This window comes from Stegostoma tigrinum, chromosome 3 (genome assembly GCF_030684315.1).
Source record: "Stegostoma tigrinum isolate sSteTig4 chromosome 3, sSteTig4.hap1, whole genome shotgun sequence".
Lineage (NCBI taxonomy): Eukaryota > Metazoa > Chordata > Chondrichthyes > Orectolobiformes > Stegostomatidae > Stegostoma > Stegostoma tigrinum.
Genome location: NC_081356.1, coordinates 115,007,884 through 115,584,599, shown reverse-complemented (window position 1 = coordinate 115,584,599; position 576,716 = coordinate 115,007,884). Strand labels below are relative to the sequence as shown.

The 576,716-nt window shown below is 43.0% G+C and overlaps 5 protein-coding genes across 14 annotated transcripts; 3 read left to right on the top strand and 2 right to left on the bottom strand.

Moving 5' to 3' along the window:
• Positions 1-16,180: 16,180 nt before the first annotated feature.
• dctd (dCMP deaminase) lies at positions 16,181-83,959 on the bottom strand. 2 transcript variants are annotated; one of them, XM_048527655.2, is made up of 6 exons: positions 83,641-83,958; positions 71,082-71,190; positions 58,431-58,566; positions 41,815-41,931; positions 25,905-26,001; positions 16,181-20,387 (listed from the first exon to the last, which is right to left on the bottom strand). In XM_048527655.2, exons 1-6 carry the CDS (start codon positions 83,724-83,726, stop codon positions 20,318-20,320), a joined length of 615 nt encoding a protein of 204 aa, XP_048383612.1. In that variant the 5' UTR covers positions 83,727-83,958; the 3' UTR covers positions 16,181-20,317. The 2 variants fall into 2 exon arrangements, with proteins under 2 accessions (XP_048383612.1, XP_059500840.1); XM_059644857.1 differs by lacking the exons at positions 16,181-20,387; positions 25,905-26,001 and adding an exon at positions 32,765-32,939 and having other exon boundaries at positions 83,641-83,959.
• Positions 83,960-163,850: 79,891 nt separating this feature from the next.
• LOC125450854 (protein WWC2-like) lies at positions 163,851-413,565 on the top strand. Of its 3 annotated transcripts, none has more exons than XM_059644855.1 (23): positions 163,851-164,232; positions 273,196-273,305; positions 309,558-309,761; positions 321,730-321,806; positions 323,243-323,322; positions 328,488-328,617; positions 330,307-330,453; positions 337,284-337,357; positions 340,787-341,029; positions 342,598-342,687; positions 347,186-347,868; positions 368,980-369,103; positions 370,833-370,913; positions 372,562-372,648; positions 378,591-378,783; positions 382,544-382,708; positions 386,872-386,975; positions 388,344-388,521; positions 389,650-389,814; positions 392,028-392,120; positions 394,422-394,661; positions 406,150-406,277; positions 407,897-413,565. In XM_059644855.1, the coding sequence occupies exons 1-23, from the start codon at positions 164,105-164,107 to the stop codon at positions 407,961-407,963; spliced, it is 3,591 nt and encodes a 1,196-aa protein (XP_059500838.1). In that variant the 5' UTR covers positions 163,851-164,104; the 3' UTR covers positions 407,964-413,565. The 3 variants fall into 3 exon arrangements, with proteins under 3 accessions (XP_059500838.1, XP_059500837.1, XP_059500839.1); XM_059644854.1 differs by having other exon boundaries at positions 386,869-386,975; XM_059644856.1 differs by lacking the exon at positions 309,558-309,761 and having other exon boundaries at positions 386,869-386,975.
• Positions 413,566-427,243: 13,678 nt separating this feature from the next.
• On the top strand, positions 427,244-445,754 carry cdkn2aip (CDKN2A interacting protein). Of its 3 annotated transcripts, none has more exons than XM_059644852.1 (3): positions 427,244-427,544; positions 434,304-434,443; positions 437,275-445,754. In XM_059644852.1, exons 1-3 carry the CDS (start codon positions 427,291-427,293, stop codon positions 438,228-438,230), a joined length of 1,350 nt encoding a protein of 449 aa, XP_059500835.1. In that variant the 5' UTR covers positions 427,244-427,290; the 3' UTR covers positions 438,231-445,754. The 3 variants fall into 3 exon arrangements, with proteins under 3 accessions (XP_059500835.1, XP_059500834.1, XP_059500836.1); XM_059644851.1 differs by having other exon boundaries at positions 437,272-445,754; XM_059644853.1 differs by lacking the exon at positions 427,244-427,544 and adding an exon at positions 431,193-434,153 and having other exon boundaries at positions 437,272-445,754.
• Positions 445,755-453,191: 7,437 nt separating this feature from the next.
• Positions 453,192-458,256, top strand: ing2 (inhibitor of growth family, member 2). The gene is made up of 2 exons (XM_048527650.2): positions 453,192-453,903; positions 455,733-458,256. Exons 1-2 carry the CDS (start codon positions 453,768-453,770, stop codon positions 456,395-456,397), a joined length of 801 nt encoding a protein of 266 aa, XP_048383607.1. The 5' UTR covers positions 453,192-453,767; the 3' UTR covers positions 456,398-458,256.
• Positions 456,422-576,364, bottom strand: LOC125451016 (NACHT domain- and WD repeat-containing protein 1-like). 5 transcript variants are annotated; one of them, XM_048527646.2, is made up of 32 exons: positions 575,727-576,364; positions 575,467-575,611; positions 573,118-573,210; positions 565,201-565,317; positions 565,041-565,118; positions 563,370-563,480; positions 560,034-560,628; positions 558,742-558,941; positions 556,564-556,979; positions 549,369-549,523; positions 547,099-547,307; positions 539,850-539,989; positions 535,786-535,893; positions 532,951-533,109; positions 532,202-532,313; positions 524,994-525,197; positions 518,463-519,358; positions 512,631-512,770; positions 506,151-506,279; positions 503,478-503,809; positions 500,867-501,000; positions 494,196-494,324; positions 492,327-492,574; positions 487,103-487,271; positions 482,549-482,750; positions 478,558-478,688; positions 471,973-472,142; positions 470,247-470,401; positions 467,721-467,927; positions 465,940-466,034; positions 460,080-460,204; positions 456,422-459,209 (listed from the first exon to the last, which is right to left on the bottom strand). In XM_048527646.2, exons 2-32 carry the CDS (start codon positions 575,515-575,517, stop codon positions 458,947-458,949), a joined length of 6,273 nt encoding a protein of 2,090 aa, XP_048383603.1. In that variant the 5' UTR covers positions 575,518-575,611; positions 575,727-576,364; the 3' UTR covers positions 456,422-458,946. The 5 variants fall into 5 exon arrangements, with proteins under 5 accessions (XP_048383603.1, XP_048383602.1, XP_048383604.1 ...); XM_048527645.2 differs by lacking the exon at positions 532,202-532,313 and adding an exon at positions 527,602-527,725; XM_048527647.2 differs by lacking the exons at positions 487,103-487,271; positions 492,327-492,574; positions 532,202-532,313 and adding an exon at positions 527,602-527,725.
• Between the last annotated feature and the right edge of the window lie 352 nt (positions 576,365-576,716).

Below are 576,716 nucleotides of genomic sequence, written 5' to 3'. Positions count from 1 at the left end.
TACAGAAAAGTTGATGATGTTAACAGAAAAAGCCAAGTTTTTCTATTCACACTGAAGGAAGACAGCTTACTAATGCAGAAATAAAATACTGTATATGAGATACACATAAAATAAACATGTCTGAGAAACTATCCAAAATTATAATCATAAAATGTTCAAACTTTCATTAAGTAGTTTCTGACATTGCTTGAAGGCCTCAAGCTTCTGTGAGGCCTAAAATGCTCCTCCCATATAAATATAGTATATTATCTATCAGTGCTTCTCCGATGGTATCTCAGACTTGTACATTTATGCCACAAATTGCAACAGATTCTCTGTAAACTCTTGTTATGCCCTTAGTGTTTCAGTGTGTTCTTGCACTCAAATTGTGTTCATTCAATGTTGACATATGAATATTTTTAAAAACTGTCAGGAGAAGAGTACATTAAATCTAGCTATAGCCAGTGCAGATGCCTCAAGGATTATGATTTACAACATTTCCAACCATTACAAGCCATGTAGACAGCTGGGAGGGGTAAAGTAAGAAAGTAAATGGCATTTGAAAATCTAGAAAAGTCCTTTCAAAGCTGCACCTGGAGATCAGACTGATTGAGATTTAATTATTTAGTCATCCATCTTCCAGTTGTATGTTGTAATCCCCACCTCAGCCTTGTAAACTGATTCAGTTCTTACGAAAAATGAATCCACACTGACCTTGTGAGTTGACAGTTTTCTGGACCGGTCACTTATCCCCTGGAAAAGAAATTTTTAACCTGGAAAGTGCTGGAGAAACTCAGCAGGTCTGGCAACATCTGTGGAGAGAGAACTGACTTAACATTCTGAGTCTAGCATGACTTCTCTTGAATGGCGTTATAGGACTTGAAATGTTAACTCTGTATCTCTCACTGTACAGATGCTGCCAGGACTGCTGAGATTTCTTTGGCATTTTATATTTCAGATTTCCAGCATCCGCAGTCTTTTGCTTTTCTAATTTAATCCAAATCTGGTCTTGGTTCTCACTATCCTATCAAATTGTAATAGTCTGTGTATTTAGAAGCAGTCTAGCACCTAGACAGGCAGACTCTTGCTGGGAATGCTTGGTGTCACAGTTCACCCCACATTCGAACTGCAGCACTCACTCGTAATTGTCCCATCATCAAGACTACTTATTCCAAACTTAATAACATCACCAGACTTCAGCTCTGTCTCAGCTCTTCTGGTGTTGAAAGCTTAAATAATGCTTTTGTTACTCTTTACTCAATATTACAACTACATTTCTAGTTGCTCTCCGATATTCTATCTGCCATCAAATTGGAATAATAAACAAACTCTGCTGTCAGTGTCCTACTTTCAAGTCCTATTCTTTCATTAGCCCTGCACTCACTAACCTAAACTGGGCTGCTAAGCCACATTCTGATTTTAAAATTCTCATCCTTATTTTCAGATCCCTTTGTGGACTCAGGCGTCCCTACAGTCAAAACCATTTGAGCTATCTGTGCTCCTTAATTCTGGTTTCTTTGAGTATCCCTCATGTCAATTGTTCAGCCATTGGCGGCCATCCTTTCAGTTGTCCCACATTCTGGAATTCTTCCCCATGCAACAGGCGTCACAGTGGCACAGTGGTTAGCACTGCTGTCTCATAGCACCAGGGACCTGGGTTCGATTCCAGCCTTGGGTGACTGTCTGTGTGGAGTTTGCACATTCTCCCTGTGTCTGCGTGTGTTTCCTTGGGATGCTCTGGTTTCATCCCACAGTCCAAAAATGTACAGGCTAAGTGGATTGGCCATGAAAAAAATTGCCCATAATCTTCGGGGAGGTGTAGATTTGATGGGTTATGGGGGATAGGTCTGGGTGGGGTGATCTGAGGCTCAGTGCGGACTTGTTGGGCCGAAGGGCCTGTTACCACACTGCAGGGATTCTAATTCAACCTTCTAAAACTCTCAATCTTACTTTGCTCCTTAAACCCTCCCTCTCTGACCAATCACTTGGTCAACTACTCAAAAGTCCCCCTATATGGTTTGGGATTGTACTTTATTTTAGTGTTCATGTGAAGCTTCATGGAATGCTCCAGTATGTTAAGACAATAAAATAAAAAGTGCTTCTTTCCCATTGCTACATCTGTAAACAATGTTCCTTTATCAAGGTTACCCATGCACTGTCTATGCATTTATCCTTTCCTACATTGCTCCTATGTGGAAATCAAAACTCATTGCCCTATATTCTACATCTTAACTTACTTTGTTCACCAACACTGTAGACTTCTTCACAACTCACTTACCTGTATCGTTCCTACTTCTTCAAATCTTCAGGCTCTCTGAAGTTCAAGCTTAGTTAATCACAGCTTCTTGATCTGAATTCTGCAGTTATTATGAATTCGAACTTACGACTTTGGGTTTCTGCAATGCCTTCCCATGCAGTGCCCAATTATCTTTCATTTATTGATTGATGTGTTTATCCCTTTCCTACTTCACCAGACAACTTACGGTTGTTTACCTCCTTTATCTATCACTCTCCCTTTAATTTGATGTAGCAGTGCTGTCTCAGCAATTGTTCAGTTAAGGTATTCAGCCACACAGCACTCTGCTGGCTTTTTCAATCTCCTGAAAGATCATCCCTTATTCCATCCAGTGGGTCAGATAGCAGCTCGATAAAATACTATCCAAACTCAATTGTCTTTTGAAGAGCATTCAGCTTTCCAGTTAGTGGTGCTAGTATCATTACAACTAAGATCAGCAAATAATGACAAAAATTACTTTGAATTTTTTTGCATAATTGGAAGTCCTTACAAATGAATGCAAAACAGTAATCCTGCTTCTCATATTAACAACTCTTGTAGCCTCACAAGGTTCTACATCACTGTAAGTAATTAAGTGTGTTTATTAACAAATGAATTTGCTTCAGTTACAAACGCAGAGTGAAGCAGTCTGCCAGTTTGGTACCCATTATCTCAACTGCATGTCGCACATCTTTAGTAAAAGCTCTCACAGCGTGGAGGATAAACTAACAATGGGAAGATTTATCTACACAGAGAAGATAAACACGGTGTAAAATTTCACCAACTGTGTGTTCTTAACTGATTGTAAACAAACTCCAGACAAGCCATTTTACAACTTTTCTTTACAAAAGCAGCCAACCTGGCTTTTTCCTTTTGTTACCAGTTTTTTGCATATTTTAAAATAACTTAGTTCTGTCCATATAATTCATGGGGTTTATTTCCGTTTAATCATTGGGTGGCAATTCTGATCATTCATCACCCTCCACATGAAAAAGTTACCCCTCAGGTCCTTTTTCAATCTTTCCCCTCTCACCTTAAACCTATGCCCTCTAGTTTGGGGCTCCCTCACCCTGGGAAGAAGACCTTGGCTATTCACCCTATCCACACCCCTCATAATTTTATAAACATGTATAAGGTCACCTCTCAGCCCTCGACACTCCAGGAAAACAAGCCCCGGCCTATTCGGCCTCTCTCTATAACTTACTGCCTCCAATCCTGGCAACATCCTTGTAAACGTTTTCTGTACCCTCTCAAATTTAACACCATCTTTCCTATAGAAGGACAACCAGAATTGTATGCAGTATTCTAAAAATGGCCTCACCAATGTCCCGTGCAATCGCAAAATGACATCCCAATTCCTATAGTTAATGCTCTTACCAGCAAATGGAAGTGTGCCAAACATCTCCTTCTCCAATCTATCTATCTGCAACTCCACCCCTCAGTCGCTTTGCTCGGTAACACTGCCCAGGGCCTATCATTAACTGTAGAAGTCCTGCGCTGGTTTGCTTTACCAAAATGCAATACCTCACATTTATCTTATGTCATTTATCATGTAAATTAAACTCCTTCTGCCACTCCTCGGGCCTCCTGATCAAACTCTGTTTCAGAAAGTCTAGCTGCGTTCATGCACATCACTTGACTGACTCTTTTACTTGACTCTGAATGCTAAGAGTATCACCTGATATAGTCTTTACTGCTCGTCTGTAATTCTGACATAGGAATTCTTTTCCTATAAAAGCCTCCAAATCCCCCACCCCAAGCTCTTCGTCCACCCCTTGCTACCCCTCCACCACCCCATATACAATACCCCAAAACTCCCATTTCCTTCAATTTTAATAAGACTCCTTAATGCTGCATTTGATTAAACATAATTTGCAATCCAAAGGGCAGCCACTCTGAGTACAGTATAGTGCTGCAGGATACAACGGAGCCCTCCTCATTGACCTTTGTCACTACGACGACAATGCGCTGGTCACTCCTACCAATACTGTCATGAACAGATGCATCTGTTACATTCAGATTAGCAAAGATAGGATTGTGTAAGTTTTTCCTTATTGCTTGTTGTCTCACTGCCTGCTGCACGGTGGGTCTGGCAACTGTTACTTAGCTGCACTTTTAGACGGTCATTGAAGAATCCCAAGCACACCAACATTCAGAGCTCTTTCTACTGTCAGTGCTTCCTCTGAATGGTGCTCAACATGGACAAGCACTGATTTATCAGCTAGGGAAGAGCAGTAGGTGGGCTGCTGATTCATCTTGTTCTGGACAACATATCTGTAAATGTCTGTTCAAGTAACTTCCAAACAAATCTAAATCTGGCACAGGTGATTCTGATTTATTCCTAAATATTTGATCCAATGGCATTAAATTGTAGGTGCAAGCACTACTTTTTCCCTTGTGAAAAGTCAATTTGTCACACAGGCCGTGGCATTTTTCCAGTTACCCCATCTGTACATCAAAGACACTGCACAGCAATTGTGACAAATGTTTCTCTGGCTTTGTGTTTGTAAGCTCCCTGTTCGTGATCAGTACACGAGAATTTTTTTTTGCTTTTTCACTTCCCCATTGATGTGTGCATCTAATCTGTCTGATCTACATAGTGGGCCTACTGGCTACGCATCTGTTCCTATGATAATCCTGTATATGTGTCTCGTCAATCTATTTCATTAAGATTTGAAGGAGAATAATTGAGGAGCTTGAGTCTCCTTTGTGGTTGAAGAGTGCAAACTGTCTATTTCAGACATCCAATATCCTGACAGTCAAGATTTTAGATCATCTATATTTCAGGAGCGCTACATTTAAATCCAAATCAATCCAATAGACCATTCATACAGGAACAATAAGGTTAAGTGGCTTTGGAAGCAGTGGCAATGGATAGGAAACAGATGTAATCCTGATCTAGAACAGTGGGGATGTGAAATTTGGAGAAGCTTTCTTGAGACAGACCAGTAGGAAGATGATGAAATAAATCAGTTGGAACACAGTGAGATCATAGGAATTTTTTCAAGATTCTTTGCCATTCTTGGCTGGCGTGAGGAAAGGAGAACTAGGCATTTTCCACAATCTTGCCCAATCTGAGATGCCAGATTTTACACACAGGTAGAAATTTAAAAATGAACATGCTAAGCCTTAATGAAGCAAGGCTAAGAAAGCCAGCCCCTGATAAAATGGTAAAGATTTCATCAGCCTAATGATAAATTAAGGGACAAGGTGGATACTACTTGGGGTGCAGTAAAAAAACTATCTTGCTGACAAATAATAAATAGAGTTTAGTGTTCACTCCACTTCAGGATTAACTAAATTGATGAGTATAGTGTAATTTAATATATTCACTTTACTGATGAAAGGTCGTTACCTTGGAATACTAATTCTGTTTCTGTCTCCACAGATGACTGTGAATCTGCTGTCTGTTTTCCAGCATTTTCTGTCTCTCTATGAGACGTCCAGCATCTGGCAAGTTTCCCTTTTGCTCTTACAGATAATTTTACGTGTGCAACTTAAACACAGGAACCACCTCGAGAAGGCAATTTGACAGATTAGAACCATAGAATAGTTACAGTACAGAAGGCTTCCATTCGATCCACTATGTAGGGGCTGGCTGCCCTGCACAAACAATTCACTGAATGTCAATCCTTTGCTTTTTCCTTCATCCTCTGTCATCTTATTCCCTAAATTCCTTTTAAAAGCCTCAATTAAATCTTCTATTGCAGTCTCAGGCAGCACCTTCCAGATCCTAGATAACAAGTTGTAGAGCTGGGTGAACACAGCAGGCCAAGCAGCATCGGAGGAGCAGAAAAGCTGACGCTTTGGGCCTAGACCCTTCATCAGAAATGGGGGATGGGGAGAGGGTTCTGAAATAAATAGGGAGAGAGGGAGAGGCGGACCGAAGATGGATAGAGGAGAAGATAGATGAGTGTAGGTGGGGAGGTGGGGAGGAGATAGGTCTGTCCGGGGAGGACGGACCGGTCAAGGGGACAGGATCAGCCCTGTCCGTTCTCCCCGGACTGACCTATCCCTCCCTACCTCCCCACGTAAACTCACCTCTACTGGCTCCATCCCCGCCTCCTTGACTTGTCTGTCTCCTCTCCACCTATCTTCTCCTCTATCCATCTTCCATCCGCCTCCCCCTCTGTCCCTATTTATTTCAGAACCCTCTCTCCATCCCCCATTTCTGATGAAGGGTCTAGGCCCAAAAGGTCAGCTTTCCTGCTCCTCTGATGCTACTTGGCCTGCTGTGTTCATCCAGCTCTACACTTTGTTATCTTGGATACTCCAGAATCTGCAATTCCTATTATCTCTGATATACCTTCTAGATCCTAACCACTCGATGCATAAATATAGCTTTCCTCAATAGCTTTCCTCACTAATTGACATTCTCTGGTTCCTGATTTATCTACGTGACAGTTATACTAGAATTCCACCAAAGCCAAGATACAAAATTATCATCTGAAGTTTGTTCCTACATTTTCTTTTTAATCTTGTTCATGTCATGGAGCATTTATGGCATAGAAAGAGACTATTCAGCCCATCAAGCTCATTTCCTTTCAGTGCCCATCAGTTTCTATTTGAAATAACTGATGATCTCTAAATCTAAATCCACAACTTCCAGAGTCCACAAATAGTGTTGCAGTTGCTCTCTGTGAATAAGCAATTAATTCTACAAGGTGCAAGAAATGTCACACAGAGGAAACTGCAACTTAAAACACAGTGAAATAACTCCACGGAGGCTGGTAGCCTGTTACCAAATCCTCCCTTATTTACACCTGAACAGTCCCTTCACTATAGTACTGCCTCATAGAGAGTCAGCTAGCAGGGTGTCAGTATCTCTGACACTTACCCTTTTTCTATGACAGCCACGACTTGTTGATTGGATCAAATTAATGTACCCAATCAGGGAACCCATGTTATGTAAGGCCCACTTGGCTAACCTCATTTCAATCATTATATCCCTCCCCCCGAGTCCAAGGACATACGCTGGTCCTTTGTCTTGGAGAGCCTCCTGGGATGTTTTAGCACCAGATCAGGCTCCAAAGTTTGACATGGACAGGATGTACATGGACACGGGAGTTTGCCTCTTGCCCCAGAAGTGCCTCAGTAGAATTTCATTTTCTTCTTCTGGCAGCAGAGGCATCAATGCAGGTACTTCCTTCGTGTCTATCTCTGATTCTGAGTACTCGACAACGCTTGACAGGGTGGATGAATCCATGGGTACCAGCAGCACTTCCGCATCTTCTGAGGGGCAAGGCATGTTTTACTCTGCACCATTTGTCAATTTGTGGCTCTCATATGGTCCCATATGGTCTCATATGCTCGTTCAGGACTGTCGCTCTTCCCTAAACTTTATACATCACTGGTTCTGACCTCGTGGTGACCATGTTTCCTGCCCACATGGGACCACTTCTGTGACTTTTACACCAAACTTCGTTCCCTGCATTGAACTCTCACTTAGCAGATTCTTGGGTCTGGTATTGGCATCCCTGATGCCATTTCACCCAACACCATCCTCTCCTAAACCCCCTCACCCTCCAAGTTCCAGGAAGATCAGACTTAACCTGGTACAGAGTCTTTTACCGATTTAATAACGCTGCCAGCGCTGTCCCAGTGATTGCATGTAGAGTGGTCCAATAATCAAACATAAACCGTGACAGTTTAGTATCTAGTGAGGTTGTAGGCTGTTTCTTCAAACCACCATTCAAAATTTGGGCCACTTTTTCTGCCAACCCATTGGGTGATGGGTGATAAGAAGTTGTCCTTATATTTCAAATCCCATTCAATTGAAGAAATAGCCAAATTTCCTGCTGGTAAATGATGGCATGTTATTTGTGACCAACACTTCTGTGTTTTGCCAAAGATGTTCACAGTTCTTCTATTGTTGTCCCTGTGTTTGAGAAATGGACCCTATGCACATCCAACCAGTTTGAGTGGAGGTCTACAATGACAAAGCACATTGAACCCATGAAAGGACCTGCACGATCGACACATGACTGAGTCCACAGTTTACTCAGCATTCCCATGGATGTATGGAGTGCTGCTGGCAGTAATTTTTGTCCCTGTTGGCACTCTAGGCACTGCCCCACAAACGTAGCTACGTCTGCGTCCAAGCCTGCCCACCAGATAGAACCTCTTGTGAACATCTTCATTTTGGAAGCTCCTGGATGACCCTGGTGTGGTTCGGCTAGTATTTGACAGCGACCTTTGCTCGAGGCAATCACTTTTGGTCCCCATAACAAAATGGAATCATCTACTGTGATCTGGTCTCTCTGAGTCCAAAAACATTTCAATTCCAGTTGTGACGGCCCTCTGTTTTCCTCCATCACTACCAGTTCTTTCTGTTTGGAAAAGTCCAGTTCTTGCTGCATTCAAAGTCTTACATTGGTAGCTATGACTTGGGAGCATGTCCAAAAATTCAATATCATTACAGAAGCCAACAGTGGGGTACACCGGTCATATACCTACTAATGGGAGATGGCCCAATGTATCCGCATTCAATACTCAGCCTCTCGGACAGTGTCCTAACTCATAATCTAAGAACTTAGTATTAGAGCCAACCACTGAATGCAGAAAAAAGCTATACGTGTTACTGCAATGTCCTCATTGGGCAGAGCAAGTAGGGGCATGTGGTCTGTGATTATCACAGATTTCCATCCATAAAGGTATTGATGGAACTTCCTGACTCCAAACATGATCACCAATCCTTCTTTTTCTATCGGTGCATATTTACACTCTTCATAAGCCAAAATCCTGGGTGCATAAGCCATTGGTGATTCACTGGACCACCTATGAGCTAATACCACTCCAATACCGTTCGGGGAGGCATCGTGGATCAATAGCGGATCTATCTTGGCATCATAGTGTGTCAACACCTGAAAGGATGACGGCTGTTTCTTTACTTCACTGAAAGCTAGGGCTTGTCTATGAGACCTTTTCCAAGACTGACCCTTTTTTAGGAGTTGATGCAAAGTGCCAGGACGGATTGATTGATTGATTGATTTTATTGTCACCAGTACCAAAATACAGTGAAAAACTTTGTTTACAAACTGTACAGGCAGATCACAGCAAGCAAAAGGTGTGCACATCAAAAAGACTTAGAGGCAAATAGGTTACCTTGTTGGTTATATTATTTGAGGCTACAATCCATTCACCAGTCTGATAACAGCCAGAAAGCAGCAGTTCATGAATCTACTTGTGTATCTGTTCAAGGTACAGTATCTTCTGCCTGATGGAAGAGGTTGTGGGAGGTGTGGTGGGTCTTTGATGATGTTGGCCATCTTTCCATGGCAGCAAGCCGTGTAAATGGAGTCCATGGATGGAAGGTTGGCTTCCATGATGGTCTGGGCTGTGCACACCACCTTCTGTAGTTTCTTACTGTCCTGGACTGAGTAGTTGCTGTACCAGGCCGTCACGCACCTGGACAATATGCTTTCAATGGTGCATCTGTAGAGTCAGTGAGGGCCCTTATGGATACGCCAACTTTCCTGAGCTGCCTGAGGAAGAAGAGGTGTTGTTGTGCCTCTGGACTGTCGCATTTACGTGGGACATCCTGGACAGATCGACATTTGTGGTCACTCTGAGAAACTTGAAGCTCTTCACCCTCTCAACCTTAGTTCCATTGCTGTAGATGGGGCCGTATTCTCCTCCTTTCTTTCTGAAGTCAGGTCACATACGAATTTTTCATAAGAATTTATCAGCCCAATAAATGACCTAAGCTGCTGGACAGAAGTGGGAGCTGGGACACCTTTGATTGCCCTCACTGTATCTTCTGACAGGATTAACCTGGTCTTGTTAACTTTATAACCCAAGTAGATCATTTGGAGCTCAGAACACCTGCCTTGGAAAAATGTCATAAGACTATATCCAAGTTCTCCAAGTATTCCTTATTAGCTTTGCCTGTCATCAGGAAGCCATCAAGGCAAATGGTGGCCTGAGGTAGACCTTGCAAAATGTTCTTTATCATCTGCTGAAAAATTGAAAAGGCTGAAAATGCCCCAAAAGACAATCTTGTGCATTGGTCCAAGCCCTTGTGATTATTCATTTTGGCACACCTTTAGGAAACCTTGTCTAAAAGCAACTGTAAGTAAGCATGGCTCACAGCCAGCTTTGTCAAGGACAGAAGGAATCATCAGAGCAGTCTAGTTTGCTTTATGGGCAGCACCATTTGTACCGATTTTGAAGCCTAACGGGTTGGTTTGCCTTTGTAGGGATTCAAAACGAATGATAAACTGCATTTTGGAGCTGGATAAATGCCAATCCCTTGGAAAGAAGATTTATTTGCAAAACTGGTGGGGTGGTTGGGGGGTGTCTTTCCAGCCTTCTGATTTCTGCCTCTATTTTTGCCTGTAAAGCGAATGACACTGGGTGGGTATCGCAGAAGAATGGAACTGCTTCCTGGTCAACATGCAAGATGGTCTTGGCTGCTTTAGTTGGCTTAGACTTCCAGGAAGACTCTGAGGGTAGTTCATTAGGACTTCACTCTGGCAACCATTTTCTAATTGAAAAAAGTTGAGCCAATCTACGTGAATCTCTTACAACCAATTTCATCCCATTAGATTTGGGCCCAAACCTTTTACTACAATCACTGGTAACTGAATCTGTTGCTTATCGTAAAAGACTGGAACCAGTACCCTTAATCTGGGGTAAATATTCCCCAGCAGAGATTCACACCCTCGCTAAGGTCTTGTGCAAAGTTAAGGGTGAATTTTATTAGAAACTGGTTCAGCGATCTCTGATACAGCTGCGTCAGTTTCAATCTCAATTTGAAATCGATGATCATTCAACGAGATGTTTATCTTGATTGGTTCTGATTTGATGTTACCAAGCAATTTAATCATTCCAAAGCAGCTGTAGGTGGGCTTTCCAGAGTATGTACTCTTCTAGATATCAGCCTGTGAGTTATCCTACTCTACTTAGTTCAAGTAGGAGTATTTTACTGTCTTGTGTCTGCATATAGGCAACAATTACAATGGCTTGCCAGCCAGATTTCTGAAGAAATTTTCACCATTTGGCTGAGGCTTGGCTTTATTTTCAGTTTTGCTTTGGGCTGACCCAGAGTTCCTCTGATCAGATATATCCTGAGTGAGGTGATGCAACTGCATTCACTCAAGTATGTATTCCCCAAGATCAGTCAGCCTGACAAAGATATTCACTTCTATTGGAGTACTGTGCAATTCATTTGCTGCATTTGCCACATTCTCCAATGATAAAGCCAGTTGTAGTGCCTGTTTGAAGTCTAGCTGGGCTTCAGCCAGCAGATGTTTTTGCATAGTTACATCATTAATCCCCCACACCAGGTGGTCTCCAAGCATCTCATTAAGGGTTAAACCAAATTCAGTCATCTTGACGTAGTCAAAAACCCCGATTATGGATTCCCCTGGTTCTTGAATTGCCAAGTAAAAGCGATAGCATCTCTGACTTAGAGGAGGCTTTGGGTTCATAATATTCCTTAACTATGTCAGTCAAGCCTTGAAAGGTTTTAGTATCTGGTGCCTCTATTTAGTAGAAAGTTAGGCTCCTAATGACAGGAAGAAAACCTGCAGGTCTACAAGGTGTCAGGACATTACCCATTGTTTTTATCTGTCCCAATGTCATTTGTCTAGAAAAAAGTAATGCATTCTTTCCACATCCTGGGCCCCATAAGTCAAGCTTTCGAGATAAAAGGCATCATGTAAGAAATGCTTACTTCAACTTTAATACAACTAGTACAAGAGAGCTTTTTCAGGAGCATGCTTTACTCTTGTCACCACTGAAATATCTCTGCAGGGGCTGATACCCTGTCACCAAATCACCCTTTATCAACACATGAACGGTCCTGGAATATATCAAGATCAGTACCAGAGTGTCGGTACCTCTGACAACTCACCCTTTTTAATGTGTCAGCCAAGGCTCCCTGATTTGGACCAGAAGGGCCTAAATCAGGGAACTACGAGGTCTGGCTGGCTGGCCTCCCTCACTACAAACACTACACATAGCTTCTACTAAATAAATGTATATGTGATCAGGATTGGTGGGGAAGTCTCCTGGATTGAGAAATAAGAATTGGATGCAACCTATTTACTGCATTTCACACACAGGACATTTAACGTTCAATGCCCATAGGCAGGGCACACAATGAGGGGGCTAGATATCAATCGTAATGTCATTGCATTGTGTGTGAAATTGTTGCATTCAAGATGGCAACCACTAAAGCTGACATTCATTGTTGGCAATGGATATAAATAGTGCACTCCATTATGAACTGAAAAGATGTTAGCATTGCTACAGCTAGAGAATTTTATTGCCCCATATGTATCTGTCACAATTTGAAGTGTTTTCTTTTGCAGCATATTTGTTCATAAGTAGGAAATAACAGATGTGTTGTCGGAGACAATTATGTCATTCTTTCTGCCGGGTAGCTTGCTGCTGACGGACCAGAATATCAGGCATGCGAATTATCTGACAACAGAGGCTAATGGAGAATAAGAGGGCACAACGTTATTTATACTTCTTTTTAGCACGGAATGGGATGATGTTCATGGAATTGTGCCAAGTGGGAAATTGAAAACATTAGACGGAAATACGAAGACTGCTCACAAAGGACATGAAGCATCTCAGTTCTCCGCTCTGGTAATAATCAGGATATTTATTATCACCTTTCATAGCTCCTTCTGAACTTGTGGCTTACTCCAATAACAGCCATTTGTCATACTTGAGCCTATGTGTTCTGCCATGCTGGCAGTGCTGTGTGCTTTGTGTATGTTTGGCCTATTCTATTATGCAGCGTTAAGAAACACAGCATCCTGCTGTCTCTGTAACTCTAGATAAACAGGATGATGTGATACGATAGTTTATGTGAAGCAATATTGCGCAGAAGGATATCTCACCTTCATATTCTCCAACCTGTCACAACCTCCGGTATTGTTACAACTGTTCCATGCAGTGAGATGAACTATCACTGATATACTCCAAAGACAGTCTTATAGAGAAGAGCTTCTTCAACAGCAAGAACCAATTTGTACACATTTTTCTTCACTCATTCTGCAAGAGCTTACTTTATATTTGAATGACTCCAAATAACCATTGGGTCAAAGTTCAAATCAAAACGATTATTGCAAAACTCTTCAAACGGGCTACTGGAATTGAAGTTGTTCAATTTTAGACATAAGCATTTAGTGAATTTATTTAAAATTCCAAATAAAAAACAAAAGGATTTCAGGTGCTGTAAATCAGAAACAAAAACTGAAATTGCTGTAGCACTCAGCAGGTCTGGCAGCATCTGTGAATAGAAATCAGAGTTAATGTTTTGGGTCTGAATTCTCGGGGAGGGCCACGAGACCCAAAAAAACTCTGATTTCACACCACAGATACTGCCAGACGTGCTGAGCTTTTCCAGCAATTTGTTTTTGTAATACAAGATACCTCTGTTCATTTAATACATGTAAAATAACTGTTGAATAATTGCCAAAAGTTTCCTATCTGAATCTGCAATTTTTTTTATTCACTCATGGGACTTGGATGTCACTGGCTGGACCAGTATTTATTGTCTATTTCTAGTTGCCCCTGAGAAGATATGGTGATGTGCTGTCTTCTTGAACACATGCAGCCCATGTCTTGCAGGTTGATCTTCAAGGATGTTAGGGAGAGCATTCCAGCATTTGGACTCAGGGACAGTGATATATTTCCAAGTCAGGATTGTAAGTGACTATGAGAGCAATTTGCAGAGAGACGTGTTCCCAACTACTGGTCCTTCAACATGGGACTGAATGTGTTGCAGCCACATTTTCCTCCTTACTGCACAACTGAAGTTTTGTCAAAGACAATAAGTAATCCAGGTCACTCTCCTTTGAGCAAATTTCAGGTTCCACCTGATGTTCAGGTCCTCACTTGTTATGTCCCATTTCCTGTTGCTGTCCCTGTCAAACCCATCAACTTTCACGTTTCCCATGTTGCCCACTAAACCTTTTGTATTTATACACTGATTCAGATGACTTTTAAATGTTGTAAACATACCTACCTCCACAACTTCCTCTGACAGCTCATTCCATACATGCACCATCTTCTGTCACCCTCTTCGGTCCCTTTTAAATCTTTCCCCTCTCACCTTTTCCCACCCCAGGGAAAAGGCCTTGTCCATACACCCTATCCGTGCCCCTCATGATTAAGGATTGTTCCCCACTAACAGTCAGATACAGCTATTTGACTGAAACACATGCAGTGTGAGTTGCACATAAGCTGCTGGCATATACTGTGGGTAATGACATCACTGTAGCAGAGGGCCACACATCAACATGTTTACCAATGACTGTTCAGTCCCAGTTGTGTCAAGCTACAGCCTATCCACATTTTTAAAAAAGTAAGTCAGAAATGCTGTGAGCATATAAACACGTGAGTGATGCTAAGAAAGCAAGCTAACAGCCAGAAGCTGCAGAAAGATTTAGACAGTTTAGGTGAGTGGTCCAGGAAATGGCTGAAGAAATTCAATGTGAGTAAATGTGAGGTTTTGCACTTTGAAAAAAAGAATACAGGCATGGACTATTTTCTAAATGGTGACAAAATTCGCAAAGCAGAAATACAAAGGGATCTGGGAGTGTTGATCCAGGATTCTCTAAAGGTTAACTTGGAGGTAGAGTCTGTAATTAAGAAAGTGAATGTAATGTTGTCGTTTATCTCAAAAGGGTTGGAATATAAAAGCAGCGATGTGCTTCTGAGGCTTTATAAAGCTCTAGTTAGGCCCCATTTAGATTACTGTGTCCAATTTTGGGCCCTGATATGGCAGGTTTATTGAAAGGCAAGGTGTATTCCAAAGTGCTATACTTTAGTCCAAGATCAGTATGATGGGGTGAGGATGGTGTTTTTACAATGGTGACCTATGTGGGCTGTACATGGACAGTTGTCGACTCTGGAACATGCACTGAGATACTAGTGAATGAACCTTAAGGTGGCAACACTGACAACTTAGACTATGTATGTTCCAGACAACCACAATAACTTCTAGTGCATCTAGGGTTTTGCTACAGAATTACAAACTGCATACAAATGAAACGAGATGACTCATGCCAAAGTGCAAAATTAGACTTGTTTCCTCCCTTCATGTTGAGAACCAGACTTTTTATTCTTAGAGTATTTTCTCACATCACTCAAACTGCAAAAATTCCACCCAATAAAACTATTACCAAGGTCATTACTCTTACCATCTTTTGCCACTCCTCTGCAAATCTCTTAAAGATGATAGCACCACATTTTTCCAATTCTGATACTGACCTTGATTGAAATCAATGGAAATATAAATGGAGTCAAATATAAATAAGGCTGCAGTTTCTTTTTCTCACATTATTGCATTCAAATTTACCACAAGCTTGAAGAGGAAAAGATATTTAATACTGCCTCAGCAGTGGGATATGTAATCACAATCTAACTTTGTTCCCCCTATGAACATGTATTTGATTGTTGAATCAGAGGACAGCACCATCTGGAAAAGCAAATAATGTCAGATGATTTTAGGCAGGGTAACAGAGCCAGCTTTCTCACGTGTGTAAACAGATTCAATCCGACCAGGGTGACTAGGACCAAAGGTATGCCATCTACTCTCTATCGATTTTCACAGAAACAACTTCCCACTCACAACTACTGGTATTGAAGCTCACAAAAGGTGCTCAGTGCTTCTGCCACAAACATCACAGGAGACAGATATTATTTCCCTCTAGGTTCTGGACAGATGCTTCAGCTTCTGCCTTTTTACCAAGATATTCTTCCATTAATAGGATATTCAGTTGCTGTCTCTGTGGATTAGGCTATTGCTAACGTTTGTTCTTTTTCAATACTTATGACTGCCTAGACAGCAAAATATGAATTAGGGGAAGAGCAGACAAGTAGAAATAATATTTATTTCATAAAACATGGAACAAGAGATATTAAATATTCCAAATTTTGCAAAATATTTCATAATATCCCAGATTTAGTGATTCATTTTCCTTTATTCAGAATTGCTTTTTAGGAATTAAAGTCATTAAAATTATTTCATTATTGCTGTAACACAAAAAGCAAAACAATCCAACAGTCATACTTATAAACAGTATTCTAATGGAATAATAGTTTTTACACAAAAACATTTCCACCAAGAGATATAACTTCCATAATTAAACCCAAGGACACATTCAAGGGTGAGTTTCTAGAACTAACTCGCAGAAAGAAATACATGGGAAAGCTAGGACTTCTGTTTGCAAAGTGATTTTTCAAACTCAAAAATTCTTCATCATTGCAATTGATTTTCAAATATAACCATGTCCTAACAATGGTACATGCACTAATTTTTGTAGAGGCAGGTCCATTGTATTGACATAGATGACCCAGATTGTGTGTTTCTGGTGTATAACTTCAGCAAACATTTGGCCACTTCAGCTAATGTTTCAAGGCCAGGTTCCATGGTTCTCATGACATAGCTCCTATGGAAGTGAAACACATTGACTTTGTGGTCAAACTTCAATGGGCTCAAGGCCCAGTCCAGGGATGCAACACAAAATTTAGATTACCACTGAGGAAGAGCTGCATTATCAGCGAGACAGTCTTTTAGATGAGATATCAAACAGATTTGGCCAAATGAAAGCAAAGTACTATAGATACTGGAAATCTGAAATAAAAACAGATAAGTGGAGAAACTTAGATTTGACGGAATCGGTGGAGATAAATTAACATTTCTACTAGAACTAGGGGGCATAGCCTCAAATTTGGGGGGAGCAGATTTAGCCGAGTTGAAGAGGAACTTCTTCACTCAAAGGATTGTGAACCTGTGGAATTCCCTGCCCATGGAAGTAGTTGAGACTATCTCACAAAATTTTTATGGCAAAGTTAGATAAGATTTTTGAACAGTAAAGGAATTAAGGGTTACGGTGAGAAGGCAGGTAAGTGAATCTGAATTCACAAAAAGATCAACCATGATCTATTGAACAGCAGAGCAGACCTGACAGGCCAGATGACCAACTCCTGTTCCTATTTCTTATGTGCTTATATAGTTCGATGACTCCTCAGTCTTAGTTTTAGATCTTAATCTCTCCTTTGCTACCATTAGCACTGCTTTTAAATCTCCTCCCCTTCTACCAACAGTGTAAAAAAACTATCACTTATCAGCCCCTGTCAGTCCTGAACAAGAGTCCTACTGGACTTGAAACATTAGCTCTCTCCCTCTCCACAGATGATGCTAGACTGGTTGAGTTTCACCAGTACTTACTTTATTTCAAAAAAAACTAATCATTCCACTGTGATTTCAGAGAGTTTGCCGTGTGCAGATCAGATGTTGTATTTCTTGCTTTACAATAGTGTCTGCCTCAAAAAAAGTGTGTGTAAATCACTTTGGGACTTGATAAGAGGTATAATATAAATGCAAATCTTTATTTACACTTTGAGAAAAGATCTGTTGCCTACACTAACATGCTACCCAATCTGGATCAGAAATCTGACATAACTAATACTCTCTAGTGGAATCTAGTGAAGGCTTCACATTAAGTACCATTTATCAATGTTTGCAAGAACCTTTGATTACAGAATGCCCATAAGATATTGCCAATGCTTCAAAAGCTTCCATATACCACAAAAAGATAAATGTCAGTCTCAGAGGAAAATAGTAAGTGAAGAAATACTGACAAGTTGTATTCAGACTAATTACTACTTGAATAAAGGGCTTCACTGAGCATTTGAGAATCGTACTGTAATTGTTAGAATTCTGAAGGAAGTACATTTAAACGTAAAATGAAACACTGAAAAGCAAATGCACTTTGATTGCCAGAGCCCGATCCTAACTCTGTTTTATCTCTGCCACCAAAAAAGTTACACATTAATAAGCTGACATTGGTCCAAAAGAAATGCACTTGAGACCAAGAATCAAAAATGAATCGAAAGCTGTTTTGCAATCCACAGATTAGATGGAATATGAAAGCTGTTATCAACAGTTCATATGCCAATTGCCGTGCATAATGAAAGCCCCCCCGTAGGCCACAAGGCAATCTGAGTAGATTAAACAAAATATGCAAGAGCTTCCATTTCAATGTAGCGAGTGCAGCCGAAAACAAAAAGAAAGATGATTATCCAGTGTTGTTAACAGATTGCTGAAGTTGCAAAGATTTGGCCCTGGTCGCACATCACTCAGATTATAATGAAACGGTAAACAAATGCTAAAAGTGAAACATGTTTATTTCCCCTGAGAGCTCATTTCCTTCTTCAGGATCTTAATGGCTTGGCTCGATGGTGAAGATAAAATCATTATCATGTCATTTAGCCTTTCCATGGGTGTCAGGTTATGACGTCTATCTGGATTGATGCATGCTATTTAAATGTATTAACTTTCTTTATTAAGCTTTAAGAGGATTTTTTTAAAAACATTATCGGAAATAGAATTATTTGGAATTGATCCCTTTCCAATAAGTGCTCATTTTGTATTTGGAATATACACAAGTCCTCTAAAGTAGGTCACAGCTGCACTAGTGAACAACTGGAATCCTTAAACATGACCTTAACTGTTGATGCTCTTCCAATCATCAGGTTAGGAGCCTTTCAGAGCAGCAAACTGACAACTGCAAATGTAAAGATTAGCATTTCATTTGTTTTGTACTGGACAGGAGGCACTCACTGAGGTACATTATGTACAAACCAGTGCTCACCCCCTTTTATCTTGAATTGAATACAAGGTGGGCTGTGGCTCACTTATTCTGTTCTCACAGTGAGTGTATCAGTGAAAGTCCACATTTTAGATATGGGGAAAGGATTCTGAATTTTCCATTTCTTAAACCGCACAGATAATTTTGATTTGTGTTTCAAACAACAAAGCTTAGATTTCCAAACCAAAAATACACACTTAAGAATAAAACACATATTAAACTGGACACAGCTTAAAAAGACAATCTGCAGAACATATCTGAAGTACAAAAGGCTGCAAGCGACCATTTAAAAATAACGGGCTGTCGACCGTAGCCAGAGGAGAAATATTTTCTCACCTCAAAAGGTGGTGAAAAAGATGGATGCTTAATAAGCAAGGCCGGGGGTGTGGTGAAAAATTACTGGGGTAGGCAGGACTGTGGTATTGAAATTACAACTGGATCGGTGACAATATTATTGAATGACAGAGCAGGCTCCAGGGTCCAAATTGCTCACCCCTGCTCATAAGTCATATGTTCCTAAGTGACAGTGATTAATGAATGAACTGCTTAGTTATTGCCAACTTTTCTGCCCAATGGGCACAGAATCACTGCAAGCCCACACTAATTGAAAGAGGTTCATAACTTTGTGCATAGGCATTATCAGACCTAGACAGAGAAAATGAAGAAACAGACAAGTAACGTACAGAAGATACTGCAATTAGATTTAGAATGACACTGGGACTTTAAGTGTTAAATGATGACAGCAGATTGGATAAGGTGGACTGGTATTCCTTTCGGTATCAAAGGTTGAGGAGAGTATACAATCTTGACCCTTAATATGTTTAAAGGACATGACAGACAGCAGGACATAACACCAGGTCTTTCATTGATGACAGAACCTAAGGCATGGGGATGTAACCTTAAAATTACAGCCAGTTCATGCTATGCTAACCACAGCATGGTCAGATCAGAAAGGAATTCAGCTCTCGAACCAGTCAACTGTTTATGGAGAGCACAAAAATAAAACGTTGTGAGCCTATGTTCAGAAGGCCAGGTAAATCTGTTAGTCCAAAACAGAACTCTGAGGAGCGCCACGGCAGTGTCCCACATCCTGCACCTCCACAAGTAGTAAGACTGTTAGTGGTTAATGACTTAAGTTCGTTGCCATAGCAGGCAGCGGCTTCTTACCAAAGACTTAATTTTGTATACATAGAGTATAAAACAAATGCACATATACGGCAAGCTGAAGCAGCTGTCAATTCTAACAGCAAAGAAATCTGGCACAGCACTTAAAAAATATTAATTAGTTCACTTCCACTATTTAGAAAACAGGTTGTAAACTATTTGTAGGATATTTGTTTGAATGGTAAGTACAAAGAAAAGTCCTGGATAGTATGGAAGTAGAAAACGAGATTTTCCATGATGCAGCTTCAGGCCAATGTTGTTGAGGCATTTGGACAGATTTCTAAACAACTTCCACTTTGTTTATTGATTCAAAATCAATAGTAATTGTTTTGTTCTTTGGAATAAATTTGCTACAAAACAAAAGAAAGACATCTATTAGTCCACACATTGGTAAAACACACAGGCACAAGTGTTAAATACTATTCATTCACATGATCTACCCGAAGGCTGATCCTTGGCTCATTGTCTGCCAATGCTTCAGCCAAGGCCCATTATTTTCTGATGAAAGCTCATTGACTTGAAACACTGGCCCGCAGCTCGGAAAGTGATGGGGCATTTGGCTGCTGGTTGGTTTCTTTCTCCACAGATGCTGCAAGACCTGCTTAGTATTGCCAGCATCTTCTGTATATATAGTCAACACTCACATAAAAACATGAAAAATTAAGAATTCCACTCTTTCTTCCCGTTCGTTAACCGGCCTAACTCAAAGCAGCCAATCAATCTAAACTGGTGCTTCACTTGTGAAAAAGATTTGCTACAGTCTAAGGGGAGCTAATTTGTACCAGATCAGAAAAAAAACAACTTTTAATTGCCTTTGTGGAGTCTGTTATTTACATCATGGGACTAATTCCAGGGGGAGAAGCAATACAATGTGGACTGTCACCAGTTTATGAAGTTTGCAGCAATATTACATTTGGATTCCACACAATTCAAACATTTGTCAAAAGCTTGATGAGAATTTAGAATCTGCAGATACAATATAAAGACCTCATGGGGCAGTAGGACTTATAAAAAAGCGTCTTTTCAAACCTTTACACGCAGGTGAGTAACTCAGCCCCTGGCTAGAATGAAGTGTCAGCCCTGATAAAAAAAATTGGCCACAACAGTCTGTGAGCTGGCTGCATGGTAAATGGACTATCAGACCTTTGTTCACTGTATCTGTTGACTTGGACAATTCACATTCTTTATTCTAACGTGGAATGTGGGTGTGTTCAATTCTCACTTGAAGTCTGATATAGATGCCTCAACCAAACAAAAAACACATTGTGAAATTATTTTTAAAGTCTCCAGGGAACAGGGCAAGACAAGCTCTTTATGAAAGAAAGTTAAAATTTAGCCAAGCTCTTTCCTGTCTGAAAGATAAAGCGAACTGCATCCTCACAAACTGCAATTAAGATCCATGTTCGGTTGTTGTCCCGTCATTCCTGTCAATGAGCAGGGTTTAAGGAAAGGAATGTTTGCCAATTGAAGTGCAGACAGATTATTTTGCAGCTCAGATAACAGCCCTCAAAATTTACAACATGAACAAGAAAGAACAGTCCGATGTCTGGCCACTCGACTTCCACTTCTGTGCTCTCCCTCCTGATACTCAGAAAGAAGTCATGGGTAAAAAAAGAATGAAATGCCCATTTCAGCTTTCTGTTTAATCTGACTAATGGACTCGTATGGTACGGGGGGTAGAGGCAGGAGGCAGGAAGATTGCGTGAGGAAGTGCCTCTTGGACTAAACACAGGATTCTTCTAAATTAAGAGTTCTGCGTTACCATCTAATGAATATATCACCAATGGATAGATTGTTTCTCTCGAGACCAAATTACATGTTAAACATAAACCCTTGTCAGGAATGTGCAGTGTCAAGGAATTACATATTTCCACCATTAGTGATAGCTATCTAAAGCAGCACATTCCTCACATGATTTACAAACCCAGAATTCCCATTCATTTGGAATGAGACTTGATCATTGTGAATTGCCTAGTTTGAGGCACTTCAAACGTGAAACAATAGATCCACCTTATTACGTTGCAAACTCTTAGAACATAGAACATTACAGCACAGTACAGGCCCTTCGGCCCTCAATGTTGTGGCGACCTGTCATACCGATCTCAAGCCCATCTAACCTACACTATTCCATGTACGTCCATATGCTTGTCCAATGACGACTTAAATGTACCTAAAGTTGGCGAATCTACTACCGTTGCAGGCAAAGCGTTCCATTCCCTTACCACTCTGAGTAAAGAAGCTACCTCTGACATCTGTCCTATATCTTTCACCTCTCAATTTAAAGCTATGCCCCCTCGTGATCGCCGTCACCATCCTAGGAAAAAGGCTCTCCCTATCCACCCTATCTAACCCTCTGATTATTTTATATGTCTCAATTAAGTCACCTCTCAACCTTCTTCTCTCTAATGAAAACAGCCTCAAGTCCCTCAGCCTTTCCTCGTAAGACCTTCCCTCCATACCAGGCAACATCCTAGTAAATCTCCTCTGCACCCTTTCCAAAGCTTCCACATCCTTCTTATAATGCGGTGACCAGAACTGTACACAATACTCCAAGTGCGGCCACACGAGAGTTTTGTACAGCTTCACCGTAACCTCTTGGTTACGGAACTCGATCCCTCTATTCATAAAAGTTAAAACACTGTATGCCTTAACAGCCCTGTCAACCTGGGTGGCAACTTTCAAGGATCTGTGTACATGGACACCGAGATCTCTCTGCTCATCTACACTACTAAGAATCTTACCATTAGCCCAGTACTTTGCCTTCCGGTTACTCCTACCAAAGTGCATCACCTCACACTTGTCTGCATTAAACTCCATTTGCCACCTCTCAGCCCAGCTCTGCAGCTTATCTATGTCTCTCTGCAACCTACAGCATCCTTTGTCACTATCCACAACTCCACTGACCTTAGTGTCGTCTGCAAATTTACTAACCCATCCTTCTACGCCCTCATCCAGGTCATTTATAAAAATGACAAACAGCAGCGGACCCAACACCGACCCTTGCCGTACACCACTAGTCACTGGTCTCCAGGATGAACATTTCCCATCAATTACCACCCTCTGTCTTCCTTCAGCAAGCCAATTTCTGATCCAAACTGCTATATCTCCCACAATTCCATTCCTCCGCATTTTGTACAATAGCCTATTGTGGGGAACCTTATCGAACGCCTTGCTGAAATCCATATACACCACATCAACCGGTTTACTCTCATCTACCTGTTTGGTCACCTTCTCAAAGAACTCAATAAGGTTTGTGAGGCACGACCTTCCCTTCACAAAACCATGCTGACTATCCCTAATCAAATTATTCTTTTCTAGATGATTATAAATCCTATCCCTTATAACCTTTTCCAACACTTTACCAACAACTGAGGTAAGACTCACTGGTCTATAATTACCAGGGTTGTCTCTACTCCCGTTCTTGAACAGGGGAACCACATTTGCTTTCGTCCAGTCGCCTGGCACTATTCCTGTAGACAATGACGAGTTAAGGATCAATGCCAAAGGCTCGGCAATCTCCTCCCTGGCTTCCCAGAGAATCTGAGGATAAATCCCATCCGGCCCAGAGGACTTATCTATCTTCACCCTCTGAAGGATTTCTAATACCTCTTCCTTGTGAACCTCAATCCCACCTAGTCTAGTAGCCTGTATCTCAGTATTCTCCTCGACAACATTGTCATTTTATTGAGCGAATACTGTTGAAAAATATTCATTTAGCGCTTCCCCTATCTCATCTGACTCCACACACAACTTACCACTACTATCCTTGATTGGGCCTAATCTTACTTTCGTCTTTCTTTTATTCCTTAAATACCTATAGAAAGCCTTAGGGTTTACCCTGATCCTATCCGCCAACAACTTCTCATGTCTCCTCCTGGCTCTTCTGAGCTCTCTCTTTAGGTCTTTCCGGGCTACCTCGTAGCCCTCAAGTGCCCTAACTGAGCCTTGTTGAGTTTTCCAATTAGCAAGCTCACGATATTCCTGATGCTGAAAGCAGTGCATATGGTTTAAAGGAAATTATAGGTGAAGATACAATGACATTGTTTTTGTTTGAAATTACAGCCCAGAAATAAAAAGCAATCATCAATAACAAATTCGGGAGAAAATTCTTTACCCAGAAAGTGGTTAGAATATGGAAATTTCCACGACTAGAAATTGGTGAGAAGAATAGCAGAGATGTATTTCAGGAGAAACTGGCTATGTACAAAGATATAAAAGGGAAAGAAGGATATGTTGCTTGAGCTGGATCAGTAGGGGTGGAAAAAGGTTCATGTGGAGCTTGAACAGTGGATAGGACCTTGAGCAAAACTGTTTCTTTCTGTGGTGTAAGTAGTATGTAGCATAACAGATAGTTAGCTCAGTTGGCTCAATGGCTGGTTTGTGATGTGGAGTGAAGCCAAGAGCATGGGGTCAATTCCTGCGCTGAGGTTATCATGAGGGTGTGCTGACCCTGAGCCCTTTCTCAAATAGTATATTTTTTAAAAATCATTGCCTTTACCTTCAGTTGGCTGTCTCCAATGCCCTCTGGTTCTTAGAGACTATAGTGACTTTATCTTTACCTAGTATACCCAGATGCGTTCTAGCCAGAAGTGCAAATAGAAAACACAAATACAGATTCAAAGTAGGCACCACAAATGTTTAGTTCAAACCGAATAGGGATGCCAAAAGGAAAATCGTGTAGAGAGAAGAATAAAAGGAAAGCAACATCAATACTAGGATGAGAAACCTGTTTGCAGTTCCAAGGCAAAGGAAAAGCAGCAAAAATACAATATCATACTTGAACCGATGCAGCAAGAGAGATTTATGGAGAATGCATTTAGAGTAAATTAAATCCAGTTCATGTAGGATAGTTTTACTACATGTCAAAGAAGGGGACAACAGAGATCAGAGGGATCTTGTCACAAACAGTCCCCATTAACAACTATTCACCCTCCCAGCCTGATTGTTAGCAACTCCTTTGTCTGCTCAACTGTCTTTCTCTCTTTGGGCTCTGTCCTATCATCTACTCCCTACCCCACCCACCTCCCTCTTTTCCCGGCCGCCATCAGTTCTGAGGAAGAGTCACCGGGCCCAAAGTGTTAACTCTGTTTTCTCTTCCACAGATGCTGCCAGGCCTGCTGAGCTTTTCCAGCAACTTTGTTTTTGTGTCAGAGATCAGAGGGATCTTTTCACAAATGGGCCAAAGACAGAAAGTTTAAAGCCTCCTTCAGTGGGCGCTGAAGCCTGCGCCTTCCTCATTGGGAGCTGTGATCTATGTGGGCATTCCTCACTACTCACGTCATTGCAAGTATATAGGAAAAAAAACAGAAGCTGCAGAAAGCTCCACGAAGAATTAATTTACAGCATCTCAAGCATTTGGAAATTGTAGGTCAGTGACATAAACTTAGGAGGCTAATAGGAACCAGGTCGAAGAGATCATCTGATAAATCCTCACAGACATTTCAAAAGGACATGACTGTTTAGCCTAGACTGCAGTGCCTCAAGCCAGTTAGTGAATTCACTGATTTATCTTGTGGTCTCAGAGGGTCTGGCATCATGGGGAGTTGGCGACTGGGGAGGGCGCTGGGGAATGTATAACAATAAGGACACTGAACAGTAGCTGAACCAGGTGATCAGCCTTACACATTGAGAGTCAGCGTTCATGAAGTATACATCACATCATCAAAATCACTAACCACAACCCATTCTCTGTTTTTGTGACTGTATTAAACCTGCCAAATGACTTAATTTGAGAAAAGGCTCTATATTACATTAGCACAGTGAAGCATTATTCCTGCAGACTGTTTCCCTTTGACTTAGTTCTAAAAGCACCTGGAGGATTTAGATTACAATATGGCACACTATGCAAATTTAACTCCTCTACATACCTGCATTCCACACCAGCCATCTCCAACATTAGCTTAGAGGCCTTCATTTCTGGCATGTCACGGTACTTATCTGACATGTAAGTAACTTTCTTTATGCCTACAGACAAAAGAGAAAGCAAAAACACATTCAAACGAGCAGAAGCCTGAACTAAGGCAGAGAAGATTAGGGAATGTTTAGCCGAGATGTTCAATATAACGAGGGGCTTTATTGAAACTGTTTCCACTGACAGGAGGGATAATAATTGGAGGTGGATGGATAAACGTATTATAATTTGCAAAAGAAATGAGGAAGAAAGTTAAGAATTTATTTCACAATTGCAACTTATGATGTGAAATGGTGACAGAGGCATAGTCAGTATAAGTTTCAAAAGGGAATTGGACAGCTATTTTAAGTGAAAAATACTGCAGGGATATGGGGAAAGAACATTGGAACAGGACTAACTGGATACTTCTATTAAACAGCCAGCACAGACAGCATGCATTAATCCATCTCCCTTTCTGCATGTATGATGCTGTAAACTACTGGGTTAAATGTTCCAAAACATACTGCGTGCTTTTTTGTATAAAATATGTCTGAACAATGACAACATACTTGCTACAATGAAACCAAAAAATGCTGGAGATCACAGCAGGTTAGGCAGCATCCTTGGAAAGAGAGACAGCAAGCTAATGTTGAGTCTCGGTGACTTTTCATCTTGGTGCTTGCTCTCTCATTCTTTCCACGAATGCTGCCTGACCTGCTGCGATTTTCAGAATTTTTTCTTTTCAGTACAGATTCCAGCATAGGCAGTAATTTGCTCCACACGTCACAATATCTGGTCTGAATATCTCAGTGATCTTAAGCTGTTTAAAAATTCATCAGGACCCACAGTACCAATCATGGAGTAGCCCAGGAAAAACAGGGATGGCAATGCCATTTCAGGAAGTGACGTTTGTTTTAACAGAGTTGGCCAAGTAAACACTGCACCACATTCACAGCCTACTGTAATGAATTAAATAGATAATAAAACTGCTAGAAATACTCAGTCAGCATTTGGAAGAGAAAAATGGGTTAACATTTAAGCAGAATGCTTTGATCAGCTGAACATTTCAGATACTCAGCGTTCAGTTTCTTCCATTTAGAGGAAACACTGTACACTCAGATTTGTACTGGTTTACGGCATTCACAGCTCCCTTTAAATCATGCATCATCAAGTCAGAATTGTGTCCCTTTCAAGTCAATGCTTTAGTTCTCTATTTACAACTTATTCAGTTTTTTTTAAATAAAAAGAAGCTTAAAATTGCTATGATAGAAATCAGATGACCTTAGTTACCAAAGCAACAGAAAGACTTGAAATTATTGTAGCTCTTTGCACTGAATGGACAATTAATTGTTAACAATTAATTGACATGTGCGTTGACTTCTACACTGAGGGCAAATGTTGCCTTATCCAGCAAGGAAGTAGTTAATCTGTTCTCCTATCTCAAATAATCTTCAGGCCTACAGCCTTCAGAGGTCTTCATGTGCTAAGGAATTAACATCTTGTGGATGCCCAAATTTTACTCCTCTGCTAATGCCAAACACGCTTTTAGGTGCTTAGGCTAAAGTTTTGAAAATGCCTCCCTAAACACCTCTTGTACTCTCTTCTCCTTTAAGACGTTCCCTAAAACCTAACTCCTGTACCGACATGCCCTAATATCTCCTTGTGTGGTTCAATGTCACATTCAGTTTGACAATGATCCTGTGACATTTTACTGTCTTAAAAGGTACCAAATAAATGCAATTTGTTGTTGTAGCTATCAGCAAGACACTCCCCGGACTCTGAAGATTGACGGTGGGTTGGTAGCATCCATGTAAGATCGCACAAACTGGAAGGCAGGTCTTCAGTTCAACCGCAAGTACAAGCTTTTTGATATAAAAAAATCTGCCCTTCAGTTCTGCACTGAAATGCCAGTGTGGAATCTGTGCTGCTATATTTGAATATGAATATGAATTTGAATATCCTTTATTGTCACTTGTACTCTAGTACAGGAGGACATAGATCGAAGAATCCCTACAGTGTGGAAACAGGCCATTCGGCCCAAGATATCCACGCCGACACTCAGAGCATCCCACTCAGACCTATCCCCCGCTATGACCCACCTAATCTACACATTTCTGAACACTACAGGCAATTTAGCATGGCCAATCCACCTAAACTGCACATCCTTGGACTGTGGGAAGAAACCAGAGCACCCAGAGGAAACCCACACAGACACTGGGAGAACGGGCAAACTCCACACAGTCACCTAAAGGTGGAACTGAACCCTGTGAGGGTCTGTGAGGCAGCAGTGCTAACCATTGAGCCACCGTGTCGTCCCAAAGTACAGTGAAGTTTTTACAATGGTAGCCCTTTAAAAGTGCCATCTTAGGTACAAATGCCTTGGTATAAATCCTACAAAGTAAAAGTTATTCTACAAAAGAGAATTAAAAGGAAAGTAGTAGCATTACTTAGTATCTAAGAATAAGGTAGAAATGATGTAGTTATAACATTGTGCAAAGGGTTTACAGTTCAGTAAAGAATTTCAAACAGCAGCAGTTCAGCATGTGGTGCCAGACTCAAGTCCTCCAACTGTCCCACATCACTCCAGCCTCCAGTCCACTCCCCACTGGCACCCAGCAACAACAAAGTAAGTCGCACTGTGCTGGGATTCGCTTCACCTCATGCCACTCTGGGTTTGGATTCCCCTACTGCTATCGGCCCGCCTGTTGCTCTGGCACTCGGCCTGGCCCACGTTCACTCTGCTGTTGTCGTTCCGGGATTGGGTCCATGACCCAGTCCGATTTGTTGCTGCTGCTGCTGCTGCTGCTGTGGGACGTGGCCTGTATGCTCAGCTCCTGCCCGGTTTCTGGTCATGATTCAATTCCCTTTTGGGGGCGGAGGTTGGTGAAGACAGAAATACTGCAAGGCAGTCAAAGAGGAGAATAAAAAGTAAAGGAAAAGAAACTGGCGAGCAGAGGAGATCCGATTGGAGCAGCTTACCCTGCAACCATCTTGGGTCAGTCATCTGAACTGAAAAAAACAGAATGCGCTCCTTACTTAACCAAGCTAATTTAATAGCGCACATTTTAAAATCGAACGGCAGCTCAGTTCCCTCAGAAGTAATGGCTGAAACAGCAGAACAGACCTGGTCTAGACATTATTACATGATGTTTTCAACAGATGACATCTCACTTGCTTATTCAAGTGCAATATTAATACACATCCTTGGGCTTAAAAAGGCTACAAAGAAAAGGTTTAAAGGGAAGTACTGTCATCTGTAGCCAATGATTCCAATTTGACAATGGGAGATTGCGAGATCAGCATCTGATCAGAAGCTACGTAAAGCAGCACATCAGAGCCACTTAATCAAGAAGCTCCAAAAGATGTGCAATATCTATGAGTAAATAACATTTGTCTAGTTTTAGGGGAGGGTGGGGTGAGGAGGATACTCAGGATAATCTGATAAATAAATTTTAATCAGTTAGATTGCAATACATGTTGCTGAGCATAATCTCTCACACCCAGTCCCCAGGCCCCCCACCACTTCCTCCAAACCCAGAGCGACAGTCACAGTTTCAATTTGAAATTATTAGAGGATCAAAGTGCTAGCAGCTTCTAAAAAGTTGATTTGTCAATACTGCCCAAAGCTCGTCACTCACTTGAACAGCAGTGTTAATGATTTATGAGGTCCATAAGACAAGCAAAATAACTCCTTTAAATCATCCAGCACCATCTCAGCGATAAATCTATTCACGTTAACTTTTTGATGTGGGCTGCAAAGTAAAAATTGTTTTTTGACAGATGGCGTAAACCAGCTGCTTTCAGTTTCACAGAGGGCAGTGATTTTTTTTTAATTCATTCATGGGATGTGCATGGTGCTGGCTGGGCCAGCATTTCTTGCCCATCCCTAGTGGTCCTTGAGAAGGCGATGATGAGCTGCCTACTTGAACTGCTGCAGTCCACCTGCTGTAGGTTAGCCCACAATGCCCTTAGGGAGGGAATTCCAGGATTCTGACCAAGCAGTGAAGAAATGACAATGCATTTCCAAGTCAGGATGGTGAACGGCTTGGAGGGAAGTTTGCAGGTGGTGGCGCACCCATGTTATCTGCTGCCCTTGTATGCTTCCTCTACGAGAAAAGCATTCTTTTTTCAGATTAGTTTAGATTCCCTCGAGTATGGAAACAGGCCCTTTGGCCCAAAAAGTCCACACCGCCCCTTGATGCATCCCACCAAGACCCATCCCCCTATAAACCACACCCCGGAACACTACGGGCAATTTAGCATGGCCGATCCACCTAGCCTGCACAGCTTTGGACTGTGGGAGGAAACCGGAGCACTCGAAGAAAACCCACGCAGACATGGGGAGAATGTGCAAACTCCACACAGACAGTCGCCCGAGGCTGGAATTGAACCCGGGTCCCTGGAGCTGTGAGGCTGCAGTGCTAACCAGTGAGGCACCGTGCCGCCCAATAGAAGATTTATTTAATTAATTACCAGTAAAGAAAGCTCAGGCTTCAAATCACAATTTCCACAGTATGCAAATAACTACTGTACAAAAGAAGAATTTGCTCATTTTGTGTTGAAAGCCATTACTCTGGTCATTGTTTTACATGTAAAGAATGAACAAGAAGAGCTCCCACATTTGTACTGTGTTTTCCACACACTGAATGAAGATTTAAATTTTCTGAGGAAGGGTCCAGACCCAAAATGTCAGCTTTCCTGCTCCTCTGATGCTGCTGGGCCTGCTGTGTTCATCTAGCTCTACACCTTGTTATCTCAAACTCCAGCATCGGCAGTTCCTCCTATCTCTAAATGTCTTATCTGGAATGCAGCCTTCAACATAAAGAGTAAAAGTACAATTCTGCAGACTGATGAGCTGCTTGCAAACCTCCTGCTTCATTGCAAGACTATACTGTGACTTTAAGAGGTGCATTTGGTCCTGGTGTTTTTTTTGTGAAGGAAGGTACAGACAGAGGTACAGAGCAGTGTGCTTCAAAGCCCATAAAGAAAATCGACTGTGAAGCCTTGGGTTTTTTCTTTCGTGGAAAAAAACATTAAAGCAACTTGAAGGGGTGGAGTCAAGTTCCTCAGGAACAGTTGCTGCTGGGATCTTGAAGTAGAACGTGAAAGCTCTTATTCCTCTCTCTGTTCCAGCTAAAAGCTGGGGTTCTCCTCCTGCTGCTGGATTTGCATCTGAGACAAATCTATTTTACTGAAACGCAAGGTCGAGGCTATCTTCTTCATATGTTTTCAGGGAGTTGGTCCGTTCCATAAGAAGTGTCTGTTGAAACGTTACATCAAATAGGCAAGTTGCATTGAACTGAAGACTCAAACCAGCTCCACTTGCAATAGATGAAATCAGGCAAAGACAAATGCTTCACACTAAAAGGAACAGTCAGTGACTTCTGCAATGTATGCACTGATTTAGGATTTATCCAAAGTTCTCCAGATTCCAAAATTTTGCAGCAGAATGGAAGTCAGCAAATGTAGCTCCCCTATTCAACTGAGATTGCAAGTAAACAGAACTACACACCTATGAGCCTGACATCAGTCATTAGAAAATTGCTGGAATGATTAAGGAAGTATTAACACTGATTTTAAAAAGAAGTGTCCATTAAAATCGACCTAATTTGTAGAAGGGAAACGGTTTGACAAATTTATTAGTTTTTTTTGAGAATATAACCAGAGAGGTGATTATGTCATGATATTATCATTAGATTATTAATCTAGAGATCCCAGGCAATATTGTTGGACCTGGATACGAATTCTGCCTCAGCAGATTGTTTTTTTTAAACCAGCTTAGAGGAGAGTAATTTATTTAAATTTGCTGATGATTCAAAACTAGGTGCGAATGTCAGTTGTGAGGAGCACAGAAAAATGATGCAAAGAGATATAAACATATTGGTGAGAAGACAAGGTAGGAGATGGAACAACATGGGAAAATTTGAGGTTTTTGCTTTGGTAGTATGATTGAACTGGTAAACCAAAACACCTTGTTTGCCTGTTGTGCAAATATATGTGGATGGCAAGCCCAACGGTCAAAAAAAAATTAGGGAGTGTCCTGTTGAGCACCACAAAGGAATGGATTTCCCTATTTTTATGCTCTGTTATTTTGAGTGTTTCATGTTACATGGTCCATCATGGCTCACAGCAACTTTGCTCACACTATCTTATGCTGCTCACTTTATTCATTATGCAACAATGCAGTAGTAGAGGTGAACTTCCACCTGCTGCCAGGCCCTTCTGGCTTACAAGCCACTAGTGCCATATTGAAAGCCCAGGTGTACAGCATTTTGGACGCTGCAAGCCAGGAACTCATCTCACACACTGTTCTCCCAGGAAACCAATATACCTCAAAAAGAGAAACCCTCCAGGTCGTGACCTGGTGGACAGGATTGTTAAGACAGCAAAGCACAGAGGCGGCTAGGGTACTAAACACAGCTAGCCTGAGCACAGACAGCAGCCCGAGAGCTGTGCTGTCTCCAGGGTCAGACAGGAATGCACAGCAGGACAGGAGAAAGGTCAATGGTCTTTTGCACAGCATACAGAGGACAACCAACTTCACTACCGCATGTAAAATCTCCACTCAATAGCTCTCAACCACCTCAGCCACCACAAAAAAAACAACCACTCTTCCTGCCCTCTGGTCAAAAAGCACTGCAATCCGAGAGGATGGCAGGCTCAAAGAACTAAGTGAGCAAGCACTCAGAAATGAAACTAAAAGCTAGAACATGCATCCCATATAGGTGCATGAGGTGGCAGCATCCTTGTGCATACTGACCTGGCAGGAGCGTGAAAGTCATCTCTGAGCTCCCGGACTGAAGTTCTGAAGTGGATTCCCAGTTGTCCAAAATCAGCCACGATCATTTACAGATGCCATCTCAGGAGACAAAGGATGGGGGAGGATTTTGTCCATGGAATACTCATGGAACATGCCAGCAAAGGGACATTTAAATAGAGGCCCAAAGAAGCGAGCAATGAGCTGCATCCACCAGGTAATTGTTCTTTGTGTCAGGAATTGTCAGAACCTCACCTTTTTGGGACAGGGAGGGAGAATTGTTAGCAACATAAAAATGAGGTAGGATTTTTTCTTAATTTGTTCATGGGACATGGCCAACAAGCTCCCCCCCACCTCCCAATGCTGTCTGGCTTGCTGTGTTCCTCCTGCCTCTTGTTTGTTTACCACATATCCCTGTCCCTTAGTGCTCAGAAGACAGGTAAAAGTCAACCAAATTGATGCAGGACTGGGGTCACATGCAGGCCAGACCAGGGAAAGAAGCTAGATTTCCGTCCCTGAAGAACATCAGTGAACCAGATGAGTTTTTAATGACAATGATTACATGGTCACTGTTAGTTACATAGTTAAAAAGCCGGTCTATGTCCACTTGTTTGAGGCTCCCCACTAATGGAAACATATCATCGACATCTCCCACGCAATGTACCCCCCATCACAATCTTGTGTGCTTCAACAAGACTACCCCTCATTCTTCTAAAGTCTAATGAATAAAGAAAGGCCTAACCTGTTTATGGTTGTTCTTGATAGATTAACCTTTCCCTCCCAGGAATCAGACTTTTGAATCTCTTGTGAACATTCTATTTAAGGTGCAGCTTCACCAATGCCCTGAACACGAGTTCCTTGTTTTTAAAACTCTTTGCCTGGTGTGACATAACAGCTCCATACTGAAAGAAAGATATACTTCTTTTGGAGACATTATGGCAATGGTTCACTTGATGACTGCCTGGGATGAATGGGCTGTCCTTTGTTAAAAAGAATAAAATTGATTGTAAGAAATTATCAAATCAGAAGGAGCAGGCCATTCGGCCAATAATGTCAACTTCCCTGTTCAATAAGATCATGCTTATTGAATTGTTGCCTCAACTCCACTTTCCTGTCTTTCTGCTATAACTCTCAATTCCCTTGTTGATCAACGATCAGTTCAATGCAGCCTTGAATATTTTCAATGATCCAGTCTCCACCGCTTTCTTTGCGACAATACTTCAAAGGTTAATGACCAGAGACTATGTTCGTCTTCACCCCTCTGTCTTAAATGGGAGAATCATTATTGTGAAGTACTCTTTAGTTCTAGATTCCCACACTTAGAAAACACAAACCCAGTATATCATCAGGCCCCCACAGAATCTCATGTTTCAGGCAGATGACCTCATATTCTTTATACTAACTAAACTGGGCCTATATTCTGAGGTTCAAGAGAGTGAGCAGTAATCTCATTGGAAGAGAAGATTCAGAAGGGGCCCTCTTCAGAGGTTGTTACTGTGGATAGGGAGTTCAGAACATGGGCATGGGCCTCCAGATAAAGTGCTGATCATTTAGAACTGAAGGAGGAGAAATTGCTTTCCACGAAGGGTTGATTGATTGCTTGATTTACTGTCATGTGTACCAAAGTACAGGGAAAAACTTTGTTTAGGAGCAGTACAAGCAGATCATAGTAAGCAAGAATGTACAGATCAAAAAGACTTAGTTTACACTGCACATGGCGTGCACTAGGTGAGAACAACGTTAGCAAGGTCAGCAGTATTTGAGACCGTAAAGTCCATTCACCAGTCTAATAACGGCTGGGAAGAAGCTGTTCTTGAACCTGCTCGTCAGTGTGTTCAGGCTTCTGTATCTTTTGCGTGATGGGAGAGATGGTAGGTCATTCAGGTGTGATGGGTGTTTAATGGCTTTGGTTGCCTTTCTGCTGCAGCGAGGCACGTAAATGGAGTCCACAAAAGGAAGGTTGGCTTCCGTGATGGTCTGGGCTGTGCAAACAACCTTCTGTAGTTTCTTATGGTCCTGGCGGGAGCAGTTGCCACACCAGGCCGTTACGCACCAAGACAGTATGCTTTCAATTCTTTAGAAATTGGTGAGGGCCCTTATGGACATGCCAAATTTCCTGTGCTATCTACAGATGAATAGTCCACTGCTATTTACAGTGCAGGCTTGTGCGCAAGTGATAATGTTCTGAGCAAGATTTCCCCTTTTTGTGTCACATCCTGGTAGTCAAGGGAGAAGAGAAAATGTTATGGGTTTTTTGATCTTTGCAGTAGGGGATTGTAATACTTTGATACAAGATACTAGATGGAACAAAACATGAATCCAGAAAACTATGTCAAATTAAATCACGACAACAAGGCATTGAGGCACAGTTGCAACAGAGATGAGGAATCGCATAGTGTGGTGAAGTTCTTTACCTCAGAGGGCTGTAAAGGTTGGGATGTTAAGTATATTCAAGGCTGAGATGGACAGATTTTTTTTAATCAATAAGGGAACTCATGGTTATGGGGATAAGGCAGGAAAGTGAAGCTGAGAATTATCATTGAAAGGCAAAGCAGACCTGACGACTGAATGACCTTATTCTGCTCCTAGCTCTCAGTTTTATGGCAGAAAAACGTAGAAGAATTGTATTTGTTGCCTTCCAAGAAGGACCAGGAGACCAATCAAGAGTTGTATCGAAGAGCTGTACATTATATAGGCAGCAAGATTAGAGTAAGCTGTTTCCCGCCCAGAATGGCTAATGTTACATCATGTACTCAGACTTTTAAAGTGACAGTCCACCATAGGACACAAATACACATTAATGCTTTGCTATAGGATACTAAGTGGAATAAAACCAGTTAATCCAGAGTACAACGTCAAATTGAATTGTAACTGCAAGACTTGAAGGCACGGTTACTGAATAATGAGAACCATAAGACAGGAGCAGAAATTTGGCCATTTGGCCCATTGAGTCTGCTCCACCATTCAATCATCCTAAGTTTTTCAACCCCATTCTCCCGCTTCCTCCCTGGAGCCTTCAATCCCTTGACAATCAAGAATCTGTCTGTCTCTGTCTTACGTAAACTCCATGAACTGGTCTCCATAACCTTCCGTGGCAGTGAATTCCACAGATTCAACACTCTCTGGCTGAAGATGTTTCCCCTTATCCCTGTTATAAAGGGTCTTCCCTTTACTGTAAGGCTGTGCCCTTGGGTCCTAGTCTCTCCTGCCAATGAAAACATCTTCCCAATGTCCACTTTACCCAGGTTTTTAGGACTGATATTGGAAGACATTCCTTCACCTCAGGTACTCCTTTGGCTGCTGCAGTTACATAGACTTGTGGAGTCTACAACATGGTAATAGACCATTCACTCAGCAGGTCTATGCTACTGTTTATGAAGCAGAAATGGAAACTTCTTCCATTCATGTTTATCCAGCCCACTCAGCCCATCCTTCTATTCCTTCAACCCTCATAGTTAACTAGATTCTGCTTGAATACATCTGTGCTGTTTCACTCAACTAGACGTTAACATGTCCTGCATACTTAGTACTTCAGATAAAGACATTTCAATTGAATTCTTCTTTGAGGACTGCCTTACATTTACAGGCTCTATTTTTGGACTTCACACAGATGGTAATATTTTCTCTGTCTCCACCCTAACCAAACTTTTTCATAAACTTAAAAGACCTAAATCAGGTTGGTCCATTTTCAATTCAAGTGAAGAGTTCCAGACCATTCTGCTTTTTCGAAAAAGTAATTTCTCTCCATGCTTGTGAATTTGTTTTGTACATTATTCAATCTCTATACTGTACCGGTTTCATAATACACACCAGCCCTATATAAAGTGCAGTGAACAGTTACAAATACAGGTTCTGTCTCAAGTTTAATCAGACCATATCAGAAGATAGTCACGATGATGACAAAACGTTTGATCAAAATTAGAGTTTAAGAAGGGTGTTAAAGGAAAGCAGAGAGATTGTGAAAGAAATTATTAGGATTATTCTACAGCACAACATCGTGGGCCGAAGGACCTGTACTGTGCTGTACTTTTCTATGTTCTATGAAATTTAGAGTTTAGGGCCTCAGCAGCTGAAAGTTTTAGTGGAGACATTGAAATCAGGAAAGCTTAAGAGGCATGAGTTAGGGAAGCATAAGTATCTTAGTTGCAAGTTGGGACATAAGCAGCAGAATTTTGAAATAACCTCATTCATGTAAAGCAGAACTTGGGAGGCCACCCTTGAGTAGTTTCAAATAGTTATGTCCAACTTACAGATTAATATGATTTAAAATGTATTAGTATTCACTTGCATAAATAATCAGATACATATTTAATCCAGATGGGGTTTTCTTTAATGCTAATTTCTCCCATTTAGATAAAATAAACTACTTAGTTTGTTTTACACTTCATTCTTAAGATAAATGATAAGTTAAAGATTTAGCTGTCACTATAATAATTTCTCAATAGACAGTCTGTGTGCTGCGATAACCTCTGACAACTTGATTGTTTGTTAGCTGGACAGAAGTTGTTATACTTTGAATACTGGGCTTTTTTGGTACCGCCTTGTTGGTGCAAGTTTCTAATTTGCTAGTTGCAAAAGTTGATTAATCAGCTGGGAATGTGACTGCATCATTGTTACTACACCCAAGTGTCAGTCAAACTCAGAGGGGTGTTCCTTTTCTTTGTTCAAGCTGGTTAAGTTTCAACTGGGAAACAAACAAATGGTTATAACAGGCATGGCCTGTTCTATGTTTTGTAATCAAACTACTTATTGATGTTATTACATACCTTTAGGGCAGGTGGGACTTGAACCTGGGTTTCCTGGTTCAGAGGCAGAGACACTACAATTGTACCAGAAAAGTCCTATGCTCTGTTATAAGCTATTGGCAACTTTGCTGCTCACTAAGGCTGCTTTCAAGCTGAGCAGCTTCTTTATTCAATACCTCATATTCTTTTGGGTTGAGTTCTGTAATGCAATTTTTCTCTGCACGCTTTTTTTTCAAAAAAGGAACAGAGGATGGAAAACTGTCTTTGGGCAGTGAAAGGTCACAAGTGAGCCATCGGATATGATTGCAACTACATTGCTGACAGATGGAAGATAGAGTGGGAATCAATAAATAACACAGGAGTGGAGATGCTTGTTGTGACCCTACGCATTCAGCAGAGTGTGAAGTGAGCAGCATTTTCACTGCTCTGCCGCTGTGCCTGTGATCAGCACAGCCTCTCTTGAGGAGAGACGCCAAGAACAGTACTGCACATTATCTGTGTAAGGCATAACTATTTGTCAGCTAAATATTTTCTTTCTAGCAGAACAGTTATAGGATCAAAAATAAATTATTACTTTTTGTTTGAAAAAACATGGCCCTTCTTAACTGGATCTTTCATGTACAACATTGTATTGCCACAAACAGGATGCCTTATATACATCAGATAAGGAGGATTCTGGTTAGTACACATTCTATCACCTTCTTGTTCTGTTCCTTTCCCTGAAGCTATAGTTCAATGTTGATTGCGAGCAGAAAACCAACTGCCTGTCAAATATGTCCAATACTTACAATGATTAGAGCAACATGACTAGACACTTCCCATTATTAACTATGTGGCCTCCTGAGAGAGGGTTTAATTTAAAACGTGTACCAATAATAGTGAGTAGAAAACTACGGTGGTCCCTCAAATCCACAGCTGACACAGCTGGGTGCCACTCCTTTGGGGAACCTGGATGACTGACCACATGGATAGATAGCCATCTGTGTTATCTCTGGCTCATTTGCAGCACTCTCACCTCTGATTAGATGGTTGTTGGGTCAAGTCCCACTCCAGAACACTTGAGCCTAAATCTAAGCTGATACTTCACGATACTAAAGGAGTAATGCTGGACTGTGACAGGGCTGTCTTTCAGATGAAATGTAAAATCTATCAACACTCTCAGGTGCATGCAAAGAATCCATCTCATTATTTTGAAGAAGTGCAAAGATGTTATCCCAGATGTTCTGATCAGTACCACTTAAACAACATCACAAAAGAAGATTACTGAATATTACCACATGCTGTTTGTGGGAACTTGCTGTTGCATTTCCTGCAATAGAACAATGACTACACTTCACTTCAAAAGTACATTCATTGGCTGTAATGGGTCATGGTGATCCAGATGTTGTAATAAGGGCTGTATAAATGTGAGCATTTGTTTCTCCTTTAATAACGTCACCTCAAGCACTTTCCAGCAAATGATGGTTACTCAGGGTTGGGAACCATGGCTGCTTCCCACCCAACACATTCTCCTCACCTTGCTCAGGGGCACTGGGCTATTTAAAGTCCCCTTGTAATTGACCTAGCTGACTTCAGTTAACATAACACTCTTTACGGGTTGAACCTGGAACCTTTCTGTTACGAAGCTCAGACTGTTAAATGTACTGTGGAATGAAACTGTCAGAGAAGCTTGTCTCAGCTGCACACTTTTGAATTCATTCCTAAGCCCTAGAGTCGTTACCCTAGAGCACAAAGTCTAGGACAATACTTCAGTGCAACACTGAAGTGGCAGAGGTGTTTTTTTTCAATGAACTGAGGCATGCCCTGTTCTGATCATATTCGCTTTAGTTTCACTTCACCTGCCTCTCCCCATATCTCTTATTTTTCAGGGGAGGTGATGACTAATTGAATTGTCACTGGAGTGTTAATCCAGAGATCCAGATAACAATTTGGGGACCCAGTTCAATTCCCGCCATGGCAGATGGTGGAATTTGAATTCAATAAATAGCTGGAATTAATCATCTAATGATGACCGTGAATCCATAGTCGATTGTCGTAAAAACCCATCTGGTTCACTAATTTCCTTTTGGGAAGGAAATACCATCCTTACCTGGCCTGCCCATACATATGTCTCCAGACCCATGGCAATGTGGTTAACATTTAACTGCCCTCAGTTTAGGAATGGGCAATAAATGCTGCCTCGCCAGCAATGCCCACATCCCGTGAATGAATAAAACAAATCTCCCTGAGAAACCCAGAATTCAGCTATTTCAGCCAAAAATCAATTCATCAATGAACTATCTACAATCATTCAGAATTTTGACTTTAGAAAGAAAGAAGAACATGCCCCCATCTATACCAAGGAATTTGTGGTGAGAGGGTGGAGACTGTCAAGCTTCTTGGCGTGACGATATCTGATGACCTGTCCTGGACTTCCCACAGAGATGTGACGGTCATGAAGGCACAACAATGCCCCTTCTTCCTCAGACAGCACAGAAAATTTGGCATGTCCATAAGGGCCCTCACCAATTTCTTAAGAAGTGAAAGCATACTGCCTTGGTGCAACCTTTGCCCTATCTTCACATGTACACTATCAGACAGATTAACTGTGTAGTTCACTAAGAAAGAGAACACTGATCAATGGTCTCCTAATTCAGGGGCAGATGCCAATTAAAGTATCTCAGTCACAAATCCTGCTGAGATCAACTAATTCAGACATTAGGTGACAGGGATTCAATGTCATTCCTTGTTTTATGGTTCATCTATTTAGTAACTTAATCAGGTGAGTCATCGCAAGAGCCTGCAACATTTAAGCAAAGATATTATCCATTCAATTTTATGGAAGCCTGCTTGTTCGATGTAAATTGCTCTGACACTTGGGCAAAGAGCTGAACAATGAGAATGTGGTAGTAGATTAATAGCCTCAAATCATTAGCTCGGCAAATCCTTATCCAACATCAACTCGTGACTGTCTGTAAATGTCAAGAATTCTTCAACCTTTAACACCATTACAGGGGAAGGCGTTTCTCAATAAATTAGCTTCTGAACTGCAGCACAAAATCAGATTTACTGGTGCTGCAGTCTCCCAATGGATAGGCATGTTTGAAGAAAGCAGGGGATGGCGTCAAGAGTGCATTATTTAACCTTTGAATCTGCCTCCTCAATGGGAAAGTAGGAGGCCAGAATTTACCATTGTATTCCTTTGGTGAAATCCGAGTTAGGTCAGACACACTGGTTGCATTTAAATCAGTGGGCAAACTGCACCTCCTGGCAAAATACCAGGCCATTTCAAACCAGGGAGGCTGCTACATTGATTCCAGAACTACAAACATCTCAAATGATCTCAGCTAGGCTGACACAAAGTTCAACACAATGAACCATAACACCCTTGAACAAGGGAAGATTAAAAGAAATGAGGTAACCCAGAACTCCTGCTCCCCTCCACCTGGTGACCACATGCTGCAAAGTGCGAAAAATGAGCTGTTTCACTGTTTGCAGTTTAATAGCCTGTGGTAATCACTAGCTAATGCTCATGTATTAAGAATGGCCACTTTGTCAGTTTTGATCCCCTAAAAATATACTTTTTTAGATATATCTAAAAGTACGTTCCAATAATTGGGAATTGGACAGAAGGAAGGTCTAGGCCAGCACCAATCAGCACTTTCAGGAATAGCATGATGACAATGAGTGGGATAATGGTGAGTGACCACAACCTGCCTGCCTCACCTGGCTTTATCAACATCCTTGATGTAGCAATCCAGAACCGAAGCCAATGTTCTGGGGACATGGATCTGAACCACACCATGAAAGGAAGAGAGACTCGAATTCAACTGACAAAAGGAAATTCAGAAATGAGAGCTGGCCTAACAATGACCATGTAACCAGTGACAAAAGAAATGCTTCATTAATTGTGGGGAAGGAAATCTGGTCCAGCCTGCATGTGGCTGCCTCTGGGCATTTAGGGATGGGCAAAAACATGCCAGCCTAACTAGAAGTACCCACATCCCATGAAAGAACAATAAAAAAAGAAACTGGTTATGTGCTAATGGAATCTAGTTCCACCTAATTTCTCCACTAAATCTTATGAACGCAAGTTCAAGATCTTTAAAATGCAAGAACCGGACATTAATTATGCATACAGCTTTAGTCCTTTCTGGCAGGCCATGCTTTAGAAAGTCACTGATTAAATTAAAACCATGTTACGAATCGCATATGCAGCAATTAGTCACTGGGAACCTGACATTGCTCAGCAACAGTAAGGGATAATTTTTATGCTACTGATTGTATGATTAATTTGGACCAAAGAGTGCCAGTTAAATAAAAAACTTAACCTGTAATGAGATATTGAACTACATGCTGGTACACAAATGCAGCAAATTGGAAGTGGAGCAATTGCAAATCCTTACCTGACTGGATGATGAGTTTAGCACATTCATTACAGGGGAACAAGGCCACATACATCGTACATCCCTTAACGTCAGCAGAGTTCTTGTTCAGAATCGCATTTAATTCTGCATGACAAACTAGAGAGAATAAAAAAAGTCATGAGAGAATTAAAAATAAGATGCATAAGCAAAGCAGCCAGTACGTCAATTAATCCTCATCTGGTCTTGTGCTTCCATACCTCCTCTGAAGAGGAGGGATTTCTGTCAGTGTCAGGATTATATAACCAGTTCCTTATAGAGATCAAGGGGCTCAAAGGACCCTTTAAACTGCAAGAAAAAGGCAACTTAAAGCAAAAACAAAATTTCCATTTTCTGTTCTGCTTTTTGGCAAGCAAAATATTTGTTCCGTCATTTACACTTGGAAGCAATTCTGATGCAGACACCACAAGATTATCTGAAAATATTAAGATTATTGATTTTAAGATTAATATGTTAATGCTTTAACATCTCATCCACATCTTAAACAGACTTTCAGCAGGCTATTAAAAGGTAACAAACTGTGGAGCTGGATGAACACAGCAGGCCAAGCAGCGTCTTAGGAACACTATTATTCCTTCTTTATGGAGTTCAAACCATATTACTCCATAGAAAACTAACAATAAACATCTCCAGCATAAGCAATTGGAGACCATGAGTTCTTTTCCTCTGGTCTCTAGAAGTTAGCCTTAGATATTGCAAGATGTGGGCAGATGAGCAAAGTCTAAAAGTGCCATCACCATTGCATACGATACGAGGTGGCAGACAAGAGCAGATCAGGTCAAGCACCCTCTCGTCTGCAGATGGTCAGTCCTCAGGAGGAGGCTGCCACAGTTTACACAAAGAATCCTGATCTACTGCAGTGCGTAGTACTAAGCAATGTATTCATGCTCTGGTTCACTCTTTGACTGAAAAGCCCCCCATGCACACCTGGTGCACTGCCTCAAGGCAGCAGTGGAGCGAGTGTCAGCCTCGGAAGCAAGGCTTGAACCCACAACTCAAAGGCGAAAGTGCAAACCACTTAAATCAGAGCTGGCTGGGAAAAAAGGAACATTCACTCACTCACTTTTATCAATCAGCTCAAAGCACCATCTACTTCCTACAACTGACATTGAATGTTCAGTCATGTGGTTGGGGTGTCTAAAACCACAGGACAATGTTTCAGAATACAGGGTAAAGGCATCCAGGACTGAGGTAAGGACAGATTTCTTCACTCAAAAGGGTAATGAATCTGTGGAATTCTCTATCCCAGGAGGTTGCGGAAGTTCATTGATCATGTTCAAAACAGAGACTGCTAAGATTTCCAAATACTACTGACATCAAAACATACAGGGAGATTGTAGGAAAGTGGCATGGAGGTAGCTGACCAGCCATGAGTTATAATGGAGAAGCAGACTCAAGCGTCTGAGTGACCTACTAAATTAGCATTGCCATCTGGAAATCCATTTCAGCCTCCTTCAGAGGACCCAGCATCACAAATGCCAATCTTCAGTCAATTTGATTCATTCTACTATATCAAGGAACTGCTGACTGCACTGGATATTGAACATGATGGGCCCTGACAACATTCTGACAATAGTACTGAAGACTTATGCTCCAGAACACTCAGTCCTGACATCACTACAGCCCTTGACCTCAAGGCTACATTTGACCAAGTGTGGCACCACAGAGAACCAGAAAAACTGGAGTCAACAGAAATTGGGAAAAACTCTTTGCTGGTTAGAATCATACTTAACATAAAGTTTGTTGCTGGAGATCATCATCTGAGGTCCCAGATATCATGGCAAGAGTTCTTCAGTGTAGTGTGCAAAGACCAACCATCTTCAACTGCTTCAAAGACCTCCCTACCATCGTAGCGTCAGAAGTAGAGATGTTTACTGATGATTGCACAATGTTTGACACCAAATATGATTTCTCATATACTGAAGCAGTCTGTTTCCATATGTAGCAAGACTCAGACCACAGACTGGCTTGGGCTGAACACTGGCAAGCAATATTCACTCCACGCAAGTGACCATTTCCAACAAGATGTTACCACTGGCATTACCATTACTTAAATTTCCCCCACCACTAACATTCTGGGGGGCTAACATTCAACTATAACTGAAATGGACAAATCACATAAACACTCTGGCTACGAAACAAGTCAAAGGCTAGGAATTCTACAATTAATGAATGACCAACTGACTCTCAAAGCCTGACCAGCATTTAGAAGACACAAGTCAGGAGTGGGATAGAATATGTCCCCTTCTTCCCCAGATGACTGCAGCTCCAACAACACATGAAGCTTGACGTATTCGGGGCATAGCAGCCAACTTGATGGCACTATAGCCACAAATGTTCACTCCCTCAGTCACAGGCACTTAAGAGTAGCGGTGCTTACCATCTACAAAATACACTCCAGAAATTCACCAAGGGTCTTTGAATAGTACCTTCCAAACCCAAAATCACTATCATCTAGAATGAGGGCATCTGATACTTGGGAACACTACCATCTCCAGGCTCCCCTCCAAGACATTCATCACCCTGACCTGGAAATAAATCACCATTCCTGCAGTGTCACTGGGCCAAAATTCTGGAACTCCCTCCCTAACAACATTGCAAGTCTATCTACATCAAACAGACTGCAGCAGTTCAAGAAGGTGACACACCATCATCCTCGCCAAAGCAATTGGGAATGGGCAATAAATGCTGGTCCAGCTAGCACCCGCACACACAGCCCCCCACACACACTGAATAACTTGAAAAAGATATTTTGTTTTTGACGTGTTATCTGTTACACGCAATGTTTCATCTTTGTTTCCCATCTTCTCAAACATTTACCCAGCAACACTCACCCTGCAGGGGATGTTTGAGTGGCAGCTGCGATAGATTCAGGAAGTCGATGTCAGCGGTTGAATGCTACAACCACCTAAACCTCCTGAAGACTGTGGCTGTAAAGAAGGCCACAAAAGAAATATACACACCCACCTCAGAATAAGAGAAACATCAACTCTTTTGGTAAAAGCAACTACTAATGACATTTTAAGGCAGCCTAGATAAAGTAGATATCATTTTTCAATGTCTTGCAACATTTATACCAAGCCATTAACATTAATGCAGCTTTATCTCTTCACGGGGAGAAAATCCCAAGAGGATTCCAGCAGCGATGGTAGTTCCATCTATCTATGCAGCTTTATTCCACCAGAGATTCTAAAAGATCTGCGTGAGGCTGCACGGACTGCCAGTTTGAAAATAATCAAGAACACAATATGCACCAGGCAAACAGCTGGAAGAGGCAGGGGGAAATTAAAAACATGGAAAAACTGCAGTTAAAGACATTTTATTCCAGTGAAGTGCTAAGTGAGGTTGTGAAATTAAGAGCACTTTTGGACAGTTTCCAATTGCTTTTTCTGCAAATTTCTTGTTTAAAATGCAACTGGGGAGAAGGAAGTACCTTACCTGGCATTTCATGTCAGTAACCAGGGTTTCCCCATTTCTAAAGTTGCTGGCATGGAAACCTCGAGACAATGTTACAATTACTAAGTAAGGTATTACAAGCTTCCACACTGCAACTGGTTTAGATATTTTACCGCCTTATTAATAAAGCGACAATGAAAAATGAAGTCACTTCTTTTTAAATTCATTTGTAGATTAGATTTACAATACAAAATGTAACAACCACGAGGTACGTCTGTGGACTGCAGTGATTGGTGAATTGTGAATTTGTGTTGCCCCCTTGTAGTTTTTTGAATGCTCTCATTTAAAAACAGCCAGCAACAAAACACTATTCTTCAACAAATTAAAAGCTTACTGTGTTGCACATCTGCTGTGATAAGTTATGGAAAAGTGATGAAAGGTTATTAGCTAAGAATATAGATACAAAGATTAGAATTAGATACAAATAAAAGATACTTATAAAGGTGAAAGAAAGATTAGTCTATCATCGTGGCACAGTTGCCTTGCTTGAAGATTTCTTATTCTAAGGTGAATGGGTAGAAAACTTAATCAGATTTCAGCAGCTGCTAAGGCCTCTGTAATCGAGCACTGGGAGGTTGTTTGTACAGGGAGACTTCGCAGAAGGTTTCTTATCTTTCTCCAGTTCTTTATCGTTATTCAGGTAATCTACAAGTACAACAGTCAACTTCTGAAGGCTTCTCTGCTCTTAGGCTGAGCAGCATCTTTCCGGGGGTCTCTCTCTCAATCTTAAAAAAAACCAACTGTTTCCGTTTTCTCCCCATATACTTTGATTCCTTTGACCCCCAGGATGCTGCAAATCAGAAACAAAAACAAAATGCTGGAAAAGCTGAGCATGTCTGGCAACATCTGTGGAGAGAATTCAGAGTTCTGAGGAAGGGTCACCCAACCTAAAAAGGTTAGCTATGATTTCATCATTGTGGCACTGCAGGAGGCCCATGATGGACATGTCATCGAAAGAATGGGAGGGGGAGTGGAAATGGTTTGCGACTGGGAGGTGCAGTTGTTTATTGCGAACCGAGAGGAGGTGTTCTGCAAAGCGGTCCCCAAGCCTCCGCTTGGTTTCCCCAATGTAGAGGGAGCCACACCGGGTACAACGGATACAGTATACCACATTGGCAGGTGTGCAGGTGAACCTCTGCTTAATATGGAAAGTCCCCAGCTCAGAGTCTCCCTCTCCCAGACCTGCAAAGGACCTCTGCTGTTTTTTATCCTCCGCAGGATCCACAGACTGAGCACCCAGTTCTACTCTGCTTTACTGGACACCAAAAATCGTAAGTACAACAAACTCACTGGCCCCTGCCACCCACAAGAGGATTACTGCACCTCCCAAATCCCGAGCCTGTCCCTGCCCCTCCCCCACCATGCACCCGCCGCCACTGACCACGAGGATACGGCTGGAGACCCCACCGAAGACGTCACATCCGCCTCCGCCGGCCACACCACTTCCGGGACTGCTGCTGCAGTCACCGCCTCCACTTCCAGTTAAAACACCTCACTGCAGCTGCTGCCGCCCACCCCGCTCCTCTAACTGGCGACAGAACCCCGCCCACGGCCAACGGAACCCCGCCCACGGCCGACGCCCTCATCGCTCCGCCCACAACCTCCACAGCCAGCAACCCCAGAGAAGAGAGCCACACTGAAGCCTGCCGCATCTTGACCATCCCCCCAGACCTCCCACTGACTGAGGACGAACGGTCAGTCCTTAGTAAGGGGCTCACCTTTGTCCCCCTACAACCACACATCAACGAATACCAGTCATGGTTGGACACAGAACAGTTTTTCTGCCACCTTTGCCTCCATGCCTACTTCTTCAACCGGGAACCTAACCCTCCCTCCACTGACCCCTTCTCCCACTTCCAACACAAGTCCTCCTCCTGGACACTACCCCCAGGCCTCCTACCTTCCCTTGACCTCTTCATCTCAAACTGCCGTCGAGGCATTAACCGCCTCAACCTCTCCACCCCTCTCACCCACTCCAACCTCTCCCCCACAGAACGGGCAGCCCTCCACTCCAACCCCAACCTGACCATCAAACCCGCAGACAAGGGTGGTGCAGTGGTAGTATGGCGCACTGACTTCTACATCGCTGAGGCCAAACGCCAACTCTCCGACACCACCTCCTACCGCCCCCTCAATCATGACCCCACACCCGAGCACCAAACCATCATCTCCAACACCATTCATGACCTCATCACCTCAGGGGACCTCCCACCCACAGCCTCCAACCTCATTGTTCCCCAACCCCGCATGGCCCGTTTCTATCTCCTTCCCAAAATCCACAAATCTGCCTGCCCTGGTCGACCCATTGTCTCAGCCTGTTCCTGCCCCATCGAACTCATCTCCACCTATCTGGACTCCATTTTCTCCCCTTTGGTCCAGGAACTCCCCACCTACATCCGTGACATCACCCACGCCCTCCACCTCCTCCAAGACTTCAAATTCCCTGGCCCCCAACACCTCATTTTCACCATGGACGTCCAGTCCCTATACACCTGTATTCCTCATGCAGATGGCCTCAAGGCCCTCCACTTCTTCTTGTTCCGCAGGCCCGACCAGTCCGCCTCCAACGACACCCTCATCCGCCCTCACACTCAACAACTTCTCTTTCGATTCCTCCCACTTCTTACAGACAAAGGGGGTGGCCATGGGCACCCGCATGGGCCCCAGCTATGCCTGCCTCTTTGTAGGTTACGTGGAACAGTCCCTCTTCCGCACCTACACAGGCCCCAAACACCACCTCTTCCTCAGTTACATTGATGACTGTATTGGCGCCGCATCTTGCTCCCCAGAGGAGCTCGAACAGTTCATCCACTTCACCAACACCTTCCACCCCAACGTTCAGTTCACCTGGGCCATCTCCAGCACATCCCTCACCTTCCTGGACCTCTCAGTCTCCATCTCAGGCAACCAGCTTGTAACTGATGTCCATTTCAAGCCCACCGACTCCCACAGCTACCTAGAATACACCTCCTCCCACCCACCCTCCTGCAAAAATTCCATCCCCTATTCCCAATTCCTCCGCCCCCACAATGAGGCATTCCACTCCCGCACATTCCAGATGTCCAAGTTCTTCAAGGACCACAAGTTGCCCCCCACGGTGGTCGAGAACGCCCTTGACGGCGTCTCCCGCATTTCCCGCAACACATCCCTCACACCCCGTCCCCGCCACAACCGCCCCAAGAGGATCCCCTTCATTCTCACACCACCCCACCAACCTCCGGATACAACGCATCATCCTCCGACACTTCGACCATCTACAATCCGACCCCACCACCCAAGATATTTTTCCATCCCCACCCTTGTCTGCTTTCCAGAGACACCACTCTCTCCGTGACTCCATTGTTCGCTCCACACTGCCCTCCAACCCCACCACACCCGGCACCTTCCCCTGCAACCGCAGGAAATGCTACACTTGCCCCCACACCTCCTCCCTCACACCTATCCCAGGCCCCAAGATGACTTTCCATATTAAGCAGAGGATCACCTGCACATCTGCCAATGTGGTATACTGCATCCACTGTACCCGGTGCGGCTTCCTCTACATTGGGGAAACCAAGCGGAGGCTTGGGGACCGCTTTGCAGAACACCTCCGCTCCGTTCGCAATAAACAACTGCACCTCCCAGTCGCAAACCATTTCCACTCCCCCTCCCATTCTCTAGATGACATGTCCATCATGGGCCTCCTGCACTGCCACAATGATGCCACCCGAAGGTTGCAGGAACAGCAACTCACATTCCGCTTGAGAACCCTGCAGCCCAATGGTATCAATGTGGACTTCACCAGCTTCAAAATCTCCCCTTCCCCCACCGCATCCCAAAACCAGTCCAGTTCGTCCCCTCCCCCCACTGCATCCCAAAACCAGTTCAGCCTGTCTCTGCCTTCCTAACTTGTTCTTCCTCTCGCCCATCCCTTCCTCCCACCCCATGCCGCACCTCCATCTCCTACCTACTAACCTCATCCCACCTCCTTGACCTGCCCGTCTTCCCTGGACTGACCCAACCCCTCCCTACCTCCCCACCTATACTCTCCTCTCCACCTATCTTCTTTTCTCTCCATCTTCGGTCCGCCTCCCCCTCTCTCCCTATTTATTCAAGAACCCTCACCCCATCCCCCTCTCTGATGAAGGGTCTAGGCCCGAAACGTCAGCTTTTGTGCTCCTGAGATGCTGCTGGGCCTGCTGTGTTCATCCAGCCTCACATTTTATTATCTGGAGATCAGTTATCTCAGCTCCAAGATATCACTACAGGATTTCCTCAGCATAAGTGTCATAAGCCCAACAATCTTCAGCTCCTTTATCAATGACCATATCTCCATTACTAGGTTAAAAGTGGGGATGTTTACTAATGATTCACGACTCCTCAGATACTGTGACAGTCCGTATGCACGTGTGCAAGGCTGGGACAACATTCGAGCCTGGACAGACAAGAAGTGACAACGTATGCTACACAGCTTCAGCCAATGCATCTCCAAGGCAAATATCTAAAATCAACCCTCCTTAACAATCAAAGATATAACATTCATGTCTCCCCAAAATCTGCCCACCAAGAAACTTCACATCATTCAGGAGGAAGCAACTTGCTTGGTCAGCACCCAATCTATCATCTGAACATACAAATATAGCAAAAAGGAGCAAGAGTAGGCTGTTCAACCCCTTCCAGCTTGTTATGCAATTCAATATGATCATGGGCAATTATCCAATTCAATACCTGCTTCCGCTTTCTCCCCATATACTTTGATTCCTTTGACCCCAGGAACTACACCTAACTACTTCTAACAAACATTCAATGTTTTGGCCTCAGCCACTTTGTGCAGCAGAGAACTACACAGGCTCAGCACTCTCTGGGTAAAGAAATTTCTCCCCATCTCAATCCTAAATGGCCAATCCCATATCCTTCGACTGCAATTGCTGGTTCGGCACTCTCCAGGCATCAGGACCAGCCTTCTACGTTTACCCTGAGTTGTCTTGTTAGAATTTTAAGTTTCTACATGATGTCCTCCGCGTTCTTCTAAACGCCAGTGAATACAATCTTCATCATCCGGTGTATGTCAGGTTCACTACTGCAGAAACCTATCTGGGAATCCTTCTTTCTTCCACTCCTTAAATAGCCAGAACATCTTTCCTCAGATAAGGAGATCAAAACTGCCCACAGTAGTCCAGGTGTGTTCTTACCAACGCCTTGTACAGTTGCAGCAAGATATCCCTGCTCTACTCAAAGCCTCTCACTTTGAATGCCAACATGTCATTTGCCTTCTTCAACACCTGCTGCACCTGCAGGCTTATTATCAGTGACTGGTGTACAAGGACACCCATGTCTTGTCACACGTGCTACCCTTCCCAACCTATCGCCATTTAGATAATAGGTTGCCTTCCCGTCTCCCTCCGTCGCAATGCACATCATCTACAAGATGCACCACAGCAATGCAAGGGTCCTTCTACAGCTTCTTTCAAACTCTCAAATACAACCACCTACAAAGGACAACAGCAGCAAATGCACAGGACATTACCAATTTCTCAATGGCACTTAGGGATGGGCAACAAATGCCAGCCAAATGCAGCTATGCTCTCATATCAAAGCATGGCAAAAAAAGTCTCATAATGCATTCAGTTAATTAGTTTTCACTCTTAACCTCAAAATTTTAAATTGTTTGAAATATAACGTGATAACTGCAGCAAGAGTATCAAAGTAGATGTAGACAATTCTCTTTAGCTGATGAGATTTAAAGATTAAGAAAGCTGAGGAACAGTGGAGAAGGTGACAGAGTGGATTAGTGTCAGTAATTTAAAGAGTACCTTTAATAAAATAAAGTATCCTGGAGACGCTTCCTAAAAAGCACAATTTGATGTTGAGCAATGTAAGGGGACATTAGGGTAGATGGGCAAGAGCTTGATCAAAGAAGCAGGTTTAAAGAAGCACAAAAACTAGACGCACAGGAAATTTCAGGATTTAGGGTCTATACGCCTAAAAGTCTGACTGCCAATGGTGAAGGGATTAAAATTAAATCAGAAACAGAAATAGAAAAAAGGGGAAGAAAAAGACTTTAAAGGAACACAAAAGCAATCAAAAATATTAATTTGTAAATTTAAGCAAGTTGAGAAATTTACTGTCACCAGGAATGTGTCTTTACAGTTCTAATTGTTTTCTTTCTGGGCTTGAGAAGTACACTGGTATTGTGAACATGAATTTTGTCTTTAAAAAAGGTGCATGCACTACAAATTAGCAGCCTTTAATTGGCAACTCATGCACAAATACAGCAAATCCTGAAGCCAACTGTTGTTGGAGGGAGGGGGTGGTGTTTGTTTGGCCACATTAAAGGAGGTGCTCTTATTTAAACTCATTACTTATTTGCGAGCAAATTCTAGCCTATTTGTGATTATTTCGACCCAATGTGTTGAGGGGAGTTTGTTCAATGCCAATAATTTTGCTTATTAAATAATAAATAAACAAACTGATCATCCTTAGAGTTTTGGTTGCAAAGCTCTTGAAATGCTGAATTCTAAGTATTGTGTCTTGTTTTGGGCGGGGGGGGGGGGGGTGGAAATCAACCACACTTCAGTTACCTGCAACCCACATTAACTTCATCTGGGTGTTTTCCTGAGAAAAATGGCTATAATGCACAGTACTTTGCAACCAACAATAAAATGCCATCCAATGAGCCACATCTGGAGAAACACCCTGCACCTGCTCCAAGCACCGACCTGAATTCCATCCTAACACACAGCAGGCTGTGGGCAGTTAAGAAGACAATTCTCCACAAATTCTGATGCAACAGTGGCCTCTACTGGTGATCAGAATTAGGCAAGTGAGCAGAATAAATGGCAAAAGAAAGCAAAATCTATGAAACAAGTGAAGGTGCCAGGTGGTAAGCACAGCAACGTTTAATATCCTTGCAGAAGCAGAAACATCACTAGTGCGTTTCACTGAGGCAGCAATACCAAACAACCTCCAAGAACACGCCAGACCTTCCTCCACCACTCCTGTAGCTCCATGTCAAGATTTGACAAATGTCACTCTACCTCTCCCACTGTAGTGAAAAGTGTTTATGTCTGTGTATGTCAGAGTGTGGGGAAGCTGTCAGACACAGGGCACAACCCTTACTCAGCTCAACAGGAGTCAGGGCTGCCTCAGAACCAGGGATCCCAAAATTCCTACTCACTAAGCCACTGTTGGAAGCCATGGCTTAAGGGAAAACAGGTTAGACACTGGGCCTTCCCCTCTGGGATACAGTTTTAAACCTAGCTTAGAAATATGAGAACACAGTTATCCTTGCTGGTAGTCTGCGAATACCACCTGTGACAGAAATTCAGCAGTCTCAAATCAAACCATCCTCAATTTGGCACCAATAATTATTCATGAAGGATCAGCGAAAAAGATGACTGATAGGGAAAATAGACAAGTGCAGCATTCTTCAAAAGTCAGGGTTGAGGCCTATTCTGACAATAAAGATAACAATTACTTTTAGTTTTGACCAAACGGCTATTGCACGTTCAAGTCTTCAAAGAATTCAGATGAAGTACAACAAAAATATCAGCACTCGATATAAAACAAGCATTTACGTGGCCTGATCTAATGAGTTCTGTTTGTATTAGATTGCACCAAAGTAAATTTTAAAAAATCAATTATCATGCCAATAAGAAAACATTCAAGCTGAAGGGAAAGCTAAATTAACAGTCACATGATGTTTATGTCAGATATTCATTTTGCATCAAGTTCCAGGGTGTTCCCATCATATTGTTCAGTAACTCAAATAACTTTTTTTTGGAAGAGTCTTTGCAGAGAAGGAGTAAATAACTTAGCCCTTTGAATTTCCTTAACTCTAAATCTTATTGGCTCTCATTTCCCTTATATCACTTTAAAACAACTGAATTCCTGCCCTGTGAAGTGGTTATGTTATTTGACTAGCAACCAAAAATAGAGAATTAAAATCTCAAGGCACATTATCCTATTGAATAGGATGAAACGTAAAAGACTAACATAAATGCACCCCCAAGCTGGGGTGCACCTGTTCTTTCCAAGTATAGACATAGGCACAATCGAAAAGTCTCTCCTGTACCGAATGATTCAATACCTTCTCCAAATCTGGCCGTGCCATTTCATAGAAATATTTTTAAAGTATGGTAGGCTCATTCAGAAGGTCAGGAGGAATGGGATACAGGGGAACTTAGCTGTCTGGATACAGAATTGGCTGGCCAACAGAAGACAGTGAGTGGTAGTAGAAGGAAAATATTCTGCCTGGACGTCAGTGGTGAGTGGTGTTCCACAGGGCTCTGTCCTTAGGCCTCTACTGTTTGTAATTTTTATTAATGACTTGGATGAGGGGATTGAAGGATGGGTCGGCAAGTTTGCAGACGACACAAAGGTTGGAGGTGTCGTTGACAGTATGGAGGGCTGTTGTAGGCTGCAGCGGGTCATTGACAGGATGCAGAGGTGGGCTGAGAGGTGGCAGATGGAGTTCAACCTGGATAAATGCGAGGTGATGCATTTTGGAAGGTCGAATTTGAAAGCTGAGTACAGGATTAAGGATAGGATTCTTGGCAGTATGGAGGAACAGAGGGATCTTGGTGTGCAGATACATAGATCCCTTAAAATGGCCACCCAAGTGGACAGGGTTGTTAAGAAAGCATATGGTGTTTTGGCTTTCATTAACAGGGGGATTGAGTTTAAGAGTCGTGAGATCTTGTTGCAGCTCTATAAAACTTTGGTTAGACCGCACTTGGAATACTGCGTCCAGTTCTGGTCGCCCTATTATAGGAAAGATGTGGATGCTTTGGAGAGGGTTCAGAGGAGGTTTACCAGGATGCTGCCTGGACTGGAGGGCTTATCTTATGAAGAGAGGTTGACTGAGCTCGGACTTTTTTCATTGGAGAAAAGGAGGAGGAGTGGGGACCTAATTGAGGTATACAAGTTAATGAGAGGCATAGATAGAGTTGATAGCCAGAGACTATTTCCCAGGGCAGAAAAGGCTAACACGAGGGGTCATAGTTTTAAGCTGGTTGGAGGAAAGTATAGAGGGGATGTCAGAGGCGGGTTCTTGACACAGAGTTGTGAGAACATGGAATGCATTGCCAGCAGCAGTTGTGGAAGCCAGGTCACTGGGGACATTTAAGAGTCTGCTGGACATGCATATGGTCACAGAAATTTGAGGGTGTATACATGAGGATCAATGGTCGGCACAACATCGTGGGCTGAAGGACCAGTTCTGTGCTGTACTGTTCTACGTTCTAATTCCCAGGATGTGGGTATCACTGGTTATGCCAGTGTTTATTACTGATCCATATTGCCCTTGAGGTGGTGGTGGTGAGCCGCTAGGGGTTGTTCATGTCTCTGGTCTGAAGAAGTTTTACTTTCATTTTGTTTTTGGTTATTTGAAGACATTTAATCCCACGTTTTTAGTCTAGTCATTTACTTGCAGGTTATAGTCAAGTATACATTTTGCTTTCCACAGTCAATTCCAGATTTTCTCTTTATCAAAATCCCTTTTTACATGGAAGTGTTGGACTTCTGAGACCCTGACAGATTTCAGACTATTGCTAACAGCTTTCCGCTGTCAAGGCCCAAAAGCCTAGAATCTCTCCTGTAAACCCCTCCAGCTATTCACTCTCTCTTCTGCTTTAGCATATTAACACAGAGCTCTTTGATCATCGGTCCTAACACTTCCTTCATTGCCTCAATGCTAGTTTTTCATCTGATCATTCTCCTGTAGAAGTTGCAACATCATATACACAAAAAAATCATATATACACATATACTCACATGGAATTCTTAAATGTGAACACTCAAAGACAAAATACACATAAAACGCTCCTAATATTTAGATATAAAAATATTCTTGAAGGCACACGTCCATAGCTATTTAGATTGGAAGGCCTCAAGATTTTCTACTGCTGACCACAATCAAGGCAACTGTAGAGCGCATGCATGCAAAGTAGAGCTAAGAACAATGACAAATTCAGACAAAATACTTATTTTGGTATGGTCTTAACAGTTACATTTGAGGCTACTCCAACATCGTGAAGATACCAGGAAACAGCATCACAATAGAAAGGGCATGATACCTTAGCTTTGCAAAAAAAAATACGAATCAGTGAACAAAAAGACAAAACCAACCAAGGGAGCAGGGTTTAATAGACAGTAAGACATCCATTCCAGGAGACAGATGGCACGCAAATATAGACAATAACTTGTAATAATATAGTGTGCTTACTACTTTAAAAAGTTTGGAGATGCTTCATAGGAAGGTGAACAACTAAAATTTGACTTCAAGCCACACAAAAAGGCATTTGATCAAATGACTAAAAGCTTTGACTAAAAGCAAGTTTTAAGAACAGCCCTGAAGGAGCAAAGTGTGAAAAGGTTTAAAAAGGAGGGAATTCCAGAGTTTAGAATTACAACAAGCAGCTCCTCTTAATACTCTATTACATTCTAAAAATTACATTTTCTTGAGAGAGAAGCCTATCACTTGGGATAATATCACAATTCAAATCCAAAAATAATACTCCAAGCTTTTTCTTTGAAAGCACACAGTCATTTTCCAAGACATGCACATGCTATTACATCAGGAAGGTAGCCTACATACTATTTAATTCTGTAAGGCACCATGTCATATATTAAGCTTCAATTATTCTGGTTATTGGCATGATATCTATAAAATGCCAAATTTGGGGATCTCCTATGTTAGCCATGGCTTTACACTAAACTTACCTTTGAGACAGGTTTATACTGGGCCAATGGGGTCCAAGGAGGCAACAGGACCATAACCACATTTAAAATCTTAATGGCTTGCTCCACTCAAACTAAAATGTGCTTCTGAGTTGTAAATTCAGAATTGGTGTGTGCAATCAGACTGCGCTTACAAAATTCAAGATATGTACTGTTAGGTGTGATTCCAGACTATGCTATTAGCTACACAGAATTAGTAGAAAATAATCAGTTGAGTTCATGACATGGCTTATTTACACTTGCGAGAACAGAGTTCATATGCTGGGTCCCATTTTCTGCAAAATGAATATGTTCGGGCCTTTTAAAATAAAACACCAAATCATAGAGAAACCTATAATAACCTAATGCTGTCACTAAGGCAATGCCTTGGGCTCGAGTCAACTTTCCAACAAATTAGGACCCTTTTCTTCTACAGAATTAATTGTTGTGATGATTTGATATGTGGCAAAATGATGCTTGATAAGTAAAAGACAAAAAATTTCTGCAATATACCTTGCCTTTCAGCAACACTCAAGTTTTGTACAACCAAGGAACTGTTTATATACAGCACTCTTATACTTACCTCGTTCATCCTTGAACCCCATACAAAGGGCTAGATTTTTGCCAAACTGGGAAGATCTCATGGAGCTTTCATAATCGAAGCTGGGACCCAGATACAACATCAGGGGCAAGGCATGATTCACACATATAGGAACCCAAATTCAGCAGGGCCATCTGAAGTCAGTGCTAAGTTCAAACAGACCCCAAAGACTGTCAAAGAGAGTTTCAAAAACTGTCTGCTTTGACCAACAGCCCTTCTGTTGTAGATTAGGGGGGGAAAAAAACTGTTTTTTTGTTAACATTTGTCCAAGGACTATAATTACTTGCATGAATGTTCAACATAGCTTCAAAAGCTATAATAAGAGTTCTTTGCGTTCACAGGATGATTTGAAGTTCAGAGACTATTGTAGGTTTCAGTATTTTTGTTATGAAATCTGAATTTGAAGTTTGCTTTTGTAACAGATTTAGGAGGTGATTTAGATCAGGTGAATTAAATGGTGATTTAAATGCTTCGAACAGACTTCATAAAGTAAGTTTCTTTATTCATTATCAAGTGCTAGAAAGTTGTGTACAGTACTCAACAGGAAGGCAAGAAGCTAGAATTTGTTTGTAAAATGGTAGGGAGAAAAACATGGGTCGACAAGTAGCTAAAGCCATACAGACAGTTCTGAAATTGAAATGTATCAATTTGGAAACCCTAGGCTTGTTTTGATGTTTGGGCAACTAGCTGGAATCTGCCAATTAATTTAAACCAAGCACTTAGCAATTGAAAACCAACTGAATTTAAATCTGATGATTTTGACAACCTTGGACCCGAGCTATTGTAAGTAAGTTGCTCTGTCATCTGAGGTATATTGGGACAGGGTTTTTGAAAATCAGTGCAAGAGCAAACTGCCATCTGAGAAACAAATGGATGGCTCTCACACAAATCTCTAAGCTGTAAGGAAGTGCCATCTATCCATAGAAGGTACCACAGCACTTCTAGCTACGAGGTCTCACAGAGAAAACATCCGTGATAGCAGAATCAGCAAAAGAAAGGCATTTATGACTGGAGAGACGGGGAGAAGGCAGAGCATTCCAGAAGACACATTCTATGTGGACTTTGAGAGACTAAATTTTATTTTTTTTTTCTTATTACTGGAGTTATACAGTTGAATTTGTGTTTATTAGAATAGCATACCAGAAGAATTTTGTTCAATTAGGGAATAGTTAGGAGTCGGGGGGAATTGTTTGGTTTGTTAGTAGTTCTTTAATTTGTTTACTCTCAGAATTAAATAAATAAATTGTTACTTGTTAGTTATAAAGCAAATATCAAGGATTGTCTTTCAGTTAACCTCACCTCCTACATACCACACGCACGTATGAATACTTACTCCACTGAGTGCCAAAACCCAAACTCTGAAGCATGTTGAAATGAGAAAACAGACCAATAAGTACCATGAAGGGACATAGGGGATGAGCAGAGGCATTGAATTGGTTTAGAAAGTAGCAAAATTAGTAAGAGTTGGAAGTTAGGGCTCAAGAACCTAACAGTTTCTGAAACAACGAGGACAATATCCCAGCAAACAGAGGTGGACCTTCCAAACAGCTGGCCTCAGCATTTCTTAACCGCACTCCTATAAGCAGAAACTGCACTTAACGGGACACTTTTTACCAAGGCAGATCTGCAAAATCAAGACATTTCTACCTACTGGAACACTAGAAATCTGGCCCCAGATGCTTTCTGGGCCATTCTGACAACAGACCTTTGCTTACCATCTAACTATCCTGCAATCTTTTGTCAACCCCAATTCTTTCCTCTTTCCTCAACCCTCATCAGTATTTGGATTATTATGTGGCACATTACTATGTATAATTGGCTGCACAATTTTAACAATTCTTACCATACATATATTTTGTATCCAATTTATTTGGGCCAGTTCTTGCCCATGGTAAAATATCATCGCTGCAACCATTTGGCATTCCATTGTATCCAATACCGACTATCTTGTTTTCAGGGTTCACGATGCAAGCACCAACCTGCATTTAAATCAAATATTGATCATCATCACTCACAGTAGAACAGCATTTGTGGATTTAATGTGATATACATTTCATGTGCACTACAGCTTTGCCAGTGGTTTAATAAACCAGTCTGTTCACACATTTATAATGCTGTATTATGAACAGTATTTATTAGCATTCAGTAAAACAATCTTCTCTTTCCCTGGCAATAACATACTTAAATAAACATGAACGATGAAACTGGCCTCAGTAAAAGTAATCATGAAACTGATGAACCCAGCTTGATCATTTGCGTACCCACGGGAAAGATATCTGCTATCCTGATCATGCCTGGCCTACACGTCACCCCAGAACAATGTGACTAACTCTTATTTGAATTGTGAAATTGCCCAAGCTACTCAGTTCAAGGGCAGTTAGGGATGGCGAGAAATAACAGCAATATGCACATTCCATGAGGGAACAAATTTTTAAAAATATATAAATCATTTACTCATAAAATAGTTCTACCTATTTCAGAGTCCTGTTAGGGAGACAACTGCACAATTTTGACCCAGCACTGAGGAATATAGCTCAAAGTCAGGACAGTATGTGACTTGGAGGGAAGCTTCCTGACAGCGATGTTCCAATGTATCTGCTCCCAGTATCCTGCAAGATGGTAGGCATCGTAGGCTTTGAAGGTGCTGTCTGGGGTGTTCTTGCAGTGCATCGTGTAGATGGTTACACACTGTTGAGATGTGCATCGGTCATACAGTCATTAAGTACGGAAGCAGACCCTTCGGTTCAACTCGTCCGCCTGGACCAGACCTCCTAATCTGACCTAGCCCGGGTTAACAGTCATACAGCATTGAAACAGACTCTTTGGTCCAACCAGTACATACCAGACGTAAACCCAAACTAAACTAGTCCCACCTGCTTGCTTTTGGCTCATATCCCTCCAAACCATTACCATTCACGCGCTTATCCAAATGTCTTTTAAACACTAAAGCGTTTTGCCTACATCCCTCCAAGCCCTTCCTACTTATACACCTATCCAGATGCCTTTTAAATGTACTTGTACCAGCCTCTGCCACTTCCTCTGGCAGTTTGTTGCAAACACACAATACCTTCTACATGAAAAAGTTACCCCTCAGGTCCTTTTTAATTTTCTCCCTCTCAACTTAAACCTATGCCCTCTAGTTTTGGAGTCCTCCACCACAGGAAAAACACCTTGGCTATTCACACCCATGCCACTTATGGTTTTATAAACCTCTATAAAGGTTACTTCCTCAGCCTCCAAAGTACCAGGGAAAAACAGCCCCAGCCCATTCAGCCTCTCCCTATAACATAAACCCTTCAGTCCCAGATATGTTCTCGTAAATCTTTTCTGCACCCTCTCAAGTTTGGCATCTTTCCAGCAGAAGGGCAACCAGAATTGTATGCAGTATTCTAAAAGTGGCCTCACCAATGTCCTGTACAGCCTCAACATGACATCTGAACTTCAAGGCTCAGTGCTCTGACCAATGAGGGGAAGCCCGCCAAATGCCTTCTTCCTCACTCTGTCTACCTGTGTCTCCACTTTCAAAGAACTGTGCACCCACATCCCTAGATCATTGTGTTCACACAACACTCCACCAGGGCCCTAGCATTAAGTGTATAAGCCCTGGCCTGGTGTGCCTCACCAAAACCCAACACCACATTTACCTGAATTAAACACCATCTGTCATTCCTTGGCCCATCTGATCAAGGTCTCATTGCACTCTGCGATAATCTTCTTGATAATCATATTTACATAAATGACTAAGAGGTGGACCCAGCGCTGATCCTTGTGACACATCACTGGTCACATGCCTCCAGTCTGAAAAGCAAACCTCCATGACCACCTTCTGACTACTACTTTCAAGCCAATTTTGTATCCAATTTGCTAGATCCCCCTAGGCTCCATGTGATCTAACGTAACTACCCAGTCTACCATGCAGAACCTTGTCAAATGCTTGGCCAAGGTCCACAGAGACGTCCACCATTCCGCCTTCATCAATTTCTTTGACACCTCTTCAAAAACCTCAAAGTTAGTGGGACACGATTTCTCACACACAAAGCCAAGTTGACTATCCCTAATCAGTCCGTACCCTTCCGAAACATCCATCTGGTCCAGGTTATTTATCCACCTTCGGACCTTTCAGTTTCCCTGCATCTTCACCTTCGTGATGGCCACTTCACTCGTCTCTGTCCCCCAGCTCTCAAAGTTCAGGTAAGTTGATGGTGCCTTCTATTGTGAAAACTGATGCAAAGTATCTATTCAGGACATTCACTATTTCTTTCTTCCACAGCAATACCGTTCCAGGTTTTGGAGTAGATCTGTAGCTCGAGTTGTGGGTGCTCAGGTTGGTTGGCTCGCCGAGCTGGTTTGTTGTTTTGCAGGCGTTTCATTACTATGCTTGGGAACATCCTCAGTGCAGCCTCCAACTACTGCTAGGCATCACAGTGGCACACAAGTCCATGTCAACCCGATGACAAGTGCTCACCCAAACTAAAGACCCACTCTCTGCCAAGGACAGGACCCATGTCTTCTATAAAATCCCCTGCAGAGACTGTGAGAAACACTACATCGGACAAACAGGAAGGAAACTAACAACAAAAGTACATGAACACTAACTGGCTACAAAAAGACATGACCAATACTCACTCATCTCAATTCACATGGTCATGGAGAACCACAACTTCAACTGGGACAACACCAAGATCCTGGGACAGGCTAGGCAGAGACAAGCACAAGAATTCCTGGAAGCACGGCACTCCATGAAGCATGCTAATAATAAACACATTGAACTTGACCCCATATCCATTCTACTACGAAGGAAACCCGGAAGTGAGGTAACCCATCTCAACGGACCCCAGAGTTTAAAAACCAGGCAGGAAAATATACCGACACTTCATCGGACGCTGCACTGACGATGTACAAAGCATGGTAACGAAATGTCTGCAAAACATCCCTCTCCAGCTTCAGTGTCCAGCAGTGCAACGTTCACTCCTACCTTTCTCATCTTTATTTTATCCAAAAACCTCTTGTAATCCTCTTTTATATCACTAAATAGCTTGTTCTCATTTTATGGCTTTTTTTTTAAAAAAAACTTATCCTCTGCTGGTTTTTAAAGGCTTCCCAATCCTCTGGTTTCCCATTAATCTTTACCAAATTGTAAGCCTTCTCTTTTCTTTTATGTTGTCCCTGACTCCTCATCAGCCATGGTTGCCTCGTATGCCTTGGTATGTTTCTTCTTCCTTGGGATGAATTTCTGCTGTGCCTCCCAAATTACCCTCAGTAACTCCTGCCATTGTTGCTCCACCATCTTCCTGCTAGGGTTCCCTTTCAATCCCCTCTGGGCCAGCTCCTCCCTCTTATCTCTGCAGTTACCATTACATCTGATTCCAGCTTCTCCTTTTCAAACTGCAGGATGAATTCTGTCACTCTGCATTCTCATTATTCCTGCACTGTGGCACATGGAGTTTAACCCTGAAAAGTGTGAGGTGATTCATTTTTGAAGGACAAACCTGAAAGCAGAATACAGGGTTAATGGAAAGATTCTCGGCAGTGTGGAAGAGCACAGGGATCTTGGGGTTCGTGTCCACAGTTCCCTGACAGCTGCCACTCAGGTGGACAGAGTTGTTAAGGTGGCGTATGGTGTATTAGTTTTCATTAATAGAGGGATTGAGTTCAACAGCCATGAAGTTACGGTCCAGCTACACAAAAGCCTGGTTCGACCACATCTGGAGTATTGCGTCCAGTTCTAGTCACCTCATTACAGGAAAGATGGGTGAGCATTGGAAAAAGTACAGACGAGGTTTACCAGAATGTTGCCTGGAATGGAGGGAAGATCTTACGAGGAAAGGTTGAGAAAGCTAGGGCTTTTCTCTTTAGAATGATCAAGGATGAGAGGTGACTTGATATGAAGTATGATATGAGGATTAGGGTAAAAGTTTGGGACAACATCGTGGGCCGTAGGGCCTGTACTTAGCTGTACTGTTCTATGTCCTTTCTATGTAAGCTCCCTAATCAAGTCTGCCTCATCACACATCACCAAAACCACAAGTTGCTCCAAAAATCCATCTCACAGACATTCGACCAACTCCTTTTCTTAAGATCCGCTACAGACCAGTCCAGCTACATGATTATTGTAACAGTGCCTTTCTTACAACCTTTTCTACTCCTGATTTATTTTTTTCCCCCCACACCTTGACAGTTGCTAGGAGGCCTAGTCACAAATCCCATCAGGGTATTTTTTTCCTTTCTGGTTCCTCAACTCTACTCTCTCAAATTCTATGCCTTCTGACTCTATATGACTTCTTGCTATCAATTTTAATATAATTTAGTTTAATCACTTTTCATTTCATTTCTTCCTAACAAAGCAACTCTGTTCCCTCTAGCCATTTGCCTGCCCTTACAATAGGACGTGTATCCTTGGATATTTAGTTCCCAGCCCTAATCCCCTTGCAGCCATGTCTCTGTGATACCCACAACTTTGTATCTGCAAACCTCAATCTGCAGTACAACCTTGTTTTGTATATTGCATGCCTTTAAATACAGCACCCTCAGTCCTGTGTTGATGCCTCCTTCTCATTTGTGTACTCTTATCTGCTGTGTCTGAAGTTAGATTCCTTATCCTTTCCATACTCTGTCCTATTATTTGTTCTGGAAACTTTAATAACCTCTGTCTGAACCATCCTCACTCTAACTTTTTCCACAATTTTCCACATAACTGAACCCAACCCCCTACTCACTATTTAGTATAAAGCCCAATCCATAGCTCTAGCTATGCGACTTGAGAGAACTCTGGTTCCAGCATATTTCAGGTGAAGCCCATCTCATCTGATGCCAACGTCCCATGAATTCAAACCCATTTCTCCCACGCCAATCTTTCAGCCACATATTTACTTCTTTAATTGTGATAACTCTGCCTAGGTTATAATCCAGAAATTAATATACCTTTGTGGTTCTGCTTTTAAATTACACTCTACCCGCTAATATTCCCTCAGCAGAGCCTCCTTTTTCTTCTTTCTACCTATATCAATGGTACCTGAACATGAACTATGACAATTGATTGTTTCCCCTCCCACTCCAAGTTCCGCTGCAGCCCTGATGAGATATCCTGAACTTGGGCGCTGGGTAGGCAAAACAACTTTGGGGACCTTTAATGTTGGCTACAGAGAACAGTATCTGTTCCCCGGACAACACTATCCTGATTTCAACTGTTTTCTTTCTGGCCCCACTCTCATCCACACAGAGAACAAGAATCTCAAAACTTAGACAAGCTCAAGGGCCAAGGCTCTTTCAGCACCACCCCTTGGATTCCTCTACCTGCCTCGCTCTTAGTCACAGCCTCCTGTTGATGACCTCTGACCAAATTTGAGGTGTTTAACCTAAGGAGTGTGATGGCTTCCTCAAATACAGCAACCACATAACTCTTCAATTCCTGATGTGTTGCAATGTTTGAAGCTCAGACTCCAGTTCAAACTCTGATCCAGGGATCCTTAAGCAATCAAAACTGCAGACGTAGTCATGATGAACTACAATAGAGTCCCCTCCAGCTACCACATCATGCAGGTACAATGCATTGCCTAGTTCAGCCTCTCTATTTGCTTAGTTCTTAATTTAATTTTTAAAGATTTTATATAGGCTTTTAGCTTGTAGCCTGTAAATAATTCCCTTATTTACCTTCAATCTGAAAGTAATCTCATAGATAGTCAAAATAGTAGCTATCAATGAACTTATCTAAGATGTCCCTCTTTTGTGCTGGGCCCAAATTTATCCTGTAAAACAAAAACAAAACCTTACAAACAATAAGCCAAGGCAAGGTAACAAAAAGCACGTCTTCTGTTCCGCACCAAATTCCCATACTACCTCCAAATTCCTCCAACTATACACTCACTCTGTCTGTGGTGCACTCCCGATGTGATCTCTCCTTCCTAACCATGCAAAGCTTACTCCACACAAAACACACTCAACTCTGTTTAAAAGCTGCTATTAAAACACTTTTCTTTTTAAACTGGATGGTACAGTTATTCCAGAGCCCCTGAATAAGATAGAATAGTAATTAATGGATGACCCAATTAGAATAAAAGATAATGACAGGAAAATTCCATGACATTGGATGGGATTAACTCATTTTAGTTTAATCAAATGGAATATCAACTGAAAGTGTAAACGAAACAAACCACTGACAGCTTTCACTTGGAGATGCGTGTTTGCCCATGCCTGTGAATTTTTGATCTTTCAAAGATCACCTGGAAGTCAAGAATTCATGGACTCATCTTTGGATAACATTGCAACACGAAGATGTTACTGTTACACCTGAAGTAACTTGAGGCAACGCTTGTGAAAATGATCTGAAGAACAGACTCAGATATGTGTGCCTACTAGACAAAATGGTTATTGTTACCTGAAGGACAGGAAAACATATTTTAAATGATAAAGTACTGACACATAATCCAGTGAAACTGACCTATAAATAAATCACTGTAGTAGTACTGGTGAGACGAGATAAAAATGATATTAAAACCAATTTTGGGTTGGGACAATTGAAAGCTAAACAGGGAAATAAAATATCTACAAGGTGGGCACACAGATGAACAAAAAGTTAGAGAATCTTTAAAGTCCACACATAACATTGCTGTAACTGTTTGCACTGTGAGCAGCTAATAATGTGTTTTGGACAGAACTTCAGTCAAACCCCCTTGTTGTGAATGTTGGTTTTATGTTCAGTAGATTTTCAAAGCTTAAATGTCAACAGTTTGAATATCATGTTATCTATAATGTAGAATCAAGAAATTAAATAACTGAATTTGTACTTTAGGGAAAACTAGGGTAATAGACCAAGGCCCTAAACTGAAGGCCCATTGATACTGACAGTCTGACTTAATACCTTTTAAACTCCAAGCTGGATACCTGCCAGTACTAGTGGGGGATGCAAGGTTATTTTGTCCTGGATACCGTCGAGCTTGGTTCATCTATCATCCCAGTGAAAACAGATTATTCTGCTCTGGATTTATAAATGGTTGTGCTTTAAGGTGTTAGGAGGCGAGTTACTTCCCAGCCTCCGGTCTGTTCTCGTGGCCACATTATTTAGATGGTTAGTCCAATTCTGTTCCTGGTCAATGATAGCCCTCAACAAGTTGATACTGGAAGATTCAGCAAGGCAATGCCATTATCAAGGGACAATGTTTAGATTCTCAGATTTGAAGATATTTACTGACTTGCATTTGCGTGACACAATGTTACTTGCCATTTATCAGCACAGACCTGAATATTGCCCACGTCTTGTTACATTTGAACATGCAATGCTTCAGTATCTAAGGAGCTGCAAATTGTGCTAAGCATTATGCAATCAGTGAACAGCTCTATTTCTGACCTTATAACGGAAGGACAAATATTGATGAAGCAGGGAAAGGTGGTAGAGCCTACATGGAGGAACTACCTTGCCAAACTCCTACATTGATATCTTGGAGATGAAATGACTGACTTCTACCTCTGGAGAGCTGGAGCAGATTTTTTGAACCGAATAAACTCCTTATGCTCAGTAAAACTCAAATGATTCGCTGTACCACAATACTGTTGATGCCATTTTCAGTCAAATGTACCTTTGTTGTCAAGGACAAACAGTTCTGGAGTTCAGCACATTCGTCCATGTTTGAAAAATGCTATACTGAAGGGAGGAGCTGGCTGGCACTTGGCAGAATCCAAAATGAGCTTTTTAGTGAGGAAGTTATTGCTGAGTCACAGCTGCTTGATTACATTGTTGATTATTTGGCCAACAGAAGTGGAAAATAAAGTGTAGCTGGTATACAAAAACACCCAGCTGTCACCGCACCTCCCCCTTTCCAATCTATCACCATTCAGATAATAATCTACTGCCTGTTTTTGCTGAAGTGGATGACCTCTCATTTATCCAGACTATACTTCATCTGCTTTGCATTTGCCTACTCACTCAATTTGTCTGAATCACACTAAAACATCTCTTCATCTTCCTCACAGTTCATCCTCTCACTCAGACTTGTGCCAACTGCAAACTTGGAGAAATGACAGTTAGTGCACTCATCCAAATCATTAATCTATTTGTAGATAGCTGGTTTCTAAGCACGGATCCCACAAAAAAATAACATTTATTCCTACTCTTTGTTTCCCTCCTGCCAACCAGATCTCTCTCCAAGTCAGGACATTAGTTCCAAATCTCATGTATTTTAATTTTACACGTTAATCTCTTAGACAGGACCAAATCAAAAGCCTTCTGAAAGTCCAAGAAAACTACAACCATTGGCTCCCCTTATCAACATAACTTTAATTTATTGAAATTTTTCAAGAATGAGTCAGGCATGATTTCCCATTAAGCAGGATTTCTCTTTCGTAAATACATTCCGATGCTACCCATTTCTGCACTGGGACTTTTCCTGTACTTTTAATGGTCAAAATGGAGGAACCCACTCCCGCAAATAAAATACAGCTTCCAGACTCTTGAGCAAAGTGGATGATTCGCACCAGAACATTCTTCCCTAGGTAAGGAAATGGTGATTCCCATTATTTTCACAACTTCTCTAGATGGACCTTACTAATTGTGGTTTTAGAACAGAGAACATCAGCACAGCACAGGCCCTTCAGTCCACGAATGTTGTGTTGAACTATTATTCTACTAAGATCAAAACTACTCTACATACCCTACATTTTAATGTCATCCATGTGTCCATCCAAGACTCACTTAAATGTCCCTAATGTATCTGACTCCACTACCATCAGTGGCAGCGCATGCCATGTACCCACCACACTCTGTGTAAAGAACCCACCTCTGACATCTCCCTTACACCTTCCTCCAATCAGCTTAAAATTATGGTCCCTTGTAATCATCATTTCCACCCTGGGTAAAAGTCTCTGGCTGTCCATTCTATCTATGCCTCTCATCATCTTGTACATCTCTATCAAGTCACCTCTCATCCTTCTTGGCTCTGATGAGAACAGCCCTCATTCCCTCAACCTTTCCTCATAAGACATGCCCTCAGTCCAGGCAGCATCCTGGTAAATCTCCTCTGCACCCTCTCTAAAGCTTCCACATCCTTCCTACAATGAGGAGATGGGAACTGAACACAATATTCCAAGTGTGGTCTAACCAGGGTTTTATTAAGCTGCAGCACAACCACATGGCTCTTTAACTCAATTCCCCTGCCAATGAAAGCCAACATACCATACGCCTCTTAAAAACCCTATCAACTTGAGAGACAACTTTGAGGGATCTATGGACATGGGCCCCAAGATCCCACTGTTCCTCCACACTACCAAGAATCCTGCCATTAACCCGGTATTCTGCATTCAAATTTGACCTTCCAAAATGAATCACTTCACACTTGTCCAGGTTGAATTCCATCTGCCACTTCTGAATGAGCCTACTATGGCGAACCTTATCAAATGCCTTGCTAAAATCCATATACACTACATCCACTGCCCTACCTTCAATGTGTTTTGTCACATCCTCAAAGAATTCAATTAGGCTTATGAGGCATGGCCTGCTCCTCACAAAGCCATGCTGGCTATTTCTAATCAAACTGTGCTTTTCCAAATCATAAACACTATCTCTCAGAATCCTCCCCAATAATTTGCCCATCATTGCCCATTACTGGTCTGTAATTACCAGGACTATCCCTATTCCCTTTCTTGAACAAAGGAATAACATTTTCTACCCTCCAATCTGGCACTACTCAAGTGGTCAGTGAGGATGGAAAGATCATCGCCAAAGGCGCAGCAATCTCTTCCCTTGCTTCACGTAGTAACATTGGGTATATCCCATCTGGCCCAGGGGACTTATCTATCCTCATGTTTCTCAAAATTTCTAGCACATCCCACTTCCAAACATCAACCTATTTGAGTATATCAGCCTGTTTCATACTGTCCTCACAACTACAACGTTGCTCTCACTAGTGAATACCAAAGTGAAGTATTCATTAAGGACCTCCCCTACCTCCTCCGGCTCCATACACAAATTTCCTCCACTATCTTTGATCAGCCCTAACCTCACTCTGGCCATTCTCTTGTTCCTCACAAGTATAGAATGCCTTGGGGTTTTCCTTAATCCTACCCACAAAGGCTTTTTCATGCCCCCTTCAAGCTCTCCTAAGTCTATTCTTCAGTTCTTTCCTGGCTACCTTGTAACCCTCCAGAGCTCTGTCCGATCTTTGCTTCCTCAACATGAAGTAAGCTTGCTCTTCCTCTTGACTAGATGTTCCACATGTCTCGTCATCCAAGGTTCCTTTACCTTACCATCCTTTTCTTGTCTCATTGGGATAAACCTATCCAGCACTCATAGTAAGTGCTCCCTAAACAACCTCCACATTTCTGTTGTGCATTTCCCTGAGAACATCTGTTCCCCATTTATGGTCTGCAGTTCCTGCCCAATAGCATTGTAACTCCCCCTACCCTAATTAAACACTTTCCCATACAGTCTATTCATATCCCTCTCCATGGTTGTAGTGATCACAACTCCCTGACCTTTACTCTCACCGAAATGCTCACCGAGAGATCTGACACTTGGCCTCGTTTTAAATAATGATTCCCGATTCCCTAACAGCCAAACCAAAATGATTCCCAACCACTTGCAGCTTTAAATACTGGTTCCTGTTCTCTTAATGCCTGTACTGAATGAATCCCCCTCTTCATAGCTCGACAGAGGAAACCCAATCCTTAAACAGTGGTGAATAGTGCTCCAACTTCATAGTATTCCTAGCTCAGACTCGCTGCTGTGTGTCTCTTAACAAGGGAAAACATAGCTGTTTATGTAAAATAGGAAGGCTGTAAATAAAAGTGGAAATCAAAAACAAGTCTTAGAATCAACTAGGGTCAAGATAGAGAGTACTGTGGAATTAAAAGTGCTTGGAATGCTCACAGCATTCAGAAGATAGATCATTGATACAAAGGCAGAAAATCTAGAGAAATTCAGCAGATCTAACAGCGCCTGTGCAGAGAAAGCAGAATTAACATTTTGAGTCCAGTGACCTTTCTTCAGATCTTAAAATAGATGGTGGTCGTTGGAGGAACAGGATATAATTTATTTGCCATTGAGAAGAGATGGCTATACAGCACCAATATTGGGAACTGAATATTAAAAGAACATTCAACATTTGGGTAAGACAAGAGAAAATAAATGACCTGGGAAGTGTTGATAACAAAGGATCCAGATTACAAGAATAGGACACAGAATCTGTTTGGAGGGGCAGCAAATATTGGTAGGAGCGGTTTGTAAGCCATCAAACAGTCATGGTAATGGAGGGCTTATAAGCCACTGAGAATGCTGTAAGCATGGGTGATTTTAATGCATATATTACGGGGCAAATGAACTGAACACCAATATTACACAGGAAGAATTCCTGAAATGTGTTCAAGATAATTTCTCAAACAAATTGTTCATCATTCAACTAATATAATCAACCTAGATCTTATATTATGCACTGATAATGGACTAATTAATAAGCCTGTTGCAAAAGAACTTCGAAGGAGCTGAAAAGGTATGGGTAATGTTATTAGATAACAAGGTGTAGAGCTGGATGAACACTGCAGGCCAAGCAGCATCACAGCAGCAGGAAGGCTGACATTTCAGGCCTAGACCCCTTCTTCAGAAAATTTTCTGAAGAAGGATCTAACCCTGAAACGTCAGCGTTCCTGCTCCTCCGATACTGCTTGGCCTGCTGTATTCATCCAGCTCTACACCTTGTTATCTCAGATCCTCCAGCATCTGCAGTTCGTACTATCTCTGGGTAATGTTGTTATTGTCCTACTGGTCCCTAGGAGTGCTCTCTTATTGGACAGAGACGACTGTTAGTATCTTAACTGGAGGGTCACCACATCTCGGACAAGGGCAGAAGTTGAGGAGAGTCCTTTATGGTGACCTCAACCAGTGCTGAAATCAAACCCATTTGTTGACATCATTCTGCTTCACAAACATTCTGCTTCCAATCAACAGAGCTAGCCAGTCCCCTAAGGTATGTAGAATTTTCCATTTGTACATAATCTAAAATCTATAATCCAAAATGGCACCCTTAAGGACCTCAACTGAGGCAATGTACCATATGGCTAAGCATTACCTTCTCTCTTCAAACACACCTTAAAACCCCATCGCTCTGACAAAACATTAAGGCAGGTAACCAAATATGGCCTCATGCAGTCTGGAGTCAAACATTTCTTTATAAACAAAAGTATCAGGGCAAAACCCAAAACATAACAGGAATGCAAAGAGATAAACATTGAGTACATCAACACATTATTTACACAAGAAAGTCCAGAGGAGCACGGACCATAACAGCAGTGATAAACCAGAGATCTGGGGGTGATGGTGGTGAGAACAAGAAGGGAGCAGACAGAGCTGAGAGGGAAAATGTCTAGGCAACTGACTTCATGAGGAAACAAATAGTCATTGCTCAGAATTTGCCCAAAGACAATGAGATGAGCAAACAACGGAATTCCATTTTGTGTGCAAGTTGAGCACATGTTTTGCGAGCAGTGGTTCCTTACACTCATTGACTTTTACCTGCGAATTTGGGTCCTTGCTCCTCTGCGCTGACAGAAAAGCAACTGCCATAAAATACTCTGACCACTCAAGATAGTCTTCTCGTTTTCTGCATGGTATTGCATCACCCCTGTAATAAAATTAAACAGAATCTCATCATACAGGCTCTGTCTGCACCATGCCTCTCATTTCATTTTACATTAGTCATCACAACAATCAATGTAACAAAGAGGCATAAACCACAGGGAGCGTCAAGCAGAATTCCTTCTACACAGGTGAGAAGAGGCATGTAATTGTAAAACAGCCTGTAAAGTTCAGCAGACCATTTAAAAGTTGTGAAAATACAACTGTTCAGTTACCGGATTCACAGATAAAACACAAGAAAATATAACAAATGCTTGAAACTCATAGCATAGCAGCAGAGACAAAAATAATCCATAATCTAGAAACACAGGTACAGTCTGTACGCTTCAGCAGATGTTGAGGTTTTACTCAATTACACAGATGACTTGATTCATGAGTTCAGCTGCAAATACAAAACACAATAAGCAGATTGATATAAAGATCAATGAATCTTCAAGAGTTTAAGAAATTTGCACTTTATAGAAAAGGCAAGGAAGGAATAGGAAAGAAAAACCACACTGGATCATGCTGTGGTAGCAAATACCACAGTCCTCAAATCCAGAAAATACGCTGGAACAGAAGCTTGTAATGACTCTTAGTTTCTGCAAAACCAATTTTAAATGGAATCAGAAACAAAACTAAAACAAAACTTGGCTTTTCAGCATTTGGGAAATAAAGACCTGGTTTAGATTGCAGATTTTGTGCTGAAGAGCTTTAATCAGTACTTGACGATAGAAGCTTCCGAGTTAATTTATTCATTAAACTACCTTCTTCATTCATTAGTTGATTCACCTCCTGAACAGTCTAGACGAAACTAGTCTTAAACTTATTTATATAATTTCATCCTGTTCAGGGTCAACAATAACTTTTAGTCAAACTATCCTATTTTGGTTGAATTTTAAAGGAGATTTTTCCCTTTTGTTCCACATAGGAAGTTCTTAATTTCTTGCACGGATAATACGTAGACAGGAATGCCGTGGGGTGGGATTTCCTCTGATACAAGGACACGGCAACAGCAAGTATGGTACACAAGCAGAAATAGTAGAGTTGAGGTTGTTTTTCTCCTCCACAGACTCAATCAGCCAAGTAGTCTCCTTGTTCCCTAATGACGCAAGATCTTTTTGTGGGCATCTATCAATCGCTGCCTTGTAACCAGCTGGGTTGCTTGGTATACAGCCCTGTAACTGCACCTGAAAGTTTCATGCATTTACAGCAGCTCAAGGAAAAGCAACAATAAATTTTTTTCTGAAGAAGGGTCCCGACCCAAAACGTCAAACTTTCCTGCTCCACTGACGCTGCTTGGCCTGCTGTGTTTATCCAGCTTCACACCATGCTATCTCAGATTCTCCAGCATTGGCAGTTCCTACTATCTCTGTAACAATGAATTAGTATAGCTTCTGTTACAAAGTAAAATTATACAAAAGCACTTCACAGGAGACCTATAAGGAACAATGACATCCAGCCACATGAAGACACATTAGGTCAGAATGTTTGGAGGGATATGGGCCAGGAATGGGTAGGTGGGACTAGTTTAGTTTGGAATTACATTCAGCATGGACCGGTTGGACCGAAGCGTCTGTTTTCATGCGGATGGATCTATGACTTGATGATCAAAAGCTTGGAAAAAGAGGTAGGTTTTAAGACAGAAAGCGAGGAACAGACATAAAAAGGTATATAGCAGGAATCCAGAGAGTTGGAGCTACCAATGGTGAAACAATTAAAATCAGGATACTCTAACTGTAACTCCTGGAGCAATGTAAATATCTCACAGCATTGCAGAGCTGGAGGAGATTTCAGAAATAAGGACAGGAGAGGCCACAGAGGGATTTGGAACCAAGACTGAGAATCCAAAGATCAAGACAATCCAACACAAGGAGCCAATATAAGTCAGCGGGCAGAGGGCTAGCTGTGGGTTCGGACACAGGCAGTAATATTTTGGATGACCTCAAGATAATTGGATGGCCTCAAGTTAAGATCGGATAGAATATTGGAGACCAGACTAAAATACACCAGAACAGTAGAATCTAGAGATAACAAAGGGTAAGGGATCCAGTAGATGAGCTGAAGCAGTGGCAAAGGCAGAGGATATTTTGATGGTGGAAATAAGTGATCTAAGTGACAAATGTAAGATTAAAGCCTAAATTTTAGGGGAAGCAGTTAACAGTGTTTTTTTTTCCTGGTATGCTATTGCAATCTTTTGAATTTATTAGTGAGACCTCAACAGTATTTTTGGCCTCTATGGCATCACTATGGGCCAAATTCAAAACTGAAAACCTTCTGCAAATTCATGATTTTCAACATACTCTACCTAACATGCATGCAGGTGGTCTGAACCCTTCAATTGCACACTTCTGAAAAAGCATCTGAGACTGCCATTTCTCTGGCTTGGAGGTAGTTCGCTGTACATTGAAGAATCACTGGTTTGGGTTTTGTGCGCGTGCATAGTTGATGTGGTGTTATCCTTCAATACAAGGCTGGGTAAATTGTTGAGGCCAGATATAATATCTATTCAAATTTCACAATCTTTAGTGAGTGGAATCTACAGACATTTGAAATTGAAAAAAAGAAAATACAGTCTGTAGTGTCACTTAAAGGATAAAAGCAGATATTTAGGGTTGAGTGCACTGACTGTTAGACCATCAGGTGTAGTTAAAAAAAAGTTAGATTTTTTTTTGCAATTTCAGCAGATTCAATTGTCCAGACAATTGTCTTTCAAAAAGGACCAAAACCACGTTATCTCAACAGCAGATGGGTTGGCAGCTTTAAGAGGTAATGGAAGGTCTTTGGGTCGGGGTAAGTTATAGTCACAGCTCGGCAGCTCAAAGGGAAGTGGCAGGAACAACACAAACCACTTAGGCTGATGTTCAATCAAAAACTCAACATCACATCAAATCTATAAGCACCACCTTTGGACACTTAAGAATGACAGTCTTTGGGCAGTCTTTGATGGCTGTGACATCCACACTGAAACCAAGAACTCTGTGTATAAGGCAGTCATCCTGTGACTCTTCTATTTGGCTCTGAAACTTGAAATATGTAGAGATACCGCCTTGAGAAGTACCAATTTTTTTCATTCTCCACATGAATTGGGAGGACAGACATACTAACATCAGTGTGCTTGAAGCAACCAACAGCACCAACACAAGCCATAATTACCCAAAACCAATGTCTAGCAATGTAAACTTCACAACTTGAATAACTTCATGGGTTGAAAGAATCAGCTTTCTGGAATAAATTGTTGCTCAAGACAAAAGGGACAAAGTCAAGTTTTTACGCAGAGACTGAAAACAATGAGCATGTCTTGGACAGATTACACAACAAAACTGCTATGACACCTCCATGATAGACTGAATGCATTATTGCCACAAAAGAGAAGGATTACCCTGCAGAAGAACTTAAGTGCTTAACTGCAGGAAAAGCTGCAGTTTAAATAGACAGCAAACCACAAAAGGAACAGAGGAGCTATTTCTGATTAGAAGACAAGATACACACTTCTCCAAAAGTGCAATCAATCAAAGTTGGGGATGAAAGAATTTATTGAATCACATAAATTTGTAAGAGAGAAAACTGTATAAGAATCCAACACCAGAACAAAGAAAAACACTTGAAAAGGTTCGAACTGTTGACACTTCCAAAGGCAAACACTGTTGGTGAAATCCTGGCTAGATTCCATCATTAATCAGATCATAGCCAACTTGGGTTGTGGGGCTTAACTTGCTTACTTGAGAGGTCTTACTTTGGTTACTACAAACAATGAAGTTCTAATCACTGTTTCAGTATTTGATTGTCTGAGAGGTTTTTTAAAGTCGCCAAATTAAAGATAATTTATGGCGATTTACAGTCAGCAACTGATATCCCTGGTTGGGCTTTGATTGGAACAAATCTAAAATTCACTTAAGTTGAACCTACCAGCCTATATTCTCAGACATCCTGCCCAAGCCTGAATCAAACGGGAAGCTGCCCCATGTGATGGCCAGGAATTCAAGTGGGTGGATGAGGATTGAGGCAACAAATTTTCAGAATTAAATCAGAACATTAACTTTTTGTATTATTGCATTTGGCACTGGAACTTTGTCTGCCATGATTTCAAAACAACCAACCTGATTGGGAGAGCTAGGTTAAGGAAAATTTGAATAAGAAATTGCTGAAGTAGACAGAGTGGTGAGAAGATTGTGATGTTACAAGCCTCACTGATGGATCATTTGTTAGAGTCCATTAGGAAGTTTGTGGACAAGTGTGCCCCCAAAGAGTATGGTCTGATGGAAATCTGGTGTCTTTTTGCAGAAACTTGGTACTTGAAGTACATGCTAAAGGCCAAAAATGCTGAGATAATTGAGTTGAAGTTAGAAAATAGAGCTAAAACAGAAACTAGATGCCCAAGAGATAATCGGAACTGCATCCAGCTCTACACCTTGTTACCTCTTGATGCCCTAGAAACTGTCAGTCAGGGAATGGTTGATTTCCAGTCAAAAAACACAGTTAGACAGCAAGATTAAATCCTTAGACATTGCGAAGAGAAGACAGTTTATCTCTCAAATGATCAAAATCAATTTGAGACAGTGAGCAGAAACGCCAGAAAGGCACGGAGGCAGTTTCAGGAGCCAGATATTAAGGAACTGGAGTGGGAATGTAAAGATCTCCAGACATCATTCAAAGTGCTGCATCAAACACAGCTTGAGCAACAAGTGAAGAATGCTGATCATTCCAAATGCCAACAAGAGATTGAGGCCTTGAAGACACAGTTTTTGTGCTAGAGATGGTTTCTTTGTGCTTTGGGACCCAGACAGAGATGAGGGAACAAAAGGAGTGATCCTGACTGGGGACTGGTTGAGGATGAAACTCCATGTTATTCAGTTCAGGGCAGGGAACAGAATTACGATCCCTACCCCGGCACCCTTCTGCCATAGGCAGATAAAGGTTCCCTGTATCCTTCTACACTTTGCTCTTATACCAGACTAATTAAGATAAAAATATAATGAAAATCCCACAACATAAATGAGAAAGCAAGCAACTGATGAATAATTGGGCCTTAAACCAGGTGTTTGGAAAAGTGAGACAACAAATGCCAGAATCTGAAGCTAGGTTAGCTAAACATGAGGGTAAACCCTGGAGTCAGCCATTAGAAGGGTTAAGGCCTAATTCCTGGAGTGTCAAAAGGTGCGATGTGCTGTTCTGATACATCTTAATCTGGGGACTGGAACAGGAATTTAGCAAAAGCTGGACCCCAAACCCAACTGATACCCATATCCCTGTGATGAACCCTAGAGATGACGTGGAGGTGTTGGTGTTGGACTGGTGTGGACACAGTCAGAAGGCGCACAACACCAGGTTATTAACCAACAGTTTATTTGAAATCTCAAGCTTTCGGAGCGCTGCTCTTTCCTCAGGTGCATGGACTTATAAATTAATTGGACTATAATCCGAAGCATGTGCGAGGTAACAGAGTGTGAAGCAAAAGGAATAAAATTAAGTTTGAACTGCGGTCCTTTGTCTGTCTGATAAAGTAAGAGTAAGTCTTATCTGGCCTTATCTGTAAACGTTTTTGGAGTAATAAATTAATCTAATTGCATCTGCCAGCATATGGCTCATATCCCTCCAAACAATCTTCTCCTGCCTCACCTTAAATCTATGCCCTCTAGTTTTGGGCTCCCCTACCATGCCCATTATGGTTTTATAAACCTGTGTGAAGTCACCCCCTCCGCCTCCAATGCTCCAGGGTGAAAAAGGTCTCAATATATTTGGCCTCTCCCTGTAGCTCAAACTCTCCAATACCAGTAACATCCCGAAATCTTTTCTGAACCATTGCAACATTGAACCCTTTCAACTTCAACACGTGCTTTAGGAAATATGGTAATGTGAGTGTTGCATTTCTTGAGGGAAGCCTTCAGGGAGTCTTTGAAATGTTTCCTTTGTCCTCTTGTTCAAGTGCCTTCCTTGAGATGCGTGAAGCAGCAGATTTGCTTTGGTATTTGGAACTCCAGCATCCTAAGTGTGTGGCAGGCCCAGTGGAGTTTGTTGTGGATAAATCACTACAAGTTACCATTAATATGGCTACTTCTCATTAAGGTCTGTTAGACTATCTTGTCTCGAAAGCTAGGTCATTAACTGGAGAAATTCCAGCACTATAAATGCATGTAGTATCTTTTATCAAACTTCTGCACTTCCTGTTTTTCCCCTTGATTGTATAACCCTCTTAATGAAACACCTCTGACCAATTCCTTATAAATGCTACAGGAAGGTTTTGGACACCATGATGGTAATCGAATACCTGAGAGATTCAGATAAAACACACTAATTCATGATGGACAATTTCATACAACACATTATCCCTAGTTCACATAATATCCTTCTTGTGTCCTCTTTTACTTACAGGACACTGTTTTCAGTCATTCTCAATGTAATTGTAAGTGCGGTCTGCAGTTCTATACAAATCACCACAAGTGACATTGACTTCATGTTACATGTAAAATTAATGCTTTAAGTCATGAGCAGAGATGTCGCCCAACGCTGTCAGTCTGCATGTCAATGTTTAGTTACGTGCACACACGATGTTTAATTCCACTGGGCACTGGATCCTAATTGCTGACTCCATGCTTCATGTGCAAAAGCCAAGCCAGCAATGCATTACCAATAATCGGCCTCATGGTTTATTTAAAGCTCAAGAACAAAAAGATCAAGGTAGCTTCTGCTCTTATTTACAGTTTCAGTTTACACAGATCTTTAATCTGAATTTTATTCCTTCAAAATTTGTACTCATCAGGATTGTTGCCTGTGAAATGTCCTTTTCACACAGAGGGTACAGAATGAGTTGCCGGAGGTGGTGACGGAAACTGGTACAACTACAACATTTACAAGGCATTTGAATGGGAATGGTTTGGAGGGATATGAGCCAAATGCTGGCAGATGTAACTAGATTAATTTAGGATAACTGGTCAGCATGGTCAAGTTGGACTGAAAGGTCTGTTTCTGTGCTGTGCAACTCTAACATTTCAGACCCTCATTCAGAAGAAACCAAGGGGGAATCTCCTGTACAAAGGAACACAATGCTTTAAGAACAATCAGTAACAAGGGGAAGTATAGAAAAGGAACCGGGGAAAGCAATGCCAATAAGCTCAAGTTGAAGGGACACTTCCAACTCCCGGAAACACCAGTCAAGTGTGGGGCCAGAGATATGGCTCTAAGATTGGAATCATCAGCCATGCAAGGACCCACATGACCTACGTATACAGAATTTCCTAAGTGGACAATCACAGTCATTAGTGAGAGATTACCACTGAAGAAGAGGCATTTGTTTATTCTTTGAACAGATCATGAGATTTAAATTTTTTGTTAAACTTTTATGAATGAGATTTTCTCAGTGAGAAGTGTGCTTGAGTGACATTGATATTACTTAGTTAAAAGTTCTGCTTACTTTCACTTCCACTTCAAAGACATGGATACGGAGTCCTACTCAGTGGGAACTGGGGAAATAATTATGGATGCTAACTCCTGCCAGTGTTTGGGACAATGAGGTAAAATGAAATGGCATGCGTTCATTGAAAATATGCAAGAGTTTGGAAGAGGCATATATGATTGTGGACAGACACAGGGAATGAGGGAGCACTGGGGTATGGCGAGGCAAGAAAGTGGCATGAGGGATGAGGGTTAAAGAACATCATGCCAGGACATCATGCCATTTGACAGAATTCAGTTGAAATCCCAGAGAACAAAGGCTGGCCTTCTAACCAGCCTCCTTTGGCATGTGTACGAAATGAGGTGGTGCAGTAAATAGCAAGGAAGTAAACCTTAGACTAGAGAATGATATTGACAGGCCGAACAATGGCAAATGCAACTTAATGCTGAAAAGCGAGAGGTGATGCATTTTGGGAGGGCTAACAAGGCAAGGAAATACAGTATAAATGGTAGGACCCTTGGATATAAAGAGGATTACAAAAGGTAGATATGGTGGGATAATATAGGATACTTGCCTTCATTAGCAAAGGTACTGACTGAGTAGAGCAGCAGTGAGGTTATGATAGAGCTGTTGAAGATTTTAGTTAGGCCACAGCTGGAGTGCTGTGTGCAAGTCTGGACAGCAAACTATAGGAAGGATGTGACTGCAATGGAGAGGGCACAGGAGAGAGTCACCAGGATGATAAATAAAAACCAAAAGAACTATGAATGCTGTAAATCAGGAACAAAAACAGGAATTGCTAGAAAAGTTCAGCAGTCTGGCAGCATCTGTTTGAGTTACCGGACCCAAAATGTTAACTCTGATAAGCATCTGTGAAGAAAAATATCACAGTTAACGTTTGGGTCCGGTGACCCTTCCTCAGAACTCAATTGTGCTGAGGAAGGGTCGCTGGTCCTGAAACGTTAACTCTGAATTTTTCTGTTCCTCTCCAGGTGCTGGCACACTGCTGAGCTTTTCCAGCAACTTCTATTTTTGTTCACCAGGATGTTACCTGGACTGGAACATTTCAGCTACAAAGTAAGACTAGGTAAACTGGGGTTACTTGACTTCGACCAGGGAATACTAAGGAAGGGGGCACTTGATCGAAGTGTACAAAATTGAGAGAGGCACAGGCAAGATAGATAGGAGGAAACATTTCCCTTTAGTAACTACTGCAAACATCATGGGCCTCGTTCAATGCTGTGAGCTGTACATGTACACAGTACACAGGAGGATGAGCATAGGGAGGACATGGACAAGACCTCACTGTCACAGGAGCATGCTGGGAGACAGCAAGCTGGGTTGAAGTGTGTCTATTTTAACGCCAGGAGTATTCGGAATAAGGTAGGCGAGCTTGCAGCTTGGATAGGTACCTGGGGCTTTGATGTTGTGGCCATTTCGGAGACTTGGATAGAGCAGGTTCCAGGGTTTAGATCTTTCATTAAGGTCAGGGAAGGTGGTAAAACAGGGGGAAGGTGTGGCTTTGTTAGTCAAGGACAGTATAACGGTGGCTGAAAGAACTTTTGATGAGGACTCGTCTACTGAGGTGGTATGGGCTGAGGTTGCTGAGGAAGGTTTATCGACTGAGTCAGTATGGATGGATGTGAGGAACAGCAAGGAAGCAGTCGCCTCATTGGGGGTTTTCTACAGACCCCCAAATAGCAGTAGGGAGTTCGAATAACTCATAGGCCGGCAGATTGTTGAAAAGTGCAAACGTAGCAGGGTTGTTGTTATGGGTGACTTCAACTTTCCCAATATTGATTGGAACATCCTTACTGCAGATGGTTTGGATGGAGCCGTTTTTGTCAGGTGTGTTCAGGAGGGTTTCCTTACTCAGTATGTGGACAGGCCAACGAGGGGGGAGGCCATTTTGGGTTTGGTGCTCGGCAATGCGCCAGGACAGGTGTCAGATCTCGTGGTGGGAGAACACTTTGGCAACAGTGACCACAACAGCCTCACATTGACCATAGCCATGGAAAGGGAAAGGAGCAGTTACCAGGTAAGATATTTAACTGGGGTAAAGGAAACTATGACACTATCAGACAGGAGTTGGGAAGTACAGATTGGGAGCAAGTGTTCCACAGAAAGGGCACAACAGACATGTGGAGACTGTTTAAGGAGCAGTTGTTGCGAGTGATGCATAAATTTGTTCCTCTGAGACAGGTAAGAAGGGGTAAGATTAAGGAGCCTTGGATGACGGGAACAGAGGTGCTTCTCGTCAAAAAGAAAAAGGCAGCGTATGTAAGGTGGAGGAACAAGGGTCTAGCACAGCTTTAGAGGATTACAGGCTTGCCCGGAAGGAGTTCAAAAGTGGACTGAGGAGAGCCAGGAGCGGGCACGAAAAAGGCTTGGCAGGAAGGATTAGGGAGAACCCGAAGGCATTTTACTCATACGTGAGGAATAACAGAATGACCAGTGAGAAGGTAGTGCCGATCAGGGATAGTGTAGGGAACTTGTGCGTGGAGTCTGAGCAGATAGGGGAAGCCCTAAATGAGTTTTTTGCTTCGGTTTGCACTCAGGAAAGGGACCTCGTTGTGAATGAGAACTTTGAGGAGCAGGAAAACAGGCTTGAACAGATCAAGATTGAGGAAGTTGATGTGCTGGAAATTTTGGCAAACATTAAGATTGATAAGTCCCCATGGCCAGACCAGATTTATCCTAGGTTGCTCCAGGAAGCGAGAAAGGAGGTCGCTAAGGTACTGGCGAAAATCTTTGCTTCCTTACTCTCCACGGGAGTCGTACAAGAAGACTGGAGGGAGGCAAATGTTGTTCCTCGGCAGGCTCATTCATAAAGTCAGGAGGTATGGGATACAGGGTGATTTGGCTGTCTGGATTCAGAATTGTTTGGCTGACAGGAGGCAGAGAGTGGTTGTAGATGGTAAGTAATCTGCCTGGAGGTCAGTGCTGAGTAGTGTCCTGCAGGGCTCTGTTCTTGTGCCTCTGCTCTTTGTACTTTTTATAAATGACTTGGATGAGGAGGTTGAGGGGTGGGTTAGTATGTTTGCTAATGACATCAAGGTTGGAGGTGCTGTTGATAGTATCGAGGGCTATTGCAGGCTTCAGCGAGACATTAACACAATGCAGAGCTGGGCTGAGAAATGGCAGATGGAGTTCAACCTGGATAAACGCGAAGTGATGCATTTTGGAACGTTGAACTTAAATGCTGAATATAGGATTAAAGGCAGGATTCTCGGCAGTGTGGAGGAACAGCAGGATATTGGTGTTCAAGTGCATAGCTCCCTCAAAGTTGCCACGCAAGTGGATAAGGTTGTTAAGAAAGCATATGGTGTTTTGGCTTTCATTAACAGGGGGATCGAGTTTAAGAGCTGCGAGGTTATGCTGCAGCTCTACAAAACCCTGGTGAGACCACACTTGGAATATTGTGTCCAGTTCTAGAACATAGAACAGTACAGCACAGAACAGGCCCTTCAGCCCACGATGTTGATCCTCATGTATGCACCCTCAAATTTCTGTGACCATATGCATGTCCAGCAGTCTCTTAAATGTCCCCAATGACCTGGCTTCCACAACTGCTGCTGGCAATGCATTCCATGCTCTCACAACTCTCTGGTCACCCTATTATAGGAAAGATGTGGAGGCTTTGGAGAGGATGCGAAGGAGGTTTACCAGGATGCTGCCTGGGCTGTTCTATGTCTGACTGCAAACACCACTAAAATAAGAAGCATTAGATTTTTAATGTAATTTTTCAAAGGCAACCATACAGAAAATTCTATCTCAAGTAAATCACCATCCAAAATGGAAGGGGGGGTGGAGGCATACTGTTGCTATGCTACTCTACAGCTTGGGATGGTTTTATACTAATCGAGTACCTCAGGGTCAGGGTAAGGGTCAAGTATCTCTGCATGAGTCACAGGAGCTTGTGACCAAGTGAAATGGACGAGATAACAAGGTGCAGAGCTGGATGAACACAGCAGGCCAACCAGCGTCCAAGGAGCAAAAAAGCTGACGTTACGGACCTAAAGTGAAGGAGGGTCGAGGCCCGAAAGTCAGCTTTCCTGCTCGTCTGATGCTGCTTGGCCTGCTGTGTGCGTCCAGCTCCACACCTTGTTAATTTCCACTCCCCCTCCCATTCTTTAGATGACATGTCCATCATGGGCCTCCTGCAGTGCCACAATGATGCCACCCGAAGGTTGCAGGAACAGCAACTCATATTCCGCCTGGGAACGCTGCAGCCTAATGGCATCAATGTGGACTTCACCAGCTTCAAAATCTCCCCTTCCCCCACCGCATCCCTAAACCAGCCCAGTTCATCCCCTCCCCCCACTGCACCACACAACCAGCCCAGCTCTTCCCCTCTACCCACTGCATCCCAAAACCAGTCCAACCTGTCTCTGCCCTCCCTATCTCCCTACCTATACTCTACTCTCCACCTATCTTCTTTTCTCTCCATCTTCGGTCCGCCTCCCCCTCTCTCCCTATTTATTTCAGAACCCTCACCCCATCCCCCTCTCTGATGAAGGGTCTAGGCCCGAAACGTCAGCTTTTGTGCTCCTGAGATGCTGCTTGGCCTGCTGTGTTCATCCAGCCTCACATTTTATTATCCACACCTTGTTATCTTAGATTCTCCAGCATCTGCAGTTCCTACTATCTCCGAAATGGACGAGGTTTGTTTGAGAAAGCAGCAAACCACGTGAGGAGGCTTTACCGGGAGCTTAAAGAAACAAAACAAAGTCTTGGGAAGGAGAACTGAAACCTCCGAACCCCACCACCTGCCTGACCCCTCAGCATCTGCAGATCACACAGAGAGCTGATCAACCACCTCAGCACCCATCAAACTCGCAGCAGGAACAGATCCTCCAGCATCTAGGACCCACCTAAGGTGGCGAACTGTAGTTTTCATTTCTTCCCAAGTGCGAACACGTAGATTAATACTTACACCTGAAGTTATGGTAAAGGCCATTTCAAGAATCAACTAATTCAGCTCCTTGCAGATATATCCCCTGACGTCTACTGCAGTGGCTGGAATTGCCAGCGACTTGATATATTAATAAAAAATAGTTTTACCTGCCACGCGTGCGCAGGCCGCAGACTTTCTGCATCTGGGCCCCATTGGACGCTACCTCCTCTGCGGCCTCAGAGCCGAGCATCATGAATGATTCTCTGTCCCTCTCACACTTTACACAGATCTCAACGGGAATATATTTTCCGTTTCACGCTGAGAATAGACTAGGCCTTCTCCAGGATGTTTGTTTTTATTTCCCTTAACTCCGTCCCCACACACACATTTAGGTGAGTTAATTAAAACTAACTACAACAACACACGCAGATGCTTTTGTGACAGTGACATCACTCCAGCGCCGCGCACGCGTATCAAAGAGAGCGCGCGCTTCCAGTACAGGCGCGGTTGGGAGAGACCGGTAAGGTCTGCAGTGGGGGATGGGGTTAAACTCACGGCAGACACATATTTTAACGCACCACACATCACGCCCAGGCTGGTGCCAGGAGGCGCAGGTTTTTTTGGCGCGCAATTTTCATCAGCCGTCCCTTCACTTCCAGGGGCGGGGCCCGGCACACACATGGGCGTGGCTCGAGGAGACACAGGGGCACGGCCAAAGCCCCACGCGGGAGCGCACGGGCCGAGGACGCTCAGGGGGCGGGGCCCGGAATTCTAATGGGCGTGGCCAGAGGTCCACGCCGGAGAGGAGAGCTCGGGACTCTAAGGGCGCGGCCAGGACCGCCAAAGGGGCGTGGCCAAAGGACACGGAGGCTGGACCGATGCTGGAGAATTTGAGATAACAAGGTGTGGAGCTGGATGAACACAGCAGGCCAAGCAGCATCTTAGGAGCACAAAAGCTGACGGTTCGAGCCTAGACCCTTCATCAGAAAGGGGAGGGGCAGGTGGATTGAAGATGGACAAGAGGAGATGATAGGTGGAAAGGGGACAGACAAGTCAAGGAGGCGAGGATGGAGCCAGTAGCGTGTAGGTCGGGAGGGGACAGGTCAAGGGGGCGGGATGAGGTCAGGAGCTAGGAAATGGAGGTGTGGCTTGAGGTGGGAGCAGGGGATAAGTGAGAGGAAGAAAAAGGTTAGGATTATTTTCATTAGAAAGACGGAGATTGAAGGGGGACCTGATTGAGGTCTGCAGAATCACGAGGGGTCTAGACAGGGTGGATAGCAAGAAGCTTTTTCCCCAGAGTGGAGGACTCAGTTACTAGGGGTGATGAGTTCAAAGTGAGAGGAGGAAAGTTTATGGGAGATATGCGTGGAAAGTTCTGTACGCAGAGGGTGGTGGGTGCCTGGAAAGCTTTGCCAACAGAGGTGGTAGACACAGACACGTTAGCGTCTTTTAAGATATATCTGGACAGGTACATCGTTGGGTGGGGAGCAAATGGACACAGACCCTTAGAAAATAGATGACAGGTTAGACAGAGGATCTCGATCGGCACAGGCTTGGAGGGCCGAAGGGCCTGTTCCTGTGCTATAAATTTCTTTGTTCTTTGTAAACAAGTTAGGGAGGCGGGGACGAGCTAGGCAGGTTTTGGGATGCGGTAGAGGGGAGGGGAGATTTTGAAGCTTGTGAAATCCACATTGATACCATTGGGCTGCAGGGTTCCCAAGTGGAATGAGTTACTGTTCCTGCAGCCTTCAGGTGGCATTGTTGTGGCACTGCAGGAGGCCCAGGATGGACATGTCGTCTGAGGAATGGGAGGGGTGTTGAAATGGTTCACGCCTGAGAGGCGCAGTTATTTGTTGTGAACTGAGTGTAGGTGTTCTGCAAAGTGGTCCCCAAGCCTCCGCTTGGTTTCCCCAATGTAGAGGAGGCCACAATGGGTACAGCGGACGCAGTATATCACATTGGCAGATGTGCGGGTGAACATCTGCTTGATGTGGAAAGCCTTCTTGGGGCCTGGGATGGGGGTGAGGGAGGAGGTGTGGGGGCAGGTGTAGCACTTCCTGCGGTTGCAGGGAAAAGTGCCAGGTGTGGTGGGGCTGCAGGGGAGTGTGGAGTGGACAAGGGAGTTCTCCCCACCCACCCCCATCCGCATCCCAAAACCAGCCCAGCTCATCCCTGCCTCCCTAACCTGTTTTACCTCTCACCTACCCCCTCCTCCCACCTCAAGCCATACCCTCACTTCCTTGCTACTAACCTCATCCCGCCCCCTTAACCTGTCCGTCCTCCCTGGACTGACCTATCTCCTCCCTACCTCCCCACCTACACTTGCCTTTACTGGCTCCATCCCCGTCTGTCTCCTCTCCACCTATGCTCTCCTCTGTCCATCTTTGATCTGCCTCCCCCTCTCCCTATTTATTTCAGTACCCTCTTCCCCTCCTCCATTTCTAATGAAGGGTCCAGGCCTGAAAGGTCAGCGTTCCTGCTCCTAAGATGCTGCTTGGCCTGCTGTGTTCATCCAGCTCCACACCTTGTTATGGCAGGACAATAGACTTTGGTCGCTTGCCCTGCCCTTTCACCTTAGTCAGGTGTAATGGGGGGAAGAAGCAGAGTGCAGCAAATGGTTTTGAAGCCAAGGTCTTCATTTGGTATGTAACAACCTATTTCATTGAACTACCATGATGAGCCATTTCTCTCCATGTTTTCCCGTTCCACATTTGGTTTGATTTATTATTTGATTTTAGGTATTGTACACTGAAGTACAATGTAGAGTATTGTTTTGCATGCCAACCATAGAGCCATAGAATTGTACAGCAGGGAAACAGACCCTTCAGTCCAGCTCATCTGTGACAACCAGACTTCCTAGATAAATCTCATCTGATTTGCCAGCATTTGGCCCATATCCCTCCAAATCCTTCCTATTCGTATACCCAGCCAGATGCCTATTAAATGTTGTAATTGTACCAACCTCCACCATTTCCTCTGGTAGCTCATTCTATACACACACCACCCTCTGCATGAAAGAGTTGCCCCTTTGGCCCCTTTTAAATCATTCCCCTGTCACCTTAAACCAATGCCCTCTAGTTTTTGACTCCGCTACCCCAGGAAAAATACCTTGTCTATTTGCCCTATCAATGCCCCACATAATTTTATAAACCTCTATAAGGTACCCCTCAGCCTCCAATGCTCCAGGCAAAATAGCCCATCAATTCAGCCTCTCCCTATAGCTTAAACCTTCCATCTCTGGCAACATCCTTGTAAATCATTTCTGAACCTTTTCAAGTTTCAGGGTGACCAGTATTGCATGGAGTATTCCAAACCAATGTCCTGTACAGCCACAGCGTGACCTCCCAACTCCTATACTCAGTGCACTGTCTGATAGAGTCAAGCAAACCAAATGCCGCCTTCACTATGTTATCTGTGTTTGTCTCCACTTTCAAAGTAACTTGCACTCCAAGGTCTCTTTGTTCAGTAACACTCCCCAGGACCTTACCATTAAGTCTATAAGTCCTGCCCCGATTTGCCTTTCCAAAGTGCAGCACCTCATTTATTTAACTTAAATTCTATTTACGACTCTTCTGTCCATTGGCCCATCTGATCAAGATCACGTTGTATTCTGAGGTAACCTTCTTCTCTGCCAACTACACCTCCAATTTTGTGTCATCTGCAAACTTACTAACCATATGTCTTCTGTTCATATCAGACCTTACATGAGTACACCTGCCTAATAGAACAGAATGCAGAATATCGTGTTACAGCTACAGTGGAGGTGCAGCGAAAGATCAACTCTAATATATGAGGTCTCTTCATAAGTCTGATAACAGCCGGGAAGAAGCTGCGCTTGAATTTGTTGGTACATGTTATCAAATTCTTGTATCTTCTGCCTGATGGAAGACGGTGGAATAGAGTTTCACTGTGATGGCAGGGATCTTTGATTATGTTGGCTGCTTCCCTGAGGCAACGGGAAATGTATACAGAGTCAATGAAAGGAAAGCTGGTTTTCGTGATAGACTGGGCTGCATTCACAACTCTCTAATTTCTTGCAGTTTTAGACACAGCAGTTGCCATACCAAGCTGTGATGCATCTAGATAGGATGTTTTCTGCAGTGCATCTATAGAAACCAGTAATTTTTTTAGTGGACATGGCAAATTTCCTGTGCCTACTGAGGAAGTGGAGGCGTCACTGTGCTTTCTTGACCATAGCATTGACATGGATGGACCGGGATAGATTGCTGGTGATAAGAATTTCTAGGAACTTGAAGATCTTAACCACCTGCATATCAGCGCCAATGATACAGACAGGAGCATGTCCACCACTCGACTTCCTGACAGCAATGATCAGTTCCTTCATTTTGCTGACATTGCGGAAGAGCTGGTTTTCTGTACACCATGCTGCTAAGCTGTCTTTCTCTTTCCTGTACTCTGTCTCGTTGCAGTTTGAGATCCAACCAAATACTATGGTGTGATTTTCAAATTTGTAAATGATGTTAGAGTTGAATTTGGCCACACAGTTGAGTGTATAAGGAATATGATAAGGAGCTGAGTGTGCAGACTTGCAGGGCACTGGTGTTGAGGATTATTATGGAGGATGTGTTGCCAGTCAAGAATCCAGGTGGAGAGGGGAAGCAGAATCCTAGGTCTTGGGGTTTTGATGGAATTATGGTGTTCGAAGTGGAGCTGAAGTCCATTAATAAGGATTTGACACATGTGCCCTTGTAATACAGATGCTCCAGGGTTGAGTGTAGAGTCAGGGAATTGGACCTGCCAGTGGCCTTACTGTGACGCTTTGCAAACTGTAGCTTTTCTTTTCCTGTGTCTCCTTTTAAATAAGATTCCTCCTTCTCAATTTTCCTAGTAAAGTTTCACACTTCTCTGCATTAAATTTTATTGACACTTCTCTGCATTAAATTTTATTGATCTTGTGCAAATCCATTTTATCAGTGCATGTGGTGAAACAGCTCATTTAGGGCATTTCTTCCATAATTCTATATACTCCAAATAACAGAAAACTGCCTAATTTGTTGGTATCTGTTATGAAAATCATGGCCGCAGCTAACTCTAAGGATAAGGCCAATGTAAGCATGGAATTGTAAACAAGTTTCCCTCTAAATCACATACCATCCCAAGATGGCATATATTACCATCATCTCTGTGGTGCAAAGACAACAATCTCTCCCTGCATGTCAGCAAATCAAAGGAGCTGGTCATTGATATCAGGAAGCAGAGTGGTTGACTTACCGCTGCCTGTATCAGTGGTATTGAGGTGGAGATGGTCGAGAGCTTCAAGTTCCTAGGAGTAAATATCACCAAATATCTATTCTGGTCCATCCGTAGCGACACTACAGTCAAGAAAACACACCAAGGCCTCTACCTCCTCAGAAAACTGAGGAAATTCAGCATGTCAGCAATAACTCTTACCAGTTTCTATAGATGCATGATACAAAACATCCTAAGAGAACCCTGCAGCCATATGGTATCAATGTGGACTTCACCAGTTTCAAAATCTCCCCCTCCCCCACTGCATCCCTAAACCAGCCCAGTTCATCCCCTCCCCCCACTGCACCACACAACCAGCCCAGCTCTTCCCCCCCACCCACTGCATCCCAAAACCAGTCCAACCTGTCTCTGCCTCCCTAACCGGTTCTTCCTCTCACCCATCCCTTCCTCCCACCCCAAGCCGCACCCCCAGCTACCTACTAACCTCATCCCACCTCCTTGACCTGTCCGTCTTCCCTGGACTGACCTATCCCCTCCCTACCTCCCCACCCACACCTTCTCCACCTATCTTCTTTACTCTCCATCTTCGGTCCGCCTCCCCCTCTCTCCCTATTTATTCCAGTTCCCTCCCCCCATCCCCCTCTCTGATGAAGGGTCTAGGCCCGAAACGTCAGCTTTTGTGCTCCTGAGATGCTGCTTGGCCTGCTGTGTTCATCCAGCCTCACATTTTATTATCTTGGAATCTCCAGCATCTGCAGTTCCCATTATCTCTGATCCTAAGAGATTTACCAGGATGTTGCGTGGAATGGAGGGCTTGACTTATAAGGAGAGGCTGGATAGGCTGGGACTTTTTTCACTGGCACCTAGGATGTAGAGGGGTGACTTCATCGAGGATTATAAAATCACGAGGAGTACAGATAAGGTGAATGGCAAGGCCCTTTTCCCTAGGTGGGACATTTCAAGATTAGGGGGCATATTTTTAAGATGAGGGGAGAAAGATTTAGGAAAGACATTAGAGGCATTTTTTTTACGCAGACAGTGGCTCATGTATGGAATGAACTTCCAGAGGAAGTGGCAGATGGTGGTACAGTTACAATGTTTAAATGAGTTAGACAGGTAGACATATGTTGTACATAAATAAGAAATGTTTGGAACAATAAATGCCAAGCGCAGGCAGGTGGGACTAGTTTAGTTTGAGATTACATTCAGCATAGACTGGTTCAACCATAGCATCTGTCTCCATGGTATGGCTCTATCCAAATGCATCACAGCTTGATATGGCAACTGCTCTGCCCAACACCGCAAGAAATTACAGAGAGTGGCGAACACATCCCAGCCCATCACGAAAACCAACCTTCTATCCATTGATAATGGGAACTGCAGATGCTGGAGAATTCCAAGATAATAAAATGTGAGGCTGGATGAACACAGCAGGCCAAGCAGCATCTCAGGAGCACAAAAGCTGACGTTTCGGGCCTAGACCCTTCATCAGAGAGGGGGATGGGGAGAGGGAACTGGAATAAATAGGGAGAGAGGGGGAGGCGGACCGAAGATGGAGAGTAAAAAAAAAGGTGGAGACAGTATAGGTGGGGAGGGAGGGAGGGGATAGGTCAGTCCAAGGAAGACGGACAGGTCAAGGAGGTGGGATGAGGTTAGTAGGTAGATGGGGGTGCAGCTTGGGGTGGGAGGAAGGGATGGGTGAGAGGAAGAACCGATTAGGGAGGCAGAGACAGGTTGGACTGGTCTCGACGGCAGTTGGAGATGAAGAGGTCGAGGGAGGGTAGGAGGCCTGGGGGTGGTCTCTCCGTGACTCCCTTGTTCGCTCCACACTGCCCTCCAACCCCACCACACCTGGCAACTTCCCCTGCAACCGCAGGAAATGCTACACTTGCCCCCACACCTCCTCCCTCACCCCTATCCCAGGCCCCAAGATGACATTCCACATTAAGCAGAGGTTCACCTGCACATCTGCCAATGTGGTATACTGCATCCACTGTACCCGGTGTGGCTTCCTCTACATTGGGGAAACCAAGCGGAGGCTTGGAGACCACTTTGCAGAACACCTCCGCTCAGTTCGCAACAAACAACTGCACCTCCCAGTCGCAAACCATTTCCACTCCCCCTCCCATTCTCTAGATGACATGTCCATCATGGGCCTCCTGCACTGCCACAATGATGCCACCCGAAGGTTGCAGGAACAGCAACTCATATTCCGCCTGGGAACCCTGCAGCCTAATGGTATCAATGTGGACTTCACCAGTTTCAAAATCTCCCCTTCCCCTACTGCATCCCTAAACCAGCCCAGTTCGTCCCCTCCCCCCACTGCACCATACAACCAGCCCAGCTCTTCCCCCCCCATCCACTGCATCCCAAAACCAGTCCAACCTGTCTCTGCCTCCCTAACCGGTTCTTCCTCTCACCCATCCCTTCCTCCCACCCCAAGCCGCACCCCCATCTACCTACTAACCTCATCCCACCTCCTTGACCTGTCCGTCTTCCCTGGACTGACCTATCCCCTCCCTACCTCCCCACCTATACTCTCTCCACCTATCTTCTTTACTTTCCATCTTCGGTCCGCCTCCCCCTCTCTCCCTATTTATTCCAGTTCCCTCTCCCCATCCCCCTCTCTGATGAAGGGTCTAGGCCCGAAACGTCAGCTTTTGTGCTCCTGAGATGCTGCTTGGCCTGCTGTGTTCATCCAGCCTCACATTTTATCTTACACTAAAGTCTGCATTCAGTTCTATTACCCTGATGTAATGTCTAATTTGTCTCGTTAGCATGCAAAAAAATTTTTTCATTTTCTTGCTGGCAATAATAAATCAAATCAAATCAAATCCCTTTAACTCCACTGGATCAAGATCCAAGAATTCCCCGCCTAACACTCTGGGAGCACCTCACCCACACAGACTGCAGCAGTTGCAGAAATTTTCCCACCAGCATGAACTACTTCAGGGCAATTAAGAGCATAAAATAAAATTCAACCTTGGCAGGGGCATGAACATCCCTAGAATTAAGTTAAAACTGCACAGACCAACAAATCAATGCAATAAGAACTTGGTATTTTGAGATATTATGATATAATCTGATTATATGGGAGTTCTTCCATTTCCTATGTGTCATTCATGTAATAATGAAGACATTTTTAAGAGGAGTGAACCCCTTTCATTTGAAGATCAAATTTCTGAATTAACTAGTCTGTTCCTGAGCAAAAATTCAAATGATCTGATTGTAAAAATTGAATGATAGAAACCAAAGACAGGAATTTCTTACTGACTCACATGATCAGATGTTAAAATTTACCCCTGTCAGACTCCTACAAGCCACTGGGTGGTGCCCTATCATTTGTTTGAATTTGGCTCAAAATGATTTACATTTGGGGCTGAATCTTGTCATATTTTGGCTGAATGTTAGTTTTGTCAGGTGACACAGAGGATTTCTCTCTGTGAGGCCCAGTGAGATTTCTCACTATTTTGTCCCAAACCTGCCTCCTCAGCTACACACTTCGCTCCTACGGTGATGGTCTCAATCAAAGCTCGCCCAATCCTATCACTCACTCTACCCGAAAGTACTCACCACTGCTGGGATATCCCGGAATAGAGCGTCAGCCCTCGTGCCAGTGCCACATTTGCAAACGCTGCGCATCTAGACAGGCTGTATCAGTCTGGAACCACGCTGTACAGCGACTAACCTTTGTCCTAGACATGGCAGAGTAGGTGAAAATGGTACATTGTGTTTTGGACAGGGGCCTGGAGGTCTTGCTGGATGGGGTGTGTGGAGGAGGACCATCTGCATCCCTCAGGATCACCCAGGTCGGTGTGGTTTTTTTCTTCTTCTTTATTCATTTATGGGACGAGGGGGTCACTGGCAGGCAGCATTTATTGCCAATCCCTAAGAGTCAACCTCATTGCTGTGGGTCTTGAGTTCCTTGTAGTCCAGACCAGGTGGAGATGGCAGTTTGCTCCACTAAAGAACATTAGCGAACCAGATGGGTTTTTCCCGACCATCAACAGTGGATTCAGGTCATCATTAGATTCTTAATTCCAGATATGTTACTGAATTCAAATTCCACCATCTGCCGTGGTAGGATTCAAACCCGGGTCCCCAGAATGTTGTCTGGGTCTCTGGGTTAACAGTCCAACGATAATACCACTAGGCCACCACCACCTCGCAAACAGCCAACAGATGTTTCAAACATCTAATAGAATGCCCAGCAGTGAAGGAAGAAGTTAATGATCTTTTCCACTTCACCAGACCAACAGCCTCTTCTACCCCACTGACACATTCCCTGCAACTGCACACATTCCCACCAAAGCTCATATTCTACCACTCCCACTCTTGCCTGCAACATCTTCCCTCACTTGGTGTTACTCACTCTGACCGCATCAACCGTGCTGGCACTCTGTGCCACCTGCTCACTCACTCACTTACTCACTCACTGGAGACAGCTCACCTGTTTCGCCCACCAGCTTTAACCACTGTGCCAGACGCTTTCGTCACACTCAATCCCTCACTTTGCCTCATTCTGGGTGGAAACACCCCACAAGACAGTAGATCAGTCAAGATGGTGAGTGGTGGGCTGCTCAATATTCTGCTCCCCAGAGGAGGATCCTGACCCTCACCACCCGAATGGCTGACTGAACTAGTATTAGATGCTGCCTTTGACTTGGCTTTACAAGACAGTGTTGGGGTTTGAAGTGCTGTGTACAATTCTGGTCACCCTGCTTTAGGAAGGATGCTATTAAATTGGAAAAGGTGCAAAACAGATTTACAAGAGTATTACCAAGAATGGAAGGTTAGAGTTATAGGGAGATGCTAAATAGGCTGGGGCAATCCTTGGAGCATTGGAAGCTGAGGGGTGACCTTATAGAGGTTTATAAAATCATGAGGAGCATGGATAGGGTGAACAACCATAGTTTTTTTCCGAGAATGGGGGAGTCCAAAACTAGAGGGCACAAGTTTAAGGGGAAAGATTTAAAAGGGAACTGAGAGGCAATGTTTTCACACAGAGAGTGGTGTATGTGCAGAATGAGCTGCCAGAGGAAGTGGCGGAGGTGGGTACAATTTAACATTTAAAAAACATTTTGGTAGGTACATGAAAGGTTTAGAAGGACATGGGCCAAACACAGGCAAATGGGTCTAGTTTAGTTTAGGAACCTGGTTGGCATAGATGAGTTGGGCCAAAGGGTCAGTTTCCATGCTGTATGACTCTCTGACTCTATTGTCTGAAACTTCCTGACTAACTGAAGGCTGTAACTCACTCAGATATTAAGAACTGCCAATGGTGTAGTCAGAGATAACAGTGTGAGCTGGAGGAGCACAGCAGGCCAGGCAGCATCAGAGGAGCAGGAAAGCTGACGTTTCAGGTTCGGGCCCTTCTTTAGAAAAAAGGGTCTGAACCCTTCTGAAGAAAGATCCTGACCGGAAACATCAACTTTCCTGCTGTTCTGATGCTGACTGACTGAAGGCTGTCTCCCTTGATGTGACTGAAGACTGCTGAAAACATGGTGGATGTAACATAAGCCTGGTAGCTGATTGGACAAAGCACATAAAAGGCAAGGCAGGACAGGGATGATGAGACCATGCAGATAGTCTCAAAGCGAGCGAGAGTGAGAAAAGCAACTGAACAGCCCCGCAATGCAGCCCGTCCTGTGGGTTGAATCCTCGTTCCTGCACACACAATGTCATCGCAGTGGCATTGCATTTCTGGTTACTAGTATCCCCCAAAGTGCATCATTGAATTGCCAAAGCACCCTGCAAATGGATCAGTGATATGACGTTAGGGTTCTGAGAGGCTGGCAGGTTTCAAATGCCAGCATCCGCGGATTGGGGAGCCCATGTGGCAGGTGCTCTGGAGCGTGCCCTGAAATGCTGCCAGGTATCCAAGATGACAACCCAGAAGAACAAGCGGCAAAGTGGATTTTTGGTGTCTGTTTTCCTCACAGTTGGTGGTTGAATAGGAAGTTGTGTATTCATAAAATGAGATGAGGTGTTAATGATGCTCTTATCAAGCAAAAGCACCATGAGTAGGTACCCAAAACATAGTCAGTAAAGTTACTTATTCCTGACGTCAATATGGACCTCACTGGAATTCTCATGTGATTCTACCACCTTACTCACTGTAGCACATATCATTCAGACCCACTGGCTTGTGTTTTTTTTGTTGAAGGATTTATTTTGCCCTCAGCACAAAAACAAACTCTACAAGCTAGTGAATCTTTGGTGTATGTTTTGATGGGGCAAGAGAGATTTGTTCACAGGCCTGAAATTTTAAGCGTGCAACGTCAATGCAAAGCCAAAAAAATGTCTGCCTCAAACTATTTCAATTCACTTAATGATGAGATTATTGATGCACTCTGCAAAGTCAAACTTTCTTTTAAGTTTATGAAAGTTAGTGGCAATTTTGCTAATGAGTCAGCAACAAATCAACTATTCTTTACCATTCCCCAACCATCCCCTTCCCCAACTGCATCCCTAAACCAGCCCAGTTTGTCTCCTCCCCCCACTGCACCACACAACCAGCCCAGCTCTTCCCCTCTACCCACTGCATCCCAAAACCAGTCCAACCTGTCTCTGCCTCCCTAATCGGTTCTTCCTCTCACCCATCCCCTCCTCCCATCTCAAACCGCACCTCCATTTCCTACCTACTAACCTCATCCCACCTCCTTGACCTGTCCGTCTTCCCTGGACTGACCTATCCCCTCCCTACCTCCCCACCTATACTCTCTCCACCTATCTTCTTTACTCTCCATCTTCGGTCCGCCTCCCCCTCTCTCCCTATTTATTCCAGTTCCCTCTCCCCATCCCCCTCTCTGATGAACGGTCTAGGCCCGAAACGTCAGCTTTTGTGCTCCTGAGATGCTGCTTGACCTGCTGTGTTCATCCAGCCTCACATTTTATTATCTTGGAATTCTCCAGCATCTGCAGTTCCCATTATCTCTGATATTCTTTACCATTTCCCTGGTTTAAGTGAAATTTCCCAGAATATGACATTTGATGTGTTCACGTTTAACAAACTGACCCACTCACCAAATGATATCTCAACAATCACCCTCTCATCTTCGCAAAGTCATTGCTTGCCAGAGACACTTCCTGTTTCAAACCATCTTCCTTCAATTCATAACTTTTTGATCTGACCATCTCCTACAAATTTACAAAACCACTAGATACTTCTGATTTCCTCACTCCCTGTTCAATCTATTCTCCCCTGTCTCTCTATTCTCCCACTAGATTATTCCTCTCCTCTCAATTAATGCTCGTGCAATTGAAAGTTGCCACCCAGGTTGACAGGGCTGTTAAGAAGGCATACAGTGTTTTAGCTTTTATTAATAGATGGATCGAGTTCCGGAACCAAGAGGTTATGGTACAAAACTCTGGTGCAGCCGCACTTGGAGTGTTGTGTACAGTTCTGGTCACCGCATTATAAGAAGGATGTGGAAGCTTTGGAAAGGGTGCAGAGGAGATTTACTAGGATGTTGCCTGGTATGGAGGGAAGGTCTTACGAGGAAAGGCTGGGGGACTTGAGGCTGTTTTCATTAGAGAGAAGAAGGTTGAGCGGTGACTTAATTGAAACATATAAAATAATCAGAGGGTTAGGTAGGGTGGATAGGGAGAGCCTTTTTCCTAGGACGGTGACGGCGAGCACGAGGGGGCATAGCTTTAAATTGAGGGGTGAAAGATATAGGACAGATGTCAGAGGTAGTTTCTTTACTCAGAGAGGAGTAAGGGAATGGAATGCTTTGCCTGCAACGGTAGTAGATTCGTAAACTTTAGGTACATTTAAGTTGTCATTGGATAAGCATATGGGCGTACATGGAATAGTGTAGGTTAGATGGGCTTGAGATCGGTATGACAGGTCGGCACAACATCGAGGCCTGTACTGCCTGTACGCCTGTACTGTGCTGTAATGTTCTATGTTCTATGAATGTATGCTGTCTCCTTTCAGCTCCCACAAACAGCCTTCACTCCAGTTTCCTCCTCCCTTGGCCCCCATCATGTTACCAGTTGTCACTTCTTCTTCCTGTAAAACATTAACTTTTCCCCTTAAGACTCAGTACCACATGGGCCAGAGAATTTAATTTCAGAGATAAGATGAGACTGTCTGCTGTTGACAGCAATGCAACATTTAAGCGATCATGACAGCAAGGTGCCTTAGTGAAATGTAATTCAATGAGAATCAGTCATACCAAGCACAAAGGAAGATGAACCAAAAATAGAGATTGCAGGAAAAGCTCAGCGGGTCTGGCAGCATCTGTGAAGAGAAATCACAGTTAATGTTTTGGGTCTAGTGACCCTTCCCCAGAACTGATGGTAGCTCAGAAAATGTCGGTTTATATGCGGAAGATAGCATGAGGGGAGGGGACTGAGGATAAATGAGAGGTGTGGAGAGAGCCCAAATGGAGAGAAGAACAATTGGACGGACAAAGGAGTATATAACAATCTTACAGGGAGGGTGAATAGCCATTAATGGAGACTGTTTGTGGCCACCAATTGGCCATCTGTAATTGCAGATTATGTGATAAAGGAAGATGGTTATGGCTGGTAAACATCAATTAACTCAGTTTCAGAGCACTGCTACAGGAACTTGTGTTTAAAACTATTTGTGACTCCTTTGGTACCAAAGCATTTTCTGGGCCTGCATGCAGCAAGACCTGGATAACATCCTGGCTTGGGCTGATAAGTGGTCCAGGGAGCAAGTGCCTAGTGATATTATCACTGCACAATTAATCCAGAGACCCAGGTTTGAATCCCATCAGGGCAGATGATGGAATTTGAGATCGATAACAAAAGTCTGTAATGATTCTAAAGATGGCCACGAATCCATTGTCAATTGCCAAAAGAAAAACATTTTGTTTACTAATGTCCTTTTGGGAAGGAAAATGTCTGGCCTACGTATGAGTCCAGACCCACAGCAATGTGGTTAGCTCTTAACTGCCCTCTGTGGAATTAGGGATGGGTGATGAATGCTGGCCTGGCCAATGATGCCCTCATCGGTGTTTTTTTTATTAAAAAGCAACAACTGCACCCTACAGGAAATGACCATATCCAACAAGACAGAAACTAATTATCTCTCCTAAACATTTTTAAGGGACATTACCAGCGCTGAACTCCACATCATCAATATACTGGGTGTTACCATTGACCAGAAACTATAACTTTTATGGCCAGGACAGCAAGTCTGAGATAGAATTCTGCAGTGAGTAGTTCATCTCCAAATCCTCAAAGTCTGTCACTATCTACAACGCACGAGTCAAGGGTGTGATGGAATATTCTTGTCAGTTTCAACAATACTCAAGAAACTCAATAAAGGTCACCACCCTAAACATTTCCACTCTCCAGTATTGGCACACAGTGAGTACGCATAGTAGGCAAGATTTGCTGCAGCAACTCACCAATTTGTCAGCACCACCTCAGAGCAAGAGCAATGAATGCTTGAAAACATCACTAACTCCTGGTTTCTCATCTGGTTGCTCACCATCCTGATTCACAACAATACTGCTGCTCTTTCAGTGGGTTTAAAATCCGCAACATTCTTCCCAACCTCTGAAGAGTGCATCCGTATCACACAGATTGCCTTAATTCAAGCAGGCAGCTCAATGTCACCTTTCCATATACAAGGATGGGTTTGCCAGACATATGGCAAGAACAAATAAAGAAAGCAGTCTTCAGTTCCAGTTACAATTATGAAATATTGATGTCATCAATGACCACGTGCAGTAAAACTGGGCAACATCCAGGCTTTGATATATATGCGACAAGTAGCATTTTTGACAGATAAGTATGATACTATTACCAGCTGCAACAAGAAATCCTTCAGCCATGTCCTCTTGGTGATCCAGTACATAACGTTTGTTGATACCACCACTAACAACATTTTAAGCATTAATATAGAAGAGAACCAGGACGAAACAAATATGTACCAAAGATTCTAGAGCAGATCAGTAGCTAGGAATTCTGTTATAAGCGACTCTGTTCTTGATTTCCCAAAGCCTTTCCAAGACACAAGGCGGGTGTGCGATGGAATACTCCTTACTTTCCTGGATCAGTTTAGCTACCTTAACAGTCAGGAAGCTTGATGCCATCCAGATCAAGATCCCACTTGATTGGCACCCGGTCCACCACTTTAAACATTCACTATCCCCATAACAAGTACATTGTGGCTGCCATGTATACCATCAACTAGATACATGCAGAAACTTACCAAGGTTTTCCCTACGGCTCCTCTCAAATTAATGACCTCTTCCACCTAGAAGGGAAAAAGCAATAAGCATTTACAAACTGACAACTCCCAAGATGCCCACTCAGTTGCAACAAATCTTACTTAAAACTGTATCCTCACTCCTTCATCATGGCTATGTCAATATCAAGGATGACCTTACCTAACAGTATAGCGAGTGTCCAAGATAATAAAATGTGAAGCTGGATGAACACAGCAGGCCCAGCAGCGTCTCAGGAGCACAAAAGCTGACGTTTCGGGCCTAGACCCTTCATCAGAGAGGGGGATGGGGTGAGGGTTCTGGAATAAATAGGGAGAGAGGGGGAGGCGGACCGAAGATGGAGAGAAAAGAAGATAGGTGGAGAGGAGAGTATAGGTGGGGAGGTAGAGAGGGGTTGGGTCAATCCAGGGAAGACGGACAGGTCAAGGAGGTGGGATGAGGTTAGTAGGTAGGAGATGGTGGTGCGGCTTGGGGTGGGAGGAAGGGATGGGTGAGAGGAAGAACAGGTTAGGGAGGCAGAGACAGGCTGGACTGGTTTTGGGATGCAGTGGGTGGAGGGGAAGAGCTGGGCTGGTTGTGTGGTGCAGTGGGGGGAGGGGACAAACTGGGCTGGTTTTGGGATTCGGTGGGGGAAGGAGAGATTTTGAAGCTGGTGAAGTCCACATTGATACCATTAGGCTGCAGGGTTCCCAGGCGGAATATGAGTTGCCGTTCCTGCAACCTTCGGGTGGCATCATTGTGGCACTGCAGGAGGCCCATGATGGACATGTCATCTAAAGAATGGGAGGGGGAGTGGAAATGGTTCGCGACTGGGAGGTGCAGTTGTTTGTTGCGAACCGAGCGGAGGTGTTCTGCAAAGCGGTCCCCAAACCACACCGGATACAATGGATACAGTATACCACATTGGCAGATGTGCAAGTGAACCTCTGCTTAATATGGAAAGTCAGCTTGGGGCCTGGGATAGAGGTGAGGGAGGAGGTGTGGGGGCAAGTGTAGCATTTCCTGCCGTTTCCCCTAGAACATAGAAAAGTACAGCACAGTACAGGCCCTTCGGCCCACAATGTTGTGCCGTGGAATAATCCTAATCCAAAAATAAAATAACCTAACCTACATTCCCCTCAATTCACTGCTGTCCATGTGCATGTCCAGCAGTCGCTTAAATGTCACTAATGACTCCTCTTCCATGACTACCACTGGCAAACTATTCCATGCACTCACAACTCTCTGGGTGAAGAATCTCCCTCTGATGTCCCTTCTACATCTTCCTCCGAACACCTTAAAACTATGACCCCTCGTGGCAGTCAATCCTGCCCTGGGGAAAAGTGTCTGGCTATTGACTCTATCCATGCCTCTCATTACCTTATACACCTCGATCAGGTCATCTCTCTTCCTCCTTCGTTCCAGAGAGAAAAGTCCGACCTCAGTCAACCTCTCCTTGTAAGACAAGCCCTCCAGTCCAGGCAGCATCCTGGTAAACCTCCTTTGCATCCTCTCCAAAGCCTCCACATCTTTCCTATAATAGGGCAACCGGAACTGGACACAATATTCCAAGTGTGGTCTCACCAGGGTTTTGTAGAGCTGCAGCATAACCTCGCGGCTCTTAAACTTGATCCCCCTGTTAATGAAAGCCAAAACACCATATGCTTTCTTAACAACCTTATCCACTTGCGTGGCACTTGAATACCAAGATCCTGCTGTTCCTCCACACTACCGAGAATCCTGCCTTTAATCCTATATTCAGCATTTAAGTTCGACCTTCCAAAATGCATCACTTCACATTTATCCAGGTTGAACTCCATCTGCGATTTCTCAGCCCTGCTCTGCATTGTGTCAATGTCTCGCTGAAGCCTGCGATAGCCCTCGATACTATCAACAGCACCTCCAACATTTGTGTCATCAGCAAACATACTAAACCCCCCCAACCTCCTCATCCAAGTCATTTATAACAAGTACAAAGAGCAGAGGCCCAAGAACAGAGCCCTGCGGGACACCATTCAGCACTGACCTCCAGGCAGAATATTTACCATCTACAACCACTCTCTGCCTCCTGTCAGCCAACCAATGCTGAATCCAGACAGCCAAATCACCCTGTATCCCGTACCTCCTGACTTTATGAATGAGCCTGCCGGGGGGAACCTTATCAAATGCCTTGCTGAAGTAAGGACAAACAGGTAACAGGGGAGACAATAGTACCCCTTCACGATCAGCAAAGCCATTTATGTATGGAATCGCAGGAGATGGGGGAGACACTAAATAAGAATTTTGCACCGGTATTTATTGTGGAGAAAGGTATGAACACTAGAGTAATTTGGGAAATAAATAGTGACAACTTGGAAACCTCCTATTAAAGACGAGTAGGTTCTAGATTCTTAAAACACATAATGGTGGATAAATCCCCAGGTCCTGATTAGGTGTACCCTAAAAGTCTGTGGGAAGAGAGGGAAGAGATTGCTGGGTCCATTGCTGAGATGTTTGTTCTATTGATAGCTGAAGGTGAGGTGCTGGAAGACTTGCTAACATGCTTGGCTAATTATTTGTGAAAGGTGGTAAGGAAAAGCCAGGGAACTATAGACTAGTGAGCTTGATTTCGATGGTGGGCAACTTGTTGGAGGGAATCCTGAGTGGCAAGATTTACATGTATTTGTAAGGGCAAGGATTGATTAGGGATAGTTAACACAGCTTTGTGTGTGATCTCAGCAACTTGATTGAGTTTTTTGAAGAAGTAATGTAGAGGATCGATAAAGGCAGAGCAGTGGACATCACCTATATGGATTTCAGAAAGGCAGTTGACACGATTCTGCTTGGTAGACTGGTTAGCACATTGGAATACAGGGAGAACTGGTCATTTGGATACAGAACTGACTCAAAGGTAGGCAAGACAGAGGGTCATGGAGAGTTGGTTTTCATACTGAAGGTGTGCCACAAGGATCAGTGCTGTGTCCACTTTTTGTCATTGATATAAATGATTTGGATGTGAAAACAGGAAGTACGGTGAGTAAGTTTGCAGATAACACCAAAACTGAAGGTGTTGTGGTCAGCGAAGAAAGTTACCCCAGAATACAACGGGATCTTGATCAGATAGTCCAAAGGGCAGAGGAGTGGCAGATGGAGTTTAAGTTAGATAAATCTGAGGTGCTGCATTTGGGAAAGGCAAATCAGGGCAGGACTTATACACTTCATGGTAAGGTCTTGAGGAGTGTTGTTGAACAAAGAACCTTGGAGTCATGTTCATAGTTCCTTTGAAAGTGGAGTCAAACATAGATAAGATAGTTAAGAAGGCATTTGATATACTTGACTTTATTGGACAGTGCATTGAGTATAGGAAGTGGGAAGTCATGTTGAGGCTGTACAGGACATTGGTTAGGCCATTTTTGGAATACTGCATTCAGTTTTGATCTCCCTGCTAGAGGAAGGATATTGTGAAACTTGAAAGGGTTCAGAAAAGATTTTTAAGCTCGTTGACTGAGTTGGAGGGTTTGAGCCGATGGGAGAGGCTGAATAGGTTGGGGCTATTTTCCCTAGAGCATCAGGGGCTGAGGGATGACGTTATAGAAGTTTTTAAAACCATGAATTGCATAGATAGGGTGAATATCCGAGGTCTTTTCCCCAAGATAGTGGAGTCCAAAATTGGAGGGCATAAGTTTAAGGTGAGAGGGGAAAGATTTAAAAGGGCCCTAAGGAGCAACCTTTTCATGCAGAAGGTGGTCGTTTATGGAATAAGCTGCCAGAGGAAGTGGTGGAGGCTGGTACAATTGTAACATTTAAAAAGCATCTGGATGGTTACATGAAAAGTAAGGATATAGAGGGATATGGGCCAAATGCTAGCAAATGGGATTAGATTAATTTAGGATGTCTGGTCGGCATGGATGAGTTGGACCAAGGGGTCTGTTTCCATGCTGTACACCTCCATGATTTTATGACTCTAAAAGCAAAAAAATATACTTTATTCATAGAAGTCTTTATGTCTGAACAGTTACGCAAGCTGTTCTGTGCAGTCTTTGCACCTGAAGAATAAACAAATGTTGGAATTTGACTTTCCCTACGGTTGCAAATAACCCAAGGTATTTCTTACTTATACAAGATTATGCTTACATAGATTTGAGGCACTGAAAGGGGCTGATAACTGAATGGACACCCATTATGCTTTGGCAGAAAAACCATAAATGCTGGTCTTTCCACAGTGCGCCTTGGTGGTAGCTGCCCCAAGCTTTAGTGTTTCCCTCAGAATATAGTCCTGGACCTTGGAATGTGCCAGTCTGCAAGACTCGGTTGAGGTCAATTCCTTGCGTTGGAAGATCAACAAATTTCGGGCAGGCCAAAGAGTCGCTTTGACCAAGTTGATGGTGTTCCAGATACGGTTGATGTTTGTCTTGGTGCCCATCCCTGGGAACAGACCATATAGCAGAGAGCCCTCATGGAGTTGCTCGTGATGAACCTTGATAAAAATCACTGCATCTCCCTCCACATCATTTAATGAGTTACTAAGTACTTTAGAATATCCTGAATGCAAGTCCTTCTTCTAGCATATATCCTTCAGTCTATTACTGTTTGTGTGATTGCTGTGTTTGACTAAAAATAATGAAGTGTTTCATTGCTGTGAAGTGCTTTTGCACTTCCTGAGGATGTTAATGATAAAAAGAGATTTTCTTTGCTCTGATTGGTGCACATCTTACAGCCTTTGGGGCACAGTCTGTCCATGCCCCAATCCACACCCACCAGGTTGCTTGTTTACCGTGCTCAAAAGTGCGCTGTCCCACACCTAAGCAGTTGCACTATGCCTTACATCGAAAACCAAGAATGCAGGGACAAGAAAAAACATTCATTCCGTTCTGTTCATTCTTCCTATTCGCTTCATTCATCTCTGTTCTACTCATTCTTCTGTTGGCCTTTATAATGACATGCCTAAACTGTGAATTCAATTTTAAAAAAAGGTTCTACCCCAGTTTCACTCCCTTACAGTTCAGGTGGAATCAAAAATGAATCCAAGCCTGCTTCCGAACAAGTCTTCATTCACAACACTAGAGGGCAGTCTCAAATTATCTGTCTGAACGATTCTGAACTAGATCCTCCTTTCCTGGGCAGACATTTAATTTCCATCACCTTTAAATATTTTAAATAAATAAAGACAGAAAGTGCTAGAGACTCTCAGCAGGCCTGGCAGCATTCCTGGTGAGAAATGAAAGGTAACATTTTGTGACCAATATAATCTTTCTTCAGAAATGAAACACTTTGTACATTCTGATCAAAAAGGAAATAAAAATAATATGTGAATATCACTGACAAATTCAGATTATTGCCTTTTTTAAATAAATTTGGGCCATTGGGTACAAAAATCCATGAATAGAAGCAGAATATTATGGATGCTGGAGATCTGAAATCAAAACGGAAAGTGCTAGAGAAGCTTAGCAGGCCTGTCAGTAAATGTGGAGAGAGAAACAGAGCTGATGTTTCAAGTCCCATGACTATTTTTCAGAACTGAAGAGTCATATCGAGGTATATAACTGTTGTTGGGGAATAAAATACCCAATTTCCTTTCATCGCTAACTCATTGAGCCAAAATGTAATTCAAGTCACACTGTCAACTAGTTGTCGTTGATACAAGGTGAAGCATAAAGTGCCAAGTTTAGAAGATTATTTGAAAAAAAAAGCATCCAACAAATTCTAGGGTGCTGGTGTTCCCACTCACTTAAAATAAATGTGCATTTTGTGGAAGTTTTTCATCACTTGAGTACATTGTTCCACATAGAACAGTGCAGCACAGGAACTGGCCCTTCAGTCCACAACATTGTGCCAAACATGACATTGAATTAAACTAACTGCCCTTAGATCATATCCCTCCATTGCTTGCATACTCATGTATTTATCTAAAAGTCCCTTAAACGTCCCTGTAATATCTGCCACCACCAGTATCCCTGGCAGCGTGCTTCTGACTCCTACCACTTTCTGTTTAAAAAACTTGCCCCTTGTATTTCCTTTTCAACTTTTTCCCGCTCAGCTTAAATACATGCCCTAGTATTAGACATTTCAACTCTGGCAAAAAGATTCTGACTGTCAACCTTATCTATGCATCTCACAATCTTATAGACTTCTAAGTAATCTCCCTTCAGCCTCTGCCACTTCAAGGAAAACAATCCTAGTTTTTCTCGCCTCTCCTTATAGCTCAACCCTCTATAATCCAGGCAGCAACCACTTCTCCACCCATTCCTTCCTATAATGCCATGACCAAAACAAGAGACATTGTTACAAAAATGCCAGCAGGAATTCATGGATCTGATTGCAAAAACTCAAACTAAAGTACAGTACAAGGTATTTTTGGGAAACCTTGTTCAATGTTGTAAGGAGTCACACAAATGTTAAAAATAATAGCTCAACTATAGTGAAAACACGGTGATGGGGCAAGAACAACTGGGAAGAAATTTTGGGCCTGGTGTTAAGGATTGGGAGTCATACAGGGACCATGTTCCCAAAAGTCGAGAACATCAAAGATTTGACCTTGCCATGAGAAGTACTTATGTAGAATTAATAGGTTTATGTTTGATGCCAGCAAAGAGCCAGGCAAGCTCCCCAGACATCCTTGTCTGTTTTAGTCTCAGTGGGGCAGGGGCAGTCCCAGGGAGAGTGAAGACACAGTCTGAGCCCAGAATTGGTTCAGCACCTGGGTGTTGAAGGAGGTTGGGTCCAGGGCATGGGTAGGGAGAGTTGGGGTCCAATGGCAGTGGAAGAGGGGAGCGGGTCTGCAGCTGAGGAGGAGAGATTGGTCCACAGTAGTGGAAAGAAGGTGATCAAGTCCAGACATGCAGAAGGGAGGTCAGGTCTAACTGCAGGCGATAGATTGTTTGGGTCCAGTGTTGGAATTACGATGTATCAGGTCCAACATGAGCGATGAGAGGGGAGGGTATCAGGTCTGGAGGACAATAGTTTGGGGTCTATGAGGTAAAAGTGGGGTCAGTTTAATATTCACTCAGAAGTTAGATTCTGTGTTTTAGACTAACTTTTCCCAAGTAACTATTTGTTTAATTTCATATGAACCCTCTGAATTTTCCAATTTAAATGGAGATTTTAAAAGACTCCAGGGTTAGAGAAATTGAATAGCAGGATCTTCTATTTAAAGTTACAGTGTCATACAACATGGAAACAGACCTTTTGGTCCAAGTCATCCATGCTGACCAGCTATCCTAATTGGAGCTAGTCCTATTTGCTGGGATTTTGCCCCAGTCCTTCAAAACTTTTCCTATTTATGTGCCTGTACATAATTGTACCTGTCTTCACCACTTCCTCTGGCAGCTCATTCCATATGCCACCATCTTCTGGGTGTTAAAGTTGCCCCTCAGGTCCCTTTCAAATCCTTCCCCTTTCACCTTAAACCTATGGCCTCTAGTTCTGGACTTCCCTACCCTGGGGAAAAGACCTTGGATTTTCACCCCATCTATGTCCATCATGTCTCAGAATATCCTTGTAAATCTTTATTGCACCTTTTCCAGTTTAATGATGTCCTTCCTATAGCAGGGTGACCAGAATTGTATGAAATACTCCAAATGTGGCCTTCCCAATGTTTTGTGCAGCTGCAACATAATGCCCCAACTCCTGTGCTCAATGCTCTGACCAATAAAGAAGAGTGCCAAACACCTTCTTCACCACCTGTCCACCTGTGACATCACTTTCAAGGAACCATGTCCCCTGGGTTTTTCTGTTTGACAACACTCCCCAGGCCCCTACCATTAACTGTGTGAGTCCTGCCCTTATTTACCTTACCAAAAGCATCACCTTGCATTTATCTGAATCTATTTCCGTCTGCCATTCCTTGACCCACTTCCCAGTTGATCAAGATCCCGTTGTACTCTTAGGAAACCCTCTTCACTGTCCATTATACCACAAATTTAGTGTCTAATTGTGTGAAGGGCTTTGTGATGGTGTCAAGGGCAGGGATAGTGTACAAACCAGGCAAGTGTACTGAGTTAGTGAATAGCTATAATCTTACTGAATGACATAGTGGGCTCAAGGGTCAGTATGACTTATTGCCTCATGACTTCAGTAGAGAAAACATTAATCCAGGTTTGGTCCTGAGTCATAAGAGTCATACAGCACAGAAACAGACCCTTCTGTCCAACCAGTCCATGCCGAATATAATCTCAAACCAAACTAGTCCAACCCGCCAGCTCCAGGCCCCTATTCCTCCAAACCTTTCTTATTCATGTACTTATCCAAACGTCTTTTAAATGTTGCAATTGTACCCACATCCAGCACTTCCTCAGGAAGTTCATTCCACACAGGAACCACCCTCTGTGTAAAAAAAAGCCCCTGAAGTCTTTTTAAAATTTTTCTCCTCCCATCTTAAAAAATGTGCTACTTAGTCTTAAAATCTCCCATCCTAGGGAAAAGGCAACTACCACTAACTCTATCTATAGCCCTCGTTATTTAAACTTTTATAAGGTCAGCTCTCAACCTCCTATGCTCCAGTGAAAAAAATTCCAGCCCATTCCCACCTTTCATCAGAACTCAAACCTTCCATACCAGGCAACATCTTTGGTAAATCTCTTCTGAACCCTCTCCAACTTAATATCCTTCCTATAACTGGGATTATGCACCTTTTAATTTAATGACATCAGGCAATGGAGCAGTATTAGACCTGGAAGGAGTTAGATCTTATACCAAATCAGTCGCAATACTTATAATTCTAGTGTAACTTGTTGCTGGTCGCTTTCATACAATTAGCCATAACTTCTTAAATGTACGAACCTCTTCTTGTTAGGCTACCAGGTGGCTTTCCTCTCTCACACTAGAGCAAATAGGCCTTGTAGATCCCTACCAGGGGAGTGGATGGTGGTAGCCTGGATCTTACACCAAAAGGAGCTGTGGTAGGGATTCATCCTGCAACGTGATGCCCACAGTGAGTATTGCTTCATCTCACAATTAGGCAGGAAGCAACAGAGGTCTGAAGAATCTTCAGCCAGAGATTTAAGAAGGCTTCTCATGTGACGATCAGCAGCTGGAAAGAGCTAAACCTGCAAGAACCCTGAAAATAAGAACCAAGAGAGCTTGAGGAAGTGGACAGCCTTGTGGTATTATCACTGGACTATTAATCCAGAGACATGGGGGCCAGGGTTCAAATCCTGCAGTGGTAGACAGTGGGATTTGAACTCAATCCAAAAAATATCTGAAATTAAGTATATAATGATGACCGTAAATCACCTGGTTTGCTAATGTCCTTTTGGGAAGAAAACTGCCATCCTGACCTGGTCTTACTTTACCTTAGAAGTACTTCCCTGGTAGTCTAGTGGTTAGGATTCGGTGCTCTCACTGCCATGGCCTGGGTTTGATTCCTGGTGAGGAAATGCATGTTCTTAGGGCAGCACAGTAGCTCAGTGGTTAGCACTGCTGTCTCACAGTGCTAGGAACCTGGGTTTGATTTCACCCTCGGGGAGTGACTGTGTAGATTTCCTCCTACAGTCCAAAAGATGTGTAGGCTAAGTGGATTGGTCATGCTAAATGGCTCCTAGTATATAGGGATGTACAGATTAGATGGGTTATAGGGGGATGTGTCTGGGTGGGTTGCCCTGAGGGTCAGTGTGGACTTGTTGGGCCAAATGGACTGTTTCCACACTGTAGGGATTCTATGATTCCACTCTACTTTCAACAATGTAGTTGACTCTTAAATGCCATCTGGGTAATTAGGTATGGGCAATAAATGCTGGTCTTACCAGGCACACCCTCATCCCATGAATGAACAATAAAAAAAAATGAGTAATCTACTGTTAGTCTCAAAAAAGCATTTCAGACAGGGTAGGGGACACACAGCAATGATTGTGACCTAGGAATACAATAAAGCTGGAACACTTGACAGTATTTACTTTATAAATACTATAATTTAAATTATGGTTTAAGATTGCATCATGTGTAATGCAGGAATACAGAAGTCTTTGTAGGAGCAGTCCCAAGTCAAGACACAATTGGAGAACTAGCTGATGTTACAGCCCCCTGAGTACAGTTGAAATCCCTGGTAGGTAAGGGAAAAACTAGGTGGATTGGCCATGTTAAATTGCCTGTAGTGTTCAGGGGTGTGTGGGTTATAGGGGGATGGGTCTGGGTGGGTTGCTCCAAAGGGCGGTGTGGACTTGTTGGGCCGAAGGGCCTGTTCCCACATTGTAGGGAATCGAATCTAATCTAATCAAAATTTTAAAGACTGAGAAGGCTCAAACTAAGTGAAGTACTTACTGTTCTGATGGAGTTTCACCATCATAGTGATCAGGCATGCATAAGGCATGGCTGCAGTAAGAAAAGTCAAGAGTTATCGAACCAATTTACAATGAGGTTGCAGATTTGGTGACATTGCAAAGATAGAACTAAAATGATAAAGGGACAATTTAAAAACCTAAGTCAGTGTAACAGAAGAACAAAGTTACGAGACTACTGAGCCTATAGAAAAAGCAGGTGGTCCATGATGTAAAGCTTCAATAAAGACAGGGAAAGTTTAATAAATCAGAGATAGTGGGACCATTACAGGGGGAAAAAGACCTAATACAGTTTTACGAATACAGATGGTATTAGTAATACCATCCTGGGAAATCTATTTAATTATCGGAATTCATCTTGCAGAGCTATGAAGAGTGGGAATAATTTGGAACAGGTATTAAGAGAAAGACTTAGCTGTTAAGGAAACAGGAATCATTCTTTAAAATCACAAATAATGGGATCCATCTAGAAAAGTTGCGAAAATGGTCAGAATCACCACTTCCTTTCCTGTGGGAAGATGTTCTGGTGAGAATCATGAATTCTACTCACAAAGGGATGAAATCTGCATTTTGCTTGCAGGAGTGGGTTCCTCCTTTTTGACCATTAAAAGTGCAGGAAAATTCCCAGTGCAGAAATGGGCAGAGTCTGAATGGATTTATGAAAGTGACATCTGTTTGATGGGAAATCATGCCTGACAAATCTACTGGAATTTTGAGGATGAAAGAAGAATTGATAAGTGGAGCCAGTGCTTGTAATTTTCTTTGACTTTCAGAATGCTTTTGATATGGTTCCATGTAAGAGATTAGCATGTAAGATTAAATACATGAGAATGGGGATAGTGTACTGACATGCCCATAGGAAACAAAGACTAGGAATAAACAGATCATTTTCCAAGTGGCAGGCAATGACTAGTGTGTGCTGCAAGGACCCCCACTATCCACAATATATATAAATAATTTAAATGCGGGAGCTAAATGTTTTATTTTCAAGTTTGCAGATGATAAAGACTGGGTGGGAGGGTAAACTGTGAGGAGGATGCAGAGATGCTTCAGCGTGATTTGCACCAGTTGTGTGAATGGGCAGATGCGGAGACAATGAAATGTAACATGGATAATTATGAGGTTAACCACTTTAGTATAAAAACAGGCAGGCAGATTATTATCTGGATGGTGATAGGTTGGAAAGGGGGACGTGCAATGAGAGCTGGGTGTCCTCGTATGTCAATTTCTGAAAGTAAACATGCAGGAGCAGGAGCTGATGAAGAAGATAAATAGTAGATAATAAAATGTGAAGCTGGATGAACACAGCAGGCCAAGCATCTGCAGTTCCCATTATCACAGAGCCAGAACATGCTTCTTCTGATTAGGAGGTGCGGTCCTCCCAAGATTTTAGACAAAAGTAACAAGATGCCCCTGCTCCTGTGCTCAAATCCTCTCACTATGAAAGCCAACTTACTATTTATGTTGTGATAATGGGGACTGCAGATGCTGGAGAATCCAAGATAATAAAATGTGAGGCTGGATGAACACAGCAGGCCCAGCAGCATCTCAGGAGCACAAAAGCTGACGTTTCGGGCCTAGACCCTTCATCAGAGAGGGGGATGGGGTGAGGGAACTGGAATAAATAGGGAGAGAGGGGGAGGCGGACCGAAGATGGAGAGAAAAGAAGATAGGTGGAGAGGAGAGTATAGGTGGGGAGGTAGGGAGGGGATAGGTCAGTCCAGGGAAGACAGACGGGTCAAGGAGGTGGGATGAGGTTAGTAGGTAGGAGATGGAAGTGCGGCTTGGGGTGGGAGGAAGGGATGGGTGAGAAGAAGAACAGGTTAGGGAGGCAGAGACAGGTTGGACTGGTTTTGGGATGCAGTGGGTGGAGGGGAAGAGCTGGGCTGGTTGTGTGGTGCAGTCTAGGCCCGAAACGTCAGCTTTTGTGCTCCTGAGATGCTGCTTGGCCTGTTGTGTTCGTCCAGCTTCATACTTTATGTTCTGGCTCTGGAGGGAACACAACAAAGGTTTATCAGGTTGATTCCTGGGATGGCAGCAGTGATGAATGAAGAGAGGCCGGACTGATTGGGACTCTAATCCCTTGAGTTTAGAAGACTGAAGCAGGGGGGCTCTCATGGAAACCTATCAACCTCTAACAGGTCTAGACAGGATAAACACAGGAAGAATGTTCCTGATGACAGGGAAGTCCAGAGCCACAGTGTACGGGGTAGGCCATTTAGGACTAAGGATGACGAGAAATATCTTCACCCAGTGAGTAGTGAGCCTGTGGAATTTTCTGCCACAGAACGTGATCATGATCAAATCATTGAAAATTTTCAAGGAAGAGTTAGATATTATTCTCAGGACTAAAGAGGTAAAAGGGTTTGTGGAGAAAGTGGGAATTGAGTCCTGAGTCAGATGATCATATTGAAGGATGAACAGGCTTGAATGGCCTACTCTTGCTCCTGTGGTCTATATTTCTGAGAAAGGGTCACTGGACCTGAAATCTTAACTCTGATTCTTTTCACAGATGTGAACTTTTCCAGCAATGTCTAATTTTGTGTCTCTATCTCTGTTTAGAGAAAAGCAGCATTAAAAGATTTGCAAAATTAAAAGCCTTTAAAGCAGTGAAAATAAATCGCCACATGTAGAAGACAGGGCAGTAGAAATAATATTGCCAGGAAGATTTAATTTGGGTAATTAAATGCAGGAGAGACTTTGACATCTCAGATTAAACAAATCTTAAGATATAGGTTTGCTTCCAAGTTAGATAGTAGATCAGAAATGAAATTTGTATTCAACTTGGTGTACAAGTATAGCTGAGGAGAGTATGCTTGCCAAAGTATAAAAGAGGCAACAGATATTTCTGAACAAGTTCTGAAGGCTTTTGACAACTACTTTAAGCTTAGGGCAAATAAAATTCTTCAAAGAATAAGGCTCTTGAGCCTGAATACTTGTCCTTACTTCAATGTTTTCCAAATGACAGGAGTTAAACTAGTTAAAGTTAACAAGCAGGTATTCAAAGAACTGGACTCCCCGGTCATCAGGAACATTCTTCCTGTGTTTATCATGTCTAGACAGCAAGGCAAAGAAATTTTGATTAATGGACAACAAAGTGCAAGATTTTCTTGAGCTTCCTACACTCATGACAAATGCAAATAGAAGAGAGATTTTATTGAGATTAGCTGTACTGGCATAGAGAATTGTTTGGTACTGTTAACAGGATGGAAACCTGCAACTATAAAGAAATGTTGCCCATCCTATCAACACTGAACATAGTTCAAACTGAAGGAATCAGCAAAGGTTGTGAAAAATGCTAATAATAACAACTAATAAGCAATAAACCTCACTTGAACTCATTGGCAAACCTTCAACTTGAGTAATGCAGACTTCAACACAAGTGGCAAACAAATCATGAAAATAAGTTTAAGCATAATGTCAGATGCTGAAAATAAACATGTTCAAGCAAAATATTTATTTTGTCAGGAAAGAAAGAAGCCCTAGCCCCAAAGGCTACTCCATAATTAGAGAGACACAGAGAATTGGTGGTCACTATGGCTTAGATAAGATGAGAGGCTGAGCAGAAGGGGTTGTCATGGTGACCTCAGCAGTATGGGAATTGATCTTGTCCAACTGGTGTCACTCTGTACCTCCAACCAGCCATCCAGCCATCCAGCCATCCAGCCACCTGCACTAACTGGCTCCATGCTGCTCCCTGTGCCTCTCCAGATTCAACAGTACCAGTGATAATGATGATTCCGAAGTAATTATCCATCAATGTGACTGAAGAAGTGAACATTCAAAAAGGGTGTGAGGAATAAGTCCATCTGCCTGTCCTCACTCGTGGAAAAATTACTATATCAGTACAAACAAATAGGATTAGTTATCACTTAGAAAGACATGGATTAATCAGGGACGGTCAGCATGGCTTTATTGAGGGAACTAACTGATGCAAATTTTTTAGAAGAAGGAACAAGACTGGTTGATGAGGGTAGTGTAGTTGATACTGTCCATGTAAATTTAAGTAAGCAATTGACAAGGTCCCACATGTCAGACTGATCAGACAAATTCAAGTCTGTGGGATACAGTGAAATGTGAGTTGAGTCAAACTTGACTCACTGACAGGAAACAAAGGGTGATCATAAATGGATGTTTTTGTGAATGGAAAGCAGTCTCCAGTGGTGTTCCATAAGGCTTAGTGTTATGTTCCTTGCTGTTTGTACTTTACGCCAATGATTTAGATTTAAATGTGGGATGCATCATTGGGAAGTTTACAGCTGGTATAACAATTGATTGAATTGAAGAATTGTTGAAGAAGATGGCTGTTGACTGCAGAAGGGAGGGTGCAATGGCCTACTGGTGTTATTGCTAGATTGTTAATCCAGAGACCCACATAGTGTCCTGGGGTCCCAGGTTCAAATCCTGCCACAGCAGATGGTGGAATTTGAATTCAATGAAATTCTGGAATTAGCTGCCTAATGATGACCACAAATCCATTAGCAATGTTTGGGGAAAAACCCATCTGGCTCACTAGAATCCTTCGGGAAAGGAAATTTACCAGTGCCACCTAGCTGGGCCCGCATGTGACTCCATACCCATAGAAGTGTGATTGAGTCATAACTGCCCTCTGGGCAATAAATGCTGGCTAGCCAGCAATGCCCTTATCCCCTGAATGATAACAATGATTTGTTTCAAAGGGTGGCAAATGGAAAATGGAATTCAATCCAGAAAATTGTGTGATTATGTGATTCAGCATGGCTGACAAAGAAAAAAATACACAACAGAAAGGGAGAGATATAGAAAAGTAAGAGTTCTGGAGGTGTATTTCCAGTCCCTGAAGGTGGTCAGATGAGTAGAAATGGAAATAAAGAGGGCAGAATGGATTTCTTCTCTTCAATGGCTGAGGTATTGAACACAAAAGCATAGTAGTTCTAGAACTGTATAAAACACTGCTTAAAATTGAAATTTTGTGCACCGTTTTGATAACAACATTGCAGGAAAATCATAACTGCTCTTGCATGTGTTGAGAGGAGACTTTCAAGAATCTTGCTGAGGCTTGAAAACTGTAGCTATGAAGAAAAATTGGCTGGGCTAGGGCTGTTTTCCTGAGAATAGAGAAAGCTGAGGGTGTGATTTATTTTAAGGTGTACGAAATAATGGGCACAGAAAATCAACTTCCCTTAGCGGAAAGGTCAATTACGAGGATCATAGATTAAGATGACTGGTAGAGTAAAGGGGACATGAGGAAAAAACTTTTTCACTCAGAGGGTGATGAGTATGTGGAATTCATTGTCCATAATCATTGATGAGGCACAAATCCTTAACTCATTTAAAAGGATTGTAGCTCTATAATGGAAGTGCTGTAACCTGCAAAGCTATTGCAGCAGAGATAGTAAGAACTGCTGATGCTGGAATCAGAGATAACATAGTGTGGAGATGGGGGAGTACAGCAGGCCAGGCAGCATCAGCATCTTTTTGAAGAAGGATCCCAACCTGAGACGTCAACTTGCCTGCTCTTCAGATGCTGCCTGGCCTGCTGTGCTCCTCCAGCTCCACACTGCGTTTTCTCTTAAGCTATTGAAGTAAATGCTCAAAAGTGATTTAGAATGAGCAGCTCAGTTATCCAGCTATGAGGTGCAGGTATGATGTGTTCAATGACCTTTTTCTGTGCCTTTTTTTTGTCCTTTTTATGGCTCTATGTTAGTTTCTCCAGTGCTGTAATCACTGAAGGTGACGGAAAGCTAGTGAACAAGTTGAAAAAAAGTTTCAACATACTTCGAGCCAGATTTACTGAAAGATCGAGAATTTAAGTTCTGCTCACACAATTGGAGATGTGGTGCATACACACCATGAAATCCACCACTGAAATGGGACAACAAATGTCCACAGATTCCAGGAAGACATTTAAAAACAATACAACCTCCAGCTGTGGAAAGTAAAAGCTCAGAGCATAAAGGTGGCATAACAGAATGGAAAGTAGACTGGCTAGCGGACATGAATCAGAGAGTAGATATAAATGCATATTTTCCAGGTTGGCAAGATATAAGAAGTGTTGTGTCACAGAAATAGTTTCTGGGGCCTCAACTGTTTGCAATTTATATAAATGGCTTAGATAAAGGGATGGAAGATATGGTTACTGATGACACTAAGGAAGGTAAGTTGAGAGGAGAAAATAAACAGACTACGGAAAATATATATAGGGCTAGGGATGTGGCAAAGGTAGGATAATGTTGAAAGTTGAAATTGTCCTTTTGGGTTGGAAGAATAAAGAAGAAGCATGTTAATTAAGTGATGAGCAATTGCAGAGTTCTGAGATGCAGTAGACCTAGATGTCCTCATGAATAAATCACAAAACAATAGTACGCAGGTAAATCAAATAAGTAGGAAAGCTGGTAGAAAACTATAATTTATTGCAAGGGAAATTGAATACAAATGTTAGAGGCTATGTTTCTGTTATGCATGGTATTGGTGAGGCCACATTGGAGTACAGTGCACAGAACTGGCTGTGCATATTTAAGAAAAGCTGTAAAAGTGTTCAGTCAGGTCAGGGAAGGTTTTTAAGACTAATGCCCATAATGAGAGTGTTGTCCTATGAGGAAAGGTTGGACAGGCTAGGCTTATATTTGCTGGGATTTAAAATATTAAGAGTTGACTTGATTGGAACACGTAATATCCTGAGGGGGCTTGACAAGGTATATATGGAGCAGAGTTCTTTTTTATGACAGAATCTAGAACTAGGGGTGGGGGGTCATTGTTTAAAAATCAGGGTCACCCATTCAAGACAGCAGATAGGCAAAAACCTTCCTCTCAGGAGGTCACGAATTTTAGGAACTCTTCCTGAAAAGGAGATGGAAGCAGAGCCTTTGAATATTTTTAAGACAGAGGTGGATAGCTTCCTATTAAGCAAGACATTGAAAGGCTACCGGAGCTAAGCGGGAATGTGAATCTGACATTACAATAAGATCTGCCATGACCTTGTTACATGGTGGAGCAGACATGACGGACTGAATGGACTATTCTTACTTCTAGAATCATAGAATCTCTACAGTGTGGAAGCAGGCCATTCAGCTCATCAACCTTCCAAACGGCCTCCCATCCAGACCCACCCCATCCCTGTGACCCTGCATTTCATATCACTAATCCACCTAGCCTGCACATTCCTGGAGACTGTGGGCAATTTAGCATGCCTAATCCACCATCTTTGGACTGCAGCAGGAACCTGAAGCATCTGAAGGTCCCCCACACAGACACAGGGAGAGCGTACAAACTCCAAACAGTTGCCCGAGGCTGGAATCAAACCCAGGTCCCTGGCACTGTGAGGCAGCAGTGTTAACCATGGAGCCACCATGCTGCCCAATCAGTTTGTGTGCGATTACTTTCCTACAGATTTTACCAACATATACTGTCTTGTTATTTTTAGCTCCAACATTGCTCTGGTCCTTCATCAAATATGTGAAAGTTAATCATGACTATTATCAGCTATTTTAGCATGTGGTATGCCACAACTAAATCTGACCCTGTGCTGGTTACACAAGAGTCACTGGTCATCAGCTTTCCCTCTTCAGGCTTAAGGCTCTGAAACCAATTTTAAACCCTCAATTTCTACGCTTATTTATTTCCGCCAAGGATCTGGAATCAATCCTGGTACTTTTCACATCAGAAAGGTATATTGCATAGAAGTACAAGACCTTGAGGAATTATTTTACAGAAGGCATTGAAATTCTGAAAGATCTTAACAGGACAGATGATCAGAGATTGCATCTCCCCCTCTCTTCCCCCCCGCCCGCCAACCCCGGTCCCAGTCTGGGGAATCTAGCACATGAGGTGCTGAGTTAAGATAAGAAATGATCATTTGGGACTGTGCTGTGCAATTTTCTCAGCTATGAATCTTTGGAATTCTGTCCCTGAGTGGGTTGTGGAAGCTCTGTCATTCAATATTTTTAAGGCTGGGAAAGACAGGAGATGTGGGAAATGAGTGGAAATGTGCAGTTGGAGCTGAAGGTCAGCCATGAGTTAAATGAATACTTGTATTAATAATTTAAATGTGTGGTTTCTCTGGGTCACATGGTCTATTTCTGCTTCGACCTCTTGTGTTCCTGAGAGGAGCAGGGAGTTCTCCCTGATGGCCTGGCTGCTACTTAGTCCCTCAATCAACACCATTAAAAACAGATGATCTGGTTGGATGGAAAATGGGATAAATGTTATCAGATCTTTGACCGGCATGGACATGATGAGCTGTATGGCCTCCTTTTCAGCTGTAATCATCTAAGAGTCAATTATACAAATGTTTGTGGGATCACATTCATGTTTGTGGGAATTTATTGCATGGGCATTGGTTTCCTAAAATACGACAGTGACAACAATGCTTCAAGAGTGCTCCATTGACTGTAAAGGGTTTCAGTAGGTCATGATATCTTGAAAGGAGCGAATTAAATGCAAATTCTTTCTTTTGTATCATGACAGGAGATGTTGCATATTTACCCACAGGGCCGTCACCTAATTTTGTAAAGCTAAATTCAGCTTACAGTTACATGTATTGTGATTTGTTTGGCAAGGAAAATGATTTAGCGAAAACTGTGCAAGGCATACTGCCAGGAACACTTGGCCAGTATTGAATGCAATGTGTTTTTTATAACAGCAAAGAATTGTAGGTGTGAACGTTTTTTCATAGGATCAGATAGCAGCAAGTGATCTTTTGCTGTAACTATATCTGTGCAAGAAATTCATCTAGTGTCTTTATTCCACTGTGGACAATAATTTCAAAGACACGACTGGGAGTGATTTAAATTCCTGACATTCTTCCCTCAAACCATGTAAATTCTTGCACACTTTTGCTTCCATGTCCAGCCGCTAACAATGAGAAGCTGAGCCCTGCACCCATCTGAATGATAAGGGAAGATCTGGACACTTTAGCAGCCTTTTATCATTCACCTGTCAAGATCTGATTTCTTAACAATCCTTTAAACCAGTGGCCTCTAGATCAGCAGTCTAAATGACCCAGCTTATCTGTCCCATGAGCAAACACTGGAATTCTTTATTATTTACTGAGCATCCTGTCTGCCACATGCATCATAAATGATGGTGCAGCATAATAGGGGGATAACTGCAGCAAACCACCGATGAAAAGGTCTTTGGGTTACAGGACAGGACGGCTTAGACATAAATGACATTCCTGTGTCAATGATGGACCATTTATTGAGGACCTTCAACTTGGTGAAGAATGATCTTTGGTATTTCAAAAAGTTGTAGGGGTGGCACAGTGGTGTAGTGGTTAGCACTGCTGCCTCACAGCCCCAGGGACCCAAGTTCAATTCTGGCCTTGGGCGACTGCCTGTGTGGAGTTTGCACATTCTCCCTGTGTCTGCGTGGGTTTCTTCCGGGTGCTCCAGTTTCCTCCCACAGTCCAAAGATGTGCAGGTTATGTAGATTGGCCATGCTAAATTGCCTGTAGTGTTCAGGATGTGTAGCTTATGTGGGTTATAGGGAAATGAGTCTGGGTGGGATGTACTGAGGTTCAGTGTGGACTTGTTGGGCTGAAGGGCCTGTTTCCACACTGCAGGGATTCTAATTCATCCACTATGTACAGATTGGCACATTCCAAGATCAGAACCCTTTGCTGTGAAGTTTGGGTCTAAAGGCCCTCCTGCCATAGTAATCATAGGGACTATTTCTTTAACAGGAAATGAATATTGTAAATATAATCTGTAACTGCACTTCCGAGTACCACACATTGTATGGAGAGAAACTGATTTGTTTTGCTCTATACATAAAGCTATATGTGAACTGTTATAAATGTGCTTTTAAAACTCCTATGAAAAATGTACAGTTTTGGATTTTTACTGACTGATTGATTCCCCCAGATGACCTTCACCCTTTATTTTGTCAGCCCAACTGCTATTCTTTGTCTCTGGGCTCAACCTCCACCTATCATTAAGTCCTCTGCCCTCTCCCCGCCCCATTTTCAGCATATATACCTGTCTTGGATCACAAAGTGCATCAAAGCGGTGCTTCAGATTTGTTTAAATGTGGCTAAGAGAAGACTCGACAACAGAAATTTACTTAAATATGAACATTTATTGAGTAAATAAAAAGAATGAAAAAGAAAGGGTAAAAAAAGTCTGACATCCTTCTGCCGGCCAGGGACTCCCTCGATCGACAGCTGGTCTGAAGGCTTAGGTTCGCGCCTGGGGCCGTTCACAATCCCAGTCCGAAGTGATGTCCAATGACTCAGAATGAAACTCTCTCTCTTATACAGTGTAACAAACAGCATGTACAGAAAAAAAAACAGTTGATGGTGCTGTCTTCAGCACGTACGGGAATATGAGTCGCCCATCACAGGACTTATTCAAGGTCATGCAGCTGTCAAATATCATCAATAATTCTAACTCATCCTGTACAATACTGACCCTTACCTAGCTACAATCAGTTCTGAAGGCAAGTCGCTGGATCGGAAACATTAACTCTGCTTTCTCTCCACAGACGCTGCCAGACCTGCTGAGTTTTTTCCAGCAATTTCTATTTTTGTTTATCATTTCTGATGCATTTGGCAACATACAACAGTAGTCCATACCGCTCAGTGGTATCATAGGGTCACCAGCCTGGACAATGAACATTATCTCAGTGATGGATGCTCTAAGAAATATTGACCTAGATTTACAGCTAGCAGGCGGTGGATCAGAAAGTCACAGAGAGTCCAAAAGTTGGGAATCATCCCTAAGCTGTGTCACCAAAGGCTGAAGGATATGATAATCCATACTAAGTGAACAAAAATGGTTATGATGTGATTGATTCCATGGCGGGGAAGGCAATGGATCATTTGAAAGGAGATGATCACAATCCTTCCAGCCTCAGCTGGAGGTGCGTCTATTTGTGGCTAATTTGCTTTCAGTACTCAATTTTTGTTTATGATCACTAGCCACTGCACTCACCATCCCAGTGATCAGCTTGCTTGAAGCCACAAACCTTACTGCCTCCCTCCATTGTTGGGGCTGGGTAGAGAGTGCATGACTGTCCATCTGTCGTGTGAAATGAAAAGGCTCCCATTCCTGGCACTGACATCCCTAATGTGTGTGGGAATAATTTTGGCAATAATTCTAAAACAACTTGTAGTGTAGATTTCAAGGTAAGTAAAGTTAACTTGCTGTTTTAACTGGATTTTGTTGGAAACCAAGAGGTAGACATTTGAATGGCAAGTTCATGTATGAATGTTGAATGCATTCCTACTACATTCCAGTGTGGCCATTTTTAAATAGGTGGTAACTCATTTACCGGCTATCTGTTGTCCCGTACACCTTAATCATTGATACTTCCCAAGGTACAACATATAAGTTCTAGCAGGGGATCAAAAGAACGCCGACTGAATTTCAAGGCCATGATGTTTGAACAGTGCACTTCCGCAGTGACCCTACATGATTTCACTTTGCATATTTAACACAATGGTTTGACATTATGCATTCTACAATAGTATATACAACACTTCGACATTGTGCATTCTGCAACAGTAGATATAATTGCTTGACATTGCGCATTCTGCAACATATATACAATAGTTAGATATTACATACTGTGCAAAACTACATATAATGGTTCGGCAGTGTGCCACTGATAATACTACGTACCAGTACTTATATAATCCTACTTCTGGGGCATACATGTCAGAATCTTACATTCACAACCACACAAATTTATTGTGTTTTCTGGCCCTTTCTGCCAACCAAGTGATATCTCAGATACAATGTCATTTATATAAATTACAATGCAATTAGAATTATGCAATGCTGAGACTCAGAGGGTGAGTTACTATGGAGGCTCACTCAATCATTTGTTAAATAGAGCACGACAAATCTATGGGAAATGCCACTTATAAATTTTACTCCATGTTTCCAAAATGTTTCCATGGAAGAAGCCCAGCACAAATTTTCTCCTTCTTGAATTTAGTCAGTGTGTAGCTGACTAGGAAGATTTAGCTTTCTAATGGCAGCTGGCACAGTAACAAGATTCACAAGATTTAGCCTCAGCACCGTTGCATTACACAGCAAGAGTGGAGTCAAGGGTTGAACTCCTAACGATTAGGTAGCTGTGTGATGCACAGGTTCAAGTTCAGTTATACAACTGCTGCAAATTGACTAGCTGCCACACTCACTCTCAAGATTCTAGATTGCAAAGGATAGAAAGAGTAACTTGCAGCCTGCTGGCTTGCATGTCTACAAGCCTGTCTTTCAGTAGAAAATGGGCAGGGAGAATAGTTAGCTGAAAAAGAGAGAAGAAATTACTTTTCCTATGATTTGAGGAAATTAAAAAAACTTAACTTGAGCATCATCTACAATTGGCTGGCAGCTGTTTTTGGGGCTTCCGTCACTGTGGACCTCAATCACCGTGAATCCTGATAGCGCTTACTTAAGTGACCGAAGAGCACCTGAATCCGTAAGTTCTTACCCACCTATTGAGTATGTGAGAACCAAGATCTAAAACCTGAGACTAAGGTCAAGATTCATCAGAGAGACAGTGATCTCCATACTCTTACATGCTTCAAAGATTTGGAAAACCTAAGGCAGGCATCTCAAAGCACTAGAGAAATGGCACAAGTGGTGCCTTTGCAAGATCCTTCAAGCACAATGGAAAGAAATCCTCTATTAACTGACCTACTAGCTCTATTAACTGACATTAGTTTTCTTTTATTCTGTCATGGCATGTAAATATTGCTATCAAGGCCAGTATTTGTTACCCATCCCTAACTGCCCATGAAGTAAATTACTTGCTCAGGCATTAGAGACGCCAATTAAGAATTGACCACATTAATGTAGATCTGGAGTCACCTGTAGTTCAGAATAGTAAAAGATGGCAAATTTCCTTTTCTGAATCTTATGCGCCACCAACCAATTTGCCAACAAATAAGAACATAAACACAAGAACATAAGAACTAGGAGCAGGAGTAGGCTGTCTGGCCCTTCGAGCCTGCTCCGCCATTCAATAAGATCATGGCTGATCTTTTTGTGGGCTCAGATCCACTTATCCACGCTCTCACCGTATCCCTTAATTCCTTTATTGTTCAAAAAATATCTACCTTAGCTTTAAAAACGTTTACTGAAGTAGCATCAATTACTTCACTGGGCAAGGAATTCCATAGATTAACAACCCTCTGGGTGAAGAAGTTCCTTCTCAATTCAGTCCTAAATCTGGTCCCTCTAATCTAGAGGCTATGCCCTCTCTTCCTAGCTTCACCTGCCAGTGGGAACATCCTCTCTACTTCTACCTTATCTATTCCCTTCATAATTTTATATGTTTCTATAAGATCCCCCCTCAATCTTCTGAATACCAATGAATATAATCCCAATCTACTCAGTCTGTCCTCATAAGCCAACCCCTCAACTCTGGAATCAACCAAGTGAACCTCCTCTGCACTGTCTCCAGTGCCAGTATACCCTTTCTCAAGTAAGGGTGCCAAAAGTGCACACAGTACTCCAGGTGTGGCCTCACCAACACCTTGTACAGTTGCAACATGACCTCTCTGCTTTTAAACTTAATCCATTTAGCAATGAAGGACAAAATTCCATTTGCCTTCCTAATTACTTATTGTACCTGCAGACCGACCTTCTGTGATCCCTGCACAAGGATACCCAGGTCCCTCTGCATAACAGCATGCTGAAACATTTTACCATTCAAATAATAATCCCTTTTACTATTAGTCCTACCAAAATGTATGACTTCACATTTATTTACATTGTATTCCATCTGCCAGACCTTTGCCCACTCACTCAATGTATCCATGTTCCTCTGCAAAGATTCACAGTCCTCTGCACACTTTGCTCTGCCACTCATCTTAGTGTCATCTGCAAACTTTAACATCCTACGCGTGGTCCCCAACTCCAAATCATCTATATAAATTGTAAATAATTGTGGTCCCAACACCAATCCCTGAGGCACAACACTAGTCACTGATTGCCAGCCAGAATAGCACTCATTTATCCCCATTCTTTGCTTCCTGTTAGTCAACCCAACATCTATCCATGCTAATACTTTACCCCTAATGCCATGCATCCCACTCCTGGCCCCACCATGATAAAACCTGAAAGAACTGCGCATGCTGTAAATCAGAAACAAAAACAGAAACTGCTGGAAAAGCTCATCAGGCCTGGCAGTATCTGCAGAGAGAAATCAGAGTTAACTTTTTGGATCGAGTGACCCTTCCTTAGAACCGATAAAAACAAACCTTACCTTTTATCGCATCATTGCATTTTTATGTTTACATGCATTTTAGTATTTTAACTATTAATGGAGACATCTAAACACATTAAAAATTACAATGGTTTTGCTGGGAATATTTTATGTTGCTTTATCGTAAAAGTGAGATAATGATTTAATCTTTAGCATGAACCCCCCGGTTGCCTTTCATTGGCAAGCATGTCAATTCCCCAGGTCCCAAACTTTGTGAGGTGATGCACTTTGGTAGGAGTAACCGGAAGGCAAAGTACAGGGCTAATGGTAAGATTCTTAGTTGTGTAGATGAGCAGAGAGATCTCGGTGTCCATGTACACAGATCCTTGAAAGTTGCCACCCAGGTTGACAGGGCTGTTAAGGCGGCATACAGTGTTTTAGCTTTTATTAATAGAGGGATCGAGTTCCAGAACCAAGAGGTTATGGTGAAGCTGTACAAAACTCTGGTGCGACCGCACTTGGAGTATTGTGTACAGTTCTGGTCACCTCATTATAAAAAGGATGTGGAAGCTTTGGAAAGGGTGCAGAGGAGATTTACTAGGATGTTGCCTGGTATGGAGGGAAGGTCTTATGAGGAAAGGCTGAGGGACTTGAGGCTGTTTTCATTAGAGAGAAGAAGGTTGAGAGGTGACTTAATTGAAACATATAAAATAATCAGAGGGTTAGATAGGGTGGATAGGGCGAGCCTTTTTCCTAGGATGGGGCATAGCTTTAAATTGAGGGGTGAAAGATATAGGACAGATGTCAGAGGTGGTTTCTTTACTCAGAGAGTAGTAATGGAATGGAACGCTTTGCCTGCAACGGTAGTAGATTCGCCAACTTTAGGTACATTTAAGTTGTCATTGGATAAGCATATGGACGTACATAGAATAGTGTAGGTTAGATGGGCTTGAGATCGGTATGACAGGTCGGCACAACATCGAGGGCCGAAGGGCCTGTACTGTGCTGTAATGTTCTCTGTTCTATGTTCTTTGGGTCCCACCGTCTGAGAAACAGTTCCCTAATCAGCAGATGGAGTTTTATAACAAATTATGACAGTTGTCATGGTCCCTGTTACTGAGACTAACTTTCAAGTCCAGATTTAACAATTGAATTTAAATTCCACTAGGTGCCTTGGTGTGATGTGAAATGATATTCCACAGAGCATTAACTGAGCCTCTGCATTGTTCTCCCAGTGACATTAACACAACGCAACCATCTGCAAAGAAAGTGCTCATTCAAAACCCACTCCAGTCATATACGTAACACCAGACTTTCCGAAGCACTTACTCCACCTGGAGCTTAATATTGGTCAGAGAATCCTGCGGGGACAGCAGAAATACTTTAAGGATGTCCTTAAAACATCCGTGAAGAGGTCCATCATACTCACCAATGCAATGGAGACCATTGGTCTGTAATCAACGAAATAGGGTAACATTCACTCAAAAAGACAGTGACACATTGAAAGATTTTGTCAGGAGTACGCAGAATGAAACTGAGGCATCAGAAGGACTGACCAAACAATTCACTGACCCATTCCTTCAAAGGTCACCTGCTCCACAAGTGGCAAAGTCTGCAGATTTTGCATGGGATTTATCAGCAAATCATCTGCAATCCTGAGGGATTGATTGAGAAGAAGATGGGGTACCCAGCATGACCAGTGGATGGGAACTCCATCATCCCCAAAAAATTGACTCCAGTTATGTGTTCAAACCATTCCAAATGGTTTGAAACAAGTTTGCCCATACCTTCCAATTGCTGCCAAGAAGCAGGTAATGTGAACAAAGCTAACATGATCAAATGACCGCAAGCTTAATTATGGATCAATTCACCTTTATAGTTGAAAATTAAAAACTGTTTCATTTAACTGATGAAAGTTGCAATGCTGAGAAAGGATGTAGTTCAACCCTGTGGGCATAAACTAACTGCAGAAGAAATTGATGCTGCACTTGAAAAAGTAAAGTGTTTTCTGAGACCACATAGAAAACCAAACCTAAAATAACAGGACAAATTTGATTTAGAAATATCCAGAGTTTAGATGGAAGTTGTGTTTTTGCTGATTAACCAACAAAACGGGTGCCAGCTGTTTATAAGAATGCAGGCAGGTCCTTTGATCTCCTGATAGAGCAGGTCACTTCGTCCTTGCTGCTAATCTAATTATACTGGTTCAAAGCAACAATAAAAATGCAAGGCCACTATTCTTCAAACTTTTTTTATGCAGGATGCATCTCGGCATCTTTGAACTTGATTGCTTACCCCTTTATTTACAAGTAAGATAACAACCTCAGAAGCTGAAAAATACAGCAAGTTAAGTCCAACTGCAGCAACAACCTGCATTTATCTAGCACCTTTAACATTGCAAACTACCCCAAAGTGCTTTGTAGGGCTGTCAGCAGACACACTTTGGAAGGATATATTAGGGCAATCAACAAAACACTTGGTAGGTGGTTTAAGGAGAGTTTTCCAGAAAGAATGAGAGAAGTAAAAAGGCACAGAAGTTAAGGAAGGGAATTTCTCAAGCCTTTCACTTTTGAACAATATAGTGTGATTTTACTTAATCAACAACAGATTGGAATAAGTTTGGTAAGAGCAGTGAAGACTTTTAAAATGCACCTGAGGCTTTTTCTTAGATCAGGAAAAGTTCTAGAACTAGTCAGATTTACAGATGATATAGAACATAGACCATAGAACACTACAGCGCAGTACAGGCCCTTCGGCCCTCGATGTTGCGCCGACCTGTGAAACCCAACTGAAGCCCATCTAACCTACACTATTCCATTGTCATCCATATGTTTATCCAATGACCATTTAAATGCCCTTAACGTTGGCGAGTCTACTACTGTTGCAGACAGGGGATTCCACGCCCTTACTACTCTCTGAGTAAAGAACCTATCTCTGACATCTGTCAGAGGGTGGCACGGTGGCTCAGTGGTTAGCACTGTAGCCTCACAGCGCCAGGGACCCGGGTTCGATTCCAGCCTCAGGTAACTGTCTTTGCAGAGTTTGCACATTCTCCCTGTGTCTGCGTGGGTTTCCTCCGGGTGCTCCAGTTTCCTCCCACAGTCCAAAGATGTGCAGGCTAGGTGGATTGGCCATGTTAAATTGTCCATAGTGTTCAGGGGTGTGTGAATTATGGGGGATGGGTCTGGGTGGTGATGCTCCAAGGTGCAGTATGGACTTGTAGGGCCGAAGGGCCTGTTTCCACACTGTAGGGAATCTAATCTAAGCATATCTATCACTCCTCCATTTAAAGCTATGTCCCCTTGTGCTAGCCATCTCCATCCAAGGAAAAAGGCTCTCACTGTCCACCCTATCTGATCATCTTGTATATCTCTATTAAGTCAACTCTTAACCTTCGCTCTAACGAAAACCTCAAGTCCCTCAGCCATTGAAACAGAATAACTATTTCAGAGCAAGAGAACTATTGTGAAAGAATAACTGCAATAAATTTTGATTGTAAAGATATGAAGAAGGCCTAGAAATTGATAGGACTGCATTCACTGCACATATACCAAGACTTCAATTACTGCAGACGTCTGCTCCAATGTAACCACTTTTACATTTTGATCCCAGGTGCCCAAGCCATTGTGGCACACATCAAATATTTGCTGACCCAGAATTCTGCCAGCTTATGAGGGCTTTGTGGAGTTGTCTCAGTGTCGGCTGAGACATGGAAATCCAGGACTGAAGAGTGAGCTGGAAGAAGGCAAACTTCAAGAAGATAAGAAAAGTTAATAAATAAAGGAAGGCATTGATATCGCGCATAACACAAGTACTGGAGGCCTCTGGAAGCTGGATTCCTGAGGCACCCGCACCTTGCACCCCAGCTATATATTTGACGTGGGGGACTTGTCCACTACCCTGGCACTTTGATGCTTGTGAGCAGTGTTATTTATTTTGAGGCCAGACAACCGTCCCTTTCTCAGGAAGAAAACTCACTTTCAAAACCTGCCAATAGGTTGGATGATGACAGCTCTATATGGCAACATGTGCCCTCCAGGGATGGTGACCATGACTGGGACCACAGGCAGTGCCATCAAACCAAGGAGCCCATGTTATCCGGGGATTGTGTGTTTTGTGTGTGCCTGTGTGTGCCTGTGTGTGTGTGTGTGTGTGTGTGTGTGTGTGTTTGTGTGTGTGTGTGTGTGAGACAGAGAGCACATGTGTGTGTCTGTGTGCATGTCTCTGTCTATGTGTGCGTCTGTGAGTGTATCTGTGTACATCTGTCTTCTGTTTGTCTGTGTGCATGTCTGAGTGTGTGTGCATGTGTTTCTGTCTTCTGCTTGTCTGTGTGCATGTCTGTGTGTGTGTGTGTGTGTGTGTGTGTGTGTGTCTCTGTGTGTCTGTGTTTGTGTGTCTGTGTGCATGCATGTCTGTCTGTCTGTGTGTGTCTCTGTATGTGTCTGTGTGCATGGATGCATGTCTGTGTGTGCGTCTGTGTGTGTGTGTGTGTGTGTGTGTGTGTGTGTGTACGCTTAAGGGAAAGGATGGCCTTGAATGAGCAAGGTAGGAGGAGGGTCAATCTAAAATGGGCCTAGGGGTTTGTAAATCAGGATCGTCCCCAAACTTTCAATTAAAGCAAAATACTGTGAATGCTGGAAACCTGAAACAAATGCAAAGCATGCTGGCGAAACTCAGCAGGTCGAGCAGCATCTGTGGAGAGAGAGAGGGATTCAGAGACAGAGACAGAGAGAGAAACAGTGTTAACATTTTGCGTCAGGCATGATTCCATTCTGGAGAAGACTAATATTCAATTTGAAGTGTTAACTCTGGTTCTGTCTCCCCAGATGCTGAAGGGTTGGGTGGCCAGTGGGCCTGGAGCAAAGATGGCTTCTGGTTGGAAACCAGTGGAGCATGGTCAGGCCATTTGGATGCCTTTATAGAAACACAGTAATGTCCACCTTTTCAGCCTGATTTGTTATTTTCCTAACTTATACTATGTATATCTGCAATGTAGTGTAACGTTTTTTTCTTTATTTTCTCTCATTGTTCGTACCTAAGATTTGTATCTAACATGGCACTGAGTGTTGTTGCCATTGCACACTTTTCACTGTATTTCTGTTCTTTTGTAATCTGACTACAGGTGACAATAATCCCAATTCTAAAATTCTAATTCTTATTCCAATCTGCTGGATTTCTCCAGCAACCTCTGGGTCTGTTTCCCAAAATCTTTTCTGACACTAGCCCAGGCTACACAGCATGTGACAGACTCCCCACTCCATGGAAAACACATTTCTGAAGAAGGGTCTAGGCCTGAAACGTCAGCCTTCCTGCTCCTCTGATGCTGCTTAGCCTGCTGTGTTCATTCAGCTCCACACCTTGCTATCTCATTAATTGGCTGCTTATGGGCCTTAATAGGCTTGAGGGCAAAGATGTTACCTGCTATTGTAGCCAACCCATCTGTAAAATTTTAGCAGACGGCCTTTGGGGTGGCTGTCTGCTGAATTTTACATTCCCCAGCCTCCTCCACCATCATACTCACACACATCAGCCTCAGACAGAAGTTGTGAGGATTACTGTTCACATGAGAAATATACACCAACACAAACTGTTTCTATGTTATCATTTCAGTGTCATTTCGTGATAAGTGGGGACTACATAATAAAGTAATCAGGTCATAGCTGATTGTTTGCCTGAAATGCTGAATAGGCCGAAATGTAGGCAGAGAGCAGCAAAAGGAGCAGATGGCAAGTACACATAGCTTGCACTCCTCTTATTAAAGTATTAAAAAAAATAAACAATGTTTTTCCAGTCTCATGCTCAATCAGTGCCAGAAACAAACTATTATTCATCCTTCCTATGAGAGGGCCACTGTCAAGAAGTCCCTTGCAACACTTTAGAATTTGCTTTCTTAAATGGAATTTTAACAAAAGAATCCCTACCTGTTTTGCATTTTTATTTTGCTTTTCCCTATTGCATTAGTTGCTGGTGTTTTTTTAATCAGGACCCTATCTACTTTGGGTGAGTGTTTTTCAGTGTTGCCACAGACCTTTTGCTGATGATTCCACAATAGTTTCTGGCTCTGGAAAAGAAAGAGAAGAATGTAATATGGAGTGTTGGTCATGTCATATCTGCCTTTTTCCAGATCCCCATGCGTATGCCTGAAAAGTTCACTGATGTTCATATATGAATGCAGTGTTCCCATTCGGAAGACTACAATTCACAAGGGAACCTCTGACATAGTTGTGCACTGTCTTGGAAGCAGTATGACAGAACAGTTTCAAGAGAAGCATGGCACAGCAGTCAATATGATGAATGCTTTAAACACTGAAGTCCTAGGCTCATTCCAAGTAACTGCAAAGAATATTTATGAATACTGCAAGCAGCATTGGACCAATGCTTCAAGAAGCTAATAGATGTCTTGTTTGACAGGACAATTTCCTTCAATAACTCCCCCACAGGAATCAACAGCAATGCAGTAAAGCTTTGTATTTTTAGCTTGGGAAGATTATTGAAAACACTGACTATTCTGATCACATGTAGTCGTATTCCTTCTTGATCCTGCTTCGAAGTCAAAAAGACTTCAGCTGGCCTATGAAAGTGGGATTTTACATAAGTGAATGCGTGCAATCACCCTGCCTTCACTTTTCCAAATGACTGCACAACTGATTAATCAAGGAAAGTTATTATTTTTTACTCACCCTTTGACAAACTGCTGGGTCAAACCATCCACCATTTCCTTCTCTTCTATTCATTTATTCACCTGTTGTTCAAAGAATCTCTTCAGCAAGCTTCTTCTGTCCTGCTTTTTATCTCTTTTCCACTTCTGATTAGGTTCACTTCTGCTTGGACTCTATAGCCTTCTGCATGCCCTTCATTGCTTGGCTGGTGGTGAACAGTACAAATTATTTCTTAGACTTAGAATCCTTCCAGTGTGGTTCTTGGGATTTAAATCCGCTTCATTGTTGTATTGCAATTCTGTTATTTGCTGTGATAATTCTCCACTTCTCTGGAACATTGGAACAATTTCCACGAGTGCTTTTGTTAATTGAAGGAATGTGGGCATTGCTAAGGCCAGCATTTATTTTCCATCCTTAGATGTCCTTCAGAAGTTAATGTGAACCATCACCTTGAAAGATTGCAGTCCTTGGTTAGGTACACCCACACAGCTAATAGGAAGCAAACTCCTGGAGCTTGGCTCAATGTCAGTGAATGGATACCTACATAGCTAAGTCAGGTGGTTTCCGGAAGGGGCTCGTATAATTCTGGAAGTTTCTTTTCTTTCCTCTTGATTCAGAGGGGTGGATCCAATTTACAAAGATTCAGATGATCTTTGGTGGCCATCTTTTCCAGATTTTATTTCCATCCAATTTTAAAATATAAAACTAGAATAAAAGTCAGAACAGGACATGCCAATGTTGGACATGCATCCTACACCTTTGTTGATGTAGACTTAACAGACTAAGACAGTCTGTACTCATTTTCGAACTCAGTGTTATATGACCTGCTGACCAAGATTGACAGCAGTACAAATGGATGATACTGAGATTACACCAAACACAATATCAGTTTCATCCTGTGTGAGTCCTTGGACAGGGAGAACGCAAATGTGTGTGTTAGCAATGTGGTTGATGATCCTGGTTTGCAAGACTTATGACTGTCATACTTTGTTTTAAATGCTCCTGTAAAGGACCTTAGGATGTATAACTATGTTATAAGTATATGGTGTTGCTGTTGGTGGTAGTAATTGCATAGTGGAAGCTAAGTGTATCTGGGGGTCTGGATCTGGGTGGGATGCTCTTCAGAGAGGACTTGATGGGCCAAATGACCTCTCTTCCACACAGTAGGGATTCTATGATTCTACATAAATGAGAAACAAAAACAGAGAATGCTGGAGAAACTCAGTAGGTCTGATAGCATCTGCCAAGGGAGAAACAAAGTTAATGTTTGAAGTCCAGTGACCCTATGTCAGAACTGAAGGTAGTTTTTGTGCTGATAACAGGGGTGAGGTGAGGGAATTGAATATACAGAAACAGTGTTGAGAGAGAGGAAAAGAAGAGGCAGATAAGGCTGATGATTAGCTAAGAGGGAGATAAATGCTTAGTGGAGTGCAAATGAGCAGTGTGAATTGTTGAGAATGTATTGGCTGTGCTGGGAGCAACCGATACAAACCAGTATTTGGGGTGTGGGGTTGGGGAGTGAACATGAAGAAGCATGTTTATATTGCAAAATTGTTAACCTCAATATTGAGTCCTGAAGGCTGTAAGGTGCCGAAATGGAAGATGAAGTGTTGTTCTTCCAGTTTGTATATGAGTTTTGCTGGAGCACTGCAGCAGGCCTGAGGAAGAAATGTTGTCATGGCAACATGGTGGTCTGTTAAAGTGACAGACAGCCGGAAGCCCAGGGTCGATTTTACAGACAGAACGTAGCTAATCCACAAAGCATTCACCCAGTCTGCATTTTGTCTCTCCAGTGTGGAGGGGACCATATTGTGGACAGCGAATACAGGTGACTAGATCAAGCGAAGTACAGGTAAAGCACTGATTGGCCTGGAATTGTGCCTGGGACCTTGGATAATGAGGAAGGAGGAGGGCAGGTGTTACACCTTCTGCAATTACAGGGGAAGGTGCCATGAGGCTGTGGCAAACTAATGGCATTGGGGGAGGAGTGGAGCAGGGTCTCCCAGAGGAAATGGTCCATGCAGAATGCTGACCAGCGAGGGGAGGGGAATGTGTGTCTGATGGTGGCATCCTGCTAGAAGTGGTGGAAATGGACACTTGTGAGTCTCTGATGCAGAGGTTACTGGGGTGGAAGGCAAAGACCAGGGGAACACCATTGTTGCTGTGGGATGGCAGGGAAGATCTGAGGGACGAATTGCAGGAAATAGTTTGGATGCAGCTAAGGGCCCTGTCATCCATGGGGGCAGAAAATCTTTGGTTGAGGAAAATGGTTGAGACATCTCTGAAGCCCCCTTGGAAGGTGGTACTATCAAGCCATATGCCGTGGAGACAGGAAAACTGGGAGAATGGAATAGAGTCTTTGCCGGAAGCAGGGTGTGAGGATGTATGGTCCTGGTAACTGTGGGTGTCAATGAGTTTGTAGTGTATATTAGTGGCCAGGCTATCCTCAGAAATGGAAACAGAGATGTTGAGGCAGGGAAAGCAGGAGTCAAAAACGGACCAGGTGAAGGTGAGAGCAGGATGAAAATTTAAAGCAAAATTAATATATTTTTTCCAATTCCAGATGAGAGAGTGAAGCATCACTGATGGTATAATTGATGTGCTGGAGAAAGAGTTGTAGGGAGGTACCTGACAGAATTGGAACACGGAATGTTCCACGGATCCCAAAAAAGAGACAGGAATAGCTGGGGCCCATGTGGGTACCCATGCCCACCCCTTTGATCTGAAGAAGGTGGGAAGAGTTAAAGGAGAAGTTATTCAGAGTGAAGACAATCTCCACAAACTGGAGGAAGGCAGTGGTGAACAGGGGTGGTTTAGGTTGTCTTTTCAGGAAGACATGGAGAGCTCTGAGACCATCCTGATGGGAGAAGGATTGCACATCCTTGGTGCTCACAAACTGGAATGTTTGAAACCAATGCAAAGAGTCAGAAGAATCATGGCTGTAAGTGGGAAGGGACTGGAGAAGGGGAGAAAAAAATTGAGTCAAAGTGGGGGAGAAATAAGTTCTATGGAGCAGGGACAAGCTGAAATAATGGGCCTGTCTTGGGCAGTGGATTTTGGGAAGCAGGTAAAAGCAGACTGTGCGAGGTTGGGGGACTATAAGGTGGAAAGCTGTCAGGGTCAGATCCTCAAATAAAATGAGGTTAATTATCATCTTGGAAAGAATATTTTGACGTTCGATGATGAGCTTTCTGACTAGGTGATTGCTTACTTAAGTAATATGCATGTTGCCTTTGTGATGCTCCATCAAGATGAAGATAGTTCTCACTGTTTGACTTTTGAGAGTATCCAATGCATTGATCTTAGTTCTTCCCCAGCCTAGAGATTGCTGCAATGATTTATATTTGTACTTATATTGAGCTTCCCAAACTCATAGTGCGTATTGAGCTTCAAACAGTTTTGCCACTAGAATGGATTTTAAGAATTGAATCACTCATTTCTAGTTTGTATTAATTCCTGCAACATTTTAGTGTTGACTGTATGATCATTTCAACAAGCTGCATAAGTTTGCACAACATGCAATCTAAAATTTGTGCAGCTTTAATACCAAAACTTTGAAATCAGTAACAACCTACCGTATCAATTTGAAACCCAGATCATTTACACCTGAAATATTTACCAATCAATGGACCATTTTTACTGGGTAAAAAGATACTTTATCTGTTCTAAGTCTGTTCTTCCTTATGTTCCAATCCTGCTATCTTATCCATAAACTGCAAGGGGGCACTGTTCTATTAGTTGAAAGGTAAAAAGAATGTAGACTGTATATTGATTTGATAACTTTTCCTGCCAGACTCTGACTCTGTGGTTAGTTGTGAAATTCTTTTTCTCTGAATTCCCCAACGCTGTGTCAAAGGCAAAGTATTATCAAAGGACAATTAAACTTTCAGTACAGATCCAGGAATCTGAATTAGTCCACACATACAGTGGGTTCTAGAAAATATAATGCTGTCTTGTTGCCACAAAAATCTTGCCAAACCATTCTGTGCTGAGTTATCCCAGTGTGGTTTAATATAACATTGTGGAAGGATCTTTTGTTTGCCGACTTTTGGCTTCAACATGAAGATGCTGGGAGCTGCAATAACATCGGAAAATGTTGAAATGTGGCAAAGAGACCATAAAGTAAGTGGTTTGAGTGTACTGGAATTATTTATTGAATTGAAAATTCTGTGATATAACAGCAGGCCAGAAACTCCAAGGTTTGACCTGTGGTCAATGCTAATTTTGTTTACCTCAACTGAGGTATGCCTAATTAGCTTTGGCACCATTTTTGTTCAAGGTTTGTGGATATCCATAGGAGCATAAGACATGGGAACAGGAGTAGGCCTTTCAGCCTCTCAAGCTGACTTCACCACTCAATATTCCTCATATCCACATTCCTATGTTTTGCCTTAACCCATGATTCCCTTCCTGATCAAGAACCTATATATCTCAGCCTTAAATACAACAACCTGCTCTACAGCTCTCTGCGAAATGGAGTTCCAAACACCAACAACCTTCTGAGAAAGGAAATTCCTCTTCATCTCAGTGTTAAAGTTGCCTTCTCTTTAGATGAAGAATGGCCTCTTCAGTAACTTATCCAAGACTTGTATTTGCCTCTCAAGTTGTATGGCACAATCTACTGCAGAGTAGGAGAGCACAAGCAAAAACAGAAGGCAATAAGAAATTTGAAGATGCTTTATTGAATTTCATTTGGTTGGAAATATAGTTGCTATACCTTCATACCTACAAGACAATTTAAAGCAGACTTGCAAAGGACTGTAATGTCACAAAGCCATTTGAGACTCAAAAATATGTCATGGATCAACCTCTCAACATATTTCCCTTTCAATGCAGTTTTCAAAAGAGAAAATGCTGGGCCACCAAGGGTTTATCATATTTCAGTACTGAGCAGATATGATCAATTTTCCTCTCTTCAATACCACTTTCGACCTCTGTGTCCTACATTTGCAATCAACCTGTTACATTGACATCAAGCTAACTTACAAAGTTGCTACAATTAAGAAATGTCACTTCATGTTAGAATTGCACGCCTGGCCCATGTTAGCCGTACCCTAGCGTGATTCCTCAGTGATCTTCAAATTGTAGGATGTGGAAAAAGAGATTTGAATGCTTTGTTTTAAGTGCTGACTTACTGAAAACAGTGAGTTACAGCTTTTTTAACTTGCAAGCATAATTTTCAGTGCACACTTCAATTCTCAGATGCATGAAATAAGTAGAGTTCTCTGGAAATCATTACAATTCCATTAAAACAAAACTAGATTGGTGATTTTTCCTTTGTCAGTTGGCAGTCTAACACGCATGGAAGCTCTTCATCATGTTCAAGAATTGTCAGAAAAAAAGCCATTAGAGTTTGTCCTCATTTTTTTTTACCCTCCTTTACATAGGGCCACATCATCCTTGCCTGGGCTTAGGATTTTTGATGCCATACCTGTCTGCAGTTTAAACAATGAAAGCTGTTTTGTATCACTGGCAAATATCCTATTACCAGCCCATCCCAGGCTGTTAGAGAATTTGCTTGCAGGGTTACCCGAAGAAGAATGCAGAGAATGTCAATCTATGTAACCAGTCAACAGCTTCAGATCCCATCAATGAAGCCAACTGCAACAATCATTAAGATGCTCAGGGGTACTGCAGATTCCAATACCAGGTCACCAAGTTCGGCACAGAATATCAGAGATAGCAAGAACTGCAGATGCCGGAGTCAGAGTCAACACAGTGTGGGGCTGGGGCAACACAGCAGGTCAAGCAACATCAGAGGAACAGAAGAGCTGATGTTTTGGGTCGGGACTCTTCCTCAGTGTCCTGATGACGGGCATAAACTAACTTATGATAACATTGTGCTGACCTGATTTCTGAGCTCTGTAATACCCTTCCCTCTATATTCAGTCCAAATATGCTACCTTCTGAATTGTGAACAGAGCTAAACCTTATTCTTGCCTCAGTTTTTAAAGCAACAATTTTTTGCAACATTTACAAAATACTTTGTTTCCAGACAGCTGCCTAATTAGAGAACAGCAATACTTTTCCTGGAAAATCTTTCTTATTAACAGGCATTCACAGCTGCAGTCTGGTTATAATTGGCACCCTTCATTAATTGCAAGGTTAGCACAGATCAGAACAACAAACCAAGCATCTTCTAATCACATCACACAAAATCACAAAAGTCAAATTAGCTCATGAATTAAGTAGAAAATGAAAGCAAAATAAACTCATAGACACCTGCTGATTCTTTAGATACACCTTAAATTACCTTGTCTGCAGAGTAAAGTTTACGACCAAAATTGTGCCCATTATTCCCAATTGCAAGATTTTGGAGTCCCTTTCCTTGAAAATGCCAAGACTGCAATAATAACTGATGGAACAGACTCTGCAAAAACAGGGAATTATGTGTGGACTAAATCCTTTGAGACCGGAGTGCACAAACATCATGAACTTGTCTTTTATTTGCATATCTGATATGAAAAGCCTGGAGCCAGAATGCAGAATGGGAAAAGAATTAATAAAAAGAAGTACTAGCCATAGTAGGAAAGCTAAATGAAAACTTGGTTGAAATGTTCAGCTTGGAGCAATTATTGAAGGTAGACAGCATTAGAGGCATGGAGTAGATTAGGAAGAGAGTTCCGAAGAGGCAGCATTAGACTTTGGGTGAAGAGGGAGGAAATGTTAAATCGATGGGTTTGGAGAACTAGAGGAAGCAGAAGGAGAAAACAGCCTGCAGGGAGGTACAGAAATTGATGGATCAATATAGCGGGGATGGGTATCATGGATGTGAAAAACTTGAAAAGATCATGTCCAAAGGGAAAGAAATGACGCTGCCAGTGAATCCAAAGTAGAATAAATGGGAAATTGGTAGGTGGTAGAATAAATCAGGGATGGGGCAGGAAAAGAGAGGAAGGTAGTTACAAAATTAGTTGCTTGAATGATGTTAACCATAGACTTAAAGGAATGTTTGTGTTATTTAATTAGAAATTGATTGGTAGGTTGCAGAAATCAGAAACTAAATAGAACACAATAGTCCTTATTGTGGTCAATAGTAAGTGCTGTCTCTGTAGACAGCAACTAGCTAAGATGAATAGTAGAGATACAGGAGTGGATACATATTCTGAAGCTTTCTTTAAGTATCTGTGCAGATGAATGTTCCCTTAGCTGATTACATACTGTTTGGGCAAGAAGTAAGCTGAAAGTTTGTTGTGAAACCACACAAGACCCCTATTGTTCATCCTTATATTACTAGTTCTCAAGGAAACTCTGTAATCTTCACTAAGACAACATTGACTTTCAACCTGAAAATGTTCAAGATTATTGGCTTGTGATTGTTCATGTTTATAACTGTCATGTCACTGTGCATACTTTAATATCATTCTCTGTTTTTGTGATGAATTATGAGCATGTGAGTTCATTCATCTTGAATTATCAGTGAATGTATCTGTTAGAATATCCAGTTGTGCACTAAATAATTTTTGGTTTTTGCCCACCATCTCCCTACACAGAAACAAGGAATACTGTGGTATGATGGACATGTTTATGTTAGAGCTTGGGATCAAGCCCAACTTTCCTTGAATTTGTGTCATAACATGTCTAAACAGGTTGATTAAAATGTGTTTTTTCACTCTACCTAGATCCCCATCTGGTTATTAATTGTTCTTGGTATGAAGGACACGGAGCAGGTTATTACAGCCATTTCATTTCACTTCCTACAAGAGCAGAGAAAGGCAGTCTTTCATTTACTTTACACTTACCTTCTCTACCCCTAAGCAAGTTATATTGAAGTAGAAGTCAGATATCTCAAGAGAGAGAGAGAGTGAAGACGCATTGGACATCAAAAGTACAATCTTTCAGTCTGAGGAATTGCAGGCCAAGAAGTGGGAGGGGGCTTAATTAGACAGGGTGGTGATATATAAGAACTCTCTCAACTTTCCACCTCCATCAGAATTAAGTTCTTAGCAAGAAGTTTCAAATTCCATCGTCCTATCCCACTGCCTACTGAGGACCTGAAGTTGTCAAATAAAGACCACTTAAGGACTTTATCCTGCCTGGGCTATAACTATTTCAGCTCCAGGCGAGACTAAAAGAAGTAGTCACACCCAACAAGTGACTAGTACAGGCAGGCTGTCATTTAAAGTGATGGTGGTTCTTGGTATAGCATTAATATATCCAGGACCAAGGGACTGAACACAGGCAGGGAGGTGGCCAAAAGAATTAAAGGAAATAAACAGAGTTGAGGAAAAACTGGAGAGGAGGGGAACAAAAAAACTAGATTCTACCTGCCTGAATTTCCCTCTTGATTACAAATTCAAAAAGTAGAACATCATAGATTTATATGGTATCTTTCATGACTCAGGGCAACCCATTACAGCCAATGAGGTAGTTCTGAAGTGTGGTCATAAGTCGTGATGTGGGAAACGCTATGAACATTAAAACAGCAATGAGATAACATTTGGATAACCTGATTAGAGGAAAATAATGGTCAGGACAGTAAGGAGAATGCCCTTGTTCTTCTTCACTTTTTTTGAAATATTTGTTCATTCATGGGATGTCAGCATTTTTGGCTAGAGCAGCATTTATTGCCCATTCCTAATTGCCCATGAGAGGCAATGGGATGAGCCACCCTCTGAAGTTGCAGTCCTGCAGTCTAGCTACTCTCATAGTATTTTCAGAGAAGGCATTCTAGACTTCTGTCCCAGTGATAGTTAAGGAACGACCATATATTTCCAAGTCAGGATGGGGTGTGCGTCAACGGGGAACTTACAGGTAGTGGTGTTCCCAAGCACCTGCTGCAATTGTCCTCTTGGGTGATTGATATCAAAGTGCTGTTGAAAGAGGCTTGAAAGTTTATGAAGAAGAATTATATTGGACTCAAAACATTAATTCTGTTTATCTCTTCACAAATACAAGGGAGATGATGGCCTAGTGGTATTCTCGCTCGACTGTTAATGCAGAGACCCAGTTAATGTGCTGGCACCTGGGTTTGAATTTAATAAATGTCTGGAATTAAGAATCTAATGATGACCGTGAACACATTGTCAATTGCTGGCAAAACCCATCTTGTTTCACTAATGTCCTTTAGGGAGGGAAACTGCCATTCTTACCTGGTCTGGCTGACATGTGACTCCAGACCCACAGCAATGTGGTTGACTCTCAGCTGCCTCTGGACAATTAGAGATGGGCAATAAATGCTGCCTAGCCAATAATGCCCTCATCTCATTAATGAATAAAGAAAGAAAAAGTACAGTTTAATAGGTGCTATTGAAAGAGGCTTGAAAGTTTGTGAAGAAGAATTATATTGGACTGAAAACATTAATTATGTTTATCTCTTCACAAATACAGCTAGGTTTCTCTGACTCTTTTAGTTTCTATTTCAAATCTCCAGCTTCCTCAATCTTTTGCTTTTTCTTGACAATTTGGGCTGCATGCACCTTGTATTTGGAACACACTGCTGCCACATGTATCCATGGTCAAATGAGTGGGATGCCAAAGAATAATTTATGCCTCCCTGAGACTGACTTATTTAAAAGATGGCCCTTCCCTGAGTGCAGTGCTTTCTCAATGTCATAACCTATACTTTGTAACCAATTTTCTGAAATACGACATGAATCAATTACATTTTAGACAAGAAGTGTAAGTGCTGTCACGGAATCCCTACAGTGCAGAAAGAGACCATTCAGCCCATCTAGTCTATGCCAACCTTCCAAACAGCACCGAACTCCCTCCCTGTTTCACCATGGCTAATCCACCTTTGCCTGGGTTTTACAGGGCAGATTTTCCATGGCCAATCCACCTAATTCACACATCTTTGGACTGTGGGAGGAAAAACCCACACAGATATAGGGAGAACAAACAAACTCCTCACAGACAGTTGACCAAGACTGGAACTAAACCCAGGTACCTAGCACTGTAAAGCATCAGAACTATCCACTGTGCCATCCAAGTGTAGATAAAAACCACTAGAATTCACACTCTTCATTGCTTAGTCAGTGGATTACAAGTGTAGAATTTTCAGCTTCATTGCCCGTGGCACAGAGTGAATGTCAGCTAGGTTAGCCCCAACAGCCCATGATTTGCCCTGACATTAACCCTGTCTCTTAGAGTTTGGCAGACCTGGTGTGCACTCACATCATTTCATGTTTCCTTTGAAGGTTAAATCATTGCACCCAAATTCCATAAAACTTTATTTTTTTTTACAAACAACAACATAATGTCACCTAACCTGCTGACATTTCCTGCCATAGCTTGTTCTTTGCTGGCATCTCCTTTGGCTCAGTGGCCATTGGCAACTTAAAGATAATTCAGTACTAATTAAAATCAAGCCCCTGGACAGGCAAGGAATGATCCAGTTAGGGAGCCAACCTTATTACAGGTCAGCACACATCAAAGGTAGTGTAAGGACAACCTATCTGAACCCCTACTGCTTCCAATCTATTTTAAATGATCTATCAGGAGGGAACTGATGAAAAACACTTGGCCTGACTCAATTTAAATTCCAGGGCAACTGTGTCCACAACACTAAAGTTTCCTATAAATTGGTACTAACCACATTATTCTGAATTTGTGAAACAGTCACAGGAATTGGCAGCCATCAAGGGTGTGGAGATATTTACAAGATCAGGTTTCAGAGAAGAAATTCTCATCTTTAAGCACACTTGTCCTACATTTCAAACAGGGAGATTCACACATTGTAACCACACAGATGCTCTGCATAAATACTGCAGAGGTTTGGTGTTCAAATCAAGAGACCAAATCAGTGTATGGGTAAATTTTTACGTCCTGTAGTCAATTGGGACAGTCTTCACCATAAATCATGAACAAGCACATTTGCTTTATCTCATCCTAAGGAATTCAGAATATGATCACAATTTGATTTGAAAGTTTATGTACAGATTAAGAGAGCCATTAATATGAGTTACTGAAAAGGTCACTCTGGAGCAGCACAGGATAATACTGTGAGGTTAGGGAACAGAAATGGAATAAGTAGCATCTTTGTTGTTGATGCTAAGAATGAATGCTGTCCGAATTGGTATGTTAAAGTTATCTAGTTTGCCCCATATAGCAAGGAATATATGGATTACAGGGAAATCATCACATAGAATACTAAAGTATAAACTGCTAGAAAATTACTCCAGGTCTGGAATTGCAAATGCAGGAGAAAAAGTGAATGTTTCAGATATAACCCAACATTTATTTTAGTTTCAGACTTCCAGGACATGCAAAAAAAAAGAAAGAACTGACGATTCTGCAAATCAGGAACAAAAACAGAAGTTGCTGGAATACTTCAGCAGATCTGGAAGCATCTGTGAAGCGAAATCAGAATTAATGTTTCAGGCCCCTGGAGAAGGGTCACTGGACCCAAAATTTTCACTCCATTTTTGCTTCATGGATGCTGCCAAACCTATTGAGCTTTTCCAGCAATTTTTGTTTTTGTTCCAGTCCCTGCAATCATTTTTGATGTTTGTTTTCTCATTACTTACAATTTGGTATCTCTCTAACATGTTGTGATATTATCTGGGTGAATTTAGTTGTCCATGATAATTTTTCTTTTATTTATTCATGCGATGTGAATGTCATTGGCGAGTCCAGCGTTTATTGCCCGTCCATAATCACTCTTGAGAAGGCTGTGGTGAATGCTTTCTTAAATCACTTCAATCTGCATAATAACAAATACATCCACAATGCTGTTAGAGAGAGAGAGAGAGAGAGAGGGAGAGACGCTTCCAGGTTTTCATTTATCCAGGAATATGAAGAAATCAGCACATTCAGGCATACAAAAATGTCCAGCAGGAACAGAACAGTTGCTCCATCTGGCCCATCCCATGCATGTGTGATGTTTTATGTATTATATCAAGAGCCTCTTTAATCTCCAGTTCTCATATACTCTCCTGAGCCAAAAATAATTAGATCAAAACTCCAAAGTCAGTTAAAAGAAAGAAATCTGGAAATCTTTTAGCAATCCCGAAGCAACTGAGGTTAATTGAGGATGATATCAAATGTTTTTTATTTTTCCAATCAACCTTTTCAAAGATGTTATTACACATCTCTGGCATTGGTAAGACTTGAATTCAGGTCTCCTGGCTCAGAGGTAGGGACACCACCACAAGAACCCGATGGTATTGTTTAAAACCTGCCACTTGCCTGATGCATTCTCCAATTCATGACTGAACTGGTCCAGTACTTATTCTTGAAGAGACAGTGTGAATAAGCACCCTGTGCACAATCTGTTCCTAGGTCTAATGTTCTCTTGGTAAAGAACTATCTAAGATCAAATCGATTTCTTTCCATGCATTAATAACACACTTGAGCCCTGATTCTTCCCAACTTCTCAAATTGAAATCATTTATCAGCATGCTCACAACCTAGTCCTATTGACATGTTGTGCCTCAATAACATCACCCAAATCTCAGTATGCCATCCAGTAGAAGTTACATCCCCACCACCTGACAAGTAGCCTGTTAGCGCGTCTGCATGCAACAACACATCAGTACGATGGTACGGAGAGCCTTTGTCTCCATTGAGACACTGACACGCTAACAGGCAAGGCAGGGCAAAGATGCTATGGGCATGAAGGCACGTGCTACGTTAGTCAGCATTAAGGAAGCAGATGAGAAGCCCTAAAATGGAGCCTCATCCAATCCAGGAGCTGGGTGTCTGCCCCAGTGTGCAGTAGCTGTTGCTAGTACATCCTGCAATGCAAGCCTGTACCGGTAAGCAAGCCACAAATAGATTAAGAGTTGCAAGGATGGTCATGATGGGCTGACAAATATCAAATGCCAATTTGCATGGACAAAGGTGGCATGTGGCTGGTGTCCATAGATTGTGCCCTGAGCTGCTGTTTGGTGCTGAGAAACATGGGGCCTGTTTGCAGCCAATGGAGAGCTGAAGTCACCAGGTACCTGCTTTGGCGTCCATGTTGAGAATTCTTGATGTTTAGCTTGTTTGGTGCATTTGGTAAGATAAGAAACTGAATATAACTGACATTATTTATGATATTAATAAGGAATCTGGCAAGTTATAATCCCCCGCCCAGAATTGACAACTCACTGCTGTCTGGCAAGAAACTTGGCTTACTGCCCAGCAGATGCTTGAAAGATGCAACACGTTGCCCCGAGATTGGTTTTGCTAACTTCTCATCAGCTTTGTTAGAAATTGCATCGATAAAAATGGGGAGACAATGGCCTAGTGGTAGTCTTGATGGATTGTTAATCTGGATAATATCCTGGGGGCCTGGGTTCAAAGCCCGTCACAGCTGATGGTAGAATTTGAATTCAGTAGAATACCTGGAGTTAAGAATCTAATGATGACCAGGAATCCATTGTTGATTGTCAGGAAAAACCCACCTGGATCACTAATGTCCTTTAGGGAAGGAAACTGCCATCCTTACCTGATCTGGACTACATGTGACTCCAGGCCCATGGCAATGTGGTTGACTCTGAATTGCCCTCTGGGTAATTAGGGATGAACAATAAATACTGCCTAGCCAGCGACATCCTTATCCTGTCAATGAGTAAAGAAATAAAAGCTCTCATGGCTTAAATCCCTACATACCTCTTTTGTCTGGATGTGAACTGAGTTGAATTCAAAGGATTATTCATGTTGTTTGGCAGGAATAGTAAACCAAATGGTTAATTCTAGTTTTATCTCTTTCATAAAGATGTAACTTCTGGTTGTTGATATCAGCCCAGTTGTTCAAAAACTATGACCTCTCCTGAGGTGAGCAATTCCCATTTATCACACCAACACCAATAATTGTCCAGATAGTTTAGTCTTGTGAAAAGAATTGAAGGGTGTTCTTAAATGCATAAATGCAATCCAGAAACACTTAAAAGCCAACAGAATAACAACACAGCAAACTGCATGATACTATTGTCATGATTGTTATCAAGCACCAAGAGGTCAGGGCTAAACTAATTCTTTGATCCTCGTATCATGTCTTAGACACTGATCTCCAAGCTGTGCTTCCAAAATCTACTTTGTGAATAAACAATCTGGTCAGGTACAACATTAGCATCATGGTTTGTGTCATCTGTAATTGAAATGCTCTTTGCATCTATTCAAGTTTTAGTTATTACTTTAAGTATCTTAGCTTCTGTCTAAGAGTGTCAATTCTCAGACAAGTGGGTAAAGAGTTAACCTTCACCTGGTCTTTGCTTAATACACCACAAAGATTAAGCAAACTGACAATACCACAGATCCCTGCATTAAATCTCCCTGATTTTTCCCTCCAGTACTGTTCCTTTCTACACCTTTGGTGTTCCTGGTGACTTGACTGAAACATTTCTGACATTTAATAAAAACTAAAACAACTGCGGATGCTGTAAATCAGAAACAAAAACAAAGTTGCCGGAAAAGCTCAGCCGGCCTGGTAGCATCGGTGAAGGAGAAAACAGAGGTAATGTTTTGGGTCTGGTGACCCTTCCTCAGAACTCTGTTTTCTCCTTCACAGATGCTGCCAGACCTGCTGAGTTTTGCCAACAACTTTGATTTTGTTTCTGATATTTGTCACTTTACAATGCAATCCCTCAGTGGACATTCCTGCTCCGTAATTAATATTATAGGGATTTATAAACTCATGAGGGGCATGGACAGGGTAAACATGCAAGTTCTTTTCTGGCTGTTAGCTTGCTTTCTTAGCATTACTCACCTTGTGCTTATATGCTCACAGCATTTCTGACATTTTTCTTAATGTAGACAGGCTGGCAGCTTGTCACAACCGGGACTGAACAGTCATTGGTAAATATGTTGATGTGTGGCCCTGTGCTACATTGATGTCATTACCCACAGTATATGCCAGCAGTTTATGTGCAAATCACACTGCATGTGTTTCAGTCAAATTGCTGTATCTGACTGTTAGTGGGGAACAATCCTTAATCATGAGGGGCACGGATAGGGTGTATGGACAAGGCCTTTTCCCTGGGGTGGGGAAGCCAAAAACTAGAGATCATAGGTTTAAAATAAGAGGGAAAAATTTAGAAGGAACTTAAGGGGCAACTGTTGAACGCAGAGGGTGGTGCGTGTATGGAATGAGCTGCTAGAGGAAGTGGTGGAGGCTGGTACATTAACAACATTTAGAGGGCATCTGGATGAGTATATTAGTAGGAAAGATTTAGAGGGATATGGACCAAAAGCTGGTAAATGGGACTAGATTAATTTACGATATCTGGTCAGCATGGACGAGTTAGACTAAAGGGCCTGTTTCCATGCTCTACATAACTATGTCTCTAGAATAGTGACTGGTGAAGATGAAGTAAAGAATCTTCAAGTATTTTAGTCAATTAAATAAGTGGGCAAATGCATGACAGATGCAGTTAAAGGAAAATACGTTTGAACTACAGAGTCATTGAGACATACAGCATGGAAACAAAACCTTCGGTCCAACCAGTCCATGGCAAACATAATCCAAAACTAAACTAGTCCCACCTGCCAGCTCCTGGCCTACCTCCCTTCAAACATATCCTGTTCATACATCCAGCTAAATGTCTTTTAAATGGTGTAATTGTACCCAAATTCACCACTTTATCAGGGAGTTCATTCCAAATGCGAACCACCCTTTGCAGAAAAAATTTGTTTCTTACATCTTTTTTAAACCTCTCACCTTAAAAATGTGCCCCGTAATCTTGAAATTCCCCATCTTACAGAAAAGACAAGTACCATCAAATCTATCTATACCTTTCATTATTTTATAAACTTCCATCAGGTCACCTCTCAGCCTCCTACACTCCAGTGAAAAAAGTGCCAACCCATCCAGCTTTTCTTTATAACTGAGACCTTCTATAGAACATAGAACATAGAAAAGTACAGCACAGTACCGGCCCTTCAGCCCACGATGTTGTGCCGTGGAATATTCCTAATCCAAAAATAAAATAACCTAACCTACATTCCCCTCAATTCACTGCTGTTCGTGTGAATATTTAGCAGTCGCTTAAATGTCACTAATGACTCCGCTTCCACGACTACCACTGGCAAACTATTCCATGCGCTCACAACTCTCTGGGTGAAGAACCTCCCTCTGACGTCTCCTCTATACCTTCCTCCTAACACCTTAAAACTATGACCCCTGGTGGCAGTCAATCCTGCCCTAGGGAAAAGCCTCTGGCTATCGACTCTATCCATGCCTCTCATTACCTTGTACACCTCGATCAGGTCACCTCTCCTCCTTCTTCTCTCCAGAGAGAAAAGACCGACCTCAGTCAACCTCTCCTCGTAAGACAAGCCAGCCAGTCCAGACAGCATCCTGGTAAACCTCCTTTGCACCCTCTCCAAAGCCTCCACATCTTTCCTATAATAGGGCGACCTGAACTGGACACAATATTCCATGTGTGGTCTCACCAGGGTTTTGTAGAGCTGCAGCATAGCCTCGCGGCTCTTAAACTCGATCCCCCTGTTAATGAAAGCCAAAACACCATATGCTTTCTTAACAACCTTATCCACCTGGGTGGCAACTTTGAGGGAGCTATGCACTTGAACACCAAGATCCCGCTGTTCCTCCACACTGCCGAGAATCCTGCCTTTAATCCTATATTCAGCATTTAAATTCGACCTTCCAAAATGCATCACTTCGCATTTATCCAGGTTGAGCTCCATCTGCCATTTCTCAGCCCAGCTCTGCATACTGTCAATGTCTCGCTGAAGCCTGCAATAGCCCTCGATATTATCAACGGCACCTCCAACCTTTGTGTCATCAGCAAACATACTAACCCACCCCTCAACCTCCTCATCCAAGTCATTTATAACAAGTACAAAGAGCAGAGGCCCAAGAACAGAGTCCTGCGGGACACCACTCAGCACTGACCTCCAGGCAGAATACGTACCATCTACAACCACTCTCTGCCTCCTGTCAGCCAGCCAATTCTGAATCCAGACAGCCAAATCACACTGTATCCTATACCTCCTGACTTTATGAATGAGCCTGATGTGGGGAACCTTACCAAATGCCTTGCTGAAGTCCATGTACACCACACCCACTGCTCGACTCTTGTCAACCTGTCTCGTGACTTCCTCAAAGAACTCAATAAGATTTGTAAGGCATGACCTGCCCCTCACAAAGCCATGCTGACTCCCTTTAATCATGCTATGCTTTTCCAAATAGTCATAAATCCTATCCCTCAGAATTCTTTCCAAAATCTTGCTGACCACCGACGTAAGACTGACTGGTCTGTAATTTCCAGGGATTTCCCTATTCCCTTTCTTGAAAAGAGGAACAACATTTGCCTCCCTCCAATCTTCCGGTATGACTCCCGTGGAGAGTGAGGAAGCAAAGATCTTCACCAACGGCTTAGCAACCTCCTTTCTCGCTCACACACACACACAAACACACACACACACACACACACACACACACACACACACACATACAAACACACACACACACACACACACACACACACAGTCTCTCTCTCTCTCTCTATCCGTCTCACACACACACACACACACACACACACACACTCTCTATCCGTCAAACACACACACACACACTCCCATACCCGGCAACATCCTGGTAAATCTCTTCTGAACTCTCTCCAGCTTGATAATATCTTTCCTATAACTGGGTGACCAGAACTGGACATTGTATTCCAGACGAGGCCGCACCAATGTCCTGTACAATCTCAACATAATATCACAGCCCCGAGAGTCAAAGGACTGAGCAAGGAAGGTAAGGATGTCAAATGCATTTTTAACCATCCTGTCTATATGGGACATAAACTGTAAAGAATTATGTACCTGCACCCATAGGTCCCTCTGTTCTATAACATTATCCAAGGCCCTATCATTAATTGTATAAGCCCTACCCTTGTTTGTTGTTCCAAAATACAATACCTGGCAATTATCCAGATTGAACTCCATCTCCATTTTTCATCCCATTGACCCATTTGATCAAGATCCCTTTGTAATCTCAGAAAACTTTCCTCACTGTCTACTATGCCACCAATTTTGGTGTTATCTGCAAACTTACTAACCTTGCCTCCTATATTCTCATCCAAATCATTTATATAAATGACAAGCAAGAAAGGACCTAGAACTGATCCAAGTAGAACACAACTGGTCACAGGCATCCAGTCTGAAAGGCAACTCTCCACCATAACTCTCTGTCCCTTGTCACTAAGCCAATTATGTATCCAATTGGCAAGCTCACTCTGAATTTCATGTGACTTAACTTTAGAAATTAGTCCACCATACAGGAGCTTGTCAAAGGCTTTACTAAAATCTAAATAAACAATGTCTACTGCTCTGCCATCATCAACCTTTCTTGGTAACTTCCTCAAAAAAGTAAATCAAGTTTGTGTGACACCATTTTGCTTTGACAAAGCCATGCTGCCTCTCTATATGTCCATAAATCCTATCTTTTATAATCATCTCCAATAATTTACCCACAATCTAAGTCAGACTCACAGGTCTATAGTTCTGAGTTTCTCCTTATCACCTTTCTTAGCAAAGGTACAACATTAGCCACCCTCCAGTTATCAGGCACATCACCCATAGTTATAGATAATGCAAATATTTCTGCAAGGCGTCTCGTACTTTCCTCCCTTACTTCCTACAACATTCCAGGATACATTTGATCAGGTCCTGGAGATTTATCCACCTTTATATTCTCTAAGACCACCCAAATTTACTCTTCTCTAATGTGAACTGTCTTTAAAACATCAAAGTTTATTTTTCTGCATTCTCTAGACTCCATTTCTTTCTCCACAGTAAAAAGTGATGTGAAATATTCATCCAGTATTCCTCCCGTCTCCTGGAGTTCAACACAAAGGCAACCTGCTTGGTTGTTAAGCAGCCCAACCCTTTCTCTAGTTCTGATGAAGGGTCTAGGCCCGAAACGTCAGCTTTTGTGCTCCTGAGATGCTGCTTGGCCTGCTGTGTTCATCCAGCCTCACATTTTATTACCTCTCTCTAGTTACCCTATTTCTCTTCATGTCTTTGTGGAATTTCTTTGGATTACCCTTAAACTTATCTGCTGTGCTGTTTTCCTGATTTCTCTCTTAAGAATGCCCCTACACACTCTATATTAATCAAAAGATTCAATTGAACCAAGTTGTCTACATCTAAAAAAATTCTCCTTTATTCTTGACTAGATCCTCAATATCTTTATTCATCCACTGTTCCTTAATCTTACCAGGCTTACCCTTCACTCTAACAGGAACAAAATGCCTCTGAGCTCCTGTCATCACACTCTTGAACAACTCCCACTTGTCAGACCCCTTTTATCTGCAAACAGTCTATTCCAACTTTTGATTGGAAAAACTGAAAGGCAGAGTGTAATTTAAATGGTGATACATGGCGAAATATTGGTTGGCAAAGGGTTTTGGTTGTCATTGCACTCTGGTCACTGAAAGCAAACATGCAGGTACAGCCAGCAGTTGGTAAGGCAGATGGTGAGTTAGCCTTCACTGCATGAAAGTTTGAGTACAGGAGCAAGGATGACTTACTGGAGCAGTACATGGCATTTGTGGGACCATATCTGGAGCACTGTGTACAATTTTGGTCTCCTTACCTAAGAGGGATTGGTTCACCCAAATTTCTGTTTTATAAGGAGGGGTTATCATGATCACCTACTGGAAGAATTGTGTTACAATGCAACATGAAAAGTTTGGTTGTGCAATGTATCAGTGAATAATAACAAAAACCTCTAGCCTCTGTATGGAGGCATAACAATGAAGGCATAACATGAAGCTTCGCTGTGATGGACCTAGCCATCAGTGTCCGTATCCCAGTAAACACGAGAAAAGACACACCCTCACACCAACGTTATAATCTAGTCTATTTATCTATCTTGTAGTAAGGGCATTACTATGGAGGCAAGGGTCAAATGGGGGGACCTCAGCAGAGAGGGCTCTGGCTGGTTCTTCATCCAGGCAGGTGGGGAGAGTCACTGTACCTGCCTGGCATGCTAGGTCTCAAGCCCCCTCAGGAGTCACCTTCAGACACTTAAACTGGCCTCCACTGCTAATAGGAACCTGGAGGTTAACAGGGAAAATTCAGATAGACTTCGGCGCTTTGCTTTTAGTAATTCTTAATTAACAATGTTACCTAGCCATTGAATGCAAGGAGGTAGCACTGTCAGACCACCACCAGTACCCACCATGCTATTTCCCCCAAAAAAAATCTCTGTAAAAACAGCCTGGAGGCCAGGAGGCAGCTTAGGGATTGGGGCTACTTTGAGTTCCTGTTTGCTTGTGTTCCCAGCCTCAGCAGAGCACCATGTTCTGAGTGGTTGATTCGAGTTGATGGACAGGCAATGGTTGGAGAGAGGTTTCTTCTCCACAGGCAGTGGGAGAGTATTGGAAGAATGAATTTCCGGATGAGGGTGACTATACATTTCAGTCAATCAACCAATTACAGAACAATGTTGCCAGATGACTTTTTAAACTGAATTGGGTAACCACAAACTGACAACAAGTAAAATGTAATTGTTTCTGATATGTGGTTGTTGCAGCATTAAAATATTGTGGCTACTCAGTGAAGTCTGTTAAAAAAGGAATGAAAATTTAATTAAATCTCTTCAATGGTGTCTTTTTCTTCCACTGCCACAGCATTTATGATAAATAAAAACAAGTAGATATGCTCGTTTTAAGAATGCCATCTCCTCCATTACTGAAAAGTGAGTAATCACATAGCAAATAAAACGATCAGATAAAATCACATTTCTCATAATAACCTCCAACTAAATTAATAGCCAGAAATTAGATCTTTGATCGGTAATTATTATACAAGCAGTTAAATGAAGCAGAAAGTTGCATTCAATCAAAAAATGCAAAAGAAAAAGTGACCTGTTAAGGGAGAGGTTAAAATGACAGTGGAAGAGTTTAAAGAGCACTCAAAAAACCCTCTGTGTTTGGGATGCGGACCAGTTTGATTCCTTCAAGACTGAAATAAAACAGAGGAAAAGAATGAAGAGCACATAATACAATCTTTATAAAAAAGAACCTGTGAAGTGTTTTCTGAATGGTCTATTGCTTAAGAAACTATTCAGTGTGGTCTCAGCGATGAAGATCAGACGGCTCTCTTTTCAGTCTGGCCTAGGCCAAGAACTGGTCTCAGTTTAGGTGTCAGTGAGATGCTAGAATTGGCTTTAGAGCCCCATGCTCTGGCTGGGAAATGTAACAATTAACAATGTGGTTTCAGTTCTTGGTTCAACATTCCATCAACTGTGATGGAAACTACATGCTCACGTATCAGAAAAGAATGGCATAAGAAGCAACGATGATGCCCTCCACAGTCAAATAGCTTACTAGAAGTCACAGTTTGGGTTCCAGTGGGAAGAAAGAATATTGTGGCACTGGAGAACAGCTGACACCCAGGGGACTGTATCCACCATGAATCAAAAGAGGTGTCAGATCAATGGGTTAGATCTTCCAATTTTGGTCTGAACTGACTGTAATCTTTAATCTGTGATTTCTGGCTATTGGGATGGCATGGTGGATTGGTGATTAGCCTCAGAGCACCACAGACTCGGGTTTGATTCCAGCCTTGGGTGACTATCTGTGTGGAGCTTGCACATTCTCCCCGTGTCTGCATGAGTTTTCTCCAGGTGCTCCAGAGTCCTCCCAAAAGTTGTGCTGGTTGCGGGGACTGGCCATGCTAAATTACCTGTAGTGTTTTATGGATGTGTAGGCTAGGTGGATTAGCCATGGGAAATGCAGGGTTATGGGGATAAGGTGGACGCCTGAGTCTTCGGAGGAGCAGTGCAGACTTGATGAGACGAATGGCCTCTTCCTGCACTGTAGGGATTCTATGGTCCTGTGATCTGACTGACGGCAATCCTACTGAAGAATGGCCACTCACTTCTCAGTGATTTTTACAGCCAAGCATTCAATCTGGACTGCCCTGAAGGCTTCCATTGTGGGAAATTGGCTAGGATTCCATTTGGCTCAGAATCAGCTTTAGACATTAAGACATGTCTTCTGTTATCGACAATAGCTGCCGCATTCCAGTAAGCAAAATGTTTAAAGGCTCAAAAAAACACATTTTTATTTGCTCATTAGGTCGGCATTCATTGCCCATCCATCATTGCCAAGGGGGCAATTCTGAGTCATTGCAGGTCGGAGGTCACATTAGGCCAGAAGCTTCTCTCTCTGAAGTGCATGCGTAGACCAGTTGGGTCTTTCACCCCAGCCATAGCTTCATGGTCATCAGTAGACCCTTAATTCTAGATGTTTTATTGAATTCAAATTCCACCATATGCCACAGCAGGATTTGATCCCAGGTCTCCAAAATGTTACATGGCACTCTGGATTAATAGACTAGCAACAACTCCACTAAGCCATCAGCTCCCCTTTGACAGCTACTAATAGAAGGTATGTGTGAAGAATGACTATTGTTGTACTGGGAAAGTGGACGAGGGAGTAGGATGGCACATGAATTTGTGAGGTGGGTAAGGGGACAGGATGGAAGATAAGTTAGTTTTAGAGGTTAGACTAGGAGGTGAATGAAAGGTAAGTTCACAGGTGGGCAGAGGAAGGGCACTAGATGGATGAAAGAGGCAGATGGGTGAGGGTGTAGAATTGGAGGTTTCTGAGTGGATAAAGTGGCAGGTGACAGGGCAGGGTGGCAGGTGAATGTGTGAGAGGGTAGGGTGATGGGTCAGAGTGAGGGGGGAGGGGGCAGTGTCCTGGACATGGTTTGAAAGACCTGTGAGAAATGATAACTGGGTGTCTGTACGGGTAAGCGTTATTCAATTTTCTGGATGGAGAAGAGGCTGAGGTTCAGTTTGTCTGATTTGGGGCTTTGCGGTGAATTGGGAAGTGTCAGTTTTATGGTTAACTAGGAATTGGAGCAGGCCATAGTTCCTCTAGCTTTCTCTGACTAACTATAAAGTTGTATGAGTCTCTTACTCTGACTTACAGAGTTGGGGACACTTTCAGAGGATCAGGGGATGATCTTACCATATTGCACACCAAGATATCAATCTAATTGTTTGATTGTCTAACAGCGGGCTTGGTCACAGACAGTCACCAATTTGGGCTGGTCATGGTCATTGGCTATGTCCATCTATAGTTCATGGAATGGGCAACCATCTATCCTGTAGTGGAATCACAAGGGAATTGTGTATTGTCCATCAGGGAGCTGCAAAGCCACCAGTCAGGGACTGGTCATTTGTGTCTAGTGGCTATTCGTTAAAGTTGGTCAGAGGTCGTAGACCTTGTTAACCAACCATGACTGCCCTGGAAAAGGTGGTAATAAGCTGTCTTCTTGAGCTTCTACAGTCCATGAGGTGTAGGATGACAACGCAGCAGCACTCAAAGAATTCAAAACCTAAAATGAAGCAAAAGCTATGTTTCACCCCTCCTTAACTCATAATACATAAATCAAATTTAAGGTAGTTATAGTGATAATGGGAACTGCAGATGCTGGAGAATCCAAGATAACAAAGTGCGGAGCTGGATGAACACAGCAGGCCAAGCAGCATCTCAGGAGCACAAAAGCTGACGTTTCGGGCCTAGACCCTCTCTGATGAAGGGTCTAAGCCCGAAACGTCAGCTTTTGTGCTCCTGAGGTGCTGCTTGGCCTGCTGTGTTCATCCAGCTCCACACTTTGTTGTTATGGTAGTTATACATGGTTTTATCCATTTTAGATCCCAAGTTTCCAAATTTTAATAAATATATCATGAACATTCATCACACATTGCTGGAGATGGGTTATTGCTTGGCACGTGTGTGGTGAATGTTATTTGCCAGTTACCAATTCAAGTCTGAATATTGTCCAGGTCTTGTTGCTTTGGACATGGACTGCTTCAGTACCAGGGGTATTGAAAATTGTAATCATCAACTGACATCTGCTATTATGACAGAGGGAAACGCATTGATGAAGCAGCTGAAAATGACTGGAATGAAGACACTATCCTGAGGAATTAATGAAACATATCCTGTGGCTGAGATGACTGACTTTCAAGAACCCTAACCATCTTGCTTTGAGCGAGTTATGACGTCAAACAGAGGGGCGCTTCCTGCAGATTCCCACTCACTCCAGACTTGCTCCTTGACATTAGACTTTGTCAAATGCTGCTTTTGACATCAAGAGCAATCACTGTCAATTTCCCTGTTCTGCTCAGGTCTTTAGTCCACGTTTGACCAAAGGCTGCAATGAGGTCAAGAATGTGCAATTATCAATGGACACTCCCACAACAGACCCAATGAAGTAGCGAAGCTCATTGATGAAGTATCGGAATAATTATCAGTCATGAGGCCTCAGTGGCCAGAATTCCTGCAACAATATTCTGCAGCTGAAATAAATGGCTTCCAACAATTTTCCTTTCTGCTTAATTTAGCTCCATGGAGAATTGCCACAAATTTTTCTCCGTATCCCAGGTCCTCCACTTGATCAAAAGCTGCCTTCAAGAGGTGTCATACTTATCTTGTTTCTTAAATGGGGAGGTGCTGGTGTTGTGGTATTGTCACTAGCCTGGTAATTCAGTAGCCCAGTCTAATACCCTGAAGACATAAATTCAAATCCCACAATAGTAAATGGCAAAGTTTGATTGGCCAGAAGTCTGGAGTTAAGAACTTAGCAAATGGTGATCATAAAAAAAATCCATGTGGCTCACTAATGTCATTCGGGGAAGGAAATATGTTTTCCTTACTTGGCTCCATGTGATTCCAAACCCACAATGATGTGATTAACTCTTCACTGCCCTCTTGATGACATTAGCAATCCAGTAGGGATTAGCAATAAATGCTAGCCAATGCAGATGGCAGACTGTGATGCCCATATCCAATGGGTGAAAAAAAAATACACCTATTGTTTACATTTGGGCCAAGACTGTAATGTGGTCTGGGGGTGAGTTGCACTGCTGGAATCTAACCTGAACATTAGTGAGTATGTTGTTACTGACTAAGTGCTGCTGAACTGTTCCAACATTTTACTGATGATTGGGAGTAGAAAATGTTCAGGCCAGTCTTGTAGCTCTATGGCAACAGCTTCGCTAAGGGTATAGCTAGTTTTGAAGATCATGTCTTCACTACTACAGACAAGATATTGTCAGGACTCAATGCATCTGCTATAATCCAGTGCCTTCTGTCATTTCTTTATGTCCCTAAAGGTGAATTGAATTGCCTGAGGACTGGTGTCGATGGTGGTGGAGACTTCAGGAAGCAGCCCAGATGAATTATCCACTTGGCACTTCTGGCTGAAACTAGTTGCAAATGCCTTGGCTTTGTGTTTTGGATACAACATACGGCTATTGCCTCCCCTTTCAATTAAGATAGATATAGGTCAGTTTTCCCATCACCACATTCCGAGAATACAGACCTCTTTTGGCGAAAATGCTACCATAACACATCAATCTTCCACCTGATTGCTGTGAATCTCCACCAATCACTGGAAATAACCCCAATCCACCCCACCCAATCACCATCAATCCCCCAGCTCTGATGGAACTGCTCCAGCCACTCTATCACTATCAATACCCACCTGCCCCGGGAAGCTGGCGTTGTTCCTTTGGGGTAAGGAAGATAAACAGGAGATTTGATAGAGGTTTCCAACATCATGTGAGACCTGGTAGATAGAGAGATGCGGCTCCTATTGGTGCAATGGCTGAGAACCAGAAGATACGAATCTAACATGATTGGCAAAAGAAGCAACAGTGATAGTAGGAGAGTGATAATGGGAACTGCAGATGCTGGAGAATACAAGATAACAAAGTGTGGAGCTGGATGAACACAGCAGGCCCAGCAGCATCTCAGGAGCACAAAAGCTGATGTTTCGGGCCTAGACCCTTCATCAGAGAGGAGAGACATGTTAGGAGAGACTTCTTTACTCAGCACGTAACTGGGATCTGAAAAGCCCTATCTGAACATATGACGGAAATAGATAAAGCAAGGCTTTCAAAGAGAATTAGATAATTGTATGAAACAAATATTTGTCGGGTTATGTGGAAAATGCAACGCATTGGGACTAGAGGGTTTATTCTTCTGAGGAACCAGAATGGACCTAACAGTCTGCCCTGTAAAACTCTTTCAGTGCTGTAATTGTTCTATAAATCCATTCCACTCTTCTCTGTTCATTTGAAGATTAACGTCATTATAATCACATTGTTTCTCGTATATCTCCCTGATCTCTGTATTTATACATGTCATCCACCACATCACAGATGTTGAAATCAACAATTTGTCATGCATTCTTTACTGGGGTTGAGTTACCACTTAGATGTAATTAGGAAATCACATCCACAACATGTTTGAAACTGTGTTGGTTAAGTTTGGCTTCAAGTCTCCACAAAATGCCTATCCAATATTTCCTCATAGTTGAAATTTTAAAACGCTTTCTAAATGAATTATCTTCATTGTGGTTGATCACATGGTCTGCTATGTGTCAGTAGGGATGTTTTGACATCTCCCAGGTTAGGTAAATCGCACCCCTAAAAGGATTCTGGCAATCTCCTGACAGTCTTCAAATGTAACTGAGCTCCAAGTAGAATAGTTGGTTTGGGAAAATGATGCCAGGCATATGAATGGCATGCCCTGCCAGTTGAAACTGGTTTTGAATGATTAACACCTTGACGCTAAGCATGTTATCTTGGAAGAGAGCACTGCTGTTGAACTGCCCTACTTGTTACTGGATTTCTAAGATTTTGAGAAGGCACCGCTGATATGTCCCCATTGGTTTGAAGTTTCTGTTGTAGATTTTCCCAAGTCAGTGAAGAACATTAGAGCATGGAAATGACTGCTGTGCAAATAATGACCTTCGTCTTGGGTTTGAGATCCTAGTTTTTAGTTAGCAGAAAGTTCAGAGGCAGCAAATACTGCAGATGCTGGAGTCAGAGACAACACAGTGTGAAGCTAGAAGAACACAGCAGGTCAGGCAGTATCAGAGGAGCAGGAAAGTTAACATTTTGGGTCGGGATACTTCTTCATCACTTAGCTGGTACATTGGAGAGGTAATGCTGAAATTCATCATCTATGTCTGACTTCATCAAGTGGAGGTTTCCAAGAGGTGTTAAATGGTCCACATTTTTTGACAATCTTGCCATTGATCTTAATTGATATGGGGAGTTGAGATGTGGAAGTTGGTTGGTCCTGAATTTTCCAAATGTTTAATGGAAGGCACAAATTCTTACACATCATAGTTTCCCAGATGGGAGTGATCTGCATTCTGGAACTGTCAGTGACTTAAGATGGAGTTAATTTGGGTTTTTGACTGAAAATGACATTGGCTGAACAGTTTTCCTCTTCTTCTATAAACTATTTTTCTATGTGGAGAAAATTTGCTGGCAGTGAACTGGATAGGGCTTGATTTGGGCTAACTGAAGCTTGAATCAAGGAGAAGTAAGGAAAGCATGAATGTATCAGAGATAATAGGAATGCAGATGCTGGAGAATCCGAGATAACAAAGTGTGGAGCTGGATGAACACAGCAGGCCAAGCAGCATCTTAAGATCACAAAAGCTGGTGTTTCGGGCCTTGCCCCTTCATCAGAAAAGGTGGATGGGGAGAGGGACAGAGGGGGAGGAAAATCAAACGTGGACAGGGGAGAAGATAGTTAGAGAGGAGACAGGCAAGTTAAAGGGGTGGAAATGGAGCCTGTCGAGATGAGTGTAGGTGGGGAGGTAGGGAGGGGATAGGTCAGTCTGGGGAGGACGGACCGGTCAAGGGGGCAGGATGAGGTTAGTAGGTAGGAAATGGAGGTGTGGCTTGAGGTGGGAGGAGGGGATAGGTGAGAGGAAGAACAGGTTAGGGGGGCAGGGACGAGCTGGGCTGGTTTTGGGATGCAGTGGGGGGAGGGGAGACTTTGAAGCTTGTGAAATCCACATTAATACCATTGGGCTGCAGGGTTACCAAGCGGAATATGAGATGCTGTTCCTGCAACCTGCAGGTGGCATCGCCGTGGTTCTGCAGGAGGCCCAGGATGGATATGTCATCTAAAGAATGCGAGGGGGAGTTTATTGCGAACCAAGCGTAGGTGTTCTGCAAAGCAGTCCCCAAGCCTCCGCTTGGTTTCCCCAATGTAGAGGAAGCCACAACGGGTACAGCGGATGCAGTATGCCACATTGGCAGATGTGCAGGTGAACTCTACATTGGGGAAACCAAGCGGAGGCTTGGGGACCGCTTTGCAGAACAGCTCCGCTCGGTTCGCAATGAACAACTGCACCTCCCAGTCGCAAACCATTTCCACTCCCCCTCCCCTTCTTTAGATGACATGTCCATCATGGGCCTCCTGCAGTGCCACAATGATGCCACCCAAAGGTTCCAGGAACAGCAACTCATATTCCGCTTGGGAACCCTGCAGCCCAATGGTATCAATGTGGACTTCACCAGCTTCAAAATCTCCCCTTCCTGCACCGCATCCCAAAACCAGCCCAGCAATTCCCCTCCACCCACTGCATCCCAAAACCAGTCCAACCTGTCTCTGCCTCCCTAACCTGTTCTTCCTCTCACCCATCCCTTCCTCCCACCCCAAACCGCACCTCCATCTCCTACCTACTAACCTCATCACACCTCCTTGACCTGTCCGTCTTCCCTGGACTGACCTATCCCCTCCCTACCTCCCCACCTATACTCTCCTCTCCACCTATCTTCTTTTCTCTCCATCTTTGGTCCGCCTCTCCCTCTCTCCCTATTTATTCCAGTTCCCTCTCCCCATCCCCCTCTCTGATGAAGGGTCTAGGCCCGAAACATCAGCTTTTGTGCTCCTGAGATGCTGCTGGGCCTGCTGTGTTCATCCAGCCTGACATTTTATTATCATCGATTTCTAGGTGGTGGCCTGAGATGGAGACAGAGAGGTCCAGGAAGGGAAAGGATGTTTTGGAGATGGTCCAGGTGAACTTGAGGTTGGGATGGAAGGTGTTGGTGAAGTGGATGAACTGTTTGAGCTCCTCTTGGGAGCATGAGGCAGCACCGATACAGTCATCAATGTAACGGAGGACGAGGTGGGGTTTAGGGCCAGTGTAGGTGCGAAAAAGGGACTGTTCCACGTAACATACAAAGAGACAGGTATAGCTTGGGCCCATGCGGGAAGTGTAGGAAGTGGGAGGAATCAAAAGAGAAGTTGTTGAGGGTAAGGACGAGTTCGGCTAGGTGGATGATGGTGTCGGTGGAGGGGGACTGGTCAGGACTGCAGGATACGAAGAAGCAGAGGGCCTTTTGGCCATCTGCATGGGAAATGCAGGTGTGTAGGGAGTGGATGTCCATGGTGAAAATGAGGTGTTGAGGACCAGGGAATTGGAAGTTCTGGAGGAGGTGGAAGTCGTGGGTGGTGTCACAGACGTAGGTTGGAGTACCTGGACCACGGGGGAGAAAATGGAGTCCAGATAGGTGGAGATGAGTTCGGTGGGGCAGGAACAGGCTGAGACAATGGGTCGACCAGGGCAGGCAGGTCTGTGGATTTTGGGAAGGAGATAGAAACGGGCCATGCGGCGTTGGAGAACAATGAGGTTGGAAGCTGTGGGCGGGAGGTCACCTGAGGTGATGAGGTTGTGGATGGTTTGGGAGATGATGGTTAGGCGCTCGGGTATGGGGTCATGATCCAGGGGTGGTAGGAGGAGCTATCGGAGAGTTGGCGTCTGGCCTCAGCGATGTAAAGGTCAGTGCGCCATACTACAGCTGCGCCTCCCTTGTCTGCGGGTTTGATGGTGAGGTTGGGATTGGAGCGGAGGGCTGCACGTTCTGCAGGGAAGAGGTTGGAGTGGGTGAGAGGGGTGGAGACGTTCAGGCGGTTGATGTCTCGATGGCAGTTGGAGATGAAGAGGTTGAGGGAGGGTAGGAGGCCTGGGGGTGGTGTCCCGAGACATCAACTGCCTCAACCTCTCCACCCCTTGATGTCTCGGGACAGGAAGTGCTACACTTGCCCCCACACCTCCTCCCTCACCCACATCCCAGGCCCCAAGATGACTTTCCACATTAAGCAGATGTTCACCTGCACATCTGCCAATGTGATATACTGCATCCACTGTACCCGGTGTGGCCACCTCTACATCGGGGAAACCAAGCAGAGGCTTGGGGACCGCTTTGCAGAACACCTCCACTCAGTTCGCAATAAACAACTGCACCTCCCAGTCGCGAACCATTTCAACTCCCCCTCCCATTCTTTTGATGACATGTCCATCCTGGGCCTCCTGCAGTGCCACAATGATGCCATCCGAAGGTTGCAGGAATAGCAACTCATATTCCGCTTGGGAACCCTGCAGCCCAATGGTATCAATGTGGATTTCATAAGCTTCAAAATTTCCCCTCCCCACAATGCATCCCAAGACCAGCCCAGCTCGTCCCCGCCTCCCTAACTTGTTCTTCCTCTCTCCTATCCCCTCCTCCTATCTCAAGTCACACCTCCATTTCCTCCCTACTAACCTCATCCCACCCCCTTGGCCAGTCTGTCCTCCTCAGACTGACCTATCCCCTCCCTACCTCCCCACCTACACCCACCTCTACTGGCTCCATCCCCGCCCCTTTAACTTGTCTGTGTTCTCTCTACCTATCTTCTCCTCTATTCACCTTCGATCCGCCTCCCCCTCTCTCCCTATTTATTTCAGAACCCTTTCCCGATCCCCCTTTTCTGATGAAGGGGCGAGACCCGAAACATCAGCTTCTGTGCTCCTAAGATATTGCTTAGCCTGCTGTGTTCATCCAGCTCCACAGTTTGTTATCAAAGCATTAATGTAGATAGTTTTGACCAGAAACGCATAAGACATCAGAACAGAAGTAGGCCATTCAGCCCATCCAATCTGCGCTGCAACTCAACATGTTCATGGTCTGATAAATCTCCTCTATTCTCCTGTCTTTTTCCCATAACCGTTGATTCTCTTACTGATTAAAAATACACTGAATGAACCAGCCTCACTAGCCTTTTGTGATAAATAAATCTACAGATTCCCCACTTTCTGAGGGAAGAAATTCTTCCTCATCTCTACCTTAAATATGTGAACCCTTATTCTGAGATTACGCCCTATAGTGGAAGACTCTCCCACAAGTGGAAACACCTTTCTGCGATAGAGATAATGGGAACTGCAGATGCTGGAGGATCCAAGATAATAAAATGTGAGGCTGGATGAACACAGCAGGCCAAGCAGCATCTCAGGAGCACAAAAGCTGTGCTTCTGAGATGCTGCTTGGCCTGCTGTGTTCATCCAGCCTCACATTTTACAACCTTTCTGCATCTTCTCTGTCAAGTCCTATAAAAATATTGTATGTTTCAATAAGCTCACCTCCCATTCTTTTATATTCCAACAAGTCCAGGCCCAATCTACACAACCTCTCATCATAAGACAGTCCCTCCTTGCATTCGAGATAATGGGAACTGCAGATGCTGGAGAATTCCAAGATAATAAAATGTGAGGCTGGATGAACACAGCAGGCCAAGCAGCATCTCAGGAGCACAAAAGCTGACGTTTCGGGCCTAGACCCTTCATCAGAGAGGGGGATGGGGAGAGGAGGTGGAATAAATAGGGAGAGAGGGGGAGGCGGACCGAAGATGGAGACTAAAGAAGATAGGTGGAGAGAGTATAGGTGGGGAGGTAAGGAGGGGATAGGTCAGTCCAGGGAAGACGGACAGGTCAAGGAGGTGGGATGAGGTTAGTAGGTAGCTGGGGGTGCGGCTTGGGGTGGGAGGAAGGGATGGGTGAGAGGAAGAACCGGTTAGGGAGGCAGAGACAGGTTGGACTGGTTTTGGGATGCAGTGGGTGGGGGGGAAGAGTTGGGCTGGTTGTGTGGTGCAGTGGGGGGAGGGGACGAACTAGGCTGGTTTAGGGATGCAGTAGGGGAAGGGGAGATTTTGAAACTGGTGAAGTCCACATTGATACCATATGGCTGCAGGGTTCCCAGGCGGAATATGAGTTGCTGTTCCTGCAACCTTCGGGTGGCATCATTGTGGCAGTGCAGGAGGCCCATGATGGACATGTCATCTAGAGAATGGGAGGGGGAGTGGAAATGGTTTGCGACTGGGAGGTGCAGTTGTTTGTTGCGAACTGAGCGGAGGTGTTCTGCAAAGCGGTCCCCAAGCCTCCGCTTGGTTTCCCCAATGTAGAGGAGGCCGCACCGGGTACAGTGGATGCAGTCTACCACATTGGCAGATGTGCAGGTGAACCTCTGCTTAATGTGGAATGTCATCTTGGGGCCTGTGATAGGGGTGAGGGAGGAGGTGTGGGGACAAGTGTAGCATTTCCTGCGGTTGCAGGGGAAGGTGCCGGGTGTGGTGGGGTTGGAGGGCAGTGTGGAGCGAACAAGGGAGTCACGGAGAGAGTGGTCTCTCTGGAAAGCAGACAGGGGAGGAGATGGAAAAATATCTTGGGTGGTGGGGTCGGATTGTAAATGGCGGAAGTGTCGGAGGATGATGCGTTGTATCCGGAGGTTGGTAGGGTGGTGTGTGAGAACGAGGGGGATCCTCTTTGGGCGGTTGTGGCGGCGGCGGGGTGTGAGGGATGTGTTGCGGGAAATACGGGAGACGCGGTCAAGGGCATTCTCGATCACTGTGGGGGGAAAGTTGCGGTCCTTAAAGAACTTGGACATCTGGGATGTGTGGGAGTGGAATGTCTTATCGTGGGAGCAGATGTGGCGGAGGCGGAGGAATTGGGAATAGGGCATGGAATTTTTGCAGGAGGGTGGGTGGGAGGAGGTGTATTCTAGGTAGCTGTGGGAGTCGGTGGGCTTGAAATGGACATCAGTTACAAGCTGGTTGCCTGAGATGGAGACTGAGAGGTCCAGGAAGGTGAGGGATGTGCTGGAGATGGCCCAGGTGAACTGAAGGTTAGGGTGGAAGGTGTTGGTGAAGTGGATGAACTGTTCGAGCTCCTCTGGGGAGCAAGATGTGGCGCCGATACAGTCATCAATGTACCGGAGGAAGAGGTGGGGTTTGGGGCCTGTGTAGGTGCGGAAGAGGGACTGTTCCACGTAACCTACAAAGAGGCAGGCATAGCTGGGGCCCATGCGGGTGCCCATGGCCACCCCCTTAGTCTGTAGGAAGTGGGAGGAGTCAAAAGAGAAGTTGTTGAGTGTGAGGACGAGTTCAGCTAGGTGGATGAGAGTGTCGGTGGAGGGGAACTGGTCGGGCCTGCGGGACGGGAAGCAGCGGAGGGCCTTGAGGCCCTCCTTGCATTCGCCTAGTGAACCTTTGTTGAACTGCTTCCAATGCCTGAGAGAAGGGGCCTAAAATTGTTCACAGTACTTCAACTGTGGTCGAACTTCTGTAGTTTTGGCAAGACCTCCCTTTTGTTTATTCTCCATCCCCTTTGAGGTAAAGGCATGTGACTTCCCTACTGCGTGCTGAACATTGATGTTAACATTTTGGGATTCATGGACCAAATCCATCCATTCTGTCGCTTTCCACATTCTTGCTGGTTCACCCAATGTATAATATTACCTCAGCATTTGGGCCGATTCAGCCAATTCCAGCAGAATCGGAGTAATACAACCAGCAGCAAGTAAGCAGAACTCCAACTGTTTATTTTATGTTCTTACAGATGCTGCTATTGACTCACCTTGACTATAAATGTGAATTTTAACAATATTGCTAACTCCTCCTTTCCCGGTCTCTCTTATGGTCCTGTAACCTTCTGACATATTGACAAAATACCCAGGTCAGATAAGTCTGGAGTAGTTGGCCTCGGACCCTGGCCTCTAGTTGTGTTTCTGAACTCACGCTGCTTCATGCTGGATGCTTTAAAGGGAGGGGGAAATACATTAGTAATGGCTATACATATCGGCAAAGCGGTTCAGTTTTAGGATTGCCTCAGACCAGTGGTTGGAGGTGGAGGGGGGATGGTGGAATACAAAGGTGCATTCCCTCCCTTCAGCTTCATTTACAGAACTCAAGCAAAAACAAAAGAGAAATAAAATAGTTCTCTCGCAGGCACAGATTTAGGAAAAAAAAACAGGCAAGGGCTGAACATAATCAAATGGGCTGGCACATCTGAAATGTGTCTTGTCGGAGGAAGTTGTATTTGGCGGCTGTGCGCCGGCAGTATTAATATTTGATAAGATCTTGAGGGGAGGAATTTGTATGCAAATGAAATAGACGCTAATCCAAGCGACAGCCGAAGCTGTTTTCTGTCTCTCTCTCTCTCTCTCTCGTGGGTGTGTGTTGGGGGGGGATTCCTGGATGGAGTTAAGATGGAGGACCAGATCGTTATAAGGATGTAAATGATCGCAGAGAGGCTTCTTTTTTCTGGGGGGGGCATATTAAAGAAAACATTCCCGCAGCCCCCCACCTCCCTCCCTTCCTTCCTTCCTCCTGCCCGGACTTATGGAGGGTGTTACAACACTACAACATGCATAGGAAAGGCAATGGAGAGCTCCCTTTGCCGGATGGTTGGGAAGAAGCGAGAGATTACGACGGTAAAGTCTTCTACATTGACCACAACACCAAGCAGACCAGCTGGATCGATCCCCGCGACAGGTAGGAGGACAGTTTGCAACACGGGAGGAGAAGGGAACGGGTTCCAGCGCTTGCTAACAGCAGCGAGGCATTTGGCTGTGAGTCCGGACCAGAGCAGCCTGCTCCGGACAACGGGAGCTTGTCTTATACACCCTTCTCATCCCCCCAATAGTTTACCCGACTCCCTGAGTGCTCCCACCAACTTTAATACACCGGGGAGCACACGCGAAATACCAGAATGTTTAAACTCCTGCAGTGCAGATTTCACTGGAATGCTTTGGAATTTTTTTTTTGTTTTGGAGTGGGAGGAGATTTCCTCGTTCAAATCAATTTATTATATCTATTCCCTTCCTCCCCAATATTGCTGTATGTACACCCCCCCTCCCCATCCCGGTGCAGTGTTTGTCCAGGTATCCTGTTGAGGTGGATCGCCGCTTTCTGTGCAGCGATGTGAAGGGGAAGTTTGCAGCAATCTTTCACAACTTTTTTTTCCCTTGGTTGGAGATAAAGATTCCAAAGGGATTTGAAAGTGCCGGCAGTGCGAGGATGTTGTGATGAAGGGTTTTTGTTGTTGTCGTGGTTGTTGGGACATGGCCGAGGAGGAGCTGGGTCTGGTAGTTCACAGGTCACCCAGATCCCAGGGAAAACCGAACAATTCGCTGATGAGGGACAGGGCGATGTCTGGGGAAAGGACATTTGTAAATACGTTAGCAGTTGGATAGCCCCCATTGATAACGGATCCCAACCTCCTTTCCTCCTACTTTTGTGCTGGCTGGGAGCTTTCTCTCCGTTTTCACTGGGTTCTGGAACCTTTGGGCCCCATTCCCCTCTCCCCATTCATTCTTCTTCTGTCCAACGACTCCCTCCCCTCCTACTCCATTTCCTTCACTTTCTTCCTCGCTCATCCCTCAGAACCCTGCCCTCAGCCTCCTTTCTCTCCAATTTCCTCACCAACCTGCCTCCTTTTCCTCTCTCCCCACTCCATTTTGCAGCCTCCAGCAATCTTTCCCTTCCTCCCTCACATCCCCATTACCACCTGCCCCCCCACCCACCTCACCCCCACCTTCATCTCCCTGTCTCTACTCTCCTTCCTTGCTCCATATACTCTGCCTCACGTCTCATACCATCCCTCTGGTCCTGCATTGCTCCCCTCCCTCCTCCCTCCTCTCTTCCTCCACCTCTTCTCCCTCATTCTTTTCCATCTCTGTCTTACTACCCTTCCACTTTATTCCCCTGACTTTCCACTTTACCCCTCCTTCTCCTGTCACTCCTCGGCCCCTTAACAATCTCTCCCTCTTCCTAACCCTTTGCCTCTCTTCTATCCCACTATGTCTCCTCTTTCCTGCCACCTCCAGACCTCTTAACCCCTCCTCACCATCCTTCTCAGTCATCAACCCTCCTCCCCCTCTCCATCCTCAATCCCCACACTCTTCTCTGCCCCCTCTCCGTCCACCCCCACAAACTCCTTTTTCCATCCCCCCAACCCTTCTTCCCGCCTCCTGTCCATCCTTCCCCACAATGGGACCAAGTTACTTTCCTGGCCTCTGGGCCCTGCCATCATGCACTGCTGGACTGAATACGGGTAGGAAGTCAGAGCTGCTGGGCGGTGGGGGAGTAAAACAGTCAAGGAAGACGTTTTCAGAGATAATGGGAACTGCAGATGCTGGAGAATCCAAGATAACAAAGTGTGAAACTGGATGAACACAGCAGGCCAAGCAGCATCTCAGGAACACAAAAGCTGACGTATCGGGCCTAGACCCTTCAGTGCTCCTGAGATGCTGCTTGGCCTGCTGTGTTCATCCAGTTTCACACTTTGTTATCAAGGAAGATGTTGTGGCGGAATGGGACAGAGTTGATGGGAGATAGTAAGAACTGCCGAAGCTGGAGTCAGAGTCAACACAGTGTGGAGCTGGAGGAACACAGCAGGTCAGGTAGCATCAGAGGAGCAGGAAAGTTGACATTTCGGGCCTGCTGGAACACAAGCTGAAAGTGAGAGGCTAATATTGCTGAGCTGCCAGACCTGCTTTCCCTGAGTGTGAGGGTATGGTATTCCTAGCATTAAGAAAGTTTCATTTACAGAACCAAAACTTTGATGCAAATGGAGATGAGCATATCTGATAAATAATTGGTTTGAAATTTTAATTCCCTGCAGTTTGAGTTGAATGAAATGGATCACTCGTCACTTTGTTTGCAGATTTCTATCTCGGATTGATAGTTGGTTGTTACTGTGATGATGTGAGTTCCTTTTTATTTACATGTATGAATACTTGGGCCTCGCGAAGTGCTGCTGGTTTCATGCAAATTGTTGCTTTTGAGACTTTCATTAGAATGTTGCAATTGGCATTCTCTGAACAGTCAGTTTACAAGGTCAGTTGTGGCACAGTGATATGTCCCTACACTGAGCTGGAGCCCTGGCTTTAAGACCCACTGGTTCAAGAGGTGTTTAATAACATTGCTGAACAGGTTGATTAGAAAACAGAGACAATAAGGTGTCGAGCTGGATAAACGCAGCGGGCCAAGCAGCATCAGAGGAGCAGGAAAGCTGACGTTTTGGGTCTGGACCCTTTCTGACAAAGGATCTGCTGTGTCCATCCAGCTCTATACCTTGTTCTCTCAGATTCTCAAGCATCGGCAGTTCCTACTAGCTCTTGATTAGAAAACAGTTGTTTTTAAATGGCCCTGTGGATAGGCAGCCACTTCTGGCTCCCACCCTGGACTCCCAGAGTGCCACTTTGCACTTTGAAACTTTCAAAGGCTGTTCATTGCTCTTGGAAAATACAACACTTCCAGGTGTCCCCACTGTCGTCAAAGCTCGGTGCAAGCACAGCAGTGTGGTATTTCAAAGTTTGTGGGTAGTGGAGTTGAGATTTCCAGTTGTTTTGTTATTGCTGAACGTGAATGCTCCATTTCGTGGTTGGAGAGGGAAAGTCAATGGGACCAGTTGTTTGCTTCTGCATAAGAAAGTTTTCGAGTCTGTGCCCCACTTCCAGAGACTTGAGCACAACATTGACAGTGGTGTCACACAGTTGGAGCTACCACCCTTGGCATAGGTCATCCATAGCACGGTTTTGCAGAGTAGGGAGCATTGTCTTGATGTCTAAGTCAACACTGCCAAAGTCGCTAAACAGGCTTAAGTGGCTTAGCATGGTAAATGATGAGACAATGTTTCCCCTCATTGGAGAGTCTAGGACCAGAGGGAATTGTCTCAGAATAAATATGTGCCAATTTAAGACTGAGATGCAGAGGAATTTCATCTCCCAGAGGATTATGAGTCTTTGGAACTTCTTGCCACAGTGAGCTCTGGGGGCAAAGTCATTGTGTATATGTGTGGCTGAGGTAGATAGATTCTTGATCAGCAGGGTTACGGGGAAAAGGTAGGACAGTGGATATGAGGAATGTCAGATCAGCTGTGATCTTATTGAAAGATGAAGCAGATTTGATGGGCCAAATGGCCTACTCCTGTTCCTGTTTCTTATGGTCTTAAGGTTGTTATTGCATTGGTGTGAGGTCTTGCTATGCCCACGTTGGCCACCATTTTTCCTGCATTGCAACAGTGCAACATTGTAGCACTTCAAGTATACTTTGGTGATTGTGAATGATTTCGGAACATCTTGAAACTGTGATATATACTGTGTAATTGGAAGAAACACAAAAAATGCTGGTGAAACTCATCAGGTATGGCAGCCTGACAAAAGTACTATTGCACTCAAAATGTTAACTCTGTTTCTGTCTCCTCAGATGCTGCCAGACCAGCTGAGTTTCTCCAGTACTTTGTCTTTTTAGTTCAGATCTCCAGTATCTGCAGTGTTTTATTTTCATTTAAATTTACAAATGGAAATTTTTCTTTGGGTTTCAGTCTGATGTGTTCTGAAGCTAGATTTCTCTGGCATATAGACTTGTTGCTCCTTGGTCACCAAGTTGTAAATTCAGAATTTCTGAAGGTTTTTGAGCCAATTGTACTCTACGTGGTTGGCCATTTCTGTGTCTAGTTTACTCCCTTTTTGCAAAGGTCATCTGACAAATTGATCTATTGAGTTCTCATTGCTTAACTTTGAGATAGATGCTGCTTACTGGGATTCACTTTGTTCATGAAGATCGTTTTCAATCTGAATTGTGCTTTTGTGCTGATGGGTCAGTGAGTAAATGTGATATAAATTGTGGAGCTGAGCCATATAGTGCCAGAGTGAGGCATCTATTTTCAGTGCTTGGGGAAGGTGAAACTCAACCTTTAAAAGGCAGCAGAAAAATCCCAAAAACTGTTACAAATTGTGCTGATAATTGTTGGATTATAAACTGCATTTTATGCCATCTTTGTTGTTGTGTGGACTCCAGGGATCAGTTTTTGTGAGCCACTTCCAGCAATTGCATGGCCAAATCCAGTACACATTGTCGAGAGTTCTGTTGAGATGAACACTGCTGTTCGACAATCATCGGGAGACATTGAAGCAGGAAAAAGCAATTCAGTTGGAGTGTCCTTTGGCTTTCCCATTTCACAGAGAGTGGCTGGAATCTGGTATTCTTAGCCCAGTGACAACAGCAACAACAACTGTATTTAAATGGTGTTTTAGCACAGCAAAAAATCCTGAGGATGTTCACAACTTGATGCTAAGTATCAGAAGGAGATATTAGGACAGGTCGAAGTGGCCACTTTTACTGAGTATTTTAAAGGAAAGAAGAGAGGGAGGAAGGTTTAAGGAGAGCTGTCAGCAGTTCACCATGTAGACAACTGAAGGCACAGGCACCGATGCTGGAGCAGTAGAAGCCAGAGACATGCAAGATGTCAAAATTGGATGATCTCTGAGGGTATTGGTGCCAGAACCGATGACAAAAATAGCAAGAAGTAAGGCCTAGAACAAGGATGAGAAGTTTAACACTGAAGTGTTGCTAGACCAAAAGTGCAGGAACACAGAGGATGGTGGGTGATTGGGGCCTAGTGTGAGCTAGGATGAGCTCAAGTTTAATGGAGAATGCAAAATGGAGAGCTAGCCATGACAACACTGGAATAAAGGTAATAATAATAGTAATCCTGTGGTAATAAAGGCAAAGAAGAGGATTCAGCAGTAAATAAACTGAACAAAATACTTCGATAAGCAACAGCGTGTGGAGTGTCAGTGGAAGTATGTCTTACAGTTCATGGAAAATGAATTGAAGCTATTGTCAACCGGATCAGAAAGGTGCAGTCAGAGGGTACTTTTTAAAAAAGTGTTTTTCATGTGGGTTGTGGGATTCTTACAAAGCTGTTAATACATATTAGAGTAGCAGGTAAAATACAGAAGCATTGCACCTGTTATCCATTGTCAATGAAAGAAAGTCGGGCTTTAGGTAGCAGGATTACACAACTGTAATCACACTGAAGTAGATGGATTTAGCACCGTACCAGTGGTGGTGCTCTGATGCATATTTATTTTAATGGCATTGTATTTATTATTTTGTAAGATGGTAGTGAAAAGAACCCATGGAGATGAGAAAATGTCTTGCAGCCAGTTGTTATGATTTGGAATGCTCTGCCTGAAAGCATGCTAGAAGCAAATTCACTTGTAACTTTCAAAAGAGGATTGAATACATGTGAAAAGAAAAATGTCAGGGCTATGGGAGGCAGAGGAACTGGGTTATATTAGCTGTTTCTAAGAACCAGTATAGGTATAATGGGGTGGATGGCCTCCTTTATGTGGATCAAAGGAAGATTTAGTGATGTAGCACCTCTCATAATCCACAGGGACTCCGAAAGCTCCTCACAGTCAGCGAAATACTCTTTAAAATGGAGTTGCTGTGGTAGGAAACAAACTGATCAATTTATTTACAGCAAGGTGCTATGAACAGCAATGTGATCATGGCCAGATCATTTTTTTGTGTGTAAAGTTGATTGAAGTCTAAATATTGGACATTGGCAATAATACCTCCACTGTTAATCGAGATGTTCTGATACAGTGCATTTTATGTAAGCCAAGGTGACACACAAACTATCTTATGTGAGAGATGGCACTCGCTCAATATTTCACTGGAATAATACCTAGACATTTTGTGATCATGTCCTGGAGTGAGACTTGAACCTATAACCTTTGAGAATTCAAAGAAGGTACCAAAGATAGCCACAGCCTCATTATTTTGTTAAGGAATATCAAAAATGTCCTGAGCACAAAAGTCTGCAGAATTATTTGTGTCTTAATTCAGCAGTCACACTGATGCAGTCATGCCTGTTAAATCAATAAGTTGATTGGTGTATGCACTAATTTATGTACAGAGAAGATGACTAAGTAAACCAAATTCTGATTTTAATACATAGACTTGCATGACCTTTTGCTACTATTATAGTCTGTTATTAAACCTTTGTTTATTTTGTGAAAACTAATCGGACTGACAATTGTTTGTTCATTTAAAAACAAACAATGCAATAGACCTCTACTTCATTTCAGTTTTACTTGAAACTAAAAGTGTAAACAATATACTTTTACTCTTCTGTGTTTAGACTCTACTTTCATTTAATCTTATTATTTATTATTTGGTTCCAGGTTATCATTGTGTGACTTATATAGTTTTTAAAGCAGTTAAAGGAAAACCATGTTGTTCCCCATCATCTTCAGTTCAAGTGCAATCCCAATGTTGGATGGCTATTGCTAGGAAACTGGAATGAAGCTTGCAATGTAAACAGGCTTGTTTTGCGACTGGCAGCAGTTGAGTGACACACCTCCGTGTTCCAATGGTTCCAAATACTTGGAGCTGTGTGAATGAGATTGCATCCCGTCACTGATTTTCTCATTCAGTATTTCTTTTGGTCACCATGGCAGTGCTAATGGGTAATAGAAGCATGTTGAGACTGTTTTTTTCATTGTGACTTTTTCTGTGTGGATTTGCACATGGCTTTATATTAAATATGGGATTTCAAGTCAGGGGTGCTCAAATGGAGACTGTAGATTTCAGCGTGCTGCTGTCCCCTGTTCAAGTTGCCGAATGGCCAGGCTTGAGAAAAATCTTGATGTTTTAAGGAGATTAGACTGCAATTTTTGGGACCAGTTTGGATCTCTGATACCTTCAGTAAACAAGAAGGCAACAGTGTTTATTTCTGGTTGATGTCGATGGTGGGGGAGTAAAGCCTTTTTAAAACAAAACATCCTCAAGACTACATGTAAATAGCAAAACCAAGCTTAGTTAATTTTTAAATTGATGGTTATTCAGTTTCAATTCTGAGAGACTGAAACATTAGATTTGCCACAGATAAAGATTTGATGCTATCATCCTAATTAGGTTAGTGTCAATAGCAAAGGCTTGATCATACATTCAAATTCAAGAAATCATGAATTTGAGAGCATTGTGCATATAATTGAGACTGGATGCTAAGATCTTTTCCTTATATTCTGGTACAGCACTGATGCTATTGTTTATGTTGCCATGGGGTGGCTCATTGGGAGAATGGTATTTAAGCAAGATATTTCAACTCACTAATGTTACTTCTCCCATTCTAGCTTGTGTTTTACCATCCCTGTTGCAGATCCAATGGGGGCACAGTAGGGATGAAACTCTGTTCGAAAACTCTCGAGTGTTATACGAAGTTGGAGGTGCAGAGCTGAAACTTGTATTGGAGAAAGTAGTGAGAGCTCTATCAATTTTCTGTCAATTGCAAAGTGCACTGGTGAATCTTGAGGCTGAACCAAGAAACAAATTCCGATCTATCATTCAGCTCTGAAAGATTTGTGAGATTTGGGCCACGACAATTCAAATGAAAGTTTTAGGAGCCTAATTACGGATTGAGTCGTTTGCAAGTTGGACTTTGTTTATAAAGACGATGGTCATGCTTTTGGCTGAGCTCGCACGCTTATTCCATAATGAATACTGTGTTGTGTATGAAAGTTGTTCCTTTTAAAGCTTTATTCAGTCTGAAGGCATTCCTAATTGAGAAAAAATTCTGCACTCTCTTGTTCCTAAGCAGCTGTTTACCTCTAAGCCTTTTAATTGAGTCTCCCGATTACTTAAACAACAGAATTACTTCAGATAATTAAGCGAGTTGTTTGCATTTCTGATGCAGTACCAGGCAGATAAGTCTTGAGACTAGTTCATAGGCAGGTTTGCTTAAAGGGACATTGCATTACACATTGTATTGAAATTGCAGTGTAGAGTTAAACAAAATCCACGTGTGTTCCTTTTTGAAAGAGAAAATATGTGTGTCTTCGAGGGCAGTGGACAAATAATGGATATCAAGCAGGAAGGTGAAAGGGCAAAAGATTGTTTGCAGGGGCAAAAGATTGTTTGCAGGGGCAAAAACAAAGACATAAGGAAGATTCTGAGATAATGGGAACTGCAGATGCTGGAGATTCCAAGATAATAAAATGTGAGGCTGGATGAACACAGCAGGCCAAGCAGCATCTCAGGAGCACAAAAGCTGACGTTTCGGGCCTAGACCCTTCATCAGAGAGGAAGATTCTGAAGCAAGATTTGAATGGCAGGACGGAGGCTCCAAGGCTAAGAAGAGGAGAACAGTTGGAGAGCGCAGTGCCATATTGACCAAAGCAGCAGTCTACAATACTGCAGAAAATGAGGGAGCCACGTGACCGAAGCAGAGGCTTTCTGAAAGAATTTGGTGAACTGAAGTTGTAAAGGCATCTAAAGCTTGTTTTGTGCGCATTAGCGGTTAATTTACCAGGATACGCCAGGTGATCATGAGAAGGTTGAAAGTGAAGCAGACACTAACAAAGGTAGGGGAGGTGGGCTACAGTGATTTTTTTATTTGTGAGTTGCAGTTCATGCAGCCTGGCAATGAAAGTGTATGAGAAATCAATTTTCAGTGTAGTAAATGCGTGAATTAGGGAATCTCCAACATCATCTGAGAGTGAAGGGCAAGAGGATGTTTCAGAGGCAAATGAGTGTGGTTCCAGGGATACATTGATTGGGGAAGTAATTGGACATAGAATTGAGCAGTACCCCAAATATCCTCAGTCTTTAGCTTTACATGGTCTTGGAGGCATTTTATGAGACAAAGGAGGCTATGTCTGTGCCAAAATGTAATCAGATAAACTTCATTATCATCTAGGTTTTAATTGCATGCAAGAAGTTGGTGACAGTAACAGTAGCCTTTGAAACAATCGAAGAGGTTGCCTGGGGAGTTGAATTTATTTGATGCATTCTTGGGATATGGACGTTGCTGGCAAGGCAAGCATTTATTGCTCATCCTAAGTTGCCCTTGAGAAGATTGTAGTGAGCTGCCTCTTGAACTGCTGCAGTCCATGTGCTTTAGGTAGACCCACAATGCTCTTTGGGAGAGAATTCCAAGAATTTGACCCAATGTCAGTGAAGGAATGGCGATATATTTCCAAATCAGGATATTGAGTTTGGAGGGGAGCTTGTGCATGCTGGTGTTCCCATGTATTTGCTGCACTTGTTCTGCTAGAAGGAAGTGGTCATGTGAATAGAATATAATAACCTTTATTGCCGGGTGTACTCAAGTACAGGAGTGCAGTTAAAAGTTTTACAATGTCATCTCTTATGGCACCGTCTCAGGTACAATACCTATGTACAGCTCTTAGATACAAAAAGAGGAATAAGAAAAGAACGTAGTTGCATTACTTTACTTCATTGAATAATTTAGAAATAAGACATAAATAAACAAATTACAAACATTACATTGTAGTAGGTCAGAGCTGGGGTTTTCACACACGGTCTGACTGCTTGTGCCAGACCCCAGTCCCGCAGCCATCCTGACTCTGCTCCAAGCCTCCAGTCCACTCTGCCCCGGCTGTCAGCTACTCCAAGGTAAGCTTTCTCAGGCCTCTGCTCTGGGACTACTTCCCCTTGCCATCCTCCGCTCCAGGGCTGTTTCCCTGCTCCAGGACTACTTCCCCTCATTGGTCTCCACTCCAGGGCTGCTTCCCTGCTCCAGGTCTACTTCCCTTCGCTGACGTCTGCTCTGGGACTGCTTCCTTGCGCTGCCCCCCCACTCCTGGCCTGCTTTTCTGCACCATCCTCTGCTCCCAGACTGCTTTCCCAGACTGGCGTCATCTCTGGGGCTATTTCACCATGTTGGCCTCCACTCCAGGACCGCTTCCCCACACCAGCCTCTGCTCTGGGACTCCATTCCCCGATCCAGGACTGCTTCCCCATACTGGCCTCTGCTGCAGAATTTGCTTCCAGGTATCGCTAGCTCCTCCCTTCCACTCCAGGCAAGTCCAAGTCATTCGTTGTTTCAAAAAAAGAAGCAAAAAAGGAGGGAATAAAAAAGAGAAATAAAAGAAAAATAAGGGGTAGAGCAGAGGAGCTCCAGCTGGAGCATCTTATTGTCCCGCCATTGAGCTCGGAAGGTGCTGTCTATGGACGTTTGGTGAGCTTTTGCAGTGCGTGATGTAGATTGTATACACTGCTGCTACTCTGTGTTGCTGGTAGGGGGAACAAATATGGTGCTAATCAAGCTTTGTCTTGCATTGTGTTCAGCTTCTTGAGTGTTGTTGGAGTTGCACTGATCCAGGCAATTGGGGAGTATTCCATCAGTGATAATGGGAACTGCAGATGCTGGAGAATCCAAGATAACAAAGTGTGGAGCTGGAATGACACGGCAGGCCAAGCAGCATCTCAGGAGCACAAAAGCTGCTGTTTCGGGCCTAGACCCTGATGAAGGGTATAGGCCTGAAACGTCAGCTTTTGTGCTCCTGAGATGCTGCTTGGCCTGTTGTGTTCATCCAGCTCCACTTTGTTATCTTGGAGAGCATTCCATCTCATTTCTGACTTTGCAGTGTCGATGCTGGACAGGCTGTAGCGAGTCATAAGTGAATTAACTGCTGCAGAATTCCTTGCTTCTAGTCTGCTGTTGTAGCCACTGTTTTTATATCACCAGTATATTTCATTGTACCGTAAGCTCCCCTTTGTCTAGCATACGTAGAGAATAGCGTTGCCAGTCACTCAAATCAGCTGGTTTCATGAGAAATCTGAGTGAACGTATACACATCAGAACTTGACATGCCAAGTTCAAATGGACATATCTGAAGAAACTTTACAAAAATGGTAACATTTTGTTGAAATTTTTGCTGTTGCACGTGAATTCTGAATCAGTACTAGATATTGGGGAGTTTCCTGTACTTTAATTAAATTCAAATTATTTGTACACATGTAAATTGAACTTATGTTTCCAGATTATGTAAAGTACCGAGTTCTATTATAATTGTACTAATAAGAGCTTTGGTCTCTTATTTACGAAGAGGTATAATTGTATTGGAGGAGTGGTTAGCACAGCTGCCTCACAGCACGAGGGACCTGGGTTTGATTCCGTCTCAGACGACTGTCTGTGTGGAGTTTGCACATTCTCCCCCTCCTGTCTGTGAGAATTTCCTGTGAGTGCTTAGGCTTCCTCATACAGTCCAAAGATGTGCAGGTTAGGTGGATTAGCTATGTTTAAAAAATGCCCTATAGTGTCCAGGTTGGTGTATGCTAGGTGGGTTAGCCATTGTTAATGTGAAGTTGTGAGGTTCTGAGTAGGATGCTGTCTGGAGCATCAGTGCAGGCTTGATGAGTCAAATGCCCTCTCTCCGCACTGAGTTTCACAAAAGTATCACAGGGTTAAAGTTTTTATTTTATGACAAAAGATTGAGTACTATGAACTTTAGAACAATGAGTGGGAATCTTAGTGAAGCATAGGGTCCTGAATGGGTGAGACAGGGTAGATGCTGAAAGAGGTTTTGTCTTCATGGAGGAATCTCGAGCTTGAGGTGGAGTGGAGGGGCTGAGCAGGTAACACACTTCCAGAATTTCAGGTGGTGGCGAAGAGAAATTTTCTCCCTCCAAGGGTCATGAACCTTTGGAATTATTTATGACAGGGAGCTGAAGAGGCTGAGACATGGAATATATTCCCAGTTAAGAGAGAATGTTCCTGTACCATAAGATGTCATGGGGACCGGGTAGAAATATAGAGTTGAGGTTGTGAGCAGATCACCCATGATTTTATGACACAAGCAGACAGATTAGGAGCAGGAATAAGTTGCTTAGCTCCTGGAACCTACTCTACCATTCAATAACATTATGGCTGAACTGATTAGTCCACAGTCCCTCCTGTCATTGAAAACCGTTCAACTCCTTGCTTGAACAAACATACGAGTCGTTAAACAGCAAGGCAGGCTTGAGAGGATGTGTGACTTCCTCCAGCTGTTATTTCTTTTGTTCTCATCATCTAGAGGTAGATTGCAGATCATGAAAGTGAAGAGAAAGAGAATGGCCATGATGAAACATGGCTGAAGACACTGGATACTTCAATGACTTTGGGCCCTCACAACATTTTTGCGATAATGCTGAAGAACCCCCCAGAAGAGCTACAGCCACCTCCAAGGCACACACAGTCTTGGCTTGGAACCAAATAGCCATCCCTTCACAGTAATTGGGTCAAAATCCTGGAAGGCTCCTTGGTAACAAGTTGTTAACAATACTGAACTTCCAGAGGAAGTGGTGGATAAGGCTACAGTTACAATGTTTAAAAGACTTGTAGATAAGTTCATGACTAAGAAATGTTTGGAGGGATATAGGCCAAGCACAGGCAGGTGGGACTAGTTTAGTTTGGGATTATGGTCAGCATGGACTGGTTGGACTGAAGTGTCTATTTCCATGCTGAATGATTTTCTGACTCTCTGACTCTGTGGAGGTTTTCCCAACCTCAAGGACTGCAGCAGCTCAACAAGGCAGCTCACTGCCATCTTCACGAGGGCAATCAGGGATGTGAATGCTGCCCTAATCAGAAATGGAATTTGATGTACTCAAAAAAGAAGATTATGAAGGCAAAGCATAGGAGAGGTGGTGGTGCAGAGGTATCCTTGCTAAACTATAGATCCAGGTGATGTTCTGGGTACCTGGGTTCAAATCCCACCATGGTCAGTGGTGAAATTTGAATTCATTGAAAATCTGATCATGAACCCCATTGTCAATTTTAGGGCGACACATTGGCCGAGTGGTTAGCACTGCCACCTCACTGCATCAAGGATCTGGGTTTGATTCCAACCTTGCGTGACTGTCTGTGTGGAGTTCGCACATTCTCCCTAAGCCTGTGTGGGAATTCTGCACTGTAGGAATTCTGTGACTGCAAACATGGGGGAGAAGTTACTGGAAGCGATATAGTGCCTGGTGAGGTACATAGCATTGAAACTAACAGAAGGCAGTGCAACTGGAGGTGGACTGTATAGAGAAGGTGCTGGAGGAGAATGGCGTGGTTGACAATGTTGAAGGTGGTGGCAAGGTCAAGGAAGATGAGAAGGAGGCCAACGCTGCCATCAAAAACTCAGCATGAATTCACCATGGTAACAAACACAGCATGAACATGCAACAATCAGAAACACAGCATGAATGTTTGTGGAGCTGCAATGCCATTTTCTCTTAACCCTTTCCCTCCTAGGGAATTTTCAGCTAAGGATCAGCTTGATTGGTACTCTTACTCCTGAGTCACACGTTTGTTCATTCGAAGCCTCACAAGAAAACTCTTGGTTCATATGGTAAATCATTGCATTATCAAAAATGCAGGTTATTGGTTGAATTCTCAATATTCCAATCAAGCAAGTTTTCCTGGATAATATTTGTCCCTTAATTGTCTCTGCCAAAAACAAATTGGCTCATAATGAATTAATTGTCTGATTGTGGGACCTAGTCATGTGCAAATTCGCTGCTATGATACCTATTTATCAACAGTGGTTACTGAACAAAAGGAATCGATTTAACTGTGCAGTGCTTTAGAATATCAAGCAACAGTGATAAGCAACTATATACACAAATGCTCAATTTCCAATACGGTTTATTTTTTGATGACTGTAACTGCTAAGAATTCCTCTAGACGATAATTCCACCAAAATCCAAAGCATGTTCTTTTTGAATGTTTTTATAGTTTCTACAAGTATCAATTACTGCAGTGGAAATCTTTATGAGCAAATATACACTATTACAACACATAGCTCCCAGAGGGCTTTGGTGGTGCAGTGGTTGGGTTCTTGCCCCATTGCCATGGAGGGGGCATTACACCATGTCTGAACAGTTTGATTAAAAAATGATTTTTCTTTGCATAGGTACCTGAGTGCATTACTTCCAGATATGTTCCAAAGAGAAACCAAATATAATGCAACTCCGTCTCATTGGTAGAAATGAAAATATCTCAATGAAAACAAAAAGCAATGCAGTAGTTAGGAACTGCTTATTACAGGGAATCAAATGATGACCAATATCATTTCACAAAGTGATTAATCTGCTGCTCATAGCCAGCACCCTCCATACCAGGCAACATCCTGGTGAACCTCCTCTGCAGTCTCTCCAAAGCATCAACATCCTTTTGGTAATGTGGTGACCAGAACTGTACACAGTACTCCAAATGTGGCCGAACCAAAGTCCTATACAACTGTAACATGACCTGCAGCAGGTACACAAAGCAGCAGATTAATCTAAGAAATAGGTAATTGCTGTGATGAAAGGACGCAGTCTGGAAGGGTTGGATCAAATAGGCAACAAGCCTGTTGCCTTCTTTGAAATCGGCGCTCAGATGACATGAGATTTTGATAAGGTACATAAGGAAATGTTAATTATTGTTTGGTAGTACAGAATTTAAGTAAAACTAATGAAAGACACATTCTGTCAAACCTTTTGCACTCACCAAGACAACTCAAGAATTTCAGTTCAAGAGGAAGAACAGCATTTATTCTTCATGAGAGGAAAGTGCTGATTGGTTAAAACATTGAGGCACTGCCATGAGAATGCACCCATTAATGCTGATTGACAGTTAAATGCCAGGCTTTGTTTAAATTTTAAACCAGGAAGGTTGACATTGATTGGTCGGATCATTTCCATGAGCACTGAATCATTAAATGGCTATCACCTGTTTAGTTGAGTTGAAACTTAGTTGGACACTCGATGTACAGTGTTTCATTCACAAAGAAGGATTCCTTCATATTTGCGAAGACCATACAGCACAGTAATTTCAACAATCTGTGCAGCATCCATGTACTTGAAATTGCTGGCCTATTCACCACTATACTTCTGGAGGAAGCTGTAGACATCTGTTTTGCAGCTCATGGCGATCTAGACCTGGCACCCTTATGTAAATCAGTTTTCATTGAATGTATGAACTTAGCAACTCATGCAGTTGAGTTCAGTTTCAAAGATGCCCTGTATGCCTAAAAAGATGTTTCCGTTGATTTCCCACTCAGTCCAGCTCTTGCAAATATCTTTGTTGAATTCCACAAGAAATGTGCCTTCAATTGATTGACAGCTAACCTCCTACCCATTGAATTCCTTTTTATGTAGATGTCAGGTTTTCCATGTTTGAATACACAATTGAATGTAGGAATCTCTTTACATGTCTCAGCTGGCTCTGTCCTGCACTCAAATTCACCTTTGGGTTGGGATCTTGCCTCGGTTTCCAGGTCCAAACATCATCTGGAGGTTCTTTATTACTGTCTGCCACAAGCCTACCTTCACTGCTTTGTGTACTGGTTGGGATTGCTAAAGTTCCATGTGTTATAAGATGGGCTTTATTCAGAGCCATGTAACTTGGGTCTGAGCCATTTGTTCCCCTGCTGCAGACTTGCTGCTGAAACAGTTTACAAAAAAGCCTCTATGCAGTAGCGACATAAGGTCTATTCATCACTCACAGCATGCTGCCATCAAGCCAAAAGGATGATCTGCCCAAGTAAGCAATGTGGTATATGAATGTCATTGCCGGTGTGATTCCAGGTATGGGCGCCATACAAAGTCAATGCCAAAGACGGATGGATCAGATCAAACAGTATGTCCCTTCAACCGTTTGCAAAAAGCAAGGTACTGACTATACCCAACCAGCCCACACATGCAAGGGATGTGATTGTGCTATTGGACAACATTTGCTTAATAATTCTGAATGTGAGAGGAATTACAGTGATAACCGTTGGGCTCACAGTATAGCCTGCTTGCTGAATAGGAAGCTACTCATATCAGTACTTAGGGTTATCTTTTTTGTAGGCAGAAAGAACAAGTTTCCTCGTGTGTGCATGTCTCAGCTCAATAAAATAGGCTGCAACCATTCATTAATTTATTTCGCAGAACAAAGCCCTGACCAAACAGAGATATCTGGACTGGTGTAAAATTTAAACAAAGACTGTTTAGCAGACTATACAGTAAATGGAAAAGTCCTAGGGAAAATTGATGAACAGAGAGATCTGGGTGTTCACGTCCATTGTTCCCTGAAGGTGACAACGCAGGTCAAGAGAGTGGTCAAGAAGGCATATGGCATGTTTTCTTTCATTGGACGGGGTGTTGAGTACAAGAGTTGGCAGGTCATGTTACAGTTGTATAGGACTTTGGTTCGGCCACATTTGGAGTACTGTGTACAGTTCTGGTCGCCACAATACCAAAAGGATGTGGATGCTTTGGAGAGGCTGCAGAGGAGGTTCACCAGGATATTGACTGGTATGGAGGGTGCTAGCTATGAAGAGAGGTTGAGTAGATTAGGATTATTTTCATTAGAAAGATGGAGATTGAGGGGGGACCTCATTGAGTTCTACAAAATCATGAGGGGTATAGACAGGGTGGATAGCAAGAAGCTTTTTCCCAGAATGGGGGACTCGATTACTAGGGGTCATGAGTTCAAAGTGGGAGGAGGTAAGTTTAAGGGAGATATGCGTGGAAAGTTCTTTACACAGAGGGTGGTGGGTGCCTGGAACGCGTTGCCAGCGGAAATGGTAGACGCAGACACGTTAGCATCTTTTATGATGTATTTGGACAGGTACATGGATGGGCAGGGAGCAAATGGACACAGACCGTTGGAAAATAGATGACAGGTTAGACAGAGGATCTCGATCGGTGCAGGCTCGGAGGGCCGAAGGGCCTGTTCCTGTGCTGTAATTTTCTTTGTTCTTTTTCTTTGTTCTTTGTTTACTGTCAATCAGTACTAATGGATGCATTTTCATATTAATGCCACTATCAATTAGAGTCCACACACCAATCAATCAATGTTGTCGACTTGTGCAACATAAATGTTGATTTTCCCCTGGAATTGCTGTTCCTGAGAATTGTTTTGGTGAGTGTGAGATGAAAACCTTTGGCACAACGTGTCTTTTTCAGTAATGTTCAAGGCACATCATTTCTCTTTTTGGATGAGACAGTAACTCAAGAGTATACATTTGATTTCATGAAAAAAAATGACAGGTCTTTTTTGTTCAGTGATCTGTTAAAATATGAAATCCCCTACCAAAGGGATGAAGCTAAGGTCCAATTCTGGAACCTTAGCTTTGGCCAACTTGACCACAATGATGCCCTCCAGTGCTGTAAAGCTGTTGGTACCATACTCATACAGCAACATGATTTGATCTGGAAATTGCATAGAGTGAGTTGCGATTAAGTTTGACTGAGTCCTAACTTGTCGAATGTCTGTTCTCAAAGGAATGGGGAGTTATCATGGCCTCCATTCCCATTCACTCAGCCACCACTATACCAGCAAGCTCAATGGATGTAGGAAGTGCAAGATTTCAAAAAAGAAGCTGTATAAATATTTGAAAAATACTATTTTAAAGGGTATGTGTATTAGACAGGAGACTAGAACTAAAATCAATCTTCAGACTCAGCACAGAAACAACAGGCACTGGCTTCATTGGCAAAGCTATTGTCGTGTGCTGTTCTTGTTGGATTTTGTGTGGTTTCTTAGAGTGTTTGCACATGTGTCTGCACGTGTGTGTGTGTGTGTGTGGGGGGGGCTGCTTGTCGTACAATTAGCCTGTGCCTGATCTGGGTAACTGGCTGTAGTCTGATTGTAATAAATGCATATTGGCTTGTTTGTGCTTTCATTAATGAAGTGAAGCCCTTGTTAAACATTATGAGTGGCTGACTTCATTACCTCTTTTCAGACTCACTGCAGAATGTTGCAAGACAAACATTAGGTAAGTATTTGAAGGCACCTTGGCGAATCCATAGTTTTATGTTCTTCAAAGATTGCTAAGCAGCTGCGTAAAATCTGTTGACAAGAGAAACACTAATGTAAAGATTGGACAATGTGATTTGGGCAAGGCATCTGGGGCTCGTACCAGGTTATAGCGAGCTTTGTGATCAGTTGCTTAGCTGTTATGCCTATAAAAATGCTATGTGCATCCACATTTCTGCTAAAACAACTTCAGCCCTTTCAAAGAAAGGCTTGCTGGTCATTTACTTGATCTGTAGGGATCTGTGGACTTCAGAGTCATTTGGTTGTAGTTACAAAAGTGATATGATAACAGGGTCAGTGGGTACAGTATATATTCTGTTTGCTGGTTTTTATTACAGTGCACTTCCAGTTATCTGGCACAGTAATATAGCTCAATTTCATCCTTGTGATTCATGATTTGCAGTTTCTGGAAACAGTAACTTTCTGTAGTGCCTTGGCTGTATTGGAACATAAGTCATGGGAGTCATAGTTTTTAGAGCTCTTTTTTGAATCATAATGCTCAGTAAAAGAGCCAGTGCATAATATGGGCCAAACAACCTCTTTCTTCACTGCAACAACTCTGTGGTGACCCTGGTCATGCTAAGGACTGTAGTTCTGCTTGAAATCTGTAAGACGTAATGAAGAAACAAAAGTATTCAATTGCTTTGTGATCTTGGTAGCAACTATAATACTCCAGATGTGCTGTCCTGTATCACTGAGAGCTGGAAGTACCTGAGTCCTTGGAAGAACTCTCGACCTTCCCTGGACAGGATGTGTCGTTTTAGTTTCTTATTCACAGAAAGTGTATTTAAGAGAGTGCAGAACCAAGTGTAAACATGACACAAGTGAAAAGAGTCATACAGTTTAGAAACAAACTCTACATTTGAAGGTCATTGACCTTCAATAAAGGGCATTGTATAATGGTGGTGATGGGCACTTGCTTCCTGGCTGGAGATCTGGTGAGGACTATCCATCCCCTCTTAATGGGAAGGCTTGCCATATTACGTGCTACTTCACAGGACAGTACCTTTCCTGGGATCAAAAGCTAAGGGTCTTCTGTTCCTGGAAGCTGTGTTAGCTGATCAGAAATTGGCAGCACCTAATTGAACAGAATGCTATTGGACAGGCAGTGGCTACTGCTGGTAAAACCTCTGCCTAAGGTTTAAGGTCTCTGGTTCCCAGGACATGAAATGATGGAAATGGGTTGCAGATGAGGCCTAGGGGAAGGGGGCAGCTTTCCCGAGCTAACATGTAGCTACATCAAATTCGAAATCTGAATTACATCAATATATGTAAATTGTATGCCTGCCATCACACAAAATACACTTGCTTTCTCTTAAATACACATTTTCCTAATAACTCATCCTAATTGACATGGAATGCTGATTAAGCGTTATTGATCAGCCCTTTCCTAATCTCTAGGCCAATGAAAGTTAAACAGCACCAGCTAGTCAATAAGAAATCATTAAAACCCAAACAATTGAGCTGGCTTTGTAACAACAACAAACCATTTCTGTAGGGCCTTGGCATGCTAGAAACAGAGTTTGCTTCCATTGGAAGGAGAGCTTAACGCTCAGTTTAAAGGGCTGAATATTTAGTTGTGGAGAGATTTCTGCATATAGAGGGTTGCTAATTCTTCCGAGTTCCGTACTGAGAGAGTTGTGGATGGTCCAATTGTGCATACCTTTGATGCTGAGATAGATAGAGTTTTGACCTCCCAAGGAATCATGGGAAATAGAATGTCGGTGCGAACTGGGGGTGAAGATCCATTCAGCCATGATTTTATCGAACGGTGGAGCAGCTCAATTGGCTGTAACCTCCTTTTTTCCCTGTGTCTACCTCATGCAGTCTTGGGTTTACACAATTCTAAGCACAGTTGTGTTACTCAAGTGTGCATGCAAGTATTCAAGTAAGAATTTGTGCTTTACTAAAGAGATAATTTTTTTAAAATTAGCATTCCTATTTACATGTTTCATTTTGGCACTATTTTGAAGAAGCATATCCTAGGAGGCTAGTGTTTCTTCTTCAGACAACAAAACAAAAACACAATATCTGTCCATTGTTATTTATGGAGCTTTCTGTGGGCAAATTGACTAGCTAGTTGCCTACACTACAACTTTACTTCAAAAGTGACTTAATTGGCTGTAAAGTGCTTTGGGATTTTCAGCAGCTGTTAAACTCTTGTCTCGTAAATGGCAGGGATGCTAGCAGCAGTTCCTATTATCTCCTCCTACTACCCATTTACACTTAAAAGTAGCATGGTGGCTAGAATAAAATCAAAAAGAAAATATAGGCCCTAGTGGTCTCCAGAATCAGTCCAGACTCAATTTTCAAGTAGACCTGAAAATGGATGACCAGTGTACCAACCTGAAATAAACAGGAGTCTTCAAATCTTGGCTCTATTCTATCAACTCAGCAGGATGAAGTGAACCTTTAAAGGGGTTGCTGGAGAACACTTCATGTACCGGACCACTACACTATGGCACTGATTTCTGTGGGACCAGCTTCGTGAAATCGTCTGTTCCTGATCAAGTGCTGGTAGCTGACTGATCCCTATCAAGTGAGGCTCCTCAATAAATGAAAATTCGTCCCAGCATCAGCAATGGTCATGCAGTGATTTAGGCTGAAAAGACAGGTCTACGCAGCAGTTGTAGGAACACATCTAATAACATTATTTTCAAACACATGCAACACTTTAGTTCCTTACATTGGGCAGCCTCTATATTTCAATTAGCAGTCAATGACAGATGCTAACTCTGTAACTGTGACCTGGTCTAAAGACTTGCATTTCCCGTTACAGTAAGTTAACTACCATTCTGAACGTGTGTTACTTAATGCCTGCCAATTGAATGTCCAGCCAGTGTTGTTTCATTTAATCATTGATATTTTTGGAGGCTAAACACATTATTACTGCCACTTCTGTTCAGATTTCTGGTTTCATCTTTCCCATCGTGGCAGGTGATTATCAGTTTGTCTGAAGTACCCACATCTGATCATTAATGTTTCTTGCAATGTACATGCATGTTAACTTCTACGCAGTGAAGATTTATATCCTGTGACAATGTTCTGTCAGCCTGTCCTGTTTAAATGACTGCACATAACTTTATGAACAAACAAATCAACTCGATACACATACAAATAAATTCTGTGAGTCAGTCTTGATTCTTTTTCATATTGTGACACATGCGGTACATACTGGATACGTTCCACAGTAAAGGGACTGTTCCGGGTAAACCAGGATTTTAACAAGTAGGAAGATCTTCAGTAAAAAAAGAATACCTTGTGTACTGTGGCTTTGCAAGGAAGTAGTTCGTAACAGTAAATAGAAACTCATTAAATTTTAAATCACCAACTATTGTGTCACCATTCTGTGTGTGTCTCACTCTGTCCTTCATGCTCCCCCCAGAAAAAACACCCTCACCATCCCAAATAACACACTTTGAAGTAAGTTCTGTCTCTGGCTTTACCTTATTACCAGTAACAATTTTTAACCCAGGTCTCCCTTTGATCCAAAGGACTTCATTATTAAAACTGCACTGGATCTTCATAATAAAATTTATCAGTAAAAAGAATGATCAGGTCTGGCAACCAGCACATATTATCAGCCCTGGCATCTGCTCTGAAAAACACAACTTCACCCTTTGAATGGAGAGCAATAAAATGCCTATACAGTACCATCTTTTTAAAGGAAAATTGTAGTTGAAATCACAGTCTGCACGCTCGAATCCTGTAACTAGCACACACGTCAATTACAGATATGATCATTAAGATAAGTAGCATAACAACCTATAAATGATATTTTGTGGACGTTTCGGTTTCAGCAATAAAGAGATGAGAAGTGGACTGTTGGCCTGTTCATGTCTCAAGCAAGCTTTCCTTCACTTGTGAATGTACTGGACAGGGTTTGAGATGGCTTGTAGATGTAGGAACAGTATTGATATTAGGCAGACAGACACCTAGCCAACTATAATCATTGAAGGTAAATATAGATTTTCATAACAAAGGGGGAAAAGCAAGGGGAGGAATTATTTTTGTTCGAACCATCACAGCTTTTGAAGCCACAAAATGATGGCATATCCAGCAATTTCTTTGACTTTGTTTAATTTTTGTTTAACACCAAAATGGAGGGTACTCTGTTCACTGGAGTTTAGAAGAATGAAAAGTGATGTCAGTGAAGCATATTGTTAAGAGGCTTGACAGAGTAAATGCTGAGAAGATAATTCCCATAATGAAAGAGCCTAGGATCAGAGGGCATAGTCTCAAAATAAAGAGGTGCCAATTTAAGATTGAGAGGAGGAGGAATTTCTTCCCTCAGAGGATTGTGAGTCTTTGGAGCTCCTTGCTGCAGAGAGCTGTGGGGGCAGAGTCCTTGTATATATTGAAAGCTGAGACATAAATAGATTCTTGATCAACAGGAGAATCAAAGGTTGTGGGGAAAATGCAGAAAAGTGGACGTGAGGAATGTTGAATCAACCATGACTCTATTGAAGGGAGGAGCAGGCTTGAGGGGCTGAATGGCCTACTCCTGTTCCTATTTCTTAAAGTTTTGGATGCACTCAGATAGAGGGCCTTTGTCCTTCTGTAGCTTCTTTGCTGTCATTAGTTAAGAGGAGATGTTATGGAGTGACTGAAGGTCAGATGATGCAAGGTTTATCCTTAGACAGGCCTTTAGGTTTCCAAACCCAGTCAACCAGAGAAACTGGCCACTGACTGGGAAAGTAAATCTCTGCGCGTGTACTTTACCTTCTGCTCTTTGTAACATCGCTATTTTAGATTGATCCCTGTAGCTGGTGTCGCTGGAAAGGACTGGTGGAGAGGGTGAGCCAACTTGAGGACCTTCATGAGGGTGATAACAATTCATTCTTGCTGCTAAAATTATTTTATTAAATGAGATGACGGATATTGAATTCATATGCCCATATTTGGGTGGCAAATTGAATATTAGTGTTGGAGATGCCTCGTCTAAAGTAATTTCCATCATTAACATTCAAATGATCCTAAGATTGATATGAATCTAAATGGCAGCAGGCAGATGTTTTACTCCAGTATTCCTCTCCTGGAAACTGCATCACAGAGCAAAATTGAGACCATTTCTCCAAATCCACCAAATTTTCTTCATCGAATTCCCTTTTTCCAGAGCTCTGCTTCCTCAGCCTAGCCACCAAGAACTTGCTTGCTCATCACTTTGCCCTTGCTGTTCCACATTGGCCTCACGCCACATTGAAGTTAAAAAATTTTTAAAATTCATTCACAGAATTGGTGTATCACTGACTAAGCCTGCATTAATTCCCAGAGGACAGTTTGAAATTAACCAGATTGTTGTGGCTCTGGAGTCACCTCTAAGTCAGACCACGTAAGGATGGGTGGTGGCCTTCCCTCATAGACATCAGTAAAACAGATGGGTTTTTACGACAGTCACCAGTTGTTGCATGGTTTGTCATTTGGTTTTTTTTTAATGTAATTTCAGTTGTTTTGGTTTTTACCTTTACTGAACTCAAATTTCATCTTCTACCATGGAGGGAGTCATTTACTCAAAACCATGTTGATTTTCAAAGCACACGGTCTTTTAGATTCCTCTGAAAAACCTTGCAATTTTTCCTACATTAGTGATTGGAACGAGATCAGCCAGTGGATCTCATCAAGTAAGAATTCCCTGATTGAGGCTGTTAACCCGGTCCAATCAGGGAGCCCAGGCTGATAGGTTTAAATAGGAGTGTCACGGGCTCTATTCACTGGAGGAGCTGGCTCTCAGCTAGCTGGGTCAATGTCATATACTATGCACATGTAAATCAAGGGTGACTTGGTGACAGGATATCAGCCTTCGTGGAGTTACTTCACCACTTTAAAGGCATGCTGCAATTCAAAATCATAGAGAAGTATTTTCTGAAGCTTTAAGAAACGGCAGACAGTAAAGGGCAAAATGAGTGAAGTGACGAAAGGCATTATTGTGGATATTGTAACTCAAATCAATAATTTCATTAGATCATGTTTCTGGAATGATGCATTAAACATTTTAGAGGCACCATATTGATGTTTGTATGGATTTGTTGTGCTCATTGTACTCCTTGAGAAATGTTTCCCCAGGGTGAAGTTGTTTGCTCTTTATAAACAAAAGCATTTCATTTCCTAATTTTTCCCGCTTAAGAACTTGTGTTTGTAAATATGAGATGCTAATTGCTGAATATACTATCACTAGTTTTGCAGATGACACAAAAATAGACAGGAAGGCAAGTGATACAAAGAATCTGGAGAGGAATATAGACGGGTTATGTACCTGTTCACAAACTAGGCAGAAGGAATATAATGAGGAGAAATGTGAGGACATGTACTTTCTCGGGACGAACAGAGGAGCTGAATGTTATTTAAATGGAGAAAAATTGTGGAAAGCTACAGGACAGAGACATTGGGTTTCTTGTCCATGAATCATAGAAAGCTAGCATCCAAATTCAGTGGGTAATAAGGAAGACAAATGGAATTTCCGCCTTTAGCTCAAAGGGAATGGAGTATAAAATTAGGGTAGTTTTGCTAAAACGACAGAAGATACTATGTAAAACCTAGAATACTGTGCAAAATTTTGGCACTCATACCAAAACAAATCTAAAATACTGAGGCATTGGAGGCAGCCCAGAGAAAGTTCTCTATGTTGATTTGTCAAGAATGATTTTTTTATGAGGTGAGATTGAGTAGATTAGACGTGTACTCATTGGAATTTAGAAGAATGAGAGGTGACCTTGTCGAAATGTGCCATATTCTTACTGGATTTGTCAGGGTAGACTCTCCCAGAGTCTGGGATTGGAGGGCATAATCTCAGAGAAAACAGTTTTCCATTTAAAACAGACAGAATCTCTTCTCTTCAGCTGAGAATCCGTGGAATTTTTTATTGCAGAGGTCTATTGAGGCTGGATCCTAAGTATATTTAAGCCTGCGATAGATTATTGATCAGTAAGGGAATCAAGGGCTAGGGGAGAAGGGCAGTAAAGTGGAGTTAAGGCTAATAGAATCAGCCATGATCTCAATGAATGGCAGAATAGATTCACTGGGCTGAATGGCCTGCTTTTGCTCCTGTGGCTTATTATCTTATGGGTAGGCTGTGCTTTCACATTTTACAGGTGGTATCAGCAGTTAATAGTTTTGAGATTTGTTTTATTAGAATCAATTTTTGTAATAAAAGACCACTTTTGGATCTTATCACTGGTTCATTGCCCTTTTAAAAAGAAATCACTTGTATTTAAACTATGTCTGTTTTCATTACCTCAGAATGTTCCTAATCACTTACAGCCAATTACATATTGTTTTTTTAAAGTGTAGTGATTGTTGTAGTAAACAAAGACACCAATTTGGACGCAGCATGGTTCCACAAACAGCAGTCACGTAAGAGTTGATAATCTGTTGTTTTTAACGGTGTTGATTCAGCAATGACCAGGACATTGCCCCTGCCATTGCAGGGCTCTCTGAGTGCTGCAGTGAAGTGTCAGGCTGGATCATAAGCTCAAATCTCTGGAGCACAGTTTGAAGCTATAGCCTCCGCCTTAGAGCTGCCATTGATACCACTGAGCCGCAGATCTCCAGTAGTTTGAGTAAGGGGAAGGGAGTTGAATATTAACCTTGTACTGCCTTGCCATGATGCTGGGTTACTGACCTAATGCCCAGAGTGTTGAGATTACAGCCCAGTTTATTTCTCTATCACATGGTTAGTCTTTTATCATCCTGCTCTTGGTTGGGATGTCTGAACCCTCACTGCTGATTCTTGTCTGGTGTAACTGTATGATTTTAAGTCGAGGGATTGTCCCTGGCTACAGTAACAAATGGTAGTCAGGTTTTGTTGTATTTGGCTAAATAAGCATCTAGTCTCGACTCTTTTGTAGACCCCTGGGGTTCAAGGGATGACTTATTTCCTCTCTCTTTCAGCGGATGAAGAGGTGGCTGATAAACTCTGTACCTGGTTTGCAAATTTGCCACGTGCAGAGTAGGTGGTGCTTGTAAGGGCAGGTAGGGGTCTTGTTGTGCACGCTCTCTGATGCCTTGACTTTGCCTCCCCATGTTCTTGATGAGGTCTGTCAATGGGTTGAATACTAAATAAAAACCCGAAAGAACTGCAGATTCTGTAAATCAGGAACAAAAGCAGAAGTTGCTGGAAAAGCTCAGCAGGTCTGGCAGCATCTGTGAAGAAAAACCAAAGTTAACGTTTCGGGTCCGGTGACCCTTCTTCAGAACTTCGGGTCACCGGACCCAAAACATTAATTCTGATATTTTTCTTCACTGATGCCGGCAGACCTGCTGAGCTTTTCTGGCAACTTCTGTTTTTGTTCTCAATTCGTTGAGTGCCTTCCTGTATAAGCCTTCTCCATTTCAGCGTGTGGTTGTCATGGTCACAATTCCAGAGACTTGCTTGTTAATTCCAGATTGATCATTTGAATTTAAATTGCATCAGTTTTCTCAGTTTCTAGAGTGATATTTGAATCCAGGGCATTAGCAAGGACTTCTGTATTACTGGTCTGAAGATATTGTCACTATTCCATCATTATCTCCCATTCCCCATTCTGTGGAAGGCCAGTTGTAAGCCCCTACTAGCATCACGACTGGGATAATTTGACGCACACCAGTTACTGTACTTTGGATTTTCCGGATTTGTGTGTCTCAGCAATTCACTGCTGTGACCATCAAAGTAATGCAAAGCGTTTGAAGTTGTTTCCTTCCGTTTGTGTCATTTCTCAATGGGAAGGCTCACCACCAACATTTTCTCAGAATATCCACTAATTTCCCTAAATTACAATGACTTTGAAAAGTAATTCATGTTTGCTGAGCGCTTTTGGGATATCCTGATACCGTGACTGTCATTTGTTTAAATGTGGAACGGCCAGCAGATTAATAAAAACACTTTAGCTAGTGCGTGTCAGTAAATTGGCCACAGAGGGTAAAGTCATGGGAAACCTGTTTGTAGCATCTCTGTGACTGAGGGGACTGTCTAGCTTTTGCTTCTTCTGCTTTCTCAATTAATGAGAAAACCCTTTCTAATGTGCGTGTTATTCTCCATCAGAATCTGCGAATATTAAAGAAAGACTTGCACATTTTATAGTGCAGTTCATGTCTCAGGGGACCTCAAGTGCTTTTCAAACACTGAAGTCAGCTGTTGTAAGTTGGGAAAGACTGTATTGATCTTCGAATTGATTTTGTATCTGGACAGCGTTCTTCTGGATAAGATGCTGAACCAGATGCCTGCAGTTCTCTCCGGTAGATTTAAAAGCTCTAACGACAATTCTATGAAGAAGACTTGATGAAGTTGGGCGGTGGGGCTGGGGGCTGCAGTGGGAGATAAATTACTCCCTGGGTTTCCTTTCTCAATGCAGATCTCTCAACCAAAATCACAAAAGCAGATTATCTCGTAGTTATCATGTTTCTGTTTTCAGCAGTTTGCTGTGTCCAAATTGGCACCATGTTTCCTGCATTCTGAGGGTGACTACTCTTTCGGAAGTATTTCATTCATTTATAAGTGATCTGAAATCCCCTGACATTTTAAAACGTGCAAAGTAAATGCACATTGTTATTTCTTTTCTCAAGTCTTTGTTACACTGTAATACATAACTCATAAGGAAATGTTCAAGAATTCCACCAAATCTCCACTTTTTTTCTCACCTGGATCATCACAACAGAAGTATTTCAGCAAATTCTAAAATTTAACGAGGCTCAAGATGTAGCTTATAGATCATATACATGGTAAGAAAATGCTGAAAGTGCAATGCTACTGTTTGGAGATTCTATTAATCGTGTGTGAAATGTGACCCAGACCAATGATTTGAAACCTTGGTTTCTTTCTGGAAGTTTAGGCGTACACTGTTTTTATCATCTGCCCACCCACAAACCCCTGGTGAGATATAATCCTGAACGACCAATGATTTTTCTGCAGCCCTTTCTAACCCTCTGACTGCCAGGCACCTGTTAATGCAAGTCACTTGTTTTGTGTCAGTTTGATTTTGGAAAGTGCACAGCAAAGGGACTGCCTTTACACTCCACAGGCAGCCATGAATGCAGAACTCTTGTCCCCCCACTCCAGTCCAAGCCCTATTTCTCTTCAGTTCACATTTAGACATTTTAGGGAGAAACATCACTTTATTTTCATAGCCCTTCTCAAAAATGATATTCACACATGATCATTTTGCTGTTCTGTTGAAAAGAAACGAAAGAGGAATGTAGCATGCTTTAGGCTGTGGTAGATTAATGTCTTTACATGTTCAATATTAAGTTGAAACTTTGAAATGTCTATTTTTGTGAGATTTATTATAACTGTATGTCAAAGTGACCTCCCCATCTGCATTGAAGAGGCACAGCATGGAAATAAGGCCATACTTGCCAGTTGGCCAAGCCCCAAATTGTTTATCCTGAGTCCCAGTTCCATTTTGTGGTGTCTTTGAGTTTCTGCCAAGGTGGTAAAGTGTTTGGGAGTGGGGGCAGTTTAAGCTTAAAGGAGTAGGTGCAGTCAAGTGAGTGTGAGGACAGATTGCATTTTGCACTTCATATAACTTCTGTTTTATCTAAGTCAGTTCAGGGTTCAGAATGATGTGGGAGCAGAAATGACCTTGCAACTCATTTGTGAAGAAATGTATCGGTGCACGTTTTGTGTTTATGCAACATTTTATTTCCTCTACGCTGTGAAGGAAAAGCATATAACTGGAGTCAAGGAGCCAAGTGCCTTCCTCCTGGGCTGTTATAACTCTATAAATGATTGGGAAGATTGTTCCTCTTTTTGCTATTTGTTTGACGGTGGTAACCTGTCAGAAATGAGAGGAGTGATTTGAAAACAAATGCATGAAAATATCAGCATTTTATTGTTCTACAGCTAAATCTTAAGAGTCTGCTGTTTCCTCCATCTTAACCTGTATCAAGACTTTGTGCACATCGTAAACGTGGGTGAGGCATTGTCATTTTCTACCTTTTGCGATAAAATCCCCATGTATGATAGCGGCGAACCAGGAAATTAGAGACCAGTGAGTCTTACAGCAGTAGCAGTGAAACTGTTAGGGAAGCTCTGAAGGAGAGCATCCATCTCCATTTGGTGAGGCAAGATTTGATCAGGAATAGTCGGTATGGCTTTGTGCATGGGAAGACCACCTAATAAATTTGTTTGAGTTTTTTGAGGAGGTGATCGGTTATGTATGCACATGAGGTGATTCCATTTGATGTGCTTTATGTGGATTTTGGCAATTCCTTTGACAAGGTCCCATGTGGGACACTGAGAAAGAAGGCAAAAGCATGTGGGATGCATGGTAACTCGACAAGAAAGATCCAAAATGAGCTTAGTGTTGGGGGGCAGAGGGTGGTCATAGCAGACTGTTTGTGTGATTGGAGGCTGGTGCCTAGTGGCATTCCACAGGAGTCAATGCTATTGTTTGTGAGATATACAGCACAGATGAGAATGCGTGGGGGATGATAAGTAAGTTCGCAGATGACACAAAATGATTGGGTGGTAATAGTGGGGAAGAAGATCTTAGATTAAAGGGAGATGTAGACAGATTGATCGGATGAGCAGATCAGTGACAAATGAAACTTAAATCTGAAAAGTGTGAAATGATGCACTTTGGAAGAAGTAACAAGATGAGGAAGCACTCAATGAATTGCAGGATACTAGGAAACTCAGAGGAACAGAGGGATCTTGGGTGCTTGTCCTGAATGCGGCAGGACAAGTTAATAGGGCAGTTAAGGAGGCATATGGACACCTGCCTTTAACAGTTGTGGCATAAATTATAAGAGGAGGAAGGTTTTGTTGCAGCTGTACAAAACTTTGGCTAGGCCACAGCTGGAGTACTGTGAGCAGTTCTACTCTACAAGAAGGATGTGATTGCACTGGAGGGGTGCCGAGGAGATTCATCTGGATGTAGCCTGGGACTGAGCATTTCAGCTCTGAAGAGAGCTTGGATAAGCTTGGGTTGTTTTATTTCGAGCAGAGAAGGCTGAGGGGGACCTGACTGAGATGTATAAGATTGAGGGGCATGGACGTGGTGGAGCAGGAGCAACTGTTCTTATAAGTTGAAGGGTCAGTAACGAGGGGGCATACCTTTAAGGTGAAAGATAGTAGATTCAGATGGGATTTAAATAAAATCACTTTCACCCAGAAGGTGGTGGGAATCTGGAATGCACTGCCTGAGAGTGTCATAGAGATGAGAACGCTCATAACCTTTAAAAAGTATTTGGATGAGCACTTGAATTGTATTAACATTCAGGGCTTTGGTCCAAATGCAGGAAAGTGAGATGAGTGTAGGCGGGTCATCACAGACTCGATGAGCGAAGGGCCTCTTTTGCACTGTATTACTCTATGGCCTGAGCGCATGTCATTATCTCCTCTTGTCTGCTACCTTTTTGAGCAACATTAATTCTGGGCCATTACTTTATTCGTTTGGAAACCATGAAATATGTGACCCCAAATGGAATGGAAGGTGTTACATGGCCAGCGGACAGTGAAGTATTTAAACTGAACATCGTCACTGATGTACTATGTGCAGAACATTACTGATCAGAGTTGGTTAATGTGACTTGAATAGTGCATTGATGTTCTGGGATTTGCATAATTACTTTTTGTGAGTTGAAGAAAAATCATAAGTGAACTTCATCTTCTGAATGTTTTGTTTTTGTCTCGCCACCGAAACTGCCCAGTGTCCTGAGGGTTTTAAAAGAGCAAATTTGCCAAAGGTCAGCAGAGGGAAGTACCCTGATGGATTAAATGCCTTTCTTTTGACTCCTTGTTCCTCTCCATTCCCCTGGTTAGTGTGGCTTATGCTCCGACATACATTTTCCCAGATCTTGACTTTGTCTGATGGCTAAGTGAGTTTGTATTGTATATTGTCTGAATATTATTTTCATTATTATCCATTTTACAAGTCATGTAGAGGCAAGATTTACCCACTGTCTGGACTGACTGCTTTCCCAATGCTTGTATTTTTGTTTTGATTTTAGCCCATTGGAACAACCAAATCAACACTAGAACAAGCTTCTTGGAATAAGTTTTCAGGGAGCAATCTAATTGCAGCGAAGCTGTATCTTTTGTACTTGCTGGAGGTCATTCCATTCCAGTTGATAGTGCAGACTGCAGTTCATCCATCCATTCATATATCAGACTTTGGGCCAGCTCACCATTCCCAGCCCCTAAATAAAAGGGCTCGTGATGAATTTCTCTGGAGTGCTGCCAATCATTGAATGGTTTTTTTGTGTTTCCCAATATTTGAAATCTGTTATTGTAGTTTCAGCAATGGAACAAGTGATCAAAATTGTCTCATGTTTCTACCCCATTTAAAGCAGTAGGAGGAATTAGAATCTCTTTGAACCTAATTGTTTGTTTCATTATAATGAAAACATGCAGTCCTCTGCATTATCGCTCGTAGCAGCAAAAACCAATACTTGATCAGCAATTATAACTTGCATTTATGTAGTTACGCCTCATTTGAGTAGCATGTGGGAAGTCAGGCCCTGTTTTTCCCAGATTGTCGCAAGTACGGAAGTGTTTATGAAAGTAGTTGAAATTCCCCAGTTTACCTGTCTTTTAGATGCAACTTGGAATGGGTTTCTGTACTGAGTAAGAAAAAAATTACTATTTATTACAAATAAATATGTATAAACTGTCAACATGTAACTCTACCAGATAAAATTTTAACCCCCTTATACACTCCCCACCACTGACATCGACAGATACAAAAAAAATGGCTGCCATGCATAGAGAAAAAGACTAGGAAGGCAGTTCAATGGCCCCTGTCCACAGGGTTCACTGAGGTGAATCGTTTGGCTTGCGGTTCCTCAATCTTCCTTCTCCAGGTGTTTCTACTTACTTGCGGGAGGCACAGAACAACTGGTTCACAACTTATAAAGTCTGTGACTTATTGATTGAAAGCCACAGCTTATAGCAACTGATGAGAGGAAGAGCACTGGCTTTCTTCATGCTTGAGTTCTTTGTAGAGCAAAGGGCAGCTTCTTCCTTTTTAGAGGTTTGATGGCTTCTGATCAGAAGCTCCTACCCGGAAGAAAGGTAGTTTGACCATTGGGAAATCAATCAGATAGTTGTTGGCCTTGCTATAGACACTGGTCGCCCTTCCCAGACCAATTAGATACTTGTTGATAGCCGAATCTCCCTTCATACACCGCTTGGCCCTGCTGCTTGAAAAAATGGCTGTGTAAACAGCATTTCCAAAGAGTGTCACATAGCTCCAATTAAAAGGCATCACAATCGTTTCCACAGTCTTTGGTTTCGAAAACACTCCTTTTCCCAATTCAGTCCACAGTTAAAAATACAGAAAAATTTTCAAAAGAATGGATTTTACTATGATAGTCATTTAATGTGGCAGTTCATTCATGCTTTGCAAATGTAACAAAGTTTGATACCAATCGTCACAAAAGAAATATTAGGACAGGTGACTAAAAGCTTGACCAAAAGATATGTTTTAAGGATCATTCTAAAGGGAGCAGTCAGACTTTGAGAAGTTAAAAGGCCTTGCCCACATGAATGCTTGCTAAATAAACTGACTGCCAGATTCATCACTAATCTCCTACATGTCAACTCTGCCATTTGTCAACTTCCAAAACAGCTCTCTTAAAAATTAAAAACCGAAAGAACTGTGGATGCTGTAAATCGAACAAAAACAAAGTTGCTTGAAAAGCTCAGCAGGTGTAGCAGCATCGGTGAAGGAGAAAACAGAGTTAACGTTTCGGGCCCGGTGACTCTTCCTCAGACCCTTCTTCTTAAAAATTATGCTTGTTTGTTGCTGAATCGGGTATTTTCATGCCATAGGTCAGGCCTGTATATTCACCCAGGCCCTGATATGAATTTTGTGCTAGCACATTTACCATCATCTAGAGCAGAAGTTGATGCGACCATCAGCTAAATACATAGTAGTGCTTTTAAATGGATGCCACAAGCAAAGAGACTCAAATTTTACTTGGAGTTAACCCCTCCATTTCAGTAACCAATTAAACAGCTTCTGGTATTCCAGTGCTTTTGGAAATGGTTTTAGTATTGGCTGTCTCAAGGAATCAGATGTTCTAGAAATTTTTGATCTGTTGGAATGCTCCTGGAATTAGGAACAGCCTGAATCCAAAACTACTGGCCAGAAACTTTTCTCCAGCCTTTATCTGTAGCATTTAATTGGAGAGATGTAAAATGCAAGCTGATGCCTTGCTATCACTCAGTTTATGCTCCCAAACCACATCAGAGACTCTATTCTCTGTTAGCTTTCCTTGCAGGTGCTCTGTTAAACATAATGACATATCTGTGACTCTTGCGTGAGAACAAAATCCAAATTAATAATCTCTTTATGAAATCAGCAGTGCTCTGCTGTGACACTTGTCCCCAACTAGTCTGTCAGAATTGGTGAATGTTAAATGCAACGCTACCCTGCACTGCATGTGACCATGGCAATTTCCATGTTAGCACAGTTAAAAAATCAAGCTCAGATGCCAATAGGCTTTCAATTTTGGAATGATTAACCCTAAGTTCACTCATTTACCTGGCACTGCAGTTGGCAACCAGGATTTATCTTTGTTGTCATCTTATACAGGTGAATAAAATGCAAGAGATAGTAGGAACTGCAGATGCTTGAGAGTCTGAGATAACAAGGTGTAGAGCTGGATGAACATATCAGGCCAAACTGATGCTGCTTGGCCTCCTGTGTTCATCCAGCTCTACACCTTGTTATCTTAATGAAATGCAAGCCTTTTCGTGGCAACTGCGAAAATTGGGAAGAGGCATGGTGAACATTGAAAGAGAGAGATATTTGGTGCCAGGGAGGAGGAGATCACTACATTGGAGATTACAGCTGCCCAGGAGCTGGTGATACCGCCTTGAAACGGACATGACGCTCCTTGTGAATGTAAAGGACATCTTTGTGGATCCCTGCACCAAATTAGTGAGCTGAAATCAAAGCAGGCTGTTTGTAGGATAGTTCAGCAGGCAACATTTGAACACTCAAAACAGGAGCAAAAGTAGACCGTGCAGCCCCATTCTCCTTGTTCCTTCTTTCAATAAAATCATGGCTGATCCATGAGTGTTTTGAATTCCACATTCCCATCTTCCTCCAATAAGTGTAGATTCCTCTACCTCGTAAGAATCTATCCATCTCTGTCTTAAAAGTATTCAATGACCCTCACTCTGCTGAGACAGAGAATTCCAAAGTTGCACAACCTTTTGAGAGACAAAAAATATTCGCATCTCTGTCCTTAAAGACTGACACATTATTTTAAAACTATGCCCCTCGCTCTGGAGCCAGCCATAAGAGACAATGTTCCTTCCGTGTGCAGTTTGTCAAATCCATTTGGGATCTGTACACTTCAATCATGTTATCCCTCACTTGTCTAAACTCCGAGGAGAACAAGACCAGCCTCTCTAACCTATTCTCATAAACAACTTACTGATTCCAGGCATCAGCCAAGTAAAGTTCCCCTGGATCATTTCCAGTTCAGAAACTGCTTTGTAGTCCCGTCCCACGCGAAGCTGCAGCTGTTGGGAGCTGGAGAGAATTGCTGGAATCCCAGGATGCACACCCTTGTAGAATTGCCCCAGTGAGGATGAGGTAGATGTCACTGGAAGAGTGGGGTTGGTGGGCAGGGGAGGTGTTGGAGACAAGGACAGGAGATTGGCCTTCAGATATCCCCTGCTTCCCCAGTCCATGTCTCCATTTGCTGCCAAATCGAGGCATAAGGGGCCCCACCTCAATTCAGCAGGCAGGCCACCCTTCGCTGTCAGGGGAACAGCATCACTTCCTTTTGGGAATCGGGCCAGAGGCAAGTTAACATTGTTTAGTTTTCAAGGGCCTTAATGGATAGAGAATCGGGAAGGTCTCCTTTGACCATCTTGCCCAGATCTTGATTACTGAGTTGTCAGGTATCTCCCCAGGCCCAATGTCTCCATTATTTATCCTTCCTTCTGCCTGCCTTGACATACCTAGGGAGGAGAAAATTCATCCGTGACATGTTTGAAGGCAGTAGAGAGAAAGTAAGCAATTTGACTTCTGTTTGCTGCAGAAGTCTGGAGTAACTCTCAAAATAAATTCCACCATCTGACACTCAAGGATTGTGAGGTTGTGTTGCAACTTGCCCTTTGCATCTACAAACCGAGTGGACTGTTTCGCTTCCTAAAACAGCCCTGTTCCCAATAATCGATAATTGTGAAAATGAAACAAAAGGATGTGGCAGCACTGCACCACCATGCAGCTTTGGAACTGGGTACACTCTACCGTCCTGACTGGTGAGCTGCTGCCATCTGAAACCCAAAGCCGATTCGGAGTTTGGGTTCAGGCTGGCATGGTTTCAGCAAGGGGAGCCACCCATCCATCAATTTCACATGGGCTTTCAGACACAGCTCATATTTCTCTACATAGGTACATGGGAATTAAAATCACGAATGGTAGCACATAAATGAGAGTTGAGTTTATTCATGGTGATGTGGTGTGAGCATTTGAACATTCACAGCAGTTGTTTGAGAACAAGAAAGAAAATTCTGCCAACAAAATGAGGGAGAAGGGAAAAGAAAAATTAACTTGCATGCAAAAGGGGCATGAAATAGAATGGGGGAATTATGATGCCAGGCACTGATCCACGGCAGGTTGAGGTAAGAGCCAAATTCAGCTTCAGTAAGATCACCTCTCCCTCTTCTAAACCCCACCTGTTCATCCTTTCTTCAGAAGGTAAGGAGACCAATGTCCAATGGCGTACCTTAGAGACCAGTGTCAGGTCCTTTACTGTTTGTGACATGCATCAGCAATGGGAATATGAGGGCAATGCTCTGTAGATTTGCAGATCACACAAAGATTGGCCAGACAGTTAATGGTGAGTGAGAAAGTCTTACGTTTCAGGAAGCTGTAGACAGGTTGACCAGATGGGCAGGTCAGTTGCAGGTGCAATTGAACTTTGAAAAGTATGAGGTGACGCACTTTGAAAGAAATAGCAAGATAAGAGCAAGCTCAGTGAATGACAGTATGCAGGGAAGCTTAGACAAACAGAGGATCTCGGAGTGCATGTCCGCACAAATCCGAAGGTAGCAGGAAAGGTTAAAAGGGTGACTAATAATGTAATGTAAAGCAGGAGGTCCTACTGGAGCTGTACAGAATTTTGGTTAGGCCACAGCTGGAATACTGTGTGCAGTTCTGATCGCCTCATTACAGGACGGATGTGATTGCATGAGAGGAGGTGATGAGGAGATTCATCAGGATGTTGTCTGGGATAAAGCATTTTAGTTATGTAAGGAGGCTGGATAAGCTTGGGTTGTTTTCTTTGGAACGGTAAAGGCTGAAGGAGTCCTGGATTGAGGTATCGAAAATTATGAGGAGCGCAGACAGTTTGGATAGGGAGGAGCTGTTCCCTGTAACTGGAGGGTCAGTAATGAGGAGGCATAATTTTAAGGTGAAAGATGGGAGGTTTCGAGGACAGTCGGGGAAAATCATTTTCACCCAGATGGTGGTAGGAATCTGGAATGCACTGCCTGGGCGGGTAGCAGAGGCCAGAATCACAATTACATTAAAAGTACTTGGATAAGCACTTGAAAGCTGTAGACTAAGTGCTAGAAAGTGGAATGAGTGTATTTGGATCAGTGCAGACTCAACGGATCAAAGATTCCTTCATCCCAGGAATAGCTAGGGAACATTCTCTGCACTTCTTCTCAAACCATGTGTAAGTGTGTCTGTTTGTGTGCGTTTATGTGTTTGAGTATGTGTGTGTGTTTGTGTGTGCATGTAAGTGTGTGCGTGCATGTGTGTGTGTTATGCGTGTGTGTGTGTGTGTGTGTGTGTGTGTGTGTGTGCGTGCACGTGTGTGTGTTATGCGTGTGTGTCTGCCTGTCAGTTTGGGACTGTGTTGATGTGTGTATGGGCCTGTGTGTTTTTGAGGGTGAGGTAGGATCCTGCTTAGCTTTGGTGTTTAACACACTCCTGGTGCAATTTGTATGATGAAGAACTGTAATGTAGAACTTTTAGCTTTTTTCTTTATTTCTCTATTTTTGTACCTAATCAATTTTAATACCTAAGATTTGTAACTGGATACTTTGTGTATCTAAGATGGCATCGTGTGTGGTGAAATTATACACTTCTTACTGCACCCTTATATTTTTGTACTTGATAATAAAATCTAATTCTCATTCTGATTTGGGAATAACAGATTTTGTCACTTAATTTTGGACTTCTCCACCAAGTTTAGATCATAAACTTGGACAGTCGCAAATTTGTTCACCATTACAATACTGATTTGCGCCATATAGATGAAATATTAAAAGGGGAAGGATGAATACACAAGCAGAAATATAATCTCCTTGACATTGCACATGCCAAGAACCATTCCCCTCATCCACTTACGTGCTCCCCACATCCTTCAATACGATACGTCAGATAAAATCTCACAAGTTTAGTAAAATTAGTTTCTTACTTTTCTCATCACCTGCTGCCTAGTGCAAAAATATTTTTTACAAAGGAACAAATGGATCTCTGTTCAACTGCTGTTTTCTTTCACCTTCAGTGAATGTTCTAAACATTGGCAGAAGCATTTTGGAAAGGTGCTGTTTATTTTGAAACAAAAAGGCATTTCATTTTATTGACTGACAAACAACATATTGAGAGAAAAGAAAGATTGTTATTTTGTTTTCTGGACGGAGCCTGACTGACCAAAGTAACCATAATAACTAATTATAATGTTAATCATATTGTACAACTGTCAGGGTTGAGAGGGCCTTTTACGTTTATAGATTGCATTCTCTGAATTCCAAACTAATGAGAGGACACAGCCCTTAGATTTGGCTCAACAGTATTTTGGCACGTAGCCATGCTCAGTTCACCATCTCAGCAGACTGTGCTTGTGGTTAACTATTACTGTGGTCTATCTTGTCAGTGCCTTCATGCTTATCCATCTGTTCAGGTCCATGTGACCTCCGATGTTGCAAACATTTTAGACCTCTGTGAATGTAACAGATTCAGGATTGCAGGGCTTGTTCAATCAGCCAGAGAACCACATCGCGGAACATAAAATGCAAAACACCCATCAGACCAGTCAATCACGATGTCTTCCATTATTTTCCAAGTTACAGAACCAGTAACAGCATATTGGTATTATTGCATACAAGAATGCATTTATGCAGTCCACTTACCGGTTGCTAGCTTCACTTTTTTCTTTGCTTGGTAGTAAAGAACTTGAGTATCGCTACAAAAGGAAACATGTTGTTGAAGCCTTTTGATATCAGACAGCTGCAAGAATGCCAAATTTCAAAGAAGTAGCTACTTACATTGCATGTGAAAAGGCTGCTGCAAGTGGACTGTGACCAAGGCATTGCCATGAAAAAATGTTTCGTTGAACTGTTACCCCTGTCTTTTGCTTAATTCAAAAGAAAGGTACAATGTCTGGACATATTCCTTTCTTCTGCTGAATACAGGTCCCAGTGTGTGAATATATGTATCTTCTTGCAAGTTTAAGTGGGTCACACTGTGAGACTAACAAACAATCTTAAATCACCTGCACATCTGTCACTGTGATATACTGTATCCGCTGTTCCCGTTGTGGCCTCCTCTATATCGAGGAAACCAAACGGAGGCTTGGGGACCGCTTTGCGGAACACCTACGCTCTATTCACAACAAACAACTGCACCTTCCAGTCCTGAACCATTTCAATTGCTCCCCCCCTACTCCTCGGACGACATGTCCATCCTGGGCCTCCTGCAGTGCCACGATGACGCCATCTGAAAGGTGCAGGAACAGCATCTCATAGTTCGCTTGGGAACTCTGCAGCCCAAGGGTATCAATGTGGACTTCACAAGCATCAAAATCTCCCCTCCCCTGACCACATGCCAAAACTAGCCGAGCTAGTCCCCGCCTCCCTAACCATTCCTCCTGCCTCAAGCCCCACCCCCATCCCCTACACATTAACCTCATCCCGCCACCCCCCCGACCTGTTCATCCTCCCTGGACTGATCTATCCCCCCTAACTCCCCACCTACATTCACCTTCACTGGCTCAAACCCACCTCTTTGACCTGTCTGTCTCCTCTCAGCCTATCTCCTCCTCTATTCATCTTCTATCCGCCTCCCCCGTCTCCCTGTTTATTTCAGAATCCCCTTCCCGTCCCCCATTTCTGAAGACGGGTCCCAACCCGAAACATCAACTTTCATGCTCCTCTGACACTACTTGGCCTGCTGTGTTCATCCAGCTTCACACTGTGTTATAACAATCTTAAATCGGTTGTTGCTGTAATTCAGAGTACACTGGAGATTGTTCTGCAAGTACTGTTCAGTCACAGAATCACATTATACAATACATTAGATGTGATTGTTGATCAATTCCAAATGTGCCAAGAATGACATGAATAAACAATGAAAGATTATCAGTTGGGCTAACTGTGTGGTTTACTCATGCTTGTTGGCAACTACATATGTTCACTTTCAGGGAGCTGACCACTGACTGTCAGGGTAGAGCCTTTTATAAATTAAACCGAAGAGTTGAGCGGGACTATCATCCCCTGTTGCATTCTCCATTAATATACCATAGCCAATTGCAGTCAACTTTCTAGTCAGTCAGCACCCACTTCTCATGCGGTATAAATCGTTGCTGCTTTTGAAATTTGGCTTTTGTGCTGATGACTGCGAGGTGATAACTCCTGACAACGCTTCTCATTTATCAGTAATGTGCAAATTCATTTGAAGTTAATTCTGTTATTTAAAAGCAGCGTAAACGATGGCATAGTTACGGAAATATATCTTCCCAATGACTAGATTATTTGAATTACATACATAAAAGTGACTTCACATTAACAGAAGTGGGCAGTTTAATGCTGTTTTCCATTAATGCGCCCTCAGTTATTTAGCTAACCTGTGCACTTTCTCTCACATTTGTAACAGATGTGAAAGATATTCCGTAAGACATTTTACTTCCCCCAATCATTGATATGTCTCATGGATGGGGATATTTACTGTGATGTAATACTATAATATAATTTTCTGGATTGCAACTTGATAAAGCTCTTGCACATATTGTAATTTGATGTGGCATTAACATTTCAGTTTGGACCGTATAGACCCATAGGTCACTCCATAAACCTTTTTAAGTATTGTACAAATAGAGCTTTGGTAAGTAGGAAGCCATTTTTGAAATATTCTTCCCGTATTCCTGTATCGCACAAAGGAACAAACAAAATACACTCCAGCATCTTGACCACATCATCAGGATCTGGATCAGGATATTAAGATGAGCTGTAGAACACAATGTCTCTGAAATTTGCATGTGATCCAAACTAAAGGTAAAGTGTAACAAAAGGAGCAGCCAGCATGTTTACTAAAATGCTGGCAGCGTTGTTTGCAAATAAAGCAACCAGCTTTATTCCTCAGAGCAGTGAGTGTTATTCATCATTAAGCTGTTCTGTTAAGACCTCGGTGTTTTATGAACATAACAAGTGATGTGATAGCAGAGCTGATTATGTCCACAGTCTTGAGTGAAGGCAGACTGGATTTACTGGTACTGCTGCATATCATGAGCAAACTGGGACACAGTAACAATTAGCGTATGTCAGGAATTTACTTAGAGAGGGTCAGGTTTGAAAATGGTGGAGTTTGACTCAGCGAACTGAAGTTTTGTTATACTTAACAATCATATATTGATATAATTTATTAAAAAAATTCCATCTTGTCCCTGAAAACAGCTGTCTTCCAATTCAGGTCCTTGGAGCATCCCTGATTTTAATTGCTCCATTGTCAGCACCTATGTTTTTTAGCTGACTAGGCCCTTAGAATTTCCCAGCTTCTCTTTGTGGCTTTAACTCTGTTCTTAATATCTATCAATGTTTTAGTTGCTTGCCCTAATATTTGATGCAACCAATTCAATACAGAGTAGTAAAGCAGATTTTTGGCATTGGTGGAATTCAGAATCCTGTGTAATTTGCTGTTTGGTGGGGACTGGTTTTAATCTCCCTCGTGGCTATAAATCTAATTGTACACTGAGCGTGAAGTCAGGAGGCGTTTATGAGTGAGTGCCAATGTTATTTGGCAATGAACAAGTCTGAGGATCTTTTGTGTTCTGAAATTGTGCATGAGAGAAAATCAGGATTTACCCAAATTCGCAGGGTTCCCACTCCCAGCACAATTTTACTCATGTGAATACACTGAGCCTTCATAGATTTTTGTACCACTTTTGCCTTTCAGTGCTTTAAATGAGGCAGTGCCTCACACATAAACTGAGTGAATGAGAATTGGGAGGTTCAAACATGAAAATCGTCACAGTGGTTTCCATCAAAAGCCATTAAAACGCACTTTCCAATATAAATCAGTAGAGAGCAACTTGGCTGATTTCTTCCCTCCTCAACCTGGACAACTGCAGTCAAATATGTGTTGCATTGGTAGAAATGGCCAAATTTAGTATAGAGCTGAAGCTGTCGTTTCCTCTGGAGGTTAGGTGAATTGGCTGTGCTAATTGGCCCGTAGTGTCCAGGGGTGGGCATGCTAGTTGGATTCGCAGTGGGAAATGCAGGATTAAAGGGGTAGTGTGGGGGAGTGAGTCAGTGTGGACTCAATAGGCGGAATGGCCTTTTTCCGCACTGTAGGAATTAATTGATTCTTTTGTGATTCGAGTCAAGAGGACAGGACTCATCACCTTGGAGAAACAGGCCTCTCATGTTTCAAGCTCCAAGTAATGATCATCGCTTTGGCTCACCATTCAAATAAAGATGGCAGATGGGCTTTCTAAGCTTGAAGGGAAGAACGGGTTGCAATGGATGTGTGTGAGAGAGGGAGGTGCCTTAAAATTGAGGTGCCCTCACTCTAGTTTTTTGAGACTCATATTCAAAAGTCCCTGGACCCAGGCAGGCAAGCAGGGAGGGAGGGCCTCTTATCCTAGCTTTGGCTCCCTGGACTGAAGGCAGGAGGCCATGTGGTATGTCACCAAGTGGTCCCTGCCCTCCTGTGATCCCAGTCCCAGTGAGAGCTAAAAGCCAAGCTGCTTGGCTTGAATATTCCTAATCGGTTGTGGTCAGTGCCATGATGGGCATGGGAAGATGGGGAAAATGGGCAGGAGTTCAGATTGTGTTTGGCATCATGATAATATGACTTTAAGGATGTGATTTTGACGGTGGTTATTAAATTTAACATCTCTCTTAAATCGATGACTCAGAACTTTCTAACTCAATAATTACTTTGACAACATGCCCTGTGCTGGTGCCATTGAAAACAGAAAATGCCTAAAGTAAAACTATTGGAATTTAAATGCCACCTCCTGTTTCCTCCCACAGTCCAAAGATGTGCAGGGTTAGGTGGATTAGCCATGGGAAATGCGAAGTTACAGGGATGGGGTGGGAATGGGTCTAGGTGGATTGCTGTTTGGAGGGTCAGCACAGGCTTGATGGGCCAAATGGCCTTTATATGTGCCGTAGGGATTCTGTGATTCTCAGCACTTCACATACTTCAGTAGCACATTGAAGACAATGGCAATGTGAAGGCATAGAATGGCATTATGTTGTCAATTATTTATTCAAAGATATCAGGTGAGTTACCTGATCTCACTTGGCATGACGGAGAGGTCGATTCTCTTAGCCTCAGTATCAGAAGGCCAAGGAAAAGGAAACCTGAGCAAGATTCACACAACAGTACATCTACTGTGTGTGTGTGTGTGTGTGTGTGTGCGCGCGCGCATGTGTGCACGCGCATGTATGTGTGTGTGTGTGTGTGTGCGCGCATGCGTGTGTATATGTGTGTTTGTGTGTGTGTGTGCTCATCAGGTTGGAACTGTGCCGATGTGTATATAGGCCTGCATTTTTGTGGGTGAGGTAGGATTCTCCTTAGCTGTAATGCTATCGTGGTTGAATAATCTGCAAACACTCACTCTGGAGACTCATTGATGAAGAATGAACATTAACCTGCAGGGCTAAAGCCCAACATGAGGCAGTCAAGGAAGGATTGAAGAGTCAGCACTACCCTAGGCCATTTATGCCACAACTATTCATATTTGCAACATCCTGCAATTCTGAAGTTCCTTAGACAATTTTTAGAGCAGTGTAACATGGTTTTGTTCATTTATGCAGTGAACAGTTGTTTTATTTTGACACTGGTATATTGGCAAGCCTGTTTGGTTCGTATATTTGATGTCAACATTCTAATAGCTAGAATATAAGTTGTACTTACAAGTTTCATGTTGTATTAGAGATATGTCTGATATGTCTGTGTCTCTTAGGTGGTGGTAACACAGTGATAACATCACTGGATTAGTAATCTGAAGGCCCAAATTAATGCCTAGGGAACAATGGTTTGAATTCCACCATTGTACCGTTAGATCTGGAACTGAAAGCTGCTCATCATAGCTAGCCATGGAGCTGTCATTGATTATCAAGAAGACCAATTTAGCAATGTCCTCTAAGGGAAAAAAACATCTGCCATCCTTACCTGGCCTGACCTGCATGTGACAGCAGGATGTTTGACTCTGAAGTGGCTTTGCAAGCCACTTTGAGGTTAATTAGAGATGGGACAACAAATGGCAGTGATGCCTGCATCCCACCAAAAAATTGTGACCATCAGTCCTCTCTGGTTATGCAGCCATAAAATACAATGGGGAATTGTGCGGCGCTGAAAGAATATCGTACCCGATCTTCTGGTTTGTTTGCCACCTGGGCCGTGACTGATCTGGTATAAGGTCAACTATTTAGCCTTCATTTAAAATCTGTAAACAGACAATAACGGTGATGGCTGGATCTGATTTATGTCAGCCGACATGGTGCCTGGCCATTTCTATCTCCATGCAAATACAGGAAAGATTTTTCCCTGACACAGTGATGGATATATACCTTCCAGAACCATCTGTTGATTTAAAGCAGCTTGTTAGAAACCATGTTAAACAGCAGATCTGGACGTTGCAAAAGCCCATTAATCAGTTGCTCGTGGTGAGAGATAAGACCTGGGAGTTACCTAGTTGCTCACAAGGCCCAAGGCCCCAATTCCTCCTTTTGAAGTACTTTTCGTGTGGTGTGTAGGACCGGGCTGATATTAGTATCTGATATCTACCTCCAGCTCATGGTACCCAGTGTCACTTTCAAACTTTCTCCTCATCTAATTACTTTGTCAGAATCTTGGCAGCATGGAACAACAGATGAAACTCTGTCGATTCTAAAAGTCCATCTGCTCCTCATGTAAACAAATAGTGTGTGTGGGAGCTTCATAATTTAAAATGGCAGCAGCCCCATATATAAAAAAAATTAGCATTCCTTTTCATTTGTTAGCTTTTGCTGTGATACAGTTGGGAGAGCTGACGGACTCGTGATATCGTTGCTAGACAAACTATTCGGAGAATCAAATTACAATCTGGGGACATGGATTTGATCCCACCATGCAGAGAGTGGAATTTGAATTCAATGAAAATCTAGAATTCGAACTCTTATGATGACCACGACCACCCACCTGCAAGTTCCTCTCGAAGCTACTCATTACCCTGATTTGGAAATGTATCACCATTCTTTGAGTATCATGGGTCAAATTCCTGGAATTCCCTCCCTCATCGTATTGTGGATCTTCCTATAGCACATAGACTACAGCCGTTCAAGAGGGCAGATCATCACCACTTTCTCAAGGGCAGCTAGGGATAGGCAATAAATATTGACCAAGCCTATCTCGTGAGTGAATGAAAAATCTCCATGGCCAATTGTTTTTATAACACATTGGTTTTGCTGATGCCTTCCAGAGAAGGAAACTGTCATCTTTACCTGGTCAGGCCTACATTTCATGCTAGTTCAACAGCAATGCAGTTAACTCTTAGCTGCTCTCTGAAATAGCCTAGTTAGCCAATTGGTTGTAACAATCATTGAAAAGTCTCAAAAAAGGAATGAAACTGAATGGACCACCTTGTATTGAGTGAGGCACAGGAATTGACAATGCAAACACAGACCATGTTCCCATCTCTAACCCCAAGTAAGGTCCATTTTAATAGCGTCACTACTGACTAAGCTGGTCCGGTCATCAAGGATATAACTGCTAAACTGGGTCTGTGGCAGATGGTGAGGGAACCAGCAGGAGGAAAGTATATACTTGACTTTCTCCTCACCAGTCTTTCTGCTGTAAATCCATTTTTCCAAGTAAGAGTGATCAGCACACAGTCCTTGCAGAGAGACAGTCACATCTTGACATTGAGCATACCGTTATATTGTGGTGTGTGGTTCTATCACCATGCTAAATGGGACAGACCTTGAACAGATCTAGCAACTCAAGACTGAGCATCCATGAGGCAGTGTGGACCATGAGTAGTAGTAGAATGGTACTCTTAACACAATCTGCAACCTCAAGGCCTGGCATATCCCCAACTCTGCTGTTATCAGTATACCAGGAGATCAATGAAGAGAGCAATAGGGCACGCCTGGGGGAACATGGGCCTTCCTAAAACTAAGGTGTCAGCCTGGTGAAACTGGGAGATAGAAGAGACCTGAGCAATGCAGAGAGCACTTTCCCTCCTGCAGCACTGCCAGTGCCCCATGAATACTGAGGGAAAAGAGCTGCCCTGTGCTGTCTGCAAGAATCCCAGCTTGCCAGCAGGGAGCCCAATTGTGAATCTGCCAGGAAGACCAACCACTATAGAGGTGGCTCCTTGGAGAGGTTGAGAATGCCTGCTCACAGAAGTCAGCCACTTACAAACAGAGGGGCTGAAAACATGGTTGCTATACTTCTGAACACATTGGATTGCTTTGGTCCAGCATGGTTGGCCTAAACCTCACTCTGAACTTTTGGAGATGATTAGTGACAGGAAAGCCTTCACAGCTGCCACTGCTATTATCACCTTTTACTACTGACCAGTTGCCACCATGATGTGCTTCCTGGATAAAGCACCAGTGCCAGTTTGAAACGCTCTAACTGCTCCCTCTATATTAGCCTTTGTAATATATACCACAAAGACTGCTTAATTGTTGATGTCTTGAAGTTAGTAAATAGACTAACTATTTATAGTGACTATATTCGATTGTGGGTTCGAACCACTTCCTTAAGAGAGAACAACAGAACATCCTAGACTGATAAGAGGAAATACCCTTCCCTTCGAACAATCAAAAAGATATTATCTGATTTCAAGGGGCTATTTTGAAACAAAGGCACTATTTCCAGCTCTCAGAGATGTTGACCCACAGCACAGGTTGTGGAATCAATGTAAACACCACACATTATTTGGAAAAATCCTTGAAAATCTACCAGAGACGCAGCATGTTTTCTTTGTTCAAAAGATTGGTGAGGAACTATTTGTACAGAAATTCGCCAAAGCCATCAGAGCCTTAAACTCAGAGATAGTAGGAACTGCAGATGCTGGAGAATCTGAGATAACAAGTTGTAGAGCTGGATGACCACAGCACCAAAGAAGGGTCTAGGCCCGAAACGTCAGCTTTCCTGCTCCTCTGCTGCTTGGCCTGCTGTGTTCATCCAGTTCTACACCTTGTTACCTCAGAACCTTCAACTCAACCAGTTTATGGACTAGACTCAGAAACTAGCTGAGCAACATCCTTAGACTGTTCCAGTTAAAATCTCACCTGAGACACAAGTTCCTAGCTACTCAACTACAACAACGCACAGCCTGAGAGCCCTTTGCCTTACAAGAACCTCATACTTCAACCTTAAAGCATGAATTCCACTCAAGATCGCACATATGTGCCACATTGCAGACCAGAAATCACAGAGACCGAGTTAACTATGATTGGTAAAAATGCACTATTGTTACTTTTACCTAATTTTTGTCTGTATTGGTACAAATGTGTAAATGAAACATTGCAGTAATTTGGGTAATTGTGTGAGAATAAATTACTTCTTTATTGCAGAAATAGTGTTTTTCCTGAAACATTAACCAGGGATGCACTCTCAAAGAGTAAGAAAAGACACACCTGTTTCCGTACAAAAGGTTTTGACCGTGGGCTGTAGCAGACCATGTAATTTCTCCTTATGACAGAATAAAAATTTTAAGCCGTTGTAGCACAATTAACCCAACAAATACCTAACTAGGAATTTATAAAGCAATTCACTGGGTTTTCTTTTGAGGGATTTCAAAAACATTCCAAACCCTAAAATGCGAAATTGTCATTTCTTGCTTGTGGGAAAGCTGAAAAAAAATTTCACAGTACCAAAAAAAAACCCCTAAAAACTTTTTAAAAATATATATATTTTGTGCTCTGGTACCAAATGGCAGTTTGTCATGTTTAAATTTCGAGTATAACAGCTGTTATTGATCTCCCAAAATTGTGTGCCTTTTGACAGCTGTAACAGGGAAAATGAAAAGATTTAATGAACCCTGCCAATGTATTCACAAGTCCAATACCTTTCTTTGGGTCGGTGGGGGTGGGCGGTTTGTGGGGTGCGGTGGTGTCGGTGGGTTAGGAAGGGAAATTCAATTTCCTGCAGCCTTAGGTCATGGCGAAAGAAAACCTTTGCTTCCTCAATTTGAAAAAAAAATACAATTTTATTCACGCAGAGGAAAAGTAGAGATTTTCATCACTGCTGTTCTCCCAGTTCCTGTTTTGCAACTATGCCAAACACTGTGCATCCATTCATCTGCAGTGCTGAAATGTTCCTCGTAACCACGTGAGGACTATACCTTGTTGGGTCTACTGCATTATAGTAAATATTTTGTTCTCAGCTAGTATTTGCCCTGTTTATATTCAACTTTCCTATCTGTTAAAAATAATTGGAGGAAGCTTATTTTTTTCCTCAAACGGGAGATGGTTCTTGATAATAGCAGAGTTGCAAGGCACATTGATTCCTTTTTAGGCTAAGTAAACACTTAGTGCTGGCTGCTGGAAGTAATTTAAGGAAGTTCCTGCCCGGTTTTGTCAAATTCTAGTCAGCCCAGTTCTGAAAACTGTTTGCAAAGGACCGAAACCCCAGTGGTAAGATAATTCCTTTCATTGCATGACTCACATTCTTTCCATTTAATTACTGCAACTGGATCTCAGCTGTTTTGTATGCCTCTGGTTAGACTGCTGCGTGCTTCCTGAGTTGCTATGTCATCTACGTGACTTGAGGATTTTGAGTAAATGAAAATGGACCTTCACAGTTTCTGTGCTTATGCAACTTTTAGAACCAGCTTTGACTCCATGAGTCGTTAAGAGTGCCCACATGATACTGAGTGAATATCCCCTGGTGTGGCTCGCTGCCATAAAACTTAGAACATAGAACAGTACAGCGCAGTACAGGCCTACGTGTGCCGAACTTTTACCCTAACCACAAGGTCTACCTAACCTCCAACTCTAACTTATGCTATCATCCATATGCCTATCTAATAGCCGTTTAAATTCTCCTAATGAGGCCGAATCCGCTACCCTCTCCAGCAACGCATTCCACCCCGACCACTCTCTGAGTAAAGATCCTACCCCGATGTCTCCCCTATATCTACCTCCATTCACTTTAAAACTATGCCCCCTCATAATAGCTACCTCCACCCTAGGAAGAAAGTCTCTGGCTGTCCACTCTATCTATACCTCTGATCATTTTGTACACCTCCATCAAGTCACCTCTCATCCTTCATCGTCCTAAAGAGAAAAGCCCTACCTCTCTCAACCTTTCCTTGTAAGACCTTCCCTCCATTCCAGGCAACATCCTGGGAAATTTCCTCTGTACTTTTTCCAATGCTTCCACATCTTTCCTGTAGTGAGGTGACCAGAACCGGACACAATACTCCAGATGTGGCCGAACCAGGCTTTTGTATAGCTGGAGCATAACTTCATGCTCTTGAACTCAATCCCTCCATTAATGAAAGCTAACGCACCATACACCTTCTTAACAACTCTATCCACCTGGGTGGCAGCTCGAATATTTTACGTCCACTACCACCCTTTGTCTTCTAAGGGTCGGCCAATCCTGAATCCAATCTGCTACATTTCCCCCTATCCCATGCCTCCTTATCTTCTGCATGAGCCTACCATGGGGAACTTTATCAAACATCTTACTTAAATCCATGTATACCACATCCACTGCTGTAACTTCATCCACGTGTTTGGTCACCTCTTTAAAGAATTCAGTAAGGTTTGTGAGGCATCTACCCCTCACAAATGCATGCTATCACGAATCAAAATGTGCCTTTCCAAGTGATCTTAAATCCTATCTCTCAGAGCCCTTTCCAATAATTTGCCCACCACTGACATAAGACTAACTGGCCTGTAATTTCTGGGATTGTCCCTCTTTCCTTTTTTGAACAAGGGAATGACGTTTTCCTCTCTCCAATCTTCTGTCACTATACCTGTGGACAATGAGGACATAAAGATCATTGCCAAAGGCCCTGCGACCTCTTCTATCACTTCCCATAGAATCCTTGAATAAATTCCATCAGGCCCAGGGGACTTATATATCTTCAAGTTCCTCAAAATTCCTAGTACATCTTCATTCCTAACATCAACCTCCTTTAGCCTACCTGTCTGTTTCATACTGTCCTCCTTGACATCTAGGGCTGTCTCAGTTGTGAATACCGAAGAAAAGTATTCATTAAGGACCTCCCCTATCTCTTTAGGCTCCATGCACAAATTCCCTTTACATTCCTTGATCATCTCTGCCCTTTCTCTGCTCAATCTCTTATTTCTCACGTACGAGTAAAAAGCCTTGGGGTTTTCCTTGATCCTATCTGCCAAGGTTTTCTCATGCCTCCTCTTAGCTCTCCTTAGCCCTTTGTTCAGCTCCTTCTTGGATAACTTGTATCCCTCTAGCGCCTTTTCTGTTTCTTGTTTCCTAAACCTTATATAAACATCCTTCGTCCTCTTAGCCAGTTGTTCCACCTCTTTCCAAAACTCCGTCACTCGACCGAATCTTCCCTGCCAATTAGGGACAAACATATTGAGCACACGCAGTATGCGTTCCTTAAACAATTTCCACATTTCAATAGTGCTGTTCCCTGACAGCATCCGTTCCCATTTTATGTTACCCAGTTCTTGCCTAACAGATTTATAATTACTCTTCCCCCATTTATAAACTTTACCCTGCTGTATGTACCTATCCTTTTCCATGACTATTGTAAAAGTAATAGAGTTATGATCACTACTGCCAAAATGCTCTCCTGTCAACAGGTCCAACACTTAGCCCAGTTCATTGTCAAGTACCAAATCCAAAGTGGCCTCTCCTCGTGTTGGTCTATCTACATACTGTGTCATGAATCCTTCCTGAACACACTGGGCAAAATCTGCTCCACCTAAACTGTTACAACTAAAAAGTTTCCATTCAATATTTGGAAAGTTGAAGTCACCTATGACTACAATCCTGTGACATCTGCACCTTTCCAGTATCTGCTTCCCAATCTGCTCCTCTACTTCTCTGCAACTATTACGGGGTCTGTGAAAAACCCCCAGCAAAGTGACTGCTCCTTTCTTGTTCCTGATCTCAACCCAAACTGACTCTGTAGATGTATCATTCTTGAACTGCCTTTCAGTAGCTGCTATACTCACCCTGACTAGCAATGCCACTCCCCCACCTCTTTTTCCACCCTCCCTATTTCTTTTAACGTATCTAAATCCTGGAACTTCCAACAACCATTCCTGTCCCTGAGTTACTCAAGTTTCTGTAATAGCCACAACATCATAGTTCCAAGTACCGACCCATGCTCTTAAGTTCATCCACCTTATTTCTGATACTTCGAGCATTGAAGTATACACACCTCAAATCATCTCCATATCCACAATTATGCTCCATCGACCACATTTCTTTATTAGCAACCTCACTCCCTGTTGTGCCTGTTGGAAGGCTGAATACCTCATCCTCTGAATTACAAATCCAGTTCCCCACCTCCTTGCCAATGTAGTTTAAACCATCCCATATAGCTCGAGCAAACCTCCCTCCCAGGATATTTGTGCCCTTCTGGCTCAGGCGCAACCTGTCCTGTGTCATGTTTTATAATGCTGTTGTGAGCACCATAGGACATTCTGTCACATTCAAGGTGCTGTATAAATGTAAATTGCCTTGGAGTTTACAGAGCAGCGCTGAGACAGTGTGAAAGTTGGATTCACTAGATTTTGTTTAGGGAGAAGCCGAACTGACATCTGACCATTCCAATCAGCTTCACACAATTATGCATCTATAGGTGTTATTAATGTGCAAATTTAATGAGTGCATTGATGGCATTAAGCTTGCAAGTAATAGGTAACATGCTTTCATAATTGGAGGAGTATCTTACCTCACCGGCCTTAGCTATTCTGAGGCGGTAACATCCAAAATGAATGATGGAAGACACACTGAGGTTATATTGCCCGGCTCTGGAAAAGCCTTCACTTGAGTCCAACCTGAAAGAATAAGTGTTTTCAGCCACCTTCAAGTTGCCCTCCAAACCACTCACTATCCTGACTTGAAAATATATCTCTTTTCCTTCACTGTTGTTGGGTAAGAGTCGTGGAATTCCCTCCATAATGGCATTGTGGGTCAACCCACAGCAGGTGGACTGCAGTGGTTCAAGAAGGCAGCTCGCCACCACCTTCTCAAGGGCAATTAGGGACGGGCAAGAAATGCTGACCAGCCAGCGAGGCCCACATCCCACAAAATGAATAGGGAAGAGAAAGAATTTGGCTGAAAAAGAAGAAAGTGAACTTTTTTTAATGGACAGCTTAGGAAGGGAGTGTCATGTTGTAATAAGTGATGTGTCTTGTTCATATTGTGCCCTTACTGTTTCCAAACCACATCAAATACTTTGACTCAATACAGCAAGCAAAGTTGGCAAGTGATACTAAATTTGAAAGACTATTAATCCTTATAAAGTAGGCAATGATCCTAGTAAAGGCTAAAATGCTATATAAATGCAAGGGTTTTCTTTATATGTCTCATCTAGCTGCGGAGACCACATACACTGCAGTTAAGATTTGAATGAGACATTCCTATTTGGAGGAGTTCGAATGTGCATTTCATAGCTGTTGCCATAACTACAGACTGGGTAGCAGGGCGATTGGAACTGTTTCTCTGGGACCAGTTTGAATCCAGCCTGAATTCCTTGTTAAACTTTATATAGTTGCAAGGGCCCTAAAGTAAACACAAAACAAAACAAATCAAATTTGGTCATGTATTGGTATAAATCATCGCTGAACTCTGAGTGTGTTCCTGAAGTCAAAACAGGCCAGAGCATTGCAACCTGTAAAGAGGGCAGAACAATGAGATCTCTTCTACAATTTAGTAATCACAGCTCAGTTCCTCTTGCCATGGGCAGCTGATGCAGCGAACTGCAGGGCAGAGTTCACATTTCCTCAAAGTAAGGTTTCTGTTCAGCACTGCTGATTTTCAGGTGATTTGTTATGAATGACCAAACTGAGTGCCCCAAGTTCGGTGTTATGTACCTGAAGTAAATTCTTGGATCCAAATCTGGATCAAATTAGTCTCCACAGTGGAATTGAAGTCTCATAAGTTTTACCGTTTCGTGTCTGCTGCACATACCTCAGCTGGAAGAGGAATGGGGAAGCCAAAGCTGGCTGTAGAATTGTTAACCAAGAGCGGTGTGGGATAAGTCATCCTTTTGTTCGTGGTAAGTGAAGCATGCCAGATAATGTATGTTTATGAACAATGGGTTAGACAATGGCTGTAATGCTTGGCTCGCAGTGCAGTCTGCAATCATTCACTGCCTGTGATCACATATGAGGAATTATCATTATAGTGAGGTACTCAAGAACCTGTAGAATGGCACTATCTCTATGACTAAGAAAAAAACAAACAAACTTTGGCAAACTGTGAAAGAAGCACACCTTAGTCTGATAGTTTCTGCTTTTGAAATCTCAAACTCACAGCTTGTAGCTGACAATAATAATGACAATTGTAGATCAGTCTATTGCATGTCTGAGAAAAAATAAAAACACAAGCTCAGAGAGAGCTGAGGAATTGGCTGATATGGATTCAGGGGTAATGAAGGGAACATGTGCTCTCAGTGGTGTGAACTTTCAGATGAGACATAGATCTAAACCTTATCTGCCTTTTGACCCGCATGTAAAATGACTGCTTAGGGAGGAACAGAGGACTTTTTCCTGATGTCGTGACAAATATTTATCCCTTAGCCAATGTAACTCAAGTGGATTACTTCACTGACATTTGTGGAATCTTGCTGCCAATTACCCACATTGTTTCGAGTTCAGGTATTTATGAGGTGGTTATGTTTTCAATTGTCTATCTTAACTAAAGGTAAAATAGAATAGTGGAGACAACCATGTGACCTCCTAACCATGTGTCTTGATTATCATAGGGTGGGGCTCAGGTCATGTCATATTGAAACTCGATTTGCGGCTTTCACACCTAGACACTGTGACGACATTGTGATTGACACTGTAATTTATGTGTATATTGTTCTACTTAGGTTTTAGTTTTTGACATATGAGTGTTAGTTACTTACGTGATGAGTTTTACAAAAAGTGATGTGGTCACTTAGCCACTCCGGTATATTCACCCAAACTAGCCTGTGAAAGAATGCAGGGTACCATGATATTTTAAGGGAGGATTGTTGATACTGGGCTGAATATACAAACTGGAGAGCCGTTGGCATGTTTTTGCTGTTGGCATGTTTTTCATTCAAAATATTCAAAGATTAATTTTGTTTAGAAAAATACAGTGATAGGAGATTTTTGAGCAGCTTTGGAGAAGGGCTGACTGTGGTCAGGAGCACGGACAGCTCCTTTCCTAGAAAGGAGTATAGAAGAATTCAGGTAACAGGTTACATTAGTAGAAAGCTACTTTGTGCAATCTGGAGACCAAGAGTGTTGCATTGGAAAACAGCAAACTATTAAAAACTGAGAAAGGCTAAGCTTTCAGTTTTGTGAGTATTCACAAAAGAAGACTTTGCAGGTCACAAGAAAGAACTGGGAAGGATCAGCTGAGTCGAACTTAAAGATTTGAGATTGAGGGGTACATTTGCTGGAAGTGACACTATAACATAATGATGTTAGGGAATAGATGAGACATTGTTTTACTGTGCATTTTGAGATTGTTCAAACTGTGTCCTCTATTTGTATACATTTGATTTGTTTTATTTTATATTGTGTAATGAACTGTTGTTAAGCAATGCCTAAGAAGACAAAAAAACTGCAGATGCTGGAATCCACGGTAGACAAACAGGAGTCTGGAAGAACGCAGCGAGTCAGGCAGCAGCTAGAGAAAAGGAGCAGTCAACATTTCGGAGCAGTCCTGAAATAGGGTAATACATGAAACGTTGACTGCTCCTTTCCCCAGATGCTGCTTGGCTCACTGTGTTCTTCCAGCCTCCTGTTGTCTACCTACAAGCAATATCTATAGCCTTGGTTCCTTATATTTTATTAGATAAACATGTTAAAATAAAAAGAAACAATCCAGGTTTCATTCTGGGACCTGATTTATCCAGTAGTACTACTGGCTGGAATCATGACAACATAAAGAATGGGACAGCTGATCTTGCTGAGTGAAGAGTTACTGACTCAGAAATCTGAGAGAGGGAGAGAGCTGCAGAGACATCAAGACAGACCAGGGAATGAGGGCTGGTGTAGACAGTAGGAGAAAACTATTATTCTCAGTTAGCTACCAGGCAGAATGCAGATGTTTTTAAAATTCACTCGTAGAATGTGGGAGTTACTGATTAGGCCAGCGTCCATTACACAACCCTGCGTGCTGTTGACATGGTGCTGTTGAGCTGCCTTCTTGAACTGCTGCAGTCCCTTTAGTGTAAGCATACCCACAATGCTGTTAGGAGGGGTGTTTCAGGATCTTGACTCAGTGACAATGAAAGGACAATGATATATCTGCAAGTTAGGATGGTAAGTGACTTGGAGGGGAACCTGAAGGTGGTGGCGTTGCTATGTACCTACTGCCATTGTCCTGCTAGATAGTAATGATTGTGCATTTGGAAGGTGCTGTCTGGGGAGTACTGGTGAATCTTTTGTAGCTGGTACACACTGCTGAGCGTCAGTGTTGGAGCGAGTGAACATTTGTGTAGGTAGTGCCAATCAAGCAGGTTGCTTTATCCTGAACAGAGTGAAGCCTTTTGATTGTTCTTGGAGTTGCACCTGTTGAGGCAAAGGGGGAATATTTCATCACACTCCCAACTTGTGCCTTGTAGATGATGGACAGGCTTTGGGTAGTCAGGAGCTGAGTTACTTGCTGCAAGATTCCTAGTCTCTGGCCTGCTCTTATAGCAGCAGTACGTATATGGCTTGTCCAGTTGCGTATCTGGTCAAAGGCTATGGTCTAGACATTGGTAATGGCAGGTTCAGTGATAATGTACCATTGAATGTCAAGGGCTGACAGTTAGCTTCTCTCTTGTTGGATTTGACCATTGCCTGTGACTTGTGTGGCAAGGATTCTATTAGCTATTTCGCAGCCCAAACCTGGATATTGTCCAGGCCATGTTACATTTGACCATGGACTGAATCAGTATCTGGGGAGTCACGAATGATTCTGAACATTGCGCAATCTGCAAATATTCCCACTTCTTTATGTCAGGTATGACTCCAGTCAAGGTGGGAGTCCATTCTCTGGTCGAACAGATGGGACCTGTGGAGATGGACGTACACTGGAATATTTGTGCTGGTGGAGTAGTGAGCAGGAGTTGCTGGAGTGGGTCTTGTTGCAGGAAGTCATTTTAAGGATTTGTAGAACACTGAGGAAAACAACTTTCAGTGGACATGGTTAAAGGGGAAACAGTGTTTCACAAACCTGATTAAGATTTTTGAAGATGTCGCTAGCAGGTTAGCAAACAGAAAATGGAAAAAAGAACAAATGTGTCATTCACCAGTTGTTAGGCTGTGATCAGTGATGTGTCACAGGGACCATTGAGGGAAGGGGGTGGGGGGTACTTCAGCTGTTCAGTTTGTTATGCTAATTTGGATGTAACATTACCACATTTTCAGATGATGTAAAAGGAGGAGGAGAGGGGACCTAATTGAGGTATACAAGATAATGAGAGGCATACATAGAGTTGATAGCCAGAGACTATTTCCCAGCGCAGAAAAGGCTAACACGAGGGGTCATAGTTTTCAGCTGGTTGGAGGAAAGTATAGAGGGGATGTCAGAGGCGGGTTCTTTACACAGAGAGTTGTGAGAGCATGGAATGCGTTGCCAGCAGCAGTTGTGGAAGCAAGGTCATTGGGGACATTTAAGAGACTGCTGGACATGCATATGGTCACAGAAATTTGAGGGTGCATACATGAGGATCAATGGTCGGCACAACATCTTGGGCTGAAGGGCCTGTTCTGTGCTGTACTGTTCTATGTTCTATGTGTGAATGTGGGCTATGGGGAGAATACAAAGAGACAGCAAGGAAATTTAGGCTGTGAGTGGGCAAGAATATGACAGATGGAATATGCTGTAGGTAGGTTAATTATATAGGGGCAAGGAAAACACAGAGTATTGGTTAAATGAGATTAACTGATGAGATGAGAGATTGAAAAGAGTTAATGTCCAAAGCAAGTTTGGTGTCCTTGTTCATAAGTCACTGAAACCTAATGCTCAATTGTAGCAAGCGCTTGAGAAGGCAATGGTCTATTAACCTTTATTGCAAGAGAATTTGAGTACAGAAGTAAAGATGTCTTGCCTCTAATGTATAGAACACTCATGATGCCATGGATAACACAGTGCGGAGCTGGAGAAACACAGCAGGCCAGGCAGCATTAGAGAAGTAGGAAAGTTAACGTTTTGGGTCAGGACCCTTCTTCAGAAATGGGGCCGGTCACTTGTGAGAACTTGTCAAGTTCTGGGAATAGATGAGACATTCCTGCAGTACATTGAGTGCAGTGATGGTTCACCAGACTGATTCCTGGGCCAGTGGAACTAGCCCATGAGGAGAAGTTGAGGAGACGGGGCCTGCATTCTCTGGGGCTTGAGGCAGTTACTGGGAATTCAAATATTTTATTGATGAGTTATCAAGTTCTACAGGGATCATAACATCACAGCAAAGACTACACGCCCAAAACACTGAATTGACAATGAAATGGTTTGTGATATTTTGACGTTACAAGAAACAGGTTACAGACCCAAGTCTTTCTTTCGTTGAAAGATAAGTGATCAGGTTGAGGTAGGAAATAATAATAGTTTTGAAATCGCAGGAGATTGTGTTTGGTGTAAGAACTATGAAACACCTAAATTAACTTCCTCTGTACTTGTAGGAACGTGGGAATAGAAATAGGCCATTCAGCACATTGAGTGTTCATTATCATTCAATAGGATCGTGACTGGTCCAACACTTCAATGTCTTTTACTCACCCCATCCCCCAACCCAAAGTGCCATTGGTAATCCAAATATTTACAACCTTCTACGTAAAAAGATCTGTCTTCATCTCAGACCTAAGTAGCATCCCTCATTTTCAAAAAAATTTTACTCCCAATTTTAGACACCCCAACCAGGGGAAACACCTCAACTGCATCTACCCTGTCTGTCACCTTAAGACTTTGGTAAATTTCAATGAGATCACTTCTCATTCTTTGAAACTCTGGAGAATACAGGCCCAGTTTGCCCAATCTCTCTTTACAGGACAGCCCCACCATTCCAGGAAGAAATCTGGTGAACTATTGTTGCATTTCATCTGTGGGAATTGCATCTTCCTTGATACAAGGAGACCAAAACTGCACAGAGTTCTCCAGGTGTGGTCTAACTAAGCTCCTACATAATTGAAGCAAGTCTTCCATACTCCTGTATTCAAATCCTCTTATAATAAAGGTTAACATTTTTTTAGAGATAACACAGTGTGGAGCTGGAGGAGCACAGCAGACCAAGCAGCAGCAGCAGAGCAGGAAAGTTGACCTTTCAGGTTGGGATGCTTTTTCAGAACATTTTTTTAGACTTCCTACTGATTTGCTGAACCTCGATGTTAGCTTTTTGGTGACTTATCCATGAGGACACTGAGATCCTTTTGCACATCAACTCTTCGCAAAAACTTACCATTTAAGAAATACTCAGCACATTATTTTAATGGATGCAAATTGGCCAATTCAAAGTAAGCTCTGTTAAAACAGTGGAGTCAAGAGTTTGATACAGGTGTGCTGAGTAGTCCACTGCAGAATCTCACATGACCGGAGTACATTCTGGGAATATATGAATGGAGGTGAGCCCACTTCTTCCATGTATCACACCAACCTGCATGTCCAAGTTCACAGCATTGCAAGAATTTGGAGAATTCTGCACCGAGTATTGATTAGGTGCTAGTTAAAATCAGAAGCAGTGAACTACCGTTATGATGCAACATGATACAACATACAAAAATTCAGTATAAATGTTATTCAATATCTTGTTGTCAATATGCAATATTCCACTCTTGCTAGGTTATCTCAGTTGACTGGATAGCTGGTTTGCAATACAGAGTAATGCTAATAGTATGGATTCATTTCCCACCCTGGCTGAAGTTACGATGAAGGAGTCTCCTCTTCAGATTTTCCCCTTGCTTGCCATGTGGTGTCTCAGTCATCTCTAATGAAAAAGCAGCTGTATGGTTCAGTAGGATTATGACTATTTTACATTATTCTCCCTGGCTGTATGAGTACTCGTTCTTAAACATCTTTGTTTGCTGTTGCCACTTGTCGTGGAAAAGAACCCTGGACTTCAGAGTGAATCCAAAAAGAAAATAATTATGGAACGTCTGTTCCTGTATCAGCAAAGAAATCTTTGTTGAATTTTAGCTAGAAAGTTCTTAAAACAAAAAAGAAATCTGCAATTTCTGCGAATCCAAAATTGAATAGGCTGCTGGAAGCACATAGCATGTTAGGCAGTGCCTGTGGAGAGAACAGACACATTAACATTACAGGGCCTTTCATCAGAATAGAAATGAAAACAGGAGAAGCTGGAAGAACAGGAGAGAGGTGAACTGACCTCACCAAAAGATGTGAAAAAAAAGCAGGTCAACACTAAAACCATAGCCTGCTCCCTTGACTACTCCTTACCCACGAGAGGTCTCCATCAAAGCGACTGATCTAGGGAAATTGCGGTACTGCTGCTAAATATTGAAGGGAAATTATTGAAAGTAAGGCAGTCATTTTAGATATCAGACTGTGACTGCCCTCCCTAAATGATACTTGAAACTCCCCTTGAGATAGCTTATGTTTATCTTCGTTTTACTACCAGGTTGCTCTTTGAAATGAATGATGATGGGTTCTGATAATGAAGTTCAGCCATTACCATTCAGTGAAGGAATGCGTGCAGCCCTATTGTAGGTGAATTTGTATGGGGAGCTGTTGTTCATCTTGTGTGACAGTGAGAGCAGAGAGAGAAATGTTTTTCTTTTGTCACAATAAGGCTGAAGGCTCTGAATGGGAAATTGTCACTCTTTCACTGGTATGCGTACTCAGAAGGAGTTTGCTGTGAACGCCACTGTTGTGATGTTGCCAAATAGAATGTTGACAGCCCTACAGCACTTCTGTAACAATGCTCATTTTTCCCCACAGGATTAAATAACCTTGATTTTTTTCCCCTTAAATGATGCATTCAATGTTGTAAGTAACATGAAATTATAGCTACGCCATAGAAGAGGCTTCCAAACATATTCACTGGCGTTGACGCTGAAACAAAAAGAAAGCAAATCACCTTTTCAGCAGGGCTTTTGCCTCTTTGAATTCAGTTCAGTATTTCAGTGTCCGATTAAGTTTGTGGAGGAGTCGCTGAACATAGGGCAGCTTGTCCAAACATCCGACTGCAGACAAGTGGGAGACACATTTATAGACTTTATTCCAGCCCCTGCGGTGCATTTACCATTAGCTGCTGTTCTGCGAGATTCCAAAAGCTGCATAATACTTAACCATCATCACCAGCCAAATCTTCAACAATCAATCTCACACCCCAAAGATAAACTATGGACAGGCTGTGGCCTGTAGCTGCTGGCTGCCTGTCTTGGTCACCAGCTAGGTTGTCAACTTGGGCAACTACCAGTTGGATTGCAGGGGGATAAAATAACATGATCTTAACAGCAGAACCACAGCAATTCACGCTCCTCACCTGTTCTTGCTGGCCCATGGCCTGCTAACCTCTTAATTGACCTCACCTGCATTTGCACAGCAGTAAAGTCAAGTCCTTGGGAATGTTTTTTGTCCACTTGCCCATCTCTAAGCTTCTGCCCTTCTTCAACTCAATCCTCAATTACCTGTGGTGATGCAAGCAGTCTGTTAGTAAGGACAACAGAATGGACCAGCCAATGTTTCAGGTATTACCCTTCTTCAGAACTGGATGTGGGGGGAGGGGGAGCTGCAGATAAAGAGACGGGAGTGGGGCAAGGGCTGGCGGTGGAATGGTGGTAATCGGTGGACACTGGCAATAGGTATGACCTGGTTCGTCGATGGGAGGGAGGAATCCAGTTGGTGGCTGGAAGGGAGGGTCAGAAGGTGGAATGGAAGGGAGGAGTTGGGGCTGGAAAGGGAGCTGCGGGATGGGTGGGAAGGTTATTTGAAATTGGAGAACTCAATGTCGAGTCCTCTGGGATGTGACGTGTCCAGGCGGAAGATAAGGTGTTGTTCTTCCAATTTGCATTGCGAGTCACTGCAACACTGGAGGAAGCTGAGGACGGGCATATTGGAGTTGAAATGGTCTCTAACCAAGCTTTACTTGGTTAAAGTAACTAACTGCAAAGTCTGTTTAAAGGATGCCTACTGTGAAGAAGTTCTCTGCCTCCCTCTGACATGTCATTTCAACTTCTCGCCCCACTCTCCCTCCGAATGTCTGACTCTGTAACCACGCTTCCCACGAAGGTGACGATGCTGCTTCAGAGCTCACTGAAGCCACCTTCCTACCAAAGAGCTGTCTTTATCAGGTAGGTTTGAATGAAACCTAAACCAAAGGAAAGCCAAAGGGAAAGAAAGGAAAAAGAAAAAAGAATGGACGAAGAGGACAGGCCTGTGTACAGGACCCCAAATACTGCCTATTCCACCGCCGCCGTCATCTCGAGCTTGAGGAAGTGGCAGAGGCGAATATAATTACAGCATTTAAAAGAAATTTGAACAGTGGCATGGATCGGAAAGGTTTCGAGTGATACGTGCCAATTGCAGGTAATTGGGACGAATTCTGATTGAGTTGGACCAAAGGGTCTGTCTTAGTGCTGTTTGACTCTATGAACACAGGGCTGCTGTCTCATTTGAGAGAGGTAACTGGTTGTGGTTTAACCTGAGCTTCACCATGTTTCAGGTGAGGGCAGAGGTTGAGAACGAGATGGTAACCTCAGCCAGTAATGGGAATTGAACCCACAGTGTTGGTATCATTCTGCGTCGCAGATTAATCCACGAGCTAACTGAATCAATGACCGTTAGCAAACAGAAAGCTTACAGATTGAGAATCTTCTCCCGTTCGATACTAATTAGAAAAAGATTTCTTCAGAAAATTACTTCGCAGGGGTTATATAGCAAAGAAATGACTTGCATGCCTGTGTAGTTATAGGACAGCAGTTTGACAGTTTATTACTTGTTTTATTGGATAATATTTGACTTAATATTTATAGAGTGGGAACTTCCATTCTGCAAAGGGCTGTGAACAGCTCTCCAGCTTTAATTGTGCCCATAAAATATGTTTGCTGGAGCAACAGTTCTAATCTATGCAATGACATCCCAGTGATTGCCTCAACAGAGCTGAACTCGCTTTGTAGAAGGTGATAAGAGACAAGTAGCTGAAACCAGAGTTACTGTTAGCTAAGTGAATGCTTCTGCCTTTTTATCTTTTCCAGTTGTAAGGGGTCAACACTAAGATGATCTTTGTAGCCTGCTGACTCAGATCATTTTGACAACAGTTGTTTCTTGAGAAACATTGCCTGTATAACTGAGTTGATTTCTCGACTGCTTGGGGTAGCATTAGGAGTAAGCCATGTAGTATATGAAGTGGAGGTGCTGGTGTTTGACTGAGGTGGACAAGGTCAGAAATCACACAACACCAGGTTATAGTCCAAAAGGTTTATTTGAAAACTGGTACTACCTCTGTCGGTAACAGCTGAAGAAGGAACAAGGCTAAGAAAGCTTGTGATTTCAAATAAACCTGTTGGGCTATAACCTGGTGTCGTGTGAATTCTGATCATGTGGTGTATGATCAGAGCCAAGTGTTGGCCAGAGTAGACAATACATTTCTATTGGTTGAAGGCCATTAATAACCCAGTTGGGTTTTTGCAACAAAACGAGCATCTACTAAGGTCATTTGTTCCCAGTGCTAGCCTATAAATTGAGAGACAATGCAAATTCAGAGCTTGACATGAGAGGAATTAAACTCTGGCTTGCTAATGTATCACTAGCCACCAGACCCATCATCTTGTGGAAAGCTCACTTGTAGACATGTTCAGCTTTACCTATGGGAATTGAACCCACACTGATGCGGTGATTCCTTCTGTAACTGTTGGTAGAAGATTTTACCCTCAGTTTTGTTGTAAATAATGGAAAGATTTCCTCCAGTCTCCCATAAGAAATGTGAGAAATAGAGGGAGAAACGAAAAGATCAAGAGAGAGGAACGTGTGGGAAGCAAATCCAGAGCAAAACGAGTGATGCTTATGTAAATTAAAGTAAAACATATAAATTCCTCTGCACCTTTTGTTTAGCAGTATGAAATGGGAAGAATGAGAAAAAGGATTCACCACGGTCTCAATTGTCTAATGAAACACCAGAGGAACCTCTTCAGGAGAATTACTAAGACTTAAATAAAGCTGTCATTTGGTATGCAGAAAAGTTATATTCTTTTGGCCGAGAGCCAAAAAAATATATTAACCTGGAGAGTTCAAACTGCTGTCCTTTCAGAACTTGGGCTGTTGAGTACTTTTAAGTTTGGAAAGACAAGAATGAATCAAGGTGACAGTAATGATGGGATCAAGATTGGAATTTAGATTAGATTCCCTACAGTGTGGAAACAGGCCCTTCGGCCCAATAAGTCAACACCGCCCCTTGGAGCATCCCACCCAGACCCATCCCCCTATAACCCACACACCCCTGAACACTACAGGCAATTTAGCACGGCCGATCCACCTAGCCTGCACATCTTTGGACTGTGGGGGGGAAACTGGAGCACCCGGAGGAAACCCACGCAGACACAGGGAGAATGTGCAAACTCCACACAGACAGTTGCCTCAGACTGGAATCGAACCTGGGACCCTAGCGCTGTGAGGCTGCGGTGCTAACCACTGAGCCACCGTGCCAAAATGGAAAGTGCTGAAGAAGTGTGGCAGGTCTGGCAGCATCTGTGCAAAGAAAACAAATTTAACATTTTAAGTCCCTTCAGAACCGATAGCATCTGGGAGAAGGGAGAAAGTAGGATTCATCACAGTGACATGGGGTGGAGGGGGCAAAGACTGAGCTTGTAGCTGGAGAGAGAGAGCTTAGAGAAATTGAAAGAGAGAATAGGATTGTTGATGCTTCCAGGGAAGGGATGCTTCCGATATTCAGAGTTCTTTGCTTTATTTTGGAATTTAATTAATTAGTGCAAATGTGATTTTTCCTGGAGTGCTATTGTACTAAATCAGACAACTTAGTTGCTTGTTTTTTTGACATTAGATCCTTTGTTTCATAGTTTCACATCCTGCCTGCTCACATTTTCTCTTTCAGCAGTTTAACTTCCATTCCACACCGCCACCCCCCACCCATCTCCACCCCCCCCCTCCCCCCACACCAAAGGCATTGCCACTTCTTTCTGGCTTTAGCCGTATTGTCAGCAGCAACTATCTAGTACCTTTACGGAGTGGCCACTTTCACGTATCAGAGCTGTGGTGCTTCCCACCCTCTTACATGGCCCTGAGATGTGTGTTGTCTGGAGCAGTACCACCTACGCTGCCTGCACAAGATCCCGTGAATCCACTGGGAAGAAAGACACGCCAACACCAGTGTCCTCAACCCGGCCGACACCCCTAGCAATGAGGCACTGACCATCATTGATGGGCTGCAATGGGCTGGGCATATCGTCTGCATGACCAACGTGAGACTCCGCAAGCAGGGGCTCTACTCCCAGCTCTGAAATGGCAGGCAAGCCCCAGGTGGACAGAGGGATACCCCCAAGGCCTCACTGGGGATGTGCGGCATTCCCAGAGACACCTGGGAATCACTGGCCCAAGACCGTTGAAGTGGGGGACCAGCATCGTGGAAGGTGTCAAGCACATTGAGACTTATTGTTGGGAAAAAGCTGAAGCCAGGTGAAAACAGTCAAAGAAGCGTGCTGCCCCAGCAATGCTACACTCACCTCTTTCTGCGACCACCTTCTACCCCAAGTCTAACACAGCCTACAGTAGCCACATTGGTTGCTAGTTTGTACAGCCGCATAAAGACTAACCTTGAGAGTGGAAGAGAGCCATCTTTGTTTGTGAGGGGCTGCCAATGAATGGATGAAGTACAACACTTGTTAGCAGACAATGCAACTGAAGAGGGCATCATAATTCAGATAGTTACTCAGGAGTACCAAACTTGATTTCTGCAGAAAAGAAAAACAAGGATCCAGACCTGAAACATCAGCTTTCCTGCTCCTCTGATGCTGCCCGGCCTGCTGAGTTCATCCAGCTCTACACCTCGTTATCTACCAAAATTTTTCATCTGGCACACATCAGGATAGAGTCACAAGAATGCCAAATCCATAACGTACACTGCATCAGAAGAGTATACTGATTAATTGGCACATGGACTCTTATCTCGCAAAAACAAGACATTCAGACTGCACCAGGGAAGGGTAAATGTCAAAATATTTGCTTCATTTCAAACCAGACAAGTTGACCCTAGTTTATGTATTGCCATGGGAACATACCACGGAAGGCTGCCCCTTTTGTTTAGTTGAATAAAGGTACAATGCATGGAGATATTCTTACCCTCAGAAAAGGGCATGCATGTGAATATATGAAGAACAAATTGTTAATTCTTTTAAGAATTGGGATTGTGATTCTGTCTTGATGAGTGCAAGATAATAAAGGAATGCAGTGAAGATTGAGTTCTGGGATGGTGTGTTTGCTCACTGAAGAGAGACTGGGTTTCCTCGGCCGGAATTCACTGGAATTTAGAAGAATAAGAGAGGATCTTATTGAAACAAAATTCTGACTGTGCTGGACATAATAAATATGAAGATGATTTTTGCTCCTGTTTTGGGGGTATCCAAAACAAGGAGTATTGGTCTCAGGATACAGGGTAGACCATTTAGAACTGCGACGAGGAGAAATTCCTTCGCACAGAGGCTGGTGAACCAGTGGAAGTCTGTAACACTGAAGACTGTAAAGAGCAAATATAAGAATGAAATAGGTAGATTTCTAGGAGCTACATTTGGCCAAGAGGTATGTCCGTGTGGCACTGAGATAGTTCATCAAGATGATCATATAGACTGGTGGACTGAGTTTGATGGGCTGAATGGCCTACTTGTGCTTCCGTTTTCTGTATTTTCTGAACATTGCAACAGGATTTCCCTGTTTTCAGCAATTATTATAATTTGACTCATTTCCATTCCTGGACACACCAAGCAGCAGTGTGTTAGCAGCTAAAACAACTGCGGATGCTGTAAATCAGAAATAAAAACAGAAGTTGCTGGAAAAACTGGGCAGGTCTGGCAGCATCTGAAGTTCTGGGGAAGGGTCGAAATGCTGCTTGGCCTGCTGTGTGCATCCAGCTCTGCATCTTGTTCTCTCTGTTCTTGTATTTGTGAGAAAGGCCCACTGGGTGCAGCACATGGAGAAATGTCAGGTAGAGACAACTACAGATCTATCATGATTTTCCGTCCATTAACTCTTGGGTTAATTATCTCCTGCTTGATTTGTCCTCTCTCTGCTGATCCTTCATAACTAGTGAAGGAAAAGCACAATCTCCCCATCAGCTTTTAGCGCATATCACAGATTCATACCTTTCTAATCCCAATATGTGTAAAGATAGTGAGGGGGGAGCTCACAGCATGGGGCAGGCTGGGAACAAGGAGGTTCCGACAGAATTTAACTTCTCCTGGTTCTTGCCCAGCAACCAAAAAAAACTTAACAGGCTGGTTGGAAAAACCAGAGATAGCAAGAACTGCAAATGCTGGAGTCAGCGATAACACAGAGTGGAGCTGGAGGAACACACCAGGCTAGGCGGCATCAGAGGAGCAGGAAAGTTGACATTTTGGGTTGGGACCCTTCTTCTGAAATGGGGAGGGGGAAGGGAGCTCAGAAATAAATAGAGGGAGGAGGGGTGGGGCGGGGGAAGGTAGGTGGGATGGTGATAGGTGTGTACAGATAGGGAGTGGTGGGGATTGGTTAGTGAAGTGTGCTGGTAGGGAGGGGCGGAGATTGGTCAGTGAGGTGTGGAGGTAGGGAGGGGTGGGGATTGGCCAGTGAGGTGTGGAGGTAGGGAGGGGTGGAGATTGGTCAGTGAACTCTACAGGTATGGAGGGGTGAGGATTTGCCAGTAAGGAGTGCAGGTAGGGAGGGGTGGGGTATTGGTCAGTGAAGTGTGCAGGTAGGGAGTTGAGGAGATTGGTCAGTGAGGTGTGCTGGTAGGGAGGGGCGGAGATTGGTCAGTGAGGTGTGCTGGTAGGGAGGGGTGAGGATTGGCCAGTAAGGTGTGCAGGTAGGGAGGGGTGGGGATTGGTCAGTGAAGTGTGCAGGGAGGGAGGGGTGGGGATTGGTCAGTGAGGTGTACAGGTAGGGAGGGGCGGGGATTGGTCAGTGAGATGTGCAGGTAGGGAGGGGTGGAGATTGGTCAGTGACCTCTCCAGGTAGGGAGGGGTGAGGATTGGCCAGTAAGGTGTGCAGGTAGGGAAGGTTGGGGATTGGTTAGTGCGGTGTGCAGGTAGGGAGGGGTGGGGATTGGTTAGGGAGGGGTGGGGATTGGCCAGGGAGGTGTGCAGGTAGGGAGGGGTGGGGATTGGCCAGTGAGGTGTGCATGTAGGGAGGGGTGGGGATTGGTCAGTGAGGTCTGCAGGTAGGGACGTGTGGGGATTGGTCAGTGAAGTGTGCAGGTAGGGAGGGGTGGGGATTGGTCAGTGAGGTGTATCGGTAGGGAGGGGTGGGGTATTGGTCAGTGAGGTGTACCGTTAGGGAGGGGTGGGGATTGGTCAGTGAGTTGTACAGGTAGGGAGGGGTGGGGACTGGTCATTGACGATTACGCGAGCCCAGCCAGCGACCATTGGATCTGCTTGTGGCAATCAGGAGGCTGCAGCGCGGCGTAAAAGCAAATTGCTGGAAAAGCTTATTAAGCCTGGCAGCATCTGTGAAGAAAATATCAGAGTTAATGTTTCAGGCCTAGTGGCCCTTCCTCAGGAACTTCCTTTCTGATTCACAGCATCCACAGTTCTTTTGGTTATTATGGCTGCAGTTCAGTGGTTAAGGGTGGGGAGAGGTCTGCAAATAGTGTGGCCAACGCCAAAGAGGCTGAAGCCTTACACGAGGGAGTAGTAGAAGTATTTATTCTTCTCCTGTGCCGCAAGGCATGCTGCAAAAAACACTTTGTTTCTGGAAAAAAACGGAGTTAATGTTTTGGATCCTGAGAGGTTCTGAGGAAGCGTTACCGGACCCCAAACATTAACTCTGTTTTTTCTGTCACAGCTGCTGCCAGACCTGCTGATCTTTTCCAGCAACTTTATTTTTGTTCCTGATTCACAGCGTCTGCATTTCTTTCAGTTTTTACTTTATTTCTGGAGCCAATAGGCCCTGCTTGCATTTTGCTGCGAGGTGTCTTGAGCTTGCGAAACCTGAAGGGAGATTGGCAGCACGGTGTCTCAGTGGTTATCACTGCTGCCTTCCAGTGCTAGAGACCTAGGTTCGATTCCAACCTCAGGCAGCTGTCTGTGTGGAGTCGACACGTTCTCCCTGTGTCTGCGTGGGTTTCCTCTGGGTGCTCTGGTTTCCTCCCACAGTTCAGAGGTGTGCAGGCTAGGTGGATTGGCCATGCTAAATTGCCCATGGTGTCAGGTATGTGTAGATGAGGTGGGTAATAAGGGGATGGATCTGGATGGAATGCTCTGAGGGTTGGTGTAGATTTGTTGCACCAAAGGGCCTATTTCCACACTGTAGGGATTCTTGGAGGAAACAAAAAAAAGGAACTTGTAAGCAGTTTCCTAACTGCCCTGTGGAAAGCTGATCTGATAATGTTAATGGTTTCCCATATTTTTGAGATGGATTGCTTCCACAGTTCATCACCGCTGTGCCACCACAGTTCCCAGTAAATCAGGCAGAGTCATTATGGGTTTGGATAATACAATAACAATGGATGCACTATGGTTGGATCTTCAGAAGGCATTTGATATGATGTTACATCCAAAGTTATTGTGCAAATTAGAAGCTTTTTGCGCAGGATGGAGCACATTGGCATGGATGGAAAATTGGCTGGCTAACAGGAAACAGAAAATAGTCTTAAATGGATGATTTTCTGAATGGCAGGATTTAACAAACGGTGTGCCACAGGGATTGGTACTGAGGCATTAACTTTTTACAATTTACAAAAATGGACCAAAGGATGGAAACTATAATTTTCAAATTTGCTAATGACACAAATGATAGTGTGAAATTGAGCTGTGAAGTGACACAATAAAGCTACAAAAGGTTATTGATAAGTGAGTGCGCAAAGATCCAGCAACGGAATATAATGAAAAATTAGAAATTGTTCAATTTTGGCAGGAAGAATGAAAAAGAAACATATCATCTAAATGTTGAGAGATTTCTGAGCACCAAACTGCAGAGGGATCAGAGTGTCCTTGTGCATGAATCACAAAATGTTCATATGCAGGTACAGCAAATAATTAAGAAAGTTAACAGAATATTATCATTTATTGTGAGGACAAAAATAGCTGTGTTATGCTTCACTTACACAGAGACTTGGTGAGACCATGACTGCAGTACTGTATATAGGATTGGCTTTGTTATTTGGCAGCTTTTGTTATTTTGTTATTTAGATGCACTGGATACAGTTCAGGGAAGGTTTGCTAGTTTAATACAGTATGTGAATGGATGTGTTTATTCACGAGGATAAGCTGGATGGGCTATACCTGTGATAATGGGAACTGCAGATGCTGGAGAATCCAAGATAATGAAATGTGAGGCTGGATGAACACAGCAGGCCCAGCAGCATCTCAGGAGCACAAAAGCTGACGTTTCGGGCCTAGACCGTTCATCAGAGAGGGGGATGGGGAGAGGGAGCTGGAATAAATAGGGAGAGAGGGGGAGGCGGACCGAAGATGGAGAGAAAAGAAGATAGGTGGAGAGGAGAGTATAGGTGGGGAGGTAGGGAGGGGATAGGTCAGTCCAGGGAAGACGGACAGGTCAAAGAGGTGGGATGAGGTTAGTAGGTAGGAAATGGAGGTGCGGCTTGGGGTGGGAGGAAGGGATGGGTGAGAGGAAGAACAGGTTAGGGAGGCAGAGACAGGTTGGACTGGTTATGGGATGCATTGGGTGGAGGGGAAGAGCTGGGCTGGTTGTGTGGTGCAGTAGGGGGAGGGTACGAACTGGGCTGGTTTTGGGATGCGGTGGGGGAAGGGGAGATTTTGAAGCTGGTGAAGTCCACATTGATACCATTGGGCTGCAGGGTTCCCAAGCGGAATATGAGTTGCTGTTCCTGCAACCTTTGGGTGGCATCATTGTGGCACTGCAGGAGGCCCATGACGGACATGTCATCTAAGGAATGGGAGAGGGAGTGGAAATGGTTTGCGACTGGGAGGTGCAGTTGTTTATTATGAACCGAGCGGAGGTGTTCTGCAAAGCGGTCCCCAAGCCTCTGCTTGGTTTCCCCACACAACCAGCCCAGCTCATCCCCTCCACCCACTGCATCCCATAACCAGTCCAACCTGTCTCTGCCTCCCTAACCTGTTCTTCCTCTCACCCATCCCTTCCTCCCACCCCAGCCGCACCTCCATCTCCTACCTACCGACCTCATCCCACCTCCTTGACCTGTCCGTCTTCACTGGACTGACCTATCCCCTCCCTACCTCCCCACCTATACTCTCCTCTCCACCTATCTTCTTTTCTCTCCATCTTCAGTCTGCCTCCCCCTCTCTCCCTATTTATTCCAGAACCCTCACCCCGTCCCCCTCTCTGATGAAGGGTCTAGGCCCGAAACGTCAGCTTTTGTGCTCCTGAGATGCTGCTGGGCCTGCTGTGTTCATCCAGCCTCACATTTCATTATCTGGGCTATACCTGTATCCACTGATGTTTAGAGGAGTGAGAGGCAACTTAATCAAAATATGTAAGCTCCTACGAGATTGCGATAGGGTGGATATGGAAAGGACACTTCCTCTTGTGTGTGAATCTAGAACTAGGAGTCACTGTTTAAAAACAAGGTGTCACCCATTTAAAACAGAGCTAAGTTTTTTTTTAGAGAGGATCACAAGTCTTTGGAACTCTTTCTCAACAGGGATGGAAGCAGAATCTTTCAGTTTTTTTAAGGAAGGGGTGGATAGATTCTCGATAAGCAGGGGAGGGGATGGTTATTGGAACATATAAGAATGTGGAGTGATCAGATCAGCCATTATTTTAGCTGAAGTGCAGAGAGAACAGCATTTATGCTATAGTTTGGGAGGGAGTTATGGATGATATGGGGGTTTTGGGTGGAGAGTGCTGGTGAAGAAAAGATGTTGATGGTTCAGATTAAGTGATCGGAATGTGAGAATGGCAGAACAATGGTGTGTCGAACTGCCAGATTTGAAAGGACAGACGGTCCCACGGGGATGCGGGTGGGGTGCGGGGAGAGAGGACACGCTAGCAGAATGTGACAAGCTAAAAGAAAAGGAAGAAATGGGGATTGGTTCACAATTTTAAGGCGTTGAGCTCAATACTAAACCTAGAAGACTGTAAAGTGTCTAATCTGAAGATGAGATATCCCTCCAGTTTGCACTGTGATTCACTGGAGCACTGCAGCGTGACATGTGGGCATGCGAGCAGGATGCTGTGTTAAAGTGACTGGTCACAGGAAGGTTGGCATCATGCTTGCGCACAGAGCAGAGGTGTTCTGCAAAGCAATCACCCAGTCTGCGTTTGATTTCTCCAATGTAGGGCCACATTGAGTGCAGCAAACACAATGCACAAGATTGAAGAAGGTACGGGTGAAATGCTGTTTCACCTGGCAAACCGTTCAGACCTTTGGATGGTGCGCAGGGAGGAGGTGATGGGGCAGGGTCTTTTCTCAGTACATGGACGACTGCTTCCATGCTGCTTCACACTCTTGCCAGGGCCTTGAAAAATTCATTCATTTGGCCTCCAATTTCCACACATCGTCTGTTTCCGACACTTCCCTTCCTTTCCTTGATCTCTCCGACTCTATTTTAGGGAATAAAACTGTTCATTGCCATCCACTGCAAAGCCATGTAGCTACCTTCACTACAGCTCATCACACCCCCATACCTGCAAGGACTCGATCCCATTCTCCCAGTTCCTTTGCCTACGTCACATCTGTTCAGATGATATCACTTTCCAGAACAGAGTTGCTGATATGGCTTGCAGGTGCCATGACCGCAGGCTCCCACCGACTGTTGTTGACAGGGCCCTTAACCACATCTGACCTAACCCCGTGCATTAACCTTTGCCCCTTCCCTTTACTCACAACCCTTTTTTTTCTATTCATTTGTGTGATGTTGGCGTCCCTCACTGGCCAGCATTTCTTGCCCATCACTAGTTGCCCTTGAGAAGGTGGTGGTGAGCTGCCTTCTTGAACCACTGTAGTCGTCCTGCTGTAGATTGACTCACAATGCTATGAGAGAGGGAATTCCAGGATTTTGACCCAGTGACAGTGAAGGAACAGCGATATATTTCCAAGTCAGGATGACAAGTGACTTTGAGGGTAGCTTGGAGGTGGTGGTGTGATTGGGTCCCCCTTGTCCTCTCTTTTCATCCCACCAGCATTCACATTCAAAGCACCATTCTTCACCATTTCAGACAACTCCAGCAGAACACCACCATCAAAAACGTCTTCCCCTCATTCCTTCTGTCTGCATTTCACAGGGATTGTTCCATCCAGGACTAGTCCATTCCATGACCACCAACACCACTCACCCTCACCCCCCTCCTGATAGCATCTTGCCATGTAACTGCAGAGGAAGAAGCCAAGAACTCTCAGGCCATCCTGGTGGGGGATGGAGGTACAGAGGGATTGGACATTCATGTTGAACAGGAGGAAGCTAGGGCCAGGGGACTGGAAATTGTCAGTACGGTGGAGGGCATCAGAGGAAGCGTGGATATACTTGGACAGGGTGTGGACAAGCAGAGAGAGGATGGATTCAAGGTAGGAAGAAATGACCCCAGAGGAGCAGGATCAGGCTGATGCAATGGGCCTACCAGGACAATCTGGATGCTGTCTGACCCATTGTGTTGTTTTCAGTACAGATTCCAGCATCTGCAGTAATTTGCTCAGCCGTGGTCTTATTGAATTTGGAGCAGGCTGAATTGGTCCAATGACCTACATCTGCTCCTGATACATGTGATCGCCTGCTCCTGAAAATAACCACAAGAGTGTATTTCTTAGTCTAGACTGGTGTTGCTTCTTACATTTTTGACTGTCTAACCATGCCCTTCCACCCCAACCATTTATGTAGTTTTTAATATTGATGCCATTCCATGTAAAATTGTTATATTAGTAGAAAAATGAGGATGGAGTAAGTACTACAGTTATTGGGGCAGGTAAAATGTTAAAATATGTATGACAAAGTTGATATCATTCACAGCTATGAATGAAAAGGCCATTGTATCGGAAAGGCAATTATCTTTCCTGTTGAAAATAATTCATCTGACTGGAATTTGTGTGGTTTCCTGTAATTTTGTGACCACGCAAAGTGATGACATAGAAGTGTTGTTTTCTTTTCATACTCTGGAGATTTGAACTGAGTTGCTCCAATTGGAACAGTTTTTATCTTGTAATCCATGGCTTGTGGAGGATGAACGTCACTGATTATTCGATGGTAACCAAAGTTAGAGGTCTTCGAGAAATTAAATCCATGCAGATTGTATTGTTAGAGTGCCTTTCACATAGAAAAACACACACCAAGTAATTCACAGAGGCTTTATGAAACAAAAATGGATGGACCATACTCATAAAGTGATCAAAGAGGTGAATTTTTGTGGAGTTCAGGAAAGTTTCTGGAGGCAAAGAGGTCTGGGTGGTTGAAAATGCTGTGCTCACTGATGGAATGAAGGGAGGTTGTGATGCAGAAGAGATGTTGGAGTGCTTTCAGTCGTAGTTACCTTTGTTGGCAAAGACATACCCATCAGTGATTCATTCGACATGTACTTGGAATGAGGGCTAAGGGTAGACTGGGCAAAATGGGGCAAACATTCTCCACAAGGGAAGATCTTAAGTAATCAGGTGATTGAGTCACTTCAAACAATAAAGTGAGGCGACGGGATAGATAGGTAATAACATTTTCTTCGATGCAACACAGAAACCCACATCTAGAAATTATTTTAAGGGACACTGTTCCCCCCACCCAGCTCTGCACGGTTTGATGTTTGAAAAGTGAGATGCGTTGGAGGTATAAAGATAGCAAGAGAGAAAGCAAGGATTTGGGTTTAACAGAATGAATGGTAATAGTTAAAAAGAATTGGTGGACCAGGCTCAAATGGCCTGCAGTTAAATTTCTCTCTTTGCTGTGATTTTTCCATACTTTGCTGTCTCACTGATGACATGTGTTAAAGATGGCCCACTTTCCTAATCATATGACCCACAACGTGACTTCCACTTCTATCCCTCACTTCACCGGCTCTGTTGTTGCTCAGCCATCATGGAGGCCTGGCATTTATGAGTGTTGCCTGTTACTAGATCGTTACGGCCAGCAAAGCATTTTTGAATGTACTGTTGTTGGTAACTGGCTGGCAGTCTGTGAGCTGAGCTGGCTGTCTATGCTGAAGCACTCCGTGTTGATGGCAAGAAAGAGCTTGTGGTCTGATGAACGTGTCAGTCAATTAGTAAGTGACGTTGACCAGCTTTCCCAGCAGGATGAAGAATACAAGCAGCTTCACTAAATAAATAATAGGGGAAAGGTGGCAAATTGGAAGCGAGAAAGGGAAGCCTCCTATGACTGATAACCTTTGCTCATTACTTTAATTCACACTGTTAGAAGTACAGCAGGAAGCTTGCACTGTAACCCCAACTGAGAGCTGACACTTGAAGTTGAGTTCAGTTATAGTCAGAAGGCCCGCTTATCTCGACACGGCTCTGCAAAAAGAGATTTAGGATGCGTGGCTGCTTCCCATCTTCATTTTTGAATGTCCCAGGCTCATAGTAACCAGTAGATACTTTGATGCTCACCATTTGGATACTTGGATTTGCCAGTTGGAATTCAACTGAAGTCCATGCCCCCTAACATAGCCACTCCTGGCCACATCCCTCCCCTTGTGTAACTCTGCATCCTCCCAATTTCCACTTCAGTATTGGGCCTGTGGCATTTTGTTGGTCAACATTTTACTCCTCGGAAAGACCACTATTTAGGTTCTCATTGGAAACACAGCAGTGTGAAATGTGGCACAGCAGTCTAATATCATTGATGTGAATGCTGGTGTAAATTTCACATGAGAGACATAGCACATCAAGAATATTAGTGTTCTTCAAGTAAAGAGTCATCGACACCCTCTATCATGCAGAAAAGTTGTTCAACCAAGTGAGAACCCATTTGAAAAGGGGAAATTTTGTCTTTGTCCCACTGTGTACAATGAATTACAACAAACCCACAGCCCTCTTTCTACATGTTAATTTTCAGTGGATGCAAAACAAAATGCCAATTCTGTTAGACCGGTAGGCTGTGCTAAATATATATATATATGCCCTGTTACACCGGTAAACCAAGTTAAAAATGCATTTGCCATAATGTTTAGAGATGTGACCCTGGAATGTGGGATGGGAGGTTGTAGTTTCTGACTGCACCTACAGTATATCAGGCTGACTTACATGGACAAGAACGATTATACTGGTCTATATGGTAATATAGTTGCCAAATACATTGGTTAAAAAGGTCATTGTGAGTTTTTGTTCCTTAGTGACTGATGGTGGAAAGTGTACGGATGCCAGTGAGGTTGTGCTTAATTGTGATACCCAGTCCCCGTTGATTGTGCACTGTTCTGACACATACTCTGGCCTCACGTGGATCAAATGGATGTACAAAGCTAGTTTCACGGATGATGATCTTGAGGCTACTAGCCTAGTGTTGAAACCCATTGGTTTAATAATGCCTTTTTGGAAGGAAATCTGCTGTCTTATGTGTGGCTTCAGACCAACAGCAATGCAATCTTAATTGCCCTCTGAAATAGCCTCACAAGCTACATTGCAAGGACCAGTAAGAAAATCAATAAATGTAGGTCTCGCCAGCAATGCCTACACCCTTTTGAATCCAAAAAGGGGAAACTCTTTCATGAAGCAGCACAGTTGTTCCATGTAACAGGATGTAATTGTCATTTCTCTGCATTAAAGAGTTCTCCTTGATGGAATTCAGAATGGCAACATGAGATAGAAGGTTACAGGCGTGTGATCGATGCTGACTGTGGCGAGATTTGTGGCGGAATCCCACACTAAGTCCACTGAGGCCTAGCTTGGTGTTTTGGAGCATTTCACTGCATCTTTTAAATGAGCGGCAAGGCAAGTTTCTCACAACGCAGCAGTGAGTTGCCAATTAAGGGGAATGAGAGCTTGTGAAGTGCCTTATTAATAATATAACTCACTGCATTTACGATCACTTTCCTATCTTAAATGCACCAAAAAAGCTGCTCAGCAAGAATTCTTGACATGCAAGTCAGCACAGATACTTGACAACTTCAGGCTAGCAAAGGCACTCCACATTGGATACTGGGCACATCGTCAGTGGTCAGTGGTCAGTGGCCTCACATACCCCATACCCACGAATATTGGTAGTTGACAACTTCCAACCTCTATGAACCCCTGTGGCACATCTCCAATCCACTTACAGTACTCTTCTGCATTTCAGTGCTGTACTTTGAGCTGCACTGACAGCTACCATTGTAATGCTGCAATGAGCACACTGTGCGCTCAGTGAAATGCACTCAGCTGATGGGCTGCAGCAGGCTGCATCTGCAGCTGGCTCCCTCACTATCATTGCACTCAGCCACCTTGCAACTTACCTGGATGCTAACAGCATAACTTCCTTGCATTGCCTTACCATTTTGTGCCAGAGATGCCAGGTTAATATTCCTGCTGTCTTGCCTTGCTGTTTAGTGTAAACAGAAAGGCAGAAAGCTTGTCATGGTTGCCAGCAAGCCTCAAATAGGTCAAGGGACATAGCCTTCACTCAGGGAGTCCTGGCACAGTCAGTCAAACTTTTGGTATGGTCCAGGGGCTTGGACATTGTCAGCAAGCTGCTCAAGGTGGTCAGAGTCATAATGTAAGAGATGAGGAGCCAAATGTTGAGTTGCCCACCACACATCTTGACTTATTCTGAACTGAATTTGTGGGATGCGGGTAGTGGTAGGTGGGCTGGCATTTGTTGCCCATCCCTAGTTTCCCTTGAGAAGCTGCCTCCTTGAACCATTGCAGTCCACATGCTGTCAGTAGACCCACTAAACAAATGGTGAGTTGTTTTCAGGAGCCAATTCCTACAGATGCTGGACTCTGATCCGAAAACAAAAAATGGTGGAGATTATAGCAGGTCAGGCAGAGAGAGCAAGCTAGTGTTAGCTCGCATTCTCTGCATAGATGCTGCCTGACCTGCTGTAATCTCCAGCATTTTTTGCTTTCAGTTGGGCTGTTTTCATCTGGAATGAGAGTCAGGTTTTGAGGTGGCTCAGCTTTTACTTTTAGTGCCAGTGGAGAGGTGACCTGAGTGATTGTGAGTAGCCAATGCAGAGGGCATTTAGGTTAAGTGGTGTAGGGGATTGAGGTGGATGACAGTGACTGAGTGCAGATTACAGGCATTATTGAGAGTGGCAGTGCATCAGCTTCATTGAAGGAGCAGAGATAGAGTGTGTGTAAGGAATTGGAGAGAAGATGGTGGCATTTACCCTGGCAGTGTGAGGAATAATATTGACCTTCTTCCAACATTACTATTTATTCCTGCACTTCATTGGTGGAGTGGCAACCTGGGACCAGGCTAGCATGGTCTGGTGCCATGGCCTCCACTACCAGTCCTAGGGCAAGAGGACATCCCATATGCGCATCACCCTTCCCAGCAACAACTCCAGGTCCGGTCACGTAAAGAGGGGCATCCGTTTCCCTTTGTTGGTCAGGTCCAGGCCAAATATCAGAAATTGTGCAGATTGGCAGTGCCTTCTGACCGCACAAGGGTCTTTGAAAAAAAAGGCACTGGTGCAAAGTATGCTGGTCAATTCCAGACACCTGGTGAATGACCAATTGCTCAGGAATGGTGCATTATAAAATAGGGCTAGAATTGGACAAGAGGGATGCCGTAGAGACACGGTAGGCAGTTAATGAGATGAGATTGGTGAGAAAACCCACTAGGCCTCATGGTAAAAAACCCTCCCAAAAAACTCAAAGATTCAGCCATTGGCACAGATTTATTGGTTACGTTACCTGTAGCTCCATGAGTAATGCCACCAAAAATAAGCATTTGTAATAAGAGTGTATAGTTACTAAAAACCAGTTGAAAATCTGTACTTGATTATTTTACTAGTTTAGTTGATGTGCACAGGTTACTTCCCTAAATACCATGATGTAATAATGTCCAAAATGTCATTACAAATGCCTATGCCCCCACAAAAGGGAGACAATTTGAGGAAACTTCTGGCAGGGTTGCAAACAGGCACAATCTGTATAAACTGACCATGTCTTGCAATGATAGAGAATGCTGTGGATGAGGCCATTTTCCCAGCAAAACCAACATTAAAGATCATGGATTAATTTGTGATTAACATTCTGCGAACTTTGTTGCTGATTCGACAAATTTCAGCCAGACCTCATTGATTAAAGGCCATTGGAAAGGCTGCCTCTCTGGACGGTCATATGACCTTTACCAATACATACATCAACATAGCCGTTGCACAAGGTCAGATTTTTGGTAATGCAATGAATAAATGAAATTAGTTGGCAGTCTTTAACAGCCCTGTTGCCATATTCGCCCAGTATTCCATGGTACAGTGCACCAATTAAACAATAAATTAGACTCCTTCTTCTCTGTTAATATGTATGTGGCTACTAAATAAATATTGGCTATAAAAATTCCATAGTTGTACAGTTAACTGGAAGGATAGATTAAGCAGCAACTTCAGAAATATGCACGACTAAACTGCTCCAATAAGAAGTGTCTTACTGAAGGGTAATATTTACATATAGTCAGTGGTTGGCAATGAATCAAGTGTCACAGATAAGATCACCATAACACAGGTTTTCTTGAATGAGTAAATTTCAAATAAATTACACAATAATGCACACTTACAATTTTTTCCATTTGACAGTGGCTTCCAATACTTGTGGCAGCACTGTCTCTGGATAAGTTATTTAAGCTACAAATCAAGAATTCAGAGCAGAATCTTCTTGAGCCAAGCAGCACCAGGCAGACCTAAAAATGAGTTGTGAACCTGGTGAAGCTCCATCACAGGATGATTTTCACACCAAACAGTGGAGGTAGCATGAAATAAATGGAACAAAATGATCCTACAGCCTGCAGGTCAGTTCTAAGCTGTATGGTCCTGCCACATCCAACTCTAAACGCAGTGAATGACAAACCACAAGCAGGAGGAGGAAGAAGAGGCTCCACAACTATCCTCATCTTCAACAATGGTGGAGCCCAACTCGACATACATGACTGAAGCAAATCAATCCATTGACTGCAAGATGTGCGTGGTGGATGATTTACCTCAACCTTGTCTGGATATGCACACATCACAAGATGCCAGTCTTCAGCCAATTTGATTCACACTGCATGTTATCAAGAAATAATTGAAAGAGCTAGATGCTCTAAAGTTTATGGGCTTTGACAACGTTCCAACAAGAGAATTGAAGCCTCCTGCTTCAGAAATAGCTACATCGTTCATCCAGCTTTTTCCAGTAAAGCTGCAACAGTATTATTTGCCTGACAATGTGGACAATCACCCAATATACCCTGTGCACAAAAAGCAGGACAAGTCCAACCCAGCCAAATACTGCACTATCAATCTACACTTGGTTGTCGAAAAAGTGACAGGTTTGGTCGGGTGGGGGGGGGGTGGGGAAGCGTTGTCAGTGCTATCAAGATACACATGGATTCACTGCCCGTCAGTTTGATTTCCATCAGGGCCCTGCAGTTTCTGATCTCATTACAGCCTCGGTGCCATTATGGACAAAATGACTAAATCCCAGATGTGAGTTGAGAATGACTGCTGTTGACATCAAAGCTGCATTTGATTGAGTGTGACAGCAAGAAGCCTTAGCAAAGGTGCAGTCAATTGGAATCAGGGGAAAAACTCTCCAATAGTGGCAGTCATAAGTAACACAAAGGAAGATGGTAACAGTTGTTGGAGTACATTGATCTCACTCTGTTCCATTAGATCTCTGCAGGAGTTTCTCAGGATCTTGGCTCAACCATTTTAATCAATAGCCTCCCCTCCATAATAAAGCCAGGAGTAGGCTGCTTAGTGATGATTGCACAATGTTCAACATCGTTGATGGCTCCTCAGGTACTAAAGCAGCCACTATCCACATGCAGCCAGACCTGGAAAATCTCCAGATTTGGACTGACAAATGAAAAGTAGCATTCATTCCACGAAAGTACCAGGGAATGTCTGTCACCTACAGGAAATAATCTAACCATCACCCCTTGACATTCAATTGTGTTGCCATCACTGAGTACCCCACACTCCACCCCCTGGGGGTGTTAATCTTATTTAATGTTCCTGATTAGATGGCCACAGGTCTCATTTATATAACACTGTGAACATAATTAAAATAAACCTGGAGACCTTCTGCGGAATGTTATCAATCAAAATTTAATGCCTAAGGGGCCATCGGAGTAAGTGAAAAGCAGGTTTTAAAGAACATTTTCAAAGAGTGGAGAAAATTGGACGGTGTAAAGGAGGGATTTTAGAGCTCACAGCCTCGGCAAGTACAGAAATAGCCATTATTGGTAGTGTAATTAAAATCCAGAATGTGCTCAAATTGTAGGAACTCATAGAGATTTTAAGGGTGGAGGAGGTTACAGAGATGGAGAGGGATTTAGGAACAGAGATGAGAATTTTCAAACTGAAGTGTTGCTCCATCCAGATCCAGTGATTGTAGAGGCAGTTGCCAGGGAGACGGATGGAGTTGGCGACTACAAATACAAAGGCACATAAATGAATAAATGACAACATGCATGGCCATAGGCGCACATATATTTACAGGAGAGACCTTGAAAACGCAGCGCTGTCTAAGCACTGTGGCAGCTCATAATGCAAACTGTCACGCAAGGAGATTACTAACTTTCACACAATCTCAGACAGTTTTAGCTTCTCAAATGTCCCCGCTATCAGTCCCTGTATTTGAATAGCTAGCTGTTTGCCACACTCTGAATAACTGGATATCAGACACAGAACTGCACCAAAACCTCAGCTTGTGTTTGATTGAAAGTAGCTTGGCCTCGAGCAGTGTCTGGTGGTGAACTTTGTGGCATTGAGAGCATTTAATTTTTTAAAATTCATTCACATCATGAGGACATTGCTGGCTAGGCTGGCATTTATTGCCCATCCCTAATTGCCCAGAGGGCAGTTAAGGGTCAACCATATTGCTGTGGGTTTAGATTCATGTGGACCATTGTTAGACTTTGAATTCCAGAGTTTTGTTTTATTCAATTCAAGTTACATCAGCTTCGATGGCAAAATTTGAATCCAGGTCCCCAGAACGTTACCTGGGTTTCTCGATTAATAGCCCAGTGATAATGTCTCCAGGCCATTGTCTTTCCCGATTCGGTGGGATGTTGGTGTACTTGAATGGCACTGCCTTCTTGTCTCTGGCAGGATGAAGGCCTGGGCAGCAAGGTCCATGTTTGACGCACTTTAGGAGGCTGAATGAGGACCATCCAATGACCTCAACCCACTGCCCAGCTTCTGCCCCATGTGCCATGCACAATTCTGTAGGCAGTGTTACCTTAGGAGGAGTGGACGCTGTTGTTCAGAGGCAAACAGTGTATGAATGAGGAACTGGGTGAAGGTGTGGGGATGGAGCATTGTACTTTCTGCAGCAGCTATAGTCTGATTGTGTGAGCTGCAGGCAGCTTAGAAAAGGCATTCTCTTGATGCACGGCATTTGTATGTCTACCCCTCTGACCTAGTCCCACAAAAATATCTGTTGGCAGCCAGGGCACTGCCTTGATGGCTTGTGGTTTAACTCTGGAAGAAGCTGTACCAGCCTCTGTCCTGTTCTTCAGCTCCCAAGAGCACCCGATGCCTTGAGAAGCTCATGACCTGGGTTTCTCCTGTGATGGTGCTTTAGCTTTAAGAGGTAATTTTGTCCTGGTTTCCGGTAAGAGAGAGATTGAATGAAAGTTACCAAGATGTGTAACTAGAATAAGCAGCTTGGAAGGCCTTGGTTTTATTTTTAAACAACGTGAATGGGTGTGGCCGACTCTTGCAGATTAGGAATTCTGGGTTTTGGTTTTTTGGTAGCATCAGAAGCTGTTGGGTTCTCAAAGGAGTTGGAAGCTTCTGTGAATGTCTCTTGGCTACTACTCTCTCTGAATTTTCTGTTGATGTTTTTTGCTCCTGGATTGACGAACTGCATGTGAGAAAGTTGTCTGAATTTTCCTTTTTTGCCAGGAGGTGTGTTTGTGTGATATTACTATATTGGAAAAATTAATGAGTAACAATTACATTATCTATTATACTGGTAAGTTTTCCAGTAGAGTTGTTAATCTAAATTCCTCTTACTTTGGTTGCATTTTAACTACAGTGTTTAAATAAATTGTGTTTTGCTTAATGTCAAGTAGTTTGACCAGTCACATTGCATCTGGCACTGGCACTTCACACTTGCCTTTAAAATAAGAAAAGTTTAGGATCTAAGCTACCTTACTAAAATATTTTGAGGTGGTCTGGTTTGGTCCATAACACTTCCTCAAATTTTGCAGACAGCCAGTGAGATTTGTAACCTTTTGTGTAAAGCTATGTTTGGAGCTTTGTGACTCTTCAACACCAGCAGTAATCCAATGGGAAAGAATGGTTATTGTTGGCAATGATGATTTTGACTTTGGGCAGTAATGTGAAATGGACAACAGTGGATCAGTCAGACCAGTGGAAATGAAAATGTGAGAAGCTGCATAATGGTCATTCCATCTCAAATCTTCCATTTTACATCAGCACCAAAACTCAAAGTTATGATCGGAAGACCTTGGTTCTTAAGACTTGTGTTTGTATGAAAGGAACCTTCAAAGGGGAAGACTAAATGCTTCATTTTTAACATGGATCTCAGAAGGAAGAAATAAACCAAATCAAATTCACTGTCATAGCAATGCAGAAAATACGCAAACGTAGACATTTACCCTTCATGAGGAGACACTTTCCCCATTGTACATGAGTGGGCTCCTTGCAGAGCAATCCAATTATTCTCACTTCTTATTTATTACCCCCACAATCCTCCAATTTCCACCGATTTATGCAGTTCCCTTTTGAAGATTGCTATTTCTACAACCCTTTCAGGCAGTGAATTCTAGATCCTCACAACTCACTGTGTGAATAAAAAACCCTCACCCTCTCCACTAGTTCTTATGCTAATTAGCTTAAATCTATGCTTTCTGATTACCAAACCAAAACACTTCATTATTTTCAACTTCTCTATTAAGTATATTTCAGTGATGGTATTGAGCATTGATAGGGAGCTGTGTGGGTTGACTGGGCTTTTTAGCTATGTTGTCTGGTCTTTGTCCCTTTTAATAAGTCACACTTTAGACTGATGGTTGAACTTGTGTCCTAACATTTTGACCTTTTCATTTGTTCATTCACTGCTTTGCCAGGTTACACTTGGAGTTCCTACATTGACTTCTGCAGCAAGCAAGGAAAATATTAACCTTTGAGTCAGAATTTATTAACTGGAAGCATTTCACTGTTTTGAAATTAGCTCAAAGGTAACATTTGCACTTTACACTTGATGTCTAATTCCTGCAGTGCCTGTGCAAGTGAGAACTTCCCTCCTAAGTCACTTTGAAGATGCAGTTTCCTTTTGCTATGCTGACATTGCCTGTCATGTTAAAAATCTGACAATCTGCTCACTGCAGAAACTACTCAACATCTCCCTTTTGAGTGATAATGGGAACTGCTGATGCTGGAGAATCCAAGATAATAAAATGTGAGGCTGGATGAACACAGCAGGCCAAGCAGCATCTCAGGAGCACAAAAGCTGACGTTTCGGGCCTAGACCCTTCATCAGACAGCGTTTGCGCTCCTGAGATGCTGCTGGGCCTGCTGTGTTCATCCAGCCTCACATTTTATTATCTCCCTTTTGAGACCAACTTTGCTTCCATTGTCCAAGGAACTGGCTATAACCTGCACAGTCCAGTTCCTAACAAATAATTGGGATCATTTTACATGATAACACCCCTCTCGCCATGTTAAAAGGTGCCTATCATTTAGAGTCTTACGGTCATACAGCACAGAAACAGATCCATTGGCTCGACTCACCCTGGATTCCATGCGATGTAACCTTACAACCCAGTTTACCATATGGAAACTTATTGTTGGCCCTGCCAAAATCCGTGGAGACAATGTTTACCACACTGCACTCATCTCTCTTCTGGGTTGAGGCATTTGTTTTTGATACCTTTTAAAGTGGAAATAGTTGGAATCAAAGCCAAATACTGCGGATGCTGAAAATCTGAGATTTAAAGCAAAAACACTGGAGAAACTCAGCAGATTTGGCTGCATCTGTAGAGAAAGAAAGAGGGCTAACAGTTTGAGTTGAATGACATTTCCTCAGAACTGAATGAGACCTGAAGTAGGTTTATTGAACTCCAAATATTAACTCTATTTCTCTCTTCACAGATGCTGCCAGAACTGGTGAGTCTCTCCAGCGTGTACTGTTTAGATATTAACAGGGTGGAATAACTATCTCCCCCTAGTTTCAAGCCATTATGTTCACATTACAAAGTAAGAGACAACAAAACTTTGATAACTTCTTTGTTTGAAATCATTACACAATGCTACATCCCTTTCTTTCTGGTCCAGTGTTTTCCCCAACCAGCTTACGATGGCACTGGACCATGACAATAAGATCTATATTACCTTAAAACAGCTGTACCAGAGAGCAATTTTAACTCTTTATTCATTCACAGGATGATGGTTTTGCTGACCAGGCAGCATTTATTGAGTTTAGAGTTAACCACATTGTTGTGGGTTGGGAGTCATGTGTAGGCCAGACCAGGTAAAGATGGCAGTTTCCTTCCCTCAAGGACATTAGTGAACTGGATGGGTTTTCCCCAGCAACGGTTCATGGCCATCATTGGATCCTTAATTCCAGATATTTTAATGAATTCAAATTCCACCATCTGCCTTGGCAGGATTTGAACCCAGGTTCGCCGATCATTATCTGGATTAACAGTCCATATTATTAACATTATTAACAGATAATACCACTAGGCCATTGCCTCCCTGTAGTTGCCTTCTCTCTATCTGTAGTATAGGTTTTCTCAGGCAGCAATGGCAGTGTTGGAGGAGGGGTGGGGACAGTGAGGTGGGAGACCAAACACTTAGGACAAGTGAAATAATCAGATTTTTACCTGTCAGATTTCGATACTTGCAGACTTGTGTAATGATAGTGGCTGCACTTCAAAGTAGGTTATTGCTCTTGAAGCATGCTGGGCTGCCCTGAGAACTTGGTATGGCACCAAATAAATACAAGTTCTCTTGGATTCCCGTAGACCAGCTTGTTCAAGCTTGTTTCCTCAGCACTGTTTAGGAACATTGTCCCTGAAAGGGATGTGTGCTAAATGCCAGTGCAGACACAGAAACACTGCTGTTTCCTATGTCCAGGGTGTATCGAGTGTCCATCCAAACTGGAGACTCGTGCCAGCAAAAGGTGCAGAAATTTATCCCCGACTTCTGTCCTCTCTAATGCATAGCTGCATGATCGTCATTTTCAGGTTTCTGAAAAGGTGAGAAAAATATTCAGTTGGCTAGCTCTCCCTGGATCCTGTGTGATGTAACCCTACTGACCATTCTACTTTGTGGAAACTTGTTGAGACACCTTTCTGACCCTTCAGCTTGCCCTCACTTTCCCCTGCACAACCTCTGGATGGAGTGAGGGCAGTCATATTGCCAACTAATGGTGGACACAGACCTAGCTGTTAACTCCACAAAATCAATGCAACAAGTCATCACAGGTCAATGCAGTGATGATAGATACTCCACAAAGCAAATTGTGAGGAAGATGTAAAATGTTTTTAGGAGGGTTTGGACAGGCTTGGAGATTGGACAAGGGCATGACAGATAGAATATTGTGTAGGAAAAAAAGGGGAAGTTATCAAGTTTGGTAAGAAAAAGCTGTGCAAAGTATTTCTTCAGCCATAAGAAGTTGGAAAGTGTCAGTGCGTAAAGGGACCTAGGTTTGTTGTCACTAAAGTCAGAAGTCATATGACACCAGGTTATAGTCCAGCAGGATTATTTGAAACCACGAGCTGATGAAGGGCTAAACTCTGAAAGCTTGCGAATTTAAACAATCCTGTTGGGTTATGACCTGGTGTTGTGTGACTTCTGATTTTGTCCATTTCAATCCAACACCAGCACCTCTACACCTTGTCAATAAGTTACTGAAGGCCAACATGTAGGTGCAGCCAGCAGTTCGGAAAGTGAGTGGAATGTTAGCCTTTAGTGCAATAGGGTTTAAGTTTAGAACTAGCGAGGTCTTGCTTCAGTTGTACAGGAGCTTATTTAGACTGCACCTGGAGTACTGCATGCAATTTCATCAGTCTCTTTATCTTGGGAAAGATTTTATTGCCGTAGAGGGACTGCTACAGATGTTCGCCAAACTTGTTCCTGGGATAGCAGGACTTTCCTGTGAAGAGAGATTGGGCAAACTGTGCTGGTGTTCTCCAGAGCCTCAAACAAGGAGAGCTGATCTCATCAAAATGTAAGAAGATAGACAGAGTAGGTACAGATAAGATGATTCCCTTGGCTGGGGTCAATTAGGAAGCGCAATTTAAAAATCAGAGGGAAATCATTTTGGAGATGAGGCAATTTCTTTTTCTGAGGGAGGTTGAATTGTTGGAATTCTCTACCCCCGAGCCTTGTGAAAGCTCAGTCTTTGAGTATATTTAAAGTAGTGGTTAATAAATTTTTGGTTGTCAATGGCATAAAGGGTCATGGGGACAGTGTGAGCGAAAGACACTGAAACATTTAATCAGCCGTAATGATACTAAATGGTGAAGCAGTCTTGACAGGATGAAGAACCTACCCTTTTCCCTATATTCCTACCACTTTATTTTCTGATTAATGTAAACAGTTAGTCACACCTCAAGGACGAGCCAGGAAAAGCAAAATGGTGAAAAGTCTTCTGAAGAAGGGTCACTGGACTCGAACCTTGTTTCTCTTTGCAGAGATGCTGCCAGACCCACTGAATTTCTCCATCAATTTTTGTTTTGTTTGTAAAAGTGACTTTTATTTCTGGTTTAGCAATGAACACTTATTTCTTTCTTATACCTCCCTCTTGTAACCTTGCAAATCCACCTTCTCCAAGTACAAGTCTAATTGCTTTTTAGATGTTTCTGTGCAACTTACTTTGTTCAGGCAGGACATTTCAGCATGTGAGAGTTCTTAGAGTGAAAACATTCCTCCTCATTGGCACTCAGGCTAAGTGACAGTGGACTGAATTCTCCTGACATTGTCAGCACCCTGACATCAGCACCATTTCACACAGGTCAGAGGTATGCCTGCAATTAAGGTTTTTTGGAAGTTTAGCCATCCAATTAAGGATGGATGGTAAATTCCTCAGGGAGTAGGACCTGCAGCAATGAACCAACATCAGATAAGTGCTGAGATAACAAGGTGTAGAACCGGATGAATGCAGCAGGCCAAGCAGCATTAGAGGAGCAGAAAATCTGATGTTTCGGGCCTGGACCCTTCTTCAGAATTTTTTTTTCTGAAGTAGGGTCCAGGCCTGAAACGTCAGCCTTCCTGCTCCTCTGATGCTGCTTGGCCTGCTGCGTTCATCCAGCTCTATACCTTGTTATCTCAGATTCTCCAGCATCTGCAGTTCTTATTACCTATGAATCAGATAAGTGCTGTTGTAGCAGCCTCCAAATAACTGTATACTTTTATAACCATGTCACCTGGCTCATTCCAGCACACATACAGATATTGTAGCCCATTAATAAGCCAAGGTCATACATTTGGCGTAAGATTGTGATTGCAGGAATATGACCGGATTTGGCATATTTGTTGAACGTCTTCAGTGTGTTCAAAGAATGGAACCTCTCTTTCTGTTCGAACTTCTAACCAGGAGTCCACAGCACTAGCACTTCCAACGATTTTACTTCTTTAGAGTTTGCCTGAACAATGAGAGAAAAAATCACCACGTGGAGAAAAGTTGGCTTAAAATATAGTCAAGGTATGATTTCAGACCCAGCACCCTGACAACCCATCTCACAACTCGTTTTTGCTCTGGAACTTCTTTTGAAACATTTAGCTAAAAATATAGGAATGCTCCTTTTAATTTCAACCATCATATGAGTCAAAGAGTGAGCTAATTTCGTGAGGCAGGCTGTTTGTGTCTGACCCTGTGATAAAGGAGTGAACTCCTGAATACCCCACCTCCTGAATTCCTTTGATGAATAATAACAGAAGCCGAGCACCAGAGTAATGGAATGGAAGAGTCAGAAGCTTGTCAGTCAAAGGAAATTTTGTACGAAAGGTTCAGCTTTTGGTTAAATGCGGTGAACTTGTATGGAATTTGCACTGTTCACAAACTCTGCATTCTTACAGTACAGCTCCTAATCTGAAAGCACACTATATTAACCATTTTGTGGCTTAGTGCACATGCTGTTTTCTATTGTACATAGGTCTTGAGGCTCATTCAATGTCAGCCTTGCTGACCAATTAAAAAAATGTAGAGGTTCTGAGGAAGGGTCACCGGACCCAAAACATTAACTCTGCTTTTTCCTTCACAAATGCTGCCAGACCGGCTGAGCTTTTCCAGCAACTTTGTTTTTGTTCCTGATTTACAGCATCTGCAGTTCTTTCAGTTTTTAATGAGTTTAATGTCTTGTTTGAAAGCTTGTGGCCTATGGAGCCTTTGAAAACTGGACTTCTGACTCCGAAGCAGGTAGAAACAAAGAAAAATATTTTCCCAAGTGGAGTAGCACAGTGGCACACAGTGGAAGCACTTCAGCAGGATTTGTAACCGAGTGGCACAATATAGTTTCTGTTGGGAGTTCTCAGCTTCACTTGGGAGGCCAGACTCTCTCACTGGGTGAGAGAAATAAATGGACAGGCCCTTTTTGGGGAATTGGTATGGCTTAGCTAAAAATGTAGCATGTGAGAATTGTAAATTGATTGCAGGACGGGATGAAAATGAACAGGCCTGCACCCCCACCTTTGTCCCTTGTTTTTCCATCTGATTTTCTCACTTATCAAACTGCTGACGAAATGGACAGCAGGCTGATGTATAACCTATTGCATGTGGTCAGTGCGTTAGTTGGCTAGTGAATCAGGCTATTTTGCAGTGAGAGCCATCAAAGTTGCATTGCCTTAATCCAACATTGATAGGTGAAAGTTTTTGAAAGATCGCAGATCATCTTTCAGTCCCCTCGACTGCAGTGTCAAGACAAATGGGATAAATTTCGATAAAAATCGATAAAGTGTTTGCAACTTTCAGCAGACTGAAATTGTATGCTCAAGTTTCTGGATTGGGAGTTGAACCTGCAAACCTTTAACTTACTTCGAAGAGGGACACCTCTTTGAAAAGGAGCTGTAAGGAAAACACAAAAGGCCTGCATTTATGCAAAGCCTTTCTTGACAAACGGACATACCAAAACTCTTCACAGCCAGTGATGCCCTTCTTGCTATTGTATTATAGGAGATGTAGGAGTCAGTTTGTGCACAGCAAGGTCTCACAAGCAGAATTGTGAGAAGGATAAAGTAATCTGTCTCCTGCGTTGTTGCTTGAGGGATAAAGTTTGACCAGACAACAGGGAAACACTCCTGTTCTTCAAAATAACACTTGGAGAGCTTCTATGGCCACTTGAGGGGCCATGGTGTAGCATCTCCTCCAAAAGCCAGTGCCCCGTTCCTGCACTAAAGTCAACCCGGACATTATGCTAAAGTCTGCAGAGTGTGGAGTTTTTTCTTTATTCATTTGTGGGATGTGGGCATCACTGGCTGGACCAACATTTTTGTTTCCTGTCCCAGGTTGCTCTTGAGAGGTGGTGAGCTGCCTTCTTGTACCACTGCAGTCCACCTCCAGTGTGTTGACCCACGATATCATGATGGAAGGAATTCCAGGATTTTGACCCAGTAACAGTGAAGGAATGACGAGATCTTTCCAAGTCAGGATGGTGAGTGGCTTGGAGGGGAGCTTGCAGGTGGTGGTGTTCCCACATAGCTGCTGTCCTTGTCCCTCGAGTTAGAAGTGGCCATAGGTTTGGAAGGTGCTCTGAGGCTCTTTGAAGTTCTGCAGTGCATCTTGAACATAGTACACACTGCTACTACTGAGCGTCAGTGAATGCTTGTGGATGTGGTGCCAATCAAGTGAGCTGCTTTGTCCTGGATGGTGTCAAGCTTCAGATAAGATTAGATTAGATTAGATTTCTTACAGTGTGGAAACAGGCCCTTCGGCCCAACAAGTCCACACTGCCCCTTGATGCATCCCACCAAGACCCATCCCCCTATAACCCACACACCCCTAAACACTACAGGTAATTTAGTATGGCCAATCCATCTAGCCTGCACATCTTTGGACTGTGGGAGGAAACCAGAGCACTCGGAGAAAACCCACGCAGACACGGGGAGAATGTGCAAACTCCACACAGACAGTCGCCCGAGGCTGAAATCGAACCCGGGTCCCTGGCGCTGTGAGGCTGCAGTGCTAACCACTGAGCCACCGCCCTGAGTGCTGTTGGAGCTGCACTAATCCAGACAAGTGGGGAGTATTCCATCACACTCCTGACTTGTGCCTTGTAGATGGTGGTCAGTCTTTGGGGAGTCAGAGGTTAGTTACTCGCTGCAGTATTCCCAGCCTCTGACCTGCTGTTGTAGCCACTGTGTTTATGTATTGAGTCCAGTTAAATTTCTGGTCAATTAAACCTCCAGGATCTTCATCGTGGGTGATTCATTGATGGTAACGCCATTGAATGTCAGGGGATAGGACTTACATTGTCTCTTATTGGTGATGATCATAGCCTGGCATATGTGTGGTGCGAATGTTTCTTGCCTCTTGTCAGCCCCAAGGCTGGACATTGTCCATGTCTTGTTGTAATTGAATGGTACTGAGCATTGTACAATCGTTGATGAAAATCCCCACTTCTGACCTTATAATGGATGGAGGGTCATTGGCGAAACAGCTGAAAATGGTTGGGCTTAGGACAGAACCCTGAGGAACTTCTGCAGAGGTGTCCAGGAGCTCAGATGACTGACTTCGAACAACCACAACCATCTTCGTATGTGTCAGGTATGAGTCTAACCACTGGAGAGATTTTACCCTGATACCCATTGGTTCCAGTTTTACTCGGGTTCCTTGATGCTATGTTTGGTTGAATGCATCCTTGATCTCAAGGGCTGTCACTCTTAGCTCACTTCTGGAATTCAGCTGTTTGCCCATGTTTGAACCAAGACTATAATGAGGTCAGGAGCTGAGTGGCCCCGGTGGAACCCAAACTGGATGTCGCTGAGCAGGTGCTGCTTGATCGCACTGTTGTTAACACCTGCTATCACTTTACTGTTAATGGAGAGTAGATTGATTGGGCAGTATTTGGTCAGGCTGGATTTGTTCTGATTTTTGTGTATAGGACATACCTGAGCAATTTGCCACATGGTTGGGTGGATGCCAGTGTTGCAGCCCTACTGGAACAGCTGTGCGTGGAAGTGGCAAGTTCTGGAGCACAAGTCTTCAGTACAGTAGCGGAATGTGGTCAGGGTCTGTAGCCTTTGCAATATCCAATGTCTCCAACCATTTCATAATATCACATGAATCAAATTGGCTGAAGATTGGCATCTGTGACGCTGGAGACTACTGGAGGAAGCCAAGGTGATTCGTCCACATCGCACGTCTGGCTGAAGACTGCACCAAAAGCTTCAGCCTTATTGTTTGCACTGATGTACTTAACTCTTCCATCATTGAGGATGGGAATATTTATGGATCTTTCTCCTCCAGTGAGTTGTTTAAGTGTCCACCACCATTCACAGGACTGCAGAGCTTAGATCTGATCCATTGGTTGTGAGATCACTCAGCTCTGCCTATCACTTGCTGCTTTCACTGCATGGCATGCATGTAGCCCTGTTTGGTGGCTTCACCAGGCACTTCATCTTCAGGTATGCCTGCTGCTGCTCCTGGCACACTGTCCTACACTCTACATTGAACCCACAACTGTGCAGTGGGGCACTGAGCTTGGCACCACTGATCCACAATTGGCACTGTCCAATTCAATTCCCTGATGGTGCTGGCACAGACGTGGTGTAGAGAGAGGGGCTAATCTGGAATTTCAATACCCAAGTCTGAACTAACACCCACTTTTACACTAAGTGTGCACTAGGGCATAAGATACTTGCATTGGTCTCTTCTACAAACCTCGCTGAAATTTAAGTGAAGCAATCCCAGAGGAGTATTCACCTCCTCCAGAATATATAATTTTAATTCTAATGTGGTGAATTTCATGAGTAGGTGTGGTGTGAAACGTGCTTGATTTGTTATGTTCCAAGACCATGATTTGACCTAAGTCTTAATTAAATTTCCCCTTTTTACTTATAATTCATGGTGAGGAGCTTTCAGAAAGGTGTCATTAGGATTCAAGCAATGCATAAGTCCAGGGTGAGGAACGTTGCAACAATTGTTCTAAACTGCTTCTCCTCCTTCTCTCTCGGCTGGACATCTGTTTCCATTCTCCACCAGCTATTAACTGACTCCAGCAGCTTCCCCACTTTCAAGCCCAAGTTAAAAGCACATAGCAGGATGCTAATGGTGATGTGGATTTCTGATCGTCATTTATACATCAGGAGCTCTTGCTGAGTCTAACAGGCTCTGCCCACCAACAAAATTTAAAATTATAAGACAATTGAGAATGGAGCAGAAAATGGAACCACTCCATTCAAAATGCATATCTCCTTCCCAAAGGTGTGGAGGCTGTTAAAGATCCCCCTATTAGCGTAAAAACAGACCTCAGACATTGACTTTTCCTTGTATTGGCCCTCCTTCCCGAACAAATGCTGGACTCCAAATATCATGTCACATCCACCAGCAGCATAGTTCGCCACTAGATTGGGCAGGCTAACCATTTTAATCTGGTGTCGGAAAACCAAGGACAGTTTCCAGATAGTCTGTGACTCAATGCGTAAGCATGTTCCTCCTCAAGGAATGTTGCCAAGTTCATAGGCTGTGGCCTCTTCTTCTGTAACCATGGCATTTCCTTATCATTCGCAGCAAGAATTAGAGGGTCAATTCGTTTCCATGTGGTTGACCCAGAAAATGCAATGCTAACAGAGTAAATCATTGTATATTCTGGAGAAGACTGAATACTTCTCTGGGATGGCTTTGTATAAATTTAACGAGGTTTGTAGAGTAGTAGACTAATGCAAATATCTTGTGTCTTGGTGGAGACTTAGTGTAAAAGTGGGTGTTGGTTCAGACTTGGGTCTTGAAATTCCAGAATTGTCCCATCTGTCTACACCACATCTGTGCCAGCACTGTAAGGGAAAGGAATTGAACAGTGCCAGTTGTGGCTCAGTGAAATGATGGAAGGTGTCGTCAATAGTGTTATCGAGCAGGATCTACTCAGCAATAACTTGTTCAATGATACACAGTTTGATGCCCTGTTATATCCAGTGTTGTTTTATCTTATTCTTTCATAGGATGTGGACATCGTTGGGAAGGGCAGTGCTTGTTGCTCATCTTTAATTGCCCTTGAACTGAATGGTTTTCTAGCCATTTGACCTTACTGTATATGGGTCCAGAGTCATATGTTGGCCATTTGTTATAAGAATGGCAAGATTTCCTTCACCAAAGAACATTAGCAAAGCAGAAGGATTTTTTTTTTGAACAGCAGTCAGTGTTAGCTGTCATGCTAATACCTTACTGATACCAGCTTTCATTTCCTGATTTAATAATTTAAATTCCACCAAGGGCTAAAGTTGGATTTGAGCTAGTCTCACAAGAGGATTATATTGGGCTGCTGGATTATGAGACTAGTGACATTATCAGTATGCAGCCATCTCCCTAATGCCATCAAGCAGAAGAGGATCTTGTCTGACAGGCAATTACAATCCTTCAGTCCTTTATCCTCTGTTCATTAAAGGGATGTGGGCATCTCTGGTTGGGCCAGCATTTCTTTTGCCCATTCCTAGTTGCATTTGAGTAGGTGATGGTGAGCTACCTTGAACCGCTGCAGTGCCTGTGCTCTAGGTAAACCCACAACGTACTCAGGCAGGGAGTTCCGGGATTTTGACCCAGCAACACTCAAGGAATGGTGACTTATTTCTAAGTCAGGGCGGAGGGTGGCTTAAAGGTAAATTTGTAGGTGGTGGTGTCCCCATGTGTCTGCCACCCTTGTCCTCCTGAATGGAAGTAACTGTGGTTTGGAAGGTGCTGTCTGAGGAACATTGATGAATTTCTGCGATGAATCTTGTAACACCCTGCTGCTACTGAGTACCAATAGTGGAGGGAGTGAATGTTTGTGAAGCTGGTGCAATCAATCGGGTTGCTGTGCCCGATATATCCCATTCGCTTTTGCAGTATATGATCAACATAATAGAGTGCTGAAGTCCTGTGGTAAATTCCATGCCATTTCCTGCAGGTATTGCATCATATTTTCCAAATGAGATTCGACACATAGATGTTATTAAGAGATCTTTGACCCATTAACTGAAGACATAAAGAAATATAGTTAACTGCCTGAGGCACTGTCGAGGCAGGACACTGGCATCCTTTGATGCACAGACATGATGTCACTGTGACCACAGGTAAAGTACTGTATCCTGTTTTTGCTGCTTGTATATAGAATGCCTGTTTAAACCAGAGAGAACAGAGAACATGGAATCATCAAGATTGTTCCAGAAATAGAAGAGATTTCAGCTACGCAGCTATTCTCAGAATAGTACAGAAAACAAAAAGCAGGATTGATAGATTGATTAATTGTTAAAATAAGAAGCTCATGTGGCATGTTTTCCCTAGCTCAGGAATTTGATGACATTTTAGAGACATGGGATGAATTTTATTTTTCCCAGAAGTGGGGCTGGAAGGCAGTAGGACCTGTTTGAGCAGACAGCAAAGAGCAGGATGGAGATCTAACTCCACACCTCAAAGATGACAAAGGCTTGAAGCTGGCCTTCCTAGCTGGAAACCAGTTAAGGCCCTTAAAGCCCTCGTCTGACCACCTGGAGACCCATGCTTTTTAGAGTTATCCAGCTGAAGCATCTGCCGCCAGTTGTCGAAGAGTGTCCCCTGGTTCTCAATATCAACCTCCCCACCCTGGCTGCTCTAACCCCAGTGAAACCTCCCCACATACCTTACTCATGGAGTTCCACTGTCCTTCCTCTGTCTTTCCTTTCTCTGGCAGTGGTCACCACTCCAGGAGATGCTTATGTATTAAAGAGCTGCCAGCCTTAGATTAACCGCCGTTTCTTAGGGCTGGGGTATGTGTCTCACCCTAGATGGGATGGCAGTTTAATGCTCCAGTTAAAGATTGGCTCCAGTTTTTGTTTTGAGGTCAAAACCATAAAACCGGAAAATATGGGAGCAGAATTAGGCCATTCAGTCCATCAAGTCTGCTCCACAATTCGATTGTGGCTAATTTGTTCGTCAACCCCATTCTCCTGCTTTTTCCCCATAACACTTGATCCTCTTACTCATCAAGAACCTATCTATCTCTGTCTTATATACACTTAATGACTTGGCTTCCATAGCCTTCTGCGGCAATGAGTTCCACAGATTCACAACCCTCCGGCTGAAGAAATTCCTCCTCATCTTGATGACAATGATTTGCTGTCACTCAATGAACAACACAGTAAAAAGCCTCAATGGTCACCACAATCTGTCACAATTTTGAGTAGTTTAAGAATAAAAAGATATAGCTGAAAGAGAGTCCATTCTCATCCTTCACCTCTGCCCTGAGTCCTGAGCCAGCTGAGCATCTACACCAGTAGTGCGACTCCTCTGTCGCCTACGCCAGGGCCACCAATGCCGGAGTTACCATTCTTCAGGCACCACGTCTTTGTCACTGGGCCCACCTTGCCAATGGCTGTTGATGCTGGGTCCTGTGCTTGACCCACATTCACTCATTTTAAGCAGTGGTCTGATATTAACCCCAATCACTGGCAGGTGGGCAGTTAATAATGACGAATTATTTATCTGGTTGGAGCTTGAGCCTGTTCCTCATTTATGTACTCTTCTGGATGGCTGGTTTGAGGCAGGGCTTGCAAACAAACAAGAGTGCTATTCAATTATTGGACTCTGTCGGCACCTTAACGATGTCCTGAGGGAGGAAACTACAGTGACTGTTCCTCCAGAAGGTATGTAGTCAGTAGCTGGTGGGTAGGCTAAACAAGCCCCCCTGGTGAGGCATGTAATTTCCTCTTTGTGGGACATTAAAGACCTTGAGGAGCAGCAGTGCTTCACCAGACTGTGCAAGGCATGGCGTACCCTTCCAATCCTCATACTTCCCACTTCACTCTCTCTCTCCTTTATAAGATCCTCTGCAGTTAACCTTGAAGTTGGCAGATCCCCAAGGACTTGCTAATCTGCCATCACTGCCAGGAGTCACTCCCCTCTCCTATCCCACCTGTTCTGGATCGCAAAAGGACAGGCAGCTCTGGTATCAGAGATAATGGGAACTGCAGATGCTGGAGAATCCATGATAACAAAGTGTGAAGCTGGATGAACACAGCAGGCCCAGCAGCATCTCAGGAGCACAAAAGCTGACGTTTCGGGCCTAGACCCTTCATCAGAGAGGGGGATGGGGAGAGGGTTCTGGAATAAATAGGGAGAGAGGGGGAGGCGGACCGAAGATGGAGAGAAAAGAAGATAGGTGGAGAGGAGAGTATAGGTGGGGAGGTAGGGAGGGGTTGGGTCAGTCCAGGGAAGACGGACAGGTCAAGGAGGTGGGATGAGGTTAGTAGGTAGGAAATGGAGGTGCGGCTTGGGGTGGGAGGAAGGGATGGGTGTGAGGAAGAACAGGTTAGGGAGGCAGAGACAGGCTGGGCTGGTTTTGGGACACAGTGGGGGAAGGGACGAACTGGGCTGGTTGTGAGATGCGGTGGGGGAAGGAGAGATTTTGAAGCTGGTGAAGTCCACATTAATACCATTGGGCTGCAGGATTCCCAAGCGGAATATGAGTTGTTCCTGCAACCATCGGGTGGCATCCTTGTGGCACTGCAGGAGGCCCATGATGGACATGTCATCTGAAGAATGGGAGGGGGCGTTAAAATGGTTCGCGACTGGGAGGTGCAGTTGTTTATTGCGAACCGAGCAGTGGTGTTCTGCAAAGCGGTCCCCAAGCCTCCGCTTGGTTTCCCCAATGTAGAGGTGCGGAAGAGGGACTGTTCCACGTAACCTACAAAGAGGCAGGCATAGTTGGGGCCCATGAGGGTGCCCATGGCCACCCCCTTTGTCTGTAGGAAGTGGGAGGAAGGCCCTCCGCTTCTTCCTGTCCCGCAGGCCCGACCAGTCCCCCTCCACCGACACCCTCATCCGCCTAGCCAAACTCGTCCTTACCCTCAACAACTTCTCTTTCGATTCCTCCCACTTCCTACAGACAAAGGGGGTGGCCATGGGCACCCACATGGGCCCCAGCTATGCCTGCCTCTTTGTAGGTTACGTGGAACAGTCCCTCTTCCACACCTACACAGGCCCCAAACTCCATCTCTTCCTCCGGTACATTGATGACTGTATCAGCGCTGCCTCTTGCTCCCCAGAGGAGCTCGAACAGTTCATCCACTTCACTAACACCTTCCACCCCAACCTCAACTTCACCTGGGCCATCTCCAACACATCCCTCACCTTCCTGGAACTCTCAGCCTCCTTCTCAGGCAACCAGCTAGTTACTGATGTCCATTTCAAGCCCACCAACTCCCACAGCTACCTAGAATACACCTCCTCCCACCCACCCTCCTGCAAAAATTCCATCCCCTATTCCCAATTCCTCCGCCTCTGCCGCATCTGCTCCCAGGATGATGCATTCAACTCCCGCACATCCCAGATGTCCTCGTTCTTCAAGGACCGCAACTTTCCCCCCACAGTGGTCAAGAACGCCCTTGACCGCATCTCTCACATTTCCCGCAACACATCCCTCACACCCCGCCCCCGCCACAACCGCCCAAAGAGGATCCCCCTCGTTCTCACACACCACCCCACCAACCTCCGGGTACAACGCATCATCCTCCGACACTTCCGCCATCTACAATCCGATCCCACCACCCAAGACATTTTTCCATCCCCACCCTCGTCTGCCTTCCAGAGAGACCACTCTCTCCGTGACTCCCTTGTTCGCTCCACACTGCCCTCCAACCCCACCACACCCGGCACCTTCCCCTGCAACCTCAGGAAGTGCTACACTTGCCCCCATACCTCCTCCCTCACCCCCATCCCAAGCCCCAAGATGACTTTCCATGTTAAGCAGATGTTCACCTGCACATCTGCCAATTGTATCCATTGCACCCGGTGTGGCTCCCTCTACATTGGGGAAACCAAGTGGAGGCTTGGAGACCGCTTTGCAGAACACCTCCCGCTCGGTTTGCAGTAAACAACTGCACCTCCCAGTCGCGAACCATTTTAACTCCCCCTCCCATTCTTCAGATGACATGTCCGTCATGGGCCTCCTGCAGTACCACGAGGATGCCACCCAAAGGTTGCAGGAACAGCAACTCATATTCCGCTTGGGAATCCTGCAGCCCAGTGGTATCAATGTGGACTTCACCAGCTTCAAAATCTCCCCTTCCCCCACCGCATCCCACAACCAGCCCAGTTTGTCCCCTCCTTCCACTGCATCACACAACCAGCCCAGCTCATCCCCTCCCCTCACTGCATCCCAAAACCAGCCCAGCCTGTCTCTGCCTCCCTACCCTGTTCTTCCTCTCACTCATCCCCTCCTCCCATCTCAAACCGCACCTCCATTTCCTACCTACTAACCTCATCCCGCCTCCTTGACCTGTCCATCTTCCCTGGACTGACCTATCCCCTCCCTACCTCCCCACCTATACTCTCCTCTCCACCTATCTTCTTTTCTCTCCATCTTCGGTCCGCCTCCCCCCTCTCCCTATTTATTTCAGAACCCTCTCCCCATCCCCCTCTCTGATGAAGGGTCTAGGCCCGAAACATCAGCTTTTGTGCTCCTGAGATGCTGCTTGGCCTGCTGTGTTTATCCAGCTCCACACTTTGTTATCTTGGCAGCTCTGGTATCTCTGGCAAGCAGGAATCTTTCACCTTGGAGAGATTTCAGCTGGAAACTGTCCCAGAATGAAAGATCAGGTTTCAGTTTATAAATATTCTCTAATCAACCTGTTCAGAGATGTTCTAACACACCTCTGATGTGGTTAGGACTTAAACCCAGGCTTGCTGGCTCAGAGCTAGGGGCACTACCACTGTGTCTCAAGAGTCCCTGAGGATTCCAAGTATATACTGAGGTGACTACCTACACCATATTAATGAGTATTCTGTAAATTTCAGAAATGCATTTTAGAAAAAGAAAGTTTGCTAGTGTACATCCAATTTTACAAGAAACATTGATGCATTGTTTCCTCATTCAATATGCAATGTGTTTAAAAATACACCATTGTGAATAGAGGACGAATGAGACAGACAGGTAAATGAATCACAGGAGTCATCATACATTGGACCAGATGGTATGCAGCCTCACATTGTCCCTGAGTAATGCAAGCTTTTCTCAGCAGCAACTTGGCAGGAAACGTATTTTCCTTTCTTTGGAACATTCAGTCTTCCATGATTTATTGTCGGAGATAACCAGGAAATATTCTTGAGAATTCTGCAGACAATTCTCACATCTTTATTATTCCCTCAGATGCTGCATAATGAAATGAAAACAGATTATCAACAACATTGCCATAGACTGTTGGATTTACAATGTGCAGCATCTAGATTTTAAGCCTGGATTTGTGTCTCCCCCCACCAATAAAGTCAGAGCTCTGAACTCTTTAATTCTTTTCCCCGTAATAGTTTGGCTGTGATCCAAAGTTGTATAGAAAGACCTGAATGGAGTGAAAAGCAAAGCTTTTCTTTCGCCATAACCCAATGTGATATATTTATAGTGCTTCAGTTGTTGTGCATTCCACTGAAAGTGTGTTCTGATCTCCAATCCTGTAGCCCTGGGGCTGTTCACAATATAAACTGAGACTATTCTGCACTTGCTGAGTTGATTAGATTAATAGAAGTCACTGCGGCATGACTTGTGTTCAAAAAATGTATCTAGTTGTTCATTAACCTCCCTTGTCTAATATACAACAAAGTAAAATTGGCTTTGGTATGACTTTATGAATTATTTCTTCATCATTCAGGGTAATAAACATATATCGCAAAAAAACACTAATTGGTGGGAGACTGTGGCACCTCAAAGAGATCAAAGGGCATGTTGTTTTATTTACGGCTGATGAAGGGTTGCTGTGTTGTGAAGGGCCATCGGACATTCCTGACATTCCACATGTCTAATTTTTAACATTTATTGTTGATATTTATAACCAAGTGCAGATTCCAGGCATGCAGAAGCAAACAACAATTCTCTCAGGAACGAGGCGCAGTCAACGAGAACCCTCTCTGTGCTAAAGTGGTTTGAATATTTGTATTAAAGAGAAAGCAGTGGCATAATTACGATTAGAATTCCTCTACAAAATTAGGTTTATCTTCAAGAGTTTGTGTTCCTTTAAAGGTTGTTCCCATAACATTAATTTCCCATTTAAAATCTGAAAGATCTTCTGAAAAAACAAAGGGCAGGAAGGAAAAGAGGGGAGTTGACTAATAATGGAGTTATGTTAGTGTATGAGCACTCAATATTTTGTGGCCTGTCCCACAAGCTTAGATTTTGACATGGCACGCTGCCACTTTAATGAGTACTAACAGTAGGAAAGGGAAGGGATTCCAAGTAAAATGATGCAAGGAATGTTGGAGGGACATTTCCTTATGGATCTTTCATACCCATAAAGAGGCCTTACAAGGCCATCCAAGTCCTGCACTTGGTTGGAAGAAAGCACCATGATTGTCTCTCACATGTTTCATCATCTGGTGAAGATTGTTCCAACATACTTGTTCCCATAAAGTTTTTGGTCAAAAACATTCATGGGTGAAAAAGAAAAGTTGCAAGACTTTGCTATTGGAATTGAGTTAACTCAAGTAATTGAAATGACAGTGCCTCAAGTATGGAATAATGATGATGTCCCAAAAGCATGGACCTCGATTTTCTATTGGCCAGATGGTCGTTATTCCTGTGGAAATGGAATTGCACATGGAGATCCTGTGGAATCCCCATCACAATGCACACCAAAGGAATCACGCAGGAAATTGAAAATTTCATTGGCCAATTCATCCAAATGTCTCCATTCAAATTGGAGAACTTGGGAGTTTCTGATGAAATGAAGTGGATGAATAGGTACTCAGGAAAAGTTAGACTAATAAATTCATAGCCTAATTATCAAGTACATAGTCTAACTCATGAGTAACTTTTTGACAGACTTCATGTGTACCTCAAACATCTTCCAATTACACCATCTCCAGACCATATACACCTTTCCAGATCTTGGTCCTGCTTACACCCTCCAGACCCTACATCCCTTCTCTCACTGATTACCTGACCCTCTTCATCCTCTTGGAGCCGACATCACCCCACCTCACTCGTTCTAGACCTGACCCGTTTTCACCGTCCAGGGGCCAAGCTCTGCTTCCTGCTGCAAAACTGGCATTCCCTTACCCCACATGACTCAGTCCCATCCCACCTCAACACTGAGGGAATCACCTTTGCAGATTTATAAAGAAGCTCGTTTGTGGGACATGGATGACACTGGCTGGCCGACATTTATTGCTTGTCCCTACTTACCTTCTTGAACCTCTGCGGCCCACCTGCTGTGAGTTGACCCAAATGCCATTAGGGGGGAACTCCAGGATTTTGATCCAGCAACAGTGAAGGAATGGTGATACATTTCCAAACCAAGTTGTGAGTGGTTTGGAAGGGAACTTGTAGCTGGTGGTGTTCCTATGTATTCACTGCCCTTGTCCTCTAGAAGGAAGTGATCATAGGTTTGGAAGGTGCTGTCTGAGGATCTTGGGTGAATTTCTGCATCTTGTAGATAGTACACACTTCTGCTACTGAGCATCAATGGTGAAAGGAAGTAGATGTTTGTGGATGTGTTGCCAATCAAGCAGGCTGCTTTGTCTTGCTCAAGCTCATTGAGTGTTGTTTGAGCTGTACTCATCCAGGCAAGTTGGATGTATTCCATCACACTCCTGACTTGTGTCATGTAGATGATGGACAGGCTTTCAGATGCCAGGAGGTGAGTTAAACGTTGCAGTACTTAAAGCCTTTGACTCATTTCAAACAAGTCAGCCCCTACTGTTGTAAATTCCATATGGTGCAAAGCCTGACTTGTCCAAACTTTCCTCGTAAGACAACTCCATTTATTAATTTCAGGTATTAACATGGTCAATCTTATCTGAACTCCTTCAAATACATTTATGTCCTTCCTTAAATAAGGTTAGCCAGTACTGTGCACAGTACTCCAGAAGTGGTCTCATGTATAACTGAAGCATCTTTCAGTCTAACTGAAGGTCATTTGGGGCAGCAAGGTGGCTCAGTGATTAGCCCTGCAGCCTCACAGCACTTGGGTTTAATTCCACCCTCGGGCGACTGTCTGTGTGGAGTTTGCACGTTCTCCCCGTGTCTGCGTGGGTTTCCTCCAGATGCTCTGGTTTCCTCCCAGAATCCAAAGATGTGCAGGCTAGGTGGATTGTCTATGCTAAATTGCCCACAGTGTTCAGGGATGTGTGGATTAGGTGGGTTATAGCGGGATGGGTCTGGGTGGGATGCTCCAATGGTTGGTGTGGACTTGTTGGGCCGAAGGGCCTGTTTCCACCATGTAGGGATTCTATGATTTTTAATCTCATTCATGACTACCTACCCTTTGGAAAGTTCAGAAAGATTTTGCAAGAGAGAAATTACAAATGTGAGATTGAATTGGAATAATGCCATTCTCTGCACTGATTTCTGAAGTTCACATGTGCATGGATCAAAATCTAGACAAAACACAGGACCAAGCTGAGTGAGGAGATTGTGACAGAATATACCAAAAAGAACCCAAATTCCATACATTTATCACATATTAATGATCTTATTCTCGAGGAAAGGACTTTTCTCAACATGATAGCACAACTTAAATATTTCTAGGTTGACAGCTTTCTTCCAGCTGCCCAGTACACTGAGAGAGTTGCTGTTTGTGCTAGTGATATTTACTGTTCAGAACTTTTATGAATTGGCCATTTTGCACGTGTAAACATTTGTAGTTAAGTGTGATGAGACTTCTGGAGTGGAGGGGAAGGAGTAGGTGTGAGGCCTGGGTAAATTTCTGAGCCCTGAATGAAAGTAGTCCAGATTATTTGTGGCGTTAACCTCATTCCTCTCAAACGATTTCACTGTCCCACGAGTAAGTGAGTCTGGTTGCCACGGTTCCCACTGTGTCAAGTTTCAGAAAATTCAGCCCAGTATCTCTATTACGAATGAACAAAAATTCTTGCTGATATTCTGAGCCAAAATGCTGGTGTACAAAATAATGTCCAGTTTACACTGACTTGCACCAGAGATAATTGAAAGGAGGGATTTCACCAACCAGGCATGAATGAGAATTTCTAAACACTTGCTTTGGGAATTTCAAAAGAACAGTGGGTGCTTTCCACTTCAGGCTGATTCCTTTCGCAGGCAGGTAGTGCCAAGAAACATCATTCGGAGGAAGATAATGCAACAGTGGGGATGTTCGCCTATGATTGCACATTGTTCAGCATCATTCACACCTCATCATATATTGAAGCAGTTCATGTTAAAATGCAACAGGACCTGTTCAATATCCAGGCTTGGGCTGACAAGTCGAAAGCAAAATTCACACCACAAATTCCAGGCTATGACCATCACCAATAAGAGACAAGCTGACCACTGAGCCTTGACATTCAATGGTGTTACAATCCCCTGAATCCCCCACCATCAACATCTTAGGTTTACCATTGAACAGAAAGTTAACCGACTCATCACATAAACACAGTGGCTACGTGAGCAGGTTAGAAGTTGGGAATACTGTGGCAAGTAATTCATTTCCTGACTCCTCAAAGCATGTCCATAATCTACAAGGCACAAGTCAGGAGTGAGATGGAATGCAATTACAACTTCAACAGCACTCTAAAAGCTTGACATCATCCAGGACAAAGCAGGCCCACCTGATTGGCACCATACCCACAAACATGTGCTCCCTCCGCCACTGATGCTCAGTAGCAGCAGTGTGTACCATTGACAAGATGCACTGCACAAATTCGCCCAAGGACCTCAGATGGCACATTCCAAACCCATGACAAGTTCCGTCTAGTAAGACAAAGGCAGCAGATACATGGGAACACCACCACCTGCAACTTCCTCTCCAAGCCACTCACCATCCAGACTTGGAAATATATCACTGTTCCTGTACCGTCTCTGGGTCAAATCCTTGAATTCTTGCTGTAAGGGCATTGAGGGCCAACCCACAGCAGATGAACTGCAGTGGCTCAACAAGGCAGCTCACCACCATCTTCTTAAGGGCACTTAGGGACTGGCAATAAACGCTGGCCTACACAGTGATATCCGTGTCCCACAAATGAATAAAAAAAAAGTTGTTGGTTATTTAAGTTTATAAGTAGTTGTTATTTTGTTATTTTAATTGATTCATGTGAAAATAATGAAAATGCATCATTTTTGAAGCATGTACACATATTGTACAACTGAAAGACATCAAATGAGGTTTTGAAATATTCAGATCCACTCTTCATTGAAAAGTAAGCAATCTCCAAAATTCCCCCCAAGAATGGGAGTTGACTTATTCACTGAATATACAACATAAACAGTTGCTCTGGGTAGTCATCACTACGAAACGTGAAAATCGTTGGTAATTCATATTAAATTAATGCTGCAGAGTTTATTAAGGGAATTAATTGTGCAAATATCTTTTCAACCACAAAATGTTTTAAAACCTGTCAATTTGTTGTCTTTGGTATCCAGTGCAAAGCTTCTGTCAAATTCATTCTGTGTAACTTTGCCTGCGACATCATGTTAAGGATTCTTCATTGGATCAGATTTGACACTTCTGCTTTCAGAATTATTCCCCTACCACAAAATACCTTCCTCTTCACCAATTGAATTGGACATTCTGCATTGTTCGAGGAATCTAATACATGCTACAGTTTGTTCATAAATCCACACAAAACATCAAACAGGGCAGTATACTTATTCCCACTCTTAGCAAAGATTTGCCTGCCAGCCATCCTTCTATTCTGTTTGGAGTTAACATAATTCTTGAATGGTATGTGAAGCGTACATCCAGAGGCTAAGTTAGAGATATCAGACCTCAGGAATAAGCACTGTGGCAATGACTAGGGCACTGGCCTCTTAACCTGTTTGATTATAGCAGATCTGGACATATACCGCACTAATTAGATGGATTCCTTAAATAGGTTGCAGGCATATCACTTGCGCATTTTATCAATACGTAACTTCAACCCATCCTCATTTATCCAGCTATTGTCCTGGATATGTCCTGTAGGGAATCTGATGTTTATCATGGTTTTACACTTGAAAATGGCCAAAAGATTCAATTGCGTTCTGTCAATGTGGTCCTTGTCTTCTGATGTCCTCTTTACGTTCGGATTGTTTTTGAACCTTCCCACTCAACAGTTCATCTGTGGGCATTTCATTGACACTTCATCACTATTGCCAATCTGACTGAATGAGGTTTTGTTTATTTTCTCCTGCATAATGATGAATCACTAGAAGCTGGTAATTTCGGCATCAGGGTCTCTTGGCAGACTCTGAACAATCTTGATCTTTAATCATAACAACAGAATACTTGGAGAGATAGTCAGAACTACAGATGATGGAGTCAGGGATAACGCAGTGTGGGGCTAGAGGAACATAGCAGGCCAGGCAGCATCAGAGAAGCAGGAAAGTTAATGTTTTGAGTCAGGACTTCTGGAGAGGCTAAGTTTGATCAGAAGTAGTCAGCATGACTTTATCAGAGGGAAGTCAACAAATTTGATTACATTTTTCTAGGAGATGAGCAGACATGTAGAACGGGATAGGACAGTTGATGTGGTTTAAATCGATTTCAGTAAAGCCATTGATAGGGTTCCACATGGGATACTGATAAAGGTACTTTGAGGCACTTGGGGACCAGAGGAAGTTGGAAGATGGATCCAAAATTGGCTCAGTGGTAGGAAATGGAGGGCAGTGGTAGAAAAATGTTTGTGTGACTGGAGATTGGTGTCCAGTGATGTTCCATAGGGATAAGTACTAGGTCCCTTATTGATTGTAACATATATAAACAACATTTTACCAGACAAAATTAGCAGCAGGTCACACTCCAATTTTCTGTGAATTCAAAGTGACAGTTCAAAACATAGCATTTCATAAAACCTTGCAATTTCAATACCATCTTTTTGAATATTTTCTTAAATATCATCAGAAAAAGCAGCATGGAAACATGCCAGTTGTGGTGTTATTTCACAGGAACATAAAGAGCTTTGAGGTTGTTGATTCGCTCACCGAGCTGGCTTGTTTTTCTTCAGACGTTTCGTCACCATGCTAGGCGACATCATCAGTGGATTCTCTGAAGAGGCGATGTTATTCTACTCCACTTGGAATTTATACTGTCTGGTCTGTTATGGCGAGTAGTGTCATTTCCGGTTTTGTTCTGTGTGGGTTTATATATGAGGCCTAATTCTATATGTTTGTTGATTGAAGTATGGGTGGAGAACCATGTCTCTAGGAATTCCCATGTGTGTCTATGTTTGGCTTGAGCTACTGTGGTTACGTTGTCCTCATTAAACTGATGGCCTTCATTGGCTGAATGTATAGATCTTAAGGAGAGCTCATTGTGCCATTTTGCTGCTAGCGGGTGTTCATGTATTCTCACGGCTAGCTTCCTTCCTGTCTGTCCAAACATAGACACACACGGGACAAAAACAACATTACTGGAAAAGCTCAGCAGGTCCGGCAACATCTGTGAAGGAGAAAACAGAGTTAATGTTTCGGGTCCGGTGACCCTTCCTCAGAACTGGGACACATGGGAATTCCTAAAGGCAGGGTTCTCCACCCATACTTCAATCCACAAGCATATCGAGTTGGATCCCATAGACAAATCCATGCAGATCAAAACCGGAAATGATAGTGCTCACCATAATGAACTGGACAGTATAAATTCCAAGTGGAGTAGAATAACATCGCTTCATCAGAGGGTCCACAGATGATGTCACCGAGCATGGTAACGAAACGTCTGAGCAAAAACAAGCCAGCTCGGTGAGCAAGTCAACAAACTCATCCACAACCCGAGCTACAGATCTTTGCCAATACTTTGTACAAATAGCTTTGTTTAATCACAAATTGCTACTCACTATTAACTGTGACTGTAACCAACCATTCCTGACAGCACATGATGTTCACTCAAATGCTCCCATCCTTTCTGAGTGGACTGAGCCAAAATGACAGAGAGAGGGCCTAGCTGCCTTAGATTGAATGCCAAACCTGATTTTCCTATATTCCGACAGCCATGAGATAGACCATAGCATTTTGTACAAAGTGACTGGTTAAGACTGTCCTGTATCTTGCCAGTTGGGAGTGATATCTTACAGCAGTGACATCATGTTCACTAATTCGCAGTTTCTTGTAAATTATGGATCACATGTTGATCCTATGCCACACATCATCTTATGAGCCGAAAGAACTGCAGATGCTGTAAATCAGGAATAAAAACAAAGTTGCTGGAAGAGCTCAGCAGGTCTGGCAGCATCTGTGAAGAAAAGAATCAGAGTTAACGTTTCGGGTTCGGTGACCCTTCCTCAGATTGAACCTGTGTTCCTGGCGCTGTGAGGCAGCAGTGCTAACCAGTGAGCCACCATGCCACCCAAAATGTATAACCTTACAGAATTAATGTCCATGATTGCTCATGATCATTGCAGGAGACTGTTTCTCCCAGATGTTGCTGTTGAAGTTGGCAGCTTAGGTTAAAAAAACGTTGTATTAGTACCTGTTCAGTTTAACACTGAGGTAGCCTGTCGCTTTCAGGGGAAATAGGAGGGCAATCCAGAATTTCCAAAAGCACAAAGCTGGTACCAAAGTTCTGTTTTTATTTAAATTAAACGAGAGTTCTCTCTTTTTGCTTTAATCCCTAATTCTGTGGTATTATTGTCAGGGTATTCATCAATGGGATTTTCATCAGGAGCACCCAAGCAAACAAAAAACAGCTTTCTCTTATGGTGCTCACCCTGTTCTCTCAGCTGCAAGGTTTCATTTCGAACACTAGGTGCAAGAAAATGCAGTTAAATTGACAGAAATGCAATGTTACACTTAAAAAGTAGATCCGAGGCACAGCAAGTTGGGGAATTTGCACCGTTTTTCAGGATTGCACCATTAGTGTGCTGTCATTCTGTTAACAGATTAGCTGAAATTGGGTTAAACGCTGATTATGATTAAACAGACTGTTGTTAAATCCAGAGGGAAGTGGGACAGGCTGATTAAAAGCTCTGGGTTACAGATCTTTGCTGGGAAAATCATTAGGGCATTTAAATGTATTCAACACTTGTGTAGTGCTCAAAAGTGGTGGGCTGTTTTGAACATTGCTCCCACATCCCTGGATGGGTGACAAGAATCTGACTGGTGATCCCTTTCTCATTTCAGTTCCTTTCTGCCACCTCACCTTCTCTGTTCTATAATTGCTGTGGTGGTCAGTATTCCTCTTTTATTCCTTCTTAAATCCAAATTACACATGCCCATTTGTTCATTCTTCACATACATTTCTAACATGGATTTTATTTCAACTTAGTCTGTCGCAGTATCTTAAAACTGTGCAACTCCTTATCTCCCTCAAACTTCCTACTTAGATTACAGCCTGAAAAAATCCAAGTCTGGCACCACATAATCATATTTCCTGACTTGCCTCCACTGTTTATTCATGGAAACGTAGTAAATATGAGCAGGCCATTCGGCCCTTTGAGCTGCACCACCATTCAGTATGATCACGGCTGATCATGCAATTACAGTAGCCCACTCTCACTTCTCTCCATATCCTTTGATCTCTTTAGTTGCAAGGACCATGCCCAGCTCCTCCTTGAGTATATCAAGCGAATTGGTCCCAACAGTTTTCTGTGGTAGAGAATTCCACATGTTCACAACTCTCTGCGTGAAGAAATTCTTCCTCATTTCAGTTCTGAATGGCTTACCCCTTATTCTTAGAATGTGACCCCTAGTTCTGGACTTCCCCAACATTGGGAGCCTTTTTTTATCTGCGTCTAGCAGGATTTTATATGTTTCTATGAGATTCCCCCCTCATTCATCTAAATTCGAATGAGTACAAGCCCAGTCGATCCAGTCTATTTTCACATATCCAATCCTGCCATTCCAGGAACCAATCTGATGAACCTTTGCTGGACTCCCTCAATAGCAAGACATCTTTATTCATTCACAGGATGAGGGCATCACTGGCTAGACAGCATTTATTGCCCATCCCTAATTGCCCAGAGGCAGTTACGAGTCAACCACATTGCTGTGGGTCTGGAGTCACGTGTAGACCAGACCAGGTAAGGATGGCAGTTTCCTTCCCTAAAGGACATTAGTGAACTGGATAGGTTTTTTCAATGATCGGCAATAGATTCACGGGTACCATTAGATTGTTAATTCCAGATATTTATTGAATTCAAATTCCACCATCTGCCTTGGCGGGATTCAAACCCGGGTTCCCAGAATGACGTCTGGTCTCTGGATTTACAGTCCAGCGATAATACCAGTAGGCTATCACCTCCCCTTTTACGTCCTTCCTCAGACTGGGAGACGAGACTACACACCATTGTTTCAAATCTTGAGATATCTTAGAAAATGAGTTGTGGATATTCATTTCCATTTCTGAATGCAACCACCGTGGTGAGATTTGTATAGCCCAGGTTGCTCAAAGATTGGTTGTAAGAAATGGCTGTTTGGAGGACGACACTGACTGGATGATGATACACAGTAGTGTTGTGAATGATCTGATGAACTTCACTCTTACAGCCAGGATATTTGATGGGGTCTGCCAAAAAGAAAAACTAACATGCTTTTCTTTTGTTTGCTCCAGATTCACCAAGCCCCTGACGTTCGCGGATTGCGTGGGGGATGAGCTCCCTTTGGGTTGGGAGGATGCGTATGATCCTCAGATTGGCATCTTCTACATTGACCACATCAACAGTAAGTACTTCCTACAAGGCTAAGGTTGTAATTGGCATGGTCCCTCACTCAATGAACTGTTTGACTGATCTGGAATCACATGTAGACCAGACCAGGTAAGGATCCCTTCCCTGAAGGACATTAGTAAACTTGATGGATTTTTCCAGCAATCAACAATGGATTCACGGTCTTCATTCGATTCTTAATTCCAGATATTTTTGTTGAATTCAAATTCCACCATCTGCCATGGCAGGATTCGAACCCAGGTTCCCCAGAACATTGTCTGGGTCTCTGTGTTAACACTGTGGTGATGGCACTAGGCTGTCGCCTCCCATCTCTGCATAGTCTGTTGTTATAAGGAGTTGAAAATGTATTGTGGACATGCGCTGCACCTTCAATGTTTTGACGTCATGACTTCTTTGCATTCTGTTGAACCGGAGCTAGCTATTCCCAATTGTATGCGGTAATCAGCAGAGTACTGCTGGTGATTTCACCAGCAAGTTTACATTTTTCTTTGGTTATTTGGTTAAAATAAATAAAAACCCTTTTCAGTTTTGTGCTCTTTGCCATATTTTTTAAAGTTCATAAATTATAATATGGTCACAGTGAGTGGATAATTATAAAACTTTGAAATATCACCACACTACCAGAAAGATATAGTCTCTTTGGAGAGAGTGCAGTAAAGGTTTACCAGGATGTTGCCTGGTGTGGTGGATTTTAGCTCTAAGGAAAGGTTGGATAGAGTGGGTTTGTTTTTACTGGAACACAGGAGGCACCTGGACAAATACATGAATAAGAAGGAAATAAAAGAATACAGATCCTTTCAGTGAAGACAGTCTTAATAAGGAAGGTTAGAATGTGTCAGCATAGGCTTAAAAGGCCGAAGGGCCTGTTCCTGTGCTGTATTGTTCTTTGTTTGTTTAATCAGAAAGGGATATTGCTCGCTGTCAGGATAACTTTGTGATATTGTTTGCAGAGTATGCATTTTTAAATTACTAAGAAGATTTAGTTTAATTGGATCAGGAGCATCCGGTTCCCAAACACTAGATTGCAGTTCTGAAGTTTTCCACTCAGTCACACTGTAGAGCATCAACAATAACTTTTATGATCCTCCTGTTTAATTCTGTAAAAAGCTAAAGATCTTTGTACTGGAAATAGATGCACTCTTCCAGTAACTGAGTGAGTTTATCGATCTAGTATTGGAGACGTTCAGACCATGAGGATTCTTGCTTTGATCTCAAATCTCTGCTGATTAGCTAATCTATGGTAGTCTAGTAAAGATGATACCGTTGTCATCAAGCTCTCCCCAAGAAGAAGTTTCTGTTGTAGATGACTATCTGATGATCTTTATGAAAACTGCATGCATGTTGACATTGGGAAGTATCAGAGTTAGGCTCAGCTGTTTTGAGGCCCCGACTCTAACATCAGCGACAATTGTTGAGCCTACTCAGAATGCTTCATGATTCATGAATGAATAGTATTCAGCAAGCTGCCAATGTAATCGGAGAGCAGGATAGAAAACAATGGGGTAGAAACAAAGAAATATACTAGGAATTAGGCCATTTGGCTCATCAGTTCCCACTTTCACTCCCCTGTCTCATGTTCTTATTGTTAAGGGAATCAAAACTTGTGAGGAAAAGACAGAAAAGGGGAATTGAGGATTATCAGATTGGCCATGTTCTCATTGAATAATGGACTGGAATTGATGTGTGTTGTGATTGGAACAAGGTGGATCCTATTTTGCAGCGGAGAGCAGCGCGAGCCGGGCGGACGTGAGGTCAGGGCAGAGAGGCAGTTGGGAAGGTAAGTGACTGCTATTTAAGTACTTACCTCGAAGCCAGCGGGTCCTTTTTGCAGCGGAGTGCTTTTTAAGTAGGTGTGTTCTCAGCCCCAGGTCCTACACGGTAGGCCCTCCCTCCTACCCTCCTCCTCTAACCTAATTAAGAGTCCACAGACTCACAGCAAACACACAAGGGCTGAGGGAAGTGCCTGGTGAGTAAAGTGCGAGTTTTCGGTGATTAGGCTCAGTGAAGAGATTACGCCACTGTTGAAGAGGGTGAAGACATGACTGCCAAGCTGATTCCGTATGCTGCATGCATGATGTGGGAGGTCAGGGACGCTGATGATGTTTCTGGCTCCTATAGCTGTGGTAAGTGTGTACACATTCAGCTTCTGAAGGAGGTTGTTGCAGCACTGAAGAAAGAACTGGAAGACCTAATGCTCATCCGTGAGAATGAGAATTTTCTGGACAGGACCTTCAGCAAGGTCACTACACCGAGGATACCTGAAGAGAGAAGGGGGATGTCGATGACAAAGGAAGACATGAATGAAGTACAAGAGACCCCAGGGGAAGCACCTATTGTAAACAGGCTGACTGTCTTGGAAACTGCTGAAACAGACGACACTGCCAGTCCGAGAGGTGGACAGGTCTGCGAGTCAAAAATTGCTGTAGAGGCAGAGCGGAGAAGTCAGACATCACGGAGAGCTGTGGTAATAGGTGACTCCATTGTGAGAGGGACTGACAGGGGTTTCTGCGGCAACAGGCGAGATTTGAGGATGGTGTGTTGCCTTCCTGGTGCCAGGATCCAGGACGTCACCGATAGAGTGCAGAGAATCCTCGAGGGTGAAGGTGAAGACCTAGAGGAGGTGGTGCATGTCGGCACTAATGACTTTGGGAAGAAAAGGAGGAGCATTCTACAGCGGGACTTCAGAGAACTCGGAAGAAGGCTGAAAAGCAGGACTTCCAGGGTGGTTATCTCTGGTTTGCTTCCAGTTCCTCGGGCTGGAGAGGGCAGGAACAGAGAGATAATGGACCTGAACGTGTGGCTGAGGGACTGGTGTCGGAAGCAAGGATTTAAATTCTTGGATCACTGGGGTATGTTTTGGGGTAAGAATAAATTGTACAGGAGGGATGGTTTGCATCTTAATAATCGGAGGACCAGCTTTCTGGCAGGCAGGTTTGCCACTGCAACACAGGTGTGTTTAAACTAAGTAATGGGGGGGGGGGGGGGCGAAACTGGAAAATTAAGAATGAAGTTAAAGGGAAAGTGAGAATAAGAGAGGTTAAGAAGGACAACAGAATCAACAGAGCAGAAAACTCAAGAAGGGATCGTACAGTATGGCCAAGTGAAATAGGAATTGATAAGAAGGGTGAGGGGAGAAACAAATTAAAAATATTATATATGAATGCACGAAGCATAAGAAATAAGGTGGATGAGCTTGAGGCTCAGTTGGAAGTTGGCAAGTATGATGTTGTGGGGATAACTGAGACGTGGCTTCAAGTGGACAGGGCCTGGGAAATGAATATTCAAGGCTATACGTGCTATCGAAAGGACAGACTGGTGGGCAGAGGGGGTGGGGTAGCCCTGTTGGTGAGGAATGATATTCGGTCCCTTGCGAGGGGGGATATAGAGTCAGGAGATGTAGAGTCAGTATAGATAGAGCTGAGAAATTCTAAGAGTAGAAAGACCCTAATGAGAGTTATCTACAGGCCCCCAAACAGTAGTCAGGAGGTAGGGTGCAGGTTGAATCAAGAGTTGAAATTGGTCTGTCACAAAGGTATCACTACAGTTGTTATGGGAGATTTCAACATGCGGGTAGACTGGGAGAATCAGGATGGTACTGGACCCCAAGAAAGGGAGTTTGTAGAGTGCCTCCGAGTTGGATTCTTAGAACAGCTTGTACTGGAGCCTACCAGGGAGGAGGCAATTCTGGATCTGGTGTTGTGCAATGAACCGGATTTGATCAGGGACCTCAAAGTAAAGGAGCCATTAGGAGGTAGTGACCATAATATGATAAGTTTTAATCTGCAATTTGAGAGGGAGAAGGGAGAATGGGAAGTGTCAGTATTGCAGTTGAATAAAGGAACTATGGAGCTATGAGGGAGGAGCTGGCCAAAGTTCAGTGGTACAATACCCGAGCAGGGATGGCAGTGGAACAACAATGGCAGGTATTTCTGGATATAATGCAGAAGGTGCAGGATCAGTTCATTCCAAAGAGGAAGAAAGATCCTAAGGGGAGGCAGGGGCAGCCGTGGCTGATGAGGGAAGTTAAGGACTGTATAAAGATAAAAGAGAAGAAGTATAACAAAGCAGATGAGTGGGAAGCCGAAGGACTGGGAAGCTTTTAAAGAACAATAGCGGATAACTAAAAAGGCAATACACAGAGAAAAAATGAGCTATGAAGGAAGACTGGCCAAAAATATAAAAGAGGATAGTAAAAGCTTTTTTAGGTATGTGAAAAGAAAAAAATGGTTACGACTAAAATTGGGCCCTTGAAGTCAGAAACGGGTGAATTTATTATGGGGAACAAGGCAATAGCAGATGAGTTGAATAGGTACTTTGGATCTCTCTTCACTAGGGAAGACACAAGCAATCTCCCAGACGCAGTAGTGGCTGAAGGACCGAGGGTAATGGACGAACTGAAGAGTATTTATTTTAGGCAGGAAATGGTGTTGGGTCGACTGTTAGGTCTGAAGGCTGATAAGTCCCTGGGACCTGATGGTCTGCATCCCAGGGTACTTAAGGAAGTGCCTCCAGAAATTGTGGACGCGTTGGTAATTATTTTCCAAGGTTCTATAGATTCAGGATCAGTTCCTGCAGATTGGAGGGTGGCAAATGTTGTCCCACTTTTCAAGAAAGGAGGGAGAGAGAAAACAAGAAATTACAGACCGGTTAGCCTAACGTCAGTGGTGGGAAAGATGCTGGAGTCAATTATAAAAGATGAAATTACGACTCATTTGGATAGCAGTAACAGAATAGGTCAGAGTCAGCATGGATTTACAAAGGGGAAATCGTGCTTGACTAATCTTCTGGCATTTTTTGAGGATGTATCTATGAAGATGGATAAGGGAGAACCAGTGGATGTAGTGTACCTGGACTTTCAGAAAGCCTTTGATAAAGTCCCGCATAGGAGATTGGTGAACAAAATTAGGGCACATGGTATTGGGGCAAAATACTGAGTTGGATTGAAAATTGGCTGGCTGACAGGAAGCAAAGAGTAGTGATAAACGGGCCCCTTTCGGAATGGCAGGCAGTGACCAGTGGGGTACCACAAGGTTCGGTGCTGGGACCGCTGCTGTTTACGATATATATTAATGATATAGACCAAGGCATTGGAAGTAATATTCGCAAATTTCCTGATGACACAAAGTTGGGTGGCAATGTGAAATGTGAGGAGGATGTTATGAGAATACAAGGTGACTTGGACAGTCTAGGTGAGTGGACGGATGCATGGCAGATGCAGTTTAATGTGGATAAATGTGTGGTTATACACTTTGGTGGCAAGAACAGGAAGGCAGATTACTATCTCAATGGAGTCAAGTTTGGTAAAGGGGAAGCACAACGAGATCTATGTGTTCTTGTACATCAGTCAATGAAAGCAAGCATGCAGGTACAGCAGGCAGTGAAGAAAGCTAATAGCATGCTGGCCTTCATAACAAGAGGAATTGAGTATAGGAGCAAAGAGGTCCTTCTGCAGCTGTACAGGGCCCTGGTGAGACCGCACCTGGAGTATTGTGTGCAGTTTTGGTCTCCCAATTTGAGGAAGGACATTCTTGCTATTGAGGGAGTGCAGCGTAGGTTCACAAGGTCAATTCCCAGAATGGCGGGACTATCATATGTTGAAAGATTGGAGCGACTGGGCTTGTATACTCTTGAATTTAGAAGGATGAGAGGGGATCTGATTGAGACGTATAAGATTATTAAGGGATTGGACACTGTGGAGGCAAGAAGCATGTTTCTGCTGATGGGTGAGTCCAGGACCAGAGGACACAGTTTAAAAATAAGGGGTAGGCCATTTAGAACAGAGTTGAGGAAAAACTTCTTCACCCAGAGAGTGGTGGATATATGGAATGCTCTGCCCCAGAAGGCAGTGGAGGCCAACTCTCTGGATGCTTTCAAGAAAGAGATAGACAGAGCTCTTAAAGATAGTGGAATCAAGGGTTATGGGGATGAGGCAGGAACAGGATACCGATTGTGGATGATCAGCCATGATCATAATGAATGGTGGTGCTGGCTCGAAAGGCCGAATGGCCTACTCCAGCACCTATTGTCTATTGTCTGTTGACTATGAGATCCTTGATTGGAGTTGTCAATGTGGGCCAATCAGGGAGTCCTAGGCGACAGCTATAACCAAGTGATTCAGAATCTCCTTACTTAAGGGACTGACTCCAAACTGGCTGGTCACAGCCAGTGTTACTGTGCACGTGTAAATTAAGGTGACTTAGTGATGGGATACTGGTCTCTGTGCAGTTACTTCAATGGGACAAACGGCCTTACTGTTTCCAATAGTGTAAATTGAGAAGTACGTCTTCAACAGAAAATATACCATTTTATTATTATGTTCTGCCCAAACAGATTGAAATAGAAGATATTTTGAAACTAATGCCCAGGCAACGGTAAAACAGTGGCTGGACCTTTAAATGTTCAGCTGAAAATCTACAAAAGCTTGAGATTAATTCAAAAGCTTCTCTTACACGTGTTTAATCTCTATATATACTACTCATTCTTAAACTCCCATCCTTTGTTTTGGCCTCCACCATTCTGAGGGTTTCTCTCTCCCATTCTCTGCTGTGTTTCAGTTCTTTCCCATCTTTTTCTCATTTGTCTCCCCTTCAGTTGAATTTTTTAAGCATTACACTGATCACTAAGTGTTATTCAACCTTACTGCTGACTGGGATGCCTTCTTGAAAATGAAAGCTTCTTCAGATCCCAATTCCTCACTCCAGTACAGCCTTCCTCACACAAACATTTCTCCAGTTGGGAATGGGAAAAATGTGTGCGGCGGTAATTTTCAAAAAGATGTAATTATATGCCATTGCTTATGAGGTACACAAGGCACTGCAGGCCCTGTAGCGTTGTCTCAATTATGGCTGCGAAATCTGCCAAAGCAAAAATGATTATTATTTAAAAAGGGACCAGTTGTGTGCAACATTAATCTGGGACCGTCAACTCTGAGTTCTGCTAAATGTTGTTGTTTCCTGGCATTGCCTTTCTTAATGTGTACTTTTCATTTGCCACCTTTCTTTTGTTAAGGTTAATATACTTACACCCAAGTGAGGCACCACAAGTAATTGACAAACAGTTTTACCACGCAGTATAAATATTGTTGCCGAGCAGTTTTAAGAAGATGTTTGAAAATGCTACGCATCCTAAGAAGAATAGAAGCTTTCTTTGTAGTTTCTTACAGATGAGGGTGTGTTTAAAATAAATAAGCTCAATTTCAAAGTTAATTATTCAATTTAACAGCACAGTAGCTCTGGTCTCAATATGAGAAACTGATTTGAATGTATTTCTGTACCTGCTGATGGGTTTGAGCTTCTGTTTATTAAAAAGTAGAATAGCAGTGTTGATACACTGCTAGGTTTACTATTATCAACGTGGGTGGGTTGGGGAGTCTGCGTCTATGTTTCTGATCACCTGCAGTCTGACTAGAGTTTCACAGGCAGCTTATGGACAGACGCACTTACTCTGGCATCACAATGACAGGCACAAAAGGCTGAAGGTTACATCATTTAATTATTCCATGATGCGTCTTACACATTTTTTCTCGCAATGCGCTTTTTTTAAAAACTTTTTGCTGTTAACTTTGTATCCAAGCTGGAGAATGGAACCGAGTTTCCAACTTTGTCAACAAACCCTCTCAGGTCAAGTTTTACTAAAACTACAGGGGTACCTGCAAAGTAAAGCATCAATTTGCCTCAATATCTGACTATCTTGTTATTGCTAATCGAGTGCGAGGTCGGGGAGGTTTTGTGCAGCAATGCGCGCCTAATAGAAACTGCATTGAGACAATTCAAGTCAATGTGGCCATTGCAGTCAACAAAGAGATCACTTTCCGTTTTACCATCGAGGCTAGAACTAATTACAAGTCTCGATAGTGAAAGGGCCGTGTATAAAGCACTCCCAGTATATAACTGTTTTCCAGTGAGTTTCTTTAATATTATTACCAGGAAAGGAGTCCAGGACCAAAAGATAAATTACTAACCTGCTTGGTGCTAACATAGAATGGGAGTTACTTTCACCCTGCTATAACCAGTATGATTGAATAAATTGCCTCCATGTAGTTCATGAATTTTTAGTTCCGTCATGAACAATTGACATCAGTGTCATTTATTGCCTGTCCCTGAATGGCTAGATTCTGTTTGAATTACCACTTATAGAGTCATAGAGTTGTACAGCACGGAAAGAAATCCCTCAGTCCAACTCATTCATGCCGAGCAGATATCCTGAACTGATCCAGTCCCATTTGCCAGCATTAGGCCCTTATCCCTCGGAACTCTTCCCATTCATAAACCCATACAGATCCCTTTTAAATGTTGTTATTGTACCTGCATCCACTACTTCCTGTGGCAGCTCGATCCATGCCTGCACCACCCTCTGTGTAAAAAAATTGCCACTTGGGTCCCTTTTAAATCTTTCTCCTCTCACCTTAAACCTATACTGTCTAGTTCTGTACTCCCCTACCCTGGGAAAAAGACCTTGGTTATTACCCTATCCATACCCCTCATGATTTTATAAACCTCAACAAGGTCACGCCTCAGCCTCTAATGCTATAGGGAAAATAGCCCCAATCTACTCAGCCTTTCCTTATAGGTCAAACACTCCAATTGTGGCAACATCCTTGTAAATCTTTCTGAATCCTTTCTGGTTTAATAATATCTGTTTCAGAGTAGGGAGACTACAATTGAACACAGTATTCCGAAAGTGGTCTCACCAATGTCACAGCCACAACATGGCATTCTAATTCCTGTATTCAATGCACTGACCAATGAGGGCAAGCATGTCAAATGCCTTCTCACCACCCTGTCTACCTGTGACTCCACTTTCAAGGAACTATGAACCTGCACCCCTAGATCCCTTTGTTCTGCAACACTCCCCAGGCCCTCCATTAATTGTATAAGTCCCGCCCTGATTTGCTTTAGTCAAATGTGACACCTCACATTTAGCTAAATTAAACTCCATCTGTCACTCCTCAGCCCATTGGTCAATCTGATAAGGTCTTGTTGTACTCGAGATAATCCTCGTCACTGTCCGCTATGTCACCAATTTTGATGTCATCTGCAAACTTACCAACCGCACCTCCTGTATTCATATGCAAATAATTTGTATACATGACTAAAAGCAGTAGACCCAGCACCGATCATGTGACACATCACTGATCACTGGCCTCCAGTCCAAACAACAACCCTCTGTCTTCTACCTTCAAGCCAATTTTATATCCAGTTGGCTAGCTCCCCCTGGATTGCATATGATCTAACCTTGCCAACCAGTCTACTATGCGAAACCTTGTTATACACCTTACTGAAGTCCATATAGACAACTTCTACTGCTCTACCTTCATTAATCTTCTTTGTCATTTCAAAAAACTCATTCAAGTTATTGAGACATGATTTCCCACGTTGACTCTCCCCAATCAGCCCTTGTCTTTCCAAATGCATGTAAATCCTGTTCCTCAGAATCTCATGCAACAACTTACCCACCACTGACAATAGGCTCACTGTCAGTAGTTTCCTGGCTTTTCCTTACCACCTGTCTTAAATAATGGCATCATATTAGTAGTCACCCTTTAGTTGTCCGGCACCTCACTTGTGGACATCAGTGATACAAATATCTCAGCAAGGAGCCCAGCATTCACTTCCCCAGCTTCCCACAAAGTTCTGGGAGACACCTGATCAGGTCTCTGGGATTTATCCACCTTTGTGTTTTAATATGTCCAGCACTTCCTCTTCTGTAATATATGCACTTTTCAAGATATCACAATTTATTTCCCCATGCTCTCTAGCTTCCATATCCTTCTCGATAATACATACAGATGTGAAATAATCACCCATCCCCTGTGGTTCCAGACATGGACAGCCTTGTTGATCTTTAAGGAGCCCTATTCTCTTCCTGTTTACTCTTTTCCCCTTAATGTTTCCAATGGAGTTGGTGCCACTTATAAGGCAGAATTGGTAAAGTTTGTAGATATCCTTTCGTGAAATATACTGTTGGAACTGGCAGCTTCAAGGTTGACATCATTAATACTAACTTTTTTATTCAATTGACAGAAATTAAACTTCCCAGCTACACATGTCTCTAGGGGACTAACCCACCAACATAGCCACTGCTGCTTGTGGAATCCTGGCTGTCAGTGTGGGTATTTCATAATAAGAGGGAGACAACTAAAATGATTAGTGGTGACTCAAATGTACTTTTCTAGCATCCAGCCAAACAATTATACAATATTGTTGTTCCTAGGCTTATTTAATATATCCATGCAAATACATGACATCAGATTTCAAACCGATCATAGAATCCCAACAGTGTGCAAGCTGGCCATTTGGGCCAGCAAGTCCACACCAACCTTCCAAAGAACATAACACCCAACCCCTGCCCACCATCCAATCCCTGTAACCCAGCATTTCTCATGGTTAATCAACCTAGCCTACATGACCCTGGACACAATGGGCAATTTAGCATCGCCTAACCTGTACATCTTTGGACTGTAGGAGGAAACCAGAGAAAACCCACACAGGCGCAGGGACAATGTGCAAACTCTACACAGGCAGTCACCTGAGGGTGGAATCAAACCCAGGTCCCTGATGCTGTGAGGCAGCAGTGCTAACCACTTTGCCACTATGCTTTACTGTCATTGTGAACAATTCTATAATACTTTTAATTGATCACCTTGATTTTTCACCACAATTAGTACAACTGAAGCTTGAAAGTCTCAAACCCCTAATTGTGCTATTTAAAATGCCCACAGTGTGAGTATAACATTTCATGTATGTATCGTTAAAGCGTGCTTAAAATTTAAAGGACAACACGAGAGTAAGATTCATGAAATTCTCCCAAAGTAAACAATGATACAAAGCGATTCTTATTTATTGTGTTTCATTAGGAAACCAGAGTGCATTATATCATAAGGTATGCAGTTAGTTTGCATTGTAAAAGGTTATTGTAGACAACTGTGTTTGAGGTGTTCTTTTTCACTGAGAGTTGGCCTTCCTGTTTTGACAGGCTGAAAGGCTTGCTAGGTGGAGTTTGAAGCATTGTTCCCTTGAATTCTGCCTGGGTTGAATCACCAGGAGTTGAGCTGCCTTTGAGAAGGTTCAATGACAGGTCAAGTGTAACATACCAGATGCCTACACAATAATCCACCTGTAAGGAATGTAGATCATCATACAATTTATTGAGCCGCTTCGATATTTCTGCAGAAGTTTTGCAGTCTTTGAGTTGTTTCCCTTTTGGTTACATTGTGAATAGTTTCCCCCTTGTCCTTAATTCCATCCTTTCTCCACCTAGTACCCCTTCTTCCCCCCTCCATTTCCCCACCATACCCCAGGCAGCCAGCTGTCAGAACTCAAGTATTTGCTTGACATTGATTCAATGATGGTCTTTCAGTGCAAAGTTCAAACCTCTAGAATTGGAGATACCAGGCTGTTTTCACCTCAAGACATTAATCTTCTGGGGCTAAGGGCATTGCAAGTAAAAATACCATTTATTACGGTTCTGTGACTAAGATGGGTATGAAATCTAGCCCGATCTTATGCTGGCTGAGGTGGCCGATCATAGTTGCCTTCAGTGTCAATGTTGGAAGTGGCTTGTAAGAATGACGAACCTTCTTACTCCTGATTGACTTCCAGTGAGTTTTGCATGTGGAGATCCTATGAATGCATGATTGAACTGAGCTGTAATGACCTCCATCACTAAATATCTTTGCTGAACCAGTATCAGATCAGAAACTGATGCCCAATGATATGCCAGAATGAAATCTATTGCCTTTTTAAGATATTTCCAGAGTATTTCAATAGAGTCCATGCAGTACAGAAGGACAGACAGATGAATGTTAAAGTTTGATTCTGGTGCTGGTATTGACCAGTTTACTAACAAAGGTTAAATCAGACACTGGTATACTGGATACTTGGTCATTGTTTGTGAACCATCCCTTGCCATTGAATAATTGTACCCCTCAATTCTTACTCTTCAAATGCGCAGATATATACTCTGTCAGTGGCAACACAAACCTATGGGCCAGGGTTCATGTCACAGTAGTGGAATTTAGTTTCAATTAATAAGTACAATGAATTACTTAAAAAATGGATTGGAATTGAAAGCTAACTTGAGTGATGGTACTCCCTTACTAAAATTGATTATTATCAAAATCCATCTGGTTCATTAATGTGCTTTGGGGGTGGAAATCTGCCATCTTTCCCTAGCCTGACCTACATGTGACTCCTGTGGGTGACTTTAACTGCTCTCTGAGATGGCCTAGCCAATCACTCAGTTCAAGGACAATTAGGGGTCAGACTAGTGGCATCCTGATCTCTATGAAAGGATTAAAAAAAGTGAAAACTCATGCCTTGCATCTTATCTGGATGTGATAGATTCTGTGGCTGTATTTTGAACAAGAGCAATGCAATTCTTCAAGTAGCCAGGAAAACAACTAACTGTCAAACAGTATCAAAGTAGAGTTCATCTGGTAATTTGTTGAAATGCTGTTCATAGGCCTTTGCTGTGCACAAATCAATTGCCACCTTACAACAGCATTTGCTATTAATAATATTAAATCAGATCTTTAGTGCCTTTACACAGCTTGATGTCCTGAAAAGATACTGAATGATTTAAATACTTTTTTCACTCCATTTATAAACATGTAAAGAAGCTATTTCCCTGCTGGAATTTTTACTTAGTTTTATTTTTTTTCCGTGACGGCTAATTGGAATTAACTCGCACATTGAAAGCTTGCAATACACCACTACATTAAAAAAAATGTTCATTCAGTTTAATTGGATGGAATTTCTCCTGATCAGGACTGGTGTGCAGGTTTATGGTAATGGAATAAGTAAAAGGCATTGAAATATTCGATCAGGCATGGTTGTGTTGAATGGCAGGGCAGGCTTGATGGGCTAAATGGCCTATTTCTGTTTCTAGTTTCCATGGATGCTGTAAAAGATGTTAAGAAGGAAGATGATGCTGAGCTAAAGGTGAAAAACACCTGTGGAACCTGTTGGCTAACCTTCAGATGGTATCACCGAGGATCAGGTTATAGGTGATAATCTGGAAGCTGGCCAAGTGTAGATGTCAAGAAACTCCAGAAATAATGATGCAAGGATGCAAAGAGTAGGAGTTGGAGGAAATTCTCTGACTAAATAAGATTTGTTATATTAGATTTGGACGAGATAAAAGGTGTTGAAGGAGAATGGTATGATGATATTGACCAAATCAAAGGCTTCAGTTATGTCAAGAAGGATGAGTTGGGCGAATTTAACATATGCGTTTTGTTTTTTATTATGAAACCTGCTATAAGAAACCTGCAGGCACCCTGTGCTAAAATTTTCAGACACATCTGCTAAGTGTAATATGTTAGCATTAAGAACGAAGACTATGAATAAAAAAAATCAATTCTCACTGCTATTTTCTGACTTCCAAGAAATACTAGAGATTGAAAGTCGGTGAAATATCAATGCGCCAAACTCAGATACATACATACATAGAACATAGAACATTACAGCACAGTACAGATCCTCCGGCCCTCGATGTTGTGCTGACCTGTCATACTGATCTGAAGCCCATCTAACCTGCACTATTCCATGTACGTCCATATGCTTATCCAATGACGATTTAAATGGTACCTAAAGTTGGTGAATCTACTACCATTGCAGGCAAAGCGTTCCATACCCTTACTACTCTCTGAGTAAAGAAGCTGCCTCTGACATCTGTCCCGTATCTTTCACCCCTCAATTTAAAGCTATGCCCCCTCGTGCTCGCCATCACCATCCTAGGAAAAAGACTCTCCCTATCCACTCTATCTAACCCTCTGATTATTTTATATGTCTCAATTAAGTCACCTCTCAACCTTCTTCTCTCTAATGAAAACAGCCTCAAGTCCTTCAGCCTTTCCTCATAAGACCTTCCCTCCATACCAGGCATCATCCTAGTAAATCTCCTCTGCACCCTTTCCAAAGCTTCCACATCCTTCTTATAATGCGGTGACCAGAACTGTACGCAATACTCCAAGTGCGGCCGCACCAGAGGTTTGTACAGCTTCACCGTAACCTCTTGGTTACGGAACTCGATCCCTCTGTTAATAAAAGCTAAAACACTGTGTGCCTTCTTAACAGCCCTGTCAACCTGGGTGGCAACTTTCAAGGATCTGTGTACATGGACACCGAGATCTCTCTGCTCATCTACACTACTAAGAATCTTACCATTAGCCCAGTACTTTGCCTTCCGGTTACTCCTACCAAAGTGCATCACCTCACACTTGTCTGCATTAAACTCCATTTGCCACCTATATGATGCAAATTTCCAACTGTGTCAGAGATATTAACCTCCCGAATCAGCCAAAATCACAGGCTGAAATACTGAGGTATTTTCAGTCTAGTTTAGCCAAACTCTTGTTCAGCACCAGCAAAAAAACCCCCAAAATCCTTCATGAAAGAGGTAATTCTATCATACAAGCAAGCCGACCCCATCCACCAGAGGTCATGCAACCATGCTGACCAATCAGGGTTTGCTACTTAGCTCTGTGTGTTCAAATATGAAATGCTGGACAAGCCAACGTTTCACACTGATATTACTCTGTAAAGCTACAATCTGCAAACCGTTACACTTCCACTGAACAAATGGAATAAAGATCTTTTTTGTACTGTTTTCATGGACTCAATATGTAACATTTCAAAAAGACAATGTTTGTGGCCATATTGGATGACATAATGTTGCATTCATGACAAACATTGTGCCTCAGTAGCTACTGTGAAGCTGTACCTCACCAAATCTCTGTGTTCTTCCCTGACTTGACTTAACGCAAATGAATCAAACAATTAGTCTCAAATCTATCACAGGATACACTTGTCCTGGAATTGATCTCGGCCTCTACCCTTTAACAGAAATTTTGACCTTATATACCCTGAAAAATTAAAGGCAATATGGTGCCAGGAAAATGTGATGTGTGCTACATGGTTGCATACTACATTGCTTGTAAAGGAAATGGATCCTCCAATGTACAATAAGTGGGGCCAGCAAGGACAACTGCCAATAAGCTCCAACATATTTTTTTCAGTGTTTAACTGGACCATGTTTGTTAAGACTTTTGCCATAAATTTTGAATCTGCTTTAAAGTAACTTTGAATGCATTTTTTAAAAAGAATGTTTTCCTAATGTTATTTTGTTACTATTAGAGACTTTGTAGGTCATGGCCTGTGTTAGGAGCACTGCAAACAAGACTTGTCAAGATGAAGTGAGTTTTGTGTTTGTGAAATAGGACTCACCGCAAACAAAACAGCACTTTAAAAGTAATCCCCGTGTAAGATTATCGAGAGTGAACTTACTTGGATCCGTTCTTGCAACTGAGCCAAAATGCCTATGGCAGAGCTGGTTATTCCTCATAACTCCCTGAGTATGTATCACTTAAATATTTAAATTCGCAATATGATTTGAACTCAAGAATGTTTCTAAGAGACACCATAAATCCAAACACAACCCAAGCTGCCTCAGGCTCAAAACGTATCCACCTGAAGTAGGATGGACTCAACACCAGGTAAACAACAGCTCAATTCAAAGAGTCTGATAAAGCAAATGATCGAATCTGATGTTGAAATACTGGGCCCATTGACTCCACCTGTGCCTATGGTACAACTATTGCACAAAGTCGGCAAAAATGACATACCTTGCAATCCAACCTAACATTGTTTCCACCTTACAAGGCAGTGGAAACAATGTAAGGATTGCAAAGACGTCTCTGGAATGTTATGATGCAGTTAGTTGCTATGATAGAACACAATGAATGTCTATTAACATTTAGTGTCACATCTAAATGAAGTAAAAATCATTGCGCTGCTTCAAACAATGCCAATCCCTTAATGGAATATGAACATGCAGAGGTTTTTTTTAGAGAGGAAAGAGTGCCCCAGTTCACCCGGTAACTGGGTAATAGCAGAGCCCCAACCGGACACTCTTTCAGCTGTGGTTTCGTCATTGGATTAATGGGTTTTGCTCCTGGATGTTGCACATTGTGATCACGTTGAAAAATCTTGGTCGACACACATTGTGCTATTGACTTCAACGGTTTGTACACATTTAACATTGACCCACACATTCCACTAACAGGAGAGTTGTAGATGTTGGAGTTGCACTTTGGGACTATACAGGATCTCCAATACAGCTGACTCTGTGGTAGTTGCTGAGAAGTTGAATATTCTGATGGGCAATTCCTTTGTGTCTGGAAATCACGAAAGGAGTCCGTTAAAGTAGAAGTTTGAGGGTTTCAACTCATTTATACTTAATAATTACCTAGGAAATCCACTCAAACTCCTGGGTAAAATATGAACTAACCATCTAAAGTACCACTGGCCAACCACCCTCACCCACAACCACACACCTTCTGACCCGTGAATCTCTTGATTCAACCTGCAACCACCCACTTATCCCGATTTCCTACTACTGCTGCAGCCAAGCCTCCCTCCTTCCCCCACCCGCAACCAGTCCAATTCCACCACAGCCAACAACCTCCTTCCAACCTGACATCAGCTGACACCTCCCCTCCTCACTCTGGCACTGATCTGTTTACTTCCTTCTCTACCCACCTGGCACCCTACCCCCTCATTCTCCCACCTAGCACTCTGCCCCACCCCACTCTCATTTCCCTTAAATGCATATGTTTTCTCCGTCACTGTTTAAGTACTTTTATAGCGGTAACTCCTGATATGTAGCAGCAAGCGTTGGGGAAAAAAAAGAGTGAGCCTGAAATGCTACTTTCGTGCTGAGTGGCTTTCTCCCTGGTTATATCCAATGGTTGTGTTTAGCTCATGCTAAACTCAAAGGCTTGGCCAGGAACCTTGCCAACAAGTAAGTGAACAATTTTAGAGGTCAAAGCTGTTCGGATGGCAATGGGAATATCTGGGCCATTGTGGTTCATCCAGCTTGTAATATTGGATAGGCAAGGTAAACATTGACACTTAGAGGATGCTGTGGACAATTCATTGGATGGAATCATTTGAACTGTAAGGAAAGCAGAGGATCAGGAATAGGCCATTCAGTGCATCAAGTCTGAAGTGCTATTTAATATGATCACGGTTGAAATAGTTCAATGCCTTTTACCTACGTTACCCCCATAACCTTTTACGTCATTGATAATCAGAAATATTATCACCTTCTGCTTTAAGTATACCCAAAGAGTAATCCTTCGTGTAGGGAATTCCAAAAATTTACCACTCTCTTGACTGTGAAAGGCACCATCTCCCAGGTTGGTGACATTTCAGAAGGAGTTCCACGTTCATGATTGGGGTATTTCTCAACTTTACCCCATCCCAGTGGCTCTGCAGGGATGTGCAGTAGGCACCGCTGCCACATTCTCTGGCTGCGATCAGTGAATGCTGAGAGATCGTGGGATTTTTCAAGTCAATCTGTTTGACACCCCCTAGAAATGATGTAATGATCTGTGACTAAATGTTTTACAATCTGACATCTGATGGCTGGCAAGCGCTCTTGTACACAACTGGTATCAGCGCTGAACTGTCATTTTACCCAGTAAGCAGCATTGCGTTGGGACACCACCATCTGTGTGCTACAGCATTGATGGCGGTGCTAAGCTGCGTGTTATGAGCAAGATTTTTATGTTATCTGGCAGCCAACAGAAAATATCTTTCTCATTCCTGAAAGCAAGGGGTGATGCTGCTGTCTCCCAGGCTGCTGCAGACTATAAATTTTGCCATGATTTTTATCAGGAGAGATGGCTATTCACTCGTCATAAAGGGAATTCTGCAGCAATCTTGGCTTCTTTTGGTCACATGTGCAGTGGATTGTATCAACAGAAGGCTGCCCAGCTCTCACAGTAGATTCTTGTCGCTTTTCAATCAGAGCCTCTGCAGCCGAGGTCTAAGAGGGGTTCGTTCATAAACATTCATATATTCAAATTCACCTTCCCCAGCCCCGTCGACAGCCTCACCCAACCGTTTTCTCTTCCTCTGTTGAGGGCTCTGATTCTTACTGAGGTTCAATTCGACAGGGACCAGCTTTATTGTCGTGCGCCAATAAGTTATTGTTCTGCCTGCATGAGCCTGGACAAGAGAGTAAGGGGCTGTATTATTTCATGGTATGCGTGTCAGAGTTTAATCCTGTCCTGCCCATCCACTGTCCTGCACACGCACTTCCACCAAGCGTCACTTAGTCAACGGGTGGCCGACTTTTCATTCCCACTCTCCCTCCGTTTTCTAATTTCCTCTCTCCCTCCCTTTGCAGGGCACCACAGTCACTTGCTAGAAAGTGAACAGATTTTTGCACTTATGCAGCAATCTCACACTTGCATTGACCAAACTGCCTTTCATGCAACTGAGTAACCACAGCCATCCACCACCGACATTCTGCGGAGGCAGTGTTTGCTATCGACAAGTTGCATTGCAGAAGTTCACCTTCCAAACCCACGACCATTACCAGCTAGAAGGACAAGGACAGCAACTAAATGCGGAACACCACTAGCTACAAGTTCCCCTCCCAGGCACTCACCATCCTGTCTTGGAAGTATATCCACACTCCTTCACAGGCACTGGTTCAAAATCCTGAATCCCCTCCCTAATGATTTTTTTTTGTGAGAGTATCCACACCAAATGGACTGTAGCAGTTCAGGGAGGCAGCTCAGCACCACCTTCTCAAAGGCAACTAGAAAGGGGAAATAAATGCTGAACGAGCCAGCGATAACTGCATCCCTGAAAAAATTCTTAAAAATTACTTCTGAAGTAAAAAAAAATGGCAGTCAATCTGCACACAGCCAGATCCTGCAAGCACCAATATCAACTTTGCTACCACTGGTGGTTGATTGACTATTTAATGCGTTAATACTCACTCTTCCTCTTCTTTGAATGTCCCATGTGATTGGGACTATATTCTCTACACTTGAGGAAAATGAGTGCTAATTTCTTAGAAGCTTGAAACATTGTTATACAGTTTGTCAGAGTCAAAGCAGGGGGATTCTTCCAGGGCTAGGAGGACGCAAACCCAAATGATGAGGTTGACCATGTAAGTCTGAAATGAAGATGAATTTCTTCGTATAGAAGATGGTAAATCTTTGGTATTATTGGATACAGAGCTCAACCATTGATTCTATCGAAGAGAGAGATTGATAAATTTCTTAATATTAAAGATATTAGATATCAACTGCATTAAAAGGATATGGAGACAGTTTGGGAAAATGTATTCAGGAAGGAGCTCGGCATGATTTAGATGACGGGTGGTCATGAATCAATTATTGAAATGATCTCAATGTGTTCCTATTTCCAAGGGTCCTGTGAGATCCTGCGCATCCTCTTGGAACTAACAGGAACTCAGTGCAACATCTGATCAAATACCTCCAACCGTGTCAGCCTAGATCCAAGCTCACATCTTGAGTAGGGTGAGTTTAGCAGCTTCTGGTTTAGTGACTACACAGGATCAGTTCAGTTAACTTGGATCTTATGCATGAGACCCTTCCTAAGGTAGATTAATTAACTCTTCACAGGTATGAGAGTTAACCAATGACCAGTTAACGCTGTATGGCTTGGTTTCAGAGTAGGTAGTTATCTTCAGGCCAGGTTGGATTGGGGATAATGGAATGTGTATTGGGGAGGGAATGCTTTTGATGTTTGTCTTGTATAGGAGCATTTTTTCCTGGAGTCACATGTCACATTTCCAGGACCCTCAGCATTACATATTTTTCTCAACTGTGGAAGATTTATTCAATTAGGCAGAAAGCAATAGAAAGCTGAAATAATATTTATTTCTGCTTCTTACTATTCTGCTTCCTGAGGTCAACATAGAAATATACATTTCTGTTAAATATTGCAAGCCCTGTGGGTAAAGACATGTATACTTAGTAATACTGTGTAGCAGTATAGTGCACGACATGACAACTAAGTTGCAATGTGAACCTGTTTGTTCATTCTTGCACTGGTGAGACTGTCTGCAGTTTTTGGCTGAGTCACTAGATGGTGCTGGAAAGGATCTCAGCAATGGAGTCCAGCTACTGCATGTTGGATGCAGAATTTGCCTACAGGCAAAATTTATCTGTAAAAGTAACAGCGAAGTTATCAGCACTCACTGTTATTTATACTCAGTTCAGCAACTGCCGGCAACTGCACATGCACCGTTCAACAAAGAAGGGTCTAGGCCGGAAACATCAGCTTTCCAGCTCCTCGGATGCTGCTTGGCCTGCTGTGTTCCTCCAGCTCTGCACCTTGTTATCTCAGGAAAATTAAGAAGCTGTGATTTGAAAAGCACCACTGCCCCCAAAAGCTGAGCAGAACAAGCTTCTCACTGTCTGGCTTTCCTATTATTTTGAATATTGTGAAGTTCTTTTACTGGCATTATAGATATGGACCAAACTCACCCAACAAAGTTAGGTCTTACCTATTCTGGAGTAGCAAGGTGGTCAACCTTGTAACTACCAGTAACTTCTCTGTCACTGGAAATGTACATTTTATAAGTGTAGACCCTCATTCCCTCGCCATTTATTATTGCTGCATTTTTTTGAACTTCTGTTTCTTCTAAGATAGTGTTCTTGAATTGCTGGCTGAGATATGTATTAAAAGCTGCTTGTTGATGATGGTTCAGCCTGATTGGTTCAGAATGATTCTCCAATCTGATTGGTTCAGAAAATACAGAATTGCTTGCCCTGATCAATCAACTCTCCGCCCTATTTGAATGATCAATGATCAGAAAGTTATATTGCAAAAAGCACAGGAAGATAATGGACATGTCTTGTTGAAGTAAGGACCTACTGGCCAATGTTAAACCCTGTCTGTTGTCAGTGTTGTATTAGTGGTTGACATCGGCGGGATTCATATAGAGCACCCTGCTTTCTTGAATAATAAGGGAGCTTTATAAAAATAAAAATAATGATCTATATCTCAGTTTGGGTTCCATCAGGGCCACTTGGCTCCTGATCTCACCAGAGCCTTGGATCACCCATGAGCAAAAAAGCTGAATCCCAGAGGCAAACTGAGAGTGATAGCCCTTGGCATCAAGGCTGCAATCAACGGAGTGTAGCAACAAAGAGGCCTCACAATATTAGAGTCAATAGGAATCCATGGGAAAACAACACTGGTTGGAGTCATACCTGCCACAAAGAAAGATGGTTGTGATTGTTGGAGGTTAGTCATCTAAGCTCCAGGACATCTCTGCAGGGGTTCCTCAGGGCAGTGTCTTAAACCCAGTCATCTTCAGCTGCTTCATCGATGACCTCCACTCCATCCTAAGGTCATAAGTAAGGATGTTCGCTGATTGATTTCACAATGTTCAGCACCCTTCAGTTGTCGCTCTTGACTCCCCAGAGCCTGTCCACTATCGACAAGACACAAGTCAGGACTGTGATGAAGCACTCACCACTGGCAAGGTTGAGTCTAGCTGCAGCAACACACCAGAAGCTTGACATGATCCAAGGCAAAGCAGCCTGCTTTGTTGGCACCCAATTACACAACTAGCATCTACCCGACACTATAGAAAATTGCCCAGGTGAATCCTATAAACAGAAAAAACAGGAAAATCCAACCCATCCAATTACTGCCTATCAGACAACTCTCAATTTTTAAAAGCTTAATTCATGAAGCTATTGCTGGCTCGGCCAACATTTATTGTCCATCCCTAATTGCCCACAGGGTAGTGAAGAGTCAGTCAGATTGCTGTGGGTCTGGAGTAACGTGTAGACCAGACCAGTTAAAGATGGCCGTCTCCTTCCCTAAAGGACATTAGTGAGCAGGATGGGATTCCCCCCACAATTGCCTATCGACTCATAGTTATCGTGATTAAGGGATTGCATTTTTGGAGGAGGATGGGTGAGAGGAGGTGTCGGCAAGGTAGCTACGTGAGCCGGTGGATTTGACATAGATGGCAGTGCTGAAATGGTTACAGGAGATGGAGACAGAAAGGTCCGGGGACGGGAGGGAGGTGTCAGAGATGATCCAGGTGAATTTCAGATGGGGGTGAAAGCTGTTAGTAATGTTAATGAACTGTTCAAACTCCTCATGGGAGCGTGAGGTGGCACTGATACAGTGATCAGTGTAGCAGAGAAAGAGGTGAGGGATAGTGCCAGTGTAACAGAGGGAAAGGAACTGTTCCATATATCCCACAAAGAGGCAGGCATAGCTTGAACCCATATGGGTGCCCATAATCACCCTTTCAATTTGTAGGAAGTAGGAGGAGTTAAAGGAAAGATTGTTGAAAAGGAAATGTCACCATCCCACCTTACCTTACCCCAGCCCTACCCCCTGTATTTATCTCCCAGCTCCCATCCCTCTCCCCATTTCTGAAGAAGGGTCAACTTTCCTGCTCCTCTGATACTGCCTGATGCTGTATTCCTCCAGCTCCACATTGTATTGACTCTGACTCCAGCAAATGCAGTTTTTGCTATCTCCAAACATAGGATCGTAGCTGGTTGTCCAGCCATTATTCTTTTGCAGTCGTTGAACTGTGACAACAATCCGCACCAGCTTAAGTGTGAAAGCACATTTTCCACTCCTTCAAAGCTGACCTGTGTAAGGATAGACCATAGCAAAGGCACTAAGGCTTGTTTGCTGCAGACATACAAAACCATGGAACATGCTGTGTGCAAAAAAAACCTACCCCCATTTCCGCTTGTCCCCACCCAATTCGTTGTACCTAATTTCAACAGCAAGTTACAACCACATTTACTGCATCCGGTCACTCACATACTGTTTTGGAAAAATAAATAAATAAGGGGAATATTTGAATGGGTCACTCATTACAGGGAAATTTTGCAAAAATCTTTTGCTCATTGCTACGAGTTCACTCACTTTATTGTCCGCTTCCAGGACAATCACAGGAACTCGTGCATTAGCAGCTTTCGATCAGATTTCATGGTAAAATGTTCAACTCTTCCCCTCACTTTTGGCTGGAGTTCCAAGACATAAAATTAGTATCAAGGGAGAATGGTTAATTATTATTCAGAATTATTATTGAATATTCAACAGCAGCAACCAAATTATGCATGTGATTTTAACAGTAATAGGTTTACTGCTTAGAGCACAGTGTTCACAGTCAAGAGGGCCGAGCATTTAACTGGACCCTGGAGGCATTTGTACTGCAGTGATGTGATTCAATTGAATCTTTTCTCAGAAAGGCCTGGGGTGAGCCCTTCCTTCTGAGTATAGCAGCACTGAGATGACAAGAGCAGCAGATGGAAAACTAACTTTGCGTGCCACTGAGCTGCCTTCTCAAACCATTGCAGTCATCGGGGTGTAGGAACACACACAATGTTGTCAAGAAGGGAGTTTCAGGATTTTAATAGTAAATAGTAGTAAAGGAATGGAGGTACATTTCCAAGTCAGGATGGTGAGTGGCTTGAAGGGGACTTTGCAGCGGATGGTGATGTATCTGCTGCCCTTATCCTTTTAGAGGGTAGGGCTCGTGGGTTTGGAAGCTGCTGTCAAAGGGGTTTTATGGAGGCTGAAGGAGATTACAGAGATCAGGAGATGGACCTGAAAAAAATCAATGAGAATTTTAAAATTGGGGCATTGCCAGAAAGAGAACCATTGTAGGGCAGTGATCAAACAGGTAATAGTCAAGTGTATACCTTCATGCTCCACCTCAAAGTCACACATGCCATAATGTCATTCCTTTTGAATTGCTGTGTCATCATCCTGGAGTTATCTACCCAGCGACACAGTCAGAGAACCTTGAGGATACAGACTTGGATAAAGAAGACTCACCACCAGGGGCAGGGCCAGAGGTCATGGGGCCCAGTGCTAGTCTGCACCTTCAACCTCAGCGACCCAGGCCGGAGCATAGCAGGTACCCCCTCCACTCCCCACAGCCCCGGGACCTAGTTAATGGGCACTGCCCACCACCACCTTCTGCAGGGATACTAGGTCTGAACTGATAACCATCATATTTTCCTGTGACAGCCATGCATGAGAACGAAGAGAAAACATTGCTGTTACCAATTCGAAACAAAGGCATTGGAACTCCCTCCTCAGAGCGCGTGGACAGAAGAAACTTGCCTCTCGCAATTACCAGGCAGATGAGTGGGTGTCATCTAACCCCTAACCCTAACCCTAACGCTAACCCTAACCCACCTGGATCTTCTGAAGTTGAAACTTTCCTGTGTATAAAAAGTCTTGCATGGGAATAACACTTCTTAGAGTTTCTCCTTCTTTGTCAGTGTAATTTTGTGGGAAGGATTGTGGAAATCCATTCATACTTATAAGTACACTTCTCCATTTCCATCAAAGTTATAACAGAGAGTTTCACCCTCTATATCTTTTCATTGTGTTTGTTGGGAGAATATATAGCTGAAAGTATTTTTAGAATTTTGTTTTACAAGTTTCTTCTCTTTTGCCTATTTCTGCTCTCTTAATCTGGTTTCTGTCTGGAGCACTGTTATAGAGCCATAGAGACATAGAAATGTATAGCACGGAAACAGACCCTTCGGTCCAAATCGTCCATGCTGGCCAGATATCCTAAATTAAATCTAGCCCCATTTTCCAGCACTTGGCCTATAACCCTTCCTAATCGTATACCCACCCAGATGCCTTTTAAATACTGTAATTCTACCAGCTTCCACCAATTCTTCTGGTAGCTCATTGCGTACATGCACCACCTGCTGTGTGAAAACGTTGCCCCCTACGTCCCTTTTAAATATTTCCCCTCTCATGTTAAACCCATGTCTCTAGTTTTAGACTCCCCAACCTCAGGGAAAAGATCTTGTCTATTTGCCCTATCCATGCCCCTCATGACTTTATAAACGTCTGTAAGGTCACCCCTCACCTCTGATGTTCCAGGGAAAATAGCCTCAGCCTATTCAGGGTCTCCCTACAGCTCAAACTCTGGCAACGTCTGGTAAAGCTTTTCTGAGCCCTTTCAAGTTTCACAACATCACTCCAGCAGGGAAGTCAGAATTGCACACATTGTTCCAATAGTGGCCTAACCAATGCCCTGTACAACGGCAACATGACCTCCCAACTCCGACACTGACCAATAAAGGCAAGCATGCTAAATACCTTCAGAGATAATGGGAACTGCAGATGCTGGAGAATTCCAAGATAATAAAATGTGAGGCCGGATGAACACAACAGGCCAAGCAGCATCTCAGGGGCACAAAAACTGACGTTTGGGGCCTAGACCCTTCATCAGAGAGGGGGATGGGGAGAGGGAACTGGAATAAATAGGGAGAGAGGGGGAGGCGGACCGAAGATGGAGAGAAAAGAAGATAGGTGGAGAGAGTATAGGTGGGGAGGTAGGGAGGGGATAGGTTTGTCCAGGGAAGACGGACAGGTCAAGGAGGTGGGATGAGGTTAGTAGGTAGGAGATGGAGGTGCGGCTTGGGGTGGGAGGAAGGGATGGGTGAGAGGAAGAACAGGTTAGGGAGGCAGAGACAGGTTGGACTGGTTTTGGGATGCAGTGGGTGGGGGGGAAGAGCTGGGCTGGTTGTGTGGTGCAGTGGGGGGAGGGGACGAACTGGGCTGGTTTAGGGATGCAGTAGGGGAAGGGGAGATTTTGAAACTGGTGAAGTCCACATTGATACCATTAGGCTGCAGGGTTCCCAGGCGGAATATGAGTTGCTGTTCCTGCAACCTTCGGGTGGCGTCATTGTGGCACTGCAGGAGGCCCATGACGGACATGTCATCTAAAGAATGGGAGGGGGAGTGGAAATGGTTTGCGACTGGGAGGTGCAGTTGTTTGTTGCGAACTGAGCGGAGGTGTTCTGCAAAGCGGTCTCCAAGCCTCCGCTTGGTTTCCCCAATGTAGAGGAAGCCACACCGGGTACAGTTAATGCAGTATACCACATTGGCAGATGTGCAGGTGAACCTCTGCTTAATGTGGAATGTCATCTTGGGGCCTGGGATAGGGGTGAGGGAGGAGGTGTGGGGGCAAGTGTAGCATTTCCTGCGGTTGCAGGGGAAGGTGCCGGGTGTGGTGGGGTTGGAGGGCAGTGTGGAGCGAACAAGGGAGTCACGGAGAGAGTGGTCTCTCCGGAAAGCAGACAGGGGTGGGGATGGAAAAATGTCTTGGGTGGTGGGGTCGGATTGTAAATAGCGGAAGTGTCGGAGGATGATGCGTTGTATCCGGAGGTTGGTAGGGTGCTGTGTGAGAACGAGGGGGATCCTCTTTGGGCGGTTGTGGGTGGGGGCGGGGTGTGAGGGATGGAATATTCCAGAACCCTCACCCCATCCCCCTCCCTGATGAAGGGTCTAGGCCCGAAACGTCGGGTTTTGTGCTCCTGAGATGCTGCTGGGCCTGCTGTGTTCATCCAGCCTCACATTTTATTATCTTGGATTCTCCAGCATCTGCAGTTCCCATTATCTCTGATCAAGATCCTGTTGTGCTGCGAGTTTATTTGTGGAGTAGCCCTCCGTTACCTGACAGAAGCTGTCATTTTGCACTGTGACCTTATGTGCTGAATATAAAGAGTCTTTCCTCCCAGCTGCTGAGCACGGCCCTATCATTTCCTGATGCTGATTACCTCAACTGAGACTGCCATGCCTGGGTTCTTAGTTTCCTTGCCTCAAAGTCACAGGATTCTGAATTCAAGTCCCACTGTAAGACTTGAAATAAAATCATGACTGACACGCACATTCACCTCCTGGGAACAGATGTTATAATGAGGCTCCATTTATCTGCACTAGTGGATTTAAAAGATCTCATGGCATTACTTTGACAAAGAGTAGTGCAGCTATCCCCAGTGCCCTGTTCAATATTTAGCACTTGAAAAGAACCACAAAAGCAAACCAGCTGGTCATTGTTATTTTGCCGTTTGTGGGAGCTTGCTGCATGAATGGTTGCCACCTGTCCTACATTACAACAGGGACTGTTTTGTAAACAGGACATATTTCATTGGCTGTAAAAGAATTTCAGTTGTCTGGTGTTCATGAAAAGCATTGTACAAGTGGAAGATGCAGTTTGGCCTGCTGTGTTCAACCAGCTCCACACTTTGTTATCACTGTATAAGTGGAAGTCAGTCCCTTCTCACCACTCCACCCACCACCTTCTCCTCCTCCATTCTCTTCTGCCACCCTCCCTTCTTCCCTCTGTCCTTTCTCTGTCTCTCCCTGCCTTTGTTTCACTCTCTTCCTTCCTGCACCCTTCTTTTCTTGCCCCCTCAATCTCTTCCGTAATTCCTTTCTTCCTCACTCTCTCTTTCACTTTTAGCCTTTTTGTCTGTCTCTCTCCTTTCCTCAATCTTTTCTTCATCCCTTCTTCCCTTCCTCCGTCCCTTGCTTCTTCTTTTTCTTCTTTTCTCTGTCCCTCCCTTCCTTTTACCCTTCCTTCCTCCATTTCTCTTTCCAACACATGTATACTTTCTGAAGCAGGAACCTTGACTGCCTGTCTTTTCACTGCCCTGGTTCACAGTTGCTTACTTCCCCACTTCTTGCATCTCAACGATGACCAAACATGCCTGAGCTATGTGTCTCAGCTGCTGATGACAAAAGAACCATAAAGTCACTGAAATGCAGCAGTGATCATCAAGACCACATCGAGATTGCAGTTATTACTACACTGCGTGATAAATAACTTCACAGTCATTCTAAAAAAAACGTAAGCTTAAAATTTGTTTCAGCGGTAGTAGGAACTGCAGATGCTGGAGAATCTGAGATAACAAGGTGTAGAGCAGGATGAACACAGCAGGCCAAGCAGCATCAGAGGAGCAAGAAAGCTGCCGTTTCGGGCCTAGACCCTTCTTTTCTGAGGGCCAGGCCTGGAACGTCAGCTTTCCTGCTCCTCTGATGCTGCTTGGCCTGCTGTGTTCATCCGGTTCTACACCTTGTAATCTTAGCTTAAAGTTCCTGCTTGTTTTGCACCAGTTTTTTTGATATTTCCTATTTACTGTTTGTCCGTAAATATTTGAGGTGAAGAGGAAACTCTTGATAATTAAGAGTTTTTGTATCAGTAACACTTTCTAGAATGTTGATGCATTCTAATAATAAAAACATTTGCATGTATACAGTACAATTGAAAACCATCAGATGTCTCAATGTGGTTTACATCCAATTAAGTACGAAAGAGTCATTGTTGTAATGTAGGACAAACAGCAGCCAAGTTGTACATAACAGCAAACAGCAATGTGATAACCAGATAATCTGATTTTATTGCATGGTACTGGATGAGGGATAAAGATTGGCTCGCGCACTTGGGAGAATTTTTATGCTCCTCTTCAGTATGTTGTCATGGGATATTTAGACCCATTTGATGGAATAGGTGGAGGCTCAGTTTAATGTCACATTAAAATGACAGCACCTTAATTGATGAAGGGTCTTCATCGACATGAAACATTAGCTGTTTCTCTTCACACATGCTGCTTGATCTGTGCGTATGTCACAATGTGGAGGTGCTGGTGTTGGACTGGGGTGGACAAGATCAGAAATCACATGACACCAGGTTATAGTCCAATGGGTTTATTTGGAAACACAAACTTTTGGAGCCTCACTCCTTCTTCAGGTGTTAGTGAGAGAGGTAGAGTCAGACAAAGAATTTATAAGTAAAAGATCAAAGAGTCACACAACTGATGAGGATGTATTAAACAAACCTAAGATGCTGTTAAATCTTTAATCAGTTAGATGGTTTTAATTGATTAATACGTGTGTGTAAATATGTAATATTTCCAACATTATTTCCAGCAGTATAGGTGAGCTTGCAGCATGGATAGGTACCTGGGACTTCGATGTTGAGGCCATTTCGGAGACATGGATAGAGCAGGATCAGGAATGGATGTTGCGGGTTCCAGGGTTTAGATCTTTCATTGAGATCAGGGAAGGTAGTAAAAGATGGGGAGGTGTGGCTTTATTAGTCAGGGACAGTATAACGGTGGCTGAAAGAACTTTTGACGAGGACTCGTCTACTGAGGTGGTATGGGCTGAGGTCAGTAACAGGAGAAGAGAGTTAACACTGCTGGGAGTTTTTTGTAGACCCCCGCAAAGTTCCAGGGATGTGGAGGAGAGGATTGGCAAAACGATTCTGGGCAGGAGTGAAAGGAACAGGGTGGTCACTGTGGGAGACTTTAACTTCCCTAACATTGACTGGAATTGCTAAAACTCTAGTACATCGGATGGATCAGTTTTTGTCCAATGTGTGCAGGAGGGTTTCCTGACACAGTACATCGAAGGGCCGACAAGAGGGGAGGCCACACTGGATCTGGTACTTGGTAATGAACCAGGCCAGGTGTTTGATTTAGTGGTAGGTGAGCACTCTGGAGAGAGCGACCATAATTCGGTTACGTTTAGTTTAGCACTGGAAAGGGATAGGAACATGCCACAGGGCAAGAGTTATTGATGGGGGAAAGGCAGTTATAATGCAATTAGGCAAGATTTAGGAAGCAGAGAATGGGGTAGCAAAATGCAGGGGATGGGGACAATCGAAATGTGGAGCTGGTTTAAGGAACAGATATTGCGTGTCCTTGATAGGTATGTCCCTGTCAGGCAGGGAGGAAGCGATAAGGTAACGGAACTGTGGTTTACTAAAGAAATTATATCTCTTGTTAAGCGGAAGAGGGAGGCTTATGTGACGATGAGATGAGATGGTTCAGATGAGGCAATGGAGAGTTACAGATTAGCTAGGAAGGATTTAACGAGAGAGTTAAGAAGAGCAAGGAGGGGACATGAGCAGACATTAGCAGGTAGAATAAAGGAGAACTCTAAAGCTTTCTATCGGTATGCGAAGAATAAGAGCATGACTAGGGTAGGAATAGCGCCAGCCAAAGACAGAATTGGGAAGTTGTGTGTGGACCCTGTGGAGATTGGAGAGCTGCTAAACGAATATTCCTCATCTGTTTTCACTCAGGAAAAGGACAATATTGTAGAGGAGAAGCCTGAGTTACAGGCTACTAGAAATGAAAGGATTGAGGTTAGTAAGGAGGAGGTGTTATTAATTCTAGAAGGTGTGATGGTAGATAAATCCCCTGGGCCGGATGGGATTTTTCCAAGGATTCTCTGGGAAGCTAGGGAGGAGGTGGCAGAGCCTTTTGCCTTGATCTTTGAGTCCTCATTGTCTACAGGTTTAGTACCAGAGGACTGGAGGATTGCAAATGTTGTGCCTTTGTTCAAGAAAGGCACTAGGGATGACCCAGGTAATTATAGACGAGTGAGCCTTACGTCTGTTGTAGGAAAAGTTTTGGAAAGGATTATAAGATCCTTGTTTTGTTCTGTGTTCTATATTTAAGTCGTCATTGGATAAGCATATGGACGTACATGGAATAGTGTAGGTTAGATGGGCTTGAGATTGGTATGACAGGTCGGCACAACATCAAGGGCCAAAGGGCCTGTACTGTGCTGTAATGTTCTATGTTCTATGTTCTGTGTAGATAGGATTTATAATCATCTAGCGAGCAACAATTTGGAGATAGTCAACATGGATTCGTCAAGGGCAGGTCGTGTCTCACAAACCTCATTGAGTTTTTTGAGAAGGTGACCAAGCATATGGATGAGGGTAGGGCAGTTGACATGGTGCACATGGACTTCAGTAAAACTTTTGATAAGGTTCCACATGGTAGGTTATTGGAGAAAATACGGAGGCACGGGATTGAGGGAGATTTAGTGGTTTGGATTAGAAACTGTCTTTCTGTAAGAAGGCAACAAGTGGTGGATGATGGAAAATATTCAGCCTGGAGCCCGGTTACTAGTGGTGTGCCTCAAGTATTAGTTTTGGGACCACTGCTGTTTGTCATTTCTATAAATGACTTGGACGCAGGCATTGGTGGATGGGTTAGTAAGTTTGCAGATGACACTAAAGTCGGTGCATTGGTGGACAGTGTGGAAGAATGTTGCAGGTTGCAGGGAGACTTGGATAAACTGCAGAATTGGGCTGAAAGGTGGCAAATAGATAAATGTGAGGTGATTCACTTTGGGAAGAATAATAGGAAGGCAGAATGCCAGGTCAATGGAAAGATTCTTGGTAGTGTGGATGTGCAGAGGGATCTTGGTGTCCATGTGCGTAGATCCCTGAAAGTTGCCACCCAGGTTGATAGTGCTGCTAAAAAGGCTTAAGGTGTGTTCGGTTTTATTGGTAGAGGGATTGAGTTCTGGAGCCGTGATGTCATTGCTGCAACTGTACAAAACCTAGTGCAGCCTCACTTGGAATATTGCATACAGTTCTGGTCTCCCTATTACAGGAAGTAGGTGGAAGCATTGGAAAAGGTGTAGAGGAGATTTACCAGGATGTTGCCTGGTCTGGAGCAAAGGCCTTATGAAGAAAGGCCGAGGGACTTGGGTCTGTTCTCATTGGAGAGAAGGAGGCTAAGAGGGGATTTAATAGAAACATTCAAGATGATCAGAGGATTAGATAGGGTGGACAGTGAGAGTCTTTTTCGGAGGATGATGACGTCAGCTTGTACGAGGGGGCATAGCTCAAATTGAGGGGTGATAGATTTAAAACAGATGTCAGAGGCAGGTTCTTTACTCAGAGAGTGGTAAGGGCGTGGGATGCCCTGCCTGCCAATGTAGTTAACTCAGCCACATTATGAGTATTTAAGCAGTCCTTGGATAAGCATATGGATGATGATGGGATAGTGTAGGGGGATGGGCTTAGATTAGCTCACAGGTCAGCGCAACATCAAGGGCTGAAGGGCCTTTTCTGTGCTGTATTGTTCTCTGTCTATGTTTTGGATTTACTTCAGTACCTCTTCAGAACTGCACTTGTGTCAACCTTGTGCTTAGCACTCAGATCTGAAGAGGTTCTTAAATCTGGAACTTTGGGATTCCTCGTCAGAAATGCTCATCAATTGAGCTACAACTCGCACTAATAATGTTAGAGGCCATGTTTTTCTTAACTTTCCCCAGCTTTTTTAGGCCCTCCATGTTAAACAAAATGAGGAGCGAGAACTGCAGCTGTAATATAGTAACTTAGAAAATGAAAGCTGGGACAATGGAGAAGGATTTGATGGGAATAAATGAAAAACTTAGCTGAAGAGGTCGGGTTATAGACCATCCTTGAGGAAGAGAGCGCAGGTTGAAAAGGAGGAGGGCTTCAGGAATGGAGTTGCAGAGCACAAGGCCTGAGCAACTGAAGGCCCAACCGTCAACTGTGGAGCGGTAGGAGAGGTAGGAAGTCATGCAAGAGGCTGCAGGCAAATGGAGTAATTGGGAGAATGTGAGGAGGCAAGAGTTTGTACAAAGTTGCAGAGGAATAAGGCCTGGAAAGAATTGAAAGATGATAGGAATTTGAAATTTAGTGGAGTAGCAATGTTACTGGACTAATAATCGAGAAACCCAGGCGAGTGTTTCAGGGATACGGGTTTGAATCTCACCGTGACAGACAGATAAATTTGAATTCAATGTAAGTCTGGACTTATAAAGCTGATGCGATAGTGACTGTGTAACGTCTGTCATTCGTCACTAAAAAAAACCCATCTGGTTCACTGATCTTCTTTTAGAGAATAAAATCTGCTGTCATCACTTGGCCTCGCCTACATGTGACTCCAGCAAAGTGGGTGACTCTTAATTGCCTTCAGGGCAAGTAGGAATAGGCAATGAATTGTGATCTAGATGGTGATGGCCACATCCCACAAATGAATAAAAACAAACGTAGGTTAGTGAGAACGAGAAAGAGACATCTGGGGTCAGAGAAGTTCACTTCTCCGATTGCAGGATCTGCATATTAAACGAACAAGTGCTTTATGAATGCCCAATATAATGAGGCTTTGACTGTTGCCTCTGTTATTGCTTTATACTGTCTGCAAAATTAATAAAGAGCATCATTTGATTAACAGGGATCGCTAACATCCTGGGGCTAGAACTGATGAGGAAAGGTTTGATTAAGTAATCAGGGGTGAAGTTCAATTTGCCATGAAAATTGGCACACAAAATCTCTCATGGCTCTTTTAATTGAAACCCATTATAGCCGGCTCCTGAGATCTGATTGTGAGTACCTCAGCATAAATAGAAACAGTTATGTTAGATGGGCACACTGATAAAACTTTGTGATGGCACAGAGTGCAGAGAGTCAATGAACCATTGCAATTTCATGCAAGTTCCTTTCAGTGCTTCGAGCCGACAAGTTATCTTGCCCCTTTAGTTAGTCCTAAAAACACTTCACTCCGACAGAGAAATCACAAACTTGCTCCTTCTATAGCCCCAACAACACCCCCAACAGCTTCCGGAGAAGTGAGCAACATAAGTGAGATGGAGATAAGTGTGGGAGATACTGAGATCTGTTTCTGCTGTAGCATGCAAAAGGTTCCTGATTCCTGGAGACAGTCGACTCCATGGGGATTGTTGGCGAAATGAACACTGCTGATGGCCGGTTGCCCTGCATCTGAAACTCTCCATGAAAGCCCATTAAAGTCAGAAACTGCAGAGGATTTTGGTTCATTGAAAGTTAATAATTACTTGCAGGATTTAAAGCCTACTCGAACTCCTGGTTAATTATTTAACTCACCCCTCTACTCACTGCTGACCCCAACCCCAACCTACCCTGCCCCTTGGCATCACCCAACAGCTGACATCTCCTGGATAACTGACACATCCCCCGGCCCCCTGACATGCCTCCCAAACCCAATTGACTCAATGCCAACCCCTCGCCCACTTAACAGCCTCAGGCCTGACCAATGCTGGACTCACACCCACCATAGACCCGAACTAAGGGTCCAGCCTGACTATCACAACAAACACACCTTCATGATCTGACCCACTGTACCCCCACCCATAGCGTAAGTTCTGCTTTGAGGTGCTGATGCTGCAAAGGTATGTTTCCAGACCTTTTTCTTCTTAGGAAATCTGAAACTGGACATACCATCAAGTTCTTAATTTTAAATGCAGCCTTGATAAGTCAAAACCTTGGACATACTGTGCAATGGCTTAGGTGGTGCATTAGCTTCTTAACATCAGGTTTGCTCTAATTTATTTTGATCATAGGCATTGCGAACTGCTGTTAAATCTGTGTAACGCACATACTTAACACAGATCTGTCTAATCTAATGAATACCAATTTGTGACTGTTAACCACAACTAGTATAAGTCCTTAAAAAGATCATAAGTAAGAGCAGCAGGCCGTTCAGCTCACTCCGAATCATCGTACAGTCACGGCAGTGTAGAATCAGGCCATTTGGCCCATCAAGGCTCCACCAACCCTCTGTAAATCATCCTGCCAAGACTCACCCATCTACCCCATCCCAGTATTTCTCACAGCTAATCCATTTAACCTACATGCCCCTGGTCACTATGGGCAGTTTAGCATGGCCAATCCACCTAGCCTGCACATCTTTGTGCCTGGGGAAGGAAACTGGAGCACCCAGAGGAATCCTGTGCAGACAAAGGGGGTACATGCAAACTCCACACAGACAGTCACCCAAGGGTGGAATTGAATTCATCATGCTGTCGTGCATCGTGCTAACCACTGAGCAACTGTGCCAATCTGCAATTCAGTAAGATCGTGGCTAATTTGATTGTGGCTGTAATTCCTTCTTTTACCTGAACCCCATAACTACAATTCCCACTTTGATCAAAAACCTGTCTCAACTCAGTCTCATTGCATTCAAGCCATGTTCGTCTGTGGCTTGGATTAATCCCTTCTAGTTCTCCTAATGGTATATCCGGTAAACCAGTTACTCCACCTGCGCTAGAGTGGGAAATTTTGGTCAGACTTTCTGGTTAGTGTGGTAACCCCCGATGAAGATGCATGTGCACATCGAAAGAGGATAAGATAGGGATGAGCTCTGTGACAACTGCAGAAAAAGCTTGACATGCAACAAATTATGCCTATGGTGATGAGTTAGAAGATAGACTTTGGCTGTGGAATTGTACCCCAGTAAGGAGTCAATGCCTTTGAGAGAGGGGTGAACATTTGTATGAAAAAGAGCTGAGTAAAAGAATCCATTGTGTATGTGTAATATTAATTATACATTGTTGTTTGTTTTATAGTTAAGCCTCAAAAGGCCTTTACAATTACAGCACAGAAACAGGCTATCCAATCGAACTTCTCTGTACCAATATTTAAACAGCTGTTTATGCTTCCAAACAGCCCCCTTCATTTAATCCTATCAGCGTATTCTTCTGTCACTCTCTCCTCCATGTATTTATCTTGGCTCAAATACTCCAAGCAGTAGCAAGTACTCGATCTGACCATTCTCAAGCATCATTGATGATGAGCTGGTGCAAGATTGTTGGACTCTCTTTAAGCTATATCTTTCAATTTTTTCTTCTTATTCATGAAACTGTTCAAAATGGCACTGAATTGTGGCGACAGCGCATAAAGCTTTTCACTGTATTTTACTTACTGTAAAGGACACGTGAGAATAAAATCATTCATTCATTCTCTGGAAGAAGTTTTCCCTGAATTCACTATTGGATTTATGTGGTCTGCTAAATTATTCCCAAGGCATACACAAAATTCACAGATTTAAAGTGAGCAATTTTAAAGATGTTAGACCAATGAGTTTCAAACACCCATATGGATAGTTCATTCAAGGTTAATTGTCAGCTGTGTAGGAAGTTATTTAATATTTATAGAGAAGGATTTATAGCGTATAGAAAATATCAGTAGCATTGCCTGATGAGTCAAAAAGAAATTTGCTTTTTTTAAATATAGATGATTGGCAGGTATTGTTGATGGTACTGTAATGAGGAACATGCATAGTACTCATTATCCTTGTGAGTCAGTTTGGATCATTTTAAGCCTTGACAATAATGCAAAATGGATTTTTGGATATGGGGGGCCTCATTATACAATTGGCCTGATTTTCTTTTGCATTGATGAAGGTGGGGCACGCAAATGATTGGCTGATCCAACTTCACCTGTTTAAATTGTTGCCAAATGTTAATACCCTAAGAGGGTATCTAATCTCAGTTGGGCCATTGTGAAGAGATAGGGAGAAAAGGAATGAGGGAACACTCCAGGCTAAATATTTGCCTCTCTTGATGCCCGGTTTCTGACTATCATTGATGATCATTGGACACAGTTATGAGTGCCCACCACTGTTGGCAGCGAATAATATCTGAATCATTGGACACTTAAACAGGATTTCTGTATGTTACAATGAGTTGCCCTTCAAAGCAGTAGGTTAAAGGCAGGATGAATCCCAGGTTTTGCTTGGTGTCCTCTTCAGAATCATTGCCTCCTCCCTGTGAAGTGATTTGCAGTTTTTCTTTGGTGGCTGCTGTGTGAAAGTGAGGTTTTTGTTCAGCGTATTGAACACTAATGTTGTGCTTCTAAGAGGGGATGTTAGATAATCATGCCCAGCAGCTCAGAGGTCCTGAATGCAGGGACGTGAGAAATTCAAATGTTGGTGAGCTAGAGTAACAGGGACTGGTGTTGACTGTTCAGCCCGTCAAACCTGTTCCCTCTTGAACTAATGAAAAATCTATCGCTCTTACCCATTCAGAAACTACCCAGTTGGAGGATCCACGGGCACAGTGGAGGAAAGAGCAGGAGCGAATGCTGAAGGATTACCTAATGGTGGCACAGGACGCGCTCAGCACTCAGAAGGAACTCTACCAAATTAAGGAGCAAAGGCTGGCCCTAGCCATTGACGAGTACATGCATCTCAATGATGTATGGAAAGACAAGTCCAGTTCCCGGACCAGTTGTAAGTATCGAGAGGAGAGAAAAGAAGTGGACATTTGATTGTGTTCCTAGTTTCCCTTCCGAACCCTTGAATTATAGACAGTTCAGCTCATGGTTAGTGTCTGTGACAATGCTTCATGTGAATGAATTAATGTTTGGAATTATCAGTCATTGAAAATATTCTCTCACTCAACTGCTGCCAAATAATCCTGGATGAAGTGTGCGCCATTAATTCAATGTAGCTCAACCAAACATTATCAGTGGCAGAAACTTAATAATGCTGTTGTTTACCCAAACTTTGCGGAATGATACTGAAATGTGGCCTATTGCAGAGCTGTAGGCACGTGGAACATGTAACAATGTTCACAATTGGAATTGTCTGTAAAATTGTTGCCTGAAAAACTGTGTTTACAGCCTAGGTTGGAGCAGGCCCCATCCATTGTCTGATGGAAATCAGAGGGAATCGAGAATTCCTGAACATAGTGGACAGAATTTTACAAGCCTCCACTGCTGGGATTGAAGGCAGGGGTTCTTAAAATTACCCCAGCCGTCCTCCCTTCTGCCACACCTCCACCCTCCCGCACACACAGCCGTGACCTGCCCGTACGTTTGCAGATTTGAGGGTGGGTGTGGGAAAAACCTGGAGCCGCACATCTGTCCTTGCCTCTGACAGACCACAGTCCTTAGGCTCAATTTTGAAGCTAGAGGAAAGAATTGAGTGGTGGGGGTAGGGTTGAAGTTCAGTAGGTCATCCCCCAAACTCAGGGTTCTGCCCCCAGCATCTACATGAAGAGCCCCATCTCTGGACCTCGAACCCATTCTTTGCTGAGACACATCTAGCCCTTCCACTCCTATGTCTTATGGTCTTATGGTCTCAAAGATTTTGCATTTATGGAGCTGATTGCAGACTTTTTGCTGGCCATTGCGATCACTGCTGTTGCTGGGATTGTGGAGCTGTCTGTTAATCCTAGAACATAGAACAGTACAGCACAGGGACAGGCCTTTCGGCCCACCATGTCTGTGGCAAACATGATGCCAATCTAAACTAATGCTATCTGCCTGCATGTGGTTCATATTCCCTTACCTCCTGCCTGCTCATATCCCTCTGCCTCCTGCCTGGTCTAAATGCCTTTGCTATCATATCTGCTTCTACCACCTCCCCTGGCAGTGCATTCCGGCCACCTACCCCCCTCTGTAAAAACCTTCCCTGTACATCTCCAATCAGATCACCTCCAGCCTGGTTGCATGGATGCTGCCATCACAGGGGTGTGGTCCCTGTTAACTCTCCACTGTGGTGCAGACCCCCATACCTCCAAAAATTCCTAACCTCTAAGCTTTTAGATTAAGCTTGGCTATTGGTATTTGTCCTACATTACAAGATGTGGAAGATGTCAGCCACCTTACAGGACTGAGCAAGTTATAGTTAGTTGTCCTACATTAGAGGACTGAGGAAGCGATAGATATTTGTCCTATATTACAGGACTGAGCAAGCCATGGGTATTTGTTCTACATTTCAAGACTGAGAAAGTAATAGTTACTTTTCATATGTTACAGAACAGCATGTGGCATCAGGTACTGATGCTCAATGGTTAACGCTGCTGCCTCACTGCACCAGGGATCTGGGTTCAGTTCCGTTCTTGGGTGACTGTGTGGAGTTTGCACATTCTCCCTGTGTCTGCGTGGATTTCCTCTGGGTGCTCCAGTTTCTTCCCACAGTCCAGTGCAGCATAGGTGGATTGGCCATGCTACATTGCTCACAGTGTCCAGGGTTAGGTAGGTTAGATATGGGAAATGCAGGTGTAGGGGGATGGGTCTGGGTGGGATGCTCTGAGAGTTAGTGTGGACTTGTTGGGCTGAATGGCCTGTTTCCACACTTTAGGGATTCTATGAGTGAGTGGGGCAGCACATATTTATCCTCTGTTACAGGACTGTTAGGAATTGCAGGTTTGTAATAGCAGTGATCTGTAAGGGTAAATCCTGTGCTCATTTCTCCACAATTCACAGCCTTCCACTTTCCTCTTCAGTTGCTTGTAGGACCCTTCCATTATAAATTTCAGGTTTACAAACATCATCATTCTATTTCCACTTTTGGTGCCCATCCCCTTAATTTTTCTTCAATCACCCCATTCTGCATTATTCCATACCTCGGATGTGACCTTGATGCCTTTTATTAATAGTTTAAGAAACTCTTCTCTGCTGCTTTCCCTTGTGTCTTCTCTAACTGACCCAGCCTACCTTTCCCCACCACTTTTGACAACTTTTCCAGTCTTTGGATGTGTGACTTTCTCAAGGTCCACATTTCAGCCCATACAATAGATTCGCCAAATCACAGACTCAATTATTCTTTTCTTAAGAGCCTTTACAGGTTTGATTGTGCCCTTTACTTACAATGTGTAGGGCATTAGATACTTGTCCTAAGTCATTTTATGAATGCATTGGCTACTGTTCTTGTATTTGACTCTTCTTCCTTCTGTTATGGTAAGGCTGTGGTACTCTGTGTTGAGTGTTTCTCCAGTTTGGATGAAGAACTGATTCATACCTGAATAGATGATGCACCACATCATGTCAAAGACACAAACTTTTAAAAACGTGGTGAATCCCTCATTTAGTCCAGTGCAATGTCTCTGTCGTATGACTGGCTTGTTAAAACAACTTTACACACAATCCAACACCAACAGTTCTATTGTTTTACATTGCTTCATCTTTGTTTCCTGCATAGACTGCCCTTGAATTTGCCTTCCCCACACCTCTTCTGCTGCTTTTCTTTCTCATTATTAGCCCCATTTTTACACCATTTTCCAAGCTGTCCTTGTATTCGACAGGATGTGTGCATTGATAGTGCATTCCCAACAATGAGCTGTGCCCTGGCCACAGGTTTACTGTGTGTTTAGTAGCCGCGATCTCCTCTCGCTTCAGTTCCCTCCTCTTAACTTGTTTTGCTTTAAATTTAACTTGCAATCTCTCAGGAATTTTTTGTAAAGTGCAGGAAAATTCAAGAAGTTCTAAATTGAAGCCATGGAAGTCCTTTCAATGAAAAACAATATCTAAGGTCCACATGGTCTTGTTATAAACGACAGGTCCCTCAGCCAGTACTTCATTTCCGCACAGCATTTCCTACAATCCTGCAACATATCAGTTCAGGAAACCTGGTTGGCATGAACAAGTTGGACTGAAGGGTCTGTTTCCATGCTCAGTAGTATAGGGAAAATACCTCATAGGAAAATATCCCAAGGTGCCCAGAGAAATGCGAATCCAAAAAAAAAGTGGCGTGGCCAAGGTAAGAAACAAGGGGAAAATTGACCAAGTTCTAGTCAGTGAAGTAGATTTTAAGAAAGGCCCTAAAACAGGAGAGAGGGGCATACAGGAGCAAAGAGGGAATGCCCGTCTTTTAGGCTTAATCGCTGGAATGTTTGAAATGATTATTATGAAATGTTGGAGTGAATTTAAGTAACCACCTTGGATATTCCTTGTTATGTCCCATGGGATTTCAGAAAAACCAATTACGTGTTAAAATTTCCAAACCAGGGATTTAAATTCTATGGTTATAGTCAATACTCAGCAACATTGTGTAGCTAGTGATCAAAAGTTTGATGGAAAGAAATCTGGCTATCTTGAACTAAGACTGTTTAGCAGATTTCATAGACAAGATATTCACTCCAAGGTGGAAGCAGGGCCAAAGGTGGGTGTGTAATTCTGGGCAAGCATAGAACATAGAACATAGAACAGAGAACAGTACAGCACAGAACAGGCCCTTCAGCCCACAATGTTGTGCCGACCATTGATCCTCATGTATGCACCCTCAGTTATCTGATACAGTTCAGTCCCTGAATCATTTTGCGAGAGGCTGGACTGGGATCAGCAGTACATTTTGGGGAGCTAATTTAACTCATTGAAAAGCAGTGAAGCCCAATTACCTGAAGGCTGCTTTTAAACCCAACACCAGACTCCCAACTCAAACGGTAAAATCCTGATCCATATATTTTAGAATTGACACAAACACAAAGTTGCTGGAAAAGCTCAGCAGGTCTGACAGTGTCTGTGGAGCAGAAAACAGTTTCAGGTCCAGTGACCCTTCCTCAGAACTGATGGTGGCTGGGAAAACATCAGTTTATATGCAGAAAATAGGGAGGTGGGTGGGGTAGGGAGGAAACGATGGGATAGAGCCCAAAGAGAGAGAAAGACAGTTGGACAGACAAAGGAGTTGCTAACGATCAGGCTGGGAGGGTGAGTAGTTGTTAATGGGGACTGTTAGTGACTAACAACAGGGGGTGTGTAATGGCAGGCTATGTGGTAACAAGAAACAAGAAGGGTCACTGGACCAAAAACGTTAGCTCTGTTTTTTCCTTCACAGGCTGCCAGACCTGCTGGGCTTCTTCAGCAATTTTGTTTTTGTTCCTGATTTACAGCATCCACAGTTCTTGCGATTTTTATGCGATAACAAGGCCCGGTGTGTCGGGCAGGGGCTGGGACATGGGAAAGTTTAGGCCCTAAAATTATTGAACTCAATATTGAGTCCTGAGGGCTGTAGGGTCCCCAAGCGGAAACTGAGGTGTTGTTCTTTCAGCTTGTGTTGGACTTTGCTGGAACACTGCAACAAGCCAGAGACAGAGATGTTGGCCTGGGAGCAGGGTGGTGCATTAACGTGGCAGGCAACAGGTAGTTCAGGGTATTTTTTGCGAGCGGAACGTAGATGATCCGTGAAGCAGTCACCAAGTCTATGCTCTGTTTCCCTAATGTACAGGAGACCACATTGTGAGCAGCGAATGCAGTAGATTAGATTCTGGGAACTGCAGGGGAAGTGTTGCTTCACCTGGAAGATATGTTTGGGCCCTTGGATAGTGGGGAGGGAGGAGGCAAATGGGCAAGTGTTCCACTTTCGCCGGTTACAGGGGAAGGTGCTGTAGGACTGTGGGGAGGTGCTGAGGATGATGGAACTGTGGACCACGGTGTCCTGGAGGGAACGGTCCCTGCAGAAGGCAGACAAGGGATGGGAGGGATATATGTGGTGGCATCTCACTGGAGGTGATGGAAATGGCACCTGATCTTCTTCTGGATACGGATGCTGGTGGGATGGTAGGTGACGATAAGGGGAACCCTATTGCTGTTGCGGGAGGGAAGAGAAAGGGTGAGGGTGGAAGTGTGGGAGATGGTTCAGACCTGGCTGAGGGTCCTGTTGACAACATGACCTCCTGCGATGCTACGCTGAAACAAAAAGACAACATTGCTATCCACCACCCTATCCACCAATACCTCCAGGTCCTGTTCCATGAAACAGTCAGAGAACTTGCCTTTCCTTTGGGCCTTGTGTTGAATTTTGAGGTTTGGGTAGTGAAATGTGAGGAACAGTTCTTGGCTAGCAGCATATGAAATTGTGTGTAGCTGGCCTTTAAGTATGGAGCCAGAAGTTCGAAAGCTGAAAGGGCCTGTAATGGCGAGCACTGCCACCACTCTGGCCTCATGATTCACCAAGAAAGGTGCCAATTATTGCATAAATAATGAGATGAAGAGTGCAAAATTGTGTGACAAAAGTGCCAAAAGCAACAAATCTTACTCAACAGAACATTTTGACCTAAAATGGGAGAATACTTGCCAGAATTAGAATTTCCCAAATGCTTATATTGAAATTGTTCCTGTGTTGCATTTGGTGGAAATGGCCTGTTAACTATACTTACACTGAAACAACAATTCTTACAGAGGAAATATAAAGATGACCAAGTATGGGCCAAATGGACTCCTCTGCACTGTAATAGATCTGTGATTCTGTGTTGTAAACCATTGAAAAATTATCAGAGTCTTGAGTTAATTCAAATCCCATCAGTTTCTGCTTTCTCAAGATGGCCTGTGTAAGTATGTTTTATGAGTCTCCAGTTGATAATAAAATTCCTGAGTTACATTCCTTGAAGTGATCCATTATTCTCAGTGGAAAAGAGACACATTAGTCTGTTGGTAATAGAATTCTATGTGGCTTGTTGATTGATATTGAAATTACAATTTGATCCTGCTCTCACTGCTGTGTCGGAAGGTGCAGATTGCATTTCATTCCTTGAAGCAAGAACACATCACTCACAGTGCTTCAGGAACAAAATGGGATTCTGTTTTTGAAGCTTGCATTGGCAACTGGATGCTGATGAAAAGCACTGAATACATTATCTGGAACACATAATTGCGATCAATTGCTTTTAAGCAATATGATGGGGAATTGAATGTCAGGAGTAGTTAGTTAGGCTGTGTCCTATTGAGAGTTGCATAGTCCCACTATCATCTGCCAATTATCAACTCAAGCCAGATGTTTTCAGTGATCCTTTGCATATCACCATGGATTGCTTCATTATTGAAGGATTACAAATAGATCTGAAGATTGTGTAATTATCCACATACTACTTCACTTCTGACCTAATAGGATGATGAAATTAATATCACAATTGCGTTTGTAATAATATCCTCCCTCTGAGACAATGTGCTGACAGACTGGTTAGTGATGTGGCCTGTACTATACTTTGATAGAGCATGCTATTCTTCATGTGAAGAATTCATCATCATGTTATATCCTCCGATAATCGTCTACGCAGTGGGCAGATGCCTTCCAAATAACATTGACATCAGTGCTGTTAAAATAGATTTTCAGGTGTACTAACATCAGTGTCCTTGAAGCAGCTAATAGCACCGGCATTGAAGTAATGATATCTGAAACCAACTGCACTGGACTGGCCACATGGTTCGGATATCTGAGTTTCAACTATCAATCCAAATCATTTTCGCCCAACTCAAGGAAGGCGTTCACATGAGAAGAGGGCAACGAAAACTTTTCAGAGATTTCCAGAAGTCTTCCCTCAAGCAATGCAACATAGATGTTGATGCCTGGAAGACTGTCATTCAGAAGAAACCAATTTAGGGGAACCTCCTGTGTGAAGGTACCTGATTGTTCAAGAACATAATTTGGCAAGGGGAAGTACATAACAGGAACCAGAGAAAGGAACGCGAATGATCTCAAGGCCAAGAATCACTTCTGATTCCCAGAAACAGCCACCAAATGTGTCATTGGAGAAATGGGACTGCCATCAGGCTTATCAGCTACACAAGGACCCACAGAACCTGTGACCAGTGACACAATATTTCCTTGTTACCATATAATTTTGGGTTCGCGTGCTCACCAGATACTCCAACATCCTTCAGCCACTTCCCTAACTGTGAACACCACTCAGTGCTGTAGGTGATGCTGCTGAGCTGCCCAATCCCTGATTGGACTTAGTGGCCCTTAGGGGTAGCTTGATATCCTTAATAGGCCAGCAGGGCCGACTGTAGTCAGTTAATCAGCTCCCAAAAACAAAATCATCACAACCTGTTCTGCACCAAAACTGGGTTTCCCCTTCCCCTGATTTCATCCCAGGCTGGGGAACCTCTGTCCTGACTATCCCTGCTAATGGACGAAATAAACACTAAAGAGGCTGGAAATAAGTTGAGGGAAACAAAGCAACAGTTGTGCCTTTAGTAATTGCTGTTATTGAAGAGTTTCACAGTAAAATTCCTTTTGAGTTACAAAGTTTGGGAGAATGGAAGTGAAGAGAGGTGTGATGTAGAATTGGAGATCCCTGTGTTTATTTTAAGGAGACTAAGATATCATGTAGAATGTCCTGATGACTCACACTTTCAGACTTCAGTGAAAAGGAAGGGCTGGAGGAAAATGGATAATCAGCCATGGAAAACTAAGGAAATATAGACGGATGTCACCTTGAAAGCAAATACAAACTGGCAAAGATTAGTGAGAAACTAGAGGATTAGGAAAACTTTAAAGGCCAACAGAAGGCCATGAAAAAATCTATGATGAAAGCTAAGGTAGAATATGAGTGTAAACTAGCTCAACATAGAAACAGATAGCAAATATTTCTACACGTACATAAAATGAGAAAGAGTGGCTCAGGTAAGTATTGGTCCTTTAGAGGATGAGAAGGGAGATTTAATAATGGGAAATGAAATAGCCAAGGCGTCGAACAGGCATTTTGTGTTGGTCTTCATATTGGAAGGCACAAATGACATACTAATAATTGATGACAAGGAAACTATGGTAGGTGAGGACTTAGAATTGATCATTATCACTAAAGAGGTAGTGTTGAGTAAGCTAATGGGGCTAAAAATGGACAGATCTCCTAAGATGCTGCTTGGCCTGCTGCGTTCATCCAGCTCCACTCTTTGTTATCTCAGATCTCCTAGCCCTATGGAATGTATCCCAGTGTACTAAATGAGTTGGCTGGGGAAATAGCAAATGCGCTGGTGGTAATTTATCAATATTCACTAGACTCTGAGGTGATTCTGGCAGATTGGAAAACCACAAAAGTGATGCCACTGTTTAAAAATGGAGGGAGACAAAAGGCGAGTAGCTATAGGCACTTATTAATTTCTGCAATGGGGAGAATACTTGAATCTATAATCAAGGAAGAAACAGCCAAGCATCTGAATAGAAATTGTCCCAGCGGGCAGACGTAGCATGGCTTCATGAAAGGCAGGTCATGTTTAACTAATTAATTGGAGTTCTTTGCGGACATTACAAGTGTAGAGGACAATAGGGAACCGGTGGATATAGTATATCTGGATTTCCAGAAGGCATTCAACAAGGTACTGCACAAAAGATAAAGGTGCATGACGTTACTGGTAATGTATTTGCATGAATAGATGATTGGTTAGCAAACAGAAAGCAAAGAGTAAGGATAAATGTGTGTTTTTCTGGTTGGTGATCAGTGGCTAGTGATGTGCCTCAGGAATCAGCATTGGGACTGCAAATTGTTTTCAATGTACATAGATGATTTAGGGAAAGTTACCAAGTGTAATGTGTCAAAGTTTGCAGATGACACTAAAATGAGTGGTACAGCAAAGTGTGCAGAGGACACTGGAAGTCTGCAGAGGGATATAGATCTATGTTGTTTATATTTTTTCTCAGATTATTTGTTGGATTTTCTGATTCAGAAAGCTAGGTCAGAACTACAGCCAAGACAACTGAACTGGTCCAAAGTTTAAATGTTGCCGAAGCAAATTATTATTTCAATTTCCTGGGTTTAAGACAGTCTTCCTAAGGACATATCTGCTTGTTGTACCTCTTCACTACTAACCCAATTCTTCTAAATTATATAGAAAGCCACAGTAATCTCTCATGTAATTACTGATGATCCTCAGTGCAGGTCTCCATCCAGACCTATGTGTATAGTGAGGGTGGAGGGGGATATGCATGTGTGGGCGTTGGGTGAGGCCAGGACTTGCCATGGTTGTGTGCCAGCTGTTTCGAAATACTTTACCATCAGTGATAGTCATTGGGAGACTGGTGCCAATTGGCCTCTACTGAATCAAGGAGCCTGCAATATCAAGAGAGGCAAACAGTTGGTAGAGAGGAAAAAGAAAGTGTACACATTTGAAAACCAGACTCCACGCCTGAAAGTTCATCCACCATCTACTTTGTTACACTCAGATAGAGCATTGAAAAATGCATGAGAACAGAGAATGAGAAAACAATTTCTGACCTATGTGGCCATGACATTCTCAATTTGGTCTCCATCAATTCTTTCTTTCTTCTTCACCATTTTTTATCTTTTATTTGGAGAATACCTTATTCGTGATGTGAGTCATCCATCAGCATTGTTGTTACTGCTGTTGCTGTACGTGGATTTTTTGTTAATACCTGCTCAAAGCACACACTTAAAGTATCATGGGACTTGATAAACTAAAGAGCCCTTTTATTTACCCTGCAAAGTGACGTTAGACTGCTGAAGATGATTTGTTGCCTTTTGGCTGTGTTTCCAACAAGCAAATGTGCAGAGTATTTCTGAAATAGTAAGAGTTTGGAAAGTGAACATGTACAATGGGACCTAGGTGTCCTTGTCAATAGGCCATTGGAAGCGAATATGCAATTGTAGCAAGGCTGATGGAATGTTAGCCTCCTTGACAAGATGATTTGAGTACAGGAGTTGTGAACTCTTGCTTCAATTGTGTCAGGGCTTGCTCAGATTACATCTGGAAAATTGTGCGCTGTTTTGTTCTCCTAGGAGAATGGGCAAAGAAATGGCGGATGGAATACAATATGGGAATGTGTTAGATTACGCACATTGGTAGGAGGATTAGTGGCATAGGCTATTTTCCAAATAGAGAAGGGCTTCGGAAATCAGAAGCGTAAAGAGACTTAGCAGTCCTGGTTTAGGATTCTGATGGGGTTAAAGTGCAGGTTCAGTGGGCTGTTGGGAAGGCAAATGCAATGTTCACATTCATTTCAAACTGAGTTAGAATACAAGAGCTGACGCTTTATAAGGCTGTGGTCAAACTGTGTTTGAAATATTGTGAGCAGTTTTGGGCTCCTCATTTAATGGAAGATATGCTGGCCTTGAAAGGAGCCAAGAGGAGGTTTACAATAACGATACCGGGGATGAAGGACTTATCATATGTGGTTGAGGAATCTGGGTGTGTATTTGTCGGATTTTAGAAGGATAATAGAGAATCTCATTGAAACTTACAGAATATTGAGAAACCTGGATAGAATGGATGTGGAGCTGATATTTCCAGTAGTAGCAGAGACTAGCTTCTGAGGGCACAGCCTCAGATTGAAGGGATGGCTTTTTAGAACTGGGATGCGGTCGAACTTCTTCAGCTGGAGGGTGGTTAATCTGTGGAAATCATTCCCACAGAAGGCTGTGGAGACAAAGTCCTTGTGTATATTTAAGACAGAGCTGGATAGGTTCTTGATTGGTCAGGGGATCAAGGGTTATGGAAAGCAGGCAGGAGACTTTAGGTTGAGAAGCACATCAGCTTGATCAAATGGTAGAACAGACTCGATGGGCCAATTCTGTCCTAAATCCTATACTCTTATAGTGTTATGACAGGGAAGATATTACTGCCATAGAGGGAGTGCAACAAATTTTGACCAAACTTGTTCCTGGGATGTTGGGAGAGTTCTAAGAAGAGAGATTAGAAAACTGAGCCCGTAGAGTTTTGAAGATTGAGAAGTGACTGTATTAAAACTGTCAAAATACTTTAAAAGATAGACTTGATGGATCCAGATAAGATGTTTCCCCTGGTTGGGAGTCTAAAACTAGGGGGCAAAATTTAAAATTAGGAGCATACCACTAAGAATGGCAATGAGGAGAAATTATTTTGCTCAATGAGTTGTGAACCTGTTGAATCCTCTACCTTAAAGGGCTGGGGAGGCTCAGTCTTTGAATCTGTTTAAGGTAGAGACTGATAGATTTCTGATTACCGGGGCAGACAGGGTTATGGAGAAGGGTTGAGTAAAAGGCATTGGAGTGTTCAATCAGCCATGATATTACTGAATGGCAGGGAGGTCTCATGGGTTGAATAGCTTAATTTGGCTCCTGTGTTTCTGTATTAGGGAGGAATTCAGTTCAGATGCTTCATTGTTCTTCCAAGCAAGCCAAGTCATCCATGTACCATCAATGTTACCGATACTTATTTGAAATAATGCCAGCTTTTAAGATCAAAATGGGAGTGTTGTCCAACTGTGGAACATTTTTCTTTATTATATTTGTTCACAGCTGTCACAGCTGTTTACTCAGAGAGTAGTAAGGGAATGGAACGCTTTGCCTGCAACAGTAGTAGATTCGCCAACTTTAGGTACATTTAAGTCGTCATTGGATAAGCATATGGACGTACGTGGAATAGTGTAGGTTAGATGGGCTTGAGATCGGTATGACAGGTCGGCACAACATCAAGGGCCGAAGGGCCTGTACTGTGCTGTAATGTTCTATGTTCTATGTTCTATATTTGAGCACCAGCACTCGTAGCTGGTGTTGTGCTTCAGCTTGTGCTGGTTGACACATTGTCCTTCCATTTTCTATGGGTTACCACTTCTTGGCACCTATGGCCTCCAGCTTTGATCTTCTTGTCACTTACTTTGACAGTGGTTATCGCAGATTTGTGAAATCAAGTGTCCTACTGCTAAGTTAAAACTGCGGAGTCAAGTAACAATTTTAAATTTGTTTTCGCTGTTTCTTTTGCAGTGTTCTCAGGATCTTCATCAAGCACAAAGTATGATCCTGATATCCTCAAGGCAGAAATATCAACCACAAAGGTCCGGGTAAGAATAACAGATGCTGAAGAAATTTGATTTGACCGGAGGTCTCACTGACGAGTTGTGAAGCAGCCATTTCAAACCTAGTTATTTAATTATTTTGCCTGATGGTTTGTAGGCTAACATTCAAAAATACTTCAGTGGCTTGCTTTGGCTTTGTTAGTTTCAGTAACCTGAGATATTCCATCAAATCGCCAAATACTTCTCACCTGTTTCCCAAAAGGTTGAAGATCTCCCAGGAATATATGTGCTCAAGGAGTTCCACATGCATCATAGTGGGGCTTTGTATAGTTTTGAGTCAATTTGTATTGGCACAGACAGAGATATGATTAAAGCCAGGGTACTGGCCAGCTGCTTCAAACACCTACAAAAGTGAGATGTGTGCTTGTCTATGTTATGTTCACAATATAACTTAAGCTGAATCATCTATACAAACTGAGAATTACTGGGAATTGTGCTGTCATAAAAATATTTAAAATGCTTGATTCCAGAATCTTTACTTTGAATTACTGAGGTCTTAACACATTGAAAACAAATGGCCTAACAAATACATTTGAAGAAAGAAATCAGACTAACTTAATCGTACTGGGTTAAGTTATAAGCAATCCTGCATTTCACAAGGATAGCCACAATTGACTCAAGTACAGATCAGGAGACTTTTAGATGTAGGAGCAGAAATAAACCTCAATTCCCTTTTCCTGCCTTTCTCTCCCATACCCTTAATCAGAAGTAGAACTGCAAATCTTTTAGATCCAAAACTCCAAATCGTGTAACCTACGAGGATTATTTCCTGAAGGGTCCAGCCAATGTACCCAAAATATATTTTGATCATTTTTTAAAATAATTCATTCATGGAATCAGGGCATCACTGGCTAGGCCGACATTTATTGCCCAACTTTAATTACCCAGAGGGCAGTTTAGAGTAAACCACATTGCTGTGAGTCTGGACTAACCCTCCCTAAAGGATATTAGTGAACCAGATGGGTTTTTTTCCCAAGAACTGACAATGGCTTTATGGCCATGGTTAGACTTTTAGTCATAGATTTTTTTTTTAAAATTCAGTTCAAATTATGCCATCTGCCATGGTGGGATTCAAACCCCGGCCCCCAGAACAATACCTGGGCCTCTGGATTAATAGTCTTGTGATAATATCATTCAACCAGTACCTCCCCAATTGTATGCGTGTATTATATTTTGATGGACTGAGTTTTTTGGCAGAGTTTTGTATGTCAGTGCAACACATGGGACTTTTAGCAGCAAGGATATCTTGAGGTATTCTGTTGGCTCTTTCGGCCCTTTTGAGAAAGATGGTTGTTCTTGTTCATAACAGTGTCAGGGTTGTCATAATTTGGAAGCCATGTTTGTGTCTACAGAAAGATTGATACACCTTGTGTTTATCCTTCAGTTAAAACATTTTGCTTTTATAATTTGTTCCTTTACAGGTAAACAAGCTGAAAAGAGAACTTTCCCAGATGAAACAAGAGCTGTTGTACAAAGAGCAAGGGTTTGAAACACTACAGGAGTAAGTTCCTCATGTCAGACTTAAAGCAATTTATGTATATCTAAAGCTGTAACTTAACTTAAGCCATTATAAACACAAAAACAAAACCTCGAAGCTGATATGCTAAAATTTTTGTGTGGCAAAGCTCTACAGGTTTTCACAGAATTCCCTACTTAGTGACTTTTTAACCATAAGAAGGCCAAGCACACAGGGCAGTCCTCTGGGGAGAAATATCACTTGAGACATTTGAGTCCTGCCCTCATTCATCTCAAGAATAGAGGAATTTAAAACTGAACACAGGGAAAAGTTACTTCAAAATAGAGTACTACATATTTCACAAAAACCTCCTTGTATGTTTTAAAAGCCAAAATACCATAAATTAACTTGGCAATTTTTTGCATACTTTCCATTGAAAAAACTTTTTTTAGGCCAATGTGAATTTAGATTTGATGCCCCATTTCATGACAAACTAGCATCACATTTGACCCCTATAGAGTCTATTTTCTTAATGATAATAACAGAGATTAGAAACTTCAAGTATTTGAAAGGATTTTGTGTAATGCAAATTGATATTGGAATTGCAATGTAGTGATTATAATTATCTAGACGAGTGTCCTGGGGTTAGCTATAAATTGAGATTGCTACTTCTAGTTTAGCGTGTTAAAATCTTGAGCTATTTATATTGAAACAAACACAGAATTGTAGCAGATCAACATAGTGTCTGAAAGTGGAGTCTATGCTGAAAATTCAACCCAGAGCACAGATCTCATCATGTCCTGCTACATCTGTGCATCATTATTTCCCCGGAACGCTGGTGAGGAAAAAGCTCAACCCAGCCTCATTGAAATAAGGTAGTCTTTTTCATTTGATTGATATGTTAACATTTGAAAATAAATCATAGCATTTACACTTTACTATCTTTCAGTTAGATAACTTGGGGGCACAGCTATCTGGGCGTTAGTGAATAACAATCATTTACAGAGAACTTAATTACAACCCTCCAAAGTATCCATATGATCTTCAGACACAATACCTTATTTTGCATGTCAGCCCTGGTCTTGCCCAAGTGAGTACGATAACCAGATCGTCATTAGTAGCCATCAGATGAATGACCAGGTAATTTAGTTTAAAGGGTGCTGACTGAAGGAACATTTTTACCACAACACCAGGAGAATTTCTGACTCTTCTTCAGGCATTGCTGCATGACCTTAGACGTCCAGCTAAATCATTGGAACAGTCAGATGGGTCCACAGTTAACCCAATGAGCCAGCTGTTGTTAGCTAGAGTCCTTCGAGGGAATCAGTGTATGGTCAGTGTATGATTAAAAATCCACCTGTTCCCTGTTTTTTGTTTTTTGATTACACCTCTATCTCCAGATTTTATTGTGTGACAGCCAATATGTTTTTCTGATTAATCGAGCTAAAATGCACAATGTAGAGTGACTGCGTTGCCCTGTCTGTATGTCCCCTCCCACTCTACATTCCTCCTACATGAGCAACCAGCAAAATGACTGCACCCATGTCCTCATAGCAGTAATGATATACATTTGAAATATTGAAATTGCACTGAGCTAATTGAATGGCCTGCAGAAGTGTGACTTTTTTGGCTTGTTTTGGGCTGCTGGGAAACTGTGACTGTCCTTGGGAGGACAAAACAATGCTGCAGGTGATCCAGAAGCATCCTTTTATGGATTAAGCTGCAGACTAATTGCCTTAAAATCAGCAAATGAGGAGGTGGTCGCTTGGTTCCAGGAATTAAAACTGGGACAAAATGAAAATTTGGCATTAACAATGAAGAACTGCAATGAAGAACTGCAATAGGATTGTGACAATAAAGTATGAGCTGGTTAAAGTTTAGTGAGGCAGATTGCTTCTATTATATTTCTCTAACAATGCTGTATTGTCAGAAATGGTTTACTCACTGGCAAGTTTGATTGGAATCCAAAGTATGTTTGAGTAATTGTCAACAAAATACCACAGGGAAACAATGGGCAGCTGTGTGAGCTTTTTGGCAGGTCAAGTTTTTTTTGCAGTACACTTAACGCTTAAAGTTATTGCAAAACCAACCAATTTGTAACCACAAAGAGTCCTCACATTACCATCCACTGTCTTCCAACTCTGAAAGTTACCGCTGCATTTTTGATTCTACCTAATTGGGGAATAAGTGCTTGAAACTTTCTTTTCTAAGAATGCTCAGAGAGTTGTGAGATTTGAGTTCTAGAGTGCCAGATTACCCGTAGAATTGAAGTCTGTGGTGCAGAAGGAAGCTATTCAGTCCAACATGCCTGTGCAAGTTCTGGATATAACCATCATTTCCTCATGCTAATTTCCTGCATTTTCCACATACCCATATATGTTAATTTATTCAAAGTAATCATCCAATCCCCTCTTGCATGCCTCAGTTGAAGTTGCCTCCGTGATATTTCCAGACAGTATGATCCATACCCTGAGTAATCACTGATAAAAAACATTTTTTCTCATATTACCCTTGCTTTTTTTGCAAATCACTGTAACCCAAATACATCCATGCCCTCCTGTTCTTGATCCTCTTACAAATTGGACACTTTTTCACTATCTACTGTATGATGATTTTGAAAAAGTCTGGCTGAACTCCTCTCAGATTTCTTCTCTCCAAGGAGAACAGTTCCAACTTAGAGTCATAGAGGTCTGCAGCACAGAAAAAGGCCCTTCAGCCCATCAAGTCTGCACTGAGCAAAAGTACACACCTATTCTGTGGTGATCGATATTGAGCACAGTGTGTACCCCACCAGGTCAAAACCTGAATGTACTTTTCCCATAAAGGTAAAGGAACCTTCCATTTAAGAGTTCTCACTGCCACCAGAAGGATCTGTTTATTGGGGCGCTCAGCTCTGGAACAGCTGAGTAATTCCCTGATGTAGTGAGTCTTATTTCTCCCCTTGCCTCCCTGATGCTGACCTAGGCTTGGGAACAGTTGCATGAGAACCAATTGCTTCTTATCTCACCACAGTGGCCTGTCTCTCTCGTGTAACTATGCACATGGGAAAGTGCACTAATACCACAACTTCAGCAATTGGGGGGGGTCTTCACAAACATTAAAAACTTTATCACATTCCTCAGAATGTCTAATGTACTTGCCTGGCAAACTAAGGTTAATAGTAAAAGCTGACCAGGTGATGTGATTTCATTGGACCGTACAAAGCATTCAAATTGGTAGTCAATGCAGCTAAGATGTTTCTTCTGGTTGATGAGTCTAAAACCAGGGCGCATGCTTTAAAAATAAGGGATTGCCATTTAGGAGCATGATGAGGAGAAATTCTTTTCCTTTGTCTGTTCTGAATTTTTTGAAAGCTCAGTGTCCGAGTACATTTGAAGTAAAGATGAATAAATTTTTGATTATGGAAATAGTCTGGGTAAATTTCAGTGGTTAGCACTGCAGCCTCACAGCACGAGGGACCCGGGTTCGATTCCACGCTCAGGCATCTGTCTGTGTGGAGTTTGCACATTCTCCCCGTGTCTGCGTGGGTTTCCTCCGGGTGCTCCGGTTTCCTCCCACAGTCCAAACGTGCGCAGGATAGGTGGATTGGCCGTGCTAAAGTGCCTGCAGTGTTCAGGGGTGTATAGATGGATGGGTTATCGGCAGTTGGGTCTGGCTGGGATTCTCTGAGGGTCGGTGTGGACTAGTTGGCCCAAAGGGCCTGTTTCCACACTGTAGGGATTCTATGAGAAAAGGCATTGAAGTTTTCAATAAACCATTATTGTACTCACTGACAGAACACAGCTAAATGGCCCACTCCTGTTCCTCTATTCTCAACAAGACACTACGGTTTATTACAATTAAATCAGTTCTAACCACAAACAAACAAAGCTTATAACCCTCTGAATTACACCGTACCCCTTCTTAAACCCCTATACGCATGCAGACAGGCACAAGAAAACATAGATGGTGTGGATGGAGTCACAAATGTTAGCTTATAAACTAAGAAACAGGTCAGTCACGATCAAATCAAACAGGATGGTGGGGCAGGGGTGCAGGACAATGAACAGCTCGTTCTTGTCTCAATGTCCTTAAAGCCCAGCGGGTGTAAATTCCTGAATAGCAGAAAATCTTGGACATCTCTCTACTGTTTGTTTTATTTTTCTGCAAAAGAATGCAGGGGTTAGGGAAATACCAGGAACTGTCCTGTGTATATTTGCAACCTCTGAAAGGATCTCTGCTTTAAAAATGCTTTGTCACTGGACCACCGTAGCAATCAAGAAAACCTGCGGCATCACTTCCATTTGGTCATTGTGTCCATTTCACACCTGGTGTGCTTGAATCTCATTATAGTCACACCAATCTTGAATCAGCATTGCTGTCAAAGTCTCAACAATATATTTAATAGTTCCTTCAAAAAGCAACAAGCATTTTCTTAATTAAACTTCTGAAACAAATTGAGCCTGAGTGATTCTTGGTGAAGACCTTTCTTACAGCATACTGAAATGACAATCTATGATTGGCTTTCTCAGTATTGGAGTGTTTGGTGTATTTTGAAAATCGTCAATTGACATTATCACCCACATTAGTTAAACGATCAGATGACTTAATTTATTGATAAGTTCTCAAATTAATATTTTAATGACTGCACCAAATTAGTGTAGACAGACATGAATGTATTAGAAGCAGCTCAGTGAAGGTATACCAGACTAACAGTTGCAGTGAGTGGATTACCTTATGAGGAAAGGCTAGGTTCTTTACCGCCTAGGGTTTAAAAGAGTCAGAGATGACTGAGTTGAAATATATAAGGGAGATCCTGAGGGGACTTGACTTGGTGGATGTTGAAATTGGAGACTGTGGGAGAATCTAGGAAATAAGGAGGCACCAATTTAAACAGACTCTTTGGAATTCCTGAAAAGACCGTGCCTGTGGAATCTTTAAATATTTTTTAAGGCAGAGTCTGACAGATTCCTGATTATGAAGAGGCTGAAAGATTATCAGAGATATGCAACACTGAAGCATTGAGATCAGAATCTGATTAACCATGACCTCATCGAATGGTGGAGCAGGCTCAAAGGGCCGAATGGCCTCCTTCTTGTTCCTTGCTCATGTGTTCGTATTAGCCATAATGCTTAAACTGGTGCATGGAGGAGATGAATCTTTAACCTTATTCACACTTGTTCATCTACTTTTCAGAACTTCAATCCATCTTTCTCTTTATCCCACTGTAGAATTGATCGAAAGATGTCTGGAGGACAGAGCAGTTATGAGCTGAAAGAGGCCAAAGCCATCTTAAGTGAGCTGAAAACCATCAAGAAGGCCATCAGTACTGGTGAGAAAGAGAAACAGGATCTGATGCAGGTACAGGAGGGGTTTAAAATAGACTTGTAAATTGAAATTTATGTTTTGTGTCATTTACTGGAAACTGCCATTTACTAGAAGCTGTAAACTTTTGCCTTTTGCTTGAGCATATATTGTCCGTTATCTATTGTTCCTCTCACTTGCCTAAATCGTCTACCTCTCTAAGATCATCCTTGAGAACAGAAACAATGTTGAACGCAATAAAATGTGAGGCTGGATGAACACAGCAGGCCCAGCAGCATCTCAGGAGCACAGCTTTTGTGGTCCTGAGATGCTGCTGGGCCTGCTGTGTTCATCCAGCCTCACATTTTATTGTCTTGGATTCTCCAGCATCTGCAGTTCCCATTATCACTGTACAATGTTGAATGTACTTGCTTCACTACAAAATATCTCCCCAGAACATGCATGAGGATATGTTCCAGGGATTGGAGTTTCTGAGCCTTTTAGACCTCAAGGTCGGATACCATTGTGGAGTGCGGCACATAGAAAATCCTGATAATTCCTCCAAATTTCTAGGATACCCCTGAAATTCTTTATACTATGCAGAAACTTCCCAGGCCCTTGCATCAGGTTTCCTTATGTACTTTCTTCCTCTTGGGTGCCTATAGAGATGGGCTGAAGGGAAAGCACAAGATAAAGGGAAATACTCCTTTACCTTCAACAAAATATTCCTGCTGGACCTAGACTGGATAGAAACCCTGTATGATACAGGAAATCCACTGAGTCTAGAGACATGATAGAACATCTTGCCATTCTCATCAATCCACACAGAGACTAATAACTTTTAAAAGAAATGTATTCACCAGCAACAGATGGAAAAATCCAAAGAATAATTGAATGTTTTAAGATTTTTACCATAGCAAACAAACTAAATTCAACTACAACAAACATCATTTAGCAGGAAACAAATGCACCAAACTACAAATAAAGTACTTATGTATTAAATAGCTAAGGCAATTGAAGTATAGGCCAAAACTGTCCATCTTATTTCTGGAAGTTTTTTTTTGATATTCATACATTGGGCATGGGCATAGCTGGCTGTGCCAATGCTTATTCCCCATGCCTACCTGCCCTGCAGAATGTGCCTTCTTGAACTGTTGCAATCCATTTACTGTTGGTACAGCCCAATGCTGAAAGGAAGGGAGCTTCAGGATTTTGACCCAGCAACAGTGAAGGGATAGCAATATATATCCAGGTCAGAATGGTGAGTGACTTGGAGATGAAATTGCTTGACAAGGGCAAGGGGAGACAATAGCCTGGTGGTATTAATGCTGGGCTGTTAATCCAGAGACCCAGGCAATGTTCTTGGGATCTGGGTTCAAACCTTGCCATGGCAGCTGATGGGATTTGAATTCAATAAAAGTCTGAAATTAAGAGTTTAATGATGGCCATGCATTCATTTCCAGGAAAAAAACCCCATCTAGTTCACTAATGCCCTTGAGGGAAGGAAGCTGCCACCCTGACCTGGTCTGGCCTACACGTAACTCCAGACCCTCAGCAATGTGGTTGACTCATAACTGCCTCTGGGCAATAAAGGGGAAAAGAAATTCCAAAAGGAAGCATTTTAAAACAAAGTTGCCCTGTAAACATTGTTGTTTATAACAGTGCTCAACTGAACTATTTTATCAAATATTGTTTTTGTGAATGTCCTCAGTAAAACTTTTCCATTCTTTGATTCTTCCTTTGTAGAGTCTTGCAAAACTAAAGGATCGATTCCTTTCCAGCCAGAGTGTGGGAACCTTCGAGTCAGATTTGTTCTCCAATCGAACCAATTCACACCTCTCTACCTCCAGGCAATGCCTAGATGCAGGCTCACAGACAGACATCACTGGTGATGTAAGTAGTTGTCCCTCTGGTGATTTCAACTCCCCGTCCCACTCCCCCTCCGACATGTCCATCGTCAGCTTCCTCCAGTGTAGCAGTGACTCACAACGCACATTTGAAGAACAAAACATTATCTTCCATCTGGCCACCCGACAGCCTGGTGAACTCAACAATGAGTTCTCCAATTTCAAATAACCTTCCCACCCATCCCCCAGCTCCCCTTCCAGTCCCATCTCCTCCCTTCCATTCCACCTTCTGACCCTCCCTTCCAGCCACCAACTGGATTCCTCTCTCCAATCGACCAACCAGGTCGTACCTACTGCCAGTGCCCACCTTTCACCACCATTCCACCTCCAGCGCCCTCCCATCCCTCTCTCTTTCTCTGTAGCTCCCCCTACTCCCACATCCAGTCCTGAAGAAGGATAATACCTGAAACATTGACTGTTCCTTTCCTCCAGATGCTACCCGGCTTGCTGTGTTCTTCCAGCCTCCTGTTTTACTGCGTTGTATTCCAGCATCTGTCATTTCTTTGTCTCTAATTGTATTGATTAAAGTCAGCATACTTGTCAAAGTTCCTAGATAACAAAGTGTGGGGCTGGATGAACACAGCAGGCCAAGCAGGATCTTAGGAGCAGAAAAGCTGTTGTTTCGGGTCTAGACCCTTCCTGCTGGCTTTCAAGCAATGTAAAACAATGGGTTAGAAACTTCACATCTGTCAAGTAGGTGAATGAGAGGAAACCATAAAAGATCATACTAGAGTTGGCATCATGCCCCAGCTAACGAACCAGCTCGGTGAGCCATCCAACCACAACATCCACAACCCAAGCTACAAATCTACTTAAGAACCATAGCCCCCTGTTCCTTACTTTGTATAAATTGTCATTGCTTTTAAAACTTGGCAATCATGCATGTGTTCTGATGAGTTCAAGATAAAAAAACTTTGACAGAATGTCTCCTTTTGGAGCAACATTCAAGTTGCCCATGACCAAGGAACTGTATGAGGGAGAGGTTAAGGCCAACATAATTTCGAGTCACAGCTATAAGACAGGGAGAATTGTCAAGACTGAAACCAAAGCAGAAAATGATGGAAGATTTCAGCTAGTCCGGTGACATATGTGGAGAGAGAAACCGATTGAATAGATATTAATCTAGGGGTTCATGGTCACAGTTACTGAGTATAGGCCACTGAGCATGTGTTGCAGTTTTCTGGTAGTTTGTTACATTTGTTAAGAAGCAGCAGTTTAGATATGAAAGCATGCACTGTGATAATTGGGGATTGTTCGCAGATACCAGAGGACAAATAGGCTGTCAGCACAGAATGTTTCATTCTCAACAAAGTAGCTTCCTGCTCTCCAAGCACAGTGTTAGGTAACTCCTCCCTCACTTTTCCTCCTCTCCTTGTGGCTCATTCTTCCATTTGTCTGGTGAAGTCTGCTCAATAAAGGCTGCTCTTTGGGGACTGCCTGATGAGAACTGCCATTTATCCGATCTGCTCATTGAGAACTGCTCTCTGAGAGACATTATTCTGCCCCTGGATCTATTCTTTTCTTGATCCCTAACCTTGACATGCTTTTCCAGCATGGGTTTTGTTTTCTTGGCCCCAGGGTGGTTCTTCCAGCACGGAATTGGCCTTGTCCCTGGTATTTCTTGTCCTCAGTACACCTTTCCCCACTTGGCATTAATTGCCGATCTGTCCTTTGTGAGGATAATGCAAGTCAGTCCTATAATGTAAGACTGGGGTCACGTATAGAGGTAGCAAGTACTGGTTTGTTTAATCACAATCTGATAGTTTTCAATGTGTGGAGCTGGATGAACACAGCAGGCTCAGCAGCATCTCAGGAGCACAAGCGCTGTCTGATGAAGGGTCTAGGCCCGAAACGTCAGCTTTTTTGCTCCTGAGGTGCTGCTGGGCCTGCTGTGTTCATCCAGCTCCACACTTTGTTATCTTGGATTCTCCAGCATCTGCAGTTCCCATTATCACTGACAGTTTTCAATGCCTATTTTCCTGATGCTGACCACCAGTTTCTCAGATTTATAGAATTTGATTGCACAGTCTGCTGCGTTTTGAACTGAAGGGTTGTTAGTACAGAACTAGAATTGTTTGGACGCAACACACTCAATCTTATGTGATTATAAAATGCTGTGCTCACAGAAGTGTTGACGCAAATTATCATATTTTTTACCTGAGCATTAACATCCTCATCAGTCAGTCAGCCTTTAAATGTTTCACACTTCCATTGTTCTAGTTCATAATGTGCTAATTCTCAGTCCTGATCATTGCTTTGCTTTATGTTGCATTATGAAATTTGTTCAAGTCGGGGATAGTAATCAGTTCAAACAAATTAATTTGACATCTGAAATTTTCTCTGGGTTGCAATGTTGCCTAATCAAATCACAGTTAAGTTTTTTTTAGGTTCCTTAAATCTCTTAATTGGTCATTTTACTACTGGACAGTTCTTAACTAACAAGGAAGTCAAACTGTATCAAGGCTGGCCAAGATTGTGGAAATGAGGCCATAATCAGATCAGCCGTATCATTATTGAAAGACAGACCAGGCTCAATGGGCCGAATGGCTTATTTCTGCTCCTAATTTGTATGTTCAAAAGTATTTCATCTGATGTCTTCTTCTGATTTGGGGTGGCACGGTGGTTAGTACTGCTGCCTCGTAGCGCCAGGGACCCGGGTTCGATTCCACCCTCAGGCGACGCATTCTCCCTGTATCTGTGTGGGTTTCCTTTCAGAGTCCAAAGGTGTGCAAGTTAGGGAGATTGACCATACTAAATTGCCCATAGTGTGCAGGCTAGATAACCATGGGAAATGCAGGGTTACAGGGATTGGGTGAGATGCTCTTCAGAGGGCCAGTGCACACTCGGTGGGCCGAATGGTCTGATTCCATACTGTAGAGATTCTGTGATTGCCTTCTAGTTGATCCTGATTCAGTCTCCCAGCTTTAGTAATATAGCAGCAATTAGCCCTTGGCATACTGTAACTGAATCACAGAACATTAAATTCTCCAGCCCAGAGGGCTGTGAAAGCTTAATCAATAATGTGGAGATTGACAGATTTCTACACACCTATGAGGTAAAGAGATGTGCAGATGGTGTGGGAAAATCGAACTGCGGTGAATGACCAGCTGTGATCTCATTTTGAATGGCAGAACAGAGAACAGGCTCAATGGGCTGAATGGCCTACTCCTCCATCTGTGATAGCACACAAACAGGCTATTCAATCTTTAAAACTCAACAGGGCTTTCCATGAACCTCTGAATCACATTTAATTTTCCTGCTCACTTCTCATGCTGCTTATTTTTTCCTCTTCTCAAATAATTATCTATTGCCCGCTTAAAATGCTTGATAGACTAGACTGCCATTGGCATTTTCTGGCAGGAAGTTTTACTTTCTATCTACTCTCCATATGACAGATCTTTCTTTATTAATTCTCATCAATTATATTTTGTGATAAATTAGATTTATTATAGTCTTGTTAACTAGTAAGAAAGTCTCATGCTGTCTTTTCGCAACCAGTGATTGTCCCAAAGCCTTTGATTAGGTTTTCCCAGCACCCTTTGAATTTCTCTTATCTCTGCAACCTCCTACAGCCCTTCGCCCTACTGAGATACCTGCACTCCTCCAATTTGTTTTATTGCATATCCCAGATTTTCATTCATCCACCACTGACTGTAGATACCAAGACCCTGAACTCTGGGATTGCTTCCCTGCCTCTTGTCCTTGCCTTCCTTTATGTTCCTGCTTCAAACCTATCAGTTTATCATTTTGAGTTACCTGACTTAATAGCTGTCTGCACTTCAGGGTTAAATACTGTGAATGGTAACTTCACTGTGAGCACCTTGGAGGATGTTTTAGTACAACATAAATATAAATTGTTATTGGAAAAATCCCAAAACATCTCCTTCCAGCTGTACCTCTCCATTAGTCATGATTTACAGGTCTGATCTCCTGACCCTCTTCTTTTACACGTACTGTGCACAATTGGATCCACTAATTAAGTTGAACATAGAGTTATAGAGCACGGATACAGACCCTTCGATCCAACTCAACCACACCAGCCGAGCATCCCAATCTGACCTAATCCCATTTGCCAGCACTTGGCCCATATCCCTCTAAACCCTTTCTATTCATGTACCCATCCAGATGCCTTTTAAATGTTGTAACTGTACCAACCTTCCTTTGACAGCTCATTCCATATGTGCACCACCCTCTGTGTGAATAACTTGCCCCTTACGTCCCGTTTAAATCCTTCGCCTCTCAGTACCCTTGGAAAAAGACCTTGGCTATTCACCCTATCCATGCCCCTCATGATTTTATAAAATTCTATAAGGTCACCCCTCAGTCTTCGATGCTCAGTCTTCGAGAAGAAAGCTCCAGCGTGTTCACACTCTCCTTATAACTCAAACTCGGTATCTTAGCAGATGTTTCCTGACAGTCCATTCAGTTAATTTTAGCAGGCTGTGTAACTCTCAAGCTTCCAGAAAGAGTGCCGTTTTAGAAAATGAATAATGTTCTAAATTTGTAGTTTGTACAGATGTAGTTAATCACCGGAACATGGGAATACTGGCTTCAGCATCCTTAGGCTGGGAGAGATGAAATCAGCCCTACTGAGCCTGCTCCTGATGTTCTTTCTGTGAGCCTATCTGGAAAATATGACAAATTCACAACTTTATACGAGAACAGAATGCACCAGGGCTGTAATACCTTGCAGATGAAGAGACTGCCAGCCCTGACCCCATGTCTGTACGTGAAGTATAAGTCACTCAAGCGCTGCTGGTCTCTTTGGAACCCTGTGCTGGAACAAGCCCCATGAGGACTTCAGTGTTGCTTATATTTTTTCTGACAGGCACACTCTGCTGACACTCCAATCCATTTGGCACACTAAATGTTCATTGTAGATTGGAGGTAGTTTTCCCTCACTTGTTATCCAATTATGTATGAATTTAATTTCTTCAGAAAGCGGTCTGAGCAACATGTTCCCTCGAGTCATGTTTGCATTTTCACTACAATTAGGACTTGCTATCTGATCACTGGAGCATTTGCTGATGGCATTGTAAGCATATGACGATAAATCCGAGTCATGTGTGGGTCAAGCTTCAGAGTAAACAGCTTAGGGCATAGATTTGAGACATGATCTGATATTTTATTCACTGGAATGCTAATTGAGTAGAAGTTTTAATCGCTTTAAGGCCAGTCCCTCAAGGACTCTTAGTTCATGTGATGTTTGCCAGCTTCAGATCATATTGACCCCAGTTGCCTTTATCATGTTCTCATTGTGACTGTTTGGCCAAAAGTGAAGAGGCTTCTTAACCCAAAAGTGGAAATGCAATTACTTTGCAACTCACTACTTACTTACTTGAAAATACTGTATGTTATGTGACCTAGTTTACAAATAATAAATTACTAGAAGTAGTTATGAACTATTTAGCTTGGAACTAATAGTTATAAACAGTCTTTCTGTTGACTAGTCAGGGGAAGCTGTTTGTTCTACAATGTCCACAGGGTTAAAAAGCCATTGGTAACCCATGTGTGTGCATTTGTTTCTCCATCTACCTCATTTGCTAACAAATCCAGCAGTGGGAAAATGGGATATCTGTAGCCCATTTAGTCAGTAGACTGGATTTGAATGACTTACTACTATTGGGTGATTAACCAGCAACCTTCATTTGGCTTGTCAAAGCCTGACGTTAACACTTCAAACTAACGATAAGCTTGGACTTTTGAAGCATCAAGTTGGACCAGCAGGTCTTTAGAAATGATGTACTTGAGCCAAATCTCAGGATTACCATCTGGTTTCCTGTATCTGACAGTTTTGTGCCAGAGAGGAATAAGTTAAGATATCAAGTGAACCCACAGGCTGCATTCCAGCCGTGGCTAGCCCCATTGCAGGGGAGGCTATTTCAACACCCCACCAACTCCAGCAAAACCCACCAGTTTTGATGATGATGGACCTGTTTTGTTGAAAACTATGGGTCAAGCCAATGCGCAGGAGTTGTGGCAGACTCCTATTCCTGAGTGGTGAGAAAAGACAACCCTTTAATATTCCCTTTGAATATATTGGCTCTTTAATCTTCTCACAAAGCGGTCATCAAATACTGTGTTCTTTATACCAACTTCTAAAAGCTTGAATCCACTTCCCACCCTGTTATTTATATAAATAAGCACAACGGCATTGAAAAAAATCTTTTCAAAGGAAGATCATGTTATTATAAGTTAATAAGGAGATCAATCAGAGAAAGCTAGTATTCCTTTGCAGGCTGTGTCAATGTTTCCTATCAGGTTGAGTTAATTTTGGGCCTTGGAATCAGTTAAGCATTCCTAATAATGCCATCTGGAAATAAAAACAGATGTCTGGTTATCTGTTCAAATTTATTCTCTTTGAAACATTACCGATGAGAAACAGAATGGAGGGATCCTGTGAGTGAGTGAATATGATGGGTAAGGGATTGACAGCCTGAAATTCATGAATACAACTGAACCAATGCCCCAGTGAATCCTATGTCAGCCTCACCATCTTCCCACATCCATAGCTGCTGCCAGGATGTTTGCTATCCCTCTTATGAAGGTATAATGTTTTATTGGCCATGCCACGTGAAAATGGGCACACCTTGGAAACCAGTCACCGTATCAGCGATTAACATTTATTGACTTGACTTGGAATTTGATCGCAGCAAACAATTCTGTTTCGAAAATCTTGAAACATGCCTACAAGCTGCTTCATGCCTTGTATTGCGCAATTGCTTTGAGTATTCTTTCAAAAAAAACTCATGTCATTAAAGAGAGAAAGAATCTTAAGAATATGTCACCAAATTTTATTTAAATTTTCTTTTCTAGTTTGGTCCAAGGAGCCGAGCCAATCTGGCTGAAAAAGTCAGGTTGAGTCTTCAGTATGAAGAGGCAAAGAGAAGGTAGATATTCCTTAGATGATGAATTTTACTGTTTTGTACATTTTTTGTTGCGTAGTCTGTCACCGGAAGAATCAGTGTGGAAGGGGGGAGTTTCTTTTCCAATTTCCATCGGTAGATATCGGTAAAATCTTTTAGAATTTGGTTCCTTTGACTCAAACTGAAGTTGGCATTACAAAACAGTCGATTAATGACAACGTCTAGCTTTCCCATGCACAGTCTAGGGGTAGAAAGATTCTACTCTCTGTAACGTGGTATCAATGTCCAGCAATTTTAGAATGAGTGTCCAGGAGGATTAGCGGAAACCCCCAAATTGCTGTGCACATGCTTGAAGCCAATCTGCATATTCGATGAGGACCCTGTGACTTTTGGTAGGTGTTATAATTTAAAATTGTCGCTTGCCAGATCGTGTGGGATTAGCAGTGGGTTAGTCTTCCACTCCATGTTGTCTGCCAAGCTGGTGAGTGGGTGGAGGAGTATTCTCCTGAAATAAAGTCTGATGGGCAACAGAAATATTTCAATTGGATAGCATAAAAATTTAAGAATTAACATTTTAGCTAAGACAGAACATGAAAGATAGAGCCCCTGTTAGTTTTGTTCTTTATATATACAGCTTTTGCAAAAGGTGAGATTTTATTGCACCATGCAATTATTTCTGCAGCTGTGAAAATTGCTTTGCGTATGTCAGACTTATATTTTGGCTCTGAGCAATTTGTCATGACTGTACGTCGACCTTTTTGACTTCAGGGTTTGAAAAGGGAGAAATCCTTTGTCTCAAACAAAAACTGAAATTGCTGGAAAGGCTCAGAAGATATGGCAGCGCCTGTGAAGAGAAATCGGGGTTAATGTTTTGGGGTTCGGTGACCCTACTTCAGAACCTCACTGTCTCATCTGAATGAGGCTTGAAGCTACAGTACCAGAGACAAGATGGGATTAATTCAAGTGTGGGTAACACTCCCTGTACATGACCTTGTGTCTGTGGCAGGAAAATTCTTCTGGTAGAAGTAAACAATAAGAGAGCACCTCACTGTAGTGAGATACAAAACAACAATATACCGTAATGCAAAAAAAATGGTGCAGCGAGACGCAATTTCGAAGGTTATACTCTGTAGTTTGTTCCAGTGGAATGATTCACACATGGTAAACTTGTTTATTGGACTCTATTTAACCTGATTCTCCATAATTTTAGTTTTTGCATCAGCTTCTGTCAATTTGTAGTAACCACAGAACATTTTAGGTGAAGAACTTCGCACAATGTGAAATAAAAGAGTTAATACACATTTATGGCAGATTATTTAATGCAAAATAATGTCTCGAGCTTTAATTGTGCAAAAATAGTTGCATTGTATAATAAAAGTTTTATCTCTTGCAGAAGAACTGTATATAAATATATACAATGCATGCTGTTTAAAGGTGTAAGAGTCTGAAACAGTTAATACTGAGGAGTGCATGAAGCATTGCTCAAACTGATGATGTGACGTGGATTTGGACAGGGAAGCAGCTATGGATCTTAAAGGAGTGTAACCTAATGTTGAGGTCTCCCTCATTGGCTCAGTTAGAATGTCTTTTATACCAATGTAACGTATACCTAATTGCCATTCTGCAGTATAATACCACCTCATTTGAGAGGAGAGCCTCTTCTCATGAGATTAGGTAAAGTAACTACAGCCCTACCAGGCCATAGTTAGCATTGTGCTGCTGTTATCTTAAGGAGAAACAGCTCTGGTGGCTTAATCTGAAAGTTACCATACCTCGGACTAGGGGAGCAGTTGCGAAGGAGAGTCCTTCACAGTAACCTCAGGGAGTCAGCTGGTACGAGAATTGAACTCATGCTGAGAGCATTATTGTGCATTGCCAGCTAGTCGCTGAGCCATATGATTTAACCAACACCCTCTCCTTTGAACACCAAGTAGTTTTCCTCTAACACTCGAGATCAAACAGGCCCCGTAGGGCCCTGCCAGGAAAGACAATGGTGGCAGCCAATCTGTTATAGATTGACAGTAAGGATTCATCTTACAAAAAAAGCAATATATGTAAAGGAATAGACTTAGGAGAAACTTTTTACTTTAAGTTCTGTCATACTTTAAATTTTAATTACTTATATCTAATGTTTTATATTGAGATATTTCTGTGGTGCATATTCCATCGAATTTTAAGAGTCTATCTCTCTACTTCCTCATCCCTACACTTGCTGGTTAAAACAGAGTGAGAGATTTAGCCACTGTTTTCCTACCCTGGTCTGACTAGCTGCAATTGCGGGGACAAGGACACAGACTCCAAGTGAACAAGGTCTCTGTTAAATATGCAGATTGGCTCCAGTGATGTGCTCATCGCTTTGACAACTTACGCTAATCTCCAGGACTCCCACTCTGACATTGCTGAGAATTTCTACTTCATTACAGGTTGCAGAATCTTCCTTCCCTTTTAGCAGTGAATGGGAAAAAAAAACTGAATCATTCCTTCACTAACCCACTGTTTGGTGGTTCTGTGAATGTAATTGTGCCTGACAGATTTTAGAAATTCTAAAATAAATTCTGTAAATACTCCAAAGCTGTTCATAATTGCCCAATTTACTTATACTTCTGTCCATGGTGTAAGAAGTTGTTATTCTCTCAGCCTGTATTAGCCAATCCCCTATTATCTTTTCTGTTTGTGTCCTTTGGATCATTCTCACTTTGTTACACTTCTGCAACCTTTCCATGGGGTTGCTCATTTAAGATGCAGTTAAAGAGGGTTTTCTTCTGTCCGTAAAAGGACTGTGAGTCTTTGAAACTCTTCTCCAGAGAGCAGTCGAGGCGAGGTCATTGAACATTTTTAAAGCAGAGTGGTGAGACGTTTTATTCCCAAGGGAATCAGTAGTTGTTGGAGTTTGGAGAATATGGAATTCAGGGCACAATCAGATCCGGCAAAGTCTGGGTGGCATTTTGGAGCAGTGTTAATGCTGTTACCTCATAGTGCCAGAGTACCTGGGTTCAATCCCATCATTGTTTGACGATCTGTGTGGAGTTTGCATGTTCTTCCTGTTTTTGTGTGGCTTTCTTCTAGGTGCTCTAGTATCTTCCCACTCTCCAAAGATGTGCGGGTTAGGTGGGTCGGCCATGCTAAATTGTCCTGTAGTGTCTAGGGATGTACAGATTGGGTGAAAATACAGGGAACGGGCAGAGGAGTGAGTCTGGGTGGGATGCTGTTCAAAAGGGTGGTATGGACTCAATGGGTTGAATGGTCTGCTTCCACACAGATTCTGTGGTTTTATTGAATGACAGCATAGGCAAGAGGGGCAGAATGGCATACTTGTGTTTCTTATTTGTAGGTGCTTAACTATCTGCAGTTCTTGGATATGTGCAAAAGTACCATAAATATGTGTCTTTCTGCTAACGTAAAACAGACAAACTGTAATAACACAATGTTTTTATTGTATTTCCTTTATTTCAGAATAGCAAACATAAAGATTGAATTGTCGAAGCTGGACTCTAATGTCTGGCCAGGGATGCTTGATGTTGAGCGAGACAAGCTGATGTTGATTAATGAGAAGGAAGAACTGCTGAAGGAACTGCAGTTTGTGACCTTGCGGAAATACTCCCGGGATGACTTAATGCGACTGGAAGCTGAGAGGAAGCGGTTAGAAGAGGAGCTGCATTCTGCACCGAACACACCCAGTGAAGCACTGGCTGAGAGGTCTGAGAGCCTAGGGATCCTTTAGAGCAACATAAGGGTATCTGAGTCGCTTTTTAGAGTCATAGAGATATACAGCATGGAGACCGATATCCTAAATTAATCTCATCCTATTTGCCAGCATCTGGACCATAACTCTCTAAATCCTTCCTATACAAATACCCATCCAGATGCTTTTTAAATGTTGTAAGTGTACCAGCCTCCACCACTTCATATGGCTGCTCTGTCCAAACATCGAAATGTTGTCCCTTTGGCCCCTTTTAAATCTTTCCCCTCTCACCTTATGCCTACACCCTCTCATTTTGGACTCCCCCACCTTGGGGAAAAGACCTTGGCTTTTCATTCTATCTGTGCCCATCTTGATTTTACAAACTTCTATAAGGTCACCCCTCAGCTTCCGACGCTCCAGGGAAAATAGCCCGGGCTTATTCAGCCTCTTCCTGTAACTCAAACCCTCCAGCCCCGGCAACATACTTATAAATCATTTCTGAACCCTTTCAAGTGCTTGTTAAACATGGTTGGGAGGAACGAAGGAGGTAAGAAGAGAGATCAGCAAGACAGATCCTTGAAGACAAATCAGGTTAATACAGAAGCAAATGGGATGTTGAGCTTTCTGAATAGAGGACAGAGAAGAGAAAACGGAAAATTGTGCCAAACCAGAATCAGACACCAGTTTGACCCCAGCTGGAGCCAGGTGTCTAATCTTGGGTACCACAGTTTAAGAAAAGTATGAAGGCCTCAATAAGAGTACAAAAGAGATTTAATCATATATTTCCAGCAATAAAGAATTACAGATATGTGGATAGACTGGAGAAGTTACGATTATGCTCCATTGAGCAGAGAAGGACAAGAGGAATCTTGCTGGGATGTTTAAAACCGTGAAAAGAACTAAAATCTATTGCCAGTGGCTGAGAGGTTGATAAACAGAAAGTACAGTGTTGCGAGTATTCACAAAATAAACATAGGTGACATGAGGAAACACTTTATAACACAAGAATGATGTGGAGGTGCATGTGGTGGACTGGGGTTGATAAAGTCAAGAACTCACATGATACAAGGTCATTGCTCAACAGATGTGCCTGTGCACTTCCCTCCACCTCACATGATGAAGGAGCAACGCTCCAAAAGCTCGTGATTTCAAATAAACCTGTTGGACTATAACCTAGTGTTGGGTGACTTCTGGCTTTATACAAGAACGGGTAGGACTTTAAATGCACTGCCTGACAGGGTGCTGGATACAGGCTCAATATAGCCTTCAAAATAGACTTGGATAATCTTGAAGGAAAAGTCATCGTAGAGTATATGAGAAGCAACTGGGTTGTGTTCAGAATAGCTGTAGCAAATTTATTCGGCCAAATAGGCATCTTCTAAACTGTGCTATTTGTGCGATTCTATGATACCCATATTCAATCCATCTTAAGTACAAGAGAGAACAAGGCACAGATATGATGACATTGGAAAAGATTTTTATTAACATTATTTATGCTGTTGGTTTTGTGTTTACCTCATACGTTGTGTTTCATAGATGTAGCAATTTATTGAGGCGTATCTATTGTTTCTTTTATTTTCAGACTAAAATTACATGAGGAGAGGAAAAGGCTTGTGCAGCATCTTGAAGATACAACTCAACTAATCATGTATCTACATTCCCAACTTAAAAGGTATGTGTTCCTATTGAAACTCATGGAGGATTCAAACAGTTACTTTCAACCAGTGATAAATTTGTACTGAACATTATCAAAAGAACGATTATCTGGAGATTTCTCACTTTTCAATTTGTTTTGTTGGTCTGAAGTCCTACCTCAAAGTCACATGGGGATTGTACCCCACATTACATGCAACTTTCAAACTCCATCGCCTCCATCAATCCTCCTATTCATTGCTCTCCCAACAAGTCACTAGAATTGGTTTGCATACATACAGAAAATGTACAACAGCAGTCAGCCAATATCTGAAGCTGTTTCATTTCTGGTTTACTAACGGCGGGGTTAACAGCTTGTAAAGAGAAAAAGAACCTTCATTTATTTAGCCATAATTCTGACCACAGAATGTCCCGATCTCTTCCGATGTAATTGTTGGAATGTAGGAAATGTGGCTGCCAATTTGCGCACATCAAAATCCCACAAGCAGGCAAAGAGCTGATCATCTGTTTCATTGACGTTGGCTGAGGGCTAAGTCTTGACCAGGGCATCAAGAAGAATTCTGCTGCTTTGCTTCAAATTGGGATTTTTCATATCCAACTGAGAGGGCAGATGGAATCTCTTTATACCCTCCAACCGTGCAGCACTCTTTCAGTACTGCACAGAAACATCAGAATGGATTATGCATTCAAATTTCCAGCATGGGATTTGAACTCACAGCCTTCAGATTCACAACAAACATGCTGCCAACTCTGCCACAATGTAACACAAATACCTGTGAGATACAGGCCCAGGTACATGGGACAAAAACTCTGAATTCAGAATCAGCTGAGATTCATTTAGTGTGATGTTTACCAAGTTATCATGAATCTGTGCTTCACTGTGCTTTGTTCTCCCTTCAGACACTAAAGTAATAGATGACTGCACCACAGAAAGTTCTTGTTTGCTGCTTCAAGGCTTTCCAAACTGTCCTATAAGATTAACAATAGTTGTTGTCATTTACTCTATGTCAAATCCATCCTGTTGTTGTATTTTATGGACTAGAGTCTCACATAGAACATAGAGCAGTACAGCACAGCACAGGCCCTTCAACCCACGATGCTGTGCCAACCTATTAGCCTACTCTAGGATCAAACTAACCTGCATAACCTTCATTTTACTGTCATCCATGTGCCGATCCAAGAGTCGCTTAAATGTCCCCAGTGTATCTGACTCCATTACCACTGCTGGCTGCGCATTCCATGCACCGACCACTCTCTGTGTAAAAAACCTACCTCTGGCATCTCCCCTCACCTTCCTCCAATCACCCTAAAATTATGCCCCCTCGTAACAGTCATTTCTCCCTGGGAGAAAGTCTCCTACTATCCACTCCATCTGTGCCTCTCATCATCTCGTACGCCTCTATTAAGTCACCTCTCATCCTTCTTCTCTTTGAAAAAAGTCCTAGCTCCCTCAACCTTTCCAAATAAGACCTGCCCTCCAATCCAGGCATTATCGTGGTAAATATCCTCTGCACCCTCTCTAAAGCTTCCACATCTTTCCTATAATGAGGTAACCAGAACTGAACGCAATATTCCAAGTGTGGTCTACCCAGGGTTTTATAGGGCTGCAGCATAACGTCACAGCTCTTAAACTCAATTCCCCTGCCAATGAAAGCCAACCACCATATGCCTTCTTAACAACCCTATCAACTTGGGAGGCAATTTTGAGGGATCTGTGGACAAGGACCGCAAGATACCTCTGTTCGTCCACATTGCCAAAAATCCAGCCTTTAACCCTGTATTCGGCATTCAAATTCAACCTTCCAAAATTAATCACTTCACACTTTTCCGGGTTGAATTCCATCTGCCACTTCTTTGCCCAGCTCTGCATCCTGTCAATGCCCCGTTGCAACCTACAACAGCCCTCCACACTGTCCACAACTCCACCAATGTTCGTATCATCGGCAAACTTACTAACCCACCCTTACACTTCCTCATCTTTAATTAGCTTAGACTCACAAGACATGGCATACAATTTCAAACCAGCTTTTGCATGAAGTTTCAATTTTTAATATTGCTTTTCAGTTGTTTGCTGCCACCATTTATTGTTTTAATCCTTAACCCCTACCTTTTGCTACAGTGTTCACCTCTTCCTCCTGACTGGAATTCCTGTCTGTTAATACAGAGCTTCAGGTGATCCTTGGCAGAGAACTCAGCCCGGTCCTGCCTGGGTCACTGGACTCAAAATATTAACTCCACAGATTTCTCTCTTTAGTTGCTACCAGATCAGCTAAGCTTTCCCAGCAGTTTCTGTTCTTGTCCCTGGGTGCAGGACAGTGATCAGGCCGACCAGAGAAATCCTGGTCCACCTACCTGCCCTGTGTCACAGCTCTGGCCAAGGTCAGCACACTTCACGCAGGTTCAATGGACAGCAGTCTTCTTTGACTCTTTTGTGAGGTGTACACTTCGCTAGCTGGATCAGCGTTAATGGCCTGTCCCTAATTGCCCTTGAGAAGGTGGTGGTGAGCTGCCCTCTTGAACCACTACAGATCCTGCTTTGTACATCTCAGCAGTCAGTGAATTACCTTTTTGGGACATGTGATGTCAAACATATCTGCTAAAAGATAATGGATACTCTTTGGGGGATTTCAGAGCTCTAATCAATAATTGGCTACAGAGGAAACTTATAAACAGCTTGAATTCTGGTCACCTTGTTTCTGATGCCTTTGATCAGCTTGTACTGCTGTAGTCACTTTCAGGTAGAAATTCCCAGTGATACCCAGATTTAGGAAAGAATTTATAAGTAAGTGCTACTGTTGCTGCTTCTCTCCCTTGCGCATGTATCACAGATTGGACCTTGTGGTGTTTCACACTGATGACACCATGCTCACAGTCCACTGTATTCAGCTGAAGAGATATGTGCTGTGATAACAAGGTGTGGAGCTGGATGAACACAGCAGGCCAAGCAGCATCAGAGGAGCAGGAAGGCCGACGTTTCGGGCCTAGACCCTTCTTCAGAAAAAAAATTTCTGAAGAAGGGGCTAGGCCCAAAACGTCAGCCTTCCTGCTCCTCTGATGCTGCTTGGCCTGCTGTGTTCATCCAGCTCCACACCTTGTTATCTCAGATTCTCCAGCATCTGCAGTTCCTACTGTCTCTGAGATATGGGCTGTGTTCTTTTTAAATAAAGCAGCCAGTCCTGAGATTGTTAACATCATCGAAATATCGTGATACTTCAGGTTTAAGAATCTAAGTCTATAAACAGGTAAACGAGTTCTGTGGAAGAAGCATTTTGCAAAGCTGTAACAGGCCCGTTTTATTGATGGGTCAAATTGAAGAATCCTCCACATTTAGTGAGAAATAATTCACATGAGAACTGCTAAAGAAATATTAAATATGTGTAATCAATTAAACTAATACCATAAGAAAACTACATGTACTTCTTGGTATTTTTGAGTAAAACCATAGTCCTGATGTTACCAGAATTAGCAAATCATGGAAATCTTTCCCTTTCCCCTTTCTCATGTAGTTTAAGGCAATACTACACTGGGCACAAAGTGATTGAAGGATGAGCTGGATAAAGTTATCCATCTGTGATATTCACTTAGAGGCCCATAGCTAATCTTGTTCAGTAGACTCAGGCATTAACAGTATACTGGGAGGTCATTTGGCCCATCATATACAGGTCCCAGCAAAGATCTGACCACACTCTTACTGTTTTCCTGGATGCTATGCCATCACAAGTGAATTTCTTAATAGTGTTCAAATATTACAATGGCTTTTGACTCAACCATCCATTCAGGATGAGTTCCAGACTCCCACCACACTCTGAGGGAAAAAAAAATTCTCAAATTAGCCTTTCCACATTAAACCTATATCTCCGGGGTATTGGCCTCTATTAATGGAAAAAGTGTCTTCCTATCCATCCTATCCATTCCCCTCTTAATCTTATATTACTTCCATCTGGACCCCTCCTTCGCTTCACGGTTTTAATACCCCATTATATACTATGGAAATAGTTGCTTTCCATGGTCTCCTTGCTGTAATTAAATGTAATTTTTTGCACAATATTCTGGGAACTGAAATGAAACAATTTGAAATTATGATCTGTAGCCTCAAACGCTTTATTTTGACACTGGAGCTTTGAAATTGTCCCACGATATTTGCAGTTAAATGTTTGTTGGCACCGTATTAATAACTTGCTGCTGTACCTTTGGGGACGAGTTCCCACTGATTAGTGTTTTCAGGCGGTTATAGTTATTTATTTCCACATTAACTGTCATTAAGTCATACTATAAAGAGTTGCAAGTTGTGAAGAAACATTTTTAATGGTAGTGTATTCATAGACATGCAAAATGGTATATGGAGCATTAACTCCTTCTTCCCCTGTACTAATAACATTGTTGAAATATATGAAGCAGCCCAGAGGTAGTGCTATTAATAAGCAACTCACTATTAAAACTGAGTTACCCTGGTTACAGATCTGTCGACGCACAGTCATGAAAGCATTTCTCACTTAACGTATCTCTCACATTTACAGCTTTTCAGCAAGCACACTGTCAGTGTCGTCTGGGAGCAGTCTGGGGTCTCTGACGTCCAGCCGAGGGTCACTCAACACTTCCAGTAGAGGATCTCTAAACTCGCTCAGTTCCACCGAGCTTTATTACAACCAGTCAGATCAAACACCTGACCTGGATTACCAGTACAAACTCGACTTTATGCTACAGGAGAAAGCCAGCTACAGTCCTTCAGGGCCCATAACCACCATCCATGAGAACGAGGTGACCAAATCCCACAAAAAGCCAGCCTTTGAGGACTCCACTGAGTCCTCAGCTTCGGGACTCGCTGTGAAATCCTTAGTTGAGCCTCCCAAATCGGTAACCTCGTTGTCATCCAGGTCCTCGCTGTCTTCTTTGTCTCCTCCCAGCTCACCGCTGGTCTCGGATGCAGCGTTTCTGTCTTCAGCGCAGGTGTCACCTTTGCATCACCTCACGGCCGACATCCAAGACTGTGAATTGCACCATGGTTTCTCCAGTCTGGGCCTCCACGGCAACAGTGACAGCCACGTACTGCTGCAGCCTGAGCAGGCCAGTAGGACTCAGCCACCCTACTTGAGCATTGTGTCTGACAATCAGAGCAGAACTGGACCGTACCTGAATGAGGTTACAGGCCTGAACGATGAATTGGCAGTCCCTCTTTGTACCCTAAATGAAGGCATTGCAGGTAAGGGAGTCTCATCATTCAGACATGAGAGTACAGTGCACCTTGGGACACTGAGCCTCCACACCATCTGCCTCTTGCTGCTGTCTAAAGTAAACTTAACTATTTTCCAACACTTTCGGTTCTGAAGAACAATCGTGCTAGAATTCTGTTTCTTTATACACAGACACTGCCAGACCTGCTGGGCTTCACTAGCATGTTCTGCATTTGTTAGAAGAGTTTGATGATTGGCTTAAATGCTGACTTGGTGAAGAGCCACAAAAAGTACGACAGAACCTGAAAGACTAGGAAGGTCCGAGATCAATCCCTGATTTCTGATGAGTTAGTTGACCTCAATCATGGGTCGCTTCAGTTGGCATCTCTGTGCCAGGTTAATGTGGAAGGGGGTAGTGTAGCAGGAATTGGCACAGTGGAAATTAAGTCAATTGGGCGTCCCGTTTGATGGCCACTGACTGCTGCTGGAATCTGGGTGTACACGAGCATTGGGTGAAGACAGAGTCTGGTTCATCAGTGACGCACTGTATGCTTAAATGCCCAGGCAACTTGCAGGGCACAAGCCTCAATAGCCTAGTGCCGCAGAACCAAAGCCTTTCCCCTCTTAGCCGTCCTGTTCAATGGGCAGCTCTGATGCTGCATCTGTCAGTCTGTCCTCCCATCACCCAAAGTCAGGAAGTTACATGGAAGTAATTGTTCCAATCAGCTTCCCTCTAAGGAATAGCTGGTCTTCAAGAAGAATACATTGGCTGTAGCATTTCAAAATTAGCAAGAAGCTTGGAAATACTGTAAATTATGATGAGGAGTGTAGAACTCCAGAAGATCTTTGACAATTTGGTGGATTGGGTTTCAATGCAGGGAATTGTGAGGAGATGCATTTTTGTTGGAAAAACATTAAAAGACAATAAAAACTAAGGGATACATTTCCAAGGAGGGGTACGAGAGCACAGAGAACTGGGTACATGTGCGCTCAGATTATTGAAGGTGGGAGGTCAGTTGGGGAGAGCAGTTAATACAGTATTCATGACAGACTTTATTAGTAGAGGCATAGAGTACAAGAGCAAAGGGATGCAGTACTTGTATAAGACACTTGTTAGACCTCAGCTGCAATGTTAGAACATAGAACATTACAGCACAGTACAGACCCTTCAGCCCTCGATGTTGTGCCGACCTGTCATACCGATCTCAAGCCCATCTAACCTACACTATTCCACGTATGTCCATATGCTTGTCCGATGATGACTTAAATGTACCTAAAGTTGGCGGATCTACTACTGTTGCAGGTAAAGCATTCTATTCCCTTACTCCTCTCTGAGTAAAGAAACTACCTCTATCTTTCACCCCTCAATTTAAAGCTATGCCCCGTCGTGCTCGCCGTCCCATCCTAGGAAAAAGGCTCTCCCTATCCACCCTATCTAACCCTCTGATTATTTTATATGTCTCAATTAAGTCACCTCTCAACCTTCTTCTCTCTAATGAAAACAGCCTCAAGTCCCTCAGCCTTTCCTCGTAAGACCTTCCCTCCATACCAGGCAACATCCTAGTAAATCTCCTCTGCACCCTTTCCAAAGCTTCCACATCCCTCTTATAATGCGGTGACCAGAACTGTACACAATACTCCAAGTGCAGCCGCACCAGAGTTTTGTACAGCTGCAGCATAACCTCTTGGTTCTGGAACTTGATCCCTCTATTAATAAAAGCTAAAACACTGTATGCCTTCTTAACAGCCCTGTCAACCTGGGTGGCAACTTTCAAGGATAATCTACGGATGTATTGAAGTTTAATTAAATCTTGTTTTTTTTAAAAAAAGGAACACACAGTCAAATGTTGACTACAGCTGTACATTCAGTGGCTACCTGACAAGATGACAAAAAAGCTTCAAATAATGACAATGCAGTACAAACTGAATTTGTAATTCCCTGTGAGTGTCTCAAACTGTGAATGCTATGGTAATTTAGACGACAGTCTGGTGAGAGACATACCTGCGATTTATCCTTGCAAGAATACATAGGGTCAGGGGTTAAATGTGAGCTTTAATACTGGTTATGCGTGGTTTATTTTAGTCCTAGTGTATGGACTAGTGTGCTGTGTCCATCTAAGCTCTGAGAACAACCATTTGACCATCTTTGCATGGCAGGTAAAACAAACATAAAAGAATTTATCTCATTCTAGAGTGTTAGAACATAGAACATAGAACAGTACAGCACAGAACAGGCCCTTCAGCCCACAATGTTGTGCCGACCATTGATCCTCATGTATGCACCCTCAAATTTCTGTGACCATATACATGTCCAGCAGTCTCTTAAATGACCCCAATGACCTTGCTTCCACAACTGCTGCTGGCAACGCATTCCATGCTCTCACAACTCTCTGCGTAAAGAACCTGCCTCTGACATCCCGTCTATACTTTCCACCAACCAGCTTAAAACTATGACCCCTCATGCTAGCCATTTCTGCCCTGGGAAATAGTCTCTGGCTGTCAACTCTATCTATGCCTCTCATTATCTTGTATACCTCAATTAGGTCCCCTCTCCTCCTCCTTTTCTCCAATGAAAAGAGACCGAGCTCAGTCAACCTCTCTTCATAAGATAAGCCCTCCAGTCCAGGCAGCATCCTGGTAAACCTCCTCTGAACCCTCTCCAAAGCATCCACATCTTTCCTATAATAGGGCGCCCAGAACTGGACGCAGTATTCCAAGTGCGGTCCAACCAAAGTTTTATAGAGCTGCAACAAGATCTTACGACTCTTAAACTCAATCCCCCTGTTAATGAAAGCCAAAACACCATATGCTTTCTTAACAACCCTGTCCACTTGGGTGGCCATTTTAAGGGATCTATGTATCTGCACACCAAGATCCCTCTGTTCCTCCACGCTGCCAAGAATCCTATCCTTAATCCTGTACTCAGCTTTCAAATTCGACCTTCCAAAATGCATCACCTCGCATTTATCCAGGTTGAACTCCATCTGCCACCTCTCAGCCCATCTCTGCATCCTGTCAATGTCCCGCTGCAGCCTACAACAGCCCTCTACACTGTCAACGACACCTCCGACCTTTGTGTCGTCTGCAAACTTGCTGACCCATCCTTCAATTCCCTCGTCCAAGTCATTAATAAAAATTACAAACAGTAGAGGCCCAAGGACAGAGCCCTGTGGAACTCCACTCACCACTGACTTCCAGGCAGAATATTTTCCTTCTACTACCACTCGCTGTCTTCTGTTGGCCAGCCAATTCTGTATCCAAGCAGCTAAGTTCCCCTGTATCCCATTCCTCCTGACCTTCTGAATGAGCCTACCATGGGGAACCTTATCAAATGCCTTACTGAAGTCCATATACACCACATCCACAGCTCGACCCTCATCAACCTTTCTAGTCACATCCTCAAAAAACTCGATAAGGTTTGTAAGGCATGACCTACCCCTCACAAAGCCGTGTTGACTGTCAGCTATTCCTGATGGGAATCAGAACAAATATGTTTCCATCAATCTAAATCTAAGAATGTTGAAATTGACTGTTAATTGTCAATGTCACACTACCGGCAAGATTCAATGCAACAGCCACAATATTCAACTAACTGCTCGTCATGAGCAATTCATTCACTGATTTATATGCCTTCTTTTAACTTGTCTCATTTGGGACAAATCTCTAATGTTTAATCTGTGCTTGTTGCATTACAGTTTCTTATTTCACTTAGTAATTAATAAGCTAATTTCTTTTGTTAATTTAAGAAATATTTGTTAATCTGGCTCCTTCGAAAATATGAATTCATTTGGATCTGGGAGAAAGGTAGCCTTTCTTTTACAAACCGAGGGAGCCAGTTCACCCACCTCAACCGACAGCTTAACAGTTTCAGGTGTCCTATCTGAAACTGAGCCAAATCAAAGAGTCTCAAAGGCACAGTAGTAGTGTCCCTAACCCTGAACTGAGAGGTCCCATTTCTTTCAGCCCAAAGATGTGCAGGTTAAGTGGATTGGCCATGCTAGATTGCCGACAGTGTCCAGGGATGTGAAAACCAGGTGGATCGGCCATTGAAAACCCAGGGTTACAGGGATAGAGTGGGGGCTGGTGAGTCTGGCTGGGATGCTCCCCAGAGAGTCAGTGTGGACCTGGAGGGGCCAAATGGCCTGTTTCCACACTAGGAATTCTATGAGGATTCTAGGTTTTCCCAGGGTGAGGCAAGCTAGCTTGTACTGATACTGAAAAGATACCAGATCAGCCAACCTTTACTGTTAGGGAAAGGTATGATCTACCAACTGCACTAAATACCAAGGAACTGGTAAAAGGGATGTAAAGACAGCACATACCCTTTCCTTTACCAAGTATATCTAGAGTGTGACTTTGTGTCAGGTCCACAGACTACGGGAGTTGTCACAAAAACAGAAATAGCTGGAGAAATGCAGCAAGTCTGGGAACATGTGTGGAGAAAAAGCAGCGAACCTTCATCAGAAGTCATGGGAGTTGCCCCCTGTTGTAGAGTAATAGGGTGCATAAATGTATCCTGATGAACCTTCACCAGTTTGCAGCAACCCTTTTCAACTCAGACTGATTACACAGTGAGATAGATAGAGAGGACAAGGATCATGAGAAGGTCCAACACAAATTCTTTGAACACTTTAAGAAGGAAAAACAATATTTATCAGGTTCTACCATTGTACTTTGATTAAATTCTATTAAACTGTATCAGTCTCTTCACAGGACTCCTCAATAAGCAGTCTTAAATCTCTAAGTAAACAGTCCCAAGTCTGCACTAGCTACCTTTTCAGACATACACTTCTGAGAATTCACTACACCATATTCCACAGATTCCTACAACTGTATTTGAACAGTTTATCTGAAAGGACCGGTAATACCCTGAGGCGGGGTCAGGCTGTTCCTCTGTCTTTGAGGGTTCCTTGATTTCCTAGAATCTGTAGGGCTTCCCTTCTAATCTAGGGCAGGTTCTCGTCTTTGACTTGTCTCACCAAGATGGTCCAGATCTAGTCAGTTGATGATGTTCACCATGAGGTACAAGAAGATGGAGAAGCTGTGCCATTCGAAGGTGCTCTCTAAAGACACTGTTGAAAAGGTATAAAACTAGTGAAAGCTGTTCCTCAAGGTTGCTCCTTTTATTTATTTATGTTTAAGTATTTTGTGATCAACCTGTTCCAAGTAGCTATCTCACACCTGGAGCATGTGGAAACTAGACCCAGCTCTTGTGGTCCAGGGGTAGGGACATTACCACTGTACCACAACAGGGTCCTAAAATATAAATCACTCTTTCCATTGTTGAAGGGAGCAGGGATATAAAACACCTCAGAAGCCCCTGTGAGAAGCAAACTCACAACCCCGGTTAACAAGACCAATACTCTAACCACTGAGCTGGGTGCAACCAAGGCTGTGTAGCATTCTTACAGAAACAACAGTTCATTCTGAAACAATGTGGTCATTAGAACCTGGCCAGGCAGTTCCTAGCAGAGTCCAACTAGGTTTAAGCTTGGCTTCCAAATTTTGAGTTTTAAATCCATGCTTTACAGATACAGAATCTCTACAGTGTGGAAACAGGCCATTCGGCCCAACAAATCCACACTGCCTCCCCCGAAGAGCATCCCACCCAAACCCAGCCACATACCTCGGCATTTCCCAATTTCTAACTCACCCAATCCACACATCCCTGAACACTGCAGGCAATCCAGCATAGCCTGTCCAACCAGCCTGCACATCTTCGTTGCGCCCATTTAAAAGAAGGGTGTGAGCACATTGGAAAGATTGCAGAACCAATTTTCGAGAATGATTCCAAGAATGAGATTCTTTGGTTTTGAGGAACTGTTTTCCTTGGAGAGAAGAAAGCTGAGAGGAGAACTTGATAGAGGTAGTGAGCTGGATAGAGAGAACTTCCTGCTTCTAAAAGTAACAAGAATAAGAGGGCATGGATTCAAAGTGATCTGCAAAAGAAACAAGAGTGACATGAAAAGATATTTTGCATTTAGTGTGTAGTTGGGGTATGGAATGCACTGACTGGAAGTGTAGTGGAGACAGTCAATACTGCTGGAGCCTCCTGCTTTGTGCAGAGTTCACCAGTAGGCAGTTGTGCTGAAGGTGATGCCCTAGTGGTAGTAATCTGTTAGTATTAGGCTACTAATCCAGAAACTCAGGTAATGATCTAGGGACCTGGGTTTGAATCCCACCACGGCAGGTGTGGAATTTGAATTCAATTTTAAGAAGAAATTTGGAATTACGAGTCTAATTATGACCACGACATCATTGTTGATGTTTGGAAAACCATCTGGTTCACAAATGCCCTTTAGTGAAGGAAATCTGCCATCCTTACTTGTCTGGCTTTGGTTTGATTCCAGATCCATAGCAATGCAGTTGAGTGTTTGCTACCTGCTGGACAATCAGAGATGGGCAATAAACATTGGCCTAGCCAGTGATGCCCTCATTCTGTGAATGAATAAAAAGAAAAGGCACATTGGTTACCTGCAAAACCCCATGTAATTGAGTTGTGTACTGCAGTTTTGGAGTGTTGCATACACTGATCTGAGAGGACCCGTGCAGGTTGTGAAACTAAGCGCTACACCTACCCAGCAACAATGAGTTCTGTCCACCTTCTGACATATATTACAAGCGTGACATTTCTGGGGAGGATGCAGGTTTGCAATAAGTAAGAGCTCTCCCCGACAATCAGTCAGGAACCTGTTGGGAAAAGGGAACAAAGATGAGGGTAAAAAACGTACAAAGCAAAACACTGAAGGTGCTGGAAATCTGAAATAAGAACTGAAAAAAAAAGTCTATAAAGGTTCAGCAGGTCTGGTCGCATCTGAGGGAAAAAAGAAACTTAAATATTGCTGAAGAAAACTACAAGTTGGAACTTTTCATCCTGCATTCATCAGAACTAGGGTGCAAGAAAAAGAGAAAAGAGTCACCATTTTATACAGCATGGAATGAGAGTGCAGATTGGTTGGGCCATCACTGATATAGAAATAAAGCAAGAACCATCAATTGTCAATCTTAATTCTCAGACCAGGCAGGTTGATTCTGATCGGCCAGGACGTTATCGTGGGAATTCAGCAGAGTTTGGCAATCACTTACACCTATTTCTTTGTGAATGGACAATGTACGTGCAAATTCCTTTTGCCTCCATAAAACCGTGTATTTATGTATGCAGCTTCTAGCATGTTATACTGAGAGCTCAGCTGATGATTTTAAATTGGTTTCCATTGTAACTCTCAGCACAGTCCAGATTATTTAATAAATGATTTTCAGTAGCAAAATCACATTTGATGGTAGATATAATTTTCTGAGGCTTGCAAGAACGGTCTGGTTGAACACAGTCAGCAAACTACCTCTTGTGAATGGTCACTGGGATGTGTTGTTTAGTATAGCTGCTTGTCATTGGGATGTTTGGCCAATGCACGTGGCATCACACCAGCACTAAAACTCATATATCACTTTACTCATTTATGTGGTAGGAAAAATGTCTGTTGGTTTGGTAACAGCATTCTGTTAGTGGAGCAGAATACTTGTGGGCTTACTGTGCAGTAGCAAATTGAGGTAGCCAGTTTTGGGACGTCCTTCCCTGCCAGGGTATCTAGACGTAGACCTGATACCAATTAAGGTCAAATCTGGTGCATGTTCATGAGATTTCATGAATTACAACAAATGATGATTTGATCAGGGTATCACATAGGATAGCTTTGATATGCCTTATCTCACTTTCAAAGTAACACGTGAGCCCATTCACAAGGTTACCAATAAAATTGACCTTGTAGTATGTAGGACTGTAGAAATCTCACCGTGTATGTTGACTGGCAAACAGAGGCTTTCATTGTAAGACTTCTTAATCAATATTTGAGGGAAAGGAGTTTATTTGATTGCTCCGTTTAAATGGTAAGTTTGATTGCATGATGGAGTTCATTAGTCTGTGAAAAGAAATTCATTCATGTGGCTAAGGGTTGAAATATTGCAAACATGTTGGAAATATGCAAGGGCCTGAATTATGCTCCATTAGCCCATACTTGCAAATCTCTGAAATTGCATTCACCATTAGATGAGATTCTGCTGCCGGAAATCATTTATTAAATAATCCAGATTTGTGCTGAGTGACCCCAAGAAACAATTTAAGATTGTTAGCAAACCTCACAGTACGATGCATCTGTGTATGCTAGAAATGCCATATATAAATACACAGGACCCCGTTTTATATTGGCAAAAATATTTTGTACATATATCACACTTTTTAGAAAAAGAACGTACGCAGAGACAGCCAGACCCTGCTGCATTCTCATGATAATCTAGCTTCTTGTCTGAAAATTAAGATTGCTGCAACTCTTTGCCATTGATAGCCCAACCAGTCAACATTCGCTTTTCAAACTGTAGAAAATGGTGTTTTTCTCAAGAACAAAAACAAAGTTGCTGAAAAAGCTCAGCAGGTCTGGCAGCATCTGTGAAGGAAGAAACCGAGTTAACGTTTCGGGCCCGGTGATCCTTCCTCAGAACAGGTCACTGGATCCGAAACGTTAACTCTGTTTTTACCTTCACAGGTGCTGCCAGACCTGCTGAGCTTTTCCATCAACTTTGTTTTCGTTCCTGATTTACAGCATCCACAGTTCTTTCTGTGCTTTTTTCAAGTCTGTTTCGTGAATGTAAAATGAAAAGTTTCAACTTCTAGTCTCCTTTTAAGAATGTTTAATAAACAGAGTTAATGCTTCAGGTCAATGACCTTTCTCTATTCAATAAAAAGTGTAAAAAAATCTAGTATGAAATGAAATGTGCAGTATATACCAGATGCTTTTTGCAGGACACCACCTTCTGTGATTTTTATTTGACACCTTTGCTGCCAGTTTGGGCCTGTTTTATTGCATGGATGGGACATATTGTGTCTAGAGTTTTCATTTTAATCTTTTTGGAATTATGTATAAAAATGTTGACATCCTCGCAGCAAGCTTAAAAACAAGACATTGAAGAGAAACATAAAAGACAATGGCTGTCTACTGAAAGTGTTCCTTGCTGTAATACAAAAATCTGAAAGCCCATAATAATATAAGCCAGAGAATCATAAAAATCAGCAAAGTTTTGGTCTCCTTTCTTGAGGAAGGACGTGGTGGCACAGGAGGCAGTTCAAAGGAGGTTCACCAGGTTGGCTCCACGGATAAAATGGCTTTTTGACAAGGAGCAGTTAATAGCTTGGGCTCATACTGTCTGGAGTCCAGAAGAATGAGCAGGGATCTGATTGAGATAAAGAAATGCTAAAAGGGATTGATAAAGTGGACATTGAACAGATGATTCCCCCCTTGTGAGACAGTGTCAAACAAGACATCATAGATATAGAGTGTGAGGTAGTTCAGAATTGAGATGAAAAGAAACTACTATTTTCAGAGGGTTGTGAATCTGTGGAACTCATTGCCTCAGAGTGCAGTGAAGGCAGAATCAATAAACAGATCCAAGAAAGAAAAAGATACGTTTCTGATGAAAAGCAGGATAAGGGTGAATGAAAGTGGAGACCAAGATAAGATTAGCCTTGACCATACTAAATGGCAGAGTGGGCTTGAAGTGCTGAATTTGCCTACTCCTGTTCCTGATTCCTATGTTCCAGTGACTGGATGGGTCCTTTCACTGATAGAGCCAATCATAGTTTCCAAGTTGTCTGGCTGTCTGCTAAGTTTCAGATTCAAATGAAGGACACTTTGTGCATCATAAGGGGAATCAAGTAACTTTATTCCTTACTGGGAGTAGAAATAAATACAATATTTTGCTGACCAGAAGTACAATATGTCCTGCCTTATCCACACACATATGCTCAACATAGGAGAGCATCAGGCATAATACATCATCCCAGGGATTGAAACAAATACATCTATTGAATCCCTGAGTTCACACATCCACTGACCACAATGAACTCCTACAAGAGCATAGCAACAGAGGAAAGATAAACAACAGTAGGCTGTGAGGCCCCTTGAGCTTACTCTGCCATTTATTACAATCATTGCTGACTTAATATCACAACTCCATTTCAGCCTAATACTCATGACTCCTTGATCCTTTAATACCCAAAAACCTATCAATCTCATCCAACAATCTGCCGTAAATACTCTGCTCACATTGCAACAAATTCCAATATACAGCTGAGATAATAAAGACCATTCTAAAGTAATCAACAATGATCTCATTCAAACCACCTACAAATTTAAAATAGAAAGTCAACTCGCCCTACCTGCCAATGCTAATGGATAATTCATTTAACAACTTCTAGGGTTTGGATCTTCATTAAAAACCAATCACTTCTTTCAAATTCAGACAGAGGAAGCGTAGGCAAACTTCAAGGAGATTCAGAATAAGCAGAATGATAGGCACTGCAGCTGCATGCAAGTAGCATTCACAAAAAAGTTAATGATTTGAATGCATAAGTTGAGGTAAATGGCTACGATTTAATTGTCATTACAGTGATATGACTGTAAGGTGACCAAGCTTTAGAACTGAATGTCCAAGGATAATTGGCAATTAGGAGGGCTAGGCTGCAAGGAATGAGATCTGTAAATTAATAAGAGAGCGTCTTAGATTGAAGGATCAGGTGTGGTATCAGTTTGAGCAAGAAATAGCGACAGACAGCCGACATTCATCAGTGTTGTTGCTGATGCTGCGTATGATGTAATTAAAAAATTGGAATTGCATGGAACACAACTAATTAATTAATAATGGGCAACTGGCACATAGACTGAATTCACCAAATCAACTCTGATGCAGTGGAGGAAAAATCTCTAGAGCGTATATCAAATGGATTTCTGGAACAGCACGTTGAGGGACCAATTTGGGATCAGGCTAGTTCACATCTAGTGTTGTGCAATAAAAAAGAGCTAATGAATAGCACTGGTGTAAAAGAGCTTTGAGGACATTTTGATGATAGTATGTTTCAATGTGAAATTGTTCATTCTGAAACCAGGATCTTAATCTGAATAAAGGAGATTATGAAGTTGTGAAAGGCAGATTGGCGATATTCAGTTTGGAAAATGCATTAAATACTTTGGCAGTAGAAAGACAATGGTTAACATTACACCAGATATAAATTCTTCTGAGGTACAAATACCCAAAGGGAAAAGTAAATCAACTGTCGTTACTGAAAGAATTTACAGATTGCATTAGATCAATGGAAGTGGCTGCATTAATTCAATGGAAGTAGCTTATAAGGACACCAGAAAATGTGGTAAGCCTGAGGATTGAGAACAATTTAGAATTCAGCAAAGCCGGATCAAGAAATTGATTAAGAAAAGATAAAGAGAATGTGAATGCAAGCCAGTAGGAAACATAAATGCCAACTGCAACACCTTTAATTATGTGAAAGGAAAGGATTAACTAGAATGAATGTAAACACATTACAAGTTGTGACAGAGAATTTATCGTTGAGAAACCCAACAGTTACTTTTTATTTGCCTTCTTGGATGTCGGTACAGAAAGTCGCTCAGAAAACATGAAGAAATTGTGAAACTGAATGAATGGCATAAAATTAGTATTCATAAAATTAGAAATGTCAACTGGTTTGAAGGTTGATAAATCCCCTGGAACAAATGAGCTGCATCCCTAAGTGTTGAAGGAGGCAGCAAGAGAGATAGTAGATGCATTGGTGGTTATGTTTCAAAATTCTGGAAAGATTAGCTTAGTTGCCTGGGGAGCTAGTGTTCAGTGTAGTGATGTGAGCAGTGTGGGTTCAGTTTCTGCAGTTACCATGAAAGGTTATCCTTCTAAACCTGTCCCTTCACCTCATATTAAGCCACCATCTAATGAGAGAGCAGCCCCTCAATTTAAAGCTATGCCCCCTCGTGCTCGCCGTCACCATCCTAGGAAAAAGGCTCTCCCTATCCACCCTATCTAACCCTCTGATTATTTTATATGTCTCAATTAAGTCACCTCTCAACCTTCTTCTCTCTAATGAAAACAGCCTCAAGTCCCTCAGCCTTTCCTCATAAGACCTTCCCTCCATACCAGGCAACATCCTAGTAAATCTCCTCTGCACCCTTTCCAAAGCTTCCACATCCATCTTATAATGCGGTGACCAGAACTGTACACAATACTCCAAGTGCGGCCGCACCAGAGTTTTGTACAGCTTCACCATAACCTCTTGGTTCTGGAACTCGATCCCTCTATTAATAAAAGCTAAAACACTGTATGCCTTCTTAACAGCCCTGTCAACCTGGGTGGCAACTTTCAAGGATCTGTGTACATGGACACCAAGATCTCTCTGCTCATCTACACAACTAAGAATCTTACCATTAGCCCTGTACTTTGCCTTCTGGTTACTCCTACCAAAGTGCACCACCTCACACTTGTCTGCATTAAACTCCATTTGCCACCTCTCAGCCCAGCTCTGCAGCTTATCTATGTCTCTCTGCAACCTACAGCATCCTTCGTCACTATCCACAACTCCACTGACCTTAGTGTCGTCTGCAAATTTACTAACCCATCCTTCTACGCCCTCATCCAGGTCATTTATAAAACTGACAAACAGCAGTGGACCCAACACCGACCCTTGCGGTACACCACTAGTAACTGGTCTCCAGGATGAACATTTCCCATCAACTACCACCCTCTGTCTTCTTTCAGCAAGCCAATTTCCGATCCAAACTGCTATATCTCCCACAATTCCATTCCTCTGCATTTTGTACAATCGTCTATTGTGGGGAACCTTATCGAACGCCTTGCTGAAATCCGTATACACCACATCAACCGGTTTACTCTCATCTACCTGTTTGGCCACCTTCTCAAAGAACTCAATAAGGTTTGTGAGGCACGACCTTCCCTTCACAAAACCGTGCTGGCTATCCCTAATCAATTTATTCTTTTCTAGAAAATTATAAATCCTATCCCTTATAACCTTTTCCAACACTTTACCAACAACTGAGGTAAGGCTCACTGGTCTATAATTACCAGGGTTGTCTCTACTCCCCTTCTTGAACAGGGGAACCACATTTGCTATCCTCCACTCATCTGGCACTATTCCTGCAGACAATGACGAGTTAAAGATCAATGCCAAAGGCTCGGCAATCTCCTCCCTGGCTTCCCAGAGGATCCTAGGATAAATCCCATCCGAGCCAGGGGACTTATCTATCTTCACCTTCTGAAGGATTTCTAATACCTCTTCCGTGTGATCCTCAATCCCACCTAGTCTAGTAGCCTGTATCTTAGTATTCTCCTCAACAACATTGTCATTTTCTAGAGAGAATACTGTTGAAAAATATTCATTTAGCACTTCCCCTATCTCATCTGACTCCACACACAACTTACCATTACTATCCTTGATTGGGCCTGATCTTACTTTCGTCATTCTTTTATTCCTTAAACACCTATAGAAAGCCTTAGGGTTTACCCTGATCCTATCCGCCAACAACTTCCCATGTCTCCTCCTGGCTCTTCTGAGCTCTCTCTTTAGGTCTTCCCTGGCTACTTCGTAGCCCTCAAGTGCCCTAACTGAGCCTTCACATCTCATCCTAATATAAGCCATCTTCTTCCTCTTGACCAGAGACTCCACCTCCTTCGTAAACCACGGCTCCTGCACTCTACAGCTTCCTCCCTGCCTGACAGGTACATATTTATCTTGGACACACAGGAGCTTTACCTTGAATAAGCTCCACATTTCTAATGTGCCCATCCCCTGCAGTTTCCTTCCCCATTCTACGCTCCCTAAATCTTGCCTAATCACATTGTAATTGCCTTTCCCTCAGCTATAACTCTTGCCCAGTGGTATACACCTATCCCTTTCCATCACTAAAATAAACATAACAGAATTGTGATCGCTATCACCAAAGTGCTCACCTACTTCCAAATCTAACACCTGGCCAGGCTCATTACCCAGTGCCAAATCTAATGTGGCTTCACCCCTTGTTGGCCTATCTACATACTGTGTCAGGAAGCCCTCCTGCACACTCTGGACAAAAACTGACCCATCTATAGTACTTGAACTATAGTGTTCCCAGTCACTATCTGGAAAGTTGAAGTCCCCCATGACAACTACCCTGTCTCTCTCACTCCTATCGAGAATCATCTTTGCTATCCTTTCCTCTACATCTCTGGAACTATTCGGAGGCCTATAGAAAACTCCCAACAGTGTGACCTCTCCTTTCCTGTTTCTAACCTCAGCCCATACTACCTCAGTTGACGAGTCCCCAAACATCCTTTCTGCAACTGTAATACTGTCCTTGACCAACAATGCCACACCTCCGCCCCTTTTACCATCTTCTCTGTTCTTACTGAAACGTCTAAACCCCGGAACCTGCAACAACCATTCCTGTCCCTGCTCTATCCATGTCTCCGAAATGGCCACAACATCGAAGTCCCAGGTACTAACCCATGCTGCAAGTTCACCCACCTTATTCCGGACGCTCCTGGCATTGAAGTAGACACACTTCAATCCAACTTCTTGCTTGCCGGTGCCATCTTGCTTCCCTGAAACTTTATTTCGGACCACCCTACTCTCAACCTTTTCTATAGTCGAACTACAATTTTGATACCCAATGTGACATTTCTGAACAGCTTGACTAAAATACATAGAAAGAAAGAATGGTCCGTAGGGGTTACTTTTCCATCAGAATATTGATCAAGGCATGTTTGAAAACTGGTTTGTGTAGTTTAGAACAAAGAAAGAACAAACAATGATACAGCACAGGAACAGGCCCTTACCCCTCCAAGCCTGTGATGACACATTTTGCCCTTCCATACTAAACCTGTCTTCACTCACAGGATCCGAATTCATGTATCTGTCCAGGTGCTCCTTGGATGCTGCTATTGTGTCTGCTTCCACCAATTGCTTCCTTAGTTAAAAGTTTGTGTTTAAACTTAAGAAACAAGGCTGAGAACAGCAAAAGTTTGAACAGCAGAGAATCATAATAACAAACACATGAGAGAATAATTCATCAACAGCTTGGTTGAGATAGCAACAGGAATGAGCTATGTCTGGTACGGGAGGTGAAAGTAGACTGGTCAATGTGGCAGCAAAGCTGTAGGTTCAGAAACTCAATTCGGTATAAAATGTGATGGCACATTCACAAACAGTTTGACTTAGCTGAAGTCAGTGCCGCAGGGAGAGTCGTTAGGGCGCTAGGTATGTGACAAGTGTTAAAAACAAATAATTTACACTTTGAAATCATTATCTGGAAGAAATCAGAGCTAAATTTAGACCGGATACAGAAAGAACAGATTGTCGTCACTGACCATTTTTAGTGCTGAGCACAGTATTGAAACCTGACCCATATATAAACTGAATAATCACAAGAAACGCGGCTTGGATCTAGGCATATTTAAAGACTTGTGAGATGGAAGGGGAGGTTAGATCTAGGCATTTAGTTTTACTAGGACAGTGGGATCGATGGTGTTTTTGTCACATGAAGAAATTGGTTTTGAAACAGAAGGAGATGGGGGAGGGAAGTAATGAGAACTAGAATATGGAGCTAAGGAGCGAAGGCTGATGATGGTCAGTAACGGATATAGGACCATATAAAGTATAAAGCCCATCCAGGCAATGCTGTCATCATTTTCAATTCAAGACACCTTCATTTCTTCCCAATCCAGACTTACCATCATAATCATCGGTTCTTCTGTTTAATACTGACCTAGCTTCTCCTAAAGCAGCACCACCCCATCCACTTCAATCACTCCTTGTGGGAACAAGTTTCACATTCTCATAACCCTCAGAGGTGTTGCTTCTAAATTTCCTGTTTGATTTCTCGGTACCTAATGAGAATTTTATTTTGTTCATTCATAGGACATGGGTGTCACTGGCCAGGCCAGCGTTTATTACCATCTCTAATTGTCCAGAGGGCTATGGAGTATCAACCACATTGCTGTGGGTCTGGCATCACAAGTAGTCCAGAGCTTCCTTCCTTAAAGGACATGAGTGGTCCAGATGGATTTTTAACTGACTATTTCCTGCAATGGGCCTTCTTTTTTTTAATATTAAAGCGCAGCTTATTCAGGGATTCTTTTAGGCCAATAAATTATTGACAAGTGAATCCTGTTGGTTATTTTTGTTTTTCTTTGGTTTTACAAAGCAGTTGGAAGGTTTGAATCCACCATCAAGGCTGTGATAATATCAGGATCCACAAGGTCCTGGTGAAATATGAGCTGTGTGCCCATGAGCAGGTTATCTGTGAGTCATTGGTGCTTAACAGCACTGCTAATGACCCCTTTCCTCGTTTTTATTATGATTGAGATGATGCTAATCTCACCGAGCACACACTCTCACCAAGCACCCTCTCTCACCCAGCACCCTCTCTCACCCAGCACCCTCTCGCACCGAGCGCCCTCTCGCACCGAGCGCCCTCTCGCACCGAGCGCCCTCTCGCACCGAGCGCCCTCTCTCACCCAGCGCCCTCTCGCACCGAGCGCCCTCTCTCACACAGCACCCTCTATCACCGAGCGCGCTCTCTCACCCAGCACCCTCTATCACCCAGCGCCCTCTCTCACCATGCGCCCTCTCGCACCGAGTGCCCTCTCTCACCCAGCGCCCTCTCGCACCGAGCGCCCTCTCGCACCGAGCGCCCTCTCTCACCGAGCGCCCTCTCTCACCCAGCGCCCTCTTTCACCGAGCACCCTCTCTCACCGAGCACCCTCACTCACCCAGCGCCCTCTCGCACCGAGCACCCTCTCGCACCGAGCACCCACTCTCACCCAACACCCTCTCTCACCCAGCACCCTCTCTTGCCCAGCATCATCTCTCACCGAGGACCCTCTCGCACCCAGCTCCCTCTCTCACCGTGCGCCCTCTCGCACCGAGCACCCTCTCTCACCGAGCACCCTCTCTCACTGAACGCCCTCTCTCACCCCGCACCTTCTCTGACCCAGCACCCTCTCTCACCCCGCACTGTCTCTCAACCAGCACCCTCTGTCACCCAGCACCTTCTCTCACCGAGCGCCCTCTCTCACCCCGCACCCTCTCTCACCCTGCACCCACTCTCTCACCCAGCGCCCTCTCACCCTGCACCCTCTCCCACCAAGCACCCTCCCTCACCCAGCACCCTCTCTCACCCAGCACCCTCTCTCACCCAGCACCCTCTCTCACCGAGCACCCTCTCTGACCCAGCACCCTCTCTCACCAAGCACCCTCTCTCACCCAGTGCCCTCTCTCACCCCGCACCCTCTCTCAACCAGCACCCTCTGTCGCCCAGCGCCCTCTCCCACCGAGCACCCTCTCTCATTCAGCGCCCTGTCTCACCCAGCATCCTCTCTGACCCAGCACCCTCTCTCAATTAGCACCCTCTCTCACCGAGCGCCCACTCTACCCAGTACCCTCTCTCACCGAGCACCCTCTCTCACCAAGCACACTCTCTCAGCCAGCACCCTCTCTCACCGAGCGCCGTCTCTCATTCAGCACCCTCTCTCACCCCACACCCTCTATCAACCAGCACCCTCTCTCACCGAGCGCCTTCTCTCATCCAGCACCCTCTCTGACCCAGCACCCTCTCTCACCCAGCACCCTCTCTCACCCAGCACCTTCTCTCACTCAGCACCCAGTCTAACCCATTGTCTCCACCTGCTCCTGCACCACCAAACTCATCTCCACCTATCTGGACTCCATTTTCTCCCCCTTGATCCAGGAACCCCCCACCTACGTCCATGTCACCACCCACGCCCTCCTCCTCCTCTAGAACCTCCAATTTCGTGGTCCCCAACACCTCATTTTCACCCAGTCCCTATACACCTGCATTCCCCATACAGATGGCCTGAAGGCCCACCGCTTCTTCCTGTCCCGCAGACACGACCAGTCCCCATCCACCAACACCCTCATCTGCTTAGCCAAACTCGTCCTCACCCTCAACAACTTCTCTTTCGATTCCACCCACTTCCTACAGACAAAGGGGGTGGCCATGGGTACCCACATGGGCCCCAGCTATGCCTGCCTCTTTGTAGGTTACGTGGAACAGTCCCTCTTCCACACCTACACAGGCCCTAAACCCCACCTCTTCCTCCGGTACATTGATGACTGTATCGGCGCCGCCTCGTGCTCCCAAGAAGAGCTCGAACAGTTCATCCACTTCACCAACGCCTTCCACCCCAACCTTCAGTTCACCTGGGCCATCTCCAACACATCCCTCACCTTCCTGGACCTCTCAGTCTCCATCTCAGGTAACCAGCTAGAAACTGATATCCATTTCAAGCCCACTGACTCCCACAGCTACCTAGAATTCACCTCCTCCCACCCACCGTCCTACAAAAATGCCATCCCCTATTCCCAATTCCTTCGCCTCCACCACATCTGCTCCCAGGATGAGGCACTCCACTCCCGTACGTCTCAGATGTCCTCATTTTCAAGGACCGCAACATCCCCCCCCCCCCACCGCAGTGGTCGAGAACGCCCTCAACCGTGTCTTTCACATTTCCCGCAACTCATCCCTCACACCCCACCCTCGCAATAACAACCAAAAAAGAATCCCCCTTGTCCTCACGTAACACACCACCAACCTCCGGATGCAACGCCTCATCTTCCAACACTTCCACCGTCTGCAATCCGACCCCATTGCCAGACATTTTTCCATCCCCACCCTTGTCTGCCTTCCGGAGAGACCACTCTCTCCGTGACTCCCTGGTCCGATCCACACTCCCCTCCAGCTCCACCACACCCAGCACTTACCCCTGCAACCGCAGGAAGTGCTACACCTGCCCCCACACCTCCTCCCTCACCCCTATCCCAGGCCCCAAGATGACTTTCCACATCAAGCAGAGATTCACCTGCACATCTGCCAATGTGGTACACTGCATCCGCTGTACCCGTTGTGGCATCCTCTACATTGGGGAAACCAAGCGGAGGCTTGGGGACCACTTTGCAGAACACTTCCGCTCGGTTCGCAATAAACAACTGCACCTCCCAGTTGTGAACCATTTCAACTCCCCTTCCCATTCCTCAGACAACATGTTCATCCTAGGCCTCCTGCAGTGCCACAAAGATGCCACCCAAAGGTTGCAGGAACAGCAACTCATTTTCCGCTTGGGAAACCTGCAGCCCAATGGTATCAATGTGGACTTCACAAGCTTCAAAATCTCCCCTTCCCCCACCGCATCCCAAAACGAGCCCAGCTCGTCCCCGCCCCCCTAACCTGTTCTTCCTCTCACCTATCCCCTCCTCCTACCTCAAGCCGCACCCCCATTTCCTACCTACTAATCTCATCCCGCCCCCTTGACCTGTCCGTCCTCCCAGGACTGACCCATCTCCTCCCTACTTCCCCACCTACGCTCACATCTGCAGGCTCCATCTCCGCCTCTTTAACTTGTCTGTCTCCTCTCCACCCCCTTTTCTGATGAAGGGTCTCGGCCCGAAACGTCAGCTTTTGTCCTCCTAAGATGCTGCTTAGCCTGCTGTGTTCGTCCAGCTCCACACTTTGTTATCTCGGATTCTCCAGCATCTGCAGTTCCCATTACCTCGGAAAGTTTGAATGTGCCAGGTTTCAATTCATGTAAGTGGATGTCTACCGCCCCCTCATGGCTGTAGCTAGCAGTTCACTTGAACAAAGTTAACAGGAGCTTGAAATATTTGACCAGCAGAAGACCAGCAGCACAGATGTCATGGGGTGTGGGATTTGGGTGCAGTGGTGGTCGAGAAGTGGGCATAGAAGGCAGGTGTACTGTTTTGGGAGGGGGCAGTGGGATGTACTTCTGTTGGACACTGGGGAGCTCCCCACAATTCCTTCTCTCCATTAACTGAAACGTGCCATGCTGGCTGCCTTCCCTCTACCACACAAGTTATTGAAGCAAGAGGCAGGTTGAAATCCTTAGGTGACCATTCATTATCCAGTTTTGGTCTCAACAGGCTATCTTCAGAGGGTTGTGTGGAATTCACCCCTCTGATCCGACACAGCGCAGAAGGAATCCATTTGGCACATTGGAAATAAGCCCCATTCTCCATTTGCTCGTTTTGTGAAGCCTGTAGCTTTTTATTTTTCTGTTTTTGATTGTGGACTGAGAGGCAAAAAGAACTGTTTCGAAAAACAAGTATTGCTAGGGCATCACTTTTTGAATGCAGGTAACCTGCTACTCATTGTAAGTGCTGTTTACACAGCTGCTGGTCGAAGAATCTGTCGTAGATGTTTTGCAGGGGAATGAGAGCCAGGGCTCTGTATAAATGGAGATTCAGCTGGCAACAGGAAGCTGAGTGGTTTATAAACGAGTGACCAAGTAGCTGAATAATTTAGGGCTGGGAATGAGAGCGGAAGAAGTAATCAGATCATCACTTTAAGCCTGAAGAAAACCAGTTTGCTTTTCCTTCAACAGTTGTTGAAAGCTGTGATTTTTAAGTGCTAAGTCAGAGGTCTTTATGCATGTGAGCCAATCACCCTGTGCTTCCTGCAAACATATCATAACATACAAAGATCAAGAAGTCGCATTCTGATCAGCGCAAGATTCATTTCACCAAATTCTGTAGACAGGGATCACTGAGCTGCTTTCCCTGTCTATCCCTCCACCCATAATACCCATTCTTTTCCTATCTGTGTCTGTCTGTATGTGTGTGTAGAGGGGCAGTTTAGAAGGGATTTAGATTTTTAACCAGTAGGGTCATATGCCAATAGTTCACAATTGTTAGTCTGTATTTGGAACCCTTTTTGTTTAATTCTTGTTAAGTACAGAGATGCAGTCTGTGTTTTCCATTAACTCGGGTCTGAAAGAGGATAAATTGGGAAAGTCTGTGCACTTTTTAATATCTTTAACTGTTCTGATGACTTTTGGAATAGTGAGGCTCACTACCCGAGTGAAGAGTAACAGTTTTCTCAGCCAATGAGACATTGCAGAGCCCTCTGTGCATATAATTTGCAGTGTACTATTTAGAGAAGCATTAAATGAACCTCCACATCATATTTTTGTGGGGACTTTATTTTAAGCCATCAAAATTTTAGACTCAGTCCCTAGTCTACCCTGCTGAGTCAAGGAAATTTATCGAAGGGTTTTGGTGTCAATGAGAAAGGGGCAAGTTAGCAATTGCAAATCACAACCATTGCAAATACCTCCAACAGAAGTCCAGACTTCCTGGTGAGAAAAGGTGAAATTAGGTGGGAGGGGGAATGAGGGAAAAGTGAAGGTGGTGATGAGCTGAAAATTCCCTACCCCATTCCCTCCCACCCCACTGAAGGAATTCCGACAATGAGGTTCACGAGCTCTGTGTGTTCTCTGTGCAGGTGTTGATATACAGGGAGGAGCAGTGAGACATGGTGTCGAAGAGAAAGCAGCATGTGTCTCTGCTGCCGTTTCTGATGAATCCGTGGCCGGGGACAGCGGGGTGTATGAAGCTTCTGTCAAACGGTACGTGAATAATATCCTGTGTTTCACAGACCTGATGAATGGGTTTGGCCCGAAACGTTGACTTCCCTGCTCCTCGGATGCTGTCGGACCTGCTGTGCTTTTCCAGCCTCAAATCTGTAAACTCTGGCTTCCACTATCTGCAGTCCTTATTGTCTCCACATCTCTACATTGCACAAATGAGAAAAGAATTGATTGTTCTTTCTGGCAGCATCATACAGATGTGAAAGAAATTGAGAGAGAAGTCAGTGGTTTATGCATGTTCTATCCAGGAGATAATGTTAACCCACTCAGCCTGGAAGATCTAGAACAACTGCGCAACCAAAATCATTCCATGCTCTTTTTCACTGCGTCCCCTCTCTCTACTGCCTTATTAAATAGAGACATGTAAAATAGAAACAGGCCACTCAGCCCAGCCGGTCAATGCTGGTAAAAACCAAAAGAACTGCAGATGCTGAAAATTAGGAACAAAAACAGAAATTGCTGGAAAAGCTCAGTAAATCTGGCAGCATCTGTGAAGAAAATGTCAGCAGACCTGAAACATTAACCTTGATTTTTTTTCTTCACAGATGGTGCCAGACCTGCTGAGTTTTTCCAGCGACTTCTGTTTTTATTCCAGGCTATGGTGGTGTTTATGCTCCACATTGGCCTTACCGCACCCTCCTCCTTTTACCTGAGTCAGCATCACGAGTTTGGAGACCCTCTGTTGGATGCTGACTTCCTATTGTGGGCCACCAAAAACAAAGCTGTAATCCAGAAGTTGCTAATATACCTCTGAGAAGCTTCTTTAGCTCAGAACTTGTTATTGTCAGGCAGGGACATAATGAGGTTATGTTCATGACTCCTCTCAGCTCCTTCAGGCCCGTCATTTCCTTCTCCCCACAGCTCACTGGAGCCTAATTTTCCCACATCTGACACAAAAATCTATCGGACCTTTATGGATGATGTAGAAGTGGCCACTGTAATGCAGCAAAGCCACATCTTCTTCTCTCAACTCGGCCGTTTGTGGTGGAAATCACAATGGCAGCATGTCCTGCCAAAGCAGTGATTCCAAAACGTGCAGGAAAGTTACAAGTTCCACTCTGTACCAGCACAGGAATTGAAATGGTTACAGTGGAAAAGTCTGCCCTCGGTTGGTGGAAGCTGTTGAGGCCGGTCTCAGCTGAGTGTGACACTGTTCTCGCCTAATGTCCACAAGTTCCCTGGGTTCACTCGCTGCAAGTTTCCTGGTCTGGATCAGAAACTCAGCAGACAGTCTGTGAGGGGGGAGTGGTAATTGCTTCATTTTAGTGGCTAAGCAACTGTAAAGGGCTAACCCCATCATCCTAAAGCACCAGCAAGGAGAATATTGAGGAGGAGTGTGCATCAGCACAAAGGCTACAATATTGTCAGCCTAATTCTACAATCTGTAATTATTATCAGCATGCTCCTAATTGGAGGTATGGAAACATGAACTTTATTCTTTTATTACAAGTATTGTGTTTTCCACATCTACAACACTCATTGTAGCTTCTCCATGCCTCCAGTAAGTGTGGCAGAATGTCTTAAACAGAATGTCTGTGTGCTTTTTACAAACCAAGTCCATAACCATAACTTACACATGGCTTTGACATATTCTGTGGGTAAATTTATCATGTATTTTATGTTGGCTTTTTTATTGTTCCCAGCTCTCGTCTTCATTATGCTTAGTTTACAATTTCCATTAACTTGAATTTTACAACATTGCTGTTAGGCCAAATGAAAGTGAAGATGCCATTTATGATGAGGATGAACCTTCCACATTAGAGTCAACTCAAATCCAAATAGGACTGAAGTAAGTGATTATTTAAAAAAAGTTAAATATGCATGGCTGAATTTATGAGTCTGCATTTCTTTTTTCCTTTTATCCCCTTCCCTCCTGATCTCCTGTGGACGACTGAGGTCTTGCTCAGGTACAGTTCCACCAACCCAGTAGTAAATTATCCAAGTCATCCACCATTAATTGTGCACATAGAGAGTGTACACAGAGGCCTGCTAAACTCTGGGACTGGGCTATCACAGCTGAACTCAATACGTTTGTCTCTATTTTCTACATTAAACGTGCTGTACAAATCCAAGCTGTTGCTTTAGGAAGAAGAGTCACTGGATTCAAAACATTAATTTTATTTTTCTTTAAGATATTGCAGATTTGCTGAGTTTCTTGGCAATTCCTATTTTTATTGTTTGATATACAATTGCACTTTCAGAGTGATGGAAACTGATGATTAGAGGATGTACTTATTGATGCCCCAGTGATATGAGTTCTAATCCCACTGTGGCAAATGGGAAGATTTAAATTCAATTAATTAATACATTTGGAATCAAATCCTCGTCTTATAAATAGTTAACACAAAATCACCAGATTGTTGTAAAAATCCATCACATTCACAATAGTCTTTCGAGAAAGAAATCTGCCATCTTTACCTGGTCTGGTCTACATGTGACTACAGACCCTCAGCAATGTGGCTGACTTTTAACAATTAGGGATGGGCAATAAATGCCAGCCCAGCCAGCAATGCCTGCATCCCGTTAGTAATTTTTTTAAAATCCTTCCGGGAAAGAAGTCTACTGTCCTTACCTGGCCCATCCTAGAATTTTAGAAAGTTGGAGCAGGAGTAGACCATTCAGCCCATTGACCAAGCCCTGCCACTCAACATGATAATGAATAATTCCCTGAATCAATGCCATACTTCCGCTCTCTCCCAATAAGCCTTGGCATCTTTAGCCTTGAGAAATATATCTATTTATTCCTTAAATATATTTAGTATTTGGCCTCCACAGCCTTCCATGGTAGAGGATTCCACTGGTTCACCACCTTCTGAGAGAAGACATTTCTCATCACCTCAGTCTAAAATTACTTACCCTGTGAGCCTTTGATCTGGATCCAGTAACCAGGAGAGAACTTTACCCCTGGATCCAGTCTATTCAGCCCGTCATGGGACTCCAGACTCTGCCTCTGAAATGACTGAACAAGCCACTGAGTTGGATCAAGGTGAAATCACAAAGTCAATGCTTTGAGTGTATCTTCACCATATAAACAGCAGCACTTCAAGAAGACAGCTCACTGCCACCTTCCTAACAGCACTAAGCAATGGTGAATAAGCACTGACCTTGCCAGTGATGTTCACATTGCCAAGAATGAATGGGAAAATATTTACCTCCTTAATCTAGGGTTGTTGAGGGTGATTGAAGGAATGTGACATGAATTGAATCAGCATTGGGCAGAAATAAAACTTGGAATATTTCTGCGTCCAATGTAATTGCATGTTGTGAGGGTGGGGGGGGGGGGGCGTTCCTGTGGGGCTGTGAGGAGCTCCTATTCTGGGCCAGAAACATAGATTTGAGTGCCACCTAACATGGAAGTATGTCATAACATATCCACAAGGCATGATCCAAAAAAATGTTTATCTGCATCTTCAACCTTGTTACTGCATCTGTGACAGGTATGATCCCACCAGTGCAAGTTTTATCATAATCGTCGTGCAACTGCGGAATGTGACAGCTCTCCTTGTGCCACCTGGATGTAAAGTGTGAGTATGCTGTTCATGAAAACCAACATGTCCATTCTTAGGTGGAGTTATCAACATTCAGCAATGGTTAGGAGTGAGAACCTGAGATTGTTCTCTTCAGGGCAGTGGTTAGGAGTGAGAACCTGAGATTGTTCTCTTCAGGGCAATGGTTAGGAGTGAGAACCTGAGATTGTTCTCTTCAGGGCAATGGATATTATGGGGAGATTTCATAAGGGTGTACAGATTACGACAAGGTTTGGTTAGCTGTTCCCTTTAACAGTTAATACGAGGATGTGGGGAAACAGATCTAAGCTTTTCACAACAGGTGGTCATGACGTAGCAACTATTGCCATGGAAGCAAAGATGATGAGTCATTTCAAAACAAATCTGAATGGGCACGCAAACAAAATTGATTTTCATGCCTAGCAAAATCAAGTGGATGAGTGTGCCTGGCTGGGTGGCTCCACAAAGTGCCAGCATGAAGTTAGATTGGCCAAATGACCTCCTTCTGTGCTTGTAAATGCCTCTGCAGGTAGAATCTCCCCACCCCGAAGAGATGGGGAAGGCGATGGGTACTGCAGATAATCATGGAGATCAGAGACCTCTTTTCAGTACCTCGGAAATTAGGTGGGAAGACCCCCAGTCAGCCTTCCTGCCCTGCTGCCAATTAAGGCCCATAAATTGTTGATGACCACTAAAGGGCCTCATTCCACTTGGGCTACAATCAGCTCAGCTCCTTTGCCACGGAGTTGCTGAAATCTGGTGATACCTGGCCTCTGATTGGCTAGCAGGCCCAGGAGGTTGGGGCTTGCTGGTTTGAATTTCCAGGGGAAAGCCCACCAGCAGCCCATCACCTGTGAGTTTGAAGTTTGATATAATGGGCCTTGTGAACAAGGTGGGCTGCGGATTTCTCCTCACTCAACATTTCCTCTTTCAAACTTAGTCCCAAAACCAGTCCCATGAATCTAATGATCAAAAAAATCAAACACAGAGCAAGATTATCTCTAACTGGTCTCATTCTTTAGAGCTGTCTAATGGAACACTCTTTCTTTGGAAATGTTCAGTGGACCAAGAGTTGATAACATTTTGCTTTGGTAACATTCCTCAATTGCTTTGGATAAAAATTGTGTACCTTCTAGGCTAATAACATTGAGGGAACATCCTCATTATGCCTGCTGTATCAGTTCAAATGTTTGCTAGTAACATGTACATCCTGAGAGTGCATATTCAAATCCTGACATTTGTACCCTCAACTCCTAACTGTAATTGTTCCCTGGCTTCTGACGTTTCTGTTAGCTTGAATCACATTTTATCCTGATCTGAATATGATATGAGCTCTGACCTTGGGACTCTTCCTTTTCCCATTGACTCTTGTTCGCTCATTTGTTCAAGACTCAAACTCTGGTCGCTGTAATGTACCATTCACGATGACAAGGAGAGCAAAAGATTCTGAATGCTGGAGAGCTGTAATATTTAGGAAATACTCAATAGACCTGATAAGACGTAGGAGCTGAAGTCGGCATTTCAGCCCATCGAAACTGCTCTGCCATTCAATGAGATCATGGCTTATCTGACAAACCTGAACTCCATTTTCTTGCCTTTTCCCCATGGACCGTGGGTTCCCTTATTGATTAAAAATCTGCCAATCTCAGCCTTGAATATACTTAATGACCGACCCTCCACAGCCCTCTATGGAAAAGAATACCACTGATTCTCTACCCTCTGGGAGAAGAAATTCCTCCTCCCGTCTGATTTAAATGTGTGATTCTTTATTCTGAGATGATACCTTCTGGTCCTAGACTCACCCACAATGGGAAACAACCTTTCCACATCTACCCTATCTACTGCATCAGAGCCTGAACACTTTTCCAGTCATCGTTCCAACTTATCAATTCTCTGATCCTCTGTCCTCAAAGTTCCTAGGATAAGCTGCCATCTGCTGAATGGCAGGCTTTAAACAGCCACAGCAAAACTGGTCCTTGCTAGACAGGGTCAGGACAGGCTAAGGCCATTGTGCGATCAACCACTCCACCTCATGGTCTCAGTACAAGCCCTTTATGTATTCATGGAGAGGCACAAACAATGCTGCACACTTTCAAGGTGCACCCCCTCCACAGACTAAGTATTGGACAGATCAGCTTAAACTCAGCTACTGAGGAGACTAACTCATACATCCAGGAATTTTCGTTCACTGAATACAATGTGGTACCAGAGGGTAAGCACATCTCTTGAACCCTATACCACATAGATTTATTGATTCATACAGTGCAGAAAAAGCCCTTCGACCCATTGAGTCTGTACTGACACTACCACTAAAAGTACACTAATCTCAATTTCTTGCATTTGTCCCATATCCTTGAGTATTATACTTGAAGTAGTTATCCAAAAGGTTATAAGGTTTCCTGCCCCCACTATTTTCCCAGGCAGTGCATTCCAGATTCCACCACCTGCTGAGTGAATTTTTTTTCCCAAGCCTCTGAATCTTCTGCCCCTCGCCCTAAAACTATGCCCTCTTGTGGCTGTCCTCTCAACCAAGTGGAACAACTGCTCCTAGTCACCCTCTCCATGCTCCTCATAATCCTGTACATCTCAATTATGACGCCTCAGCCTTCCCTGCCCTAAAGAAAACAATCCAAGCCTATCTAGTCTCTCCTTACAGCTCAATTTCTCCGTCTCGGTCAACATCCTGGTGAACCTACTCTGTACCCTGCCTGGTGCTACCACATCCTTCCTGTAGTGGGTGCGCAGAACTGCACACCGTACTCCAGCTGTGGCCTAACCAAAGCTCTGTACAACTCCAACAGTACCTCCTTGTTCTTATACTCTAAGCCATTACAGATGAAAGTAAGTATCCCATATACTATCATAACTGTTCCTGTTCAAATACTCTGCTGACTTCAGGGATCTGCCAATAGTTACCCCAAGATCTCTCTGTTACTTCGAGCTCCCCAGTGCCCTGCCATTCATTAAATACTCCCTCATCCTTTATCTTCTTGCAAAGTGCATTACCACACACTCATCAGGGTTAGATACTGTCTGCTGTTGGTTTGCCTATCTGACCAATGCATCAATATCTTCCTGTAATCTACAACCATCTTCTTTGCTATTATCACTTGACCAATCTTGGTGTCATCAGCAAATTTGCTGAACAATTAGGCATTGAATCCTTTCAGCAGTAGGGAGAGTAAATGCTTTTATGAGAAATGGAAAAGATTTGTGCACTTCCCGTGTAGCTGCTTCATTGAGATATAGGGGAGGTGTTTGTGTAATGCTAAAATCACTGGACTACCAATCCAGAACCCGAGGCAAGTGTTCTCAGGACTTTGAACTCCATTGCAGCAGATGGTGAAATTTGAATTTACTAAAAATCTCAGTTTAACAAACTGAATAAGGTAAGCTGACGTAACCACTGTCAAAAGTCCACCTGGTTCACTTGTGTCACATGGTGGAGGCGATGGCCTCGTGGTATTATTACTGACAGCCAGAAAACATTCTGAGGACTTGCGTTCAAATCCCGCCAAGACAGATAGTGGAATTTGAATTCAATAAAATATCTGGAATTAAAAATCTAATGACGACGATGATTGCCGGGAAAATCCTATCTGGTTCACTAATGTACTTTAGGGAAGGAAATTACCACCCTTACCTGGATGATAAAATGTGAGGCTGGATGAACACAGCAGGCCAAGCAGCATCTCAGGAGCACAAAAGCTGACATTTCGGGCCTAGACCCTTCATCAGAGAGGGGGATGGGGTGAGGGTTCTGGAATAAATAGGGAGAGAGGGGGAGGCGGACCGAAGATGGAGAGAAAAGAAGATAGGTGGAGAGAGTATAGGTGGGGAGGTAGGGAGGGGATAGGTCAGTCCAGGGAAGACAGACAGGTCAAGGAGGTGGGATGAGGTTAGTAGGTAGATGGGGGTGCGGCTTGGGGTGGGAGGAAGGGATGGGTGAGAGGAAGAACAAGTTAGGGAGGCAGAGACAGGTTGGATTGGTTTTGGGATGCATTGGGTGGAGGGGAAGAGCTGGGCTGGTTGTGTGGTGCTGTGGGGGGAGGGGACGAACTGGACTGGTTTAGGGATGCGGTGGGGGAAGGGGAGATTTTGAAACTGGTGAAGTCCACATTGATACCATTAGGCTGCAGGGTTCCCAGGCGGAATATGAGTTGCTGTTCCTGCAACCTACGGGTGGCATCATTGTGGCACTGCAGGAGGCCCATGATGGACATGTCATCTAAAGAATGGGAGGGGGAGTGGAAATGGTTTGCGACTGGGAGGTGCAGTTGTTTGTTGCGAACTGAGCGGAGGTGTTCTGCAAAGCGGTCCCCAAGCCTCCGCTTGGTTTCCCCAATGTAGAGGTAGCCACACCGGGTACAGTGGATGCAGTATAGCACATTGGCAGATGTGCAGGTGAACCTCTGCTTAATGTGGAATGTCATCTTGGGGCCTGGGATAGGGGTGAGGGAGGAGGTGTGGGGACAAGTGTAGCATTTCCTGCGGTTGCAGGGGAAGGTGCCGGGTGTGGTGGGGTTGGAGGGCAGTGTGGAGCGAACAAGGGAGTCACGGAGAGAGTGGTCTCTCCGGAAAGCAGACAGGGGTGGGGATGGAAAAATGTCTTGGGTGGTGGGGTCGGATTGTAGATGGCGGAACCTTGTTCGCTCCACACTGCCCTCCAACCCTACCACACCCGGCACCTTCCCCTGCAACCGCAGGAAATGCTACACTTGCCCCCACACCCCCTCCCTCACCCCTATCCCAGGCCCCAAGATGACATTCCACATTAAGCAGAGGTTCACCTGCACATCTGCCAATGTGCTATACTGCATCCACTGTACCCGGTGTGGCTACCTCTACATTGGGGAAACCAAGCGGAGGCTTGGGGACCGCTTTGCAGAACACCTCCGCTCACTTCGCAACAAACAACTGCACCTCCCAGTCGCAAACCATTTCCACTCCCCCTCCCATTCTTTATTTGACATGTCCATCATGGGCCTCCTGCAGTGCCACAATGATGCCACCCGTTGGTTGCAGGAACAGCAACTCATATTCCGCCTGGGAACCCTGCAGCCTAATGGTATCAATGTGGACTTCACCAGTTTCAAAATCTCCCCTTCCCCCACCGCATCCCTAAACCAGCCCAGTTCGTCCCCTCCCCCCACAGCACCACACAACCAGCCCAGCTCTTCCCCTCCACCCACTGCATCCCAAAACCAGTCCAACCTGTCTCTGCCTCCCTAACTTGTTCTTCCTCTCACCCATCCCTTCCTCCCACCCCAAGCCACACCCCCATCTACCTACTAACCTCATCCCACCTCCTTGACCTGTCCGTCTTCCCTGGACTGACCTATCCCCTCCCTACCTCCCCACCTATACTCTCTCCACCTATCTTCTTTTCTCTCCATCTTTGGTCCACCTCCCCCTCTCTCCCTATTTATTCCAGAACCCTCACCCCATCCCCCTCTCTGATGAAGGGTCTAGGCCCGAAACGTCAGCTTTTGTGCTCCTGAGATGCTGCTTGGCCTGCTGTGTTCATCCAGCCTCACATTTTATTATCTTGGATTCTCCAGCATCTGCAGTTCCCATTATCTCTCACCACCCTTACCTGGTCTGGCCTATGTGTGACCACAGACCCACAGCAAAGTGGTTGACTCTGAAATGCCTTCTGGGCAATTAGGAACGGGCAACAAATGCTGCCTGGCCAGTGACGCCCTCATTCCATTAGTGAATAAAGGATTTAGGGAAGGAACCCTAGTTGGTCCAGACTACATGTGACTCCAGGCTGACAGCGATGTGGTTGAATCTTTACTGCCCTCTAGGCAATTGGGGATGGGTAATATATTCTGGTCTACGTAACAACACCTTAGCCGATGAATGAAAAGAAAATGTGGCGAACTATTTTGTTGCAGTTTATTCAGTCTTTAACTATTTTAGTCCATTGTGTAAAAGTTAGCCTTGCAATCTTGCAGATACATCAGAGCTGCATTGCTTCCAAGCTCATGTGATTCCAGCAGTCTATTCCGCACAAGGATTCATAATGTTGCAGAGATTCTTACCCTCAATGAGGTTTTCAGGGTAGCTATTACCCAAGCTGCTTTACATCAGAAGACACTGCGAGTTGATGTCTGTTCTGTGGGGAAGACACTGTTGGAAGATTGCCTGGTAAGTGAGCTGAAGCTTTATAAAAGATAATAAAATGTGAGGCTGGATGAACACAGCAGGCCCAGCAGCATCTCAGGAGCACAAAAGCTGACGTTTCGGGCTAGGATGAAGTGTCTAGGCCCGAAACGTCAGCTTTTGTGCTCCTGAGATGCTGCTGGGCCTGCTGTGTTCATTCAGACTCACATTTTATTATCTTGGATTCTCCAGCATCTGCAGTTCCCATTATTACTGAAGCTTTATAAATATTATTTTACCATCCTTAAATAAGGAAAAATAGTTTGAAGGCTAAGTTCTGGAAAGATTATGTAGCAATCTAAGAGATACTGGACAGTTGGAGCTAGAGCTTCACATACATCATCATGTCTCTGTTATGCCAATCCATGCACCCACTCCACCTCGCGCACCCCCACACACTCAGCCATCTCCATAGTTACTCACTACAACTGTAGGAAGACCGCAGGTGAAATGTTCAGGTGAAAAATAAAACTGCTAACACGACTAACACACATACTCACATAGTAGTGAAAAACAAACCCATTCTAAGTTTTAAATTGGCTTAAAGTGTTCAGCATGGCATAAAATACATTTCTATTTTTAACAAAGAAAGTTATTCCCTGTGTACAGAGATAATGGAAACTGCAGATGCTGGAGAATCTGAGATAACAAAGTGTGGAGCTGGATGAACAGAGCAGGCCAAGCAGCATCTCAGGAGCACAAAAGCTAACGTTTCGGGCCTAGACCCTTCATCAGAGAGGGGGATAGGGAGAGGGTTCTGAAATAAATAGGGAGAGAGGGGGAGGCGGACCAAAGATGGATAGAGGAGAAGATAGGTGGAGAGGAGTGTGGAGGTGGGGAAGGGGATAGGTCAGTCCGGGGAGGACAGACAGGTCACGGAGGTGGGATGAGGTTGGTAGGTGGACAGGGAGGTGCGGCTTGAGGTGGGAGGAGGGGATAGGTGAGAGGAAGAACAGGTTAGGGAGGCGGGGACGAGCTGGGCTGGTTTGGTGATGCAGTGGGGAGGGGGAGATTTTGAAGCTTGTGAAGTCCACATTGATACCATTGGGCTGCAGGGTTCCCAAGCGGAATATGAGTTGCTGTTCCTGCAACCTTCGGGTGGCATCATTGTGGCACTGCAGGAGGCCCAGGATGTCGTCTAAGGAATGGGAGGGGGAGTTAAAATGGTTCGCGACTGGGAGGTGCAGTTGTTTGTTGCGAACCGAGCGGAGGTGTTCTGCAAAGTGGTCCCCAAGCCTCCGCTTGGTTTCCACAATGTAGAGGAAGCCACTACGGGTGCAGTGGATACAGTATACCACATTGGCAGATGTGCAGATGAACATCTGCTTAATATGGAAAGTCATCCTGGGGCCTGGGATGGGGGTGAGGGAGGAGGTGTGGGGGCAAGTGTAGCACTTCCTGCGGTTGCAGGGGAAGGTGCCGGGTGTGGTGGGGTTGGAGGGGAGTGTGGAGCGGACAAGGGAGTCAAGGAGAGAGTGGTCTCTCCAGAAAGCAGACAAGGGTGGGGATGGAAAAATGTCTTGGGTGGTGGGGTCGGATTGTAGATGGCGGAAGTGTCGGACGATGATGCGTTGTATCCGGAGGTTGGTGGGGTCGTATGTGAGGACAAGGGGGATTCTCTTAGGGTGGTTATTATACAACGCATCATCCTCCGACACTTCCGCCATCTACAATCCGACCCCACCACCCAAGACATTTTTCCATCCCCACCCTTGTCTGCCTTCCAAGAGACCACTCTCTCCGCAACTCCCTTGTCCGCTCCACACTCCCCTCCAACCCCTTCCCCTGCAACCGCAGGGAGTGCTACACTTGCCCCCACACCTCCTCCCACACCCTCATCCCAAGCCCCAAGATGACTTTCCATATTAAGCAGATGTTCATCTGCACATCTGCCAATGTGGTATACTGTATCCACTGTACCTGGTGTGGCTTCCTCTACATTGTGGAAACCAAGCGGAGGCTTGGGGACCACTTTGCAGAACACCTCCGCTCGGTTCGCAATAAACAACTGCACCTCCCAGTCGCGAACCATTTTAACTCCCCCTCCCATTCCTTAGACGACATGTCCATCATGGGCCTCCTGCAGTGCCACAATGATGCCACCCGAAGGTTGCAGGAACAGCAACTCATATTCCGCTTGGGAACCCTGCAGCCCAATGGTATCAATGTGGACTTCACCAGCTTCAAAATCTCCCCTTCCCCCACCGCATCCCAAAACCAGCCCAGTTTCTCCCCTCACCCCACTGCATCACCAAACCAGCCCAGCTCATCCCCGCCTCCCTAACCTGTTCTTCCTCTCATCTATCCCCTCCTCCCACCTCAAGCCGCACCTCCATTTCCCACCTACCAACCTCATCCCGCCTTCTTGACCTGTCCGTCCTCCCCAGACTGACCTATCACCTCCCCACCTATACTCTCCTCTCCCCCTATCTTCTCCTCTATCCATCTTCGGTCCGCCTCCCCCTCTCTCCCTATTTATTTCAGAACCCTCTCCCCATCCCCCTCTCTGATGAAGGGTCTAGGCCCAAAACGTCAGCTTTTGTGCTCCTGAGATGCTGCTTGGCCTGCTGTGTTCATCCAGCCTCACATTTTATTATCTTGGAATTCTCCAGCATCTGCAGTTCCCATTATCTCTGATACACAGGGAATAGTTTTCTTTCATAAGTAGCCTGGATAGAAATGTATTTTTATGCTATATTGAACACTTGAAGGAATTCTAAAACTTCGGGTGGGTTTGTTTTTCATTGCTACCTGAGTATGAGTGTTAGTTGTGTTAGAAGTTTTATTTTACACCTGAACGTTTCACCTGCGGTCTGCCTACAGTAGATAATGAGTCACTAAGGAGATAGCCAGAGGGCGTGGGGGTGGGTGAAGTTGAGTGAGTGCATGGACTGGTATGAAAGAGACATGATGTTTGTGGGACAATGAGGAGGGAGTGAGGGCAGGTAGAGGAAACAGGTTCTAAAACAAGAACTGAGGTGCATTTTCTGACCAGCTGACCAATTGCTGAGCCCCCTAGATGCCTACTCTCTGCTGCTGAAATCAGTGGGCTCAACTGTCACTCTCTGCGTGTTCAGTGCAAAAATGAGGTATAACTAGGTTTTTTTCTTAATCCTTTCTAGAGCAGTTATGTTAACATCTGCGATGTTCGAATCCTTTTACACCAACCCCATGTCTGAGTAAAATATGGTAGATTTTGGCTGCTGCCTGCAGAATTTTCACTGTTTTACATCCCTCAATATCCTCAATGCATCTCATTTGGTTGTGGTGACTTATGAGTTCTATGTACAACCAGACCTTGGCATTCAGTAGGCCATTAAAAAAACCCAGTTACACTCCATTTCAGTAGGATATCATCTGTTTTCAGAGCTATTACATTTGAAGTAATTATGGAAAGGGGCAGTTTCTCACCAGCTCAGTGATTTCTACTTAATTATAGTTATGGAATAAGGGAACTTCACCAGTCCACTCTTGTGGGCAAAGTGATGTATCTCTGTCAACATCATAATGATTTCCACATGAATCCAGACAGTTTCACTTATTATAACTCCGAATCTGGGCCAGTGTGTTTCAGAGTAATTCTTCTGAGGCTTTTCTAAGAGGCATGCTAAGGGACAACAAAAACGCAACTCTTTCATTCCGATCTGAAATGCCTGTGTGATAGTGGTACACAGGAATTATATACAAACCAGAGTGTTGAAAACCAATGAGCAGACTGAGGGCTTTCTTTTCTCATTTTCCAAAGGCTGGAACCCAGATTAGCCTGGCAGACTTCTCCACCCGTGGGGACACCTTAACAAGCTGGTACAATATGCTACATTACAAGAACATGAACATTCATAATCCAAAGAACAAAGCACAAACTGAGGAAGTTTCACTGAGACCCCGGCCTTGCAGCACTACAGACAAGGTAAGGTTCATCCACAAGGCTGACTCAGGCTTGGTGTCGACATTGCTTGGAGGTGAACCCAGTGGATTGGCTCCCTTTTTCAATCATTTTTTCCCGGGATGTGGCTAAACCTGCATTTATTGCCTATCACCAAGAGGGCAGTTAAGAATCAATCATATTGCTAGGGGTCATTAGTCACATGCAGGCCAGACCAGGTAAGGATGGTAATTTTCATCCCTAAAGGACATTAGTGAACCAGATGAGTTTTTCAGATAATTGCCATTAGACTCTGAATTTCATTATTTTATTCAATTCAGATTCCACCAGGGTTTGATCCTGGATTCCTGGGATGTGGAGCTCCTCTGATGCTGCTTGGCCTGCTGTGATCATCCAGCTCTACACCTTGTTAAGGCAGAGTGTCAACTGGCTCAGGGCAAGAGTTCTGCCCCCACCTAGGGAACAAGAACTACCTTAGTGACTGTCAATCTGATTGCTGGGCACTTCTGTCTTGCTAGTCCCATTGGATATGGGCAGCCTAATCACTTCTAGGATTGCAGTCAGCAGAGGAAGCTGTGGAGGCTGGATTTAAGCTAAATCCAGGCTGTCAACAAAGCTGTGTGACACACTGCAGCAGTGGGTTGAGTGAAATTTTTCCAGTATCTATTCATGGGATATGGACAATGCCCTCTAGGCCAGTATTTATCGATGTCCTGATTGCCCTTAAGAAGGTAGGGCCATGTTTCAAAGGCCTGGTGGGGTGAGGCATTGCGAGAGGGTTAAAGTGAGCTGTGACCCTGTGGGGGAGGGAGGGAGGTACCCAGGCTGAGTGCTGGCAACTCTCAAGTGAAGTGGCTTTCGCCACCAGCCACTGGCCCTGTGCGCCAACAGCTGTCTGTCAGGATCCTGCTTGGCACAGGAAGCATCCTGCAGCTGGTGCAGTAGAGCAGAGTTGGAATAAAGAATTACCCAATCAGCCCAAAGAATGGGATGGGTGGCCAATACCTGACTACCCCTGTAAAATGGTCGACAGTTTGAGGGCAGCTGGGAATGTGCAGGAACGCGGGAGGCCAATTACATGTTACATTTCTTTTACAAGCCCCTCCTGGCTTCAAACATACAGCAGAGAAACAAAAAAAATTGAGCCCATTATGAAGCTAATTTGAGCGTGAATCGGTAGAGTGAAGCAAAATCTATAAACTTTAGCATTTTGTTTAAACTGTTATCTTCTTGCGCCCATCATCCTTTTACAAGCCACTGATGTCTGACATTAATTCTTCATGTCGTAATCGCTGCATTATAAGGGTTCAAACATGTGTGAGAAACGCATTGAGTTATTTTCCAGGTATACCTATCTGAGGAGGTTTTCTGGGCTGCAGAGGTGGATTCCGGTGGTGAAGGGTTGGGGGTGGGTGTTGCTGTAAAGTCTGAGAAATTACTGGGACAGACAGCCTGAGGCAGCTGTCTGATGTCGGCCTGTTTGCCAGGAGTGAGCTGCCGCTGAAATTACCAATCGGCTTGAACATTTTGTTCAGGGAGGAGGTGGCAATCGGCATGGTGAATGCCTTATGTCAGGGCCATGTTGTCACAGCAAAGCAAGTTTGCGACAGCCTCCTGCTACAGACACATCCTGCTTGTGAGAGAGCAGAGGGATACGCCCAAGCCTACAGCAGTTTTGTGACAGGTTTTCCCTCCTCACTGATGGCTCCAGCGGCTCTACATCTAGAACATAGAACATAGAAAAGTATAGCACAGTACAGGCCCTTCGGCCCACGATGTTGTGCCGTGGAATAATCCTAATCCAAAAATAAAATAACCTAACCTACATTCCCCTCAATTCACTGCTGTCCATGTGCATGTCCAGCAGTCGCTTAAATGTCACTAATGACTTCGCTTCCACGACTACCACTGGCAAACTATTCCATGCGCTCACAACTCTCTGGGTGAAGAACCTCCCTCTGACGTCTCCTCTATACCTTCCTCCTAACACCTTAAAACTATGAGCCCTGGTGGCAGTCAATCCTGCCCTGGGGAGAAGTCTCTGGCTATTGACTCTATTCATGCCTCTCATTACCTTGTACACCTCGATCAGGTCACCTCTCTTCGTCCTTCTCTCCAGAGAGAAATGTCCGAGCTCAGTCAACCTCTCCACGTAAGACAAGCCCTCCAGTCCAGGCAGCATCCTGGTAAACCTCCTTTGCACCCTCTCCAAAGCCTCCACATCTTTCCTATAATAGGGCGACCTGAACTGGACACAATATTCCAAGTGTGGTCTCACCAGGGTTTTGTGGAGCTGCAGCATAACCTCGCGGCTCTTAAGCTCGATCCCCCTGTTAATGAAAGCCAAAACACCATATGCTTTCTTAACAACCTTATCCACCTGGGTGGCAACTTTGAGGGAGCTATGCACTTGAACACCAAGATCCTGCTGTTCCTCCACACTGCTGAGAATCCTGCCTTTAATCCTATATTCAGCATTTAAGTTTGACCTTCCAAAATGCATCACTTCATCACATTTATCCAGGTTGAACTCCATCTGCCATTTCTCAGCCCAGCTCTGCATTATGTCAATGTCTCGCTGAAGCCTGCAATAGCCCTCGATACTATCATTGGCACCTCCAACCTTTGTGTCATCAGCAAACATTCTAACCCACCCCTCAACCTCCTCATCCAAGTCATTTATAAAAACTACAAAGAGCAGAGGCCCAAGAACAGAGCCCTGCGGGACACCATTCAGCACTGACCTCCAGGCAGAATACGTACCATCTACAACCACTCTCTGCCTCCTGTCAGCCAGCCAATTCTGAATCCAGACAGCCAACTCACCCTGTATCCCATACCTCTTGACTTTATGAATGAGCCTGACGTGGGGAACCTTACCAAATGCCTTGCTGAAGTCCATGTACACCACATCCACTGCTCGACCCTTGTCAACCTGTCTCGTGACTTCCTCAAAGAACTCAATAAGATTTGTAAGGCATGACCTGCCCCTCACAAAGCCATGCTGACTCCCTTTAATCATGCTATGCTTTTCCAAATAGTCACAAATCCTATCCCTCACAATTCTTTCCAAAACCTTGCTGACCACAGACATAAGACTGACTGGTCTGTGATTTCCAGGGATTTCCCTATTCCCTTTCTTGAAAAGAGGAACAAATTTTGCCTCCCTCCAATCCTCCTGTACGACTCCCTTGGAGAGTGAGGAAGCAACGATCTTCACCAGTGGCTTAGCAACCGCCTTTCTCGCTTCCCGGAGCAACCTAGGATAAATCTGGTCTGGCCCTGGGGACTTATCAATCTTAATGTTTGCCAAAATTTCCAGCATATCAACTTCCTCCATCTTGATCTGTTCAAACGTGTTTTCCTGCTCCTCAAAGTTCTCATTCACAACAAGGTCCCTTTCCTCCAGCTCTCTAAAGCCTTTCAAGAGCACCTGCACTTTTGAAATGCCCTCACACATTCCTTCTGCCTCAGCGGTGCTCCCCCTCCACCACCAGCTGGGCTCCAGCTGTGAGCCCTGCCATTGGGCATCTCACCCACTTTCACCTGTTGGCTTGAGAGGGAATGCCCTCCTGAGAATGAAAGACTCTGGATTCTCAAATCATCTCAAGGTCATGAGAGCCGCCAAATGTAGATCTCCTCTGATTTAGAATTTGATCTCCTTGGGTGTTTGAAAAAGTAGGTGCTCAACAGAGTGACACTGGGAAACCCACTTGGTTCAAATGCCTTATTGCTCTCCAACTTGGTCGGTCGTGTGTTTTTAAAAAGTAAAATCTGAAATCCCTCAAAACATTTGATGTCAACACATCTCAGGCTGAGGTTCACAGCGGTTGTAAAGCCACTGTTGATCTTACCCCTGACCACAGCTTTGTGAAACTTCAGTTAAGCAAATGCCTCATTGTCTGATGAATTTGCCCAGCAGGTTTCTGCAGATAAAAATACAAATTACATTAATGAATTATGCATCTGAAATTTAAGCATCACAACTGATTTCCACAGGCAGAAACTGCAATTAATTATAACCTATGTTCGACAGAGAACTTGCATTCTTTAGCGGAAAGTGAATTGCCTTTGGTGAGTTGTGCCAAAATATTTGTACAAGATTCTACATGAAAGAAGATAATACTCCATATTCTGTAGTGACTTCTTTCATTTTCCATTGCTTTTCTTCTCTTTGTATGCAGCAGGATGCTGTCTCTGCATTGCTGGAGAGGACATCTGTTGAACTGCAGGCGGTAGAACAGGAACTGGCTATAGAAGAGGAAGAGGATGCTGAAGCAGGCGAACACTGGTATTGTAGACTCTGTGATGTTCAAGCGATTATCCTCTGAATGGGGCATTCTGCTCTTGTTTGTGGAAGAATGGGGCCAATGAAGTCCCATGCACGCTCCTCTGGACTCTCACCACAATTCCAATGGCATTCTGGCAGAATGCTCGGGATCCAGAGGTCTTTGGGCCCACATTACTGACTTTTTGCCTAGGATCACAGGCTCTTAGACAGCATGTGCTTTGGGGAGCTTCTTATAATCCTCCAGCATGGCACAGTGAGGTTGGAAGCCAGCAGCTGCAACCCACAGCTCACCATCTGTGAACTCTTCTAATGTGACTCTCTGGGTGGGATGCTGAGTCAGTCAGTTTTTCAGAGGAAGGGGGAGAATGGAATGGATTGATGGATCTGGAAAGCCAACTGTTTTAATAGAGTGCCTTCAATTACTGTTTGAATGTTGCAGTTGTTACACTGTGCAGTGTTATTTTTTTGTGGGCTAATGATAGCAAGTTTCAGGCCCCGTGATAGGCGCAGCTGGGCAGCCTGTTAATGCAGACTTGGAGAGCAGCAGGTTCACAGGGAAACAGAAGGTGGGTTGTACATGGCATTAGTCCACATTGTTAGGAGCAATGGTACATGCTACAATTAATCAACTAATCCATTATTGTTGTACCATGTAGCTGCCAAGATGAGTCAAGGGGATGGACATTGGTCTTTCAATAACAATGGCTAGTGTCTTATATGTAGAAAAATCCAGAAGCTACAACACAGAAGCAGGGAGCTCAGTTCAAGCAGATCACTTCATTATTTTCCATCAACACAGACGTGCATAGGGTGTGTTCTTTCTTTTCTCTCCCTGATGGTGGCAAGAGAGGTGATAAGAAGCAGAAATAATGTGGCATATTGGCCCTGGAAAGAAACTCGTTCTTTTGTTGCCACCTTTGGAATTAAGTGCAGGGCGTGAAGGTCTGTTGGAGGCTTTCTTGACTCATATGCACTTGAGGCTAACTAATAACCATTAAAGATAACAAAGTGTGGAGCTAGAGGAACAGAGCAGGCCAGGCAGCATCAGAGGAGCAGGAAAGCTGACATTTCAGGTCTGGACCTTCATTCAGAAAATTTTCTGGTCTCTAGCAGTGGTCTCTAGCATTCCAGGCTTTGAACCTTGTTGTAGGGCAAGGTACTCACCCTCACTTTCCTGTCAGCACTTAGTGAGTAATCTTGCCCCCCTGTACTTAGATAACATCCACAAAATCCCTCCCATTGTTCTAAACACACATACCCAACCTGTTCACCAACTATTCATCCACTTATCCACTCAAATCTTGAACTTTGTGACAGAAAAAAACAGATAAAGTCCTGAAAGATCTTTATGATTTGTTGCTAATGCAGGGGGGAAATGCTGATAGAGGATACCTTTGAGGCACAGGAAGAAGCAAGTGGCATGAACAAAGAGTCAGAAGTTGAAGAGATTGCATCGGGATTGATTTTATTGCAAGAAACTCCCCCAAGTATGACTGATGACGAAAGAGGTGGGGTGATGGAGTCAGACACATCGCTGCCAGTGCTGGTAGGAATGCTTACTATTGCCCACTTGCAGTAAAAATGGAGCCCAATTTTGTGTAGTTTTGGAAGTCATCACATTGGCTGCCAAGCTATTCTCTATTCTCCCCATTACAATAACACAATGGTAAATCTGTCCGTACTTTAGTGTGGAATAGCAGAAATGATGCAAGCTTATAGTTGTTAGTGAGTGGGGAGAAACAAAATATAAATTGATACTATAACAACAGGACAGATAAAGGGAACACAAGAGATCTAATATATTTAAATTTCCAAAAGATATCGAATCATGTCTATAGAATCTTGAAATTTGACCACCAATGCACCCATTATTCCTAGAGCCACATCCTTAAGTACTGTGGCATGTACAATCTTGGGCCCTGGGAATTTAATAGTTTTTAATCCCATCAATTCCTCCAACACCATTTCCCTAGTAATACAGATTTCCTTCAGTTCCTCCCTGTCACTAGGACCCGCGTTTCCCAAAAATTTTTCAGACATCGTGTCCTCCTTTGTGAAGATAGAATCAAAGTATGCATGTGATTGGTCTCCTATTAAATGTTAGAGATGTTTTCTAATCAGCCTATTCAGAGATGTGAATGTACAACTCCTTAGCATGTGGCACTAAATGTTAGAAGATGGGTCAACAGCGTGGATGCCAACTAACTCAAGACTTCATTAAACAGTCCAGCACCAGTGCTTCTTACATTTACATGACTTGTCATTATCTTTTAATGGTTTTTAATTTGAGACTCTAGTGGATAATATAATGCATTGATATTATAAAACTACTGCTTCCTGATGTGTCTGTGCAATGACATTGTACACACCGTCCCTAGGAATGTTCAAAGACCAATGCTGTGGCAAACTATGGGTTCAGATTAAGTTGTAATCACAACTAGCCCTAACCTTAGCCCTAACCCTATCGCAGCCATTTACATTGCTGTCCCTCCTCTGTTACTCCAATCAAGGAAGACTTACTTCTGTACACTGGCCCAGGCTCTTTCTGAGTTTGTTGAGCTGTCGTATTTGTCGTTCAATGTTGGGCTTTCTCACAGTAAGGGTAACTTCAGCATTAATGCTGGGTGAACTATCGTAGTGCAGCTAATAAAATGCCTGCATCCAATTTCCACAGGTTGACAAAGAAATGAACACAGAAGAGGCTATGGTGGAGTACATGGCTGTCAGGCCTAAGGACAAGTCCAATCTGAACAATAGGCAAAAGCATTTTGTGAGGAACAGCATGATTGTAAGATCCCAAACATTTTCTCCAGGAGAAAGAAATCAGTACATTTGCAGGGTAAGAAATTCCCTTTTTGTTGTATTGAAACTTACTTATAACTATTGATTCTTTTCCCTTTATTCCTGTATGCGATGTGGGCATTGTTGGCTAGGATAACATTTCAGCAGGCAGTGAAAGAGTAAACAACATTCTCGTGGACCTGGAGTCACTTGTAGGCCAGACTGGGTAATGATGTCAGATTTCCTTTCTGAAAGAACATCAGTGAACCAGATCGATTTTTATGACAATTGACCTGAGACCAGCTTTTAATTCCAGATTTTATTGAATTCAAATACTGTCTGCCATGATGGGATTTGAACCAATGTCTCCAGAATATTAGCCTGGGGTTCTGGATTACTAATCTAACGACGTAATATCCCTCATCCAAATTATTTCCTACATATGTGTAGTAAGTCAATGATTTTGTGCTAATATAAAAGAAAAGTACTGTGAACATTCAGCATCTGAAATAAAATAATGAACCTGTGCTCTCAGTGACATATGTGTAATGTTCAGGTCCATTGTACAAAGTTTCCATCAATGATGGACAGAAATATATGGACTAAATGCCAGTGATTTCATGCAACATGCTGCTTGGGTTCATATCTCCTTGATCAGAACACATATTGGGGAATAAGCCCTAATAAATCTACAGGCTGATGTGCATATTACGAAAGGCAGTAAAAATTTATTATTACCCAGGTACCATGCTATTTCATTCACCACTCCTCCCATTATAATAAATCTGTGTACTTTGGATACCAAACTTCTATCAACATTTAATAAATTTCCTCTTAACATAAACTTGTCCACTCTGTCCATATAAGTGACGGCCTACATTCCTGAGCCCATTGACTATCAGTCTTGGTATTTATTCAGGTAACATGTTTTCATGTTTGCTTAGTTCAATTACACTTGTGAACTGAGTCTGCCTGTGTTTTCCCCCATCCTTGTTTCTAAGGGCTGGACCTTCTGTTGTATTAGCCACACTTGTAGGTCAAGTACTTCAGAGGTTTGCCATTGCCTTCTGCAGGATGGCTGTTCAGGACTCTCTTTTGTTCTTATAACCTGCCATCAGATATATTAGAAAAATTTACAGGTTGATAATCTACCTAGATAACAAAGTGTGAAGCTGGATGAACACAGCAGGCCAAGCAGCATCTCAGGAGCACAAAAGCTGACGTTTCGGGCCTAGACCCACCACCTGTTTGGTTTTTGTTATGAATATACCTTCCATGGCAAGTTCGGGGGTAGGACTTGAAGTTGGAACTTCTGACCCAGAGGGAGAGACAATATTACTGCATCACAAGATTTTCTGCATTGCTAAGTACATCAATGAAATAAACTAATGGGGTTCCATCTTCATGTCTCCTATTGTAATGGCATCATCAGTAGTAACCAGCACTGCATATAGAGCAGTTGCGTAGCCAGCAACAGCTTACGGTGGAGGCACATGAGAAGCAGAATTAAAACAAAGGTCTGATCAGGAAAGGAAATTCGTACAGTATCATACTATTATATCTGAAAAATGTGTTGGGACTTCTGTAGTCAGAATAGTGGGACTGGAGGATGTTCTGACGAATTTGAACAATGTGACACTATAAAACTTTGGACTGCTACAATTGCAATAATTTTAAACCTTTATATTTCAATGATATTCATAATTCAACAATAAGCTGTTTGGGTTAACTATGAAGGACACACTAGATGTCTGAAATATGAATTACATTTGGAAACACTGTTTAACTATTTAGTAAAACAAAACAGTATTTTGTGAATAATGCATAAAGATTGATTTGGGATAATAATAGACTTTCCTCGGGGAATGGTTTGTTACAGCCAGTTAAATTTCTTTCATCCTGAAGGAGCTGAGTTTGAATCCAGTCCAGATTGTTGAAATGAAAATCTTGTTTCTCTTGTGACTGTCAAGCTAAAACATGAAATGAGTAAATCTTAACGCAGTTCCTACTGGGCATGGATGTATAAGATAAAAGCATCCAGGAATAGAGTGGCAGATTCACTCAGTCTGATCAAGAGGATGTCTGGTATAACCAGCAAAGGACTAAAGGTTAATTCTTAAGGACAGACGAGAGAAATCTTTACTTCAGACATTTCCTGGTGTTGACTTGGGAGTGCTTGATGCTAACATCAATGTATTTTTCAACAGTATTCACTATGAGTGTAAGCTACACCTTGTACCTTAATTCTTTCTTTATCTTTTCTATCAACAGTTGAATCGAAGTGACAGTGACAGCTCAACATTAGCCAAAAGATCACCTTTTGTGCGCAATGCCATGGAACGACGAAGCTTGAGAGTTAAAAGGGTATGTCTTATTAATAATTTGCAAAAATACACATTTGGAAAGGGAACATCTTACCTCAGAAGAACATTAATACAGTTCTTTGAGCCTGTGCCAATATATGTTATCACAGAAGAGTGGGATCTGAATTTCAGCAGTCTGTGAATTGTCAGAAGAGAGTCATTGTGATAACATCCAAGGAAGGATGTGCTGGCCATGGAGGGGGTCCAGAGGAGGTTTTGTCTTATGAGGAACAGTTGAGGACTCTAGGTCTGTAGTCAGTTGGGTTTTGAAAGATGAGGAGGGAATCAATAAAATTTACATCATACTAAGAGGCCTGGATAGAATTGACATGACCCTTCCTGAAACGTCAGCTTTTGTGCTCCTAAGATGCTGCTTAGCCTGCTGTGTTCATCCAGCTCCACACTTTGTTGTGATGAAGATGTTTCCACTCATAGAGGAGACCAGGACCTGAGAGCGCAGTCTCAGAGTGAAGGGGGACCCTCTAGAACTGAGATGAGGAGGAATTTCTTCAGGCAGACGGCGGTTATTCTGTGGAACTGGCCAAATCACTGAGTGTATTTAAGACAGAAATAAGTAGGTTTTTGATTGGTATGGGGATTAAGAGGTATGGGGAGATGGCAGAAGAATGGGGTTGAGAAGCATATCAGCCATGATCGAATGGTGAAGCAGACTCAGTGGGCCAAATGGCCAAATTCCACTCCCATGTTTTATGGTTTTAGCATTCCAGGCATAGCTGCGGAACAGTTGGAATTGTGTTAGGCAATATAATGGTTCTGGGGGAATGTTCTGAATGATTTCAGTGTCAAAGTTGGATTGGGCCCTTCCACAATCACATTTTAATCCTTATCTTTAGTAATGCATACAATTCTACAGCAGGATTATTAGCTTGACTGCAAAGGATTCATTAAATGTCCAAACACAAGATGTATTTGGTATCTTTGTACAGCCCTTTAGAAATAAATCAGTGTATTAATACATTAAAAATAGTGAAGTGAGGATAATTTTACACTGCTCCTCTTTTGGCCCAATGAAAAGACCCATTGGGGATTTGATCTATTCGATATATCTGCCACTCTGTTCCTGGACAGGTCATCTTGTACATATCCATGCCTAGCAGAAACTGTATTAAAATTTACTCATTTCAGTCTGCTCCCTGCACAATAGTTTGCTGATGATCATTCATCACATGATTTACAGATTTTTGCCTGCCTGATCCTCTACTTAATTTACAATCATCAATATAACAGTATCCCACCCAGGCCAATCTAATTTATTTACATGAATGGCTCCCAAAACTCTGAATTTGTTGAAACATTATGGGACAGCAGTTGCCTAGGGATATGGAATCTGGGGAATTAAAATAAATGTATAAAATTTAAATCTAATGAGGTTATCTTATGTCTCTTAGGGTAGTGTTAGGAGTCAACACATTGAGCCAGAAATTTCAGTTTTGATGATCACAGTTGCAAAGGACACAGAGATAGTGAATCCAAGGGAACAGTTTTACGTTAATGAAATCACTGAAAGCAGACTAAGTTTTTTGCCAATTGTGCACCAATATAGGTACATATTGAACAGGAAGAAGAAAGAAAATACAAGGAATATAATTGCTAAATAAGCCAAAGAAATCACACTCCAGAGGGTTAATTTAATGAATGGGTGTTGATGCTGGGAGGTCACGCTGTCTATAGTTGCATGTATAAGATAAGGATGGTGCACGGCCCATGATTTCCCACCTGGATCGAAAGCCATGGTCAGAACCTCTGTCATTTCCATCACATGTGGCCAAAAGACGAGGATTCCTACTGGGAATCCACATTCTGAACATGGCAATAAAACAGAAAATGCTGGAGAAACTCAGCACATCTGGCAGCATCCGTGGAGAGAGCGAAGCATAGCTAACATTTTTAGTCTATAAAGGCTCTTCCTCAGATCTGAAGAAGAGTAATTGGCCTAGAAATGTTAACTCTGCTTTTCTGAGCACAGATACTGCCAGTCCTGCTGAGTTTCTCCAGCACCTTTTGTTTTTTTATTTCCGATTTCCGGCTTCCGCAGTACTTTGCTTTCATTTCTTGCCGAATTGGGTCCCTTAGCTAATTTGAACGTCTTAAAGAGTTTTAACTTGAGGAGTTTTGCAAAAAATGTCAATTCACACGACAAGATTCCAGTCAGAAATTTCCATGAGTTAAGTACAAGCATGATTTGTGAAGGTCCATAAAGGTTTACATGAACAGAGTTTACAAGCTAGAAGTGAGTGTTCCGAAATCATTAAAAATAATTTGTTTTGATGCCCTCACACAGACTTCCTGCCAACCAGTTATGAAAAGAGCAGCAGAGCACCCTATTCGAACCTCCCTCGACCTGGAGCTGGATCTTCAAGCATCACTAACGTGGCATAGCCGTCTGAATGATGAGCTACAAGTACTCAGGGAGCTAAAGAATAGGTTGGAGGAGGTGAAAGCGAAAGGGGAGACTGAACTGCCTGTGTGGGTGCTGGAGGATGAAAGGTTCCAGAGGCTTTTAAAACAAGCAGAAAAACAGGTATAAATTCATCACCTGTTCTGGGGAAGTGTCACTGGACCTGAAACAGTAACTCTGATTTCTTTCCACAGATACTGCCAGACCTGCTGAGCTTTTCCAGCAATTTCTGCTTTTGTTTCTGATTTCCAGCTTCTGCAGTTTTTATCAGTGTTTATAAATTAATCAGTGTTTAATATTGACAAGTCTAACTAAATATCCTGTGATCATATCTTTACTGATTACTTTGCTTCCATCTTGATGTCTAATTCGGATAAGGTTTCTTAACATTGGCCAATAAAATGCTTTTAAGAACGTCCAACAGATAATTGAATAAAATGATATTTGCAAAGAGCAATACCAGCACCTAGTGACTGAAGATCGGTATTGCAATTTAGTGGAATAGAATGAATCCTGCTTATAACTAGCAGGAACCACTGTCATAGTTTGATGTCAGAAACAGAAGCCCTGAAGCCAGAGCCTCAAAGCTAAATACCAGAAAGATGTAGGGATAGATTAGGCAACTGGGCAACGGGCTTGTTGTGGTGATGGCGATGGTGACAGGTCAGACCACCTTGGCTACTGAAGAATGTCCGTATAAGATAACGATCATTTGTTTTAAGTGTTTGCTGCATGTTAGACTGAACACCATGTTGACGCCCAGAACTGGCCCATTTAATTTCTGTCAACCGAGAGCAGCCAGATCAAGTCTCTGCCCCTACACATTTTAGATCCTTTGATTCTGTTTGGCATTCAGTTAAATGATGGCTAATCTGTGCCACCTATACTCCACATTGTCTGGTACCCTTTGAATAAAAAAACTTAATTTTTGAAATTTTCAGTTGACAGTATTTTAGTGGGGAGAATTCCAGTTTTTCATGAGCTTTTGCGTGAAATAGCGCCTTGTGATTACACTGGCCTAGCTCTAAATCTAAAATGTCTTTTCATTCTCGATTTCCACCAGCCAGAGGAGGACCCAATGGAATCGCTTTGAAGACTTTCAACCTTCTAAACTCGATGGATAACAAGCTATTTTGTACAACTTGCCCTCATACTTTGTCCTGTAAGACGTGGTATCATACTTTGAATTTGTGAAGTATCGCTTACAGGGCCATCTGAATCCTTTTGCTCCTCCCATAGGTCCAAACCTCTCACTACTAAAAAAAATTCTGATTTGCCTTTCTTGAATCCAAAATGGTATGAACTATGGCTGACACCACACATCACCTGTATTCCAATTAATTTGTAATACATTATTCCATTCACTTAATATTTAACTTAAGCACAGAGCCCTTTTATGACATTCTGCTCAAAACCTTAGGCCCAGTTTTTGTTCCTATGTTGGGAGCATGGAGGTGGGAGGAATCCCAAGACTGTGAACACACCCATGTAAGAATGGTCATCCAAAGATGAAACCATATAACCTCCCACTTGCTGACTTCCCCTCATCCCCCACACACTCGCCATGCCCCAGGCAAGCCAACTTCTATCCAACTCATGGCCCTACGCAACCCCTATGCAGAATACATGGAATCTGACCTTCTCTTGTAGCCACTGGATTTATATAGCTAGCCCTGTCAGTTTCTGGGCAGAATGTTGACAGTGGACGGATTCAGTGATGCTAATGCCATTCAATGTCAAGGGGTGATAGTTCAATGCTGTCTATTTGAAGATAATCATTGCCTGGAACTTGTGCGATTGTGAGTGTTGCTATTTATCAGCTCAAACTTGAATGTTGTCCAGGCCTGATTGCATTTGGACATGGACTGATAACGTGAAGAATGTCTGTAGGTTTCTGAGGGTGGCATGTCACATAGATACAATAGTAAAGAAGGATATGGGATGCTTTACAACAAGATGTAGAGCTGGATGAACACAGCAGGCCAAGCAGCATCTTAGGAGCAGGAAAGCTGACGTTTCGGGCTTAGAGCTTTCATCAGAAAGTGGGATGGGGAAGGTGGTTCTGAAATAAATAGGGAGAGAGAGCGAGGCGGATCGAAGATGGATAGAGGAGAAGATAGGTGGAGAGGAGACAGACAAGTCAAAGAGGTGGGGATGGAGCCAGTAAAGGTGAGTGTAGATGGGGAGGTAGGGAGGAGATAGGTCAACCCTGAACCTAACCCTAACCCTACCTACTAACCTCATCCCGCCCCCTTGACCTGTCCATCCTCTGTGGCATGACTTATCTCCTATGCCCTGCCGAGTCGTCACCATCCCCCCAGACCTCCCCCTCACTGATGACGAACGGTCAGTCCTCAGTAAGGGGCTCACCTTTGTCCTCCCCTACCCACACATCAACGTATACCGGTCACGTTTGAACATTGAGCAGTTTTTCTGCTGCCTCCGCTTCTACACTTACTTCTTTAATAGTGAGCCTAACCCTTCCTCTACTGAGCCCTTCTCCCACCGCCAACACACCCCCTCCTCCTGGACACCACCCCAAGGCCTCCTACCCTCCCTCAACCTCTTCATCTCCAACCGCCGTCGAGACATCAATCGCTTGAACCTCTCCGCCCCTCTCACCCACTCCAACCTCTACCCCAGAGAACGTGCAGCCCTCCACTCCCTCCTCTCCAATCCCAAACTCACTATCAAACCCGCAGACAAGGGAGGCACAGTTGTAGTATGGCGCACTGACCTCTACAGCGCCGAGGCCAGGTGCCAACTCTCCGACACCTCCTCCTACCATCCCCTTGATCATGACCCCACCCCCGAGCACCTAACCATCATCTCCCAAACCATCCATGACCTCATCACCTCAAGTGACCTCCCACCCACAGCCTCAAACCTCATTATTCCCCAACCCTGCACCACCTATCTCCTTCCCAAAATCCACAAACCTGCCTGCCCTGGTAGACCCATTGTCTCCACCTGCTTCTGCCCCACCGAATGTATCTCCAACTATCTGGGCTCCATTTTATCCCCCTTGGTCTAGGAACTCCGTACCTATGCCACCCATGCTCTCCACCTCCTCCAGAACTTACAATTCCCCAGTCCCCAACACCTCGTTTTCACCATGGACATCCACTCCCTACACACCTGCATTCCCCATGCGGATGGCCTAAAGACCCTCTGCTTCTTCCTGTTCCGCAGGCCCGACCAGTCCCCGTCCACTGACACCCTCATCCGCCTAGCCGAACTCATCCTCACCCTCAACAACTTCTCTTTCAATTCCTCCCACTTCCTACAGACAAAGGGGGTGGCCACGGGTACCCACATGGGCCCAAGCTATGCCTGCCTCTTTGTAGGTTATGTGGAACAATCCCTCTTCAGTGCTTACACTGGCCCTAAACCCCACCTCTTCCTCTGTTACTTTGATGACTATATCAGCGCTGCTTTATGCTCCCACGAGGAGCTCAAACAGTTCATCCACTTCACCAACACCTTCCACCCCAACCTCGAGTTCACCTGGACCATCTCCAACACATCCCTCACCTTCCTGGACCTCTCTATCTCCCTCTCGGGCAACCACCTAGAAGCCGATATCCATTTCAAGCCCACTGACTCCCATAGCTACCTAGAATTCACCTCTTCCCACCCACCTTCCTGCAAAAATGCCATCACCTATTCCCAATTCCTTCGCCTCTGCCACATCTGCTCCCAGGATGAGGCATTCCAGTCCCGTACATCTCAGATGTCCTTGTTTTTCAAGGACCACAACTCCAACCCCACAGTGGTCGAAAACACCCTCGACCATGTCTCCCGCATTTTCCGCAAGACATCCCTCACACCCTGTCCCCACAATAACAAACAAAAAAGTGTCCCCCTTCTCCTCACGTACCACCCCCACCAACATCCATATACAACGCATCATCCTCCAACACTTCCGCCATCTGCAATCCAATACCACCACCGAAGACATTTTTCCCCCTCCACCATTGTCTGCCTTCTGGAGGGACTACTCTCTCTGTGACTCCCTTGTCCGCTACACACTCCCCTCCAGCCCCACCATACCTGGCACTTTTCCCTGCAACCGCAGGAAGTGCCACACCTCCTCCCTCACCCACATCCCAGGTTTCCAAGAAGACTTTTCACATCAAGCAGATGTTCACCTGCATATGCCAATGTGGTATACTGCATCTGCTGTACCCATTGTGGCTGCCTCTACATCGGGGAAACCAAGTGGAGGCTTGGGGACCGCTTTGCAGAACACCTACGCTCAGTTCGCAATAAACAACTGCACTTGCCAGTTGCAAACCATTTCAATTCCACCCCCCATTCCTCAGACAACATGTCCATCCTGTGCCTCCTGCAGTGCCACAACGATGCTACCCGAAGGTTGCAGGAACAGGAACTCGTATTTCGCTTGGGAACCCTGCAGCCCAATGGTATCGATGTGGATTTCACAAGCTTCAAAATCACCCCTCCCCTACCACCTCCCAAAACCAGCCCAACTTGTCCCCGCCTCCCTAACCTGTTCTTTCTCTCACCCATCCCCTCCTCCCACTTCAAGCCACACCCCCATTTCCTACCTACTAACCTCATCCCGCTCCCTTGACCTGTCCGTCCTCCCTGGTCTGACCTATTCCCTCCCTACCTCCCCACCTAGACTCACTTTACTGGCTCCATCCCCGCCTCCTTGACTTCTCCCCTCCACCTATCTTCTCCTGTATCAATCTTCAATCCGACACCCTCTCTGTCCCTATTTTTTTCAGAAACCCCTTTCCCTCCCCCATTTCTGATGAAGCATCCCGGCCCGAAACGTCAGCGTTTCTGCTCCTAAGGTGCTGCTTGGCCTGTTGTGCTCATCCAGCTCCACACCTTGTTGTCTCGGATTCTCCAGCACCTGCAGTTCCTATTATCAATGGGATGCTTTACTTTGTTGGGCAAGATTGAGTCCAAAAGCAAGGATGGAACACTGAAACTACCTAAGACCATGCTTAGGATACATTTGAGTTCTACGTACAGTCCTGGTCACCACATTTCAGAAGGATATAATTGCTCAAGAGAGAATACAAAGGAGACTTAAAAGAATATTGCCAGGGCTTACAAATTACAGCTACCCTGGACGGACTAGAGTTGGTTTCCTTAGAATAGAGGAAGCTAAGCATTCGCTTAATCAATGCGTTCAAAATAATAAGCGGCCACGATAGAGGGACAGAGCTGACCTGTTTCCCTTGGTGATAAGGTCATTAACCTAGGGGCACAGATTTCCAGTCATTTGTAGAAGGCTTACAGGAGACCCTAGAGAGGTTGACTATGTGGAATTCACTGCCCTGTTTGATGGTTAAAGTAGAAACAATCAAATCACTTAAAATGGACCTGGATGTGTATCTGAAGTGCTGTAACCTGCAAGACCCAGGTGCTTGAAAATGAAACTGGAGTAGGCAGTTAGTTTATTTATCTGGTGCTGTCACAGTGGGCTGAATGGCCATCTTCTGTGCTGTCTAAAAACTGAAAGAACTGCAGATGCTGTAAATCAAGAACAAAAGCAGAAGTTGCTGGAAAACCTCAGTAGGTCTGACAGCATCTGTGAAGGAGTTAACGTTGCGGGTCCAGTGACCCTTCTTCAGAACTGGGTCCTGAGGTTCACTTCTGGACAACAGTCACTGGACCCGAAACTCAGACTCTGATTATTTCCTTCACAGATGCTGCTAGCGCTGCTGACCTTTTCCAGCAACTTCTGTTTTTGCACCTTCTGTGCTATAACCTTGCTTTCGTCTCCATTGGAGCTTCTATTTTATGTTCCAGTCTCCAACTTTTTCTTAAGTTTTATTTAAAAGCCTTTCCACCCCGAATTGTTCTTGAATTTCCTTGCAAAAATGTTTTTCTAGTTGAACTTTCAAAGTCCTAACAGCCTTCTGTGTAAAACAAACTCCCCTAATGTAGCAATATAGGAACAGGCCACTAAACCTCTCAAGCCTGTTCCACCATTCAGTGAGATCTTGGACCAACTGCATATACCTGCCTTTGCCCCCCGTATCCCTCTGTACCTTTGCAAATTATCTAAAATTTATCTATCGCAGATTTAAAATTAACAACTGATCCAGCATCCACCACCATTTGTGGAAAGGAGTCTTAAATATCTACCTCCCTTTGTGTGCGAATGGTTTGGCCTTAATTCTCAGACCATGCCCCCTGTTGTAGGATCCCCAACCAGTGGAACTAATTTGTCTTTCTCTACTCTGTCTTTTCCTGTTAATATTTTGAAGACTTTGAATAGATCATTCCTTAACCTTCTAAGTTCAACATAAATTAGGCCTAATTTGTATAATCTGTCCTCGTGACTTAAGCCCTGAAGCCCTAGTATCATTCTTGTAAAGTTATATTGTACTCCCTCCAAGACATATATTTTCTTCCCAAGCTGTGGTGCTCAGATCTGGTCACAGAACTCTTAAGTAGGGTCAAACTGGGGCTTTGAATAACTGTAGCATGACTTCTGCAGCCTTGTAGTCAAGTTCCCTAGACATAAAGGCAAGCATTCTTCTAGAAATTTCATTGACTAGATGCCCTGTATTCACTAAGTACACTCAGTGACCAATTTAGAAATAGTTTTAAACAATTTACTTTGTGAAAACCTCTGATAAATACACACACTTCAATGAGATCTCCTGTTGACCTTCATTCCACTGTTGAAATAGTTCCCAGTTTCTCTCGTATCCACAAGCAGGCGGTTTGGTTAACAAGGGGTGCTGGATAAAACCCGCAGATGTGTGCCACCACCTAGCTCAATACGCTAACATTTTTTTCACTGGTGGGAGAAGCATCAGTTGAACTGCCAGTTGAAACCTTTAAATGACCAATTAATGCTGTCTTACTGGTGTCAGCCCAGTATTTAATTGAAAGACACCCATTATCACTGCATCACAAAACCAGCCCAGCTCGTCCCTGCCTCCCTAAACTGTTCTTCCTCTCACCTATCCCCTCCTCCCACCTCAAGCCGCACCTCCATTTCCTACCTACTAACCTCATCCCCCACCTCCTTGACCTGTCCGTCCTCCCCGGACTGACCTATCCCCTCCCCACATCCCCACCCATACTCTCCTCTCCACCTATCTTCTCCTCTATCCATCTTCAGTCTGCCTCCCCCTCTCTCCCTATTTATTTCAGAATCCTCTCCCCATCCCCCTTTTCTGAAGAAGGGTCTAGGCCTGAAATGTCAGCTTTTGTGCTCTTAAGATGCTGCTTGGCCTGCTGTGTATCCAGCCCCACACTTTGTTATCCAGGCAATCAGCCTGGCAGCTTTATATTGTGCAGGTTAGTGGAAGGCAAAGGGTGATGAAATTTTCCTCATGTTGCAATGCTTATGTTATTTTCTGCAACACAAGAAACTGGGTGTGCATTTTGAAGTTTTGAAGAATGCAATTGTTACTTATTACAGCAAATACTTACATAAAAACTGTGCATTCCTTAGGCAGGGATAGTTTCTGGGCTAGTAATAAACTAGTGCGTTACACAGAGCAGTACGCTTCTGTTGATGTCATTCTTCAAGTGCTCCTGAGTAGGATGGAGTTTGAGATCTTTATATTGTTACATCACATGCATGATGCAGTGATAATATCATGCGGTGTCTCTTAAAGGCACACTGACAAACTGACCATAACACCACAGAAGTGACAGGCCAGAGTGCCTTCTTAAGGCCCCTCCCACTTAGTGTGATCACCCCATCTGGCCTCCTAACCCCAACTCCCTGCCCACTCACCAGGGCCTCTCAGCTTGGCCTTGCTCAGACCCTAGACTGGCCTATCCCTGGCTCTGGCACACCTTACTGCAGGCCTTGCTGCAATACTGACAGTGCTCTCCAGTGGCATATACTATAGAGATGCCATCAGCTCTTAGAGGCAAAGCTTCCAGTTGCTGAGGGGCCTCAGGCAAATTAACCATCAGTCAGCCTTTGAATGATTGTGGGGCACATCCATTGACTCAAGGCTGGCACGCCTACAGATTGTACAAATGGGACTACCACCTCCAATGTACAATCCACCTCCACATTACTAAAGATCATCTTGGTTTGCATCAATTTATGAATGAATGTCTTCTGTGCCCCCTTTGTGACATTTGCATTCCTAATGCGAGGTGTGAAAACCTGCATAAAATATTGGAATAGAGTCCACTGATTTGTATGGGTTTATTAATTCTCTCTGCTTTTCAACTCCCGTTCCCGAAGAACAGGATCATATGAGCTATGTCAGCAACTTCTTTAACTGTTTTACTCCCTGTTAAAGATTTGTGTTTTTTGAATCCATAAGTCACTCCTTAACTCCCTTTAAAATGTTAGTATTTATAATCATATTTTTCATTCCGAATGTATCAACTCACATGTAAGGTGTCATTTTCCAACTATTTGCTCAATTTGCTCGTGTTTGTGTCACTTACAGTTTATAACTCTTTGCAGTTAATCTTGTTCCCTCTTTTCATTGCTGGCTTCATCTTTTAAATAGTTATCATAGTGCAGATCTTATACATATGAAATGTATTAACAAGAGTACTGATACCGAAACTGCTTCCTAGAGAATGTTACTGTTACATCTCTTACGTCTAGATTTCCTTTAATTCTCCTTTTTATCAGTAGCCCAAAATTTGACATATGCCTCCTTCAGTCATGCTCATTTTAGTTTTAATTGTCTGTTCATCCCAGGAGCTCGAGCTCTTGATAAAACAGTACCAAAACTTTAAGTGTAAGGTACTGAAGGAGGTGAGGTGATTGGGCCAGTTGCCAGCTCGAAACTCTTCACCACAGGGGCTTTCCACTGGATCTATCTGAGATGAATTGGCGGATCACTGTGATCAAGTAGCAACTGCATTATTGTTACATCATGTAGCTGTCAGGTTGGCAGATAAACATGGCTTGGTTCTGTCAAAGCAGGAAGGAAAACAAACACAGAAAGGCTTCCCTTACAACACACATAAATAATTGAAAATATAATCTATGGACCTGCTATGCAAATAAAGGCAAAAATTAATTGGCCGAGGGTGAGGGTTGACATGAGTTTGCTGTAATTTGTTATGGGTTATTACGAGCCATGGAGCATAGGTGGATAGTTATAGATTGGTACAGGGACTATAAAGGGTTATGGGTTGTGGTTAGAGGGGCATAACATTGGCCTGGAAGGCATGAGCGGGAGTAGGGGGGCTTGAGAGGACTAGGTTGGCAAGGAAGGTACAAGAGGGGCATGAGGACTGGTTGTGGGGCATGAAATAGAAGGAATTTGCACATTTGGGACATGGAAAGTATGTGAGGAGTGAGGCAGGGAGGAACAGTTTTGATTTTATTAATTTTTTTTACTGTTGGGTTAGGTAAGGTCAGCCTCCTGAGCTACCAACCTGTCTACCCATAGCTGCTGTTGCCTTTTCACTAATTCTTGGGGGCAGCAGATTCCACTCCAAATAACTACATCCATAGAGCATAAACCCAGGTATCCGGGGCACTTAATCCCGATTTGGGTTTGGCTGGTAAGGAATTTCTCAACTCCCAACTCATTGTTGAAAATTCAGCTCACATTTTAGATTAAGGTAGAAGCTAAAATATTATAAACAGATATGCAAAACCATTATGATTTTTAAAGCATGGAAATTTTTTTTCACATAATGGAGAAATGTAACAAATATAAAATTACTTCTTCAGGTCCAGTTAGGATGTTCAGAAGTAATTATGAGCTTATTCAAGTGTCAAAAACTCAGCTATTCCTCATTCAGCATGGATTTTGTTTCCCAGGGGTTTACATAGACAGATTAAAAGTGTAAATTCTCATTTATTCACTAATTTCTAATTGATTGCAATCTTGGGGAACCTGAATAGTACACCCTGTAAAGAAATGCAGGACTATTGACAGGCTGACATTGTGGAATTTCCTTTTTACTATGAATGTGTGCACTCCAGAAGTTGGAGTCAGTTTTAGAGGATTAATTACAACAGCTGTAGACAGTTTTACTTCCATTGCTACTGCAAATATCTGACAAAAATAGCTGATAAGTCTCCATATTGTTATGGACCAGACTGAACCCCCTCGAAATATATTCAGAAGGTCATCTGGACCCTAACTTCGTCTTATTTTAAAGGTGAGTGCAAGGTGTTGCATTCCAGGTGCAATTCAACTGGTCAAACTACTCGATGTCGGGCAAAACACACTTTATTCATATGCTATAGTTAGACTACAACAAAAGAAAGAAGAAATTGGAATAACTTAACTCTGTTGAAAACCTTAACAGAATAATATTTTATTTAACTACTACATAGTAACTGTTTCAATGTAATAATATTCCATAAACACACCCTGAGCAAAGGCATGTTCAGAAAAATGGATCATCTCACAGGCAACTCTCTAGTCCAGGAGGAAAACATCAAGAGAAAGCTCTGAGACAGAGAATGATAGGGAGAGATGTACTGTAGCTTCCCCCCAGCTTCAAGACCCCAGCAGTAACTGCTACTGAAAACTAAAACTAAAAATCCTGGTTCTGTGGGAGCATTTCCATTCAGGCTGCTCCTATTATTTCAACTTTAAAAAAAAACAAGTGAACTTGCAGGTAGAGTCCGTAATTAAGAAAGCGAATGTAATGTTGTCGTTTATCTCAAGAGGGTTGGAATATAAAAGCAGAGATGTGCTTCTGAGGCTTTATAAGGCTCTAGTGAGGTCCCATTTAGAATACTGTGTCCAATTTTGGGCCCCACACCTTAGGAAGGACATATTAGCCCTGGAGCGTGTCCAGTGGAGATTCACACGGATGATCCCTGGAATGGTAGGTTTAACGTACGATGAACGGCTAAGGATCCTGGGATTGTACTCATTAGAGTTTAGAAGGTTGAGGGGAGATCTAATAGAAACTTACAAGATAATGTATGGCTTAGAAGGGGTGGACGCTAGGAAGTTGTTTCCGTTAGGCGGGGAGACCAGGACCCGTGGGCACAGCCTTAAAATTAGCGGGGGTAAATTTAAAACTGAAATGAGACGACATTTCTTCAGCCAGAGAGTGGTGGGCTTGTGGAATTCATTGCCGCAGAGTGCAGTGGAGGCCGGGACGTTGGATGCCTTCAAGGCAGAGATTGACAAATTCTTGATCTCAGAAGGAATCAAGGGCTACGGGGAGAGTGCAGGGAAGTGGTGTTGAAATGCCCATCAGCCATGATTTAAATGGCAGGGTGGACTTGATGGGCTGAATGGCCTTACTTCCACTCCTATGTCTTATGGTCTTAATGAACTTTCAATAGACAGCTTGACACCTCTGACTTATAACCTCTCTCAAAAGGAAACAGGACAAAATACACCTCTTAAAGCATAATATCATCACAACATGTACGTTTGTAAATTTAAAGCTACACCTCCTCATTCTCCTCTTTAAGGTGTTTTCCTTTCTTTACAGTTTAGATTTTGACTGACAGCATTATAGGACATCCTTGCATCTATTTCAATTTTAGAAACAGGCCATCAATTGGCAATTTTAGAAACTCAGTCAGATCATTTAAGGATAGGTGGATGGTGACAGTGAGAAGTAATGTGAGAGTTTATGAACCTACAGCCACATTGTAAATATTTGGTAAATTCGATGTAAAGTGTAATAAATGTGCTTTACTCAGGCTGAACAAACAAAAGAAGAACAAAAGCAGGAGTGGAAGGCTGAGAAACTGATGAGAAAGGCTACAAAGGAGGTGTGCAGGCTACGAGAGCAGAGCCAAAAAGTGCCGCTACAGGTCCAGTCATTCAGGTAAGAGTCTTCCTCCTTCATCAGTCCTGGACGTTAAAAGGGTTCATACTGAGAAGAAGAATGCTAAGATGAATAAGTGAAGGGTATTCCATCACTAATGCATTATAGACGGTAGACAGGCTTTGGGAAGTCAGGAGATCAGTTACTATCTGCAGGATTTCAATCCACTGACCTACTATTGTAACCACTGCATTAATGCAGCTGATCCAGTTTCTGGGCAGGGTAGTGGGAGATTCAGTGATGGTAATGCCATTGAATGGGAAGGGGCGATGGCTATATGCTCTCATGTTGGAGATGGTTATTGCCTGGTACATGTGGTGTTAATTCCACAATAAAACAGGCTGACAGTGCTTTGGGAGTTGGTGGGCTTATGTCACAGGGCAGATTTCAATACACAAATGATAAAACAGAAATATCTGTTGCTACAGGTCAATCTTTTAATTTTCTGATGTTGGATCTTCCTGATGTCAAAGGAAGGTCCAATCAAGCTAACAGTGCAAAAGCCATGCAGCCAGTGATAATTGCACCTCTTGTTATGGCAGTACAAAGCTGGCAGAGGTTTACCTTCCTGTCCTTGGGGAAATGAGAATATTAGGCAGTAGATATGTCAATGTCAGTCTCCACCCTGTTCTGCCCTAGTGTTTCATGGGGCTACCACAAACTGCATTTGAGTCACTGCAGCTCAAGGCAATGATAAAACATTGTCCTTCTTCCTACTGACTCCACAACAGGATGAATGAGCCTTTGATGGTGCTTTGGAAAATTCAAGAAAGACCAATGTAATTCTCATAGGTCTCAGTTGGAGAACTGATCACCTGCACTTTAGGACCTGAGTAAAAGCCCCTTTCATGTTTCTGGTCGACTGGATAAATCCAACAGTCTGACTAACAATATTTATACAGACTAGATATTCCTGGTTCAATTCTAGTCTAGTCAGTTAATTAGATTTGAGCCCAAATTTTGCTCAGATTCATGGTTGCATTCATGTGATGGTTTTTATGAACTTTCTGGTGAATCTTTGCATGCCACACGCCAGAAGTTGTCAAAGGTTAGGGCTGGCAACCTACTATTCCGTCAGTCACCTTGTAATATTCTTGACTGCAGTTGCTAAAAATATTTTCATTCATCATGAAAGTAAAGATTTGCATTTCTATAGCAGTCATCATGTCCTCAAGAGGACTGAACCGATTTCACAGCTAGTGAAGCAGTTTCCAGTGTAGCCACTCATGTAATTTCAGAAACACGACAGCCACTTTGCTTACAGCAAGGTCCCAAAAACATCAATGCTTGCTGTGATGATACCCAAATCTTTTGTTTTTAGTGATGCTAGTTAAGGGATGGAGGAGAGCTCCCTTAATTGCTCTTCTTTAAAATAACATGTCAGGATTTCTTACACTATCTTGAGAGAGAAGACAGAGGTTTCTGATAATATATCAATGAAAGATGGCACTTCCAAAAGTTGTGCACAGGAAACATCAACCTGGATTGGGTGCTCGAGTCTCACATTGGCTGTGATTTGAATCTATAACTATCTGAGTGAAGGGTGTCATTACAGTTGCGGTGGGGGCAAATGTAGTGCATTGCACAAAATAAACAGTTGCTTTCTCTGTCAATTTCAGGGAGAAGATTGCATTTTTCACCAGGGCGAAGATCAGCATCCCATCATTACCTGCTGATGATGTATAATTAGTTTATCTTGTAGATTACAAAGTACTTTTCAGCACTTTAGCAGATTTTAATAGTTGGCTAGCTAAAATCTTTTCAAGCTTTCTGGCGATATAGTATGATGTCTTTGTAATATAATTGTAATTGAATACCTCTGTATGTAAAAAAAAGTGTTTTTCTTTTGTCAGTGAAAAGCAAAAGCAGTGTAATTCTAAAGCAGTCATGCTAATTTTGTACAGTCCGTATGTTTTTTTTGGTTTGCCTTTATTTTGTAAAGATGGAACACAAGCATGGTAGCAGATCAAAAAAAAAGGTGTATTCTGTTGAACATCAATACGTTTTGAAAGAAAAGCTCTTTGCCCCTAACCACACCTCACCTGTTCAACAGAATTAATTTTATTCTTTGTGAATGTTTGCGTAAGATCAGACTGTGATTGCGGTTGTGAGCCACTGGATATTTTTGTACAAGGGGTGTTTTTTTTTAAAATATGTTGTTGTTCTTGATTTTGTGACAATGCTTTCTGAGACCAAGCTTGCACACTTCATCTTGCACCTATGCCTCAGTTATTTTTCTCCTTCCCCCATCGCTCCTGCCTCTCCCTTCCCTCACCTCTGCACAGGTTGGAATGACCTTGTGACTGGTGAGCCTAGAATGTCTTCCTATGCAAACAATACAGTATTTTCCATCAATCAATCTCATCTGTTTAAGTTTTTTTTATTTCTGGAGCTGAGGAGGTAAACGTCACACCTCTTTGACCTTGCGAGAGAGTGTGTTTGCGCTCCCGATATCACTTCACCCTCCAAGTACTGCTTTTAGTTCCGGGATTTTGAATTGTGTATGTCTGACTGGGAAATGTCAGCAAGTGTTCCTAAAATTCCAGCGATGAATGTTATGAAGGGAATTGTGAGTCTTGAGGGCCAATGATTGGGGAGCATCTATATCGTGCCAGTTGAAAAATGTGTGATTTAAGTGTTTTAAGCAATTTATGAGTGGTTCCCACAGACTATCCAAAACAAGGATATCCAGTCTTGAAAATGCACAGATTCTTTTTTGGCTCAGTGAGCCTATGAAACTGTGCAGCACAGACCTGGAAAACCCCCAGGCTCCATTCCCCTCCTGTGCTAAATGAGCTGATCTCTCCTAAACCCGCAGTTGCAGGGACAATAATTATCCTCACTGCAGGGATACATAATTCCTGGTTTCTATCCTGTGACTTCCTACTGATTGGAAAGTGCAATTGTGTGCTTTTGAATGAATAGACTCAAATTCCCCTCCAGCAACATCATTTTTTTTTCAAATCTATTCTTTCATCAGCTGTGGGCATCTCTGACAAGGTCACTTCTTGTTGCCCATCTCACCTCACCTTGATCTGAATGGTTCATCAGGCTGCTTTAGAGAATAGTTAGGAGTCAGTACACTCCTGTGTAGATCAAATAGATAAGGAGAGCAGATTTCTTTCCCTGAAGCTCATTAGTGAACCACATGGCTAATTACAACAATCAATGACTGTTTCTTGATACAAAAATAGAAATTGCTGGAAAAGCTCAGCAGGTCTGGCAGCCTCTGTGGAGAGAAAACAGGACTTAACGGTTAGGGACAGTGACCCTTCCTCAGAACTTTCCTCAGTCCGTGTTTAAGGAGCATAAGCCTAAGAACTGAGTTCTGAAGAAAGGTCATGGGATCCGAAACATTAAACCTGATTTCTCTTCACAGATGTTACTGAGCTTTTCCAGCAATTTCTGCTTTTGTTTCTGATTTCCAGCATCCACTGCTCTTTCGTTTTTCTTATATAGTTACTTGGCCACAGCTCTCAATTCCACATTGAAATCAGATTTCATCAAGTAATGTGGTGAGATTTGACCTTGTGTCTTGAGAGTATTGGCTTAGATTATTAGACCAGTGATATTATCACTAAGCTACCAAACAGGTAAATGATCTACCAACGATCACTGTCCAGGCTGACACATGACTAGTTCAATAGAGCTGCATAGGAGCTATCTGCAGACCTTGGTACAAGTTGATGGCAACAGGAAGGAGCAAAGAAAATTGATAAAGTGGTGAGAAACACATTAAAAACTAGAGTTTGACTTTTATCCCTGCATTAATGCAAGATTTTACTACAGCTCTCACAAGGTTAGCATAGACCACTTTTAAAAGCACATATAACAAAGGTATTTGTTAATATTTGGCAGTTAAGTGTGATTTATTTTTTAAACCAGTCCATGTGAAGAGTAAGGTAAAGACACCATGGTCCTGCTGTCTCATTAGAGAGAGAATTGGTGGTAGTTTAACCTGATGATCACCATACCTCAGATGAGGAGAAAGGTTTTTGTTCCCCTTTATTCATTCACAAGGTGAGGGCATCACTAGCTAGGCAGCATTTATTACTCAGAGGGCAGTAAACAGTCAACCTCATTGCTGTGGGTCTGGAGTCACATGTAGACCAGACCAGGTAAGGATGACAGTTTCCTTCCCTGAAGGACATTAGTGAACCAGATGGGTTTTTCCCCTGATAATCAGCATGGATTTATGGTGACCATTAGATTCTTAATTCCAGATATTTAGTGAATTCAAATTGCACCATCTGCTGTGGCGGGATTTGAACCCAGGTCTCCAGTTCATTATCTGGGTCTGTAGAATAACAGTCCAGTGATAATGCCACTAAGCTGTCATCTCCCCATTGAGAAGGACAGTCTTTCACAGCAATCTCAGCTGGTGTAGGAATTGAACTCATGTTGTTAGCAGCATTCCACACTGCAAACCAGCCAGCCAGGCAACTGAGCTACCTCACCGTGTGGAACTCATACTGGTTTTGGGAAAGCAAAATTTTGGAGTTGATGATTATTACATTTTGTCTGTCCCCTATGAAATATTGATGTATTCCAATTTCTCATTAGACTTTGGACCCTCTCTCCCCATTTTCCTGAAGTCTATTTCAGACTAAATAAAAGTAAAATATGACCAAATGTCATTTGAAGCAAAATATTCACATGTAAAATAAAAAATATCCAAGGAATGCAGTTGAGCAGCAGTTTCCATGAACAATCCTAACTTTTTAAAAAGATAGCTCATGTGATGTGGAAGACACTGACGAGGTTGTGTTTATGGCCTGTCCATTAGCTATGGTTTGTATGACTGAGTGTCTTACTAGACTATTAAATGTCAGTCATTATGAGAGGTCCAGAGGCCCTCAAAGGCCAGGCCACCAGGCAGCGGCAAACTCCTATTCACTGAAGAGGTTTACACTGGATTGTAACAACATTCTGACAGAATTCACAGCCAGTTTCCTGATGTCAGCCCAATTATTAAATCCAAAATTTGTCACAACAGAATTTAAAACTCATGACTTTGGAAATGATAATCTGAACAATCACTACTATATCACTATAACACAAGAATCTAAGTATATTTAGTTTAATACAAAGATGGTACTTTATCCTTTGATCATCCATTATTTTATAGGTTATATAATTAACTATTCTACCCTACTGAACAAAACAAGGTTAAAAAACAAACCCCAAAAAATGGGTTGTTGTAATCTCTTCTAATCTGCAGAACAGAGGGAGAATTACATACAGTGAAATTGTAAGCAGATTCTTTTTGAATACATTTACAATATTGTCACATGCAGTCAATCTCTAATGCCCCTCCCTCCCCACATTGGGAGGGGCAGGCAGGGGAAGGGGAGGAAAAGATGTATCCTGAAAGACAACAGCATTAGACTCACAAAGCTCTAACTTTCTATCCCAGAACAAAAGATGTCTGAGTGTAGATTGTATTTGTGGACAGGCGGTGATAGGTTTTCCAAATACCTTGTTAAATATTGTGTTCTTTCCATGAAGTTGTTAACTAGTTGAGCGTACTGTTTAGTCATGAAATGTCACAGCGCAGAATAGATCATTTAGCCTATCAAACCTACGAAGCTGTTTTATTCAATGAGAGCCAATTTATCAAATATCACTCTGCTTTTCTCTACCGTACCTTTTGATCTGTTTTGTACTCCAACAGTTGATTGATGTATTGCAGCAGACCAAACGACACACTGATTTTTTTTTCTCTCATGTTTAATCTGATGTAATAGTTACTTCAGGTACAAACAAAGACTTAGCCAAGATCTAATGACAAATGAGCAATCTCTTGAATTTGGCTTTTCTGGAAAAAAAACTGGACATTTAACTTCTCTTAGCAAGTACCAGCTGGACAGAACTGGAGACATGAATTGAAATGTTGTGATGAGGGAAACTTGTGTCCCTCATGGTGTTCACTCATGTGTCAGGTTACTTTATATTTCTGAGATTGTAAAATGCTTTTCCTTTGGATGAACGCCATCTTCTTTCACATATTATTGCCCTCATTTCCCATACCAACATTACTTTTATTGCAAGATCATCCTTGTTTGTTAGTGTCTTGACTCGTATTTGACTACTAGAAGGTGCGCCATTAACATCTTACAAGGTTGACATTAAGCTGGAAATTCTGTGACTATTTAATGCGGAATTAAATGAAGGATACTGTTTCAGCTTGCATGTGTATGTCTGATATGTAAAAAACAATGAAGTATTTACAGTGATATTCTTAGAATTTTGCTTTTAAGCTTCCTGTTTATTTATTACAGTCTTATTTATGTATTGTTCTTTGTGGTTCAGTTCTGGACATTTTTTTTATTCTTATTAAGACTGCAGTTGGCATATTCTGTTGCTTGGAATTATTATTGTTAGAACAGCCAAGTATGTTCAAAAAGAAAAGAGCAATTCAGTGGATTAGTGGTCACAATCTTGTCAGTCTTAGAATGTGCTTTGTATTTTTCAAAGCAGAACAGAGTTGAATCTCTGTGTGAATAAATAGTTCTAGGCTGGAGTTAACAGTCTGCTCTTTTTTTGCCGGACCTAATGATTCTTTTGTTAAAGGCCTTATAAGTAGCCTTCAATTGTTAACTTTGAAAAATAATCAGGAATTTTGATATTAGGGCTTAACTTATGAAGTAGGCTGTTTCCATTATAAAACACGAGGCAGCTGGTAGGCATTCAATAAAGAAATCATTGAACTTAAATTTCTTGACATTTATATCTATTTTTTGGTATGACACATTTTTATAAAGAGTTCTTAATCTTTGTATACATCTATAGAAGTATTAATTTATTTCCTGCATTCTACACACTAATGTGATATTTAAGTGTAGATGCACTGTGGTAAACCATTATAATAACCAGTACAGTGCTAATGACTGCAATTGATTTTGTTGAGTCTTTCCATGTCTTTTTTCCCTGTATAAAAATGAAGAAAAAGTTGTTGTAAGGTAATTTTATCTTTCATATTGAATGCCTGTAAAATGAATATAAAAATGTGAGTTATGCAGTCATAATCGAACAACATAGCCTTATCAAAAGATAAATCTTTCTGGGGTCTTTATTCTAAGCACAATTTTGTGGTTGAGAGAACAAGTGCATCTGTTTTCAAATGCTCAGAACTGAACTAGCTAGCTGAACATGTTTCCGTCAGATTATGGCTCTCATTCTAATTTTAGTTTCCCTGTAGTGTACAAATAAACCATCACGTTGAGTATTGTGGTCAATGCACTTTTCCACATGTTTCAGTGATTAATTAAAGAAAAAGTAATTTTTGAAGGAAGAAATTGTTTGTCTTTCTTGATGAAAAATATATTTTATACCAGGCTTGCCTGTTTTGAAACCAGTTTATTTCAATTCTATTTTGTTTTAGAAAGTGAAACAATAAAACAGAATAAGCCAAACTTTGATTGAAATATTGTGGATGACATAATGGAATAATTGCGAAACTAGGTTCAAACCCAGCCAAGGCTAACTGATTATAGTCTTCAAGTGAAAAAGCGCAGCACAGCTCGTGCTAACCTGTATTTCTGTGATGATCAGTATTTATTTGATAGGATGAAAATCTCTGAGTTGTGAGCTCTTCTGCTTATTGAAAGCTAGATCTTAGCATTGGAGCACATTCTCATTTCATCACGTGGCCAATATCAAGCTGTTCTTACATCAGGAATCGGTCATAGTGGCTGAGAGGTTAGCACTGCTGCCTCACAGCACCAGGGACCTGGGTTTGATTCCAGCCTTGGGTGACCATCTGTATGGAGTTTGCATATTCTCACGGTGTCTCTGTGGATTTCCCATTGTCCAAAGGTGTGTGGGTCAGGTAAATTGCCTAAATTGTTTGTAGTATCCAGAGATGTGAAGGCTAGGTGGATTAATAATGGTAAATGTGCAGATGGGGTAGGGGGCTGGGTTTGGGTAGGATACTCTTGGGAGAGTCAGTGCATATTCAATTGGGCTGAATGGTCTATTTCCACATTGTAGGGATTCTGTGATGACTGCTGAATATAGGTGGCCTGTACTAGTAGCTTCATTCTCAGAAGTGTAATTCTGCTGCTTTGTCATTGAGTTTTATCTTTGTTAATTAGGAAGGTCAGTTATTGTAAAATTGGTGATGGCTTTGTTCTAGTGGTTAGCAGTTAGTTTAAGAGGTTCAAGCCCATTGACCAGAGGATTCTGTGAAGAGGGAGAGGAAATTATTTGGGTGAAACTCAATTATAACACGTGAGAGGGTGTTGGGAGGAAGTGTGGGTATGAAATGTAACTCAATGAGTCCTACCAATGTTATACCAAGGGCAATCAACTCACCACAGGTTGGACTTATACCTGGGAAGATGGTTGTGGTTGTTGAAGGTCAGGCATCTCAGCTGAAGGCCATCTCTGCAGGAGTTCCTCAGGGTGGAGTCCCAGGCCCAACCATATTCAGTTGCTTTATCAATGACCTTCCAATTTAGCCAATCCACCTAAGGTCAGAAGTGGGGATGTTTGCCAATGATTACACAATGTTCAACACTGTTTGTAATACTTCAGATACTGAAGCAGGCCAATATCCAGTGCAGGAGGACCTGGATAATACTAAGGCTTGGGCTGTTCAGGAGTAAGTGCCATTGCAGGTCTCGGTAAAGCCAGGGAATGTTCATTTTCAACAGGAGTGAATCTAATCAGTCTGAGCCTGTCAGAACTTTACCTTCGGCTGCAGACCCATCAAGGATGGAACATGTTACTTGGACACTTCATTTCAGGAGGTCGTCACAGCTCTTTAGAATGAGGGCTTCTGATTTGGTTCATAAGAACATAAGAAATAGGTAGGCCATCTGGCTTTTTGAGCCCGCTCCACCATTCAATAACATCATGGCTGATCATTTCATGGATTTAGTTCCACTTTCCCGCCAGCTCACCATAAAAAACCTTAATTCCTTTGCTGTTCAAAAATCTATCTATCTTTGCCTTAAAAACATTCAATGAGGTAGCTGCAACTGCTTCATTGAGCAGGGAATTCCACAGATTCACAGGCCTTTGGGTGAAGAAGTTTCTCTTCATCTCAGTCCTTAATCTACTGCCCTTATTTTGAGGCTATGCCCCCTAGTTCTTGTTTCATCTGCCAATGGAAACAACCTCCATGCTCCTATCTTACCTGTTCTCTTCATAATTTTATATGTTTCGATAAGATCCACCTCATTCTTCTAAATTCCAATGAATACAGACCAAGTCTACCCAATCTCTCCTCATAAGCCAACCTTCTCAACTTCAGAATTAGGGTGAACCTCCTCTAGTGCCAGTACATCCTTTCTCAACTAAGGAGGCCAAAATTGAACACAGTACTCCAGGTGTGGCCTCACCAGCACCCTATACAGCTGCAGCATAAGCTCCCTGCCTTTAAACTCCATCCCTCTAACAATGAAGGACAATATTCTATTTGCTGTATCTGCAAACCAACTTTTTATGATTCATGCAAAAGGACACCCAGGTCCCTCTGCATAGCAGCATGTTGCAATTTTTCACCTTTTAAGTAATAGTCTGTTTTGCTGTTATTCCTACCAAAATGGATGACCTGACATTTACCAACTTTGTACTCCATCTGCCAGACCCTTGCCCACTCACTGAACCTATCTATATCCCTCTGCAGAATTTCAGTGTTCTCTGCACACTGCTCTACCACTCATTTTAGTGTCATCTGTGAGCTTTGACACACTACACTTCCCTAACTCTAAATCATTTACGTAAATAGGGGGGATGGGAAACTGAGGTGTAGTCCTAGTACACAGGAGGATGAGCGTAGGGAGGACATGGTCAGGACCTCACTGTCACAGGAGTGTGCTGGCAGACAGCAAGCTGGATTGAAGTGTGTCTACTTTAATGCCAGGAGTATCTGGAATAAGGTAGGTGATCTTGCAGCTTGGATAGGTACCTGGGACTTCGATGTTGTGGCCATTTCGGAGACTTGGATAGAGCAGGGTCAGGAATGGATGTTGCAGGTTCCAGGGTTTAGATCTTTCATTGAGGTCAGGGAAGGTGGTAAAAGAGGGGGAGGTGTGGCTTTGTTGGTCAAGGACAGTATAACAGCGGCTGAAAGAACCTTTGATGAGGACTCGTCTACCGAGGTGGTATGGGCTGAGGTTGCCGAGGAAGGTTTATCGACTGAGTCAGTATGGGTGGAAGTTAGGAACAGCAAGGGAGCAGTCACGTCACTGGGGGTTTTCTACAGACCCCCAAATAGCAGTAGGGAGTTCGAATAACTCATAGGCCGGCAGATTGTTGAAAAGTGCAAACGCAGCAGGGTTGTTGTTATGGGTGACTTCAACTTTCCCAATATAGATTGGAACCTCCTCAGTGCAGATGGTTTGGATGGAGCCGTTTTTGTCAGGTGTGTTCAGGAGGGTTTCCTTACTCAGTATGTGGACAGGCCGACGAGGGGGGAGGCCATTTTGGATTTGGTGCTCGGCAATGAGCCAGGACAGGTGTCAGATCTCGTGGTGGGAGAACACTTTGGCGACAGTGACCACAACAGCCTCACATTGACCATAGCCATGGAAAGGGAAAGTAGCAATTACCAGGGGAAGACATTTAACTGGGGTAAAGGAAACTATGACGCTATCAGACAGGAGTTGGGAAGTGCATATTGGGAGCAATTGTTCCACAGAAAGGGCACAGCAGACATGTGGAGGCTGTTTAAGGAGCAGTTGTTGCGAGTGATGCATAAATTTGTTCCTCGAGACAGGTAAGGGGTAAGATTAAGGAGCCTTGGATGACGGGAACAGAGGTGCTTCTCGTCAAAAAGAAAAAGTCAGCGTATGTAAGGTGGAGGAAACAAGGGTCTAGCACAGCTTTAGAGGATTACAGGCTTGCCCGGAAGGAGTTCAAAAGTGGACTGAGGAGAGCCAGGAGGGGGCACGAAAAAGGCTGGGCAGGAAGGATTAGGGAGAACCCGAAGGCATTTTACTCATACGTGAGGAATAACAGAATGACCAGTGAGAAGGTAGTGCCGATCAGGGATAGCGTAGGGAACTTGTGCGTGGAGTCTGAGCAGATAGGGGAAGCCCTAAATGAGTTTTTTGCTTCAGTTTTCACTAAGGGAAGGGACCTTGTTGTGAATGAGAACTTTGAGGAGCGGGAAAACAGGCTTGAACAGATCAAGATTGAGGAAGTTGATGTGCTGGAAATTTTGGCAAATATTAAGATTGATAAGTCCCCAGGGCCAGACCAGATTTATCCTAGGTTGCTCCGGGAAGCGAGAAAGGAGGTTGCTAAGCCACTGGCGAAGATCTTTGCTTCCTCACTCTCCACGGGGGTCGTACCGGAAGATTGGAGGGAGGCAAATGTTGTTCCTCTTTTCAAGAAAGGGAATAGGGAAATCCCTGGAAATTACAGACTAGTCAGTCTTACGTCTGTGGTCAGCAAGGTTTTGGAAAGAATTCTGAGGGATAGGATTTATGACTATTTGGAAAAGCATAGCGTGATTAAAGGGAGTCAGCATGGCTTTGTGAGGGGCAGGTCATGCCTTACAAATCTTATTGAGTTCTTTGAGGAAGTCACAAGACAGGTTGACAAGGGTCAAGCAGTGGATGTGGTATACATGGACTTCAGCAAGGCATTTGATAAGGTTCCCCCCGGCAGGCTCATTCATAAAGTCAGGAGGCATGGGATACAGGGTGATTTGGCTGTCTGGATTCAGCATTGGTTGGCTGACAGGAGGCAGAGAGTGGTTGTAGCTGGTAAGTATTCTGCCTGGAGATCAGTGCTGAGTGGTGTCCCACAGGGCTCTGTTCTTGGGCCTCTGCTCTTTGTAGTTTTTATAAATGACTTGGATGAGGAGGTTGAGGGGGGGGTTAGTATGCTTGCTGATGACACAAAGGTTGGAGGTGCCGTTGATAGTATTGAGAGCTATTGCAGGCTTCGGTGAGACATTGACACAATGCAGAGCTGGGCTGAGAAATGGCAGATGGAGTTCAACCTGGATAAATGTGAAGTGATGCATTTTGGAAGTTCAAACTTAAATGATGAATATAGAATTAAAGGCAGGATTCTCAGCAGTGTGGAGGAACAGCGGGATCTTGGTGTTCAAGTGCATAGCTCCCTCAAAGTTGCCACCCAGGTGGATAAGGTTGTTAAGAAAGCATATGGTGTTTTGGCTTTCATTAACAGGTGGATCGAGTTTAAGAGCCGCAAGGTTATGCTGCAGCTCTACAAAACCCTGGTTAGACCACACTTGGAATATTGTGTCCAGTTCCGGTTGCCCTATTATAGGAAAGATGTGGAGGCTTTGGAGAGGGTGCAAAGGAGGTTTACCAGGATGCTGCCAGGACTGGAGGGCTTGTCTTACAAGGAGAGGTTGACTGAGCTCGGACTTTTCTCTCTGGAGAGAAGGAGGAAGAGAGGTGACCTGATTGAAGTGTACAAGGTAATGAGAGGCATGGATAGAGTCGATAGCCAGAGACTTTTCCCCAGGGCAGGATTGACTGCCACGAGGGGTCATAGTTTTAAGGTGTTAGGAGGAAGGTATAGAGTAGACGTCAGAGGGAGATTCTTCACCCAGAGAGTTGTGAGCGCATGGAATAGTTTGCCAGTGGTAGTCGTGGAAGCGGAGTCATTAGTGACATTTAAGCGACTGCTAAACATGCACATGGACAGCAGTGAATTGAGGGGAATGTAGTTTAGGTTATTTTATTTTTGGATTAGGATTATTCCACAGCACAACATCGTGGGCCGAAGGGCCTGTACTGTGCTGTACTTTTCTATGTTCTATGTTCTAACTGCGGTCCCAACACTGATCCCTGAGGCACATCAATCGCCACTGATTGCCATCCAGAAAATGGCCTAGTGGTATTATCGCTGGACTGTTAATCCAGAGACCCAGGTGATGTTCTGGGATCTGGGTTTCGAATCCCATCATGGAATTTAAATCTGGAATTAAAAATCTAATGACGACCATGAATTCATTGCTGATTCTCGGGGGAAAACCCATCTGGTTCACCAATGTCCTTTAGGGAAGGAACCTTACATGCTTACTTGGTCTGGTCTACATGTGACTCCAGACCGACAGAAATGTAGTTGACTATTAACTGCCCAATTAGGGATGGGCAATAAATGCTGCCTGATCAGCAACACCCTCATTCCCACAAATGAATGTAGAGAAAAACTATCCATTTGACCTCCCTCTTTGCTCTCTGTCAGTTAACCACGCTTCTATTCACGCTAATATATTACCCGTAACGACATGCACCTTTATTTAATGTATCAGCCTCTTGTGCAGCACCTTGTCAAATGCCTTCTGGAAATCCAAATACATCACATCCACCAGTTCCCTATTTTCCACTGCGCTTGGAATGACCTCAAGGAATTCCTGTAAATTAGTCAAACATGACCTGACTTATGAACCCGTAAAAAAAGCAAAAGAATTGCGAACCATTCTGAGGAAGGGTTACCAGACCTGAAACGTTAATGCTGTTTTTTTCCTTCACAGATGCTGCCAGACCTGCTGAGCTTTTCTAGCAATTTCTGTTTTGTTTCATGACCCCATGCTTCTTCTGCCCGATGGGACCATTTTTAACCAGATGTCTGGCTATTTCTTCCTTGATTATAGATTCAAGTAATTTCCCATTACAGAAGTTAAGCTAACTTGCCTATAGTTATCCACTTCTTGTCTACCCCTTTTTTAAAATAATATCATTACATTTTCCAATCTGCTGGAAGCACCCCAAAGTCCAGTAAGTTTTGGTAAATTACCATGAGGACATCTGCTATTTCCTCTGTGATCTCTTTCAGTACCATGGGATGCATTCCTTCAGGTTCCAGGAAACTTGTCAACCTTTAGCCCCCATTAGCTTGCCCAACTCCTGTTCAGAGACAGGAGTGAGGCAGATAGGTGGGTTGACGTGGGAACGAGACTCAGCCTTTCCAGTTGTCCTACAGGGGTTTGAGGTTCTTTCAGCTTGCTTGTTGCAAGTAGGGGCTGAAGGGGAAGGGAGCTAACTGATCATAGCAATGGTACAGGAAACCATTCAAATAGAGGTAGCAATTAGGCATATTTTGGTGGAACGGAACAGTATAATGAGGGGGATTGATATCCACCTCTGCAGTGAAGACAGTCAAGAAAACTGTGTTACATTCCTGGTGCCAGAGTTCATGATACCTTGATTGATTTTGATTTGATTTGACTTATTATTGTCACGTACCAAGATAAAACAAAATGTATTATTTTGCAAGCTACCCAGTCAAATCATGCCTTACGTAAGTACATCAGGGTAATAGAACAGAATGCAGAATATAGTGTTACAGCTACAAAGGAGCTGCAGAGAAAAATCAACTCTAATATATGAGGTCCCTTCATAAGTCTGATAACAGCAGGGAAGTAACTGTTTTTGAATCTATTGGTATGTGTTTTCAAAGTTTTGTATCTTCTGTCCAATGGCAAAGGATGGAAGAGATTATAACCGTGGTGGGAGGAGTCTTTGATTATATTGGCTGCTTTCCCGAGGCAACAGGAAGTATAGATAGAGTCAATGGAAGGAAGGCTGGTTTTCACATTGGACTGGGCTATATTCACAACTCTCTGTAGTTTCTTGTGGCTTTGGGCAGAGGGGTTGCCATACAAAGCTGGAAAGGATACTTTTTATGGTGCATCTATAAAAATTGATAAGTATCCTTGTGGATGTACCAAATATCCTTAGCCTTCAGAGGAAGTAGAGGCGTCTGTGTGCTTTCTTAACGGTAGCATGGACATGGATGGACCAGGATAGATCGTTGGTGATATTTACTCCTAGACACTCAAAGCTCTTGACCACCTCCACCTCAGTGCCATTGATACAGATAGGGGCGTGTCCTCCACTCCACTTCCTGGAGTCAAAGACCATCACCTTCATTTTGCCTACATTGAGGGAGAGATTATTGTCTTTGCACTGTGCCACTAAGTTCTCTATCTCCTTCCTGTACTCTGTCTCATCATTGTTTGAGACTGACCCACTATGGTGGCGTCATCAGCAACTTTGTAAACAGTGTCAGAGCTGAATCTATCAACACAGTTGTGCATATATAACGAGTACAGTAAGGGACTGAGTACTCTGCCTTGCAGGGCACCGGGTTGAGGAATATTGTGGAGGAGATGATGTCACCTATTCCTATTGATTGGGGTCTGCAGGTCAGTTTCAGAGAGGGGAGCAGAGTCCTAGGTCTCAGAGTTCGCTGACAGCTGGAAAGGAATTGACAGTGGAACAGAGAGGATCCTGTTATTATGGTTCATTTGGGTACTGACAACTTAGGCAAGGTAACGAAAGACATTCTGCATAGTCAGTATGAAGACATAGGCACCAAATTAAGAAGCAGGACCTCAGGTCAACAGTACCTTATCTCCTAAGACACGTGCAAATTAGCATTGGGCAAATAAGATTAGGCAAACGAATGCGTGGCTCAGAGGCTGGTGTGCTCTAAGTTATTTCCAATCTGTGGCATTGGCACCACTACTAGAGCAAATAGAAGGTGTACTGTTTGCATGAACCATTTCCTGGAGGCCTGGTTTTCAACCACCCAATGTAATTAACAAATATGTTGAAATAGACCCCATCTACATATCACTATGGTACAAAACCGGAAACAAGACTGCCCACCATGACAGGCCACATAAATTCAGAGCGGGACAGAACAGCAGTGCTTCAATGGTGGCTACATAGCGCTGACAATGTCACCTAGAAGGGAGACGAAACGTTTGCCTGAAAACCAGTCAGCTCAGTGAACCAACCAACAACTCCAACCACAACCCGAGCTACAGATCTTCATTAAAACATTAAGCTGAGACCAGTGTTATGGGAAGACACATTACTGGGGGAGCCGAGAGGCTTTTAAATAGGGGGCAGGGAAATAAATTTGGGATTGAAAGCAAGAAACTGCGGATCCAAGAGCTCTGACATGAAGTTGGAAATTGCTGGATAAATTCAGCATGTCTTGGGGTATCTGTGAATTTGAGGTAAGGAGCAGGAAGTTTTAAGATGATTTAAAGGAGAATATTTTCACTCAGACAGTGATGGATATCTAGAAGTCGCTGGCCAAAAGTATGGCAGAGGCAGCAACCAATTACAAAAATTAAGAAGTATTTAAATAAATACTAAAAATGCCGTGGCTTGCAAGGCTACGGGCCAAATTCTGGAAAATGGGACTCGAGTAGATAGGTTTGATGATTGGCATGGACATGATGAGCCATAGAGCCTTATTCTGTGCTGTACAACTGTATGATTCCATCAGTGTAAATTTCATAAAACAGTTATAAAAGGAGGCTTTAATTATCCACATGTCGGCTGGGTTGGTGTCAGATTAAGGAGCAGTAACGGACAAGCATTCTAGGTTGTGTTCAGGAGAATTTCACACATCAGTCCAAAAGGTAAAAGGGGCACTGCTGAACTGTACTTGAGAATGAGGTGGGCCAAGTAAATCAAGTGACAGTGGGGAAGTATTTGGTTGATATGGATCGATGCATCACCAAGTTTACGATGACAATAAAAAGTCAGATTGGGATAAATTCAGATTAAGAATAGTCGACTAGTGGAGAGTGGGCTTCAACAGGTCAAGGATAGAACTGGGCCAGATAGGCAGAAACCAAAGGCTGGTGGGAAAAACAGTAGCTGAACAATGGGTTACCATCAAAAATGAAATGGTTTGGGAACCGCCAACATATATTGTAGGTAATAACCGAAATGATGCAGATCCTGTAAATCAGGAACAAAAACAGAAGTTGCTGGAAGAGCTCAGCAGGTCTGGCAGCATCTGTGAAGAGAAATCGGAGTTAACGTTTCGGGTCCAGTGACTCTTCCTCAAAACAGGAGGAAGTTCTGCGGAAGGGTCACCAGACCTGAAATATTATTTCTAATTTTCTCTTCACAAATGCTGCCAGATGTACTGCACGTAAATGGGATTAGTATAGTTTTGGTGTTTGTTGGTTGGCATAAACTTGGTGGGTTGAAGGGCTTGCTGTATGACTCTGCATTGCTTCAGACGGAAAGATAGGACAAAGAAATCTTGAGCTCCATGGAGAACGAAGCAGATTGAAATTAAGTTAAAGAAAAGGTATTCTTAGCACAAGGTGTCAGGTAGTAAACCCATTTGAAAACCAAACTGACCATATAAACATTCACAAGGGAGGGGAAGCAAAGACAGATTATGTAAAACAACAGCAGCTAACATGAAAGGCTATCCCAAAGTCTTTTAGTAAATAGGGTGGTAGAAGGAGGAGTAGATTCAATGAGGGACTAATGAGTGGATTTTCACTTCAAGGCGAGAGGCAGATTTGAAGTGTAAACTATTCTGTGTCTGTCTTTTCCTGTGAGGCTAATGTGAATAAGGAGAAAATTCATTCACTGTAAGGGTTTAAAATTTGTAAGGAAGGGATGTTGTCAAAATTGATAAGGCACTGGGACAGAATGAGATTCCCCCTCAGGATAATACGATCCAAGGTTGAGAGTGGAAATTTCAGAGACACTGCCAATTATCTTCTTTGAATTCATAGGCTGGACTGGAGGTATGGAGAACTGCAAACATTGTACCTATGTTTATTAAGAGTTGTGAAGATTGGCTCAGTAATTACAGACGAGTCTGCTTAATTTCCAAAAACAATTATTCAGAATAGTAGCCATGTGGGATCATTTGGATTGATTCAGAAGAGTCAGCATGGATTTATGAAAGGAAAATCACGTTTAACTAACTTGCTGAAGTTTCTGAAGAGACACATCAACAGTTGGCTCGGACTGGTTTAGCCGCGGATGAAAAATGGGATGGCGTCAACGTGGAAGTATAATATGTTTATAGTTTGGTAAAAATTACTTTGCAGAAGAAAATGGTGACCGAGGTAGAGGTTTTTTTATTTAAAAAGTATACCTTATTCATAAATTATTTCCAAGTAAATACAACAAGTCCATACAATCCCTTACAGAATTTTCCAAGGAATTTTGACATTCCTTATTACAGCTTCAATCCAGTTGCAACAAAATTCTATTTTCTAATCATGAAACTATTTGCACTTGTGTTAAGGCTACGAGGGTATCCTGAAATGGAACAGGCCCTCATTATATTTTTGCTGAAAGACCTTATCTTTTGTCTTTTCCCATTGTGTCTTGGCAGTAGTTACTCCAAACTTCAGTTCATCCCTCACCATGTAATCCTGGACCTTAGAGTGTACCAGTTTGCGACACTCGCCGAGGTTAATTCTTCGCACTGGAAGATCTAAAGATTTCTTGCAAATCAATGAGTACCTCTCATTGAGTTGGTGGCCCTCCAGGCACGGTCAAAGTAGAGATGTAGCAAGAACTGATAAGATGGCAAGATAACAAAGTGTGAGGCTGGATGAACACAGCAGGCCAGGCAGCGTCTCAGGAGCACAAAAGCTGACGGTTCAGGCCTAGAGCCTTCATCAGAGAGGGGGATGGGATGAGGGTTCTGGAATAAATAGGGAGAGAGGGGGAGGCGGACCAAAGATGGAGAATAAAGAAGATAGGTAGAGAGGAGAGTATAGGTAGGGAGGTAGGGAGGGGATAGGTCAGTCCAGGGAAGACGGACAGGTCAAGGAGGTGGGATGAGGTTAGTAGGTAGGAAATGGAGGTGCAGCTTGGGGTGGGAGGAAGGGATGGGTGAGAGGAAGAACAGGTTAGGGAGGCAGAGACAGGCTGGGCTGGTTTTGGGATGCAGCGGGGGGAGGGGACGAACTGGGCTGGTTTTGGGATGCAGTGGGGGGAGGGGATGAGCTGAGCTGGTTGTGTGGTGCAGTGGGGGGAGGGGACGAACTGGGCTGGTTTTGGGATGCAAAATCTCCCCTTCCCCCACCGCATTCCAAAACCAGCCCAGCCTGTCTCTGCCTCCCTAACCTGTTCTTCCTCTCACCCATCCCTTACTCCCACCCCAAGCCGCACCTCCATCTCCTATCTACTAACCTCATCCCACCTCGTTGACCTGTCCGTCCTCCCCGGACTGACCTATCCCCTCCCTACCTCCCCACCTACACTCATCTTTACTGGCTCCATCCCCGCCTCCTTGACTTGTCTGTCCCCTTTCCACCTATCATCTCCTCTGTCCATCTTCAATCCACCTCCCCATCCCCCTCTCCGATGAAGGGTCTAGGCCTGAAACGTCAGCTTTTGTGCTCCTGAGATGCTGCTGGGCCTGCTGTGTTCATCCAGCCTCACATTTTATTATCTTGGATTCTCCAGCATCTGCAGTTCCCATTATCTCTGATAGGATGGCAGTCAGGACCCAGTTTATGATCTTCTTCTGTTCTTCATGTTCTCAAGATAATAAAATGGAAAAAAACCCTGTTCCCTCCGAAAGGAATGGGTTATTATCCAACAGCTCCACATTCCCCCTTACCCGAACACTTGAATATCCCCATAGGAGGCAGGATTAGGGTGGGACTATGATCACTGACTAACTGCAAAGAGTCTATCTTCCGGGTTGTGAATTTATGCGACCTTACCATTACCGATCTCCATATACTTCATCCATGGTAACAGCTCCCCCGAGCTCCGCTAGGGGGCTCCTCCCTGCAGTTCGCCTCAGCCCCGTTTGCAGGACACCCCTCCCCTCAACTCCTCTAGGGGGCCTGTCCCCATAGTTCTGCTCAGCTCCGTCAGGTGGACCCCCCTTCCCTCAGCTCCGCCAGGCGGCCTGTCCTTGCAGTTCTCCTCAGCTCCATCAGGTGGACCCCCTTTCCCTCAGCTCCGCCAGGCGGCCTGTCCTTGCAGTTCTCCTCAGCTCCATCAGGTGGACCCCCTTTCCCTCAGCTCCGCCAGGCGGCCTGTCCTTGCAGTTCTCCTCAGCTCCATCAGGTGGACCCCCTTTCCCTCAGCTCCGCCAGGCGGCCTGTCCCCATAGTTCTGCTCAGCTCCATCAGGTGGACCCCCTTTCCCTCAGCTCCGCCAGGCGGCCTGTCCTTGCAGTTCTCCTCAGCTCCATCAGGTGGACCCCCTTTCCCTCAGCTCCGCCAGGCGGCCTGTCCTTGCAGTTCTCCTCAGCTCCATCAGGTGGACCCCCTTTCCCTCAGCTCCGCCAGGCGGCCTGTCCCCATAGTTCTGCTCAGCTCCGTCAGGTGGACCCCCTTTCCCTCAGCTCCGCCAGGCGGCCTGTCCTTGCAGTTCTCCTCAGCTCCATCAGGTGGACCCCCTTTCCCTCAGCTCCGCCAGGCGGCCTGTCCTTGCAGTTCTCCTCAGCTCCATCAGGTGGACCCCCTTTCCCTCAGCTCCGCCAGGCGGCCTGTCCTTGCAGTTCTCCTCAGCTCCATCAGGTGGACCCCCTTTCCCTCAGCTCCGCCAGGCGGCCTGTCCCCATAGTTCTGCTCAGCTCCGTCAGGTGGACCCCCTTTCCCTCAGCTCCGCCAGGCGGCCTGTCCTTGCAGTTCTCCTCAGCTCCGTCAGGTGGACCCCCTTTCCCTCAGCTCCGCCAGGCGGCCTGTCCTTGCAGTTCTCCTCAGCTCCATCAGGTGGACCCCCTTTCCCTCAGCTCCGCCAGGCGGCCTGTCCTTGCAGTTCTCCTCAGCTCCATCAGGTGGACCCCCTTTCCCTCAGCTCCGCCAGGCGGCCTGTCCCCATAGTTCTGCTCAGCTCCGTCAGGTGGACCCCCTTTCCCTCAGCTCCGCCAGGCGGCCTGTCCTTGCAGTTCTCCTCAGCTCCGTCAGGTGGACCCCCTTTCCCTCAGCTCCGCCAGGCGGCCTGTCCTTGCAGTTCTCCTCAGCTCCATCAGGTGGACCCCCTTTCCCTCAGCTCCGCCAGGCGGCCTGTCCTTGCAGTTCTCCTCAGCTCCATCAGGTGGACCCCCTTTCCCTCAGCTCCGCCAGGCGGCCTGTCCCCATAGTTCTGCTCAGCTCCGTCAGGTGGACCCCCTTTCCCTCAGCTCCGCCAGGCGGCCTGTCCTTGCAGTTCTCCTCAGCTCCGTCAGGTGGACCCCCTTTCCCTCAGCTCCGCCAGGCGGCCTGTCCTTGCAGTTCTCCTCAGCTCCGTCAGGTGGACCCCTCTCTCTCCCCCTCGCTAGAGTTGGTGTCATGGCGGCGGCGAAGAGCAGCGCTGATCTGGTGTCCGAGTTCCTGCAGCAGAATCGGCGCCTGGCGGACTGGGTGGAGACGGTGAAGGGCCACCACGAGCCCGAAAATCACTGGAGGGCCCGCCGTGAATTCATCCTCCACAACCTGAAGGCGGAACAGAAGGCGAGCGGGGCCGAGCCGGAGCCGGGGCTTGGTACAGACCAACTGCTGGCCCTCTCCATGGTCTGGGCCAACCATGTCTTCCTGGGATGTCGGTGAGAGGGGCGGGGGGGATGAGTGTGGGGATGATGAGTGTGAGTGGGGGGGGCGAGGAGGGGGGTGCGAGTGGGGGGGGGTGCGAGTGGGGGGGGGGGCGAGGAGTGGGGGGGGTGCGAGTGGGGGGGGGGCGAGGAGTGGGGGGGGGGCGAGGAGGGGGGGGGGGGCGCGAGGAGGGGGGGGGGCGCGAGGAGGGGGGGGGGCGCGAGGAGGGGGGGGCGCGAGTGGGGGGGGCGCGAGGGGGGGGGGCGCGAGGGGGGGGGGTGCGAGTGGGGGGGGGGCGCGAGGAGGGGGGTGCGAGTGGGGGGGGGGGCGCGAGGAGGGGGGTGCGAGTGGGGGGGGGGCGAGGAGGGGGGTGCGAGTGGGGGGGGGGTGCGAGTGGGGGGGGGGGCGAGGAGGGGGGTGCGAGTGGGGGGGGGTGCGAGTGGGGGGGGGGCGAGGTGGGGGGGGGTGGCGAGTGGGGGGGGGTGGCGAGTGGGGGGGGTGGCGAGTGGGGGGGGGGGGCGAGTGGGGGGGGGGGCGAGTGGGGGGGGGTGGCGAGTGGGGGGGGGGGGGCGAGTGGGGGGGGGGGGGCGAGTGGGGGGGGGGGGCGAGTGGGGGGGGGGGCGAGGTGGGGGGGGGGGCGGCGAGGTGGGGGGGGCGGCGAGGTGGGGGGGGCGGGCGAGGTGGGGGGGGCGAGGAGGGGGGTGCGAGTGGAGGGGGGGGCGAGGAGGGGGGTGCGAGTGGAGGGGGCGAGTGGGGGGGTGCGAGCGAGGAGGGGGGGCGCGAGTGGAGGGGGGCGAGTGGGGGGGCGCGAGTGGGGGGGGGCGAGGGGGGAGGAGGGGGGTGCGAGCGAGGGGGGGTGCGAGTGGGGGGGGGCGGGGAGGGGGGGGTGCGAGGAGGGGGGGGGCGGGGAGGGGGGCGGGCGCGGGGGGGCGAGCGGGGAGGGGTGCGGGGGGGGCGAGCGGGGAGGGGGGCGCGAGCGGGGGGGCGAGCGGGGAGGGGGGGGCGAGGAGGCGGGGGTGCGGGGAGGGGCGCGGGGGGGGCGAGCGGGGAGGGGGGGGCGGGGAGGGGGGTGCGAGCGGGGGGGGGTGCGAGCGGGGGGGGTGCGAGCGGGGGGGGGGCGAGGGGGGGGTGCGAGCGGGGGGGGGGGCGAGGAGGGGGGTGCGAGCGGGGGGGGGGGGTGCGAGCGGGTGCGAGCGGGGGGGGGGGGCGAGGAGGGGGGTGCGAGCGGGGGGGGGGCGAGGAGGGGGGTGCGAGTGGGTGGGGAGGGGGGTGCGAGTCGGGTGGGGAGGGGGGTGCGAGGTGGTGGGGAGGGGGGGTGCGAGTGGGGGGGGGAGGGGGTGCGAGGAGGTGGGGGGGGCAGGGAGGGGGTGCGAGGAGGGGGTGCGGGGAGGGGGGTGCAAGTGGGGGGGGAGGGGGGTGGGAGGGGGGAGGGGGTTGTGGGTGCGGGGGGGGGCGGGGAGTGGGATTGCGAGGGGGGTGCTGGGAGGGGGGTGCGAGGGGGGGAGTGCGAGTGGGGGTGGCCGGGGGATGAGCGGAGGTGGCTGGGGGATGAGACGGGGGGGCGGGGGCAATGAGTGGGGGGCGTGCGGGGGATCAGTGAGTTGGAGGGTGATGGGGGGCAGGGGGGCGAGGGGGGGTGTGAGGGGGCGAGGGGGTCGAGGGGGGGTGTGAGGAGGCGAGGGGGGCGAGGGGGTGGGTGAGGGCGGCGGGGGGGCGAGAGGGGGGCGGGGGGGTGTGAGGGGGGCGAGAGGGGGCGGGGGGGCGAGGGGGGGCGGGGGGGGCGAGGGGTGTGTGAGGGGGGGCGGGGGGGAGGGGGGGGTGTGGGGGGGGCGAGGGGGGGGTGTGGGGGGGTGTGAGGGGGGTGGGGGGGGGCGGGGGGGGCGCGGGGGGGGTGTGAGGGGGGTGGGGGGGGCGAGGGGGGGGTGCGGGGTGGTGCGGGGGGGGCGAGGTGGGGGGGGGCGAGGGGGGGTGTGAGGGGGGGGGGCGTGCGGGGGGTGTGAGGGGGGGGCGGGGGGGGTGTCGGGGGGGGCGGGGGGGATGCGAGGGGGGCGTGTGTGGGGGGGGCGGGGGGGGGGCCGGGGGGGGCGGGGGGGGGGGCGGGGGGGGGCGCGGGGGTGGCGAGGGGGGGTGTGAGAGGGGTGGGGGGCGGGGGGGTGTGAGAGGGGAGGGGGGGGTGTGAGGGGGGCAGGGGGGTGTGTGTGGGGGGCGGGGGGGCGAGGGGGGGTGTGTGGGGGTGTGTGAGGGGGGCGGGGGTGCGGGGGGGGCGAGGGGGGGTGTGAGGTGGGGGCGGGGGGGCGAGGGGGTGTGTGAGGGGGGCGAGGGGGTGGGTGGGGGGGGCGAGGGGGTGTATGAGGGGGGGCGAGGGGGGGTATGAGGGGGGTGGGGGGTCGAGGTGTGAGGGAGGCGAGGGGGGGAGGGCGTGCAAGGGGAGCGGGATGTGGTGAGTGGGGAGCGAGGGTCGGTGTGAGGGGGGTGGGAGGATATGGAGGAGGGGAGAGCTGGAGGGGGAGTGCAATGTCGGTGGGGGAGTGAGTGGGAGTGGAATGTCAGGGCGGGAGAGTGGAATGTCACGGGTGGGGAGTGGGGGAGTGGAATGTCGCGGGGCGGGGGAGTGGAATGTCGGAGAGGGGGAGTGGAATGTCGCGGGGGGGAGGGGGAGTGGAATGTCGCGGGGGGAGGGGGAGTGGAATGTCGCGGGGGGAGAGGGGGAGTGGAATGTCGTGGCGGGGGGAGAGGGGGAGTGGAATGTCGGGGAGAGGGGGTGTGGAATGTCACGCGGGGGAGAGGGGGAGTGGAATGTGGGGTGGAGGGGGAGGAGAGCGGGGGGTGGAAATGGAATGGGGGGAGAGGAGAGCAGGGGGATGGAAGTGGAATGTCGGGGGGAGGAGAGCGGGGGGATGGAAGTGGAATGTGGGGGGAGAGGAGAGGAGAGTTAGGGGGGTGGAAATGGAATGGGGAGGGGGAGGAGAGCCGGGGGTGGAAAGGGAGAGCGGGGGGGGTGGAAGTGGAATGTCGGGGTGGGGGGGGAGGACAGCGGGGGGTGGTAGTGGAATGTTGGGGGAGGAGAGCGGGTGGGGGTGGAAAGGGAGAGCGGGGGGTTGAAGTGGAATGTGGTGGGGGAGGAGAGTGGGGGTGGTGGAAGTGGAATGTGAGGGGAGGGGGAGGGAGGGCGGGAAAGAAAGTGAGGGCGAGGCGATGAGAGGGAGGGAAAGGGAGTGAGAGAGAGGCGATGAGGGAAGGAGGGCAGGAGTGAGGGAGGGGCGATGAGGGAAGGGAAGGAGGGCAGGAGTGAGGGAGGGGCGATGAGGGAAGGGAAGGAGGGCAGGAGTGAGGGAGGGGCGATGAGGGAAGGGAAGGAGGGCAGGAGTGAGGGAGGGGCGATGAGGGAAGGGAAGGAGGGCAGGAGTGAGGGAGGGGCGGTGAGGGAAGGGTTGATGGAGAGAATCTTGAAGGGAGGCCAAGAGGGAGGGGATAGCAAAGGACGCAGAGAGGGAGGCAATGAGGAAGGGTGGGAGTGAAGCCCACAGGAAATTAACATTTATACCTCTGCACTCACTCGCTTTTGTATTCATTTTACCTACTCTCCTCCCTTCAGTGGATGCAGCTGCACTTAGCTACATTTTAGCAAATCTAAATTCATTCAGTGTTATTTCTTAATGTCTGTTTGCCATACCCTCTTATAAATCTGTGAACACAGCTACTTATTTCTTAACAAGGTTTCACTAAATTCTTCTTCGTGGCCTTCTGTTTCCGGAGCCCTTCTCTTACTGACTTTTAGACCACTCTGGACTTCTTTCCAGTTCGTCCTGCTCTGGAGACTGGGAAACTTCATGTTGCTCTTACACACCTGCTTCCCTTCTGGAAAAAATACCTGCACATTGACCGACCTTCAGGCTGGCTTGTCTGTCCTTTTCAAAGAGTGTCCATTGTCGTAGGATGCCTTGATATCCCATTTTCTTTCCACTCATCATTTCTTGTCCTCTAAAGGACTGAACTGTTCATCTCCAGGATCTTTTAAAGGTCTTATTTAAATATGTGAACAAATTTCTAAAACAGCTCAGCACCACTCGCTGTCCTAATCTAAAATGAAACTAAAACGTGACCATCCTCTTTCTTTTAATTGGATGAGGGTGTCACTGCCTGGATCAGGGCCTATGCCCAAAAACTTTGGTCCCCTTGATGTGGTGGCAGCAAACTACCTTTTTGAACTACTGGTCTATTTGTTGTGGGTAGACCTACAGTGCTGTAAGGGAGGAAATTCAGGATTTTGATCCAGTAACAAAAGGAATGATATATTTATATAGATGATTTGGAGTTGGGGACTAAGTGTGTTGTGTCAAAATTTGCAGATGACACTAAGGTGAGTGGTGGAGCAAAGTGTGCAGAAGACACTGAAAGTCTGCAGAGGGACACAGATAGTGTAAGTGAGTGGGCAAAGGTCTGGCAGATGGAGTACAATGTTGATAAGTGTGAGGTCATCCATTTTCGTAGGAATAACAGCAAAATAGACTGTTTCAAATGGTAAAAAAACTGCAGCACGCTGTTGTGCAGAGGGAGTTGGGTGTCCTTGTGCATGAATTGCTAAAAGTCGGATTGCAGGTGCAGCACGTAATTAAAAAGGTGAATGGAATTTTGTCTGCTATTGCTAGAGGGATGGAGTTTAAAAACAGGCTAGGCTGCAGCTGTATAGGGTCCTGGTGAGGCCACACCTGGAGTACTGTGTGCAGTTTTGGTCTCCTTACTTGAGAAGAGATATACTAGCACTGGAGGGGATGCAGAGGAGATTCACTTGGTTGATTCCAGAGTTGAGAGGGTTGGATTGCGAGGAGAGACTGAGTAGACTGCGATTATACTCATTGAAATTCAGATGATTGAGGGGAGATCTTACAGAAACATACAAGATTATGAAGGGAATAGATAAGGTGGAGGCAGGGAGGTTGTTTCCGCTAGCAGGTGAAACTAGGACTAGAGGGCATTGCCTCAAAATAAAGGGAAGCAGATGTAGGACTGAGATCAGGAGGAATTTCTTCACTCAAAGTGTGAATCTGTGCAATTAATGCTCAGTGAACAAGTTGAAGCTACCATCCTGAACTTGTTTAAGGCAAGGCTAGATGAAGTTTTGGAACAGTAAAGGAATTAAGGGTTACGGTGAGTGGGCAAGTAAGTGGAGCTCAGTCTCAAAAAGATCAGCCATGATCTTATGAAATGGTGGTTTAGGCTTGAGAGGCCAGATGGCCCACTCCTGCTCCCATTTCTTATATTTCCATGTCAGGTTGGTTTGGAGAGGACCTTGTAGGTGATTCTGTTTCCATATATCTGCTGACCTTGAGCTTCTAGATGGCGGTGGGCAGGGTTTGGAAAGTGTTATGGAGCCATAATTAATTAACCTACACAAAATAGAATACATTGAAAGAACTTTTCAACTCATTTCCAAGTAACAGTAACAACATTGCAAAAATTGCAATGTTCTGTTGTGAATAGGAGGTAGTCAGGGCTAGGAAATTGACATTTGTTAGAATGATACAGAGCATTGGAAGCGTCTTTGACAATAGATTGTATTAGGTAAAATAATGGAATTGAGATTGGAAGAAATGAGTTCATTGGCAAAGAAATAATCCAAAACAAAGGGTTGACTGTTTCAGTCCTTTTATGCATCTCAGGAAAGAGGTAAGAAGTTGGTTTTCTATATTTGAGGATCTAATGAGTTGGTGTCAGTGGAGAGAAGATTTCCATGAGATATGAACTCAGTGACAGTCCTGGAAACAGTTTAGATGTTGGTTGTGGGGTCAGTGTCCACAGTAGATATCTAGATTCAACCCAGTTAGGTAACGGACAGATGTGTCAGGCGTTTCATTAGTGTCATTGTGGACATTGCAAAAGATCTACCCTATTTATGCCCTTTCACCATATTGATATGCCTCTTAGCTGATGAGCAAAATATAAATTAATGGTAGCTGCTGACTAGGTTCACCTTAAACTTAACTATGAGAATCTGTGGAGTCCAGTGGTGGCCTTGATACTGTGTAGAATGATGAGTAGTTCATGAAGGTCTGTGCTGTCGAGATCAGGAGAATGGTACAGAGCAGTGCCTTTATATCTTATAGTGCAGTGCTCCTCAGTAAGGTTAATTGGGAGCTCCTTTTGGCTGTCGTGATAACAGCACAGCCGCAAATGCACTGCCATCTAATGCAGTGCTGTTCTCAAATGATGTTGGTCCAAGATCCATACAAAACAGAGGAATGTCTATTATGTGAATGCAGTTGAAAAATAAAATTGCATCAATTAAATTGCCAGAATGGACTCTGTTTCTTAAAAAACAATCTGAATTGTTATCCTGAAGCAAGCAAGAAAATTAGGCATTACAGATTACGAAGCCAACTCTAGTATATGAGGCTTATGAAGAGGAGTAACTTAGTACTGTGATTGAAGATGAAGATTTTTAAAAATATGCATTAACATCTATCTGTGGAGTTTATTATTTCACTAAAAGTCAGTAATGTTTTTTGCCTGTTTGTCTACTTATTCTGGGGACAGGGTTAGCACGAACAGTATCTGACCTGGCAACTTTGCAGTCATCTGATGCACCACTGTACGCTATTGGGTTGCAAGACAATGAGAGGGGGGTAAGAGATGTTGTTTGTGCAAAAGCCAACCTTCCACCTTTTTGGCTAAAAATCTGACCTCCGAAACTCCACATGGTGCTGTGTTCCCATGCTTGTTCAGCAATCTGACTTCATTATAACTGGGTGACGTTTTGCCATTTTGTTATTCAGATACTCAAAGGCAGTGATGGATAAAGTGTTGGAGATGGGAGAAGGCATCAAAGTCACAGATGCTCCAGTCCACACCAGAAGGGATGATTTGGTCAACAATAAATCAAAGAAAAGAGAACTTTCAAACAGCAGTGCTAATGGTTAGCAAATTAACTTTACAATTTTCTTTTCAATATCATTTCTTGCCTTTTCTTAATGTTTAAAAATGAATTGCATTTTATTCAGAAATTGTTAAAATGGTATTTTAGAGATGGTACATTTTTGTCATTTAATTTTGACAAAAATACCCTTTTTGAAAAAATTGCCTGGCTACAGGGAAAGGGTATAGATATTGGTAAATAGGATAGCTTTTTAAAAACCCTTATGTGACCTAAATTATCTGTTTCTCTACAAGATTGCATTAATCCAGTTCAACATGGTGTTAACAATGGCACAGTGATAGCAGTTTTGCTTCAAAGTCAGATGGAACAGACCGAAATACAGTCCAGAAATTTGAATATGTAAGCTAATGTCTTGGTGCTTTACTGTAGGAGTGTTGCATTGTCAGAGTTCTAGCTATTTCACTGACTCATTGAACTGAAGCTTCAGGTGGACCTAAAATATCCCATGACACTAGTAGGACTTGCACAGTGGGGTTCTTGTCGGATCCTGACTAGCACTTAGCAGTCAACTAATTGCTCTTTCTATAAATTTCAATTTGAACTATCACTGAAAAAGATTGTTGATTATTTGTTTCATCACTGATTGTGGTATCTTGTTGTTTCAAATTGGCTACCACGCTGCCCTGGCAGTGAGAGACCTCTGACAAGAACTGTATAAATATGGATTCATCCATTCTTTCATTGATACTATCTGAATTGATGTTGCTTTCTAGTTTATTGTTTCACCCATTAAGGCAAGTTATTCAAGTGATCTGTCAATCAATGCATAGAAAGGAGCAATTTTATAAATGTTTTTATTCCTGTCGTGGCCAATTTGCTTTCTCAATGAAACGGTTTAAGTAATCTCAAGACTTTAAAAGTAAGATTAGAGTTATCCAGTTATCTACGTATGCTGTATTGTTCTAATGGCACCTTTGAAGAAGGTAGTGATGTTGAATTTGTTTGCTTTGGACCATTTTATCTGTGGATCTTGGTGGTTGAGTAAGGAATAGATGTCCATTTAGGCATTAGACATGACTTAAGTTGGTGTGATGTGCATCAGCTCCCAAATAATATTCCACTTGATTTTACGACAAAGTGATTGCTGCCTTCGTAAGAACTTTTTGTTAATATAATAGATTTCCTTTCAGCTGCTTCTTTGAAATTGCCAAAATAAATTGTGGGTCATTCTGTTTTATGAAGCTTGAATAACTAGAAGCCGAGTTGAGACTGTGAAGCTGAAGCAAAAGCAAATTACTGAAATAAAATCAAAACATGCCAGAAGTTCCCAGCAGGTCAGATGACATTTCAGGAGAGAAACAGAGATAACATTTGATATTAAGTCATTTATCTAAGAGATTAACTTTTTATTTTCTGGGAAGGCTGCCTTACCTCCTCAACATTTTTCTTTAAATGTTCCAAGCCAATTTTAGACCTGAATGTTACAACTGCAGAGGGAGGATGATTCTAAATGTCTGTGCTGAAGTCATGCAGCTGCTTTAAGTTGTTATTATTCATGTTGCTTAGTGTTAAGCTAGGTTGTCTCTTAATTACTGATGTCAGTAAAATTCCTCTTAAAGAATCTCCTTTTAATGAAAATAGCAAACTACACAAGATCCATATGAAGAATTATACTTCCGTAACTATTAAATGGACACATTTAATTTATAGAAAAGTGATTCTTAAATTGGAGCTGAATAAAATTAAGTAGAAAAAGATTACAATGGACATTGTGCTGACCCTGTAAAGATTGCAGTGATGTTGCAGAACGATCAGAAAATGTAATTCTGCAGTTTGATTTTTAATGCCAGTTTCTGTCATACATTTTCTATCAGCTGAACAGACAAGTAAGTGACTTTCTCCTGGATAGCAGTGACTCCTGAGTCAAATGCAAGGGCAAGCCTGGTTTTCCCTATTTTTATGTTCATTTTTTTCCCCCGAGGGGAAATAGATTATATTGTTAGCTACTTTAAACCTTAGTTTTACTTATTCATCAATACAATGCATGCACCACACTACGTGGCAAAAAAGGACTTTATCATGCTTTTTACTCTGAGACCAAGTATGATTGTTATTATCAAGACATATTCTGTTTAATTTCACTAACAGTTCACATAAACGTACAAATTGGAAGCAGAAATGGCCTTTTGAGGAAAGGAATTTCAAAGATTCACGCCCTGTCAGAAAAAGCAATTTCCTGAGTACCACTTCCCTGATAGTTGCTAAGTTCCTGCAATACTCAGAATTCTACCTGTTCCGATATGAACTGCAGATAAACTTCATTACGGTATTAATTTTAATTTAATTTAATTTAATTTAATTTAATTTATTATCTATAGCATCAATAGGTCCTTTCACATGCCTACTTTCAAACAAATTAGAGGTGAATACTAAGAAGAATTAACTAAATGAAGCTGACTTTCCACATCACTTCTTTGAATTATAAACAAAATCACTTTTTTTCCCCTGGGAAAAATCAAATAGAATTGGGAAACTTAAATTCAGAAATCCAGAGAGATTTCATAAATCCATGTAGTAAAAGTCTTACAGTCTCTATAAACTAGTGACCATAATTACAAGCCCTTTGAAGAATGTAATTCCTACTTCTCCTTGAAAAAAACTTGATCAACCATTGTATATCAATAATCCTTTTAAATATTACAACTTCAACTGGTAGCCTTTTTAATAAAAAAGTGAAATAGCTCTCTTAACTGCAGTGCACAACTGTGAAATTTTGTGCCTTTTAAATGTTTTTGAACACTAATAACTAATCTTCAATTTGAAAAGTATTACATAACATGGGTTATACATAATTATGTTTATTTTAGCAGAGAAGATAAAAGAACAACTTCCTGCACCAGAAAAAGCAGATGAGAAAGATACTTGCATGGAATTTGACACAACACTTGAATGCACTGGAAACGGCAGCCAAGATGTCGATCACACCAGAATCCCAGGCCTGGATGGCTTTCCTTCTAGTCGACCATCAACTCCTTTATCTGAACCTCAGGTTGAAGTTCCAGTCTGTATGGCACCATCCACCAGCTCAAATCAAAAGGAGGCCCGACAAGTCTCAAAAGAGACTGAAGTGAAGAAAGTTAGTGCTCCTACGCAGGTTCTTGTGAACCAACAGAAGACACTGCTGCATCAGCCTGACACTCCAGCACAAGCCAAGAATTTCTTGTCTAGTTCTGCAGAAGTTAAGCCCAATATTCAGCCAGACAGTGTTGATCGCCCTGCCTCAATTAGCAATTCCCAAAAAGCTGTGCAGCTCCCTGTCTCGGAAAGCTGCAAGACACCCGTAATGGTGGTCAGTTTAACTCCTGAGGCTATAAAAGAGAAGCAGACCTTTTACAACAAACTCTACAAAGCTATAGCGTGGAAGTTGGTGTCAGCTGGTGGTTTCAGCAATGAGCTTAACCATTTGAGCATTTTGACTAACTGCATACAGTCAGTAAAGGGGACCCTTGAAAGTGTGTGTGTTCCCCTGAAAGATATTTCTGAGTTGCATTTACCACAAAGCTCTGCACGTGAAGGGATTGTTTGTGAACTAAGGTGCAAGGCTGTGTATTTGGCAACAGGATATGGCAAATGCAAAGTGAGTGCCAAAGACATGGCAGCAAAAGAGGCAATGAAATTGTTCTTGAAACACAGGGTCACAGTGAAAATATGTAAAAGAAAATTCAAAGGAAGTGAAATTGAGGATTTAGTACTTTTAAGTGAAGAATCATATCGGTTAAACCTAGCTCCTGCATTAGTGAATCCCTCAGAACCTAGTACAAGGTAAAAAAAAAAGGCAGTGTTTTGTAAATCTTCTAATGAAGTAATTGGAAAGTGTTTTGTGTGTGTATACTTAGAAAAATGCAACAGAATTCTTATATTACTTGATGATTGTAAAAGGCACATATTGCAGTTGTAGTTAGTTGTTTATTTCGTTTGAGAGAAAAAAATGAAAGCTGCAGTGCCTTACAATTTCTAAAATTGAAAGAAATATTGTGGTCAAGTGTTTTTTCTGGACTGTTGGTGCAAATCTAACATGAACAAGTACTATTGAACTTGAAGTACCCTTCAATTTACAATAATTAATGTTCTTATGACTACTTGAATTAGCTTAAAGGAGAAACAGACAATATATCTTTTTGTTTGTAATGTGTATAGTAGATCCTCTATGGTATTCCATCGTTATGTCCAGGTACTGATTGAAGTGCCCCCTTATTCCATCCCAGCAATATGACTTAATGTCAAAATAATACTGTCTATGTACAAGTTATGGATAACCCCCACAACATGTATTTATAAATAATCAAAAATAAAATTCTATAGATGCTGGATATCTAAAAATCAAAGTACTGGTGAAATTCAAATCTGGCAGCATCTGTGGAAAGAGAGCTGATGTTTTGAGTCCAATGACACTTCAATCATCAGAAGATTCTAAAACAGCAATATCTCCCCATTTTAATTTGTTAACTATCAATTTATTCAAGTGTTGGAACAGTAGGTTTATGGAATTGGTCCCTAAAATCTAGGTGAAAAGCACTGAAACTGAATTTAATTGGATAAGTAACTAGAAAGAGAAAAGATTCAGTCATGTGATCAGTCTTGGTTGCCGAGCAAGTTAGCATACCTTTGGTCAGGGAACCATGTATACTTTAGACTGAAGAGAGTCTGGAATAAAGCATACTACCTATTTCAGGGCAAGGATTCTGATCATAACACAGTGCTACTTTCACTGGACTTAAATTTAACCACAGGACTGACATTTCACATCAGGTGGATGCTTCAGTTGTATTTTGTTTGCAAACCAGCAAAGAGCATTTTGATTGAACAGCTATTATTCCTAGCCCTAAACTGATGTGGCAATCCAGTGAAAGCAATGATCCAACCGACCCAAATTCTGAACTTGATCTAAAATTGCACATTCTGTTCTAAAGTTTGCTTTAAATAAATTTTAAACCACCTCGTGAAAAACGTATCATTTTTCCTGCTCTCAGCTGCTTACTTTTCACTTGAGGCAGAAGTGTTCACCCTTTTAACGTATTATTTTCTAATCCTTGTAAACACATTATTAAAATCTCTAGTTCTCCCATCAGTTAAAGAAACATTATAGTACGGAGTTTCCAATATGCTTATGTAGAATTGGTTTAAGAGTTTTTTCATTTGTCAATTTTTAATTTTTTTAATAGTTTCTGATTTTATTTTGTTATTTTAATGTATCAGCCAACATTTCAATGTCTTAGCGCACATTTGATGCCATCACAATTTAAAATAAAGTCAGTTCGGAATTAACAAATTGAAACACTAAGATATTGAATTAATACAACTATTGTGTCATACAGCAAATGGTTTCTTACTGACAGTCAGCAGAAGCTGATTATCTAGAGCCAAGTATGGACTTTACAGACAATTCTAGTTAGTGAAGGGTGCTGCATAGTAAGGAATAGCTGCTATACCTTGTATTGACAGCTAAGTTTAGATGATGGGAGCCGAAAGCCAGATGTGTACAAGCAATGGAATGGATGTAGTATTGAAATTGAGCCTGAAATAGTTACTATCTTAATTTCTTGACATAATTACCTGGATGACACACATTGACCTTTTCAATACCTGACAAAAACCTGTGTAATGTGTAGTTTTAATTGTAAGATTCTCAATGGGAGCTATAATCAGAATATATTTTAATTCAGTATTAATTGATACTGTACATGACTTAATGAGCAGGATAACCACAAACTAGACAGTGGAGGGAAGAGATCAAAGATTCTTACTGTAGCACTTAAGTTGCATCTTATGTATTTTGTGATTTCAAACGAATGTAAGGTTTTTATCTTTAACCTTTCTATGTCATAGTCTGTATTTATCAGATGATTTTGGTAAACTAGAATGGATGTGGGAAATATTTGTATTGTCTGTCTTTTCGAATTGTTGAAACCAGAAATTCAGTGATAGATTTTTGTCATTCATGACCTGAATTGTGTAGAAAGAATATTTGGAATGACATACCATCAGGCTGACCCACCAGCATTTAGAAGCTCAGTTGATTGGAAGGCTCATTTTCATTCAGAGTTCACTTCCCTTTCTGGCTGAGGTTACCATGGTGGACTTTCCTCCTAAAACCTCTCCCCTCGCCTGAGGTATGGTGACCATCCAGGTAAAACCACCACCGTCTCTTTCTAACAAGAAAGTAGCCCTGTGGTCCAGAAGGACTATGGTGACTTTACCTCTCAAAGCCTTAACCCTTTCTGAAATATAGTGCCAACAATGAAGACACTACTCCTTATACCTAACTACTGACTTATATTAAATGGAAAGATAAGATAAAGGGTAAGGATTCAATAATCTACAAATGTTGAAGTAAACAGTTCCTTTAATAAAGATTAACTTAGAATTGAAGATTAGTAGACAAAATATTGACTATGGGAGAAATTAGACACAAGAACTTAAGTAATCCACAGAATTGTTACAGCCTAGAAGAAGGCTTTTTCACGCCTGCATGCCTGCACTGCCAGTCCAGATGAACTGTTCTCTGTGACGTTTCCCAGCTGTCTCTTCATAACTCTGTACATTCTTTCTATTCAAATAGCAACCTACTTCCCTTCTGAATGTGTCAACTGCACCTGCCTGTTATATTCTGTCCAGCAGTTCATTCCAACTCTCATATCATCCTTCAATTTTCCGATGAGAACAACCCTAATTTCCCCAACATATATTGATTACTGATGCTCCTAATGCTGGAACCCGTATCAAGAATCGTTTTGCATTTTCTCCAATGTGTTCATTTCCTAAGTGAGGCACTTCGAATTAGATTCAGTTAAAGTTTTCTTGAGAGAATGTTTTTGAATTCACATTATATGGAAAGTTAGTGTGTCGTGGAAAATTGGTTTGTATCATAAACATTGAGTGACATCATCCACCTACCACCCATTTTTACAGTATTTACAGCACAGAAATGACATTCTTCTCAATATGTTCATACCTTTGTGTATGCTTTGTGCAAGCTTCCTTCGACCATCTTATTTCCATAATATGGAGACTAGAACTGTTCACAGTATTTTAGCTGCGTTACCAATATTGCCCTGTGCAGGTTGAACACAACTTGCCTAGTTTTCAGTTCCACCCTTCATGAAATGAAGCCCGTATTATGTGTGTGCTTTTCTTTATTAACCTGTGTTGCTATTTTGTCTGCCTATCCCACTTAACCCCCTGCCCCCGACCCTTCTGCCATCTTCTGTCCTTTTGACGCTTATGCTCCAAGAGTATGAGGTCTCCTTATTCTTGACACAAAAATGCTTTTCCTCATACTATGTTGCAGTGCATTTGACAGTGACACTCAGCAATCAGTTAAGTTTATTAATGTCTTCCTGTATATTGTCACAGTCTTCCTCTGTGTTAATTAGACCTTCCCAAAATGGTGCACAACCCCCCAATTCAATTATAGCATTTTTGATTCCCAAGTTAGTTTAAATTGTTTGTGTAAATAATGAACAGCAGTGGTCCAAGCACTGATCTCTGAGGCACCCAATTTTTACCATTAATGAAGACTCCTATGCAGAAGAGTGGTGTTCCATTTAAAATTAATTTGAGTATTCTTTATATAGTAGTTCAGAGTAATCCTAAAACACAGTTGTAAGCATTTTTTTTGAAGTACTGAAATAGTCAAGCTTTACATAAGTAATTTTAATAGCTGTACAAGTGCATATCTGCTTTAAGACAGGAAACAAAATGACAGGAAGAGACCTGTTCACACTCTTAAATTGAGCCTTAAAAATATTCTGTTCTTCATTCTGCAGGCATCTCAGCTCTGCTTCCAGCTTTGAGATCCACCTAAATGCTTTTAAATACAAACGCCAATGTTTGTCATTTTTCTAATAGAAAGGTTAAATGAAATATATGTTGATCTACAGACAATTGGATATCTTTGTGAAGAATTTTACTTCAATAACATCAAGTTAGCTTAAGTAGACTTTAACCCCATTATTGACAAGTTTGATTAGAGTAGGATTAAAAAAAACAAAAAATTGTGAAAATCATTTCAGAAAATTCAGCAATTCAGGTAGCATCTGCAGAACAAGGAACAGTTAAAATGGCATTTCGTGAGAATTGAATACAAGATGTTTAATTTTGCATTTTCAAATTACTATTAAAAGTTGCTTTTGTGTGATATTGCAAGTGATCGTACTTTAAGTTAAAACCCTCTTGTACTGAATCCCTTTTTCTGTCCCTTCTATACACACTGCAGTTAGGTAATCGTACACAAATATGGTTAAATAATTTGAATATTGAGTTGATGCCAAGCTCTTATGTTTTCAAACTTAAATATAATGCTACAATCTCCGTACAGACCAACAATGATTTAAAGAAGTTTGAAACCCCAGTTATCCATTGAAAAGAATGTACAAGATTCCATGTTTTAGACATCTTTTACGGTGACAGATTTCAAAACAAAACAAGTACGATTAATAATTCATTTCATAAACTCCTGTAACTACGCCAAAAATCTGAACAGAATTCCTCCCATTCTGCTTTTAATTTCAACCAAGAATTCCTTTTAATATGAAAGTTTTGTGAGTGATCACTTAATTCTCCTGGAACCAATCCTATTCCTAACCCAATGGATTGTAAGTAGCCCAGGAATTCGGTGATCCTCTTTCGTTTCCCAGTTTTGGAGCTGAAGACTTTGAAAAATCTCATTTTCTGCAAGGATTGCACAGCTGATATCTTCTATTATCACTAGATTAATTTGACAGTGTTTTATTCCTCATCAGTTTAGACTGTTCATTCTCAGCAGGAGCGTTACTTGCAATTTCTGTGCAGTAACACCAAATCAGAAATGTTCCTGATGACTCTTTGCCCCTTGTTGTTTTTAGTAGGCATGGAGTGCCCTCAGAGTGACTTCCCCACATGCTGTGAAAACAGAAATGTATTAAAACAAAGCAATCTTCACCTCTCAGCTATCTCTGTGGTCATGTGACATGGTCTGTTTTCAGAACCAGTTAAATTTTAATTTTCAAACAAAAGAAAGGGCTTCAATTGTAAAATGCTTCATGTGCACAAGTTGCTATAAAACCATCCTTTGTTTTGGGGTACCTACATGTATTAGGAAGTCATATTGCAGCTGCACAGGATGTTGGTTCAGCCACTTGAAGTATTGAGTACAATTCTGGTTTGCCTCCTATAGGAAGGATGTTATGAAACTAGAAGTGGTTCAGAAAAGATATGAGGATGTTGCCAGGGTTGGGAAGGTTTGAGCTATAGGGAAAGGCTGAATAGTCTGGGGCCATTTTTCCTGGAGTGCGGGAGGCTAAGGGTTGACCGTGTAGTGGTTGATAAAATCATGAGGGGCATAAATAGGGTAAAGGGGCAAGGACTTTTGCCTGGGCTGGCAGAGTCCAAAACTAAAGGGCATTGGTTTAAATTGAGACAGGGAAGATTTAAAAGGAACCTAAAAGGCAACTTTTTCACATAGAGGATGGTGTGTATTTGGAATGAGCTGTCAGAGGAAGTGGTGGAGACTGGTATGATTACAACAATTAAAAGGCATCTGAATGGGAATATGAATAGGAAGTGTTTAGCTGGATATGGGCCTGTAGCTAGCAAATGAGATTTACTAAAGATATCTGGTTGGCATGGACAAGCTGGACCGAAGGGTCTGTTTCCGTGCTGTATATCTCTATGACTCACATTGTGGCTTTACCATTTTACCTTTGACCTGTAGTTACCCCTGGGCTGTCTGCCAGCCACTAGATGAATTGCACACACAGCTAGAGAGAATGCATGTATCTTGCTGGTATTGGGACTATCAGTGTCATTGTGAAAGTGAATTAACAACGTTCTGTTTGTGTAAAAAGAAGAGTTTGTAAAATGATTAATATAGTTACATAAATGAAAATCCTTGGGCGGGGGGGGATGGATTGTGGAAGTAACTAAAGGGAGATTAATGAGACAACATTAGCAAAAATGTGAATGCCAAAATTAAGTTAGAGTCATAGTCAGACAGCACGGAAACAGACCCTTCAGTCCAGCTAACCCATGCAAGCAGTGTTCCCAAACTAAACTAGTCCCACCTGCCTATACTTGGCCCATATCCCTTCAAACCTTTCCAATTCATGAACTCATCCAAGTGTCTTTTAAATGTTGTAGCTGTACTTGCATCCACCACTTCCTCTCGAAGTTCATTCCACACGTGAGTCACTTTTTTAAAAAAAAATTGCCCATCATGTCTTTTTTAAATCTTTCTCCTCTCACCTTAATAATATACCCCTAGTTTTGAACTCCCCCACACTATGGAAAAGACCCTGACTTATACCCCTCATGATTTTATAAACCTCAATAAGGTCACCCCTCAATCTTCTATGTCCCTGGAGAAAAAGTCCCAACCTTTCCTCAAACCCTCCATTTGCGGCAACATCCTAGTAAATATTTTCTGAAACCTCTCCAGTTAAATAATGTTCTTGCTATAACAGGCCGATGAGAACTACACACACTACTCCAGTTGCAATCATGCAATGAGTTTGTGTAAAATACTTGTGTTTCTGGGTTCCAGTGCTTCAATATAGATTTAAATGTTATGAGAATTATTTCCTATAATCCTTAATGCACTCATAATGTTCAAGTTAATTCTTGAACATTTCTTACATCATTCAATGTTCTGAACAGGTAATGCAATTTGAGAAGAATTAATTTAATTTTGGCAGTAAAATTCAAGATGTAGGTTTTGGATGTTTTAAAATATTGTAAACACTCGGTTGCTTATCGAATTTAAAGATGTGTAATTTCTAGTAGGGCTGTTTTTATTGTGTTCTAGTGGATATTGTAAGTAAAGTTTATGCCAGAATGGGAGACAGAAAACAAAGTCCCAATTTCAGTTTAGTAGATTTTACATAATGGCCAACAAGTAGCAATCTGGCATACTGTTTGTTTGAATTTTAAAGTGGTCTCCTCTGTGCATTCTGGCCACCAGTGATCCTTACTAGATTCTGCTTCAGCCAAAAAGGTACTGAAGCTGATTTAAAATGTAAAGAGCTCCTTGTCGATAGCAAATGTTCAGGTTACTACACTTTATTACAGGACCAGCACTGTGTACTATATTGTGAAAATTTAGAAGTCAGAATTTGTACAAGATTACTGTCTACTACTGGCAATACATTTGTTTAAGCAATCTGCTGATGCACCTTTACCTACTATAGCATGGTATGGTCAATTCTGAATTGTGCTTGTAATATTTTATCAATTCGTTAAAGTCGGTGATTCTCTATTCTTTACACATCAATGTAAGTTTGTTTCAGAACATGGTGTATAAAACAAACTCTTTCAACTGTTCATCTTTTTGTTTTGTAATTTTAAATATTAAAAATATTTCATCTTTGGTATTGTTTTTTGCCCTGTTTTATTGTAAACTGTTTATACGTAACAGCTGCTATAATGCATGCAACAACCCATTTTTCCTTGCATATAGGAAGATTTATCAGAATGTATTCAATTGAGGAGGAGAAATAGTGGACAGTGTGAAAAGGGGTCATCATGAAACTTAGTGGCAGATTGAAAAGAGGGGCTTTGAAAGTTAGGAGCAAAGAGTAGAACAAGCAGCTGGCAATTGGATTTCAGAAGCCAAGGTGTGATGTTCATTGTGATGGTGCAGTTGCAGATGTGCCTCCCCAATCTTTCAATCTCTGCTGCAAAGCTTAAGGAAACCACTGGACACATGCTGTCAAGCAGCAACATTGAATTTTGTTCAATGAGGTTCTTCAGGCTGTTCACACTGCATGCCTTCTACAAAGTCACCTGAGAAGCTGCCTGACTTTGAAAAGAGATGAAACACTGCTTCAGTTAGCAACAAAAGAACACTTTCAGATTATAGCAAACAAATATCTTAAGTGCTGCAAAAGGTTTTGATCTCTAAGTCAACATCTCCTGAACTGAGGTTATGTTTTAGCCAGCACTGGTATAAGTCGATATCACTTGTCTCCAGGCTATAGAAAGCCTTCATACATTTCTGGTCTGTTCCCTATTAATTATCCATGCATGCATCCACAAAGCAAGTTCTGAATCCAACAGACTCCATGATTATACCAGCAAGTGGATGGCATTAAGTTGAAGATGAAAATCGAAAAACTACAGGGCCCTTTGCCCTTGTATGCTGCAAAGTTCTGAATTTGCTGTAAGCACCACAGCAAAGCACTCAAAGTTTCAAAAATACCTGCATTCTCTCAGAAGAATTTATGGCAGGACAAGATCATGAATAACAAAGCTGTCTGTCACGCTGGGCTGAACAACTTGGAAACTTACATTGCAGAAAATTTAGCTCAGATGGGCAGGTCATGTCTTTTGTGTGGAATGCCCAAGCAGATATTCTGTGGAGAATTGTCCTGGTAGACTAACAGCAAGGTTTTCTGTCTAAATGTTTTTTTAAAAAATGAAATCTTTTGTATTGCAGACAATCATTCAGCATGTTTTTGAGATCGATCCACACCAAACTCTCAATATCTAATGTACATGAAGCTGGCAAAAGAGAGCTGCAGTAGTTTCTCCAAGCATTAACAGCAAAAGTATGGATGGTCAGTTCTGTGAACACCCCAGTCAATCCTCAATTAGAGTAATTAGGTATGACAGAACCCAGATAAGATGATGAAATCATTTATGGCTTAGACATATCCAAACATGGAATTTACCTCAACAGGTGGAGCAACTATTCATGAGTAGCATGATATCAGGGAACCAAATAACTGCACAGAAAGAGGAAATTACTAAATTTGACTGGTTTAGGCCAGTAGAGGAAATTCAGAGGATGAGGCTCAAGAAGCCAATTTGTCGGAGTATGCAGAGCTTGCAGAGGAATGTAGAAATTTGTATTATAAACAAAGATGAACAAACAATTATTCAAAATTATCACCTGGTATTAGTTTTATAGTATAGTGATCTTTGATTAATTTTAGTGAATAAAATTCACTAAGGTTAGAAGTGAGAGGGGAAGGATTTAAAACGGACCTAAACGGCAACTTTTTGACACAGAGAGTGTTCATGTATGGAATGGGCTGGCAGGGGAAGTGGTGAAGGCTGGTACAAGCACAGCACTAAAATGCATCTAGACGGGTTTAAGAATAGGAAGGCTTTACAGGGATATGGGCCAAATGCTGGCAAGTGTGGTGAGATTTATTTAAATATCAGGTCCGCACAGATGATTTGGACCAAATCGTCTGTTTCCGTACTGTACATCTCAATGATTCTATAAGTTGTGGCGAAACCAGAAAGGCAGATTATTGTCTGAATCTAAATGGATTGATGACACCTGGGTGTCCACGCAGAGCAGTTGCTGAAAGTCACATGCAGGAACAACAGGTGAGGAAGAGGGTAAATAGTATGTTAGCTTTGGATTCAAATACAGGAGCAGGATGTCCTCTACAATTTTACAGGGTCTTGGTGAGACCACACCTAGAGTACTGTGCGCAGTTTTCACCTCCTTTTCTGAGGAAGGTGTTCTGGTGATGGAGTGCAACGAAGGTTTACCAGACTGATACCTGGGATGGCAGTATAAACATGCAAAGAGATTGAGTTAGTTAGCAAAGCTCAAATTCTTTATGGACATTTCAACTGACTGATTGTTATCTGCTCATTCTAAGGAGACACAGATGCTGAGATGTAGCCCTCAATTTATTTTTAGGGTACAGTGAGATTTTCTCAGGGTAACTTTTGGATTTGGGGGACTAAACGTAGAAGACATAAGCAGAAGTAAGCCACAGGGCCCTTTGAGCCTGCTCCACCGTTTGGTATGCTAAGTGCCAATTATTTAATGTACCCTAATCCTGTTTTCTACAGATAGCCTATGATCACCACACCCCCACCAGCTCTAAGAACTGTATCTAACCTCTTATTGAAGACATTCAATATTTTAGCCTCAGCCACTTTCTGTGGCAGAGAATTTCACATGCTCCCCACACAGAAGAAATCTCTCCTCATCTGAGTCCTAAATGGCCTCTCCCATATCTTTAAACTGTGACCACAGGTTCCAGACCCCCCTGTCATTAGGAATATCTAGTCCTGTTACAAATTGCATAGGCTTCTATGAGATACCTGTGATTCTTCCGAACACTGGTTTAACTAACTCAATCTCTTTGTGTCTTTCCCCTCTCACTTCTAACCTACGCCCTCTACTTCTGGACGCCCCCACCCTGAGGAAAAGACCTTGGCTATTCATCTTATCCATGTCCCTTATGATTTTATAAACATCTGTAAGGTCACTCCTCCATGGAAAATAGCCCCAGCCTACTCAGCCTCTCTCTGTAGCCCAAACCCTCCAACCTGGCAACATCCCTGTACATATTTTCTGAACCCTTTCAAGTTTCACAACATCATCCCAAAGCGGGAAGACCAGAATTGCATACAGTATTCCAAAAGTGGCGTAACCGCTGTCCTGTACAGCCACTACATGACTTCCCAACTCCTGTACTCAATGTACTGATCAATAAAGGCAAGCATACCAAATGCCTTCTTCACTTTCTTATTCTCTTCTTAGAGAGTAACTCTTAGATGATTCAGTCGTAACACAAATACAGAAGGTAATGTTGAGGGCTTTTGTCAAGGTTTTCTTTGTTAAATAGATAACATAAATACCAAAGATTGTACATATTGAGGCCTCAATTTGTGAGGCACCGTAAAATCTCTACAGCGGAAACAAGACATTCAGCCAACAAGTCCACACCAACTCTCTGAAGAGTGACTCACTTTCAGCAATGCCCACTCCCCCCGCCCCCCAACACCCAGCTGTTTCCTTAACCCTGTTAACATTTCCCTCTGGCTAACCCATATATCCATCAACACTACGGGCAATTTAGCATGGCCAATCCACCTAACGTGTACATCCTTGGACTGTGGGAGAAAACTGGAACACCCACAGGGGACCCATGCAGACATGGAGAGAATGTGCAAACTCCATACAGACAGACACCCAAGGTTGGAATTGGGCCCAGGTCCCCGGCACTGTGAGGCAGTAGTGCTAACATCCAGGCCACCGTGCCACCCCGGATGTAGCCATAGGTTACATTCATTGTGCACATCAGAAAATATACCCATTGTTCCTACTTGGTACCTTGCTGCAGCTGATCTCCCACCTGGGTCAACAATATGCTTTCCGTTTCGTGTACTTTAAGTAACATCTGTCATGAGAGAATCAGATGCCTTCTCGAAGTCCATATAAGTAACATCAATAGACATTACTTTGACTGCTCCTTTAATCTCTTCAACAAAATTAAATCATTGAAATTTTTCAAGCATGATCTTCATTTACAAATCTCTGATCAGCTGAAATATTTCAGGGATTTCACACACCAACTCTTAAGTTCCTTGCCCTGATTTAGGTTTCTGTAATGTAAACCAGAGGAATGCTGGGATTCTTCAATTGTTGGTACCCCACGGCTTGGGAGAAAGGGGTGGAACCAGCTTGTTCCCATTCCTGTTATGAAACACTGAGATAAATTGTTTTATAATGTATTCATGGGATTTGGGTGTTGCTAACTGGGCCAACATTTATTATCCATCCGTGGTTGCCCTTGAGAAGGTGATGGTAAGCTGCCTTGAACCACCACAGTCCACTTGCTGTAGTTCTACCCACAACGATGTTAGGGAGAGAGTTCCAGGATTTTGACCCTGTCACACTGTGTCCAGGGATGTACAGGCTATGAGGGTTAGCCAATGGGAAATACAGGGTTACAGGGATAGGGTCAGAGATAATGGGAACTGCAGATGCTGGAGAATCGAAAATAACAAAGTGTGTAGCTGGATGAACACAGCAGGCCAAGCAGCATCTCAGGAGCACAAAAGCTGACGTTTCGGGGATGAAGGGTCTAGGCCCGAAACATCAGCTTTTGTGCTCCTGAGATGCTGCTTGGCCTGCTGTGTTCATCCAGCTTCACACTTTGTTACAGGGATAGGGTGGTGGGTCTGGATGGGATGCGGTTTGAAGGGTTGGTTTGGACTTGATGGGTGGCATGGCCTGCTTCCACACTATAGGGATTCTATGATTGTCAAGACCGTTCAGGACCATATAAACTTCAAATGACTTCCTCGATCTCCTAAATTCCAGTAAAAACAAGCACTGCCTGTCCAATCTGTGCTCATAAGACAACCTTAGCATTTCAGGTATCAAACTAGTAAATGTTTTGTGAACTGCCTCCAACACACATACATCCTTCCTTAAATAAGGAGACCAAAACTACACACGCACTATTTGATGTGCTGTACATAACTGAAGCATGAACTTGTGAGTTTTTGTCCAATTCCTCTCATAATAAAGGATAGCAGTCCATTCATCTTCTTACTCACTTGCTGTACCTTGACACTAACTTTCTGTGATTTATGTAAAGAGACACATGAACAGGCAAGGAACAGCACATGCAGACCATGTACAGGCAGATGGGATTAGTTTAGAATGGCATCATGGTTGGCAGAGAATTGTGGGCTGAAGGATCTGTTCTGCTGTACTTTTCTATGTCTTATGGGCAAGAACACATAGATTCTTCTACACCACAGAATTCTGCAGTTATTTTCTATTTAAATAATACTCTGCCTTTTTATTCTTCACGACAAAGTGAACAACTTCTCATTTGCCCACATCATACTACATCCGCCAATTTTAGTCCACTCACTTGGTCTATCTATAATCAGTCTGCACTTTGTTGTGTCATCTTCATAACACTTTCCCACCTATCATAGAAACCTTGTAGTGCAGATAGAGGCCATTCAGCATGTCATGTCTGCACCAACCCTCCAAAGAACACCCCAACCTACCCTAGCATTGATGATGGATAATCCACCTGGCCTACACATCCCAGACACCACAAGGCAATTTGGCATGGCCAATCAACCAAACCTGCATGTCTTTGAACTGTGGAAGGAAATTGGAGCACCCAGCAGAACCTCGCACGGACATGCTGAGAACATGCAAATGCCACCCAATGTACCCACGGCCACAATCAAACCCAGGTCCCTGGAACTGTCAGGTAGCAGTGCTAACCAATGTGCCACCCATCTATCTAATGTCATCAGACGTAATCTTATCCACTATGCCTTCAATCTCTTCATTGGGGGCAGCACAATGGCTTAGAGGTTAGCACTGCAGCCTCACTGCATCAGTGACCCGAGTTTGATTCCAGCCTTGGGCGACTGTCTGTGTGGAGTTTGCACATTCTCCCCGTGTCTGCATTGGTTTCCTCTCACAGTCCAAAGATGTGCAGGCTAAGTGGATTGGCTGTGCTAAATTGCCTGTAGTGTTCAGGGGTGTGTGGGTTATAGGGGGATGGGTCTAGGTCTAGGTCTAGATGGGATGCTCCAAGGGTTGGTGTGGACTTGTTTGGCCAAAGGGCCTGTTTCCACACTGTAGGGATTCTATGATGATATCTGAGTTATTATTTTAAAAATTGGCAGTTCAGCATAGAATCACTGGAAACGTCACTCATCACATCCTGCCAAACTGGAAAAGACAACCCATTCATAAATATCACTCAGAGATACTAAGACCTGCTGACACTGGAGTCAAAGATAACACAGTGTGGAGCTGGAAGAACACAGCAGGCCAGGTAGTATCGAAAGAGGAGCAAAGTTAATGTTTCCAGTCAGGACCCTTCTTCAGAAATGGGGAGGGGTAAGGGAGCTCAGAAATAAATAGAGAGAGGAGGGATGGGGCTGGGAACATCGGTGGGTTATTGATAGGTGAGTGGTGGCAGGGATTGATCAGTGGGATGGGAGGAACGGATAGTGGGAGAGAAGATGGACAAGTTGTGTCAGGTCAAGGAGGTGGGAATGAGACAGAAGGTTGGACATGGGATGAGGCCGGGGTGGGGAGATTTTGAAACTGGTGAATTCCATGGCCTGAACTTGGAATTCACCAGTTTTAAAATCTCCCCACCCCGGCCTCATCCCATGTCCAACCCCACCTCTCATTCACGCCTCCTTGACCTGACACAACCTGTCCATCTTCTCTCCCACCAATCCCTATCAGCACTCATTTACTTTCCCCAGCCCCACCCCTCTCTATTTATTTCTGAGCTTCTTTGCCCCCCCTCGTCATTTCTGAAGAAGGGTCCTGACCTGAAATGTTAACTTTACTGTTCTTCTGATGTTGCGTGGTGTGCTGTGCTCCTCCAGCTCCATACTGTGGTATCCCATTTATAAATATCTATTTGCTACCAGTTGGCCAGATTTCTGGCCGGGCTAGTATGTGACCTTAACACTGTCATGTTCTAGATTGTGAAACAATACGGATGAGGAACCACGTTAAACACTTCCTATAAATGCAACTACAGTACATTTATGGGCTCACATTTCTGCACATTGCATGTTAATCCTTCAAAGAATGCTACCAAATTGGGTTAACAGGACTTTATCTTGGAGAACCATGCTACCCTTCCTGATTACGACAACCTTTTCCAAGCACATTTTCAGTTATTCATAGGTTATACACTGATAAGTAATCAGCCGATCTGCATTCATTTCAGATGCAGTTCCAGCGTTTTGCTGTTATTGGGGGAAAGTATGATAATTAGCATAATCATATGCAATTCTGACTTTCCAAAACCATCTTCTTTATTTTGCTAAATGCCACAAATACAAAAAGAAGTAATATCCCATTGTTTGTAAAGAAATGAACAAACGACCATTGTGCCTGTGACAAACTTTCAGGTTCCACAACTGTAAAGTGACTGTTATGCTGTTGACATATATAGTCCTGTCATCCCTGAAGAACACCGAGGCATTCTGAAGACCTGCTTACTAGGCTACTAACGGAGGACTTTGGTTCCTATTCATTCTATATGCGCCTAGGGGAAAGTCCCCGGACCCGTGGCAGCGAATGCCCCGCTTTGAAGCGGTTCCCCTTGTCTGTAATTTCCGCATTGAAAGCGCCAAGATGTTCTTCACGACGGAGCGCGCGGACACAGATGGGGCATCCGTCTAAGCCGGAAGTTACGCAGGTAATGTACAGAGTACATCAACAACACGGGGCTCATTCTCAGAATGCCCGCTTTTTAACGGCCATCGTCATGGAAACCGTCTCCATGGTCACCAACCATTAGAGGTGGTATCTACGCCCTTCAAAGCAGCAAGTTTTATTTTCCTCCTTCAAAGGCGAAGTTCGAAGTTAATATAATTCCGTCCGACGGCTTGGCTGTTATCACTACAGATTATCAGGATACAATCGTGTTTTGATTTTTTTTAAATCGAGGGAAGACGCGGTCGAGGTCACGTGACGCGGGTGAGTGCGCAGGCGCGGAGCGGAGCCAGGCCGTAGCAGACCCCGGGCTTGTTTGGAGAGTTTACCGGGGTGGCCGCCAGCAGGATTATGCTGGGGCTCGGGCAGTGCCCCAAGGCCCGGCTCTCCGGGTATGTGGAGGACTACTTGGAGAGTGTGGAGGCATTACCGCTGGAGCTGCAACGGAGCGTCTCCCTTCTGAGGGAGATCGACACCCAGTACCGAGGTGAGACGGGGAGAAGGGGCCGGCTGCTCGCTGAGTTCAGAGTCGCCGCCGCCGCCGCTGCTGCTGCTGCGCCGGCTGGGAGGGAGGGAGAAGGAGGAGGAATGGGGTGCGTGGCGGAAACGAGATACTTTGGATACCTGGCCTGGATTTTGCACGTTGTCTTTACCCCCCCCCAACATTCTTCTTACCCCCCCCACATTCTTCTTACCCCCCCCACATTCTTCTTACCCCCCCCCACATTCTTCTTACCCCCCCCAACATTCTTCTTACCCCCCCAACATTCTTCTTACCCCCCCAACATTCTTTTTACCCCCCAACAATCTTTTCCCCCCTCCACATTCATTTTCCACCCCCCCCAACATCCTTCCTATCCCACTACCCCCCTCACCACATTTACCCTCACACACACACACCCCTTTCTAAGGATACTGTCCACAATCCCTCATGGAGTGCAGTGGTTCAAGAAAGCTAATGACCACTACCTTCTAGAATGCCATTTGGGATGGCTGAGATAATGATGCCCAACTTGCAAGTCATAAACTTTTACAAATGGAAAACTTCAGTCATGTATGTTTCGTTTCAACAGTATTTGAATTCTGTGCCAAATGATTCTTTGCAACATGGTTTTCTATATTATGAATTGTGTACCTTAAAATAAGTTACATTGTTTATCTGGCTTTTTTTAAGCGCATCAAGTTTTGATCTCAGCTATTCTGGGCAGTAGCAAGGTCTACGCATTCCAACCAGTCAGTAATGAGGCATTCTTGAATTATTAATTGGATATGTTTGTCATTGTCTTGGATTTGATCTTGCCTACCAATAGAAATATCTTCTGTACGTCTGCCCTATCAAATATCTCCATAAGGATTGTCAACAAATTTTATAGATGCACTATAGAAAGCATTCTATCTGGATGCATCACCGCTTGTTACCACAATTGCACCATATAGGACTGTAAGAAACTACAGAGAGTTGTGAACACAGCTCAGTCCATAATGTAAGCCAGTCTTCCATTCATTGACTCTATCTACACTTCTCACTACCCTGGAAAAGCAGCCAATATCATCTAAGAGATAATGGGAACTGCAGCTAAGACCTCTCCTATCACAGATATAATATCTTCCAACCTCTTCCTTCAGGCAGAAGGTAGAAAAGTTTCAACACACACACGAACGGATTCAAAAACAGCTTCTTTCCCACTTATTTGACTTCTGAATGGACCTCTTGAATTTCAAATCAAATGTTGATCTTACTTTTTGTTCACATTTGCAGCTGTAGCTCTATTCCTTGTTCTGTTCTATCACACAGCAATCTTTGTGTAGTATGATCTGCTTGTACTGCAAGCATAACAAAACTTTTTGCTCTACTTAGATACATGCGACAATAACGTATCAAATCAAATTCTATCACATTACCTCTCAGTTCTCACTTTTCCTCAATGAAGAGTTCCAGGCTGGTTAAAATTTTCTGATTGGTATCTCTTTGGTGTTGTTCTAATAAATCCAACTGTTGCTCCTCCCCCTGTGCCTGTGTCTTTTGTATTTGATCTAAATTTTGAATTTGGTGTTTATATTGTTGCAATTGTGCCAACTCATTGTAAAGGTGAGTAGGTTATGGCAGTGAGGCCAGCTCATGTTGGCATCGCATATAAACATTTTGTCTACTCCTGTGACTCTAGAAATGTCTGTTAGTGCGGTCAAAAGTGGTCTAATGGCTTTATTTTAAAATGCAGAAAACTGATTTAAAGCACAGATGCTGATGGATATTAAAATAATACTATGCTAATTGTTACTTAATTTGTAAACTTAGATGTTAATTTCCTGTTTCAGAAGTTTTAAAGGAACTTGATGATGCTTATGAAAAGTATAAGCAAGAAACGGACATCACTCAAAGAAAACGATTGCTGCATCAACTCCAGCGAGCATTAATTAACTCTCAAGAGCTGGGAGATGAGAAAATTCAGATTGTTTCTCACATGAGTGAGCAGGTAGAGAATTGTGCAAGGGAGATGGATAGTCACTCAGAATGTTTTGAGGACCTAAATGAACATGAGCGGTCTATTGAGAAGATCAAAATGGAAGTGTCTCAAACGGAAAGACCTTCCCGAAGGCTGCGTCGACAGAAAAATGGTGAAAACCGTGACTTGTGTCATGTTGGTAATGAAACTGAAGAGGGAGAGGAGCCTCCTAAAGAGAAAAGATCAAAATCCTCAAAAAAGAAGCGCTCAAAAGCTAGACCTGAAAGGGAAATCTCCCCTATTGACTTTCCTATTGATCCTAACGAACCCACTTACTGTCTGTGCAACCAAGTATCTTATGGTGAAATGATAGGATGTGATAATGACGAATGTCCAATTGAGTGGTTTCATTTTTCCTGTGTAGGCTTAACATACAAGCCAAAAGGCAAATGGTATTGTCCTAAATGCAGAGGTGACACTGAAAAGACTATGGACAAGTGCATAGAAAAATCAAAAAAAGATAGGAAGTCAAGGTAGTGACTACAATAAATATTACACAGTTTTAATAACTTTCAACATCATGTATAAGGCATCAGCTTAAATTGTATGTATAACTATGCAATCATTTTTACTATGGTATTAAACATGGCTGAATTCTAATTAATGTACATTGACTTGTGTACCCCAAATCGTATTTGCGAAGATTTGCTTATTTAAGCAGCTTTTAAAGGAGCTCAAAGTAGCTGAATACATATCTCTCTGCATCTATGGATTTAACATCTAGGAAGTGTATAACATTTAAGGAGAGTACAGTCCTCCTGTTGAGACACTGGAAGTGGTAACTTAGTTTATTGCAAAGGTTGGCCAGATATAATTTGTGTGGCCCTTCAGGTTTAGTCTAACACAATTTGGTGCTTACAGTAGCAACAGTGTTATAGATTTTGGCATCATATTTAGGAGTTAAACTTTAGCTTGTGGTACTTTAATTAGCTGGATGTGAGTTTGCTCGCTGAGCTGAAAGGTTAGTTTTCAGACGTTTTGTCACCATTCTAAGTAACATCATCAGTGAGCCTCCAATGAAGCGCTGGTGTTATGTCCCACTTTCTGAGCTACAAATCTTCTCAAAACTCACTAGTACTTTAAGTAGATTTGATCGAAAGCTGCTTTAAACTTTTGTGCAAGTGCACTCATTATTCTGAGAGAAGCAAAATAGTCTATATCTTGGACCACATTATTACCTCCAGCACCATCATCAGCATGAGATGTCAAATCTGAGGCACTGAATTGAGGGTCAGTTTTGATTAGCACTTGTATTCTCACTTGGCTTCCTCCTACATCTCCATGATAAACGTAAGTGAAATTCTCATGTATCCTGAAACTCCTAGAAAAGCCATTTCATTCTCTAGAAGAATAAACAGAATCCTGAATTGTTGTAGTCTTTCAGCCTGTTGAGTCTGCACCAGCTCTGAATGAGCATAATTTCAGTGCTACTTTCCTGCCTTTTCCCCATAACACCAAACATAGTTTCTGTTTAAATAATCAGCTCATGTTCTTTTGAATGCCTCAGTTGAACCTACTTCCACCATGCTTCCAGGTATTCCAGACTTTAACTATTCACGATGGGACAATTTTGTTTTTCTCACATTGAGTATCTTTATTCTGCAAATCATATGCATATGTGCCCTCTCATTCTAGATGTTTCCATAAAACAGAACAGTTACTCCCAGTTTACACTGTCCAGACTCCATTGTGGTGAAGAAAGAATATCAAAGCTCCAAACTGTTTTCAAAACTGATGTGTCTCATCCAGAATCATTCTCATAACCATTTTCTGCATTCTACCTGATATGTTTTCATCCATTTTAAACTGTAGGACACAGAACTACTCAGTACTCCAGCAGAGATCTAAGTTCAGCTGACCTCAGTGCATCACCTCTCAGTCTCCTCACTGAACTTCAGCCAAGTGCCCTCCTTTATAGAATTTGGAAGCATTGCAAACTTGAGAATTTCTCCCTGCATGCCAAGGTCAGGACCTTCAATATAAAGCAGGGGTCCCTATACAAACTCCTAGTTAACATCCCAGTAATCAATGTGGTAAACCTTTGCACTTACTCTATAACAAGGACATCCTCCCTCGGATAAGGAGACCAAAATGGCGTGCACAATATTTCAGGTGTTGCCTCATCAGTGGTCTGCATAATTCTTGCAAGACTGCTTTGTTCCTGTACTCTCATCCTCTTGCTATGAAGGCCAAGGTACAGTTTGCTTTCTTTACCTACTGAACTTGCACACTTACTTTCAGTGACTGGTGCACATAGACATCCAGGTCTTGTTGAACATTCCCCTCCCAATTTGTAGCCATTCAAATAATAATCTGCCTTCCTGGGTTTTTTTTTTGCTTTCAGAGTTAATTCTTTTCTTGGTTTAAAGAAAAATACAAAACACAGCCTCACTATAGACGAAATCTCAGGGTCTGCAATAGAGTTAAGTTGGTTATTCCAAAAATTGTTTTTCAGAATACTCCAAATACCTCCTTAAGCCAGTTGCTATTAATTCCACCACTCTTATTCCAATTCCTTGCATAAATTTTAAAACTATGCAACTTGAAAAATTATGGTCTTGATATAAAATATCAGGATAAGAGAATGGAAGCTTTCAATTTAATATGTAAAATAGGACATTGAAAAATAAATATTCACATAGACCAGGTGCTGTTGTATGGAGAAAGTGCAGTGTCTGAATGGACCACCAGTTTACCGTCAATTTCTAAACAAACCAGGAAGATGTGCTAATCCACTTAATGTTGAATATCTGCTAATGTATTAGCTCTAATTTTATTTGGAAATTCCAAATAAAATGAACGCGTTGATCTTAATTTATAACCTAGCAATTGAAAGGTGTCTGCACTTCAGTTGAACGACTGCAGCATTAGTGAAAACTAACTAAATGTAAATGCGGCAAAAGTTGTAGTATATCTGCACGTAGAAGTCCCTGCAAGGTTCAGTCGTGTTCTTAAAATGTCACCAGACCCCATCAATTCAATGTGTTCAACTGATACAGCCCAAACAATGGTTAAGATATTTGTATTCATGGTTGAGGAAGACTGTAATCTTCATAAGAATTGTCATCTTCCTCACTGCTAGATTCTTCTCCAAACATATTCCGTCCTGTGGAAGTTAATTCAAGTTTGTTCTTTGATGTCAGCTTTAAGACAATGAGGACAGGATTGTTGCTCATGCCAAGAAGAATGAGGTTGCTTTCAAGTGCTAAAGTCATGTTTTGAATAACGCTGTCTGGTGTAAAAATGGACAGTACTGTGCCACTATCAAGATCCCAAACACTCACGTCACCTGAGGCAGGAGAGTAAGATAAGAGTTAAGAGTAATTTTACAGAATTAAACAACTATTTATAATACAGTACTTTCAAGCTCAAACTGCTGTTCTCTGGCTTTCTAATTAATTCCAGCCTATGATTTCTCCTTAAATACCATTCAGGAAGAAGCAGAAAGACTGACGTCTTCGTAGGATTTGGACTTTTTGGAATATTACATAATTTAATGGGAAAATGAGAAATACAATTGTATTTTATTCTCTCAACTCCTCTTCATTTAGAATCAATCTCACCAGACACTTTACAGACTACCCAGATCTGACAGGTATCTGCCAATAGAGTTATTAGGTGCCAACAAATGGTTGGTATTTGCTTTGTTCTGAATTAAGGCATTAAGGTTAAAAGATCTTTCCATAGCTACAGATCTACATTTTGTCATCATCATAGTAGGCATAATGGAGCTCTATCATATCTTCCTACTCAAGTTAGCCCTTCGGAAGTAGATTAATGATTTATGTTAACCAGTGCAGTTAATCAGCTTTCACAACTTTGATGTATTGATTCCTGCTGCAGGCCCATGGGCCTGAATCACTGTTTGATGAAATGTGAATTTGGGTCTGCAGTCCAACACTTTTGAGTACATGCTGGAAACCAGGTACTCCATACAGATTTTGTAATCAGTCAAATTGTGTGCTTCAAACTGTCATTGAAGAAAATGGAATGGTTGAAGTAAGAGGACCAGTTCTCTTCGGCAAACAGGAAACTGCTCCCTGGGTCAGATAACTGAGCTATCATTTAAACCAATGGATAGTGTGCTTCAGGTCCCCACTTTTAATGGGGAAGAGAAACATTTAAACCTTAGAAATGGGTTAAATCCAATTGCACATACCTGCGAAAACGATTGCTTTTGATCCACCATCTGTCAAATGCACAGTACTGTTTGTTCTAAAATGAAGGTTTTCATATCCTGGGATTGTCTTGTGGCCTTTTCTGAATGGGTCCCACACTTTCAGTCTTTTATTTAAAAAACGTGAAAACGTTCTATCAGTACCAATTAACTTGGCATGCTCAGAAGAAAAGGAAGGGTTCAAATTATGCTCCAGGTGTGAAATGATACAATTGCTTCCCTAGAAGAATTGGTTAATTCTGTGCCTGAATGAACTGAATTTATGACAGTGCAAAGTCAATTTGGTAACATTAAGTTGGCGATATCCCTGAAAGCAGAAACACAATGCACAAGATCATCTCTTTGATGGCAGCAGGTCTGGAAGTGATGCTGGCCACCTCATGTCCTGCTGGTGAATGTTTGGAGTATTGCAGTCATTGGGGACAGGATGAGCTGCATTTATCGGATTGCACACCATAAAATGCTGGCTTGTGCACTGTAAATCGAAAGGCTTGAGGAAGTAAAGTGATACTTTAGTTATTGCAGAATTGCAAGCATCTAGCCTGCTCTTGTAACAAAAATATTTATGTGGTTGATTCAGTTAAGTCTGTGGTCAGTAGTAAGGTCTTCACCATCACCTCCACGTTGGTGGGGATTTAGTGGCTTGTTCCTGTTGAAGATGATCACTGTTTTGAGTGGGAGGAAAAATTGTGTCATGGTCAAGAACTCAGTCTCTAGCTCAGATTTAGCTGGGTATTGTTAAATGTTTTATTTTCATGCCGCATCAAAATGAAGGCTAAGGGGAAGCATGAGGAAAGGATGGCAGGTTATGCTAAAACAAATAGCAAAATGTTCTTCATACCTATTAACAGTAAACAGTTAGTGAAGGATAGAGCGGGGCCCATAAAGGAATAAGCAGGGCAAACTGCTCACTGAAGCAAAACGTATGGCAGAGGTGCTAACTGTCTTTAACTGTAGCTAACTGTCCTCTCTGATGAAGGGCCTAGTCCCGAAACGTCAGCTTTTGTGCCTCTGAGATTCTGCTTTGCCTGCTGTGTTCATCCAGCTTCACACTTTATTAACTGTCTTTGCTTCTGTCTTTACCAAATTATAAAATGGTGATATTTGCCTAGTTGAAAATGTGGGTGTTGAGCAGCTGAGCAGGATAATGGTGCAGGTAGAGAAGTTGCCAGGCATGGATGAAATGCATCCTCAATTACTGAGAGAGGTAAGGGAGCAAATTGTTCAGCTGTTGACAGAAATTTTGCATGCCTGTCTAAACACAGGATTATTCCTGGTGAACTGGAGGATTACAAATGTAACACCATTATTTAAGAAAGGGACAAAGAATAACCCAGGAAACTACGCTGTTGTCAGCTTAACATCAACAATGGGAAAACTGATGGAGGCCATATCACAGGACAAGTTAAATATACACTTAGAGAAAAACAAGTTGATACTAGACAGTTAACATCGCTTTGTTAAGGGCAGTCATGTCTGACAAATCTAATGGAGTTCTTTGACGAGGTGACAGTGGATGAAGGTAATGTTGTAGATATGGATATTTGGACTTTCAGAAGGCATCTGATACAGTGCCAAATAGCAGATTGTTAGAAAATTAGAAGTGTTTGTGATTGATGGGTCCTTGGCAGGATGGCTTAGAAATTGGCTAAAATATGGAAACAGAGGGTAGGTATAGATAGACATTGAGCCTGATCTGTCTGTGTTCCTTCTACTAAAATGCATTCCTTCACATTTCTCTGAATTGAAATTCATCTGCAAAGAATCTGCTTATTAGCCCAATTTGTCAATGTCCCTCTGAAGTCACTCAGTGTTATCCTCATAATTCACTATTCTCGCTAGCTTAGTATCATCTGCAAATTTAGACATATTGCCCTTGACTGGAGGCAAGTTCAAAGTGGTGTTCCCCAGGGATCAATGTTTGGTTCCTTTTTCTGATTTGTATAAACAATTTTGAGATGGCTATTGAGGGCAAAATCTCTAGATTTGCAGATAATACTAAGCTAGGGAGAGTAATGAATTGTGAGGATGACACTTAGTGACTTCAGACTGACATCAACAAGTTAGCCGAACGGACTGACACCTGGCAGATGAATTTCAATTCAGAGAAATGTGAGGGAGTACATTTTGGTAGAAGAAGCAGAGACAATACAGACTCAATAGTACAACTTTGAGGGGAGTACATGAGCAGACGGATCTTTAGCATAATTCTTTGAAGGTGGCTAGGAAAGTTGAAACAGTGATATAGGAGGCTTGTAGGATCCTGGGGTTTATAAATAAAGGCACAGTATATAAAATGAAGGAAGTCAAACTGAAAAGCTTTATAAAATAGGGACATAGGATTTTGAGAAGTTCCCTGACAATAAATAGAACCAGATACACCAAGAATGAAATAATTAAGGGGAGCAAACCATTTTATTTCATTGGAGAAATGGAGGAGGAGAGGGGACCTAATTGAGATATACAAGATAATGAGAGAAATAGATAGAGTTGATAGCCAGAGACTATTTCCCAGGGCAGAAATGGCTAACATGAGGGGTCATAGTTTTAAGCTGGTTGGAGGAAAGTATAGACAGGATGTCAGAGGCGGGTTCTTTACACAGAGAGTTGTGAGAGCATGGAATGCGTTGCCAGCAGCAGTTGTGGAAGCAAGGTCATTGGGGTCATTTAAGAGACTGCTGGACATGCATATGGTCACAGAAATTTGAGGGTGCATACATGAGGATCAACGGTCAGCACAACATTGTGGGCTGAAGGGCCTGTTCTGTGCTGTACTGTTCTATGTTCTATGTTCTATTTAGCCCATCATGCCTGTTTCTTCATCTGATAAAATTATCACAACTGATTGTTGACTTAATTCCACTTTCTTGCCTGTTCCCCTTAAGACTGAATAATTTTTGATCATTCTTATCCCTGAATATAGTTTATAGTCAGCCTCCAATTATTCATTTGCAAGAGAATTCCAAAGACTAATAACACCATTTCCTGTCCCTTAATTTAAATCTGTCCCTAGTTCTAGATTTTGTTCTGAGGGGAAACACCTCAGCATCTACCCTGTCAAGTCTGCTCAGAATCTTGCACATTTCAATAAAATCACCTCTCATTCTTCTAAACTTCTGTATGCTTGGACCTAACCCACACAAACCTTACATCATAAGACAGCCCCGCTATCATAAGAATCATCCTAGTAAACATTCTTCAAACTGTTTTCAATGCAAGTGCATCCTTTCGTGAGACTAAAAGTGTACAATGTACTCAAGGTACAATCTCAGCAAAGCACTGTACAGTTGCAGTGAGGCTGCCCCTACTTTCTACACTAATCCTCTTGCAGTAAAGACCAACTTTGGTTTGCTTATTACTTACAGTGCCTGTGTGCTTATTAAATTAGATTAGATTAGATTCCCTACAGTGTGGAAACAGGCCCTTCGGTCCACCAAGTCCACACTGCCCCTTGGAGCATCCCATCCCCTTATAACCCAAACATCCTTGAACACTACGGGCAATTTAGCATGGCTGATCCACCTAGCCTGCACCTCTTTGGACTGTGGGAGGAAACTGGAGCACCCAGAGGAAACCCATGCAGACACGGGGAGAATGTGCAAACTCCTCACAGACAGTTACCCAGGGCTGGAATTGAACCCGGGTCCCTGGCACTGTGAGGCTGCAGTGCTAACTACTGAGCCATTGTGTCACCCTAATGTTTAATGTACAAGAACATCCTAATCCCTTAGTACTGCAGCAATCCACAATTTTCATTTAAAAAAATCTTTTGCTGTTCTATTTTTCCTGCAAAACTGGACAATCTTTCTTTTTCCCACATTATATCCCATCTGACAGTTTTGCCGACTCAACCTACTCTTCATGTCCTCTTCACAACTTGTACTGCTACCTATTTTGTATCTTCAAATTTAATCACAGTATAGTAAGCCTCTTCACCTAAGTTACTAATATAGATCATAAATAATTCAATTTAGATCATAAATAGTTGAAGCCTCAGCAATGATCTCCACAGCACTCCAATTATGGTTTGACAATCTGAAAATGACCCATTTATCCAAGATCTTCTGTACATGTTAATTAGACATTCCTCTATACTTGCTGATTTATCAATGTCAACACCACAAAAATTCTTGTGCAGAACCTTCGTGGCATCTCATCAACTATCTTTTGGAAATCTAAAATGCTCTGTACTTCCAGGTTTCCCTTTATCAACTCTGCTTGTCAATCCTCAAGAGAACTCTAGTAAATTTGTCAAACCTTAGTTCACTTTCTCAAAACCAAGTTGTCTCTGCCTAATTTTATGATTGAGAAAAAAACCCTGCCAATTTTATTGAAGAAGCAGTAAGAAGGAAGAAATAATAAGACATTAGAGTGCCCAATGAACAGCAGGACACTAGGAAGCACTGAGGAATCTTGGGGTACTTGTCCAAAAATCCCTGTAAGTGGCAGGACAGTTTAATAAGTTAAGAAGGTATACAGGACACTTGCCTTTATGAGTCAAAGAACAGGTTATAACAGTATGGGATGTTATGCTGAAACGGTACAGAATTTGGTTAGGCTACAGCTGGAGAACTGTGTGCAGTTATGGTCTCAGCACTATAGGAAGATGTGATTGCACTAGAGGGGTGCAAGAGAGATTCACTTGGATGTTGCCGAGGATGTAACACTTTAGCTATGAAGAGAGGCCGGATAAGCTCAGGTTGTTTTCTTTGTATACAACAACTAGACAGCCAGACTCTATGGAATTTACTACTAATGCATCCGTTATCACAGTAGCCACTTCTAGTAAGGCTCTAGGAATAAGCCCTTGCGTCCTATGTCTGTAGTTATGTTCAATATATCAATAATCATTGCTATAAATTTAGTATTCTCTTGTATGTCCCCAGTACCAGTTTAAATTACTACACTAATTCACAGGAAGAATAGAATAAAATTCACTGATTACCTACCTGGTCACCTAATTATTGCCTCTAGATTTTTGTTGTATCTCGCTCCCTGTCTTGGTCTCATCCGTTTTATAAGGGAGAACTACACCAAATTTTATTGCTTACCAACATCCCAACAGTTACACATTCAGAGATAACCAAGGTGTGGACCTGGATGAACACAGTAGGCCAAGCAACATTTTAGAAGCAGGAAAGCTGACGTTTCGGGCCTCTTCATCAGAAGGGTCTAGGCCTGAAACATCAGCTTTCCTGCTCTATGATGCTGCTTAGCCTGCTGTGTTCATCCAGGTCCACACCCTGGTTATCTCTGAATGTGTAACTGTTGGGATGTTGGTAAGCAAGAAAATTTGGTGTAGTTCTCCCTTTTAAAATGGATGATTCTCCGATTCTCCAGCATCTGCAGTTCCTATTATCTCAGTTACGCATTCAGATTTGCTTTAGTCTTGAGTTGCTGCTTCAGGAAAATAGCCATCTAATAAACGTATTTCTCAAAAACATTGCAATTTCATTCTGTCACCAATAGAAGGCAGTAAAGGATACGCTAATCTAACAGATGAAGAGACCTGAATACAATTTAATAGTATCAATGACAATGCCTCAGGAAAGTGCATGCAGTAAGAACATGATATGCAGCAGAACTTGACACCAAAACAGATGAGGTATTGGGGCAGATGATCAAAGACTTAAGTTCTGAGGATCGTACCAAAGGAGGGAATGGAGTTAGGTGTCTGTGATCTTTCCATTTAGACAAAAGGCCTGTTCTACCCAATCTGTTGACCTTGCCCCATGTTGTGCTGCAATTTGAATGACATGCTTGTCATGATTAATAAACTTTGTGTTATTCTCAATCAGTGAAATGTTTAAGTTTTTGAAGTGGTAATAGTATTATGCAGTACCTGTTTGCTTCCATGACACCAAACACAATTCGGTCAGCATTGCCTGTGATCGCAATACAACAGACGTTCGGTTCATTTTTTAAACGTTTCTTGACCTGAACATAAAACAATGTACTTTTCAAAAAAAGAGTTGTGCTAGTATTCATACATGGTATCTATACATCTGTGACAATGTATTAGTTTATTTGGCTTATGTGACCAGTTTATTTGTTCCATTGATGTTCACAAGGGGTAACATATTGACCATTCACCTGGTGTTTGCTCTTCTTTGGTGCAATTAATGGAACCTTTTGCATTCAATTGAGATAGCAGAAGAGGCCTTCATTTAATAAAGATCCTCAGACAGTGACAACTACAGTGAAGTTTCGGTGCCAATGGTGTGCACAAATGTCTAGAATGTGGCTTGGAACCAGATTATTTGGTTTTGAGGCAAAAGTGGAAACTGCTCTTTCTCCTGCTAGAAATACTCAATAAGGTCTGGCTGCATCAGTGCAGAATTTTGCTGTCACAAGGCAGGATCACAACGGCATGGGAAACAGCAAAATGGTGGTGTGGGGCTGGTGGAGCTAGACCAAAGCGTTAGGGATGAGAGAAGCATAGAATTTCAGAAAGGCTTCCCACCACAAAAGGATAGTGAAACAAATTTAGATATTCAAATAATACGTAAGGGCTGTTTTACTGGACTATTGGCATACTTCCAATGGTGGATTGTTTTGCCCTGTCCACCACCCCTACTGGTGGCTGGGAGGCAAGTAGATGAGTTCAGGTGCCCTCCCAGCAGTCAGAATGAAGGGAGCAGTCTTGTATTTAAGAGGGGCTGTGGGCAGGCAAGGTAGCCTGAGCAATTCTCTTAAAGAAATATTAAAAAGAAGCTGCTATGATTTTAACTACCTTCAGTTGGCTTCAGGGCTCCACCTTCCTCAACCGTAACCACTGTTACCAATGGTGCTGCTGAGTCTCCTGAGTTGTTGGCCAATCAGATTGGCTGGCAGTTCTCTGCAGAGGGACTTGTTCCCAAGAGAACGGCAGTCACCAGTCAATCAACTCTAATCCAGAGCTAAACGGCTGTGGAGCTGTCAACATCATCCCAAGTGTGATCACCATTGACCTTAATGGCAATGGAGCAGGAAGGCCTGCAACCCAAAATTTCCCACCCAATATTTAAAATGGTTACCACAGTTCATGAAACAATAATTTGGTTTTCTTTGTCCACTGATGCTCCTAGGCCTGTTGAATATTTCTAGCATTTTCAGGTTTCATTTCAGATTTCCATTGCCCACTGTATTTGTCTTTTGTGGAGTTGCCTTACAATGGAATGTGGGTGATGCTGGCAAGGTTCGCATTTGTTGTTCATCCTGCATTGGCCTTGACCCAATGGCTTGCTGGGTGGAAGACAGTTAAGAGTTAACTCCATTGTTGTGGGTCTGGAGTCACATGTTGGACAGACCAGTCAGGATAAAGGTTTTTGTTCTCGAAAAGACATTAGTAAACCAGATACTTTTTATAACAATCAACAATTGCTGTCATGTTTATGTTCCAAATTCAGCAGCTGAGTTTAAATTCCACCAGCTGTCATCGTGGTATTTGAATCCATGTTACCAGAACATCTTTGGATCATTAGTGTGGTGTCATTACCATTATGCTTCTATCTACCCCTTGTTTATGGTCAGAGTAAATTAATTAAGAATGCACACTATTTCCAAAATGTGAGATGATTTTCTGAGATTCTGACCATATCTTAGATATTACAACAAGCATTAAAGAAATTATTTTTTTTTTACCTTCCCTGTCTGCAAGTCCCACAAAGTGATGTAACTAACTTTCTCCAAGTCATTATAATTTGACAGCGCTAGATAGCTGCCATTGTACGTCAATGCAGCAATGTGCAAGAACAGCATGGATGTCCTGTCTTCAATGGTCTGAATATGAGATTCTGTCTCCAAGCTGAAGACAGCAAGATGATGTGCAAAGTAAGAGCACACAATTATCTGAAACAGAGATTGCATTTAAAGTTTGGTATTAATATAAGTGTAAAATGCTTTTCTCCTACTCAAAGCCTCATGTCTCTTGAGGATATGTACAGTTCTTCAGATCCTCAATATCCTTGATTTCTTTCTACTGAATGCCAATCTGAACTTACATAGAGGAATTGAAACATGTCTGTTTGTCAGAATGTATTTGATCTCAGCACATTCTTATCTTGTCATTGCTTCCAATGATCAGGAGCACAAACTCTAGCTAATTTCCTTCTCCCCCATAGTTACTAGGATCTCACTTGACTACAAATTCCACTGAGCCAATCCACTACCATCACTGAAACATGACCACTGGTGGGTCAGGTAAAGCCCCTTATTCTGGGTAAATGGCAAAGGGATTACAGATGGCCTTTTCAAATCATAAACAAAAATAAAGATCAGCACAAACTGGACCGCAGGATTCCCAGTTTGTATGACTGTCTAATGACTTAATATCCCTTTACACCCGAAGTAAGCTACTCTTATTCTGTATATGTGTGAATATTTTCAATACTGCTTAGATGATTTTCTTTCATATCTTCTTCAATCTGCTCCCCATCATCTCCCTGGCACCATGAACTTTTGAGTGTCAACTTCCTCTGTGCCAATATTCCTAAATGATTCCACGTAAGTGCTGAACAATACTGATGGGTGATGAGCTCTTTGCTTTTATGCATTTATTGCCCATCCTTAGTTGTCCTTGGAAAAGGGGTAATAGCTTTGAACTGCTGCAGTCTATTTGTGGTAGGTAAATTTAGGGAATCCTAGAATTTTGACCCGGCAGCGCTGAAGGAACTGTGATGAGGTTCTCATTCTTTGCAGGGAATTTCTTAGCTCCGTTCATTGTCTTCCCCATCTAAAATCCCCTAACTGCCCAGCTGAGATGGAACCACCGTGTTGGAACTCATGGTGTGCACTGGTATAGCAAGGTTTAATTCTATCAAGTTACCTATGGAACAATAATTTATGGGAGAACCTGTACAGGCAATAATTAATTCTCTAATTATTCTCAATCTATTTGAAAAGAATGACATAAACATAGCGCAAAGTAAGGTCACTCAGCCTAACAAATTGATTTTTTACTCAGCATGTGAATACGATATACCTCAGTGTAAATAACTTAACGGTTTACAAGTAGGTTAATCAAGCCCCAAGGCCTGAGTGTATAATGGGTTTTGAAGGAGACATAGTAAGAGATAACACAACATAGAGGCAGGACAGTGGTGGTGTTGGAGTGACAACCGAGGCCTCTTACGTTCAAATTTCACCAAATTGAATACATTGCAATCAATTTCAAATTATTGTATCTGCTGATTTGTGGATTAACACCAGAATGAAGGACCGTAATGTTGCAGGATTACAACAAAATATTACAAATGTGGCAATCATCAGACTCTGGTATGATTTACTCAAATTCCTCCGAATGAGGAAGATTTCCATTTATGATACACTTTTCACAATATTAGACTACTTCAAAGCTTTCTATCATCAATGAAGTAGTTTTGAAGTTTGGCAAATATGGGTGAACACAGAGCCGATCTGTTCACAGCAGAGCTTAATAAACAACAATGTGATAACAAATGGGTAATTTTTTAATTGTTTTTTTTAAATTGAGGGATAAATATTGCTCAGGACAACAGGCAGAACTCCACTGCTCTTTAAAACAATACATGCAATCTTTTACTTTCTCCCACAAAAGCCTGCCATCTCTTTTGCAAGACAGGAATTGTTGAGTAAGTCAGCCAGTTTTAAAACTCTGAGTGATCAGTGTGATCTTATCTGCATTAACCAGCGAAACTAACGTATCAGAGTCTCTCTCTGTCACACTATTCTCCCATTTGTGACAATGCTGGCCCTGTTTCACAAACTATGATCCTCATGCCAATATTAAACAATGTCTGCCCACTGCCAACTGAGGCCTGCATACCCAGATCTTGTCTTGTTTTCCGGAGCATCTGTTATACACTTCACACCTTCTTGCTGCATCCTAAATAAAGTGTTCAATCTGCAGAGGGTAAAAACTTTGCAGTAAATGTCTGCTATTACTTTGGTGGAAAATTTGTGGAAACCTTGGAAATATGAGGCAAACACCTGCTTATGCCATTTCTCCTCGGTTTTCTCTGCTTGAGTTTTACTTACGATGGGAGGTGGGGAAAAAACTGTGTAATTTTATGCTTATCTTCAATTGTAACCTGCAGATTTTATCTGCTGAGAATAAGTGTTTTAGCAGAATAACAGTGTGACTCAGTGGAAATGATGTATTCAAAAATATTTTTGTATTGTTTTTCTCACCTTCTCATCCCCACTCAGCAGGTACTGATCAATAGGGTTAGACTTCTCATTTGAGAACTGCTGCAATATTTCAATTTCCTGCTTCACTTCCTTGTCCAGCCTCCTTTTACGTGCTGTCTTTGTCTCACTGCGCTTTTCCCAGGGAGTGAGAAATGCTGAAATTACACAGGGACACTGTGTCTCACTTCATGATTAAAATATCAACCATGTACTGACAGCGTTTTTTCTTAACTTGTTCCTCAGCATGTGGGCAACATTTGCTGCCCCTTCCTAAGTGCCCCATAAAAGTTCTTTTGCCCATCAGAAAGTGGTGCTGAACCAACTTCATGAGGCGCCACCTACACAGCTGTTGGAAAGGGAGATCTAGGATTTTGACCGAGCAACAGTGCTATAGAGTCAGAGACACCCAGTACAGAAACAGACCCTTCTGTCTAACTCATCCACGCCGACCAGACATCCCAAATAAATCTAGTCCTATTTGCCGGCATTTGCCCCAAATCCTTCTAAACCCTGCCTATTCATATACCCTTCAAGATGCTTTTTAAGTGTTGTAGTTGGCTCCACGACCTTCTCTGGCAGCTCATTCCAAACACGCACCACCCTCTGCGTGAAGCAGTTACCCCTTAGGATCCTTTTTAAATCTTTCCCCTATCACCTTAAACCTATGCCCTCCAGTTTTGGACTCCCCTACCCTGGGGAAAAGACCTTGGGTGTTCATTTTAACCACGGCCCTCATGATTTTATAAACCCTTATAAAGTTACCCCTCCGCCTCCGATGCTCCAGGGAAAATAGCCCCAGCCTACTCAGCCTCTCCTTATAGCTCAAACCCACCAATCCTGGCAACATCCTTGTAAATCTTTTCTGAACCCTTTCAAGTTTAACAATATCTTTCCTATAGCAGGGAAACCAGAATTGGTGTGTAATGTTCATGGTGCTGCAAAAGCTCCTGAATTGGCAGTCCTATATCTTCAAAGATGTCAGCTCCCTTGCTGAGCAACAGTTCCGTAGACTCACTGGTTCCTAACTGAATTGGCCACTATTCAATGCAAACACAGAGAATGCTGGAGAAACTCAGCAGGTTTGGCAATAACTGTGGAGAGAGAAATAAAGTTAATGTTTCAAGTCTGGTATGACTTCTTCAGAGCTATTTAATGTTGCCTTTTGATGGTGATTGTCCAAAGGCTACCAGAATTTAAAGGACAAAGGAAAAAGATTCACATGACACTCAATGTTAATTTTGTTTCTCTCTCCACAAATGCTGCCAGACCTGCTGAATTACTCCAGCATTTTGTGTTTGTTTCAGATTTCCAGCATCTGCAGTTTTTTTTGCTTTTATTTTAACTTTTAATGTCATTTGAAGACTTCATTTTATATGTGACTCCTACTGGTTTTCTGCTTATGTTCCAAATGGAACAAACTATTTACATCTACATTATCTGCATTTTGCAATGTTTTAATCATTACTCCTTCAAAATTTTTTTCTCTGAATGAAAGCAAACTGAATGCTGGTCAAACAGCACTCAGAATTACTACAGAACTGTTTCAACATTAGATTTTTATTCTATTTCTAAAGGTCATCTCAAAGTTACAAGACGTAAATTCCAGTACCCTTTCTAAGGCATCTCATAGATGATACAGTTTGTGTTCATTCCAAATAGCTAACTTGTTGTCTTCCTGTTCTGCATAAAACAATCACACTTGCAACATGGAATGGAATATATTCACCTCCTGATCCTTTCGTATCTCTTTCTTTTTTCTTCTTGGTCAGAAGCTCTTTGTAGAGATTGTCTTTTGAGTAGGAAGTGAAGACATTTAAGGAATGTTTGTCTTTGTATGTGGGTCTGATCCGTTCCTTTATTGATCCAGTATTCAGGTTCCAGATAACAAGGTGATCTCTTCCCATAAACAGAAACAAGCATTATGTATTCATTTTCTTTGAATATAAGCATCCTTTGTGAATTTTGCTTATGCAGAATATAATTATTACGTTAAGTGGAAAGAAACTATTTTACATCTATTCTCTAACTTGTTGTGTCATAAATCCTCCCTATTTAGTAACCTTCTTGGGTATAAATTTAACTTTCCAAGTCATTATTAGAGCTTTGTCTAGTTTTATTGCAAAGGTCTGCACCAGAATTGGATGGCAGATGTTCTAACATCTTCTGAATAATGTTGGCCAGAGTCAATGGATTAGACAGTAGATATTTTTCTTCTCAGCATGTTCAGAGATATTATTACACTTCTTTACAACAGATGGAACTTGAACCTAGGCCTCCTGACTCAGAGGTAGGAACGCTAGCATTGCACCTAAAGAACCCTATTCATGGGCTAGACTGAATACTTCCCCAATTGTGGTTAGAATGCAGGATGAGTGCAAAAAAAATCCAACAAGCACTGTACTCATTACATGTACTTCTGTTCCCAGCAGCAATTAGTTGGGAGATAGGAAATCATTAGCCTACTACCCTGCCCTTGAGCAAATTGAGGTCCTTAGGTCGTCAATTAATGGTCACTAAAGGGTTTAATTTCACCACATCCAGCATTGTATCCATGGTGCTGGAATCCCATGTAGCTGCGCAGGCTGGTTTCAGGCAAGTGTTGGGATGGGATCCCCTTCATGGGTTTCCTGCCCCATCACAGGTGGTTTAATGGTTCTGGAAGAGTTATGTTCAAGTTTCATTAGCTACACCCAACCTTGTGAAATCACATAGTCTTTAGGTGGAGAAACAGTTCATCTTGTGTAAGATCTGGCAAAGACAGAAATGACCCACCTGGTTCCTGATGAGTGAACATGTACCTAACCAGTTAATGTTAATTATACCGTTGCTATCATGAAATAAACTACACTTCGGTATGTAGACCAGAATTTCTTCTTTTTAAGACTCTCTCCAGCATCTGCAGTTCCCATTATCTCTGATACAATTTTAACCTCACTGCGAAGCCTCTTCCAGGGATGCCTAACCTGAAGAAGTTACCCTCCTCCCTCCGGACCAACCTCAGGGAATCACTCTCCCATTGCAACTCTTGTAATCTCTTCAGCCTTGAAACTGCTCGACCATGTCCTGAAGCAAACCAGGCCACAGCCACATCACGTTCCTCAGCACCTGCCTATGGAACCGGATCATCCCCATTGGGCTACAGTCTACATTCAAGCCTTCCCAATTTGGCCCCAGCCGTGACCGCCTCTACACCCAGAATATCCAAACCCTGCAGAAGTGTTTCTCCCTGCGAGTCCTGAAACAGACACTCGCAGCCACGCGCCGGCACCTCCAGGCACTGCAATCCGGCCTGCCCCAGCTCACAGCCTCCCTCTCCCAGACCTGCAAAGGACCTCTGCTGTTTTTTATCCTCCGCAGGATCCACAGACTGAACACCCAGTTCTACTCAGCTTTACTGGACACCAAAAATCGTAAGTACAACAAACTCACTGGCTCCTGCCACCCACAAGAGGATTCCTGCACCTCCCAAATCCCGAGTCTGTCCCTGCCCCCCCCCCCCCACCATGCACCCGCCGCCATTGACCATGAGGACACGGCCGGAGACCCCACCGATGACGTCACATCCGCCTCCGCCGGCCACACCACTTCCGGGACCGCAGCTGCAGTCACCGCCTCCACTTCCAGTTACAACACCTCACACACCACCCTCACCACAGCTGCCGCTGCCCACCCCGCTCCTCTAACCGGCGACGGAACCCCGCCCACAGCTGACGACCTCATCACTCCGCCCACAACCTCCACAGCCAGCAACCCCAGAGAAGACAGCCACACTGAGCCCTGCCGCATCTTCACCTTCCCCCCAGACCTCTCACTGACTGAGGACGAACGGTCAGTCCTAAGCACGGGGCTCACCTTTGTCCCCCTACAACCACACATCAACGAATACCAGTCACGGTTGGACACAGAACAGTTTTTCCGCTGCCTTTGCCTCCATGCCTACTTCTTCAACTGGGAACCTAACTCTCCCTCCAGTGACCCCTTCGCCCGCTTCCAACACAAGTCCTCCTCCTGGACACCACCCCCAGGCCTCCTACCTTCCCTCGACCTCTTCATCTCCAACTGCCGTCGAGACATTAACCGCCTCAACCTCTCCACCCCTCTCACCCACTCCAACCTCTCCCCTGCAGAACGGGCAGCCCTCCGCTCCAACCCCAACCTCACCATCAAACCCGCAGACAAGGGTGGCACAGTGGTAGTATGGCGCACTGACCTCTACATCGCAGAGGCCAAACGCCAACTCTCCGACACCACCTCCTACCGCCCCCTCAATCATGACCCCACACCCGAGCACCAAACCATCATCTCCAACACCATTCATGACCTCATCACCTCAAGGGACCTCCCACCCACAGCCTCCAACCTCATTGTTCCCCAACCCCGCACGGCCCATTTCTATCTCCTTCCCAAAATCCACAAACCTGCCTGCCCTGGTCGACCCATTGTCTCAGCCTGTTCCTGCCCCATCGAACTCATCTCCACCTATCTGGACTCCATTTTCTCCCCTTTGGTCCAGGAACTCCCTACCTACGTCCGTGACGCCACCCACGCCCTCCACCTCCTCCAGGACTTCCAATTCCCTGGCCCCCAACACCTCATTTTCACCATGGACGTCCAGTCCCTATACACCTGTATTCCGCATGCAGATGGCCTCAAGGCCCTCCGCTTCTTCCTGTCCCGCAGGCCCGACCAGACCCCCTCCACCGACACCCTCATCCGCCTAGCCGAACTCGTCCTCACCCTCAACAACTTCTCTTTCGATTCCTCCCACTTCCTACAGACAAAGGGGGTGGCCATGGGCACCCGCATGGGCCCCAGCTATGCCTGCCTCTTTGTAGGTTACGTGGAACAGTCCCTCTTCCGCACCTACACAGGCCCCAAACCCCACCTCTTCCTCCGGTACATTGATGATTGCATCGGCGCCGCCTCTTGCTCCCCAGTGGAGCTTGAACAGTTCATCCACCTCACCAACACCTCCAACCCCAACCTTCAGTTCACCTGGGCCATCTCCAGCACATCTCTCACCTTCCTGGACCTCTCAGTCTCCATCTCAGGCAACCAGCTTGTAACTGATGTCCATTTCAAGCCCACCGACTCCCACAGCTACCTAGAATACACTTCCTCCCACCCACCCTCCTGCAAAAATTCCATCCCCTATTCCCAATTCCTCCGCCTCCGCTGCATCTGCTCCCACGATGAGGCATTCCACTCCCGCACATCCCAGATGTCCAAGTTCTTCAAGGACTGCAACTTTCCCCCCGCAGTGGTCGAGAACGCCCTTGACCGCATCTCCCGCAACACATCCCTCACACCCCGGCCCCGCCACAACCTCCCAAAGAGGATCCTCCTCGTTCTCTCACACCACCCCACCAACCTCCGGATACAATGCATCATCCTCCGACACTTCCGTCATCTATAATCCGACCCCACCACCCAAGATATTTTTCCATCCCCACCCCTGTCTGCTTTCACCACTCTCTTCGTGACTCCCTTGTTCGCTCCTCACTGCCCTCCAACCCCACCACACCCGGCACCTTCCCCTGCAACCGCAAGAAATGCTACACTTGCCCCCACACCTCCTCCCTCACCCCTATCCCAGGCCCCAAGATGACTTTCCATATTAAGCAGAGGTTCACCTGCACATCTGCCAATGTGGTATACTGCATCCATTGTACCCGGTGTGGCTTCCTCTACATTGGGGAAACCAAGCAGAGGCTTGGGGACCGCTTTGCAGAACACCTCTGCACGGTTCGCAATAAACAACTGCACCTCCCAGTCGCAAACCATTTCCACTCCCCCTCCCATTCTTTAGATGACATGTCCATCATGGGCCTCCTGCAGTGCCACAATGATGCCACCCAAAGGTTGCAGGAACAGCAATTCATATTCCGCTTGGGAAACTTGCAGCCCAATGGTATCAGTGTGGACTTCACCAGCTTCAAAATCTCCCTTTCCCCCAACGCATCCCAAAACCAGCCCAGTTCGTCCCCTGCCCCACTGCACCACACAACCAGCCCAGCTCTTCCCCTCCATCCACTGCATCCCAAAACCAGTCCAGCCTGTCTCTGCCTCCCTAACCGGTTCTTCCTCTCACCCATCCCTTCCTCCCACCCCAAGCCGCACCTCCATCTCCTACTTACTAACCTCATCCCACCTCCTTGACCTGTCCGCCTTCCCTGGACTGACCTATCCCCTCCCCACCTATACTGTCTTCTCCACCTATCTTCTTTTCTCTCCATCTTCGGTCCACCTCCCCCTCTCTCCCTATTTATTCCAGAACCCTCACCCCATCCCCCTCTCTGATGAAGGGTCTAGGCCTGAAACGTCAGCTTTTGTGCTCCTGAGATGCAGCTTGGCCTGCTGTGTTCCTCCAGCTTCACACTTTATTATCTCTCCAGTGGTATATCCTTTATCAATGATAATTAAACAGACCCTTAGATTTTGTATAGAAAGGCTGATTGGTAATAATGAACCATCAACTGCCAGTGGTTGGTAACCAGAGCCTAGCCCCTCAATCCCCTTCACTGTCAGTCTGGATACCTTGGCACAGTGGGCTGCCAGCAGTTCTAGCAGTGGCCATCAGTCCCAGTGGCACTGCTGGAACTACAAATCTGTTGGCCTTTTGATTTGCTGGCAGCTTTTTACAATGGTATTTGTTCCTGAGACTGGAGTCCTGGATCCAACAAAGAAGCATTGGTTCCAGTGGCACATTCATTAGGATTGTGGAACATTTAAGCCAGAATTGGTGGTAGGAAGGTGATGTTGTGATGCAGGGAGTATAATGTGGACTATGATTTTCAGCTTAGTCCAGGCCATTGTTGTTCCACCTACCTAGTTTAAAACTATACTCCTGAATAATAATTCTTAGAGCCCTTCTTGGGTTTAAATTAAACAATTAATACAGAGAGAACTAGCCTTTTGGATACAGAATTGGCTCAAACATAGGAGATGGGGATGTCGGAGGGTTGCTTTTCAGACTGGAGGCCTGTGCCCAGTGGTATACCACAAAGATCAGTGCTGAATCCACTGCTTTTTGTCATTTTGGATGTGTCTCCCTCCTCATAAGAAGGATGTTCTGAAACTTAAAAGGGTTCAGAAAAGATTTACAAGGATGTTGCCAGGATTGGAGGGTTTAAACTATGGGGAGGGGCTGAATAGGCTGGGGCTATTTTCCCTGGAGCATAAAAGCTGAGGGGTGACGTTACAGAGGTTTATAAAATCATAAGAGGCATGGATAGGGTAAATAGACATGGTCTTCTCCCCAGGGTGGGTGAGTCCAAAACTAGAGGGCATTGGTTTAAGGTGAGAGGGGAAAGATTTGAAAGGGACCTAAGGGGCAACATTTTCCTGCAAATGTGGTGCGTGTATGGAATGAGCTGCCAGATGAAGTGATGGAGGCTGGTACGATTACAACATTTAAAAAGCATCTGGATGGGTATATGAAAAGGAAGGGTTTAGAGGGATATGGGACAAATGCTGGCAAATGGGACTAGATTTATTCAGGATATCGGATTTGCATGGATGAGTTGGACTGAAGGGTCTGTTTCCACGCGTACATCTCTATGCCTCTAATTGCTATTTTAATAATTCTACAAGCGTACATTTAAAGTGCACACAACATTTTGTAGATCTTCCTTACACACCCTATGTGAACTCTGATGAAAGAGAAGGAATGAGAAATACTCTGACCAGCTCAAGGAAATAGAAGAAATATTCAACATTATAAAAAGGTGAGAACAAAATATCCCATCACGAGTGTTCCAAAGGAGGTTAACTAACATAATCTGTTATTTACTTTTTCTTTCTACTATTTTTGCTATACCACGGGCTACTATGTCCCAGAGACAAGGCATTCAGTCACACTTGGGTGGCACGGTGACTCAGTGGTCAGCACTGCAGCCTCACAGCGCCAGGGCCCCGGGTTCGATTCCAGCCTCGGGTAACTGTCTGTGCGGACTTTGCACATTCTCCCCCTGTCTGCGTGGGTTTCCTCCGGGTGCTCCGGTTTCCTCCCACAGTCCAAAGATGTGCAGGCTAGGTGGATTGGCCATAATAAATTGCCCGTAGTGTTCAGCGGTGTGTGGGTTATAGGGGGGATGGGTCTGGGTGGGATGCTCCAAGGTGTGGTGTGGACTTGTTGGGCCGATGGGCCTGTTTCCACACTATAGGGATCTAATCTAATTTTGCTGAAGAAGAAAAACCATCATTGGATTACATCTTGGACATCACTAGGGGAAGCGAATACTTTGGCAGCTTTCATCCTTTACTAGCATTACATTTTGAAGTATATGTTACCTGGGAAGTGTATTCTCACCTGTATTCAGATAACCCTAGCAGCAGATCTCCTGGCAAAATTCTAAATTCATGCTTGGGAGAAGGGATAATATACAGGCCAGTCAATTTCTTTGAGAACTTTTTTTTCAACAGATCATACATTACAAGTGTCTGGAACAAAGAAAATAATAATATTGATAAAATTTTAAAATCAGCATCTACGTGGGGTGCAGGTTTGTTAGATGGTAGAAATTAATTGTTCAAAGGTAAATTGAGCTGTGAACAAGATAGAAAGTACAATATTTCAATACTTATCCTTTCTGCTGATTAATACTGTGAGAGAACTGTCCACAACCTTTCAAGGAAATGGCTGGACTGTAGGCATTTGTGGCATTTCCTGTTTTTGCTGATGATAATTGTTTGATTTCTTTAATTCAGTGAGACAGCAGTATAAGACCGTATGATGTAAAAGCAGAAGTAGGCACAGCAACTCTGCTCTGCCATTCACTGAGATCATTGCTAATTTGACAATTGTCAATTCCACTTTTCTGCCTTTTCCCAATAATGCATTAATTTCTTTACTGATAAAATATTTCAGACTTAATTATGTGGAATAACCCAACCTCTTCAGCTGTCTGTAATTAAAAGAAGCCCACAAATTCTTTACTCTTTGAGGGAATAAACTTGTCTCTCTTTTCAATGGGTGGCTGCTTACTCTGCAATTATGCCCTCTGCTCCTAAACATTCCCACAAGAGGAAACAACCTTCCTGTATCTACCCTGTGAAGCCCCCAAGAATTGTATATGCTTCAATAATGTCTCCTCTCATTCAACTAAACTCCAATGAGTACAAGCCCAACCTACTCAACTTCTCCTTATAAGAAATCTCTCCATTTCCAGAATCATCCATTCCAACGAACCTTCGCTGGACTAGCTCCAATGGCAAAATATCATTCCCAAGGTAAAGGGACGAAACTGTTTCATAGTATTCTAGGGTTGATCTAACCAGTATGTTGTATGGATTTAGTAACACTTCCCAATTGTTCCATCGAAATAAATACAACATTCTACTTGCCTTCCCCACTACCTGTTGAACTTGTATATTAGCTTTTTGTGATTCATGAACAAGGACTAGTAAATCCCTCTCTGCTGCAGCATTTTGCAGTATTTCTCCATTTAAATAATAGTGAACTCTGTTATCCTCCTACTAAAGTGTATAACCTCACATTTTCCCATTCTATATTCTTTCTGCAAACCAAACTTAACCAGTCCATAATCCTTCTGTGGACTCTATCATTCTCACTACATGCCCTTCCACTTATTTCTTTGTCATCTGCAAACATGGCAATAGTACATTCGTTTCCCTCAAAGTCATTATTATATATTGTAAATTATTTTGACCCATGAAGCATGCCACTATTTGCAGGTTGCCATCCTGGAAGTGCCCCCCCTTATCACAAATCTATACTTTCTATTAGTTAGGTAATCCTCTATCCATACTATTATACTACCCCACCCAACACAGTGGGCTCAAATCTTTTAAGTAGCTTACTGAGTTACCTTATTGAACATTTTTTAGAAATCTAAATATATTACATCTAACAGTTCCCCATTATCTATCCTGCATACTACTTCCTGAGAATTCTAATAAAATTTTCAGACATAATTTCCCTTCCATGAAGCCATGTTGACAGCTTGATTATATTATACATTTCTAACATCTCTGCTATCAGATCCTTTATAATAGACTGTAACATTTTTGTAATAACAGATGTTAAGCTAATTGGCCTGTAGTTACCTGCTTTTTATCTCTCTCTCTTTTTGGACAATGGCAATCTTCCAACACTCTGGGACTTTTCCAGAATCTAAGACTCCTTGGAATTCTACTAGCAGTGTATTCACTATCTTGGTAACTATTTCCTTTAATGCCCTAATATACAGCACATGAGATCCATGGGGGCCTATCAGCCTTTAGTCCCATTAGTTTCCCCAGTACTTTTCTATCTAGTGTTGGTTATTCTATTTATATCTCGTCATTCCTTGATAATTTAGCACTTTTGGAATGCTCTTCATGTCTTCCACCATAAAGATCGATACAAAGTATTTTTTCAACTCTTGTCTTTTCCTGTTTCCCCCATCATTATTTCCCCAGCCTCTTCTCGAAGTAGCCTGTGTTCACTTTGGCCTCTCTCTTTCCTTGTACGTATTTAAAGACTTTAATATTACTTGCCAGTTTGCCATCTAAAGGTTATTTTCTCCCTCTGTTTTTGTTCAGCTTTTGTTGGTTTTAGAAACTTTCCCAGTCCTCTGGCTTGCCCCTAATCTTTACCACATTTGTATTTTTTTCTTACAATTTGATGCAATCCTTTGATTAACCATTGTTGGTTTCTTCACTTCCTAAAGTCCTGCTTTGTCATTTGGATTTATCTCTGTTGTGAGCCAAGGACTATTTTCTTAAACTAATGCTCATCCACCATCTTTTTTAAACTAGGGCACACAGTTTAACAATAAGGGATCTGCCATTTAGACTGAGTTGAGAAGAATTTATTTTTTCTGAAGGTTGTCAGCCTGTGTACCCCAGAGAGAAGTGCAGATTGGAGTATTCAAAATATTCGAGGTAGAGTTAGATATTTGATTGACAAAGGAGTCAAAATTTTTGGGAGTCCCAGAGGAATGGAATCAAGGCCATGATCCAATCAGGTCTGACCTTGCTGAGTGGTGATGGATGGCTTACTTCTGGCCCTAATTCTTGTGTCTTTTTGAAGCTTTGGCACATTGGACTTAATTTGCATGACATTGCTGATAGTGTTTTATTCAGAATTGCAGTTTTATACTGCTATGAAAGCAGCCTCATTCCCACATTCAATGAACAAAAGCACGTCCAACAAGAATGAATGACATAGAATGGATTAAACAGACAGGAAAATAGAGAGCAGGTTTTGACCAGTTCCAGAGGTGATGGAAGCAAAAGTGTTTGGTAAAGGAAATATGTTGTATTATTTACATAGGCCCAGAGGAACTCACACCCTCCCAAGACCCCACAAATAATCTGGGCCAATGTTTCAAAATCTCCCCTCCCCCTACCACATCTCAAAATCAGCCCAGCTCGTCCTTGATAATAAAGTGTGAGGCTGGATGAACACAGTTTCACACATCACAGTTTCTCTGATGAAGGGTCTAGGCCCGAAACGTCAGCTTTTGTGCTCCTGAGATGCTGCTTGGCCTGCTGTGTTCATCCAGCTTCACACTTTATTATCTTGGATTCTCCAGCATCTGCAGTTCCCATCATCCCAGCTCGTCCTTACCTCCCTACCCTGTCCTTCCTCCCACCTATCCTCTCCTCCCACCTCAAGCCCCAGCCCCATCTTCTACCCACTAAACTCATCCTGCCCCCCTGACCTGTCTGTCCTCCCTGGACTGACCTACCTCCTGCCTACTTCCCTACCTACACTCACCTTTACTGGCTCCATCCCCACCTCTTTGACTGGGCTGTCTCCTCTCCACCTATCTTCTCTTCTATCCATCTTCTGTCCACCTCCCCCTCTCTCCCTATTTATTTCAGAACTTCCTACCCCTCTCCCATTTCTGAGGAAGGGTCTAGGCCCGAAACGTCTGCTTTCCTGCTCCTCTGATGCTGCTGGCCTGCTGTGTTCATCCAGCTCTACACCTTTGCATCTTAGATTCTCCACCATCTGCAGTTCCTACTATCTTTGGGTCAATGTTTCCCTGATTTCGCCACCTTCCCTCACCGAGTTACCAGCCCTCCATCTGTTTTTCTTTGGTGAATCTGGTGAGTTGTATTTGGATGTCATATAGGCATCCATCCTTTTCTGATTTTCATTTTCAATGATATCAGTGTAAACAAGTATTGGGAAGGAAGGAAAACTGGCTGCTGACTTGCATTAATCGGTTTTACACTATTGCCAAAGTCAAGCCATCTGCCACTGACATAGATAAGCTGTGATAATTTATATCAGGTCCAGACACACCGTTCGTATAATTTTGTACTGTAACAGAATTGAAAAAAAATACCTGAAAAATGGGCCTTGGTGTTTCTGTGAAAGTAGCTGAGCTCTTATCTGAAAGGATGTAAAGTTTCATATCTCTCACGAGTACAGTGCTTGTACTTTCAACCAGCCCCCGCTCTGACTGGACTGCTCGTCCAATATACTTAGATTTTCTTATGTTCCAGACAGAGATAACCTCTGCATTTAAGCTCATGCACACTATATACCTACAATACAATAAACACAGAAATAAGATCTTGAAACAAATAAATCGAAATGAGTAATAGTTTACAGAACCTGTTTTACTCACTTACTTCAAAAGATAGAGTGTTGTTTAATTTTTTTCTGCATGTCGTTAAAAATATTCTCCCTGCTGTGTGTTCTAGGATCAGTTCACAAAGCTGTTCCTGTATATCTACAATATTAATAACTAGCCAACAATAAGCATTGGTATCTACCAACTCAGAAAATTGCCCAGGTATGTCTTGCCACAAAAAGCAGGACAAATTCAAACAAACTAATAACTGCTCTATCAAGCTACTCTCAATAAACAGTGGAGTAGGTTGGAAGTCACACAATACCAGGTTATAGTCCAACAGGTTTATTTGAAATCACAAACTTTTGGAGCACTGCTCCATTGTCAGGTGAATGGAGAGAAGTGCTGTCCAACATCAGCATCTCTACAACAGTAGAACAGGGGAGACAGCGGCACAGAGGTATTGCTACTGCACTACTAATCTAGGTAATTCTCTAAAGTCATTGGTTTAAGTCCTAAAATGACAGCTGGTGAAATTTAAATTCAACTTTTAAATCTTAAATATAAAGCTCGCCTCTGTCATGGTAACCAAGAAGCTTTTGTCAATTGACATTTAAAAACAAAACTGCTCAGTCACCAATATCCTTTCTGGAAATCTATTTTGCACCTTTTCAGGTCTGGCCCACATGTGAGTCCAGGCCCACAGCAATGTGGCTGACTCATAACTGTCCTCTGAAATGGCTCATTGTGGGCCATCGGCAGTGGCAGAATTAGACTCCGACAAAATCAGCAACCTCACGGCCTGACATATCCTCACTCTACAATAGCATCAAGCCAGGACATCAAACCTGATTCAATGAAGACTGTGGGAAGGCAACACAGAGTCAAAGCCTTCCATACCAAAAATGAGGTATCGCCCTGGAGAAACTAAAATAAAAAGGACTACTTGTGTGCCAAACAGCATAAAGCAGCAAGTGACAGGACTAACAGATTCCTCAATCAACGTCCTCCTAAAATACATCACCTCACACTTTTCAGACTTAAATTCTATTTGCCAGTGTTCAGCCCATCTGACAAACCCTTCTATATCATTCTGTGATTTTGTGTCATCTGTGATAACACTGATCATACCTCCTACGTTCATGTCCAGATCATTGTGGGCTGAAGGGCCTGTTCTGTGCTGTACTGTTCTATGTTCTATGTTCTATGTTCTATTAATGAACACTACAAAGATAAGGCACACAGCACCAAATCCTATGACATGCTACTGAACAGAGACTTGCAGACATTAAAGCATTCTGCAACTATCAACATCCGCTTTCTGTCACCCAATTAACTTTAGATTCAAATTGCCAAATTGCCCTGGATCCCATGGGCTCTTGTTAATTCATCCACTTTGCAAGATCTAGTCAAAAGCTTCTCTGATGTCCACGAAGACTGCTACCTTCATCTACACAAACAGTCACCACCTTGAAAAATTCCATCAAATTTGTTAGACATGATCTCACCCTTTCAAAGCCATACTGACCATCCTTGATTAATTCTAAACTCTCCAAGTGGAGATTAATTCTGTCCCTCAGAAATGTTTCCAACAGTTTCTCTGCCAAGATGTTAGCCTGGAGTTTTCTGATTTATTCTTACCACCCTTCTTGAAAAATGCTAACACATCAGCTGTCCTCCAATCCTCTGGCACCTCTTCTGTGGCCAGAGAGGGTTTGAAAATTAATGACAAGGCACTTGCAATCGTCTCTCTTGCCTCCACAGTTGCATAGGGTACATCTCATCTGGGCCTGGGGATTTATCCCTTTTCAAACTGGCTAAAACTGCTAGTAACACCACTCCTTCAATGCTAATTCAAATTAATTATAGCCCCTCTCCCTGATTTCTATACATGCATCATCCTTCTCTAAAGTGAATATAGATGCAAAGTACACACTTCAAACTTCAGCTCTGACTTCTACCTAGATATAAAGATTGCAACTTTGGTTCCTAACAGGCCCTACTCTTTTCCTGGTTATTTGCTTGCCACTAATATACTTTAAAAAAAAGCAAGAACAAAGAAAATTACTGCACAGGAGCAGACCCTTCGGCCCTCTAAACTGCACCGACATGCTGCCTGTCACAACTGAAATCCCCTACCCTTCCGGGACAGTATCCCTCCATGCCCATTCCATTTATATATTTGTGAAGACGCCCTTTAAAAGTCACTATAGTATCTGCTTCCATTACCTCCCCCGGCAGTGAGTTCCAGGCAACCACCACACTCTGTTTAAAAAAAACTTGCTTTGTACATCACCTTCAAACCTTACCCCTCGCAGCTTAAATCTATGCCCACTAGTAACTGACTCTTCCACCCTGGAAAAAGGCTTCTGATGATCCACTCTGTCCATGCCCTTCATAATCTTGTAGACCTCTATCAGGTCACCCCTCAACCTCTGTCATTCCAGTGAGAACTACCCCAGTTTCTCCAACCTGTCCTCATAACTAATGCCCTCCATACCAGGCAATATTTGGTAAATCTTATCTGTACCCTCTCCAAAGCCACCACATCCTTCTGATACTGCGGCGACCAGAATTGAACACAATATTGTAAATGCGGCCTAACTAAGGTTCTATAAAGCTGCAACATTACCTGATAATTTCTAAACTCAATGCTCTGGCCATGAAGGCAAGTATGCCATATGCCTGGTTGACTACATTCTCTGACTGCGTTGGTACTTTTAGTTACCTGTGAACCTGTACACCCAGATCCCTCTGACTATCAGTACTCTTAAGGGTTCTGCTATTTACCATACATTTTCCATCTGCATTAGCTCTTCCGTAACGCATTACCTCACATCTTTCCAGATTAAACTCCATCTACCATCTCTCCACCCAAGTCACCAACCGATCCATATCCAGCTGTATCCTCTGACAGCCCTCATCGCTATCCGCAATTCGACAATCCTTTGTGTCATCGGCAAACTTACTAATCAGGCCAGTTATATTTTCCTCCAGGCTGTTAATATACATTATAAATAGCAAAGGTCCCAACACTGATCCCTGAGGAACGCCACTAGTCACAGCCCTCCAATCTGAAATGCACCCTTCTACTGTTACCCTATGTCTTCTATGACTGAGTCAGTTTTTTAATCTTTCTTTCAAGCTCAGCTCTGACCCTGTGCAACTTTACCTGCTGTATCAGCCTGCCATGAGGGACCTTGTCAAAGGCCTTACTGAAGTCCATGTAGACAACATCCACTGCCCTACCCTCATCGATCATCTTCATCACTTCCTTGAGACACGACCCCCCCCTTCAGAAAACCATACTGCTTCTCACTAATATGTCCACTTATTTCCAAGTGGGTGTAAATCCTGTCTCGAAGAATCCTCTCCAATAATTTCACTACCACTGACATAAGGCTCACCGGCCTGTAATTAGCTGGATTGAACATTTCTGAATTTTCCTTAAAGTTACCCGCCAGTGTTTTCTCATAATTCCTCTCTGCTCTTCCAATTCTTTTTGAGCAACCCCCTGTACTTTCTATACTCCTCTAGGCCATCTGCTGTTTTGAGCTTTCATTATCTACCCTAAGCTTTCTTTTGTTTTCCTTATCCAATCCTATATATTCCTGATATCCAGAGTTTTATAGACATGTTGTTGCCACCTTTTATCTTTATGGGACCATGTTGGCCCTGTATTCTATTACCCTTCTGACTGTCTTCCATTGCCCTGATGTGAATTTTCTTGCAAGTAGCTACCTGTCATACCTTATTAAACTGACCTTCTTTCAAATCCAGGGCCTTTATTTCAAACGCTTCTTTATCCTTATCCATAATTACCTTGATTTTAACTGAATTATAGTCACCATCACTGAAATTCTCCCCTAGTATCACATGTATCACTTCTCCAGCTTCTTTCCCTAAAATTATGTCCAACTTGCACTCTCTCGCGTGGGACCTTCTACACGTTGGCTTAAAAAGGTCTCCTGAACATGTTAAAAATTCCATCTCCTCTAAGCCTTTCATAATCGATCCAAGTTAATACTTGAGAAGTTTTATTATAATTATATATAAAAACAAAAATATGTATAATTAATAATTATTAATTTATTATGCTTACACTTCTTTGAGATTTACCTACATGTCTATCTTTCTATCTCTCCTTTGCTGTTTGGGGGGCTTCTAGGCTACCCCCAGTGAAGTGATTTCCCCACTTTTTATTTAAAAGTCATCCCCCGATTAATAATAAATAATTTTCAAAAATCCACAGGCATAATTTAATGTGGTAAAATTTAGATGCAATTTGTACAATTAATCCAATTGTGGATGCAGTAACCTTACCCAGGATAGCTTTTCATTGGAACAATTTCCTCAATCATTTCAGTGTTCTTCATATTGTTCACACTGATGCTCAATGACTGATCATTGATCTTAGAAGCTAAGTTCCAGACCCGCAGGAAATTTTCTCCATTACAGATGGCCAGGCAGAAATGCAGGTCAAGGCATGCACCTGAAATATCAAGACATCCATTATTCTACTGGATGTAACATGATATATTTAATGGAAAGTTTCTCACATGAATATTAGAAATATCCACGATATGGAGGTGCCAGTGTTGGACTGGGGTAGACGAAGTCAGAAGTCACAGGACACCACTTATAGTCCAACAGTTTATTTTGAAATCACAAGCTTTCGCAGCGCTGCTCCTTTACCTGACGAAGAAGCAGTGCTATGAAAGCTTGTGATTTCAAATAAATTAGTTGGATTAGAAATAGGAGCAGATATAGGTCGTACTATCCCTTAACCTTGCTCCATTATTCAATGAGTCCATGTTCGATCTTCTATGTCAACCTCACTTCCCTGCTTTATCCAAATATCCTCCAATTTTCATGGTATCCAAAATTCTATTTCTATATTCAATATACTCAGTGAGCATCCAACAATGGAGGGTTACTAGGGAAAGGACGAGACATATTAGAGACCAAGGGGGTAGTTCTTGCATACAGCCAGTGGACATGGGTGAGGTCTTAAGTGAATACTTCTCATTTGCATTCACTCAGGGGAAAGATGGGATTTTCTGTTTGGATGGTGAGGTTCTAGAACACGTTAAGATTAAGAAGTTTGAGGTATAACATGTATTGCAGGCTGCATCCCAGAGGCAAAGGAATAGATTTTTGGGACCCTGGCAGAGATATTTAATATCGCACTGCATAATGCAAAATGACCGGAGGATATCTAAAGTGGTTCCTTTGTTCAAGAAGGGTACCAGGGCAAGGCCAGGTAATTACAGACCAGTTAGTCTGATGTTAATGATAGCAAGTTGTTGGAAAAATTCTAAAGGGCAGGATTAAACAATACTCAGAAAGGAAGGAATTGGTCAGGGATATTCAGCACAGATTTGTTAGATGGAAATCCTGTCTGACTAATTTAATTGAGTGTTTTTTTGAAAAGATGACTAAACATATTGATGAGGGTAATGCAATTGATGTCGTTTGCATGAACTTCAGTGAGGTTTGACATGGAAGGCTGGTCCAAGTGGTGAGACCACATGGGATCCCAGGCAAATTGGATCCAAAACTGGCTTGCAAGTAGGTGATGGTGGAGCATAGTTTTTGTGATTGGAAGTCTGTGACCAACAATGCACCACATGAATCAGTGCTAGGACCCTTGCTGTTTGTTACGTGCATTAACAACCTGATGTTAATATAGAAAGTATAATAAATAAGTTTTCAGACGACACAAAAATTGATGATATTGATGACAGTATGGGGAATGGCCTCAGGCTACAGAGTGATTTGATCAGCTGGTAAATTGGGTAGAGCAATGGCAGATGGAATTTAATCCAAATAAGTGATGAAGGTGATTGAGAAGGGTTGAACGGTTAATGTTGCCTATATGGATTTTGGTAAGGCTTTTGACAAGGTCCCTCGTGGTAGGCTCATCCATAAGCTTAAGACACATGGGATCCACGGTGACTTGGCCACATTGGTTCTGAATTGACTTGAAGGCAGAGGAAGTGAAAGGGTGTTTATTTTGGCTGGAGATACATGACTAGTAATGTTTTGCAGGGATCCATACTGGGACTACTACCGTTTCTGATATATATAAGTGACACTGGATGAAAATATAGATCGGTGGGTTCGTGAGTTTGCAGACAACATGACTGTTTTCTGAGGAAGGGTCACTGGATATGAAATGTTAACTCTGATTTCTTTTCACAGATGCTGGCAGATGGGTTGAGTTCTTCCAGCAACTTCAGTTTTTGTCAATGATTGAGGAAGTTGTGGATAGTATAGAAGGTTATCAAAGGATGCAGCAGGATATAGATCAGTTGCAAATATGGGTGGAGAAGTAGCTGAGATAACAAAGTGTGAAGCTGGATGAACACAGCAGGCCAAGCAGCATCTCAGGAGCACAAAAGCTTAGCTGATGCAGTTTAATCCAGGTAAGTGTGAAGTGCTGCACTTTGGGAGATCAAGCATTAAGGAAAAGTATACAGTTAACGGCAGGACCCCGAACAGCAGTGACGTACAAAGGGATCTTGGCATTCAAGTCCATTGCTCCCTGAAAGTGATCACACAAATAGACAGGGTGGTAAAGAAGGCATATGGCATGCTTGCCTTTATTGGTCTGGGAATTGAGTATAAGAGTCGGGAAGTCAGGTGGACCTTTATAAGACTTTGGTTAGGCCACACTTAGAGAATTGCATTCAATTCTGGTCGGCACATTACAGAAAGGATGTGGAAGCTTTGGAGAGTGTGGAGAGCAGGTTTACCAGGATACTGCCTGGATTAGAGGGTATGAGCTATAAGGGAATGCTTGAAAAACTCAGGTTGATTTCTCTGGAGCAGTAGAGGCTGAGGGAAGACTTGATAGAAGTCTGTAAAAATATGAGAAACATAGATGGGGTTGACAGTAAGAATCTTTTTCCCAGAGTTGAAATGCCTATTGCAAGGGGGCATATATTTAAGATGAGAAGGGAAAAGTCTGAATGTGAGGGGTAAGATTTTTTTTAGAGAGTGGTAGGAATCTGGAACATACTGCCAGCAGTGGTGGCGGAGGCAGATACAATAGGGTGTTTAAGGGACTTTTGCTTAAGCAAATGAATATACAAGAAGTGGAGGGATATGGACCATGGGCAAGCAGAAGGGATTAATTTAGTTCGGTATCATGTTCAGCACGACATTGTGGGTGAAGGGCCCAGTCCTGTGTAGTACTATTCTATGTTCTATGTAATTGTGAGGTGATACACTTTGGTAGGTCTAATAAGGGAAGGCTATAGACAGCAATGCTGGATCCCCCTACGGAGTATTGAGGAACAAATGGATCCTGCTAAAGGTGTCAGCATGGGTATGTAGGGTGATGAAGATGGGATATGAGATCTTTTGCCCCCAGTAGCTGGCCCTTGGAATATAGAAACAAGGAAGTCATATTAAAACTTTGTAAAACACTCTTTAGGCCACCGATGGAGTACTGTGTGTGGTTCTGATCACCACACTATCAGAACGATGTGTTTGCACTGGAGAGGGTGCAGAGGACGTTCACTAGGATGTTACCTGGGAAAAAAAGATTCAGTTATGAGGACAGACTGGATAGACTAGGTTTCTTTCAATTGGAGCAGAGGAAGCTGAGCGGAAATCTGAGTGAGGTATATGAAATTATGAGAAACTAGAAAGAGTAGATCATGAGGATCTCTTCCTCATGGCAGATGTGTCCAAGATCAAACAGCATAAATTTAAAGTGTGGAGTAAATGGTCTAAAGGAGATCTGAGAAATTTTTTTTACGTTCACTAAAATAGGTGGCACCTTGGACAGTGAGGAAGGTTATCAGAAGTTGCAGCAGGATCTCGATCAGCTGGGGCAATGGGCCGAGAAATGCCAAATGGAGTTTAACATAGATAAGTGTGAGGTGTTGTATTTTGTAGAGACAGATCAAGGTGGGAGTTCCATGGTTAATGGTAGGGCCTTAAGGAGTGTAGTGGAACAGAGGGACCTTGGATTTCAGGTGCATGCTTCTCTGAAAGTGGAGTCACAGGTAGACAGGGCAGTGAAGAAGGCTTTTTGCACATTGCCCTTCATCAGTCAGGGCACTGAGTACAGAACTTGGGATGTTATATTGCAGTTGTACAGGATGTTGGTGAAGCCACACTTGGAGTATTGTGTTCATTTGGTCACTTTGCTATACGAAGGATGTTACTAAACCGGAAAGAATATAGAAAAAAATTGCAAGAATGTTGCAAGGACTCAAGGGATTGAGTAATAGGGAGAGGTTCAACAAGCTACGGCATTTTTCTTTACAATGTAGGCGATTGAGGGGGGATCTTAGAGAGTGTATAAGATCATTAGAGGCATGGAGAGGGTGAAGGCAGTCAGTCTTTTTTTCCCAGGGTTGGGGGATCAAGGATCAGAGGGCGTCAACTTAAGATAAGGAGGGAAAGAACACATGGGAACCTGAGGGGTAACTTTTTTTTACACAGAGAGTGGTACGCATATGGCATGTGCTGCCAGCGGAAGTGGTTGAGGCGGGTACATTAACAACATTTAAAAGGCATTTGGATGAATACATGGACAGAAAAGATTTAGAAGGATATGGGGCAAGTGCAGGGAAATGGGGTTAACATGGATGGACATGTTGGTTAGCATGGACCAATTTGGGCCAAAGGGCCTGTCTCCATGCTGTAAGACTCCATGACCCTATCCAGAGGTTGGAAGATACATGGAATGTACTAGCTAAGAGGGTGGTGGAGGCAGGTACTCTCACAATATACAAGAAGCATCTGGATGAGTATTAACAATGGCAGATTTATGAGGCTATGGACCAAGTCTATGGAAATGAGATTAGTGCAGGTTGGTATTTTTTGGTTGGCATAGACATAATGGACCAAAGCACCTGTTCCTATGACTCTAACATCCTAGTGAATCTCCTCTGCACCACCTCCAATGAAATGATATTCTTCCTATAGCATAATGACCAGAACTGCATACAGAACTTCAGCTGTGGCCCAACCAATGTCCTGCATAGCTTCAACATAATCTCCCTAGTCTAATAAAATCTGAAAGAACTCTCTATGCTGTAAGTCAAAACCAAAAACAGAAATTACTGGAAGAGCTCAGCAGATTTGGCAGCATCTGTGGAGAGAAATCAGAGTTAACGTTTCAGGTCGAGTGACCCTTCCCTGTAATCTAAGGAAGGGTCACTTGATCTAAAACATTAACTCTGATTTCTGTCTACAGATGCTGCCAGACCTGCTGAGCTTTAGTAGCAATTTCTGTTTTTGGCTCCCTGCCCGTGTTATCTATGCCTCGATTTATAAAGACAAGTATCCTGTAAACTTCCTTAACTGTCCTATTAACCTTCCCTGCAACCTTCAGATATTTGTGGACAAGCACCCCTAGATCCCTATTCCTCAGAGCCTCCTAGTGAATGAAAATATTTCTCCTCATTTCTGAGTTAATGGTGTGACCCTTGATTCTGAGATAATGCTCTCTGGTCCTAGTCTCTCCCGAAAGGGGAAAAAGTCTTTCTGTATCTACCCTGTAAAGTCCCCTAAGAATCTTGCTTGCCTCCAATCACTGTTGAAGAGAACTTGGCCAAGTGTTTATGGTCTTCAGTTTCTAAGTTCCAGGAGACAATCTCAGTGATGTTCATTTTAAACGAGCTGCACAATGCCAATATGTGAGAACCCACATGGTTTACAGACAAGACAGAAAGATGATGGTTACAACAGCCTTTCACTGTCCGGATGTAAGCAAAATTCTTCACACCAAACAGTTCAATGTGGAGCACTTCACACAGTCTTGAGGATGGATATCTGAAATTATATTTCACGCAAGAAAAGAAATTAAAATGAAACAAAGAACTGTGGATGCTGGAAATCTGAAACAGAAAAAGAAATCGCTGGAGGAACTCAGCAGGTGTGGCAGCAACATTGGAGAAAAAAAACAATGTTTCAAGTCCAGTGCCCCTTCTTTAGAACTGGTCTTCTGTTTTCTCTCCACCCATGGTGCCAGATCTGCTGAGTTTCTGCAGTGGTTTCTGTTTTTTTTAATAAGTAATAATTAATCTGTTGCCTATAAATCTATAGTGTGGCTTCAATTAATCATAGAATCATAGATCATGGAATCCCTAGTGTGGAAGCAGGCCGTTTGGCCTAACAAGTCCACACCGACCCTTGGAACATCCCACCCATACCCATCCCTTTCAGAGTCCCTAAAATCCAGGTTACACACTAATAGCTTGAAATTATTATCTTGTTTCATAGCTGCAGGGTTCAAATAGTAGACCATTTGAAGTTAATTCCCAATGAGTAAATGACCAGCCCATAATTTTGTTTTCATACAATCACAGAATCCCTACAGTGTGGAAACAGGCCCTTCGGCCCAACAAGTCCACACCCCCGAACACTACGGGCAAATTAGCATGGCCAATCCACCTAACCTGCACACCTTTGGACTGTGGGAGGAAACTGGAGCATCCGGAGGAAATCAACGCAGACACAGGGAGAATGTGCAAACTCCACACAGACAGTCGCCCGAGGCTGGAATCGAACCCGGGTCCCTGGCACTGTGAGGGTACAGTTTTGATACTTTATGGCCAATTACATGGCTGTTCAGCTTATCCTGGGATTTGCAACTGCATTTTTATGATGGATGCTTTCAATGGACAAAGTTATTCAAGAAAAGTTATTTTATAATGCTTTCCCTTTTATGTTGGCCAGATATTTAATGTCCAAGCAAGTTACTTCAATCAAATCATTTCAAAATCATTTTTGTTCTTTAGACATACTAGGCTAGTTTTTTGCGAAGCCAAACGCTGAATATCTCCAATTTTGCTGATTTTTTTTGGCAAACATTAAGCCCTGGACTAATGGTAATGACATTAGGATATTACATGTTAAATTTAATTGTGATGCCTGGCCATGCAGAGTACTGTATACAGAAAATAAAGTAACTTAGTGTCAAAAATAAGAAGTTATGAGATATATAATGCAGGTTAACTATCATCTGAATAATAAAGCTACATTATAAACTTGCAAAAGCTTTTACAACAGGCTCTTAAACACTTTAAAGAACACTGAATTAATCCAACGTTCCCTTTCAAATACTAATGACCCTTCCATGAATGCCTGTGTGCTATGGTTTTACCTCAGATTTTCAGTATTTGCAGATTTATTTTCCTCCAAACTCATTGTTACCAGTCTACCCATAATAGAATTGGAAGGTTCTGATCATTTCTTGTTTGCGACTAAATCACAAACTTTCTTTAATTTATATGCATGCAGTGCAATTTTAACTACAAATAAGGAATAAGTGAAACTATTACCCTTCCTCCTCCCACCGTATTATGAGAGGCTCCGAAGTTTCCACTCTATTCTATGTTATTTTTCACCACATTTCTCAAGGACTACTTGTAGTTGTGAAATGGTACTGTACCTGCACATTAAAATAAAGTACTCTTTGGTAACTGCCACCCCTTGGATTGACGCGATAGTGTCACAGGTTGACAACTTGGCAACCACTTTTCCTTTTTTAGCACTCAACACCATAGCTGCTTTTCCACTCCTTGCAAAGTCATAAAACAAACAATTGAAGTAAATAGAAAGTGTTTCCAAAAGCAATGTAAACAGACCATTATATATCAGACATGCTCTTAATCAACAGTGTGAAAATATTGATGCTTTGAGAGGAAACAAAGGACATTTAATGCAATTTTATTTATCCACCTCAGCCCATTATCCAGCTGGGTAACTCTCTATTAGCCACACAACTACCCATGAACTATACTGCAATCATTTACAAGATGATCCATTTTTAACATGAGTTTCAGGAGACTCTTACTGAGGTTAGGAAATACTTGTCCTAATTTGTACTCAAGTTATTAACTGTTAAGAGGTCTCTGTGATTATAGCCATTCTACTTATTACTTTGTTTACTTTTGTAAGGCTGAGAAGTTTAAGCAGGAAGTTCTACAGAGGTTAGCCAAATTAGTCCTAAGTCTTTCAGAGACAGAAGAGCAGAGGGAGGAGAGGATGCACGGAAAATATGGTACTTCCATTCAAAGTTGAACTGATCAGCCTATGTTGGGATCTTCACAGTATCTGTGTTTGGGTTGACAAGTGGTAGGAAGCATTCATACTTGATAATTCCAGGAAATGATTATTTCCAAGAAAGACGCCAACAGTAAGGCCTGGCCATCAATGGCATCATCATTACCGCTGAATACACCAGCATCAATATCTTGAGGTGTCACCACCGACAGAAATTTAATTAGATTGGACGTATTGGGAACTGCGGTACCCAAAATGGCAGAGGCTAGGCATTCTGCAAGGCATACATGACCACTTTTGCGCCTCTCCACCAATTTCAAGATTCACTGAAGAGTATTACTGGTCAGTCACATTGATGGATACACCTGCAATAAGATTCCAGGAGTTCAACGCTAGACAGGAGAAAGCAATTCATTTAATCAAAGCACATTCACTGGACTCAACCTAATATCACCCTTCACCATTGGTGCACTGTGGCTGTGGTATTTACTACATAGCAGAGTCCTACTGCAGGTCTTCAAACTTCCGTTGCCAGCAACTCTTAGCCCTGTGGCCTCTCTCACCAGAAACATAACAGCGATATTTTCATGGGAGCACTGTGATCTCCAGGTAGTTTGACTATGTACTACCACTCCTTCATCAATCTTGTTACAACACCCTAGAATTCTCTACCCAAAATTACGTTGTAGGTATTATTAGTATAATGAATGCAACTCTTCAAGAGGGCCCAGCAGTACTTATCAGAGTGATGAGCATTAAACATGGCACTGTTAATGCTGGCCGCTTCCCATGAATATTCAATAATGTTGACTATTTTAAAAACTTGATGTATTTAACCTGAAAAGAACCAGGCATCAGACCAGATTACACTCTTGACAAGTTCTCTTCTTTGGACTAATGCGACTTTTTCCTGGCTGAAGCTATAAATATTAATTTTCAGAAACAGTCATTTGTAAATGGACTCCTCTAGAGAATTGGCTGATCTCTACCGGCCAAGAAAAATCCAAAGTTCAGCTTCTGTTCTGTGCTGCCGCAGTGAAAGTGTAGTACTCTTCTGATAGGGAAAGGAAAACTGTCCAGAGATCCTACACTAACTTTATCCAAAGAAAGCTACTGGAGAGGATTGTATGTGGTTTTCCGGTGGATATAAAATCAGGCTGCAGAATGGTTCCTAGTGGTCAAGGTGAGAAATTAATTTGCCTGTAAACTTTTCCAAAAATGAATTATTCAGATGCTACTGGGCTGCAATGAATGTGTTACATGCACCAGCATTGTTGTCAGAAATTGTTTGACTCTCCTTGAATTGAACTTTTACATTACTTACAGTCACAAACAGCAACATGCTGCTACTGTATATCATTTACGTGAACAGTTTCAGCTTAACTGCCTTTAGCTGTAACCAGATATTTTTTGATTAAATATGCATGTGCCAGCCATCAATAGTTGTTTAATTTACATGCCTACAGGTGATGACATTGGAGGAGAAAACTTTCTATTCTGATCATATCAAGTTCTCGGATAGTTAAGGTGCTTTAAGCCCTGAAAAGGATATTGAATGGTTAGAGGAGAAGAGAGTGGAGAGAATCCAGAGAAAGGTACTGCGGTTTCAGGTTAAGGTGTGAAAAACCAGGAGGGAGTCCAGCTTTGTAGCTGAGGACAGAAGGGAGAGTGGAGCGATGTAGTACAAGTTTGTGAACGTAGTTGCAAGTGAAGCAGCAAAAGGGACATGGCAAGGGTTCTAAGGAATGGATTGGAGATTACTCAACCTATGATTGTAACCATCAAATTACAGAGTGAACTAACATGGTTGAGAGTGGCTGTGACTATCAGTAGCACAGTGTATGTGAAAACAGATGTTAAGAGAGGACAGGAGAAACAGATAAAGAGGTAGTGAGCTGAGGTGGAGTTTGAAATGATTAAGGATCAGCTGAATGATTTGAGACTGAGAGAGGAAAGGAGGAAATATATTTTAATGAAAGTCTTAGGGTGAGGTTGGCTTGGGTTCAGGATAGACACAGAGAGTCAAGTACAAAAATTAAAATGCATTTATGAAAATTTAACTGAAATTATGTTGTACTGTCAGTGCCTGTGCAACAATGGACAGTTGGTAAGCCACATGAAATGCGTGAAGTTTTCAAAACCTTGATATGTGTAATGAAAAGAAAGACTTTACTAAGATGCCAACAATAATGTATAGTCATCGCTGATGCAATTGAGAGCTGGATTTAAACACAGTAGCCACCATATTGACTGAGATTACAATTTGCAGTAGATGTAGTAAAATAATTTTAGGTCAAACTAGAGTTTAGTTTGTCACCTCAACTGTAATCAGTAAATCTGATAGACCACTGAATTTTCAAAAAAATGTCAATTAGCTATTGCGGAGCAATTTAATAGTTTAGTAATTGAGCAGAGCACATCCAAAGCATGTTAGGATGAATGATTGGATAAATTCAGTTGGCTTGAAATTTTAGCTTCATCAAAGCTAAATCTGAATTCAAAGTCCAAATTTCAGGTGAGGATTAAACAATTGGAAAGCTAGCAGCACTTGTTCACAGTCCTTTGTATAAACTGTTTCCCTACTTTAGCCAGTGAGTAAGAGTGCTTATGATTTTTCAGGCTAATAGCAGTCAGTTACTCTTTACTCATTGCAAGGTGGGTAGCGGTTTTATAAATGGTCAGTTATGTGTAGCAAAGAAGGAAGTTTCCTCTTATGAGAACGGAGGGTATGAGTTGTAAAGGGAAGCTGGATAGGCTGCGATTTTTTTCACTGGAGTGGAGGAGGTTGAGGGGAGACCTTACAGGGATTTTTAAAATCAGGACAGTTATAGATAAGGTGAATGGCAGGTGTCTTTTGCCAATGGTGGAGGATTGCAGGACTAGGGGGCATATTTTTAAGGTGAGAGGAGAAAGATTTATAAAGGACATGAGGAACAAGCTCTTTTTACACAGAGAGTGGTTTGAGTGTGGAATGAATTTCCAAAGGAAGTTGTGGATTTGGGGACAATTATGTTATTTAAAAACCATTTGTATAGGTACATGAATAAGAAAGGTTTGGTGGGATATAGGCCAAGCAATGGCAGGCGGGACTAATTTAGTTTGGGACTATGGTTGGCATGGACTGGTTGGACTGAAAGGTCTGTTCCCATGCTGTATGACTCTATGTATGTTTATTATCTTTCCACAGCCAAGGTGAAGACCAAGTCTGCTGTGCTCTGCCTTTAACAAAAAATGTCAAATATGAATTTACCTAAATTTGGGTACTTCTTGAAATGAAAGAGAATGGGCCAAAAGTAGAATTCTTTCAATTCAGTTTTCCACTTTATGGCCATCTGTTCAGGGAGATCACCTGTGATGTGTCTTAGTTGGATCGAAAAGAAATTACCCCAACTGTTTAAAGCAAAATACTGTGGATGCTGGAAATCTGTAAAAAAGCACAAAATGTGCTGGAGAACCTCAGTAGCTCTAGCAGCTTCTGCAGAGCAAGAAACAAGAGTTAACGTTTCAAGCCGAAGTAAAGCAGGAGAAAATAGGCCTCTCTGATGAAGGGTCTAGGCCCGAAACGTCAGCTTTTGTGCTCCTGAGATGCTGCTTGGCCTGCTGTGTTCATCCAGCCTCACATTTTATTATCTTGGAATTCTCCAGCATCTGCAGTTCCCATTATCTCTGAGACTCAAAATGTTATTTCTGTTTCCCTCATCTATTTGGGAATTAATGCACCATTTGATCAATCATTACATTAAATTCACTAAAAGGTTAAACCAAGGATAACGTCCAAGCATCTTTGGGAGATCTAGTTTTAAACTGCAAAGGAATGATGATGGAACCCTTCAACAATTAAGACAAAATGTAAAAAATCAAGTTAAGTACGCCACATAGAATTTACACACAGAAACAAGCCTTTTTGCACAATCAATCGATGTTGGTCCCGATGCTCCAAACACGTGTGCTCCCACTTCATTTCAACTCAACATTTTAAGTTGTGAAGCATGTAAAATAAGGGAGTGAAGTAATTGTTATAAATAAAGCATGAACCTCATCTTGGAAGAAATATTAAAAACTCACTTCAATCTTGGGGCCATAATTTCCTTTCTCTCTAAAGGGTATGAAGTAAAAGATGAAACACGTCAATAATCTTGGGCACTTGTTTAACTCATGCACTTGGCAATTCTCTGCTATTTTAAGAGATACATTTTGCCAATTATTTTAACTCCAGCATTATTTTTATTATTTGATGCAAACATTGGGCATCAGATACAAGGGAATATCACCAACTGCACGTTCCCCTCTCAGCGACTCACCATTTTGATTTGGAAATATATCACTGTTCCTCCATTGTCACTGGCTCAAAATCCTGAAATTCCCTCCATTAGGGAATTATGGGTCAATCAAAAGTTGCAATACAGGGATTCCAGAAGGCAACTCACCTTCACCTTCCCAAGGGCAACTAGGGACAGGCAATAAATGCTGGCCAGCCAGCGATGCCAATGTACCAGGAGTGAATATAAAAATCACAATTCTTCCAATTCATATATAATGTACCATACCAACAAAACAAAAATAAAGAAAAACAAAATAAAAATTGGCATCTGTCAGCTCTTTGCAACCAATAGCAATTTCAACCCTAAGAAAGGGTTGCTAGTCATTGAAGAATTGTCCACTCATGCTATTTCTAATCAATAGTATTTTGGCAACAATTTTCAGTTCTGTTCTGAACCAATAGGAACAGTCTCAGTTATCACAGTAAAATGTAAGAGATCTGTGATGACTTGAGGAATGAATGAGATGTGATAGCATACAAGTGCCTGGCTAATGATCTTTGGTTCATGGTGACTTTTGTCCATAACATTCAGAATAACTTAATATGGAAATATTTGCAAACAACAGTGTAGTGGGACTAGCTGGATAGTTCTTTCAAATGGTCGCTTGCTGTGCTGTAAAGACAAACTTAAATTGGGTACTTGCGAACTTCCTGACAGCATCATGCACAAAAGTGAAAAAGCATATTTCTTTAGACATATGAATAAAACCCACTATTTGTGGTGACAGAAGTTAGTAATCAGGCAAAAATGTTGTAAAACCCTGAAGCGACATATGATTTTAAGAACCTTCATAAATTTGAAGTAGAACAATTGAGATGGGGTCAAATGATAAAAATAATTACAATTATACAATGATTTACTTCATACGATGGTTTCTTGGCACACATTCACCCAAGAAACAGTTCACTGACCCTTTAGAGAAGAATCAGATTCAATTACACCACCATGTCTCATTGTAATGACTATAACATTATGTTACAATATCCTTGGTCACAGTACAGGAGGACAGTGTTTGGATGATCAAGACATTGTTGAAACACTAACTTCAGAATGGAATAACAATGTTGGATAATTGAATGCACCTTGACCAATCATGGTTACAGTAATTACCATAAGATTAATTTCCAGCATAAAACACATCTGTTTCAAACAGATCCTATATAGTTTAGAAAAATGCAGGTTCAGCAGTGACTTGATTGAGATTTATAAAATAATAGATTGACTAGATAGTGTTTACGTGGATTGATTATTTCAATTGAGCAGGTGAGGCAGAATTGGCTTGCATTTATTAGTTATGTTTTATCAAAAATGTTCCAACACAAGAGGTATTTGGTCATTCAATATTTTCCTTCCAACAAGAGTTCAACCAGTTTCTGGCCCAGATTGTTGTAACATCATAAAGGAGGTCAACTTCATTTAATATCCAATGTGGTCACTTAAGACTAGTTTAGATCACCTAGGGGTACTAGAGGGGAATTGTCCAGGTTTTTCCCCAGTTGGACTATTTTTCACCTCTCCTAGGTGACTACATTGCTGTAGGCGGCTGAGGAATATATGATTTATGATACACAAGGCATCATAACTATGTAGCACAGGCTTGACGAAGTAGTAAGTCTTTCCCGCGTACCATTTCCATAATCACAGATTGCATGAAAGCCATAAGGTGCCTGTAATCTGTTTAATGTATCTACTTTGGAGTGACACCAAAGAAAAAGAGAGTAGGCGGAATACTAACCGATAAGCAAAAAGGACATAATCATTCACAGAGTTCTCAGATACCAGAATAGTGTGATCCTTGTGTATAGGGTCATCCTCTGGCGAGACATTCACATGATGCAGTACTCTGCAGCAGTTGGTCAAATCAAAAATCTGAAATCACAAAAAAATTTTGTAAGTCAGTTTTCAATTTAGTTCTGTCTTGATCATAGCAGAGCTACTCATGGTGAGTTCATTGCTGCACTGATGCCTTGTAAAAATAGGCATTATTTCTAGATTAACAAAATTGCTTTATGTTTATGCAGTTGGGGCGTCATCAATATCAGACATAACACAGCGTACAGAACAATACACATTGTGGAATGGGATAGCTTCCAGTTTAGCTGGTCTTGCAAATAGCTAAGAAAGGTGAGTTGAACTCATACTTTATAAAAATTTCTTTTGTGGATGTGGTGTGGCTGGTGAGACCAACATGTTTTGTCCTTCCTCACTTCTCCTTCCAGTGACTGGTTTGCTTGGCCACCCATAGATTTGTTACAAATGAACCACAGTGATGTGGGTCTGGAGGTACACGTAGGCCAATTCTGGTAAGGATGGGCTGATTTCCTTTCCTGGAGGACATTAAGGAATCAGGTGGAATGTTTACAACAATCAGTGAAAGTTTAATGGTCACCATTACTGATATTTGTTTTACAATCCAGACTTGTTAACTAAATGTAAATTTCCAGCAGGGGTTAAGAGTGATATTTGAACACGTCCTCAAAACATTTGCCTGGACCTCTGGTCCAGTGATATTACCACATTATTACATGAGACTCTCAATGCACAGTGATAGTTTTGATTACTAACTGCCCAGTTAGGAACAGATGGCAAATTCTAGCCTTGCCAATGAAGCGTACATCCCATGAAAGAATAGAGAAGAAAAAATATAAAAACAAAATTAATCTTCCTGCAAATCTTCCTCACCCACCTTCCTGCAAAAATGCCATCCCCTATTCCCAATTTCTCCACCGCATCTGCTCCCAGGATGCGGCATTCCACTCCTGTACATCTCAGATGTCCTCGTTTTTCAAAGAACGCAACTTCCCCTCCACAGTGGTCGAGAACGCCCTCGACTGTATCTCCCGCATTTCCCGCAACTCATCCCTCGCACCCCCTCCTCGCAATAACAACCAAAACAGAATCCTCCTTGTCCTCATGTACCACCCCACCAACCTCCGGATCCAACACATCATCCTCCGACCATTCCGCCATCTGCAATCTGACCCCACCACCAAAGACATTTTTCCCTCCCCACCCTTATCTGCTTTCCGGAGGGACCACTCTCCCCGTGACTCCCTTGTCCGTTCTACACTCCCCTCCAGCCCCACGACCCCCCCGGCACTTTTCCAGGAAGTGCTGCACCTGCCCCTACACCTCCTCCCTCACCCCCATCCCAGGCCCCAAGAAGACCGTCCACATCAAGCAGATGTTCACCTGCACATCTGTTAGTGTGTTTACTATATCCGCTGTTCCAGATGTGGCCTCGTCTACATCGGGGAAACCAAGCGGAGGCTTGGGGACTGCTTTGCAGAACACCTATGCTCATTTCGCACAAAACAACTGCACCTCCCAGTCGCGAACCACTTCAACTCCCCCTCCCATTCCTCAGATGACATGTCCATCCTGGGCCTCCTGCAGTGCCACAACGATGCCACCCGAAGGTTGCAGGAACAGCACTCGGGAACCCTGCAGCCCAATGGTATCAATGTGGACTGCACAAGCTTTAAAATCTAGTCCCGCACCACAGTATCCCAAAACCAACCCACTTGTCCCCGCCTGCCTGACCTGTCCTTCGTCCCACCTATCCCCTCGTCCGACCCCAAGCCCCACCCCCATCTCCTACATACTAGCCTGATCCCACCCCCTTGTCCTGTCTGTCCTCCCTGGACTGACCTATCCCCTCCCTAACTCCCCACCTACACTCATCTTTACTGGCTCCATCCCCACCTCTTTGACCAGTCGGTCTCCTCTCCACCTATCTTCTCCTCTATCCATCTTCTATCTGCCTCCCCCTCTCTCCCTATTTATTTCAGAACTCCCTTCCCCTCCCCCATTTCTGATGAAGGGTCTAGGCCCGACATGTCAGCTTTCCTGCTCCTCTGATGCTGCTTGGCCTGCTGTGTTCATCCAGCTCTGCACCTTGTTATCACTGAAGTTGCGATCTTCCTTTGGGAAGCCACATGAAGTCTGTGTAAGTTCTAGATTTCCAGATGTACACCCATGTTAAATGAATTGATTATACACAATGATTGAACCTCCATTTGAACAAGATTTCCGAAGAAATGTGCTAATAAAATTTGGCCCTTTAAAGTCTAACATAGCATAATTTTGCCTATGAAATTGTGCACCTTCATTTATGACTTCAGCCCATAGATCAAAATAAGAATTGTCCAATTGAGTTGTGTTCATTTGCAACAGGTTACATATTTGAATCTCAATAGGAGTGTCTCAGTCTAGTGGATAGGCTAAGGTACAACAATTTTTCTTAACTAAACTTGTTTGAAAATGTGGCTTCTGAACCATGAATCAAGTGCATTTAGCATTATTTTATCAAGCTACTTCAATGCAGTAGCAACAGAATTTCGTACCTTAACATAGTGACTTCCATCGTAAAAGGCCAATAACAGCTGTCCATCCATTGCAGATGTTACAATGGGAGGATCCAGAGAGTCACTGACTTTAAAGACCTGTTTTCCTGAATGGATATCCCAAACGTGGAGAGAGTTATTCTCAGTAACTGCAACCAGCCTGTTCTGCATGCAGATAGTTATGGAATCAATGTTCTCGCCAACTCCATAAACCGTCTGCAAAGTTTTTCCATTTTTGAGGTCCCATATTTTCAGAGTCCTATCCTTGGATGCAGTGATTGCTTGAAGACCTTTCTGCATGCCTGTTACGGCTGTAATCTTGTCAGTGTGACCTGCATAATCACAATGGGCTAATCATTAATGAGCTTATATATAGTTTGTTGACTAATAATCTACATAAAAATTTGACACGGGGTTTTCACAGAGGTGTACAGAATCAAGAGCGATCTAACCCTGAAGATAACAGAATCCAATCTAATTGGTGGAAGTATCAAGAACCAGAAGGCACTGGATTAAGGAGAATGGCAAAAGAACCAAAGGCAATAAAGGGGAAATATTTTTACACAGCAAGTGAATATAATTTCAAATGCCCTGCCTGAGCCTGGGGGGCTGGCACTGTGGCTCACTGTTGCCTCAAAGTACCAGAGACCTGGGTTTGATTCTAGCCTCAGGCAGCTGTCTATGTAGAGTTTGCACTTTCTCCTCATGTCAGTGTGGGTTTCCTCTGGGTGGTCTGGTTTCCTCCCACAGTCCAAAGATGTGCAGGCGAGGTGGATTGGCCGTGCTAAATTTTCCATAGCGTCCAGGGATATGCAGGTTGGGTGGATTAGCCATGGAAAATGCAGGGTTACAGTGAAAGGATAGGGGTGTGGCTCTGGGTGGGATGCTCTTTGGAGGTTGGCATAGACCCAATGGGCTGAATGGCCTGCTTCCGCACTGTAGGAATTGTATGATAATGTGATTGTTGGGGCAGATTCAGTCAAGGCTTTGGATAAATATCAAAACATAGAATGTATTCAAGAGGCAAATAGGTACAGCACTTGGGGGTGATGGGATCAAAGCTTATGGGGAGAAAATAGGATTAGGCTATTGTGTTTAATGATCAGCCATGAATTTGAAGAATGGCAGAGCAGGCTCGAAGGGCCAAATGGCCTCCTTCTGCTCCTATTGTCTAGGTTTTTAAACAGAAAATAATTGCAGGGTTTGGGGTGATAGAGGGGAAGGGATATTAGCTGAGTTGCTCTTGCAGACAACTGACAAAGCCAACGTGGTCTGAATAGTGTCCTTGGCTGTAACTGTTCTAAATGATTCTTGCCTTAGTAGCTATTTTAATGGGGTTGAGAACAGCCTGCATTGGAAAATGCTAACAACTTAGGAGAAGAACTGGTGCTGGTGGTGTTGGAAGTTACTTCATGGGACATAAGAAGCAAGTATCTCTAAAGCTAAAAGGAAAAACCATGGGGTGGCATGGTGGCTCAGTGGTTAACACTGCTGCCTCATAGCACTAGGGACCCAGGTTGGATTCCACCCTCGGGTGACTGTCTGTGCAAACTCCACACATTCTCCCCAAGTCTGCGTGGGTTTCCTCTGGATGTTCCAGTTTCCTTCCACAAGTCCAAAGATGTGCAGGCTAGGTGGATTGGCCATGATAAATTATCTGTAGTGTTCAGGAGTGTGCAGGTTAGGTGGACGGGTCTGGGTTGGATGCTCTGAGGGTCGGTGTAGACTTGTTGGGCCGAAGGGCCTGTTTCCACACTGCAGGGATTCTATGATGAGCTGCAAATGTAGGAAGTTCAAGGTGAGTTACTCAAATTTCATGTGTACATTGTCAATCCATCTGGATCCAAAATGAAAACAGGAGACTTTATCATTCTGAGTGCAGACTATTCAACAAGACTTATTTATCTTTACAGGTGAAGAACATGATAGCGACACAATGATAGTAAACTTAATGCTCTGAGGACATGGGTTCAAATCCTATCATGGCAGTTTCAGAAATTTAAATTAAATTAACAAATCATGTTAGAAAGTTAGTCTCAGCAATGATGACCACGAAATAATCACTGATCATCAAAAAAACCCATTGCTTTATTAATTACTTGGCAAGAAAGAAATCTATTGTTATTCTCTGGACTGGTATAATGTGACTCCAGATGCAAAGCAATGCTTGACTATCCTCTGAAATACTCAGTTCAATTAGCCTAACCCTAACCCTATCGCAGGTCAGCAGCAAATGCTGGTAATACTTCATTTATTGTCAACAACTGAAGGGGGACTTGTTATTTGATATCTAAAAGGTCTTATTATGCATGAACGTCAACATGCATTGATCAAGGAAATCATAGGGTCCTACTATGAATCATATATTCATATTATCATATGAAAGCATGTCTTTCAGCAAGTTCAACAGAAGTTGTGAGATAATTTAAGGAATCATGTCACTGAATATAACTAAATTTGTGATGACGTGAGACCAGCCAAGAGGCAAATTATTACAGACAAAAAAGTCCCCCAAAAAACTGCTGGAAGCACCTAGCAGGTCACTAAGTACCTGCGGAGAAATAATTTTTTATTCATCTTTCCAGCATTTGCAATTGTTTAATTTTATTCTGATGCAAAATGCCGCACTGTAGTCTAAGGTTTTGTAAAATCCATGGACACCGTCCATCTTACCTGTTAAAGTATCATACAGCAAGCCACCTGGGGGCAAGAGGCAGGTGAATGAAGGTATGAGGAAAGGGATTGAAGATCTTTTACATTGATCGATCAAATGAAGGAGATGAGGGTATTTTTTCGGGTCACCTGAACAGCAGGTAATACAGATTTCACATTAAAGCCATGGTTAAGATATGCATATAAATATGTTTGAAATATAACAGACATATTTGCATTACTTAGTTTAATCAAAAAATCTGTAAGCTAAGCAGTGATTTATTTTATGCTTCAAAACTAAACAAACCCCAATACCTTCTGTTTGTACGTAGAATCTAGTAATCTGATGCCAGTTCTAATCTAGAAAAAATTGGTCTGGTGCCCTGCTCTCTGTGTCACTGGCACACTAAGCCAATTACTCAGAAGCCCCAAAATGACACATTGGATTGTTGTGTTGATACTTCCTATAGAAAACCACCTTCCTACCCAGTGACACTTTTTGAATCTCCCACCTATCTATTTCTGTTAAGATTTTTTTTTCTGAACCATATTCTCACCTTCTATTTCCTTAACCTCCTGGGGTTTAATGTCATTCTGAGATTAGGTTTCTGCTATTACTCTAGTACCATCCCGAAGAGGCATTGTAAAGAGAAGTGCACTCTCTTCATCACTGAAATCAGACACATTTTGGTGAAACTTTTCATCTTGCACTCATCAGGATGATCACAAGAATACCAATTCAAGGGCAAAAAAAATATAGTGCATGAGCAAACAAAGCTGCTTAATTGGAAAATGCACTTTGTTTGGTAGAGGCGATACTACGGAGAGTCCACCAACCAGTGATGATTGACAGTTAACTGCCAAGCTTTGTTTGAAATGTAAACAAACATTTAAACAGCAGTTGAACCTGATTGGTCAGGGCATTGCCGGGAAATGGCTGTCACCTGTTTTGTTAAGTTAACACAGGTTTTTCGTGGAATTCTTTACACATTCTCAATTATCCTGCAACTCTGCAAAACAGTCTGATTGGGTACAATCATTATCTTGCCTTTTACGAACAGCCAGTTGAATATGCCATTTGATATTAGTTCCAATCTTTGGTATGTGGCCTACATACTTGGCATCACAACAGCACTGAAATTCATATACCACATTCTTGTAGATTCCAAAGACTGGTGGATTGTATCAAATAACAAATCCCTTCATTTGTTCGTAATAAGCAAATTATTTATCATACTCAACCAGAATGTGCTTATAAAACGTACAACATAATATTCACGATCAGATGTGATTCTGCAGTTGGACTGTATTTGCTTGATAAGCTGACAGTATGTAACAAACAATTTAGAATAGTCAGTCAGGCTCACAATGTGTCCAACACTAAAATTAATCCTAACCCAGCATATACTAAAAGATAGATATTTAAATGTATATGGTCTAGTTCTTTCCAGACAGCAAGAACATGCACTGTGCCCATTTCAACTCAACAAAATAGGTTGCAATCATTCATTGAAACATTTTTCAGGGTAATGCCCTGACAAACCAGTCTTCTTGCTGCTTAAGTTTTAAACAAAACCTGGCAATCATCATTAAACCATAGCAATGCTTTTGACAATCATAGTCCACTTGCCAACCAATCAACATGCTCCCCTCATCAAGTATAAGCATTGGTTTTCACCTTTAACTAGTGTTCTTGTGAATTGTCCTGATGAGCATTGAATGGAAAGTTTCAACAAAATGTGTCTGTTTTTAGCTATGCCTTAGTTCTGTACTACCCAAAAACTAATTCGGGGCAGCACGGTGGCTCAGTGGTTAGCACTACAGCCTCACAGCGCCAGGGACCTGGGTTCAACTCCAGCCTCGGGCGACTGTCTGTGTGGAGTTTGTACATTCTCCCTGTGTCTGCGTGGGTTTCCTCTGGGTGCTTCGGTTTCCTCCCACAGTCCAAAGATGTGCAGGCTAGGTGGATCGGCCAAGCTAAATTGCCTGTAATGTTCAGGAGTGTTTGGGTTATAGGGGGATGGGTGTGGGTCAGATGCTTCAAGGGGCGGTGTGGACTTGTTGGGCCGAAGGGCCTGTTTCCACACTGTAGAGAATCTAATCTAATCCAATTCCTTTCATCCCTGTGAAAAAGTAGCTTCTTTCTTTCACAGCCTTCCATCTGGTGTTTTCCTTTTCAAATTTTCTCCCCTTCTTTCCTCAATGCACTCACTCAAGCTTGTTTGAGATACCATGAAGATGTACAATTTCCAGTCTGTGTTACTGATCAGTTTACCTGTCTGCTTTCTAGCTGAACATGCTATGGCCGTGCAGTTGTATATTAGTGCTACAGTCTCAGCTGGCACCAACAAACTCTGTACGGACCAGGAATTAACAAGACCTTCCCAATATTGTATCCCCCAATGCATTTATCCACTAAGGCACTTTACTAACTCTCAATACCCTTACTGAAATTAATTTACATTACACAGAAACTCGCTATCCCCTACAATATGGAAGGATAGAAAGAATCTAAAACATTGCTTATTTAATGCACGCTCAATGCTAGGGTACACACCATAAAGTTACTGTCTGGACTTTTTTTTTATTCATTCACAGGATGTGGGAGTCACTGGCTAGACCTGCATTTATTAAACATCCAGAGGTATTTTTGAGAAAGTGACCATATTTTTGTTAAGCAAAAGTATTAAGAGAAATAGGCCAAAGGAGTTAGTTCACAAATCAGCCAATGATCTCAATGATTGGCAAAACAGGTCTGAAGGGCAGATTGGGCTACTCAAGTTCCTATGCTCCTGTGGGTTCTTCTATAACCACTGAAGCCCATTGGAGCTAAGTGTTTCACACTGTTGCTGAAAAGAGCAGTAATAACTACACAGAGGCCGGTATTCACTCACTAAGTCAGTCTTTATTTATATGTGCACAGTATATGGGCTCTGTCCTGTCAGATCAGAGTCAGTCCCCAGAAAGAGGACACTCTGAATCTCCTGTTTTGTATCTGTCAGCCAGGGCTCCCAATAAGGGATCTCATACTCTTCGTAAGGATGCGTGATGTCTCTGATCGTGTTTTTGGGATCCTTAAGGGGGAAGGGAGCAGCCCCAATTCGTGGTCCACATTGACACCAACGACATAGGTAGGAAGAGAGATGGGGATTTAAGACAGAAATTCAGGGAGCTAGAATGGAAGCTGAGAGCTAGGATGAACAGAGTTGTTGTCTCTGGTTTGTTGCCCGTGCCACGTGCTAGTGAGGCGAGGAATAGGGAGAGAGAGGTGTTGAACACATGGCTACAGGGATGGTGCAGGAGGGAGGGTTTTGGATTTTTGGATAATTGGGGCTCTTTCCGGGGTAGGTGGGACCTCTACAAGCAAGACGGTCTTCACCTGAACCGGAGGGGTACCGATATCCTGGGGGGGAAATTTGCTAAGGCTATTTGGGTGGGTTTAAACTAATTCAGCAGGGGGATGGGAACCAAAATTGTAGTTCGAGTATAGAAAAGGTTGAGAGTAGGGAGGTCCGAAATAAAGTTTCAGGGACACTAGATGGTACCGGCAAGCAAGAAGTTGGTTTGAAGTGTGTCGACTTCAATGCCAGGAGCGTCCGGAATAAGGTGGGCGAACTTGCAGCATAGGTTAGTACCTGGGACTTCGATGTTGTGGCCATTTCAGAGACATGGATAGAGCAGGGACAGGAATGGTTGTTGCAGGTTCCGGGATTTAGATGTTTCAGTAAGAACAGAGAAGATGGTAAAAGTGGTGGGGGGGGGGGGGGGGGGAGGTGTGGAGGTGTGGCATTGTTGGTCAAGGACAGTATTACAGTTGCAGAAAGGATGTTTGGGGACTCGTCAACTGAGGTAGTATGGGCTGAGGTTAGAAACAGGAAAGGAGAGGTCACCCTGTTGGGAGTTTTCTATAGGCCTCCGAATAGTTCCAGTGATGTAGAGGAAAGGATAGCAAAGATGATTCTCGATAGGAGTGAGAGAGACAGGGTAGTTGTCATGGGGGACTTCAACTTTCCAAATATTGACTGGGAACACTATAGTTCGAGTACTATAGATGGGTCAGTTTTTGTCCAGTGTGTGCAGGAGGGCTTCCTGACACAGTATGTAGATAGGCCAACAAGGGGAGAAGCCACATTAGATTTGGTACTGGGTAATGAGCCTGGCCAGGTGTTAGAATTGGAAGTAGGTAAGCACTTTGGTGATAGCGATCACAATTCTGTTATGTTTACTTTGGTGATGGAAAGGGATAGGTGTATACCACTGGGCAAGAGTTATAGCTGGGGGAAAGACAATTACGATGAGATTAGGCAAGATTTAGGGAGCATAGGATGGGGAAGGAAACTGCAGGGGATGGGCACATTAGAAATGTGGAGCTTATTCAAGGAAAAGCTCCTGTGTGTCCGAGATAAATATGTACCTGTCAGACAGGGAGGAAGCCGGAGAGCGCAGGAGCTGTGGTTTACGAAGGAGGTGGGATCTCTGATCAAGAGGAAGAAGAAGGCTTATGTTAGGATGAGATGTGAAGGCTCAGTTAGGGCGTTTGAGGGCTACGAGGTAGCCAGGAGAGACCTAAAGAGAGAGCTCAGAAGAGCCAGGAGGAGACATGAGAAGTTGTTGGCGGATAGGATCAGGGTAAATCCTAAGGCTTTCTATAGGTATTTAAGGAATAAAAGAATGACGAAAGTAAGATTAGGGCCAATCAAGGATAGTAATGGTAAGTTGTGTGTGGAATCAGAGGAGATAGGGGAAGCACTAAATGAATATTTTTTGACAGTAATCACCCTAGAAAACAACAATGTTGTCGAGGAGAATACTGAGATACAGGCTACTAGACTAGGTGGGATTGAGGTTCACAAGGACAAGGTATTAGAAATCCTACAGAGAGTGAAGATAGATAAGTCCCCTGGGCCGGATGGGATTTATCCTAGGATCCTCTGGGAAGCCAGCGAGGAGATTGCTGAGCCTTTGGCACTGATCTTTAACTCATCATTGTCTACAGGAATAGTGCCAGACGACTGGAGGATAGCAAATGTGGTTCCCCTGTTCAAGAAGGGGGTAGAGACAACCCTGGTAATTATAGACCAGTGAGCCTTTCCTCAGTTGTTGGTAAAGTGTTGGAAAAGGTTATAAGGGATAGGATTTATAATCATCTAGAAAAGAATAAATTGATTAGGGATAGTCAGCATGGTTTTGTGAAGGGAAGGTCGTGCCTCACAAACCTTATTGTGTTCTTTGAGAAGGTGACGAAACAGCTAGATGAGAGTAAACCGGTTGATGTGGTCTATATGGATTTCAGCAAAGCATTCGATAAGGTTCCCCACAGTAGGCTATTGTACAAAATGCAGAGGAATGGGATTGTGGGAAATTTAGCAGTTTGGATCGGAAATTGGCTTGCTGAAAGAAGACAGAGGGTGGTAGTTGATGGGAAATGTTCATCCTGGAGACCAGTTACTAGTGTTGTACTGCAAGGGTCGGTGTTGGGTCCACTGCTGTTTGTCATTTTTATAAATGACCTGGATGAGGGCGTAGAAGGATGGGTTAGTAAATTTGCAGACAACACTGAGGTCGGTGGAGTTGTGGATAGTGACAAAGGATGCTGTAGGTTGCAGAGAGATATAGATAAGCTGCAGAGCTGGGCTGAGAGGTGGCACATGGAGTTTAATGCAGACAAGTGTGAGGTGATGCACTTTGGTAGGAGTAACCAGAAGGCAAAGTGCTGGGCTCATGGTAAGATTCTCAGTAGTGTAGATGAGCAGAGAGATCTCGGTGTCCATGTACACAGATCCTTGAAAGTTGCCACCCAGGTTGACAGGGCTGTTAAGAAAGCATACAGTGTTTTAGCTTTTATTAATAGAGGGATCAAGTTCCGGAACCAAGAGGTTATGGTGAAGCTGTACAAAACTCCGGTGCGGCCGCAATTGGGAGTATTGTGTACAGTTCTGGTCACTGCATTATAAGAAGGATGTGGAAGCTTTGGAAAGGGAGGAGAGTAGATTTACTGGGATGTTGCCTGGTATGGAGGGAAGGTCTTACGAGGAAAGGCTGAGGGACTTGAGGCTGTTTTCATTAGAGAGAAGAAGGTTGAGAGGTGACTTAATTGAGACATATAAAATAATCAGAGGGTTAGATAGGATGGATAGGGAGAGCCTTTTTCCTAGGATGGTGACGGCGAGCACGAGGGGGTATAGCTTTAAATTGAGGAGTGAAAGATATAGGACAGATGTCAGAGGTGGTTTCTTTACTCAGAGAGTAGTAAGGGAATGGAACGCTTTGCCTGCAACGGTAGTAGATTCGCCAACTTTTAGTACATTTAAGTCGTCATTGGATAAGCATATGGACATACATGGAATAGTGTAGGTTAGATGCGCTTCAGATTGGTATGACAGGTCGGCACAACATCGAGGGCCGAAGGACCTGTACTGTGCTGTAATGTTCTATGTTCTATATGTAATCACTACATGCTATATTTGACAGTCAGTATGTTAGTTACCCTTTCATCTGTACCTGGAGCCACTGGTTTATCCTCTGTAATGATCTGCTGTAAACGTCCAAGAAGCTGTGAAGCCAGCTGACAAGGATCCTGAAGCAAGACTCTTTTGGAAAGCTGGATAGCTTCACTCAGTATGTTTAAGTCACCAACCTTGCTGTTTAAAAAATATAAAACAGTCTTTGAACAGCCTTGCTCATTTTCATTTTAAATGGATATTACGCTGTAGGATTTTCTAGAAAACAGTGTGTATAGTTTGCAAATTTGTTTTAATATGGTATTGTGTTTTGAGGTGTAAAGTAATTCACATAGTAAATATCTACAGTCATCAAATATGAAGCAGAATGTCAAGCGGTTAGATGTGATGAGTAAACAGTAAATAAAGAGTATCATGGCAAACTATAACTTTCAGTCTGCCTGTCTGGAAAGGCAGGAAGCTCAGGCATGGCACATTACCAAGGAGCGAAATAACACAATCGAAGGGTGACTTGCTTCTCATTGCCTACCAATCAGGTATCACTGGCAGATTCCTCAGAGGATGTCGTTTGGGGTTTTTAAAGGGTGGATGAAAAAAATTAATAGAGGTAGAAATTAGTTGCAAAGTGTGTGCAATACAAGGTAAGGATTCAAATATAGTTCAATAAGGATGAAAAGCACTGACAGGTACTATGAAGCTATGTTTTTCCTCACTGGTCAGAAAACCTGCCAAATTCTCCTTCTTAAAAACATGGTGCCTTGATTAATTGTAGAATGCTTACTGTTGCCATAGTTAAGAATAACTAGCTGACTACATATCACTTCCTATGTCTGTCTTAATGAGCTACACATTGCCTCAAGCGAAAGAGCTAATAGGTGACCATAAAGCTTTACTCAAAAGGTGACCGTAAGCAAAGTTAGGTGTAATGTTAAGTGGTGAAATTATGTAGATTTTTATCAGTTGTAATAGATCCAAGCCATGGTGTAATTTGTCCTTTGCTTATTATAACATATGCTATAGTTAAGAAACACAATAAATAACTGAAATCAACTTTAAGGTGCCATGAGTTAACACTCAATATTTTGAATTATGCAATACATTCAAAAAGATCATTAAACACTTAGTTAATAGATTTTGTGTTTTGGATATTCTCTCAAAAGTACCATTCAAATTTACTTGTGATTTCCCACTCCAGGAGCCACTGCCGTAAATATGGAAAAATTTCTTTCATTCATTGTTGCAATTTTCGAAGATTATATCTTTACTCTGCTACAGCTAATGCTCTTTAGAAGATTTGATGTCAATCAATAGAAACAACTTGTTAAATTTGGAAGATTGGTGCCAAGCACATAGAACTGAACCATTGCAATTACACCAGCAGAAATCAGACTTGTATTCTACTTAATATAAAAAAAGCGATTTGTCTCCAATAATATTGACAATTCCTAAATTTACAGAGTCATTGTATAGCACCCTTGCCTTGGAGATCAAAATTTACATATTGCAGTGGTGAGTCTACTTTTTGACTGGGTAGCAATGGGAACCCAGACACAGACCTTTCCAGGAGATCTGTTGGCGTTACCTTCCAATCAGGCGGGGTTCCTGGTTCCACCAGGGGCAATCTCACACTCAAAATCCCAAACAGCTGTCAGCCAGAGGCCAGCAGCTTTCCAATATCTCCATTGCTACTGGAGCAGTGGCTTGTGCTGATACTGCAATGGGGCTTACTCTAAAGAAATTGCCACTGCAGACTCTTGGGCCAAAAGGAATGAAGTGAGATCGCCAGAACCAGTCAGGGCGGCCCCAGTGAGGGAGGGAAGTTCGGTCATTGTCAGGAAAAGATGGTGTCTTTCCCCAGGTCCATTACTTGCCTCTGGCAGGCCCCTTCATTGGGCTAAGAATGTCTAAAGAGTGACCTCCCAACAGTAGGTCACAGGCATGGCATTGCCAGGATTTACTTGGTGAATTGTTTACTGTTCACATGACAAGACCCATCATCTCTTGCAGTTTGACACCAGTGGCAGGAAATAAGGATCTTAAGTTGCCACAGAAAACCTCAATTGGCCTTTTCTGATTCTGCTCACCTTCATCATGTTGAGGGGTGTGGGCCAGGGCAGGGAGAGGTGTTGATGGTCAGGAAGGCAACAGGATCTCCACACTGCACCTCCCTAATAACTCCCCCTTCTCCATTATATAAGCCCAAGTTTCCTTCCAGGGAAGCATTAAAATCTACTCAATCTTTATAGGTGTGTGCAAAACAATATTTTGGCATGTTTTAACACTGCCAAGGAAATCCATGTGTTGAATTGGCCAACTGACTCTGTTGTTAGATACAATGGACAATTCGTATTGAGTAGATGGGGGAGGGAGGGGGGGAGTCAAATTAGACATTGAACAAATGTTTCATCTTTACATATTCAGTGAAGGAGTAGGAAACTTTCAATTTCTGAAGAGCTGCTAAACTACTTTCAATGGATAATGTGGGATGAAGCTGAAACTGATTAAATATTTGTTTTGGAAAATCCATTGTTTGGAATCCTCAGAATTTTTTGTATGTTTATGGGATGCAGGAGTTATTGGCTCGGTCAGAATCTGTTGTCCACCTCTAATTTGCCCAGGGGGAAAAGTAAGCCACATTGCTGTGGGTCTAGACTCATATGTGGGCCACATCAGGCAAGGCTGGCAGATTTCCTTCCCTCATCGGCACCAGAGTCTGTGGGCAAAATGGGCACCGGGTTTGCATTGAAAGATCAAGCTGTGCTGCTTGGTCTTGATGCAGACAACACAGAAACTTCATGATGGCATTTGATTTAAAGGACAGTTTAGCAACCAAAGGCTCTGTTGGGTGACTGTAGGCCTCAGCAGAGGCATTACTTAAAAACCAAACTACGCTGCTTAAAGTCAGCCTGAACTCCCGAAAGGTTGGGAGCATGAGGTGCGGGTTTGCATTCTGGATGGAATGTATGTGGAAATATTTGTGGAAGAAGCTCTCAGCAAGACAGATTGAATTACGGCAGAGGAGAAAGGATCCACTCCAAAGTTCTTAAACACATGATTACAGGCCCTAATGTTACATTACAGGCCTCCCCTCAGGGAGATGATGGCCTGGTGAAATTATCACTGATCTGTTAATTCCCACACTGAGGTAACGTTCTGGGTACATGATTTCAAATTCTTCCATGACAGATGGTGGAATTTGAATTCAATAAACATCTGGAAATAAAAGTCTAATGATGACCATGAACCTGTTGTTGATTGTCAGAAAACCCAATCTTGTTCACAATGTCCTTTAGGGAAGGAAACTGCTGTCCTTATCTGGTCTGGCCTACAAGTGACTCCAGACCCAATGTGCTTGACTCTTAGCTGCCTCTGGGCAACTAGGGATAGACATTAATGCTGGCCTGGCCAGCGACGCCCACATTCCATGAATGAGGAGGAAAGACAATGTCTGTCCACCATAGGCCAGAAGCCCCTCTGACAAACTCTAAGGTGACAGTGGAACCACCATCATCAATGTGAACAAGTATCACCACAGGACCTGACTAAGTTAAAAGTACCAAAAGAAGTTAAAGATTTCTCACATGTGATCAGGGATTTCATCTTCAAACATCATTACCATGAATGGACCATGAGTCTCAGACATTGTTTAATTTTTCTTTGTTATTTCGCAGGAGATGGGTACTAGCCATTGTTCTCCATCCTGAATTGTCCTTGAACTGAGTGGCTTGCTAGACCATTTGAGGGAGCCATTAAGAGTCAGTAACATTTCTTTAGATCTGGAGTCACGAGGGCCAGATCAGATAAAGACAGCAGATTTCTGTCACTAAACAGGTCTGTTGAACTACATCAATTGACCTCTATGATGAAGGGTCCAGGCACGAAACGTCAGCTTTTGTGCTCCTGAGATGCTGCTTGGCCTGCTGTGTTCATCCAGGTCCACACTTTATTATCTTACATCAATTGATGGTAGTTTTATCATACCTTTACCAAGACCAACTTTCAATTCCAAATTTGTTGGCTGAGTCTGAATTCCATGGTGGGATTTGAACCCGTGCCCCATGAGCATTTGTCTGAGCCTCTGTCTAACTTGTCTTGTCTTGTGACTCTGGCATGACACCACCACTTCCCCCAATTAGATTTCCAGTCATTCAGCAATAATATAGATGCCATTATGCTGGCAAAGTTAAAAGAACAAAGAAAATTACAGCACAGGAACAGGCCCTTTGACCCTCCCAGCCTGTGCCAATTGAGATCCTCTGTCGAAACCTGTCATCTATTTTCTAAGGGTTTGCATCCTTTTGCTCCCTGCCCTTCCAGGTACCTGTCCAGATACATCTTAAAAGACACTATCATGTCTGCGTCTACCACCTCCACTGGCAACGCGTTCCAGGCACCCACCACACTCTGCATAAAGAACTTTCCACGCATATCTCCCATAAACTTTCCTCCTCTCGCTTTGAACTCATGACCCCTAGTAATTGAGTCCCCCACTCTGGGAAAAAGCTTCTTGCTATCCACCCTGTCTATACCCCTCAAGATTTTGTAGACCTCTATCAGTTCTCCCCTCAATCTCCGTCTTTCTAATGAAAATAATCCTAATCTCCTCAATCTTTCTTCATAGCTAGTGCCCTCCATACCAGGCAACATCCTGATGAACCACCTCTGCACCGTCTCCAAAGCATCTACATCCTTTTGGTATTGTGGCAACCAGAACTGCACACAGTACTCCAAATGTGGCCGAACCAAAGTCCTATACAACTGCAACATGACCTGCCAACTCTTGTACTCAATACCCCGTCCAATGAAGGAAAGCATGCCATATGCCTTCTTGACCACCCTATTGACCTGCGTTGTCACCTTCAGGGAACAATGGATCTGAACACCCAGATCTCTCTGCACATCAATTTTCCCCAGGACTTTTCCATTTACTGTACAGTTTCCTCTTGAATTAGATCTTCCAAAATGCATCACCTTGCATTTGCCAGGATTGAACTCCATCTGCCATTTACCTGCCCAACTCTCCAATCTATCTATATTCTGCTGTAATCTCTGACAGTCCCCTTCACTCTCTACTACTCCACCAATCTTCATGTCATCAGCAAACTTGCTAATCAGACCATCTATACCTTCCTCCAAATCATTTACATATATCACAAACAACAGTTGTCCCAGCTCAGATCCCTGTGGAACATCACTGGTCACAGGTCTCCAATTTGAGAAACCCCCTTCCACGACTACTCTCTGTCTCCTGTTGCCCAGCCAGTTCTCTATCCATCTAGCCAGCACACCCTGGACCCCATGCAACTTCACTTTCTCCATCAGACTGCCATGGGGAACCTTACTGAAGTCCATGTATATGGCATCTACAGCCTTTCCCTCATCAATCAACTTTGTTACGTCCTCAAAGAATTCTATTAAGTTGGTAAGAATGACCTTCCCTGCACAAAACCATGTTATCTATCACTGATGAGCCCATTTTCTTCCAAATGGGAATAGATCCCATCCCTCAGTATCTTCTCCAGCAGCCTCCCTGCCACTGATGTCAGGCTCACCGGTTGATAATTACCTGGATTATCCCTGCTACCCTTCTTAAACAAGATGTGTGACAAAGCATTCACAGCCAGCAGGAATACAGAGAAAGGAGGGGGTTAGGCTCAATATTTTTAAAAGTATATCCAATCAGTATGGAGAGACACTTCAATCTAATGGGACATCATAAATTCCTGTTTCTAGAGACAAGTTTGTTTACAAGAAAGAATTATCAAAGTTGACATATTGGAAGCTATGCTTTACGTCCTCTGTGAGAACCTATAACATTTGATGTTACACACGTCCGAGGTTTACTTACCTTGAAAGGACTTCATCACCTTACCTCTCTAGCAGCATTGTTGCTTTGAGATCTTCCTCCACACTGACAATAGACATACCCCACGCTTTGTGCAGCAAAAACTCAAAATTAAAAAGACAGTCAGCTATCAGGGTCGATACTTGATTCGACCTCAACAGATGGTAAGGAACTCCGTTCAGCTTCCGTAGATTAAACATACGGTTGACTTCAGAATCCTTTTCAAGCACCCAGGCCAGAGGGTGACTGTTTGGCTCCTCTTGCTGGCTACAGTTGTTTGATTCTCCTGGGAGAATAGTTGGTTTCCCCAAAAAGTAGTTTGCTATGGTCATGTGTAAAGCTAGCTGGGTATCACTGGATACGAAGTACCTCTTCAAGCAGGTAAGTTTCAGTGCTGAATGAGACCAGTTAAATGTATATGTGTTGTCTGTCCTGCACTCTACAATGTGGATGTTCAAGTCTCTTAGAAGTTTCATCCAAAGTACCAGAGGGAACTTGGGAATTGAGACATTTTGGAACTGCTGGATCTCCTGCATGACCACCCAGTCCAGAGATAGCAGGTCAGTCATTTCAACCAATGTGATGCCATTTCTTGACAACGTTAGCAACCCCGCTACTTTCTTCACAAGCTCTACTCCGTGTTCCTTCTCCATTCTACTAAGAATGGCAGAATACAACTGACATAGACTTTGGGGCAGAAATATATCTGAGACTGGGATGGAGGATTGCCAATTGAGGGACTCCCTGTATGCACACTGGACATAGAGAGGGGTAGGACAGGCAGAGCAGGCTTCCAACAGTAAATGCAGCTGGTCAGTTGTGAGTCTTCGATGGTCTTTTTCCAACCAATAACCTATTATTTTCTCAATTTCAGTGGTGGTGAGTGGTGGCACATGAAGAATGTTCCCATGTTCTTTCAATTTCTGTTAAAAGAGTTGAGACTTTATTGTAAAACAGCTTCATTTCCTTCTTAAATCAATTCACCAACTTCATTGATGAAAACATTTTTATCTTCACATTCATCCATGGTAATCACTGACAGGATGCAATGGAATATTAAGACAAAGTGGTAAGATTTCCTTCAAAACAGAGATGTAAGTGCACAAATCAAACAAGACTGAGTCTGTGGTTAATAATATTTATGGGACATTGGGCTTTATAAATAGAGCACCAAAACAAGGAAATGATGATAAACTTGGATAAAACACTGGTTTCAGGCTCAACTGACATTGTGTCCAGTGCCTTGGGACCACACCAGAGGAAGGATGTGAAAGTATTTGAGAGAGTACAGAAAAAAATCATGAGTACGGTTCCAGGGATGAGTTCCTCACTGATAGAGTAGGTGGGAATGTTCTTCAGAGAAAAGTGAAAACATATCTGATGGAGACATCAAAATTGAGAGGATTCTGGACAGATTAGGGAGAGAGAAACTGTTGGAGGGATTGCTAACCATTGGGCCCCAACTTACGGCAGTGAAAACAGAAAATACAGGAAATATACATCAGATCCAGCACATTTAGGGTTAGGAAAAGTTAGCAATCTTATTTATTTTGATTTTGAGCAAGGGGTTGTAAGAACAAAAGGAAGATCTATTATAGGGTGAGAGACAGGAGAGATTGAATGACACAGAGATAGTCCTCCAGCGTCAAAGAGAATGGTGATGGGACAAGAGAAGAGAAGGAGCTAAAGATTTAGTGAGAATAGGTGTGTTGCTGACTGACAACAAAAATAACATGCAAAGAGAAAGAAACAACATGGAGGATGCAGTTTATGATCTGAAATTGTTGAACTCAAATGCTGAGACCCAGTGGTGTCAAATTGAAAGGTTTTGTTTTTCAAACTTACATTGACCTTCACTGTAACAGAGTAGGCTGGGGACAGAGATGTCAGCAAAGTGAAGAATTAGACTGACAGGCCCCCTGATGCACAGAGTCATGCCTGGGTACTCAGTGTAGGTGTTCCACAAAATGGCTGCCCAATCTGCATTCAATCTTCCCAATGTAGAGCAAACCACAACGAGAACAGCAAATACAGTAGACTACATTGAAAGAAATAAACGTAAATTACTGGTTCAGCTGGGTGGTGGATTGGAGACTCTGATCAGTGAGGAAAGAGGAGGTAAAATGTAGCTTTTACATCTTCTGTGTTCATATTGAAAGGTGCCCTGAGAAAGGGACAGGGTGATTGAAGAGTGGACCAGGGTATCATGGAGGGAATGATCCGCTCAGTACTCTGAAAGGGGAGGCAAAGATGTGCTTGATGGTAAAAGGTGACACATTTTACAGAAATTAGCTGTTGAATAAGGAGATTGGTGGGCTAGAAGGAGCGGCCACAGGGAACCTCATCATATTTTCAGAAGAAGGGAGAGGGTGTGAGCAAAAATGTGGCAGCCATGGATGGTCAAAGTTGCTATCAATCATGATGGAGGATAATCCTGAATTTAGGATAAAAAGGTAACATCTCAGAAATGTTGGTGTGGAAAGCTGCATCATTGGAACAGATACAATGGAAATGGAGGAACTGAGAGAATGGAACGGAATGAAATGAAATGCGAAGAAGTGCAGCTGTGACTGTGAGAATCAGCATGTTTGTAACCAATATCGGTTAGTAGTCTATGGTTCAAAATTGAGACAGAAAATTTGAGGAAGAAAAAGGGAAGAGTCATGTGAAACTGAGAGAAGAGTGGAATTTCACAGCTAATTTCCAATTCAGGGCGAGGGAATGAGCTGGGGCCAATACAATCAATGTACCAGGAAAAAGAATTAAGGAAGGGGGCCCTGTGTAGTATGATGTGTTTCACATATTCCAGAAAACAACAGGCACAGCTAGGTCCTTTACAAAGGAACAATTTTTACTTGGAGGAAGTGAGATAAAATAAAGAAGACTTTTTTTCAATGACAGAATAGGTTTCACCAGGCAGGATGCCCAAATTGTTCATGGAAGCTGATTGGGCATCCATTCAAGGAAGAACTGGATAGCCTCATAGCAGTCTTGATACAGAGAAATTTGACGTTCATGGAGAAAGTGGTGGTGGTCAGGGACAGGGGATTGAAACATTTCAAGTGATGGAGGAGTCACTGACGTCAGTGGGGCAAGACTGTAAAAGGGGGAAAGTGAATGGAGTCAAGACAGGAAACATCCGCTTAGTGGGGCAACCAGGTTTAAACAATAGATCTTCCAGGGCAATGTGGTTTATGATCTTAGAAATGGAAAAGGAGCTGTGCAAGGTTAGGGAATTGGGTGAGAAGTCATGGAGGGAAATCCTCCACGGTAATGACATTAAAATAATGTGTTCTAAAATTTGCAAAATTTTATTTGTTATCTATATTTTCTCTATTTCCCCGTTTCTGCATCTCTCCATTTCACATGCTATCCTATTTTCACTATTTCACTGGATGAAAGGAAATTAGTGACTGTTTTGGATTTATGTTTGGATGTGGCATCATGGCCCAGCTGGAGGTAGGAGCAAGTGGCAGACAGTTAGCATTTCCAGATTTGACATCCAGTTCCACAATTTTGGATTTTATGACCTATTTTGTTCTGTTGCCTTTGCATGTTTGTGTCCTCCAAGAAAGGTAGGAGAGGGAGGCAGGTTGTGCAGGGGTCTCCTGTGGCTATGCCCATCTGAAACAAGTACGCTGTTCTGGAAAATGTAGGGGTTGATGGATTCTTAGGGGAATGTAGCACTGTCAGCCAGGTTTCTGGTGCAGAGACTGGCTCTAACGTAATGAGGGTTATGCCAGGTTCCAGGCGATTGATTGTGAAAAGGCACTATCTAGTCAGAGGCATAGACAGACATTTCTGCGGCTGACAGCGAGACATCAAAACGGTCTGTTGCCTCCCTGGTGCCAGGATGAAGGATATCTTGGAGAGGATGCAGGATACTCTCAAAGACAACAGGACCAGCAGGCACATCGAAACTAACAACACAAGACACAGGAAGAGATAAGATTGAGATTCTGAGGAGAGAATATAAGAAGTTAGGCAGGAATTTAAAAAGGAGATCCTGGAGGGTAGCAATATCTGGATTACTTCCGGTGCCACAAGCTACTGACGGTAGGAATAGGAGTATAGAGCAGCTGAATGCGTGGCTGAGGAGCTGGTGCAGGGGAAATGGATCCACATTTTTGGATCACTGGAATCTTTTGTGGGGTACAAGTGACCTAGATAAGAAGGACGGTTTTCACCTGAATTGGAAGAGGACTGTTGCACTGGCAAGGAGATTTGCTAAAGCAGCTCGGGAGTATTTAAACTAGTAAAGGGCAGGGGAGGGGGTGTGTTCAAGACCCAGGGAATTAGTGAGGAAAGAGATCAGTCTGAGACTGATACAGTTGGGAAAAGGAGAAAGTCAAGCAGTCAGGGCAGGCAGGAACAAAGCAGAGAATGAGGCAGGACTGATAAATTAAACTGTGTTTATTTCAATGCAAGAGGCCTAAACAGGTAAGGCAGATGAACTCAGGGCATGGTTGAAAACCTGGGGCCTGGGATATCACAGCAATTACAGAGATGTGGCTCAGGGATGGACAGGATTGGCAGCTCAATGTTCCAGGGTATAGATGTCATAGGAAGGATAGAAAAGGGGGCAAGGGACGAGGGGGAGTGGCACTTTTAATTAAGGATAATTATGACTGTATTTAGGGAAGATATTCCTGGAAATACATCCAGGCAAGTTATTTGGGTGGAACTGTGAAAGAAGAAAGGGATAATGACCTTATTGAGATTGTAATATAGACCCCTTAATAGTCAGCAGGAAATGAGAAACAAATTTATAAGGAGGTCTCAGTCATCTGTGAGAATAGCAGAGTGGTTATGACAGGGGATTGTAATTTTTCAAACATAAACTAGGATTGCCATGGTGTTAAGGGATTGGATGGAGAGGAATTTGTTTAAGTGCAGACAAGAAAATTTTCTGATTCAGTATGTGGATGTATCTGCTAGAGAAGATGCAAAATGTGACCTGCACTTGGGAAATAAGGCAGGGCAGGTGACTGTGGTGTCAGTGGGGAAGCAATTTGGGGCCACTGACCATAATTCTATTAATTTTAAAATAGTAACGGAAAAGCATAGGCTGGATCTAAAAGTTAGATTTCTAAATTGGACGAAGGCCAATTTTGAGGGAACTATTGCACTATATCAGAACCAACTGTACCATGGTCTTTTTCCCAGGGTGAGGGAGTCCAAAACTAGAGGGCATAGGTTTAAGTTGAGAGGGGAAGATTTAAAAGGGACCAGAGGGGCAAATTTTTGAGGGTGGTGCTTGTATGGAATGAGCTGCCAGGGGAAATGGTGGAGGCTGGTATAATTACAACATTTAAAAAGCATCTGGATGTCCATATGAATAGGAAGGGTTTAGAGGGAGGCGGGCCAAATGTGGGAAAATAGGACTAGATTTATACAGGATATCTGGTCGGCATGAATGTATTGGACCATAGGATCTATTTCGGTGTTGCATATCTCTATGACTCTATGTCTCTAAGTGTGGGAAAGAGGTGGTGTGGTAGAGGTTGGTGTATATGTGGATGACTCTCTGAGATAAGCCAAAATGTAACTGTGAGCTCAGGATTGTCCATGTGCTGTAAGGCTGTCCCAAGAACTGCTTTGTGCAGTTGTGTCTGTTGCTCATTCATCTTGTATATATGATTAATAAAGACAATAGTCAGCAACTTAGCCTGCAGACTTTCAGACACAAAGGCTTTGTTTCCATGTGATTATACATTCATCTCACCTAAAATCTCTGCAACTCAGTGTCTACATTATTTACATTCACGGCTCTGGAAATGATTAGACCATTACAGTTATCTTTTGACCAGGCAAATGTGGCCAGTAATGCTGGAGGCTGTGTGTTATGAAGAGGATACCTACTGCTGATCACAGCACTAAGAAAGATGTTTCCATGTAATCGTTGGATAACTACTATTGTATAATACAGCCCTTCATCTCAAGGATTTGGCAACCCAGAATTAAAATCTCTGTTGCTTCTTAATATAGATTAAGGATAATTTCACAGACAACATGCTGGTCTTTTTCTCTGTGGAAAGATGAATCACAGGATATTTCTTGGACCATAATGTTCATAAAATTGAACACATTCAAAAATAGTAGTTACACACTCTACAGACCCACACTGTCTTAGACAAAGTGCATTTCTGTTTTCTAACAGGCTAGGTTATATTCCAACTATTGTATGCAGCATATTTTTAGTCATTGGGCAGAACAATTCAACACTTCAATGTTTATCCTAACCAGAAAGGATTAATAAAATAACATTTTGTTCACTACATTATCAGAAAAGCATCAATTTTGTAACCAAACATCAAAAACTCCATTTAGTTTTGGAGTTATTTAGGATTTATTGTGCTGCACTGATATTTTGCACAATAAACACCAGATTACAAACTGGTGATTCATAACCTTTCAGTTGTTTTTTTCTTGGCTTGTAAGCATTGAATGATTTGAGATCTAAACGTAGCCACACTCATAAATGTGTCCAAATTGATTTGTAGAAACTGTATAGTGAGTCAAATTAGTCAACCTTTGTTGCTTAGCAGACTTTATTACCTTTAGTGTTGCCTGATCCTCCTCAACGAACATAGAAACAATGAAATAGACATTTTTTGGCAGTTCTCTTGGCAACCAGGAAAGTTTCCAAGCATTGTAATCATCAGATAATTCCTCCAAACCATCCAGAGTAATCAAGAGAGGTTTGTCTTCAGTAGCAAACTCCATTAATGAAGTGAACTCATTTAGCAACCCTAAGAAATCCTAAGCACAAAGCAAGATTATTTGGGAGCTGAAGGTGTTGTTAGAGATATATACAAAATAGTATAATCAGTTGTTAGACCCAAGATTACACACTATGAACTGAATTTCCATGCCTTCTTCCTGATGAAAACAGATTAATAAAAATGGGAGTATTAAAACTTACCATCTCATTGTTGTCATCACAATAGCCAACCTTTTTTTTCATTTCATGGAATGTGGGCATTACTGGTGATGCCTCCATTCATTGCCCATCCCCAATTTTCCATTTGATCTGGAGTTACATATTGCCAAGACAGACATTTCCTTCTCTTGAGTACATTTGTGAATCAGTTGAGTTTTTACAAGTATCAATGATAATTAACATGGTTACCGTCACGGAGACGAGCTTTATATTCGAGATTTATTAGATGATTTCAACTTTCACTAGTTGTCTTCGAATTCATAGCCCTATAGCATTAGGCTGAGCCTTTGGACCATTAGTCTAGTGACAATATCATGAAACAGACATGTCCTTGGAACAGCTGCACACCCCATTCTGCTGCAGTTCTCTGAGTAAGTACTCCAAGTTGCTGCCTGACATTATAATGAAGCTCCTTTAATGTCAATTGAACCTCAAAGCCATTTTTGAACTGATTTAGTCAGCCTGTCCAGCAGTATTAGGTGGCAATCTGATCTCAGGTCTCAAAAGGTAAATAAATGCCTCTTCATTATTGTGGGGCTTGAGGCAAGTTCCTGTTATTTCCGCTAACACTGTGTTCCTAAAAGGATTACTGGCCAGCCCACCTATTCCACCCATCACTTTACACTTTCAGGGAAATTTCAACCATCATGGTTATAATCTCTTCCAACCATTTCTGTCAGGCAGAAGATTCAAAAGCTTAAACACACAAACCAACAGATTAAAGAACAGTTGCTGTCAGACTTCTGAATGGACCTCTCAAATATTAAATTTAAGTGTTGATCTTGCTCTTTGTGCACCTTCTCTGCATCAGTAACGTGGTATTCCTCACTCTGCTTTATTACCCTGCTGCATTTTTTTTTGTTTGTTCTGCCTATACTGCATGCCAAACAGAACTCTTCACTGTACTTAGGTACGTGACAATTATAAATCAAATAAAATCAAATAAAACAATTGTGAATCATTACTTCTCCAATGTACAGGTTCCCGAATGAAATTCATAATCATTTTCAATCTCCAAAACTGGAGTCGAGGAGGTCTTTTGTGTAAAATACTCTTTGAAAACCTCTCCACAGCTGAAATACAACTTAGTCCAATTGGAAGTTTCAGTGTCTGCGGTCTGAGTCCTGAGACACATTGCTGTGAACTACTGTTATAGTCAAACTCAAAAGCGTAGTTGTATCGAGCATCAGATTTTGGAGCCTACAGATTAACATATAGCTCTGTGTTGCTCATGAATTGATGACAAAGGGCAGTGAAATTGAAGATTAAGGCTTTCTAGCACACTTCACGGTATTTTTATTCACCAGACTGAAGATTGAACCCATTTGATCATCTTAGTCAAATAGCTTGAATCAACATCCAATTAAGGTAATGTAAGCAAATATATTGTTCAAATGAAATTAAAATATGGACTGGGAGAAATAGTAGGAACTGCAGATGCTGGAGAATCTGAGATAACAAAGTGTAGAACTGGACGAACACAGCAGGCCAAGCAGCATCAGAGGAGCAGGAAAGCTGGCATTCCGGGCCTAGACCCTTCTTCGGAAAAAGGGTCTAGGCCCGAAGCATCAGCTTTCCTGCTCCTCTGATGCTGCTTGGCCTGCTGTGTTCGTCCAGCTCTACACCTTGTTATCTTAAAATATGGACTGCAATGTTCCCGTTGTTAGTAAGTGGATTATAAAACATCTGCAACACAATATTGTTACAGTATTCAATTGTAAGGGTAGAAAGGTATCCTATGGAAGCAACTCATTTTCTGTAACATGTGGAGGTAGTTTTCCTATTTATCTCTCGACAGTAATCTGACACAACAGATTGGCAACTGGCGTAGTTCCAGCTCAATTTCCACCCCACAAGAATCAACAGATTGAAAATTGGGACATTTCTAAAACAGTCTAGTGATATGCTTCTTGGAATTATTATTCAAGCATTGAAGATGGAAATCACAGGTGTAAGATATCCTAGATAACAAAGTATGAGGCTGGATGAACACAGCAGGCCAAGCAGCATCTTAGGAGCACAAAAGCTGACGTTTCGGGCCTGGACCCTTCATCAGAAAAGCCTTTTTCTGAAGAAGGGTCTAGGCCCGAAACGTCAGCTTTTGTGCTCCTAAGATGCTGCTTGGCCTGCTGTGTTCATCCAGCTTCACACTTTGTTATCTCGGATTCTCCAGCATCTGCAGTTCCCATTATCTATGTAAATATCCTAGATTTAGTTAAATACCTCTGAGAAATAGATTGTTTTGTCATACATTTCAGCAAGTTGGATGCACAGGCTGCGAAGAAGCATGCGAATACTTCGGGTCTCTCCTGTTATGCCAATAAAACGAACAATTTTCCGCAGATCTCTGGAACAAGAGAGACGTGTGAGCTTTGAAGCTGCTGCACAATGCAATATCACCGGAAAGTAATTGCCAACACAATGATTTCAATGTCCTTTCTGTGCTCTAACTAATATTTCGACACAATAATTGCATTAAGTGTGACTGGGGTTTGCAGTTAAACAACTTCAAAGAATAAGTGCTGGAGCAGGATTCTTTGTAAGTTTTAAAATAAGTAAAAACCAAAAGAACTGTGGATGCTGTAATTCAGGAACAAAAACAAAGCTGCTGGAAAAGCTCAGCAGATCTGGCAGCATCTGTGAAGGAGAAAACAGAGTTAACGTTTCGGGAATGGTAACCCTTCCTCAGAACTCAATAAGTAAAATAAGTTAAAATAAGTAAAACTGCCGGATGAGGAGACTTCTACTGCCAGTTTGGTGCTTTTTAAAAGAAGATTAGAATATCACCAACTGCGAGGACATTGAACAAAGAAAGACAAGCAATGGCAGCAAACAAAGGAAGGAAATCTGTCATCTTCACCTGGTCTGGCCTACATGTGACTCCAGAGCCACAGCGATGTGGTCGACTCTCAGATGCCCTCCGAAATGGCCTAGCAAGCCACTCAGTTGTATCGATTCCTACAATGTCTCGACAAAGAAATGAAATTGGACAGGCCACCCAATATCGACTTAGACGCTAGAACAGATAACAACAGAAACAGCCTTGCCAACCCTGCAAATTCTTCCCTACTAATGCCTGAGAGCCAGTGCCAAAAATAGGAGAGCTGTCTCACAGACTAGTCAAGTACCAGGCTGACATGGAATCACATCTTACAGCAATGTCCCAGATACCACCATCATCACCCCTGGATATTTCCTGTCCCATGGGCAGGACAGACCCTGCTGAGGTGGCACCACACTGGTATATGGTTATCCTGGGAGTCCTCAACATTGACTCTGGACTGCATGAAGTCTCATGGTATCAGGTTAAAATGGGCAAGGAAGCCACCTGCCGATTACCACCGACTGTTCTCCCTTGCCTGATGAATCGGTAATCCTCCATGTTGAATAACATTTGGAGGAAGCAGTGAAAATGGCAAGGGCACAAAATGTACTCTGGGTGGGGGATTTCAATGTCGACCACCAAGAGTGGCTCGGCAGCAGTACTACTGATCAAGCTGGTTGGGTCCTAAAGGGCACAGCTGCTAGACTGGGTCTGTGGCAGGTGGTGAAGGAATCAACAAGAGGGAAAAACATACTTGACCTCATCCTTACCAACCTGCCAGCTGCAGATGCATCTGTCCATGACAGTAACAGTAAGAGTGGCCAATACACAGTCCTTGTGGCGATGAAGTCCCGCCTTCACACTGAGGGCAACCTCCATCATGTTGTGTGGCACCATCACTGTGCTAAATGGGGAAGACTTCACACAGATCTAGCAACTCAAGACTGGGCATCCATGAGGCAATGTGGGCCATCAACAGCAGCAGAACGGTACTCTAGCACAAGCTGTAAACTTACTCAACCATTGCCAGCAAGCCAGGGGATCAAGTCTGGCTCAATGGACAGTGCATCAGGTGCACCTGAAAATGAAGTATCGACCTGGTGAAGCCACCAAACAGGACGATTTGTATGCCAAACAGCATAAACAACAAATCATAGTCAAAACTAAATGATTCCACAATCAACAGAGCAGATCCAAGCTCTGCTGTCCTGCTACATCCAGTCATAGATTGTGGTACACAATTAAACAAGTCACTGGAGGAGGGAGCTCCACAAATATCCCCATCCTCATCCATACAAAAGCTAAGGCTGAAGCTTTTGCAACAAACTTCAGCCAGAAGTGCCAAGTGCATGATCCATCTTGGCTTCCTCCAGTGGTCCCCAGCATTACAGATACCAGTCTGCAGCCAGTTCAATTCACCCCACATGATATCAAGAAATGGCTAGAGACACTGGATACTGCCAAGGCTATGTGGCCTTATAATATTATGTAATAGTGCCGAAGACTTCCACTCCAGAGCTTGCTGTTTCACTATCCTGAAGACTGTTCCAGTATAGTTACCACACTGGAATCTACCTGACAATGTGGAAAATTGCCCAGATTTGCCCTGTGTACAAAATAAAAACAGAACAAATCCAATCCAGCCAATTATGCCCTATCAGTCTACTTTCAATCATCAGTAAAGTGCTGGAGGGTATCATCAACAATGCTAGCAATAACCTGCTCCGATACCCAGTTTGGGTTCCACCAGGGCCACACACCTCCTGACCTCATTACAGCCTTGCTTCAAACATGGACAAAAAAGCTGAATTCCAGAGGAGCAGTGAGAGTGACAGCCCTTGAAATCAATGCTGCATTTGACCAAAAGTGGCATCAAGGAGTCCTTGCAAACTTGGAATTAATGAGAATCAGAGGGTAAACTCTGCAATGATTGCAGTCATTTCTGGCACAGATGAGATGGTTGTGGCTGTTGGAGGTTAGTCATCTCAGCTCCAGGACATCTCTGCAGGAGTTACTCAGGGTAGTGGCCTAGGCCCAACCATCTTCAGCTGTTTCATCAATGACCTTCCCTACTTCATGAGGTCAGAATTGGGGATGTTCACCAATGATTACACAATGTTCAGCACCATTCATAACTCCTTAGATACTGAAGCAGTCCATGCAAAAAAATATGGACAATATCCAGACTCAGGCTGACAATTGGCATGCAACATTTGCGCCACACAAATTCCAGGCAATAACCATCTCTAGTAAGAGACAATCTAACCTCTGCTCCTTGGTATTCAAAGTTCATATCCTTCATCAGGTTGTCCATTATCAATATCCTGGGGGTTACCATTGGCTAGAAATTCGACTGGACTTGCCATAAAAATACAGTGACTGCAAGAACAGCTCAGAGACCAGGAATACCGCAGCAGGTAACTTGCTTCTTGACTCCCAAAGCCTGTCCACCATGTGCAGGCTCAAGTCAAGGATGTGATGGGATACTCCCCACTTGCCTGGATGAGCGCAGCCCCAACAACACTCACAAAGCTTGATACCATTCTGGACAAAGCAGCCCACTTGACTGACATCGACTCCCTCCACCATTCAATAGGAGTGTGTACTACCTACAAGATGCACTGCAAAAATTCTGCAAAGATCCTTGGACAGCACCTTTCAAACCCATGACAATTGCATCTTGAAGGACAAGGACTGCAGATGCACCACCACCAGCTGCAAATTCCCCTTCAAATTACTCACTATCCTGACTTGGAAATATATCACCATTCTGTCCATAAAGCCAGGTCGAAATCCCAGAATTCCCTCCCTATGGGCATTATGGGTAAACCCACAGCATGTGGACTGTAGCAGTTCAAGGTGGTACCTTTCCAAGGAGAACTAGGGATCAGCCAATAAAAGTCCATGTCCCATGAGTAATAAAAAAAAGCTTATTTTCATCACTCTGTGTAGATTTGAATCCAATCCTGGTAATTGGATTTCATCAAACTGAAAGTCAGTTTTGTAATTACTCGAGATAATAGGAACTGCAGATGCTGGGGAATCCGAGATAACAAGGTCTAGAGCGGGATGAACACAGCAGGCCAAGTAGCATCATAGGAGCAGGAAAGCTTATCCTCAGAAGAGGCTTCGCAGTGGGGTTAAAATTGTATCAGAGACAACAGGAACTGCAGATGCTCCTATGATGCTGCTTGGCTTGCTGTACGCTTTGTAATTACTAAGTTACTTAGATAGTTGCCAGCTATATTTGCACATAGCGGTCATTAAAACCCTATTTTTTATTCAGATCAATCAATTACTGTGGAACATGGTTCAGTGTATGAAAATCATTTTAACACTAATTAAAATGTGTCTTGAGATACGCACCAATGCAATTTAAAAGGATCTTGCCTCTGACGGCAGAAATGCTGATGAAAATCTCAAGTTTCCCAAAATTATCCGGACAAGTTTCAATCCATCGCAAAATGTTTGAGAGTTTCTATCTGGAGGATGAGCATATTTTCCTTTAAATTCTTATTTCTTTCCTCAACTTCGCATTTTACCTTGGTAATATTAACTATTTCCAACTATTTTAATCACCACGTTTAGTCATTTAAGCAAATTTCAGCTGTTGATATTTCCAAGTCTAAGTTCAAACCTTGACTTTCAATTGTCACCTCAACTTTTTTGTAGTGATTTTTTTAGTGAATAAAAATAGCAGGTTGAAATCTGCTGGCTGTATATGTGGTAATATGTGTCTTGAACAGCTTACATGTCTTTTTGTATTGTTTGTAGTGCGTTAAAGTTCAACTGCTGTACCGTGTACGCAGAACATAAATCAATGTTGACATAGTAATAGATATTCATTAGTTCAATGCTATCTTAAGTACTTTACTTGAACAGTGTAAGCATATTTTCACTTAAACATAATTTGTAGCCATGGATGTGAAAATCTCAAAGCTAATTACTTTCAAAGCAAGACAATGAATAAATCATTTTCAATGTTTTATATCAATTTACCTTCATGTGTGCTATCTGAAACTGGGTTAGCAATGCAGTAGGCTTGATGCTCAGTAGAAAACACATTGAAGAATGTTGAATTATTTTCATGATTGGTACTGTATCAGGGGATCTGAAATTATTAATGTCAACTGTCTTATAACATCACAAAATCCGAACTCACCACTAAAAGGCAGTCTTGAATTTAAAAATTTGTAATAATCGGCTGGGCAGAACATTAGACGACTCAATTCCCCGGATGAGGCAATATTTATTCAAACGATGCAATGCAGACCACTGGAGTGAGACTACAGATAAGTCAGTAACAGACTCAAGGATTTAAACGGTCTGCTCCTCATCCTATGCTCATATGATTTTTTTTATTCCACTGCAAGTGAACTAATGTGATGCACAGAGTAGATAAACTGTTCCCATCGGCTGGGGGTTCTAGAACTCTGAGGTATTGTCAAAGAATTAGGGCTAGACAGCTCAAGAGAAATGTTAGGAAGCAATTCTACACAGAAAGGGTGGCAGATGTTTGGAACTCTCTACCACAAATAGCAGTGGATGCTGGATTAGTTGTTAATCTGAAATTTGAGATAGATGAAATTTTGTTAAATTAGAGGTATTAAGGTATATGAGCCAAAGGCAAGTGTATGGAGTTAAACCACAGATCAGCTGTGATCTTATTGTTCGGGAAAACAAGCTTGAGGGGCTGAATGGCCTACTCCTGTTCCTAAGTCCATATATATTAAAAATAAGAAGCTTACCCAGAGACCCAATCAGAAGCCAGCAGAGATGCTTTGGCCATTAGAGCACTTTTGCCACATCCAACCTCCCCGAGAAGGATTATTGGTTTTTGATTCGATTCGTGCAGACATTCCTTCAAGTTGAGCAAGAAAGTTTCTCTTCCAACAAAAAATTCAGCTCTTTTTTGAGATTAATGATCAAAAACATTAATTAGAACAGTGAACCCAAACATTTTATACAGGTTCCTATTTTAACTCCTTAGAATCTTCTGCAAGACACTGTGACTGGAAAATATTCATTCACCTTTCAACAAATTTGTCTAAGCTTTGTAATGTTTATGTCTAAATAGTTGTACAAACTATATTGCATTGGTATAAATAATAAAGCTAAACACGACCACATTTAAAATATGTGGTTTCCTTATTAGTAAAGAGAACACCTACAGATATTGTAAAATGCGTTAGTTACATAATACAATGTTTGCCTGTAAATCATCAATATATTGGATAAACAGATGGATGATAATGGAATAGTGTAGGTTAGATGGGCTTCAGATTGGTTTCACAGGTCGGTGCAACATCGAGGGCTGAAGGGCCTGTACTGCACTGTAATGTTCTATGTTCTATGTTCTATATTTCCCATGACTGTCCATTACAAATAAATCAGGTACAATTGTGTGGTGCATATTGACACGTCATGACAGTTGAAGGAATATGAACAAAAAACAACTCAAACAGAATTAAGCTCCTGTAACTACAATATGGGAGTTTAAAATCAATACAACAGATACACGGGTGATTCTGAGACTGCTTTATCTCATGCCTCACCTGATACTAAACGAAGAGGTTTTGCCTCGTAATTTACAACCCAATCTGATCTCCCATTGAAGATGAATTCCTACGAATGATAGCTCATAACATCCACAAAGGTGTAACCTGATTAATAGCTGGCAACTGTACTCTGTGTGAGGCTTTAAAAAATGTAGAATTAACTTGAATAAATATAGATTGGAAACAGCACAAGCTGGAAAATACTTAGTAGGTCAGGCAGAATCTGTCACATGAGGGATGGTTAACATTTCAGGATTTTTTTTTAGAATAAAAGATAAATAGTACAGCACAGGAACCGGCCCTTTGGCCCATGAAGGCTGTGGTCTGTATCACTCTATTAACTGCCTATCAACATATCTTAAACATGGCTATTGTATTCACCTCCACCAACTCCTGTAACAATGCATTCCAGGCACTTACCTCCTTCTGAATAAAAAGCTTGTCTCTCAAATCTCCTTCAAACTTACCCTCTTTTACCTCACTTATAATGGAGAAAGAAAATATCCTATCTTTAATGTACTCTGATCATCTCAGTTTTGGTTAACATTCCATCCCTGAATGTTTCAGTTAAAAATCATCAGCCAGCATTCTGAGCGATGCTATATTTAAGTACTGAAGAAAAGAGAGTTGGGCAGACTATTGATTCACAGGCTTTGTTGTTAGTGGAGAGGTTTGGAGTGGGGTAGCAGGGCATCTGGAAAGGGGAGAATGTGCAGCTCCTTCTGAATTTAACAACAGGGCGTTAGTTGAATTTTCATTTTTCAGCAGGCTTGGCTGGCTTATCACTGAGAAGGCCTGTGCTGGAAAGCATAGTCTGAGAGCAGAGAGGAGGGAGTCTGGGAAAGGGGAAAATTGTGCTTGTGGCATAGGTCAGGGTGCAGCAGAAATAAGTCCTCAGCAGCATTGAGAATGTCGAATGGGAGACTGATCCCAGCACATTAGCTCTGGCCATCCAGCAAGGAGCAACACTGCTCAATGTTTTCTTTGTTCACTGGCCAGCTTTTATTGCTCATTGCTAACAGAATCACAGAATCACACAGCATGGAAACAGACCCTTTGGTCCAACCTGTTCATGCCAAAAATAATTCCAAACTAAACTAGACCCACTTGCCTCCTCCTGGCCCATATTCCTCCAAACTTTTCCAATTCACGTACTTATCCAAGTGTCTTTTAGAAGTTTCACCCACATCCACCACTTCCTCAGGAAGTTCATTCCAAACGCAAACCAACCTCTGTGTAAATAAAAATTCCCCTCATGTCTTTTTTTAAATCTCTCTCCTCTCATCTTAAAAATGTACCCCCAGCCTTGAAATCTCCTATCTTACAGAAAAGACCCTTAAACCTCTCTGTACCCCTCATTATTTTCTAAACTTCTAGAAGGTCACCTCTCAACTTCCTACACTCTAGTGAACCAACTCCCAGCCCATCCAGCCTTTTCTTTATAAATCAAACCATCCATACCAAGCAACATCCTGGTAAATCTCTTCTGATCCCTTTCCAGCTTAATAATATCCTCCTTATAATTGGATGACCAGAATTGGACACAGTGCTCCAGGAGAGGCCTCACCAATGTCCTGCACAACCTCAACATGACTTCCCAACTTCTTTAATCAAAGGACTGAGCAACGAAGGTAAGCATAGTTGTCCACAAGGAGGTGGTACGAAGCTGCCTTTCAGAGGTACCCCAGATAATGAGCATTTGAAGAGTCAGGTCATAGATTAACCTTCAAATTTGCAATCTTTGGATGGCAGAACAGGCCCAAGAGGTAAAATCACTGACTTCCATGCTCATATGCCCAACCAAATGCTCTGTATTCACAAGTATATTGGATGTAAGACATTTTGTATAAATTATTTGGTGTGTTATTCTTTGAATTCCCAAAGTATGTTATTCTTTGAATTCCCAAAGTATGTTATTCTTTGAATTCCCAAAAGTAACACATAGCGAGAGTGGAATTGGCTCTTCTTTGAAATTATGAAGTTGTTAATCACTGATATGTTCTACAAAACGTCTGTGAGACTCACAGTGTCTGGCAATGATGTACATGTTCTAGGGTCTCTTCATTAACCCAACGTTTCATTGTGTGGTACCTTCTTTCTGGCCCTCTCTTAGTATTCAGTGAGCCAATGTTCCTTTGAAAAACAAAACAAAGTTGAAAGCTGAGGAAAAATTTTCTACAAAAGCGCAAACAAATATTACACATTTAACTATTCAAAATTACACCTTCCTGCTAGAGATAAAATAACATCTTATTTTAACAGCAGAAACACAAATTCTTTGTGAATGCTATGTCGATAAAATAATACCAATTGATTATAACTCTTTCTAACACTGAATTAATTTTAAGGGCAGACATTAATTTAAGTTGGGAATCGGGGAGTGACCTGTCCAATCAGCTTCATTGTGCAACCTGGGAGACAAAAGAAATTTAATAAAGATACCAAATAGCACACACCTGGACCCCTGCTGCAGGCCAGTCACTGTGTCAGTTGCCACAATCATTTAAATTAGGCCCCTCTTTCTCTGGGACAGTTAAGTATGAATTTCAGTTGAGTAAAACTATCACAGGATGACAAAGAATGTGGTCATGTTACAGGCTCCACCCCACGTGTGAGTGGGCTAAAAGCATATGGTTAAATTTCAAAAAAAGTATCCACATTTCATTTATACAACTTAGACAAAGGTACCCTGTGCACTTATATAAGGATTTTATTATTGAAACACTAACTATTGAGGAGAAAGAACAAGATGTGTGGTTTGAGCTGCCTTCAAAAATTACACTGATACCTACATGGTCTGGGATGGTAGTGGTGGGGTATTGTGGGGAGGAACACATTGGGAGACAATAACAAGGACTCAGGACTCTGGGGTTCCCCTGTGCTCAGGTTTTTTTTGCAGGAGGCAGGGCACTGACTAAGGAATAGGAGCTTCAGGAGCAATATCAGGATCTCTGATTTCTGTTCTTGGACCTGACACCATGGATATAGCCCTTTGTTGTCAGTTCTCTTGGATTTAAGGTTTGGATGTCAAGTTTCAGCTGCACACTGTTGTGGCTGCTCCCATAGACTAGCCATCCACACTTTCAGTCTGCTACATCTCTGGTTCTACCTTGTCCAGAAATGCAGCTCAAGTTTCATTTGCTCCAGAGGTTGTAACAACATCTTTGAACTGGCTGAATGAAAACAAAAGGTCGACAGGCCGACTTTCAGGGATTCCAACTAACTCTTTTATTTACATCTGTAATTTGTATTATTGTACTTTTGCATTATAGATTTCCAGGGCATTTGTTTCATTTCTGTTTTTAGAGTCTTGATAGCATATAACTGTTATCTTACACATCACTAAAATAAGCATCGCCATGATATTACACTGTGCACCCCGTTCTGTATCCACTGCTTTCAACTCCACCATTAATCCGCAGCCCATCCCCACAATTTTGCCAACATCATTCATCTCCCAGTTTGCTGCTTTGGTTGTAAATGATGTGCTTTTGAAGGTGAATGAATGAAAAATCAGGAAAATACAGCTTTTCCTATTCATTTCCAACCAATGACTGAAATGAGTCGTCAAGATCTGGAAGAACCCAAGATGTGGATCTTACTTTCAAGCAAGGTTTTCGCGAGACTGAAAACTGTAATTTATGTAAAACAATAGTTAGTGTTTCAACAGGAATTAGTTTGAACAATCTATGAAATCTTTCATTTCCAAGAGTTCAGATCACAATGATAATCTGAAAAATCTAAGCCTTCTCTGCTGTACAATGAAACAGATAATATTAGACACTGCATTAAGTTCCATCCAATCTGAATACATCATAAGAACTTGAGTGAGGGGTAAGTGGAAAGACACAGCCTCTCAGGATCTTGAAAGGAACAGGCTTGCTATCCGTGATCTCCCAATATTCTAAGTAACAATGCTTATCTTACTAATGTAATTTGAATCTGATTGTTATCATGTATTTAACTACATCTTGTTTAAGAAAAGACCCTCTTCTCTTTAGACTACTTCATGGTTTTCCTCAACCACTACAGACCATGATGGGCCTGTGCACTCAGTCAGAGAATGAGGATAATGGGAGCTATCTACCTTAAAACATGTTGGCAGTAGCTGTCACCAAATCTCATATGACATCCACAAATATACAACTTGCATGTCCTTGAAATGAAATGTGAAAAAATTTTGCTTGTAGAAGTGAAGAGAGGAATCAACGCAGAGAAGAAATCCTCCTGGATAAACCTCTAGTGCTTTCATAGAATCCCTACAGTGTGGAAACAGTCCATTCAGTCCATCCCCATCCTCCAAGGAGCATGCCACCCAGACCCAGCACACCCCATAACCCTGCATTTCCCATGGCTAATCTACCCAACCTGCACATTCCTGGACACCATGGGCAATTTAGCATGGTCAATTCACCTACCCGCAAATCTTTAGGAGGAAATCAGAGCACCCAGAAGAAACCCATGCAGACATGGGGAGAATGTGCAAACTCCACACAGTCAGTCAACTGAGGCTGGGATCGAACCCTGGCCCCAGGTGCTGTGAGGCAGCAGTGCTGACCACTGAGCCACCAATTCTGGAATGACTTTTACATCTGAAATTTATCATGTATATTTTTCTGTCATTTATAAAAGCTGATCATCTCAGCCAGAGTTACGTCCTCATTGCACATTTTCTAATCTCCACCCTTGATGGTTTCTTGTTAAAACCCAAGAGAAACAAATTGATTTACGTACACGTTCAACCTGTTCTTTGAACCAGTTAAAGAACCAAACACGCAATCCACAGAAGTGAAAATAAATCATTTTTATGATGTTACTTTCCTCCATCCATCAAGGATAATATAAAAGCATCAATGCTAAACGTTGACTTTTTAAATTTAACTTGGTGAATTATCGGCCCTGATCTTAACATTTACACTTCATAAAGAGGTCTCACCATAGCAATCGTTACTTGGTTACCATCAGAAAAATTGTCATTCAGCTTCAACCTACGCAATTGCTTCAGCATTTGAATAGGATTATAGTTTTGACTACGTCTGACTGGACAGGTTCATCTATGTCTCCGATGAAACAAGATTACAGTTTGTTTCCACAATTAGAACTTTTGTGCTTATTAGTGAAGCAGCTGCCAGTGTTGGGGAGCCGAAAACATATTCCTTTTTCAATATGAATTCTTACTCTACATTTGAAACTGATCATGTGTGATCAATCTTTTGTGTCACTGCTTACGCTAAGTTAGGGCCAGATGAATCTGATGGCCAGATCCCAAGCCACTTGCCTTCAGTCTGGCCTCCATTAGTTCCTTTCGTTCCGGGCTCAGCTGTGGTCCTGCTTGCCCCTGCTGCTGCTCACTCTCCAAAGTTACAAATTCCTTCCCGGATGGGGGTGGAATTCTCACTCTCAGGAAACTAATACCCTGTAGATCGCTGAGAAGCTGTTGTGTCTGAGCCCGAGCCCAACATCACCACCTAAAGAATCTACCCATGGGTTGAGACATACTTGTGACTGAAATGTTTCATAGTTGCAATAAGTCTCTGAGAGAGCAAAGGAACAGCAAGCAATAGAGTCAGTGGTACTGTTCTCACAGAAACAATTGCACAGAATTATAAAATACTTAGAGCACAGAAATAGGCCATTCTACTTAACAAGCCCTTCGCTGAGTTGATAGCTCACATAAGCCTCCTCACACATCCGCCTCAAAGCCAATCAGCATATCCTTTTATTCCTTTCTCCCTTTTTTCCCACTCACGGAATGAGGGCCTCATTGACTAGGCCAGCATTTATTACCCATCCCTAGCTGCCCAGAGAGCAGTTAAGAGTCAATCACATTGCTGAATCTGGAGTCATGTGTAGGCCAGACCAGGTAAGGATAGCAGTTTCCTTCTCTAAAGGACATCAGTGAACCAGATGAGTTTTTCCAACAATGTGTCCCTCAGAATTCAATTTAGCTGCTGTCCCCAGATCTCACACATTAATTGAAGCAAGAACCTACATATTTAACTTTAAAAAAACAATAACTTTATGTCATAGCGCTCTTCCTCGCAGGCTATTTCATTTCTGTTACAGCAGATTGACACGGAAACACTGACCTGTGAAAGTGAGCAATGAAGGTTTTTTGGAAATCGGCACACAGGCGTTCGATGTAGACTAAGTGGGACCTGTTAAGCTGCGGACTGATTCCATCCCTTCCCCAGCTGACCTTGTACTCATAAATATTGGTGTGCCGAAGCTGCAGAGCAGAACATTGATTATTACCTTCTGTGCAAACACATCAGGCAGCAAGGAAAGTCGTTAGGTCTTGATAAAAATAAATTCACAAAGAGCCACTATAATTGAAAGTAACAATGACTGTCAACTAAAAATGAGCAGGTAGAAAGGAAAAGAAGGGACAAGAATAAAGGAGTTTCCTCTGGTATTTTTTATTCATTCACAGGGTAAGGATGTCACTGGCTCAGCCAGCATTTATTGCTTATCCCTAATTGCTATGTGTCTGGAGTCACATGTAGGCCTGACCAGGTAAAGATGCCTGTTTCCTTCCCTAAAGAACATTAATGAACCAGATGGGTTTTTCCAACAATAGATTCATGATCATCATTAGATCCTTAATTCCAGATTCTTTACTGATATCAAATTTTACCACGACAGAATTCAAACCCAGGTCCCCAGGTCATTTTTCAGGTCTCTGGATTAACAATCCAGCAATAATACCACAAGGTCACTGCCTCCCCTTATGTGTGCTAAGTAAAAGGTTGGGACAATGGTGGTGTAAAGATAATGTCATTCAACAAGTAATTCTACAGGTTCAGGTTAATGCCCTGATGACATGGGTTCAATTAACCTGTGGAAGTTAACTTCAACTAATGAAAGCTGGTTTCATAATAGTAAACCTGGAGCTATCATCAAATGTCAAAAATAATTTCTGGTTCACTAATGTCCTTGAGAGAAGGAAATCTACTGTCCTTCCCCTGTCTGGCTTACACCTGACTCCAGACCCACATCACTGTGGTTCACTAAGGAATGGGGTGGCAAGCCAAACAACTCACAAACAGAGGCCTTACCAGCGACGCCAATGAAAGAACAAAACTAGACATTCAGTGTTTGTTGTTGATAAAGTGTGGGCTGTACAGTTGTCCACACGTCACAGAGGGGGTCATGGTGGCTCAGTGATTAGCACTCCTGCCTTACAGTGCCAGGGACCTGGATTCAAATCCTCAAGCGATTGTCAGAGAAGAAGAAATATTATTTCTCTGTTGTCCTTTCACGACCTCAGGGTGATCCAGAATCCACGATATAACCATTGCAGTCTTCTTGAAACTTTACTCATTGCTGTAATATTACGCAACGGTAGTCAATCTGTGCACAGCAACATCCCACCATCAGTGAAGTGATTACCAACACAAGATTTGTTTTTGGGATGTTCGTTGACAGACAAATGTTGGCCAATACACCAAAAAATGCCGATGATCTTTATATAGTGCCATGTAATCTATTTTACCCCTAGGAGAGGTCAGACAGGGCCTTCTGAATATCTCATCTGAAATGCTGCACCTTTTATAGTGCAGCACTGCTCCCTCAGTACTGTGTGGGGAGCTGGATGAACACAGCAGGTGAGGCAGCGTCAGAGGAGCAGGAAAGCTGACATTTCGGGTCAGGGCCCTTCTTCAGAAACGGCCCCGACCCAAAACATCAACTTTCCTGCTCCTCTGATGCTGCCTGGCCAGCTGTGTCCCTCCAGCTCCACACTGTGTTAAGTCTGACTCCAACATCTGCAGTTCCTGCTATCCCTCAGTACTGCACAACTTTTGCGTTCATGTCTCTGGCTTGAAACCAGAGCACACAGCTATTGGACTAAGGTGAAATTGCTGCCACTGAGCTACAGTTAAGGAAACATTGAGTATTTCCTCCCAAATTCTTTCAGCTTGACTGAAGTGTGAAAACACTGTTAATGCCTGTTCAGATCTGGAGCTTTAGCAGCATCAAGGGTGAAAAGCAGCATGGAATAGAGAAAACCAGCATGCAAGATAGCAGAAGAACTGAAGGAAAAGACAGCAAACCATAGAGCATTGTGATGGGTTTGACTATACATGCTGCAAACACTTTGATGAGGTACAGGCCTTGTCATGACCATTATAGCCACCAGCTATGATGTAGCATTTCGGCATTTGAAAAGACAAAACTGTCAGTAATGCCACGTAATTTGGTTAAAACATGAATGTGGTATACTGAAACGGACGATCATAATCCAGAAAGGTTCTTCAGGGCACCGTTTACTGTGGGCTTCGAGGGAGCAAACCTGCTCTCCTGGATCATCCAACAGAAGGATCCAGGAATGCTGATTGGGCAGCTTCAGTGGTCCCTTTATGGAAGAACAGGAGGACACAGAATGCCTGGGCTACATGCAGCACATGAATTTGGCAATCGGGTCCAGGATGCCAATTCTAACCTTCAATGGTTAGAAGCAAAGGTATTCCCCATTAATTATAATTTCTTGAGCTAGCAGAAAATAGTGCCAGCTGAAATCTCTCTTCTATGTGTCTGCACTCATTTAAGAGCTTATCACAGCACTCCTATCTTGCCAAAACAAGTTTGATCTCTTTCAATCACCGTGCAGCAGTTCATTTCATTGCAATTGTAAAAGTCTAAGGAAACAAAAGTCATTAGTTGATTGAATGGGCTAAACTTACTTAAAATTTGGCAAGCACAGCATTGGCAAAGGAGGCCCATAACTCCTGATTCCATCATGAATTATGAATAGCTGGAACTCATTGGACCCATTGTTCAGGTGTAGAATAGCATATCCAATTTAGCTAAAGTGTTCATATAATTGAGTTGGATATAAATTATACTGTGTCTCACATTGTTTCCACAGCCAAATAGGTGTCACTTGTTTCCTTGTAGCATTGTAATTTCTCCTTTTCAATGCTACAGGAGCGAACTACAACAGGTAAAGTGTGGCTCAGCCATACTGACTAATATACGTCATTGGCTACATAGAAACATAGGAATAGACCATTCGACCCCTTCAGCCTGCTCCACCATTTAGTATGATCATGGTCAATCATCGAGTTCAATACCCTAATCCTGCACCCTCCCGACCCCCCTACCCAGTCCCCCAGTATCCCTTGATGCTTCTAGCCACAAGAGCTATGTCTACACTTTTCATGAAAATACAATATTTTGGTCTCAACCACTTTCTGGGGTACTGAATTCTGCAGGCACATCACACTCTGAGTGAAGAAATTTCTCCTCATCTCAGTCCTAAATTTCACCCGACAATATCGTAAACAATCTCAGCATTTCCAGATTGGAAAAGAGGGGATGATTTCCTGAAGGCTTCTGTTCTTGAGCACTGTCTGGGGTTACAATAGAACTGGATACTCCTACTGCCTCTGCAAACAACCCAGGCTCCAGTCCACTCTCCTGGGCTGAGCCTCATATCTTAACCGTAGGTGGATAGCAGACACTGAGTCACGGGCAATTTGGAGAATTGCGGTGTGGGAATGTCCCTGTTGTTTCCACAGTGGGAAGGGGGAGGGGGTGTGCAGTATGGAGGAAGAGGTGACCTTAAAGCAGGAGTACCCAGTGGAATGCAGGAAATCTCACACTGAAATCCATGGAGTCCAAAACTTCAAGCAATTCCCCGGCTCCCTGCACTCAGTACATTGGAGATGCTTCTGACACTCTTTGGGTTCCATCGCTGCATTCTCCATGTGGTCCTAAGGAGTTACACATGTCAATGCAAACTGGGGAGTTTTGTCACTTTGGAACCAAGACAAGGAGAATTTTGTTTTTGCTCAGAGGTTTGTGTGCCTTAGGAATTCTCTACCACTCTGAGGGCTGTGAAAGCTCAGTCTTGAGTTTGTTGAAGGTCAAGATTGACAGATTTCTGATTGCCAATGGCACAAAGGATGATGGGAACAAGTAGAGGTCATAGGAATGTTTGATCAGACACGATTGAATTGAATGGTGGGGAGTCGTGATGGGCTGAATGGCCTACTCTTGTTCCTATGTTACTAATTATTTATTCTTGACAATGTGGACCAACAAAAGCAAACTACAATCTTCCCATTTACAAGCCCTTGGTCCATTGCCTACTATGCCCTGACACTTAAATTGCCTGAGGAGATGCTTCTTCAAAGCTATGAGAATACCTGCCTCCACCACTCTCTTAGGCTACACCTTTTTTTTTAAACCACACTCTAGCAACATATCAGCATAAACAGAGAATTGAGCTGTAACCCATTATGAGCAGGTCATTCAGCAACGGAAGTGAGATACTGTATGTGTGTGTGTGTGTGTGTGTGTGTGTGTGTATACGCGTGTGTGTGTATGCGTGTGTGTACGTGTGTGCGGATATTGAAAGAAATGATACAAAAGTGGATAATTACCCATCACTCAATTACTTTGGATACAGTAAGGGAACTACTTGTCACATTTTACAATGCAAATGAAAGCCTGAGTTGGCCAATACTGCTCGTCCCATGATAGCTTCAAAGGTGGTGCCAATATGTGAAAATGGTGGGGCTATTGACTTATAACAGCAAGTCTAACTTTAAGTGAATAGTGCTGGCTGAGTCAATGATAGCAATGTGTGCTATCCTTTCAATTCTGTCACTAACTTGTAGTCCCTAAAATGAAATGAGGAAATTGCTGGGCAAGTTATGATTTTAATCAAGCGACCGAAACATAGCAATAAAAACTACTGAATTTGAACAAACTAAAGTTCACTTGCAATTGGAAAGGGTGAGTGAGAGATAGCGGAGGAAGTGGGCTGTATTCGACTCGGAAGGCTCTCAGAGTTTCAGGGACTGAGTAGCATCACTTCGCGCAGAAGTACTATTGTCCTGGCAGCAGCTCATCAATGCGAACAAGCTTCAGTATACTCATGTACACAAGCCTGTATACCCATGGGGTGCTGTTCCTGGCCACATGGATATGTGTCAGGAGTTACAGGGAAAATGAAAGTTAATTTTGTTTCTTCTCAAAAGGGTTGTCACTTTGGTCGATATGTCAATTTTGATTCTTTCACACAATTATTATTCTTGCATATATTATATCTTAAAGACTGTAGTACATTTGTCTTTGAGATCTGTACAATGCAACCCATGCAATTTGTCTCAAGTGGCAAAAATTGTACAGTAGCAAAGTCCTGCCAAAGAGCTTCTAAAACTCTGGACTTGCTCAGAAGGCGGTTGCCATAGACATAGTGGGCCAAAGGACCTGTTTCTATCCTGTATGACTCTATTATGAGTATAACTGCTGTCCGCCCTTGCATTGGCATTCTCATTCAGTAGATATAAAGGATTGAGTAGCAACAGTGTTTCAGCAGGAAGCATCACCAGTCCATTTTGAAGCCTCGTGCGATTTATAGAGGGATTTCTTGGAGTAGACAAACTAATCCTTTGAGTTCCAATTTTTAAATCAGGCACGTGCCATCCAGATATGTAGCTCACTTCTAGGCTTGAAGGAGGAACTTTTCAAATCGCAATCTGGTCTATTTACTGAGAAGGAGGAGAAAAAAGTACATGTCCTCAAATCGTACTGAAATCATTCAAGGCAGGGCCCGTTGTTGAGTAGCATCATCATGGATATTTATGGTTGTTCTTCTTGTACCAATTGGGACACAGACAGCAGGATTTTCACACACGTTTCTGGACCCTGAAGGGAACCTGGGGGCCCAGATGCTATTCCTGCCAAGATCCAGACTGGGGCAACCAGTTTGAAAGGGGCTACTTTTCATGATGCTTCCTAGTTGCCCACCATTGAGCCCATGATTTGTTCAAAGGTAGCAGGCATGCTTCTAATGCTGCTGGCTACTCCAGCGACTGGTAGCACCAGAGCCTTGGAGGTCCCAGTGGATGATGTGATGCTGCTGATGCATCTTGGAGAACATGACTGTGCTTTGAAAAGGAAGCACAGTCAGGGTTATCGGTAAGTTTGAAATTAAATATCAGAGGGGTCAAGCCAAGTGGGGAAACTCCTCTGGTGGCAGAGTTAGTGTACTGGTGATATCTACCTGCCAACAGACCCTTCTGTGGGAATTGGGGCCTCCAGTTGCTGGTTCCCCAGGCTGTTATGGGGGCACTGCCTCCATTATAATCATGGCTTGCCCACATGGCACGATCCTTCTCTACTGCTGGAAAAATGCTGCCAGTGCTTGGATTATTGCCTCTAGATGAGACCTTAGTCACTATAACTGACTGCCTGCCTCCAATTAACAAACAAATGATCCCAGTAGAAGCCATCACTGGAAATGTCTCCAATGAGGAAAAGCCATCCTTACATGGCTCTCTGCTATTTATCCGCAGTTCCCACACATCTCCCATCTTTGAGCCCATCATCCCATGGCTGGGAAAAACTTTGCTTTGCATTTCAACTACATGATCACTACTTGACTCTCGCCATCATACCTTATGCTACGTTTTGGCTGGCAAATAAAGACCCATCATAGTGAAGGGCACACTGGTTTCTAAAGAGACTAATAACCTTTAAACAGAAATGTTAGATCCCAAAGATCAATTTAAATAATTACATGACAAGATTTCATGTTTTAAGACTTTTACTGTAAGGTACAAACTAAAAGGCAACATCTACTAAACATTATTCCAGTAGCTTTTCTCCATGGTAGCCTAAAATTGCAGAATTCTTAGATTGAGGTAGAATTGCTAATTAGCTCTCCTTTAGGCTCTCAACTCCATTCTATTGCTAAACCATTTGCAAAATCTGATTTTCTTGAAATCTTACTTGGAGAATAACTTCGGAAACAAACAGTCAATCCACTATCAGCACAAATACTTCTCCCCTTGTCTACAAGTGTCAATATCTTTTGCATTCTTCTCATTAAAACAACTGGAACTTCCCTGAATCCTGAATCTAACTCCCCAGGTTTGCTGCCAGTAGAATCCAGAGCAGCTACATTCCTCTTAACAAGTTTTATCATTGCGTGGCTCTCCAAGGTCCACACACAGCGATGACTTCCAGAGCTACAAGTCATTATATCGGCATGTATATTTTCAGTGCATCTGGAATGTCTGAGCAGCTTAGTGGGAATGCTGAGTCGCATGATTCCCACTGTTTCTCCATTTTCCTGAATTAAATACATAGTCTCAAAACATAACAACCTCATGAAACTCACATCTGCTAGCACTGTATGACTCAACTAATTCTTCAAACTAAAAGCAGGTATATGCATTGGGAGGAAATCCTGGATGGAGTGGAAAGAGACACAAAGATGAATATCTCAAGAATAGATAAAGATCCTGTTCATACGTTTAAATCTAATGTTGTATTATATCAAAACAATTCACACCAATAATACAAGCAGCTATGAATTATTACCTTGGCATGAATGCTTTCCAGAAACTGTGTGTGGGCTTCATACAATTCTTTATTAATTTCTGGCATCCGTGGACAGACATCAATAAAGTCTGCAGCTTTCTCGCTTGACAGGTTGCATCGGATGTCAGTGATATACCGTTTAAACCAATGGCAATGATCCTCTGGAGGTCCCCTTGTCTGTAGACCCTGGTTAACCTCGCGTTCTATAACTGGGGTTAAATTTTTAGAACAGAAAGAGAAATTGATTCTTGCTTTTCTGAAAAGGCCATTGATTTGATGAATTTCCTAACAGAGTCATCAAGTGGGTAGCGATACCGGTGGCAAGTCTAATCACCACCAAGATGGTCATCAGGATTAGATCATTGGATGGGTTGCTCTGGTGCAGGTACAAATGAAATCACACAAAGGCAGCCTCACAGAGATGAAGCGTAAAACAGCACAGGAAATGGAGAATGAAGTAATAGATTATGGAAAGACTCAAAGATCAGAGGGCAGGAATAGGGATTATACACAGTGAAGGGACACCATTGCTGACATGGGCCCAATACTGTGGTAAAAAATTTGGTCTTAAGCAATCAAATAGGGAATTGTCAAAATTGTGTCGTTAGGTGGCATTTATTGATGAAATGAAAATTTGAGACGGGACAGTGGTTGATGGGGGCAGAGTGTTCAGACCTGGACTCTCCTGGGTGATGAACACAGACCAGTGACTATGAGCAGAACGGTGACTGGTGACTCTTCGACAAGGGACATGCTGTGATTGATCAGGAGGTAGGCTTCAGAGGATGAAGTGGCTGAAAACGGAGTGAAGAGAAGTAAGAGTCAATACAGGGTGGAGCTGGAGTAACACAGCAGGTCAGGCAGCATCAGAGGAGCAAGAGAGTCAACATTTTGGGCTTAGGCCCTCCATCACAAGGCCTGATGAAGGGTGCAAACTTGAAATGTTGTCTTTCCTGTTCCGCTTGTGCTGCCTGACCTGCTGTGTTCCTCCAGCTCCACGGTGTATTGAATCTGACTCCAGCATCTGCAGTTCTTGCTATCTCCTGAGGAGAAGTAAGTAGCTGTTTGGGCTGAGATGAAATATTGGAGGGTAAAAGGGAGGAAGGAGAGAACCTATGCTGACCTTTGACATAAAATAGTCTGTGGCTCCTTCCCTTTGGGTCAAGGAGTTGTTGGGAAGGCAAAAGATGTGACAATATCAATCCAAGATGTTAACTTTCCATATTAATTAGTGAGTTGTCAATCACTATTAACATACAGAAAACAAACTGGATTATCTCTGCCCCATAGGAAGGCTTTAGCTGCTTTCACATCCTTATTGTGCTTCCTTTTAGAATACCATTCCCATTTTACTTGTTCTTGCTCTCTGTTTCCTATAAGAAAATAGAACTAGTGAAGTCAACTTTAAAGGATTCTGTGTGATTTATATCTACAATGTTGTGACTGTGCAATCACATCCTTCCGACAGTGCGGTGGCCAGAACTGCACACCAACACCCTCAACTCATCATGAAATTCTGGAATTGGAAGCTTATCTCTGTAACAGTAGCCACAAAATTATCAATAATAGTTGTGAAGACCTTTCTGAATTTGGCAGTGGAAGCAGAGTGAATATTTTTAAGGCAGAGATAGATAGATTTTTGTTAAACAAGGGGTTGTGAAATGTTATTGGAATATGCAGGAAAGATCTCATTGAACAGTGAAGCAGGTTTGAGGGGGCTGAATCATCTGTTTAGGCTCCTGGTTTGTATGTCTGCATGACTCACTACTGTCCTGTTGGGAAGGTATGAAATCTGCCATCATTACCCAGCTTGCTCTGAATGCCATTCCAGATCCACAGCAATGTGACTCACTCTTAACCACCCTCAGAGATGGACAAAGAAGCCAGTCAGTCAACAGCAATTACAGATGGACAATACATGAACGCATCCCATGAAAGAATATTTTTCAAAATGATAGCAACTTTGCAGAAAAAATGTATTTCCCGCTGTGGGTGAGAAACAAGATTTGGAACTATTCGGGATCCTAACACTGCTGGGTATTTTTAGCATTTCCAGCAATTAAATGCAAATATACTGTTGAAATTGGATAGCTATTTCTTTATCCTCCTAAGGTCTCTTTTAACAATCACTTAATGTTAGGATTTGTAAAGTAATTGTTATAATTATTAGTTTGAAAACACTCTGTTGGTTGTCCTATGTAAAGTTATTATGCTTATTCTTATTGTTACTTCACACTTAAAGCCATTACTTATGGCCTCTCCATCATTACCTGTTCTTAGAAGATTCGAGGCTCTTTCTTTACCGAGTGCCAAAGGTGCATTTTCCTGGAGAATACTGTGTAGTTTCTGGGCAGAACTTGACCAATTATTCTTTGAAAGCTGTCTACGAGAAGGATCCATACTGTAAATGTCTCTGAAGTGTGTCCTACATTGGAAATGAAAGCTCAGATTTAGCGATTTTAACAAGGAAACCCTCCTATTTCCAAATTTCTGCACTATAATAAGAAACAGACACAAAATTGTTTGATAATAAGGAGGTAAATTTGATTTGGGGCCAAACCGCCATTTAAATTTTAATGTGCTCGCAACTAAAGAAAACCATTATCACACAAATAGCAAAACTACTGCTTTTCTCACTGTTCAGGTTTGTCAGCTTGTGTCAAATAACAGGACAGCTTCAGTCTCTACAGTAGCAAATCTAGCTACTATCTGATGCTCTCCTTTATCTGCAGAGTACCTCTGATCTTGAACTCCATCATGAGGATTAACAATCCGCCCTGACATAGTCATTGCTGACTCTCAAATCTTTTCACCACGGTTGACATTAATTCCTTTCCCTCAGCCTTTAAAAACTCTTCATTTACCAAATTTCTGTCAGCTCAGTAGCTGACTTTCTCCTTTCACCTCTGCAATCAGTAATGAAGTATATTTGGATATTATAATATTGGCTTTGCACAAATTGCCTGCAATGTTTCTGACACTGCAGCAATGCTTCACAAAAAGAACCAAATTGCCTGTAAAATGTCTAGTGAATCCTGTAAGCCTGAAAGTCTCCAGATACATACCGATATTTCTTTGAGTCATAGAGAGCAGAGGCTGGGGATAAAAGGGTCTTTCTCAGGATGGCAGTCGGTGACAAGTGGTGTTCCACAAGGGTCAGTGCTGGGACCACACTTTTCACTTCATACATTAATGATCTAGATGAAGGAACTGCATGCATTCTGGCCAGGTTTGCAGACAATACAAAGACAGGTGGAGGGGTGGGTAGTATCAAGGAGGCTGCAGAAGGATTTGGACAGGTTAGGAGAGGGGGCAAAGAAGTGGCAGATGGGAAAGTGTGAGGTCATGAAGAAGAATAAAAGCATGGAATATTTTCAAAAAGGAGAGAAAATTCAGAAATCTGAAGTGCAAAGAGACTCGGGAGTTGTCGCCCAGGATTCTCTCAAGGTAGACTTGCAGGTTGAGTCAGCAGTCAGGAAGGCAAATGCAATGTTGGCATTTATTTTGAGAGGAATTGAATATAAATGGAATGATGTACTACTCGGGCTTTGTAAGGCTCTGGTCAGGCCCCATTTGGAGTATTGTGTGCAGTTTTGGGTTCCATATCTCAGGAAGGGTGTACTGGTCCTATAGCAGGCTCAGAGGAGGCTCATGAGAATGGTCCCGGGAATGGAAAGCTTAACATATGAGGAACATTTGAGGGCTCTAGAACTATACTCATTGGAGATTAGAAGGATGAGAGGGTGATCTAATTGAAACTTACAGAATACTGAATGGCCTGGACAGAGTGATGTTGAGAAAATGTTTCCATCGGTAGGAGAGACTAGGGCCCAAGGGCATAGGCTTAGAGCAAAGGGAATACCTTTTAGAATGGAGATAAGGAGAAACTTCTTCAGCCAGAGAGTGGTGAATCTGCGGAATTCACTGCCAGAGAAGGCTGTGGAGGCCAGGTCATTGAGTAGATTCAAGACTGAGTTAGATAGGTTCTTGTAATCAAAGGGATCAAGGGTTACAGGGAGAAAGCAGGAGAATGGGGTTGAGGAACTTATCAGCCATGATTGAATGGCGGAGCAGACTCGATGGGCCGAATGGCCTAATTTCTGCTTCTTGTCTTATGATCTTACATGCAACCTGTAAACTCATTTCCCATAGAAACATTTTTAGTGTTGCCCACACAGTGGACTGCTCCTTACAAAATAAAAACTAAGTTAATCAGTCAGGTTGATTTATGGATGGGAAACTTGTCATAGAAGAGGAATCTGTCAAAGAGGAACATATACTGTGGAGTTAAAATAGTGCAGTGATTTGTAACAAGGTCAGCCAGGTGGACCTCATGGAATATCAGCTCCCGTTGGGGCTGTTGATCTGCTCTAATTAGCGAACCCTGGCTGACCGATAAGAACAGGAGTGTCAGACATCCTGTTCACCCCGAGAGCTGGCTCTGAGGAATCTGGACCATTGTCATGTACCATGCACATGTAAATAAAGGGCGACTTACCGACGTCTGTGGAGATATTTCAAACAACATGTAAGAAAACACAAACCCTTACAAAACTCCTTCCTCCACAATCCTTTCCTCATCCTAAGGAACCAACCCTGTCAAGATCGAGGCTTTTAGGTTCACATGTGTCTGCTCCTTACCTACTCTGATCACCTCACTGTATTCAGCCTCAGCTGGATAGTCACAGGCTAGAGGAAATTTGGCTCTAGTCAAGTTTGCTGTCATTTCTAAACTTTCATACCAAGGAGAAACCACCAATGATTCCCTTCTTCATACAAATCGTCTGCTTCTCTTATTCCTGACGTGGTGGTGACTATTTATGACGTGTTATATATGCTACTGCATTAGATTTTGCAAAATAATGGAGCCACGTGTGTTTTTCCAAGCAACATTGGCATCTGTTTTAAATTTACTGTTTCTTGCTCAGATACCATACACTTTAGGATGCCACCATGTCTCATGTTCCCAGATTTGCCCAGCAATGAATACTGACCCGGATCATACTTGATGTATTGGCCAAAGTTACCAAGGTGATACACTTTGCTTGTCCACACAATCAATCATTGCTCAGATGGTTGGAACACCACCACCTGCAAGCTCCCCTCCAAGCCACTCAGGATCCTGACTTGGAAATATATCGCCGTTCCTTCAGTGTCACTCGCTCAAAATGCTGGAACTCGCTCCCTAGTAGCGCTGAATTGTACTGCATCAGTCCAAGAAGACAGCTCGTCACTATCTTCCCAAGGGCAATTAGGGATGGGCAACAAATACTAGCCCAACCAGTGACACCATATTCCTTGAACGATTAAGGAAAAAGTCTCATCTCACTCCTTATCATGCAAAAATAAGCCAGGATTAAGCATGTTTCTAACAATCAGAAGAACCCAGCACAGTACTTTTTCACTATTAAACAATGACAACCCAGTCGAATGTATTTGCTAACATCCCACAATTATATTACAGTCAATGTTCAGTAATGATATCTCAGTCCAAGAAATCTTCTTTTGACATCATCTTACTTTTGCCAATAAACTAACACTTCTTAACCTTTAACATAATAATAATAAAAAATCATTGAAACAGGAAATTTGAAATAAAAGCGGAAAATGGTGCAAATACTCTCAAAGTCAATAACATTAGAGGAACAAAGTTAACGCCTCAGGTCGTGAACATACTTCACTGATGGAAGGCTGTACAACTCAGTCTTAGAGAATTTTTAAAGCAGTAGTTGATACAGGCACCAATGTGTTTTATCTGCTCATCACCATCGTTGGCACTCCCTCACAGACAAGGTTGATTTTCTTCCACTCTCAGGGCGAGTTTGTAGGTGGCTGTACAGTCTGATTGGTCTTTCGCAGACTCTACCATATTTGGGGCCAGAAGGTGGCTGCAGGAAGAGGTGGGTGGGGCATTGATGTGGCAGCGAACAGAGTCATAGAGTAATACAGCATGGAAATAGGTTCTTCAGCCCAAACTGGTCCATGCTGACCATGGTGTCCACTCAGCTCGTCCCAACTGTCCCCATTTGGTCCATATCCCTCTAAGCCCTTCTTATTCTTGTACCTATCCAAATATTTTTTAAATGTTGCTATTCTACCTGTTCCAACCACTTTCTCCAGCCGCTCATTCCATATTCGCACCACTCCCTGTGTGACCAAGTTGCCCCTCGGGTCCTTCTTAAATCTTTCCCTTCCCACCTCAAATCTATGCCCTCCAGTTTTCAATTTCCCATCCCTGGAAATAAGATGATATGCATTCATCCAACTATGCCCCTCATGATTTTATACACCTCAACTAGTTTAACCCCTCATTCTCCTACATTCCAAGGAATAAAGTCCTATCCTGGCCAACACTTCCCTATAACTCAGGCCTACTAGGCCTGGCAACATCCTCGTAAATCTTGTCTGCATACTTTTCCAGTTTAACTGTGTCTTTCCTATAACAGGATGACCAAAACTGTAACAATACTCCAAATGCAGCCTCATCGACAACTTATACAACTGTAAGTTAGCATTCCAGCTCCATCATTTCCTGCCTCGACCGATGTAGGCCAGCATGCTAAATGCTTTCTTCACCACCCTACCTACCTGCGACACTGCTTTCAATGAACTACGCACTTGTACTCCTAGGTCCTTCTGAGCCACAACACTCCTCAGGACTTTACCATTTATGGTATAAGTCCTACCTTGGTTTGATTATCCAAAGTGCATCACCTCACACTTATCTATATTGCATGTGAATTGAATTGCATTTGCCAATCCTCAGCACACTTTCCCAGCTGATCAAGATCCCTGTGGAATTTTTGATAACTTTCTTCACCATCAATGATAACTCCTCAGTTTGTATCATCCACAAACTTACTAATCATGCCTTGCACACTCCCATCCAGATCATTTATGTAAATAACAAATAACAAAGCTCTTAGCACCAACCTCTGTGGCACACCACTAGTCACAGGCCTCCAGTCCAAGATACAACCTTCAACCATCACCCTCTACTTCCTACCATTGAGCCAAGTCTGAATCCAATTAGCCAGCTTTCCCTGGATCCCATGTGGCCTAACTTACATGACTAGCCTGCTGTGTGGGACCTTGTCAAAGGCCTTACTAAGATCCATATAGACAACATCCATGCCCTACCCTCATCAATCCTCTTGGTTACCTCTTCAAAAAACTTCCAAAGATTTATCAGACATGACTTTCTGTGCACAAATTCCATGCTAACTATCCCTAATCAGACCTTGATTATCCAAATATTGGTTGATGCTGTCCTTCAGTATCCTCTCCACTAACTTGCCTATCACTAATGTCAAGCTCACTGGCCTGTAGATTCCTGACGTAACTTTGCTACATTTCTTAAACAATGAAACAACATTAGCCACCTTCCAGTCTTTCAGAACTTCACCAGTCCAGCACCCTTCTGCTGTTTTTGCCTGGCTTCAGCTTTTTCCTAACAGCAGATCTCGAGGTGCTTGACACCTTCCAGGATACTCCTCCCCCATTTTGGACGGTCTTGGGACAATGATTCCCAGATATCTGTGGGAATGCCACACTTCACCAATGGAGGCCTTGAGGGTATCACTGAAACATGTCCTCTGTCCACCTGTTTGGGGAGTCTCATGTCAGTCATGCAGACAACGTGCCCAGCCCATCGCAGCCAGTTAAGGGTGGTCAGTGCCTCAATGCTCCTCAAGGCAGCCCATGTAAAATCCTGCCAATCCACTGGGAAGGCTAATGCATCAATACCTTGATCAGGCCAACATCCCCAGCATCAATGTTTGATCTGCTCTGTTTATATCGAATTGCAGAGCAGACCCGTGGGATGGATAGCCTAGTCCTGTACCTATCCCTACTGTGCAAATGATTTTTTCTTATGAAACACTGAGCTTTTGTGATGTATGCTAATTTTTCTTTGATGGCCCACTGACTTCCTTAAAACTCATCACTCGACAGTTCTGGCAGTGTCTGTGGAGAACGGGAGTTCATGTTTGGAGTCCAAAACAATTCCTTCTCTGAACAGTTACAAGTTCTGATGAAGTCATTCAGACTTGAAGCGTTAACTGTTTCTCTCTGCACAGATGTTGCCTGGCCTGATGAGTTTCTCCAGAACTTCGTGTTTTGTTTCAGATCTTGTTTCCCAAGTATTTTGCCATGATATTCATCATCTGTTAATTAAGTGCTACAGTTTATGCACTAAAATATGGATTCAGAATTGGCTGAACCGTAGAAGACAAAGGGTGGTAGTAGATGAAAAATATTCAACATGGTGCTCAGTTACGAGTGGTCTACCACAAGAATCTGTTCTGGATTCTCATCTATTTGCGATTTTTGTAAATGATTTGGATGAAAGAGTGGAAGGGTGGATTAGTAAATTCACAGATGATACAAAGGGTTGAGTTGTGGACGGTGTGGAGGGCTGTTCTGGGTTACAAAGGGACATTGATAGGATGCAGAGCTGGGCTGAGAAGTGGCAGATGGAGTTTAACCCTGAATAGTGTGGTGATTCATTTTGGAGAGATCAACTTGAAAGCGGAATATAGGGTTAATGGAAAGATTCTTAGCAGTGTGGAGGAGCAGAGGGATCTTGGGGTTCATGCCCGTAGTTTCCTGAAAGCCGCCACCCAGGTAGATGGAATTGTTAAGAAGGTGTATGGTGTGTTAGCTTTCATTAATAGAGGGATTGAGTTCAAGAGCCATGAAGTTATGCTTCAGCTACACACAACCGTGGTTCGGCCACAACTGGACTATTGTGCCCAGTTCTGGTCGCCTCCTTAAAGGAACGATGTGGAAGGGTTGGAAAAGGTGCAGAGAAGATTTACCAGAATGTTGCCTGGAATGGAGGAAAGGTCTTATGAGGAAAGGCTGAGAGAGCTAGGGCTTTTCTCTTTAGAGTGATGAAGGATGAGAGGTGACTTGATAGAGGTGTACAAAATGATCAGAGGTATAGATAGAGTGGACAGCCAGAGACTTTATCCTAGGGTGGAGGCAACCATTACGAGCAGGCATAGTCTTAAAGCGAGTGGAGGTGGATATAGGGGAGACGTCAGAGGTAGGTTCTTTACTCAGAGAGTGGTCAGGGCGTGGAATGTATTGCCAGACAGGGTAGTGGAGTCGGCCTCATTAGGGACATTTAAGCAGCTACTGGATAGACATATGGATGATAGTGTAAGGTAGGGTTGGAGGTTAGATAGACCTTAGGATTCAGGTAAAAATATGGCACAACGTCATGGTCCAGAGGGTCTCTACTGAGCTGTATTGTTCAATGTTCTAAAAGTCAAGACCTGGGTCAAATGCACAATGTAAAATGTATGTAAAATTTATGATAATTGCTGACCATTTTAAAACTAACCTTGATAATAAAATGTGAGGCTGGATGAACACAGCAGGCCAAGCAGCATCTCAGGAGCACAAAAGCTGACGTTTCGGGCCTAGACCCTTCATCAGAGAGCTAACCTTAAAACTAACCTTATTGGCTGCAGCCTGTAAACACTGGGAATGCAGTTTTCATCCAGTTTGTACCACTGCTGAAGAAGCCCAATTGCTTTCCCAAAGTCTGGTGTAGACTGAGGTACGGTATCATTTGTGTCATGTGCCTGAGGGACACGGGCAGACTGGATTTCACTGGCTCCAGTGTCACAGCTTTCTGGCACTTCCTTATCTAGTGGAGTTGAAGCGTTAGTCAGATGGGGTTTTCCGCTCTGAGATTCCTCACACAGTCCGGGGCCCTCAAGCAGTGTGTGGTGCTGACAGTTGTGTTCTCCATGCTGCCATGTCGTAGCCTCTAATTTCTTGGCCTCAATAAAGTTCAAAATAGCTTCAAAGTCATCTTTCACGATGCTGTCAGGGAGGAAAAGCGGGTCATGCTTTTGGCCAATTAAAAGCTGCAAGACAAAAGGAGACTTCATTGTGTTAGAACTCTATGAACAACTATATTCAAAATAAAAGCCAGGTCTAACACACAAAGCAAATCATAGGCAAATTTCAATCCATTGGATTATGTTATTATGTACGAATGGATATCCTTTGTCATAGTTCTCTCTATATTACTTATCTTCCTTAGTACAAAAAAGGGATTTGTGACTGAAATCACATTGGTATGCAAAGCTGTTAATTGCTTTTGTGGTGCAGTGCTGAATTACCTGTATTCTGTCTATGATCTCAAAAGGGCTTTGTTCTTTGTTTTTAATGGAAAGCATATCAATTCTTGACATTTAAAAAAAAATCTGCAAATTGAACACGTTTAAATTATCTACAGATTAGACCTGGTTAACCCCCAGTTAGAGCACTGCATGCAGTTGTAGACACGTTATTATGAGAAGGATCTGATTGCACTTTAAATGGTGCAGAGTAGCCTTTCTAAGAAAATAAAATGTGAGACTGGATGAACACAGCAGGCCCAGCAGCATCTCAGGAGCTGCCTGGGCTGAAGCCAAGAGGCAAGGTGAATTAGGCACTGTTATTCTTTTCCTTGGAGCAGCAAAAGTTAAGATGAGACCTAATAGAAGGGTATAAGGTTATAAAGGGCAGGGTTAAGGTAGTAAAAAGCCAGGCACTTCTCTTTAGATTCTGAGGAAGGGTCACCGGAACCAAAATGTTAACTCTGTTTTCTTCTCCACAGATGCTGCCAGGCCTCCTGAGCTTTTCCAGCAACTTTGTGCTTGTTCCTGATTTACAGCATCCACAGTTCTTTTGGTTTTTACTTCTTTTTAGATGGTGGAGAGATCAATGACTAGGAGGTGTAGATTTAAAGTAGGAAGTAGAAAGCTAAGAGAGGAGCTGAGGAGAAACTTTTTCACCCAGAGGGTGGTGGGAGCCTGGAACTCACTGTCTGAAAGGATGCTTGAGTCAGAGACTCTCATGACATTTAAACAGAATTTAGATATTCACAGAAATACAGCTGGAAGATGGGAATAGCATAGATGTTTCTTTGTTGATGGGCCTGGACACAGAAGGATAAAATGGCCTCCATCTGTGCTTTGACTGCCTATCAATCTACAATTAAAAGTTTTACGTTGGCCTTGTACTTTGATCCTATGAGCAAACCATTGATCAATTCAGTTACAGTTAGTGTTTACAATTATGCGTTGCTATTCAATTTGCAGTGTCAACTATCGTAGTATAGTCACAATGTCTGGAACAAGTTTCTGATGCCTCCCCCAACCATCTTACCTTTTACAAAGAATATATATACCTTCAATAAAAAATGATATAATAATACTCATATTCATCAAGTGACACTGATAAGTGATCACTTAATAAATTTTACAGGAAGAGACGCGGTTAACATTTGGACTTAAAACATTAGTTTCTTTCTCTCTCTACAGGTGCTTCCAGATCTGCTGAGTTTCTTTGGCACTTTCTGTTATTATTTCATTTCACCAGCATCCATTGTTCTTCATTTCATCACTAAATTATGTTCTTCAAGTATGTTTTGAAAGAGGCAGATATTTAACAAGCATTAACCTGGTATAAACTAACTCTGTATAGAAGTTTAGAAGAAAAGCGATTGTAAGTTTAATTTGCCTCCCTAGGAGTAATTTGAACCTGCCAACCTGGTGTCACTCCAAGCAGAACAGTCTCAAAGAACCTTAAATCTGATCCAACATTTGACCCCGATTGACAATCTATAGACAGAATGCTTACAATAAAAATGGAGCCTTCTGAAGTTTGGCATTCCTTAAGTACTTCGAGATGTAGTCGGGCCATTGTATGATTGTCACTAATTCCATCTTTCATGCCCCACCTAAGGTCAATCATCATGAGGTCGTAACCCCTTTCTTTGCAATAACTGTTTAACTGTGGGTATACATTCTTCATTAACGCATTCCTTTCATGTTCTGTATCTGGAATTTTTAAAAAATGTAAGTTATTAAAGTTCTGGTCCAATTTATACAAATTCAAAACAAAATTATTTGAATTTGAAGCAATATACCAAGAGCATTATAATGGGAAGCTAATACTCCAGTCCTAAACTGAGGGTGTACTGCATTATCACTGATAGCACCCCGCAAAGATATTCAAACATCGCACCCAACTTTGAAGCAAGGGGAAAATGTTTAACACCAGATAGTGGTGAGGAGCAGAAATGACGGTGAAAGCAGAATTATTTTGTAAAAGGGAAAAAGATTAATGTCTGTAAAAGAAAATTTGAAAAGGTACATGGAAAGGTTGGCGAAACAGAAGTAAGTGAATGATCTTTTCAACAGCAGGTAAGAGTGAAATCATCCACAATCGCCTGTTTGCATGCTGTAAAATTTTAGAATTCTATGAGCCACTACTTCAGCTGAGTGTTAAAAGCCATAGTTTACATTATAGGTGCTGAAGCATGCTGTTTTGCACAATCCTGGAAAGTAGTTTGCAAAATCAAGAAAGCAGACGCAAGACATTTCAGCCAATATGCTTTTACATCGCATTGATGAACTCTTAGCACAATACTAAGTTCTTAGTTGACAGGTTTCATTTTACTAATTTCAGTTTACTGCTAATATCTCATAACTTTATTTATATCTTAAGTCTTTACTTGTACAGAAATCGTGCTAAAATATAAACTGGACAATTCAGTTTAGTCCAGACTTTTGCTCTTTGAGGTAATTTAATGTTACAATAGTACAAATTGAGTGATAAGCAATCAGAAAGTTATTTTATATCTCTTGGAGACAAACAGGAAACTAGAAGGACACAGCAAACCAGGTAGCATTTGGAGGAAAGGTGCAGTCAACATTTTGGATATTACCCTTCTTCAGGACTTGAGTTGCCTGCCTGGCCTGCTGTGTTTCTTCCGGCCTCCTGTTTGTCCACCTTGGATTTCAGCATCTGCAATTTTTTTTATCTCTAAGCATTTTATATCTCATACCATTCTTCTATCCTTTCACTTCAATAAAATCAAAAATTATGATTTTGTCTGATGTGAAAACGTCTCTCAGAAAAAGAATTACCTTTGTAGCCACCACAAATGTAAATCATAATCTTTTTCTTCTGAGGAGGATAGACTATATTGATATTTCCTTTCATTATTTCAATTAGAGGGCTGCTGGATGTTAAAAGGTGTTTTTCATCTGCCTTTAGTAATGGCAGGCTTTTTGATGCTGTCATACTTGGCAAATTGAAGGCTTTCTCAGATTCTAGACCTATGCACTCTGCTGTCTGCGATGCTGGGTTTTGATCTGGGCACTCAGGTGCACACTGTTTATCTTCAGAATTCGATGCCTCTCCATCCGTGAAATGATGGAGCTCAGTTCCTGAAATTTCAGTTTGCCATGATCCTAGCCCCTGCTCTTCTTCCAGCTCCTTGCAAGAAGCTGACACCAAATTCACTGCTTGACTGCTTGCATCAGCTGGAAGTGAAAAATTTTCATGGTCATCATAGTCATTTCCAGGCTGGCTCATTTGCTGTGCTACCTTCGTTTCTCCAAAGTATCTCAATTCATTCTGCAGACTACAGGACAATAAATCTTCACAGTAATCAGTTGGACTGTTCAGGAGTTGAGGTGATGTGCAGCTGCCAGACTTATATAATGAAATGTTATATGACTGTTAAGAAAGTACAAATCAAACAAATCAAATTAATTGAGAAGTACTGGTTCACCAAAGCTCATTTATAAGCAACAAAATTATAAGCACTAATTTATCTACTTTAAATTTTTAGAGTACAATACTCAGAGTCATAGAGTCATGCAACATCCTTTGGTCCAACTCATCCATGCTGACCAAGTTTCCCACTGAGCAGCATTTGGCCCATAATCCTCTAAACCTTTTCTATTCAGGTACCTATCCAAATGTCTTTTAGAGGTTGTAAATGTACTTCCTCTGGCATGTTCATTCCACATATGAACCAACTCTGTGCAAAAAAAATTCAGGTCCCTTTTAAATCATTCTCCTCTCACCTTAAAAATATACCCTCTAGAACATAGAACATAGAATATTACAGCACAGTACAGGCCCTTCAGCCCTCGATGTTGTGCCGACCTGTCATGCTGATCTCAAGCCCATCTAACCTACACTATTCCATGTACGTCCATATGCTTGTCCAATGACGACTTAAATGTACCTAAAGTTGGCGAATCTACTACCGTTGCAGGCAAAGCATTCCATTCCCTTTCTACTCTCTGAGTAAAGAAACCACCTCTGACATCTGTCCTATATCTTTCACCCCTCAATTTAAAGCTATGCCCCCTCATGCTCGCCGTCACCATCCTAGGAAAAAGGCTCTCCCTATCCACCCTATCTAACCCTCTGATTATTTTATATGTTTCAATTAAGTCACCTCTCAACCTTCTTCTCACTAATGAAAACAGCCTCAAGTCCTTCAGCCTTTCCTCATAAGACCTTCCCTCCATATCAGGCAACATCCAAGTAAATCTCCTCTGCACCCTTTCCAAAGCTTCCACATCCTCCTTATAATGCAGTGACCAGAACTGTACGCAATACTCCAAGTGCAGCTGCACCAGAGTTTTGTACAGCTTCACCATAACCTCTTGGTTCCGGAACTCAATCCCTCTATTAATAAAAGCTAAAAACACTGTACGCCTTCTTAACAGCCCTGTCAACCTGGGTGGCAACTTTCAAGGACCTGTGTACATGGACACCGAGATCTCTCTGCTCATCTACACTACCAAGAATGTTACCATTAGCCCAGTACTTTGCCTTCCGGTTACTCCTACCAAAGTGCATCATCTCACACTTGTCTGCATTAAACTCCATTTGCCACCTCTCAGCCCAGCTCTGCAGCTTATCTAGTTTTGAACTCTCCCAACCCGGAGAAAGGACCTTTGCTGTTCATCTTGTCTACGCCCTTCATGATTTCTCCATATGTCTCTAAGGTCACCCCAAACCTCCTACACTCCAGAGAAAAAGTCTCAGCCTCTCCTTAGGTTTCAAACTCACCATACCCAGCAACATCCTGGTAAATCTTTTCTGAATCCTCTAAAATTTAACAATATCCTTCTTACAGCAGGGCAACAAGAACTTTACATCGTACTCTAAAAGTAGCCTCATCAACGTCCCGTACAAACTCAACATGCTGGCCCAACTCCTACACTCAAATGGTCTACCTGTGACGCAACTTTCAGAGAACTGTGTAGCTGAAACTCTAGACCTCTCTGTTCAACAACATTAACTGTATAGGTCCCGCCTTTATTTGTTTTATTAAAATGCAATACCTTGCAGGGATCCAGATTAAATTCCATGTCACTCCTCAACCCATTGGCCCAATTGATCAAGATGCCTTTGTAATCTTTGATAACTTCCTTCACTGTTGACTATACCAACAATCTGTTGTCATCTGCAACCTCACTAACCATGCCTCCTAAATTCTCATCCAAATCGTTTATATAAATGACAAACAAAACTGGACCCAGCAGCAATCCCTGTGGAACATCGCTGGCCACAGGTCTCCAGTCCAAAAAACAATCCTCCATCACCCTCTGTTTCCTACTAACAGTCAATTTTGTATCCAATTGGCAAGGTCTCCCTGAATCCCGTGTGATCTGCTGTGGGGAACCTTGTCAAAGGGTTTATTAGAGTCCATTTAGAAAACATCTACTGGTCTGCCCTCAATCATTTTGGTTATATCCTCAAAAAACTCAATCAAGTTTGTGAAACATGATTTTCCTCACACAAAACCATCCGGACTATCCCTACTCAGGCCTTGCCCCTCCAAATGCATGTAAATCCTATCTCTCAGAATCCCCTCCAACTTAACCCACTGCAAGCCAACTGATATCAATATTAGATTTAGTGAAACCAAAGCTTTAATGCACAAATATCCAGACTGTGACCTTTACTGATGTGCAATGAATAAAAGAAATTACATTTTACTATGGGCACTGTTACTGAGTATGTGCAAATGAAGCTATATTTTAATAAATGTCAGATCGGACTAAATGGGAGCCTGTGTTTATACAGCCCCAAGATGTCCTCTCTCATTATCCTCATGTACAAGTTCTACACAATAAAGCCTATTGTTGTTCACTCACAAGAGAGTAGATCTCAGCTTACTATAACTTGACTCAAATATTATTCATTGCTACTTGGTTGCAAAAACTGACGGTCCTGATATTATCTTATTAGTGGTTGTACATCAGTCATATTTGGCACTAGCTTACTGTAAGTTTGATGGTCATGTTTGCTTTCTACATCACTACAAATACATAAACCATCGACTAGTCAGTGTTGGCTAGCTTCAACGGATACTAAACTAAACTAAAATTAATAAATCATTAGGATTATGTTTTCTGGATATATTTCTTGCAGTACGGGTTTCCCATATTAACCTGTCCTAGATGTAAAAAGGTCTTGTCCCTCTCTGAAGAGCCTCCATTGTCCTCGTTTACAGATTCATAACACTGAGTGATCCGCTTCACATGTCGTTGATGCAAATGATTCTGAAATGTAATTAGAAGATTGACACATTGAATGAATATAAGTACATAGAAACATCGAAGATAGAAGCAGGATTAGACCATTCAGCACTTTGAGCCTGCTCTTCCATTCAAAATGGTCTTGACTTATCATCAAACTCAGAATCCTGTTCCCGCTTTATCCCCCAACCCTTTGATTCCGTTAGCTCTAAGAAAATGTTCAATGTTTTGGCCTCAACCACATTCTGTGGCAGGAAATTCCACAGGCCTGATTCTAGACTCATCAGTCATTGGGATCATTCTTCCTCTGTTTAACCTGTCTAGTCCTCTTGGAATTTTATTAGTTTCTATGAGATCACCCCCTCTATATTTTTATCTCCAGTGAATATAGTCCTACCTGATCCAATCTCTCTTCATGTGTCAATCATGCCAGCTCAGGAATCAGTATGGCAAATCTTTGTTGCACTCCCTCCATTGCCAAAATATCTTTCTCTGATAAGGAGGCCAAAACTACACACAATACTCCAAGTGTGGTCTCATCAAGGCCCTGCACAATGGTAATCCCTCACCCCTCACAATTTCAGCTGGTTTTGTGTCAACAGCAAATGTAGAAATATCACACTGGATTTCTTAATGATGGATACAGTGCTGATGCCCAAGCACTGATCCCCTCATTACTGCACTTGTCGATGCCTTCCACTCCGAGAATGTACTCTTAAATCACATACAAAACCAGAAGTTGTTGGAAAAGCTCCGTAGGTCTGGCAGCATCTGTGAAGAAAACAAGTCAGGGTTAACTATTCAGGTCTGGTGACCTTTTCTCAGACCAGTTCTGAGCTTGGGTCACTGGACTCGAAACGTTAACTCTGATTTTTTTTTTCTTCGCAGATGCTGCCAGACCTGCTGAGCTTTTCCAGAAAATTCTGTTTTTGTTCTTTCGGTTTTTGTTAACTAATCCTACTCTGTTTCCTGTCTGCTAAGCAAATCTCAATCCATATTACCACCAATCCCATGTACTATGGTTTATCATAATGTTTTATGTGGAAATTTACCCAAAGCCTTCTTAAAAGTTAGTCTAACTGTGACAATGTACACTGTCAATTGTTGTAAAAGCCCAACGACTCACTACTGTCCATTGTGGAAAAATGCCACCCTTATCTGGTCTGGCTTCCATGTCACTCCAAACTCAGGGCAATATGGTAGATTTGTAACTGCTTTTGAAATGGCCAAGCAAGCCACTCAGTCAAATCGTTACAAAGCCTAAAGAAAGGATTGAGACTGGATGCAGGACTTTGCATCAATCTAAGCATTGGAAATAACAACAGCAAAGGCAGCCCTGTCGACCCTGCAGAAGGCCCACTTACCAACATCTCCTGCAATGTCCTAGACACTGCCATCACCAAGCCTGGGTATGTCCTGACCCACTGGCAGGGCAGACATGGCAGAGGGAGTAGCCAGTGGTATATATTCGGGAAGCAGTTGATGTAGGGCCACAGCAGGTAACAGCAGAGTGTAAGTGGCTGAGAGGGCACTTCAACAGCTTCTCACTAACATAAAGAAGAAAATGGATACAGCAGTCCATACCTTTAAATGGGTCTTGATCTTGCAGTTTGTATCACTGCTGACCTTTCTATAAGGCACTCTCCAATGACATTCTGCTGCCTAAAAATAAAGAAACAATCTAGAGAAATTCTGGTGCGTTGATCTACAAATATTGCTATGTGAATACTGTGCTCTAACTTACTCTGTTATCCTTAAGGTCACTGATCGTATATGAAATTCTGTGTGAGTCCAGGATCCGAGGAGTGAAGAACAAATCCTGCAAGCTACTGGAGAGACTTTGACTCTTTGAGCTGCTCACCTATTGGGAACAAAATGATTGCACATTAGTCTGATGGCAACTGGAGTTTAGAAAGGCTCAGCACGTTATTCAATGACCCATGTTCCCTTTGCACAAAGGGAGTACAGATTAGCTACAGATTTACAAAACTGCAGCACTTAGATCTCAAGCCCATGCTCACTGCAAGTGTCTCTCCCCCTGCAAGGTAGAATGAGGTGATGGAATTTGTGCCTAAGGTCTTGAGACAAAAAAGAAAATTCTCTGGATGTGAGTTTGCTCGCTGAGCTGGAAGGTTAGTTTTCAGACATTTCGTCACCATTCTAGGTAACATCAGTGAGCCTCCGACAAAGCGCTGGTGTTATGTCCCGCTTTCTATTTATCTGTTTAGGTTTCCTTGGGTTGGTGATGTCATTTCCTGCTCTTTTTCTCAGAGGATGGTAGATTGGCTCCAAATCAATGTGTTTGTTGATGGAGTTCCGGTTGGAATGCCATGCTTCTAGGAATTCTCTTAAGAAAATTCTCTTTCTGCAAAATTAAGGTGTCAGAGAATATCTTGTATCTCTACCTATTTACTTTCATACTTAAAGAGCCTCAAGACTCCACAAGGCCCCGATTCTGGATACTACCCTATTGGAGTTCATGGAGTCAACAGACAATCATCTAATTTAAATATGGACTATCAGCACTCAGCCTAATACGAGAATAGTGCGCAATATGGCTTTGTTTCTCAGACTGCAGTGTTGGCCATTGGTGACCCCTCCGTTCTTTGTTCATCTCTCACTAGTCCTCTTCGAAAGAGATCCTGTCAGTGAGTAATTGTTTCTTTAAGTCTATGTAAAGGCTGTACTGTTACTAACACCTATGGTTCTCCCAGCACAGGCCAGTAACCAATGTAACTGAGTCCTAGACTATTTTGTCACAAAACTTCAGTCCCAAAATCTCAAATTGCTGGGATGCCATTTTTCCTGATCAATCTGGACTGATCATAGAATCCCCACAGTGTGGAAGCAGGCCATTTGGCCCATAAAGTCTACACTGACTCTCCAAAGAGCATTCCACCCAGACCCTGCCCTATGACTCTGCATTTACCTTGGCTAGTCCACCTAGCCTGCACATCCCTGGACACTGTGTGCTATTTAGCATGGCCAATCCACCTAACCTGCACATCTCTGGATTGTGGAAGAAACCAGAGAAAACCCATGCGGGCGTGGGGAGAATGCGAAAACTCCATTCAGACAGCTACCTGAGAAGTGGAACTGAACCCAGGTGCCTGGCGCTGTAAGACAGCAGTGCTAACCACTGTGCCACATGAAGATGGTTCCTCTTTCACTGTCTTGAAATGAGTTATCGTAAAGTCTAACTGCTTAATCTTTGACTCTGCACATCTTCAGTGGGATTGTAAAAAGATAATATTCACTATTTTCCAAATTTAGGCTACTTACGTTGTGATATTACCTAGATCTGGATCTAACATTGCAATCTTCTTTGTTGAACACACAATATAACGACTAGAGAGAAGCTTAGGCCTCTTAAAGATTGTTTTGAACCCGAGGAGATGGGAGAGACACTGAATGAATATTTCACATCCGTTTTTACTGTAGAGAAAGAAATGGAGTGTAGAGAATGCAGGGAAATAAACTTTGATGTTTCAAACACAATTCACATTACAGAAGAGGAAGTTCGGGAGATCTTAGATAACATAAAGGTGGATAAATCTCTGGGGACCTGATCTAATGTATCCCAGAATGTTGTGGGAAGTAAGGGAGGAAATTTTGAGACCCCTTACAGAAATATTTGCATCATCTATAACTATGGGTGATGTGCCTGATAACTGGAGGGTAGCTAATGTTGTACCTTTGTCTAAGAAAGGTGGTAAGGAGAAACTCAGAACTATAGACCTGAGAGTCTGACTTAGGTTGTGGGTGAATTGTTGGAGGTGATTATAAGAGGCAGGACTTATGGACATTTAGACAGGCAGAAATTGATTAGGGATAGTCAGCATGGTTTTGTGTGAGGGAAGTCATGATTCACAAACTCCATTGAGTTTTTTGAGGAAATTACCAAAAAGGTTGTGTATGTCAGACCATTAACTTGGATTTTAACGAAGCCTTTGACAAGGTTCCGCATGGCAGATTAATTAGTAAAATTAACTCACATGGGATTCAGAGTGAACTTGCCAATTGGATACATAATTGGCTTAATGGCAGGAGACAGAGTTATGGTGGAGGCCTGTGGCCAACGGTGTTCCACAGGGATCAGTGCTGGGTCCTCTTTTGTTTGCCATTTGTATAAATGATTTGGCTGAGAATATAGAGGGCATGGTTAGTAAGTTTGCCGATGACACCCTAGTAGATAGTGAAGAAGGTTTTCTAAGATTACAATGGGATTTTGTTCAAGTGTGTCAATGGGCTGAAAAGTGGCAGATGGAGTTCAATCTGGATAAATGTGAGGTATGGCATTTTGGTTCTACAAACAAGGATGGGGCTGATACAATTAATGGTAGGGCCTTGGGTAGTGTTGTAGAACAGAGAGACCTGGGGTGCAGGTACCTAATTCTTTAAATTCTTTATCACATGATAAGATGGTTAAAAAGGCATTTGGTACGCTCGCTTGCATTGCTTATTCCTTTGAGTATAGGAGTTGCGGCATTTTTTTTGAGATTGTACAGGCCATTGGTGAGGCCTCTTCTGGAATACAGTATGCAGTTCCAGTTGCCCAATTATAGGAAAGATATTATCAAGCTGGAGAGGATTAAGAATAAATTTACCAGGATGTTGCCGGATATGGAAGGTTTGAGTTATATTGGAAGGATGGATAGGCTGGAACTTCTTACACTGGAACATGGGAGGTTGAGAGCTGACCTGATAGAAGTTAACAAAATAATGAGGGGTTACTGAGTGAGTTGGTAGCAGTTGTCTTTTCCCTAAGATGGGGAATTTCAAGACTAGGGGACACATTTTAACGTGACAGGAGAGAGATTTAAAAAAGGCATAACAGACAATTTTTTTTAACCTAGGGGGTGGTTCATATTTGGAGCAAACTTCCTGATGAAGTCGTGGATGTGGGTACAATTACAACATTTAAAAGACTTTTGGATGGGGATACGGGCCAGGAGCAGGCAGGTAGGACTAGTTTAGTTGGGGATTATATCTGGCATGGACTGGTTGATCTGAAAGGTCTGTTTCCATGCAATATGACTCTATGGCTCTACAAGAAACAGTCCAGGATGCATTCTAGAATCTTTCACCATTTTAACTACCAATATTCAGCACAGGATTGTTTAAAAAAAAAAGCACACTCATTATTAGAAATTTGTTACTCCTAAGTACTTTTCTAAATTGCCTACAAATCTAATTTTAGGTTTATAGTTTACATTGCATTTCTCATGCAGTATCTGATATCTTTGTTAGTGGAAAACTCTGTTCTGTGTCCAAACAGCTGGCATGAATGATGTTTGATAAAACATTTTCTTTTCAATGCTACAATCTGAGTTATTCATTGTATGTAAGACTAGTACCAGCCACTTTTCCTTTAAACACCCTAAAAAATTACAGCCAAGCATATTTGTTTCCACTCTACCTCTACATGACTCAAATCTGTGTTAAGACTTTAGCAGTTTATATCCAGATGCAGACAACTGGTGGCTTAGCTACATATTTGGAAAGTAGCATTTGGAACTTTGGCAAACAGTAGGCCAGAGAAGTATTCCATTGGTCCTACTGGACTTGCATGGTATGATGTTGACTAATAACAATAGATGAGTTCAATGAATCTTCAGCCAGGCTGAGCTACAAAATGTCAACTCTAGTTTAGGCACAGAAAAATTTAATGGGGAGCTTGCTAACTGAGTTCCACAGAGTCAACTTCCATCTGAGAATCATGATATCCTGAGCTCTAACCCAGCAATAACTACATGATGTCATGGGAGAGATTACAAAGAAAAAAAAAATTAAGAAACACAAACAGGGAAAATAAATTCTGGGAAAAGTTTCACTCAAATTTTAATCAAAATGAGTTCCTGGAGATGTGTGATTATAAGGTGCATCACCCAACAGCCCACCCAACTTTTATATGGAATGATATCTACATTAGCTATGAACCCACCAACTCCTTTCTGAAAACTTGAAAAGGGTTCACAACCCCTGCAAGAGTTGGCAATTTATTCCAAAGCTGTACTACTTTCTGTAAACAAAACAGTTATCTGCCGTTCAAATCTCAAGCTGCTTAAAAGCAATTTCTGCTTATTAACTCTAGTCTATTTAATTTTTAAAATTCTGTGTGATACAGTCTCTCCTCTTTATTGTTACAATATATAGCTTCAATTACATGTTTGTGAAGGAATTCTTAGTACAAATGGGATTATTTAGCAAATGTGGTCCAACAACAGAATCACAACCAATATTAAAGCAAAGAGCACTCTTCTTTACAGACTTGACAGCATGTACATGCATTGAGATGTTTCGACTTAACAAAACAGGCGATAGCCATTCTCTGGTTCATTGCTCAAAGCCTTGATCAATCAGTCCATCTACCTTGTTCAAGTACAAACAAATATTGGCAGTTAACTGTCAGTCATCACCTAATTGGTACATTCTCCTTGGTAATGTCTCTACCAAAAGAACCCAGATGCAAGTCAATTAACATGCACACAGTATAAAAATGTTGTTTCATTTTACATTATGCATTCATTGCATGAATACCAGTGATGAACTTGGCTAAAACATGTATTTTTTCAGCTATACTTAAGAGTCTACACATCCAAATCACTGGAGACCATTAGTTCTGAATTCAGACTGGTTGCTTTGTATTCAGCCTACTCACAATTATACCAGCCCTTCCCAAACTATTTTGCAATATGACTCAACTTTAACATTTGGAAATGTGACTCCAGATGCCAACAAAAACAAAATTAAAAGGGGACAGTGTGTGTAGCAAATAGATGGGAATATCAAGTTGAGGTTACAATAAAATCAGAAGATTTAGAGATTGTAGGAACTGCAGATGCAGGAGAATCTTAGAGAACCAGCTGTAGACCTGGACGAACACAGCAGGCCAAGCTGCATCAGAGGAGCAGGAAGGCTAACGTTTCGGGCCTAGACCCTTCTCAAATGGGGGCGGGGAAGGGGATTCTGAAATAAATAGGGAGAGCGGGGGAGGCAGATAGAAGATGGATAAAGGAGAAAATAGGTGGAGAGGAGACAGGCAGGTCAAAGAGACAGGGGCAGAGCCAGTAAAGGTGAGTGTAGGTGGGGGGTTAGGAAGGAGATAGGTCAGTCCAGGTAGGACGGACAGGTCAAGGAGGCGGGATGAGGTTATTAGGTAGGAGATGGGGGAGGGGCGTGCGGTGGGAGGAGGGGATAGGTGGGAGGAAGGGCCGGTTAGGGAGGCGGGTCTGAGCTGTGCTGGTTTTGGGATGTGGTAGGGGGAGGGGAGATTTTGAAGCTTGTGAAGTCTACATTGATACCATTGGGCTGCAGCGTTCCCAAGCAAAATATAAAGTGCTGTTCCTGCAACCTTCGGGTGGCATCATTGTGGCACTGCAGGAGACCCAGGATAGACATGTCATCTAAGGAATGGGAGGGGGAGTTAAAATCGTTCGTGACTGGGAGGTGCAGTTGGTTGTTGCGAACCAAGCGTAGGTGTTCCACAAGGCGGTCCCCACACCTCCGCTTGGTTTCCCCGATGTAGAGGAGGCTACATCTGGAACAGCGGATAAAGTATACCACATTAGCAGATGTGCAGGTAAACATCTGCTTGATGTGGAAGGTCTTCTTGGGGCCTGGGATGGGGGTGAGGAAGGAGGTGTGGGGGCAGGTGTAGCACTTCCTGTGGTTGCAGGGAAAAGTGCCGGGTGTGGTGGGGCTGGAGAGGTGTGTAGAGCGGACAAGGGAGTCACAGAGAGCATGGTCTCTCCAGAAAGCAGACGAGGGTGGGGAGGGAAAAATGTCTTTGGTGGTGCACTCAGATTGCAGATAGCGGAAGTGTCGGAGGATGAGACGTTGGATCCAGAGGTTGGTGGAGTGGTACATGAGGACGAGGGGGATTCTGTTTTGGTTGTTATTGTGGGGAGGCAGTGTGAGAGATGAGTTGCAGGAAATGTGGGAGTCAGGGTCAACAGCGTTCTTGACCACTGAGGGGGTGATGTTGCAGTCCTTGAAAAACAAGGACATCTGGGATGTGTGGGAGTGAAATGCCTCATCCTGGGAGCAGACGTGGTTGAGGCGAAGGTATTGGGAATAGGGGATGGCATTTTTGCAGGAAGGTGGGTGGGGGGAGGTGTATTCTAGGTAGCTGTGGGAGTCGGTAGGCTTGAATGGGATATTGGTTTCTAGAGGGTTGCCAGAGATGGAAACAGAGGGGTCCAAGAAGGAGACATCGGTATCAGAGATGGTCCAGGTGAACTTAAGGTTGGGGTGGAAGGTGTTGGTGAAGTGGATGAATTGTCTGAGCTCTTCGTGGGAGCACGAGGCGACGCCAATACAGTCCTCCATGTAAAAGTCACAGAGGTGGGATTTAGGGCCAGTGTAGCTACAGAGGAGGGATTGTTCCATGTAACCTACAAACAGGCAGGCATAGCTTGGGCCCATGCAGGTACCCATGGCCACCCCCTTTGTAGGAAGCGGGAGGAATTGAAAGAGGGGTTGTTAAGGCTGAGGATGAGTTCAGCTCAGCGGATGAGCGTGTCAATCAAGAGGGACTGGAATGGCCTGTAGCTTTTCCTACTTCATTTGTTCATACAGCAATTAGTCAGCACAGTACTAATCAGTATACAAGTTCATATATTAGGAATCTACATATAATGTATCATGCAGATGTGAAAATCTCTGCTTTTGAAAGCAGTTTGTAAAAATGTTAATATTTTAAGTACTCACCAGTTCATTATTGCACTCAGACGTATGGACTTGATCAGGAGGTAACAGAAGCACAGGTCTTGAAATGGCTGATGTTGGAGTTCAGGTTATACTGCAGTGACAAGGGATGAGGATTGAGCACAGCTCAGCACTAGCCCAAAAGCCAGCGCATGCATGGTCGAGACCAGACTTTGAGGCTCAGTGGAATAACTGGTTCCTGGAGTGAGAGATCAAGGTGTAGGGAAGGCCGGATACCACTCAAGCCTCGATGTCAGTGTGGGGCACAAAGTTGGAGAGGAACAGAGCTCAAGACTTCATTCATTATTTTGGCAACAACAGTTGGGCATGGAATTATAGTGTGGTGAGTGCTCTCCTATAAAATGTCTTCTGTCCATTACCTCATTACATTTAGATCCAAATGAGACCTTTCTCTATCTGAAGGTTCTAATATTAGTGCAAATATTTATGCAAACTTAATGTTGTCAGTTTCAAGGTTTAATTTTGAATTCTCACCCCTTTGCCTATCTTACTAGTTGTGGTCCAATATTACAAACTGAAGAAGTTATTGGCAATAAGTGCCCCAATACCATTAAAAAAATGAGTGGATAGCACTGAATGACTGTTGACTTGGTCTCCTCAGCATTGTAACTAATCCTCTATATTCTGTTTCCTGCTTTGGTTAGCTCTTTGTTAAATCTTACTGGAGTCTGATTTATTTTGGAAAGAACACCATTAAAAGCATCCATTTGTTGAAACAACATGCTGTTAGGGAATTATTTCTACCTTATTTTGGAGTTCTTCCAGTTGGTTATTCCTGTGCCAAAAATTTAAACCTAAAACTTTTGGGTAGAAGTATTTTGCTTTTTTAATAAAATTCAACAAATGGTCATTAGAAATTCTTCAGAAGCAGTTAAATCTGCTTTAAAATATGCTTAAACAAGAACAAAACAATTTATCATTTATAACCTACTTGTTTTTTCCGAATCACAGGAGGAAAAGAATTACCCAGGAGACCGTTGCCAATTGGAGGAAACACAACGGAATCTTTCACTTGGGTACATTCCTGCAAGACAATATTGTTATTTTAGTACATCTCAATTATTATAACTGTTTGAGTTATTTACAGGGTAGAAAGAGGCTTTTCAGTCCATCAAGTCCATAGCATTCCATGGGTGGCTCCATGGTTAGCTCTGCGGCTTCACATTGCCAGGGTCCCAGGCTCAATTGTCTGTGTGGAGTTTGCACATTCTCCTCATGTCTGTGTGGGTTTCCTTTAGGTGCTTTGGTTAACTCCCACAGTCCAAAGATGTGGAGGTTAGGCATATTGGCCTGCTAAATTGCCCACAGTGCCACAGGATGTGTGGACGAAGTGGATTAGCCATGGGAAATGTAGGGTTACAGGGGTGGTGGCGGGGAGGCACTTGTATGGTCACAGAGGACTCAATGGGCTGAGTGGCCCGCTCCCACACTATAAGGATTCTATAATTGTATGCCAGCTGCTCATGGAGAAAACTGGTCTGTTTTATTCCCTTCTCTCTGTCCTCATTGCCATGCAAGTTTATTTCCTTCAAGTACCCATCCAATTTCCTTTTAAAACTGTTTTCTGATGACTGCACAGCATTGATCTCCTATTGTAATTCCTGAGATAACGAATGCATTGAAAACATCCCAAACGTGAGCTGACTGACAAGGAATATCTTCTGTATCACACAAAAGGCCACACAATGACCGTTTCTAACAAGGGAGAACCTAAACACTTCTCTCTTAAGAAAGTGGTGGCCCCCATGAGCTGTAAACTCAGCTGGCTCCTGAGATGCTGCTGGGCCTGCTGTGTTCATCCAGCCTCACATTTTGTTGTCTCGGATTCTCCAGCATCTGCAGTTCCCATTATCACTGGTACTGCAACATATCTGTCATGATTACTCAAGCAAGTCATGGGCTGGGAATGTGAAGTGAATTGCTTACCTTGTAACTCCCTAAACTTCTTTATTCTTCAAAACATAAGCCAGAAATGTGATGTTTTCTTTTTTGATTATACTGCCTCCTCCCAACTCATGAGTCTTTGTTTACTCTCAACAGTGCCCACCCATTTTCTATTATTAAACATTACCATTAACACCTCTTCTGTATCCATATCTCACATTTACTACCATTAGCACTCACTTTCCGTTTTGCTCTGGGCACCTTCATCTGTTCAACTTGCTCTTCCCTCTTGTAATCAACAGCATAATAAATATTATTTTCTACTTTCCTCCAGTTCTGAAAAAGAATAATAATGGACTAAAACTTTAGCTCTGTTTCTCTGTCCACAAATGTTGCTGCAGTTTGCCAACTCTTCCTGTTTTTATTTCAGGTTTCCAACATCCACAGGACTTTGCTTTCATTTGGGAGTGGAATGCTTACTCTCCTTCCTGCAACATTCAAGATGCACAAGACTGCCCAGGGCGGTGTGACCTGCTTAATCAGCATCACATCCAGCAACTTAAGCATGTATTGCTGCAGCTAGGTTCCAGGGTGGAAGTGCTTACTTTTTACAGGATGCATTGCAGTAATTTATCAAGACAGCACTACTAAATGATGGCTCCGGGCACCTCAGAGGACAAAGTAGCAGACCCACAGGAACATCATCCCCTGAAAGATGCTCTTAAAGTTACATAGCCTGCTGACTCAGACAGGAACAAAGTCAAGAACTGCAGATGTTGGAAACCCAAGACATAAACAGAAATGGCTGCAGGAACTCAGCAGAGATAATGGGAACTGCAGATGCTGGAGAATCCGAGATAACAAAGTGTGGAGCTGGATGAAGGATGGGAGGCCAGCAGGAGACAGCAGGCCAAGCAGCATCTTAGGAGGACAAGAGCTGACATTTCGGAATCTCATAAATTCAAGTGGCCTGGCTGCATCTGTGGAGAGAGAAGTTCAGAATGTTTCAAGTTCAGTGCCTCTCTTCAGAACATTTATAGGGCATATATATATATATATATATATATATATATATGTAGATATATCAAAAAGTAACTCACAAACAGAAATGTATATTAAACATATTTGATTATGGATCCACAGCACCCAGCTGCCTCCCAAAGGGCACTAAAGAAACAATGAGCTTTCTTAGCACATCATGAATCTCTAACGCTTACCCAACCCTAATGCAGGACCGTTCTGCCATTGAAGTACTTTTGAAAGTATCTTGACAATGCAGCAAGCAATTTGTGCACATCAAGACGAGGTAGAAATAAAAGTCAAAATTCCAGGTAGTGACCTCCACTTATTGGGGAGTGGGGTCTTAGGTTAAATAAATAAAACAAAAATCACTCACTTTGCGTAATTTCTTCTGTGCTACAATGCCGTTCATGTAAGTGGTCCACATCTTGCAATGTTGTGGAATTTCCTTTATAAACAAGGTCTCTGCATGCCCTCAAACGGCTCCGGGTTGCGTTATCCCTCGCTAGTAGAACCGAATCCTTGCCAAACAGAAACACAACAAAAAGCAGAAGTAGTTTGGAGAAGATTTTCCTTCGTCTGCCGGGTCCGGGCAGCGGGTCTGCAGTCAGCACCTGGGGGGTTAGAATGCCTTACCCTTTCTCTCTCAACGCTGGCATTTGGCAGCAGACTGGTGTCGGTCCCCACAGCACCTCAGTATAGGGGGCCGAGTTAACATGATTCACGGGGAAGGTGGCTGGGCTTACATACTGTTTCACCCAAAGTTAGAAAAGTGGGTGGGTCTGTCTCAGAAGAAATAGCTGCCACAAACGCTGAGGGAGCCACCATCGTACAAAACAGCTCAAATAAAACACTGATGCCTCCCGACAACACAAACAGTAATTCTAGTCATAGCAACGAACATCTACCTCGTACTTTTCTTTGGCCCACGTTCCGGGTGTCCAATTGTTTAGTCTAAGCAGTTGTACACAATGTGATAATTATACATAGAGCGAGCCTGTCGGGGCTTTCATGGCTAACAGCCAGGGTGAATATTACACTCCTGGATTCAGCTTTAAAAAGCTTTGCAAATATTTTTACCGTACTTTAGATTATTCTCAAGACAACAAATGCCTATCTCTTTTGGTTAGGGGCTTTCAGAGTTCAGCCAGTTCCCCAGTTTCACAATGAATTGACTTGTGTGAGTTTGGATGAGTTGGTTTACAGATTGCACACAACATCTGAATGTTGCAAAATGTGACCAGTCGCCAACCAGCTTAAATAACAAAGTGTGGGGCTGGATGAACACAGCAGGCTAAGCAGCATCTTAGGAGCACAAAAGCTGATGTTTCCGCCATAGACCCATCATCAGAAAAGGGGGATGGAGAGAGGATTCTGAAATAAATAGGGAGAGAGGCGGAGGCGACCGAACATGGATAGAGGAGAAGATAGGTGGAGAGGGCAGTATAGGTGGGAAGGTGCGGAGGACGGACAGGTCACGGGGGCGGGATGAGGTTAGTAGGTAGAAATGGAGGTGTGGCTTGAGGTGAGAGGAAGGGATAGGTGAGAGTAAGAACAAGTTAGGGAGGCAGGGACAAGCTGGGCTTTTCTGATGAAGGGTCTAGGCCTGAAATGTCAGCTTTTGTG

What these genes read in the sequence shown, in the direction of transcription:
- dctd (XM_048527655.2), bottom strand. Translation starts at nt 83,726, where the DNA reads ATGATGCTCGGCTCTGAGGCCGCAGAGGAGGTAGCGTCCAATGGGGCC. An exon ending in GGCCTGCGCACGCGTGGCAG is followed by an intron (nt 71,191 to 83,640) that starts GTAAAACTATTT and finishes ATTTTATTACAG; the next exon opens with GGGTGATGCAATACCATGCA. An exon ending in GCAAGGACCCAAATTCGCAG is followed by an intron (nt 58,567 to 71,081) that starts GTAAAAGTCAAT and finishes ATTTAAATGCAG; the next exon opens with GTTGGTGCTTGCATCGTGAA.
- LOC125450854 (XM_059644854.1), top strand. Translation starts at nt 164,105, where the DNA reads ATGCATAGGAAAGGCAATGGAGAGCTCCCTTTGCCGGATGGTTGGGAA. An exon ending in GGGTTTGAAACACTACAGGA is followed by an intron (nt 323,323 to 328,487) that starts GTAAGTTCCTCA and finishes ATCCCACTGTAG; the next exon opens with AATTGATCGAAAGATGTCTG. An exon ending in CTTGCAGCACTACAGACAAG is followed by an intron (nt 382,709 to 386,868) that starts GTAAGGTTCATC and finishes CTTTGTATGCAG; the next exon opens with CAGGATGCTGTCTCTGCATT.
- cdkn2aip (XM_059644851.1), top strand. Translation starts at nt 427,291, where the DNA reads ATGGCGGCGGCGAAGAGCAGCGCTGATCTGGTGTCCGAGTTCCTGCAG. An exon ending in CATGTCTTCCTGGGATGTCG is followed by an intron (nt 427,545 to 434,303) that starts GTGAGAGGGGCG and finishes TTTGTTATTCAG; the next exon opens with ATACTCAAAGGCAGTGATGG. An exon ending in TTCAAACAGCAGTGCTAATG is followed by an intron (nt 434,444 to 437,271) that starts GTTAGCAAATTA and finishes TGTTTATTTTAG; the next exon opens with CAGAGAAGATAAAAGAACAA.
- ing2 (XM_048527650.2), top strand. Translation starts at nt 453,768, where the DNA reads ATGCTGGGGCTCGGGCAGTGCCCCAAGGCCCGGCTCTCCGGGTATGTG. An exon ending in GATCGACACCCAGTACCGAG is followed by an intron (nt 453,904 to 455,732) that starts GTGAGACGGGGA and finishes TTCCTGTTTCAG; the next exon opens with AAGTTTTAAAGGAACTTGAT.
- LOC125451016 (XM_048527645.2), bottom strand. Translation starts at nt 575,517, where the DNA reads ATGTGGACCACTTACATGAACGGCATTGTAGCACAGAAGAAATTACGC. An exon ending in CATTTGTGGTGGCTACAAAG is followed by an intron (nt 558,942 to 560,033) that starts GTAATTCTTTTT and finishes TAAAAATTCCAG; the next exon opens with ATACAGAACATGAAAGGAAT. An exon ending in CTCTTCAACAGTGATTGGAG is followed by an intron (nt 487,272 to 492,326) that starts GCAAGCAAGATT and finishes TTGATATTTCAG; the next exon opens with GTGCATGCCTTGACCTGCAT.